The sequence below is a fragment of the Leptosomus discolor genome, chromosome 5, assembly GCF_034619465.1.
Source record: "Leptosomus discolor isolate bLepDis1 chromosome 5, bLepDis1.hap2, whole genome shotgun sequence".
NCBI classification, from domain to species: Eukaryota; Metazoa; Chordata; class Aves; order Leptosomiformes; family Leptosomidae; genus Leptosomus; species Leptosomus discolor.
Genome location: NC_141395.1, coordinates 15149094 through 15725809, shown reverse-complemented (window position 1 = coordinate 15725809; position 576716 = coordinate 15149094). Strand labels below are relative to the sequence as shown.

The following is a 576716-nucleotide window of genomic DNA, read 5'->3' as shown; positions in this document are numbered from 1 at the left end:
CACAACCTTTTAATAGGTATTTCAATGCAATCAAACCTTCTTCTTTTTTTTTTTTTTTTTTTTTTCTCATCTGAGATGAACCAGAGGCAGGGTTCCATTGCTAAATCAATTAAAAATAAAACTACAGGTGCTCTTGTAATGCTGCTTGCAGGAAGACAGATTTCCTGATAAATCAGTTCCTCTGACACACTGTTAATGAGAGATTAAGAACCACATTGTACTCTGTGCCTGGGCCTGATTTTCCTCTTTGAGTGTAAAATATATTGGGGAAAACGAAAAGGTATAGTAATTCCTAGCGCAAAGTATAATGTTTTTTCTAGCATGTACATTTACCTATCAGTCTAGACCCAGATAGATTGTTAATATGTTGACAGGACCTTGCTTTGCCAACTTGAAGGATGCACAAAAAAATGATCTCTGATTACTAGCAGCTAAAGCATCTTGTCAAAATATTCTGAAGTAAACTCGTGAAGTAAGATGTCAAAAACGAGTATGCAGCATCTTAGCAGCAAATCAGAAGACAGAAGAGCTGCAACATGAGGTCAGTCCCCAAATATAGCATACCTATTTTGGACTGTCATCTTCTCCTGTATTAGACTTTGACCATGTGTCTATGAGTTGCTTTGTGAATGAAGTTCTAGTCAACTCTGTTGGATGGACTGATGTATGAGCATGTAGATTCTGCCTGCAAAGTATGAAATGCCTTGTAAGAGCTGTGGTGTGTCCAGTGTTGGCCGTGATGGGAAGTGAAAATGTTCAAATGTTGTATCTCTCTGCTTATGAATGTAAGATACACGTTTCAGCATCAAATTTTTCTGCTGTGGTGTTATTGGACTATATCAAATAGAAAATAATCTCAGCCTCCAAAGCAGTATGTCGTGCACTTGCCTTGCCTGTTTTACTGGGAAGTTATTATCCGTACTACGACTGGAAAAGGAGAAGCAGGATCCCTCAGCTGTCAAAGTTCAAAGTCACAGTGCAAACCTGACTTCCTCAGTCCTTAAACACAAAATGCTAGTCTGACGTGTAACAGCACACATTCCCTTTTGTTGTGCCTGGTCCACAGAGAGTAACCTCCAGGCTCAAGGTGAATTTGCAGCTGGAGCTGATAAGGTATTAAATGGCAGCAGCAAAAATTTCTAGACTCTTTTCTCTATCAGTGTCTCATGAATTTTTGCTATGATTTCGTTTCTGAGTATTGTTTGTTTGCATTTTAGGTTTTTGGTTTGGTTTTGTTTGGTTGGTTTTGGGGGTTTTTCTTGTTTGTGTGTGTTGGGTTTTTTTCCTACTGCTGAAGGCAGTGAGGCAGTGAGCAGGTTATGCTGTGTCTAGTTAGCTAGAATATCTTTCAGTAGAATATGGCCTCCACACTGGGCTAACTCATGATACTTATGTCATAATTCTGTGACAGCAGCTGAAATTTGTTAACAGTTCATAGGCAGACTGGTCTCACAAGATCATTTTTCTTCTATAGATAATTATTTTTCCCCATGAGATTTCACAAAGGCAGTGCATATGCAAACACACACAAGCATATATATTATATTTTTTTAAAATCCTCTATTTTTTGTTTCATTGGGATGTAGGTAGATATTCTGCATGTCTCTAGTCATACAGTCTGGCTTTGTTTTCAAAGTTTGTTGATCTCATGTTTTACTAGATCAGTTGCTTCCTGTTAATCCTTCATTTTTTTTTGGTACATCTCTTTGAAAAGGTATTTTTTATGTTTGACACAAATTGCAACTGGAATCTTTTTCGACGCAGTAGGTATCATGGCATGGTCCCTAACACAGCAGGGTAGGTCAGTAGTTAAAGAGCTTCATGTTTTGCTAACGTAGATTAGAAGAGCTCTACTGAAGCCAGCAGAACTGAATCAGTTTGTATTAGATGGGGGTTTGGTCAATATATTTAACGATGGAGTGAATGCTTTTAAAAAGTAAGTTAGTTGGATTTTTTTTTTTTTCTGGTGACTTGTTCAGTTGGCCACACCTCATATTGTATTCATGTTGAACTCTGTTACCACTCAGATGTACATGGACTTGCCTTCATGGGAATGCTGAGCTTATGAATATTAAGCACTCTTCTGTTTCTGTTTGAGGTAAAAGTTAGGAGCTCAATTGCTAGATGAATAGGCTAATCTTTAAACAAATGGCTAAACATGGCCTGCCAATGCAAAGTAATTGACCAGTTAACACAAGCTGGACCCCTCTAGAAATTGTGTTCCTTGCTTCATGATTAATTTATATAAATTCAAGATAATCTGCCTGACCTTTACTAATTAGTTACGAGGCAAAATCACAGATAAGTGCAACTCTACGTCCACATCGATTGCTTTAAGCCGCTTTTACTCATCTGTGAAAAATGGTTTGTGCAGTGCTAAGGAAGTTCTTATTGTGTCCTTGGTGGCTTGAGAGACGGTGCAAAGTCTTCTGTCCATAAAAAGTGCTATAGAAAATGGAGAAAAAAAAAAGAAAAGAAAAGAAAAAAAATCATTCCGGGATGATATTTTCGTCTGAGTGGATGTATTATCGAAAGTGCTGTGAACAAATGACTAGATCAACCCTTTTTACCACTGGAGATTGAATTGCTAAGTAAGATCAGCCTTTTTTGCTCAGACACCTGAGGTTGTATCATACCATTCCTGTCTAGTTGATAATGCCTATTTTATCTTCTACCTTTCTCCCCATACCCCTAAATATGTATAATTTGCAATATTTAAAGTCCTGGCTATCACTTCACTGAGCTCTACAGTGAAATCTCCACTGCTGTCAAAGGTACCAGGTAAAACCCCAAATAATTCTATGTTTCGCAATAAACCACCAAAGGCCTGTTCTCAAGGGCTGCTTGAAGAAGGCATTCCCTAGCACCAGAACAGCAAGGTCGTACCAGTCCTCACATCCCCAGCCAAAAGCCCTTTGGCCCTTGATTCTTACAAAGTGGCTGCTCACTACATTCATGTGCACCCAGTGATGGTGAACATTTTGTTTTCTGCGGGAAAATCTGCTTCCTTTTCCACAATGGGGCAGGTTAGCTTGTATCTCTTGTGTCTTCTTATTTTTATCAGCTGGCATACATCCTTCTCCATCAATGAACAACTCTATAATAGCAAGGCACTGCTTACAATGAAGTATTTCACTTGCAAGCCATCAGAAATGGTGTATGGTCACCAAAAGGACAATTTTATACAAAGCAGAACAGTAGAAGAAAAAAAAGTCTTATCAAAGATAAAGAAAACCAAATCAGAATGTGTGTTAAAGATAAATCTTATGTCGTGACCTTAAAAAACTCCAGCTGGGATTCTGCTATTCAGAATAGCCCTTGGAAATAATTTTCAAAGGTTAGCTGCATGTGAAAAAGGAACAAAATAAAGTTTGATCACCCAGGGATTTGCAAATATGTTTTTGGGAGCCACCAGAAGGCCCTGTACAGATGACCTGAACAGAGGAAGAAATAGTTCAGCTTTCCAAGGAAGCAAACTGGAGTGAGTGTTCTGTAAACATTTGAATATCAAAGGAGGCCTTTTAAAACCCAAGCCTTACTTCACAGGAAGCAAATTTAATGAACATACACCAGAAAAAAAAAAACGAATTGCAGGCCTGGAATACATTACTTCGTGAGATCATGCCACTTTGAGGCCTGTCACTTTCCAAAGACATTTCTGTGCAGGTTAAAGAGCAAGCTCTGATCTGAACCTCATAGTATGATTAGTAGGGCAAGAGAAAGAAGCTTAGGTTCAGAAAGGACCTGGATTAATGTGTAACATTTGAGAATGCACCTGGAGCCAGCTGCTACTAGAAAAACAGTAGACACTTGGCATGCAGTAATCCTTTCAGCAGGTTTAATGAACCTTTGTCTCACAGACAGTCCCTTCTGGCTTATAATTTCTTATTACTCTATATCCTTGCAGAATCATTTATTGCTGTTGTATCACAATACGTAAAAGCTGCATTGAAGCCTGGGCTTGGTTTTTGATGCATCTTTTCAGGTGGACAAAGATACACAGAAGCCTTAAAAAGCTGTCTTATGGATAGGTATCTTGAGTGCAACAGTTCCAGTTTGGTGAAGGTGAAATTACATTCCTACCAGTTCAGTACCACATAGCCCTGTGCAGCAACAACTTCTATTTACCTCTAATAAATTAAAAATAAAAGCATGAGAAAAAAACAGACCTTATTAATTTAATCTTTTTTCTTTTCTCTGTTCTGGAACTTGTACTAAAGTAGTAGAACTATTTTCAATCTCTTGGAGCTTCACTTTTTAAAAACAAACTTCAGATACATACATTTTTGAGCAAGCAGTGAAACACTGGTGCTCATTCCTACCCTGTGCAAGGTTTCTGCACATCTTACTGGCAGACACAAGCAAAATTTTTGTTTTAACATTAAAAGTACAAATGGGTTCACCAAAGGCTTAGACAAATTTTTTTGTCTTAATAGTAGCCTGTTTGTTACTTCCAACTCCAGATGTGTCTGTACCGCTAATTACAATAAATCAGGAAAATGTACTGAGGAAAAAAATTGCTCCCAATATGTCTTTGTTATTATATTCCTCAATTAGTTCTAGACCCCTGCTGGAGCTGGGAGGCTGAACTTGGTGTGCTCAGCTTCGCCCCAGTTCCATGCTCATGTCCACCTTACGTGTAAAACCTTTACAAAAAATAATCTGGTTTTGATATAGAGAGCCTGACATGGGAAGGAATAATATAGCTAAGCAGGAAATATAGAAGCAGGATCACAAGTATGATGGGAGATAAAGATGAAAAATAATTATGTCAGTATAGATCCACTGATGGCAATGAAATTGTGCTGATTTACACCAGCTGTAGTCTTTACTAAGGTAACAGTATAAAGGTATCAATGGGAGTATAGCAAATGTTTCTTTCTAGGCACAGTGGATTACAGCCAGCCATGACTGTGAGTTGCATATGCTTACACCAGGGTTTAGGTTGGCACAATAGCTATAAGCATGATGTGGCTTAGCAAATGATTTATGTTGGCTTTGTAGGCAGCTGACAGCAAAGATCTCCCAACAAAACTGTATCAGTGAGGTACAGGAAGAGAAGTGAGTGGCATCTCGGGTGGCACGGCCATCCAAATCTGTACAATGATATTTGTATTGTCTCAGTCCATCTGTGTGAGCAAAGAAAACAAGAAATGCAGGACTGGAGCTGTAAAAATCCTCAGATCAGGGGTGGGCAGGTTATTTCGTCTGGTGATGATCCATTCACCTGTGGAGGGTGTTGGAAGGGATGATTCTCCAGGGGTCATCAGGTAGGGATGCTGTCCCTGCATAGGCCACTGGATTTGGCAGAAAGGTCAGTGAGTTTGCAGCCTGGCTTCTCTTTTCCTGCAACTATAGAGGGAATGGTTTTGTCTATAGGTTAGCATCTTGAGAAGAGAAGATGGGGAAAATCCATTCCACCAAGAAAAACTGGTACAAGCTATCGTTGCTATTGTTTCCCCTGGGGTGCTTGGAAATGAACAAGTGGAGCTGAGATATTTAGTCATACGGTCTAATTTGACATCATATAAGGGTGTGACAACTTGGGCAAATCTAGAGAAGCAGCTCTGGCCCAGCAGAAAGTAATGAAAATGGAGTATGCCAGAGATATTGTGAAGGGGTGAGCTAACTGTACATCCCTGAAAAATAGTGAGTATGCACAAAATAACAGTAGTTCATATTTATCACTTATCTGAAAAAGCATGTAGTAAAGATGATCTGGGTGGCTGTTGTATGTCTTGTGACCTGACTTTTCTACTCAGAATTGGCTGTTTGCACTTGGAAAACAGGATGCTTTTCGTATTTTAAATTAACCACTTTTCAAGAGAATTATTCAGAAAGAATCGTGTTCCAAAGGTGTTGACTCTTTGAAATAATACTTTAAAAATAAAAAAGTCTGGCATGTGGCCATGGACAGAGACAGGACTACAGTTTAGATGAACTGTGTGTTCCTGGGCAAAGTAACTCTCACTGTGTTGCTTTGGCTCTGAGTGTAGCAACCAGGGCAAGACTGATGACTGAACTGGCCCTCAGAAGCACAGACAAGTCATAAATGTGATCTGGAGAACCAAAGCTGGAGTATGTGCTCATATGAGCTAGGCATATAGGGAGTTTAAGACAGTTTCCTTTATGGACAAAGCAGATATATAATGGTAGATATGTAAATATAATTATTATTAATACAAGAAAGTAGAGGAGAACGTATGTTGAGAATATTTCCAGTCACTAAAGCATGCACGGGAATAGATAGTAGTGCTGTGGTTAGCACACTATAAACTTCCTGTGTTTTATCTCTGAAACATTTAAGATCACCCATCTGCTTCTATTCTGCAAGCTGGCTCCTTCTTGTGAAAGAAATTGCTCTCTATACCTCATCGGGACATAATCTGAAATATTAGCTTGCATTGTTGCCTTTCTTTCTAGCATAGACCATATAAATAGACACCACCAAAGGATTCATGCATGGTCTGATGTGCTCTGGCACAGGAATATGCCCAGAACAAGCTTCCATGCTGTGAACTTAAAGAAACATATTCAACAGCAGGAGCAAGGGTGAGATGATTTTTTTCCCCTTTTTTTTTTTTCTCTTTTACCTTGTTAGTTGAGAGAACAAAGGAGTTAGGAGGGAAAACGTATGGGAGGAGACAATGTTTAGTATAAACTCCTTAATTTTGACAAGTGCTTGTCTCATTTCTCTCTCTCTTCTATGTGTGGAGTTTGTCTAAATGTCTCAACAGTGATGTTTGATAAAGACTTGCTCATAGATGATTCTGTACTCCCCAGCTGCTCTATAGAACATGACCTTTTTCATGCCAAATGATGTCTGCCTTAGGCTGAATTGTTGAAGCATTTTGGGAGGACAAAGAGGGGGAAGTATAACTGTTATACATAAAAAGGAAAATGGAGGGGTTTTTTGGTTTTGTTTTTGTTCTTGTTTTTGTTTTTTTCCTAGCACTGACAAACCCTAAGTCTCCTCACTACATTGAGAAAGGTAGCAAGAGCAGTATCTTTTGGATAAATTCATCCTCTTGTAATTCTACAGGATGACAGCACTGTCATTCCAGTCTCTCTGGTTTTAGAGAGAAAAATTCTAAAACCTAGGCCAAGTTAGAATGCTTTTAAAAGAACTGTTTGTACATCATTGTTGGCTGCAAATTCTCAGAAGATTGCATGTGCAAGGTTCAGTGCTGATTAGGTCTGCAGGTGTTGAGCAGGACTTTTGTTATGCTGTGAACCTGGAGAGCTTGGCCCTTCTGGGTGTTTAAGAGGATGTCGACTGCTACTGAAGCAACGTGCCAAAAAGTACAGAAGAAATTCATAGGGTAAATCAAAGGTATTAGGTCCTCAGAACAAACTTGTATCACATGACAGGGCTACATACACACCTGCTAAAGAAAGTAGCTGAAAGCAACGAGCCCAGGGGCTGTTTTTCCTGAGATTTCTTCCAGTTCTGGTTACACAGAGGTAGGTCAAAACCAAAATGCAAACAGGAAGTCACAAAATCAAGGAAAGGTAGAAAGCATCTGAGGAATTAGCAGGATAAACATCTTCTGGTGGATGCAGTTTTTAATCAGTTTTCTCATGTGAAGGATTATTTTGTCATTGTGGGTGTGAGACAAATTGTGTGAAGATGGCGGGGGAGAGGATCGGAGGGGGGAGAATCATACAATAAAAGCAACCACTCCCTGAAAAGAAGCTTCCAAATATCTCTTTAATCTTAGCCTCTCCCCTGCATCCCCTGCTACTGTAATACCTCCCATCTTCTCCCTCCTTTCTCTTCTCACTGATCTCCTGTGCTGAGAAGATGAACAAATTCAGAAGAAAGTCCAGGACTCTGCAGACCCAGCCGAACACTTTGATGGTACTGATGTTATTACCCTTAATGTTCCTAGTATCACTACAGCAGAGATGTTCCTGTAATGTTTATTGAGGAAGCCTATAGTCGAGGGGGAAAAAAGATCATTCTTCCATGTTTCTGATTAAAAATGGGAACTGAAGCAAGGACTCTCCCATCCGTGCAGTTGTTCTCGGCTTGGGTGACTGAGGGTTTGTGGTTTCAAATAGCGATGTCAGTGTGTTTTTAAGGTTCTGTGCAAATGTTACTATGTGGGTGGGCATCTGTCAACAGTCTGTGTGATGTGAGTCAAAAGTAGAGAACGTCATAGAGTTCGAGACTGAAGGTGTGGGCATTTTACTGTGGGTGTCTGCTAAGGGTGTGGGAAGAGGGTATATTCGTCTGTATGAAGTTTCAGGTTTGTGTGGCTGGACTGCAACCAGTATCTAAATAATTTCACTGAACCCGAGACCAATGGCCTTGCCATAGGACCAGCCCTCCCAGGTCCCTTTGGATCCTAGTATGGGGTTCCCTCTGTGCTGCTGCAGCGTAGGTGATGAAGCAAATTTGAAGTTAAACAAAATTAGCAAGTCTGTCTAAAATGCAGGTGATTAGGAGCCAGCAAAAGGCTTGGAAAACATACATAATCCTGAGTCCTTGTTTTCTTCTTTTAAAGAAGAATAATCACACACACAGACTTTTTTTGTACATGACAAAAGAAACTGCCTAAGGCTGATTTCTATGTTTGCATTTGCTCATTCTAATTCTACTCTGTTTGCTTCAGCAACTTTAATTTCATTTTAATTTTATCTGATTTTCAAGTCAATATTCTATTGAAATCAGTGATATTTGGAAATCTGAATTATCTTTAAAGATCTGAGCCAAATTATTTTTTTTCAGAGCGACAGGAGGGCTTTGGATTAAACCAGTGAATTGAACACAGGTCTTCCCAGTCTTAAAGATACCCTAACTTCCCTATCCCACAAAAAAACTATTATAGCAACCAGGCTGGACAGAGATACTCTCTTCGTGATGCTTGGTCCAGCTTTTCAGCTTTTCTTCTTTCTTCTCTTACCTTATCTTCTAGCACCAGCAAAGACTAGATTTTTTCACTTCAGCAGTGTCCTACAAGTATCTTCCTATCTAAGGCCACCACTAGTCTTATTAGAACAGAGGTTTTAGTTTCTGTTTTCTACTAGGGATAGGCATTGTGTAATGCTTGTTTTTCTGCTGTATTTTTCATCTTATCAATCTTATTTATATTCGTTCTCTTTCCCACTTAATCAAACTTCTGTACTACTCTGCTAGTGGGGTGTTCATTAGTTGTAAAGACTTTAAAAATAAATTAAACAACAACAACAACAAAAAACACTTTAAAAAAACAGGGTGAGAAAGAGGAACAGGATTGATAATATTCCTCAATTATCTCAAACTTAATTTCACCACCAAATGTAATGCAGAGTGCAAATACCCTTCACTTTGATTTGTGATATAGCAGCTCTTGAAAGTGCTTGGTGGGAGAGGTGCTACACATACGTTTAATTAAGGCCCTAAATTGCAAACACTCTCATCAAACAAGACAGACTCAGGAGGCAAATGGGGGTCTAAAGATGTGAATAAAACTGGATAGTACCATGGACTAGGTCAGTAGTCAGGAAAGACGACAACGAAGCCTGCCAATTATGAAACCAGCTAACTGGCAGTTGATGTTCGGCCCTGTCTTGCCCAAGCCGCAAGGCGGTGGCAATCCTTGGCCTCATTTGAAAAAACCATCATAGAACAAGCTGGAATTAAATAATGAACAATTACCATAACTCTTGTTCCCCTATCTCCTGCACTAGAATAGAAAAGTATGTTTATACAAGAGCAGTTTTTACTGTTCTTAGACTTTCCCACTCTCAGCTAAAGATATTAATGTTATTCTTACAGTATTTATTTATAAAGAAAATTTATTCCATTTGGAGGGTGACATTTATGCTGATTTTACCACAGCCTTTTCACTGCCTGTGTCTTTTATTATAGCTGTATTTCTTTCATTGCCTGATGTTCATCCCCACTTAGAAGTAAAATATTTTACCAAGCTGACCATCTGATGAAACATTTTTTCTGCTAAGTTCAGAATATATTTACGAAGCAACATTGGAGGAGTGAAGGCATATAACATTTTCAGACAGTGTGCCACAGTATAAGGGTGACAGAAGTTTATGGGAGATATAAGAGAAAGGAGGGAATCACTTCCTCAGGATGATTAAGCAGATTTTTACAGCACAAACTGGACACATGAAAACTGTGTATCCATTAAACACAACACTTCTTTAGATCTCCAGGCGGCTGGAGATGAATGTTTTAGTATTAATTTTCACCTAGCATATAAATGTTAGATCAAGCTAAGGTTTAGGATATATCAAGTATTCTTAAAGTTTTTTTTGTTTTTTTTTTTAAAAAGGCCTGAAAAGCAGGGGTGTTGGAATTAACCTTAGAGAAACCCTTGCAACTACAATAAAGTGAAAATGCAAAGTGAAATCTGCAAGACAAGTAAACGAGAAGGTAACGCAAAGCTGAACATACAGGCTATTTAGTCTCTGCCATCTAGTTTTGCTTCATAGTTCTTTTACACCATTACAGGAACTGGTGAGAACTGGGAGAAGTTTCATTCTTTACCTGCGTCTTGCCTCTCCCTTCATCCTCAATCTTGCTTCCCACAGCAAAGTAGTCCGTGCTTCCCCTTCTCCTGCTCTATTCAGGAGAAGGGGAACAATTGGGCTTCACCTTCCCCATGGGGGATGTGTGCAATGCAGCCTAGGAAGGAGGCATGCATCTTAAAGGCTCTGACAGATGTCCCAGGAGATTCAGAGAGACTGAGATTACTCGTGGGTCTGGCACAGAAACTGCTAATTAAGGTGAGAGAAATGAATAAAAGCCAGCCTGGACGAGACTCAGTGATCAGTGAACAGTCATGGTGCCGGTTGTTCTCCCAGGCATATTGTGAAGCTGCTTTTTGCCCACTTCAAACTAAATACAACAAATCCAGTACGTGATTGTGACTTTAGAGTGAATTTCCTTGTGTGATGGTAGAACCAGGACTAACAAAACCTGTTCTCTGGGGTCTCAAAGCTGCCCCCAACTCACATCATTTCCTATGCAACATCCCGTTGTCATCACCCTGAGCTGCTTCTCTCCATTAAGTTCAGATCCTGTGTGTGACGCCAATTGGATCCTGACCTTTCTTGTGCATACATGAATCAGGTGCATTTCTTGGGAGCTAGACCCATACTTCTGAAAGCAACTAGGTAAGCATGAAGCAGGTTGGCTTTTATATTTTCTACTCAATACCATGTGCTTTGCACGTATTCCCCCTCATCCTCTTCCCAATCTTTTTCACAGGAACAAAAAAAATGCTAAAGTGTAGGAGATAAAAATCTCAGCAGCTTTACAGGTTTCAATTAAACACATCTATTGATGTTATCCTCATGTGCTTATTTATAAATACAATTTATTCTCTTCTGTAAATCATTCATGCAGCTGCTGCTGCTGCTATGAAAGTGCTTTCCTTGACGACATATTTTATTATCAGCATATTTCTTTAGCTACTTTCCATTCGTCCTACCTTAGAAATAAAATATTTCATTGAAATGTCCATCTGATAAAATATTCCCCTTTAGACATATATTTACTCAAAGAGCATTTGAAAAGTAAATTTGTATAATATTTAAGGCAGAAAGTGGTGCCGGCAGCAATAAATTAGTGGTAGGCTAACCTGCAGGTTTGTAGGCATTCTCTTCCTGCAATAATATACAGTGTGTCATTGTTACTAGCGATATACATACTCCTATAGATCCGAATTCAAGAAAGACTTATGCGCATGATTTGAAGTCAAGTGCTCCAGTTACCCAAACTGGAAGGGGCATTAAGTATATTTTGAGCTGCAGAGTGAAGCTTCGCTGGGAAGTTTGGGGCTCATAAACCCATGTCCTTTATAAGTTCCCAAACTGAAAGAGCAGAAGAGCTTCAGTTAAACACAGAAGGGAGTATTTATTACATGTAAGAATGTTGTTCATTGCAAATTTAAGCATGGCTTTTAATTTAGGACAGACTGCATTTTGCATTCAGGGTTCAAGCATATCCTAAAGGCCTCAGCAGAATTTCCCATCAACCTGTGGGGTTTTCACCAGGGGCTGAACACGGTTAGCTGCCAGTGCCTGCGTTTCAGTTAACAGTGCTGCTGGCGAGTTATCCTTCCCTTTGGCTGCATTAGAAATCTTGAAACCTGGTTTGTTCCCCACTCACTGCTCAAGTATGAAAGAGCCACACACACCCATAGCTGAGGCCAGAGGAGTTGCTAGCAGTTCACTTTACGCAGCTCTGCAGTGCAGATTCCTGCTTTAATTCATCCATCCACTCTCAAACCTTTTTCTGTAGCCTCAGCTACGTGTTCACCTGGTACAAACTGCTGCAGCTGCTTGGCTTATGTGGTGAAAGTTCTGCTCCCTGAAATGCTATAATAAGACTTCAGTGTGAGTGAACTCAAAATTTGTGAACACTCAAGTGTCCTGAATATGATATACATCGTGAATTCTGCAGGCCAGAAAACAATGCAAGGATTTACCTCACTATACATGAGCCCATTTCCACAATCTCCTGCTTAATGCGTTACAGTTGCTGACCAAGGAAGCCTGAAAACACAAGGGGATTGAGTGCAGAGAAGAGTCCCTGCACTCAGGGTTGCTGTTGTGGGTATTTTGGCAACTGGGGACTATATGTGTATTACAACAGACAAGGGACTATTCTGTGTCTGACTAGTGTTTGTAAAAAGCCTTGCAAAAAGTAAGCTGTGTGTATTATTTTAGCCCTTTAGTTGACTCGTTACACAGTAAATAAAAGCTCTGTAAGCTGGGGGTGGAAAATACAGATGGATGTGAACGTAAATAACTCATATGCACTGCTCTTTTCTAAAATCCTTGTTATACCGGTAGAACATGGAAGGAAGCTTTTCTCTTTATACAGAAATCCTTTTTCTACAGTGAATTTTATTATTTTTTTCTCTCTAATGTGATCTGAGTTAGGCTTTCCTAGAGTGTGCTAAGAAGGAACAGAGAAGTTTTGCCTCTCAAAGAAGCCAGGCGCCACCTGCTATCTCTCTAAGGCTCTGTTATTCTCACCAGAGGCAGCAGCTGCCAGTCCCTTTACATTTGGGAACTGCTGCCTTTCATGGGTATTTCACTTGGGGTCCCATGGATCCCATCTCCTTTGCTCCTTGCTGTGCCTGACTAGTGGAATTTCTTTCTCTCCATACAATTAAAGAATGGTGTGTTATCACTCCTTAGCAAGATTTAACGGGGCTGAGGTACAGGGAACTTAAATATCAGATTTGTGTTGTACTGCTCAGCGTGGACATGGTAGCTTTCATCTGCGTTATCTCAGAGATCCTGCTTTCCAGGGTCCAGATATCCCAAAGATCCCTGCTTTTCTCCCTAGTAACCTCAATGTATGCTTTTAAAGTTAAATGATACTGGAATGCTTAACTTAAACAGAAATAGTTTATTTTCTTTACAATGATTATCCCAACACTTCTTTCATATAATCTCAGCGAACGAGGAGCTGGTGGGTTAGATCTGCATGTCAGCAGAGCTCCCTTCCCAGGGGTGTGCCCTATTCACCATTTCGTGCCCCTGTTAAATGTGTAATCCTCTGTTTCTGACAAATTAATCTTTTTCATGAGAAAGCGTTAACTGTGACATTATAAGCAGAGGATTATGCTTGCATGCAGTGAAGAGGTAACAGGGGAACATGCACTTTAAATGCTCCTTGAAGTTCCTGTTTCTTGTGTATCTTAGCAATAAAGATCTATGGAAGGGTGAAAAATGAGAATTTCTAAGATTAATATAAGTTAGCACTTACAAGGTATTTTTTGAAGACACAGTAAAGTCTCGTTGCCCTGAGAAGCCATCAAGTAAATGAATATCGCTTCTTTGAAACTCTGGTTAGGAATGTCTCATTGAAGCAGATTTTGAACTTCAAATTAAGTTTTAGATAAAAACCACAGGTTTGAGACTAGAATGAGAAAGTGGATGTAAAATTTATTGGGTTTTTTCAGTGCCTGTTTTCCAGCGGTAAGCCAGACTGACATGGACACCCTGTCTGCTGGGGGGTAACTGCTTCACTGTCACTGGGCTCAGGTGGCATATGACCCGGTGCGGATGAGGACACTGGCCAGATTCAGAGAGCTTCCTCACATTTTCAGCCCTTTTTATCACTTTGCCTCCTAATTTTGTCTGTCAACATGAATCTTGCATTGAACTCGGCTCATGTGTGGCTCCCTGCAGGGTTAAGGCCGTGATTTGTGACACAGGTGCAGGTGAGAAGCCTCAGATGTAAACTTAGTTTGCTCTGTTGAAGGGAGCTAAAACATGTCTCCAGCCAGGCTTTCTTCTCCTACTCCTTTCCCCTGGGCTTTTTGAACACAAGATGATTAGCAGAATTCACTGCAAGATGCTTGCTGCTCCTATTACCATTTCTGTAGTTCTCATTAATTTCACAAAAGCTTTGTTTTGTCTTGCAGCCACTGGCAGCAGTTCATGGAGGGTGGAAGCAGGAGTCCCCTGAAGTGAAACTTACTGTCTTAGAAGTTTTACAGTTGTGGAGTGTTCAAGACACAAATATCTTTAGCTATTTCATTTATGTATATTGATGCACTACCTGTGCACTTGATACTGTGATATCAGAGCTCAGACTGTAATGTGAAGCAGCATGGTGCAGATATTACTAATTTTTCACCTTTGCCTTTTTCTTTCTAGCTTTCTTCTTAAATCTCAACTGAATTATCCCAGACTGAAAAAGTCATTGATATAGTACCTCTCCAATCATTTATACTGAAAAAAAAAAAAGGGGGGATCTTACTCCGTTTTGTTATAAAACACTAGTATCCTACTTCTACCCTATTACCATGCCAATCAGCATTTGTCTTTTCTGTGATAGGATGGAAGAAAGACTAAATGTTGAATAGACATAGGCAGCATCTAATTGCTAAAAATATTTGTCCTTGGATGTAGCTGGACACACTAGAGAGTAAGGCTGGGATACTTAAACTGAGGGAGAGCATTCCTGCCTGTGATCCTAATGATGCAGAACACAGTGCAGTGTCTATAATGACTGATACAGGCAGTGAGTATAGTAGAAAACCATTTCCAGTTCAACTGTCTTTTTGCAATCCTTTCTAAAATTTTCTAAAACATCCACTTCTTGGGATGGTATATTTCTACAAAACTTTGGAAAAAATCCTGTACTATGTTTTAAAGATGCATTTTAATTAGTATGTGCTTTTGAAATGAAACCCTTGGTCTTCAAGCAGTGAAAGAGAGAAAAAAGAACAACCACAGACTGTAAATATTTTTATAACATTACAGTGCCTTAATATATTTAGTGTTTTTTTTTTTCTAGCAGAGATTTTGAGTATTAAAAATACCAATTGTCTGATTAATTATAAATTATGATTTGATTTATAAGATGATGTTACATATTAAATAATGCCAGATGGTGCCATGAGGGCATTAGCTGCCCGTAATAGCTTCTGGATGACAAGGGAATTAAAAGGGGACAGAGTCCGGGAACCAAATTAAATAAGCAGTGAAAACTCTGCTAGAATAAAAATAGGTCCCAAAGCATCCCTCTCCCTCTCCCTCTCCCTCCCCCTCCCCCTCCCCCTCTCCCTCCCCCTCCCCCTCCCCCTCCCCCTCCCCCTCCCCCTCCCCCTCCCCCTCCCCCTCCCCCTCCCCCTCCCCCTCCCCCTCCCCCTCCTTTTTAAAAAAACACTCCAGAACCTACTTTTTTTTTTTTTTTTGTTATGCTTTCAGCACATACGATTACAGCCGTACTCCAAAGGCAATACAGCATGGTTCAAATTTTCAATATCTTCATGTGCCCTATAAGCTTCCTTCAGTATGTTTGCATTAGTTAGTAAAAAATCTATTGTTACATACCACCATTTGAAAAGTGTTTTGGGATTTAGAGCAGCCAGGTTTGTTTCTTGTGCTACTCCTGGGTAAGACAGATCTCTTTCCCACATTAGCACTAGTGGCTGAGGTGCATGATTGCCCTAAAGTACAGTTTCTTTTCCTATGCAGAATTAAATGAAGTGCTACGTTGACTTTACTTATGAATCTGAGTTACAAGGACAAAAACATGCTTATACACAGAATGCTCCAAGTACTAGCAAAGTGAATGAAAAAACTTCCTCTCCCAAGGGTGTGAGGGGCAAAAAGAATAGAGCATGTAAATACACAGATAAAGATTTCTTACATAGATATTATTAAGGCAAAATTATAGTGGGGTTTAAAATAATTTTCAATGTTGATTTTTGAGTGGAAGTTGCCTGCGTTAAACTCGTGGGGAAGGGGATTCAACTTCAGCACTGAGCTGAGTATATTTCTTTTCCTGGCCCTTAGGTCTGACTTAATGTCAGTTCAGTGTGTTTAAACACCTACCACTGCCTGTGTTTTCCTTTTCCATGGTTATTTCCACTATATCTTGCGTCTCACAGTGATATTCTGGAGTCACTTAAAATACGCATCTTACAATTACAAGCTTTATTTGGAGTGGAATTAATTAGGAAGTAGTTCTTTGTCCAGTGATTTGTTACTGTTGTGTGAGAAATGTGTGCTGATGTAGTAATATCTCCAGAGTACCCTATTCGCAGCTGCCCCACCAAGTATATTCTCACACGCTTCTAATTTTAAGTTTGGTGTCCTTATTTGATATCATTTGTTGAACATCTGCAGAGACTTTCCTTTTCCATCTTGCTATACATGGATTCTAAAGTACCAGGAACATAGGGAGGGTGTGTAAGAGAGCGAAAGGTTTGTAAAAATAATCCTTGTCATGATCTGCAACAAGCATCGAGGAGCCTGAGAAGGTGTTTAGGTTTAGCAAGTGTATCTCCTCTGGGAGCTGTGCTTCCTTTTATTTGCAACTTTTTTTTTTTTTTTTTTTGTGAAGAGAACAGTGAGGTAGCAAGACTATCTTTTGAATTCAACCTCATGTATCTTATTTTGAAGTGTCTGATTCAAGAGCGCCAATTTTTTTTGTTGTACTCTTGATGTTCTTGTTTTGATATATCATCTTTCTGTTGAACAATGACTGATGACTTCAGGCTCTGCCTAATATGCAATGTTTGTAAATGAATCAGAAAAGCAATGTTGCACGTATTTGCATGAGAAGATAATGTAATGAAGTTGAACAAATTTTATCTCTGAAATTCTCTATTTAAAGTACATTGGTCTTTAATGTAAGATGATGTAAAAAGTGCTGGGCCTGGACTATTTGTCTTAAACTTGGAATTTTCAATGTAGGTGATTCCAGTATTTCCAAGTTTCGTTTAGTACTGAATAAAACAAAATTATACAATTTATGAAAGAAGGGAGGAAATTTTATATTATTTTATTTTATATTTTATTTTAATTTGAAACTTCCTTAGTAAGCTGTCTGTTCCTGATAAGGTTAAAACACTTGATTTCAATGTTTCATTTTAACTTCTATATTATAATAGATTTTTAATGTAATAAACAGTCCATTTAAAGAGGAAATGATGAATTTCAATCACTAAGAAAATTCCAGTAATTCTGGTACACATATAGAAAAAACTGATCCGCATTTCAGTTGCAATATTATAATATTTCAGAAGTATTTACTGATGAAAATAACATCATTATTATTATTATTATTTATTTCTAAGAATCATGTGTTTGCAAGTTCTTAAGCCACGGTTTTCAATTAGTATCCAAAATTCATAGAACTTGTGTATTTCTACTCAGGCTCTGTGTACCAAAGACAGTAAGAAGAACTGTCTGAATCTCTTGAAGTTCACACAATCAGTTTTTAGCAGCTTTTTTAAAAAAATTATTATATTTTACAAATTACTCCTGATACTGCTAAGCTTCAAATAAAGACAATTAATCTGAACTTCACCATAGTTAGAAGGTGTTTCCTGGAACTGCACAACCTCAAATTGTGATCTTGTCACATCTGATAAGAATCTTATAAGATTTTACTTGATCTAGTGTGGAGATACAAGTTTCTCTCAGGAGACCTTAGAAGCATGCGTGTATGTACTTGTATATATATTTTAATACATATTATTCAAGTAATCAGTACTTTAAAACAATCCTCTTACCGAAAAAAAACCCTGCTGTGTTTCAACAGCAAAGAATGATGGCATCTATCGTGCAACAGGAATTTTAACGCAGTTTGCCTTCCCTCTCAGAGCTTCATTTCTGCAGTTTCTTCATGAACTACTCATTCCTTCTGCAAATTTCTGCCTCTGATTTCACGAGGTGTAGGATCTCTGTGACTTATTATCAAATATCTACATATATAAAGGACTCTGAGTCAGTTGAAAAAAAGAAAAAAAAAAAAAGGATGTAAGCAGGAAAATAAAACAATGTTGGTGACCCATCATTTGATATTCTGACCCTGACCTATATTACCGAGCAAATGCTCCTGCCCACTTGAAGGTGGACTGCTTGAGACACAGTAGGAAATAGGTTGACATCTGCAGTGCAGTTCAAAGGAACTTGGGTCTTTGATTTGTCTCCTCCTGGGTGCACGGCTATATCTCTGGAGAAGTGGCAGCCCATAGCATAGGCCGACACAGGTCAGTGAGATAAAATGGACTGGAAAAGAGTTCTGCCTGGTGTATTGCCTGTGCATTTCCAGTTGCTCTTCTAAGGTTGTTGCAGAGGTAGGGGGTAAGAATGGGGAAATAAAAAGGATAGAAAGTGTGAGAAGGATTCGATGTAAAAGGAGACTGAAAGCATTGGAGAAGTGAAGACAAAAACTGAGAGTCAATGACAGATTTCTGAAGGAAGGTTTCCCAGTTGCTAGTGTTTCCATTTTCTTGTATTACCTAATCAAGGAACAGTTAAGCTCTCCAGAACCATATTAAAACGGACTAAAGGAAATGTGTGTCTTCTGTTTTGTTTCATTGTATTAAGCACTGTATAAGAAACTTATGGAAAGCTATCCTGGAGGGAGGGAGGGAGAGAGGGAAGGAAGGAAGCTTTTATCTGAATCATTTGAACCAGTTTCATTGTACAAAAATCTCTCTTAAAATGATCAAGTTTTCAGGACTAATCTTTTGGTCAATTCAGGTTAGGAAGATTGTTTTTTTTACTCCATAGAGGTACTTTTTACAGAAGTGTCTATGGAGTAGTCGAGTCTGGCTACCAGATGAGGAAGACTACTGATCCCATCTCCAGCTGCTGTTTGTATATCACAAGTAATAATGTCCACAAGGATTTTTCCACAACCTCCAATTAGTTTAAAGACCTCTTCCTGAAAGTGTTCTTTAGGAAAGGACAATTTAAAAGAATTTCCTCTACAAAAAACAAAATAAAAAAAGGGAAAAACTGTTGAAATTAATTTTTCTCATATTTATCATAAATTAACTGTAATTTAGAATATTAAACAATTACACTGAAAACAGACCAGCATTGTTATTCTTACTCTGGTCTTTTTTGTTCATTAATATTTTTGACACTGTCAGTCATCTATATATGAAATCAGGAGCATGTTTCATGTTGCCAGTTATTTAAGCAAGAAAATCTATTGGTGTCTGCTTCCAAAGGCATGCATTTGAGAGGCCGGTCACCTGCAAGCTAGTAAGAAGTTGGAAGAACAGAGAATTTACTCTGATGTAAAGTTTAGTTGCCTGTTTCTTCCCTACATGAATATCAGCCGTAGAGTCGAAGCACCTCTGAATAGGTCTGCTCAGGTACGTAACTCTATTAAGAGCATTGTTCTTACAGAAAGATTGATCTAGACTGGGGTTTTAAAGGCAGAAATTTGACAAAACATGAAAGATTGTTGAAATAAATGTGCAATCAATTTAACTTGTGTTTCCAACACACACAATACCAAGTATAATTTTTTAACCTCCCCTGCTTTCCCTCTCTATTCATTGCACATTTAAATTCATTATGGGGAAAAAAAAATAGGAAAAAAATTCCTGATAGTTATTTTTATGATCAAATACCTTTTCCAATTAGTCTTGGCACTTCACTATAATCACGATGAATGTTATTAATTCAGCAGTCTGCATCCTATTAAGGGTTTCATCATAGCAGTGTGTTGAGGAACTTAATGGCTTTTGCATATTAATGCTGAAGCCTGTGGTCTTGTGTCCGCTAGTACCGCATAATATCATGGGTTTGCGCTCATACATGTATATACAAACATATAAACATATGTTTACATAGAAATCTCAATCAGGTGAATGCAAGGCTATGAAATATTATTTTGAATTTACTTAAGCAATTGTTTTAAGTAAGATTATTGTGCATTGAAAATGTTGTCCACATAACAAAAAATGTAATGCCACTATAAATTGGTGAGATACCAGTACAACAACATAAAAGAGAAGACAACAGCAGTGGCGGTTGCTAGGAATAGTGCATAGGCATTGGTGATCTTTGAGGTCATGGTGAAACTACACCTTACATATAGAATATTACTGTGAGGGTATTTTGAATAAAAGAGTGATTTAAAAACATGGACAAGGTGCTTTCTGAGAAATTTTGAAGGTCAAAAATTTTGGTAACTACTAATACTGATTTTGGTAACCAGTCTGATAGTTCTTTCTTTCTGTTGATAGCAAAATCATTAAGAAACTGTTTCAGCTATCCAGCCTTCAGAGAAGTTATAATTTTGGCATAAACTACATTTTTTTTTTCCTTTTTATTATAGAAGACTTAATCTGAGATTAGTTTCTGTGCTCTGAATTTCTAAGGGTGCAAGGGTAAGGGAGGATCTCTTTTATTACTTAGTCTCACCCCCACCTCCGTATAATACCGATGGTAGTCCTTATTTCACTTTCTTCCAGTAAACCTATAGCTTCTCTGCAACCTTTCTGGAAGACAATCCAAACATTTTTTTTTTTTTAAATTTAAATGATGGTCAGTCAATAAATCATTATTTAAATTGTCCCAATAATAACCCCCCGTATTTAAATTTCTGTATCTTAGAATTATCTCAATTTTTTTCCTCCCTACCAGCCTACATTTTTTTTAGATTTACTCAAATTTTCTTCTGCCTTCAGATTTTAAATATCTGGAATCTCCAGCGAACTGCTGATCCGCCAAAGCTCTTGAATGTTCCTGGCACATTGGCATTCTTCAAGAACACTCCTTTTTGCACATCTTGCTAAGAATCCAGTAGCACATACCAAAACCTTGACCGGGACTTAACATTTCTTCTAAATTTTCAGGGTGTCCAGCTTGTGTGACCCTGAAGCCTTCACAGAGGCAGATCCAGCCATATTACTCTGTCCTAGGTTACAGTGTAAAATGTGCCAAAAGGAAAAAAAAAAAATAATTCTATTACCATCTTCAGGAGCTGTTGAGACCAGGTGGGGCGGTGCTCCCTGCCTCCCGCCTCTGGACTATCTCCTGTCAATGGGCACAACAATGCCTTATCGCCTGACCCATCGATAACTCCCTCCTGGGCTATCTCCTGTTAATGGCCCATCAAGGAACTGCCTCACGACTCCCCATCCCATTGTGAGATGCTCCGCCCGGGGAGGGGGGGGGAAGAAGCCAAGCAGTCCATGCCAAATAAAAACGGAGATCTCAAACACTCTAGCAGCCTTTCTTCCACTGGATTCCCAGAGGAGCTTTTCCCCCCACTGGAGTTCCAGAGGACAAGAGCTACCTACCTACCACTGGACCTTCGGAGGAAGACCAGACTCTTTTTCCCTGATAGCTACTTCAACAGAACTACATCCATCGCTTCAGGAGGACTGCAGCCAGCATCTTATCGGACTGCTACTGCCACCCTAACAAGGTGTCAGGTTGTATTTTCTGACTCTGTCAGTGTAAACCAGTGGGTTGTTTGTTTTTCCCTGCCTTGTGTTATATATATATATATTAGTAAAGAACTGTTATTCCTATTCCTCATATCTTTGCCTGAAGGCCTGTTAATTTCAAAATTATAATAATTTGGAGGGAAGGGGGTTGCACTTTCCATTTCAAGGGAGGCTCCTGCCTTCCTCCACAGACACCTGTCTTTCAAACCAAGACACACTCCCTTGTGCACTTTTTCTTAAAAAAAAAAAAAAAAAAAAAAAAAAAAAGCAGCGCTGGGTGCCCTGATGATGTCACTGCTCTAAGTCACGTAGTCTTGGGCAGACATTTGACTTGGATGGGATAGTCCTCTTGCTTCAAACCTGAGCTCTTCCCCTGTCCTCCAAAAGGAAAATTACATAAGATCTATTTACATATTATGCCTTCATCAGGAAGCACATTTAGAGCTGAGCAGTGAAATAGTCCTTGTATCACTAATTAAAATTCAGTGGTGAGGTTGTTTAATTACTCCCTCCACTGAAAATTTTTACTTTATTTTTTACATTTATTCTGGTAATAATGTGTTGAAGAGCTCATCAGCCTCTGAAGGAAGGCAACAATTTTTCTCGTGTACATAATCATTAAACTGACAAATAGGCTCAGCACTACACAGTTATCAATATTAGCACTGCAGCCCCATCACTATTAAAACCCTTTGCAGCAGGGGATGAAAGTGCATAAAGGAGGGGAAAAAATGGTGGGAAACAGCTAAGTTTGAGATCCTTCCTTTTTGCTCTCCTAGCAGCCACCTCAAATCAATTCATCCTGAAATTTGTCCTTCCTGTACAAAAGCAAGATAATTATCTGCATTTGATTCTGTAAAAAATTAATGGCCTTATTTGCTTTTTTTGTGGGGTAGGTTAAAATGCTTTCCTTCCTTTTTCTTTCTTTTTTTTTTTTTTTTTTTTTTTTTTCATTCATGATTGTAAGATCTGAAAGGTGATGGATAAGTAAATCCAGTCACCAGCACTGCCGGTAAAATAAATGGGCTGGAGATGGGTGTTCCCAAATTACCTTGCCGACTCTTGGCTTGGGTGAAATAACTGGTTTGCAGCTTCTCAGCCATCTTCTCTGACTTCAGAGAATCGGAGTGCACAGGAGAGACCACCCAATTTCACAAGGATAAGCTTATCAGCCATACACTGCCTCTGTGAGCTGTAGAAATAGGCACATATAATCAGGTGAAGTTTTCAGGAGTATCAAGCCTTACTGTATTGGGGAAGAGCAGAACTGCAGCAGCTGGAAATAAAAAATACCTGCAGCTGTGTTGGTTATTGGTGAATGCCATGTCTCATGGCAGGTCTAGTGAGCAGGAGTAGGATAAAGTCTGGTTTGGTAGTTTTGAAGCAAACAAGTGGAAGGCAGTAATAATGTAAAAATTACTTTTCAAAGCAAGATTATAACATGAAATAAAAGGAGAAAATACTCTCTTTCTTCACTAACTGTGTTGGGGATCTGAAAGTCTTGCTAAATTGCCATTACAAAAACTAATGTGTCTTGGGGTTGAAGATCAATTATAGTGACTAACACTGAGGGAAACTTAGGTTCTGTTTCTCATTTTGGTCATGGCAAGTTTAGCTCCAGCTTTCAGTTCTCATTCTGAAAAGCATGAATTAACACCAATGGGGTTTTTTGGTGCTCTCTGTAAACACCCTTTCAGATCTGCTTCCCCAAAACACAGTCAGAGTTTTAGTTCTGACTTTGTAAGGCCAGGGTAACAACAGCACAAAACATGACCGCAGTTCAGAAGAAAAATTTCTTCCATTACTAACCAAGCACCTTCACTATATTCTTGACTGTAGTCATCAGCCCGTACTTATGTGCCTCAAAATGAGGAGAGGGCAGTCCCCAGCATGGCTGTTTTACACTAGTGTATTCAGTTTTGCATATGGGGTTGCAGTCTGGGATGATGTTTGAAGTGCAATCTGCTACAGGCAGATATATCCTATCCCATTATCTGGCAGATAAGAGCAGTATGGCTGGGTGCTCTCTTGGGAGAGATTGTGTCCCTGATGGATAGTGCACCATTATTGTCATCTTGCCTAAAAAAGAAAACATGTCAGAAGATCTCATTGCTGCTGCAGTGGCCTGCAAAAGGACTGAAAAGAAAACATGTGTCAAAATTTACTGTCACCAGGATAATTTGCTAGGAAACAGAAGACCCAAAACATCCCCTGGGTTGTCATGTCCGTTCCCCCAGGACACCAAGCAAAAATGCACCCTGTGTGGGACTGGAGAAACGTGTGGTGTGATGGTGCCTCCAGCTCTTCCTCGCATCTTCTGATGTGGCGCTCTGGGTCCAGAGCTAGGCACTACAAATAGGCATGGCAGCACTGCTAAGCTGGGTGGTTTACTAGCACTAAAAATCACTTTGAATAAAGAAGGAAACAACAGCATATTTAGCCGCTCAAGAAAATAGCAACGTGATAAATAATGTATGGATATTAGATGCTTCTTTAAAATATGAAGGAAGGAATGCTAAAGCTTTTATTGAGCAGTTAATGCCCTCTCTGCTTATTAACTTTGGAGTTTCTAAACCTTTCGACAGTCAGACATGTTCAAAAGGAAGAATTTAATCTCTTCGACCCTAAATGAAAGGGACCAGAAATTTGTTTCGACCTGAAGTTGCAGGATGTTAGTTTCATTCTGCAGAGTTTGATGTTTTCTGTTACTTTGTTTTCTTTATATCACAAACACTGAGGTGAAATTCAAGACATTTACCTGGATATGCACACCTTCCACAGACATCTTTGCCTTGGAAAGGCAAGTATTTCCTATGGCATAAAAATGATTCCTTTTCCAAGTTTGCTCATGATAAGGCAGGTGAAGCAAAATTCATCACTTCTAGGAATCACATCTGGGCTTGTATTTCGAACTTGAGACATTTGTTTACTGTGATGAACCTGGGCTGTTATTCACTCAACTTTATTTTCCAGTCTTTTGAGGCATGTAAAAGAATGATTACAAGGTAGAAAACCCACATAACTTGTATTTTTTGGGCAACATTGCTGAATCTTTTGATGCAGTCTTACAGATGAATATGCAGTTTTGTCCAGAATCTGTTCTGTATCCAAATTTCCCTACTGCACCATGAAATTTGGAGGCAAACTGTTCAAAGACTGTTCTAAACCTGTTGATTTGGATCAAACCTCTGAAAAGCTTAGAGCAAATGATATGGTCTTTATTTTGTATACATAACTAGAAAAAAACACTTGAAATGGATTGTGAGAGGATTAGATTTCAGGTAATGGAAGATATGCTTTGTTTTGGTACCTCCAATTACTCCTCATTACATTGAAGTCTGTCAGATTCACTATTGGATGAACCTTCTGAGAGGGGGTGGTGGTAGCTTCACCACTTTTAATTATTTCAAAAAATCTAATTCTTCAAGCAAAAGTTATTTGGCCTGGTGAGGTAATAAAGCAACAGATAATGGGTGCAGAAGACCAGACTTAACTGATCTCTGTCATCTCTGTCTTTTATTCTGAGTTACAGAGGTAACAATAAATGGAGTTGAGGAAAGCAGCATACTTGAAGGCATGATTCAGATGATTGTTTGGATAACTCGTGCCCTGTAGAACACAAAATTCAGATTTATGTTTTCATCTAGAGAGATGATTTTATGCAAAAATCAATATTGTACTGGATATGTCATGTAGCAATTATACAGTGCTTTATTTTCTAAATCAAGAGAAGACTGCTGTTCATAACCTTTGTGTAACTTTTTGGGGGTAAATCAAGTGAAAGCTATTTTCCCCGAATTATACCCTAGCACAGCAAGCTAAACAAGTTTAGGAATCATTCAATGAATGTCACAGTGTAGTTGGCTATGTCTGAAATGCTTCTATTCAAAAATTATATAGCAGCTCCTCTCCCCATACCTGACTGGAGTTAGAGCTTTCAGAAGTTCCATACTCTAATTTGTTGTCCTGGGTAACCGATCTCGAGAATGATTATACTCCATGGGTGTATTCTTCTTGCTAAAAGATGTTTTCTCTTTTTACATCTCTCACTAAGTACTACTTAGAATGCAATAAGATTCTGTATTTTCTTGTTCATTATTGTAAAGGAAAGAAGCACACACCCTGCACACCCCCTCCCCCCCCAAAAAAAAAGCCAAAAGAACCATGTACTGAAAGCTAGTCTGACAAACTACAGCTGATTTTTAAGGATGTGTTTATCTTTCATATTTTCCACTTACAGGTGTCAATGACTGCATGCAAAGCTTCTTCCCAGAAAGAGCCCAGCCTCTGAAAGTATATTGAGATATTTAATTTGGAAGGATGGTGCTGTAATCATTTACCTCTCAAAATGAGCTAAAGTAAAGTGACATAGTACCTGCACTCTGATATCTGTCTAATGACAAAAGTATTTATGGCTGTATTTCCAGAATGACACCATTCATAAAAGCCTCATTTGGGAAACCATTTGTTGAAAGGATACTGAAAATTCAAGGTGTAAAGAGACAAGAAAATCACAGCTCATATGTGAATAATAACGTAGCTCGTTGTGGTTTTTTTTGGTTTTTTTTTTTTTTGGTAACTGTGCAATATCGTTACCTTTTCTGTGTCATTTTTGGGCCAAGAAGTATGTCAGTACAAAATATTTAGCTATTGAGTTAGCTCTGAGAAAAACCCTGTGATTGAAGAGGGAGGAGGAATTATCAGCTCAGCTGCTGAAATCGTAAGTGTCCTGATCAGCAGTCCCCGAAGCTGCAGATGTGATGTATCCTCTCCCATGTCAACTTCTTTCCTTCAGTATAGGACATATCATCAGCACTCATAAAGAGCAGACAGCAGAAATTTCCCCAGTAGAGTATAGCTTGCATTACAAGTCCAAGAAAGAAAGGTATAGCTCAGAGAAGTCCACATGCTGATTAGGAAAATATTCTGCTTGATCAGTAAGGGGTTACTAAAAAATTAATGCCTACAGAAGATCTGAGGGTTTCAGTGTAATAAACGGCTGTAGCAGTAATATGTAAAGACCTCTTCTAAGTTAGTTAAGTGCTAAACCTCCTACGGTTGCAAACAAAATCTGTAGGACCTGAGCTGTATACTTGTCCACATACTAGCAGAAATATTCTTAAAAACAATTGCTTGAGGTCTTTGTTTTTTTCCTGAGAACATGTGAGACAAAACGCTGTGTAACTATTTTTAATGGGAACTAATGAGCTTTTCAACTGATGAAACTTGAACACTGACTTTTGTGCTTCTCCATGAAGCTGATGACCACAAACAAGCTCCATCTGAATGCAAACCTCAAAACGGCAAATTATGCCAAGCAAGGGGCAGCACTAACAAAGGCAGATTTCCATGGGTTTGATTATGTTGTCCAACTTTTCCAGTCCTTAATAAGCCTTGAGATCTAACTAAATATTTTTTAGCACATAGACTATTTACTACATCCCTTTTCATCTCTCCCGTGGATTTGCTGCTATTTAATAACATTTGAATTCACAGTGCAGTTTTCTGGGTTTTGGGGTTGGGGTTTTTTGTGTGTGTTTTTGTCATTTTCTTTTTTTTTTTTTCCCTTGTCAGATAATTACAGAATTCTTTTTGATCTAGCTGGTTACTATTTATTTTCATGTGAGAACTTAATATCATTTAGCCTAATCTCCTGCTGTCAGATCTGATTGGTAGTTGCCAAAGAGCTAGAAAAAAATGTTAGAGAAGCGCAATCGCATGAACAGATAGTATTGGTAATGTCTCTGGAAGAAACAGGTTAAATAATTGGTTCTGGTTCCTGGATCCCTTGACACCAGGTGCCTGAGAGTGGTTTAGCTGTTAGAGCAACATGTCAGAACAGAGGCTGAGGGATGGGGTTGGGGTCAGCTCACCAGCCTGTGAAATTAATTTTCTCCTTTTATTTCCTTTCAAAAAAAGTAAATAGTGAGGTTAGAATGGGGGTGTTCAAATCTGTTCACAATAGTAGCTTTGGAGTTCAAAATGGGGAAAATACGACGAATAAAATTACTGAAAATGTTCCTATTTCTTCTCCTAATACTTCCATATCACACTCCTTTGCTGTAAAAAGAAAAAAAAAATAATTATACAGTATTTTTTTTGTGTGTGTGTTTTTTAAACCTGCTTTCTCTTGTGATTGTAGTTTATTGACTTAAAGTTTATACAGATTCCCAGGTACCAAATCTTTTACTGGGTCACCAGCTGGGTCTGCATTTTTATAAGCTGTCTTGTTGCCCAGCTGTTCTCAGTAGATATAACACTGTCAGGTGTGAGGTTCTAAGGATGAAATAGAGAAAAGAAATAAATAGCAGAGATGTAAAGAAAGGGAGAAGGCAGAGGGGAATGGGGCAGGTAGTTAAGTGGAAGAGGATGCTGGTCTTCCTGGTGGGCATTTGTACAACGTCCTGCACAGTGAGATTTCCCTGAACCCCGACAAGGTACCAGTATAGGGCTATGAGTTCAGCTGGACAGCACTGCTCATGAAATCAATTAGGTTTCTATCCTTTGCTTCTGTGCCAAAGGTACAACTGACATTTCTTTTGTCACTCTCTTGTAACGTTGAAAACTTTGTTGTGGTTCCTTCCTTCTGTTTACCTGTCGGATAGCTTGCCTCTGTCTATTATTGGCCTGTGACGTTATTTCTTGAGCTGTATCTCTTTGTATTTTCTTTTACTCTTCTTCACAATCTTTTGAGAGTCCTTTGTTATTTCTGTCTTGAGTGGTGTTTGCGGCATCTCCTAAATTTAAATCATCTGTGAATTTAAATAACATGAAGTTTGTTCCTTCTTCTGAAATGTTAATTATTGAATTAAACAATCCAGAGAGACCGTTTCCATTTTCTATATTACATTATATCAAAACACGGTGGTAATTTTTTTCATTCTTAGACCAGATCTGAAAATTAACATCAGTACAGAGCACTACACGTTAGCTTCGCTCAGCCTCTGTTTAGTTAGAGAGGGCAAAATGCAAGCATTGAATCCCTGGAGGCTGCTGAATCTATGTGAAGGGATTACTTACAGAAAACAACCTGCCTGATACAGTCAGAAACTGCACTCTATCTCACTACAGATAAAAGCAGGTATCACTTTGTGTTTTCTTTAGTGGGGATTTTATCAGGTTTAGTCACAAATTAGACTCCTACAAAGCAAGGAGGATGATTGGCAAGACTTTATTCTACTTGTTTTCTCGTTTTTCCTTTAAAACACCTTTTGATTTCACCAACATATAGAACAGGCAGCCACATCAAATTAAAGGTTTGGAATGGGAGGATCAAACAAATCTTATTAGGCTGCAGGACAGAAGAGAAATTATTTGAAGAGTCAAGAGGTTCATGTCATCTTCTCTCCTGTTCTTCCCCAAAACAATAGTAAGGGGTTTGCAAAAGGCACTGGAAGAATATGGAGGTCTGCTCTAGCAAATAAGTAGGAGTTCAGGGTTTTAAGAACTTTAGCCTCAGAGCAGTCTTGTGCCACTGAGAAACTGAGGCACAAAGAGATGATTTGGCTGTAATTAAGACAGGCAGAAGAGTCCTCGCCACTTGTTTTCTGCATCCCCTTTATTAGTGAACTAATGTGGTACAAGGTTGTGGAGGTCAAATGTATCCTTTTTTTTTTTTTTTAACAAATGGAAATACACAGAGCTTTTTCTGAATCGGGTGCCTTTGTTTGTAGGTGTGTGACAAGTTTGTTTCTCCTAGCTTGAGCTGAGAAGTGTCTTCCAAGATTTTATACTTCTTGACAAAAGACTAGGGTCTACACTGCTGATCTCTTTAGAAGCATCTGGTATTACCCATTTTTAAAGAAAAAGCAGGTTGCCTATTCGCTTCCATCTACAAAGAGAATACATTTGCGCTTGGACAGTCTTTTCTGTTTGTATTTTAAAGTAAACATTACAAGAATGTAATGTGCAGACTGACAAACACTATAGTTTTTCTGTGATGTATTTTGATGTTCTATCTACAACTTCAAAGCATTCACTCGTCGAATCATTTGTGAAAAAAGAAATGTATGGTAACAGCCCGTAATCTGCATAACTCTCTCATGGTCTGTTGTAGTGCTGTGCAGGATGTGTTGTGTATGAAATATTGCTTTGTCACACTGGAAAGGAGATCTGAAATGGGCTGGATCTGTCTGAGAAGGGCATTTCATTCTGTGGCCTGTGCAAGAACACTCTCTTTAGCTTTGTCCAAAATTATTTTTAAAAATCCTGGGAGAACGTTGACAATGACTTTTAAAAATGATGCTATCTATGAAGCTTGGCTTTCTAGCTGCATTTTATAAAATAAAAGAGACAATTTGGGAAAATTACCCAGACATTTTGCTGCCTCTTTCCAGATGAAATGTGGATGGTTTTGTTTTTATTGAAAATCCCATAAGCTCTTGTCAAATTTCTCTTTCAAAATCAACAAGAGACAACAAATGACATTACTGGTCATGGAGAATGACACTGGAATGACGCAGTTCTCTCAGTGTTTAAGTCCCAGGCACATCTTGTCTCTGCTTTCTAGCTTGGTGTTTTCTCCAATGGCTTCTGGTGAGCACCCAGTTGATTGCACATCGAGTCTCATGGCAATAAGCAACAAACTGGAAGTGTTTTCCCTTTGGTGTCATACATACTCCTTTTCCTCTGTTTTATTCTTTTTCTTCCTTTTTTTTTTTTTCTTTTTTAATTTTTTCTCCTTTATTTCTTTTTTTTGTTTTCTTACAACAGCTGAGAGAAATTCAACCATCCAAAGCTGAATCTATTTATTGCCAAAAGATACCCAAGTAGAATACTTTACCTGAAATAAGATCAATTATGTGAAAAAGTCTATTGCTCCTGGGAGATCTCAGAGTCCCAAGGTACAATGAAATTTGTTGACTGAACTTCAGAAATGGTTCCCCTCAATGTACCTTTTTTTTTTCTTTTCTTTTTCTTTTACTTGCTTAATTGCTTCCTGTGTATTTCTGCTCTGTGGGAGAGTTAGAGAGCGATTCTGAAACAAGAGGATGTCATATTTATTCTGTAGGTATTAAGAGTCCTAATTACTCCCTGACGATTCTCGTTCACAAAGCACTTTATTTATGATGCTTTTTCTTAAATGATTAAACATTTATTGGTTAAATGTTTGCTAAATGTAAGGGCATCACATCCTTGATGCTGGTTCCCAGTAGGAAAATAAGCATAAGAAAATAGTAGGTAACTATTACAGGAAAGTCTTTCCCAATAGGCAGTAGCTATTTATCAGAAAAATATGGGCTGCCCTGTTTTGTTTTGGGTTTTTTGTTGTTGTTGTTTGTTGTTGTTTTTTAAATAGATATACAACTATACCACATATTTTTTTAACATGTGGTTCCATCTAAATGGTTTTCATTTTGTTGTTATTTATCATTTTTCCTGTTTCACAGCTGTTCCGTCTGCTCTTCATCACATAAATAAAACCTTTCGAGGTTTGACTTTGTAAAAATGTATCTCAGGTAGCTCATTAGAGTCCCTGCTTTGTTTCCAAATTGGCGACAGCATTTTTTTTTTTTTTAAACCTCTCACCTTCAGCCTGATGGAGATCAAATGAAGTGTGTGCAAAGAAAACCAAAACAAAGGACACAGAGTGGATGCTAACCAGGTTAAAACACTGAATGGCTGCCTTGGAGCTGTGGGTTTTATAAATGTCACCTCTGCATTTTCAATTTGTTTTGGGGCCCTTCCTCACCTGCTGCTTTTTCTCCCTTTTTCACTCATTTTGTATTGACTCTTGGGACTCCCTTCTTCCAATTTGTTCTTCTCTTAATTGACACTATTTCCCTTATCTCATCCCTTAACAGCTCTGCTTTCTCACCAGCTCCCCCTTCTTTTCACACACAGGCTGCATGTTGAGATTACCAGTCTTGTCCTGTTTCACAGCATTTTCAGCTAATTATTTCCTATTTGCAAACCACCATCAGTTGGAGGGCTGACACTGGCATCTGATGCGAAGTTTGTGAAAGATGGTGGCACCTGCACAACAGCTCCTATCTTCCGTTCAAAGCGTGGTTGCCATGCTTTGAATGTCATTCTGTATGTGTATGTGTGCCTGCACAAGAAATGCACTGGGAAGTGCTGGTGGAAAAGCATGGTAGAGTTGTCATTGTTAGGGGGAAAGCCCTTATTCCAGCTCTCAAGTTGTAGGCTGAATCTCTCCCTCCACCCTTGGAAGTTTTCTGTCATATTCTGAATTTTTGGTAACTTGTTCTGTGCTCTCAATGTGAAACACATGCACATCCTAAAATGATGTTGCTTTAATCTTGACTGAAATGAGGAAGAAATGATGGATCCTGCTGTCATCATTATATTGTCTTTCATGAAACCAGTAGCTTTTAAGCAAAAAAAAAAGAATACAGAGGCAGCAAGGTAAATTACTCTTGGTAGTGCATAAACTACGTGAGCTAAAATAACCATCATCATAATGGATATTTTATTGTTCTGATAAAACATGTCAAAATAAGCAGGACAAAACACTTAAGGTGTATCTATGTAATGAGGATGGAGTGAAGCATTGAGCCTCACATGGACTTGGGACTTCAGGTCAGGTAGGTGCTGTATTGAGGCCAAGTAAAATATCCTTTGAAAAGTGCTATCCTTCCTGACGTAGTGTAGACAGGCACTCAGAAGAGCTCCAGCGACAATGAGGTATGTCAGTGGAGGAATAAAAAGAAGTACTGTGAGAAGGCAGTACAGTTTCACTATGGCATTGAATGCTGAAGGGCTAACTACCATCCTAGGGAGACCAGGTAGGCTCAGAGAGCCATGGCTGGCTGGGGAAATAGTTTTACTCCTTGCAGCAGCAACTGGGTAAACCCCAGTATTCTGAGATGTCTCAGTCCTCCAGTCATTGACCAGTTCTTGAGAGGCGGACATCAACAAGAAATTAATTTTCAGTGCTGAATGATCGGTAATTTTGGAAAGCCTTAAATGTGCAACTCTTCGTACGTCAGGAGCAGGCTGTGTGTGGGGCTGCAGATAAAAAGACATGATGGAATGGATTTCTTCAAAGCATTTTTATTTTCTGGGCCTACTGTACTGCATACCACTTAAATTCAGAACCGCTCCACCAAATCCAGAGATGGATAGCATTTACTCTAGTGCGAGCGAGATCCAAGTGAGGCTGGAAGATGTATGCATTTTAGTGCCTGTAAAATTATGCATTATGCACACAACCTGACAATTCCTGAACTTAGTTCATGCTGTTAAGCGCCTTCCTCACAACCTGCAAAGACAGATTCTTTAATTAACCTTTAAATGATAATTATTTCACTGGCAGTGCACCAAGCCAGAATCAAAGTAACTCAGTTCATACTGTATCAGACTCGTCTCCTGAAGATATGTTAGATTACCTGGAGTAACTTAGTGAAGCTGAAGGTTGCTTCACTGACTTGTTTGTGCTTTATTCTAGCAGATCTGTGGGCAGACAGGATAGGGATGGGGGAATATATGGGGCAGGGCAGCTGATTTTCTTTCCTGAGAATCTTGCTGAGTGGAAAAGGCAGACAATGCAGTCAGGAGTCATTGGGGAAGCAATGTAAAATTGTAGTGGGAAGTGCAAAGGAAAACTGGCCAGCTGCTGTGACTTTGGAAATGACATAAATGGACCTTACTGTGACAAGCATTGCTGCACACATACGGAAAGACTTGCTATGATACTTGAGAGAGAAGACACACATCCAGATAGTATAAAATGACTGATGTCACTTGCTGTCACTGAGCTGAGCATGGAGTATTTGGTTGTATAGGTGACTAGTTGACAGGCTTAGCCTCTTGGAGCTGCAGAGAGGAACAGGGTAAGTCCTCTTAAAACAAGGGAGGTAAACTGATTTTCCAGCCTTTTAACATGTTTAATTTCTAGACCATTCCTTCAGTCCTCACTAAATTTTATGCAGTGAGTCCATGTCATATCCTGAAAGTTCAGTACCATCACCTGAACCAAAGACATGAGGAAGTGCGAAGTAAGCAAGAATATAGAGGCAGATTTTTGCCTCCTTCAGGCCTCTCATAGTGTTGTGTCTGTAGAAGCTATGGTAGAATTTACTCCCCCAGTCTGGGATAGAGATGCCAGTGAGGTGAAAGTTTGTGTCTGAATGTGCTGATTATTCACTGAAGGTCCATCATTTTAGGGAAGACAATGATGTCAGGGGGAGCAGCTTCCCTTTTCCCCACGTACTTGCTTGTTTCTTCCCAGTCTACAGAAAGCAACTAGCATGGGATAAAGGAAGGAAAATGGTGGATAAACCACCTTCTGTTTTCAGGACATTTCCCAGGTCTGATTAGAAATATCCTTGAGAGTGATGGTACTGCCTTTTGTTATTTAGGTCCAAACTGTCCCAAGAAGATGGATGCTGCCACCTTCCCCACTCTTTCGATTCTCTCAGCAGCACATCTCTGTGGAGGTATGCTTTACCCTCTGCTATAGCCACATTGTGGTTTTGCACACAATTCACCGGTTCCCATTTATTCCCACATGCTCATCAGCAAGTCTCCCATCCGAATGACTGGAATATATTGCTGTCTCCAGGCTAGTAAAGTAAGAATAAATGGATGTGACCACATTCCTTATCTCCAGACTGCAGAAACTTTTGTCAATCCATGAGACAGAGTAGGCAGAAGCTGAATGCATAACAAGATCATTTGGGGTCATGGTACAATGATTAGATTCCTACAGCTTGTGTTACTGTAGATTAGTACTCTGGCTCCCTGGAGGAAAAACAAATTTGAAATTCTATGCTACAACTAGATGCCAGGCAGGCCATCATAAACAGTGTGTGAACCTGAGAAAAACATGTGTCCTTTTAAGGCACTAAGGTCTTTTCCCAGCAAACCCTAATCTCAATCCTAAAGGGAAAGCTCAGTTCAGCTTGCAATGGTGTACTGTAAATGGGACATCTCTGGCTACTGGCAGGGATGGCAGCTGCTCTTTGGTAAGCTTTGGGAAGTGGTGATTCTTCTTGAAAGAGGAAGAGGTCAGAAATACGCAAAAGCTCTAACTCAGTGATGGAAAGTTTTTGAAAGCTTTGTGTTAAGGCCCAGACAAGACTGGCAGGGGATTGCCTTTGTGGCAAGGAATCAGTTCTCTTATCCCCTGAATACATGTGTCAGGGACCATGATGTACTACCTAGAAATAAATGATCTCAGGACATGAGATAGTCCAGGGAGATCATTATTCAGCACTGTTAAAGGGAATTTTTTACAGGTTTTGGATGTCTGGCTGAAGTTTCATAGCTTTCTGATTACACAGTAAAATGCATTCTGCAGGTCAAAGCTAATGTTCATTTCTAGTCCGTATATTTGCTCCTGGGACAGGGGTTTATCAGTGTTCTTCTAGCACATAGCTTTTGCAGCATGGTAGCTACTTTGGATATGGTTTGGCTTAGAGAGAAAACAGGCTTAATCCTCATTTTCAGGCAGCCCCTCAGAGTGCTTGAAAGCAAGTGGTTTTGTCCGAAGTCTTGGCATCATGTAACAAGAGAAGTTCAGATTTCTCTAGACACACTGCATGACTTCCATAGAGAAATACAGTTGTGGGAAGCTGAATTTCTAATACAAGCATCAAGCAGGGAAGTGTAATTAAGCCCCATATCATAAGAAGAACAAACTCATTCTCCTAACAGGGCACAAACCCAAACAACTCCCTGTTCCTTCCTTTTTATGTGGCAAAAGAAAGAGAAACATTTCATCCTGCCAAAAAAACAAAAACAAGAACAAAAAAGGTGTTAGCAAATGGGATCTTATTCCAGCAATGCCCAACCTAAGAGAACAATTTGTGCTTCTGCCAGCAGATACTGCAATTGGATACTATTTTGTAGCAGCAGAATTGTTGTAACTGCTGTGGAAGCACAGCATGCTGCTAAAAACCTGGCAACTTTTATGAAAGCCATTTATATTACTGTAGGCTTTCTATAAACAGTGGCAATAAAAAGCTAAACTGTTCTAGGAATAAGATGCAGATATTAGAGATCAGTTTTTCTGCTGTAGTAATGCCTTTTGGCAAGTGTGCTGGCATTTAAAGAAAAAATAAAAATAAAAAAAATAAGTATCTCTTAGGCATAGAGGCAATCTCACTGCAGCCTCGAGACTGAGCAGAACCCCTTCCCCAAAACAGAGCAGCAGCTGCAGAAATTACACAGAATTGGTTTTCTTACTAATCTTGCATGAGAATGGGGGCAGAGCACTCCTCCTAGGTAGTGAAGACATGTTTTTAATGGATGAATATTCAGAGGGGAAGAAGCAGGTTTCTCAGCTGCCCTCTGATGCATGGCTCCACTAGGTAGAGCACAGCTTTCCAGAGGTTTATGTTGACCCATTTGAACTCATATATCAGGAGTTTAAGACTGGTTTGTTCTTTCAATTTTTGTTCTTCTTGGAGCTGTCGCATGCTAAGGTTTTCTTTTTCTTTTTCTGGTTCCAGTAGATTTTCCAGTGGAGACCTTGGAAAACAGACCGTTCATTTATAGGCCTCACTGTAACAGGCCACATCTGATGTTAAGGATAATGTAGCTTTGAACTACATTAGTTTTGTTAGTTTTCGTTCTAGGCATAATTGCTATTGGTTTCTAGAGATAGAGAGGTTTTCTTTCAGAGTCAGGTTCAAAACAAAGTGTCTCCAGAAAATCCCTGAGGTTAAAATGGCTGGAGGCTAAGAAATGTGCTTGGTCTAATTTTATGTTCTTCACTAGGCATCTCATTTTGGTCACCACCAGAGACCGGTTACTAGGCTTTTGAACTATTGAAGCTGTTCCCTTATTCTTGTTTTCTTGTGTACTGTTGATGCTTTCCAGCCGAACACTGCTGGGCAAAAAGAAGGGGAACATAATGGAAACTATCTTGCTATTTTTTTGTACTCCAAAATCCTTTCATACAAGAACAGCTGCATACTGGAAAATCAGTCATGTAGACACTGCTATACCTGGCAAGAACAATCCCTCTGTCCCAGAAGTCCTCCATTTTAAAAGAGGTATGCACAAGTCTGCTTTGTGCTTTCCTGTGTGATTTAAAATGTTAATGCAATCCCACACATGCCAAACAGCAGAAAAATTGAGACACTGTAAATTTATGGGAGATTTATAATCATTTACAGTTAATCATGGGCTAATGGAGAAGTGTGGGAACTGCGTGTGAAGTGTACGGACATTTTCCCTACAGAAAGCTGTTGCAATCCCCAGCACAGCAGTACAGCCAGGGTTTGCAGAAGTGTGCCTAAGATTGGTTTGGAGTTCATTCTCCGCAGCACTAAAATTATGCCTACCTAAGCTGTGTTCAGTGCCTACTATTTATCCTACCTGGAGCAAGATAACAAGAGGCTATGATATCTGTGCCTACTCTCTTGATTTTAAGGGATTATTTCTCCCACTTTGTAGGAGACTGTGAATATAAATATGGTTAAATATAGTTTCCCCTTTATTTCCTTATTGTTCCACCCAAGCTTGAATTCTATCTGCCTCATTTAGTATTAGCTATCTTGCAGAGCTGGATACAATGTATAATATTTTTTTTTTCTTTCTGAAAATGAGACTCTTTTTTTCCCTTCTATTTGTGGACTGCTGGTGAAGAGATCACCATTTTCTCAAAGTTATTCAGTATGAGAATAATTAGGGACGTTGAAGCATGAAGTTTGAGGGGAAAATGGAAAAGGAAGGATGATTCGCTGGCTGTATATAGCTTGTTTAGGGATTATGTTTACTGAGGACTGAGACGCAACATTCAAGCTGTTTGCATTGGATTCTCTGACTTCAAGGCTTTGTTTCTCCTGTTTGAATGGTAAGCAATCAGGAATCAGCATAGTAGAGCTTTTTTCAATAAAATTGGTCTCTACATTAAGTCTGAAATACTCACAGTTGAATTTTTGAGTAAAAGTTTGAGCCCATACGTGAATTTGTGAGAATTTGGTGATGTGAATTCTAGAGGTTTATGAATATATCTTAAGGAACTTATTTAAATGTTTGCTGACAAATGTACAGAACATTTGTTCCAGGCTAATCCCAAATTTATTCATTAAATAAATGTTTCTGCAATTTTCAGTTGCTGAGGAAACAAATCCAAAAATTAATCAGGAGTCAATCTGCTATTAGTAGTGTCAGTAATTAGATTTGCCAAATCTATTTGTGAAGAGGTATGGAACTGAGAGAGCCAGTATGTGCTGCCTCCATAAGTCTCACCTCCTTTCCCAAGTGAGGACTTAAATTCACAGCTCCAGCATATGCCCACAGGCTTCTTCTGAAAACTGCTTTCAAAACTAATGGGGACAGGCTGGGGTAGAGTGTGAGACTGAGCCTTCAGCACATAGGGCTCTGTTGCCATTTGGACTGCCTTAAGATACCTGAACGCTTGTGTGCAGTGAGTCAAGGGGAAACAGGACCTGCAGGGCACCAGAACCTCTCTAAAGGAGCAGCTGGATGTTGCTCAGCATATCCTACATTTCTGGAATGACATTTCACATATTTTTTTTAGAATCATATCACTACTGAGATTGGAAGGCACCTCTGGAGATTGTCTAGTCCAAATGCCCTGCTCAAAGTAGGGACAGCTAGGGCAGGTTGTCTGCAGCTGTGTGTTTTTAGTCATCTCCAGGGATGGAGACTCCACAACCTCTTGTTGCAGACTGTTCCAGTCCTTGGTCACCCTCTCAGTAAATAAAAAGAGGTTTTCTCTTGTATTTTGAGGTATTTGGATGCCAGGGCAGCCTGGAATATAACTCCTGTTAAATCTAGCTTGAGTACCATAGTCACCGGCCGTGGTTCACCGATACATCCAGGTCATTCTTTGCATGTGAACGGTCATAAGAGTGGGAAGTGCAGGCAGATCTGTGCAGTGCTGGGATCAACAAGCCAATTACGAGAGGTTCCAAATCAGTGTCCCTGTAGTTGCCAAAATTGGAACATATTACATTAAATTCCTGGTGGTCAGATTCATGTGATGGATAAGATGATGTGACTTTAATTTATCTGATGGTCAGATTTCCTTGTGTCCCACAGAACATGTTATGGTTCCCAATATATGCTGCCATGTTTAGAAATAGATCCCACCTGTCCCATGGGGCAGACACTTTCGGGGGTCAGGGAATTGTACCTGTTGCTTCCCTGGTTCCACTAGGAGGGCAGGAACTGGGAAATCTCATCCAACCTCTATTCAAAGGAAAGAATATCAGCATCTCATACATCATTTCTAAATTATGCTAGTGGCATAAACGTGCATGAGCAATTCACAAGGCAGGTAGGAACCAGTTATGCTATAGGTAGACACCCTAGGCAAGAACATGTTGATGGGGCCTTTTGCAAGCAAACAGAATAAGGCAAATAGCTTTCATATTCAGTGCAGCAGCCCTGATGCAGCTGCATGAACTGGTTAATCGGAGGTAAACAGGGATGTGAATGTAGAGCAAGTAATCCTGTGGTCACTGCCTGAGTGCTTGCTGCTCCCAGCAGTAAATGCAAAGCAGCTCATTCTGTTTCTCACTGAGTGCAGAGCAGGCTCACAGCCATACTTCCTCACCCAGGCTTGCCTCTGGTACTCACAGCTTGCATGATACATAAATAAATCAGTATGTCCATCTGACAAGCTTGTTCCAGGCTAGGAAACTTCTCAATAGAAGATTCATATTTTGCCAAGGAAGTGGGAAAGGTCCTAGGCTTTTTAATAGCATCAGAAGAGACATGCTGAGTTGGACTAAAGGTCTGTCCTGCCTGGAACTGTCACCAAAAGGGTCAGGGAGACTGTGTGAGCCTGAGTGCTGTCTGCAGGCAGTTCTCCTCATGCTTCCCCTGCATCTGCATTCACTGGATTAGCAATGTGAGAAGGCACGTTCTTGCCAGTTCCCTTTGGTATCTGTTGAGGTTTGTTTTATCTGTTTTGAAGCTGCTGTGGCTTTCTGCCTCCAGTCTCCCTGGGAGCAAATTTTGTGGAGTTTTTTTCTTTATACATAACAGTGTAGTTTTGGCCTCCCCTGAAGATCAACGTTCTAGCCAATAGTCACCTGGTATAATAGCCATTTGTACCTTTTCCAGTGAAGGAAGCCGGTTACCAGCTCCCTTACAATCATTCTCTGGCTTTCTTTTTTCTTTCATCTGTCCACTACAAAAGCAGAAACAAAACCACAGTTCGTCTAATGGCAGGTTAAGAAGGGTTGCAGCATTTCCTTCTGCTCCAAGATGGAGCTGCATGCCTGCTTAAGGAAAGCGATTAAAAGCAGCGCTGATGCTGTGCTCAAGAGTTGTCATCTTTTATCTTATAACCACTGGACACTCAGGAACTTACTGATTGTCACAAGTACAGCAAAGCTATAAGAATTAAAAAAAAATATCTATACACATTAATTATTTGAGTCAAAATCTTACCATCTCTGTATTAATTGTTACATAGTTGTATATTCCTAGGATATGACTCTACGTGATATAAACTCAGCATAGGACAAATTCTGATTCCATGATTCTAAACCCTTCAGGAAAAGGGCCGTGTATCTTTCTCTTTCTCTTATGGACAAAATATGCCTTAAGTACTTAAGGACTTAAATGATGCAGCAGCCTGCTACAATCAACAGGAACTTCACCTTCTATTAACATCACACCAATTGAGTTTCATTACCATGAACAATCACAGAAAGAGAATTTCAAAGCCGTACATGTAGTGGTGGAAACAGGATTTTAAGCTAGCACCCCACCAAAGAGACTGTGGAAACAGTGCCATGTGATTGTTCAAAAGGTCAGAGGAAAATGATAGCTCAGATAGCTCGTAATAATCCATAGGCTTAATATTTGAAGCAAAGAAATCAATGTGGAATTCTGAATAACAAATATGTTTGAGGAACTGTACCATCCCTAGAGATAAGCAAAAATGAAAGGTAAAATTTATCAAACACAGTATTGGGAATTCCCTGAATTCTGTTCTGTGGGAAGTAATGTGGGCAGATATCTTCCCACTGTAGATCCACATAGCAACTTTCATAGAAATAATTTAAACCTGCCAATTCCATTGCTATCATAAGAACTTTGCCGTTCCATACCAGCTGGAGTTGGTGAAATTTTGCTGCTTCCTAGTGCGAGTACTTGATCAGTCCTTTGATTGTAATTTTTATTGCAGCCACAAGCATCTTGGGTTCTTCAGAACAGAAATAGAAGGATTCTGACTTGCAGTTGAAACTAGAGGATTATTTTTTTCTTCCCTTGAAAGGAGCAGAGGAAAATGAGAATTTGTTTTTTGTTGACATTTCTCTGTTTTTTTTCTATCATTCTTATTTACAGAAAGATTAGGAAACAAAAAGGGCTCAGTGGTTCTCTATCAAAAAAAAGTTTTATAGAAGCAAAAAGATTCAGAAGACTATTTGTCCTCAAAGAACACGATTCTCAGATGTAGTCCATCCACCTGAGAAAATTTCATTTTGATTTATTTGTCTGCGAGTGAAAGCAGGCTCTGGAACTCCTTTGTTGTCTCTTTCCACTTGGGATGTCACTAATGTGGTTCCCGTGATATTTGCTGGCCAGTTCTGCAGCTATCTGCAGTGTAGATTTGTTCTAAAAAAAGCAGATCTAGAGAATAAATTATACTGTTCTGCTGTACCTCTTACTGTTTCTTTGCTCGGAGAAACCTCCCTTTGAAAAGGCTGAAAAACAGCGGGTGTTTTGTGTTGGCTGGCACCAACCATAGTGTGATTTGTGACTTGAGGTTGTTAGGATGCTTCTCAGCAATCTCATGGCCTGGGAGCCAGCTTGGAAACAGGGTTGGCAATCACAGAATATCTCTGTCCCATTTTTGCTCTTCACATGGCTGATACACTTTCTTTCTGCCCTAGAGAAATATCACTGCCCATGTATAAAACACGTAATTATTTCTTTGACTTCATTTTTTTACGTTCTGACAAATCTAATCAGGCTATTTACTAAATTTGTTTTTTTTCCAGAAGTAGCATGGCATTAACTTGTGACAAATGACATTTCATCTTGTGAAATCTCTCACTCAAATTAGTTTCAAGTGATTCTGAGACAATTTGTGATTACATTAAGCATGGGTTTTAAAAGAATATTTTGCCATTCAGTATTTCACACAGTAATGAGCTTGAATTCTTTCCCATCTTACCTGTCTTTGGCAGTGTGCAATAAGCTCTGTGACTTCAAGGGCTAAAATTTAAGGTTTTGTAAAGAAGAGTTAGAAGAGTTGAATCTCAGAGCATTAAGAGGAAAAGATGATAGAAGCATGTCACAATAAATCCAGGTTCTTAAGGACCTGTTAAGGGAGTGGGTGGGAAGATCCTTAGTAATCTTTATATATCTGACAGGTATCAGAGAGTGGAGTGTATCCATGTATCACTGAAGTGCACTCTAATCCTACTTTGAAGTCTTAATAATCTGTAGGGTTTTATGCATTAATGCGTTTCATCTGTATGCTAGTAAATAATGTTTAAAAGCATAAAATTTCAGCAGTTCAAGAAGTAAACATTAAAAAAGAGAAAACAATTGATTAAGTAGGGGGTTTCCAAATGAAAATACTCGCTTTCAAAAGACAGAAGAGAGTAAGACATCAACATGTTTCCATTTCTCGCCAGGCAGGCAGAAAGACAGACCCAAGAGAATGGCATCACCTCTGGTTAGGTGTTGCTTATGACCCTCATGTGGCCTCAGCCTGAGCCAGGACTACTCCTTACCCTGAGGACCAGAGAGGAGATTTTTTTTGTCCTGCTCTTGGCAGTGGACATTGGTCTCTTCCCACCATGCGCAGAAACCCTGGTAGAGGGCCAGCCCCTGCGGCTTCTTTCCTTGAACGCTGTGGACAAGATCCTTGCAAAAAAACTTGCTACAAAAAGTTGAGGCTGACGCTTCACTTACAGTTTTTGCTGGGTGCCTCCCAGGTAGAAAGACTGCCTGAGTGTGTCGTGACGGCAATGGGTTGGCACCTTCCCCTGGCACTCCCGGATGGGCTTAGTGGGCAATTTGAATGTGTTATTTTATATGGGCAACTTGCATACCCTCCTGCCACTGGCAGAAAGCTCTCAAACTGCCCACTATGTGAACAGGGAGCTTTATTTAGTGTAGTCACATGAAGATGACATGTCTTCCCGTTCCCCTGGTACTGCAGCTATTCTACTGACTAAAAATACAGCTAAGCTAAATATTATTATTCAAGATACTGATATTCTATTATACTAGATCTCAGCTGTGTGCTACTATATATGTTGAGGTTTCTTTAAAAAAAAATTGTGTTAAGGAGCAGCTGTAACGTGTATCCCAAAATGTTGTAAAAGTTCTCAGATCCCAAGAGATTATGCGAAATCAGAGAAATGTGAGGTTCCTTTAATAGCAATAAAAGCCTAGTTTGATTTTTATGGATTTTTTTTTATCATTTCAAAGTATTCAATTTGCACTTAAGTCAGATTTTCTGTCTTTTCTCCAAAATCACAAGGAATAAAATATACTTTAAAATAGTAAAAAAGCAAGAAAAGGAAAATAAACGCAGAAATTTCAACTGTTTCAATGTCATTGGGCTTAAAGCATCAAATATTTTGAAGTATGCGTTATGAAAGCCAGAAATGTTATGCTGGTCCCTTGGAAAAAAAAGAAATCCCATTGAATGACAGATGTCTCTCGTTTAATTTTAACAAAAAATAGCAATCATTCAAGAAATAAATAAAGAATATCAATCAACCATTATTATTCCAGTTTCATGTGATTATTACTTTGTTTTGTTGGAGAATTTTTTTTTTTTCATATATACTAGTTTTATTAAATGATTGTGTTTAACCTGAAAGAACCTCAAAAACTAGTCAGTTTCTCAAATAACCACATATAAATAATAGGGAAAAAATTAGTCTGTGGCAAAAAAATACATGCTTCTGTTGTACTATGACTTCTAATTTCACTTACTAGAAACCCCTGTTTCAGCCTTCATCTTTTGTTCTGGTGAACCCATCTCTATCTTTCTTTTAATGATATAACAAAAAGGCACATAATTTTAGACTTCAAAACTCTTTCTAGACATTTCATTTCGGTTTGATTTGCTTCTGTCTTTGTTTCTAAGTCACTGCCCTTGACAAGCAGTCAATCTTCAATACAAGCTTTATGATTTATAGCTCATACAACTGGATCAAAAATGCTTGTGAGGTTCAGGTTGTTATATCTGTCTTCGCCAGGACTACAGGATATAAATAAACATAGAAAATTTAGACTGAATATGGTAATAAAAAGTCACATATCTTGACTTCTGTATTTAGCTACTAAAAGGTGGGAAAGAACATTTAATATGTATGGAAATTTCAACTCTAAACTGGAAACTTTATTTATTGATTCCCTGATAGGCTTCTTAAGACTATTACAAGTGTGAACAAACAGAAATAATACTAAACTCAGCTGCTATTCTGAAACTCATTTCAGAGGTGACACATCACTGACAAAAATAAGAATACTCTGGGTAGAAGGAGGACTTTACATGCTGGAAGAATCCATAACCTCTATTAGCTTTAAGGCTTGATCCACTCTCCTCTCTGTTTTCCACATAAAACAATTTTACATGAAACGTTGGTTCTGCTGCTTTCTTGGGATTCATTTGTTACATAAAGTCTGGATTCTTCCCTATTCCCCATGCTGGGTAGCTGTGTAACTGCTAGGATGGTAGTGGTGGGTGGCAAGGGATAATTTTATGACTGGAACGGTGTATGTCTGCATGCATTTGTTTCAAGCAAAATATATAAACTTATAAGAAAAAGACAATATAAAAGGATAATGTCTGAGACACATCTACTGTTATTTCTTTGGGAAATATGTTCTATGGCCATAAGTACCATATTTCTGACACATCTTCCAAATACAGTCAGACCAAAGAGTGACAACTATACAGCTGTTCTTCTTATATAGGCAAAGTTCAAATTAATTTCCATAGAGAGCGCTCTAGAAGAGCCAAGATATAAAATATTAGAACACCAAAAATATTAGAACTTTTTGGCAGTGAGATCAGAGAAAAAAATCTGAAATTTTAGTAACATTTTTAAAATACCTATTTTTCATAGAGGTTTGTTGGTTGGATGCTGCTTTCTTCAAGGTGTCCAAATTGTCAATGAGGAAAGTTGTTTCAATTAGAAGTTTTTTATTCATATGAGAGTAAAAAAAATTTAGAAATAACAGATAAAGAAACAAAGGAGTCTGAGTGAAATACTAAAGACTAAAAATACTGATAGAAAAGCTATTATTTAACATTTTTCTGACAAAATGTCTCTATGGACAGAGTAGCTTTTTTACAGAACATGTTTGTCCAACGTGTTTAATTTCAGTGTTTTCATATATTTTTATTTTTAATTAAAATTATTTTTAAGAACTGACAGAAGTAGTTAATAATATTTTTACCTGGAAGAGTGAAAGTTAATCCCCAGTCAAGCAATATCATACAGGTCTGTGAGTACAGAGAAAATTTCAGTCTTTTTTAAAGTGTGGCAAAAAAAAAAAATCATCATATTTATATCAATTCAGGATTTTAAAACAAACTATTTTTTCCCATTAGTAAAAATGCTTTCAACTTTGTGACTTTTTAAACTGAAGAGCTGTCAAGAATACCATTAACTATTCTGTTCCATTTATATCTCTGAAAGAGGTTGAATTCAGATTATTGATTTACTTAAAAAAAAAAAAAGCCCTTACAATCTCTCTAAATCTTTTACTTTTAACACTTTCTAACTACAAGGCTTTACTGTATAGCAGACTTAAATCTGACATTTAGAGTACATTTCAAGAGAGCTCAGAAGAACCTGACTTCTGCAAGCCTGTGGTACCCTTTAGAGCCTAATAGCTGAGTCACTCTAAGATCTGCATTAAAGAATGCAGACCTTGGTAATTTGATGTTATTGGACTTCAGATTTGTGGGCTGTTATAGCTGATCAGTATAATCGTTACAGTGATACGCATGAAAAAATGCTATTGCTTATTCTACACCACCATCTCTGCCACGCTAACATAATAACAAATGTGGGGCTCCAATGATGTGGTGCAATTTGAATTACTTAGTATTATATGAATATACATAAACAAATATACTAAACTTTTTCCTACTTGAAAGAGATTACATTAAAATAGCAGCATACCAACTTGTACAAACTGTAAACCCACTAAACAAGCCATCAGCATGTTTTTCATTCCTGCTTCTTCCCATGGTCCATGCAATATTTTGTGCCCCTTCCAAAATCCTCTACAGCCTTCATCGATTTACCCAGTGAGATGCCTGTGAATGACCACATGCCTTCTTATACAGTCTGCTCTCACATTTGACTGCCATCAGCATTTAACACAGGAACCAGAGACACCTCCATAGCAACAAATCTATCCCATTATTTTTTTTTGTTTAAAGCGCTCTCTTATCCATTCCCGTCTCTCATGCACTTAATGTTGGACTTATCCCAGTGCATCTGATGCTTTTTCTTTCGTATGGCAATAGTCTCATAGTTTTCCATAGTTTCAAGCCAGTACATTTGGGACTGCAGGTATACGTGCTCCTAGGTATGCAGCTGTTTTTTAATTATTTTTCGTTCAGCTGATTTGTGACTCTGCAAAATGAAAAGAATGATGTTTTGTTTGTCAACTTGTTTGTGCTTTAGAGAGGAAAAATGCTATAAGAGAGCTAGATTGGTTTGTGACTATTATCCTGACCTCTCTCCCATTATTTTGACTGCATCATGTTTTGGAGAAATCGTTTCTGTATATCTGGGTAACTATCCATCCATCTGCAAAACTAGCATTCAGGCAGAGGAAATACTGAACAAAAAGATGTTTGTTTTTTTCTATTTTGATTTTTGGTTTAGATTTTTTTTTTTATTCAACACCTCACTAGCTTTCCAGCAAAAGAATTATAGATTTCTGAGTTTGCTTGTTTGTGAACAAAGGTGATCATTTTTTCCACACTGCCATAATTCAGCTGAAAAGAATGTTCCTGTATAGTAAAGACAACAATGTGTGTGCAGTTTAGGGAGCAACAGGATAAGCACGGTTTACAAAAGCATGAAAAATTTTTAAAGATGACCAAAATCAATTATTCCTTTTACAAACTGTGTCATGGGAGTGACTAACAGTGATTTAAGGGAAAGGAAAACAAACAAACAAAAAGATGCTTCAGGTGATATGAGATTTGTTTTTAGCCTGTCGTGATCATCTGTGGCTGGAAGCCTGTGTGTCTAATGGCAGAATATAGGAACAACAGTATGGTCATTCCAGCTGCTATTTGAGGTTACTTTTTTTTTTTCATCAAGACAAGTCAAACACAGATTACCAGCTGTCTGACATTCCCTTCACAAACAAATAACTGGATCTCCCAGTAATTACGTTTACCGTGACTTCTATGAGCCCCTTGTCAGGCCCAAAATTTGGATTAGTCGCATTTATAAGAGCTAAAGGGCTTACCTGACATGTAGGACTTATGCTACATGCATTTACGGCGATTAACAGTGAAATGAAAATCCAGGTCCCACAGAAGCAAGTAGAAAAACCACCACTAATGTCTTTAGAAGCTGGATTGGACTGTTAAAAATGTTCCTAAGTAAATATGAACAGGACATTTCTACTCATGCCTACAAGGAAAAATGCCTCTGAAAATTTTCCACCTGAAAAATGGTGAAGGAAAATCTGGAGCTTTTGTTTTTCTTCTTTCCACACCTTTTATCTGACCTGTATTTATTATGCACAGCCAGATATGGACCGGATTTGGATATGTGAGCTCCATATGACCATGTTATTTAGAAAGATACATTACTTTGTATTTATATTTAGGTCAAAGATTTTTCTTACAGTTTTGAAGTTAATGTAATACAGAAAAGGATAATGTAGATGTGATAAATAGTGCAGTTTGAGGTGATTACAATGGGAAGAGGGGTTTGTATAAATGGCCAATATATTTCAAAAATCTTCATGTTTTGAAAGCGCAAGGATGACTAATGTCTTCACTGAGAATGAAAGGACTCTAGAAATAGAAAAATTTCATTAGTACTTCTTCCTTAATCATTCACAACAACCATCAGCTGCCTACTGGGTGAGTAGGTGGAGGAAGTATTCTGAAAGCTGTTCAAAATCAATTAAAAGATTTTAATAAATTCAGTGGATGTTGAATCATCTGGAGTGAGCACTGAAGGGGGAATGGCAAATTCTCTGCAGAACTTAAACTTGCTTAGGAAAGCCCTAAGACAGACATTACTCTCCAAAAGTGTTCATATATCTTTCGCATTCAAATTTGCCTTGTTCTCACCTTGAAACTCTGGAAGGAATGCATTTAATATCTCAATACAACAGTAATAGGGATAATATTTTTTTTCCTTATCCAAGCTCTCCAAGTATAACTAGAAGTGCAGTGAGGAGAGTCCAAGAGAATGTCCAAAGCTATAAAATGAGGAAAGATGAAAGAAATTTGAGATTTTTTCCGTTCAGAGAAAGAAAATGTATAGGAACTTGCTGTGGTGTTCATCAAATATGGCATGGGTCACTAAAAAGACCAAAAGAATAATTTGGGAAGCCACGGGCTTGTAGTGAATCAAGGTACATGCAGGTTAGACACCCAGAAAAGCTTTCTAGTAGTGGGAATCATGAAGCAGTAAGGGATCGCCAAGGGACACACAGGATCCAAAAAAAGTTAGACAAACATCTGTCAGGGGAGACCTGGGTAGAGACAATCCTTCTCCTATGTTACTTCTCTTATCCTCAAAATGAATCTAGTTATACCTGTCGACTTGTAACCTAATGTTCTTTTGAGCGTTAACTACCTACCACCTACCACAACCCCTTTTTAAACATCTTTCGTTTACTATCCCCATGTTCATCTCCTGTACTTAGTTCCATGATTGCTTGTGTATTGTAGGTGATCTGAATCCTCATTAACTCAAACTAATTTTTACTGTTTTCCTTTTTTTTTTTTTTAATCCATTCACAAATCCCACATCTCCTATTTTATTGAGTATTCACTCTGCAAATTTGGAAAAGTAGTAATTTTGTAAAGCAGTTTTGTGATCCTGTCTTGCTGAGCTTACTAGCTTGTCAGTTCTGGATTTGGTTGTATTGCTGTTCAGTTCAGGCAGTTGACCTTATTTTTATAACTTCATTCCCCAAACAATTTTTCTTTGAAAATTCTAATGTAATTCCCGTTTAATTTCATATACATTATTGTCTTTGACTGCTAAGCACCAGACAAACTAAAATTAATCCTCTTTAAAGAGAAAAAAAAAAAAAAAAAAAGTGCTCTTGAAGTTATTATCAGCTAACAGGCATATTTTCCTCAAAATCTTGCGTTATGGAAGCTCAAAAAAAATAGTATGGTATCTAATTTTCCTAACAAGAATGGGCTGTGTTTAATGCCTTAAATTATCACAGTAACAAGATAGCAGTATTTTACATATTGCTATATGTTTTAAATCTATCACATGTATGATCTATTCTGAATTCATGTTTTCAATGCTTCGTGCAGACAATAGTTGTCTCAGATCCTCCAAAGCACAAATTCAAAACCAATGGTAAGTCAGGCAAAGTTAGAATCTTTATTGACCTGAAATTATACCTTAATTGACAAGTCAGTTAAGCATGTGTCTAATCCCATCCTTGTTCAGCAGATCATTTCATCTCAACTTTTGGCAAAAATTCAAAGTTAAGCATAAACATATGTAATAAGTATTCAAGCGTATTATTTAGTGCTTCTCTAAGAAGGTTAATTAAGCCCTGGTAAATGAACAAGGCCATCCTGATAGGAAATACTGAATTTTAAACCAAGCATTCCAATGGTTTTCATACCTTTTTTTTTTTTTCTTCCCCTTTTTGTTGTTTCTTTTTGTGTGTGTACATTCGATGAAACAATTAAGACCAAGGGATGAAGAAAAATTCATGTCTTACACTTTTGGTTGTGATTTCCTCCCCCCCCCAGAAGGTAATTCCCAGAGGAGTCACACAATCTCAGCTGAGATCCCTGTGTGATGTCATTTTGAAAATAAGAGTTCTGGTCTCAAATAGGGTTCCCAGCACTGGCTAATTTCTGAGTGAAGTCTGAGAAAGTGTGACTGAAAATAGGATTATATTTACAGATCTGCTGCTAGGTCTTAATTCAGTACAGGGGTCAAAGAACTTAGTAAACATAACATGAATCAAACTAAGTATTTGCCATTAAAAAAATGGAAAAGGAATACCAAAGGTACACAGATGAAGAAGCAGACATATTTCCATTTCAATTTATTAACATTACAACTCGTAAAAGGGCAGTGTACATATCACCAAACACTGATTCAGAAATGTAGTACCAACTGCTAGAAAACAAACTCTCCATATGGGTGTGATCTGATATGTAACCAACATGTTTGTGGTTTTAAATTTGACAGGCTTTAGCTGACTAAAAAGGTTTTGGTGCATGCTTCATTTTCGTTGATGAGGCATGGGACTTTGGTTGGGGAGGGAGTTCCACTAATACTGGAAAGGTTAAAAAATTACCTACAAAAACATTTCTATGTACAGCAGACCTGATATGAGCAGGAGAATCATGACAGTGTAGCTCGTTTGGGGTTTTAGAAATGAAAGGGATTAGGATATGGTTTGGATGAGGTCAACAAGCACTGACAAAGCAAAAAGATTTCTGAAGGTAGATCGCTGATTTGTATCAGAAAACACTACCTGATGGAAGGAAGTTAAAGACTATTTTATACCAAGGAGAGAATGCCCATTTCAGACACAGGGTAGTTTAATTGTTGGAATAATTAATCTAGAGATATGTTGAGTTTTCCATCCCTGGAAATCAAAGCCAGGAAACCTTTTGAAAACTAGGTCAAATCAGAATCATAGCCTTGACACAGAAATGCAGACAATAGACACAGATCCTCCAAAGCATAAATTAAAAACTAATTGTGATTCTGTGATTTAGCTTGTGCTATGGAGCTTGCTGGAGGAAATCATCAACTGACACCTCAGATTAATGATTTTTAAACACTGAGTTGTTACTTTACGTCATGGTTTGGCTTTATTAACATATAAACTATCAGACTATGATCTAGAATTCTTTTATGTTAGCCTTTATTTATGGTACAGCTTCTCTCTTCTCCTGCTCCCCACAACATTATGTTCTGTTCCTGTTAATTTTTTGCTTTATAATCATAAATAAATAAGGAATGTATTTTTAATTAATTTGTTTTAAGTAAAAGCACTTGTTCACAGTTTATGGGAGTTAGGTCCCTAAAAAAGAGTGTTCTGATTCCTGATATAACATTTCAGAGGCCAAAATCTGTTTTACACCTACTAGGAACCCGGCCCAGTAGTGTATAATCGTATTGGATTTCCTAAACCTGGCAACTCAACAGCTAAGAATCACTATAGACAAATGAGCCAAAATATGGTCAAGCAGATCATTTCCCTTGAGAAGCAGTGCGCTGAAACTTCATACTTCCTTCACTCTACGTATTTTTCATAATAAGATATCACTTGTACTCTTTTGACAGATACTGCCAAAATTGCTGTTTGTGCTAAGTACAATAAATTCTATTCAACTCATAGTGCTCTGGGACCTGTCACTAAGTCACCAAAAAAATCCTTAGGAGAGTATTTTGTACGTGAGAGAAGACCAAACACAGACCAAGCAATGAAATGAAAATAAAATGTGAGACTTAAGAAAAGTAATAACACAAGGATTTCAGAATACCATGGTTACTGCCTTTATTGACTCCAGGCATGGGAAACAGAAATACTGACCTTTCAGGATGAGCCTTTCAACTCTACTAGAGCCAGACTCCAGTGTTAAATATATCCTAATTTTAGAAGTGAAATTTTAAATCTATTTTCTTAGGGACAACACTGCTATGACTGACCTTGAAATATTTGTGTCTTTGTAAACTTATTCTGGGACATCCTGCCACTTCTTTTCTTTTTCTAGTTCCTGGAGCTGAGAGGTATCATTATTAGTTTTCAGCATTATTATTTGCTGTGTAGAGTGAAATTATTGTGCAATTATATCTACCAGTACCAGTAACTACCACCACCTACAACCCAAACAAGACTTCTGTGTAAGATAGCCCTCTGCAGAAGCGTCCTTCAATTATTCTTGTGTTAAATCACACTGCGTCCCACACTAATTGCATGCTGCATCCTAAGGGATAGGGAATTCAAAATCACAATGGTTTCTAGATAAAACAGAAATGATGGCACTATCATCTTTCCTTCAGACTCTTTCCAGGCTCCTGTGATGCTTGTAAAGATGTGATACGTTGGTATGGTCTCTAGAAAGTGCTGATAACACCTTGCTTACAGTATAAAGATGCCACTGGGAAATCTCAAAGATAAGCAGCAGTTAAACTCAGGCTGCTTATTTAAGGGTCACATGTGTTAGGTGTATATCCACTGATATTTGGGCATAAGCCTTGCCTATGATTACTGCAGTAGTACATAAAAGGTAGCATTCCCAGGTTTGTCTATATTACTAACCAGTGCAGTGTAAAAAAAAAAAAAAAAAAAGAAAAAAAAAAAGAAAGATTCAGGGTTTGATTTGATGCAATGCAATCCGTTCCAACTCTTGAATCTCACATCTGCATTGTGTGTGTGCCAGCAAAGAGGTTCACGAAGGTTGCTGATCCCAGCTGCATGCCCTCTGTCTCTGTCCAGCAGGTGATGGTGCACCCACCTCACAGGTGGGGCTCTCTCAATGGCAACCAGGTACATGGCTTGGGCCAACACAAAACTGCTTGAGCACATGTGGTGCCCTTGAGCCAGTACCCTGTGCCTTCTGGTATAAATGTGAAACAAATTTACACCTGGAAAGGACCACTTGAGCACATCAAAATGTTAATGCAGATGTGCCAGCATACTCAAGCTACTAGCTGTACTCATTCTCTATCTCATTCCAGCACTGGATTTTGGTAACATAAAGCATTTAAGAAGTAAAATGCTAATGTGAGAAGAGGAGTCCTCTATGAACTTTTGCAGAGCTTCCTGAGCACTGGTGACACTGGAGGGTTCAGTACATTCAGTATCTGAGTGCCTTATACAGCATTAAAGAGAGAATGAGCAAAACAAAAGAATAACCTACAGTGCAAAACAATTACTGTCCCCAGTCACACAGCAGCACATGTACTGACAGCATACATTCCCTGTGGCAAGGACCTTGTGTACCTTTAAGTTTTCTACCACACCAGATGCACACATGGTTTTTGATAATATTTAAATAACAACACAAGCAGTAGTTCTGCTTTGATTTTATATAAGGCACGCTTGTTCCACCAGATATTTTCAGGGATGAGAAACTTATAAGAATGCTTGCTGTTCTGCGTGATAGCAGCGGGGTTTTGTTTGGTTATGTGTACATGAATAGCCTGAGGAGTTCACAAATGTGTTTGATTTGCATTGAGTGAAGAACCTTAGAAACTGCTGTGACGAGCAATGAGGAGAAACACAAGTTTATACAGGAAGCAATCAGTTGGTGTGTAGCTGTCTTTCATTAATAGAAAGATATTTTGTCTTTAAAAACTAGATGGTTTTATTTAGTTCTTACATGATGGCAAATCCATGAGCTTTGGTCAGAGACAGGCTGGAGATCAGAACCCTTTGTTGATTGCAACAAGAACTGCCAGGTCCACAGAATCCATCACTCATTACAGGAAGGATTTTAACCATGTTTTTTTTACAGCCAGGCCCACCTCCTGGTGCTCTGAAGACATCTTCTGCATACAGTCTGCATTGTTGATTTATATACAAACATCTGGAGAGCCTACACGCTTCATTCTGTCATTCCAGGACAAGGCATGGACAATCAGTTCTCCCAGTGGGAAATTAAAGATAAATCGGCCCAGCCTCCAAAATATTTTTTGACAAGTATTTATTGACTGTCCTCTTTGGCCTGAGTCTGAGGAATGATTAAATAGGGATCTCTATCACACCCTTTGAAATGCTGATTGAAAATGGTGGATCAGCGATTATAATGAAGATGAATAAAAAGTAGTCATATATCACTGGGGTTTAATCTCTTGCAGAAAGGAGAACATATTGATCAGAATCAGAATGGTTAAAGTTAGGTACACCTCAAATGACAGTATTGGCACCTAGACATGCATCAATAAGGTTATTTTAATGTATCTTATATTATTCTGTCTGAATTATTTCATTGTCTCTTCTATCATCTTGCTAAAAACCTATCGATCTCTTATTTTCAGTTATTGTTGTTTTATGCCAGGATGTTCTTTGTTGCATTTGCAATAATGTTGCAGTTTTATGATGCTGTTGGAAACTGACTGAGATTGTTACTTGTTAAGTTACAATCCTTGGGTGTAAATGTGTAGTGAATCTAATGGATGTCTTGCTTTCAGTGTCAGTGTCTGTAGGTCTCCGGTGTAGTTGTCGTAGTCTTAATTGGAAGTTACAGAATTACACTTAAGTTGCAAAAAAATTCTAAAGTATAGTCAAGAACACTTCTTTCTAGTTTTAAACCAATGAGAGAGAGGAAAAAAAGTAATTTCATACTATTTTCCACATCCTTTTTTCTTTTCTTTTTTTTTTTTTTTTGATAATTAACTTGGTTTCAAACATGGAGTCTTCACATTTTCTTTCCTATCAGGTTTTGCTTTGGTTAACATCAATAAAATGGTGAGAAAAGATTGTTATGCATAAGTTTCAAACAGACATGAATGTTAACTAAGTGTAAATGCAGAGACGCTATTTCTGTAGATCACCACCTGCAACAGAAGACAAAGCAACTATAAACTATTGAAAATTTTGTACTGTGCACGTTCCCTTTCTTCAGAGTAAAAGGGCATACAAACATTATCAAAATTTCAGTCTCTGAAACATGTCTCCAAGGCTTTACACAGGAGCTGGAAAAGCGCTGAAACTTTCTGCTCTTACTGTATTAGCAATATCTTTCTGCCACCAAATGTCATCCATAGTAGAAACAGGGGCTGACTGAATAGACAATTTATCTATTTATGGGCATATTTATAGACTTGACATATTTAATAGATCCAGCTGGCATGGAATAGAGTATTCATTTTGTAACAAAAGCTAGCCCATTTGTTTTTGTTCATGTTGATTGGATGAAGAAGAGCAGAACGATTTTCTCAATTGGTTTGTTTCCTTTGAAAGTCCTTTTGTAGGTCGGTCTTCAAAGTAATCATGTCCAGATCATTAAATGTACCCTTCAAATACCATTGTTAATACAGTAGCCTGCTGGATTCCACAAAAAAAAAAATCTTTTGCAAATAGGCTACACTCCTCATTTTGTATACAAATATGTGAAGGGACTACACATTACCGACATTACAGAAAAAGCTCAAAGAATGACTGGTCTGGATCTGAAGAAGGAAAAAACCGCAGGGTTTTTAGGTCACTAGATTTTTAGGGGAAAAGGGTGAGAAGGGTGGTTCACAGTTCACCATTTAGTACTCAAAGACTGAGATCTTGTGGATATTCTTTTTGCCACTGGGAAATTTGCAGCTAGTTGTAGCTATAAACTGCTCTTTATTAGGCTGACAGCACAATGGGCTTCTAATTAGGCATCAGTTCAGACAGTAACCTGCACCGTGGCAGAATGGCAAGGAACTGATATGACATGTATGATGTTATATCTTACAGAAAACTAGAACTCGTTGAATGTGAATTAAGTTCCAGTGTCACTTACAATCTGTTCCAGATCTGCTTTCTTTGAGAAAAAAAAAAAAAAAAAAAGAGTATTCATCCTTCCACTGCCTGTGCCATGTAGCTGAACTCATATAGAATACTTCAGGTCATTTAAAACAAGCATCTTGGCAATCAGGAACATATACTTCTTAAACAGTCCATCAAAGTCAGAATGCTAATATGACTTGCTGTTTGCTGCTGCTGCTGTTTTTCCTGAAAATCACCCTTTCATGCAGACATTGACAATTCTGATGAAATCAGAAGAAAGAACAGATTCTGTATCAAGTTCCATTTTAAGTTATGTTTCTTTAATCTGTAAAACAAGTCATAACATACTCTGAAGTACTGTCTTTTAAATTAAACATTTGCCTAGATGCTATACTAAGATACTCCTTGATGGTAAATGGATGAAATTAAATTCTCTGGGATTGCCTTTGTTATAGGATAAGTGGACTTACATGTCATCGCAAAGACCTTAATTTATTACAGTTTGTATTGGATTCAGTCATGAACCATCAATTATTTGCACTGTAGGTTATTTTTCTTTTGTTCTTTGTTGTTATCAGTGCCTCAACTCATTGACTATTTGTTGAATACAATTTATGACACTGTTGCAAATTTCTGGCCTTTTGCAAAAATCTGCATTGAATCAGCAGTTTCTGCTATGTGCTTTCAGGCTAGATCCTTCTCAGCACAGAAGTGGTGTGGTGGTATTTTGTTTCATCTGTCGTACATCCTAAAGACTTCTTCCAATACAGGTGCACCCATTCCTCTAATTCAGCTATGCTTTCAGGTATTGTTATCTTTTCTTTTTCGATTTCTTTTATAAAAGAAATTTTCTGTGGTCACTAGTGACTGCAAAGGGTCTGACATGGAGAAATTTCTATCGTCTCATTGCTTGTCTCCTAGTAGTTCTCCTAGTAGTTTTTACGGCAAGTTGTGCTTTGCCATTTATAATATCTAGAAAGCAGCTACCTTTTCCTTGCTACTGCCATTATGATCTGTTTTCTACTAACTATAATGTCTTACCTCTTGTAAAGGTTTGCAAGCAAACAAGGCCATAAGCTAGTAAGGGGCAGTCATTTTGCACACTCTTTATTATTTGCCTACACAGATTGCACAGGCTATATGGTAGGACCTGCCTCCACAGCCAGATCTGGTCTCAGTCCATCCTCACTGTGTGCTTGCTCTGGATGTGTCAGCAGTGGTGTGCTTGAACTATAGGGCTTCAACCTTCGCTTGTTAGTGCATCTCCATGCTGACATAGCCCTATGGCTGCCAGTCTGATGGCAAAATGCCTGGGAAAGCAAACAAAGAAGGACCATTATATTTAGCACTTTGGTCTCCTCTGACCAGCCTTGTGTGGTGAATGCTCTGTACTCCTCAGCTGTGGTCTGACTTGTGTCACCAGCTGTCCTCTCCTTAAAATATTGTTATCAGTGTGGGAATACTACACAAATGTAGCTATCATTGCTCCATACCACTACAACAGAGTTTGCAACCTAGATATGCTCCTGCTTAGGGAGGTTTTGAAACCTTCAGAAAAGCCTTACCAGAAGGTGTGACACACGGACACTAAACTTTTTGCTGTAGACCCCAGCCACGGACTTGGCAAAGAAATCAAGAGCAATTCAGGATAATTCCTGTGATCTGGACACAACTGAACTGGAGGGAAAGAATCCTGTTGGCATTAATCTTTAGATCAGATCTCTGCCGAAGCCCAGTTGAAGAAATAATCACCTTTTTCTGTTGGCAAAATGTATTGAGCATCACTTGTTATGTTGCTATCCTCTGTAGATTTTGTTCTATAGGAACAAAATGCAGGCTGTTGAACTTGCCTTAGGAGAGAAGTATGTGGATAGACTACAGCCATTTAGTCAGGAAGTGGATGGAAGGATGTATTATCTGGCTAGTGTGTGATAGTTTCTGTCACATTAAGATGTAGAATAAGATTTTAAGGCCCAAAGAAGTTATTTTGATCCCACTATCTAGCCCTTCTTATAATGCAGGTGATACAGTCGTCCATGAGTTTATCATGGCAACTATTTCTTAAGTTGCACAGATACGGATTTGGGATAAGAAGAGTGTAACTCATTCTCACCTCCATAACTGTATTATCAAAACATCAGATGTAGGTATCTTCTTCTGTCACATAAGGACTTCACATACTAATGAAGGTTTTCACTGCCTGTGGCTAGCCAGTCCTTTATGTTCTTGTATATCTTTTCAATTTCTACAAATGGAGAGAAATCAAAATGCAGAGTGATTGTATAAAATTTGCATACTATACATACTGTAATTTCTCCAAAGGTGACATATTGTCAGCATGTGTAAGCTATTTATTTGCAAAAGGTGTGAGATGAGTTCTACAGGAGTCTACATTGCTAGGAAATAAGTCCCTTTTCAAACACACACCAGCTGCTTCCCTTTTTCACCAGGGTGTTTGCAGCATGTCACCACCTGACTTCATTTGCCCTGAAGGCTCCAGGAAGGAATAGAAAGGTTGCTGTGTTAATTAGAGGAGAGCGATAAAACCTGATGTTTTATTTATTTTCTTGAAAAGGGATTTGTGTGTCTTATCCTATTTTATGGTAATATTTTTACGATGAAATTTTTGAAGTTTAGTTCAGAATCAGTTCCCCTGAGGAAAAGTGCTACGGCAAATTACAGAGGCCTCCACTGCTCGAGATTTCTCATTAAAATTAACCCACCTCTGACTGCAGTTAACAGTCATCGCATCCTCGAGGACCGTAACAATTATGATGATGACATTGGTAGAATTAGACATATACGCTGTTTAAGCATTTACCTTTAATGACTGAGATGGAGTCCATATTGTGATTAAAACTAGTTTAGAAACACTGCAAATACCTGGAGGTTGCAGCAAGTTATGCCAAGAAGGGAAAAGAGTTATCTAGGTCCACCTCACAGAGGTTCAAGATCTGAATTCCTTCATGGATCTTGGCCCATGGTGGTCCTTTTGCCTGGCAAGCACCAACATTTGTGCAAAATGGACTTTGGAGTAATTGGTTGTTGGCAGATCTTATAGAGTATGTTGTTCCATTGCTATAACTACAAGGACTCATCGCACTCCAGTGTGGTCAGGATAAGTCTGGGTGTAAGAGTGCCCCATGGCAATTAAACACAGCTCTTCTCTTTGAACAGAGCTGGACTTGGACCCATGGGCCTAGAAAGCCAAGGAGTAAGGCAGAGTAGAATAGTTTTCTTTGGTTTCACTACCATGGACTTCCAGAGGGCAGGCTTTGGCCTGTTGAGGACACTGGTCAAGAGAGTCCCTTGGGAGACAGTCCTGAAGGGCAAAGGAGTCCAGGAAGGCTGAACTTTCTTCAAGAAGTAAGTCTTAAAGGCACAGGAGCAGGCTGTTCCCATGTGCCATAAAAAGAACCAGTGGGGAAGACGACTGGCCTGGCTGAACATGGAACTCAGGAAAAAAAGGAGTTTACCACTTTCAGAAGAAGGGACAGGCAACTCAAGAAGAGTACAGGGATCTTGTTAGGTCATGCAGAGATAAAATTAGAAAGGTAAACGCCCAGCTAGAACTCAACCTGGCCACTATGATAAGAGATAACAAAAAATGTTTTTACAGATACATTAACAACAAAAAGCCAAGGATGAGGAAAAGGGTGAGGTACTTAATGCCTTTTTTGCCTCAGTCTTTAATAGTCAGATCAGTTATCCTCAAGGTAAATCAGCCTGCTGAGATGGAAGACAGGGATGGAGAGCACAATAAACCCCCCATAATCCAGAAGGAATCAGTTAATGATCTGCTTTGCCACCTGGACAGTCACAAGTCTATGGGGCTGGGTGGGATCTACCCAGAGTACTGTGGGAGCTAGTGGAGGAGCTGGCCAAACCACTCTCCATCATTTATTGGAAGTCCTGGTCAACAGGTGTGGTCCCAGGCAACTGGAGGCTTGCCAATGTGATGCCCATCTACAAGAAGGGCCAGAAGGAGGATCCAGGGAACTACAGGCCTGTCAGCCTGAGCCTGGTGCCGGGGAAGGTTACGGAGCAGTTCATCTTGAGGGTGCTCACATGGCATGTGCAGGACAACCAGGGGGTCAGGCCCAGCCAGCATGGGTTCATGAAGGGCAGGTCCTGCTTAACCAACCTGATCTCCTTCTATGACCAGGTGACCCGCCTAGTCGATGAGGGAAAAGCTGTGGATGTTGTCTACCTGGACTTTAGTAAAGCCTTTGACACCCTCTCCCACAGCATTCTCCTGGAGAAACTGGCTTAGACAGGTGTACCCTTCATTGGGTAAAAAACTGGCTAGACGGCTGAGCACAGAAAGTTGTGGTGAAAGGAGTCAAATACAGTTGGTGGCTGGTCACAAGCAGTGCTCCCCAGGGCTCAGTTTTGGGGCCAGTCTTGTTTAACATCTTTATTGATGATCTGGATGAGGGGATCGAGTGCTCCCTCAGTAAGTTTGCAGATGACAATAAAATGGGTGGGAGTGTTGATCTGCTCAAGGGTAGGAAGGCTCTGCAGAACGACCTGGACGGGTCCTGCACTTCAGTCACAACAACCCCACACAGCACTACAGGCTTGAGAGTGGCTGGAAAGCTGCCCAGCAGAAAAGGACCTGGGGGTGCTGGTTGACAGCTGGCTGAACATGAGCCAGCAGTGTGCCCAGGTGGCCAAGAAGGCCAACAGCATCCTGGCCTGTATCAGAAATAGTGTGGCCAGCAGGAGTAGGGAAGTGACTGTGCCCATGTACTTGGCACTGGTGAGGCCGCACCTCAAATACTATGTGCAGTTTTGGGCCCCTCACTACAAGAAGGACATTGAGGTGCTGGAGCGTGTCCAGAGAAGAGCAGCAAAGCTGTTGAAGGGTCTGGAGAACAGGTCTTATGAGGAGCATCTGAGGGAACTGGAGTGGTTTAGTCTGGAGAAGAGGAGGCTGAGGGGAGACCTTATCACTCTCTACAACTACCTGGAAGGAGGTTGTAGTGAGTTGGGTGTTGGTCTCTTCTCCCAAGTAATTACAATAGGATGAGAGGAAATGATCTCAAGTTGTGCCAGGGGAGGTTTAGATTGGACATTAGGGAAAATTTCTTCACTGAAAGAGTGGTCAAACATCGGAACAGGCTGACCAGGGAAGTGGTGGAGTCACCATCCCTGGAGGAGTTTAAAAAACATACAGATGTGGCGCTTCAGGACATGGTTTAGTAGGCATGGTGGTGTTGGGTTGATGATTGGACTTGATGATCTTAGAGATCTTTTGCAAACTTAATGTTTCTATGAGATTTGTTGTAGTTCAAATTTAGGCTTCAGAGGGACAGACTAAGCTGTCACACACAACCTAACTTTTGTTGAAAATCAAAGTTTTCATTCCTTTCCTGTGATCCAGAAGAATGAAGTGGTTAAAGACCAAAAAGCAAAGACCTGACTTCTATAGACATTTTGGTTTCAAGATCCATTTTGTGTAACAACTGAACCAATCCACATTGCAGCCGTGGTATTTATATTATAATAGTCCCTAAAAACTCCAGCCGTGCATGGGGTGTCATTTTTCTAGATACTGTGTATAATTCAATAAGAAGAGATAATTTCCATAAGCATTTATAACTCAAAAGAAAGCCTAAGTGGGGGAAAAAAAAACCAAACAAACTATCAGAGAAAGATCATTTACTACATACTACCTTTAAGGATAGATTAAAATCAATCGCCATTCAGCAAACTACTTAAGCATTTGTCCCACTGAATTTAGCTCATCATCTATTTGGGACAAACACAGTGTTTTACACTTATGTAAACAGTTTACCTCAGCAGGATTCTGGATCTTGATTGTGGCTACTTCAAGCAATTGCAATATGAATGACAACAATAATACTAATGAGTCTCATTAATTAGGATCAGAGACTGCCAAAAATACCTCTGAAAAACACCTTCCCTATTCTAGATTTTGTACAATTTATTGTGGTTTCTACTGACAAACTTCTGGATTTGTCTTTGAGTTCTTTGCCCTGGCTGTGATTTTAATAAGAGGCTGTTTTTATGCAAATAGCATATTATTCACAATTTTTCAATGTTTGTCTTATGCTGATTACATTAGCAGCTTGCCTTCTGTACTTGCAGTCTTGCTGCTAATAATGCTACAGATCATATAATGAAGTTAATAATGAAAGCAACTGTGTCACTTTCATTGTCTGTACCACCGGTGTACACAGATGGATAGAGGCTGCTGTGATAATTTTGGAAGGACTCAACAACCCACCATGTGTGGGAGTCTTAACCCATCACTGTGGGAGATTTTTGCAATGGTCTAGCACTCTTCTCCAAGACCATAGTTCGCTAAGAAAAAAAGAAGCATTTTCATACTGTTTCCTAAGGGTCCATCTTTAGATTCTATTTAACCTGTTATTTGGATAGAAGAAAACTTGTCAGTCCAAAGAAAATGTTACAAAACCACAGTTTTTGCTCCGATCGTCACAGATTTGGACAAGGTGTTCTTGCCAAAAATTTAGATGCATCACTTCAGAAAGCTGTTTATGCAGCCTGTGAATTATTTGGGATAAGTTTCATTATGGTGATTAATATGCAAGACACTGCATCACAATATGAAAACTATCAAGCCTGGCTTGTTTATTTTATTGTTGTTGTTGTTGTTCTTTTGATGGTATGCAATTTAAGAGCAAAACCACCCCCTCTCAATAAGATCTCAGTGTCTTTTCATAGGCTCAATCTCAGTTCATATTTCCAAGATCTGATCATGTTTTTGAAATGTTAATTTATATGCATAATACCTTTATTACATACACTTCATAAAGAGCAGTCGGGTTTATAATATACATGGAAACTAATTTTCTTGTAGTTGGGATTTTGAGCTTTGTACAAGATAGACATGATAGAGTTTCCTTGAAAGACCTTCAATTAACACTGGCTCAGGATACGCACCCAAAGAGCTGTGACTTGGGTTTGCATCTGAACAGCGCTTACTCCAAAGACAGGCAAGTTGAATCAGAACTGCCTGGATTTGCTTCTTTTTTTCTCAAAGCCTTGTACTGCTGTGAATTTTGCCAAAACCTTGGCCCAAATGCATCTTTGCACCTGTTTGAGAAACTAAGAGGAATCCAGAGCATGGTATAAAGCGTAAAAGCTAGAGAGTTTCTGATTGGTTTAAATCTCATTTTAAATGTTCCTATAACTTTTGATGAAAAGCATCTCAATAGCTTTACACCATGAAAAACTCTCTATCAGTCTAACTTCCATAGGCCTAACCTACTTAGACATCTGTGAAGCTTGTCATATTTTATTATAAGAGAAATGACTAATTAAGATGAAAAGGAACAGAATTAGTTAAAGGCCTGTAAGTTTCCTGAAATACAACAAAGGAAAATATCAGTCTGAAAGGAGTTTTATAGCTGAGATTCTCAAATCTCCATCTTGTTTAATACTGTCTATCGCGCTAGTCATTATGACCAGTATGACAAAAAATCCTTTTGAAATGTGCTAGTATTTCAAAAGTAGAAAGGATACCAATAAAGAAGAAGGATCCAGGTATTATACAGAATTTACTGAGTGACCTTGGGGTCCTGGAGTAATGGAAACAGAAGGTCATGCACGCCAGAACTATTACAAAATACTGAGTATTGTCAATATTTAGCACTAGGAGGGAAGGAAAACAGCCTGGGTGTTTTGGAGGAAAGCAAATATTGCTCTACGGTGTCTAGGCAAAGTATTTGCAACAGAAATAGCAAACTATTAACAACCCTATGTAAAGACTGTATAGATCTTATTTTTGTTCCCTATATGTTTTCCTGCTAACCTATGTTAAAGAATAAATTCAAAGTGAAACAGGTGCAGAGAACAATCAAGGAACTGGAAACATCATGTAGGAGAATGAAAGATTGTTTGCTTTTTTAACCTGATAAACTCAAGACTATGACTGCTCTCTCCAAATTCCTCAGGAGAGAGAATCTGTGGCATAGGTGTAAGATAAAGGGCAAGGTGGACAAAGAATAAAGTATGTATAAATGAATTTGAGTTGGAAATCAGAAAAAACCCACCTCATTTTCAGACTATGATTGGGTATTCTATACTGAATGATGAGGAACCTGCCTAGGTAAGCACAAATAATCACACAGTTCCATTAATGTAAGGAGCTGTATGAGGTGGCAACTGTTGACAGGACTTTGATAGCATTTGATGGACTTAATGACTCAGCTGAATCCTGTCTAGCCTTACACATGCCTTTCTCCTTAGCTGAGTGTCATGCTCTGAATACGACCTGCTTTTGCAAACTTTCGTATTAGCAATCTGTCCTACAATCAAAATGAAATGTGAAGAGGGATATTTCAACCACAGGCAGACGCCTTGCAAAATTTTGTGCTTCAGAAGTAAACAGAAGAGATTGCTCTTAATAGAGAAAACTATAAGTTCCAGAGAAATCATAAGCATGTTTTTATTTCTTTTGGGTTTGATTTTTTCTTAGAAAAAACAGTCAAGTGAGTAGAGTTTCCCTAAGAAAGGAAAAACACCTAATTCTGATTTAGGTCAAAAGAAATTGAGGTTATTCGATTCAATACATACATAGAAATGAAACAGCTGACATTGCCCCATCTATAAGTGATGCCGCAGGTTTCAGGACTGCACCTGAAGTTCCCAGGTGTCCAAATGGGGAAGATCACACTGCACAGCAGCAGGTATAAGAAGAAGTGATGCTTTGTATTTCTTTTCCTCAATAGCACAGTTAAACTTTGGCACACATCCACCAATGTACAGGAAAGGTGAACTGTCAGGGTGTTGTGACTCAGTAGAAATATCTAGTGTCAAATCTTGTAAGACTAAATAACAGAGAATGTATTAGTGGCTAATAAACAGCCATTAACCACGCAGCATTCAGATTTACCAATTACCACACTGTTCTAGGCTACGGACCTGCTTGCTGTGGCTGACAACATCGCATTAATGAATCTCAACTCTCAACCTCCTTGAATTCATGAATAACAATTTGACTCTATGTAACTTGATTACTATGAAATGGAAACTTTAGTTGAGTCTAAACATTGGTTATGGTGTTGAGATGAGAGAAAGACAACCCTACTCCATCACTGGTAATTTAAACTCATATAAAACCAAGCACCTGTCACAGTGATAAATGGATTTTCTTGTTATCTCACTGTCGGTATCGTTTCCTAGTCAGATTCCTATCAAACACCCAGACAACACTGTGAAAACGAAGATACAATTGTCTTCATTTTATTTCTCTTCCAGAGAAATGGGTAAAGGTCACAAGATGCTTATAAATGTGATTGATTTCATTTTCTTTGAGTCATTCCAAGAACACAGTTTAATTTACTTGTATATGCAAGCATAAGGTTTTTATAGACATCACAGAAGAGAGAGCTGCTTATTGTTTACTGACTCCAAGCTTAAGCCACAACGACCTCGAATCAGGAGATGTCCCAATGCGTTACATCTTTCAAGGTCTATTTCATTGTGTATGGTTAAGAGAAATCAAATTTTTAACCTGTTTTATTTTAAATCATGCCTCAAAATTTTGAAAGTGGCCTCAGTCTGAGGAATGACACTGAAAGGATACTGTGAACAAGCTCCTTTCTTACAAATCCAGTATGTCTTGCTTGCAGTTGTGTCGTATTTTTTTCTAGACATGAATATTTTTTTAGTTCTTTTTTAGCGTAAATCTTTCGGTTTCAGGCCCTGCTGTGTATCAGAAGCAGAAAAGATGTAGGGAGATTGAGAAAGGAGGAAAGGAGAAAACCTAAATATTTAAAAACATTAAGACTGAAGAATTGTCTGTCCTGTGTTAAACTAAATGTCTGAATAGACAATCACTGTGGTAATTTCTCAATGTTGAAGCTGTGCACAAGCTGTTACTCGGTATCAGTATGAATGAAGAGGACTGTCTCATCCTGACCTATCTGATAGGTTTAGGATTAGCTCTATAATACTGCAAAATAATTTTATTTCTTTACAACTTCAGTGCCATACATCCAACTGATCATAGTGAACTTTCATTCTGTCTTGCTGAACTGTGGTCTTAAAATATACATTTATATGTTCATGGATTTTATTAGCAGTCACACAGAACAGCTTGTGCAAATGATGTGAACACTCCAGAGATTAGAATAATACTGCTGCTTTCTTTTAAGGTGTAGCTGAAGAAGATGGTGTTAATGATGATTTTCTCTTTTTTTTTTTTTTTTTGAAAACTTAAAATAAGAGCAGACTTAGATTCTTTCAGTCTCTACCTGTTGCTTTTCCATATTTCTTCTCTCCTTAAAGTGATACTAGTAGCAGACTATAAGTTGGTCTTTCCCTTTTGAAGCTGTCTCTGTGTAGAGGAAAATATTTTTATTACTTGATCATGAAAAAGGAGGTGAGAAAGAATGTCTGCTTTTGGAAGATGTTTTAACAATTCGTTCTGTATTTTAGCTGGTGGTAAAAAAAGAAATAACAATCCTGGAGAAGTGAATAGAAGGGCTCTTTTTAAAAGGGGCAACAGGGTTGTTTGTACATTGTCAATAAATTAATGCAATAATGTGATCCTCAGTATAGTCTGCTACGGAGGGGCACAGCCCATGGCTGGTGAAGTGCAGCAAAGCCTCATTGCTCTCTGCCATTGTCTTCCAGCAACAGATACAGCAATTTTGCTGTAGTCTGTCTAAGTAGGAGGCAAATGCAGCACTGAAACTCAGAAGTGGAGATGCGGAAATGATGAGATAACAACACAATAATTGCAAAATGTTTCACTGTAGAATTTCTCTGAGACATGAAATTGAGTCATGTCAGACATAGCAGAGAACTGAAGTCACTTCTTGAGTGAACCCTCATCTGCTGTGTACCCAGGGTGGGTACGTGATACTTCCTCCTCCAGTTAAGTTTGGAAAGAAAGGAATCAGGCATGGTGAGCTCTTTGAAAAAAAAGATCCTGTAAAGCAATACTTCAGGAGTATGTTTCAGGCTCGAGTCTGACAGGAAAAGGGGATGAAAGATGGCTTTTTCTTCCCTCATATTACCTGCTGATTAAGTCTAAGATTTTCCTCCTCAACATGCTCTCTGCTTGGGATCCCACCTAAGCATCTGAAATTTTGTTCAATTCTGTGCAAGGGTTCGGATCCACATTCCTACTAGTTAGTTATTATAGCACTTCTCATTAGGTCATTAATGAAATCCTTTACTTGATTGAGACCTGTGCGATTTATGGTGTTGCATAAGTCAACACAAAGAACAAAATCCTTATGCTTCTTACCTGTTTCCTCAGGTTACTCTTTCTCTTGTATCAATGGCCAGCCAAGACTGTCCATTACAACCATGACTCTTTGGGATGTAAAAATGGAATTTAGTTGGAAATGTGTGAAGTTTTGCTTTTATTTAAGTTGAATGTCATCCTTTCTTTGAAGAAGACAAAGAAGACAAGGAAGGAAAGTACAATTTATCCACTGTATTGACATTTGGGTTTCGAAAGTACAAAAATACGTGAGCTGCACATACTATTAATATTAATAATGTTAAAAAAATCCTCTCACAAGGGCTTTGTGTTAATCTTACATGATTCAGCTTCTGGCAGCATAATGAAGATCTTACATATTTAATAAGCAAATTGAAGTAGGCCCAAATGAGTGAACAACATAGCACTGCAAAAAGAAACAGGGAGCAGGGAATTCTTGTCAGATGAAGTGGCTGAAAAAACCTGATCTACTGACATTTTTATGTCTCCTATCAAATGTCATTGTGAATTGAAAATGGAATGTCTGAAAAAAGAAGCAGCAAGTTTCTATATAACCTGATGAATGTAACTCCATTGTTTCCATGAAATCACATTAAAAAGGTCATCGCTCTACGTATGAAAATACCATGGCAGTTGTTCTATTGCTCTTTCAATTTGAAATAAGCACTTGAATGTCATCAAAGAGAAATAGCTGATATTCTATAATTAAAAGTAGATTTTGATTTACAATGGGGAAGATTATAAGCATGGATCCTTACATACCGCTGATGTAGACATGCATCTTACTCGGGAATAAAAGAAACTCTCTGAAAGATTAAGGGAAAATATGATTAAATTAAAATGTCTGGGGTATGAAAATGTGTATGTGAAAGGAACTGAAAAATTCCTCCTTGTTCTGATGTTCTACAAGTAACTCCTTTGGGTAAAGACTTTGCCATAGCAACAGATAAAACCTTTATGAGGTGCAAAGTTTTGCTAAGAAAATGAAGGTTTTCTATTCCAGTTCAGTTGGTGTCTTGAAACGAAATTAAGTCTGGCATAAGTATTTTGTGAATTATCACCATTTTAAGGATGCATTCTTTAAGACTATTACAACAAAAAGTCTGGGGTGCTTTTAGGGAATAAGATATATATATGAATTCTATATCTTCCTGCTGGAGATGAAAAGCAGAAATCAGAACCCACATGAACAGTGACTTCCTTTGCCATTTACTCTGGCCACTGTCCTGTCACCTGTTCTTTCTCTTCCATGTCTCGTCATTTTTGATATCTGCATTGCTATCTTCCCTTTTAACCTCTCCATGATGTCTTGTATGTTCTATATTTTTCACATTTTTTACTAATAGTTAGATGGAAGCATCGGGATAGGTCTGGGCCTTAGGGTGTAACTTTTCTTCCTACTTCTGCTGGCTCAGTTCTTTTGCTTTGCATTACATCCCTTCCTACCTCTCACTACATTCTTTGTTTCTTCTATGGAAAATCAGCCTTTCCTGATCCCTTGTCCTTGATTTGATTTTTAAGTTATCAAAAGCTCTCTGTGTTATCTGCTCCTTCAATAGGCTTGCTTCCACTTATGTTGAGGCTCTTAATGACTTTTCCTGGAGTCTTTCAGCTCTTGCATATTCTCAACAGTGCCTCTGTGGATAGATTGAATTTTTTTCATTCTGTGCATTCTTATGAAGGCTCCTCAAAGCAGAGCTACAAAGGTCTTCGTTATGTCATCATCCTCTTCACTGAAGGGCCTTGGCTCTTCACAAGATACAGGCAACTATTTCAGAGGATAAGGGTGAGTCATAAGAGGATCCTCTGATTGTCTGACAGTCCTGTGAGTTTCTTGGCATTTGTAGTCTTGGAATTTAAACTGTGTCAGTTATACCTGCAAATGGAACTTTACCTCAAACTAGCCAAAAACAACTTTGTGTTTCATCTCGCCTTTTTGCCTTTACCGTCAGGAACATCATTTTGTGAACGGAATCCTCTGTGCTGCAAATTGCTGAACACTTAAATAAATGACCCCTCCCCTTTCTGTGTTTTGTACCCTGGGCTGTGTAGTCATTTCTCCTCTTTTGATCCTTTTTTATTGCTCCTTGTATGAGGGATCTGTCCTGACATTGTGGAACTGGGACTGCAAGATTAGAATGACAGTAGGTGAGATGGAAACCTCTGTCTATTACTTTGCAATCAGCACTCTGCAATGCTCTCTCATGGCTGCTATCAAATCTGAGTTACAATTTTACCAGCTGGTTTGTTTTTATTTTTATTTTTTTTATCAACTCAGTCCTCAAGTGCTTTTTGAAAGCCAGCAGGTCAGCTGGCCTGCCTCTTCCTCCTCTCTCTTGAACACAAATGCTCAAGATATCAGAAGCGTGGAACTAAAAAAGGCATTGAAATGGGGCTTAGAACTCGGGTCATACTTTTTTGCGCTATGTTGGCAGCATCCTGTACTGAGGAGCCTTCCCATTCACTGTCTGTGGGACAAATGAACTCTGAGGAGAGCAGGGCAAAATGTGGCACCACTTAGGGATCATCTCAACACCCTGCTCCTCAGCATCACCTCGTGACTGAGGCCAAAACCGTAGAGCTACCTTGTCCTTAAACTAGTTTGTGGGATGTTTAGACTGACGTGCAAACACAGTCATAACACAGGAATGAAAGCCCACCTAAAAAGTGAAATAAAATTACAAAAATTAAAAAGGAAGTTCTCAAAAAAGCTTTTCAGCCATTCCAACTCAAGACATTTCTTCCTTGCAAGTGTCAAAATATTCTTTACTTTACACTCTCTTTTCTGAAAACCTTGAGGTGTGTGATTAAACTTACTTTTCAGTGTGATTTTGGTATTAAAGTACCTATTCTACTGCCTCTGGCACTTCATTCAAGGAGAGGAAGTAGAAAAGAAAGTGAAAGCAAAATCAATTAAATGGAGAAAAATCAGTCTTTTGTTTAGAAAGCCAATTCTTTTATTAGTCATTGCATGAATTATTTTCCTCTAGCTGGCATGTAACAGCGGGGAAGGTAAGGATGTTGATTCCTGGCTCTTTTATCCTTCCAGTTCGGTGCAGACATATGCAGTTAGTTACTTACCCTGTTTACACGCACACGGCCACCTTCCGCTTTTGGAAGTGCACATTTCTTTTATCTGGTGTGTTTGACTGCATTTGAATTTGTATTGTTATATGTATTAATAATTGGCCTTTGAATTAATAATTCATTCTCCCTCCAAGCAATTACTGTGGTTCCCAAGCACCCTGTATGTATTACAACATCCCTGAACTATGAAGGCTATGAAACTGCCTTTTGCATTCAGTGCAGATTTGAATGAACTGAATTTCACTCATGTCCCAGTGCAGGAAATTCTAGATTTCAGTCTTCTTCCACAATGTCCAACATACCATTTTTTGGTATGAGCAGTCTAATTTACCCTTTGGAGCAATCAGTGGAGTGACTACTGTTAACTAGACAGGCAACTGCGGCCAGCAGCTGTCTGAGAATGAAGCAAAAGGATGCTGCACCCGCTGCTGTGCCGAGTACAACACTAGATAAGATAAAAAGCCAGGTGGCTAAGTCTCCATTGCACACCTGTCTCTTCAGTCTTCTTAGGAAACCACTCCTGGGTCAGGACTATATTTAAAAAACTATTGATTTTCTCATGGCTTAAACTAGAAACTGAATGTTTAGTTCAGTAGTGACTTGCACTTTACAAAACCAGTCATAAGTTTCATCCTTGTTGCAGGTGAATAAACACCCAGGTCCTTTTCCTTGCCTTTCCATTCAGAAATGACTGTAGGAGGGAGGAAAAAAAGTTAACTGTAGATAAAATCACAGGCACTTTAGATTTCCTGAATATGTAATTTATTAGGCTGCCTGATAAAAAGTATGTGCACCGTAGTGATTTTCTCTCAACCTCTCCTTCCTGGTGTATGGAGGACAACCTATATATGTTCCTTCTGCAGCAGCAGATCGATTTATTGCCTTTATGCAAGCACATGGGGACCCAACTTCCCTCTTTCCATTTCTCTCCGAAGGTCAGAGCTCTGAAAATGGGCCTTGTCTTCCCCCTTCCTGTAGGCAATTCCTGGAAATGGAGTGAGGTAAGCAAAATACAGCATCTGCAGGTGTGCATTCTGTGAAAATGTCAAGGCTATTCAAAAGCTTGTTCTCTATAGTAATTAAGGGCCCTGCATGTCAAACAAAGACTCCACTACTTAATCTTCAGCCTTTCTTAGCATCACACCGTATGCTCAGTCCTTGATGGCTTAGGAAGCAAGGCTCCCATCACAAAAACTTGGGCCAAAATGTATTCATCAAGTGAGGCATCTCACAAAATCCAAGGCCTGCTAGGAAAACCAGCTCACTGGTAAACAACAAGTATGATGAACTGTGACTGTTCAGGCTTCAAACTGTTGCAGCTGCTATTTTCAAAGTCCTCAAGGTGATTTACAAGGCACTTAGGCAAGTGGAAACAAGTCTCAGTCCTTTTCGAAGATGGTAAACTGAGTCATGGAGAGGTGAAGTGAGCATATGCTACTGCGAAGTGGGCATGTGTGGGCTTCCAAAAGCTGACCTGGGTCTCCCCTGGGCTTGGACACTCCAATCATAAGGAAAGCCAAATGACGACAAGGCCTCTTGTCCACTCTCAGGCAAAAGTCCTGTGGAAGCACCAGGTTCTAAACCAGGTCTCTTCAATCTCAGGTCACTACTCTTATTTTTATTTCTCCTTCTACATACATCCTCCAAGGCTTTATTAAGCGTGCTGCTCGTTATCTATTATAGACTACTGTTGTAACTAATAGCTGAGGCACTCTCATTAGTTTGTCTTTAACCATGCCACTCAGGCAGTGTTTATCTAGTGGTCTTTATAGCAGCATATAGTGCTTAGAAAGCTCTGAGCAGAGCTCAGCCCTGTCTGCGATGTTCAGAAACATTCAGCAAAAGGCAGGGTTTCCCATGGCACTTGCCCTCCTGTACAGCATGTCTGACATCTCTTATGAAATATCTTCAGTTTACCCAGTTAACCAAAGGTACAATATATCTCTTTGAGTAATGCCTGTGAGTTCATCACTTTTTTTAAGCTACTGAAGTATGGCTGACTATAAGGCTCTGAATTTTGGCATTTGTGTCTCAGCAGGAGCAGAACTCTGAGTTCCTGGGTTTATGCATTTAATTTTCTCTAAGCAATGTTTTATTATGAGTGATGATTTAATACTTTCTGTTCCAGCTGAATTCTTTGTGAGCATTAGGTAATGAAGTGTTCAGCAAAAAAACAACCCAGGGTGTCTCACCTTTGTTGCAGGTATCTCAGTTTGCGTCTCACCCTAAGGATTGCTAATCCCAGTAGTCAGGCTAAAGTGGAAATCTAATTGCTCATCTGCGTGGTTAGACCTTTGGGTCTTTTGGTTTTGTTTTTGTTTGCTTTTGCCCCACATTTTCAATATTGTTCAGGGAAATGCAGAAGAAAAGACAGTGTTAATTTGGTCTCTCAGATGAAAAATCCCTCAGCACTGACAAAACCTGCTATGCTTGTGCCAGGTCTCTTAACAGCTTGAAAATCAAATTAGGCACAGAATTATTACAGACACTGTATCCTGTCAACAACCTGGAAAAAAAAAACAAACCAAAACAAACCAAAACAAAACACCAATCAACCAAAAACAACCCAAAAAAAACCAAGCAAAAAAAAAAAACCCAAACAAGAAAAAACCTTCTCCAGAAATCTCAGTAAAAGCTGTGCTACCCAATCCTTTGCAGCTTCTACCTCCTGGTCGGGTGTTCCCTTTTGCCAAGTGATTGAGTCTGAAACAAGGGCTGAGAAACAATGTTTTAAAAAGTGATTTGAAAGGGAGCAGGGAGATTACACGCCAACTTGAAAGCATGACAGCAAGAAATATCTGAACTTGCTTTGCCGGTGATGAGGAAACCTCACCAGATTCACTCTAGGCTGAGCTCACTGGGGTGGAGGAAGGATATTCAAGCTCAGTATTTGTCAGACTTTCCTAGTGCAGTGGCTTGTGCGGGTCAGTACAGTCCTGCTGGCATGTTCTCACAGGGAAGTTGAATGCCAGTGCATTGAAGCTACCTTGGTTATGGCCACCCTCCTTGAATGTAAGGCAAGACACAGTGGATCAGATTAAAAAAAAGAAAAGTATTATTCCTTCTAGCCTGGTCCCTAGCTGTGATCACGAGCAAATGTCTAGAGCAGATTAAGAACAGCACAAGTGTATCTGACATTTCCTCCAGTGCACTCCAAAATCCCATGTCAATAACAATCGCTAATGGATTCTCTGTTATGAACTTAATCACTCTACTATTGAATGCATATAAACTGTTAACATCTACAATATTCTTTAGTTACATGCTCTACATGTCTTCTACAGCCTGTGGGGAAAACAACCCCTTTTTTTCCTCTTCATTTTGAACTTGGCACCAACTATCTTCACATGGCATACCCTAATCCTTGTATTTGTGAAGACTGAACAATCTGTTCCCATCCATACTCTCCAGGGTCCTCCTGTTTCTAAGGTCTTTCCTCAACTGCAGGATTTTCTATACATTTGCAAAGCATTGCTGCTATTCTCTGAAACCGTCCCAGTTACAATATGTTCTTGAAAATACACAGCAGGAAGAGATATCTTGCTGCATGTCCCATGTTCCTAGGTCAGCAGCATCATCTATTTTCTGAGGGCCAACTGAGCTTAGCTGTCTTCCCTCTTCCAGAGCCCACTGTCTACAGCAGTGTAGCAGCTCACAGCATATGTGCCTCAGAGCTTGTCCTGCCCTTCTTGGGAGACGAAGTGGGCTAAGAACTCTTAGCTGGCCTGGTATTTTTTGCTTGGTGTCCCCTGATCTGTTTTGGAGGTAAATTCATTTGTTGCTGTCAATGAAGGGATGTTTGGCTAGAAAACTGAGCCAACCTGACACCTCCTATATGTGTGGTTTGATGTACTAGTTTTGCTGGTCTATCCATATCCAGTCTTGTCTTGAAGAAGCAGCACCACAAATGGAAACTACCTATAGGGAAAAAGCCTCACATGCATTACAGTTTGCACAAGCTTTATCATTTCAGTTATGCTTGAGCCGTGAGCAGAGGCTTTTTGCTCCATGTTACTGCTGCTGCAGTTGTGTAGTTGTCACCATTAAATCTTGAGGCTAGTAGGCAGCAGCAGGTGAGCTTGAAATTTTTATGGTAAAGATTTTTTATTTTTCCCCCCATCCCAATATGCCTAAGCGGACTTGTCACATTGAGCTGGATTTTTTTCACTTCCAAGTTGTAAATGTAATCTTGCCAGTGTATGTTTACTGCTCCCCAGCAGGCATGTAAAGCAGACATTGCAAATCAACTCGATCTTGGATTTTTGTCTTGTTTTGGGAGAAAGGGAATGAGACAACACCAAAAAAGAATGAATGTAGGAACAATCAGTCAAGCAAGAACATAGGAGAAATATTTTTAAAACCTCACTTTGCCTTCTTAAGTTACTGGGCAACATTTCTATGAGCTACTTCTAACTAATCAGAGAGGATGTAAAGAAATGGAACTTCCAAGTATGGATAAATTTTATAAAATTATCTTGTCACTCCCTCTCTACATTTTGCCTCTTTTCATTGTGTCATGTTGAAAGGAAAGTGTTTGTTTTGATCTCTGCTTTTTTCAGCACAGTGGGCAGCTTGTTTTTGCAATAGTACTTAATGCCTTGCAGGAAATCCTGTTAAATGTTTTTAAATGTCTCTTGTTCATGGGCACCAAAAAATAGTTAGAAGTGGGGGGAGAATAATTAGAAATTGGTTGAAGATGAAGAAAATGTTTCTAAGGAGAAAGTTGATAAAACTGTAGAGGAATAGTGAATTTTATGCTGTGGGTCATTTAAAATTGGACAGTACTATATATCCATCGGAATGTGAACATGTATTGGACTTGAGGGGTAGATTAAATAGTCCGGTTGGCTTTGGGGATGAGATTTTCAAAAGCAGTCAATCTGCTCTTTCTATTTAAGTGGTGATAGTGTTCAGTCAGCATTCAGCATATTTTCAATATCCCAGGATTTGTTTCTGGTTTTATAAGCTGAATCTTTGGTTCTTTATTAAAAGAAAATACCCTGCAACTCAAAGACAATTTTTTTCTGAAATTAGATGTGTTTGCAAGCCCCAGGCTGCAAATATGCAGTTTTATTTTGTAGTGTTTGAAAACCTATCACGGAATCCCATGTTTTTGCAGCATCTTGGATCACTGCTGAACCTCTTTCAGGGTCAGCTGTCTCATTCCCTCAAGGGTCCTCCTGTGTGATTGACTTTAGGGATAAGATTATCCTAATAAATCCATCAGTGCCACAGTTGTGGATCCTTGCCTCTGTTATGCCTAGCTCTGTCTGACAGTGGAAAGATAGAAAAGAGCCTACATTCAAAACACTCTAATTTGACCAGCCTTGGCAAGAGGAAACAAAACCTTACAAGCCTCACCTGAATTTCTTTGAAGAACAGATGGGAACTGTCAGTATGTGCCGTATCCAGGCATCATCATGTGCAATGCACGTCTGAAGTCAAACACACATCACAGTGTTCCCTAACTCTAGCAAGCTCTGCAGCGTGCAATTGTTCTGCTTGAGCTAAACATGCAGCCTGAGCCAGCTGTAGCAGCCATAATTTTGAAGACAACTTTGCTGGGGTAGGAGGCTGGTGTAGAGACCTCCAGAAGTCCCTTCCAGCCCAAGTTTCCCAATGATTCTGAGTAAGGTTCTTGAAGTAAGGGTCCCTTCAACCATGTTCTCAGTTCCTGTAAGGATTCGCTGGAATTATTGTAGATCTGTAGTTTAAACACCACCTAAGGATTGCTCTGAGTACTGACTTCCAAAACTGCTAAGGATAGTGTACTGTCAAGACATTTTAATGTCTGAGACACAGCTTTTCTTTCCTGGCATGTCTTCCAGGCTCCTTCCAGTCCTGAAAGGCTTTACATCCCCACAGGTGGATCCCAGTATTTCCATGTTTCTGCATGCTTTTCTCTTGAATGGAAGCACAGAAAGTTGTCTTGCACATTTTCCCCTCAGGTGCACTCCTTCTTGTCACAGCTCTGCCTAAAAAAAAAAGCATGAGAGTACAGTTTGATGGAGCCGAAATAAGATATATATGATTCCTTAGATAGTTGGCAGGTCACTGAGAAATAGCAAAAAACAATAATCAACTGAGAACAGCTGAAGCACATAACTTATCTGCAGCCCCATAGATAACACCTTTCACCTTTTAAACTATGTATTAACAAGGGTTGAATGAAAACCATAAACATTCATCCCTGTGCAGCATTATTTTCTTTACCATTCTACAACAATCCCTAAACTGATTATTTGTTTCTTTCTAGGTTGCCTCTGGAGAGGGAAGAAGTCTGAAGACTTAAAAGACTAGTGAGATAGTAATCATTGGTTCACACTGTTTCCCTTCCAGCAACTTGCTGTAAGCAAGAACAACAGAAAAAAATAAATATACAAGACAGAGAAAGAAACAGAGCCTGAGGAGAGAACATTCATATTGTCATTTAGATGAACTATGCAGCTATCTCTCTTGACACACCTATTCCACAAACATGTTTCTTCTCAACCTGGTATTCACTTTCTGTCCTTCTTCATTACATTAGTGATTCTTTTTTCCTCTCCTACTCTGCCTAGTCTGAACCACCGGCTTATTTTTTGGCTATATTAGCCAGGTTGTTTGTATTGCTGTCCTGTGGGTGACCTAGCAGCTCAAACTAATAACACATATTTCTTTGCCAACATGTTACTCTCCAAGCTTGTTGAAGACATTTCATATGTCCAAATTGCAGTGATATATTTTAGGGATAATAACACAGAAGTGGAATTAATGCCTTTTGGACCATTCCTTTCTTGCAAGATTGGACTGGCCTAGATAAATGGTTTTCTCACTTAGTTGTTTCGTTTTTCTTTTGTTTCAAAACCGCTGAATTGAATAATGTTGGGGATTTTTTTCCATGCCTCTTCATAGAATTTTTATGTTTGTTTCACTTGGTTTGTTCTTATAAAGCAGGATCTTCAAGTTCTGGTTCTAAATAAAAGTAGAATTAATTGAGACATGCCAATGTCATGAAGGTGTGATTGGTTTCATTTACATTGCAAAGTGCCTGAGGCTGAGACTTATGTATTTATAGAGAATCTGGGGTAATGAGGCTTCTTGACTAGGATGAGGAATCTGGTCTGTGTTTGAGATTCCTGACACATGACTGAGGGCAATGTTCATGGTAAAGATAAACTAGTTTCAGAAGGAGGGTAGAATTATTTTTTGATCTCACTCATTTACCTTATCATTAAACTTGTAGGAACATTGTACCTTCAAGTCTGTGACAAATTTGGTTGAAAATGACCAGTAAAGTCAAGGCAGATGGACATACAAATGTCAGATGATCACAGGAACTTTCTGCGCATTATGAAACCAGGCTAGAGAAGAACTGGTGAAGAATGATTATTTCTTAACTATTCATTAGTGTAGAGAAAGATGTGCTGTCAGAGTCCATTGCAGATAAGGCATAGCAATCCAGTTCCACATTCCTCAGTAAAACGTTAGTGATAATGACTTTTTTCAAGCAATATCCACAGGCCTTAGGAAACAGAGATCGTTTGTCCCTCGTGTGAGACTCCATCCACATACAGGAGCAGAAAGTCCTTGTCCTACAGATGTTAGGATATGAGAAGATAAGAAAGCAATGGAAAACAGTAGAAGAAAATCAGTTTACCTTATTCTTAACACATGAAAGATTTAGACACATTTTAATTTAGTCCCAGATCCTCACAGAGAGTTAGGTGGCCAAGGCCCATTGGCTCACTTGAGAATTAGGTACATAAATCCTTGTGAAGATTTGTGTGTGGGTGACTTACCCAAGGTCATGCACATACTGTCTACAGAGTTGAGGTCTGAAAGGGACCGTACTAAATTTCACTCCACTGCCTTACAAAGAACAGCTTCATCTGGGTACATGACAAGTAGGGACTTTTTGACTGTTATTGTAATGGGTTTGCGTGGCAAGGTTTTGGTAGCAGGGGGGCTACAGGGGTGGCTTCTGTGAGAACCTGCTAGAAGTTCCCATATGTCTGATACAGCTAATGCCAGCTTGCTCCAACACAGACCCACGGCTGACCAAGGACAAGCCCATCAGAGGCAGTAGTAGTGCCTCTGTGATAAAATATTTAAGAAAGGGAAATAAGTTACTGTGCAACAGCAATTACATCTGGAGAAAGCGGTAAGAATATGTGAGTGAAACAACTCTGCAAACACGAAGGTCAGTGAAGAAGGAGGAGGAGGAGGAGCTCCAGGTGCTGGAGCAGAGATTCCCCTACAGCCCATGGTGAAGACTATGCTGAGGCAGGCTTTTCCCCTGCAGCCCATGGAGGTCCACAGTAGAGTAGATGTCTGTCAGCACCCCATGGAGGACCCCGCACCAGAGCAGGTAGATGCCCAAAGGAGGCTGTGACCCTATGGGAAGCCCACGCTGGAGCAGGCTCCTGGCAGGACCTGTGGCCCCCTGGAGAGAGGAGCCCATGCTGGAGCAGGTTTGCTGGTACGACTTGTGACCCTGTGGGGGACCTACGCTGGAGCAGCCTGTTCCTGAGGGACTGCACCCTGCTGGAGCCGTTCAGAAGCTGAAGCATCCAGTTAGGGTCAACCCACCACAGTTATATCTCACCTCATTTTGATTTCTTTGTTTTTGTAATGCTACTGCTGAACACAACTAGAGGTTTTATTTGGTTTTATCATACAGGGACAACTTCTCATCACACCTGCAAGTAAAAAAAAAAAAAAAAAGAAAATATGAAGTTCAGTTTTAAACCGTTAACAAATCTAGCTCAATTTGTGGGCTACAAAACAGAAATTAACCTGTGTAGTTAGGGCCTAGTGTTGTAGAAAGGATGTTGGTTTTTTTTTTCCACACGTTTCCACCAATAGCTCAGTTTCTCTCTCAGATATACAAGGTCTGTATGAACACATTAGCTCAGATGCTGTGCCTCACACTTAATCCTGTTAGCCACACTGCACAAACTGGTTCCAGTCTAGAGCATCCCAACAGTGAGAAGACCAATCTGCTTGCTGGCTCCATCCCAACCAGCAGCGTGGGTACAGCTGGCTCCATGCATTGGCTCTGCAAACCCAAATATATCTACCAAAGGCAGTATAGATAAAAGCATTCAGATCCATGACACTAGGGACATAAGGAAGAGGAAATTGCTATTTCCTCACAGAAACCTGTCATGCTTAATTTATTTAGCTTGACAAACAGTAAGGGTGAAGACCCAGAAGGCACAAAGGCAGTGGAAAACCCAGCATGTTAATATTATTAAAAATGGGCATAAACTAGTTATGGATACGTTTATAATAGAAATTGGATGATGGTTTCTGACCTTGAGAGAGACAAAGGTCTAGAACTTCCTTCAAATAGCTGGACAGCTTTTAAAAGACCTGACATATTTCAAGAGAATATGGATCCCTTTTCAAAAGTACTGTCTGAATAGCTTAGTAATTTCCTTTTTTAACTGAGTAACACAACTTACCTTACAGGGAACATTGTGAGGAAAAATGAATGAATGGCTGTGGGATGCTAAAAGAGATGCTAAATACTAGCTAGCTGGAGGGGTTTGGCAATGAACACTGCCAATTGCTCAATGTGTAGGATGTAGGATATCTGGTCTCCAGGCCATTCTGGAGTTTATCCTACTGTATCCTTCCAAATTAGCTAGATTCCAGCAATATGTTATATAATGTATGTGAGCCAGGGCATAATGGAGACAAGAAATATTATTTTTCACACTCAAATAGTGGATTCATGTACATAAAATGAGCCACAATATTTGAAATGTCAAAATCGTTAATATAGTTTTGCATGCTTTTGGGTGCTAATTTGTATTTATAATTGAAGCAAAAAAGTGTTGCAAGGAACAGGTGACAGGCTTTCACCAAAGCGTCTACTACGATCATTTCTTAATGATAAAAGCATTTAGAACATGTCTAAGAAATGAAAGAGATTTTCTGATCAACTGAATCAAGTGTAAGCATTAACCATCTCCCCATGTTCATCGATACAGATACATGAAGCCCCAGAGCAGAGAGCTTTGAAATACTCTGAATATTTTCAGGAGGCAGATTTTAACTGTGGGTATTCTGTAAGTCAAAACTGTTTTGAAATGTATAAGGCTAATACGTTCCTAATAAACACAAAGTGCTAGTACTTAGTTTCAGGGTTCTCTGCTGGAAGCTGAAAATCTTCCTTTCTCAGCGAGTAAAGCTGTGTCTTCAGGTGTATATCAAACAGCCAAAGGTGTGGGGAAAAAAAAAGAAAGGAAGCGGTTTCTACAGCAAGAAAACAGATATTCTTAAAGGGTTTGAAGTCATGTAATTCCAACATGCACTGCAATTACAACCCAACCTGCTCATCACCTCCACAGTGGTTACCATTGCAACTGTTCCTGCAGGATTTCCTATTCTAATCTGAGGAAATAGCTCAAATGCCAGGGTAAATTTTCCTAATATGCTGATTTTTGGGGCATATTTCACTGGGGACAACAGCCATCTCTCACTGTACGCTCTAGAAAGTAGAAAGAAAACCAAGTTGTCTCACTTGAGCACTTACCCAACATGAAATTTTCATCTCATCAGGCACAGTGTTGGTGCTGTGAATTCTAAGCATTTGGCTTTCTGCTGCTGTAAACTGCTATGTGAGCTCTAAAGCAAAACAATGCACATTTTTCTCGTGTCTATGTTTCTCTTTATTCCCATACCAAGATAATTCTTGGCGAGGTCACACAATAGGCTCTTTTGCCTGCGAGCAACGGTTTCAGAGCTGACTGCAGAGAGCTCCAAAATCTGAACTGTGGCGCTGGCTCTTGTTTATCTCAACAGTAAGAAAGGGGGAGTGAACACCCATTGGCTTGTGACTCATAAATTAGGCACATAGTTATCATCCTTTTCATAAGACTGTTTTTGCAAGAGTAAATTGCTCTTTACTGCCTAAATCCTCTGGCCTCAAGAGAGAGAAACAGAATCTTTTTTGTTTCTGTATTGTTACTGTTGTTGTAGTTGTAGATTTGCTCATCTCTGAGGTATTGGGAGTACATTGTGGAGATCATCAAATTTATTGCTTTTGTGTTTAGGGAAAAGAAAGAAGTGGCCAGGCTACTTACGTCCTTGTATCAACACCTGAGCATGTCAAAGATTAAAAGATAAACTTAAGACATTTTTACAGTTCTCTTCTAAGTAAATGTCATAGTTCAGAGTTTTGTCTCACGCTGAAATATTTCCTACCAGTGACATTTGATGTTTGTCTCAGTTACTCCTCAGTTATCAAACTTTAGGTATTTTGCCAGTGATAAAATCAGGGCGTTAGTGTGGATCGACTGATCTGAGTTTAGATAAATTGCATCTACCATTCTCCCTGGTTTGTACTTTTGAAAAGAGTTTATAAGTGTGAGGCACCCAGTTGAAATTAATGAGATTTGAGATTGTGTGTCTCTGAATAAGTACTCAGAAACTATGACAGTAACCTAAAAAGAGTAACATGAAAGAGTCCCTGTAGTCTTAAAATTAGCTTTCATATTCTCCTACAAAGATTCCAACAGTGTAATTGTAAATTATATTAAATAATATTATATTAGTCTCTTATTCAGAAAGCACATCAAAGTATCTTAGTTTTACTCTATGTTTATGGAATGGTGACTACATTGCCACTAGGTCACTCCATGCCCTGATATTAGGAATATATTAAGGAAGCCAAAGAAACACATATTTATTTTCTCTCTGTAGAGGTGTTTGCCAACAGCCTGAGTTGCATGGCTTTCCTTACAGCTGAGGCTAGTTATGCAGCAAGCATGAAGTTCATTCACATCTGTAAATTTCATTTGTCTTGCTCTTCTGAGGCAAAAGAAGGGCAGGTTTGCCACCTTTGCTTCCTGCACACAGACTGAGGTCGGTGGAAAAGCCTGGCAAAGCTTTTGTTGCATTCAGTGGCAAAAGGAGACTTTACCAATAGATGTGAGGACTGTGACTCTAGAATGACTTTAGGCATAAAGGTGTCCTGTCCTCATTAAGTCTGCACCTAACAGCTTGCTTTGGTCAACGAGGGACTCACTGGAACCAAGTGTTGTGACCTTCCTTGCAAACATGCTCAGAAGCAGTATTGAGGGGCCAACAGTTGAACTATACCTATTTTTTCGATCTTTCTTCAGAGCTCAGCTGTTCCTCTATGTTGTCAGGCTCTCCAAAGCAAATTTTCGAACTGATGCTTTTGTAAATGTCTATGTGCTGGTGAAGACTCTGTAAAAACAGGCCTTGTGCTCCCTTATTCGGGGCTGCCAGGAATTCCTTTACATTGGATTAGCAACTAGAATATTGAGTGTGGGTTTTGTTGTTTTGTGGATGTTTTGTGCAATGTAGATGCAGTGGCATTTCACACACCCAGCAATTCTGCAGTCCTTCAAAGTTTACTGTGCCTGGAGGAATGGCTAAATGATGACCCAGACTCCCTGTTGTCAAACCACAGCACAGACTTCCAAAGTGAGCCTGGTGCTGCTTTCTTTCCTGCCTTCATTGATTCATGAATCCATACTCATCAGAAAGTGTGATTTTGTTCTTGTTTCTCACACTTCCCCCAAGCTAACTGTGACTATTATTGTGTTTTGGATTTGGTTTCAGGTTCCAGCTGAGACTTAATACCTTTGCTATAGGGTGTGAATTAAAAAAACAAAACAAAACAAAACAAAACAAACAAAAAAAACACAAAAGGAAAAGAAAATGAGGAGGAGGAAAAAGCTGGGTTACAATGTCCATGGGCCTTTTGATGGTTTGAGGTGGTTTTCCGGACTGGTTTACAGGACATGACTTTTCTTCTTAAATTATGTCTTTTAATCCCACAGTAACCATTGCAGCTGTGCACTTCATTTCGCAAGTACGGATTGAAGGGTGAATGTACAGGATAGTTCATCTGCTCTGTAACAAAGCCCATGGAACAGCTCTTCTCTCACTGAGCTGCATACGGCATGTGCCCTTCATTCACTGTAAGGGCAATATCTGGTTTTACTTAAGAGAAAATAAAGAGGAAGCAGACAGAGGTGGATGAAACCTGGAAGTCGGGAACAGGAATTTTGGGATTAATTCCAACAGGCTTCCTCTGCTTGATGAAGTTAAGCTAGGTAAGTGCTGGGCTTAAATCTCCCTCGGATATGGAACTGAAGGAAGTCTCTGCATTTGGGGTGGTGAGCTGTTATGGCGGAAACTAAGGGTTATACAGAATGGTGAATGATCAGACATGGAACTTTAGGAAGACTTTAAAGTTTATCTTCATTATTCATTAACAAATTATGTTTATACACTGTATTCTACATGGAACTTCTAGGATCAATTCAGATTTCTAAGTATGGTTGTGGGATACATAAAAATACAGAAATTCTAGACTGGTTTCTTGAACTGACATAATATCCTCACTATTCCAGGTCTAAAATTGAAATAATCTGTCTTCTAAGAGACAGCATGCTGATGATTTGTTTCATATCTCACTCTAAAAATGACATATTATTATGAATCCATCCCTTCTTGCAGCAAGTGTGTGATGATAAGGAATCACTGTACCTTTAAAGCAAAGGCAAAACACGAAACAACAGTTGCTCCTTTGGCATTGATGAGTTAACCTGGATTTTTTTGTATCCCAGGCTATTCAGATTGAGGAACTCATAATAAATTGCTCACGTTTCTCTGAGGCTTCTTGTTACAGAGCTCCTTTGAAAGGTTAATTGTCAAACTTCAGTTTGAGACTATATAACATACTTCACAACTCTATAACTTGACTTAATATTGGCACGAATGTGGTAGGTGATAAAAAAAGTTGGTTTTCATATTATTTTGAAAGGTGGAGCTCATATCATTATTAATGATTGAGTAAATAGGTTTTTATTCCACAGTACTAACAGCACTATAAATACTCACTTTAAAGCTGCTGGATCTCATCTGACCCCCATTAAAGTTGATGGAAAGGTGTATCTTGATACCCATGATCTTTGGCTCAGATTCTTTACCTAGGGTGACTGTAATTTACCTTTCCTTGGTCATTTGGGGTAGTATTTTCAAAACTGCCTCAAAAGAATGAAGTATAAAACCAGATGGTGTTTAGTCAAATGTTTGTGTCCCCTCTTCTCTCCTCTCCAGCGAAGTGATGGAGGAATTGTGTTAATTACTCTGATTGTTGCCCCATTTGCCACATTTATTAAAAAAAGACTTATAGGACAGATTTTTTATGAAGTCATTGGAAATCAATCGAGGGAAAAGTGCTAAGAAAGAGTCAGGTAAAAGATGTATTGCAGAAGTTCCTGTTTGTTTTCATTTTTCTCTGATATTGTGTATATACTTCTGTCTTCTGAGTCCAAGAACTCAGCTGGATAAAGCTGCCTTCTGGTTTGCACCTTGTATTGACTGCAACACACATGTTTTTACAGTAAGGACAGTAAGATAAGGAGCACTGACCCTGACTATGATCTGGAACAAATTGTTTAGAAAGGTTGTGAATTTTCCATCATTGGGCATTTTGAAAAAGAGGTCAGAGAAACATCCATCAGGAAGGAAATTGCTTTTATTGGGAACAGTCAGCGGAGCAGAGAGCAAGCTGAGGTCCCTCCTAAAGGGGGGTCATTTTTTGAATTGATTCCAGAAGTAGCTTGAGGCAAAATAACAGTAGTTCTATAACCAGAACGATTCTGATGCTCAAATTGTTGTTATTCTCACTGGTATCATTTCCAAAATTTGGGAAATATTTGATATTCCTCTAGCATAATATAGTATTGCAAGGGGTAAGTCCACAGTCTATACCTAATGGCACTGAACAGTATCATTAGTCACTATACAAGGAGTCTGCTCTACTGCCACTCACCAGGTACAAGGCAATTACAGAGAAGAACCTATGAGGGAAATTCCTTTTCTCAATTGCCGAGTTCTTTTATTAGACCTTGCACAAGACTAGTTGTACATCTCTGAATGTACAGTGATGTACAGGACGGAATGTACAGTAAGCAGGAATATGTGGGAACCTACAGATATGCCAGTTCCTCAAGCCACGCAATTAAGTCTGGATGGAACCTCAGTTCTTCCTTTTCCTCATGTTGTGTCCAGCACAGCTGAGTCATCACTGACACAAGACTTAGCTATGGCAGGGAAAGATCAGGTGCGAAAGACCAGCTGCAAAACACCTGTTCCCTGAAGAGGGAATATATCTCTCTCTCTATATATATGTATATATATCTCTCTATATATAGAAATACGGATGTGTATTTGTGTGTGTGTGTGTGTATCTATGTACACGCTACAGGTAGCTAGTGAAGCCACAGTAAAGAGATGTCTAAGCCAAGCAAATAGTAAATGAAGATGACGTTAGCTTTGGACAGTGCTTTCCTGGCAGGAAAAGTCCTATATATCATGCTGTCACTGGACTGTGGTCTGGAGTTGGCAGCATCTCTGAACAAGTCCATTGCAGAACATTGCCTCCTGCAGATAAAAGTTAATTGGCTATTTCTGTAAAGGAATTTTGTCTCTCTGAACACAGGTTCAGGACACAGCTGCATTTAAGTGAACCTTGTGATAGTATTTCTTAGATCATACCAGAGAGACTTATGACCTTCATAAAGCCAAGAAGGACAAACATTGCTGTTCTAAAAGCTTTTAGGAACTGATCATTTTTCATGCCCACTTGTCTGTAGCAGTTAAAGTAAATTTGCTGTTCTCTCTGTGGCTCCAAGATACACTTTCCCTTATTACAGAACCACAACAAAAAATACTGTACTAATATATGATTCTGGCTTCAAATGCGGCTGTACTATTTTGGTTCATTTCCATTTAACTTAGTAGTATTGACTGCACACAGGCGGTTCTTCTCCCTTTAAAAGATGACATCTAGAAGTCCATAGAAAGAGGTTTGGTTTTAATTTACTGTTTTCTGAAATCCAGAGGTCCCTAAAAGTACTATTTTTGCTATAGTAGTAAGTGCTCTTACCGTAATCTAGAATCCGTTTTGCTGTGCCGCATGTATCTACTAAGGAACAGGTCCTTGCCCAAAGGCCTTTCAATCTCAAACAGTGTATGATTTCTACTGTTTTCATAATTATTATTATTAATGTACTAAGTAGAACAGTACTTTGCAACCTTAGGATTTATTAGGCCAGAAGTGAATTAACAAACAAAAAACTTCACTGCCACAGAAACAGGAATCCAGAGGATTTATCTAGACCCTGCATGTTATGCAAACAGAAACAGTGGTCTTCTGACAACAAATACCTTATTACTTAAATGTAAGAAATTATAAAATAGGTGCAGACTCCATGGAAACTAAGGTAGACTTATGGTAAACTCTCCTGAAAGTCCAACCCTCAAGGATAACAGAATTTGGCTTGTTCTTTCTTAACAGTGCTGTGATATAAATAATTAACACTTTGCTAGAAGTGCTCTTCAGGTAGAAATACACAGTCAATTAAGCTGTCCTTAGCTTTACTGTTCTCTTCCTTTCTAACAGTTTCCAAAAACAGTATTTATGTTCCCTTTTTATGAATGGCTAAGGAGAATTTGCTGGGCAAGAAAGCATAAGCTTAACCATGCAATACTTCAGGATGTTTGTTTGAGATGATTTGACATGTTTCAGTTTGTTTGTGTAGCAGTGGATTATGCTTTTTTTTCCCAGGTGGCATTTGCAAGGAGTTCTGGCATCACGTCTGCAAGGCATTGTGTGCCCAGGTTTCCAAAAATGGCTTGATTTCTTAATAGAGCTTAATAGCTCAAATTGGAGATTGAAAACAGACAGAATATCCTCTTGTGGGAGTTTTCACAGGTCCTGGTCAAAAGCAGTGATATTTGTTTTTATTCCTGTTAACCAATAACACAAATGAAAAATATTCTCCCTCTGGACTAGGATTATGTAGAACACTTAAAAACCCTCCAAATTAAGAAAGGAACAGAGATACAGAAAGCAGATAATGTTCTATTAATTTTGATATCGACATTAGGAGACAGTACAGTATGTTAAAAGAGAGAGTGAACAGGAGAATAATGAAAGGGTTTATTTTTTCTAAAATGGTTCCGACTCACAGGAGAAACAGAAAAAAACCCACAAATCACTTAAGAGATCTGATTTAGTATAACAAGAGGGGCTGAGATGCAGCTGAGTCACGTAAGAACATAGTTTCTGTGTCTGTAGTGCTGTATGTGCCCCTGAGTCATGTTTGCCAGTGAGGTGAGTGGGTCACAGCCTTTTGAAGTAAAGTTGGGGATGTGGGCAATGAGGGAGCTGCCCACAGTGATGGAGCCACCAGTTCGGCTGATCAAAGCACGAAAAATCAGGTGCACCCACTGTAGAGGTATAACCAAGGATTCTTGGCAGCCAAACATGTAGAAGAGCTGACTCAGGCAGCGGATCTCAAGGTCTAGGGAATCTGTGAGACTTAAAAAAAAAAAAAAAAGAAGAAGAAAAAGGTGATGTGTCTTTTTTTTTTTCCTCTGGTTGTCTATGTTTGGAATACTAATGTTAAACAAAACAAACACCCTCAATGTGCAGGGATTTATTTTCTTTAAGAAGCAAAACTGAGCATTTCTGTGAACTGAGATACTACAAATACTGCAAGAATCACAATAAATTATTGAGAGCTGGTAAAAGTGCAAGTTTTCGGAGTTAAAGAAGGTGAGACCTATGCCATGTGAGTCCTTCCCGCAAGCTCAGTGTCACTGACAGTCTATACATACTTCACTTCACCAGGGAGGAGAAAATATCTTTATTTTTACAAACTGTGGATGAGACACATGTTCTGTAGTTTAGTAATGATGATTCACAATGTCGTATCAAATATTAATGTTCTTTAGGACATCTGGAAAATACTGACTGGAAAATTAAGTTGAAATTAATGTTCCTTCTGATGTTTTTATCCTCTTCATGCCTCATCATCATGTCCACTGTACCATGAGATCAACAAGATTAGCTATCTTTGAAACCGGCTCACCAGCAGAATGTGATATTCAGACCAAGGTAAGAAGCTAAGAACAACTGACCTGCAAGATGAAGGTGACAAATTAGACACCCAACAGCACATCTTTGTCCTAAATAAGTGCGGTAGAATCCATGATGCACAGATGTGTTGACTTCTCCTCAGCTGAACTGTAATTCATAAAAGATACTAGTATAACATTTTGTTGCTGATTGTTCATGGTTCAAGTGACAAAGAACAACATTGGTCAACACAAAAGTTTGGAGGAAAGAAAGAACTTTGAGTAAATAAAATTAATATAAATAATATATCTGTAAATTGTATAATATTAAATATTTTATATGTAAATAATATAGGTATTGTATGTATATGTAATGTAATAATATGTAATATACATTATGTGCAGATATGCATATGCAATATGTGTATATATACAAAATACATGGATACAATATGTATGCAAAATACAATATTTGCAGAATGCACATATATCTATTATATGTGTGAAAACCAAATAACCCATTGTCCATGTATCTAGAGAAGCAGCTCTAGAAGTAATAGACTCAAAATGCAGCTCAATAGGTTAAACATTAGGAAAAATAACTACACTTGTGGATCATACGGAATAGACTAGTTTATATAACCAAAAATGAGTATGAACAGGCTGGATGAACATCTGCTAGTCATGATATACCTATATTTTATCCTTAAGACAAGATTACTTTCAGCATTTTGCCAGACCTATTATTCTATGTCCTTTTAGACTTTTAAACTCTAAACATCAGTAATAGAACCAAACTGGTGCAGAATTGAAAGGACAAGATTCTTCTTTGGATACATGTGTTATTAAAAAAAAAAAAAAAAAAAAAAAAAATGAGGGCTATCTAATGAAGAACATGATCATAAGTTATTGCAGGCTGTATCCAGATGACGTAAGAGAACACAGAAGCTGAAGAGTGAAAGTGTCTCACCACTTCTGAGACAGGAGGCGGAGGGAAAGAAACGTCAAAGAACCAGGTGCGTTTGTGCTAGTAATTAAATGTTTCACAGAATGTAATTTTTAGTACAATAATCCAAAACAACTAAGAACTGTTCCTCTTTCTGACGATTACTGGTTGTTTGTTACTCAGAATTTTTGAGTTACACAAGCACCTAAAAAGATATCTAATGCATCTTCTTTATACCAGTCTCCAACCTCCATGCAAGAATATTGCAGGGCTTTCAGGATCAGATAAAAAGGAAGCTGTTTGAAAAGGGCACCACTAAATAAATGCATTCTAAAATAATTGTTGAGTAATTCAATCATCAGAATGTATGAACAGAGCGAGCTCTGAAGTGAAACACAGTGACCAAAGAAATTAGTGGAGCCAAGTTGCTAAGTAGAGATAAATAGGGGTCTAATTGGTTTTATACATCTCAATTGAGGTACTTATTCATGCGCAAAAAACTCACAACATTAAAAATAATTTGATTTAGAAATTGTTTTATGGAAAGTGTTTGGTATGAAGTTCCTCTATCAATGTAATATAGTGACAGCAGAAGAGAAGATATTTCCAATTAAACACTTGAAAGCTTCATATCCATAAATTAGTTGGTAGGCAATAGAGTTCATATGAACTGTGACTCTGAATGGGAAAACATGTTCTCTTCAGAAAAATCAGGCAATTGAGTGATATAAACATAATCTACAAATTCTGATAGGTCAGTAGTTATCTTTGTAGTTAAATGGAAATTATGCTTTTTAATATGTTTAGCTGCTGTCTTCTACTGGTGGATATCAAAGTATCTTCAAACATTTCAGTGCCCATGTGACTAAGGGAAGTAATAGAAGTATGTACATCCCTTGTTAACTGCCTCTTTAGTATTATTTTATATCAGTCAGAATTAGATTGGGAAGCCATTACCCAGAACTTTCCAACCTCATGTAGACAAAATAAATTAGCTAGTAGCTAGATTATCCAGTATCATGCACCAGGTTTTTTCCTCCTGTTTCCTTCTTACTCCATTCTTCCTGCTCACTCAGTGAGATAAGAGTGGTGAGAACAATCTATTTAATAGCTGACATATTCCAGCTGGTGAAAGATGGGAGTTTCAAAATGGTTTACTCAAGATGGAATTAAACCTGGATGTCTTACTGGATGGGGTCTTCAGTTGCTAGCTTGCTACTCTGTTATGTGAGGAGTCTTAGCTGATCAGTGTGTGGTAGCTGTACTCTGACTCAACCTGCCCCTTCAAAAAATTTGCAAGGACCTAGAACACTGGTTCCCAACTATTTTGGCCCCATCCCCCTCTTCTTTCCTTTGTATTAGATGACACGCTGTTGCACTGCTGTCACCCTACCTGCTGGGACTTCATTGTGTCAGTGCCTTGGCTGCTGTCACTTTCTCTTCAATACCTACTGGTTTTGGCATCACCAACATGAAAGTCAGCATATCCTGTCCAAGAATGCTTCGCAGCTGAGGCGGTACTTTCACAGGAGTGAAAAACACAGGGTTTTACCTCATAAGGGGAACGTGAGATCCTGACTGCAACTTCTGCCTGGATCCATGTGGGCCACATTTATGATGGAGGGATGTGCCCAGAAGAACTTTAGACACTTAAGAGTTCACTGCAGGTTTCCCAGCGAGTTCAGACTCCAGCTTGGGTCTATACACTTCCAACCTGGCTGCTTTTATCTCACATAAAGAACCCTGTGGGCACAAAAGCCCTGTATTTGTTGTGGCTTTGAGAACAAAGGCACTTAACAAATAAGTAAAAGATTAGCCCGAATGCTAAGAAAACAGCAATGATTAAAGCGATAGTTCAGTAATGCATTTGCTGAACCAGTCTAAAATTAAGTCAAATGCTGACCTTCTAGGTTATTTCTTAGAAGGAAGCAAGGAACAGATGGGCGATATTCCTTGCTGGAACTTAATGAAACATGCATAATTCAATGAAAAGAAAACAGTCTTCTGGTTGAAAAGCATGATTTCAAGACAGAGATATGTCATAAATACTGATGTAATTAAACGACTTTTGAGTTTTGAAATACCAAGCTTTAATTAAAAGTGTATTTCAGTAAATGGAAGGTTGCAATCATTCAGATAAAAAAATAATATAGAGATTTTTTCTAAATGGAATATAAGCCTGTTTCATAGCCTTCCAACAAAGTTTTGAAATATGTAATTTTGTTCCTCAAAACAGTTTTGTGCTTTAACCAACATAATGTTCTTTGAGTGTTCTGAACATGCATGTAACAATTTTTATCTTCTACATAATTTTCATCAACCTTAATGGCTTAAAGTCCACTTAGCAAGGAAAAAGATGTGGAGAAATGTATCTCTGGCAGATCTACGTAATGGATGCTGAATGACAACTACTCTGGAAAACAAGAGATTTCTTGTTTTTTAATGAAAGTCAAGATCACCAAATTGGTAGCTTTCCTGAAGAGGGTTGTCATTTAGTACTCAGCCCAGGCAGAAAAGATGTCACTGTGAAAGTCTTGTGGGTGAGGTGAAGACATGTACTTATTCATCACATCTCACTTCAGAGTTTTGGATTGTGAGCAGCAGAGATTTTTTTCCCCAAATGAAGATGATGGGGACTTTTATTAACTGAAAGGCTCCTTACTCATCTTTTCCCCCTACTAGTAAGTATCTTCAAAGAAGGGGCTAGACAACTGGAGGTAGAATTTAGGAACAAGTTCTTTCTGCATGCAGTGGCATGGCTTGTTATTTGGTGAGTTGCAGACTGACTGTATGATACTGTGGCTCTGTAATCTGCTGTCGGACTGAACCCAAATTTGCTGAACTGGAGAGCACCATGGGGTGTGCATGGACACAGAATCAGAGAATCATAGAATCATTTAGGTTGGAAAATACCTTAAAAATCATTGAGTCAAACTGTAAACCAAACACTGCCAATTCCACCACTAAACTGTGTCCACTATGTTTCCACATCTTTTAAATACCTCTAGGGATGGTGGCTCAGCCACTTCTCTGGACAGCCTGTTCCAGCGATTCACAACCCTTCCAGTGAAGAAGTTTTTCCTAATATCCAATTTAAAGGTCCCCTGGCGCAACTTGAGGCCATTTCCTCTTGTCCTATCACTTGTTACTTGGGAAAACAGATCTTTACCTACCTTACTGTAGCCTCCTTTCAGGTAGTTGTAAAGAGCAATAAGGTGCCCCCTCAGCCTCCCAGCCATCTTTTCTCCAGGCTACACAACCCCAGTTCCCTCAGCCGCTCCTCACAGGACTTGTTCTCCAGACCCTTCACCAGCTTCGTTGCTCATCTTTGGATATCTCCAGGAATGGAGAGGATGAAGGGCAGAGCAAACCAACTTCTTTGCTGAAAGCATTGCAAATTTGTCCTCAGGAAACCTACGGGAGGGAATGTGAGTTAACTGGGAAAGACAGCAGGGAACAAAAATACTTGGAAAAATTTCTCAGCCCCCATAGCACAACTGGTGACTGTGCTGCTTTCCATCAGGTGGCTGTTTCAGGAAGGTTTAGAGGCCTGGTTGCAGTCTGTTTTCAAAGATCATAAGGAGTGATTTTATTTTTTTTTAATTGTTTTTATTACGTGTTCCCTACCAGAGGCAGCAAAGGGCAGAGACTGTCACAAAGCCTGGAAGTCAATACATGAACATCAACTTTCTATGGGTTACCTTTCACACTTCTATTGTTTCTGGGCTTCCTAGCAGAGAAGCAAACAGCAGAAAACCTGCTAATCTGACCACAGAAAGAAGTAACTCAATAGCCCAAATTTTTCTAGTTAGTCCACCTTTAAATTCCAGCAACAAGGGGCTGTGACTCCCCTTTTGGGAGTCTATTCCCTTTGCTTGAATTAACACAGTACAGGCAATTTTTCCACTCACGGTTCACACAGGTTTATTTCCTAGCAGTTAGTAGTAGATACTCAGTTATTTTTAAAACTTGAGGAGCTCTGTAATTGAAACACGAAGTTACTCTGCGCACAAAAAGACATCAGTCTGTTGCTGCTTACTCACAACATATGCCAGACTCTGGCAGTTATGTTATTTTATTCCTTTTTCTATCAAAAATGTACAAAACATCCACTTCACATAAAATTGAAATATTCTGAACAAAAGTCAAGAAGAAAACCCCCTTTGCCTTATTATTTTTCAGCCTAATTTGGTGGTTCTAGAGGATATATTTTTTTGTGTGGTCATGTTGAACTGACTTGTTTGGTCTCCTGCTTAAAATCAACAGGTTTGATGTTGAATGTGTTCAACATGATCAGAGTTACTCTGACCTGCAAGAATGTTGTATAGGAGCTGGAGTTAATACTAAACATAATGTTTACCAGAGTATCCTGGTTTGGGCTAAATCAGAACTAATTCTGTTTTAGTGCTTTTAACTTTTCAGTTAAGTCTCCTCTAACTAACAGCATTTTCTGAAACAGCAGCCTGTTTTTCCAGACAGTGACTGCTCCTAGCAGTGATAAGGCCTGGCGTTTATAGTTCATACCAAGGAATGATATGCAGAGAGGCCCTTGCTTATACTTGTTCTTATGGCGACCAAGGTCACTGCTAAATCTTGGACTCCATGTTGGGGTACTAGGACTGAAAAGGGTCACACCTACAGGGAGGAGCGAACTGGACAGGTGACCCAAACCTGACCAACAGAGTGTTCCATCCCATATACGTCATATTCAGTATAAAGCTGAGAGATCACGAGGGTCTCGCTTCTCTTCGTCTCTTCCTCTCTTCTTCAATGGCCGACATCTGAGGAGGACTGATCCGTGCATCCCTGAATCCAGTGCCTGAGTCCAGCTCCTGTATCCCATCCCTGTCTGCTGCCGAGTCCAGCCTGGGACTGCCCCAGTGCCAGCCCTGCGGTGTGGTGGTGACGTATTGTCATCAGGGTGGGGGGAGCTGGGTTCGGTATTGGTTTTGTATATATTTGTACATATTGTATATATTTCATTTTTTTCCTTATTCTTATTATTTATCTTTTCTTTTATTGTTATTTTTCCATTAAAGCTGTTTTAGTTTTCTTTTCCAAACCGTTAAGTCTCTCTCCCTTGTTCTCTCTCCTTTTCCCTTTTGGGAGGGGAGAGGGGTCAGTAGAGAGCGTCTGTCATTCGTTAGTGGCTGGCCCAGCCTCAAACCGTGACACAGAGTTAATGTTAAACAAAATGTTACAGCTAGAGAAGTATACAGCTGAGTGTTATAGACCTGGTCTATTGAACTGGATACAAGCTTTTATAAAATTCTCTGAAAATACAAAATAGTGTTAAAAGCTTGTTTATATATACATGTATCTTTGGATATGTGGATATACATATAAATATCTCTGTGTGTGTGCCTGTGTGTGTATATGCACACAACCTTCTCTGAAACGAGCTAAGAAATAATTATATAACATTTTCAGAAAATGTGTCTTGCTTTAAAAGTTTTCAAGACATTGAAACTAATCAGCCACTTACAAACAATCCGTTCTAAAGCCACTGACTTTGGAATATCTCATACCAAATAATTTATAATCTTTCTTGAGGGTATATGTTAATTTTCTTACAAGAACTAGAGCCCAGATTCTTAAAGGTATTTTACTTTCTAATTCCCAGTGAAATCAGTGTGGATTAGGGACTTAAACTGGCATTAGACTTTTAAATAATTTTGAGAATCTGGATATAGCTTCTTAACCACAATGGCATTTATAGCAATTAAGAAAAATAATACTCAAATTTTGAGTATAAAGTAGTTTTCATTATTAACTGAAACTTATCTGCCAAGACAGCTAAAGCAGCCTCCCAAATCTGGAAGAATTCAGCTGTAGATTGAAATTGTTGCGAATGAGAGGCAATGGGACTGAGCCACAGTCAACACCCTGATAAAGATTAGCTGTCAAAAATAAAGAAATCTTTCAGTAGCAGTTTACTGGATCCTGGGGGACCCAGTGAATGTCATCAAATGCTGCCTAGCTGCAGACTTGAGCACCGTGTCTTGCCCATGAAGACAACTAGATTAGGTCACTTGTCCTGATCCCATTATAAGGCACCTGCTTGTCCCGTATCTTCACTTAGACGCTACATTCTGTTCTTTTTTGGTTGTTGCCTTCTTGCCCCTTCAAATATTTACTATGCGCTACTGAGTGATTGTTTTCTTCTGCCCTAGAAGTTGCTGCATTCATCTCTGTGGTAGCTGAAATAAGTCCTGGGCAACACTTGTGTTCATAAAATGCTTGTGGGCACCTGGGATGAAGGTGATGGATATGTCATACAGGGAAGATAGTATTCTCCTCCTGCCCAGCTGACGCAGGTGGCTGAATTATGTTAGCCAGTGTAAGTATACATATATACACACAGGTATATTTATACAGCTTGTAAAAGTGCTGCTTTCTTACCAGGCCGTTGTAAGTTTTTCCATTTTTGACTGACTTGGTATGGTACAGCAGTCCCATGCATTTACTTCCACAATTGCTTTCCTTTTTTATCCAGCAACTGTCCTTTTAATCATCCACTGTTAATTAAAAAAAAACCTGACAAATATCCAGACTGTTGTGAAAACTGCTGATAGTCTATGGATTAAATTAATAAGGACAAACAGAAGTTAAGCTCATTAAGGCTTACAGGGGTTAACGAGCAGGAACATTAGTAGAACATGGCTGAGAATTGTAAAGGGGGACTTCATTGGCATGTGATCTAACATAGAGGATGGATCTGACAAGGTGTATGGGGACATGAACAAAATATCACAAGTGAGGGCAAGCATTTACAGTCATCAGCGACTCCACAGTTGCTTTTATGGAATGGCCAACATGTTGAGAAAACATACGGTAGAATTTCCTGTGATAAAAGATGGGTGAATGACATTAACTGTGTGGTGCAATGGCTGAGAGCTGTGAAACCTGTTGGAGAAAAAGCCTTTGCACAGAGGCCAAGCACACCCCAGCCAGTAGTGTAGCTAATCATAACCATTTGAGCCTGTTGGAAAAGTCGTGGGATTGATGCCAAGCAGCCCAGTAAGCCAAGGCTTTTGGGAGAGCTCACTGCTGTATGCAGCTAGGAATTGCTGCAATACTCTGAATCTGTTGTTGCTTTAATGATGCATCATACATATATGAGACACGGCCAGACGGGCCATCTTTGCACATGCAGTATATATATATATACACGTATATATATATATATATATATATATATATATATATATATATATATATATATACAAGTAGTAATCATGCAGTGCATTAGCTAGCTGCTGAGCTTGTGCTCCACACCATACTGTGGTACAATACAGCTTATCCAAAAAGCTCTCCAAATGTCCAAAATGTCAACTGCAATAATCTCCAGTTAAGGTTATTTAAAATAAACAAACAAAACCCCTAAAAACGTAAACCAAACCAAAGTAAACAAAAGCAAACTGCTTTCCTTATTGTTTCAAACAAACCAAACTAGGTCTAACTGCCCGTAAGTTAATAATTGTTTCATAAATTGGGTTCAGCCACACAGATGTTGTGACTGAAGTATCGAAGAGAATTTATATTCCACGGTGAAGTGGCCACTATTTTTGTAAGGCAGCAGAAGATGCTTGCATTGGCTGGAGGCAGGCTATAAATGTCATTCCAATTCTCCCAAATTTGGATGATAAGGGTTAATATAATGGTGGCTGGGGACAGGACAAACAAATCTAGGTAGAAGTATAGCTGAAAATGGCAACTAGAAAATAAAACCAAACAAGGCCTAACAAAGGCAAAGATAAAAATATATTAAATAGAGAACATAATCAGAAATTACTTCAGTTCTCATGTATGTACAGAGTGTTCAATGTTGAATTAGGCCTTTGCAAAAGGTTTTTGACATTGGCATCCTCTCTGAGGTTTTAAGAACCTCTGTGAGAAGGAACTTGGCTGGTTTTAGACAAATGGGTGGGCTTACTGTGCATAAAAGTACTAAATGATCTGTATTAAAGACTCGACGTCTCAGAGCTCAGAGGAACCAGGAGATGTTTGCCTCAAGTGTTTACCATTCTTTAAGCATATTTGACCACTTCCTGGTACAAATTCTGCTAGGAATAGAATGCATTGATTATTCTAGAGGAAGCTTGCTCTAGTAATCAGTTCAGAAAGAAAACAAATCCCTGGTGACTTCCAAAGGTCCTGGCTTATCCCTGGTATTTTCAGGTAAACTGAAGTATGAGGTCTCTGAGACTCAACAGTTTCATTCTGGCTTCCCTAGAACCCAGAATCAGGTATTAACAAGTTAACACCCAATAGGACTAGCTTTTTTAAACTTAGTTGACCTTTGGTGCACAGGTGCGCTGTTGCCATTCTACATCAGTGATAATAACTTCTCTGCGCTACTTTTCCATCGGGTGAAAGCATTGATAATAATTAAAAAAAAAAAAAAAAGTATCCACTGAGTTCTCAGCAAAATGATTGCATTTGAATTTGTTCTTTCCTTCTTCTAATGTTCCGGATTTTGGGATTAGCCAGTAAACAGGAGAAGCAAATTAACCTTCATCCAGCTCTTTTATGTCCATCCCACTAACCTCTGATATGAAGGGAAATGCAGCTGAACAAAGGTTCAGATTATCAATATTAAAAGGTCATGTTCATTATAATTAATGTGTGGGGATATAGCTGGGGTACCGAAGGATGCTGTGGCAATTAGTTTTGTTTGGGGTCTAGGGAACAGAGAGCAGCCAGTTTGAGTAGCTCAACAATATTACAGGAGTTCCTTTGAAATAGTGATTTATTATATTGAATTGCAATGTAAGATTAGAACTTCTGCAAGTGGCACCATCTCTGCACAACGTAAAACAAATCTTCCGCCCTAAAAAGCTGTATCAAGAGAGAACAGCCAGCAAATGCTTTACAAACAAAAGCCCAAAAGCCAGAAAGTCTACTTTGTCTGCAGAAAGATGCCACACCTCTGATAATCTTGGGCCATGACCCATCATATCTTGTATCCTAAACTGGAAAGTTTGCTAGCCACAGGCCAACCCTCCTCTGCCTACAGGGCTCATGATAAAAGGGAGGGTTAGCATTGATTTCAAGGGGCAAGAGCTAAAGGGTCACATCCCTAGATTATCTTTTTTTTTCTTACTAATAGCTTGAATTTCTCACAAGCAACAAAGCACATGGGACCTTTGCTTTGGGCAGGATACTGTAGAGGTCTGCTGTTGAACCTTTGGCAGTGACACTTGCGCTGAGGTCTGTCTCCTCCATGGGGAGATTGGTTCCTGAGTCTGTTATTTGGGACACTTTTTCCCACTTTGTTATTTATATTTTTCCTTCACAGGAACCGACATCAATTTGTTACAGATCAGGACCATTACTGGTACAAAAATAATCTTTTGAGATCTGCACAGACTGATTTGTAGATATTTGCCTGCTTGGGTAGGGAAATGTTTCTGCATAGAAAGCTCACTAGATTTTGGGAGTTTGTAACAAAGAATCTAGTGACACTGACTACCAAGGTTTATTTCAAGTCCTAATTTCTTTAACATGGTTAAACCATCCTGTCCTTTTGATAAGGATCTGGCTTGCTGTGTGAGAATATACAAAGGAATGCTTCAAACCACATTTTGCAGACAGTGCCTGCAGATATTTTGACTACTGGGCAGGCGGTTATGCTTTTCTATTTTAAACTACTTTGAAATCGATTATTACCGAGGAGAGATTAAAGTGTGTAATATTTCTGGCCCTCTGAAGAAACCAGTCTTCTGATCAATGTGTGGGAGCTGTGGGTGTATGAAACATATCGAATGTTGCCCACCTACTAAGGGCCGTTATGAATTTGTAATAGTAGTCAACACACTACCATGTTCTGTATGGGTCAGTAATATCATGTAAGATGATCTCTGCCAGGAAGCAGTTAGGAAATTTGGAAATTAGGGATGTATTATCATAAAGACTTCTGAGACACCTGCCAATGAGGCTGTGAACACTTCAGTAGATGCTCTGAGCTACTTCAGGGTATGAAAATCTCTAGGTGAGAGAGCTGGGGTGATATCTTCAAAGAACTTTTTCAGAACTGAGAATCTCCGAAGGTACCTTGAAGATATTAAGTCTGTGCTTTTCCTAGTTAGAAGTTATCTTTTGCTTAGATATAATAAATTTTAGCAAATGTGCTTGAAATTCAACAGTTTTGGCAGAAAAGAAAAAAGGTTCTTTTCTCAAACCAAATAACTTAAAAAAGGGAGGAAGGATAATTAGAAAAGAAAAAAAGGCAAAAGAAAAAGTTTTGAGTAAAACTGAATAATACATATTCCTTTAATTAGTTTTGCTAATGAAAATGACAGAGAATAACTGCCAACCAACAAAGGTGTTCAGAGAAATACAACATTTAGAAAGCTGTTGCAGAAAACAGTCTTACCAGCTCTGGGGATTTAGTTATATGATCTAGGAGGTCTTGGTTTATTGAACATGCTTGTAGTGTTTCAAGATTTTGCCTTACATGGGTAAAGAAATCAAAGCAAAGAGTTCCACAAACAGAAGAATGAATGAAGCCCAGTTTTGTGTGGCTTTGGGTGTTCTAATTGAATTCTGTGTTCTCATCTAATGAAAACCTGTCTGAAGCATTTCCTGGAGATGGTTCTAGCAGCTGCCTTTCACTAGGCAGCAGAGAAGGATCTCCTTTTTCCTGCCTCATACATGGCTGTGTGTTTTCTTGAAAGTCACAGGAACACAAAATTGTTAAGAATGCACTCTGCCAAATGCCAAAATAAAAGATGTTTGTAGATGTATAAGTAGTTCCTAGGTAAAATACCAGTAGATGGCACTTGAGAATATGCCGTGCTATTCCTGGGTTCTCCACTGTAATAAATCCTCTTCTTCTTGGGCACCATGGTGGTATTTTGTCAGTAGATCTTTACAACACTCCCAACATGAGCCCCCTCATGGGAATCTCCTGGCTGCTGAAGGCAGCTGCACTTGCCAGTTTGGAGTCGCCTGCAGCTGGGGTGGGTGAAAACACGGTGGTCTTATCAGGGGACATTGCTTTTGCTTACAGATACTGTGTTTTCTTCTGAATACTAAAAAGTAAGCTGCTCAGAATGAAGGAGCACAGCTGTGCTTTGCAAAATGGGCAGGCACACACCTGGCAAGTGAAAAGAAAATGAAGTTTTATGGCCCTCAAATGACACACAACGGGCAGCCTGGTCCAGCTGCATACCAAGCTGTGGAGCCACTGCAGCACCATGGGCCCTGACTCCTCTGTGTTGAGCCTTACTGTGCCACACCAAGCAGAAGAACACCACTATTCACTTGAAGGAAAGATGATTTATTTCTATAACCAGTCAGTCAAGGTTAACAGTTGGGACATGACTATCTTAAAGTAACACCACAGTAATGTAGTAATCTGTAATTTCTTACAGCAGTGAGAAAGACACAAATCTTTTTTCAATACACCTTGGAAGATTTGACGCTTCATATTTCCCTTCCAATACAGAGATCCTCCTATAATTCTTGAAAGACTGGCAATGTTTTTCTTTGGGGCTCAGAAACCTTAGGTGAAAATGCACCTAAATCATTATCAGGACCTGCCCTGAAGCTCCCCTTCCTTGCAGCGTTGTTTCCTTCCCTTCTGCTCGAGTCATCCTCAGCAGCTCCTGCAGAAAAATGCTGCACAGGAAAGGCAACGTAAGCAGAAGATTGTCTTTTAAGAGTGGTGACAGCAAAAAAGCATTAAATTAGGACTATTGATGGTGGTGGGAATCAGTGCTGAAGCAGCTGTACCTCCTCCGTGTGCTTCATGCTGCCATTTGAAGAGATCACAGATATCCTGTAGCAAAACACATTGGGTGAGGCTTTGGTGGCTGCTGGGGCAGTACCTGCTACAGGGAGAGGTGATGCTCTATTTTACTGCTCTGAGTCGCTTGTTTTAAGAGATGGGTAGAAAAAAGTCTTCTGGCCTTGTTGACCCAGTCCCCACACTTTCTTCAAAGCTCTGCCACCAGTGCTGTAATTCTTTTAAGTTAGCTTACTTTTAGATTATTTTTTTTCCCCCATGCTATTTCTGCACTTACAGAAGTCTAGTAAGTTAAATGTCACATAGCCAGTTATTCCTTTATATGAAAAAGTCTAGGCAGGAGATTGTGACTGAAAAAAAAAAACCCCAAACCCAAAAGAGAAAAATATCGGGGGGGGGGGGGGGGGGGGGGGAGTGGTGTATGGAATTTATGTAATTTTTCATAGATACAACTTACCGTTTTCCTAGCAACTCTACCACAAGGGACTCAGTGCTGTAGATGGAGGCAAACAGCATGCCTTAATGTGTGAGGGAAATTCTGCTAGCACTTTGTCAGAGTAATGGACAAAATTACACCTTTGTGTCCCCTGGAAAGACTAGCATTGCAAAGGGCCTTTTCATCCCAAACAAGCACCTGAATAATATTTTAAACAGCTTATCATGACGAAATGCACAGTGTTTTTGAGAAGTAGTTTGTTTTTCTTTCACATAGTTGGAAACAATTTCACATTTACTCCATTGCCACATAATATAATACACCTAAGCACCCCTTTCTAGCATTATTAATAATATGGCATATTTCATATTGTGTAGAAGATTTTGAATAACTTAGAAAAATGTTGACAAAAATCTTCACATTTCTGCAAATTGTTTATATGCAAATAAATCACTGCTTTTCCATTAAAACTGCCTCCAGAATTATTATTATTATTACCCAGATTTACATTTGTTTTCTAGAAACCTTTTCCTGTAAGGTGCCTTCAGAAACACTAATTCATGAAACCTTCATGAAACCTTGGCAGCCAATCTTAGTGACCCAAATCTGAATTTCCATTTTATAATACCTTAGAGCATGGGTCCAAACACAATTACATCAGTGAGAATCTTTCCATGACTCAAGGTCACACAGAGACCCTTATGGGTGGAGGAGCTGGTCTTCTACTCCTTGAAAGTGGGGCAATATCTCTACTGGCTTCAGCTTATGTTGGAGTAAGTACTAAACACTTTGCACAAGTAGCTCAGTGGGTCAGTTCCAGTGGAACAGATTTCAACGGTTATGCTACGCTATCACCTCTTCCTGCATTCATATAATTTAAATCCTGAAGAGAGATCAAATCATCCATTAACCTCCCACAATAAGCCCTAAAATATTTTATAAGATTTAAAGCCTTCTCCTTGCAGAGAGGTGAAAAGGTAGATGGAGAGAGGGGTGAGGGAGAGAAAGGGAGTGAGCTGCTATTTAGGTCTAATTGACCCTTAAGCACAGATTGAATACATGAAGAAGTGAATAACTGCAGAAGTGAGCAAACAAAGAGAATTGGACATCTCCCTCTGAAGGATGAGCGTGAGAATACACGTGTGTACAACGCAAGGCAGTTCTCAGCATTCAGAGGACACCTGCCTACCATTCAGCAGAACCAGAAGACTATACAAAGCTGAAAAAGTGATAATCGTTCAAAAAACAAATATGTGGGTAAGCCAAGAAGTTGTCTGGGGAAATTCCTGCTGAGAAATTGTGGTAATGGTTTAGAAGGTAATATAGTAACTATAATCCTACAGAAGCTGTGTATTAATAACAAGGGACGCTAGTTCTGGGATAAATGTCCTAGTTGGGTTAATAAACTGCGTCACTATTTATTATTTGGTGAAGAAAAATATAAGCAGTTAATTAATGCTTTGGGGGCTTAGGGAGAAGAAGAAAACAACAAAAAAACCTCCAAACCAGATTATTCCCAAGTCCCCAGGGATAAGGAAATGCAGGGGGTAGAAAATCATTTATTATTTTATGTTATTTCATTTCAGGCAGTCTGTCAGAGGGCTACAAAGCGCAACTCAGCTTTAATCAGAGAAAATTTTGAGTTTGATTCATTTCTGAGTAGCATTAAATTTCATTTGGTTTATAATGATATAAATGTAGAGCTCTCAAGGTGATCTAGTCCTTAATAGTTACTAGTGAACTTGGCCCACACATTGCATTAGTTAACTGTACTATAAAGATGTTAATGAGGTGAAGGGTAAGTAGGTAATTCTTTGCTAGCATAATTCCAATGAACTATGAAGGAATTTATTATGGTGTAATTTGTTTGTTCTGAATAGCTTAGTCTGTAGTGCAAACTATCGGAAAGACCTTTTGGTTGGGTGGAGAAAGTTAAGAGACCTATTCAGCAGTAGAGATTATTTGTATATAAAAATTTAAAAATAACACCAAACCATAAATATATGTAAGTAATAAAAAAAATAAAAATTCAAACACAGTGTCTCCAGAGAAGCAGTTTGCAAGTACTATGAATGGAGGTAAGCTCTAAAAACGTGAAGGTACCAAAAGAGAGGTGATGGACTATTTGATAATTCTGTCAAAAGATAGGAAAGCCGCTAGAACAATAGAAATGGGAAAACAGAGCTCCCCCCTGACTCACTCAGAAGATAGCTTTGACCTGATGATGTCATCAGAAAAATTCCTGCTGATTTTCAAGGGACTTTGACTCATGTACAGATGAACTGCTTAAAGGCTCCTGAAGCACATGAGTAGTGATGGGATTGAGTGGGAAGGAAAGCAGAGGACAGTTTTGAGCTGAAATGTCAGTGTGTCCTGACAGCCCAGATGCAACTCTTGAAAAGCAGTCAGCTTCACTGTTTCACCTGAATGTCAATAGCTCCAGCCTGTATATGGTGAACATTAGCTGTGAAAAACAGCTGTTCAATATTTTTCTAACTGTGCTGATTATTTTTAGTTCAATGCCTCTTTAAACCTGCACTGCTCCCTTATCACCATACCTCTGAGAAATCTTCCTTCTGGCAGTTCCCCTTTGAAATTTGTTTTTTGTCCATAAGGTGCAGATGCTTAGCAGCAAGCCTGATTTCCTCCCTTCTCAGCCTTTTCCACTGAGAATACAAAAGGAAACTTCATCCAGATTTCATGCTGTTCAAGAAGTCAGAGGGTTATCTGACAGATTCGTGACTTCACTGGATTTTGTGCCTGTGTCTGAAAATGTACAGGTTTGATTAAAATGGGCGTTTGCACTGCAAAGCTTTGCACACTGCAAGAGGTCATATTTTGAAAGTGTGCAAAGGCGTGTTGTATTTGTTTGTAATGTGCATGCTCTGTCCGTGTGTGTGTGTGTGTGTGTGCGCGTGCATGCATACACATGCATGCACACATGGATGCAGTTTTGCAGCTTGACATTGTGTTGGGGGGGGGATGCAGCTTGCAAAGTAGGACACCTACATTCATGTATTGACAAGCGAGATAAGGTGAAATCTGGTGGACTAAATACTGGCATCTGGTGCCATTGTAGGCATTTTTGGATACCCTACTTCTTTATCTACTGTTCTGGTCTCTCATAAGAAGTCCTCTACCACGCCTGCCAACAATATGTGAGTGTTGGGTATTGCAAATAGCACTAGAACTGTATTTTAAGAAAGTTAATTGAACCCCTAAATTAGGTGCCTCAACCTGAAGCTGAATCCCATACTTGTCAAATGGTCAGGATAGATTTCAACCTCCCATTCAAATCTTTAGCTTGCCAAGTAGAGAAGGACAGCATCTAACCTTAGAAAGCCATCAATTTATATTTAATCATTAGAAAGACTCGGTATTGCCGGTCTTTTCATCTATGCTTGATAAGCATCGGTACTCTGTCTGTTACCTTTTCAACAGACACAAGTCCTTTCTAGTCCTGGCCATATTGCCCACCCTTATGAGCCTACACATGCTGTTAAGTTTGTGTTTGGACTGGAAGCGAATTATATGTTTGTGTGGTTCCAGTCCACCAGCCATGCCCAAAAGGATTAAGTTAGTGCGATAATGGAACTTTAAATTTAAACTCTTCTGAGCATTGCTGGAATTGCTCTGATCTACATCCTTGAGGCTGAACATTTGTTTTTAGCCCTGGTTCTGGATCTCTTTCCACAGCATGTGTGACATATTTTATGTTTGGAGGCAAAAGTAACTTTGTCATATCTTTGTACTCTGGCAGCCCACTAGTTAACTCTTCATAGTATTTCTAGAGACATTTTCTTGTACTAGACTCTAAGAAAGGACCAAGCAGACATTCAATAACAGAAGCTCTAGTCTGAGACAAGCATGCATTGACAGGTTTTTGGTACAAGATGGCAAATGTCAATATATGATGGAGATCATCATGGAGATTTGGGCCCCAAATGCATAAAGCCTCAAAAATATTCAGTCAATCACTAGTCTTTTAACAAAATGTTAGCATTTTATGAGAGCTCTGTCAAATCTAATGCAAATTTAAATCTAATTAATTCCCTACCAGGGTAGCAAATCCCTTTGTTATTTAGTTGACATGAATCCATTGATATACTGGGTCTGAAACATACACAGAAAATCCACTTTTAATATGGCTCCAGATCCAGAAACCACTTTCTTGGTACATATACGTAGTGCTGCTGTGAATGCTTCCCATTTTCCATCCTGGGAAACAGTTTCTGTAGACACTCCCCCAAATCCAAGCCTTCCATTACTGGGGTGGAACAACAGTGCCCATGGAGCTGGGGACATTGCCCCTCAACAGGAGAGCCCAGCTCTCCTCTGGTTAGGCTCCCTTTCAAACACAGTTCCCTTATCTACAAAGGGCTGGCTTGCTGCTGGATCCACCAGCCCCAATGGCAGCAGGAACCTGTTTTGCAGCTCTTACTCAATATGTTTGAGAGAGCTACTGCTGCTCTTCTTTGAAGACCATTTCCATGGTCTTTCTCATGGAGCTTCCTACTTAATGAAAAATCTTTGCAAAGCACATTAAAAAAAAAAAAAAAAAAAAAAAAAAAAAAGATTTGTAGAGTTTTGTAATGAAGTTGTGATTTGATTATTCTTTTCCTTCTGCTGTTCGAGCTTTTCCTTAAAGATGGTCAGTCAGTTTGGTTTGGTTTTTTTTTAAAGTAATCTCTCATAATGGAAAGAAATATTGTTATTAGTTATCATATTTTAGTATTTGTCTTGATTGTATCAACATGCAACATCACCAGTGGGAGGCAGCCATGCTAGGGCCATGACAGGCACAGGAAAGAGAGCAACTGGAGCAAATATAAAGAAGCCTTTTTTAAAAACACCATGATATTTATTTATGGGCCAATTCATGGCTTTTTTTTCTCCTGTCTATTTTAGTGGATCATAATACATTCACTAGTTGTCTTCGTTATTGCCATCTTAAGAACAGTTTTCAATTTCTTTAGGTACCCACTATACTAGTCCCAGGTATCAATTAGATTTCAAAGCAACGTCCAAAGTCAGTCTTTCCCTTTACCTCTTTTTGTACTTGGAGTCAGCAGCTCAGCACGTGAGCTGGGGTCCCCAGTGCATGAGCCTTGTGGGTATTTAGTGTCAGTTGTCAAGCAGGATACACCAGAGTACGTCAGAGGAAGGCTTATACATACAAATATATATGTTTATACATCTCCATCTCCAGCAGTTGTCACATCAGGGTGACTATGACATTTTAGGCATCAGCTGCTAGGACCACCGCCTAGCACTGATGCCCATATGGAATTTGTCCATTGTATGTTTCACTTCTTTTGTTATTGCTTATATTCCTGCCCCAAGGCCAATACTCTGCTCAAGTGCACAATCCTTCATTCAGGAAAAAATGCTTCATTTTAACCATATAAACTTGCTAGCAGACTGCTAGCTTAGGTTATTGAAGCTGAACTATTTCATGCTGAATCCCTCATTTGTTATGTGGCAGCTTGTTGCCTTTCATACATTCATCATCCACATGTTCTCTCCATCAGATCTTGTTCATTTCCTGCTCTGTCCTGTTTATTAAACATTATTTTACAGTGAAGCTTCTAACACAAAAATATCCGCTTCCCTGCCACATTAAAGATTTTTTTCTCTGTAGCTTAGCAATGGCAGAGACCCAGCAGCCACCTTGTACTTAGAAGTGGCCTCCTTATGAAGTGAAGGATAAAGCAAAGATCTTCTGCCACACCTGTCAGTTCCTAATTTCCAACTGCCCAACACCTTGCAAAGTGAGAATGAACTAAGGACTGGTCTTTTGGACAACTGGCCACTCTGTTGTACCTATTAATGAAGCAGAAGCACTGTAATCTGTCACACAGTGGATTTCTTGCCACAGTAGTACTTGCTGCGTGTGAGCCGCTTGTAGTAGACTCTAAAACCTACTATCGGTGCCCCATCAGTGTTTTGGCTTTGCAGCATGGCTTGGCCCCCTCACTGCAGAGGTCCGATGACATTTTGTTAGAGAATTTGTGCAGGAAATAAGGCTGAGAAAAATAATTTCGGGTGAGGGAAACAAAAAGTCTTCTGTAGATTAGTTACGCTACAGAGAATTCTGACACCCCAACTGGTAAAATTAAGCATTAACTTTTATCAGCTTTCTTTTTTAATTGTATATTGTTAAAAAAAAAAAGGCAAGAAAAGATGTAAGGGAGGCGGAGTTGGTTTGTCTGAAAATAAGGAAGGCTGAAGAGTGTGGGCAGCTGGAGGGACAAGATAGCTGTTAAACAGAGAAAAAGGACTGCTGTGTGACAGGAAGGGATCCAGTTGGGGTTTTTTCATTCCCTTGGGAACAGGACAAGCTGTAACGGGCTTAAATTGAGGCAAAGGCTATTTAGCTCAGGCTTTGAGAAAGAAAGAGCAATGGTCTCAAGCTAAGAAGAGTTAAATACAGACATTACTGGGATGGGATGCTGGAAGAACAATATGACCTTGTATGGCTGCTTTTTATGATTTCTTGCTAGGCTATCAGGTATAGAAAAATAAGCACTGACTGCAGCAGTCTAGTACTCATGTTGTACGGAAAAAGCAAAACAATACCACAGCTAACTATAGCAGGGTTCTCCTGCATTTCTTTCACAGCAGTGCTCACTTAATGGTATTTACCTATATACATTTGCCAATGGACCTTTGTTGAAGGAATAAAGCTTTAACATACAATACTTGCTACTCATGTAGGTGCTGCAAAAAAGGTGGTTTTATTTATTTATTTATTTGTTCTGCCTGATAGAAAAGTCTGGCAGATGCTGAGGAAGAAGAAGGTTTGATGACAACCCACCATGATATCTTGTCCCCTCTTCCAGACGTTGCTAACTAGCCATTAATGATGCTTTGCTAGGCCACCAAATAGACACATGCATTTTTCATTACACTAGTACAATTATTTAACATAAACCTCTGAATAATGTCTTTAACTCATCACATAAGAGTTCAGGAAGAAAGAAGTATAATGAATTTAAAAAAAATAAAAGCATGAGGGAGGCTAAAGCAGCCACCTAACGTGTTGAAGAAGAAGAAAAAAATAATATCTTTCTCCACTCAGAAAAACAGATAACAAGTCACAGTGACATTTCCAGACTATAAGCTGTACAAACTTAATTTCCAAGGGTTGGATTAAAAATAAAATTGTAGGAGGCAGTGCTGTCCTTACAAGCCTTTGTAAGGTTACTGTTCCCACTGTATTAGCTACAAAGAAGGATGGCTGGAAGATTTATACAGATGTCACTCTTCCTTGTTCATATTTTTCTGAGAAAAGTAAGTTGATGTGGGATTCATTGTAACTTGAAGTTTCTGCTAAGTCAAGTGATGTCTAACCCCCGCCTCCTGCACCCACCAGGAAAAAGGGGACACCAGGAGGGTGCTGTTGGGTAGGATGCCTTTTGTGTCTGCATGTTGCATGGCTGGTTGTGGACTGGGACATTTGTGGTAGGCTGGATCAGGCCCGTAAGATGGGCACATGTGCACCGCTGCCTGCAGAACCCCAAGGTGGGTACTGCAAAGCTGTCCTGCCAGATAGCACGCCTCCATGCAGGACTACAAACACTTGTTAACCCTGGATGTCCATCCAGAAATGAAGGGGGGAAAAAAAACCCTATTTATAGAGAAGTTCCTAACATAATGAGACCCACAGCTTCTCTGCTAATAGAAGTCTTTGGTTGATTGAAACACAGAATGTGTAAGCACTGAATATTTAGGATGGGGATTGCACCAAATCCAAGCATGTGAAACTCTTGAAAAAGAGTTCTCCTCTTTGTACTTACTAGGATTCTAAATCAGTGTTTACTGGTTCTTGGTTGATAAAACCAAAACCTGTGATTTTCAAAGGAGACTTAAGAGATTTATGCTCTCAGTTTCCATGAAGGGGAAAAAAAAATAACCAGTGAGACTGAAAGCATAAAGCCAAGGCAGAATCACTGAGACCGAGCCAGGTCCAGTTTATCATGCTAGGAATGTGTGTGAAGGTGACAGTGTGTGAGCGTGATCCCTGTGACAGCCAGAAGTGCAGTTGTCACGTGAGGGGACTTGTGGATGAAGCAGGACACATATCGTGGTTACATACAGCAGGCTGGAGAGAGAGGATATCGGTGTGTGTGCACACATATGCGTGCATGGGTACTGGAAAGCTGTAGAGCTATGACTAGGCATGTTTTCTAACCAGAACTAAAGCACATCTCCAGACAAGACTTTTAACCCCTTAGGCATCTGTGCCCTTATGCACCCCAGGGTAGGTGCTGCAAACCAGCATTAATCAGTTATGTCAGGGATGTGTGTGATGACCAGATATCCTCTGACAACTTTTAGCCATAGCTGAAATCAGTCAATCCAGGTTGTGGGCACTTCTATTTGTATCAATATCCAGTGAGATCTGTTGGCTTAGAGTTAACGTGTAGACACCTGAAAATCAGTTTTCTCATAATCTGCACTTTTTAATGTCCATTCAGCTAGAAAATAAAATAAAAACACAGGAGGAGGCATTTGTCTTCCACACAAAATCATACAAAAAGTCTCTTTTTATTAAATATACATTATTTACAGTTTAAGTCTTTCTTCTGTACAACAGTAACCATAGAAAACAAAAGAAGCTAAGGCTAAATTTTTTCAATCCCCGAACAGTGTATTAAGACATGTTACTTTGTCTACAAAACTGACTTGGACTGAGGCAACGTCCTGTGGAATTCTCTTTAGAAAACCAGATAGTGAAAGGGGAATAATCTAATCTCCATTTTGCTTTCTACTGTAACTGAGAGACTTTTGCACTATCCTTGGACAGACCATTAAAAGAAAAAAAATAGTCTTTTTTTTCTTTTTTTTTTTTTTTTTTTTTGCTTTGCTACAGAAATGGGCAGTGCTCTGAAAGATTTACTTAATATAATTTGAGTAGAACAAAGTAAAATGAATGATGAAGGGCTCATCTGCAGAAAGAGCCAATTTTTATTATTATGAGTATTTAATCTCAGCTAGCTTTCACAGCCCGTGAAGCTGCTCTTTTTGCTTTTTTCTTTTTTTTGTTTTTTAGGGTGCCTTTTTCAAGTAGGATACAGTTCACTACAGTCCACCCAGGGGTGGACTCCATTAAAACCCCATAAAATCCTTCCAAAGTCAGTGGGTGGCCTCCCAAGTTTGTTAGCAACATACCACCCACAGACCACCCTTCCCCCCCCCCACATTTCCAGAAACTCCTGAAGGTGACTTAAGTCATGTCATGGGCTTAAGTGAAGCTGAAATTCATTCCCTTGTCCTGAGTTCTATCCACAGGTCTGCTAGAAGACACACACAATTGCTGTGAATGCAACTCTTGTTGACAGCAGTAGGGGATGACGAATATAAGGTCCTGACTTGAATTCATATATGTCAGCCCCAGTTTGCAGAAGATCATCACTGCCCTTGCCTAGGGCAATCCGAGGCTAAATTCATCTGTGATGTATCTACATTGACCTCAACAGGATTACAACCAGGTCTGAAGCTGGCTCTGTTTCTTTCACAAAGTGGGTTTCAAAGCAGGTCAGGTACTACAATGTTCAGCATCTATCATCTAGATATAATGGTCTATGTTAAATATTTCATTTGCAAAACTCACAGAGTAGAGATTTTCATGGCTGGATGCCTGAGAATACATGTACCTGCTTGCTCTCCCAACCTCTATCTGAAATTTCATCGAGTGGGCTTGGGTGTCTGAGTACTCCTCTGTGTTGTGAATGGGATGTAAGGCTGCGACTGGCTGTATCCAAACTTTAGCTCAGAAGCAATCAGTTCTCTTTCCTAACGATACGTGTGCTCAGCATTGGCAGCAATGACAAAACATGTCAGAAAATGGTTTTCCTAAATGATGCAAGAAGGAACTGTAAAAGGCATGCAAAAGTGAGTAAATAATTTCCCATGCAGAAATCGTATCAGATGGACCCTCTTTAGGTTTCTGGGATTGAAATACATGAAGAGACTAATGATCAGTATATCAAGAAGTAAATGGTGTTACAATGAGAACAGCAGTCAGTAGTTTAGAAAAAAAGCCGCCACAAGCATTCTAAGTGAGGGAGGGATGGGGAGAGGAGAGTCTCTAAGCAAGCACCATTCTTTGGACCACCTGTTGTACCCAACATTTCATTATATGTTATGATTGTTTGAGAGAAACCATCTCCAATTCTTCTTTGAGGTATCAGGGAGAGCCCCAGTGATCTAACTAGAGAGATTCAGATTAGTATCTGCCAGAGGTTTGAAATTCCCTCCTATGTTTGAAGCACATCTCTGATACTCTACAGATCACCAGGACAATTAAGGTTATGTTTTGGCAGGCTAACTACTAATTAACTCCATGGCAAAAATGAATCGTGGAAAAACACCCGAAACCCTCACATCCACCTGATGGTTACCATGCCTGGTTTCCAACAGCATAACCTGAGAGCTTTTGCCTCCTGCACTGCCTCATCGCAACTGTAATTTGGAGTTAATGTCCCCATTCCCCCTTACAGGTCACCACCTCTAGGTGACTAAATCTCAATGGTGGAGCGCAGTCTTCCTTTTGGCTGAAAACCCAGCTGACATTTTGAGAATCATGCAATTTCTTTTAATTTCTGGTTTCTGTGACTGCCAGGAGAAAAATCATAACCTTAGTTAAAATAGTAACACAAGTTCCTCTGCCTCCTATCACCAATTTGATAGCCCCACATGTTAAAGAAAAAAAGGAGCAAAACAGAAAATAGAGGTGAACTAGATATGGAGTGATACTGTCAACACAAACTGTTGCCTTAATCCTTCCTTAGCTCGGCTTGTAGACTGAGTACATTACAAACAACAAACGACGAGCTTACAAATTACAATAGTTCACCAGAAAGTGTGCTTTTTTTTTTTCCAGTTTTTGTTTTTGTCAGAGTAACTTAGTGCAAAAGATCACAAAAATAAGTACCAATACATAGAAATACCCAAACTCCTATATGCATGACTCAGAATAAACAACCAAAGAAAAAAGCTACTTCAGACCCAAAAGAAGAGAGCATTTTGAAGTTTCATGTACAAAAGGAGCACAGAGGAGGGGGCCATCCACATCGAAAGGGGATGTGAAGAACTTTTCATTGGAAAAGGAAGTGCAGCAAAGTGCAGAACCAAAGGGAACAAGTAATGTTTTGAAGCTGTGATAGCAACTTGTGAAGAAAACGCCCAAAATCCCCAACGGCATGGTGTAACTCTAACTGTAGTCAACCAAGAGGCCTCCCACCAGCCCCAAAAGACTCTGGATAAGGCCCTTGGTTCAGCAGGAATGTAACTGTATCACTTGGCTTTTTTGATAAGTAGGCATTACAAAACTGCATGAAAGCTTTGAAATAGCACTTGTCTTAGAGAGCCTCACAAAGTCTCAGCTCTTGCTCAAGTTTTTTACAAAGTGTTGCTTTCTGAAAAATTAAAAATAAAAATAAAAACCAAAACCCCTTTGTGTCTGAAAAGCTGGCAGTGCAGAACAATACCTGAAACTGGTCGTCTTCAGTGTGAGCTTCATGTAGGTGACAGCAAACAAACAACAATGGCATGAGGTGGTGGAGCACAAAGGGGTCAAATTCTGCCTCCTGTTATACTCTTGCTAAGCCGAAGCGAAGGACACATTTCAACTTACTGGCTTACACTGATGGAAAGGAAGGTTATTTTGTTCTGAAGATGGGATTTTTTTCAGGGATTAATCTCTGAGAATTTAGGGGTTCTGGATGGGCACTTACCATAATTTGAAAAGCCAACAGGTATCAGACAGATCTGCTTGAGGCTGGCAGATACAAGATATGACAGACAGGAAAACTGCATCCCTACTGGAGCTATTGAGATACTCTAATTCATCAAATAGCACAAGATACGCAGGGCTAGAAAGGCACCTTAGGGGTCTGAGTTAGCTTTACATTACAAAATCTATGTAGACCTGCCTACATGCATTCTACCTGCGAAAGCTGCCACACGAGGCAGTGAATGGATCTTGGATCTTGTATCTAGAATAGATTGGAAGGAGATCTATCCTCTCCCAAGCCCCACAGATTACCGATCAGATGGCCACCAACTCAAATGGGTGCTTTGACATCTGGTTTTCATGTATTTGGCTATAAGTAGACATATGCATTTCCTAAGCAGAGTTGTCTAGTATAATTTTAGATGTAAGGAGGTTCCTTGTTCCCAGCTGGCATCTCAATAAAAACAAGTCTCTTTTAAGACCTATGCAGATGTGTCTATTGGAGCTGCAAGACTAGTGCAAAATTCCCATTCTGCTAGAAGTAGCTAACTTATTGCCAAGAGCCCACCCACTCTCTATGATCAATAGAGAGAAAGATGTACCTCTAGAGAGTGATTAATTTAATCTGAAAGGATGGCTGAGACATTTGGCCTGTCGTCACTGACCACAGGACAGGGCTGGATGACAAGTGTAAAACAGGTAGCCTGTAAAAACAAATGCAAAATGAAACAAAACCAAAAGACTCAGATAAAAACAATCTTCAAGAGCTTCCATAGATCTAGGACTCAATCTTATTCTCAGCAAAATCAATAGCTGACTTCATTAGGAGAAGATTCATATCCTCTCACCATACTGAAACGATATGATGTATTGACTGCTCCTCACCCAGTACGCGAAATATGTGATCAGCCAAATGTTAATATAGACAAACATCTCATTAAAATAAGGGTTTGGCTTACACTGTAAAAATTGAGCAATTGGCTATCAGTTTTAACTTAAATGTCACAGGAATCTCATGACTGAACACAACCTGATAACAGTACAGGCCTAAATGGCTTGTTTTCACAGGTACATTTACCCAGATGAGAATCCTAGTTTAGCCAATGTGAGTTAAAAGCCTGTCTTTTGTTTGGCTTTGTTTTCACTGCAGACATACCCTAAGTGCTGTGCCATGGCAAGAACAACAAAAAGAAAAAAAACCAACTGTATGCTCACACTAAGTGAATAAGGACAGATGAAACAGTTACTGCAAATTACATAGGTGACTTAATTAGAACCAACATTTTATTTCCAAAAGAGAAATGAGACTCAACTTTCAAAAGTATTTAAATGTCTTGTAGTATTTTAAAACATTTCACAGCAAGGCAGAAGCAGAAATCCAACTGAAATTAATTTGAGTCAAGCGCTCATCTTGATCACTTAAGCATTGATCCACATCCTCGGGAGACTAAAGTCCTTTGAAAGCCCACTCTTCACAATGTCTCACTGAAAGTTAGTGGGATTTAGCTTTCTGACAGACAGCCTTCATTTGTTTTCTATAGCCAGACACCAGGCTTCTGCAACAGGCCTTCTAGACATCCAACTCGGACTTCACATGACTAAATATATAAGCATGGCTGTTATTGGCCATGTCATTTCCAGAAAACAGGCATTTGCAGCGCTTAAATCCATATCTAAGTGACTTAAGAAAATTCATAGCCTAAAAATCCCTGCCTAGCAATAATAATTTTCAGAGGTTACATAGCATATCACCAGGAGAAAAAAAGAGACTTGGTATCCTTCCACCAGCCCCTTACTTCCGTTATGAAGCTTGTCTTCAGAAAAGGAAGAAAACCCAACCATCCAAACAACACCTCCAAACAACTCTTTGATATTCTCGTTTTCCATTAAAATAAATCCTGACATTTTATATATAAAAAGTATTATCACCCACGCTTAAATAGCAGAAATGTTTTGTAATAGATGGTAAAAAAAGATCTAATCTAAAGTGTGGAAAATTAAAGTAATTTTAATGCTGGTAGTTTAAAAAAATATTTTTAATTGCCTTTAACTTGTACTGAAGTAAATTAGATTATGCCTTCACTAAAGAAAGCTTTATAACAAAAAAAAAAAAAAAAAAAAGAACATAAAAGGAGTTAGTATTAGTGTACCTCACACCTTTTAATAAGAAAATTAACATCCTGGTTTAGAAGACAGGATTTTCAATGGCAAGTCCATACAAATGTGTTAATTTGTCCAGCTATGTAGCACATAAATACTCATGTCTCATTACATCCATGGGTATAGATGCACGTGTTTCTGTATAGTCATGCATGCATTTATGTATGTGCAGCTCTCTCTTTTTACCAATGAACTTTGATGTAGCTAAATTTTCAAGGAGTTTTACCAGCCTGGGCTATATGAAATGAGGATAAGGAAAAATGGACAAACAAAACACTTACACTGTGTTGCCAGGACTGGGCTTGCACACAGCATGCCAGCACACCTGCTTTCTGGCCCAGGACTGAGCCACTGAGCTATATCTGAACTGTTTGCAGCAACACTAATATCTGCATTTGGTGATGGGAACCTGATCCTCCTTGAGAAAGTTCAGCATCTTGCAGAATCAGGCCCTAAGATGTCTGAAAGTAATTTAGTCGCTTGAGAAATGAGAGGACTGCTTCTTTGCTCAGTCTCCCTTTTCCAGCTACTCCACTGCTGGAGCTGCTTTGCATTTTATTGTTGCACTTTGTAGTAATTTAATTCCTGGAAATGAACATGTAGGTAAGTAGAAAGATGATTTGTATCTGTTAAGTTTGCCTAGAGAAAAATACACACCTTTGGGCTTTCCCCTCCTTCCTATTCCATTCTTCATAAAGCCAATTAAGTACATTAGGACTTCAGAGGTGTCTCATATAGATGCCATTTCAGATAAATGACTCAAACATAGGCAGAGAAGCCCATACACTTGCTTATTCCTCCCTTCCCACCATGCCAAACAAAGCAGCTTTATCTGGGACAAGTAAGAAAAGAAGGAATAAAGGGAATTGCTTTGCCAGGATTTCACTGCAAAAGATAAAGCAATGTAAAGGGAACACAGCTAATGAGTCCATCATTACACATCTCATCATGCAGAAAGACTCTCAAGTAATCATATATCATGCAAACAGCCAGAATGAGGCAAAAGGGCTGTTGTCGACCACGGTTGAGGAAGAATGACACCAATACTAATTTCAATATAAATGGCTTTATAAAATTGCTCAGTTAGAGTTCTGGTTACGGGGCTGGCCTCACATATTCCTCTTCACATGAGAGTGATAACATTCCAAGATTGCTTTCTCTTCACCAGACACTACTTCTCATAAAGTCTTCCAAAAGAAGTGGTGAAGAATCACCACATCCAAACTGTCATTTATTTATTCTTCCTTGCCTGTGCCCTCCTCCCACCAAAAAAACAGCTATATACATTTGCGATGCCTGGAAAAATAGCACCTGTTGCATGTGTAACCTCATCTCCAGTTTGATGTTGGTTACAACCTCATACTGTGATTCTTTGATTTTAATCTATGTAAAAAGGATCACCATGCGGAAATCCCAGGATGACTGCAGAGGGGTGTAGAGGGCAAAGAAAGAGATCCAGCTGCACAATTAATTGTCTTTAATACTTATCAAGAGTACTACAATAAATAAGATTTTCTTTTTCTTAGCTGCTGGAATGATTCAACTCCTGTCAGAAACCTTCAAGTCTGACAGAAAATTGCATTTCTTCAGAAGCCCTGCAAAGGTTGTATGTCACACAGACACAAGCTGGGTGTGAAAAAACTCCCTTGGTGGGACTTCTCCATTTCTTACCCTTAATATGTCTGTGACTGAGAAGAAGTTTTTTTCAGCCTCGCACTGAAACCATGCAGCACGAGTAAAATGGTCAGGATTTCGGTATTGCTCCCAATCAGGAAAGGACAGAAGACTAGAAAAACAGAAGAGAAGATTAATTTGAAGTAGAGTATTTGGGATCTTTTTTAACTTGGTTTGCTAATGTTAATCTTCTAAACAAGGTTGATTAAATATTAAGATTTTTAGACATGTGTCCTGGTTTTGGCTGGAATAAAGTTAATTTTCTTCCTAGTAGCTAGTACAGTGTTGTGTTTTGGACTTAGTGTGAGAATAATGTTAATAACACACTGATGTTCTAGCTGTTGCTGAGCAATGTGTATATTAAGTCAAGGATTTTTCAGCTTCTCACACTGCCCTGCCAGAAGGAGTGCACAAGCAGCTGGGAGGGGACACAGCAAGGACAGGTGACCCAAACGAGCCAAAGGGGTAATTCATAACATATAATGACATGCCCAGTATATAAACTGGGGGGAGTTGGCTGGAGGACACCATGGCTCAGGGATTGACTGGGCATTGGTCAGTAGGTGGTAAGCAATTGTATTATATATCACTTGGTTTGTATATTCTGTTATTATTACTTTCCCTTCCTTTTCTGTCTTATTAAACTATCTTTAACTCAACCTACAAGTTGTTGGGTTTTTTTGCTTCAAGTTCTCTCCCTCATCCCACTGTGGGGGAGGAGCAAGAAGCTGTGTGGTGCTTAATGGCTGGCTGGGGTTAAATCATGACAACATGACATCAGACCTCTCTCTCTTTAGCTCTCTTAGAAGATATTCCAATTTCTACAAACAGGAAATAAAATCTCAGTCTTTCATGCAGTTTTGGGGGGCTTTTTTTTAGCAGTTGGATTTTTTTCTTTTTCAGAAGAACTGGCAGATGTGACTTACATTTAAGATTAAACTACTTTTGTTTTTTCTTGTCTATGTACTTTTTCTTTGCCACAGTGGCAACCGTGTTTAACCTCAGCGTGTGATAATCCTTCATATGGCATGAACAGGTATGTGCTGCATTTCTAACATTTTAGACAAATATAGAGAACCTAAGTCCTAGCAGCTTCCTAAAACCCTTGAAGACTCAAGCTACTACTTTCCATGCTTCAGCTAGAGTTATGCTAGAGTATGTTTGGTCTATATAGCCAGCCTTATGAGATGGAGGTGGAAGAAGTGCACAGGAATGACATTTATTGTTGATACATATATTGTTGGAAAAGTACTGATAAGCCTAAAAGTTACAGTAAAAGGACAGGAGGTTGGGGGAAGGAGCTTAATGAGGACAGTTTTATTTTTCCTTACCTCATACTAGCTTCTCAAGTGGTATAAACTAACGTAACACCATTGAAATCAGTAGATATATATATGTATATATCATATAATTTGAGAATTTGGCCAGTTCTTTATGATTGTTGTAAATGAGCCTGTAAAATAAATCAGGTGTTTTGTCTCATTCTTTCCCTCTATCCTGTCCCAGTATCTATAGAGCTATGTGTTCAGCTACTTTACCTCTACTTTACACAGTCCAGCTCTAGTGTAAAAGCGATGAATTAAATGGCTCCAGAGAAAAACACAAATAACCGTAGGGACTTTGAAATATCCAGGAACCCACAGCAGAAATCAGGTGTGCATGTGGATCTTATTTTGTGTAGGGTGGGGCAACAGGTCTCTTGAGCTGCAGAAGTAATCTGTGACTGTCGGGTTCTTGTGCAGAGAATGAGGCACTGTGATCGTTGTCAGTGTTTCCTGTGCAGGGTGGTCTTTTCCAAATGAAAAAGAAGTTAGCAAAAAATGAATGTTGAAAAGAAAATTACAAAAACAAAAAAGGAAGGAAGAAAGGAAGGAAGGTTAGAGGAGTAAGAGTAAGAAGAAATTGCATTGTCCATCAGATGAAATATTCCCGTTTGCACTCGCTCACTGTGTTCTGCAAGTCAATCTCAGCTTTAAAGGAGCTCTCTAGGTTTTCCGGGTATTCCTTCTCCTTTGTTTGGCTACTTCGATGTGCTTGTTTGTGCTGATAGAGGAATCTGCTCATGATGGCAATGATGCAAAAGATGATGAATATCACAACTGCTATTACACCTGAAAAGGGGTAAAAAAGGAAAGATAGAAAGTGTAAAAACCAAAACAAAACCCCAAATTACCTCAAAAATACATTACCAATGTACAACAGCTAGTGGATATGATAGATCAGTTCATCTCAGTGTGTACACAATCGTCTGCCTCTATCACATGCTCCCTGGCAAATTTTATTTCTATTTTGTCACCTTAAGTAATACTTAAAGCAGCAAGCATTGATGTCATTGACTTTAAAATTTCAGTCAAATTCTGCTTTCACTGGAAGGAAAGTTGGGTCAGTGTGTTTTTAAAAAACTAGATCTGTATGCTCATTCAAATTCCTGCTCTGTTGTATTTTCTTTTGTGTTATCTCTGGAAACCTTGCATAAGCCTTTTGTACACTTTGGTTTATAGCTTCTAGATATTATCAAAGGCAGTTCCCTACAGGGCATCCTATCAAATAAACACAGATAAATTTCCTTCCAGGTTGTTAAAGGAAAATGAAAACCATACATGAAGCTATGAGGACAACCTTCCCTAGTTTATAAATGCTTCCATATGACCCAGTGAGTTCCACTACATCACCAGCTTGGCAAAGAGAAAGCTCAAGAAATACAGGATACGTGAATACTTTGTTGAGGCTATCATCAGAGTGGTGTGTAAAACAGTTACTAGTTAGTCAGGTCTTAGATCACAGCATCACATGGAATCAGAGAACGGTTGAGGTTGGAAGGGACCTCTGGAGGTGATCTTGTCAAATCCCTTGCTCAAGCAGGCAAATAAACAGATTCTGGTTTTACTTTAGAATCAAGTTCTTGATGATCCATTATGCCTTTTTTTTTGGGTGATAGCTAACATCACATGCCACCACTATCGGCTTCATCCATAATGCAGGTGCCTATCTAGGTAATTTGATACAGATAGGTGCTAAAAAATACAGCAAATACTAGACCTGCATTAGATTACCAAAAACTTGAATGGGATTTTATGGACCCAGATTTAAAGTACCCTAGATATTTGCCTTGATAGAATTGTTTTTCAATTGTAATCTTTAAAAATGAAGTTACCTCCAATCACAGCTGAATCACTTCTGACTGCATTGGTGAGAGGCTCTCTTTCATCTGTCTTCCCAAAAGGATCTGCAGTTGGTTAAACAAAACAGGACTTATTTTCTGTATCAAATATATTCATTTTCTCTGTGCCTTAGAAAGAAGCGTTCTCCTACCCTCATGAATTCTAATCTGTTTTCAAAAGATGTGATTTGGGGCATTGGAGAATCACACCAGAAGGCTCTCTGAAAAATAAAGTAAGCTTGCAGGACAGTTTTCTTCTACATCTTCTGGAGAAAAGTCTGTTAAGGGTATACTTAAAAGGAAACAGAAAGGCTCACACTAACATCTGAAAGTGTTGTCTCAGTTTAGCAGTAGAAGAATCAGAGAGACATTTGAACTAAATAGCCCATTGGGAAATTTTCTCAGTCAGAGCTTTTTTTTTCTTTTTTGTTATTTTTTTTTTTAGATATGTAAGAAACAATATCGGAGAGAAGTAAAAGGAAAGGAAGGCTAGACGGATTTAGACCTGACCTACATTTGTAGATACAGATATACAAGCTGAATTCAGCTGCATGAAGAGAAGCAGTCTTTGCTTGGGGCAGCTTCTTGGAAGGGAAGTTTTTGTCTCCATTACAGAAATGCAGTAGTCAAATTGGATTAAAAACAGAGAGGGGTCAGAAACAAATTCCTATATTAAAGGCTTCTCTATATTGGAGCTCTATGATACCCTGTCTATAAATGACTACTGTCAAAACACTGGGACAAACAGTTTACATGCTGTCAGTTTCAAATTCAGACCCAAACCTGAGAGATCAAACTCTCCCTGAAGTAAGTGGGGTTACAGCAGTGTCCTGCATGTCTCAGAAAATGCTGCGTTTTCTGACGCTAGCTGAATCCACCTCTTCTGTACCTTCACATTCTTTTTCCTTTCAGCTTATCCTCTCCTTTGACGAGATTCCTATTTGTGTTTCTCTCCTTTACAAGCCTCCAGGCTATCATACAGCAGATGTCTGTAGGAGTTAGGGATGACTGTCTCTGCTATATAGTATACTGGTTTGCCAAACTGCTCTTTCTGATGCAAGAGGTGGAAGCCTAACTGAGAAATTTGGTGTTGCAAGGTTTACTGTTATTGAACACCCTTGCCTTAGTAGCTGACTCAGCCACATTTTGGTATCTCATTGCTGAAGAAGATGTTTTTAATTGAAACAAGCAAGAATTTAATATTTTTTTATCAGGAGGTTTTGAGTTTGTAATGATGGTGGCTTTGGGCTATTTAGGTTCTTAACGGGGGCACTTCTTTCTTATTCTCTACATCACTAATATCAGCCTCAAAGACGTGTAGAAGGCATCAGCCTCAAAGAGGCTTTCATGCTTTAAAAGATGCAACTGTACTGCTAGATTTAGGGGTGGAAGGATTTCTCATCAGGGTACCCAATATCTGCAGTTCACTGACTAAGCTACAGGCACAAAAGGGACTTCTGGAGCCAGCTGAACATCTCCAGTACACCCATTATCAATGTGAATGGTAGGTGCCAATGATAGATTTGGACACTCAGGTTGAGACCTATTTAGAAGAGGCCCCTTGCTTGGGTATTGGGTGCCTGTAGTGATGTTGCCAAGAAACAAATAGCCATGGTAATGCTTCATTTCATTTGCTACATTTGTGGGACTGGAATGGGGATAAAATTTGTTGTTTTACACATAAATATAGATAGCATCATAGAAAAGGTTAGGTTGGAAGGGAAATCTGGAGGTTATTTAGCCTGATCTCAAACATTTCAGCCTAAACTCAAATTCAAAGTTAGATCAGTTACTCATAATTTTGTACATCATGGGTAGATTCATCTCCTTTATTTTTCAGTATCTCGAAGTTAGTTATATAAATCAAAACTAGTAATTTATGTTCTTTTTATTTAGTCAAATAGGGGAAAAGTACCTACAGATACTTTGAACCCTAAGATGGCTATCAAAGATAGACAGTGTGATTCGCCTGTTCCTTTCCACAAACTAGAAGAGGGGAGTAATCATTATTATAGACTCAAGACTATTTAACATTCAGATACATTATTTAACTTTCAGATATTTTCTACCCCAGCCCTCAGATGGAAGACATCATTCTTGTCTGAAAGATTATGTAAGATCTGACACCAAATGCTATTAAAGCTCCACTAATTTTTGGCAACTGTTACCAGAATTTAAGCACTGAGAGGAAACCATAACAAGTGTTGGAGATCAGTTTCAGAATGGAGATCAACAGACATAGGCCTTAAGAATTGTTTTGCCTGGGAAATAAAATTAGGATACAAGGAGAGGAGGGTTTGTTACAGCAGAGCAAATGGCATGTGACAGCAGAACCATCTCCAGTGGAAATACAATAGTCTGTAGCCAAGGAAAAGCAATACTGTGTCTTATATGAGACCTTAATGGGACATCGTTCACCTTTTAGATAAAACTGATGACATTACAGTGTGAATCATAGAGGCTGGAAGCATTACTGAGGTCAGAAGATCAGAAGACCCCTCTGGAAATCACCTAGTCCAAACCCCTATTCAAATCAGGGTCTATTACAGCAAGTTTCTCAGGGCTGTATTCCTTTGGGTTTTGAATATATTCAAGAACAGAGACTTCACAACCTCTCTGGGCATCCTGCCACCTTTGCTAGATTTCCTGCTCGTTGGGATGGACCATTCTTGATCTTGGAGGAGGTGAAACTTGAACCAGCAATCCTGGACCCCTCACCAGGGCTGTATCCCATTGGATTCTTCCAAGTAAGTCCATGACCAGGTCAAAGGTTGTTCTCCTGAAGTCTGGGGTTGCAGTCATGCTTTCTGCTTTTTTTTCCTTCCTCTTGTCCATCTCATAGTTGCTATAGCCAAGGCTGTTCCAGCACATCCCTGGTCAGCTCCTCCTTGTTTGGAAATATCAGGTCCAGCACAACAAGCACAGTGAGACAGGGACTCATACTATTTAAGCTGCCTTTCAGAACCAGAATTTTTCTGTGTAGTTTTGCATTTAGGAAAGTCTGGCATTTTTTACTTTCAATCATGAAGACCTGCTTTTCAGCTGGAGTAGATGGACAGCTCAAGACTCCATGATTCACACAGCTGAATCTGCTCTGGCATTTACAGTATTTTAATATAAAAAAGAAATAGCATATTAAAAGTCCATTATCTCTATGCCATCACTGTAGAGTTCAGAATACCAAAACCTCTACATGTGCCTCAGCAAGTAAAAAGGTTATTTGCAGATCTTTGTTAAATATCAAAACCATAGTAAGTCACCTTTCATTTTGTGTTCCCTAATCAGAAAGAGTGTATACGGATAACTGAGCTGTGAGTGAATGGATTTTATTCCACAGCTGTCTGCTAGGAAACTTCCTTGAAGACAAGTATTCCTCTCTGAAGGAAAGAGCTTCAATTGTTTTCAAGTTATAAATATAGAAAGCTTTTTTTCAAACATTTAAAGAGAGATTTCCTAGAGGGCTTTTTTGTTGTTTCTGTACATTAGAAAATCGACAGACATGTACCGTCAACTTTGAAGTTCTATTTTTCTTCTCAGACACTCAGTAATGAGAAATTTGGAACTGATGAATATAAGCAGTAAATTTGAAAGTTAATCCTTAACTCTGTCTTCTTTTTATTTCTTAAAATGTGTCCTTTCCATGTATAAATGTAATTCTCAAGTACATCTATACAAAGTATAATTTGCTATAAATCGGAATTTTTTTTTTAAACAAGAATCTACCGCCCATTGCTCTTACTACAGCATATAAAGACATGAGGTCTTCAGAACTAACTTGTTCTAAAGATCTTATTCAGGCTTTAATCAAATCCAGTGTGAATAGTGAGTCAGTAGTGTCAGTTAATTCATCATATTGAGAGAAAATCATATTTTAAAGCACAGAGTGGCAAAGACAGGAATGAGCTTTTATAATAATTCTGCATTTCTGATTTAACAGCGCTTAACCTTGACAAAAGAGTGCAACTGATTGTAAGCTTTAAATATTTAAGTCCAAAGATCCTACACTCTGCTCTGTTTTCTGTCCTGCAGTTCTGAGCCTCAGGTTTTACTGCTTTCTAAACTCTCTAGAAAAATTAGATCATCGAGGTGACAGATCTCAGGGCAAGAAGTTCCTATTTTCAGTATCATTGTGCATTCGGTATTTAGAAGACATTTCTGTGGGTCAGAGCAGATACCTTAGACAACTCTGGGTGGTGAGAAGAAAGTTGGGGGGTGGGGAGAAGCAGACACACACAGGCAGATACTCTCCACAGAGTAATCAACAGCCTTTTTCCCTATGCAGAATGCTAATAGCATCATTTGTTTTCTGCTGAATATCTTAGGCAGAAGCTGCAGGAAATGGGGATTTGATGCAAGTACAAATGTCAAAGGAATCATATTATGATCTAAACCAGAGTTTTATTACTTATCAGAAAAGAGGAAGTGGCTTCATAGGTCAAGGGACAAAAAATAGCCCTTCATTTGTACCCCTTTCTGGTCATTAAGAATTCTGCCACATCCATTGGTGACTAAAGCAGCAACTTGATTGCCCCTGTTCCTGGTGACAACACTTCCAGCTGCTCTGAGTTTCCTTCTCTGCATACAAATTCACATATGCAAAATACTTAAGATTCCCAGAGGACACTTTCAGGATTGCAAAAGATAAACGAACTATTGGGATCATCTTACTGCTACTGCTTAAGTAGTGCTCCTTCTCTTTAGTCTGAGAGGATAAAGTACGAGCATTCAATGGAAATCACGCACATGTATCAAGGGGTTTGTACAAGGAGTTTTTGTGTGTTTCTGCTAGGGTGGGAACAAATTCGACTTGTTTGCTGTATGACTCCTACTGCTTCATCACCACTGGGATACGGAATCTGTATAACACTTATGTTCTCCTTTGAGATCTGCAGCACTGGAGCTATCTAGAATGGACAGGAATGGCAAATGAGGTGCACGTAACCACACTTCCGATGCTGTTTCCACTAAAGCTTTGGGATTTTTTTGTTCGTCCTAGGCATGTTTTAGGCAATCCAGGATCTTAGTTTGAAACCTTTGGTTTAGTACAATGACTTTCAAAGGGGCCTTGGCTAATCCTAATGCCGATCCTCAACACTCCTAATTCTGAGAGAAAAAAACAACTTCCCGGTTCCAATATTTATACTATCACAATTGCATTACAGCAAAAAGAAGGGAAACCTCACTCTACCTTATCCTTTAAATTCCGCATCCCCCTCTTGGCAGGACATACCTGATGAGGAATATATTGTGGTCACTGTGTTCACATCTGCTTCCATTATGGATGCACAGCTGGATTCAGTCAAGGAGCCTTTGACAGTCACAGGAGCAACGCTGGGATGACGTAAGGCAGCTTTCAGGGGAGCAATGTGGTTGTACTGAACAGAGGAGAGGCAGCCAGTGAAACCATAGGCATTTGCCTTTGAAACTTCAGGGTCCAGTGACAAACTATCTGCAGTACAATAGAAAAACACTCTGGGAGTTATCTATTGTAGGAAGACATTAAAAAACCTAATCCTTCTTTGTCTTTTACTTGTCTTTATCCAATCTCAATTGCTCAGGTTCTCTTTTAGCAGCCTACAAGTTCTCCCTGGCCTGACCCATGAGGTTCCTATCCCCAATCCTTCCTCTACGATGCTACTTACATTGAAAAAAGTTGGCTTGGACATAAAAGCTTGCATTGTGCCTCTTTCCTCATCCATTTTTTCTACTGTCTGGACAATATCTAACACATAAGTGCTAACCATGGCAATAAAAATAGTAATAATACACAGTAAAAATTGCAACACTGAATATTGCAGGATCTTTGGGAAGATGCTCTTTAACTTTTTCTGCATCTGCTAACAACATCAGTTTCATAGATGTGGACCATATCTTCAAGGCATTCTACCTCTCCACTCTTTTAATCAAGGAGCCTGCTCTCTGCTGTCTATTATACAATGCTTCATGTGGCCTAATATCGAATTACTTGCTAACACAGCCTTCCAGCCTCCTTCAAGCATTTATTTTTCAGCTTACTTTTCTTTTGTAATCTAATCATGTTACTACATTTTTATAATAAGAGTTCCTAGGAATCCCCCAAGTTATGAGCCAGGGTCTCAATCTGCTAGCCCCATTCCACTAAGAAAATAAAAAGCAAAACTCTACTTTTCTTTTAAAAAATCTAAATCAAAACCAGTATCTCCATGCTATTTTCCAGCCTGAAGATGAGATAGCACAATTAATTTATCTGTTGGTCTGTGTTCATTTAAATTTCACAAAGAGAAAGCCAATTAAAAGGTAAGTGGGTTTTGTTTAGTTCCAAAAGTTTTAATCTCAAAGATTGTTTGGGAAAGTCAGTGAAGGACGGTGAATCCACATTCTCTTCCCTCCAAGCTCTCATTCCTTTACTTTCCAGAAAATGAAATTCATACTGCTTAGAGATCTATAACATGATTCACCTTACATCTACGTCAATCAAACAAGAAAAAAACCCCACAAATGCACACATATTTAGTATCAAAGCTTATTCAAAGTCTTAAAAATTACCTGTCAATGAAAAAAAAACTTCGGGCATTGAAAGTTTTGGATATAATTCCAATGACATTGGAAAATAAGGATTACCAGCTTCTCAAGTTTATTTCCAAAGTTTGAAAGAGTAAAATGCTAAACTTTAAATTAACATCCAATTTTCCCACTATCATTCAAATATAACGATTTCACAAGCTCTCCGCCAAAAAGAATTAGGAAAAAAGTAGACCTGTTATAACTGACATTGCTACCTGAATTACATAAACTTCTTTTATGTATAAGAAAATACAGAGAAATCTCAAAACTAGCCCAAATCACACATCATTTTGGTGCTCAAGATCTGTGACAGTTATATCACTCAGAGCGAAGTAGCTGAGAAAGATTTCTGATGATGTTTGAATGTCTTCATGGAAGTGTAGTGTGGGAGAGTCTGGCTGCCCCTCAGCAAAGCAAGGCATGGTGTGAACTTGCTCTCCAAGGGGTCTTTGTTGAAGACTGAAGTAATCTTAACCTTGACTGTTCGAACCACGCCCTTTGGTTAGCATTAGTAGCTAACTCTTAGTGGCCGAACTCTTTCTTTTTCCAAGAAGAATGGCCAGGAGTTTTGCATGATTGATACACTATAACTTAACTAACATAATGAAATTGCATACCTAATATTAATAAAGATATTCAGTTAGCAATCTGAATTAGAGTGATGGTTATGATCAAAGGGAAAGGAACTATAATTCTTGGAAATGAAGAAAGAGACCATTCTAAGTGAAGTTAGCAGAAGACAGATGAGATCCAGGTGCAGATGGAACAAAAGATTATGAAACTGTGTAAGACGGTAAAAGCACGTGCACCAAAACTCCAGTTGTCAAAGAGGACAAATAACTGTTAAACAATTTGATTGGACAAAAGACATGTGTGTCATGTGAACAGGAGCATGAACAGCTCATGTAATAGATTGCGAGGCTTTAAAAAGCACAGGAAAATAACCGAGGAGTCCCTCTCTGGTGGCACCCATCTTGAGCTGACCCTGTTGCTGCACCATTCTATTAAATTATTTATTTTTATGAGATTCAATGCCTGAGACTGTTTTGGGAAACCTAGGGTTTGGACTGCACTTCTTTAACAGTCTTACAGGAGAGATGCTCAGTCTGCAGAGCTGTCATGAGGATTGCCTCTAGGCTGCGAGTAACTGCAAGAAAGAGAGATGGGAAGGGAAAAAGTGAGGCTTTGTCACTAGAAAAAATGTAGCCTTACAGATGTTCACTCTTCAGATTTGCTGTTCTCAAAGTGTGTAGGAATTGGCTGCATTCAGGTTTTTAATGAGATTTTGGCAGGGGTGTTATAAAACAGACAAAGAATAGTTTCAAAGTTTCTGCAAGAAGGCTTATGTAAAACTAAAAGTCTGATTTACAGTATTTGCCATCTTTGTTGAATTTATAAAACCCTTTGTAAACATGCCTACTCTCAGCCTTTCCTGTTTTCTTAGCTCTGACAAAAAAGGTGGATTTGTTGGTATCTTTTAGACATCAGGCAACTTAAATTGCTCTGTTCTGTCCCAATGTGCAAAAGGTAAAGCCTTACAAATAATGAATTCCTTTTTCATGGTACAGTAGTTTGAAAAGTCCAAGATACAGTACTTTTGAAGGCTTTTTAAAAAAAGTTGAATTAAGGGCCAGTACTAGGAGTCAAAGTAAGCTCTACATGAATGAGAACTAGGAGATTTGTTGTTGAAAGGCTTTGAAATTTGGAAAAAAAAAAGAAAAAAAAAAAAAAGGAAAACAAAGAAGAAACAAAAAACAACCCAAGAGTCCTCTGGCAAAAAGTCCCACATGCATAGATACAGTTTGCTTTATTATACGGCTTTAGGTGCATGCCTTACATCTTTCAGAAAGTGAGGCTTGCACTGTTCTTAACAAGAGACCTGCAGAACTTGGATATGAAAGACTTGTGCTGCCCCCTGAATTCCTGAGTGGATAATGTAAATCTGTGATTATGACATGGTTACCTCTCTGAAAGTCTTCTTAAAGGCCACTCTGTCACCTGAAGTCTTTAAATCAAGATAAAATGTTTTTCCAAAAGATATTTTCACTACATGACATAGTCCTCAGTAAGAGAAGCAACTCTGAATTTCCAAGGTCTGTGTTGAAGCAAAATCATGTGAAACGTAGCGGCCTTCCTCTGGCCTGGTTACCCTTTAAATCTTTCCATGCATTTCCTGGCCTTGAAAATCACGCTAAATTGCTGCTGATGGCTTGGTTTGATCTTCTGACATTTTAGTATTGCATTTCTGTTCTTAGTACTGGAGACCAAGCTACTTTGGATGATTTCTACTTGGTGGGTAAGAAGGCAAACTTTTTTTACTTTTCAGTAATTTACCTGTTCATTCCCACAACTGAAGTTTATCCATATTTTTTAGGAAGTAATTTTTAAGATTTGTCTGTCGAGTTGTGCTTAACTTGGTGTGCTTCATGCTGGGTCTTCTAGCTGCTCCCTGGAAGCTGTCTGCAGTGTCATGGCTCAGTAAGTTTTGTGTCTGTTTTTCTGTCCTGTTTTCCATGTATTTGCAATGACTTTCTGTGATAATGAGGATTAAGTCTAACATGTAGTTGTATTTTTTCAACTTTATTGATTGTATCAACGCAATTTATATGCTTATTTATTCCTATTTACCAAAACAGACACCCTATTCCACTGCTGTTTCATTGTGCACTTGTTTTAAGATCTTAAATCTCAGTAATAAGGAATTAATTTTCATCATGGAATTCTGCTGGAATTCTCTAGGACCAAGCATTAAGCTGCTCAGCAATGTATCAGCAAATTGACATAGTAAACAATAACTAATATGACAGGTAACTGGAATCAAAGAGAAATCAAAAGTGTTATTTGCATGCAAGGAGAGGGGTTCAAAAGACCTTCTTTCTAAAGATATCATTGCAGAAAATAGGACCATAAATATCACCCAGTATCTTTTTGTTCTTTCTTTATAAACATCAATTTCATGCCACTCAGAAACTTAAATCTCAGCCTAAAGCCTACATGTGTGCTCACTTACATCCAGGAAGGCCCATCATGGATTTCCTGAGTTGAAATTGATTTTCAATGTCAGTGAGAGCAGACATAGCCTGTTTTAAATGTCTATGCCCTAATTAATTAAAGTGAATCTCTGGTAGAAGTGCAAAGGGTAATCTACTCTTTATGCTGAAGCACTGGTTGTCCTTTTTTTTTGAGTCTGAGAAATAGAAAGATGATTTTTGTGGGAGTTGAAGTGTATCCACCACCTCATTTTGCCAAGGTGCTGAACAGCACTGGTAAGATTACTTCTTGAACATTGTCACTACACTTGAGCCGATGACCTTGACATAAAAGACTTCTGTAGTCTACACACTGCACCTGTCTCAGAAGAGTTGACTAGCAGGTACTGTGTAGTTACCACAAAAAATATGCTCCTATGTCCTTCAATAACCTCAGTAAACATTGCTGATACTAATAATTAATTTAGAAAGGGCAGAAAGCATGTCTTTATTATATAGACTGGAACCCACAAAAAAAATATCTTTGGAATATTCTCATTTCCTGGTGGGAGCGTGCCACAAAGGCAGCAGAGTGAACAACACAGATTTTTCCTGGTTAGAACCGTTGAGCTTAACCAGTTTGGTTCCTGCTTAAGAAAAGGATGAACCTGAACAGAAGACAGGCTCCAGGCATTCAATGCACCTCCAAGACACTTCTGAAAAAACAAGGAACAGCAAGAGAAAAGTAAAGATACTTTTTCTCACAGGCTTTCCCACAAATGAGCAGAACGCGCCAGGATTTGCTTGATGGCAATTGAACATTTCGTGCCAAGGGGAACATTTGAGAATTTTTGTTTCATTAGGCTTAGTGGAGATAATTTCAAACATGCATTTTGAATGTTTCCTTAAAGACAGCACATCATTAAAAATGAAGCACTGCTTGGAGTTGCAATGCTAAATTTGTTACGTCACAGTTTTTGACACTTGAATTCTAATCTGTCACAACACACCCAGCCCTACATGATTTTGCATGGGCTTAAAATATAATCTATAAGAAGAAGAAAATACGCAAGAGGAAGGAGAGACGATGTGCAAAAGAATACGTGCTTTGCTCAGAAGCAGACAGCTAAAATCAACTCCAGTAGCAAGAATGCAGTCTAAAAATAAAATTTCTGGATAGAAGTAGATAACCTTGGACACTTATTTAGGCAGTATTATCGTCAAGAAAATGGGGATTTAAGCATGGTGTTATGATCATATGGTAAAGGATATTGCTGGGAAAAAGTCTGAATAAATTTGGTCTATTTTTGATAGAGACGTGATGGCATTATCGGCTTAGACCTTGGATTTCTTGAAGTGCCTGTAGTAGCCAAACTTCACTTATTTTAACTGCTGCTGTCTTGGTGCCAAGTGCCTCTCCTCTTTTATCCTAAGTAGTCATTTCCATTTTCCTTAATGCTTTACTAGGCCACATGAAGGAAAAACATTGACTTTTAAAGATGCCCTATAATGGACCCAAGAGATCTTTTTCCAGGGTATGGTCCTTCTAAGAAATAGGCGTTTAGGGCAAGAAAAGTCTGCAGTACGGAGAAGAGCTTTGCAGTGACCAGGTTGGATGGAGCTTTGAGCAACTTGGTCTAGTGGGAGGTGTCCTGCCATGGCAGGGGTGTTGGAACTATATGATCTTTGAGGTCCCTTCCAACTCAAACCATTCTGTGATTCCATGATACCATGAAATGTATCTCTGAGATCAGAGAATTACAGAATAATTTAAGTTGAAAGACACCTCTGAAGGTCATGCAGTTCAATCCCTTGTTCAAAGCAGAGACATCTTCACAGTTAGGTCAGATTTCCTACAGAGCTTATGTGGTTAAACACAGCAAAATGATCTCTGCAAGGAGTACTTAAAGTAAATGAACTGGGACTCTGGTTAAGATTTCACTGAGGCTTTGCCATAAACTGTATGACCCACTTGGCGCCTGAATCCAGTTCTCACTAAAGTCCATGGAAAAACTCCCATTGATACTGATGAGCTTTGGATACGTCCTTTTGTGTCTTGTCTCTGTATTTGCAAAGTAAAAATGACAACAAGCTACAGGATAATAATGTTTTTCTATTGCCGTTAGATACTGCAAGGATGAATGCAACAAATGTCTGTTGGCTACTTGAATGCTGCTTCTTTTTACTCCTTTGTCTTCAAAGCCACACTTATATTTAGATTGATCTTCTATGGCAGTTATATGGCTCCATTACTGTGGATCTGAACAGCTCACAGGCTTTAATGCTTTTATCATCCTAGCACCCCTCTGATAGAGGGATGTTCTATTATCCATGTTTTCCTGTATGAATAAAATGCCCGCTTACCTTTATATTTGCACATAAATGGCTTGCCCAAGGTCATTCAACCAGTCTGTGGCAGAGGGAGTGTCCCTATGTTTTGAATTTCAGGCGAGCCTCCTCTGCCTTAAATGGAGGGTTTTTTTTTCCTGGAATTCAGAGCTGGGTATAGGGCAGCCATTGGAAAGCTCAGGAGATTTGACAAGCAGAAAAAAAATCTCCAGTTTAAGTAGCATTTGGCTAAAGGATGTGTAATGGGGCTGGAGAGTGGGTAGGAGTGGGGGAAGCACTATTTTTTAAAAACTGGTCATTGTATAAAAGTGCACTTTTCAAAAGTTCCAGCTGTGCTGAAATGGTTATCATAAGAAAATCTGGTGAGGAAGAGGTTTCAAGCTCTTATGATGTCCTTCTGGAAGCTCTCTTTGAGATTGCTCAGCCAGTGGGAAATGAATGGTGGAGTTGAGAAAGAAGGCGGTATAATCATGTGGTTAAGCAGCCAGCATCAGACTGTTAAAGCAGGCAAATGAGCAGCAGTGTGACAGGAAAGAAGAAGAGAGACAAATTTTCAGAAAAGTAAAGCACAGTTATGTAGGACACATAGAACAGAGATTTTTTTACATGGTTCTATTTCAGTGGACACTTAAATGTTCCTAATGAATGCCTTTAGGTACCTAAATCCCAGCAGCATCCAAAACAAACACTACAGGAAGTCTAGGTCTTTTTCAAAGCATCACATGCCTCTGGAAGTTTATGCTTTGCTAAGGGGATGAACAATTACAAAGAAGAACTTGGAGGATTATTGGTTTAGGTCACCTGTATTCACCTTCTGGTGAGCCATTATTAAAAGAAGTTACAGTCGACATTTTACCCATATAATAGTATAACAGATGAATGGACATATTTATGTAAGTTCTACATTCCTAAAATGACAAGGTCCAGCTCTTGATACAACAAGGCAATACTCTTGACTTTGTAGTGGTAGGGATTTTTGTTGTGTTTTGTTTGTTTGTTTTTTCCCTGGCATCATACAGTGTGCAACCTGAGTAAGTTTGCAAAATTGGGAAAAGCAGTTGTCCCACCATTCAGAGGGACATTGGCAAGCTGGAGAAATGGGAAAACAGGAACCTCATGTAGTTCAGCAAAGGAAATGCAAAGATCTGCATTTGGGTTAGGAATAACCCTATCCACCAACGCTGGATGGTTGGGGCTGACCAGCTGGAAAGCAGATTTGCAGAGAAAGACATCGGGGTCCTGGTGGACAACAAGCTGACCATGAGCCAGAAATGTGCCCTTGCAGTAAAGGCAGTCAAGTGATGTCCTGGCACCCAAAGTTGCCTTGGGAAAAACTTTGCCAGCAGACAGAAGGTGATCCTTCCCCCATACTCTGCATGACTGTAACACTACTGGAGTGCTGGGTCCAGTTCTGGGCTCCCCAGAGGAAGAAAGACATGGAATTACTGGAGTGAGTCCAGTGAAGGGCTGCAAAGATGATTAAGGGACTGGAGCGTCTCTCATATGAGAAGAGGCTTGATAAAGCTGGGACTGCTCATCCCAAAGAGGAGAAGACTCAGGGGGATTTGTGATTCTCTGAGAGCTACTCGGCACAGCTACAACTGTGGGATAAAACCTGGAAAATAAAATGCTGACATAGAAGAAAAAATTTGCGGAAATTCACTTATCATATGAAGAAGAAACCAGAATTAGGATTAAGCTGGAACTAAAGTGACTTGCTGGGATGCATTGTGTGATTCCTGGTACAGCAGTAAGATCTCTCACTATCTGGATGGCCAAGTTTATGGCTATAGTGTCATTACAGAATATGAACTATTGCTATTTTCATTACCATTACTAAAACAAAATCCCGATAAAGCTTGGAGGAGGAGAGAAATAACAGAAGGATATATCCATTAAAAGCTGTCTGGAGACAAGTATGTGATGTTCAGTGGAACTGATTGCCAGACCTCTGGAGGCACATCTGGGCTTTTTGGCTTTGCAACAACCTTGCACTTGTAAAGTTAATCATATTTTTGTGGCTAACTCTAGTTCCTCTCCATGATGCTGAGCTGCACCGTGTTGGCTTGCTGGCTACATGTTTGAAAGTCTTTGTGCTATGTTCCATCTTGCTGGTTAGAAAAGCCTTGGTTTATTGATTTGGTATCTATAGCTGGAGCTTTAGGTAGAGGTCACGATGAGCAATGTTCTTTTAGATTTTCAGCACTACAGCTGACTGTTGACAAAATTAGATTTTTATCTTAGCTCTGACTTGGGCTTAAAAGTGTCAGATCCCCAAACCTGTCCACAAAGGCTTGCAATATTGCTGCATTCTGAACAAACATTACATATAATTAAGGGGAAAATAATTTTCTGCCCTTAATCTACTTAGTAAAACGTGATGCAGAATGCACTAATGTCATATACAATTATATTGCACAAGTAGACACTAGAGGATGTCTATAGTTTCTGTCTTGCTACCAGACCCACAGGTCTTAGGTGCTATTAATAAAACATATGAAATTGTAATAGTGAAACAAATGTCAGGCTTGATATGGAGGTCCGATTCTAACAAAGGAATAAAATATCTATAACCAAGGAAGCATTTAGAATCTTTCTGGGAATTAATTAGACTCTTATATAAAGTAATACAACATACTTGACAACAAAATAGAAGAGTTTCACTTTCCAAATTTCAGGCAGATTTTTCCTGGTCTTGTAGTGGCTTTGTAGGGTGGAGGGGTAAAGATCAAGAAGGTCCATGCAGAAAGCATGCAGAATTGTGGCCTCAGTGCTATACATAATATAAATATCCCTTGCAGAATTCAAATGGAAAAAGACTGGGAGTGAAAAAAGGTTGAAGGCTCACAGTCCTGTTCTTCTTATTGTTAGGAAACATAGATGGCTTGAGAGCAGCAAGCTGTAGTCAGCAAAATGATATCATTAGGCTAAGATGCCACCCTGTGCAGCAACACAGGCAGTATGAATCACTTCCCTGGAGGGAGCAGTGGGAGAAGTCAATATTGCTATCAGTGCAAACAAGTAAGGCTGCCGAATTTTTTCGTTGATGCGATATACAAAAGGAGTACTGGAATGCTCAAGCCACCTCTTACAGCTAAACCAGCCAAACAACCCACCAATCCTATTACAAACCCAACACACAGCACAGGCTAGCTCCAGCACTGTAACAACTGATGAATCAGGAATACTTTTAGTAGAACCTACCTGTGACCTTGCCCAAGGTGAGTGATTTGATGGCCTTAAAATCAATCTCAGAAAAGTTGTGTTTGAGTTTGAGAACTTGATCAACCTGGAAGGGGTCAATAAAATCAGTTCATTACAACAGCATGTAGACACCCCTAGATCTCTCTGTACTGCAAACTTCTGGGAACGCTCTCAGCTGCAAATCAGTTAATTCTGCCCCCAAGCGTGATTCAGTTTCTAAAGATAGCAGAGTGAATGTGCTTTGATTTTAGCATGAGAAGCTGAAAGGCACACCAGAATAGTCATATAAAGGACTTTGAAGAAACTTCCCCTGCAGAAAAGCTTAAAATGTTTGACACTAAAATCCCCCTGCTTCCCAAACATGTCTAGTCACTTCAGAATACACTCAAAGGAAGCCTCTCTAGAAATGTATTGTGAAGAATTAGTTCTGCATAGAAGAAAACCACAGTGCAGCAGACAATAGAAGACTGGTACTCGAGGAAAACCCTGACTTTTAGCATAAGCCTCCTTCCTAGATAATCAGGCCCACCCACCCTACTGGTGTGCTAACTGTGTTATCATTTTACCACCCAGACATGGAAACTGTAGAGGAAAGAAAAACTGTGGCGCTCCCTGTGTTTCTGCCTCCTTCTTATTCTGTTCCTTAACACATGGCTTCTCTGTAGACTCTGCCACCCTTCCCTGTTAAATGACTGCTGCCCAGATCTAGCCAATTTGTTTTGTAATATGAACTGCTATAATTAGCCTCAGAAGGAAAGCAGAAGGAGCAGTAAGATGGTCCTCTTCTCCCTGCCTTGGAAAAACAGGCAATGCAGGGAAACAAGGCAGAGGAGGGTTCTCGTCTCTCATGAGGTTGTCACATTCATCATGGCTTGCTTCTAGCAAAGGGACAGGGCGTCATGTGTTCCCTCAGCTTTTCCTTTTCTGTGAGAGGATAAGGTAGCTGGGGTCACATCCTCCTCTGGGGCACATACCCTAAATGAAATTACATTCCCAAGTGCTCATTCCTCACCTCCTTTGGCGACTTTTTAATAATCCATACTGTGTGCTTCCTCTGGTACTACAGGTCACACAGACATTCCTAAACCCCAGAACGATTCCAATTGTTCAGATTAACTTCTGGCCAAAGGTGTTTCCTAGTTCACAGATTGTCAGAGGCAAGGGAAGGACCACTCAGTGGAAAACACCATGGTTGGGCACTCTGAAGCAGAATCTGCATGGAGCTTTGGTCTAACCTACAGGGCTGTTCTGCTGCTGGACCAGCTTTGGTTCCACCAGATTAATGTGAAACCTCTGCCTCCTGCTGGTGATCAGGCATTGAAACCAGTAGGTCTGTTTGTGGTATGAAGTATTATTTAACACTCAATGTAAGTGATGGCATACCTGAATGACGAGCTCTCTGCCTTCTCTGTTAATCTTCACATGGTGCAGCTCTCGGTTGGCAAAATTTCCAGAGTCAATAGTGAAAATGAGAAGCCCATCCTTACTCAGCTTGTATCGGACCTGTAAACTTCCTTAAAAGCAGAGCAAAATTCTATGTATAAAACCTGTGTCAATAATGAGGTCCTGCTCAATACATTTGCACAACACATAAGTCATTTTCTTTCTATTACAGTGGAGTAACAAGGTTAAAAAGTCAAGAAAGAGGTTGAAGAGAAATGAGAGTTCAAACTGTAATGAAAAGTGTGAAAAAAATAATACACTGGAAGAGTTTTTCTTCTTCCTAGGCTAACAAACTCTGCTGTGGAGAAACAACTTAAATGAGTAACTAAGTCTATCAAAGGAGAGTGTGTCTGTCTGCAGGTCAGACATTTAGCACTGCCACAAAAGCTGATCTACATTAGTCTGTTAAGGATCACTTCCACCAGAGGGCATGCAGGTCTTGCACTGTTCTATTAAACTAATATTGGTGGATTTTACTATCCCTTTTCATCAAGATGGAACAGACAATGCAGAAGACAGTGACAACTGTGAGAATTATAACTTAATTTCAAACATTTAAAGGCCCAGACTCATTGTAATTTACATGAAATACAAGAAAAGATATACTGTAAATGATTATACGGAAAGAATATTTTTACTTTGGTGCTCTAATGTATTTTAAGAAATAAATATAATTCATATAAAAATTAATATCAAACATTTCTTTCAGTCTTTGTAACAAAAAACAGCATTGTGACTTCTGAAAATAACAGTTCCATGACAAATCAAAATGTATAATAAAACAAAGAATCCGATATGAATTTTAATCCTTCCACAAATTACTAAAGGGAAAAAACCTATATACACACACATATATATAATTTAAAAGGAAAATAACCTATTCTGATAAAATCCTTTCAAGCTTACTTTTCTAGGAATTAAGTCGCAGGGAGAAAAAAAAATATCTGAACTTTTAGAGCTCTTTTTATGCATCAGCAACCAAAATACATGGAATAACAATAGGTACCATAGTGTTAAAAAGCTTTTCTGGGGCCACTTGCGGTCTTCAAGGAGAAAATGAACACTGACAGCACCACAACTCTGAGCAAAGGGTCTTTCATTTATTTCCTGTTCTGAAAATCATCATAAAAAACCTCCCATATCCTTCCATTTCAGGGCCTCTGTTAGCACAAGTTCAAACTATTCCAAGTATCACTAGATTCTGCAGAAGGCTACAGGCAAACATCACCTATGCTGAATGACAAGGACTGACTGACAGTCACTGAAGGATGTGTTCACACTGTTTTAGCTCCAGGACCAGTTTCGGTGTTTGCAGAGGCAACGCTTGCATGCACATCGAGATGCAGCGCCATGTCAGAGAAGCCCAGGGTACACCTGCGTGAGCTGCTACGTATGCGTGGTGTACTGCAGTGTTATTCAGAGGCACCTCTGACCCCAGAAGTAATCTGGCTGTTTAATGAGGTGAAGGAACAGCCCTGCTTGGCTCCTATAGTCAGACCTATTAATGCTGCAAGACTGCTTGCAGGTCTAGAGTTAGTGAGAGAGGACATGGAGCAGTTCTCCTTCACTACATAGTGTGGATGTACCTGCTCCCTTCAGCCTCCTAAGTCTTCCCTCAATAAGGTCAGCTCTGTTTTCGAACAAGCTACAGTAAAACCACTTTATTAAGAGCTTAAAGCAATGTATACATTTCCTGCAGAGGGGGAATTTTGCCACCTCTATACACAACTCAGTGAAATTAGTAGTCCTTCAGATTGGACCCAGAGTCCAGTTAAGTTCATCCCTCCTCCTTTTCCCTCACCAGGATGTTTGTCTGCTTAGGCCCCTAAGAGCTGCACTTTTTGTAACATTCAGTATATCCCAGATGAGCACTGCTGCTCTCTGAGCTTTGGAGGGTAGAAACAAAGCCTCCAAAGGGAGGGAAAGTGAGAATGAACTACTAGGACGAAGGCTTTTTAGCTGATTGAGAGGGCTGCTGGATCAGGTGAGCTTTTAAACTGAAAATAAAAAAAAGAAGATAAAAGGCATTTACTTTCTCACACACAGGCATGGATGTTAGAAGGGAACTTGTGAAGAGATCAAGGTCAGTAACAACTGCTAAATTATTCAGTGTGATATTATAGGTCCTGATTCAGCTGCCTCAAATCATACTGCAAAGTTTCCATCCCCTCATTGCATAGCCAGGACAAGGAGCTACTGTCTATCACCATTAATGTCACACTTAAAGGTCCAAACTTAAATCACAATCCCATCTGCTAGTACTGAATGAAAGACACATCAACAGGGAATAAGAGTGTAAACATCTTACAATCATTTTACTCTAGAAAGACACGAGAAAAGAAACCCAAGTGCAAGGAAGTTAAAGGACCTTCTTCAGACTTGCTCATTATGGCAGTGAGAGTGTCAATAAAAAAAAAGGAAAGGTTGCCTGATCCTGCACACCACAGCTGAGATGACAACACAGAATAAGCTGAAAATAACATATGATAGTATAACAGATTGGTCCAAACTAAAACTCATATCCCCACAGAAGTACTTCACAGGCTGCCTCTTACCTGAAGCCTTTGAAAGGGGTGTAATGCAAAAAATGGAGCAGGGCCTAGATTTGGTTTGTGAGCTTGTCCTAGTTGCTTTAGTTCATAAACATGAAAAAACTTCTCTGCTCTTTTTGAATGCTGTGAACACACCAGTCTATAACATAAATTGTACTACTATATCCAGGTGATCAACATAGCAACAAACACATTTGTGCTCAAAGAGAGCCAGAAAGATATGCAATCTATCTAGTCTCTCAGCTGCTGCAAACAGGGATTTACTCGTTGACTTCATCAGAGAAGCACTGATTTTAAACCAGAAAACATTTGTTGGGAGACAATGGAGAAGGTTCTTGACAGCCATTAAGAACAGATCTCCATTTCTATAGTGGTATAATTTCACCTTAAATTGTTTAAAAAGATCAGCAAATAGCATCTTATTTTATCAAATTGCTTTGAATACCAATAGCAACTTTTTTGAATGGCCGCTCTTCAAAACTGTTAAATTCAAGTTGGTATTTTGCCAGGGGTCAAATTTGTATTAAGATAAACCAGAAGCACACGGGCTCATCTCTCCAGAGGAGTTTTGGAATTTACACCAGTGTAGCTGAGAGCTGAGTTTGCCTTGCATTCAGTACCAAAACTTCTGTTTTGAGAGTACAGAACAACTTGCCTGGCAGATTACATTGCCATTTTGCTACTTGACAGGCAAAATAAATGGATTATTAATTAAGATTATTATTAAGAAATTTTTTTGTTCTCTGAATTTGATTATCTGGTCCACTGACTTTCTCCATCACATCAGCCCAGTGTCACTGACTGCAAATAAAAATATGTGCATAAACTAGCTCTATTCTCCATTCTATCTCTATTTTGCATCATTTTTGCCTCACAATAGGGATTCACACTAATCATGAGCAGTATAATTTCTGGCAGTCTTGTTGCAGTCATGCCTGTCTTCCTCTTTTCAGATCCCCATGTCTGAGCATGCACACCTGGAGTGCCATAATGCTCAAGCAATGCACTGCCTGTTGTGTCTTCTTCCTTCTCTAATGTATGTAGAATTTCTGGAGGCAAAGCCTCTTAAGTCCATAAAAGAAGGAGAAGGTAAGGAAAGAGAGGTATCATGTTTTTGGCCTTGGGCTGGAAAAATTTTACTGGGCATATTAACCCAGCAGTTTTAGGCAAGAGCAGACTCACACCTGATTATTATAGCCATCTCTTTTAGCTTCAAATTCTGCAGACTGCAGATCAGCATGGAGATACGCGGAGCTAGCTCCAGAACAGCCCAAGAGGGGAGGAGGCATAGTTTAGCCACAGTGCTATAGAGCGCAGCATGGCCTCTTTTCATCACTTCCGGAGGAAATGAGTCCACATGAGCTGCCATGCTACTGTGATGAGACCACTACCAGTATCAAAGCTGGCTTGCTACACATCACTGTGGTCTTCAGTCTGTAATCTGCACTAGTATAATCCATGTTTGTAGGGCTGAATGACATGTCTCTGCTGATATCAAACAGCTACAGAGCCATTTTAACAGGATTCCTGGGGGTCCCCTTGTGCAGAAGGAAGTTCTGGGAAATAGAAACCAAAGGGCAGTATTTATGCTATCCCATGCTGGTGAATAGGTTGGGGATGACTGTTCTGAAACAAAAAATTCCCAAGACACTCTTTCAGTGGTGATGGAGGCCAGGGTTAGTACTTGCTCACAGTACACTAATGATCAGTGTCAGCGCAACCAACCTCCAGGCAGCTACAAGAATAGCATGGTGCCTTCAAACTACTTCTATCTTTTTGCTGAGGACAAGAAAGACGTAGTAGCAGCTCTTAAGTCTAGTGGTAATAAAGACATGAAACTGGTTAGAGATTTCAAAGCGTTCAGCCTGAAGAAGAAAGAAATATTCCCAAACTGCACAGTCTGAAGAAATATCTTGTCCATGATGTTATATATTCTATGCCCAAAACTTTTTCTGATTGAACATGTGAACAGGAGAGTTGTCCTTCTTTTGCCTGTGTCTACAGCAGTGCCTGAGTGGAATGTCAGAAACATTCAATGTCTTCGTGGGCTATGCCCACTAACTTTACATTCATTCTGGGCTGTCAAAGCCTTTGTGGAAAATCAAATAGTAATTTTTAAATCATCAGCTGGAAAAGAGAGCATAAGAAAATGTTACAGAGAGCGTTCTAGTGCAGGAAAAGACTTCCTGGCTTGAAATATCTCACTGAATGCTAGATATTGGCAAAAAAGGCTAAAGCAGCTCTGCAGAAATCAAAAAAAAAATTGATACCAGGAATTTGGTCTATAAATCCCTTATTCATAAGCAAGGTTCTTGTCACACATGTCACCAGGACCACAGGTCTTGTGTCATTTAGTCTTGAAGAACCAAACAGGAAGGAAGGGAACAACATGCCGTTGCAGTCTGAAACATCTCTGCAGGACCTCCATTTACAGAAACTGGTTTTAAATGAGCCTAGATTGAATCAAACATCTCTGCCGTCTTCAACAGCATTTTTTAATGACTTAAACTAGCTGGAGCAGCTGGCAAGACATCTTGCATTGCTTGGAGAAGCTGAGGTTTGTTCAGGGAGCACATGTGGGTTGCACATGTAAAACATACAACTTTATCACCATCACATAACGCCAGGAAAAATCATTTAAATCAAGGCAGCTGACAACTCTGATTTGGGAGAAAAGTGTATGTCTAAAATAATGAAACACTGTGCTAGGACAAAGGCCTTGGACTAACAGAACTTGTTATAGCTGTTTCAAACTGGCAGTCACCCTTGTCAGACTGTAAGATGTTAACTACACCACTGCATCCACCCTCAGCACTCAACCTCAGCACTCGTCTGAGCTATAGCTAAAAGAGAAAATAATCAGGGAAGGCATCAATTAAACAAAAGGTGGAATATATTAGTGGGGCAATTGATGTTGCTGATAAAAAAAATATTAAAGTATTTAGCCCAGAAAGCCATTTGTAGCTTGTGAAGTGGAATGTTTGTTCATTCCTGATAGCAGAGCAGCGCTTGAAATTTTTCAGTCATCTTTACTGCAAAATATCTCTCTGGCAACTTGAACAGCTTCAGCATGACAGTATCCTCCTTCATAGCCTAGAAATTTAAAAATTAACACAATTTTCTTAGTTAGGAGCAGCTGGCTAAGAAACCCGCTCCTTAATTAGCAGCTTCTCCCCAGGGATATTTACTCAGTAAATTTACTCTTCATCAAAAGGGCCCATCTCTTCAGCGTCCAGTGGTGTTTAACTAAGAAAGCACTTGCACATTTTTAGGAGGTTACTCTTGCTATTTGTTTAGCATGGAGAAAACAAAGAGGTGAAATTGTTGAACATGTTTGCTGATATGATTACTCAGCTATTGCATTTGCTTAGATGACACTATTTCAAAGAGTTTAAAAAAAATTTCCCCCTCCTATGTTTTGTAATCTCTCACGGTAGTGAAAAAAGTAGGTGCTTATTTGAATGCCTCCCAGTCAACGCTTGAGACATTCTGGACTTAGGGATCATATTCAGGCTATCTTATATTAAAAAAACAACATACACCCATGTCGCATTTCTTCATCTTATAAAAAAAACATATCCCCAAGGGCCCCTAAAGAAGCCTACCTGGAACCTATGTTCACTTTGCGGTCCTGCTAGGCAACCGGAGCCAGACTGAGAATGTCACTTAAACATCCACAAACATAGCGAGTTCCCTTACGTGACTGACAAATGTGTTTAACCTTTGTAGACATCTCATTCCCACCAGCTGCCAGTTGGCTGAACACAGGCTGACTAGTAATTAAAAAGGAACCTGCAGACGCTTCTTGCTCCAAAGCTAGAAAATACAGCAAGTCTAAAAGATGACCCAGAGGACCACAGTCATAGAGCTCATGATGCACATATGGTGTGCCTTAAACACAGAGCTTATTCCAGTGATTTTAAGGGGAACACTTGTCTAAACAAAATAGCACATGTCCACACTGACATGGCTGGGCCTAAAATGGCCACAGAGCTAACCCATGGATGTGGGAGAATGCTAAACACTTCTCTCCAGTTAAACTTATGGGTAAGTGTACACAGTGGTGTATTTATGTACCCTGGAGGTGATGGACAGAGCACTGCCATAATTTAGGATCTACCAGCTTGATGACTGCTGACAAACTGTCCTCCTTCTTTGTGTTTATCAGTTGGTAAAATAGATGAATGTTAACATCCTTTGGAAAAATGACATGAAACCTCTGGGTGAGCAGCAATTTAAAAAAAATAGTCTTAGCCATTAACATTATCTCTTCATTCCCAGATACTTCTTTTTGGTGAAGGAATTGGTTGCTGTTTCGTTTACAAAGTGATGCTACATTAATTATCTTTTTTTCCTGAAGGTAAGTGAACGTAAAGATGAAGGAAAGATCTGAAGGTATCAGATGCAGTTAAATCTCCTTGAAACTACCTGCTTTCTGATGATGAGATTTATTCTGGTAAATTTTAACCTATACCTTTTCTACACATTCTTTGGAATTTTAAAAGTCAGTTTAAAACGTTTCATTAACAAAAGCTATCTGTATGATACTATTGGATCTGATGCTTAGATCTCTCCTCCTGTCTTTAAACACACACTGGATGCCATCAGTCTTCTCATGGTCAGACATTCAGTAGGCCCTATGATTTACTCACCTTTGTATGTAGAACAATCTTGACAGGCTTTCATCTCACACTGTACTTTTCATTTAAGACTCGTGTAGCAGCCAGGACGGCAGGAAGAGCTTTTATTCTTTACCCAGTGAATGAAATAAAAAGTATCATCCTATGAATTTTATTCCAAAAGTTCAACATAGCTTTGCAAATTATGCATCATCACTAACTCTGTGCGAACTGCTCTCAGGCAAAAAAGAATGAGGTCCTCTGTTGTGATACCCTGAGGAATTCATACCAATCTGCCCTCAGCAAGATCCTGGCTCACAGTTTCCATTCTTTTCCTAACATCTTTCAACCATTCCTATTTCAGTTTCAGTAGTACAGACAGCTGTTCAAGCAAAGACTTGTTTCACGCTGACCTAACAAATAACCATAATGTTCAGCAATGAGAACATGGAAAAAGATGGTCTGAACAGAAAAAAAGAATCAATCAATTTGAGCACTACACGATGTCTGTGGAGAAGGAGAGCAAGCAATAATATTTTAAATAAAACTAGAGGAAAATAATCATATGCCTCTTCGCAAACCTCCTTTTCATTCTTAACTCATAATAAAGACAGCACAGAACTTTGTGGATTAATGGCTTTCTGAGGTTAATGATCCTTGTTTGTGTTGAGCTCTACAGACACTGCCTGGCTGGTCACAAATCTCTGGGAAATGTTCTGCTCCTCTGACCAGTAAGTCCATCTAAGCATTGCCTATTTCATAGGTTAAGCCTCTGTATACTGGAGAAGTTGGATCCTTTAATCAGTGACCTTCTCCTCATCATAGCAAACTCTCAAGGGAAATATTTGAGTTTCATAACAAGCCACAACCACTGGCATACAAAGACCTGACTCATGTTCTTAAGTCATCTAATGTGGAAAATTAGAGGAAGGATGAAACATCTATTTAGTAACAATCCTAGTACAAGAACCATATAATGGTAGCATTGTGATGACTCTTCTGCAGCAAAATACATGCTTATACACATGCACTTTCACTATTTTACCTTCAAATGCCTTCTCCTGCAATCTTTCACAAAATTATAGAACAGTTGAGGTTAGAAGGGATCTTCGGAGGTCACGTTGTCCAACACCTCCCCCGCTCAAGCAGGGAAACTTAGAGCCAGTTGCCCAGGGCCATGTCGAGATGTCTTTTGAATATCTCCAAGGATAGGGACTCCACAAATCTCTGGGCAAGATGTGTCAGTGCTCAGTCACTCTCCCAGTAAAAATGTTTCCTGATGTTCAGATGAAACTTCATGTGTTTCAGTTTGCACCCATCACCCCTTGAGTAGCCTTGCAATGACATCTGCCAGCTCTCTCAGCATTCATGGGTGCATCCTACCAGGGCCCATTGATCTATGTATGCCCAGTTTGCTCAAGTGTTCCCTGATCTGATCCTCTTCCACCAAGCATACACCTTCCTTGCTCCAGACTTTTCCCCTGGTCTCCACCTGGGATTCCTGATGGCCAGTCTCACTCATAAAGACTAAGGCATGAACACCCATCAAGTAAGAAGGATGAAGTCACCTTTTAGTTATGCAGATGGCATAACTGATATGTTATGGGAAAAATTAACATGCTAATAAGGATACTACAAGCAAGACAGAGAAGATTTGCTTGTGACCTCTCTGTCCTTCCTCCCCTCCCATTTCAGGACATCTCCACAGAAATCTAACAATAAAAATTACTTTTCAACTGCAAAATACAAGGTAGGAACTTAAGTCTTCTAGGAGATAAGCACCTCCTCCAAGCAAATGGGAATATATGTTTTCTTTCTAGCTGGTTATCTGCAGCCAGTGGTCTGAGATTTTATGCCAGATACCAGTAAATTCAAAGTCAGTCTGTATATATTCAGAGCACAGATCAATTATTAACTGCATGCTCAGCCTTTCCTGCTCAATATAATCCAATTACAATTCCTTTGTTTTTCCCTTGTGAGTCTCCATAACATGTCTTGACCCTTCAGTATGGCAAAATTATCTTCATGAGCACAAACATGTCCATGAGTTCAGCAAATGAGACAGATCTTTCAGTTCTCTCCTCTTGGAAAGCAGATAAAGAAATCCGTCAGAGTTCTTGGCTGAATGTTGCGGCTGCTACTCCTTTTAAGCTAGTTTTGCACATTTAGAGTGCCCTATGCTAAAACAAACAAAATGGTTTTGGGCACCAAGTCCACCTCTTCCCTAAAACACTTTTTAGAGCTGGATTTGAACCGAAAACTCAACTCAGCATTCATCTTTTCTGTGAAGCATGCTTACATCAGGGAATCATCCAAGGATCTAGAGTTGCTTCTAACCACAGGAGTTTCTCTATTTACATAAAGAAACTATTTGAGAGATCTCCTGCCACCTCTACCCTTTCTACTCATGGTGCCACAGCCAGCCTTCCATTTACAGGCAATTGGGAAAAATTTCTTTTACATTCACTGGTCAAACTCTCACTGGCCCCTCACTCAGTAGGTAACATAAGATTTCAGGGCCAACTACAACTACTTGAAATTATATTTAGAAGATATATAGTCCTATCTGCTATATGAAATAATTTAATGGCTGTGAACCAGAGCTAGACTGTGAACAATTCTCAGTCACTCAAAGACAGTTGCTTGAAAACTAGTCTCCTCAAAAAAGCTGTCTCCCACACTTACCAACATGACTCACATTCCTGCTCCTGAACTGTTAAAAATAACTATACCTGAACCTTGGCACCATTTTCCACTTCAGTCACATAAATTGTGCAGGTTGTTCAATGGGTGTTGAAAGTCTGTAAGCCAGAAGGTGTTCTCAAAGGAAAGATAAGACAATTGCACTAGCATAGCCTAGAGGGTCTTTCTGCAGCAGTTAGCTATGTCCTGTGGTACCCACATTCCAAAACCAAAACTTGCAAGGTGGTAAAGCAAAAGAATCAGCAAAATCACCCCCAAAACCCACCACAGTGTTTCAGTAAGTCCTATTTTCCCTAATTATTTTATCTTTGCCCCACTGAACTCCAGAGTGTACAGCATGAACAGAATCAAAAGATTCTTTGCCTAAAAAACTGAACTAGATTTTTTGCCTTTCTTTACCACTGAAGCACAAAAGCTTTGGTTTTGCTTGAAAAAAGTTGTTGGAGATGCAGCTCAACAGACTTGCAAGGCAAAAACAATAAGGAGAATTTACACGCCTTCAACAGGAAGGCTGCTTCTGACTTAGAGACAGGAGGAGATTACAGCAGATTTCTAGCTTGTTAAAAAGAAAAAAATCAGTAGCTTCTCACTGATGACACTTGCTTTTTTTTTGCAGTGTTAATTCAGCTTCACCTTTATTACGTGTTTTGGTTTCTTTTCCTATTTACTTCAAATATTAGCTGATTTCAGGACCTTATAGGACAGGGCAGTGGAGTCGATCTAGGTCCTGTTACTACATTCTGAGTATCAGAGACCTAATAGAAGAATTACTCCAGCTGTTTTCATTTTACTTTTGTTCTTAACTGTGTGATTTTCCTTGTCTTTAATCTTTCCTATGCAATTTCAGAGTCTCACTTTCCAAAAGAAATTGAGAACAGAGCTTACTGCAATGGCAATAGGTACTGGATAGAAACCAAAAAAAAAAAAAAAAAAAAAAAGACTCAAATTGTTTAGTTTCTTATGAGATAAGATAATAAATACAGATAAATTTTCAATCACTCTAGGATAGTTAGAGATTCTATCTCTTTTCTTTGACGCTGGCTATCTGCTGTTTTTCTAGATTAGGAATCATATTGTTTCCACGGAGAAAGCCAACAACACTGAGAATCGAAGACTTGGGAAAACATTTTCTAGACAATATACTTCATCATATTCATAGCGTATTTGATTACTTGCAGCGGGAGAAGGAAGAATGGAGAAAGGAGAAGCACTGAACAGTTTCTTTCTTACCATTTTTCTCCCCCATCAATTACTGTCTTTAGGGATCAAGGGAAAGATAATAACACTAAGATTCTGGTAACTTGGTGAAATTATGTAAATGAAAAGATGTATAGTGAAAATTTAGCCTGGGAAAGAAAAAACCTATTTTTTTTCTTGGCAGTATCTTCCCATGATGTAAATAACTTTTGTGGACTGGCACACTGAAAAGTCTAATTAGAGACGTTTACCCATTCTCTGTAGCTTAGTAATGGGCACTATAATTTGAAATTTCTACAGCACTGGTATTAAAAATGCACTGCTAATTATTACATGCTAATCTTTTGGATGTGAGATCAATAGGTCTATGTGAGTTTTACATACATACCCATATACATACACCCATCTATATACATGCATACATACCCATCTATATACAATACATGCACATCTATATAGATGTGTAATCTAAAAGTCCATGGGTACAGTATGTGAGATTGGGGAGGAGAGGACAATGCTATGTTATTGCATACAATTTTCAAAGGCGCACATATGATTTAGAAGCGTAAGTACTAGCTAATGTCTGAAAGAATCCTAAGTCATCTTTAAAAACATCAGCTTTTGAAAACTTACCCATAAGCTGCCAGGACTTAAGCCAATTGATCAGAGGTAAGAACAACCTTGTAATACAGGTAAGTTCTTTGGGCGGGAACTGTTTCTAGAAATATTATCTGCTAGGCACTACTGAGCATCTCCTTTTACAGGAGGAGATCGTCTGTATAGGTCTAAAATTGTGGACATTGACACATGGTGGTACCCAACACCTGTCATACCTCCTTCACTTCCCCTCTCTAATGCTCCAAGCACTGGAAGGGCTTTCTGTGTGGGCAGCAATGATCTGGGTGGGTGAAGCCATGAGGAGATTTTATTTCCTTTCCCAGATCTGACACTGGCCTGTTGGGTAATTCTAAATTAATCATTTTACTACCACAATCCTAGTGTCTCAATCAATATGTACTGTAGCTTGTAATGATATGACCTTCTTTACAGACTGACAGTGCAAAGTGTGTTGGGGTTAAATGTGATTATTTATTAATTTTACTGAAACCAACTGATTTTACAGGAAATGTTTCACACCTGATTGGATTAGACCATAGCTGCCTATACAAGTTCACTTTCATATAAGCCCTTTTTAACACAGTCTAACTCTAAATAAGCTTTGCAGACACCTTCACTTATTTTATGGTAAATATTTAACATGGGAAGTCAGAATTACCAGAAACATTCTTCTCATTGTCACTTTTATTAACTAGTAATTTGCGTAGTTATTTTGTGGATAATAGAAGAGTATCAGGATACATGAGTAGTAGCTTTAAAAACACTTACAGAACATAAAGTATTAATGCATACATAGACTGTTCCAATATAGTTTCTTAACAAGTGGAAAGGGTCTTAGGACTATGGCAAAAAATATTACTGCTCACCTCTTAGTGAGAATGACCATTCCCATTTCACTGAAGCCTAACCTTTATTTAACCAATCAGTTATCCAGCAGGGACCTGCTTAGGTTCTACTATACATTCTCAGACTCAGAAAGGTTCCTTGAAAAAAAGCCAATAAGAGAAAAGGAATCGTGCTCACTTTTAATGCTACAAAGTACATTGTTATTCATAGTCTGGTAACTTTATGGCAAGCATAAACTTGTGGGAAGAAGGAGTAACATATCTGAACATTATTTTCATTGGAATAATTTCAATTCCAACAAGACTAAAAAAACAAGAGGATATGAGATTTTTAAAAATTATTACATTTGGGACAAAAGGCAGAGAATATACATGTCTGAAATGTCTTCAAAGAATGACACAGAAGCATGCACAGAGTAACCCTGAAAGAGACTTTCAGGAGTTAACCAAGGTCAGCTAGTCATCTTAATAATTCTTTACATATAGTGCTACATTTTATAGTCCAGAGTTTTGGAGCCTGACATCTCACCAACCCTCTAAACTACTATTATCTTCATTTTACAAGTGAGTAAATAGAGGCACAGATCTGAGAAAAGCACTGTTGTTTAAATTGCCTGAGTGTGCTGAGAGCGGCTCCACCTAATTTCCAGAAGTACTGAGAGACCCTGTCTCCATCCAAACCAAAGCAGCGATCTGCGGAAGGTGCAGCTGCCAAAATGCAAGGCTTGTCTCTGCTCCCGCTGAGCTGCTACAAGAGATCCTGGTGCCCTGACCCCAAACCCTTCCCCAACCACCATTAGAGTTCCCCTTCCAGAATGTCACAATTATAAATCGCTTATGGTTGTATTTCATCAATAAAAGTCAGTTGATTCACGTTTCTAAGTTCATTTTACACTACTCTGGCCGCAGGAAAAGTGGTTTAAATGGATATTACATGTTCATTCAGTTTAGGGCTATTTTCAATTGCCTGAGTGGCACCAAGAGACCCAAGTGTAACTGAGAAGTAGATTCCAAGGCTTCACCTCAGCAGGGGCTAATATCTGTCACCCTGGAGCTATGCACTGGAATATTCATACATCTGAAAATCACAAACACTTGCCTCTGAGAGCAAATCAGAGATGGAAAACTGGGCCTGGATGGGAGAGGAGAGAAGAGGGTTTCCTCTAGTCCCACGGCTTTGCTGTGACTTCGCTTAGGGAAGATGGGACCAGGCTGATAGTGTCCCAGCTGCCCCTCCCAGGCACTTAGATACTCATCCCATGCCAGCCCAAATGCTAGCCACATGACATAACCAGGAGATAAAGTACTGCAAAGCCCATACAGAGAACAAAACCTCTTTTTTTTTTTTTTTTTTTTTTTTTTTCTCCTTCTTCTAGTTTCATTTAACTGGTACTTGAAAGCTTAGCTATGTCGGAATTTGTAAGGCTTCAGAGTGGTCTGGGTCATGCAGTCAAATGTACATATTCAACCACATAGCATTAACTTTCTATCGTTCTGCCACAGGCTAGTGACTCACCAATACGCTTACTCGTCACTTTCAGTGCTCCAGTGCCTGATAACTCTTGAATAATTCAAACATCCCCATTTGTCTAGGATGATGTTTGTCTGGAGTGAGTTTTCTGAAAGACTGCAAGAACTCAGGAGCCAGAGTCTTTCTGAGAAGACATAGGGCCTACGCCCCTAAAATCTTTACATGTTTTGAAATAATTTTTTAGAAAAATGGATTTACACCTCGTGTGAGGTTAGTGAACCTAGAAAACTTTGACATTTTCTGGCTTTAATATTCAGACTTGCTGGCCATATTCCGTTGAAACAACCCAGAGAAGAACAATGATGTGCCAAGACAGAATGCAAAAGATAAAATGATAATATATTCTGCACCAAGTGTTCTTGTATGTTCATGATATTTCTCATTCCCTTATCTTGGAGGCCTAATGGATCTCAGTGTGGAATAAATATCAAAGAATTCCTATTGTATAGTCTTGTCAAATGAAAGTCAAAGCACATTTTAAGCCCAAACAACATGATTATTCAAAGACTGAATAGACAAGTGTAGCACTGAATGCTAAATAAAGGGACATAAACAAGAGTGATGGCCATTTGCATGAACTGAATACCACGAAGTTGATAAAGTTGCAGACAGAGAAATGAATTTAAATCAGTGCAGTATTCTATACTATTCTCACAAAAAACTTAACACAGTTACACTGTCTCCCTTTGGTAGCAAATCAAGAGTACTTACCATTCTTGGAGAGAATCACAGCCAAATATTCATGAAAGTAAGTGTTGATGTACAGCAGAAGGCTTGGAGTATGTGCCGTGAGAAAGCTAAATGCAATATTTTCCTTGGACATGACAGCATCCGCATAAATGGCAGAGCTTGAGGTGCTTGCATTTTTTGTGACAGGATAAGGTTCTTGGAAAACATAGGTAACGGAAGTGCCAGCTTCAAATAATGCAGAAACCTCTGAAAGCATATATAAACCAAGGGAATAATTTCAGGTGCTGCATTTTCAGATTGCCCAGACAGACATGGACATGAGCTGACTGCCTCTGAAGCAGAACACTGCAAAATGCTCCTGACTCAGCTGACATCACCATTCCTTAATTTGGACCAGCAGTGTGTCTTTCCTTATAGTCTGTTTGTCTAGCACAGAGAAGGACAGTGTACGGAAACAGGCCTCTCAAATCAATTATTTTAGTGCTGGAATCAGAGCTTCACAAGATGGAACAGGTCAAAATGTCTGTCGGCCATCAGCTTGGTTGACCATCCTCTGACATGTAAGGCAATATTATCTGTCTTCCCCTCACAGTAAAGACAATATATTTGTCCTTTCCAGTTCCCATTTTAAACAAAGTCATTAATAAAGCAACACATTGACCCAAACACAGCCAGTGAGGGAAGCTGTCTTTGGTACCTCCAAAAGAAGAGAAGCATCTACCTGCACATGCTCAGATTCCAAGAACTCATGCTTATGTTCTCAATAAACAAAACATTGTACGGCCATGAAACGCAGCAGTTTTTTCTAATGTGAGGCACAGTGAAGTCAGGATGGTGATAACTTCAGCTACAGACTGAGTGCAAGTACTCTCTCCAATAAAGCAGCTCCACCTCTAGAGCAGCATCTCCTAACAGGAAACCATGTGGTTATTTGATACGCCCCTCGCGGCATCGGTGCCAACTCCTCAGCTCTTGTAAGTGAGCATAGGTCTGTGGACTGCAGTACAACTAACCCAATTTACACCAGCAGATGATGTGGCCCATTTAGTAAATCTGCCACATTTGTGAGGTGAGGGGCAGCTGTGGAAATTAAAACACTCACATTGCACCTTGCTGCTATTGAGCAAGAGTTTTGTCAGTTCCTTCCTCTCCCAAAGAGCATTCTGTCTAAATGGGATGTTCTTTATCTGCCATGCTCCTTTTTCTGGTGTTGGCAATATCTCCTACGAGCCACCAGAAAGGTTCAGCGAGGACATATTCTCCGAAGACCAAACCATGCAAATCAGTTTTCCCCTGAATGCTTCATGCTTATTTTTAAAATCTTTTAACATTTGGATGGGTTGTCATAAGAATGGAAAAAAAACATAAAAAGACCACCTCTTTGTGTCACACCATTGCTGCAAAACTCTGTAAAGAAAAGCTCTCAAGATTTTGTAAGGTTGACAAAGGTGAATGAGGTTAAAAAACAAGTACACTAAACATTCAGACACAGGCAGACAAATGTTATGAACAATTTCAGCCCTATTTGTTAATGTCTGGGCCAAGTTATACGCAACTGAATATAGGAATCATAGTGGGACATAGTTGGTAATGTTAAAAGTACAATTAACACCATTTTAACTTCCGAGGCCATCATTGAAGTCAACAAAGGACGTGTTATAGCCTGCTTAAGATAAACACTTAGTAATGCTGAAGGGACAGCTGATAGTAGAACATCTTATAACATGAGGGACACAAGCTGACATGGGTGAAACAGTGTTGTAATTCAGAGACCACTAAGGACTTAGGATCAAAGCCTGCTGCCTACCTTTCTTGCAGAAAGGGCCTTCATAGGCTGAGTTGGTACAATCACAGAAGTAACCACTATATTTCTCCACACACTTTCCTCCATTATGACACAGGTTACCGTAACTGCTGCAATGTCCTGGACATCCAGGTTTAACACCAGGTGTCATTTTAGCTCTCTCTTCAAGGTCAAGCTTCTGTCCATTTAAATGCAGAGATCGAATGCATCCCAAAAAGCCCTTTTGTCTGGAAGCTGTTCCCCCTGAAAAAAATAGAGAAAAAAGGACATGCATTCACTGGTGAGCCTGCACAGTAATCAAAGCCCTGAAGTCCAATTCAGAGGTACAAATACGAATCCATGAATTTTAAAAAAAATTATCTACCATACAGCAATGCATACAGAAGCAAAAGATGACAGATGGACAGCCCCGGAAAATAAAGGTCTCTATTTATCTTTATGAAAGGACTAAAAAGCTGTATGTGACACTTTCTTGTTGCCATTCTTCTCTTTCCTGCCTTATCTACTGCCCTGTCTGGCATTTAAACTGCAAATTCATTTGGGAAAAAGATTAGCTTCTTTATCGTATGTCTGCATATCACCTAATACACGAGAAACCCAAGCCTAAAACGTTTTTTTTTTCTATTTGTTTCCATAGTACAGAGTATAAATAACACCCTAATCCCAACAGCAGGGGTGAGTTACACATGCTGATGAGTCCAGATAGCAAGGATGAATCATGTTCAGCACCAGGCCTGCTGGCTGAAGGAAAATGACTTGAGTCAGAATTTATGCATGACTGCCCAACCTGATGTTGCATGTGAATGGCTGTTGTAGGCGAGAAACACGAGTTCAGGTCACAGTAGTGTTATTTATTACAATTGTTAAACATAATTGCATTTCTTCCTGAAGACCAGAGCTGTATGGACCTATGCAAGAGAGCAGTTCAGTCTCTACTAGTTTCTTTTCTGCCCAATGAAAACGCTAGCAGTGTTACAATGAAGACACTTCTTCTGTAAGAGGTAGTCTTTGAGAATGATAATAATGATAATCGTAAGACTACTTTGTGAAAATATCACCATTTTTCTTATTATAGGCTTTGTGTGGCAGTTGCCAATGTTTTGCTTTTGAAGATACTGCAATTTTGATTGCTGCTAGGAAATCTAATTCTGGTTCAGGAGTTATCAGCATTTGACTATGAAATGCTAGCTTTATTGGTGATTCTCCTGCAAAAGCAGTGTGAAAGAAGTTATCTTTCCAAATTATTCTTCTGTAGAAGTTGGTTCTATATCAAACTGCATGAGATAAGAGATTACATCTTTTGATAAGTCCTTGCAGAAGAGCATCTGCTTTTCATAAATTGTTTAATTAAAGCAAGACTTCTGCAAAATAAGAGAATGAAGCAATGGTCTGAAAAGCAATCTCACCAAAACCCTATTGTTCTGCTAAACCATTCTAGCATATTTTTCTTTCTGGTACATCAATAGCAGAAATGCTGGATTTAAATTAGAATAATTGAACTACAGATAGTATGTTGGAGACACGGAGGAGCTGGCTCCTCTTTAGCCAGCTCTTCTTTTCATGTAAGCAAATGTTAGCTCACTTATTTTAAAGGCCCTCTGAGCACAAGAATTGGGCCTTCTGCATTTGCTGCACTGTGCACACAGGATCCTTTTCTTTGGAGATTTTGCTCCAAAACCAAACGCACCATACAGAATTTTCAGCCATGTCCAAGTAAGTAGATATGTGATTTCTCCCTTTAGGGTTACTGGTTACTTTATTTCTTTTGCATAGGAGGTAACCATATATATTACAAGGATAAATGACAAACTATTGCTACCTTTTCCGCAGATGTCATGTATATTGTACTACCCATATTCTTACTGCTTTTTAAAGAACTTTGGAAAGCCATGTAAAGTAAATTTCTCACTTCTTCTCTTTTAATGTCTGAAGGGTATTCAGCTTGACCATCTATATGATCCTAGATCCACACAGAATTGATTAAGCAAATCTGTTTATTATTTTGTCAGTTTTCTTCAATTAGCTAGACCTAATCTTCAAATACATTCCTGTGAAGCAGAGAAAAACTGAAAATAAATAAACAAAACCCTTCCCCAAATTAGGCTTTGCAGATTCTTCCTATTCTAGTAGGACTGTTGGACTGGACAATTTCATGGATGCGATCTAAATGTTTTGTTCAGTAAAACAGATTTTAGGATAAGCCTCAGGACCATAAACATCAAGATTAAGTAAGGGTGCTCTTTGCTGAGTGGAGGTGACAGTCAAAAGAACTATGCTGTTTTCAGCAAGGTATTTATGCAGCTGAATTTTCCTGAGAAGCCTTGGGGCAAGGAAGAGACAGTCTGAGATGAGGGGGCAAGAAGCTCACATCTGAGCACCCAGTGTAGCTTGATGACACAACTGGCTAAATAATTAACATTCTATCAATGAATTGAGGATTTGCTTTAAAAAGCAAAGGACTTTTTGTTGTTAAGAACTGGATTAGGGAGGCTGAAGCAGCGTGAATAAGTATTAGGAACATTCTTGCTTTATGTAACTGATACAAAGAAAAGTAAAGGGCATGGGTGCATAAGAATCATTATTATTATTACTCAGGAGTGGGAGAACTTGCTGTGATGTTCCTCAGAACACACCCAAGTCACACTTGTTAGTCTCAAACTGAAAGTTGTACAAAGCAGTCAGGGTACAGAAGGAGTTAAGCATTAATTCCTCCTCCTGGCCTCCAAGATATCCTAAAGTGTCTACAGATTCCTTTAAAAGCAACAGTAAACAAAGTATGCTCCTTATTTTTCTCACCTTCCTTTTCTGTGTCTCCCAAGAAAGGTTCTCAGATGTTGACCCTCTCTGGGGTATGTTGCATTTGGACTGTCTACAACAGACAGAGGAGATTCACCCAAGGATTCCTCACTCCCTTGCTCCCAAGACAAAACCAGAAACCCAAGCACTTAACTTTGCTATTCTCCTTAACATACCAAATTAATAGCACAAAAAACTTCTAATCAAGGCTTTACACATCAAATTAACTTCTTAGAATTTGTATTTTGCGTCTCTGATGTTACCAATCTGAGTGCAAATTCTGTTCTCAAAGAGGTCTGCGAGGACTGTCTTTCCCCTCCCCTCCCTATACTGGACTGTTACGGTCATGCCTTCTCCACTAGATAAGCCAGAGTTTCATCTCAGACTATACCATGAGAGGAGATGATGATACACCTCCTCCAGGACCACAAGGATATATCAGGAGACAGCTCCACCGTCCAAAAGGATGTCGCTCATTTTGAATGCTGAAAGCAACTGACCATTGAAAGGTCAGTTTTTGCCTGTCTCTTCGGAGCAAGTAATGTGCCAAACTGGCCTGTTGCTGGGCAGTTTGGTGCAGTTGATATTATCTAGCCTATACATTTGTTTGGGGTTTGCTCCTTCTACTGTAATTTTTTTAAATTAACAGAAGAAACATAGCCAGGTGAATGGATATCCATGCTATCACCGAGGATTACAAAGCAGCCTAAAGCAGTTAGATAGCCAATACCCACTAAAAGAAAGTGAGAAATTGTTTTCTACCTCCTTTAGGCTGCTCTAAAATCCAAGCTTGTTTGATCTTGCATGTACTGGCAATGAAAAGTCATTTCTCCTTTCCACTTTGCACACACAGAAAAGTATCGCAGAAGCCTGACACATACTCCATGTGTGCCAATGTTGGCCTTAAGCAGACTTTCTGTCTTTATTCTAAGTTATTTCAATAAGTGTAGCTGTAGAAAAACTCTTTCTGGTACTACATAGATAAATACACGTGCCCTGTGAGTCAATTACACATTTAACTGCTAATCATATACACATTACTTAATCTACACTTCTGTCTCTTATTGACTATGCAAAACTGTTTCTCCACAACAGAGAGAAACAATAATTGGATACAGTCAGATATTTATAGAAAGTGAAGGAATAAAACAAGAACTGCAAATTCAAATCGTGTCACATTGTGTTGCTATGGATGAAGAGATAAAAGGAGAAGGATTAGATTTGAAAACTCCATTTTGACTCCCCTCATTTTGATTTTATCTTCAGGCAGATCCAGTAAGAAGGTATCCATTTTCTATGGTTTATTTTGAAAAGCACGTGTAAGAAATCATTACTGCAGTGGAATCCTCGAAACATCAGGCAATGACAATTTCTTACACATACTATGTGGTATGCTGGTCAGAGCAAATGCTTAGGCTCTGCTCCCCCAAAGGGAACATACCCCAAAGACAGACCTGCAGGGCAGACATCATGTCAGTACATGCAAGAACAGCCAAGACCACTGAATCAAACACAAAACAGAGCAATGAATGGTGGCAGGGCAGAACTGAATGGAGAACAGGTGGTATGGAAAGAAATGACACATAAGTTCCAGCATTTCTGTGAATACGATAAATACTATGAGCATATGGGAAGAAGGATCTGATTCTCAGCTCTATCAATTCCTTTTATAAAATATCAATGTATAAAAGAGACTTTGGGTAAACAGAAATCACTACATCAGTGCATCTTTCCAGGATATGTAAAACTTGCGTGAACTTCTCTATCTGTGATGTTGTACAAGCTCCAAAATGGAAGTATTTTGGGGTGCATTAGCATACAGATAATGAATTATGGCTACTTTATGCTTATCAAAACCAGAAGTGAGTGAAGAAGCTTTCTCGCAGATAGTATTATTAATCCAAGTAATGTAATGTGCCCAGTAAGACAAGCCTAACATTCAGAGATACTCCATAGAAACGTAGTTTAAGAACATCAAACACACACATGGTTACACCTAAGTACACACATCAAGTTGAAAATTGATTTTTACCCTAGCAATGACCCAGACAAGCTTAAGTTCAAGAACATGCACAACTCAAAATTAGCATAGGGACAACGTAAGTCATGGTGACGCTCCCAGACTCTGCTATAGTCTCTGAACATTTCTCTGATGGAATAAGCAACCATCCAAACACTGAACTCGCTGTCATTATATATCAGTATCCCTCTGAGACAACTCAAGTTCACATTTTTCACAGTCTTCAGGATAGAGCTTTGTATTTGTTCATAACCAGTGTTTTCTCCGTCTAAAAGGACTAGACAGTTGTTGTGATTTGTGGTTTTTTTGGTTTGGTTTCTTATGTAAGAGAATATTTGCTCACACATGGTATATTTTAATCTCTGAATCCAGTCTTATTTAATTCCTTGCCCAAATTTAAGAGAGATAATATCTTCTCCCATAACTCAAAAAAACTGGTATCGAGGAAAATAAAAGAAACAGCATCAAGGTCTCCACTTAGGAAGACGGAAGTGTCAATTCATCCCTTAGTGGACATAAAAGAAACTACACACATAAAAGAGAAATCCTTCTCTGTGCTTAGTCATTGGAAAATCTTCAGTAAAACCTAAATCTCCTAAAATACCTAAGTCAGTCAATCTGAAGATAAACTTCCAAGGAAAGTCAGGCCTTCTTAACTCCCATCCTTACAAAGTATTTAAAGGCTGATTAACTTCCTCACCATGTGTCAGTATTGCTGGATCAGAAGTAAATGAAGCACAGCTCCACGACTGCCTACAACTGACTGTTTTGTTAACATTGTTGGACAAGGCTTCTCTTCAACTCTCTTTACTATACGTCATAGAAAATAAAAAGTCTGTTTGACAGGCCAACTTTTAAACAAACCCAACAAACTAACATAAAAAACCAAGAGCTATATTCTTCTATTACATACAGTCGCAAATGTATCTGTTTTTTGTGTTAAGAAGGAAAAAACTGGCCAAAACAAAAGTAAATAACTCATTCATAATCAGTCAGAAACAGCTGACAAGCAGTTAATTGGTCCAAATTAGCAGAACTCTCTTAAAATTATGTTATATGCCATCTGCCCCTGTAGTCAAATGTTACAAATGTCCAAATTTATTTTATATGTGTGATATATGTATATAACTCCCTAAAACAACCTCGCATCTACTACATATAGGCTGACGTCTCTGAAGCAACAGGAAAATAATCATAGTTTGAAAGCTGCAGTGGATCTCCGTTCGATCATCATCATAATGCTACATGATACCAATATAGTTCTTTCATCCCAAAGGATCAATAAATCCTTCCAGAAGATAAATAAACTAAATTAAATTTTGACATTGAGCCCTATTTATGAGATTTACAAAATATTTGAATTGATTCTGGAGAGGAATCAAGGAAAAAAAAAGGTTTTATCCTAATGACTAGCTACCTCCAGTGTCGAAACAAAGTTCCATGTTTAAATGGAATAAAACAGGGACATCCAATCAAAAAATATTTGGAACATTTTAAAAATAGCAAATCATGACAGTTATATAGATTATTAATTAAGAATGTGCATAGTAACTGTAGAAACCCCTTAATCACTGTCAGTATGCAGAATGCTGCAGAAACAAATATATTGTGGATTACAGGAAGAGTAGGGAGTAATATTACGTGCTGCTGCTGCTTTCCTTTATACAATGTTGTTTATGCATTTATTTTTCAGATGGGATAAAATTCACTCTGCATGGTTGAGATATTAAATCAGTTGCTTCCTATTAGAGACTGGAATGAGACCTTCAGTAGAGAGAAATTATGCCACATCTGTGTATTGTTGGATTTCTGCCACTTTTCCCTCAAGCACACAGAGACAAACAGCGTCAGAATCAGGAGGCTGCCCAGGTTTCCATCTCTTCTGACTGCTCTTGGGAAAACTCATGAAGTCACAGACAGTTGTGGTCTTCAATACAGTAGAACTAAGGGCTGAAAAAGTAATACTAAAAACATTAAGTTTTCTTTCCCTTTTGTTCAGGGCTCAGTAGAAGTGTGGATGGACAAGCGAATGCAACCTATTTACTGTACAGTGAGAATTTTTCACCTCTTGGCTGAAACAAATAACTGTTCTGGAGTTTGCTGTAAATATTAAGTACAATCAGAGAAAAATTTAGGTTGGAAGTCACTGCTGGAGACCAGCTGGTCCGACCTGTTCCTCAAAGCAGGGCTACATTCAGACGAGCACAGATTTACTCCACCAAAACCAATGGGACCTTTTGTGCACAGCTGCTACTCATCCACTCAATCCCCAGATGCATGATGCTATCTGTCCTAGGCACAGGGCTTTGCATTTGTCTTTGCTCACAACGGTTCCTGTTGGCACATTTCTCTGCTAAGGTCCTTAACTGCCGCGGATTTCCATGACGCAATTCATTGACTATGTCAATTTAAAACCACCGTGAAGTTAATTCAGGTAACCTGTTCATTTTGCTGAGGCAGAGAAGCAAGCTTATAGGCAGACACTGCTTTTCAGATGTGATATGGTAAGCAGATGATATATATGACATATCTGAAAGATAACATGAGAAATCCTTCATTTTTACTCCTTTAAAAAGACACAACCAAAAATTTGCAAAAGTCTATCCAGTCACTAAATTATTTAAGTTTTCTAACTGGAAACAGTACCTTGGCTAGATTTCTTTGATGTTTCTAAGGTGTCTAGCAGCCCAACCCTACTGCCCTCAGGCCTGGCCTCCTGCAGAACATGTTGTTAGGATCATCTTAGCATCTGAGAAAGAAGTGATTAGCAGCATGCTTCATACAAGAAAACAGAAACCTTGCACTGTGAAACTCTTAAGCCTCCTTTTTGTGAGTTCTTCAGTGAATGTTCCTCCGGCTGAGTGTATCAGAGATCATTTTAGGTACAAATCAACAGCTATGTGGGAAGGACTCCTGGCCATTGAGGCAGCTGTATCTATTTATTAACAGATTCATTCTTCATGTTCAGAGTCCAGTAATTACCACACACTTACAACTATAAAAACTCAAATAAATATCCCAAAATCTTCTTTAAAAAGGGTGTGGATACATGGGTAAACTTTATTAAAATGATCTGACAGACTGAGGTTTGCTATAGAATTTCAGCTAAGTAAGAGAACCCATTTTAAGGAAAGAATCAGTAGTTACCTGAGTGGCCTTGAATAAGAAGCAGGTTACAACGCATTCCATCACTGAGTGAATTACTCAGAAAGATGGTGTTTGAATACAGAAAAAGGAGAAGTCCCTTAGTAATCCCTAATTATATTGTCAAATACAAGCTGGTCCCAATCTAGGTTTCATTTGCAAGGGAGATAGGGAAATAAAACTACATGCAAACAGAGATCTTTGGGTTTTGTTGGGGTTTTTTTCTGTTGTTTTTTTTCTTCCTTTGAAAGAGTCTTCAGTTAAAATAACTGTATTTGCTTTGACCGTGTTCATAATTCTCTCACACATGCACTCTATGGTTAACTAAGGGGTTGGGAGGCATGCTTGAAGGAATAGACTTTAAGACCATACTGTCATCAGGCTTTGCCCCAGCAAATTAAATGACGAATTTGTACCTTTTACATTACACCTAAAAAGAGAGATCACATTTGCTACAGCAAATTACACAGCCAGTGCTGCACAAAAAGACATACTATGAATTCTTTGGCAATAAATATGTTTCAAGCAACCATAGACCCTAAAAATACCATCTAGTATAGTATGGTTAAACCATGGTTAGCGCTTTGAGTGTAAAGGCGGTAGTTTGGGTTTACTTTATGTTGCCTATGCAGAAGTGAAGAAGATAAAGCAGAATTATGTCACCACATGCAAGCTCAGTGGTGAAACAATAGCATTACCAAGGTACGGCCAGAGAAATATTGCACATATCTACAGAAACCCTTAAACAGTCCCTACCTACAAATAACTGGCTGTTGAGCTGCAAGCGGAAGTGGCCCTCAGTAGGTGCCTCCAGGACCTTCTTGGGGAGGGTGTCCACCTGGAGAGATGTTTGCTTGAGGTTCCTCTCTGCTCGGACATAGTGCCACTGATTGTCATTCAGGGGTGTGGGAGACTGCACGGTGGCTTCTGTGGGGCCATTCCCAACATCTATGGAGAAGGTGATCTCTTTGGGGGCTGGAATAGACAAACAGATGTGAAAAGGAAGCAAAGGTCTGAATTAAATTGTGGTTTGGACATCAAGAAATCTTACATAAATATAGGGTCCATTAACTTTTACGTCAGCAAATAATACAGCATCATTTACCTCCCATCCCCTACACAGCAGCTTATACATAAATCTAAGCCTACAGCTGCACTGTTTGATCTCTGCTGTGATTATGCTTGGCTGTGGGTACCCATCTTTTTTTTTGCTATAACAATTACAGTGCACTAGAAATAGTAGTTCTCTTTTTGAAGTAACAGTGCCAAGTGTTGTACAAAGTCACACAATGGTAGCAAAAGATTTTGGACAAATAACGCTAAGATGGGAGAAAAGATGAAGGAGCTCTTTCTGACTAAGTCTTTCAAAATGCATGTACTTAACAATTACGGAACTTGGCTGCACATGGTAGGAGAGAATCCTACAAGCATTTGTTTGCCTGAATAAGGCTGACCCAAGAAGTAAGGAAAAACAGATGAGCAAAACTAGTTCGTTGGTGATCCTAAACTAGAGGCATATATATGTGACACACGCCCAGAGATAATAAGGCTCCTAGAAACAGGATGATAATTGAAAAACAACAGCCATATAAAGGAGTCTGTCTATCTCTGAAAGGGGCCAGAACTTTTTAACATTCTTGCTACTAATTATTTTTACTCTTCCTAAAATGCTAAATACACCAGAAAGACCGAGAACGAGGTCCACAGACCACCCAAACAGAAGGCTGTGGATTGAAAATTCATAAAAACCTGTTATTTCAAGCCCTACAGATTGGATAGGTTTGGTTTTGGAAGCTGTTTCTTAGACAGTTAAGATAGGAAACACTCCATAGGGATAGAGAAAGATCTATTCTGAGCTCCTGCATCTGCTAAAAGGCCATTTCCCTTCAAAGCAGCTGGTCTGTAGAGCTTCCTTGATACAAGGCCTTTAGGCTGCAAATTCCATCTGGCAGCAAGAAACATGACATCAAGCTACTAATGAGAAGCCTAAGTTTAAAAGACAAGGCTTTCCCCAAACTTTTAAATAACTAATTTCTCTAGGACTATGGATTTAACACACATACAAAAGCTTTCACTAAACAATCTTCTTAGTAGTTTACAGTATTTGTTACATTTTATATCAAAATGCAATTTTTACTTCTATATCCCTGAGAATGAAATGCATTACACTGAAGTACAACCAAATTGGACTTTGATGTGCAATTAACAGTAAATCACACCTCATTACCTTGTGATAATGCACCATGACATTTACCATTGGTTTAATGAATCAAAGGGCCTTAGGGCCCTATTTTATTAAATTTTATGTTGAGGTTATTATAAGCATATTATAAAATGCATAGCACCCAGTTTGTTTTTCCTAAGCTTGACAGAATTTGGCATACAGAAGTCATCTTTCATGTCAAAGCTACAGTACTCTTTTGTCACTAATAAATATTTGAAGTCATCTGAGGCAAAACCTCACTAATTAAGTTCCCTGCTTTATATACTGAGTAGCAGTTATACTGTAGTCACTTAACTAGGTTTTGAAGTATTCAAGGCCCATTACAACTTTGACTGACTTATCTTGCATTAGCATCCTGTCTTTCATAGACTCTCACCTCACAGCTGTACCATACGCACTGAGTTCCTCTGAAAAACTAGGGCTGCATCAGACCAGGTATGTTGCTGATACAGAAATAAAAGTAACCATCAGAGCAGTTGTATTAAATTTTTCATTTTTCAACTAAAATTACAGTCTACAGGTACATCTAACCAGTAGCTTTATCTCTAAAGAGAAAAAAAAAATTAATATCAGTGTTGAAAAAGTAAATTCAGTCACCTGTTTGTTTAAGAAAGATAAACCTAGCCGTAACAAGATTAAGTGTAATGACCAAGGCTATACAGGGAAACTCTGACAAGAGAGGTAGATAAATCTAGATTAATGAGTCTTTATGGTTCCATCTTATCCTCTTTAGGCACCTTCAGCCATCTCAAGACAAGAAAATACGTCCTTCCCACTTCCCTGCATCTGTCAAATTGTGCAAATACACCAAGATTTCTCGGCAGTGAAACTTACAGCTTATCTCAATTCGTATGAAGTCTTTAATCCCAAGGTTTTCCAAGAATACCCCAGAGACGGCAGTAGTTTTGAAGAAGAAGGAGATGTCTGCGCTGACCTCGGCGTGGAAGGTGGGGAAGTGCAGGTAGGAGGCCCCTGTGCTGAAGGACGCGGCGTTCCAGAACTGCCCTGCAAGCACAACCCCCTTCTCTATAGTTAATTGGCACAGGAGAGCAGCTGCGAGCTGCACGTGGAAAGCCACCTTTCATCAGATAAATACCTTTTAAAAAAACCCAACAAGGCAAAACAAAAAGAAAGAGGGAGCATTCTGTACCTATGGAAATTGAGAAGAGCTAGTACTCACTGTCTCCATAGCAACGCAAAGGGCCGATTTTCCAAGCAGCCTCAGAATTTGATCTGTTTGTGTCAGTGATCACTATCTGAGTTACAGGCAAATGGTCTTTGAAAGCAAGGAGGCCGGTATCATTTGTCCTGGATTATAACAAACAAAAAGAGACACCAATTAACCACAGACAAAATCCCCAACATCCCTTATGCAAGGCAACGTTTGAAAGATGCTTACTTAAAGATGAATTACCTAGAAGAATTGTGACCGGTACACACTGATTAAGGTACCTATGTGTGCACATGTATGCTCTATGCTCATACACAATACTGACCACCAAAGACACTGTATTTGGATACCTGATACTGTCTGGTATGGACTGTTACTCTGTGCAGCGTGACTGTGAAGCCGAGGCAGAGTGCTGCTATTCTGCCTGATGGGCACTAATGCAAACTAGGTTCTACTGGATTTCCTCATCAGGATGAATTTGATGTGGATCAGGTATAAGTCCAAGTTTGCTTTTCTGTTAAGTAAGCTGGAGGCAGGTAACAGTATTTATGCTGGCATTATGCTTTATCTGAGCAGGAAGAAGACATGAGATACCTGATCCAGCACGCTGTTAGCATGGGGCAGACAGACGATACCTGATCCAGCTTCAAGATGGCTGGTACACAACTGACTTACACAACTGACTCAGCATACTGCAAAGACAGTAGAATTGGTAGGGTGAGTTTGGACTAAATCAGCCCTTCGCATTATGCGCCTCTGGAAATTTTGGTTCAGCAATTGAAGGCTGATTTACTGCATTGCAAAACTACAGTCTCTTGTTTGTATCAGCAGGGCTTATTCTTCAGCTGTGACTAACTTACACATAGCTTCCAGAAAGGAAGAGAAAAGAAAGAAAGATTCCTTGAGGATCATTTATTTGTTTTTTATTCTAAGTGCACTGGGCAAATTGTCCCCAAAATGCAGCACAGTGTTTCATGGCAGCCTCTGGACCCTAAGCCAATTCACTGGCTTTGACTCTGGCAAGGTATACAGATGTTCACTCATCCCACTGTACTTCATGAACTGAACTGAGCCCCTCAGGCTTCCAACCCTGACCTTACCAGAGCCTAACTGCCCTCTCAACGTATTTCTCTATCAATTGGTTATAAAGGAGTGAGTGCTACCATATCTTATCTCCACAGAGATGAGCTTTTTCTTCTCTTAGCTCTTTTTTTCAGGGTTGAGGTCTGCTGTACATCTGGGCACATAAGCCTGGCAGAGCATCCTTCACAGAGCCAAATCTCGGTAGTTTTGGAGAAAAGGATCCCTACTTCAGCATGGCCCAGCAATCTGCATGCAGGGTCTGGACTTGACTCACCTGTCTGCTCAGAGGTGAAAGACTACATGCTGCACATAGGGATGGCAACAATGACCAGATCCAAAATGCCAATAATCCCAAATTTACAACCACTGCTCTCTCAGGCAGGTATGACACAAAGCCTCAGGAAACAGCTATCACTTTTTGAGTGATACCACTGCCAAAGAATCTGACATCTCAGACAGGATCCCAGCTACCTATATGCTGCTCGTAATGCCACCTTCCACAAACATTATCTCTCATTATAGTTTTTGTGTCCCTTCCCACAGGACTTCAGCAAAGAAATAATAATCAGGATGAACACTGCAGCTGTGCTCTGACACACAACCTCGGATGTTTGCTTGGCTAAGTGCTCTACTCCGATTAATGTTAGAAAAAATAGAAGGGGTATTTTGACCTTTTTGATAAAGGCTGCATACATTTAATTTATTTTTCATTGTTTCTAATTGCATGCAGCACAGTTAATTGTCTCATAATTCCAAGGGGAAAAGGAGAGGTACCCTCTCTGACCCTAACATTTTTTTCTTGCTTCAGTGGGTGTCTGACATGTAGATAATTACAGACAAAGTGCAGCAAGATGAAATTCCCAGGCATGAGGCAGAGTGATGCCTTCAATACAGACTCAGAAGGAAAAATACCATGTATGAATCAAAACTACACAGTCTCCAAGTCTCTTCACAGAGGTCTCTCAGCAGCAAACTCATATAGCTTACTGCATCAATCTTTGAAAGTTAGTGTAAATGCTCTCATCAGATTATGAAACAGTTGTAACAAAAGCTGAACTATTTGAGGATTTCTTAGGAAGATAATTAAATAAGGTGTTTCAGTGGGTGGGACAAAGAAGAGTAGGCAGAATGAATGAGAGAAAGGCAGAAAGACCCACAGAAAGAGGACATAAAATATGCAATATACACATAAATAACTAAGTTGGCATTTACTTTTTAAAAAAATAAAATAAATTTTAAAATTACAAAATATTTAGGGAGGTTTCCTGCAATTTATTTTCATTCAAAAGATAGTGCAGTCTTTTGACTAGCTATGATCAGCATTAAAATAAAAACCAGTATCTTCCTACAGCTACCACTGAAATGGTGACATTTTAAAGATATCTATTCCACATCTTTGAAAACTGCATTGCTTATTAGATATTCTATTATATTGCATGAAGTTCTTTTATATTGAATTTTATGACTCTGAGTTTTTACTAGTTATACGCCAGTGTCACAGAGAACTTTAGTAGCATAGCTCAACTGTGAGAAAGAAAAATATTCTAGAACTAATAAAAATCTTCACTTTTATGTTAAAGCCTTGAAAACTCAATCAAGTTTCTCTTGAAGCTCAAACAGCACATTTTATGTGTTTTATTCTCTCACACATGGAAAAAAAAGACTTGTGTAAGGATATGTATTCTCATACAAGCAGACACCGAAATAAAACCTATCAGAAAAACATTCTGCCCTTTAGAGAATGTGTAAATGACAGGAAGAACATAGCTATTGTTGCAGTTTATTACTATTATTTCATGGTGGGATATCAAGTTTTTGGTGAAAAGTAAACATCTGAGATGTTTCAAGTAAGAAAAGCAGAAAAAAAGTTTTGAAGACACTATGCAGGACCTCAAGGGAGCTAAAGTTCGAGCGTCTGAAATTCCTAGCATTTTTTAAGGTGAACCTATTTCAGACTCTATTTCTTACAGAGCACCATGATTCCTCTTTTCTTTACGTAATACACCATGGCAGTCCCTCAAATATAGTGTAGTATGCCTCAGAACGGAGAAAGAGAGCTTCATGTACCTGTACAATAATTTCCTGGAGGCACTGCTGTGGCACTACAAAATACAAGTACTCCAGGGTTTGGACAAAACATTTGGAATTTTGCCTGAAGGGGGCTTGGGGAACCACTTTTAATATACGACAGTTTTCAAATAAAAAGTGTTATTTTCTGATAGAAGCAGCTGCACTATGATGTGAACATACATGATTTTGTCTTTTAAACAAAAATAAAACCTTGTTAGATTATTTTTGTATGTGTTCCCAGAGCTATTTTTTACTTATAGTATTTTAATTTAGCAGTTCACATACACTTAAAACCAGATTATATTTGGTTTTCTATGGCTGCTTCTCAGGTTAGCTAAAACCACTACTATGTTTCTCTTAGTGGGCTTCACATGCACTCTGTGACCACTTCCACCAGCCATGCCTTTTGTATCATGCTATGCCCCACATCTCAGTATTGAGAACTACATGTGGGTCCTGCCTGTAGGAGAGTCCTGGGTGGTGATGCTTCTTGGCCAGGAATGACTCAATTTCACAAAAAAAGATTTTATCCCTTTCCTGAAAGGTGTACACACCGAAAATGGTAGAAATAAAAAAAACTTGGGAAGCAGACATTCTGCTTACCTGACTTGGCACTCAATTTGGCACAAATTCAGATGAAATCCTGAATGTTTTTCAGACGGTGGAAAGCACCCTCAATTACCAGATGTTTCTCTGAGCTCTTTGCATAAAGGATAGTATCAATTTGTACTTCCCACAAGCAAAGCCAAAACAAAACAAATCCAATAATGCCCTTTAAAATAAATCACTAAAATATTTTTAGTTATGGGTATTAAATACAGTTGGATGTCATCTATTTATCCATGTCTGAAGATTAATGTCTGTATCTACCCAAAGGACTTCCTCAATGAGCTACGGGCGTGTTACACATCAAACAAATGTATGGGGGGAAGGGGGAAAATGAAAAAAAGAAGAAAAAATGTCGCTGCAAGTGTAGCAATGCTAAAGGTGATAGTGCAGCAACAGCATACTTTAAGATGTAGCACAGGTAGTCTTACCTGTAAATGACAAATAACTATTTTGATGGCAACATTATGAAACTATTTTTCTTCTTCCTGGCTACTAATAAAGCATGATCAAAAAAATCTCACTCTATGGCATCCTAACAGTGTAAACCATCATAAACTGGTAATCTCTAGGTAGCTATTCCCATATTCCTTCTAACAGATGGTAGAGCAGTAGTGCCATTAAATATAATTTCTTCTCATATGATCCCCTATTGGTATGTTTTCTTCTTGTACATTAATGAAAACTCTGGTGGGGTCTGAGCCTCAATAGCTCAGATATTCAGTACAGGTTTTCACGTATGCAGTACATTTGGAGAAAAGAATACTATCACCAGCAGATGTCAATGAAGTGCATAAGGAATGGGCCAGTGAAAGAGGCTTCTATGAGAAAAGTTTTGAGCCCTGTGCAGGACATATCATTAAGAATCCAAACGAATACATGTTAAATGCTATCTTACCCACCAGCTGCATCCAAAAATGCTTTACTGGGTACAATAATGTAGAGTCATGATAAATTAAAAAACAACAGCAGAAGGGAACACACCTAATAGTTGAAGGCAAGATGTAGTAGATACATTTTGCTGAATTAGAGAAGAGGTACAGAGAGAGAGTTTGGTAATGATAGTAATGAACTGATTCCTGATACCTCAGGGGTCTGCTACAGTCAGCTCTCTGCAGGCAACTTTTCTAGTTTGTTGACAAATGCAGTCATGAAGGCAGATATCCAAGACAGCTCTGTACAGGCCAGGTCACCTCCGGCAGGGTTTATTTATGAGCTCACAGGCTCTTCAGAGTTGCCTGCACTGCTTCTGGGGGAACGGATTCAGTGCAGGATAGTGGCTGAGCAAACAAAAACTGTCAAATCTGGGCTCAGCAGCAGCTAGGTTTCTCTGCCCTGCTCTCCTCAGCCCTTCCATTTTTAGCACCCTGGCTCTGGCACAGCTATGCACAAATATAGCTTGTCCAAAGAGGACTTCATTTGTTTCCACGTGGCTTTGCTTCTCCGTGAACAAAGCTGGATGTACTCAATGTATCTCTGGGAGCCAAAGTGGGTCTGACAATAGTAATATCCCCCATCCCTTTCCCATGCACCCTGCCCCTTCTGTTCATGTCCTGTGGTTTCCTTGGAGTACCCCCAAGGCATGGCAAAGAGGTGAATGTATGTTACTTTGGAAATGGGAAGACTCCAAGGCTTAGGTCCCCAGTGAAGAAGGCTGGGGTTAATAAAAGGATACTCCTACAATTTGAATAGTAAGAGTGGAGAACAGAAACAAAAGATGGCCGATGAGCTACTGCTTAGTATCAACACTGTCCATCACACTCTGCTACGATGCCTGAGCTTCCTGTACAAAATGATTTCCAGAGATGCCGCTCCCTCTGTACGAAATAAAAAACTGTAAAGTTCTCCAAATTCACAAGGTTTTCAGGTGAATGCAGTCAGTAAGAAATAGGTTTGGTTTGATGATGAGCTTCAATCCAGCATTTGCATTTGAAGTGAAAAATGGATTCCAGACAGAGAAACCAAAGTAGCAAATGGACTTCAGGACAGTCATGCACTACCATGGCATGAAAGAGGTTCCTCCCATTTAAATGAAAGTTTTGGTGAGCAGCAAGAATTTCATTGCCAAGGCAAGAGAATTTTGCTTGAGATGAAAGACAACCTGCTAGAGGTATTTAAGGATCCAAAGGATCTCTAGAATGGATTCAAGATAATACACCCCTGTCTGCATTTCAGGCATGCATTATTCCTTAGATCAGTTTAACATCTTTCCCCCAATAATGCCTGCATCAATAATACATCTTCTGTTTGAAACAGGGCATATCTTTTGAGAGATAATCACAAATCCATCTCATCTATACATAACTTGTCCCAATGGTTAACTATTCTCAGCATTGAGGAAGGGGAAGAGAGAGAAGGAAAACATTTTCTGAACTAAATTTAGCTTCAGCTTGCAGCCACTAGCTTTCTATGAACGTCCCCGTCCACTAGCAAGAGCTTTCAACAGTCAGGGATTTCTCTTTTTTGGAGGCACGCATAAACTACAGTCAAGTCACATTTAACACCTTTCCAGATCCCTTGCTTGGGTCAGGGTGAACACTTACGTCTCTGCTCCCTTAACAGAGGTCTTGTCCCATTCTCTAGCAAATACCATGAAGAAGCTCCACTATTCTGCAGTGACAGAATTAGCTGTCATCATACTGCAGAGTTTGGAAGTATGGAGAGGAGCTGGATGGGAAAAGATACTTTTCACTAGAATGCTGTAACAAAAAGAAAGGTGAAAAATATAAAAGCCTTCCCCATACAGCATGTAACCAATTATATTCCTCTTCATCTGGCCACCATAACTCCAGGGGGACTAACCTGGTAACAAGTAAGAGCCCAGAGGTAGTAGCTGGCTCAGGTGTCTGCTTAGATCTTATTTGAAAGTCAGCATGCCTAGAAGTGCATATTGTGTGCTGTCAAACACCTGGCTCAGGACTTTTCTCAGGTCTGCTTTGTTTTCCATTTCTTTTGCTGCTCTGAGAAATTAGTATCTTCTTCTGCACCCAAGACTTAGTCTAGGGAAACCAAATCAAAGCAAAATCCTAAGCCCGTCTCCTGTTAAGACGGATGCTCCAGCTATTCTGGGGAGTTCCTACCCCAGAGCTGCAGTGAGCAGCCTGATTTATCTAAAAGGAGCGAAAATGATTTTCTGGTTTTCCACTCTGCAGCACCCATTTTATTTCATGCTAAGGCAAATAAATGCATCTACTGCTGTCTTGCTTCTTCCACTATAATGTATAGCAGGTTAAAGTCACAGTTCAGATCTCAGCAGGTTTCAGATTCAAATGCTCATTATATATCAGGGGGTCAGTGTTCTAGCAGAGAAATACAAAAGCAGTTTTCAAGAGGCATGAAATTTCTTATGTTTAGAAACACTTTGTAAAGGTCAGGATTTTTTTAGCTTATAAAAAGACAACTTGCAATTTAGAATACTACCAAAGTCCAAATTTCAAATGGATTAAAAATCAAAACAAAACACCTGAACCTCCAAAACAACAAACAGTAGGCAGTTTAGCTGAGGAAACTTCTGTGCATATCCTGTTATTATAATGAAATTAGGAGAAACAAGTCGTTCTGTGAGCTGCCAAGCTAATGAAGCATGATTTCCAACATCTCTCTCCCACGAGGGTTTTCCAAAAATCTAATAAAAGTGTACGCTTCCTTAACTTCCTTCTTGTGGGTTTTAATTGGCTTTTTCCCCTCAGCCTGGCATAAATTTTCATAGAATGTGTAATTTCTAATACTTTTGAGATTTCTCCTTCTCTATTAAAGAAGTTTGAAATGTGTCTGCCTGTTCAAAATCATTGGGTGCGGGGGAAAATGGAGACAAACACCCACAGCATAACTCGCTTAGGTCTCATTTCCTTAGGAGACTCGGCTGAAATATTATAACTGCATTTAGGTTTCACCTTGCATTGTTTTGTACAATCTAGTGGTGCACTGTCCTGCAAACTCAGACTACAACCCCAATGGTCTGCCAGCGTAATGCAGCCTGCTCAGCTTGAATAGCACCTCACCAAAAAGTGAAATCTGGATTATGAAAAGAGTCAAGCACCAATAAAAACAGATGCCTTTGTTGCTCACGTGCAAACCTCACCTAAGTGCATCTGATCACCAAACATCAAGGAAAAGACAGATTAACATGCACAGCCAGGCCCTTCTATACTAATCAAATTCATAAACCAACATTTACATAAAGATCTTCCCAAAGAAATCCCCTTACAGCTATGATTTTTGAAAGTGAATAGTGACCCCAGAGATACGAGGGGTCCAAGCAAATAATCACACTGTCTAGAAATCAAGCAACCAAAAAAGCCCAACTCTTTCAGTGACAAGTCATTTCCGAATTACTTTTTTTTCTTTAAAGACCCCTTACCTTTCCTTTCATCTCATACTCTTTTAAGTGAAGGTTTCACAGGGATAATTCAGACACTATTTCAAACATAGTAGCCTATTACAGCAAGACATTTCTTGACACTTCCATTATTTGTCATTTCTGAACTACCTGAGGTTAAAATATCTTTTTTAGAGAAAGGGCAGCAGCTCCTATCAGTGAGTGGTCCAGAAGGGAGAGAGGGTTAAGCAAGGTTTTCACATGTATTTTCACAGTGTTTCAGATTGTACTTTCAACACACTCGTCTGGCATTTCTGTCACCTCCAACACAAGTATGGAATTAATTGGAAAATTCACCAATTAGCTCTCAGCTGCTGTAGAGTCTCTGAAGGTGCAGAGAATGGGAGAAGGCTGTGAGGTGGCCTTCGCAAATTCATGCGGTGTCAGGGCACAACAAAGGTCCAAACCCAAGGAAGGCTTTGAATGCTCATGCTGTAAATCTAAAACTTGCAATGAAGACTGAACCAAAACCTATACAAGCTAAAGGAAGTCTTTCCATTGACTTTAAAAAGCTCAGGACCCAATGTAAAAGAAAGTTAAGGCACACATAGATATACTGTTTCATAAGGGAAAGACAAGTCTTTTTGATAGTACAGATTTCTTGTTCTTTAGCTGTCCGTGCCTGAATTTTGCTGTCTATGCCTGAATTTTCTACTCTGATGTATATCCATGCTCCAATCTCCTATAGCCTTTATTCATGCAATGCTTCAAATAAATCAATGGAAATTTTTAAACAAATAAAATAATTGTATTTGGCATTCAACAACAAAGATTTTTTGAAGACAACCCATCCCAGCAACCTGCTTCAGACAGATACCTTCTCTTTGTTCAAATACGACATTTAAGATGAAATCAGAAGTTCAAATTCTAGTTTGACTTTCATTTATATTTGATCACACTCAAGCCATTCAAGCTTCCTGAGCTGTGAATCAGGAAAAGATTTAAGCCTTCTTGCCCTACTTCCTATTCCCAGCTCTCACACAGACACTACTATACACATGTTAAAATTATTACCATTCTTCTCTATCTGCATCACAGTTGCAAAAATATCTCATATCCAGACAACTTTCTTCCAGTCCACATGCACACTGTTGAATGCCCGGAAGAGATCCTCCCCAGTAAAGATGCTTTTCACTGGCACGGCCAACCCACCAAGCAAATGGCATTCCATCTGGATGAAAGGGAAAAAGGGGGGGGGGAAGAGAAAAGAGAAAAAGAGAAAGCGAACTTGATAAGCAAATTGGATTCTCTGGAGAATGAAAACAAGAATGGAGGCGGACACATCAAATAGTACTGAAAGAAAAGATGCAAACTACAGATGAAGGAACAAACCATAAACTTTGCCCAAATTCCATTTTATGGAATACATGTTGAGAAAACAACAGCTCTATGGTAATTCTGTTTGGTTTGAGGAGCAGATGTTTTCCCCAAATGGCTCATGTGCCAATCACCCTTGAAAACCTCGGTGCATTTCACCTGCAAAGACTTTTGACATGTGAACCCAACACCACTGTCTGCTCCAGCTGTGTCCAGCATTTTTGTGTGATGCTAGAGGGAAGATCTGCTCACTGAAGGAGTCTGAAAACAATTCTCCTGTTGCAACTCACGCTGCACAGCTGTCTTGAACCACACTGTATTGGCCAAGGACCTCTTGCAGAGTCTACCAGTTATGAAGGAGTCTCTAGTTCTTGGATCAGGATTTTTACTTTAAGACACATATAAAGAGCAAAAATCTTCAGAAATAGCTTATGAACTGACCTATTACTATGGGCTTAATATGGTTTCTCTCAAAACTGAAATCAAAATTTGTATTGGTTTCTAAGGCAGCAGGACTAGGGATTTTAATGTGCTCTCCAAGGGTCGAATCTGCAAATGGAAAGGTCCACAAGATATTAAAACATCCTAGATTAAGGATTCAGTTAGGACATAAGTGGGGAAAAAGACTGGGAATTAATTTGTCTCTGTGACATTATTTTCTATCTACAGGAGCTCTAAGATTTATTTATATAAATCAAGATAGTTTTTGTTTAAATTTCATAATCCGTTATACATCAAGCATTAAATATTAATAGTCAGATACAGTAAGCGGATTCAGATATAATGAAATTCATGGATTAACATTTTGCTAAGATTGACTTTGTCTTCTAGCTCAGATAACTTTTTCATTGACTTCTTAATCCTTAAATCAAGAAATCTAATCAGTTACACATACAGGTAGATGGCAAAATTTAGCAAAATTGACATATCAAGACTTTTTGATCAAAGGAGCTTGGAAAAATAAACTACATCGCTAACGCAGAAAAATGTATCAATTTATTCTGCTTTACTAACATTATTAGTAGACAGTATTCCTCATTATACAAAGCAAGAAAGTCTAAAATATGAAATGCAATCAAGGTTAACTGTAGAATGTAAGGGACTAATTAAAATGAGTTTTAGAATCACTTGGCAAAATTAATTCATATTTGTTTTCCTTCTAAGCTTAGACTGCTGAACTGTAAATTCATGAAAAAAGGAAAATAAAAATAGGAAGAGTAACTCCATTCTCATGATACCAACAATTAAGACATGATGAGTTTGACCAATACCCAGTGGCACTCATTAGAAAAAACACAATTCAGGAACATCTAAGGATTCTTCTTACAAAAATGTGCACACTCATTTTAGGTCTCATTATTGTCAGCACATTTATGTTTTCTTTCTTTTCTTTTCAGATTTTTTTTTTGCAGAAGTTGATTTCTGTGATCAGTGAAACAGGTCTATACTGTATTATTGGGAAATTACTTGGTAAAGCATAGAATAGTAATGTTAATTGAATAAAAGGGTGATTCATCTAGGGGTTGAAATAGTATTATGCAGAAGTGCTTAATCTAATTTTAAAAGTGCCCATCCTGAAAAAAATATTTAAATAAAGATAAATCCTTCAGGCTATCAGCAAATAATGGTATTCATTAATCAAATTCAGCCTGTGTTGGATTCTTTTGGCAGAAATCATTATATACCTAAGCACAACAGTGAAATAAGCAATCATTCACAGGAATTAAGAATGAGTAGTTTTCTGATGTCTTTTTCAGATCTATTGTTATTTGTTTTATTGAGCAATACCAAGCAAACACATACACATTCAGATTTATGATATAGACTGGGGAAGTGGTAGAAGCACCACAGTTTAAGTCATTTACAACTAAATTAAATACAGTGCTAAAAAATGGAGCATTCAACGTTATAAGGAACAATCTTAGACCGTCAAGGGAACAGACTATAAAAAAAACAGAGCCTTTTCAAACTTTCTATTTATTAGGCAGTGTTCTGCCACCCTTCACTCAAGATGAGTAAATTTTTATCCCTAACTATCCCTTAGAAATCAATTGTAAGTATTAAGGAAAATTACGCCCTGATTCTTCAAAACTCTTTCTCCACGTGCTTTATTTTTAATACATGAGAAATCACAGAGCTATTCAGCAAAGCTCTTAAATCTAAGCAATTCAGCAATATCCAAAGTGTTTAGGAATTACTGAAACATATATTGTATTTCATACACCTGTAATGCTGAAGTAATGCAATATTTCACTAGCAATGCAAACAATCTATCCCTGAGTTATTTCCAGAAAGTTTACACCCTTATAACTTGGTAGAGCTGGAGGGTGCCTTGCACTGAGGTTGACTTTGGCCATCAGGTATTCATTAAGATTCTTTCTTCTAAGTCTGTAGATTTGTTGCACTATCTTCACTTTCGTAATCACGGTATGATAATTTTTTTTCAAAGTATTATCAATTCTCCACCACCACAAAATGAATTATTTTCCTTTCTGTGGTGAAGCCACAGAGTAAGTCAATGATATTAATGAAGAAGTGAACATGGCCCCATAAACTGATACATAGGTCAGTGGATTTCCACTTTAAAATTTCTAAGCTAACAAATCCATTTAATAAGAACTGCTGCAAATCCTTCATTCTGTGCTTACATTGTACCTAGTAACACATTATTTAGTCAAAAAAGGTAGTCAAAAGCCTACTGCACAAAAGTATTATCTTCCATGCATTTTTGTCTATTTAGAACTGAAAAAAAAAATCTGCTATAATATATTTATTAAGGTTGTCTTTGAACACCATATGATAGCTGTGAAGGAGAATATGTGTGAAAAAAATCGCAAACCGAGCAAAGCAAACGATCCCCAAGTGACTGAATTCATCAGTAAAAGAACAGAGACCAACCAGTTTCTTTCAAGTGATTTCTTCCTGTACTGCTCAAGTTGCCTTTGGAAGGTTTTAATTTTGATAACAAAATCCTCAAAAAAAGGCAAAATTTTCTTATTTCCTGCAGAGGACAGTAACTCTTTCTGTGATTGTGCTGTCTGGAAGCCTCTACAAACAGCTGTGATGTTTACATCACTGTTTTAACCAGAATTTAATATGGTATTGAATAAAATAACTGAGCAGGCAGACAGTATTTTGTATCAAACCAAGTACTGTGACTTGTACACACTGCCAGGCACAGGCTGCAGAAAGTAAGGTTGGCACAGGCCTTCTGAACACAAAGAATAAGGGGTCTCATCTTCAGTCGATCATCTTGTTGTTTCCCTCTACCTGTCTCCACAGGCTGGGTCCTTTGTGGTCTATTGGTCTATTCAACATCTACTGCACGTACGTGTCTGAATAGCCAAGTAAGACTTTGGAAACCTTGGTGTATACAACACTGAAACACATAGCCAAGAACTTATTTCTTCTCCATCCAGTAAGGCACAGAGAGTAAGCTCCTTTCAGATGTCAGTTCTTCAGCGTAGCTCCAGCACCTGCTCTACCAATGAGCTTAGCTAAACTGTTCATTGTTAGTTCTCTGTATGAAATCTGTTTCAGCAGAAGCAAGGCTGGCACAGACTGTACAGTTCACAAGCACAGAGGCTGAGGACTATGAAGAGAACAGACACACAGAGGTTCTTCCAATGATCCTTAGAAGAAGATGCAGATTGAGATCAAATTCACCTGCAATGCGTATCTGACTCTTCTAGTGACAAGAATGGCTGAACATATATTCAGTGACCCTCTACCAGCTTATAAGAAAATGTCTGTCAACTTAAATCTCCCTTATACTTACAGTTCTCTCATTTTCTGTATTAGAAGGTATTGACATTACTAGCAATACAAGTTGTTTTTAAAGGTTTTAGGCTTGCTCATGTTTTAAATGTCAGAGAATTTTTTTAAAAAATATTTGTATAGGCACTCAGAAGCTGGAGAAGGGGGAGAAGGAGCATATTCCAACAGCATTTAGGACTAAATTACTGTCTATATAAATCCCAAGCAACTTCGTGGACTGTTTGCCTTTCTATAGGCAGAAAGCCTTAGCATTGGCTTTTATGTTTATACAGCATGAGTTAAAACAAAGCCATGCATTTTTAACAGTATTATATTTAAAATATTTGTCAAGATTTGTCTTCATCATTTGCCAGGTAGTTCTCATTATATCGCAACAAACAAAAATCTAATGATGGAAATATAACAGGATAAACTGGATCTCTTGTTAAACTCCTGTGCTGTATAAACTTAAAGTCTCACACAGTAATTACATACCTGTAACACAGGTAAGGCTTTTGGATTACCTAAGGGATTTACTCTAGGTGGTCCTGCTCTGACAGGGGGGTTGGACTAGATGAGCTTTCGAGGTCCCTTCCAACCTCTAACATTCTCTGTGTGTGTGTGCGAAACAGGTCAGTTAAAGGTCTTTTCCACCACCACAGCAAGTCAATTTATTTGCATCCATCTGTTGAAATACTGAAAACATATTGCATTGAAACAACATTCGCTTGGCAGTCTTCACGTTCATTTTTTTCTCCAAAATCAAACTGATTTAACAAATACAGTTCTGCTTAACTCTTACATCTATACATCTTACTGATGAAAATGTAGATTAATTTACATCTACGCTGTTTTCTCTTAAAAGGAAAGATTCATGTATCAAGAGATAGTTAAAAATAGGAAAATATTGATTGTAGAATTGCACAAAGCAATCAAAGCCAATTCTCTGCTACTGCACTCAAAAATGTAAAATATGTGTTTGCACTAACCTCTTCAGTGATATCAAAACCTGCAAATGGCTCACCTTATGCGAAAGAAGCAGTTAACAGATTTTTTTATACATACATCTGTATACGTACACTCACACACACATATGAGGCAATTTCAACCTGAATAACTGAATCCAGAGGCCAATCCAGAGTAGAAATTATGATCTCAGCTAAGTCATTTTTAAAAGGCTCTTGAAAAAACGAAGAAAGGTATAAGAGAGTGAGAACAAGGCGAAACTGTTACTCAATATTTTTTATAAGAGTTTACCCAGGTCTTGTTGTTGCATGCTTGATTTTTTTCCATCACAACATTTGTCTAGCTTTTTTATCAGAATTTTAAACATCAAATTGAAGTAAAACCAAATTCTTCCCTTCAGCCTTTTCAATGGGAAAAAAAATGCACTTCTGATAAATCAAAGAAAAAGTGTTTATAATAATCCTGGACAAAATTATGGACAAATTAGAGAAATATTCCATACTTAGTGGACAATACAAATTTAATATATTCTTAGTGGCTGTTTGTTCAGTGAAGACGCTGTGGTGATAATGACTCAGAATCTGTATTGGTTTAAATGACAGCTCACATCGGTGGGAGAATACACTAGTAACACAAAGCAGGGTGAACTCAGGCTGTTCTGCATTAACCAGTATGAGCTACCCATTCTTTGAAGTAGATGCTGAGTTTTAACAATTAAAATGACAAAACAGAGAAAATATCAGCTTTGAACACACAGGAGTTTTGCTGAAGATGGACTGGATATCCTACCCCGCTGAAACAAAAAAAAATTATCCTATTTCCTTTATCTCCTGCGTTCCACCTCAGCTTCACTTCAAACCTGTCCCTTTTGCTTTCAGCTCCTTTTCTCCTTCCTCATTCCCCTCTTCCTTTCTCATTTTCTCCTTTCAGCCTAATTTCTCCAAGTAAATTCAGATAAAGAAGCCCTGCATTGCCTTCCTAGATAGGCCTATGACATTGGTGCATGTCCTGCCACATCCTTACTCTGGAAGACCATCAGTGGCTTGGATTCAATTGGAAGTGAACAATGACCACAGTGGGCTCCAGCATGACCCTGCCTGGGTCAGAGGAGCAGGTCCTGCTCAGCAACTGTCTGAACTTTTCTTCCTGTGTGACAGGTATTATAGCCGGCAAGTATAATGGCAATAAGATGATACCATCATTTTTTGCCTTCACACTGCTTATTCAGCTCCTACATGTTCATTCTCATCCTCTTTCACCAGTACCATCTCACCCGTTTCCACTGGGTCCACCACACCCATGTCCTGTGATGCCTCAATACAGTGCCCAGGACAATGGTTATTTGTTCTTAATCAGTTCTTCTGCATAAGTGTAAAACTAGTTAGTGAGAGTAAATAGTAGCAAATGCTGAATTAATGGACTAATAAACAGAAGATAAACAAGATCATGTCATTCCAGTTCTTGTGAAAATGCCACAGGGTACTGAAGGATCATGTGTGATTAAGACTTGGGGCTCTCTGCAGCAGACTAATGCTCCTCAGTGGCTCTCTAGGGCCTGAGGAAGACAACAGGAGTGACATCCACAGCCACTCTGTATGCAGCTGGTAACAGCCCAGTCTCAACATTCTGTGGAAGTCTTACCCACATTATCTTATAAGCTCATCGGCTGAGGTGGCCTGGTTTTAGATCACCATATACCACACAGACTGGAGGAAAGCATGGAAGAGATGAGTGAATTTGTAAGTCCAGATAGATCATATGCTGTTCTTCAGAACCTTCTTTTTAAAGTGGTTTATGATCGATGTGAAAGAGCTACACGGTAAGGAAAGACTACTGAGCAAATGCACCTTATAACTACTGTAAGGTGAGAGTAGTTTATCACAGCAGGTTTTGTTCTTAAATGCTATTTAAGTTTTCATAGAGGAAAGAAATTCCAGAGCCTAGAAATAACATCGCAGAGGACAGAGGGGAATAGTTGAAGCATCAAATATTATGAGTAGTGCATCAAACCATAAACCAATCATTTCACCGCAAGAAAAATTAGCATTCAACTATTATTCATGGAAACGTTGATGTGAGACAACAACTTTTACAGCACTGTAAAAACTACGTTATGAGCAACCGTCCCAGGAATGACTGCCAGGAAGGAATACTTTGCAGCTCATTCATTCTCTATTATTCTCTAGGGATAAAATATACAAAATCCAGCAACCGGTATAAATGCATCTGATCCCAGTGAAATCAGGGTAGTCATGCTGATTTGCACTCACTGAGCATCAGCCTATTGACAGGAGGACAGAACGGTTGAGGGGACCTCTGGAGACCATCTAGTCCAGTCCCCCACTTCAAGCTGTTCTGGAACAGTCATGAGAACTCCTTAGGCAAACTCTGTGGCTGTCACTAGGACAGGTAAAAGTACTATTTGCAGGTAGGCAGTGACTGAAATAAAGACCCAAAGGATCTATTTTTAAAGGGGACAAAAAAAGGAAGATTAATTATACATTCGATCCATTTCCTCTTGAAAGATCCATTGCAACAGCTCAAGCTCTTCGGATAGGGCATGGATGAAGAGCAACAGAGGGACCCTACCTGCAGCACCTTTGCACCTTGTGCACTCAACGTGGTGCAATGGTGGAGCTGTACAGCAAAGCCCCCAGACTCATGTACTCACACTTGCCTACCAGCTTAAGCCCTTCATCAAGAAAGACCACAGAAAAACAGGCGTACAGCCCCGCCTAATGGTAGTCTGGAAGCCAGGGCACAACTCAGAGCAGATTGCTCAAGTTTATGGACACAAGTCGACTGGAGCAAAGTCGAGCGGAATTAATGCAAGGTTTAATCCAATTCTTGCAGGAACCCATGGAAAGTTTGCTGGATCATGTCCACAGTAAAATGCAATTTGACGGACTAGAAAAAGAAAACAGATAAAAATGAGGACATTTGAGACATTTAATAGGAGACTGGATAAGTTACAGAAAAGCATGCTGTGGAAAGCAATATTTGCTTAGTCCTCTGGAAGAAACTACATACACTAATAACAGTTCTCCACCCCCCGCCACCAGCCCCCTTTATTTTGAAAAGTGTCTGAGTAAAAATGGAATTACCTTACTTAACAGAACTGTTTCCTGTATATGCAGTTTTAACTACCAGCATTAATAATGAGAAAAGTATGCTTATTATTACTTTCTTCCCTCCTGCTCTTGCACCAATACAGTCAGTCGTGACTGAAATGTACTATCTTCGGATTTGACAATCCTCCACAAAAAACAGATTGATTTTGTTCCCATTGTATTTGCTATGGTAGCCTGCAGGAATAATAAAAACTAGATTTGAGTATAGAGAATCTTTATTAGCAGTATTGATTCATGAAGCAATGAGAACACACCTTGTCTTTCAGCTCCCAGGTTAATACAGCATGGCTGACAGTTAGAAAATAACATCCATTTACACAGAGTGAATCTGATCAGAAAGTCATTGGGACAGTGTCATTTCCATCGAGTGCCTTTTTGAAGTGTAACCACTAACTGGTTTCTCTAAGTGTGTGATAATAAGTACTGAATTTCAAGGCATAGATTGATCTTAAAGAAATCAGAAAATATCATCAGTAAATATGCTGAATTTCTGAATTGGAATAGAAAAACAATCTTAATAGAACATAAATTAGAAGAGGTAATAACATACTGTTAATCACTTTGAAGCTGCAATCCTTAATTAAATAAATGAGGTGATTTTCCTAAAACTGATAACACTCACAGATATTATGGAATGGTACTTCTGTTTTGGAAAGAATCTTTTGGAAAATGAGATATGACTATCTCAAGTTCCCTGTAAAATTAACTGGGCAAATGAGCATCTTCAGTAAGAGGGAAATCCAATATCATTCCCCATGCAGCTTTATATAAAAAGCCAGAGGTTTGTGAGGATTTTTTGTTTTGTTTAGGTTCGGTTTTTAAAGGCAAAAAAGCAGTATATTTAAATTTATGCTGAACAGTTGAAAGAGTCCCTGTGCAGACCACGCAATACATTTACTGTACTCTAAAAGATAAGCATTGTAAACAACCAAAAATTGAAACCAACACTCAGAAAAGTTTAAAGAATAATCCAGGCACATTTCTGAGTCTTATACTAATTATAAGCAAGCAAGGCAGCTTGGATAAGCAGAGTAAAACCCATGCTCTTAGCCTCTCCTCCTACTCTTCTGTCACATCTCTACTGAACTGAAATCTCACAGGGCCAGTTGAACTGGATTGTTTTATTTTTTGCTCCAACACGTGTTAGTTGGCAAAAGACAACACTCAGTTGTACTTACTATGACCATAACAGCACCCATCTGGACATCCAGTGCAGCAGTGGAGAAAATCTAGTTTTAAGCACTCTATTAAAAAAAAAACAAAAAACCAAAAAAAAACCCACAAAAAACCCCCACCAAAACGAACTCATCAAACTGCATCCCAGTATCTCCAAGAGGCTACAAGCATTACTGCAACTCATTAAACTTCTTTATGGTCCGATGTGTTACAACACATTACAGAGCAATGGTAAATAAATAACTGCTGATTTGACACTGCTTTCAACTGCTGAGCAATTCTGCTTTCCTCAATATTAGAATTAACGTCAGCAGTTAATGCCTTAAGTGGTGGAATTAGAAACTCGACTACAATAAACAAATGCAGTCAAGTTTCAACTTAAGGATATACCCAAACTGCAGTACGGCACTGGTTCAGCTGTCCCCGTCTCAGGCTGCAATTACAGTTCTGTTGGTCAGAGCAGCAGGGGCATCATTTGTCATCCTAAGGAAGGCTGGAGTGCTGTGAAATTGGGCACTTTGGAAAAATGCAGCTGTAGCAGAACATATGTATAGGCAAGACCATGAAATGAACTGGCTCCAAGCCAGCATGTAAGGAGAAAAACGAGAATATAAATGAAAAAATTCATAGAATACTGTACTCAGAAGATGCTCCTATTGATATATCCTGACCAGCTTTAAAGGTCAGGATGACAACAATCTGTCTTCTCTGTGGAACACCATAATCAATTTACAGCTCTTTTTTCTTCACCCCGTTAGAAATGAGTTTACATCTTTCAAATAGATCCTATTTAGTTTTTGCTGTTTAATTGGTCTCAGGCTCCTGTATATCCCTCTGTACAACTGCAGCAAACAGAAGGATATATGCATGGCTGTGTACATGCACTCATGCACAGACCATAGTGGATAGAATATGAACTGTTCAGCTATGCCCTGTAGCTCTACTGTCACTAACAGAGATTATTATTCAGCTCAAGACACAGTTTTCTGCTCCTGGAACAGAAGGAAGAAGTCAGTTGTAGCTTTACCACTACAGTGAATGGGCAGAGGCTGCAGAAGAACAACCATGCAACCACGAGAAGCCACCAGTCCTTCCTTTTTCCACACACTAAACAGAACCGTGTGGATTCACAGACTCCTTCCCCCACCACGCGTGCAGACACACACACACTGCAGAGTGGGGCTGGGCACTTCAGCGGCTCTATGAAAGGTATTGGCATACACCCAGCACCAAAGGGTCAGCCACAAAGCTTGACAGTTTTCAGAGAGAGCACCTCCTGCCCTCTGGCAAGATCAGGGCATTTTATCCCAATCCAGCAGAAGATGACCTGGCCTCATTCACTGATAAGAAATCAGCAGTACTGGAGCACAGCTCTTGACTTTTGAGAGGACTCCAGCCACAACATCATTTGTGAGGATCGCATAGGTTGCAATAAGCATATCAAATACCTTTTTTTTCATTTTCTTTCTTCTAATGGACTATACAGTCAACAAAGTTACAGTCCTTATTTTCAGAGTAATTATGTGCTCATAATCTTGTGTTCATTTCATGTAATTTTCCGCACTTAACTGAGATGGCCTCATCTATGTGCCTTCTGTATTTAATGGCAAGAGAAAGAACCACCACCGGTGCCATCCAGTCAACCTACAAGCTTCATGAAGTAAGAATCAAGATCTTCATGCACAATGTAACTTTCTACCATAGGACTTTCATCACTGTTGATGCAAGTCAAACCTTTCTTGCGGGCTGCATCAAGGCTGTGAATCAAAATCCCATAAGATCATCAAATACATCACCATCTTTCCTTCCAACAGTAAGGCTCCTTACCTGGATGTACCATTCTCAAGACAAGTATAACCTACTACAAATGCTGTCTATTACTGGTTTGGAGAGATGTAGGCATCTCCCTCATGTAGTGATGCTTGGGTGGAAACAATACAACTGAGGCAGCTAGGTCTCTCTCTGACTGGTGTAGGGTTTTGGCATTAATATAAGTTGTTAGAGTTCTCCAACACCTATGCAAAAACTAACTGGGCTCAATCACTTCCATTAACTGTCCACATCATTTGCCTACTTTCTTTTCAAGCCCCACGGGGCCAGGGATCAGAGGAAATGAAGTCACGGGCAAGATCAGACCCAAGACTCGTAATTCAGAGCCAGTCCCAGGTCGGATAAAATGGAAATCCATGAGGGGCAAACTACTTTTAAAAATTTGAGAGCCCCTCCCTCCAGGTTCTTCTCTTTACACATTAGCCTGCATGAATATGTGCACCTCCATAATGGAAGCTTTTCCACTCAGATTTACCTGAAGGAATTAATAATGTAAGTTACACATTTATGGCTGTAACACACTCCTAAGGATTATGCTTTTTTTCACATATGAAGAGCAGAACAAATGCAAAGGCAAACATTACCCTGATGTATGCTTCATTATAGAACAGACTGAAGAAACAATCAGCAATATGCAACCTCTTGTAAAGTGACAACTTTCCCCCCTCCCCTCATCTCAGTATTGCTTTTTTTCTCCCCTCACCCTCAGACAAATGGCATTAGGCAGTGTCGACGCTGTGCTGTATATTTTCTTCCACTCACATGCAACTGGTCAAGATATGGTGCAGATGCCCAGAGATTCAGGTAAGATGCAGCTGTATTATGCTGTAAAAAACCTGATGTGCATAAAAGAAGCAACCCCCAAATACAGAAAGAAACGTATTGGTCTGAATTTGGCTTTCTTTTCTCTTCCACATTGTGAGTAAAGGTTTTAACTGTACAGCTTTACTTTTAAATAAAATACATAAATGACTTCCAAACAGCTGGCCTACTTAACACTACTATGTAAACATCTGTTCACATTCATGCATGCAAATAAGTACATCAGCTAGCAAGTCTCTTAGGCTCAGATTAGTCTTTATCAAGTCCTCCCAGAAACCACTGGGGTGGAGGCCAATGACTGTGTGAAGGGAGAGGAAAGGGAATTATAAAGCTTATTTTGGAGAATTGATCCTTGGAGAAAAGATGGATGGTGGAGAATACCAAAAAATTCAACTCCCATGCTTTCTATTTTTCAGTATGTTTACTTTAATGAAAGTTTTCTTTCCTGTCTCTTTGTGGTGGTTTCCTACTTCATCACATAGTTTAGCAGCCCATTATATAAATGGACACTCTGTCAAATTTTTGTTCCCCTTTATTCAAACCAACTTTTGAAGGTACGAGGGATCCAAAGCCTGCTCCTGCTGAACTAAATGGGATTCTTGACATTGACGTGAATGGAAACAGGACTAGGCCAGCTATACGCCTCATTAGATACACGATTCTATAGCACCCTCGAAAATTCTGCTGAATGCTCCCTTTCAAGCAAATAAAGCAGGTAAACTCAAAGGCCATGAAATGTCACTATTACATTTCAATACTTAAACTGAGGTACCTGATAAATTAGCCATCTTCTTGCCAGGCATCTTAGAAAACTGCAGCCCCGGAGGGATTTCCCCTGGCCATTACCACTTATTGCAAAGTCAAAGAGAGAAAGTTAAGGTTATTGTTTTGCCTGTGGAATCAAAATATGCTGAGAGAGCATGTTATTCCCCAGACTTACAGGTTTATTGTATTTCTAATTCACACCTAAGGTCACCATATGTCAAGTGAGTATGCTTTCTGCTACCATGGCTACCGTCATAATTTTAACTCTAATGTTAAATAGTCCTAGACTGGAACAATACTGTCTTAGCAACAGTGTAATCTAGTGTTTACAGCCGAAGACCGGTCTTCTGATTAAAGACGGAAAATTAAACGTTCTGGTTCCACCTTTGGGTTTGTCAAACTCTCCAATTAGTCAATCACTCTGGACCTTCACTTTCACACCAGAAAAACAAAGAACGAAAAGCCCTGAATAAACAAAATAAACAAAGCTAGTACAGCAACAACTGTGTCTTCTCTATTAGTTAATAAATTAATCAATCTTTGATCAAATTTCATTCAGCATTTAAAACTACAGGATTAGGTTTGAAATCAGTTTCTTGTGGCCTGATACGATTATGCCATGATGACGATGATTCCCTCTGCCTAGTGCGTTCATGTGAGTTTGACCACACCATTGTCATTTCTTGTCATTTAAATAGTCTTATAGTTAAGCAGCCATAATTGTCCTTTGGGTGTTATCTTAAATACATTAAAAAAGAAATTGAATGCTTTCATCACGTTATAGCTGGGACACTTTTTCAAAGCTAATTTCTATGTCTGTGAATTATTCATAATACACTTCAAACAGGCTCTTCTGGATAAGGTAATTGACCTTGTCTGCGTGAAGCACCTACTACCTTGCCTTGGGATAATTAAATCTACGATGTGGTCCATTATTTAAAGATAATGTCTTTTCATTAGGTTAGGCAATATATTATCACTCAACTAGTCATCTAATTCTGCATTTAGTGCATGCAAGTTTTCTCTATTTTGTCATGGGTTACACTCATCATAGCAATATCTCACATTAAGTAGTATGGTATAACAGTAAGACAGCATTCTCTTGATAAAAGGAAGCAGGACTTTGAGGACTAACATTTCAAGATTTACCTCTGTATTTGCAATGTCAGTTGGTTGTGCCTGTTTTTTCTGTGGGTGAAAGCAATAAAGTGTGTCTATTCATTAAAAACTAGTGTCAGGTCGAAACTCAGGTACAACTAATGTACCAGGTGGCAGTAGCTGTACAGATTCACACACTGTTCAGTGGAAACATTTATGTGTTGTTGAAAGGTATGATAAAACACATGTATTGAATTCCATGATCTAAACTAGCTCAGGTATTTCCACAGAGTTTTATTTTGCTGTGTAGAGAAACCTGTGGTTGGCTTGCCATCCAAGGATGCAATTTGCAATGCTGGCTGTTGCCCAGACTAGCTCTGAACCATTTCAGCCTTCCCTATAACAGATTACTAAGACTGAATTCCCCACTACATATTCCCTCAAAAGAAGTTGCTCAGTGAAGACCAAAGTAACTGATTTTTTTTTTTTTTTGCATATGCATGGGGTGAAAACGTCTGAGGGAGAAAGCTAAACAGTTGAGCACCCAACTCTCTCCTGTGCTCCAACTACTTTGCACCACTTTAGCAGAATAAAGCAGCTCTTATTCTATTTTAGGCAGTCATCACTGACAAAGTCCTCCTGCATGGGTAAACTCTTGAGTGGCACAGTGATCTGAAGGAGCTCCTGCATCAACTCCTTTCCTGGCTCTGAAAAATGGCCAGAGAAAGTATTCTAATTTATATTGCACCACTCCAGTAACCAGGCTTAAAGATGCTTCTCAACCCCCCTCTACTTCAGCTGTGCAGGGTATACCTGTCTATTCTATGATAGGAACATAGTATTGGTTTTTCAATCTATCGGTGCTGAAGTGTTCAGACTCTGATTGCAAATACTGCATTAACAAGCTACGGATGAACTTGTTGGCTTCTCTACACATCTCATTTTTTACAATGTTTCTATGTTTCATAGTTTGTTTTACACTAAAGTGGAATTTAATAAGAGATGCAATAACTAAGGAGTTAATCCACCATCTTACTTGCCTAAATCAGTATAAATATACTGAATCCAATGGAACTGTTCCTGCATATCTTTGAGCTTTGTATTTTTTTGGTTGAATCATTTGATATTGTAGCTTCTCTCAAGCTGTCCCTTAATAGAATGATATGATTATGTTAGTTATGCAAAGCTTTTTAATCATGTTAAACAAACACAGTTCAGCCTATGAATTGTTTATCTTGATTAGATATTGTTTGAGTGTTCACTTAAAATTATGAAGGATCATTTTAGAGCAGAAATAAAGACAAGGGCATCAAAAAGACTTCAAGGTGTTAGAGTGAACATTTACTCCAAAGACTTTTGGCTGAATTCCTACTTGCATGAATATTCAGGAACAATCTGTTCATGCCTCAGGAACATTTCTGCAACTCAAAAATCTCAGTATTGTGGTCCAGAATAATATAAAAAAAGGTTTATGAAAATTATTAAAGCAAAATTGAAACGAAATTCCAGTAGGATAGGAAAGAAATAGCTGCCATTTATCATTTTCCATCAGCTAAAACAAACTAGCCAAGGAAATCATTGTTCTAAGCAAGATTACCTGCAACTGTCCTATCTGCTAAATCATATTTCACAACGGTTGACTGCCTTCCATTGTGTAACCACAGTTGTGTACTATACATTGATAGCTCCTGTCACTATAATACGATTATGTTTACCCATTAGTTTCTGCTTTTGTGCCACAACCCAGCAACTACAATATTACAATGGTTCTAACGGTCTGTTTCACTTTGCTCATTTACCTATTAATTCTGGCAATGGCATATTTCATGGAACATAAATTTCATCCTCTGAAAACATGACAACCTGTAGTACAATATGGTCAGACAGATTCTGGAGCTTTGTACACAAGTAAAATGAATTGTCCAGGGTGGCATTTTGGAAAGAACATTCCTCCCTCCGGAGGCATCGGTTGTATCTAAGGTGATTACTTCAGCAGTAATAGGATGTAATTATTCACTCAATAAAATTCTGCCTTTATTAAGTAGGTACTTCTAATGTTCTGCAGATTGACTGGTGGCCCTAGCATGTCTCAGAGAGGCAGTAAACAAAATGCAACACAATCTCTTTGTCTGAATCCAGAACACAAGTGGGCACTGGGAAAGAAGTGACCTAGAAAGCTGACACTGCTTTGAATGTGGAGACTTTGGGAAACAGGACCCCAAAACAGAATCTGAAAAATGCTCATTGCCAGGAGGACCTTCCCCAGTTCAGTGACAGATATTAAAATGGCAAAACAAATGGACCAAACGGACTTTCATAACCAGAGAAAAAGCCAAAAGGAGCTGAAACAGAACTTACTTCAGGACAAAACAACTCCTCCTAGAATCCTATCCTCTGTTGCTATGTTAGCTTTCAGTCACGAAGATCTCTCTCCGATGAACAGCCCCTAAACATCTACCACAAACCAGAACGGTTTCATCTGGGTAAAATCAGAGAGCTTGAAATCACAGTGACAATGGGAGGTAAACAAATACTAATGTACAGCAAGCCTTTAGCTCAATGGGGAAAAGAGTAACCAACACTAACTTGTCTTGCACTAGGCCTGACAGTGATCCATCTATCCTGAGTTGATAATCACAGTCAACGTTCACTACTCTCTTCCTCCTAACCTCTCTGCACATATCTACATTACTATGCAAACACATACCTTCCCAAAAGGAAAGCACTCTATCTGTATCAATAGATAATTTTATGGACTGTACTGACCATTTGAACCAGCAGCTAAAAGAAAAGTTAGCATTTTAAAAAAAAACATATCATGCAATTGACATTACTTTTTCTTCAGAGCCACTTCAGATGTCTGTTCATTTCTCAAAACAACCCATCATAGGCTTGGACTCCTCAGTAAAACAAACCTGTCAGACCTGAGTTAGGTTCAGTAATAGAAAATTCAGAAAAAGAACAGCCAAGAATCATTACCATCTTTTCTTTCCTACCAACAAGTGCTGCTACAAATGTTTTGATCGCATTGAATTAGAAAATCTGAACAAAAAGAAGAACAGAAAATGGCTACTGATTGTAGAGTAAGCTTCTGGGAGCACTTTTCATGCACTATTAATGTTGATATATTTGAATCACTAAATGTTGTAAATTAGACATGTCATTTTAAGCTTTTTTGGAAAACCAAAGATATAGGGAAAGAGGGACATGGAACTAAGCGTCCTGGATAAAGAAACAGGCATCACATGAAGCAGACAGCCACTGAATCTAGCACAGCAGCATGTGTCCAAAGATCTAGGAAAGACTAATGAATACTGATGAAGTTCAGTTGAGTTAAGGATGCACATTCGGTTTACGTTTTTGTTCCTATGTTGAGGAGGAGACAGACATTTGTGTATCTGGCATGGCGAGAAAAAACGTGCATCTGCATCTCATTTTAGCCCAAATTAAGACTTCCTTCCAGCACTAGGACACTTGGAGTCAGCAGAAACTATATAGTACTCTCTAAACCCTATTGAGTCTAGTGGGCTTTAGACAGTAATCTCAACCTGATGTTCTAGAAAAATGAGACATATTGGAACACGCTACGTGAATGTTTATGCACACGTGTTGGTTGTTCAAGTAACTTATGAACCCACTGGCCAACTTCAAGCACATGTGACAGAAACATGTTCCTACAGGTTTCAGGTACTGCCTAAGCAGAAAACAGAGAGATCCTCCTCATACCCAGCCTAAGAAAAGATTGCATTTTTGATCCCCAGTAGATATCAGACAATCCATACAGAAGCTCAACACTAAAGCACAAAACCGTAGGGGAAAAAAGCATCATTTATTACTCCACCATCAATTGAAGTATTGTTTTAGCAAAAGAAAAAAAAACAAAGAAACAATGTGCTAAACTGCAAAAAATCAGCAGCACAGATAAAATAACCAAAACTGTATAGTTGGGAGAGATGCTATTCACTAGGCAGAAACACGAGAACATACAAAGTTTAATCTGCTTGATCAGTTCCTGTTTGGAAAGCAAGTTGAAAGTATCACCTTCGATTGTGTATCTCTCTGCCTGGAAGAACCTGGGCATCTACCTTGGGCTGAACACATAACCTTAAGACAGATACAGTAAGACTATATAGATCCCATCCTAGAAATGCAGGCCCACTTCCAACAGCTTTAACGGGGGTCATTTCCAAAAACAAGGGCACTGTTTTTTAAGTACACAGAATCCCTTCTAGCCCTTTACAAAGGAATACAACATCCTTATTGTATGGTTACACCAGATACTAGAGTAACACGTTACTAGTAACTATTACTAGAGTAACAAGTATGACCAGGCAACAGATAGAATAGTTGTAATGGTCTCTGTGGGTAAGAACAGCTATCTATCACCAGTGGGATGAATTCTAGCATTGAGTCGGCAGTACTGGACACAGACTCTGAAGACCAGATTATGAATCCCTGCATGCTGCATCTGTCTGTGTTGAGACCCATACCTAGATTCAAGCCACCATGGCTAAGCTAACACTTTCTCAATGCATTGCACTCATTGTCAGGTGATGTTATTTTTCCTCAAAACATCTATGAGCAAGACAGACAGGGCTGTCCACATGGCATTCGAGTGTCTAATAAAGAAAGCAGTCTTGGGATTCTCTAGAAAAAACAAATGTACCTCTAATGGATGACAAGTTCATTCTTTGACTAGCAGCACAAAGGAAAGGCACAAGAGGTACCTATATAAATCTCAGACTTGGAGTGCAAGACTTCAGAGGTGTTCACCTGTGAAGAAACACTCTTCTTATGGTTCTTTTTTGTGTCTGCACAAACTTGGCCATTGGTTTTAGGGTGGTACTTTCAAATAGATCTAATGGTCCATACCCGTTTCAGGTGAAATTGTCATCAGTAGCACTCTGATGCCTCAATTTTCTTCTCTGCTAAACAAGCCTAGAAAACTACCTTTAGAGGAGGACTGCATAGTTTAATTAGTTAACCTTTCTAAATACTAATGTTAAAAAAAAAAAAAAAAAAAAAAAAAAAAAGAAGAATGTTTTCTTATGGGACTTTTGAATTCTGCTCTGGAGAGCAAAGGAAGAAGGCTCTTGTTTTGAGTCCTGAACAGCTCAGGCAAGGAACACACCCCTTGGCTAAACACAATCCCCATTAAATGTCTGAGCCTTCATCTGACCAAAGGGGCTTGAAATAAATTCAGGCTCAGAAACTTTTTAATTTTTGTTCTCAATCTTTCTGGCCCAGCAGATATGAAAAAAGCTTCTGTAAAGAAAGTTTTAAACGGGTTGTTTTCTCTTAGGTCACCACATCCTTCTAGCTACTTGTCAAGTCTCAGTCAGATCTGATCCTCCCCAAATCAATCTGGTTTGGGGGGAGGTAAATAATTCTCAATTGCTTTTAGATGCTTCTTGGGAGGGGAAGCAGTACACAACTTTTTTTCCCCAGAGAATTGGAGACATTTTCTCCAAGCACGATTGCTTACCCTCTGTATTTTGGTGATTTGTTGTTTTGTTTTGTTTTGGTTTGTTTGTTTTTTACAAAAGAGAGTAACAGGCACTTAGAAGAGATACTTTTATGCTCCCCTCAACATCAGATGGTTCACATCAGCAAAACATTGAACTAAATACTCTTTAGGGAAGGCTCTTGTTCTGTTGCTGTTTGAACACCAAGCACAAAGTAATCTGAAAATACAGCCTTCAGCTGATCATCATTGTTTCTCTTCCCCTGTCTCTGACTTCACACTTCTAAAAATAGAAAATACATTTCCCATAAGCCATGTTCACACTGTAAAGGGGTTAAAATTCTGGACTTAAAATTTACAAGCAATGAATCTGAGTCTAACCCAATCTGTACAGAGTAAAAACTTGACCCATTTTTCCATAAGCTTACATTTTCTTTCCTCCTAATTACACTATGTAATTAAATTATGTCATTGTTCATTTTGTGTATAGCCTCCTAACACCTCTGTCTTTCTGGATAGGTTAGACCAATTAAAGCGAAATCAAAGCATATGGGCTCTGTCCCATTCACTTGATCCATCCCACCTGATTTTCAGCAAATGCCTTGTTTGCACAAACTTTTTTCCCCAGATCTAAAACAGGAGTCAAATGAACCCAAAATACACATAAAATTGAGAGATTACAGCCTCAAATATTTTGCTATCCTCAAAGATAGCGTGAATAGAAATGTAAATTACTATTGCTTCACTCATATGGCATCTTGGTAGAAGAGGTCAGCTGAGAACTCTTCCACCACTATGATTTACATCTTCTATTCTCCAGAATCAGAATACATCACTCTCTGCACTGGATCAAATTTGATAGAGAAATTAGTTTAATGTCAATAAGACAGTTTGAGTCTAATGGAGCCCAAGATTCTCAAAGTAGGACAGCCAAATGAAGCAGACAAATGGAAGTGTGATGAGAACACACTCCCTGCTGTGGCTTTAATGAGGGTGAAGGCACACTTTTCTGCTCAGGCAGCAGTACTGCTTCCTTTCCTGAATGGTGGACAGGTTGCTGTCATAGATAATGACCCATTAATATAACAAGCTATGGATTAGCTGTTTGCTTCTAATTGCCATTATTTATTTATTGTTAACAATACGCTGAGTCCTGCAAATGAAAAAAGGCTATCGCTGCTCGTGATTAAGGGAATGCTGGCTGGGACAGCCTGAAAAAATTGCATAATTATTTCCTTCATCAAATTGTGTGTATGAATAGCTTACATGATTGGGTCTCTCAAGTCCGAGGTATCATTAGGACAAGTTTGGTTCTGGCACACTCGTGTGTCTCCTAAAACTATCTATTTCCAAACTCTTACTTGGACTTCAGAGTTCCCTGAACTCAAGGTTTCTTCATTACTGAGCTGTAAGCACAAACCAGAGGTTCTTTTGGAACAAAAGTCCCAACTTAATGGATTACAGAGGTTAAGCAAACATCTTGAAGCATCAGTTCATAGCACTGACTGCCTTACAGCATCACCAATAACAGTTCACACAATGACTTCCAGATTCCAGGCTCAAAATCTATTGTCTAGGATTACATTTCATTTACCTGTCCTATGTGTCTTCATTAATACCTCAGTACAAGCTTCCTGTATATTGGAAGAGGTACTTTCCACGTCAGTAAAACACAGTAGATCTATTCAGTTTGGACTGACAAATTTGTTTTCCAGGTAAACTGCAAAATGTCTCTTAAAAAAAAAAAATAATAGAAGTGTAATTCCAGAATTGCTCCTTAGACTTAAAAACTACAAACAAACAACATTAAAGGGAGGAAAAATAAAACCCACAACAAAAAAACAACAGAAGTATCCAGTGACTGCAGAAGTATAAAGGACATATTCCACAGAAGCAAACAGGAGTTACCTATACAAGCTCTTTCCTCACTACTCTACCAAGTCCCCACTTCAGGAAATGTTTTTAAATTCACTTGACATATTGTGTCCAAAAAAACCCATAGATAATGGTGCTCCAGTGTTCACTGGAGTAGTCCCAGGAGACTCATGCCCTTTTGGTGTCACTGCAGAAGTATGCCACGTAGCATTAAGCCTATCCTCTCCTGCAGCAGGGTTCAAGGAGTGAGCATGCTTTCCTCCCACTGGGTTAGAAGCCACCCAGTGCATGACTGAGCAAGGAATTCTTCCCATGTCTTTCCCATTGCTTGGCCTCTTGGCTGCACTGCAATTTCAGAGAAACACAATGGGACTACAGGAGAAGTAATGAAAGCACCTGCCATTCCTCCCTTGGCAGCTACAGCACACTTTGCCTCACGACCAGTCAGGAGGGATCATACATGGCGAGGGAAGTAAAGGGTCAGAAATTAGGATAACGACATTTCCACACTCACAGATACATGCATGCTAGATGCCAAGTTACATCCCACACACAGCAGTTTTTTTTTTTCCATTTAGACCATCTGCATTTTAATCAGCTGCATACTACTAAGAATATACCATCTTTAAAAACAGTCTCTAAATCTCTCCCTACAAATAAGAGGGCATGTTGCATTACTACGTCGAACTCTTTCAAAAGTCTCTAAATATAGCACAACTTATCTAAAATTGTGCTTGTGAGAAGCTGTCAGCACTGCCACTTTGGAGGGGAGAGACAAGGTACGGTGGTGGAAACACATACGACAGGTCAATCATTCTTAAGAAAGGGATCCTAATTACCCAAGAATAATTACAACATACAATTTATATGTACCACCTATCCACCACTCCCTTTCATATGAACCACTTTTTGAGGGCAGTCTGCCCTGTTCTATGTTATTTTGTGCAATGACGAATAGTCTCCTGGTAATGCAATAACAATTTAAAGTTATTTTGTGCAACGACAAATAGTCTCCTGGTAATGTAATAACAATTTAAAGTACCTGGAATGATAAAATGGAAATTATATTTGAAAGGCATGAAATAATAGCAAAACCCCACTGGTAAATGACTGCTTGTTATGGGTCATTTTATATCACCTCATGGTACATCTACGCAAAAAACTTCATCAGAACCCAGGTTTTACGCACCTTGCTCCAAAAAGATTTGTACTGCTCTAAAAAGTGGTGTCTTCATTATAAGAAACCTTGGTGCAAACCACGCCTTAAACACTGTGGGTCACTTCTATTGAAAAAAATACTAAAGCTAGGGAAGGTCCAAGAAGGATAGCTAAAAGGACTAAAAGCTAAAAGCACTGGATGAGTGCAGAACTGTGATTCACCGCATTCTGCAATACCAGAACTCAGTGCACTGAGTAAAACCTTAGTTTAAAAAACATTAAAAAACCAGTTCTGTGCACAGCGAGTAAGGAATTCCTGGAACTTGCTTTCCTAGGAGGCTGCAGAGGCAGACAATATAACAAAGTTCAAAAAGTGATTAGATGAACACCAGATGCATAGTGGATACTAAAGGGGACCATCAATGGCATAAACTCTAATGCACTGTAGGTGATGAGAACCTATTGAGGGATCTGCTGAAGATATCCAGACTTGTGTACTCACCCTAAGCTGCATCCCTCCAGCAGTCACTATTGAGGCAGGACCCTGCAGTACATTTCTTAGCTCTGACATCACTGGAGGTCTCATCTGGAACTAGAGGGACCCTGCACAGACAAAGAGCTCTAGCAACGTACAGGGCATAGATAAAACACCACTGAACTGTCTCCGCAGCAGAACTGAGTCTAAACTCAGAAACTAGGACATGATCCCTGCTGTGAGGTAGCACTACATCTTTCTCTCCAATAACAGACCTACAGAATGCAAATGCAGTGGTTCACAGGTGAGGGCAAACAGCTGTCTGCCATAAGGGGTCACAGACCTGGAGATGGCACGTGGTGCAGCTTGGCACCAAGATACAGGTCTAGCTGGGAGGCAGAAGGAAGAAGAGGAGTGGAAATTTGGGTCATATAATACTGTGATATAATACTGGGACTTGCAAATCTTAAGAGGGACAGGCAGAAAGTTCAAGGAAGAGGTGTGTAGTTTACAATGAATGTTTGAAATCAAAACTTGAGGTGACATAGTGTGGGAATTCTACTGGAACAAGAAAAATAAGGAAGAAGGCAGGAAAAAAACACCACCTAAAGACATTCCAATTTCTTTGATTTTGCTCTAGGACTGATCTTTTCTCAGTCTCTGCCTACGCAAATGTGCTATGAACCTGACAAACTGTCAGCCAAAGTATTGTAAAGCAACCTATCCTGCTACCGATACAGTCATCACTGTGTTAAGTCCTTTATATGGTGGATGTGAGGCAGTTTCCCAAGTGTAAAGCCTTTGAGTACACCCACTGCTTCTAGAAAACTGAGCAAATTCAGTCAGAGCTGAGGGTTTATACAGGTAATAAGTGTTTTGATACTTTCAAATATCTTTTATGTTAACAGAATAATTAAACGTTCATGTGCACACATGCACCTATCCTTGTACACATAACCTTTTCCTAGGTATTACCTGAGATGCTCCACAAAGAAAGGAAATCAGAGCCTCAGGGGCCTAAATTTCTTTTCAGATTCCAAGAATACAGACAGCATATTTAGATATAGCCCAAGCCCCTCCTTTCCTGATAGCTTGTCTTGGTCTGTGCTTCTAAGGATGAGGTGACGGTGAAGTCTGCAACCTTTTGCAAAGAGTGTGGATGACTTTCCTAATTAATGCCAACTGTCAGATTTGCTCCAGTTATGTGAGTATTTCTCCAACAACACGGAGAATTCACAAGAGACTTGAAATTACTGGTCATAAATTATAAGTTTCATTTGCCAGCATCATGAGAAAGCCAGCTATTCCTTTGATAAACAAACATCTATTCTGATGTTCACAAACCTCCTGAAAATCCATCTAATGGCAGATATGTACAAAAATGCAGTTCAGGGCAATTTAATTCCAGTTTTCAAAGACACGCTTGCAGCTAAGACATAGTATGACAGTGAGAACTGATAAGGCTGTTCCAGACAGCAGGAGGTGGAGATGAGTAAACTCCTTTGCCAACTGCCAGATTGCATGTCTGACACATTGCAGATGTAAATCCAAGTAACTCAATGGGGAGATTACGCTGAATCACACCCACTGGGGATGTGCCTATGTCTTCAGGGCAAGAGGTAGTAGGAAGAGAGGAAAGACAAAGTCTTTGGTATAAACTTGAACAATTTTATGCAAGCCAGAAGCCTCCCTTGATTTCTCTCTGAGGCAGCCCAGAGTGCCATACTTGTCCCTTTGCGCAGGCACATGATTTTTTCTTTTTTTTTTTTCCCCATGTCAAAGCTGTGAGAGCCAAAATTGCTATGTAACAATATGCATATTTGCTGGAGAGTAAAGTTATGAATGCAAAAGGAAAGAAAAATCGTTTTATTGCTTCTCTCTGAAGCATGATGGTGTTTAGATCCTGAAGACAAGGATTTAGGCTACCAGCTGAGATACCCTAATCATGCATACCATCTCCTCGGAAAAAAAGAACAAAGTCCAAAACAAGAGGAAGCTCAGAAATGGATTAGATTCCTTGCAGGAAGGGGAACTTTCATAGCTCTGTCAAGATCAGATATACCTCTGGGAGATGCCCTTCTATCAAGCATTCACTGCCGGGATCAGTCCAGAGATATTAATTAGTGGTGATATTCAGCAGGCTGGATTAGAACATGTAATATTTTCCGCTGGCCTACAAATGCAGCATTGTCATTGATACATGTGCATTGTGTACCGACATCTGAAGTGTGGTTCGTTAACTGTAATTACACATTATGATACCCTGGCAACACAGAGACAACATAGTGCTTCAGGCATCCAAAAGTCTAGGCTGAATCAAGAAACAAAACCCAGGAGTTTTGATCTTTGTTCTGTTGCCCTAGCCCCAAATCAAACTCCCTCCAGTCACTTCTTGGCATAAATAACACAGGTGGGAACCTTCTGCACTGAGTCCAGCAAAACACCCCAGTTATTCGCACTTGCAGCTCGCCTTCAAGTTTAGGAATGGAAACTCTTTAAATCTTAGAACTCTTTGAGATACTGCCAATTTACACAAGACTGTCACTACTTTTTTTTTTTTTCTTTTAAAAACGAGAAATTAGTTTGGATCCTTAAGAAGTGTCTCTAGCTTTATAGAGGGATCACATAGAAGAGGTACCTCAAAATGCACTGACAGAGTACCTTTCTGCATACACATGACCAAGTACCTCACAGAAATGTGTAAAAGTAAACACATGTAGACCTGCTCTAAAACTGTGGCCTTCCTCCTTAAAAAAATATTTTCGAAATAATCACCGTGTGAATATATCTTTTTAATATGTCAAGCGTGATGTGGGATACAGAAGCCACTGAAAGTATTTGTTCCCCCTCTTCATGAGCAGTTATGGCTGCACCTTGTTTTCCCTTTGTGTTCTACCCTGAATGTTGATATTAACATTCCATTCTTTAAAAAATGATTAGCAATACAAGCAGTTCTTGGCTGGTAAATTCTGATGATAACAAAAGATATTCATAGGTTTAAAAGTAAACTGTAAGGTATCTCATTACTGGATCCACAAACATTCAGTGTTACAGTAACTTTGCTGGAACCAGGCAGGTTTTTGATACATCTCATTAGGCAATATAATTTTAACAGCATAGGAACCCCCATTGCTTCTAACCTACTAACAAAATTAAGAGTTGCTAATAATCAAAGAGTCACCAGAACCATACAGACAAGTAGCCAGATGAGACTTTGAAGACATTCAGCAGCCTGCCCTTAATGTGATTCATTCATCTCTCGATAAGCAAATGTAAAATCCTGAGTCCAAGAGAGAGTTGAGTGGAAGGCAGCCATCTCGAGTAGCCACTGGAAATTTGGTACCACAGACACACACAGTCTGATCAGACCCTCTGCTTTCTTGTTGCTGCTACATTAAGTCAGGGCAAAATACTTATTCCTTCCATTACGAAGGGAAAATTAGTTTTGCCCCAGAAACTGTACGGCCAAGCACCTTAAACAACATATTCAGGGCTGTGGGACTCAAAAGTGGGTACATCCCTCCTCAGCAGAAATACCATAAAAGTCTGGAGAAATCTGGATGCTTTCTATAGTTAATATACAGCTAAAAATTGTAAATGAATAAACACATCCATTTGCCATAAGCTAAATACAGCTTTTGTGGTTTCTAAGTAGTACTTTCCATTGTAGAAGCTTTCAGAGCCTTTGTAGGCATGAACTTAGAGTGGAAACTCCCCCGCAGATCTCTGATCCTCTTGCATCAAAGAACAGGCACTGCACAGTGGTATTAAAGAAGGTTGTGGTGGGATGTCAGGTGCCCACCAAAGCCGCTCTATCACTCCCCATTCGCAACTGGATGGTGGAGAGTGTATGTAATGAAAGGCTTGTGGGTCAAGATAGGGACAGGCAGATCAATCACCAGCTACTGTCATGGGCAAAACAGGCTCGATTTGGGGAAAATTAATTTAATTTATTACCAGAGTAGGGTAATGAGAAAATAAAAACTAAATCTTAAATCACCTTCTACCCACCTGTCCCTTCTTCCTGGGCTTAACTTTACACCCGAGTTCTCTACATCCTTCCTCCCAGTGGTACACGGGGATGGTGAATGGGGGTTGTGGTCAATTCATCACACGTTGTTTCTGCCGCTCCTTCCTCCTCAAGGGGAGGACTCCTAATGCTCTTCCCCTGCTCCAGCATGGGTTCCCACCGCTGGGGTGGTTGGGGCGTGGAACGGACTGGTCCAGCATTAACCTCCATGGGCTGCAAGGGGACAGCCTGCCTCGCCATTGTGTTCATGACAGGCTGCAAGGGAATCTCTGCTTCAGCACCTGGAGCACCTCCTCCCCCTGCTTCTTCACTGACCTTGGTGTCCGCAGATTTGTTTCACTCACGTATTCTCACTCCTCTCTTTGGCTGTAATTGCCAGGGTTCCCCCCACCCCTTCTTAAATATGTTACCACAGAGGCGCTACCACCATTGCTGATGGGCTCAGCCTTGGCCCGCAGTGGGTCCATCTTGGAGCCACCTGGCATTGGCTCTATTGGACACAGGGAAAGCTTCTAGAAGCTTCTCACAGAAGCCAGCCTTGTAGCCCCCCTGTTACCAAAACCTTCCCACGCAAACCCAATACAAAAGTAAAAGGCTTTTGCTCTACTCTGTATTGCTACTATTCATTTTGCTTTCTTCTTCTCCTCAGTCGCAGTGCAGCCTGTATCTGCTGTATAAATCAATAAAAGTAAACAAGAAAAGATTTGGGAACGTGGCACTTACTCGGGGTATTCAGAAGACGTGACTTTTTGCAGTGGTAGGCTGCCTCCTGTTCGCAGTACTCTGCACTGTTTATCATGGCTTCAAGCTGCTCTGCACTGCTATTGTAGTTAAAGGACATGGTGTACGGCTTCTCCGGATCAGCTCCTTGGACTCTGGTTAGCCCTGTGTTGTTGTGCTGCACTGCGGTCCAGATCTTATCTTCTGTTAAATGAGAGAGGATTGAATGGGAAGTTAACAGCAAAAAACTTGCAACAAGCAGGGAACAAAAAACCAATTGAAATGTAATGCTTTACTGCATTGGAGAGAGCATCAGCATGACCCTGGGCTCCGAACGGTCACTCTATGATGAAGACCTATTACAGGTCAGTGTAGCCCACAGAAGTGTTTCTCCCTGAACCAGCTTAAGCAAACACTACAGAGCATGCTGAGCAAGAGAGAAACTGCAAGGTTCCCAGGAACCACAGGAGATCTTCAGCATCTTCTGTTGCCAGGTATCTGAAGAATATTAGATACCTTTCAGCTGTCTTTGGCCCCGAGAGACAAGACATAATAATATGGCTCATAGGGCTAACACTTATCTTTTACAAACATAGCTGTACCTGAGAGCACAGCCCATGCCGTTATAGCAACAAATGGTAGCAGAGAACTCTGGCTGATGAGCTTGCACAAACTCACTACAAACTCTTGCCAAAAAGCTAAAAGCTAAATCTTACTGCCCAGTTGGATATCAGATCACTCATTTTAATCAGTTCTCAGATTTTTCTACATAGAAGTTGAATGATGCCCTGCTTGGACGGTGGTACAGAACAACATATGACTTGGCATCTGCACTTAACTGTAAATGTTGATGCTTTACCATGCTGGGGAGCCCATTCCCATCTTCTTCATTGCATTTACTGTCAAAGCAAGGGATTTTGTAGGTGACAGAAAGCAGAAACTAGGCTTAAGCACAACCTGCACCATAACAACCCAACTGGGCTTGGCATGATAAGGAGAACACCGTAATTAGAAGCAATTAGCTTAGCAGGGAGGATGCTTCCTGGCTGGTTCTGGTGAGATAGCAACGGGCAAAATAACATGGACAGCCTGAATGGCCAATCTGCCGAGCTGACCCAGAGTAAAAGGCAAACTCTTTAATGAGGATTCACAAGTCTGAGCCCTGCACATGTGCCATGACGTTATTAAGAGTCACATTCAGTAAATTCCCTCTTTATCAAAGATCCTGCTTGCCTAGGGAGCATACAAGATACTTACAGGGCAAAAACTTAAGGAAATAAATTTTAATTGTTTGATGAGAGGAATATTTCAATCTCACTTGCAGAAACCTTCGGACAATTACAGAGGAAGAGGCAAGATCTAGACAAGAGATTTATATTTTGTTATTCATGCTTCAACAGTGAAACCCTGGATAACACTGAATGGGAGCTTTTCTAAACTGATTTTAAAAACTGGGCATGTAAGTATTCAGATGGTTTTACCAGATTACCTGGCCTGAGTTCTTGCAGAGAATGAGCTTTCCAGTTAATCCCCAATACACTGGCATGATGAGCCCAGTAGCTTTGTGGTCACTGCTTTGCATTGCAGTGGATGTATTTTTCATTGAGCTACAAATATCCCACACATTACTTCAACAGAACACTAATAGGTGTATAAAAATCCTAAATGGACTATCTGTGCAAAGACACTCAGATGATTTAATAGATTGTCATTATGGAGGCATTCAGATGACAGGCAAGTAACAACAACCATCTGGAGACTATTTAAAGAGGTCTGTTCCAAGACCTAGCTGCAAGTTACGGAGAAATTACTCTCCCAGTAATGTATAGCATTAAGTGTAAGGACAGTTCACACTCAGCAAACCATACATTCACTCACAAAACTCTCATCATTTCTGTGATGTTTGGCAGAAAGAGTTTGCTCATAGATCTGCAATTCTGTGGTTCTTAGTGAGTTCAGGATGCTGCTTGTGGATCCTTTGAATTGGAGTTCAAAGAAACACTGCTGCAATGTGCGATAAACAAAAGTTAGATTAAAATCACAAGAAATATTACAAATGTATTGCTTGTATAACTTGTCCCAGTGGTCGTAATCATAGTCAACACTGTAGCACAATATGCTGCACAGTCCTGCACATATACTGCTTCCAACACAATGTAATTCAATGACTTCATAACACACATCTTGTACATCTGAAAGTAGTGATTCTTATCAGCCAGAGTCTCTCTGTTTTTTCTTTTGTTCTCTCAAGGATTGACATGAACAGAGAGGATTCTTTAGAAGCAGTTGAGGGTGAGCTAACTTTCCTCTCACTGAAGCTAGTAGAAGTTTAACCCCTACCTTCATCGAAAAATCTACTAAAAAGACAAACATCAAGTTGCTGATACTGTGAGATGTAAAAACAAGATAAGATGGAATGAACTGGCTGCTGAAATTCCAGATGGGCAGTCATAAGCTTCTCCCCACTGATAGTTATTAATAAAATTTTGAGAAATTGAAATAAAAATCAATGCTTACAATAATGGCTACAGTGCTGCTCAGGCAGTACAACAGCCTAACACTAGAGTTTCAGAGTGGTTAACACTATTGTGCTTTCCAGGCTGTGTACTTCTACACCAGGAAAGGTGCTGTGTGGGTACCTGAAAACCCAAAAGTATCAAGATCTAGTAATTTTAAAGCAACAAAGGATTACTAGGAAAAACTTATTAAAAGTAGCATAGCATAAAACAGCCTTCCCAAGCAGTGTTGGAAATGTAATGAACTGACATGTTTGAAATGAGGTTGGACAAGACATCAGCAAACATATCATTAGCGACAAGCACTCATTAACAAGTGTGTTGGACACACAACATGACAGGTCTTTCTCTTATTTTCCCCTGTGATCATTCATTAACATTCAACGGTCTTGTTATCATTACAGCTGCACTCAGTTGCCCCTCTGAGATCTGAACTTTGACATTCAAAACTGCTTTTCTCCACAGGATCTTTTAGAAATAAGAAGCTAACTGCAGATTTTCCTCCTCTAGTTTGTGAAGGGAAAGGAAAAACAAATCAAGGTTCTTTTTGTACTCAAAGTAATCATGATTTAGCAACTCCATCAGAACAGAGAGTTAAAAAGAGTAATAGTGGAAGAGAAGAATTCTGGAGTTACATTTCAGATATTTCCTTATCTACACATACCTGATCTGTTATGCTTATTACTTTTACAGCTTCTCAATAAATATACATTTGGTTCACTGATCTAGTGAAAGGAAAGTCACAGCCACCAACAAGTATACCTCTGGGATGGCAAAAGCTATCACCATTCAAAAGTTTGTTTCTTTTCCCTATGCACAGTTAGTGTAGAAAGAGCACAGAGAAACATGTCCTCTGCTACCTTTTTTAACGAAACAAAAAAAAAGCAATGAAAGAGGCTTAAAAAACATAAAAGTCTGAAAGGAAATCTTCAGATTAGAGGGGCATCACAACACACCACAGATGCAAGACAAATGAGCTGGTGACAACAACATTAGAGGAAAAGGAAGAGAGATGTATTCAACCATCCCAGCCAGACTTCTTCCCTCTTCCCAGGGAAAGAATAAGTACTTCTATTTTAGAAAGAGGGATGTGAGGCATAGAGGGGCTAGGTAACATGCGTAAAGTCACACACAACCTGCTAGGAGAAGAAGGGATTACATTCACATCACAGTAAAAAGAACAGAGAAAGTTCCTTCTTTCAAAAGGACAGCCCTTGGTGTCCTTTTTACATACATCAAATACGCCTAAAAGCAATTTAAACTTTAGTTTGCTTTGGACAGAGTGGGCAAGCTGACACTGCTCCCTCCTGTATTTCTCCCTCCACACTCTCTCCCCAGCTGACTGAGGGAGAAATAAATAAGAGCTGGAGGGCAGTAAATTATTGAACCGTTCTTAAACAATAGCCAGATCATATGCATCTGCTTCTGTAGATCACAAAACCAAACAAAAATAATCCCAGCCATTCTTCTGAAGACCCTCACTATTCAGGCCAACTCTCGGGCTTTATTCAAGCACCATTTTCTCCACCTCAAACCCATCAGCATTTAGAAAAAGATCATACTGTTTTCTCAATTCACAGACAAAAGTTTCGCTACCACTACTCCCAGAATACAGCTGCCTGCCTTAGAATGAGGTCAAGGAATTATACCCTTATAGCTCAATCAGCATGTACTCTGAAGCCTACTAATAACAATCTGTGAGCTTGCATTTCAGGCATGCTTCAGGACCTATGCAAGAAACACAGCTGCAATCTGGACATGCACACAGATCACTACAGCTAGAAAGTGGTGCAACAGCTGTCTGCAACTTAGCTCCATGACTTGCATATGCCTTTTCAGAGCCATGACTCTGTATTGATTATGCCTATGGCTTTTGAAAATGGGACGTTCAAATAGTGTTCCTATTTCACAATACCAGGATTGGTTGTTTTTTTGGGGAGGGTTTTTGGTTGATTTTTTTTTTTTTAAAACTTTATTCTTTTTTGTTTTGTTTTCATGATACTTTTAGGCAGTGACACTGTAATTGTAGATGCAAACAAAGTTCAGTGCCACTAGCTCCTTCCAGTCATCTCCATATCTGGAAACTGTTAAACTAGGCAGACACGGCGCTCTCTTCCTTTATTTCAACAAATAAGTTATCATTATCTTTTTGCATCTACCTGTACTACATGTATTTTTCCTGTTAATTTAATGAGCTTTCCCTGCACTTGTGAATTTGCAATGGGAACGAAAAAGCTGTTCTCCATGCAAAGGTCACTGTTTATTTTTACCTTCTATTATTCTACTTTACTATATTACTACTTTCTTAGCTTGGTAAAATTTCAAACCACATACAAGCTGAAAATAATTCAAAACCCAGCAGGAGAGTGCAGCCACATCTTCCACTGTATAACCTGGAATAGTTAAATGCAGCCTTGAAAAGCAGGTTTCCTAAATGCTTGTTAAATTGTTCCATAATTCAAAGGTGACAATGCTTTAATTTCAGGATAATGCTACAGCTTTATGACTTTGCAGTTTTATTTAATGGTCCAATTTACTAGGATATTATGCTGCCTGTATTTGGTCCTAGGAGATGTTTTTATAGCATGGGACTGAAATGCATTCAGAACATTTTAGACCCTCTGTTTAGCCTCACCCATAGTTCTATCATCTTGCTGGAAGCCTCCAAGTTGCTTTTGACGGCACACAAATTAAATTGTGGGAAATTAGAGCAGCTGGAAAACTGGCTTTCAATGAGTTCTGTATTGTCTAATTCTCATTTTTATTCTTCAACTTGAAATATCTCTGTGGAGAACATTTCACCCATACAAACTGCATCACTCCTTTGTGATTTAGGAGGTTTGTCACAAAACAAGATTATTCAGACTGATTAAATTGCCAACAAGCCAAACATACGGTAAATGCTACATGAAAGAGAGAAAAATTGCTCTGAGAGCTCATATGATGCATTTGTTTCATGGTGCTCTACATTGAATGCCAAATACTGTCCTGAAAGCTGTACCTACAACTACAGGAGTAACCATGCAAAAGACAGACTCTCCTCCTTGAACACCGAGCTGTTTTAAGCTGCAGTGGCAGTTTAACCCAGCTGCTCTAACATACACACCTGAAAGAATATGAAGAGACAATTTTTTATTGCAGAACAGCTTTGATTCACTGACTCTAAGGTGGTGTTTTCTGATTCTTCTATGAAACCTACATGTTGGGGTTTTTTTCCTATCTACCATTTTTTTCTGGCTGACCCAGCAATATGTGCTTTTGTAGCTTGTTTTGTGCTCTTCAGCCTCCTCCTTGTTTCCGATTCAGCCACTTCCAGCCAGTGCAGAAGCACCAAATGCATTTCCATGGAAACAATTCGGGGGCGGGGGGGGGGGGGGGGGTGGGGTGGGGTGGTGTGTTGGTGCCCCCAGTCTTGCATGCAGCCCACTCTCTGACAGTACCGGCAGACTGCACCTACTGGTGTGCATTCCTCAGGGATGCCCACACCTGGAACCGTTCCCAGCCTGTAAATCCTTCCTGGCAGTCAGTAGCTGGCACCAGGGAGGCACCACACCTCTGGGTCCACAGACAAACTGCCCCAAACCTGGAAGAGATGGAAGAGATGGGTTCCCAACTCTCTTATACACCAGGCATGAAGTTTGCTCACTCTGAGCCCACCATTCAAGGCGTCTTTGTCAGCAGAATGCTCACACCAGGCGACTCTGATGGTTGAGAAAAAGACGCCTCTCCTGCAACACCCCCATGTTGTGCTGAAGCCCAGAGACAGCAAACTGTTATCCTGCCCACCTACTTCTTGATGATCCTCCATTTTCATATTTCCTCTAACACAGAGCATCTACAACAAGCAGTGAGAAATATTCCTTTCCAAAAATTGAAGAAGCAGTTGCTGAACTGCTTCCTAGTGCAAAATGGACACTTCTCCGCTGTGCTCACACTCGCTGCACTTGTGAGTCCTCTCTCAGTCTCCTTCATCTAAGGTGAGTTTTGAGACACTCATTCACTTTTCTGTTGTTTCACATGCCTTGTGGTGGCTGACATGCGCATGAGCCTGGAAGACAAGAAGTGGAGCCCACAGAAGACCTGCCGTTCTTCTGATGCCGCACCACGATGCTGGGCAGGACATCTGCGGGTTTCCAACATGGCCCTAGACACCGTCTGGGGCAAATGGATCCAGCCCTTGTACGTGAGACAGCTGGAGTGACTTTTGGAGAGCCACAGCTTACCTCTAACTTTTGAGCACTGCAAATGTGGCAGAAGAGTGATTAAGTTGCAGTAACTTTTGGTTAAAAGGTGAAGGCTAGAGGAAAATATCTACTTTTATGTTCCTCTGTACTAAAACTTCCTTAGGAGCCTCTTGCAAGTGTGACAGTGAAGAAAGCCTGCAGGACTTCTGCTGTGATGATCATCAGAAACACAGCAATTTCGCTGAAAACAGAAAGGCAGCTGTTGACAGCACAATGCCTTTGACATAAGCACCAAAGGTTTTTCATTTTATAAAGTTCCAAAATACTTAATGAAAATTCAAAAAAAAAAAAAAAGTAAAAATTGTCAGAACTATAGCACGCCAGAAGACCTGTAGTGTTTGAGGGCATAAACTGCAAAACTTCAAAGGCTGTCTTTAATTTAAACAATAGCAAAAATTTGTAAAGGATTCTCATTCATTGTTTTAAGTCAAACACAATTACAAACAGTGAGCTGCAAGGTACATGCAAAGGAAAAAAAAAAGAAAAAGACAAACAAAGCGCTCCAAAAACTTCCTTAAGAAGTTCAAAGCTGTAAAATCTTACCTAGCTCATTCTGAGAATCTCAGGGACTTACACCATTTAAGTTCTTGTCCCATATTATATGGTTGCAGGTAATGAAAACAGAATGAAGGGCATGACCTCCTCCTCTCTGTTACTGCCTCAGCCTAACCGGAGGCAGTCCTCCTTTCCACGTGAGAGTCTGCCAAGTCCGCAGGAAATGTAACAAAAGTTGAATCACATGGTGACTTCTGTATCAGTGCAATTGCTATACAAAGTAAAAAAAGATGATTTCTTATGGAAAACAGATTAATAAACTAGCAGATGAACTGAGATTCTTGTATGGAAACAAAGGGAAGGTGGGAGCCATGGACAGTAATACCACCAGCTCCATGATTATTTTGGGAAGATCAATGGAGATCCCTACTGCAAGGACTGAGGTCCAAACAGCTCTGCTTTGTAGCACTCCATCTCTTTGTTACTCCAGTCTTCTCCTCATTCACAGCAAAGTGACTAAAATTGAACTGCCACAGTATTTTCCTCAAATAGCTGATTGAATATCATACTGTAAGTGGGACTATTTAGACACTTCAACTACAAACACAATTTGTATCCGCCTGAATTCAATCCTCTTTACATGCCGTGGAATATGTACTATATGCAAGTATAAAATATTGATTATTGTTAGCTGAATGGAAAAAAAAATACTAGAGGCAATTTATAAAAAAATTGCAACTATAACTTTGGCAATCTCCTTCACATCATCTTAGAATCCCTTACTTTGAGATTTAAATACAGTTTCTATACAGTTTGCTGAGATAGAAAAAATAAAGATTTACATTTCTTGCATTGAAAAATAGGCAATATTTGCATTTTGTAAGGAGACTGCAAAACAGAGATGATCCCAACAAGGAGAGATATATTTTTGTTCATTAATTATTTTTTTTCATCATGGCAGTTTCAAAAACAGATCTTGGACTAGCAAAACCTGGGATAAGGACCCATCTTTCCCTAGTCTGCACCCCTGGAGGAAAAAAAAAAAAAAGGAGGAAAAAAAAAAAGGCAAACTATTTGAGAACTGGACAAGTATCTGGCTAAGATAAAATTAACCATTGACCTAGTCATGGCAATTTCTAAACATTATTGATTTGATGGCCCAGGGTTTGCCTACAGTAAAACAGCGTCAGTAAAGAAAGGTGACAGAATGACTCAGAGTATTGTAAGCTAATCTTGCAGATATCAAGGGCAAAATTTACTCTGGAAAAGATGAGAAAAGGTTGTTACAAACATTTCCTGTACAGGGCAGCAAAACAAGTACATGGATGTAGATTTCATGTCTACAGACTTTGCACTGGAGAATATGTTTATTAGCATTTAAGTTGTAGTCCAGACAGATCAACAGATTTCTGAGCAACAAGGGAAAACCAGTAAGTCTCACAGTGATAGAAAGACTGCCAGACCAGAGGTTAAGAGGGTCCATTAGCCATTTTCTGTACTGATTGTTATCAGTCACTTCAGTGAGAAGTGAAGATTAATTCAACTGGGTTAATTATCAAAAAATCAGTCTGCAGAGAAAATTTCTTTCCCAGCGCTGGTGGTTGTTCAGTATCCCAAAGCATGACAGGATACATTCTCTCTGTATTTTATGCAAAACAATGTGGGCATAGAGCACCATGGATGATGGGAGAACCCAGGTAAAGCCAGCAGAACTAGTTCACATTCCCTTGCAGATTCCCCTGGAAACACTCTAGCTATGTTCCCACGGTGCTGAACGCAATCGTCCCAAATTAATAATCCCTGCATGGACCCACACAAATCCTCATGGTCTCTCTCATCGCATCCAGCTACGTACAATCATGGTTTGGGCACATACACCTGGTTCACTTCCCTCACGCACACATATTTTGTTTCTTAAACTTAAATTTCCCTGTGAAAGTGACTTTGCTTTGTGTATAATGGGTATATAAGGTGAAGAAAACATTATGTTAATAAGATGCTGTCTTTTTTTTTTTTTAATCTAGTTTTGAGTTTGTTGTCTTTCAGTGTCATTGAACTGTCTCTTTATTCCTATTTTAAGAAAATGCATACGAACATGCTTCTGTCAATGAGGCCCATTCACTTTGGGTATTCCCAATCGAAATAGCCCTGGCTTATTTACTTTTAACCTCTCTTTGTACAGATACCTTTCTATGCCTTTAATTAAGTACGTTCCTGTGCCTGACAACCTCCTATTTCAACAACATATTCTACTTTTAGTAGAAATAAACAGCCTTCAAGATAAGATCCTTCTAAAGTGCTTCACACACTCTTCCTTCTTCTTGACCAACTTAAATAATAGCATGTCATCTACAATTTTTGTCACCTTGATTTTTCATCTACTTCTCCAGACAATGAATAAGTACATTTACCCACTCTGGTATCAGCAGATATCCTATGACACTCTACTGTTAAATTTCTTGCCATGTTGAAAATTTGCTTTATATTTTTAAATACTGTCTTCCTCTTTTCTCCCTGCAAAATTTCCCTTCCCTTATTTCCCTCTCCCTCTTTGTATGATTGTCTAATGCCCTCTCAACACACACAATCACGATTTTCTCATTTCTTCATAATTTTTCTTCCAGAAGTGGGGTGTTAAAAAGTTGGCAGGTGGCAGAGAAATCACTGGGACCACAGACACAATATGTTAAATTGTAATGTTGATACTTCCCATATCCACATCACATATTGGATGCCTATGACAAGATGACAATATGTAAGAAAGCTGATGCTAATCTGTCCTGGTTATTAACTAGCTACAAACAAGATCCCTATCTGTTCAATTAAACAGGTAAAAATTAGAAAGAATTCTAAACAAATTTAAGTGAACATTAAGGAACAACACTGTTTTCTAAATGCAATGATGCTGCTCATTTCTGATGATCTGGTTCCTTCTTTGAATTCATCCTTCACAGATTCAAGGCACTGTAATTCCCAGAAGTCATTAGCTCAGTGCAACGCTACTTTTAAAAGCACTAAATGAGTCATTTCCCCAGATTTTCCTTTCCACTTCCAAATTCTTCAGCCTGAACACGTTTTGGGCATAAAGAGGTTACTGCTTCTTGAACTGTATACAAAAAGAACTGCTAGCCTGAGTAAAAGTAAAGCTTCATTTAGCCCAAGAGACCACCTTTGCCTTCAAGGGCGAACAGATACCCAGGGAAGCGAGGGAAGGCAAAAGGTTTTCCTGAAGCTCATTCCCATTTCCCAATGATCTTTGACTAACATCTGCCTAAGCTGGGAGGTGCAACTAGACCTCCACATCTAATTTCACCTTCTGAATCTATCAGACAAGACCAGGGTTTTTTCCAGCCTGTTTTTCTCCCCTCTGTTGATACATTGGCCTCCTTGATGTCCTGTGGTAGTAAGTTTCAAGTTGAATTATTCATCGCATCAGGAAAAAGAAAAAAAAAAGAAAAAAACCCCAAAATTCTGCTATCTTATAATTTAACTGTCCTTTAGCTCCTATACGATGAAAAAAGACTCAGTCTCTATTTGCTTTCTCTATGCCACGTATGAACTCCATGCTTTTCTGTGATAGTTCCCTCCACCATCTTTTAAATTTGTGTAGTCTCCCCATATGTGGAAGCCATCCATGCTTCTGACCATCCACGTTTTTCCATTCACAGGAGGTGTGGTATGGATTTATGTCACTGAACAATAATGTTGACTTTTTTATCTCTCTTCCTTGTACGTTCCTAATATAACAACATAGAATTTAATTTACTTTCCCTGAATATTGATAATTTCAGAAAACTATGCAGAATAATAAATTAAGAATCCATCCCTGTGTACATAAAGTTAGGTTATTTTTTCCATACTTCATGCTTAACCTATTACTGAAAACAGTTTTTATCAGCATAACAATGAGGTATGTTCCCAGAGACAACAGAAGCTCTTGTGATTAAGGCACCCAAACCATATTTAGATAATACGGAAACATAACCCAATTGTACCTCAAAATCTCTGGACAACTGTAAAATAGTAATTTTCCTCTCTCAGTCCTCTTTTACATAATAGGAATAACAGAGACGCCTGCAACAAACGACCTTCCCCTGCCTCAAATAAGACATCTAGGGAAAAAGAAGAAAAATTAAAACCAGAAGTTTTCCAGGCTACAAGGTTCTGTGAGTTTTCCTCACTTCCACTTTTCTCATAACCAAACTAAAATAAGAATGTCAGCAAGTTCTTTACAGATAGAGAGAAAATCAGGTATATGCCTTCTGGATTTTTGCCAGTTAAAATTTATTTGAGAAAAGCAGGTACTTTCTACAAGGTGTTTGTAAAAAATCCTACTTCTTCAGCAGAGATAAAAAGCACTGACAGTGTTTTGATCACACATATTTTATGATAAATAATAAAAATGAGCATATTTCCCATACTGGAGATCAAGGAAGGATAGTCAGAGAGAAAGGTGAAACTCTGTTTCAATTCTTACGAGATTCAACAACACTGAAGGAGACACATCTTATTAAATATTTGTTACACTTGAATAAAAAACATACTTAATAATTAACTGGTGTGCATTTAATTAACATAATGATTGCCCAATTAAATCAAAATGAAAATTTAATTTGAGACACTTTAAGTACAAGGAGATTAAGGATAAAATATGAATATCCTGAGTCCTTAGTTTTTAGGACTGAGCGTGGAGGTGATATGTGGCAAAGTAGCTCAACCAGAATTAGCAATTTAGAATGGGTAATAAAATATTCTTTCATCTGCACCTGGCCACAGGAAGCAAAAAATGCTAAACAGGAGACAGTCTAGGAAATTTCCTCTCCATTTCAAAAGTAAAAAGCAGAAAGGACACTCTACAATCTATCCCAATCCATAATACAGGCTATGTAATCTTTTCTCACACCCTTGCATGACAGTCCTACATACAAAATAGGACCCACTTAAAGGGAGAATTTGCCAGACAAGTATATTCATTTGAAACACTTTCTATTTTAAAACTACAGAACTGTAAGGTTGAAAAGTCTCGACCAACAGGTCATCTTGCCAGGCTTTTACCTGTCTCTTTGGTGTTCCTCCTCCTAAGAGCATCAATGCCTTTTCCTCCATACAGATACCCCAGGACAATCAAGGTTTCTATTCTCTGGGACTTCAAAGGCAGCACGCTTGTATAAGGGGAGGTATTCCTACTTAAGTCAGACTGGAAGAGTTTACAGCTAGCTCAGTGCAAGGAGTTTAACAATCATTCCCAGATTTAGTGTTCTAGTAAAGCAGAGAAATCACTCTGTTACAAAAAATGGTTCAAATTCTAAGTTTCTACACCTATAGAAAAAAGCTATCTTTTCAGAATCAGAAGTTCTGATATCCTTTTCATCTAATCAGAAGTTATGATATTAAAAAAAAATACAGTAGCAGTGCCCTTTATAAGGTGCAAATACCGTTGTAAATACCACTTAACAACAGTACAAGATAAGTCCTTCAAACTTGGTTTAAAAATCACTTTTACATGGATCCTATTTAAGGAAACTTCAGAGACGAACCTCAGTTACCACTAGTTTTCTGCTTTTTCCCTACTAATGAGAGAACTATGACTGTAAGGTCTTCTTAGTAGTACAATGATAGACACGTCAATAATATTATAACCAACATAAAGCACTGCAGACAGGGTTAGGTCATTACCTGTTATATTGCAAAAAACACGAAGTGGTCCAAGAGGTCCACTTCCATCAGAATCGATGTAGAAGAAACCTGATGTCCTCCCTTGGTGTCGGTAAGCCTCACAAGATTGTTCATAGATAGCTTTAAAAGAGAGAGAGTGGTTGTATCACAAACAAGGAGAAAAGAGACATATATACGGTTTATACATGAGTACTGCTTTAATCATTGTCATAACATAAACTGTCGGTTCACCGCTGATTAGCATGTGAAAGAGTTTACTGCATTTGGATCTGAGTCCATGCTCAAAATTAGGCACGTATTTAACTACTGCCTTGTACTTAATATATGAGCAGTTAAGAGGTATCAGAAAGTCACACGTATGATCCTGGATCTTGAAAACCAGTAATCTTAAATCTCACTGCAGAAGGATTGATTTTTTTTCCACCTGCTTAAGCATGTACCTGATCATACTGACAAGGTTATTCTCCATAACAGCTTATGATTGCTCAACTAATTGTCAGCAAATACAATAAAAGAACACAGACTGACTTAGCAGATAGATTAAGACTTCCTTTTTTCTTCTTTTAAGACGGAGTTATTTGCCAGAAATAGTAATGGAAATACAAGCAAACAGAATTACCCCTAATCTTTAAGTAAGTCTTTCAGTGCTACCAGTAGCAGAAACATGTTCGGACATCATCTTTGGCTGCTGCAAGGTCAAATCTATCTTTTTCTCCCCCTTAATTTTAAGAGCATGTTCAGCTACTATTTGCACATTTGTACATGATTATACAGCTGTCCTGGTTTGGGCTAAACCAGAACTAATTCTGTTTTAGTGCTTTTACTTTTCAGTTAAATCTCTTTTAAGTAACGGCACTTTCTGAAACAGCAGCATGTTTTTCCAGACAGTGACTGCTTCTAGCAGTGATAAGACCTGATGTTTACAATCGGTACCAAGGAATGGGATCCAGAGAGGCCCTTGCTTATACTTGTTCTTAGAGCAATCAAGGTCACTGCTAAATCTTGGACTCCGTGTTGAGGTGCCGGGAGTGAAAAGGGTCACAAGCACGTAAAAGGTCCCACCTGCAGGGAGGAGCGAACCGGACAGGTGACCCAAACCTGACCAACAGAGTGTTCCATCCCATATACATCATATTCAGTATAAAGCTGAGAGATCATGGGGGTCACTCTCTCTCTTTTTCGATGGCCGACATCTGAGGAGGACTCTGTCTGTTCTTCCATGGTCAATCCCGATCCGTGCATCCCTGAATCCAGTGCCTGAGTCCAGCTCCTGCATCCCGTCCCTGTCTGCTGCTGAGTCCAGCCTGGGACTGCCCCACTGCCAGCCCTGCAGCGTGGTGGTGATGTATCGTCATCAGGGTGGGGGGGAGTTGGGTTCAATATTGGTTTTGTATCTATTTGTATATATTTGTACATATTGTGTATATTTCATTGTTTCCTTATTATTATCTTTTCTTTTATTGTTATTGTTTCATTAAAGCTGGTTTAGTTTTATTTTCCAAACAAAGTCTCTCTCCCTTGTTCTCTCCCCCTTTCCCTTTTGGGAGGGGAGAGGTGTTAACAGAGAGCGTCTGTCATTCGTTAGTGGCCAGCCCAGCCTCAACCCATGACAACAGCAAACACAGGACTTGCACAGATTGGGAGATGCTCAGTAGAACTTCTGAATAACCTATTTGTTAGCCACTGTAAATCTTTTTTTCAGGTCCCCTCAACACTTCAGGCAGCAGAGCAGTACAGTTAAACTTGATACGGCATAATATCTGCTGTGTCAAGATTGTAAATACAACTGCAAAGTTCCCAGTGCTTTTCATCTGGAATGAGATGAGATTTGCAGGAGATTTGCTGACCGAGTGCAGGGAGAGCACTTCCTCGCCAATCCCGAAATGCAGTCCCAGTCTCTCCTGCAGAAGGCAGCAATTGCTCTGCAGCAGCAGGGATGGTTCCTCATTCCCACTCCTGTGCATGCATGGACTCACATCCCTCCTTTCCTCTCATTCCTTAGAAGTAGTTTCTCTAACAACACAAACTTGAGAAAGGCTTAAATGGCCAGCCTGAAGTAGCCTTGTCTGACTGTTGTTCTGAAGAATGATATAAGATAGTTCATCACGCAGATTTTAGTGAAATATGGACATTTCTTCACTTCTGCCAACAAAACAGATTCACAGTTCTAGGGGCCCCAATGCGAAGCTGGCTATGAATTAAGAGTCTCACCAATCAATCACTTGTACCACTCACCAAAATACACTTTTCCCTTTTATATTTCTCTCATGACCAGGTAACTTTAGCAGGCAGAACATCGCTAAGTGCTAAATATGCAGAGCATTACCCTTCTCAGAGTTAAGAAGCTGCTAAAGGTACTCAGCACCTGCTGAAAGAGTGCTTTGATTAGTATCCCTCCTATAATAAATAGAATCAAGAAAGCTTCTTCCTGACAGTCATTAGCCTAATGTAGAAAGCACTGTAAGAGTCCAGAAGATCTCTAAATTCCCCCTCTGATAGCTGGCCAAGAGTACATATTAAATGCAAATAAAATAAAATTCCCAAACCAGAACCTATTCTTCCACCATTCAGAACCTGAGGGGCTAACAGAGAGTCCCTCAGTCGCCAAAGTGCTGACAAAAGCAAGTGGGATATGGAGGGTCAAGAGAGAGACTGTAACAGGCAATTAAGTAAGCAATCAAGGAATCACAGTTTGATCAATTTGCAAAGTTCTCAAACTGCAGTTCACTTAGTGAATTTGCTGTCATCATCATTACAGGACACTTTATCTTGTCTCATTAGGGAACATGCCAATTCCTTTCCCTGAATTGTTTGCTGAGTATTTTTGAAGACAAAGGATGGTGCAAGGGGTACAGACATAAAACTAATACGTTGTCAGTGAACTCGCACAGCTAGAAACTCATTCTTCATCACACACTTTTTCTTACTAAGTGTTTTGCTGCTTCTTGACTGTCATTTTGGCTGGAGCCCAGATATACTTTTTTCAAATTAATAAGGAAAGATGTGAAGATTCAGCCATTAATAATATGGGCAGATGCAAACAGAGATGATCTACTCACCTTTAAACGGCTCCTTTGTCACTGCAACTTTGGCAAAAAAAAGTCTGTAGAGAGCTAGAAACCAGGCTAGGGGTGCTCAACTGGTATAAATTTGAAAGGACGCACAAGCTTCAGTGAAACTACAGTTAGTCTGCCAGAAGAAAATCCATTCTGGTATGTTTTCCTTTTGGCTATATGAGAATTCCATCAGTAAATACTAGGGAGTAGCAGAAGAAGCAGGAAAAAGCTATAAACCTCAAGCTCTAGCACATAAAACACATTCTAACTATCATGACTTAGAGAAAAGCTATTTTGGTGCAGTTTATTTTGTAGCTGCATGCTGAAAGTTTCACATGTCTGTATCTCAGGCATTTGCTAGTACAGACTTCTAGACTGGATGGGCAATTGCTTTTAGTTCTCTTTTTTTTGCTATTTTACGCTGTATAAATACATCAAGGAGAAAATTATATTTGTTTTCCAGTCACAGACAGATGCCCCCACAGACATTTCAAGTGCACCCTACATTCCAAGCTCTGCTCAACGTCTTTGCAGACTGAGCTGATCACGTGTTTCAGAATAAAGTTATGCAACTCCATTTGCTGAAAAGGGCCCTATTACTCCAATGACAACAACTTGAAGCTGTCTTTGTGGTTCAACGAAAGACAAGATCTCTTTGAAGTTATTCTTCTCTTTATGCAATCAGAAATATCATACAAAAGTAAAAACCAGATGAACAGTCAGTTGTGACTGTTAAGACCCCAGAGCCTTAACTTCAAAAACTGCCTTCATATTTATGTTCCATTTTGTGCCAGACTTCTCTGATGTAGATGTAGTCATTTTGGGAACAGTAGGAAAACATTATTGTAGTTGTCATTAAAGAGTCCACCAATGGTTTATATACGTAATAGGGCCTCACCTTTTCAAAAAACAAGCACCAACTGTAATGGTGGAACTGTTGACGAATGAATACATTTGCAGCAATTACACTTTCTTAAGAAAGGAGAGGTGTTCATCAGTTTATTCAGAGTAGAACCCATGAACAATATTCAAGCATTATTTTTAAATAAAAAAAAACAAACCACAAACAAAAAAAAGTGACTTTATTCCTCTCTGTGATGCATTTTAGTAGTCTTTATACTTTCACTCCTTCAAGTTTGCTTTCAGATTTTAAAATGTTCACCAAAATGGGACCAAACCAAAACCAATGGTCTTTATAGGCTGCTCATGCAAAGCTTGTTTTCTCATTAAAATGCTTATTCAAGAATAAAACATAATTTCAAAAACAAAACCTCTAAGTTATCTTTTGTCTCAAAGAAGCAAGATCAGTTTTCCTTCTCTAACCCTCCCACACTTTTTTTGGACTAATTTTGACTTACACCAGCCATTGAAGATAAAACGATAGTTTCCAGCTACATTTGTTTCACTGAGCCAGAACTACTGAAAATCACAGTTTATGACTTCCAGCCCCTGCTGTGTCTCCTCAGGCCTTTTTGGGAACGAGCTGCGCTGCCACACAACAGCACTGCTGTTCCTGCTACCGCGCTCCCGCAGGCGGTCAGGATGAAGCTGCTTGCTTCATGGAGTTGCATTACGCTAGTGCTCGATGGAAAGAGATGCCAGCAGCACACATGAACCCATGCTACCCCCCTTCAAGCGTGGCTTGGACCAGTCAGGTATGGCAGGTAAAACAGGTACGGCATTAGGGTAAACCACAACACAAGGCAAAAAACAAAGTATAAAAGGTGTCACAGGGGCAGAGTTTGGCTGATGGGCTATTGCTGATTACAGTTGCTACTCCAGGAAGACAAAAAAATAGAAACAGCTTGACTCCAAGCTCCCAGATTTACTAAAGGAAATTGGACAACAGCAATATCTGTTTTACTCGGTCACAAAGAGACTGGATGTCTTTTACTGCCTCCCCCCCGCCCCGAATCACTCATAAGCTATAACATTGGACTTCATGCCGACATTTTTGCAGTGCTCTTTAAGGATTTTTTTTAAAGGCTACTACTTTGTTTAACAAAGAAATTTAAAATCCTTCCAGAGCTAGCTACTGAAACTGATGCAGCCTGAGAGTCCCATTCTTCATACCAAGAGCTGCTTCCCTAAGTACGATATGTGCTCTTGCCTACCGGTTAGCATGAGACGTGCCGATGGTGTTCAGGCATGCACAACACTGACAGAGCTCAAGATATCTATCTCCCAACTCCTTCTAATCCTCTGTGAAACACATACACCCAATTTCTCCCTGAGGTATCTCTTCTAGCCTTAAGTATCTCAAATTAAACTAGCTTTTCAGCTCAACAACTCATCCCATCAGAGCATTCATTTCAAACACTGCTTTAGTCACTGATCATAACGGCCATATTTTATTTCGGTTCTCATTTCTCATCTTTTCAGGTGCTTAAAAATGGTTTGTCAAACTTTGATCAGCATTTATAAAATAAACACTTTATCGCCTATCAGATCAACATCATCCAGTTCTACAGGTTCTCTTATGTCTCCTGGGATATAAAGATTCATAAACTCAAAAATCAAAACTATGGATCTGAAACATACACATCACATATATTTTCAAGCCACACACACTACATCCCTACAGAAGCATCCTAGCAGAACTATAAATATGCACTTTGATTTTTCAAGGTTCAAGCTACAAATCCATGATTCAGACTTCAATGCCAGAAAGGCATTAAGACATTTTAATGTAATTACAACAACCTATTTTGACCTTTTGTGTAAAATCAACAACAGCATTTCATTTCCTAATTCTTGCATCAAGACACTTATGGATGGTCAATGAGAGCATACGCAGTAGCTCTCTGCACCCTGCAGTCAGGTCTGACAGGGCTTGGGTCGCTCTTAGCTTGGCTCTGCAATTGAAGCTTTAGCCTTGAGTCAATACACTGCGAGAGCCTGACAAGTTTTAAACACGAGCAATTTCATCACTGTTCAGCTCTCTGAAGTATCTTGAGCCTGTGCATCCAACTGTTTTAATTACAGTCCTTAAACCAGAAGGGATTGTTTCACTGCCATAGTTGAAATCTTTAACAGCACATGGCTAAGCACAAATGTTTGCAAGGTCAAACTTCCATCGTCTCCAATAAAACATGTCTTATATTCAGTTTTTCACTGACTACATGTTACTATATTGACATTTGGCTTCCAGTTTTACTTTTGTCCTAACCAGTTCACCTGCAGTCTCCATGACAGCCTTCACTAAGCACACACTTACTGTTTCATTGTGGAGCTCCCTGGCAGATAAGCTTTTAGCTTGCCTCAGTTTTCCTGAGTACTTAACAACTGTTTCCTTTGCCCCCATGTTCCTAACTTATAAAACCTCTCCTCTCTCTCCGACCCCTTTGATTTTGTTTTTAACACCCAGTTCTACTTCAGCGAAAAAAAAAAAAAGAAAAAAGTTCTTTACGAAAAGGCTTGAACTTCTGCAAATAATCCCCATGGAGCAATATAGTTAAAGCCCTCTCTCTTCAATGGATGAATGAACTTGTTATTCACTCAGTAAGATGCACTTCTTACCCGTATTTAAAATAGTGCTGGCTGTTGGACTTAGTGCAAAGGTTACAGTGACACCCAGACTTCAGTTTTACTACTGGGAGACCAGGCAAGGTAAACCTCTCTCCCCTCCACCCAGCAATGTGTTACTGGCATAGATACAACCAAAAGTGTCAACTCCAAATCAAAACCAATTTGGTTAGTTGGGTGTTATCAGAGGACTCTGTCTTTTTCAAATTTAATGGACACCAAGATAACTTGTCTTAAAAAATAAAATTAATTAAAAGTAAACCTTAAAATTCCTAGTATTTCTTTCCTACTGTATTTCAAATTACTTTGGAAATTGATCACGCACATTTCATTGCAAATACTCTGAGCTACAGAGTCAGAATTTGAGCTGTACTCGTTATGATTATCAAAACGAATCCTGTAGTATTGCTGTTTCTAGATTGGCTTCTCATAATCTCAAAGTAGCTGATAATTTTCAATTTCTCAGAGGGAGATAACATTTTGTGGTGATATAATAAATAAGATACATTAAAGAGACCTAATTCTTGATTTCTTTAGGAGGTGCTGACACTGTCCACTCCCCAGCAAAAACACAGCAGCGAGATGCATGTTGCTTTTACAACTTCTAACAACTGCACAGTCACAACAAATTGTAGGCAGAATACTTACTGCCAGATCATTTGGGACTCATTTCATTGCTTTGTAATTCTTTGCACCTTAGATTCGGAGAGTAATAATAACCCCTGATAAGAATTATTATTATTGTATTCTGAGGTGAAAACTTATGTACTGGTTAGACTGGAAAGACCAGTATGAGCTGGGGACTGTTTGGATCTGCAACCAGTCCTGGACTGACCTTGGACAAATTGATACACACAAATGCCAACATAGACTGAATGAAGCATTCTCACCAAAACGCTCAAGAGCTCCTGGAGGCAGATTGGAGATGAATGTTCCACCCTCTGCTTGTACACTTCAGGCCTGTCTGTAAGATTTCTTCTTACAGACGCGGAGTAATGAGTGTTCAATCAAGGATTTTTCTAAATAAATCAAGCAATGTGCAATGGGAGGTTTCTTCTTCTCATTCTGATTGCAGAGGGACTAGTACAGGCAACGAATTTTGGGAACAATCATCGTTCTCACCCTTAAAACACAATTGTCTTGTTAAATGTCAGAAAATGAAATCTCTACTCTTGAAAACTGGATTTTGACAGCTATGCTGTTGACAGACTAGAACAGTCTCTACAGTGATGTGCCTGGGTGACAGATGGCTTATTTTTCCTTTTTAAAATATGTATTTACTCATCTGATAAAGAATGTGTTACTTCCATAGATAGCTTTAAAATTACTTTTACGACAATGTCACCCAACTGGATGTTCAGCAGGGAACCTTCCATTACACTTGGGGATAAGACAATTTCCTACAATTCAAGCTAAGGCTCCCTCTGGCCTGTGTATGAAAGGTCACATCAGCCCGTCCTCCCCTGTCACTTCCCTGCTGAGGACTGAAGGCGGCTATGTCAGTCACATACCCCAGCGGCCCCTGCCCGGTGCTGGTGCAGGTGACCTGCTGCTGCAAGAAAGCAGTCAGGGAGACCTACACCATTTTAAGAGCAGTGTTGGAGGGAAAGGAGAAATCAAAGATTTGAAGGGCACTGCACAAAGCATGGTAGTTCAGCCTTGCTCTTGAAATTATTGGCATCCCTGTGGTGATGGTCACACCTGACACAGGCAGGCTTCAAAAGGGATTGAGCTAGTCCCCCACATACTGTGTTCTGCTGTAAAGTCCCGAAGTGGAATATTCTCTGTGTTATTTATAAGGAAGTGTCAGGCAAAGAGAAAACCTTTTTTTAAATTAACACCACTGAGAAATGCAGATATACAATTTTCAGATACACAAACTGAAGGGAAAGCATTAATAAGACAGTAACCTCTTACAAAATAAACAATGAAAATTCATATGCCAGAAGCATGGTGTGAACAAAAATATGCAGGAACACCGAGTACAGTACTGAAAGCTTAATATGAATATTAAATGTGTTTTGTTTAGTCAAAGAACACCAACGAGTTTAAATACACATGGAAAAAACCTATTCCAAGAATCTCAGACCAGAAAGTTGGCTACTTAGGAAATCCAAATTAAATGACCAGACTCACTGTTAGACAGCTGACAGACTGAAACTCTCTGAACCTCATTTGTCCACCCAGCAAACTGTGTACGCATCTCCCTACCTTGGAACGTACCACTCCCATGGCTGGCACTTTAGAATGCAGCTCCAGTACTGCTAATGCTCTGGCTAAAACTACATTAAGATTTTCAGATAAAAAATGATATATGCAGTAAGCATATTAATATTAAAAATAGATTTTCAAAGCCTGAAGTTATGTTAAGTTTATGTCATATCAATGACTATATGACATTTCCATTATTGGATGGATTTTTCCTCCAGCGATTACCTAGGCCAACAAGACACATGCCTGTATGTGCAAGATAGATCACACATTAAAGCAAATACCCAGAATTAAATTACATTCTGTTAATTATCACCTTGCAAAGCTTGGGACATGTTGACATCACCAGAACAAGAAGAATAAACCCATTATTTTATATTCCTCATCATCTTTTATATCAATGTTCAGCACTCTTCAGAATAAAAAAATGCACACAAGACTAAAGGCCATCTGAAAACAATCATATACAGAAATAAGGGAAATACAGAAGGGGAAGATGAGGCTTTCTAAGGGACTAACATAACTCATAGAAAGGGGAGATTACTAATCATTACCTTGCAATAAAGTCATAACATTCTGTATCTCAGGGCCATTTTACACTGGTCTACTGCTTTCACCATCACATGGTAATTACAAGGAGAATTAATAGTATAAGAGAGATGACTATGCAGGTTTTAAACTATGACCTTTGAATTGAAAGTATTTTGTATATCTATACACCTGTAATTCCTCTCCGTTTCTCTCTCTCTCTCTCAACCTGTAATTTTGATCTAGCTTCAGTTGCCTACTGGATGTCTAAGCTAAGACAGCCTCCCTCTACACACGACAGATGCTGGCATGTTTCAAAGGTGGTCCATGAACTTACCATGGACACTGTCTCACAGTGAGATTGGTCAAGTTCAGAAAATAGCTCACGCTGATATAGATAGATAGATAGAGAGAGAGAGCTAAATATAAAGAGAGTAGACCACTATCTTCGATTAGATGTCACAGTACCAGACAAGAAAAAACAGATGAGCTGAATCCCACCCATACCTGTTTCCCAAGCTATGTAGTAACATCAGTATTTCTATCTAAAAGAGGCAAACATTACATTAATACCTATTTTGCTATGGTTCACACATGTGATTACATAAAGGATCCTCTCCTATCTATCTGGATTATATCAGACTACTTCAATATCTGATGGATCAGCAGGCTACTCACCACACTGCAGAAATGGGGAAAGTATCTATCATTAAAAAGGCTTCAGCTGAGCTAATTTTCCAACCTATTTAAATACAAGCTGTGTGGAGCACACTTAAAAGACAAATGAAAAAGCAAAACCATGCAACTTACAAACTCAAAATAAGATTGCATCCTCAAAGTGCTGTCCTAGCTACACATCAGCTCAAGCAGCAGCGAACAGTTCTTTCAAAAGAAAGAATCCGCACCATTTCAGTAGATGATAGATCACACACTTTCTAAAATATGTGCAAATTGGATCTTATTCCCAACAGAGGAGAAGAAACTAAGGCACAACAAAATTCATACACTAGCAAATGTAACTCACCCACTGTTGGCTTAATTTCCTATAGGGTTATTCCATGACTCCCAGTTTCCCCAAACTGCAGGCAGCGAACAGTCTGCACAAGTTCTACATTTCCCATCAAACTGCATGTCCACATGCATTTGTGACAGCTAGGCACTAGCACGTGTTTTGGAGTTTCACAGCTACAGATAGTACAGAGATGAAAACATAATTGCTAATCAGTGCTGTGACTAGCCAGCAAGAAGATGTGAATTGAACTGGAAAGTGGAATGATTAGGTAAATCTAAATCTTCTTTCCCTATTGGAAGGAAACCAAACCAAACCAAAACAAAAACACCCCCAACAAGGCTTGGAAGGTATTAATAATATTCCACATGTGGCAGCTTGTGAAGGATTAACCATTACTAAACAGAGAAATGGACTTATGCATCAGAAAATAAGGTTTGCAAGAAACAAACTACCTGTTTAGAAAACATTCAGACTCTGTCCATATGTTACTGAAACCCAGAAAACACCAAGGGGTTTTAGCACTATTTTAAATACATTTACAGCTAAGTTGAGAGAAGAGGAGGAGAACAGAAGCAGGACCAGACAAGACTTCAGGGTGAAAACTGTCTGCCAGAGAACAGCTATTTAACAGGACATCACCCCACACCATTCAGTGGTGGAACCTCAACTGGATCAGGTAGATTGCCATACCTCCTGTGACAGTTTCAGAGCTTTCAGCATCAGAAGGGATTTTGCGTGAGCAGAGGAACCTCAGGTTTGCAGAAAATTGACTAGATCTCAGAAGATTGTATTAAGGACATGTCTAGCCTCAGCTAGTTCTTTATATGTATCTTGAGATGTGCACTTTTACGGCATCCACATGTTTTGAATTTCAACTATACCAAATTTTCAGTCATGACAGACACAATCTTCTCCCACATATCTGATGTGGTCATGCAGACATTGTTCCAGCTGTGTCTTCTGTCAACTTACTGTTTTGCCTTGCCACTGTCTATTTCCCCTCTGTTGCATGTTGCATCAAACGCAAACTATTTATCTTTGCTCTTCATGACATATTTACAACTTAGCTACCTGTCACGACTCTAGCATTTGCCCTGTCGAAAATGTCTAACTCTCTGGCCATAGCCTTATATTTTTCAAACAACCACATTATTGCTTTCTCCCATGTCACTCCTTCATGCCTGCGAGCATTCAACTTCTTCATCTTTTTAATCTCTACCTTATGACTTTTTGCCTACAACAAAGCCTAGCAATAATTATGTACCTGGTAAGCAGAAACTGCCACCTATGATGCTGATGAAGACACTCTGGCACTCCATCACCTGTGCCCCTGTGTTTTTCCCCTTAAGAAACTTAACTGCAAACTCTTCAGAGCAGGGATAGTCTGTATCGTTAGCTGTTCCTCACAGTGGGATCCAGTGTGGTCCATGAATATTTGGAAGAAACCACTAAGATTGCTTAGGTATCAACCACAAAATGTATTTCAACATTTTACAGATGATGACAGTAAGGTAAGGGACAATGTATCTTCAGATCTCAGTTCTTAAAATGGTAAGATCTCCCACTCTGAGCTGGTAAAACATAAATCAATTAATTCTGGTTAGCAGATGCACGTCATGCAGTTCTTCCTGAAAGCACGGCAAGGAATGGGTCTTTTTATGTTGTTCAACCAGTGGCACCCACCTCTTACAAACACAAAAAGAAGCAAAACCCACACTGATGCAACTCAGACAGAAAAGAAATCCAGCTGACAGTGAAACTCTTCACACTATGTTTGAGTTGCAGCGCGTTGCCAGTTAAATCTTTCTACTGTTGCTGCACGGACTTGGGTCTGAAGGGCAGTTTAATAAAAGAAATAGCCTCTCCAAAGTGGTACAAGTTCAATTTCAGGCCTGTTAGCCTCAGTGTTCTAGTAAAAATCAAAATCTGTGGAGATAATGTTTCAAACTTTAAGAAATTATATGTTTTACTTGATAGAACTACACTGAATTACATGATTGGAAGAGCTGCCTGTACACTGAGGATATTCTGGAGTTACGCTGTGATCAGATCTGCAGCTTTCATTCACCTGCTGCAAGGTACTCCTGCACGTCAACCACTATCAGCTGAAAATGATAACATCTCTTGTTCTGCAGGTTTCTTATCAACAGTCTGCATTTGCCCACCAGCTTTGAAATGGTTTCATTGCACGTTTCAAGCACATGAATGCATTTCTCCAGATTAATGTTGCTGTTTATCAGCATTGCTTGGCTTACAGGGCAGCTGGCTCTACAATCTAGGTGGAATCCAATTAGCTGTTGATAATATGGTTGTAAATAAGCTGAGAAGCTGAATAGCTGTGCATCACGTGTGCGGAGCTTGGTCTGCTGGAAAGTCTTAACACAAGATCTTCCTGAGAAACTTTTCAGAGTATTTTTTACATCAGTGAACCTTAAATACCTGCAGCTATATATGTGCCTTTGAAAGCGCAGACATGAGTTCACAGAAGCGGGAGGCTTCACTAACTCCATGCAAATGTCTGTGGGGAAAACTAGTCATGAACCAGTTCTCTGCAGTAATGAGATGGTCTCCTTTGGACACAAGCCACACTGAGCTGGCACAGACATAGTGAGCCTCAGGCCCTGAGCCAATATGACAGTGCCAATGTAGCCCAGAGATTAGTGTCCCTAGTCAGTTGGATGGTCAACAGCAACAGGCCTCTTCGTTCCCCAGGGAGCCTCTCCCTTCTCACCAACTGATTTGGCCATCTAGTTTTGTATCAGCCATCAACTGGTATACATACTCTCCTGTGGCCTCAGTTGCTGCAGGTACTCTGGGTTGAGTTTCGAGGTTTTGAAGAGGGATGATGCCTTTTGGAATGACAAAGTCATTGGAGAAAAAGTAAACGGTCTTTTCAAAACTGTCAACTCAGCATTTTTCTTCCCATCCCTCATCTGGTTTGGCATGACTTCTGCACCAAGCCTTTAGCTTCCTTTGTGGTTACAAAGTAGAGCTCAGGTGATGAATCTATAAATAGACCACTCAACAGCCTCTCCCATCAGCTGCAGACCCCACACCACAAATGATTTCACTGTTAATTAGCAAACCATTAAAGCCTCCAGAATTACAGTACGGTTGCCAATATTCTCAGCTTCAAACCACTAAGTACCTTTTCTTCTCTTCTGCTTTTTAGCTCAACATGGAAAAAAATGCATCTCTCGCCAATTTCATCCTATCTGCGGTCCGAGTGCTGAAACACCTGGAGTGGTTATAATTGTATTCCTGGAATTGTTATTCTTACTTTTTTTTTTCCTCTTTATTTCCAGTGATAGATCAGGAAGTTTACCTTCATTTTCTAACTGTTTTCCCTTTTAGTCAGCTGTATGAACAGGCTTTATTTTGGCTTCCCCTTTCTCTATTTTTTTTTTAATTAGAATTGCCAGCATTCTGTGCCTCTACTGTTTGATACTTTTTTAAAAACATTTAAAACAACATTCCTTTCACTGTGGATTTCAGTAGCTGAATGCTTCATGTACTGCCACTATTTCAGATATCGTATCCTTGTTAATAGCAGCTGTTCAAATAATAGTTCAGCAAAACTCCAAAATTATAAACTGTTGAAGATGAGGTTCTTGCAACATGAACTTTCAGATAATCTAAAACCAAAGAAGCCTATGGTGCCAAAACTGGTGCACAGCCCCCAACACAGATTAAAATCACCCAGCTCAGCCCAGCTAAATTGAACTAAATGTCTAATGACCAATGTGTCTATCGTGTATGTAACGTAAAACAATTTAAGATTCTCCAAATCAAAGTATAATGTGAGAAAAAAAAATTGGAAAATTAGTAAAATTAATCTGGTTCTGTTTTCTCCAAAATATCTGTCAAGAAACATGCATATTTGCAAGTAGATTCCTGTGCATTCCCAACCCAGTTCTTGACCTGTTCAGGTCATGTCAGAACACGCTACATCCTACAATACGATGTGATCTCTCACAAAGCTCCTCTCTAGTTTCTGTGCACCTTGACATACCAGCTGTAGTAGAAAACACTATACATGTGGATTTACTTACAGTTATGACACGTAGCTCCCATGTAGCCTGTATCATTACAATTGCAGTAAAAGGTGGTCCAGGACTGAGAGCATTTTCCTCCATGTTCACAGTAGTTGGGTAAACATCTAATTGGAAACAGTTTTAAAAAAATGCAATTAATTATAAACATTTCTGTAAAAATAACGTGCTGGAAAAAAATAATTGTAAAACTGTCTCAACTCCTCATGCAGGCAAGAGTTTCCTAGGGTTGAATCATTGTATAGTACCTGAAATAATTACTTATTCCTCTGATCTGTGATTCACTTCAAACACAAGCACTCAAGACAACAACATTTAATGTATCGAGCAAGTAGGTAAAGGTAACCCTCAATAAAAACATACCACTTGTCCTCCACTTGTTAGCAATTAAAGCATCACAAAGTTTCCAAGCACAGAGAAGGACAAGTAACAGGTGAAAATGCTACTGAAATCTTGTTTCAAAGGAGAATCCCCTGTTCTCTGATTTAAACAGGTATCATTGCTATCAAAATTGGGCTGAGTTACATTTGTGGTAACATAAACAGCATGAAAAGCTCAGAAGTGAAAAGAACAATATGCTTCAATTATGAGTTCTATACTCTCTCTTCTTTCCCTCATTTTAGATTTTAGTTGGTATGCCTCTAAAGTATTATTAGTGAAGCAAATTATTAAAAGAAGAAAGAGGCACAACAGCATGCAGCTTGGGAAGTGAACAGAAACAAAAGCTGCGGGAGATAAATTCAGTCTTCGGGACAAGAAGTGAATGCTGATCTGAACTACACTGGTGTAAGCACAGGCAGCGTAACAGTGTTACACCAGCCTAAATGGAAACCGAGACTGTTCTATTGTTTGCCTTTTCTTTCTTTCTTTCTTCCCTCCCCCCCCCCCCCCCTTACTGAGTAGTATCTTAGATAATCTCTTTTACCCTGTACGTTTGACTTTTGAAAAATGAGTAGCTTGTTTATACCACTGATTCAACCGTGATGGGCAGGCAGATAGAAAACAAGCAATCAATAGATCACATACACACCAGCACTCCATTAAGGTTTGCTTTGCTTAAACTGAGCTTCAAAACCCTTTTTATGGCCTGGATTTTTCAGTGGTGTTAGTGGTGAAGTCCTTGATGCTATCTAGGTTTATACTAGCTGAATACATGATTTTATTGTAGTTCATTTCATCCTTAGTAAATGTTTTTGTATTTAAGTGTGCATATTGCCTTTAACTGTGGCTTTCAGTCTATTTCTTCTAGAATCCTTACAATTGAAACACATCTCATGCGCAAGCAGAAAACCTGCATCAATAATGTCCACTGTCTTCACCAGCCTCCCAAGCCCCACCAGCCAAGCATTCAACCTACTTGAGTCCAAGGCTGTTTAGAGCTGCAAAATATTGACAACCCAAAAAGACCTGTTTATGCACATAGAGGCCTATCAGACTAACCTCTTGTCTTCAATATGCTGTACACAAGAATGTGCATATACTCGTCTGTATAAGTGTGAGCCTAAGATTTGTTCTAGAACTCAGGTTTACTTGATTGCTGTTTATACCACCGTACATTAAACTATAAAGATCATATAAAATATTAATATGAAAGCTTAATTAATTTTTATTAATGCTTACTCAATTATTACAGTAATTATTTATTATTCAAATATGAGAGACATAAGGAATTAAAGAAGAAAGTATGTTATTTAAAAGTATCTAACATCTTTTAAAATAATTATAAGATGTATTGGTCTTATAAAAATCATTGTTATGGCTTCTATTAATCATTGTGCTCAAATACAAAATGAGGAAAGAGAATGGGAAACACATGCCTGGTTTTCCAGCTTTTTTCAGGGCTGCGGAGAACACCTTGTTTCTAAAACAAGAAAGAAACAAAGGGGACAGACAAAACTTTTGAGTTTGCCCCATCTTTACAAGGCAGGAAGTCTGAGAAAGGATGAGATTTTGGCTTTTAATGGTATGTTGGGAAATCATCTAACAGATCCTTACACCCTGCTGTTACAGTGACAGCCCAGCCAGTCCCTCTGCCGTTACATCTGCTCTTGGCAGTGGTGAAAAGAGATTTAGAGGCTTTGGGGCGATACTGAAGAAAGCAAGAGAAGCCTAAAGGATGGCACAAACAGGACTGGCTGGTGCGTGATCTGCAGGACTGTGTCTGCTCTCTAGAACCAGCAGCTCCCCAACAGCTTCATTCCAGAGGCTGCAGGAGAAGCACAGTTATTCAACAGCTCTATGGTGATATATATGGATATTGCCTGTAAGAGCAGATCTGCTCATATTTTGCTTTGGTTTTGCCTGCCCTTGGCCTCAGCGTAATGCCTTTACTTCTACCTGCTATTTGGTAGCATAAACATTCATTTATGTCACTTGTACAACAGCAGTAGTTATATATACATCACAGGGGTGCTGCCACAAGAAACATCTGATTTTAATAAAGCTCTTTGGAGAGGTAAAAAGAATAGTACTGTGTTATTATCACAATTTACCTCATCAGTGTAACGGACAAATATGCTTTCGGCCTATTTTAAGCTACCTTTTATTAATTAAACCAATGCAGCAGAGCTAATTACTAGTCATTTGTGGTTTGCCAAAGGCCTGCATCAGAGGCTTAGCCACATTTATTCCCTTAAAACAGTTTCCTTTTAAAAGCTTTACAAAGTTGAAGGTCACTTCTCATTTTCTACTTGTCTTACAAATGCAGACACTTTTTCTTCCCCCAACAATGCACAAAATGCAAGTCGAACTAGACATGTAAATTTTTAATTATATTCATAAATTCAGAATTAAGCCCTTTTTATTCCTTAGTCTATTTGCTTTAATTAGCACCAACTGCATTGATCTTGTTTTGGTCAGATAACTAACCCTTCTAAGAGCTTACGAAACAAATTTCTTTGCAACTCTAATAATTACCATAATCCCATTCTAGCTGAGCAGTTGTGTCTTCATTAGAAGAAAAATTCATCCTAATTGTCAGAGAACTCAAAATTAAGAAATAGCTATGATTAAAATTAATCAAGGCATGGATATATCACAGATTGTTCCATTTGCTAACTGTCCTGGATCCTCATGTTGAAGGATTTAAATACATATGATTTAAATACATATAATTTAAAATATAAATTAATATTTGCATTCTAGTAGAATCAAGCAATTTTAGCAACACATGCAGTGGTACCACAGAAGGTTTCATAGACAAAAATTTGCACCAGGCAGCCCCCGACCTATGTGCAATTGAAATGAACAAACATATGAACTCAATTTTTGCGAGTATCATAAATGGGACATTTTGAAATTTAATGATTTGCCTAAGACAGTTTGTGACAGACCAGGGACTCTGATCCTCCAGATTTCAAAGTAATTCATAGAACATATGGTGAATGAATCTTATAAAAAATAAATGAAGCAAATAAAATTTTCCCTCCTTCGGCCAAGCTGGGAAACACACACCTTAGCCATCTAAGTGAGCAATATGCAGAGCCTGCACAAAAGCATTCACTGTCCTTAGATGAAACATTGACCTCCAAAACTGTATGTGAGCTTCCTTTGAATTCAAAGGACAAGCTACATAGACATTAGAGGGCAAAATTTAGCCCTTTGATAGAAATGATGAAGAAATAACAATGACAAAATTATTTGAGTGGGAAGGCTGAAGGAGTTCTACACATTTGATGTTACACTTGACTGGAAATAAACCCAGTACTTTCAATAAGCACTTCTCAGATTTTGTTATAGTCAGCACAACACATCCTGCCTGCACCGTGCTCTATTCTTCCCAAATAAAGAGGAAAAAAGGGAACTATCAGAGAGAGAAAGAAAAAAGGAGCACAGCCCTCAATATTAAGATTGTCAATACACGTTGTCTTGTGACAACCACTAAATCCCTAAAACTCAATAATGCTGTAACAAGAAAACACATGAAATTTAGAAGTTTTTCTATCAAGAAAGCATTTGTCTAAATATTATCTCAAACTCATTTTATTTCAGCATGTTTTCCTATTTATGGGCTGCAGCTATTTCATGTATAATTAACAAAATATAACATTAACTGATGCGTTCCTGTGTGATCTACTCTAGGTGGTCCTGCTCTGGCAGGGGTGTTGGACTAGGTGATCTTTCGAGGTCCCTTCCAATCCCTAACATTCTGTGACTCTGTGTGGTAGGCATGCATGTATGTTGAAACTCACAGTGTTACTGTAACAGACTATAATTTGCTTCAGTAAAACAGTGTCTTTCCACTAAACTCAATAGATTGAGGACAATCTGCAACTGCAACAATTTTAGCCCTGCGCTGCTGAGCCATAAACCTGTGAAATTCCCTGCCAAATGTTGTTTTGGATACAAGAAATGGGTTAAAGGGGAGACTAGATAAGTGTTTCAAAGATAAATCCACCAATGTTGCTACATAGACAAGGTGTTACAACTTCAGGATTTACCAAGGGGAAAACAAACTAAGATCAGAGAGCCTTAGAAAACAAAGTACCACAGGAGCCCGTCCCACTCTTATTTTCCCCTGGATGTCTGTTTGTAGCAAAATAGTGGGCTAAGTATCCTCAAGTAAAGGGAGAAAGGAGAACTACTAAAGCCAGAGGGAAGAAGGGGGAAAAAGTGAAAAGAATATTAAGACAGTCTGCAAAAGAGTTAACACTCTCCAGATCTTTGGTTTTGTCAGCACACATTCCCTCCTCATCACCAGACCTCCCAACACCTCACTTCTCTTGCAAATTCAGAAAATCGAACAACAACTTTTAAAAAAGTGTTGTGGCATACTTAATTTTTTTCTTTTTTAAGCCATTTACATTTTCTTCCCTAAATTTATTATGTTATGAGAATTCATGGAGTACAAACAGAACAAGAGTAATGTGAACAAAGACAATTTTTCTTTTCCATGCTGGAAATCATTGACTGAATAGATGTTAAAAAAAAAAAAAAAAAAAAATCTAAAGAAAAAAAAAAAAAAAGGGCATTTTTGTCATTGTAATAATTTGCCACAAAAGTAGGTTTTTCTTCTGAGATTTGCAAAACCTGATGACTGAACTTTTAATAATTATTTCCATTGCTCACCACCTTAGTTCTCAGACTTTGCACTTGCATGCCACTGTGAGACCAACATTTAGAAGATCTGAACATTGATGCCTACTGCTCTCAGGCATATGGCTAGGACAGAAATGTGGGAAGAGGTTTTTCTGGGATTGGCACAAGTGAGGGGAAAAGAGCCTGTTATCTATGCCTTAGAGAAAAGGCATTTTTTAAGATTTGATTGCTTTGTTGTTAGAACACCTACATTTTTAAGAGAGGTAAATGTGCTGACAGTTTGGCTTGGCATCAGCAGAAAGGATTTTATATAAATAAATTTGAAAATGAAAAAAGGGAAACAAATAAACCATCCTGTACAGACAGCTGTTCCATTTAGAATTCATCATTTTACAAAGCAAAAGCAGAAAAGCCATCTGCAAAAATCAAACAAACAAACAAGGACAGGATATTATATCTGACATGCATCCCCACAGTTGGCCTTTAATTTACCAGGGGGTTGCACATCCCATGTATTTTGACTCTAAAGGAATAGCAATGGAGGTGAACTCTATTCAGGTCCCCCCAGAAACTCAACCCAAGTTGGATTCCAAAAGGCACTTAAGTAGCCCCCCATCAACATTCAAACTGCCTTCTTTCTCCACAGGGGTCTCATTCAAGGCAAATCCCCTCTCTAGCACTAGTCTGAAGTCCCTCCACTCTGTGTCAAAGACGAAAGCTAAATACTTCCAACTCCAGCGTCTTTCCACATGTATAAGTTATTGCAGTTATAAGGAGGAGTTCACCCTGCTCAAACCAGTTCTGTAGTTACCCCTTACACCATTTACTAAACACATTTTAAAGGACCAGGTCAGCACTGCTCTTAGTTACTCTGCAGTGTCATCAGGTAAATTAGGTTTGAATTCAGCACCATTTTCTTGCTTCATGTGAAAATAAATGAACAAACTTATCTGGAAAAGAACAAGACTACATTAAAATATGATCTGTCTCCAATTCAGATGTGGTGATGTGAGTGTGGAGATGAATCTGAAAAATCTGCCTTTATTTCGCTTTGAAACACAGTATTTCTACAGACCGGTGCACCCTTCATGGACCTGAATCATTGCTTTCTCCAGCTGGTCTTACATGTATGAAACAAAGTCAGTGGAAACAAAGCCTTAAAATTGCAGGGCAGGCAAAACCAACTCATGGCATTGTCCAGATAATCTGAGCATTCCTATTTGCTCACATTAAAGAAACACAAAGGACAGTAAACTTCCCCCCCGCCCCTTCAGAGGTAGCATATTCCACTATGACTGTCTATTCCTATAGAGACTTTGCTTTCTACAAACCTGTTCTTGTTTTATAACTACTGCAGACAGCACTCATCTGAAAGTGCAAAGCTCATATACCTAGTCCAAGAGGAGGGAATTCTTCTACATGGTTTTATGACACTTCATTGTCGGTCAGCCTGTAAGCTACCAGAGAGAGAAGCTCTGTCACTACCTGCATTATCCAGCTAAGTTTAAACATTAGAATTAGGTACGAGAAGACGGGAGGATGGTCTTCAGAACTGCAGGGATTTTAATTCCAACACCCAGGTTTTGGGTGTTTGTGGGTTCGGATTTTTAAAATCTTGCTGAGTTTTTCTGCATCCTGCCCTTCTAACCTAAAACTTGCATGGTATTGAGGGGGTTTTCAAGATTCACACTCCAAAATAAGCTACCTGCAATGGTTTAATCACATTAGTTAGTATGTCTAATTTGTGATGTAGGTGCATACTTTTGGGAAGGACCCAAGGGTTTCTTCAACTCTCACAGAATCTCATGTATTCCTCTATTTCTAATACTATTTTTTTCACTGTATATTGATGTTTACAAGGGATCAAGTCATTAAGATACATTTTTCACCTTCTCCTTCCCCACCATGTAGCATAGTTTTGATTTAAGATATATTCCTCCTTCCATTTCCACATGATTATTTTCAATGTTTTGCTTTGGTTTTAGTATAGAGAAAGAGGAAAAAGATAAATTCTGTACAGATAATTTGATGAAAAATAAAGAGGTATTTCAAACAACATAGTAATTTTTGCTGTACAAATGCAAAGCAAATTATCAGTGTTTTACAAAGTACCAACACAAGCATGAGAAAGGGCAACTTTTTGAAAACCTGTCCTCATGTTCTTAATTAAAATAGAAACTGAGAAGCTTCAGCATGCCCTGTGATATTTGTAAACATGTCCACTGGAGTCTACATTTGAAACAGGCAAGAAACAAAAGATGAGAGGGAAAATACTCACTCACAGGACTGAAGTGATCTTTTTAAGATGACACAAAAGATCAGAAGACCTATAACCTGGCCCAACAGATGCTCATAACTAGGCAGGACAGCCTGCTCTGTATGTAGTATTTAATAGAACAATTATAGAAAAAGATCCAGGTATTTCAGCGTCTGAGGGTTTGCAGTCTAAATGCTTTGTTTTGTCTGATAATGGAGATACAGGTGGTCAATATTCAAATCTACTTTGGGATTTACCCAAAATCAGAAAAGTTTTTAAAAAGGACAGAAGACATTCTCTCTTATGTCTTCAACTCGTCCCAGCTTTGATAATCACCCAAATTCAAGGAGGTGATCTAAAACCACCTGACTTGTTACTATAAAAGAAGAAGGGAAAAAGTAAGGGGATTTCCTGCAAAAAGAAAACAATCTGGACTATAAAATAATTGTCATTTTTGCAGGGAAGGCGCTAAATACTAAAAATAGGAATACTAGAAAGAATGAAAAGAATGGATGCCAAATTGTGGATTATTTTTCTTCTTTTTTTTTTTTTTTTCTTCTTTCTGCAGTTCCCCGCAGGTATTTATGTGGGGCTGAATGCAATATTAAGTGTTTGCTTTTCCAATGCCAGCCTGGGACCCTAATAAATAAAATTAAAACTCACTGGGCATAATTAGCCAGGATATTTTCTCATTTGCATGGCCAACTTCGGGGGGGGTGGTGGTGTATGTGTAGAAATCACATAAAGTTTAGCTTCTGCTGCAGGGCATACATTAAATCTTAGAGGAGATTTGGGAAATGCAAAAAGAGGCTGTGCTTTCATCGGATTTATCCTAACACCCTTCACCTGCAATAGTAATTAATTTCCCAAAGGCCCATTTTGACAGTACAACACATGAAGCAATGTTAAGTTCAGTACTAAAAGAAAAGGAGGAAAAAGTAAAAAATTATTTTTATTTCTTACAAGTAAAAATTGATAGTAAAATCTAATGGAATCTACAAAGGAAATAGGCATAAAGCAGGATTTAAAAGGTCAGCTCTATTTAGAAGAAAAAAGAACACTTTAAGCTAATTTACTTAGAAAACGTTATGGAGAATTTTCATAGATAAAACATGGGTAGGGATGAAAGGATATGGACTAAGGATGCTATTTGTGCTCCATAACTCGAGTAGTACAGGGAAGCAAACTCAGGAATGAACTCAGTATGCTTCTCCCTAATGACGTAAGCTGTTAACGCCAATCCCATCGCAGCGATTATTATGTATACCGCATGCTGCTCTCTCCATTTGTATTTGCTAGGAGAACTGGAATATGCATATGAATCTTGGTTTAATATGAACAGAAATATCAGTGTGTACTTGTGTCTACCCACTGATGCTATAGAGATGAAACACTGCCAGGATTGATAAGAAAGTATCTGATGTCAGGTTTGTGTTCCTCACTGCAGATCTCCGGAATTCCCAGGATGTCCTGCAAGATGTGCCATCCATCCATCTGCCAAGGTGGATTCAACGTGAATCTTTTTTTTTCCTTCCTCCTTCCCCCAGGTCACTTAAGGGAACTGAAGTTCCCAGTGTTGCCCTTGACAAGTACTGTCAGCATTTGCTATAGTGAGGGCAGGGTGCCAGCCAAGTAAAAATAGGACAACCCAGAGCTTCATCAGCGCAAAATCAACACGAACTGCAGCAATCAGATTAAAGTACCCTAGCAGCTGTAGACAGGGAGAGAAATGCATGCATTTATCTATGCATTCATGTGAATCTGAGCCTAAAGGAAAGCAGGCTCCAACTACCCTTATAGTTCATTTATGAATAATGACAGGTTCAACAAATAAATGACCTTCTTAATCCCAAGACTACTGAGCCTCATATACTCAAGCACAAATAGTGTATACAATTTATGACAATATAACAATGGGTGTACAACACTGTACTTCTGCATCTGCCTTAGCCCTACCTCTGTCCAGGTAAACTTTGCTACCAAAAAAAGTCAACAGTTTCAAGCTATATTCAGCCCTGACAGGAATAGCAGAATCATATGAAATTTCAGGCTCCTTAACAGAGTTTTCTGTTAACTTGAATACCACATCCTTTGTGATGGGGGTTGAGGAGTTCAAAAGCATTAATGTAACCGTCAACACTAAGGATGTGCCTCAAGAGGGTATGGCACATCTAAGGATGTGCCTCAAAAGCCTGGTGGAAGCAACCATTTGTCTAGCACCATCTTGAGGAGCAAAGGAGAGGTGTCAGGTCAAAGGAAAATGAGGGCAGTTTTTACTTTATGAGAGCTGTTTGGCACAAGCAGTGCCAAATGCCTCCTAAGCACTTCCCTTTTACAGAGTTTGGAGGAGCTGGCAGAGGAAACCACACCAGATCTTACCTTTTTGTGCACACATGGAGTGCAAGAAACCCTGGAAATGGAATTTCCTTCTCTGTGACTAACTCTGCAAAGTAGTTTGTCTCACTGCATGCAAGAAGTGGATGAGATTAATCAACTCATGCCTACAGGCTGCAGGCAACACTGCAACCCTTGCTGCCACATTCCAAGGGGTCCATCTGCTGTAAGAGCAGACAGTCTTGCTCAGCCCAAAGGGAGCATCTGTGCTGTATGACGAAGGGCTGGAAATCCACAGTGTTTCTGGACTGAGGTTTAATGATTTTCTGGCACATTTTCCTAATATCCATGGCAACTCTTGAGCTTCAATATCTCTTGAGCCCACATTCCTGCATCTATTTTCTGAACAGGATGCCAATAACAGCAAACAACCAACTCAGCTTCAGGACTGAAACTAGTATTTCTAGTCCCAAAATCTGGCATTCCAGCCAATTGATGAATGGGAAATCCCAGAGCTTCTCAACACTGCAGCCAAATTCGCAGCGTCTGCATATTTGTTTTCCTACCCATTTCATTTACTTTTAAATGAGAGGTTGCCTGAATTCCCCCCAGGCTATGTCTTCCATTGTTTGCCCTCACACAGACAGACCCACACCCCCACTATTCCACTGCCATGTAGGAAGACAAAATACAGTGCAGAAAGTATTAGTACTTAACAAAATTCACAGTCAGATTCCAATATATTTTGAGATTAGCACAGCTGTGACAAAATATGCTTTGGTTTTAAACAACAGAGGTACAAAGAGCTGCCCACATTGAAAAGGATGTTTTTAAAACAGTGAGGAACTTGCACTTCCTAGTCACAAGATTATCACCTCCCTCCAGACTTTGCTTCAGATCAACAGTGCCTCTTGTTCAATTTCCTTACTCTGACAGCGCCACAGCAAAGATGCTGATGAAGTAAGTTTACAAGTATGTCACTGAACACTTTGCCAGCTTCCAGCAATCTGTGGCTTATGGAATTCATGCACATCTTACTGCCTTTTTCCTTTATATTTGACCTCTACAGCATCTAACAACATCCAATTTGATGCCATGCAAGACTTGAATTTGTGAGAAACGGCAAATTCTTTTTATTATTCACCTCCTTCGTGCTGCTTCTCATCGCACAACCCTGCCTAGTGCTCTCTTCTCCAGGCTGAAGAGTCCTAGCCTATTTAATCTCTCCTTGCAGAGAACAGTTTGTGGCATACAAAAGAACAGTGTGTCAGTTTTAGAAACAGCCGTGAGGCCTGAATGACAGACTCTTGTAGTCAGAGCTGCACACAGCACCATCTCTGAGTGGCCCAGAGAGGACATACTTCTTGGAAAGGGCTGGTCAGGCCAAGGTTGAGGTCAGTGAATATATCCAACTGGATCTGCGTTACATCTTTTAGCAACTGAAGTGGAGGTTGTGAAGAGATCGACACACACAGTTAGCTTGATTTACTAAGGGGAAGATATTCCCATAGTTATCCAGTGCCTCAGTCCCCGCCTCCTCCTAACAGTTTACAAACTTCTCATCCTCATTTTGACCACATCTGAAAGAGGGACAGACACGTCAAATCCAAGTCACAGGATCTCGTGAAAACAGAGAGCCAAGTAGAAGGGAATCAAGTTACTCTTCATCAAAGAAAAATACACAGCCTGAGCTGAACCATCACTCTAGGCATCATGGAATCTGCAAAGAAAAAATCTCAAGAAAAAACAAGGCAATAAATTCTGCAATCACAGAGCTTCATCCTGCAGTTGTAAAACTGAGTCATGCATTTTTAGAAGCAAAAAGCAAATCAGGGAAGTGACAAATGAGCAGAAAGTGTTGCTCCTCCTCCCCCATCCCCTTACACTCGAAACTTAACATATACATCTCAGGTTAAAAAAAAAAAAAGGCACGAAACCGTATCTATGGTTGCTACTCTCTGCCACAGCACTGCCTTAGAGTGTCTGAGAGACACTTCTACCAAGTGAGCTTTCTCACAGGTGTGAGAATTCCTAAGTTGAATTACTGAAAAATACTTCCCACATAATTTTGGTTTTGTTTTGTTTTTCTTAAGCAGTGTTACTGTTGATGACATTTCAGAATCCCTAAAGCAAGAACAAGACACAGTTGTTCCAGCTGGAGGAGATGCCTGAGCAAATGCAACAGAATTGCACAGAGCTGGAGGGAACTCAGAAGATCACTTAGACCATGCTCACAGCCCGAGGCAGGATCACCCGTACCCCTGTTTGTTATTTCTCACAGACTCATCTAACCTACTCATAAAGCCTTCCAGTGACAGAGACTTGACAGTCTCCTCAGGCAGTCTATGCCATGGCCTCTCTGCTATACATCCTGGTCAGAAAAGAGGATTATTCCCTTCTGCACTGCAGCAGCCTTTTAGCACCTAAAGACCATTATGCTGCCTCCCTTCAGCAATCTCTCCTGGTCAAAGAACCAGAACTTGATCTTTCCTTGCAGGGGATGTTTTCTAGATCTATTTTGTGTCTTTTCATATAGACACAGACATTTAAGAAACAGTTTGGGCTCTGAATATGTTTATAGAGAATAGAAATTTTGAAGCATGACTGCTATTGAACCTAGGACAGCTAAACACCAAGCGGCAACCTTGGCTAGCGTTTACTTCACAGTTTGCACATCCCCCTGCAGCTCCTCACTCGGACACATTCACCACCTGTTTTGCTCACTAGCTCTGTTTCGTATTTCAAGATTTGTAGAGTTGCCAGTTACTCCAAATTTCAAAACGAAGGCTGTAGATGCTAAGAGCTTGGTATTTTGGTATCAGTGCTATGGCTCAGGGGTCCTGCTTAGATCAGGGGAATGGCAGCAAGCATGTTTTCCTTCTAAGCCAACAAGAGAACACATTGCATGAAGAATGTTTAACTGATCTGAGTTTATGACCCATCACAGCATGGAATAAACCTCGGGTTAGAGAATCACTATTAGCACTAGAGAAACCAATACTTTTGTTACTGCTCTCCTAAAGAAACAGGTTAGGGTTTGTCAGCTTGAGAAGGCGCAAGAAGACTCAACCCTCTGTTCTGCCACATGCACATGCTAACCAGGGAAAGGAAGCACTAGCATCCCTGGGGACAGCAGCTCCATGCTTTGCATCAGTGGTAAAGAGACTGAAAGATGAGCTCTGCACCAGCCACACTGCCTAGATGCATCTGTGATTTCTTACCCTAAGTGAGAAGTTTCTGTAACCACATCCCCAACCTCTTTCCAGGAGGCTGTTTAACAGACTCAAGGAGTCTTTGCAAATACTGTAAAATACTGAGGAGGAAAATGCATAAGTGAAGACACCGTTAGGAAAGAGGCATCCTTTTGTGTTGCTGTTTTGCCTTTTTTTTTTTCTCTAAACCAGAAGTACTTTGGAAAGTCATTCCAGCTTGTATCTGTAAAGCCCCTAACACGCTACTTGCAGGTGAAGGATGAGGAGCCTGGCCATACACTTAAAGCTAGACATTTAGTGAAGCTCAAGAAAAGGGAACGAATCCCTTCTGACTTTCAGCATCTATGAGAAGCAAATGAAATTTTTATGCAGCTTGCCACCTTTTCTTCCCTTAACACTGACATCCTCCCTACAGACTAAGGGCCAAAGACAGGAAGCATTACTCTGTTCTCATTAGACTTTCTTACTGCTAAGGTTTTCCCCTGGAAGCTTTTAGGTTTAATTTCTCACCTCCAGAAGATGCCTCCCTTCCAAAAAAAAAAAACACTTACAGTGCAAAACACCAAAAGTGAGGGCCGTACGGTCCCTGTAGCCATGAACTTAATCTATATCACTCTGAACTGAAAATAAATTCAGAGTCTGCATTTATTTTTTTGGGCCTATGCCAGATGGATTTTGGTCAGGGATGATCAATGTAGTACATGTACTGCTGCAAAAGACTGCATAGATGTTCAAAGATATCTCTTCCCTCTCCAACAAAAAGTCTCTGAATTCAAGGACTTCATGGCACTTTCACTTCCAGACATCTCTGCCTTGTTACTTTCTGCTCTGTACCATGCCATAGAGCAGAAATGCCAGCATGCTGTAAGAAACTGTATTTTCTGACTTATTAAATCAGCTTAAAGAAAACAACCCCTGATGCGTACATGCGCTCCTAAACAAGCAGAAATCCTGAAAAGGCAACAACAAAGAGGGATAAAATTAAATCCACTTCCTTTTAAATATGGAGCAAACCTCTACAGCTTAGCAGGATATTGTCTCATTTTTTCTTTACCTCTCACTGGAGTGGGGACAAACGCATTGCAGGCAGTTATGACCTCTAACACTTCATAACAGGAGCAGTGTAAGCACCATACTTTGCAACATCCTCAGAAAAGACCGAGCAAGCTGTGTATTTGGACGACTACAACAAATATGCATACTATGAGCAAAAGAAAAAAAATCGTTAGCTAGATTAGCAGGAGGCAGGCAGCAAGGATAACGCCAAGAGTCCTACAAACACATTGCTACAGGAAAAATTGCTTCCTCCTACAGATTCTACTTGCCTGTTCCACAAAGCATTGGGAACATTTTTTCCTTGAAGGAGGTGAAGCAGGGAATGCAGCACTACTTTGCAGGGCCTGTGGAGCAGACACAGCTCTGATATTAATAGATTGGGGATGCCTCTCCTTGCACAGGATGTGTCACACCTAAGGACAATATGTAGGTACATCCCCAAACAAGGGGATGGCAAATCAGAGACAATTTGATACGCAGCAGTGGGAACACCAGTTGTGCTGGCACTGCAGCTGAGGGCTAGAAACAAGCAGTCTTTTAACAGGAGATGGTGCTAACTAGCCTTCCTCCATCATCGGGACAGTCCATATTGCTGTGTTCAGCTGCAGACTGTACAGCTTCTTAATGTCCTACTGAAAACACAGAAGACATGAGTTTTCTGTGTGTTACCTGCTAAACCCAGCTCTTGCCAATACATCCTGAACTGCCCACTCAGCCAGGGCCACAGCAGCTACTGGTGGCCTTGTTCACAGGATCGCTAGGGCTGTAAGGAGCCTCTGGAGGTCTCCAGCAAAAGCCCCCTGCTCAAAGCAGGGTCAGCAACAGGATCAAGTCCACTTATGTCTCCAAAAGTGTCTTCACTTGGCACTGTCTCCCCAGCCACCAAATGGAAAGGTGGCAAAACTCCTGTGTATTTCTACGGACATCCCCACTTTTTATGTGTGCACTCTGATAGCTCAGCTAGTGACATGGCACTTATTTCCTGAGAAATAGTTACCAAAGGATGGAAATAACAAATACAGGGAGATGGAAAGCATTCATGCCAAGTTCACTTGAGCACACATATAGTTCAAATACAGAGATAAGAGACGATGAGATATTAAGGCTTAATCCCTCTGATGATTCCATTTAAATTAATGGAGGCTCATCACTTTATACAGGGAATCCCGGGGGGTGTGTGTGTGTGTATAATATGCTTACACAACTAGCTTCTCTCTCAAAAACATTGTGCCGACACCAGTAGTGGTCCCAGCTTATTATCTTTCAAAACAAAGACATTAATTCTCTTTTTAAAAGCAGGCACAAGTTGCAGTGAGCTGCCTAACCACTGCTTTCAGAGCCCTAGTCTGAATGAGCTTGGCCTGCAATCCTGTAACAAATAAACTGCTTCCTAAATAAAGGCATATTCCTGAAAAAAGATTTTTGCTTAGATAACTAAGACAAATGTCCCATTTACACGTTAATTAAGCTACACAATTCCCACATGCGTAAAAATTACAAAAACACGTGCTTTACGATGCACACAGCAATAAATCTCATAATTAAGAAAGGGGAGATCAAATTTCTTGGAGAATATGCTTTTACAGAGTTTTAACACACCTTATATGGAGAGAATGAGCAGCTGGATATTGCATGCCTGGAGCCAGACCCCAACTTTCCTGTACTCTAGAGCTGCTGCGATACAGAGCACTAGTTGAACTACGGTGACTAGTTGAATTACAGTGACTGGAAGTGTCAGACATTTTGTGCAATGAACCAATTTGAACAAGAATTGAAAACATACTCGAGGGTACACCATGCAGACTAGACAGCAATACAGTCTTTAGATTTGAATTCAAATCTCCTGTTCTCCCAAAGCTTTCCATCTATAGTTTGTTGTAACCAATTATGCCATATAATAGGGTTGCAGAACATAAAATTTTCAAAAATAGTTAGGAGGGACACACTCCACAAATACTTTCTTGTTCAGTCTTTCACCTGCTCATCCACTGGCTTCGGATCAATTGTGTTGGCAAAATAACACAAAGGATTTGCCTCTTGTCTATATTTTTCCTTATTTATTTTCTTTTAATTTCATCCCTCTTTCCAGCTGTCCCTTGCTGCTATGATCACTCTTGAGTTCAGTACTGAACCAGCAGTACTTTGCCCTGTGAATCTTTACACAGCTTTTGTAACTTCCTGAAATCAATTCTGTAAATTTAACCTCTCTCAAGATTGTGTCCCAGATGCATAAAATGTGCGATATGATTTGGACCAAAAAAAAAAAAAAAAAATCCTTCATTCTTCCCTGCAAAACAGCTTCAGCACAGTTATTGGAGTTGCCAGACAGGGAGAGAGCACTGGATGTTTCACTGAATGAGAAAGCTGCAATCTTGACATGGTGCCAGTGAGGCTAACCACCCTTCCATGACAAGGAGAATTTCTGACCTTGAGCCCAACACTTTCCCACACGGCAGGCTTTTCTCTTCCCCTTCAGGGCACATCTACTGATAATACCAAATTCAGCCATAAGAGAATCACTTCTCCTAATTGTAAATCAAATCCTTTTTTTTTTTTACCTTTTTTTAATCTACCTTGGTTTTGTGATCATATCTACTATATAATCTAGGTAGATCATAACTACTATATGGTCATAACTACTATAGATCTTACCTACTACAGATCTATCTAGATATATAGCACAGAGACATAAGTTTAATGCTGTCCAGAGAACTGCATTGGAAGACGGTGCTTTGATCTTCACTAGATCACGTATAACTTTTGTTTATGTGTGTGATATGTTCAAGGCAATGATTATGTAAAGCAACAGCATTCTTATTATGTTTAGATCCTTGCCCTAAATAATTATATCATATGATCACAGACTGATGCTTGTTATCCTTAGGATACTGAAGATACTTGCAGCAATACCACAGATTTGCATTGTAGCCTGGACTTGGTGACAACGAAGGCACTGGAGACGTCTCACAGCACCTCTGCATCATAACAGAAGAGTCCACTTCTGTTTCAATACACAAATATACAAATTACCTTTGAATGGTCCACTCGATCTTAAAGAAATTGTTTCTCCAAGAAAACACCAAAATTCTTTCTCTTAGTTCTCAGGACGTTTACATTTTACTTTCTTTTGTTAAATCAGATGCATCTTATCAATTCTGTCTACCATTTCAGGCACACCAAACGTGGAAGTCATATGCTCCTGAATTCAGTCAACATTAAACATGGAAACAGGTTTGATCAGCAGGGTCAGTATTTTCTCCATACAAGTTAACAAACATGAACATACAAAGATGAGCACAAAGGTCTCGCATAACAGAAGTTTTGCCCACTTTTGAAAAGATTGCAGCTCCAGCAGGCTGATCCCTCCTACAGTAAGCAATAATTAAGATCATCCTTCAGCTCCACCTTTCCAAGTAACATGTCTGAAAAATTACGTTAAATGCTTAAGGTCCTACCTCAATTCCAAAATATCCTTACTATTCTCTTAACTACCTGAAGCACATGAAATTTCCAGCAGTTCCATTTCCATTTTCCAGAATTTAGCTAGATTTAAAAACAAAAAACCAAAATCAAAGCCTGTTATTCCATGTATTGACTTCACAGTACCCATTTTCAGAAATAATCCAGAAATACTGAGACAATAAAAATCCATAGAAAGCAAAGCAGAAATTATGAAATACTTCCAAAAAAATTGGTTGCTCGTTTCCTCTCTATTCTTTATGAGAAAATCTGGGTTTCCTGTCAGGTTTCAGCTTAGGAGAGATTCATATCAGTATTTAAACGGAAATGTGTCTCTGCTAGATACAGACATTTCATCATTATATTGTCCTACTGAATGGGCAGTATGTAGCATGAGGTGTACCGTACCTTTATGATAAACGTGCTGTGCTGTAATGGCTAACAAGAAAAATTGTAAATGATCTACTTAAGCAAAAACAGCTAATATATTAAGGGGATGACATGTTCTGATGAATCAAATAATTTTTCCTTCTCTTTCATTTCCCTCAAACTTCAAAGCAATCAAATGTTGTTTATGCATAAAATTTAATCCTTTCACCAATCTGTAGTTTGATTGAATTTGCATACTCTATTTCCTACAAGCCAGTGTGAAGGGAGCCTCATGTAATTGAAACCATTCCCCCTCTAGTCCTGCTATCTTTGCTGTAATATTTTCTATTAGCAGCTCTATTATGCTTAATATCCATAATGTTGGCAGATTAGAATTTTCACCCAATGCAACCTGTACATATAAACCACTAGGATGAAAAAAAGAACAAATACAAGAAAGAGGACACAATAATTACCTGTCTTTGATGCCACACAGATCAATGTGTAAATCACTAAAATTCCCCAGGGAGCCTTGCTGAACTAAAATGAGGTCCTTGGGCTGGTTATCAATAAAGATGAGCCTCATACAGCCTTGAAAAGCAGTAATGGGATTTAAACATTGGGAATCGGTGAAATTGTCAGGGCACCCTGTGGGAAAAAGAGAAGAGGCAGAGAAGAATATTGGAATGTTCATCTGTTTCTGCTGGGATTTCCTGATGCAAGAACTCGGAGGCTCATTATTCCAAGTGTTTTCATTCCTTGTACTATGCAGCCTTCTGTGTTATAAATCCTTAAGCAAAGAGGGGAAAAAAACCCCAAAACCTACAAAAACAGAAAAAAGAGAGAACAGCCCCTGGAAACATCAGAGTATGAGGTTATCACATGTGCTAAGCAAAATCAAATTTTTTTTTCCTATCTTCTTTAAACTCCAGAGTTGATAGCAACCGACTCCCATAAAAATGCTGTATAAACTCTAAAACCACTATGGGTTAACTTCTACTTCTGAGGTAATGCACAGAGTAAAAGGATGAAATCCTGTGGAGAGCAAGCAAGAAAACCTTTTGTATCTGAGCTTTCTCAGTATCTGGCCACCTCTGAGATCCAAAGCCTCCTGCACATCCTCACTTAATGCTGTGTCCAGAGGGTTCATTGAGATCAGAGCCTCACTACGGTAAGCACTACACAGAAATATATTAGATAAAAAAGACAGTCGATGACACTCCCCTTATCCAAATTTATGCTTGCAGTCCAAAAAGCAGAAGGTAGTATTTTTCAAGACTGTTCTTTCCATTTTCAAAATTGAGCTAAACCTACATTCATTTCCATGAAAGCACAGTACCTAAATACCTTTGTAGATCTGAGCCATATGTCAATTAAACTCTGAAGTCTAAAGTCACTGAGCCTGATCAGGACAGTGATGATATCTACAGGACTATTAATAATACCAACAGTCCTCAGGCCTTTTAACTAGAAAAAACACTTGTGGCTAATACAGCTGTGTAGTTTTTACATGTTTTGCCAGCTAGATGTAGCTACCCATCCACTACCACTACCAGTAGTCCACTTTTACAGCTGTGTTAGCAGTTCTGCTTTTTTTCTCTCTGTCAGGGTAGATCAAGACCATTCTATCTGTATGCACTGCAGGTCAGTAGGGTGTCTAAAATCAATTATTGCAACATTTGGCGTTAGTTGTAAAGGGAGTGCATCTGAGGAGACATAAATGGTGACCATCTGAGGATCTGCATCATGAAAACCTGTCCTGCATCTGTCTGAAAACCCACCTCCAAAATAGTAGCTGTTCCCAGAGTAGATCCTTGATACAGTAGTCGCATGGCCAGCAGTGGCAGCATTGTTATCCAATGTCAGGGTAATGCGATGTCTTCTGGCATTGATATTAACAGAATGCCAAAGCCCATCATGGAGATAGGTGCCTGGCAAAAAACAAGTACAAAGAGTGAAAAAAAGAGGTGCAGGAGACAATCATGCCCTTCAAACCTCCTTTTGCTTCCAATTTGTGATCACAACTGTACAGCTGACCCCAAAAAAGGGAGAACTCGCAGCTAAAAACAACTCAATACCTCTGGAAACAAACTGGCACAGAAGAAAAGGCCCAAGAAAGGGAAAGCTTTTGAGAGTATTAAAGTAGGTCATCTCACATTTTAATCTAATCTACTTCTAGTACTGCAGGAACTCATCAAGCTAGCCAGGCCCTTCACCTTTCTTGTAGCACTTTATTACCATCTTGTGGGTGTTCTTGTCTATCTTCGGTCTGTTGGGAAATGCTTATAGCTCACAGGGGCATGCAGAGAAGATCTCTGTTGAACTTCTGGTACTAAACACATGCCTGAGATTGCAGAGGATTAGATTCAGTCAGATGGTCATACGCTGTCTCAGTGTCCAACATGAAACCTGACAAACTCCAGTAGGTACCAGTAGAATTTGTGTTTCTTAAAATCCTTCAGCACTAAGTTAGTTGCATAGTCTTATTGATGGATGTACAAAGCTTCTCTTTATTGGATTTCAACATGGGTCTTGTGCAAGCTAGGATTGTTGCTCTGACCAGGAACCTATGAAGGTACATGAGATGTTATGGTACTAGGTAGCCCCTTTCTCCTCTAGACAGTTGTGCAAAGCAGGAAAGAACCTCTCTGATTTCTTATTCCGAAAACCAGCAAAGCATCTTGTGGCTCTTGAAGTAGCACCACACAGTTACAAAGGAACTCCACATCCTCTATTCTGACAGCTGTGAAAATCAGTGGGCAAGCTTCTGAGCTCACACACAGTGGTGCAGATCAAAAGTAACCTAATTAAGGTTCAAAATACACTACCATCAGGCTGGAGTCACTGAAATCAGGCACCGACAACTAGTATTTACTCCCCTCCCTAAAGAAATATTTTTTGGCAATGTAGCTTTCAGAAGAAACAAACGAGCACTTAGTGACACAAAGAGGTGTGAGAACAGTTCAAAACAAAATAAAAAAATTGTGGGTGTTATGTGTATGAAAAGTCATTTCATTATGAATTTGAAAATGAGACCATTTCCACAGTAATGGCTGTTAACACAGGCACAATTTCCATAGAATAAGAGGCTGGTTTCCCAGAAGAAATGAATGATTTTTCAACTAGAACAAGTCCATTTTGAAGTGAAATACGTTGTTGAAGTTTGAAAAGATGTCAAAACAAAACAGGTCCCATTTGGGGCAAAAATAGGTCCATTCTTGAGCAAGCATGAGTTTATTGTGAGTACCTGGCATCTGCAGAACATGGCACTTGCAATTTCTGCATATTTTCCATGTGTAAGTAGGCAGTTTAGCAATGTTTTGGATAGCAAAGGCTGGGCTCAGGTTCATGATTTCAGAACTACATAAAAACAAATACACCAAACCAAATATTGACATTGTCTCAGCTTTGTCAGCAATTTAATTAGGACTGCAATAAAAGCTGGAAACTCAGTTTTCAGTGTTCAATTGCAGAACGCTGAGACTGTAGCAATCTACATGAACAAGGATAGATGCAGGGCTGCCTCATTTTCCATCATAAAGGGGTACGAAACATGCATACAGAACAACTCTGCTTTGACCATTCTGTCAGATTTTATCTCTGCTTTTAATAGATACATCTGCCCTCTTTTAGTCTGTACTGGGTAAATTTTAATGTTACATATTTTTAAACACCTGTTATTTTAGAAAATACTATTATTATTATTATTTAGCTCCATCTGAGTTCCATCAGTCTCTTGCTCATCCACCTTTGGAAACTAGGTATTCAACCCATGCAGAAAATGAATTTCCCAATCTCCTACCCAACACGGCTTCATAACAGCAAAGGATGTGCAGAGGTCCTGGGCAAAGAACATTTCTGCTTGGGATCCAGCATGGCTTATATAGGTCACACTGGGATGGCAGCTGGGCCACGCTGGTCCTGTCTGTTGTACAGTCTGAAATTGTTTCCCTTTTGTCTCTGGAAGCCAAGGCATAGCTGTTCCGGTAAGTGCTTACAAGAAACTTCCCCTGCATTTTACGTGTGAGAGGCAACCCCATTTCACCCTGTTGCATCCCACCAGCTGCACTGCACCAAGCAACTTGCAAACTGACTAAGGAAGCCAATGAGGGAGTGTGAGGAGAGGTCTGTCTCTCTTCTGAGTGTAGCACAAAAGGAGAGCGCAAAGCTACAGTCAGAGGAAGAAAATCAGGTCTCAGACTCCTTTAACTTCTGCTGGGGAACAGTGGCTGAGCTGGCTCCCAGCTGGCTTCAGCACAATCTGAGGATGGGAAACGGGAAGGTCTTCACGTGACCTGACAGAAGAAAATTTAGCTTGACTGTTTAAGAACACAGAGGCTGAGCTAATTGTCAGGTAGATTGAGTCTGGAGATCTCAGGATGCCAACTTTCCATGCTTAGATATACCGCAAACTGCACAGAGTAGTTCTACCACTGAAAAGTAAGAGAAAACTTGAAAAGAGAAAGGAAGACTAGATGTTTCCTTATTGCACCACCCTTTCATCCTGTGGGGCTGGACCTTTGTATTTTAAAAGGAGACAGGTGAGACTTAATTAACAAAAATTAAGTACCTTCACTGATTTCCACTGGGTTCTCTGTCTTTTTCTGAATAAGTAATGTCAATCTCCCACCATGGAGGTAAACCAAGAGAGATCCTGAATTTTCAGACAATTCGGTGAACAGAAGTAAGCCATCTTTATTCCATGTCCGAAACTGGAAGCTGACTGATAAACCATCGATTTGAGGAGTGCCAGGTAGCAGCAAGTAGCTTCGACTGGTGCTGACAAAGGTGATAGGAACAATTTGTGGTTCTGAGCAAGAAAATGTCACGTTCCCCTGCAAATAATAAAAATTAAACTTAATCAACTTGACAATTTTTTGTTCATCCCAAAACATCCGCAGTTGAATAAGCTCATGGGATTTCTAAGGGCTCTCAAGGCTGAAATAGGCATTGTTATTCAGACACAAATCTTTGGAACTCATTAGGAAATGTGTCTGTCCATTCTGGGAAAATACATCTGACTTCAAAATTTAACTTTCACCCCAAATGGAGGGGATCAGAAATCAAAACCTCAGTTCCTAGAAGGATGTAAATGTACCCAAATGCCCCATATCAAGACCATGCCTGGGTGCAGAAGGGCTTATTTGCTAGCCCAGACAGACCATCCCACATGGCCACATCTGCTTTGTGTTTCCCAGCACCTCCTGTTTCAAGCTCAAGTTTAGCTTTATGTCAAGACAATCAAACTCATGTGGATCTATGCTGACTTCAGGAGCTAACACCGAAGGAACAGCAAGTCTGTCCGCTTGCTCTTTCATGTGCTGCATGATGTGACACAAACATGCTGCATTGGCCCTGCACTGATGGGACCACTGGGATGTGAACGAGGCAAACTGCAACTGAAAAAACAAAGCAAACTCCAGTGCACAGGAATTCTACAAAACAGATTAGATTTATTCTAAATATAAGCCAAACTGCAGTCACTAATGACAGTACTTTTGCCCATTTACATCAAAGTTACATAGCCTTAAAAGTAAAAACTTCCTCATCTGCTTGAATTTACTATATGGGGCAAAACATGGGGCAAATTTCCTGGGTTTATTTCAAATATTCAATATATAACTTGCAGCAGCAGTACTGGTTATGTATTCTTTAACCCAGAGTGACATAGCCGTGTGCTACTCCAAATAATAAAAGTCCATTCAATAATAATACCACAAATAATTAAAAATAATTATTCTGAAATTATTTCAAAATTCGTGAGGAAACTCAAAAAAAAATGTCACTTGAATACAACAGTACTTATAGTGGTATGAAACAATAGTCAGGTTTCCTGACCAGTGCTAGAAGGTCCCACAGTTTTCATGGGGCATTTTGAGGAATAATTAAAATATTACATACACAGCAAGTGTGGTGAAATCCAACACCATTTCAATGCCAAACTTAGTTGATTACCTTAGTCATCCAGCCCCAAAATCAATGGTGCTATTTGCCCAGAAGAGCAGCATATTTACTCAAAGCAGTCATCAGAATCTGTCCCAGCATGTATCACTGTAGTTTGTAGAAGAAATGACTCCACCATTTTGTTCAACCATCATAGATTACCCATCCAGGTCACTCAAGCCATGTAATTAAGATCTCAACAATATATAAAGCTGGGATGCATTTAAGGAACAATGTCTTTCAAAGCCACTCCAGGAGATTGTTGCAGCCACATTGCTTTGAACTAGGTTGCTTTGTAAAGTAACAACTGGAATCTGATAAAACATCGGAGTAAAAGGCTTCCTCCATGGTACTGCTTCTCACCAGAGCTGGTACCTCGCTCTAACAGGATAATTATAAAGAACAGTACTTGATGGATGTGTAGGAAGTTGCACAGTGCTTAGGGAATTCCTCTCTAAAACCTCAGACAGCTGATGGTGTTCCCTATCACTTTCAAATGTCTTTCTAGTCTTTATTTTAAAATGGAAAATAAATAAAGTGCCAGAAAGAGACTGAGTTATTACTGGACGAAACAACTCTTGACAGATATGTATCTATATTAAGCTGTTTATGTATTCCCTGCCCTGTTAGATGCAGAATGCTACAATCCAGATTTTAGCAATGGCAAAAGGTATCCATGGGTATATCATGTTAGAATGAGTTTTGAGATATAATCCAAAGCTTACCCAAACTCACCCGAACATTAGTCAGGTGGGAAGCAGGATGGAAATTTGCTCTCAACCTCTAAAAAGTTTCTACTGCCTGCTGGGTTTTGGCAGCATAAGAGATGTCACAGGCTCTTTTTTTTTTTTTTTTATTGTTATATTTCCACCTCCATTTTCAATTCATGACAAATTACAGGAAACGCAGACAGTCAACTGCAGTGATATAAACAAATATGGTTAACTTTCTATAGAGATTTTTAAAGGTTTAGACATTTAAAATGCCAATGACATTTTCTTTGGAATTTTAGACATTTACAATGATTCAAGTCACTCCACACAAAGTAGTAAGAAATTTACAGATCTTATACATACGTAACACTGGAGCTTGGAGGAAATTTCAAACATTATCTGAGCCTGCACTCAAGTATCTAATTTGCCTCACTGGCAGCAGTGAAGGCTGTAACAAAGAGCAAGATTGCAGAGGGGAAGCTTTGCAACATTTGGATAGGATTTTTGTATCAAAGTTTTTTGCAGATTTTACGTATCAGCAGAACAAGCTATGCCTAGACTGACTTAATGGTGCTGGAGAAGGTGAATGCTAAGATGAAAAAACATCTTTGTAGTGCACAACAATCTTTCAGACAATCTTAAAACAAGCCAGTAAAGACCTTGTGTAGTCAATATGCTTTCAGATGTTTGCAGCAGCACCATAGCGAAGTATCCCTGATGCATATGCATGAGTCCAAATAGAAGGTCAAATTTCTGTCTACTTTTGATACAAGGTTCTCAGCATGTGCACCTAGTCCTAAACTCATGGATTGCTGTGACCCCCTGAAAAACTCAGTGATACTCTAGTCATTCACACTAGCTAGTAATGCATGCCATCTGGGATCCACACAGAAGTCTTCTACTGGAACAGGAGCAGCAAAGCGTGCTGACTGAACCCGTGGCCAATGCTGGGACAGGACCCATGCATCTACTCGCATGCTTAACCTGTTGAGACTTCAAGCTCTTCAAACCTCTCCATCCACTATACCGAAGCAAAGCAGGTGTGATCCCACCCACCACAAGAAGCAGCAGGTGGGAACACAAAGGCAGTGCTGCAATATTCTGTGTACATCGGATTAAAGGGACATTTTGGGGACAGAACAGAGATGGATTTGCCTTTTGGGAGAGGGGGTGTCTTTACAAGGCAATTTTGTTGCTCTTATTCAAGAATTGAGACCTCCATGATGTAAGGGCCATAACTAATTTTAGTCAGAGCTAAAAACTATCCAGGACATTTTGGGAAAAAAGTTAAATAAACTAATTGATGCTGCGGTAACTTAAATTAGTTTAACTGACTCATTTGGGAGGGAAACATCTTCTTAAAACAGCATTCTAGAGCAAAACAAGATGATGTAGTTAATACATGCCAACAAAAGCTGCTGATACCCTAACACTGACCAACGCTGTCTACCTTCCTAGAGACAACATAAAAATTTGAAAAAGAAAAAAAAACCAGTTACTTTGAAAAACATTTATCCACAGAAGTGGGATAGGTTCCCACTAAAAAAACTGTTAAATTTGCCCTGAATGTTATTCTCAAATTATTCCAATAGGGCTAAGTCAGAAAAGTAAACAGCTCCCCCTAAACCTGCATCTGATCAGGAGCATTTTGCTTTAATTGGCAGCAGTTCTGGAACTCTCCAGGGTATATGCAAGACTTCTGGCAGACACTTGATTTTATAACTGAACCCAGTTTAACTGAAAAATAAAAGCTCATTGGCTAGGAAATGGGATAATAAGAGTCTAATCCCTAGAGAAAATAAAGGAGACGCTCAGCTCTACCAAGCTGCTGGAAACTCCAGCTATCACGTGGCACTTGAAAATTCCACTGAGTCCATCATCTCCAGACTGATTAATGACTCCTTTAATAAGCAGTGAAATCTTGCCAAAAGAGTTGTTAATGTTCTTACAAAAGAAATCTTCTGAACCTAGAAATGCAATGGCAATATTTGCAATTTGTTCGCTGGCTGCCATGACATTTGTTTCAAGACAAGAGTGCAAGCACCCCAGACTTCTGCAGGCAGGGTGTGGTTGCAGACGTGATTCTTGTTCGAGTAATACATTGAATGAGCAGCCGACAGCATGTTACAGTATTTTAAGGAAGAATCAGAGACTTTCCTATTAAAAAGAGAATGGAATAACACAGTTGCTAAGTGATGAGGATAAAAATGGATTACATAGAAGATCCTCCGAGCCATAAGCCTCATCCAAAACTGACTGGAGTCTTTCCAGTGACTTCTGCAGGACTTCAGTAAAACCTGTATAACTTTAATGAACCACTTCAGTCTTTTCTGCCCTTTCATCATGTAGCATTATGTACTGTTGAATGAAGAGGGGAGACTGATACACCACCACAGTCAGGGCAATTGGGGACGAGTTTCTTATACATCTTCCTCGCTGTCACAGAATACTAATTAAAAGTAATATGTACTTGGGAAATTATGCAAATTGACAGCTGAACTGAACTCCTCAACATTTAGCCAACCAAAGAATACAGGCCAAGATCACAGCTTGAACAGGAAGAACAATAAATGAGTATTTCTGAGAGCACTCTACCTGCAGGTTAGAGCATGAAATGGGCACTTACCTTTCTCATTAATAACTCCATGGATACTATCCAATAAAAAGAATATCATGTTTTCTACAGAGGATTAGAAAGGAAGATTTCATATGACAGGTAAGGGGACTAAATCCCAGGCCTGGCTGAGATACAAATGTCGGTAAACTGGCAAGAATATCTGCAGCTTGGAAATTGAAGGACTCTTTCTAGCTGTGAAGAGACTGAGGTTGCAGATTAATTTGCAAAGAGAGTAACAGAGGAAAAAGGTGACCTCTGATGGAGTTTTAAAAGGATAAGATGAAAGGTTGCCATTCAATTCTGAGCAACTGGATTTTAAGAATGGGGGAAGTCCTTTTGAATCCTGTTTTTAAATTAACTATCTCAAGCAGAACAGATGTCAGGAGAACCACATAGATTTCGAGTACTCCTCAAATCAAACATTGCTAAGCACTGAATGAAAGGCAAATCAAAGTGAGATACCAGTTCCAGTCTTCTGAAATACTGGTGCAAACTGTCTTCAAACACGATGTGGGAGCACCAAGACGCATGGTGTTACTTAAGTTAGGACTAGTCCACTGAGTGAGCAACTAGTCCATCCCAAGAGCAGGGTGCACACTTTAATAGAAGTTCCTATACTGAGGTGGGTTTCTCCTTCTCTGAGCAAAATTTCATCATGGAAATCTGAATGCTTTCCTGATACAGGTTTAATTGAAATTGAAATATCCTTGTGATAATCAACCCTGTGAGAGAGAACTGCCATGTCTTCATGCACTCTAGGTATCAGGTACATCAACAAAATGTACATGTAGCAGTTGCTCTGGAAGACAAACGTCGCAGTAATGAATGCCCCCACCTCCTCCTCCTTTCTCTGAGCTTTTATTGCTGAGTAGATGTCATATGGTATGGAATATTCCTTTGGTCAGTTTGGGTCAGCTCTCCTGGCTATGTCCCCTCCCAAGAACTTGTCCACCTCCAGCCCACTGGTGAGGGGGGGAATGTTGGAGAGACAGTCTTGATGCAGTGTGAGCCCTGCTCTGCAGCAGCCAAAACACTGGTGTGTTATCAACACCTTTCTAGCTACCAATACAAAGCACAGCACTATGAGGGCTGCTATGGGAAAAATGACTCCATCTCCGTCAGACCAAATAGACCCTCCTTTGAGCAACAAGAAGGAATGAAGCCAGCCTTTCAAATTCACCTTGCCAGAAGTAAGACAGATGTCTTAGATCAAACTGGCAAATTAGCACAATCCAAGCCCAATTTTTGTTCCAGTTCAAGGTAAACTGATCTACAGTTTATTAGGTTTTATTACCTGGAACAAAACACAGCAGCAAGGAGATTTTGTTATTATCATTATTATGAAAACAGAGCCACATCTACCTTAAAATAGAAAAGTGCATAGAAAGCAATTCTTATCAGCTTTTTTATATATATATTAGTTTTCTTTATTAGGTTTTCCTCTTTTAAATTCCAGTCCTCTGTGTATGATAGCACAGCACCAGCTTAAATGGTTGGTCGGAACAGCACACACTCCAGGCTCTTGCCTGTGAGTGTCAGCTTTCCCCTTTGTGTTATGCCAAGCATTCAAGTACCAAGCAGTTCCCAAGGCCTTAGCAATTGGAATAAGACCTCAAAAAAAGACATTTAAGCCTTGACATTACAGCAAATTACATTCTCCCCCATTTTCTTTATCCCCTGCTAACTCCTATGACAACAATTAACCATTTCTCTTGCTCTTCTACAGGGACTAACAGCCTTATCACCTCCCCACTTGAAATATCCTCCTCTGCTCAGCAGGTACTAACTGCCCTATTCACTCAATTTGACTACTCAGATAATGTAATAAATTAAACTCTGAACAATTGTTTCTAACCTGTAATTTGTTGAAGGCTGATGACTCTCAAAAAGACCTTGTTGCTCCAAACCTATCATATTTCTGCATGTGTGTCAACTAGTCTTACAAAAAAATATGGTCTCTCTCCCTGAAAAACTTGCTTCACTTGTGGTCATCACAACTATCAAAATCCTAACACAAAGAAACATTTATATCAAGAAAAGGAGAGTCTATTATTGCAGCTACATTCTGGATTAAATATTTGCAGACTGAAAGTCTTTAGAATTGTAGACAAAGCCAACTAAAATCAATTGGGAAACTACCATTTAAACAGACTTTACTTCAAGACCTTGATTGAGGTGACATACTTAATTTCCTTCAAAACAATCCTGTTACACCATTCAGCAACAATAAAATGGCACTTTAAAATGAACGCTATTTTTATAGACTTTCTTACTATTCCACACTGCAGGTAGGATGTGAAGGAGACTCATCTGAAGACCCAGAGAGTAGACAGGAAGACAGAAGCAGCCATAAAAAGCTATTTTTACAGGAACCAATATTTCTGGAACCCGAGTTCACCTGCCTTATCTTGTAGAACAGCAAATTCAGTTCTCTTTTTAATGTGCATGTGTCACTCATGCTTTCATTAAATAACTGCATAAAACATTTTTTTTTTATAATAACTTCAACTTAGTCCTAAAGGAAGTTGTGAAAAACGTCACTAAATAGCTCTGATATTTTTTATTTATGATTCCTATAGTCTGATTGTGGTGCAAAGACTAATGAAAAATAAAAAAAATAATAAAAGATATACCTAACTCCTGGTTCTCCAAATCCTAGTAGGGGTCCTCACAAATCATAGAATGGTTTGGGTTGGAAGGGACCTTAAAGATCTTCTAGTTCAACCCTCCTGCCATGGGGAGGAACACCTTCCACCAGACCAGGTGTCTCAAAGCCCCATCCAACACCTCCAGGGAGAGGCATCCACAACTTCTCTGGGCAACCTGTTCCACTGTCTCACCACCCTCACAGTAAAGAATTTCTTCTTCACATCTAATCTACATCTCCCCTCTTTCACGTTGAAACCGTTACCCCTCATCCTATCACTACCCTCCCTGATCAAGAGTCCCTTCCCACCTTTCCTGTAGGCCCCCTTTAAGTACTGGAAGGCTGCTAAAAGGTCTCCCCAGAGCCTTCTCTTCTCCCGGCTGAACAACCCCAACTCTCTCAGCCTGGCCTCACAGGGAACATGCTCCAGACCCCTCATCATCTTCATGGCCTCCTCTGGACCTGCTCGAGCAGGTCCATATCTTTCTTACCCTGGAGGCCCCAGAGCTGGACACAGCACTCCAGGTGGGGTCTCACGGGAGTGGAGCAGAGGGCAAGAATGACCTCCCTTGACCTGCTGGCCACTCTTCTCTTCATGCAGCCCAGTACGTGACTGGCCTTCTGGGCTACGAGCGCCACCAACACCCCCAAGTCCTTCTCCACAGGGCTGTTCTCAATCCACTTGTCACCCACCCTGTATTTGTGCTTGGGATTGCCCCAACTCAGGTGCAAGACCTTGCACTTGGCCTTGTTGAACTTTATGGTCCCACTCCTCAAGCCTGTCAAGGTCCCTCTGGATGCCACCCCTTCCCTCCAGCGTGTCGACTGCACCACACAGCTTGGTGTCATCAGCAAACCTGCTGAAGGTGCAGTTAGTATCACCAGCCTGATATTCACAGATACATCAACACTTGCAATAGCGCTTTGGTAGAACAAGACATGTGTAGACAAGTAAATTCTTCTCAAGATGAAGGTATCTCAAATCAGCTTAATAAAATAGTATGTTTGGATTTTCTATAAAGGGAATGAGTTATTAGTTTACATTCTCCTGTCACTAGGTGTCTTTCCTTGCTCTTTGATGCTGGCAATTGGTTATTTCCCTGAGGCACTACACTGACGCATTTACATGTCACCACATCCCTTGCTGTGCTGAATTGTCACTCCCAGATCCAACATGGCAGGCCGACATAGAAATTCAAACATATCTGAGCGCTGTCAACTACTGCCCTACAAATATCCTGCACTCCTTTCAAGTCAGTGCAGGTTTTGCTGTGCTAAATAAAAATACAACTTCAGTTCCTATTCACCAAAGGTATCGGAAGGGAAAAGTGGATAGGGTTTTCCTCAATTTCAGTGAGCCCATAGGGTGGAGCATTGAGAAAATCAAACACAGCATCTTTTCATGACCTCTCCATTTCTTTTTTTCAGCTAGACAGCTGCTTATTTTGGCATCACAAATCAGTGACACACAAAAAGACTTAAGACCCTTGCCACAGATCACATTAGAGTAGTTTCCAAAGGTGTAATCTGAATCTAGCAGTAGGTAACCACTGGTGGCCAGGATACTATAGCTATTTTTAGGATGCTATAGCTATTTTTCTCTTAACTACTCCCTCAGACAGATGTATTTAGTGATTCTCCATGGATTTCTTTTCCTAGAACTTGTCTTATCTCTTCCTGCACCTACATACAATCCTAAGCAGCACAAAATCCTTCAACAGACTTCATCATCCCACATATCAATAGGTCTAATATCCTAATGTAATATCCTCCTGCTTCTTGTAAATGTGGCTTCTACTAGCATATTTTCCTGCCCCTAATTGCTTGCCCAAGAAGTGCAAGTAACTGCTGTACAATTTCTCAAAATGGGCAGTCTGCACTTCTTTTGTGCTGAGAAGACAGCTAGTAAATAGGACAGATCTTTAGGTTATTATTTTAAGGCATTTTCTAAGGTTTTCCAAGGGTCCAGCCCTATGACCATGACAGTAATAATTACAGAAATTTGACTTATCATAACCTCTTGCAATTAAACCAGTATCACTTCTTTGGAGAGCAAATAAAGATCCCCTATAATTTCTCCACATTCAGCCACCTATGGGAAGGAAAAAACCAAACAACCCAACACAAAAACCACATAACAAAAAAACCCCACAACATGCCATCAGGAACAGAACAAACCCCAGAGAGAAGATAGACAGCCTGTCCAAATAGATAGGGCTACCACATACAGAGGTTAAATATCAGGCAATATAAAAATGCAATACTGAAGGCAAGTTCCAGTTCAAAAAGACAGGCTGCCTTGTTATCTTGAGATGTCTTCTCAAGGGGATTTATTGCAAGACTGACAACTGCAAATGAGTTACAGAAAAGAAGAGGCAGAATGATAATCACAGCCAGGAGTATGATACATAGCACACCACTCTGTTATTGACAACCTGTAGTTTCTTCTCTGACTTCAAATGCAGCTGATTTGGGACTGTTATTTACATGGATGAGGAACTACTTCATAAGAGGAAATCTGCACCTCCAAAGCTGATGTATCATTCTTCTGCCTGTGTGAAAGATGTCAACAGTAAAAAAAGAAAGTTGATGGGTATGAAAACCCACAAGTTTGGCTCACTGACTTTGTCAACATTCACAAGGGCGCAGAGACTGAGCATTGAAGTCTGCCTCCCTTTTGGAGGCAAAAACTAATGTCTCTGAGCATTAATGGCTTTCTAATCCCAAACCAATCAGTTTGTCCTCAAATATCTTCTGTCAGGAGACAAAAGTATTTTGGGGATTAACAACACAGAACCATCTCTGGTGACCTCCAGCTTGTGGGAAGGGAACGCTTATACACAAGACATTGTTGGAAAAAGTGATTCCAAGTTCCTGCTATATTTAATTATCCTTCTGGGCTGTTCCTTTCATCGCATTTCCACTCCAGACAACCTTAGCAACTACAAAGACGTGAAGCAGAGAAGCTTGCAGCTCCCTGGGGATATGGACTGTTGCTTGAAAACCTCAATGAACTTTGAGTGAAAGCATTTAGCACAGAGGAAGTCTGGCAGGCAAAAGACTACATTTAGCAAGAACAAGTTACTTTAATTTGAGTAAGTCAATTGCTAACAAGTGGTGAAGAGCAGGAAGACAGAAGAGGAAGATCAGGCTCTGAAAGCTGGAAGTACCTGATAGTTGCTGGAGGAGATAAATACCTGTGATGGAAAGGATGTTGGAAAACAACAGATTTACAGGGGCTCTTTCCTGTAGAAGGATGTTAATCTAAGATTATGAGGTGCTGTGAGTGTGGCAACCTTTCCACACACTTTGCATACACAAGTGTCACAGCACACAGCAGCTCATAAAGCTTGCAAAATACAGTACAGCAGCTAGCTTTTGAAAACTATTGCATTAAAATAATGACTTCTGTGAGGAAGACTGAAAGATGGGGGCACAACCCCGCTACTTTAAATTGATGAAAGGAACAGGATTCCCAGGCCTTTGATCTAGCATTGGCTGAATAAAGTATTGTGATAACAGAGTTTCATTGCTTGGGGTCATGTAATATCCAAACAACACTTTTCCCCTTTAGGAAGGCCTTCCCACTACCCAGCTGGCAAAATAACCAGCTGTTTAATGACCTAAGAAGCAGACCAGGGCTCTTTGCTCCCCTTAGAAAGTAAGCTGAGGGGAAGAGCAATTTAACACAGTTCATAAGATTTGTGCCTTAGAGTCCTGAGTCAGAGCAATCAAACTGGAGGTTATCAAAGCCAAGTCTCTCAGTCCCAGGCTAGGGGAGCATCCTGGAGGCAGTCTTGACTGCCAGCAAAACAACACAGGACTTCTCACCCATCGCCTTTACATTTTCCATTTCCCTGTGTATTCAGCCTCAGCCTAGGCAAGGAAAGTGAGGGAAGGAAGAATTGTTGTAGTCTTCTGGCTTGCTTTGTTATAGACTCAGTTTGTTTATATACATTACTACAAACTAGAAGATGCTGTGAGAGCCAGAAGCAGATTCACTTTCTCCAAAGACACAGTATTAGCCAAAAGGCTTATATCAAAGGACGGTGCAGGAGTGAGACACAAGATAAACAAAGAGCTGAACCATTTACAATTTGTCAAGGCTGCATGGGAGTGTACTGTTTCCTCTTCTTATGAAATAAAATGTTCTTTATTTTGCTCATGATATATTTAACTATATCTTTGGACATTATTAGGTGTGAAGTTGTATTTATGTTTTATGTTGGCAGGCTGGATAAGTGTAGTTCCTTTTGCTTCACCTCTTCTGTCCCACCTTTAAAGACACTAGTATCAGGTCAACATTTCTCAGAACTGACAATACATTGAATATAAGGGGCAGCAAAAAGGAAAATATTTCCAATATTAAAAGAGACATTCTTCTCTATAATACCAACTTAAATAGCAGAATAAAATTTTGCTACTACTGTACTCCACAACACCAATGGAGAATGGTTCAGAAAATAAGATTTTATTTGAATTAACCAGGAAAAAAAATAACCAGGAAAAAAAAAAGTCTCTATGACTTCTATCACACCATTAAAAAGACCCATTCTAATCTTGGAAAAGGAATTTAAAAGTTTCTCCAAACAAATTCTAATGCACCTGGAAAATCAGAGAAATGTATAAATTTTCACATATGTCTATCAGTAACTATCACCACAGCAGTCAGCATTGGCTGGTGTTAGCCTCAGCTGGTGTTAGCCTCAGCAACATCATTTTGACAAGCTAATTATGCCCACAGATACTTAAATCTGAAGTCTACTTATTTAGTGCAGGTGGCAGCACCAACAGTACGTAAGCGAAGATGGAAAGCATACATTGTTGTCTCTTACCACAGTATAGATCTGAGGTTTGCGCCTTTTTGCCAGGTCAATTATATTGACTCCGTTGTAATAAAGGTTCTCAATGCACCCGTGGAAATTTTTCCTCTGAAAGGTTCCTGGTTTCCCCGGGACAGGAATCCCTCCGAAACTGAGCTTTTGGAAAGAATAAGACCAGTATTTAGTTATCACCCCAAAAGCAAGAGGGCAGAACCCTGCTCCCTGCAGCCAGACGGAATATTATCTAAGAATCAAGTCACATTAACAGCATGATCTTGGAGCACGAAGCAGGGCCCAGCTGCCCAACAGAGGAATTACAGGCCCCATAGCATTACAGCTGCTGGAGAGACCCTGCTGCCACATACAGCTCACTAATTTGGAAGCAGCTTTTAAGTGCCTTGACACGCCACTTCACCAAACTAGTACCCCCAGGCCCCCACCCAGCAACACCCAACGCACAAGGTAATGTTCAAAATGGTCTCCAGCCACGGCCCCCACTGGCCTGGAGGCTGCCACCCAGCAGCAGACCACAGCAACCAGGAACCACTGAGCAAAGGGGAAATAAACTCTTCCTGCCCACAGAGTACTGGCTTTGCCTGCGAGCTGGAGTCACCCCTTTTCACCCAGCATGTATCTGAACAGTTTTGGTTCCAGCCAGTGGAGAGTAGTATCATGTACATAAACCACCCCATTCGCACATTGTGATCGTTTTCCCTAAATTTCACAATGTGCTTTGGTCTTTACAATACTCGCATGTGGTATTTGGGACCGAGCAGTGTAATGGAGAAGTTGCAGGTTACACATTTAACCAAAACTTCTGCTGTGCTGTTGTCTAAGTGCTGGAAGATGTTAGTATTGTGCATATTACAACCCATGGAGCTGGAGTCACTTAAATGGAGGGCTGAAAGCCCTGGGAAGACAAAGAGCCTAAGACAATAAAGCTTCCAAAATCCTTGGAGCATAATCACTTTAGATTCCGAAAAGAGAGAAAGAGCGAAAGAGCGAACAAAAAAAAAAAACAACCAAAAAACTCTCAATAATCCTATTTTCATTTTCCAGATGACACAGCTCATTTCTAATTAGCTCCACTGGCATTTTTGGCAAAGTCTTACTGCCGGTACCACTGGGTTTTCATTCACTTTTCCCATTGCAGCCAGTAGTATCATGAGTGATATAACACAGGTGGGGATCCCACAGTCATGACACTTCACAGTGGTTCCAACACATCAGAAGCTATGCTTCTGCAGCAATCATGCTGCATCCGCTGCAGCAAGGGTGTGCACTGCTGTGCAGCACTGCTGACACACTGATGGCTGCTGGAACCTGGTGAGGCTTGTTCCTCTGTCAAAATTCCTAACGGCTCCCCTCAGCTCATCATGACAAAAGTAAAGGGAAATTTGGGGGTATTTTTCCTCCCACTCCACCTAAAAAGCTGGGATACATAAACAAATGAAACCTCCCTGGATAACCTTGAAAGCACTTCTTTGAAAACAAGTCCTTAATGAACTTGTGCCTCAGTTGTATTAAACGATCACTTCAGAGAAATAAAGAGTGAACAGACTGCTACCTTACATCACTTGCAGGTTTGTTATTGGCATGAGGGCTTATGTGGTAGTAACTTTATTTTCCAGCAAGAACCATTAGTTCTTCCTTAAAACACCAGACTTTCCTTCTTTCATATTCTATTCTTTAAGTCTCCTGCTTAGGGACTCTGTACTGTGTTTCAAAACCAGAAGAAAAATCAATATCAATTATACCACTGCATTATTAAGAAAAGTTTCCTTTGTGATTGGTAATAATTTTAATTACCAAACTAATGGTTTTATTACCCTCAGTAAGGCTTTAATCCCTGAAGTGCACTGAGATAAACTTTCAGTAGACTATTGCTGTAAGGTTCTACTGAAAGATTGTCTCAGTGCAATTGGAAAGAAAACACATTGTGTGAAAAACTAAGCACCAGGAGCCAGGACTGAGTGCCACAGAGGTCAGTGGTGAACCCGATTTACACCAGCTGAAGATCTTCTCTACCATGCTCCTGCTTTAGAACATCTGGAAAAATGTTCTGCAAATTACATTGGAGGCTGAGTTTTCCCTAATTGCCATCGACCTTGTAGCAGGAAGCAAGGAATTTCATTAGGAAAGCCGATGATTCAATTGTTTGGCTTTTCTCAGCTCCAGTTTAAAAGTAGTTACAGCTTTGGCCCTTGCTAGTTCAGTCTGAAGCTGTTCCAGAATCTCACTGCTCAAATGTGCTGTCCCTACTAAACATGCTCGTGATTTGAAACAGCAATGTCAGGGGACAGGTACTGCTCTCTCTACCCTGCTTTGCGAAATGCAAAGGAAGGAATTTCAGCTGGAAGATGAGAGAAACAAAGAGCAGGCACCTGCCATTGCCGAGCTGTCTGCTTTTGTCCCTTAGGTGCACTGGGAATTGATCCATTCCAGAGAAATTAATCCAAAGTGCAGAGAGGAAACTCGTGGTCTCTTAAGCGACGAGCCATGCCAGCTCAACACATCCAGACAGGGCGATGGCTCTGACTGTGCAAGCTTGACCATGTGTCTTGTGGGCTAGCAAGACTTGGTAGACAAGCATGTGGGAATAAAAATGAACACGGGTAATTTGCACACAGGTGTGCATTGGTGGGGGAACAGATGAGGAACTGCCTTGCATGTAGATATGATGATATAAAAGGCTTTTATGGTATTTTTTTACTGACTATCAGCCATAAGCTCTGAACTGCTGGAGTGATGCAGACTTCACTCTGCCTCACCTTGGCCTCATCGCAGAGGAGCTCACCAGCCTAGGGTTTTATGGGCAGGCAGGATGTTTGCTCTGCTCAGTTCTTCCTTGGCTGAGCTGCTCTGGCTTTCTAGACCAGGATGCTCTGCATCACAACCCCAGATGTGAAGGTACCTGGGTCAGAGCTAGTTGTGTCGACAGTTGGGCTCAGGGTCTTCCATTCCTAGTGGGAAGACAATGGTCTTTACCTGCTCATCTCCATATGGAGAGCTGTAACCTGAGCAAGCGGTGGCTGGATAGAGCGCTACTCAGAGCTGGTATCCCCATGGTCATGTCAACCAGATGCAGGGTTGATGCACAATGATCCCATTAAAATCATATTGGAGATGATGACTCAGCACCTCTCCATACAGATAAGTGTGGTTGCTACCTAAAGGTTTGACTAGAACCCAGGCTATATCTTTTAGTTTAGCTCAAAGTCTGCTCTATTTTGAAGTTTAAGCATAATCCAATGCATATTTACCCAGAGACTGGCCACTTTCTGATACTGTCGTATACAGAGTTGCATAGAGTCTCTCTGGGAAGGAAATATTAAACGAAGAAAAGATTTTTGCTGGAAAGAAACAGCTTATAGAGTGGTTGTTTTCCATCACATTCATTTTATACCATTTCAGCCTCATCTCCCAGGTTACCACAGAATCTGAAGGGCTTCACACACCTCATAATCAATATCCAAGTGATCTGAATCTCCCTTCGTTCGGAAATGCTGGGTGTGCTTGTCCACCGTGAAGTTCACTTGCTTGTTGAAGCGCTCTATGAGAACTGAGTGCCAGTGCTGGTCATCCAGGAGGCTGCCCAGGGTGACAGACGTGTGGCTGTTACTGAAGTGCAGGTTGGAGTCCCCTGGAGGGGCAGAGACAGGCAGAAAACACCAGAGTTACTCCCAGGCCCTTAACAGAAGCATAGGGACTCAAGCACAGAGCAGTGCTTCTAGATGCAAACTGGAGCTCTGCCCATCAGAAACAGACCCTTGTCAAAGCTTGCCTTAGATTCTTTGGGCCTCTTGTTCATATATGTGTGTATACACACATGCACATATACACACTTTTTTTTTCCCAAAAAAAATCCTTGCGGGAGGTTTTCCCGATGCAGCACCCACACATTGGAGCACACAAGGGATCATCACTGCCTGTGCCCTCGATTCTGCCAGGTGTTTGAGGCCCTGGTGTTTTAAGAGACCCTTTCGGGTTGCACCAAAATCTCATGCCTATTCACATTAACAGACCATTCCTGACATTTCAGTTTCAACTACGGGCTTTTTAGGTTTTAACAAGAAAATCACACCTGTCTATTTTCAGAGAAAAAAAAGCCACAAGTCAGTGAAGCAACATGAACGCAAGTGTTTTGTTCAGCTAAAAAAGATTCTTAAACCTGGCCTAGATCTTGAGTCATAAAAATAGTTAGGCCCTAACTCTGGTGATTTCAAGCACTCTTCTATTTTTCAGCTGGCTGCATGTCTGAACAGTTCATAGTCTCTCATTTAAAGGCAGTGTGTCCTTTTCTAATATTCCAGCAGAATGGAGACAACATGTGCTCCAAAATTGTCAGGCAAGATGCAAACAGATTCAAGAGCAGACATCAAAACCCTTGCTCATGACACATGAACGTATGTGGAGGAATTGAAATGGCTAAAATCCATACATTTTGGGCTACTGCTGAAAGAAAAGAATCTTATCTCAGACTATGTATTCACAACAGCATTTCCTCTGGAACAGGAAACCTAAAATTTAACTATACTATTTTCTTATACTAGTATGAAACATTTGTAAGAGAAGGATAAGTCAATGGAGTTAAAGAACCCAACATTCAGCAGAGCCTCAGAATGTAGCTACTTGGTCCAAGTAACATCCTAATAGCAATTCAGAAAAACGCTGCATTATCATTTCTACCCTTTGATGAACTAAATAAATAAAGAAAAAAAATACTAGTTGGAGACTAAACAATTAATGAGCTTACATAAAACTCAAATCCAAGAGCTGTGGAAAATTGTTACTGACATTTAAAACAAACACAAGTAACATGAGAGGAGAAATGCAGAAAGAATTATCTACGAATTCTGTTTTAGTACCTCCAGTTTCTTCCCACTAGTTTATGATTTCTTTTAATTCCCTAAGTCATAAACAGGGAATTGAGATACTGCACCATTGCCTGCTTTATCTGCTCTAGACAAACTTCTTAAAGTGTCCTGGAATTGGTAGTCTGAGATATGCCCCTGCTAATACTATACATTACTAGATGCTACATGTTCCATTTTTATTAAATCCAGCCTTGGCAGTCTAAGCACTATGTACATGAACTGCAAATGGCTCGGATTACTTTATTCAAAGTTATCAAGAGGCAGTGAAAAAAAAATTGAGCTTAATTCCCTCCCCTCCTTGCCCATACCCTCCCTCATGGTTAACAGAAGGAGGGATTTGTTTCAGCTTTCCATCTGAATGGGCCACTGAGGCTTTCAGGCCAAGTTCAGTACCCAAACAGAGTAAGCGCAGCTCCTGTGCTAACCAAAGCACAGCACTGCAGGCATGGAAACTTCCTCCCAACTCAAACCCCTCAGTATGAAAAGCATGAATCCGCAGGGATTGCTGAGGCCAGCACTATGGGTGACCCACAGATGAATCTAATGAAGATTTTGCAATAAGTTGGGGATAGAGGGTATGATACTCCTACTACAGTAGCTCCTGCCATTCTGACCAGAATGTTTTCATCATTTAAATTCTGTATTCTCAGCTCAGTTCTGATCACAGAATGGTAAAAAGATTGACACAAACGAAAAAAACCCCAAACCTTTTGCACTCTGAACCAATCTTCCTGGGAATGTTACTTTTTAAAATAACAACAATAAAAATTAAAAAGGAGGAAGGGGAAGAAACATGACTTTTTTTTTTTTTTTTCTTAAATCACTGCTTGAAAGAATCGTCAAGCAAAGGTCAAAACGTCAAAAGTAGTTAGAAGAGCCAGGGTCTCTTCTTGGCTGAGTCGCATCCTGCTTGACATCAATCAAGTCTATTCTCTTTTGCTTCCCCCTCTCACCTTCTCTGACAAGTATTTAAGCTGTGAGCTGTCTGAGGCATACAGCATGTTTTGTTGATCTCAGCTGGAGTTTTTAGATACTGCCTAATACAAACAATAGATTTATAAAAGCAAACCAAGACAATCCTTGTTACGGTAATATGTGAACCAATAATCCTAATTACCCTTACCCAGGCTGATGTGCAAGGAGAGCTTCCCTTTCTGCAGTTCCAAGGTAATGTAGTCTCCACGCTGTCCTTCTCCATGGAATAAGACTCCATCCCCCTGCATGCTCTTGAACTTCAAGGAAACCACATCTTTGAATGTGCTCATAAGCTTCTGATTGAACCTGTAGAGGAGCGAACTTCTGCCATCGAAGTCTGCAATATCTGACTCTGGGAGAAAAAAGATGGCAAAATGAAAAGAAGGGCCAGCATCAGGAGAGGAAACATATTTTTTCAGCATCTTTTCACTTGGAGCCAGGTGTTCTCAGAAGCATACATCCACAGGATGTATGTGGCATCTGTGCAACCACATTGCACCCACTTCCAATCCTCTCCCTCTGTCTGGGGAAAGGGAACATGAGGATAAAACCAGAAATCCTCTGCACTTGTCCTGCTCTCTCTCATGCAAGACTGCTTTCTCACTCAACTTTTTAGAACAGAACAGGTGCCTTCCATCATATTCAGATCTCCAGAGCATCCTTCACCACATTTGCTGTTTGTCTCAAATACAGCACAGGCTGTTATTCATTACTCTGAACACTTCAGTTCTCATTCCACTTATTCTAGCTTCATAAGTGGCTGTTGAGCTGCTTCTGTGTGTCGGCCATGCCTGCATACACCTTTGCATTCAAATAAGCATCATCTTAGCCTCTGAGCGTTGGCTGCTTGTTTGTGATGGGCATTTATCAACCATGTTTCTGCATGCAAATTGACTACGCTGGCAGGAGTAGCAAACATCAATTCAAAAAGCTTTTGAAGGGATTTCATGGGAACCTGGCATCTAAACTGATTATGTACCTTTGAAAATCCTATTAGAAACATATTTTCCCCTTCAGCCAGCCTCTAAAACCCAATCACTGTGATGGGAAACACGCTTTCAATTCTTCAATTGCAATTAATATTTCCTTTGGCAGCAGCAGCCTGCAGTACTCTCTTTGTTTTATAAAGTGGTATTTAAGCAAAATGTATATTAATAAACTTTTTTTTAAGAGATTATATATATAACCAGAACATTTCAGATAGTTTTAAATACTTTTAACTAATACATTGTATTCAAACATATGTAAATTCAATTCCAGTTTCTATCCAAATGCAATTTTGCACAAATTATGGATAAAATATCTACTCATAAATAATAAATCTGTCAATTGGTATTTCCTGTTGTTAAGAAAAATATTAAAAATTAAGAACACCAGACAATGAAGAATCTGAACACGAGTTTACTAAGCTACCTACCTATTGGAATACAAGCATAAAGACAAAGAATACCTTCATAGTAACCAAGAAAGAGCATAGACTACCTTTGTTTGCAAACCAAATGTTTTAATGATAATCCAAAGCTATCAGTTTTTCATTTTCTTTTGAAAATTAACTGAAAGATCCATATACAAAACAATCAAGACTTCCAGGTCAGCAACTGCATTGTGATTAAAGTTGGTGATTTAAGTCATCTAAGCTCTCTTGAGAGTCCTTCTATCCTTTTGAGCATTAATGGTAGTTTCATTCGCTCTTCTTTAAAAACAGAAATAATAGGCGTCAGGTTTTGTTTTTTTTTTTTCCCTTTTTTTTTCTTTTTTTAAACTGGACTAAGATTTAAAGAGGTTTGCAATTAAAAACTATTATGAGCTCAGAAAATAAAAGACCCGTTAATGATTTGTTACCATGAAAACTACCATCCATAACTTCTGCATGTCAGTGTGACGGTTTGTACAGAAGTTTGATGGCACACTTACAAAGTTGCAGGGAGCTTAGAATTTAAATTTGATATAAAATTCTGGCACTACAAAACTGTTTTCATTCCAAATCATAAGACAACTGATTATTTCTTATGAAAATAAAACTACAAAGAAATTCAACCCTGGGAAAAATTCACTCCAGACCAACTTCTTATCTGTGATATCAGAATTATAACATGCTGTTTAACATCATATGTGAAAAAGTTGCTAGTGTAAGAAGTATCACGAATACAACAGTATTCACACCATCTGCTTTCACTATTTTTTACTTCTGAATTAGGTGTTCAGAAACAGCTCCTCAGAACTGCTGATTTCTCTCTTGACACCTTGACTGCCAGTTTCTATAAAGGGAATTAAATTCATAGTTTAGTTCTTATGAATTTCCCCTAGCTACATTAAATACTTCTATTTGTTTAAAGTAAATTGCAAGTGTATCATAAAAACGGTTTCATTTTAACACAGGCAGGAATTAGGAAATAGCTTGTAAAGAAGTTAGTCTTTGATTTCCAGTGCATTTTGCAGTTGAAGTTGATTTTCCTCCTAGCTCTCAGAAACAAAGGTACTGTAAGAGAGCACTGATTCATTCTTGCCATAAGAGCAGCCCTTTTTTCTTCTTCTTCTTAAGACCCAAGCCTTCAGCCAGTCTGAATTCACAATTGAGTCCTTGTTCTTAACTCTCCACTAAGGCACAGCACAACACACAATTTCTTGAAGAGCTCTACCACTGACATTTACAGAGTACAACACAAAGGAAAACCTGTTTCTGAAAAGTTCTGCTTCACTAATTATCGGTTGTGAGTACACTGGCCAATAAACAACCCTGAATGAAATGGGAATATGTCAAATAAATGCTAACACTGGCAGCCAAAAGTCATCACTGGCAGTTTGCATGACAACAAATCGTTGACTTCCTGTTAAAAATTGAATGATACAGCACAATTCTAATACAGTCACTCCAGAAAACCTGCTTGTTTACTTAGTGTTTATTTAGTCCCTGTATGTCCATAATCCACTTGCAGCAAGACAGCAAGGATCAGAAATGTTCTATGTCTCAGAAAACCTGTAGGAATAACAATCTAAAACACAACACGTGCTTTCATTCTGCACTGCCTACTGGTTTACTTATGCTCCCTGAAGCCAGACTTTACTCAGTCCGGGTACTTTTCTACACTGTCCTCATCAACAAAGCTACCAAACTCATCAAAAGTGAGATCAGGCAAAAGACTCTCCTTTCATGTTATTCTCCTCTGACCAACAATTCAAACAGATGCCTCTGCTGTAAACACATACATCCTTCTGCTCACAGGTGAAGAAGTCCCCATAAAATAGAAATCATCCATCATGTTTTTCTGATATTCAGTAGAATTTCTGGCCCCAGGGTTCCTGGTTACATTATTCCATTTGAATTTCCTTTCCCAACACAGATCCAAACATTAAAGTCACTTGGGAATGGGTGGAAACACAGGCAGTTGAAGCTAGACTACCAAGTTAATTCAGCATTTTAAAAAAAAAAAGGGAATGTGACCAATGTGACCACAGGGCTCAAGACCCAACTTGTGGGACCAGCTACGCTGAGAGGAGCCAGGCTGAGAGCAATGTGAGAGCACAGTTTACTTGTGCAGCAGTCTTCTCTGTGCAGCACAGAGGATACACAATCATTCTGACAAAGATGGTTCTCCCAGTGATTTTTGAAAAAGTAAACACCTACTTGGCAAAGTTATTCCAAAATACAAAAATGTCCTCTAGGAACAGTAGCAATTTTAGTCAGGAACTTTTGGTCTTGCACTTGCATCAATGAGCAGAAGCTTTAACTCCTGGCAGGAGGGAGGAATGCTCCTAGTCTGAACAGATGTCTCTCCTGGCCAGTCATACCTTACTGGTTTGAGTGAGTCTGAAGCAATCTGACTTCCCTCCCCATGTCCCTCTCAGACATGCAATCCAAGAGATGAATGTGGACAAGTACCTCAGAGTTCTCTGTTCTGCTATGCAGCTTTATCCCTACCACAAATCTACGGCTGCCTCTTGGTAAGCACTCATTTGGGTACTTATCTTACACAGTTGGTTACAAACACTACTGGTCAATGGCCAACAGACACTAAGTGGCTCTCTGCAATACGTTCTTTTCTATCTCACAGGAAGACAAAGGAGAAAATGGAGGAACGTGGGGGAAAAAAGAGAAAAAAGATCCAGTAAAAATATCTTTTAATCAAAGCACAATATCAGATCATATTCCCTGAAGCAATGAGAGCAAAAGATGAGAAATCAGAGTCCTGAACTGCAAATGAAGAAGTCGTCTCTCAAAAGCAGAAGATATCCTGTCTCACAACCTATCACTGTTTCTCCTGTGGTTTCCCAGCTTGTTAACTGCACATACACCTGATACTGCTGATGTATTTTGGGCTGTTAACCAGTTATAGAATATGATCAGCATCTTCAATGCAGCTATAAATCTTATCCTAGAAAAGCAATTGTGTCAGCAGATTTTTTTCCTACACTAAGCTAACAAGACTTTTCTCAAGTATAAAGATATACCCATCTCACCACCCCCAGCATCAAAAGCAATTGGTTTGCCATTTGTCTGAACACGTCCTCTGTTGCAGCTCTGGTTATCTGTTACAATCACACTGCTTCTGGAGCCACAGCTGCAAAGGGACAGTGAGAGCTTACACATACCTCTGCATGGAAATTTCCATTTAACTCCTAAATCCTTCTCTGAACAAGAAACATCAACATATATTTTCAGATCAAGATCTTCTCCTTCCTATTTCAGTACCTATTTTGAGGATATCAGACAGAATCTTTACAGGAATTTCAAATAAATGTAATTAATTTTCATTTAAATACATACTTTCTGTATAAGAAAGTAAACAACAATCAGCATGTGTCATCTGTGAATTCCAGCTGATTTGATGGCCTTGGAGTGTTTTGTTGCACAGGAACTTAGATCTTAATGGGGTAGGGTCAAGCACACTCACGTGTCTGAAACAGCTTTGCTGTTACAAGTGTGTTTTTACGTTCCAGAGAAACAATGTCAACTGGAGGCCAATTAGAGGGTGAAAAGAAAAAGCAGAAAAAAGGGAGGAAAAAAAAAAAAGAAAAAAGAAAGAAGAAAGCTCTCTTGTTTGACAGAGAAGGTTTTGGGATAAATTCATAGTAGTAAATTACTTCTAGCAGGAGCAATAAACAACAGTGAGTGCCATGCAGCAGCACAGTGCAATCGCACGTTAAGTTAGCCACTTTGGCATCCACTGCACATAGCAGTTAATCTCTAATATGATTCTTCTGCATTTTTTGTTATTCTGTCCCAGTGCAGTGTTAGGTGACCTATAAGACCTGATGCCTTTCACATGACCCTACTAAACAGTCGTCATTGAAAGATGCATTTGCCAAAAGTTAGCACAAGGTTGTGTTCCTGGGACCTCTTCAGGAGAGCATGCTGCACAGGACGGTCATACTACAAAAATGAGAGATCAGAGCCTTGCACTGGCACAAGAGTGTCACATTCACCTAACTTTGTCATCACAAAAATGCTTAAGCAGCAGCAAAGCCACAAACCTCTCCTACAGCTGTCATCTTCTGCTCAAATATGTAAGGTTAGAAAGGAGCTGATGTGAGCAGAGACCATCCAAGGAACCGCAGGCTATTTTGCACACCCTGGTGTATCACAGCGAGGTCCTCAGCTGCATGTTTGGCAGTAGTCCCAGGGTGCAGCAGCACGTGAAATTCAGATGGCTTAAGCTGTCAGTACCCCCAGACTTTTGTTTCAGCCAACCAATGAATGAAGTCATTCACACAAAAAGGATCTCCAGCTTGCCTGTAAACGAAAACTTTACTTCTGCAGTTTTCTGCCACGGATATCAATATAAAGCAACTTTGTTTTCAGATCAGGTGATGCGCTCTGGGGCAACATTTGCCTGAAAGGTGGAATGGACAGCCAGCAGTCCAGCATCATCTGAATTTCAACCTGTTTTTACAAGTAGCCTAAGAGGTAGAAATGACCCCACAGTCACATGTGTACATTTGTCCAGGATTTGGTTCATATGTGTCCCACATGCACGTGTTCTCTATTTTCTGCTTCAGGACTAAAGCCAAAATGCTGGTGGAAATGAACTTTCTTCAACCTCAGTGTACTTAAGATCAAATAGTCTGGGTTTGTTTACCTATAGAAGCCTTTAAAGTACTCCAACAGCTTAAAGAGGATTGCACATAACTGGGAATTAGGCTCTTACAGATGAATTTATACCAGCTGAAGCCTTTGGTACAGGTAGGTGACTATAATGCTGTTCCTACTTCCAGCCTCACATCCGTTCTTGCATATACAGGCAGACACTTGCATGAAGGGTCATCTCTTAGAGAAGGTGCACATTTGGGACATTTGTTGTTCTTCTAGCTCAATTTCCTTCTGGGCTTGTCCAACAGCCTGTCTCTACTGATTTTTTTAAACTCTTTTCAAATTATTAATATATTTCATATGCCAAAATTGAACAAGGTGGATGAGTCTGTATGCTGTCAAACATTACAAAATGCAGTTATGTAGCTGTACACCAGCAGGATCTGCTGCAGATATTCTGTCAGTATAACAGTAAAGATGACATTTTATAAATGATCAAACATCTTTTGTACAGTGCTGGATTGCCTGGGTTAGGAGTAGCCAAGACTGTGAAACTATATAAGCAAAACTTGTAGACAGGTATTGCTTGGCATATGCAATTTGCCAGAGAGAAATTTGAATGGCACATTTATATAAACGGAATGAATATTTCAATGCTCTGTAAAACTTTTATGAATCCCTTTATTTCTTTTCTGGCTTGCTTCAAGCTCATACCTTAATTCTGCACAACCATTTTTATTTCCTGTAACTGCAGGGTACAGGACAAAGATGAAGACTTAGATGATAGCAGCACAAGGAAACAGTCTGCTCTGAAGTCTTCTTCATATCACAGAAGGTACAACCACAATTTGACGTGAAAGTAGCGCCCATATATTATTTCACATGGAATAGCACCAAAACACATTTCACTACAAACGTTTCAACCTTCAGTTTGAGTTCTGTTTATTACATGTCTGTTTGGACTATAGTTTTCACGGCAGAGGTTGGGTCATTGTTAACAGAAGAAAGCTCTTTGAAAACAGATGAGATAGCTGCTTTGGAATGATGTCATCAAGGGCAGTTAGTTTTGATTTATGCGTTTCAGTTTCCATGTTCACTGGCAGGGCTGGAAAAGTGACTATCCATCCAGCCCAGGCTATTGTAGTCTGTACTTAAATAAATGATAGTTCACAGTGCCTGGGCATCAAAGTAGGTGGCAGAAGCAGCATTTCAAAAAAGCTCATTGGATCTTTTAGATCTACACAGACCATAACAAGGATCTTCCTGTGAAATCAGGTGAATCAGTCCTAAGACCTGAATGTAGTGATGAGGCCACTAAGAGTCCTGGAGCTGGGTCTCTGTTCAATGGGATTGTGTAAATCAAAAAGTTTAAGACACTTTGCTGTTTGATTCTGCCCAGATCAATTTAAGAAGCCTCCCAAATAGAAATTTTTGCACTCATTATCTTACAACCCTGTTTCTGCACCCAGCAGGAGCAGATGAGAACCTAAGCTAAATGGGGAGATGTACAAGTACAGTAGTGTCACATGATGGTGATTTGTGCCACATCATGTTGAATTTACTGGTAAAATGCTGTTAATCCCTTGAATTCTCCACAGAAAAATCTCACCTGTCTCCAGCAGTGTCTCAAGTCACATTTGACCATTTCAGAAATAAACCCCCAGCTACCTGAGAAACAAATACCAGACTTGTGTTTCCTCATTTGTGGACTTGTTTTTGTTTTGTGTGAGGGAGCAACATTGGTCCCTTTTCTTTATGTTCGCGCTCTTCTGTGGTGATCGGTCATATATCTAGGGCAGTACATTGGGACAACTATGTGGCTGAAATGCCCCAAGGCAACAATGTTTATAGGCTGCTCCAAAGGCCATCTGACAAAGCGCTGCAGACCATGTCTTAGAGGATCATCACCACGCATTACGAGGAAGAGTTCCAAAGAAAACATTCATGCAAAAGCAGTTAAAGCGGTAGATGAGTTCTCCAGTTCTCCGCTCTCTGGAGCTATAAAGTCATCAGCCTCAAATAGAAGTATTAGCTACAAGAAGTAGCAAATTGCTCTGTGGTAGGCTCAGATCTTAGAAAGCTTCACCAGCTGAGCTAGATGGGCCAGCATATCCCTCAGTAGAACGACAAGAACAACTACTAAAAAAAATAAATGGTGGCTATGTATCACATTACATTTTAACTTGTAAAACTTGCGCTGGTCCCCTCCCACAGCACCGAGAGCATCAACAAAAAGCTCTTTGAGAAAATGGGGGTTAAGACGTAGCCACTTACTATAGGAGCAGCCGAAGACCTCAACTCTCAGTCCTATCCGCCCACCGACATTCCACTTCAGAGGGACGAAGCGCAAGAAGCGGGCTTTCACGGAGTGCAGAAATTTGTGGTGAATCACACTGTCAGCGTTGCTGTTCCCTGTGAAAACCTGGAAGCACAGAGAGCCTTGGTGAGACATTTAGCACCAAGAGGTGAAGGCAGCACTCTGAATTAAGGCTGTGAACTGCCACCACTCTTCCCAATTCTCAGTCTCATAAATCACTCAAAATTATTTAAATTGATTGCCAAGTTTTCCTGTAAGTGCTGCCTCTCTTATGGAGAGAAAGGAGTGAGACAGCAGTGCACAGAACACCTCAGTGAAGTAGGGGGAAGTATACAGGGAGTTACAAAAGCAGGTTGTAGATGGGGATGTTACAGAAGATGCTGCGTAATTTCTCCAAAGCCAGGATATTCCTGTGCAACACAATACTCCATTGGTCCCTAACATACCCACAGTCCCTTCAGTGCAGTGAAGGATGGGGCCCAGTTTAGCCTTTGGTGCATTCAGGGTAGCAGAAAAAGATAGTCACGATGCACTGAGTTGGCCAGAGCCTGGGAAGATGAACAGGAAAGTGTACAACTACATATGCCACAGAAAACTCAAGCAAGACATAGGAAGAGATGAAAGCCTGAGTCAGTACACAAGAGAGTCAGCATTTTGATTGTGTTTGCACCCAAGAGAGTTAAAGCATGCAAACAATAATAATTTAACTTTTTTTCTTACCTATTTGATTAATTGCCTGCAACTGCAAGACAAAATTAATGGCCCTACTCAGAATTATCACTTAACAAGAGGAAATTCTCTCATGGATAAAGAATGACTGCAAGATTTCAAAGGTGAACCTTAAGACAAGTATCCAAGTTCTGATCCTGCCTGAAGCTTTTACAATTCATCTTTACACCCTTACTCTGTAATACAGGGCTATAAAAATCATAGACTTCCTGCAATCTTCAGAACATTTGAGCAACTCAGCTAGGATTTAAATTTGAAGCTAACAGTTTTGTAAAACATGAAAACCAAAGACAAAACTGACCAAAAAAAAAATCTCACAGGAAGGTCATACTTGTAAAACAGGTCTTTCATTTTATAAGTACAAATTTGCATCACAAGTTGTACTAGTTTTAAATGCTTCTCTACTTCAAATGCTGGCACCATTCACCTATGCAATGCAAATGCAGGCATAAATTGGAATAACTCCAGTAAAGTAGACCTACAATTCATTCCTAATAGCCAAAGGATGAGTTAGATTGGAGGTTTTATCTCCGCTCTAAAAAAAAAAAAGGACTAATTAGCAGCTGTTTAAATTTTTAGTTAAATGCAAGCATTCTAACTTTTCCCCAAATGTGTTAAAAATGGTGTAAAAGTTCAAATTCAGTTTGTTGTTGTTTTACTAAACCCAGCATGCTATTGTTTTGTTAGAACTATATTCAGTAAAAAATATCCGTGAACATTTCTAAGGCATAGTACTTTGAATACCATGTTTATTTCATTTCACCTTAAAAACACTAATCTGGGAAAATTCTCTTATATGCAATAAGCCTTATTTTCCACCCAGTCATGAATGCAAAAGACAGCATATATCTCAGTTCCTAAAACACGCTTTGCAAGTGCATTTCATTGCTGGTATTGCTTGCCTCTGAAGATGAACAATTTTCTGAAGCAAACTCTCACAACTCCAGTTACCTCAGTGAAGAACCACCCTTCAAAATACGTGATCTGTAAAATTACTTTTATTAGGAGCTTATCAGGCTGGAAAGGGTATATAATTCAGCTACCCCAACTGTACCTAACGCTTTGCTTATCCTGTATCTCTTCTTCGGAACTTTTTATGCACAGGATCTTGTTTTCTACAAGTATTATGTGATGGTTAACTAACCTCTCACAAATTCAGCTATATTATATAATTAAAATTTTTTGGATGGGGATTCTCATTGGTCTTAATTCAAAGTTAACCACGTACAGCAGTTCAGCAGCCTTGCCCATCAGGTATGTTTTGAGGAGTGCCACAAGCAGCACTTCAAGATGTCCTGGGCATACTGCTTTCCAGATAGGAGCCAAATTCAAATTCCAGCAGAGAGCATTTCAGAGTCTTTTTCACTATATTTCAAGTGAAAAATCTTGTTCCCAGTAATGAAACTGTCAGCAGAGAGTAACTCTCACAGTCAGAGCTGTGGCAGCGCTCACGTTTTTATTAAGACACTTGTGGATATATAAGATTGAGAAAGGTGAGTGTCATTTTCTGTTTGTTTGCTTAGAAAGCTCATCCTCTTAGAATCCTGTGATTATGTAAAAATCTCACCTTTCATAGGATAAAAAAGAAAGAAGGAAGAAAGAAAGAATAAAAAGAACAGAGGGGGAGCAAAGTGTTTCCAGTACTCCCAGTTGTGTAGAAAAGTTTAAAATGCAGTAACTGGAACACAAGCAAAAGGTGTCAATTAAAAGAAAGAGTACACCTTAATACAGCAATACTGAGAAGCAAGGGTCTGTGTTGTTTTTTTCTCAGAATCCTCTCATACACAAGGCTGTCAATACTGCACGTTGCATCACAGGCCCACAAGGTAATAATTTCTTGGTTTATATGAAAGAGAAAATGTTCTAGGAGAAAGCCCACATTGAAAAGCACAGCACCTCTAGGAATACCTCCTTGCAATTACAAGGTAATGGGAACTAGGTGATTTGTGAATACAACTGTGTACCAAACAGCCCCCGGGTTCCTGCCTGGAATGCAGGTAGGAAGGCAGCACAGGCCAGCACAGAGCGGCATGCTGAGATCAGTGGGCCCTCGTGGCCACTGGAAAACTGCAGAGGCAGTTCCCAACTACCTGTAACTGTTGGTAAGGTCAGTCTTGACACCTCTTTTGCAGGGCAAACCTGTAGAGACATTTTTTGCAAAGCTTGTGCAAACCACACACCCAAGAACAACGCACGGGAAGGTCACCGCTGTTCTCACGCACAGAGGCAGCCCTCTGCCTCCAGGGAGATGGTGTCTACAGCACACTTCAGGGACTGCCTGTGCAGTCAAAGGAGCTTTGTGGTTTTGCCAAGCAAAACAGAGAGCGCTGTACCCCACTGCCCACCCACAGGTGTCTTTGCTAGATACTTTCCTTCACAATGCCTCAAGGAAGAGCCAGAATTACCCACATCCAGCCTCCAAATCAGTTGACTCAAACCTGATTCGCAACTATGTAACAACGTCCTTCCACATTGAAATAGACATGTTAGTAAAAATAAACCCTTCAAAAATCCAATACATCCCTTACAGAAGTGTTTATCAAGCTTCTCTAATAACCAAAGAGCCAACAAAACTTTTGAGGGAAAAAAAATCCACAGGCAATGCTGTACCCATCGATCTGTGCCTACGAGATGGTTTTGCATGCAGCTGGCACATCACTGCTTGCTGCTAACTGTGGGGCGTCACTGTGTATGCCTTTAGGATTGCTTTGATTTTCACTTCCAACTCCCACTGCTATACAGATCACCTTCTGATGTTTTATGGACCACCTGTGGGCTGTAGACCATTGATTAAACAACACCAATTGCCACAGATGGTCACTTGAAAACTTACATCCACAGCTAATACAGAAATAATCCATCCATTAAAGAAGATGAAACAAGCATGCAGTACCAGATTTCATAGCCCTGGAGGTTCAAATATTGATTAACAGTAAACTTATTGGTGAGAATGTCAGAAATACTTCCTCTTGAGAAACAACCTCTATTACAACTTGTTGATAGGGATTAATTCACAGGAACAAAACGACAGACTAGTGAAGAAAAAAAAGCACCCACATGCCATTTCTTATGCAACACAGTTGCTCTGGGAGGGAGAAACCACTGAAACCTGTGGTTTCTTACAAGCCCTGTAAAAACAACAGACCAATGATTTACCTGGGAAATTCTGCTTCTGGCATTCCAAGGGTCTTATAAATCAAAAAGCTCCATTAGCACCAAATATTGCCACCAGCTTCTTGAAGGCTAAAGCTTTTCTCTAGCGCTAGCGGCTGTAAGGTTAACAGCTTGCCACGGGCAGGGCTGCCTCTTGGACCAAGCTCATTTCACGATGCCTGGCTGCATGGTGCCCCGCTGTGACACAGACCACGGCACCACAGTAATATTTTATGAGGCTTTTTTTATGAGCCAGCAAAGGCAGGCCCCACTGGCACAAAGAGGTGAGATAACAACAGCTGCCATGGTTCGGAGCACAGTCTGACCAGCCCGGTACTGCCTGTTCGGCAGCGGCTGTTGGCATGTAGGGAAGAGTAAGAATGAAACAAGCATATACAACGCTTTTCCCAATGCTCAGCCCACCTGGTTCATGGGTTATACTGAAGTGGAAAAAAATAACAGTTCCAGGTTAGATGAAAAAGAAAACTTTCAAAAGAAGTTTAAACCACAAAACTACCATCATTACCTGAAATTTGGATGTACGACTCCCTCAGGAAAAACAACGATTCAAATGAATGGGCTCTTTATACAACTCCTTCAGTCAGAGGGATCCCAAAAGCTGTTTGAGGGCAGTTCAGAAAAATGTCACGCAACTGTGGTGAGATATGACAGTTGTTTAATAACCCTGCAGACACACATTTGTTTCTATACCTTGTGTTAATTCAGATCTGTGCCAGATCACACCAGCGAGATCTGATGGCTAAACTTTAGATCGCCATTTGGCCAGACTCTGTCTAAAGGTGGACTGGTCTCCACCTTTACACAGACAAGAGGAAATTGGGTGCAAGAAAAGTGTCTGCTCATGAAAGCCTAATCAATTCAAAAGATAGCATCAGATATGGACTTTATCTCAGTGTCCCCTGCACACACACTCTGCACAGCAAATGGCAACTTATTTATAGAGCTGCAGAAGGTGGTTCCCATAATGACTCTGCTGAACATATTTTGCTCTCCCACTTTGTTAGGCAGGTAATGGCATGGGTTCAAAATGAGTATGCAAGCAGCAACATAGGCACAATCAGCCCAAAACAGCAAGCAGGCAAGACCTGAGGTTAACTACCTTCTAAGGGAGATATTTTAAGACATATTGAATACTCTCATTTCTGCCAAAGTCACTCTGATGAACTGAGTTGAGGGAAAAAAAAATAAATAAAAAATCAGATTATGAATGTGCAGAGGGCATATAACACAGATGTAAGCAATTTACAACATTTCAACTTTCACTGAAAGAAATACAAGCACAGAAAAGAGCACTCCACCTTCAAATCTCACCCATGACATCGCAGTATGCTGCCTCCAGTACATAAAGAAATAAGGACAGGACCGCACTTAATTCAAGCTATCCCACAGCTTAGTGAAGGAACCAAAGTGAGATAAAAAGCAGCTAAGCCTGTCATCAATCCCAAAACTGCAATACTTAGAGTAAAACAATGTCATTCTCCCTTTTAAACTTCCTTACTAGGAGGAGAAAGATCAGGAGCTAGGAGTTAGCACTGTGATACAGAACGTGCTTCCTGCTGTATGCCTCACAAGATCTCCTCAAATATCTGAGTGTACTTCAAAGAAAACATCAGTGTACTTTAAAGAAAACATGAATTTCCAACTAAGAAACATCACAAAAATCTGAATCAGGAAGGAGGAAGTATTGCCTAGCTTCCCACATTTTCTAAGTTGAAATAAACTCTGACTCAAGGATAGCTTCTATCTTCTTCAGAGGCAATAGAATTTTAGTTCTGCTTGAATTTGCATTACCTGGGATGTAACTTGGTGGGACTATTGAGTGTGGGTATTAAATCCAGGTTAAAATAAGCCAGTGACTGAAATCAAGTCACAGTATGGGTCCTTCGTCCCTGCTTATACGTGCGGCAAGAGACTGAACGCTACCATGACAAGGACACAATACAGCCACAAAAGCACCATATGGAAACCCAGCAGCCTCTGATTTTAATGGGATGCTACAGGGTTTTTTCACATAATTATACTGCATCAGTGCCTTCTAGCAACACCTTAGGCCTAGTCAAGTTTGCAGTGACTTTTGATAACAATGAAAATTTGAAAATCCATTTAGTTTCTGCTGCAAAATGAAAGCAACTGTCAGTTCAGGCAATTCTAGAAACTCCTCCCTTCACCTCAGTCCAGCTCTAAAACTTAGAGAGATTATCCAGAGATGTAATAAAACAAACAAGCAAAACCAAAAACAAAAACCCACAAAAACAAAACACACACAAAAAAAACCCAAACAAAAAACCCAAACAAATAAACCCCAACAAACTTCAAAGTCTAAATGTTCTTTTTACTTTTCACCTTTCCTACATACTGTTCATGGCAACAGTGAAAAACGTTGCTTTGCTTATGTAATGGAAAAAGACCTGCCCAACATACCAAGCCACAACTGTTAATATCTTGTCATGAAGAAACACAGTGAAATGGCTTTGTGGTCATCTCAATCACCTCGTGTCCAGACTGGGAGCTGCTAAAAGCTAAAAGCTCCACCTCATTTAGAGGGTGTGTTAAAAGCAGCTCTCCAGTCCAGGGTTTCAAGGCAGTACCTGACCCCTGGGAGTTGCCTTTTTTCAGCATGTGGTCTTAAAAATCCTTTTGCTATTACAGAGTGTCAGACCATGGTGAGAAGGAAAGGATGACAAGGAGAATTGCTTGGCTCCTTAAAGAGCTGCAGTTCAGATCTTTGTTTTCAGCTACCATGCAGCCACATTTGGCACATGGAAAGCAAACCTATGCATTGTGTTTTCTCACTTCTCTTTCTCAAGAGGAAATTTAAATCTTCTTTCAACCAGTCTCTAAAAATGAACTACATTTTAACCTCGAGTATAAGAAACTTGCCTGCTTTGGAGGGTCAATGGGAGCCTTTTCCACTGATTTAAGCAGGTCAGTTTGAGCCCAAGAGGAAACAGCTGCCAGCTTGGTCCAGGGACCGGAGGGTGGGATGTGTCCTCTTAGCATATCATTCACCTCCAAGCATCTCCTCCTACTTCACATCTGTCTTTTGTGTTAACACACCATGGCCTTCACAACAAAAGGTAACCAGTCATTTCTGGTTAACCACCTCCTGAGCAGAGTTGCCGGTTTCCAGGCTCATGTATTCTCTTTCAGGTTGAACACTATGACTCTAGCTAGGCCTATCATTCCTTCAGAAAGAGAAGCCTCCATTCTGCTTACATTTCTTTTCTTCTTTCCTAACAGCAGCTCCATTTTCCTCTTTGAAACATCCATACTTGACAAGAACCTCAAAAGCAATATCCCTGGCCAAGTATCAAAGCTGCTATTAAGGAGGAGAAGGCGGTGGGGGGGGGGGGGGGGTGGAGTGTGGAATGCAAGAGGCAGCTGTCAAAATTATCCTCCCATAACATTATCTGAGAAAGTGGCAGCTCCCCTTCCCATTCCTCCACCTGTAATGGAAGGGAAAAAAAAAAAAAAAGTTGGTCTACAAAGAGGCAGTTTGATTTCCCTCTACAGTAAGAATTAAAATAAATGGCTGCAGCATGGCTTATCAAGTAGGGGTCCTACTGGGAAATATGCATTACATTTGTTACTTACTGAGGGGCTGACTGCTGTGCTTCAGCAATGCAACCTCTGCCTGTCTCCTAAGCATTAGTTAGTCGCCTCTGAGCTACTGGCAGTTTCTGTACACAGCAGAGTAGTCCAGGGGAGAGACGACGCAATAATGTGGCAGGGTCCATACTACTTCATCACTTCCTTGAATAATCTGCTCAAGTGAAAAGGTTATTTGCCTCTAATCTACCCCATTACACTGAATGCATGCTCTTCTCTCCGGTTAGTTACTTTCCAAATACTGTTAACAACATCATTAGCCTCAGATGCATGACTGCCAACATAAACGACATTTATATTAAAGATGTTGTTTATTATCCTTCTGCTAACAGTTAGCAGAACTATTCACAGATTTTCCAATAAGAAACATAATTCTTACACTATCAAAATATCTTGCAAGAGAAAATGGTTTGATTTTTTAAAAAAATTAAGACAATCTATGTAATATTTTGTTTTAAACAGGTCTGTATCAATTCAGAAAACATTAGTTTAACAGTGACATTAAATACATAGAGCTTCTTGGGTCCCTTCAGGACAATGAAATCTTCTGTTTAGACTAAGGAAAATGAAACAAAATATTGCAGAACTTTTGAATTCTTTGTGCCTTTTTTTTTTTTTATTTTGTGCTGTTCCGTTTTACTAAAAAATTCTAATTTCTTTTCTTGCTTTGCTCAGCACCACCTCTCAAAATGCTGTCTTTCTATAGTGGAATGGACAGTTTGATCTTCAAACAGTTTACATTAGTGTCAATCTGTTTCCAGAGTCTGCCAGACTGTACCTTGGCAAATTCTGAGGTATTGTATCCACCAGAGACCATTCCCAATAGGCAGCTTGGGTACAGTGATCTCTTTTGAAGGAAAGAGAAATTACCAAACAGATAATACATGAGCTATGTCACTTGACCTCAGGACTAGAAAATGGTCCCTGCCATCTTCTGTTTACTCATATAGATGTAGCCGAAGTGTCTGATCCAACCTGTAGTTGTGCAGGCTGCCCTTCTTCCCAGTAATGGACCAAGTGCAATTTCCTTACCCTACTGAGACACTCTTTGCAGATGTATGTAACGTTGCATCTCACATAATTGCATTTCAGTAATGGAGGACTGATCCCCATCTTCAGTTTTTAGAAGCAGTTCTGTCTTTGGAGCACCTGGAGGAGAAGCTGTTATCTCTGTTGTTATCATCACTGCTACATAAATTAATAATAGAAGCAAGAAGCAGCAAAATTAAACCTGTAAATTACAAGTCTAAGCTAAGAGTCAGCAGCTAATTCCTGTTTCTGCTCAGCCTCCTGCACTTTTATCTTAAAGGCAATCCTATGTATAGATAATATTTTAAGCTGTATCACAGCAAGGATAAATATTTCCCCAGTACCTTGACTAGATTAACCTTAGCCAACAGACTGAAACTGCTCTTTCCACTGCCAACACTAATCATAGATTTCAGCTGTTCTTCCACATAAATCACATGGAGACCTTCATGCTTTACATTAAATTAGTGGGATTAACAATGCACTGAATGTATTTGTGTTTGACAAAGTTGGGGAACTCTGGGAACCTTCCCTGTGTTTAGCTTCATCAAAGTGCGTTTAAATAGCTAGTGCTGTGCACTTGGTATCTCTCCGGTTATAATTTGCCAGTCAGATCCAGCAAGATGACACCAGAGAGGTGTTAGTTACTCCATGCAACAGCGACCTCGGATGAATATTATGCTTCATTATCTTACATTATTTCCCCGTTATGAAGTTTGATGGCATTTTCATTTGGATCAGTAAAGTAATATCCTGTGGAAGATGATAAATAGGTAGGCTTGATTTTCTTCACCGTTTATAATGCACTGAAATGCACATGCATACACACATATATTTTGTTATACATTGTCTTCTGCACCGTACTTCTATGTCCTCTGCACTCACAAGAATGGATGTGGCAACGCAGACAGAGCTCCCACAAAAACATGCAGCCGTCCAGGTCTCAGGCTGCAGAGCATGCCAGAACCTGTCACTGGTGACGGGTGGAAGTAGTGAGAACAGCTGTGTGCGATCGGCTCAGCCTGGTGGCAGAGCTATGAGAGGAAGTAGAAAGGTTAAGGAGCATCAGGGAGTCTGGGAAAGAGATAGACTAGTGAAACCATGCTCTGCCCTCCCTGAGACAGAAATAGCCATTGGGAAAAAAAAAAAAACAAACAACCCCAAGATCAAGGGGATACTGTATCCTCCCCCCATGAGGATGGAAGCAGTAACTTAAAGGAAAGGAGTGAATGGAGGCAAGTCCCTGCTCAGGGAGGCAGGTGAACCCCCTCTTTGCCCACCCTGCCTTCCCAGGTGCCTCTGTACAACAGATAAAATGTTTTAGATGTGGAAGGTCAGTCAATGGATGATGTGGATGATGGTCCATCTACACCAGAGTTGATGCCAAGGTCAGAAAGGCCTACCCCCCGTATCATGATCACCTCCATGAGAAGAAAAGACAGGTTAGAGTTGTAGGCAACTTCCTTCTGAGAGGAATAGAGGGTCCAATATGCCAGACAGACCCTCCTCTTAGGGAAGTCTGCTGCCTTCCTGAGGCCTGGGATAAGGACATGACTAGGAAACTTGCTAGCCTGGTACAGTCCTTGGACAATTAGCCATTACTGTGCTTCCATGTGGACAATTAAAAGAGACTTCAGGGCCTTGGGTCAGTTGGTAAGGGAATCTGGAGCATTGGTTATTTTTTCTTCTCTCCTTCCAGTTGCAGGCAGCAACACTGGAAGAAACAGACAGGCGCAGTCTATAAATACATGGCTCTGCAGCTGGTGTCACTACCACAATTTTGGGGTTTTCAATAATGGGATGGCTGGTGTCAGATGGGATTAATCTTTCTCAAAGGGGGGTAGAGGGTCAACAGCTCAATGTCCAGATGGAGACCAGTGATAAGTGGTGTCACTCAGGGGTCCGTACTGGGACCAGTGTTGTTTTAATATCTTCATCAATAACAAAGACAGCAGGATCAAGTGCACCCTTAGCAAGTTTGCAGATGATACCAAGCTCAGTGGTGTGGCTGACATGCCTGAGGGACAGGATGCCATCCGGAAGAAACTGGACAAGCTCAAGAAATGGGCCCATGTGAACGTCATGATGGTCAACAAGGCGAAGTGCAAGGTCCTGCACCTGGGCTGGGGCAAGCCCCAGAATCAGTACAGGCTGTGGGCTGAAGGGATTGAGAGCAGCCCTGCAAAGAAGGACTTGGGAGCGTGGGTGGGTGAAAAACTGGACCTGAGCCAGCAATGCGCACTCACAGCCCAGAAAGCAAATCATATCCTGGGCTGCATGAAAAGAAGCGTGGCCGGTCGAGGGAGGTGACTCTGACTCTTCTAGTCTGCACTGGTGAGACCCCACCTGCAGTACTGCATTCAACTCTGGAGCTCTCAGCACAGGAAAGTCACGGACTTGTTGGAGTGGGTCCAGATGAGGGCCACAGAAATTAACAGAGGGATGGAACAGTTCTCCTATAAAGAAAGGCTGAGAGTTGGGGTTATTCAGCTGGATAAGAGAAGGCTCTGAGAAGACCTTATTGCAGCCTTTCAGTACTTAAAGAGGGCCTGTAAGAAAGATGGGGGCAATCTTTTTAGCAGGGCCTGTTGCAATAGGACAAGAGGTAATTGTTTTAAACTACAGGATGGTAGATTCAGACTAGATATAAGGAAGAAATTTTTTACAATTAGGGTAACGAAACACTGGAACGGGTTGCCCAGAGAGGTGGTAGAAGCCCCATTCCTGGAAACATTCAAGGTCAGTTTCGACAGTGCTCTGTTCAACTTGATCTAGCTGAAGATGTCTCTGCTCACTGCAGGGGGGGGTGGACTAGATGACCTTTAAAGGTGCCTTCCAACCCAAACTACTCTATGATTCTGTATTTCTTTTTCCTCCTTTGAATAGGAGAAAATTCACATCCTAGACAAGATTACAACGGTTAACATTGCAAAAGGGCACTGTAGACTGATCACACTATGCTGTTTACCTTGCTCAAAATCTTATCTCAGGAATGCCATCACCATGAAGTACAGAAATATCACGTTACAAGTAATACTAACAATAGTGATTCTAAGGTTTGTTACTCTCTGCTTACAAAAACAGCATGTAATTGCAAATTAGAAAAAACACATCTTTTTGCCCATGTATTTCTCTAGACTTTTTCAACCATGCCTTGTTAAACTGCAAATTCTACTGTGTCAATACACCATGAGTTACACCTTGTAGTGGTATAAATCATTACTGCACCCTTCAGAGCAGTGAAACCATGCTTGTGTACATTGGCCATAATCTTGGCCTAGTGAGTTACACAGGCTTCTCTCTTACCACGGCAGGGTTAAATCTAACGACATAGCTTCCTCCTACAAAACTATTACTGTAACATTTGCAGCATCCTACATTTGAATCTTGTCATTCCACTTTCACATTGGGGTCTGTCATTAAACCACATTAAATTAATCTCTAGGACACTAAAGCAACTTAAAGAAACCACTTCTCTTCCTCCTGAAATAGAGTAAGATGAGCTTCTGCAACATCTCTGTGGGCATATGTGTAACATCTTCCAAATGCATGTCTGCCCATTAAGTTTCTACCACACATTTTATTATGTCAACCCCACCAAAAAATCCTCAGCAGTAGGGTCTAAAGATGATGATATTCTCTAAATTACAGCATGAAAAAAAGTAACTTTCTGTTAATGATCCAAGGAGGAGGTGGCCTGGAATTCTGACTCTGAAGTGTAAATTTTGCTTGCATACACAAAAGGCCTGTAACACAAAAGGATGTTATGGTAGGACATTAAATGAAGTCATGATACATGCGGCAGGTCCAAGATTACAGTAGGCCATAAATAAAAAGTGCTCCCTAACTTTTATTTTGGAAATGGAAAAAGAACAGGAACTGCTCAGTGAGTTGGAAATTTCAGGACATGTAAAAAACGTATTTAAAAATGAGCATGATCAGTGTTTTCTGAACATGAGGGAAGGGACATGGAAGTATTTTCTTGCAACAAGAGGAGTTTCTATGCAACAGAGGTTTCTGTAAATACGTACATTGGGTTGCATTATTCTGGACAGATCCCAGGAACTTGGATAAGAGCCGCATTCTTGTCCTTTCCCCAAGGAGGACCGTTTTAGAGAAGCTATGCCATCGCATCCTCTAACAAGATTATGCAATCACCAGGTTTTAAGCAGTTGTAATGGATCGCAAATAGGAAGGCAAACAAAGATTGCTAGCTGTCATCCTCTGCTGCATGCCTCCAGAAAGGAACAATAAAGAATGAGGTGTGGAAATATTCCTGAGACTTGCCCTCCATGGCACTAGGTCCGGAAGCCTCACACACCATTTTAGGGATATAAGGATATTAAGAAAATTAGTTTATTTCTGCATGGACCTGCAGCCCAAGATTTACCTTAATGGATACTTTCAAAGAAATCAAATCAGAGTTATGGCTTAAGTGAAGGGAAAAGGTTTAAGTGAAGGGGAAAGTAGAATTATATTTTAAAATGCCATGTCAATAATTTCAGTATAACAACTTTTAATACTAATTGGATTGTTTGCTTTCCCAGAGCATTCTTTTACACACTTCTTGTAAGCTGCCCTTTCTCCTTTCAATTCCATACAGTTTTTCCCTAAATCATAGTCAGGCAAACACTGAAAAACTAGAAACCTTAGGACTCTTTCCAATGGTACCAATATTTTGCATTTAAATATGGGGGGGGAAGACACAATAATAATAATTTAAAAAACCTCAAACAATAGCTGCTTAACAAGCCCTTCTCTTGAGGTGTGAAATCTAGCACACAGCGCTCTCGTTCTTTTTTTATCTCCTGATTGTAGGTGAAAGAAAGGACCCAGGAGTTGGATTCATGAAAGAGCTTGCCTTTAGAACAAGAAATAGAAACACCTAACATTTTTTGGAAATACTAAAATGAAGACATTGCGTTTAAGGTTTTTTTTTTCTCCTGAAAGACATACAAGTAGTTACACCTTGAAAAGTAACAAAAGAGGGAAGAAAGAAATGAATGTTTTAGACAATGCATCTCACAAAGAGGAAAATTAACCTATTACAGGATTTCCTTTCAAAACTTTTGCATACTGCAAGGACTGCATAATAAGCTGCACTGGGATATATGTTCACTGCTCAGTCTTCAGCAAAGATGAACTCACTTTCTGCAAACAGAAGAGGAATGTGAAAATATACAAATTTACCTTCTAATAAGGAAGGACACTGATATGTCCTCAACTGCATCTGCATCAATACTATAGTCTCACACACATTTGAATTCCTCAGGCTTCTGCAGTATAGCGTTAATGAACACCTGAACCGGTACCCATGCTGACAAAACACAGCATTAAGACAACAGTTATTTAAAACACCACTAAATCAACACATTATGACTAAAAGAACATGCAGTGATTTTGAAGGCTCCCAGATCTTTTATTATACATCATCCTTGGAGAGGCTCAGCTTAGCATTCTGAGAGAGTCCAATTTTCCTCTGTCAGTGTTCACATGAGTCATTACGGAATGAACAGAGAATTTCTTATCCTTGATTACAGCACAGGACAGAAATGGACAAAATGCACACTTTTTAACTAGTAAAGCATGGACTCAGGAAGTCAAGTCCCATTTAAACAAAGCATATCAATACAGTTCCCTAGGGTTACAGCAAATGCACCCATGCTAATTCTGGAAGTCTAACTAAACTGCATGTCAATACAGTTCTCTAGGGTTATGTCAAATGTACACGCGCTAATTCTGGAAGTCTAACTAACTGGGGTAAAAGCCTTGTTCATTTGAAAATACATCCTAGCAGACATATGAGGAGGTTAGTGGAAAGCAGACGCTTGGAGGAGTCCGGATATTTGCAGGGTACAAATGACATAAGGATGGAGGGGGAAGCACTGGTAAAAGAAAGGTTAGAACCCAATAGGGACAATGAGTTACTATTGATCATCCTAGCATTTATATGGAACAAACTTCTACGTTAGAGTGTCAGATGTCGGTTATCAAGAACATGACCAGGTGATGTTACCATCCACATAACAGTAGGTAAGGCAGTAAAAAAGATTCACAAGTAGAGAAAACATCTTTTAAAAAAATAGAGAGGGAATCTATCATAGTGATTTAAACTGCAAATTTTAGAAAACAGAAATGCACAATTCCTGGAGTTGGTAAGCAAGGTACCTAACACGCAGACACAATGCTTGCTTTAGACTTAAGCAGCACTCAGGACGAAAACACTGCTATTGAGGAGCTGCTCTGCAACACTGGCCACATGGCATTGAAATTCAGCATACCCAAGTGCAGAGCTATATACACAAAAAAAGAGAAAAAATATTCCTTCAAAGTAGAATTTAATTTCAAAAAGAGGAAATACATAAAAATTAGGACTTGTTAGATAGAAGTTAGAAGTAACAAAAGAATAAAATATTTTAAGCACCATAAAAGCATTTTGAAGTCATCATATTAGAGATTCAAAATAAATATACACCACTTCTTCTGAAAACAAATTTCCTTAAAAGAAATACAAAGTCTGGCAAAATCAGAGACTAAAAGAAGATATTTTAAGTAGGAAGTCCTCATTCTAAAGAAGGAGGCATAATTAAATGATGGAAATGGAAAAAAAAAAAAAAAAAAAAAAAAGCCTGAGAAAAAGTCTGCCAAGACAGGCTTGAAGAAGACAAGGCCATAGCTGAGATGTTAAATGAATTCCTTGCATCAGAGCAGAGTAGAATGCAGCTTACAGCAAATCCAACTCTAAGCTCTTTCTTTTGGGGGAAGGGGTGAGAAAAAGCATTTTAAATTGAAGTACTGAATTAACATATAAAATGAACAGAAGCAATCTACTAAGCTCTGTTAATATTCTTCCACAAGGAAATTCAATATAAAATTGCTTCGCTCTTAGCTGCGGTGTCTATCCTATCAAGGAAATTGATTTCATTACGAGAGAAACAGAAGGTGGCAAATGCAACACCACTTTTTTAAAGCGCTTTAAGACAGGCCTGGGTACCCACATACAAAAAAATCCATACATCAGTAGAAATTATTTTAAAAATCAAAATAAGCAAAAAGGCAGCTCATTATATAATGACTAAAACATGTCTTGTTTTTTTTCAGAGAGAAGACAAACTTTATAAATTTTTTAGAAGTCTTCAGTTTATGTATGGATAATGATGGTGTAATTGATACCATGTGCTTGCACTTTCATCATGTTTTTGTTGAAAAACACTAAAAGACAAAAAGCAACAAACCAAGCCAATATGTGACAGAAGGGAATGTGCCTTTACGGGTTAGTAATTTATTAGCAAATAGGAAAGAAAGGTTGGAAAGAAAATTATCAGTGGACACTAGGAGAAATCTAGTCTGATCTATGCTATTTCTTGACTTCGTAAATGCCATATCGAAGAAAACATGGACTACAGAGAACTGACACAACTTTATAACAACACGAAATTTGGTGGCTCGTAAAAATAAAGACTGACTGTGCAAAGCTGCACAAGAATTTCATAATACCAAATGATCAGGCAGTAAAATTGAAAATGAATAGCATCAGCAAATGTAAAATACCACAGCACACAGACAAAATCATCCTCACCACACACACCCCTCTGAAATAGGTTGTAAATCCACTACCATCAATCAGGAATCTTGAAGGCTTGTAAACTGTTGGATGCAAACATCAGTTCTGGACTCAAACATGGCCAAAACCCCAAAGAGCTTATTAGGAATTACTAGAAAAAGTAGAGAACAAGACAACCAGAAAGCAAAAAAACCCTCTACTCCTTTTCCCCCAGAGAAAAAGATCAAGAAAATTTCTTATTTGGAGCTGGTGACATTTCATAAGAAATTGTGCATTACAAAAAAATAATTATTTCCAGACTATTTATTCATTGGCTTATTTTCCAACAACTATACTGAACAGAAGAAATCTGAAAAAGAATGAAAAATTAATTTGATTTCAAAGCTTCTATTTGAAAAATGTCACCAAAAATGTTCCTTTCCCTTGAGCAAAAAAAAAAAAAATAATATGGTACTGACATAGGTCGTTTTTCAAAAGGAGAATTTCTCCATAAATTGACTAGTCAGAACCTGGGATCATAACTGCAAAGTTATTTGGAAATAACATACAGACTTTGTACCACAAGCACACTAGTTTCCTTCCATTCCTTTGTAGATGACCAACCTCACAAAACATACCAGGCTTATGAAGCATCAGTAGCTACATCCACACTACCAAATAAAACAGCTTAGTTTAATGACATCCTAATTTCTCTGAATAGATTCATCACTTTAAATGGACATTTCTGCCTCAAATTCATCCAGAATTAAATAACCAACCAGGAAAATATTACTGGAATAATTTTTCATGGTTCTTACAAAGAAATCTTGTGTTTTCACTAGTTCTAAAGGTTTTAGGATGCTCCCACAAGGAGCAGTACATGGCAGACAGAAGACCAATCATCTCTCCGTCTTGGCTTCCCAGGTAGGAGCCCGTGGGCTGCTGCTGCCGACAGGTATGGGGACAGGTGGGGTCTGGGGCACCCTCTGTAGAACCGAGACACAGCTCAGTTGTTACAATCGCAGCTTCACATCAACCCGGACCCCGTGCAGACCAGGTGCGTCCCCACAACCTGAGCTCACAGTCCACATACAGAATCCACTCAGTCCCCAGAGGAAGCAGCTGGCAGTGGAGGCTCCTCAACCCCTGGGGTACCGCAGGCCTCCTTCTAGGGCACCGCTGCTCAAGCCCCCCATCTCCCGCGGAACCTGCTGCTGCACGCTTTTATCGGCAGCACACCACGTGCTCTTATGCCACGTCAGCCAACCTGATGGGCCTGGGTGCCCAGGACCCATTTAAAGCAGAAGCAGGTACGTGATCAACCCACCCCCAGCCAATGGCTGCCTGCCTTAGGATGCACCGGGGGCGAGGAGTAGGGGGTACCACTCACAGCACCCTATATATTGCCCAGTCTACAAATGGATAAGAGTTGTTTGTCTGTGCTTGCCCTTGACTAGATTGGTGTTACAAAAGCAGCCCCTTTCTTTAATACATCTATGTCATTGTTCCGCCATGGCTTAGACAGGGCAAAACAAGCTCAGCTGCATCCCAGCAAGGACGGTCGCTTATTAATCTCCCCCTCTGTCTCCAAGCCAAAGGGCTTTATCACATCCACTGGAATGTACCACGCTCAGCAGCTCTTGGGGATTTGCTGTTCAATGCTGACTTTCTCCAAGGTTCACAGCCCAATGGTATTTCCAGTTCCAAATTCAAACAGATGGAGAGGGGCACAATGTGGAATACCCCGGCCTCCAGGCCTGACAGCTACTGGCCTTCCCTTACCCTGTGGAGAGCAGCTGGCAGAAATCAGGAGAGCCAGTGAGAGCTACCATTATATACTAAAGAAAAACAGAACTGAACATTTTAAGCAGATGAACTCTTCTTTCCTTTTTTTGTACCATAAAGGTACACAGAAAAAATATAGTTTATTTCTAAGGTCACCCTCGGCATTAGTTTTCACCACAGCTGGGCAAAGTATGCGCTTCCTTACCATAACCACCAGAGGCACAATCAGATCACACTGAATAAAAACTTCTTCAAGCATCTTCAGATGTTGCACATGGCAAGTTCCAAGCCTGGTGCTTAGGACAACGCATGAGCTCACACATGCCCCAGTCGAGACAAAGTAAATGAGAACACAGAGCCAGGGAGACCTACCCGTGAGTTTTGCTGTATCAAAAATAAAATTAAATTGAGCTGGAAAGACTGAGTCGCATTGACTATCAAATGTTACAGACACCTTTGGTTGTTGGAGACTAACCTGATCCATGCCCTAGAGATCCCACTTATTATGTGGGATATGTATTATATATGTATATAAATATGTATTAACTTCTCTTGTATGAGTTCTGTGAGCTTTGTTAAACCATTCCTCTCCCAAACTACCATAAAAATGAAGAGATTTCTAGTCTCCTAGACAAACAGAAAAACTGTAAGTTTTGCCAGCTGAGTTGCAGGTCTCTAACGGAAAGACAGTATCACCTGTTAGCTTTGATTTAGCACTCCATTTTGTGATTTGTTACAAACCTCTAATCTCAAATCAAAGATCCACAAGGAACTTTGCAAACCATCCAAATTTACCACTCCTACAATCTACAATTCTAAAGTAGATTGTAGGGGGTATAAGCAATAAATCCTATTAACTATCTTCAATCAATTAAAACAGATTTCTGTTATTTCAAGCAGGGACATTTGGGGATTTTTTTATGTATTTTTTTTTCAAACTCAGAAGCAAAATGTTTTAGTCATGTGAAATACCCTAAAAAACTCAATCTTCTATTGGACAAACCTTGTATTTTTAAATGCAAAAATAAAATTTATGCCCATATAATCCAAAGGGATCGAGAGGTGAAAGTGTCAAATAAAAAAGGTAAGGCAATAAGAATGCTTAAAACCAGGACTTAAGTCTTTTAATTCATATAATTCCATATGTCTTCCTAGGGTTTTTTTTTAATGGCATTATCTTCATTTCCACAACTTTGACTAAGGCACACATTCATCCATCACTTGTGTAAGCAAAGAGTTCTCCAAGTTGGCCCGAGAAACTGGAAGGGGCCATAGCATGACCTAGTGTTTACTTGTTAAATTGATGCTATATTGGTTTTCAAATAGCCACTTGGACTCCTGCAAAAGGCTAACTGCAATGTAAACAAACCCAGATGGCATTGTTTTGACATACATAAACTCTTGATTCTTCCTTCAGAGTGATGTGAGAAGTCTCTAGCTTTCCACTATTCAATTAAATAAAAACAGTCTATTTTTAATACTCAGGCAGATGCATGCACCGCTCTCACCAGGGAGATGTCCAGGGCATTTTAAACTCCCTCTAAAGATCTAGAAATACTAAAGTTTAGGATATTTCAAACAACTGGCATGATTCTCTAGGACAGAATACTATGGAAGAGAAGGCTTCAGAATAAAAGGATATGCACTAAAAAAGCCTGCTTTCTTACCATCACTGATTCCTCAAAGTGAGATAGACTGCTCCTGCTCTCGAGCAAGAGATCACTAACCACTCTTAACAGCCTATTGCAGCGCTGGCAGTACCCACCTCTTTCTCCCGCCTGAGCCCAACGAGTTGAGACTGCTTTGAACCACCTCATCCTTTCACCACTATTTCTTTTTTCCTTCTCTGATGATTTTACAAGGCGTTTAATGAAACCTACAGATACATGAATCAGGAAAGTAAAACAACTTTCAAATAATTCCTGCAGAGATTTCTCTGCCCTAGCAATGTCATCTTAGTAAAATCCCTATTTGACACTGAAATGTGCTTGAATGTTTGCACCTCTCATTCACATGAGTGACTCTTGGGACTTCACACTACCAAAACCACTGCTCTGCTTCTTAGGGCATCCCATGTCTCCTTGGTACAACGATCTGACATTTTCAGTCCTCAAATTCCAGGCTGTTTGGGGCAGACTCCCACCCAGGAACATGGCCTGTAGCAGTATGTGTAAATATAAACATCTTTGCATCCCCTTTCTGGGAGCTTACATAAGCCCTAGTGTTGAAGGGCCCATAACAATTAGGATAACTGATGTTACACCCTACTGCTCCTTCCTTCTAATCTGGCAGAAAAATCATGCGGTCCCAGAAGCAGTTAATAATACAATACTACAAAGTGATTTGTGTCTGTAATAATATATTCCCTCTATACATCATAGGAAGAATGTGGTTAATTGAATTACATAAACAGGAATGTTTTTATATTTATTTGATTTTTTTAGCCTTTCAAGTTTTTTCTGTGTTTGCTTGTGCTTGTTAATTTTAAATATTGGATGAAGGCAACAAATTAAACAAGAAAAAAATGAAATAAGGAAACATCGATGTTGGAAAAAGCATACCAAGTTTCTAGCTATTCAACCGTTTATACCAGATACTGTGACAGCACACTAAGTATTTCACTAGAATACAGAAACCCCAAACCAGAAGTCAGATTGCATTCTGCCAGGAAATTCAAAAGGCGATCCTTCCACACTAACAAGACAAGAGCTTGACTGCAAACAATTCTCTTTGTTATAATGGGTCACTGAACCACAGAGAAACTTGCCCAAGTTGAGGACAGGAGCCTGTAGCAGGATGCAAAAGTCAACACTTTTTCCTCAAATCACAACCTCTTAATTTAAATAAAAAAATAAATAAAAAATCAAAACCAGAGCATATTTTTAAACATCTCCTTGAGAAGAACAAAATTCAAAACTAAACATTTTGGAAGCTGAGAAAGTCTAGATAATAACTCTGATCAGATTCCTCACCTCCAAAAGCAGGAAGGATTGGGCAGCGGAGTAAGGACCTGCAGTTTGCCTCAAATCCCAACCCCAGTGAAATCTAACAGACACCATCTCTTTATGCCAGGATGCCAGTGGGGATGCCAGTAAATTTTAATTCACCTAGAATCTGAACACAGGATTACAGCAAGAGGAAAGTTTAGGGAAAAAAGTTATTTGTCTCCACTACAGGAGTCCTGTATTTATGATTTACACTTGCCTACCTCTTAGCACAGCAGCAGCAGCAATTGCTTCTAGAACAACAGCACACAATCTATTTCTGCTGAAGGTACTGATGAGGGTACTTGCAAATAATCGTAGTTTTGCAGCTCCACTGCAGCCAGAAGGTCAATACTGAAATACATCTTAAGATATGTTCTCTGTCTCTATGTAGCAGTACCTACGCACAGTCTCACCAGCACCTTGGGATTTGAAGTACCTCAACATCATGAATTGAAATTTATATTCTTTGATTTTAAGAAGAAACTATATCTTGCATGAACCTTAATACAAAGCCTCAGTCAGTGGCCATCACAACTACTTCCAGCCAAAAATATCACAGTGACAATCTTTTGTTTCTTAAATGTGCTACTGTCAGGAACTGCCCCACTATGAACTGAACTCATCAGAACATAATTAATGTCAACTTGGAACTATGAGCTTATTGTCCTCTTTAGGCTATTGTAACTACCTATTAATTCCTTTCTATGCTTTGCTGTGTTGCCTAGATATGCAAGGAGAATAGAAGTCTCTTATCTATTTCAAGAGCTCCTAGAGGGACAACCATGTCTTGTATGACAAATCGCACTGTATTCTCCTCAACAGGAATGACAATGTAATATTGTAAAGGATCTGCAGCTTGCACCTATCTCAGTCTCATAAATAACCTTCCGAATGCTTGCTTGGAGGGATAGGGATCTAACAGGGCCTGAAACACAGCCCAGACTAAACAAATCAAGGTGCTGGTACTGATCCTCAAAAGAAGAGTACAAGGAAGTTCCAAAAGCTTCAGCTTTTTTTTTTTTTTTTTTTTTTGGGGGGGGGAGGGTGTGTCTGTGGCATGTAGTTGGCATCAAAGCTCCAAAAGTCGTACCTGTGAGAAACATATCTAACCCCATATTGAGGAGTAAAAGTTTGCCCTACTGACTATCTGTGATGTTATTTTAGGTTACCGAAAATTCTGCCCATCGGACTGTATACTGGTGTCTGACTACCGTTATCAAATGCTGGAAGTATGAAAGCCATTTCATAGGTGCTTGCAACAACCACTGGCAAGGCTGTTTATGCATCCACTATACCATTGACTTGTCTCAATCATGCTGACTCAACGTTCTCCACCAGCCCCTCTTGAAGACTCTGCTGGTCCTTGGCCTTCAGCCTGTTCACTGCAGGAGGCTATTGCCACCAACTTGGATTTGCAAGGCAAGACGGGATGAGAAGGATCAAGGGACTTCAGTCAGCAACAGCAGTGGCTAAAACACTGCTATCAATGCATGAAGCTGGCTCACATCTCAAGGTTTATGCTGCTCTGGACAGCAACACTCACAGAGCCATGCTACTACTGCTGAATACGTATATAATGTCACCTTCTGGAAATGTGATTAAAGAATACCATTAAAATTATTCTCAGCAATACATTGTTTCATCACTGAAATTCTGCTCTTTTCACTGGGCCATATTTTAATTCACACTTGAAGTTTGGTTTGGCACTGCCACAAACAGAAGACCCTGCATGGTGTAATCATGATTCTCGATGGGGTGTGTGTGCGGGGCAGGGGGTGGAAAATGAAAAATGGTTTCACTCACACCTAAACTCTCATGCCTTCCACTTCATGATTCAGAACTGTATTTCTCCAGTTACAATCATTAAGTTTTGGGTGGATATAGTTGTTAAAGTAATATGCAATTTAAGAAATGATACTGTAGCAAAGTATCTTCCTATTAAAACAAACAATTCGCACTGAAGACAATAAAGATGCTCCTGGAGTCTGTTTTTAGAGAAGTAACAATACTGCTGAAATTGGCTTTAGTGCTGAATAGGTGTATTAAAATGCACTCAGGTAGGCAGAGGAGATGGACAGCAAACATTCAAAAAAGTAGGACAGCTTAAACTCCATAACGCACAAAAAGGCAGACAGATAGTATCAGTTTTCCCACAATTGCTTTATCCTCCATTGTCCCTTGAAATAGTGTACAAGAAAATGCATCTAATTTATTGCAGTAATACGACACTTTACACTGAACAGCAACTAAAGTAGAAAGATTCTCTCAAGCTACAACCTGGCACCGAAATTTCCAAGACAGCAGTGTGCTCATCTCACCTATCCCACAAACTTCCTGCTTGTCACCCTGGTAGCTACATTTTTAAATCCTGAGCCTCAATTTCTTGTGTTTCAGTGCTCAGTGTATCTTAAAGTAACTCTGTCTTGTCCTTAATGACTTGCTAAGTCTGCATAATGCTCAGCAACGAATACAGAAACATGAATTAGATTTAATATTATTACAGATAGTCAGAAAATCCTATTTCCTCTCACAAGTGATCTCCACTAACAGCCCAGCCTGAGCTGTACAAGTCCTGAGGTACCCACAGAAATTATATCCCTTATATGCCATTGAACTACTTCTCATTCTGACACTATGATCGCTCAACTCCAGCTCATCTTGGGTCGCACAGGAAGAGGGCTAATTCAGCATTGCTATGTAGCAACCTTCCAAATGAATGCCTCAAAGTGATACGTTTGGCTATTGCATCTCTAGCCAAGTCCAAGCCATCGTGATCCCACTGAAGAGAGGAACAGAGGACATGAACCTCCAGCATTCACTGAATTGAAGAGATTTGGCTGCGCATTGTGTTACTCCTATGAAATAGCACTGTGTTTTCTCTTTTTTTTTTCCTAAAAGTAATAGATATAAAAAAAAAATAATCCATGTTTTCTACTGACACTAAAAAAGGGCATTTTAAAAGAGATTCTATATATGATTGACTTTGGCATTTGCCAGTTAAGATGCAATATACAACCAGACTGAAATATTTCAGAACTAACCATTACAGGTATTTAGCAGGTTAAATGCTAGGAGGAAAGTTCCCCAGTCTGTAGTTTAACATATCCGGACAGCTCACAGTCTCTCTGGTGACATCTGAAGTGCACTTACCAAGCTCCTTGGTCCACGTGGATACCATGGCCTCGTCTCCAAATGCTATACTGACTGCTTACCCATCTTTCCCCTGCTTCTGCATCCCACTTTCCATGATAAAGCAACTTAACTGCATAAACCATAAGAAATTTCTAGCATGCTCCAGATCCAAGTCCCTGGATTGAACCACACAGCATACCAGGACCCAAAGAGCCACATATTATTTATTTGCCACTTAATCCAGGCAGTCTCTGGGGTCCTGGCTCTACATCTGTAAAACAGGGGTAATATTACCTTGTCAGTCTTTTTCACCTACTTACAACTTCTCTTAAGCAGAACTCATCTCGACTGAGAGATGGTTACGGTGCATGGCAGCTCACAGCTCTATCCTAGCTGAGAACTGATTATATATTTCCGTAAAAATGTTATAAAGTCATAGTAATATAAAAACATTATACTTCTCTTTCTTGTTAGAAGATCATTATCCACAGTCCACCAAGCAATAACCGCTAATTGTAGGTGTCAAGAAACTTGAGATCACTGAAAAGTGCTAAAAACTGAAGAAATATTCCATAATTAAATGCACAAATTGTTTCCAAGGCATACAGAAACTGTAATAGCTAAACAATGGAGTAAATAATGGATAAAGGACTTGTGAGGATACCAAGCTTTAAGAACATAAACAGATTATAAAAGGAAATTAATGGACTGAACAGAATTTGATATCCTACCTAGAAGAAATTAATAAAGAAAAATCTCTACTTTTAGAACATGCTTGGATGTTGCATAATCTTTTTATGGAGGATATTTTAGGGGAAGTCTCTCACCTATAAATGAAGTGAATCAGCATTGATGATCCCATGATGCTGCAGCAATGCTACGTTATTTCCTGTCACGTGAAGTGTTATAAGAATTAAACAAACGGGCTCAGACTCCAGCATAACACCTAAAAGGTACAGAGTATTTACTTATTTTAAAAGAGCGACTTCAACTATTTTTTGGTAGGGGTAAATAAAATAAATATGCTGCGCCCAAATGACATATGCTTGTTTAAACCCAGAGTAGCTTTTATTTTTTTGCAAGATAATTCTACTGTTTACCTGGCTGGAAGTTGAAATTACTGACACAAGTTAGAGTGCCACATTTCAGTGGATTTAAGTGTAATCCAGAGACTGTTATTACTCTTCCCTGTAGCTGCTCTGTGTGCTTTTGATTGAAGGCAGAATTGCTAGCAATTAGCATGCTAAATTCTCCATCACAGACTAATCCTTTCCTTCCCCAACAGACAGAATTTACTTCTGTAAGGAGGCATCCTAGGGAGGATAAGTGAGAGCACCTCTGAGGATTACATTCCCCTTTGGATCTGTTCTCCTACACCTTGCCCACAGATAAAGTGCAGATTATTCAAATGGTTTATCCAATCCAAAAGATTGCAGAGTTCATAGAACTCACCAGAAGAAGCAACGTCATTTTATTGTGGCCGTTCTCATTTCAAAATTATCATCTTGTTTCTGCTGTCTTTCTGAAAAGCCCGATCCAGTTTTTCAGGACCTTTTCCCAATGGTCAGACAAGGGAAAACAAGGTACTCCTGCTTGTTGCAGACATTTAAAAGCAGCAGATATGGGTCCCTCACCCTAGTTTTGAGCCATGCAAGACTCAATGACACTACACAATAGCGCTTGTTTATGCCACCTAATTTTTTTTTTTTTTTTTTAAAAAAAAGCATGGACAGAGATCTACATGCTTGCACACCAACACATGCACACCCATCCATCCACCATCCTTTGTCAAAAATATTAAGGCTGCCAAGAAGGTATCTAAAAAACCTAGGGAATGTTGGCATTCAGTGCCACAGATGCTACTGTGGACTTGTCTCTATTACATGGTCATTTATTATTTCTGCAGGACCCTGGTTTCAGTCAGCAGTGGAAAAAGTTCCTAGAAAGCTCTACTGATAGATGAGGTTCCTCAGTGCCGTGGTTTGAGCCCACCCAGCCGGCAACAAAACACCCTGCAGCTCCTCGATCACCCCTACCCCCTCCCCTGAGGGACGGGGAGGAGAAAATAGAACCAGAAGGCTGGAGGATGGAGACGAAGGACAGGGAGGGCTCACTCACCAGTTATGGTCATGGGCAAAAGACAGACTCAATTTGGGGAAAACAACAGCAATTTAATGAACAACCAGCACCATCAAGGATAATGACAGGTACAACCGGGTCTTAAAAACAGCACATCCTCCCCCCACCCCTCCGGTCTTCCCGGGCTCAGCTCTGCCACCCCTTCCCCCCCAGCAGCGCAGGGGGCAGGGAATGGGGGTCACAGTCCGTCCGGCACAAGGTGTCTCCGCTGCTCCTTCCCCCTCAGGGAGAGGGGCCCTCGCAGCCCTCCCCTGCCCCACCGCGGGGTCCCTCTCACGGCAGACATTCCTCCTCCCGCTGCCCCAATGCGAGTCCTTCCCGCGGGGCCGCAGCTCCCCAGAACCCCCCAGCGCGGGTCCCTCCCGGGGCTGCCGCCCTCCCACCCACGGGCGGAGCCACGGCTGCCCCGGGCCCGGTCCCTGCTCCTCCGCGGGCTGCGGGCGAACAGCCGGGTCACCGCGGAGCTCCGTGGGCTGCGGGGGCTCAGCCGCCATCTTACCACGGGCCGCGGGGGCGTCTCTGCCCCGGCCCAGCTGCCCCTCTCCTTCCTCACGGACCGGGGTGTCCGCAGGGCTGTGTCTCTTCCATTCCCCTTCGCTCACCAACACGGACAGACAAAAGAAAGATACAGCGATCAACCGCTTTTTTCACTCTTCAATAGGGTTATTCGCAGAGGTGCCTTGGCCAGAGGCGGGTCCGAAATTGGAGCCGGGGGAGCTTCTCGAACCCTCTTACAGGAGCCACCTCTGCAGCCCCTTCTCCGCTACCAAAACCCCGCCAGGCACCAACCCAACACACTCAGTAAAGCAGGTGTTGCCTCTAACACCTTCATCCGTGCAGAATTTGGGGGTCAGCAGTAAATGAGCAAGAGGAAGCCAAAAAAAAAGTAAGTTTCATTCATAAGGCCTGGGAGAATACCCTTCCATCCCTCCTGCACCTAAAAGACAGAAGGAACTTCCAATTATGGGATACCAGTTTTACGGAGACAAACTATAGGTAGAAGATAGTGACGAATTTTATTCTAAAATATTATTTACATTTAATTAAAAAATGCTGATTCATGGGAAGAGTTCCTACAGTCTACTATGAGAGCAAGTCAAAATAATTGACATTTTAGGGCTTTCAACCACAATTTGGGAATTTTAGGCACAAATCCTTATTGATGCTTATTCATACCTGGAATGTGGGCATTTAAATGGAAATGGAAGGACCATCTGGAACCCTGTTTTGAATTGTGCCTTAAGGGATCACTTAATTTAGTGCTGGTGCCTCCAGCTCCTTGCTTTAAACACTAATCCTGTTATTAAGAGATTCATCTGGAAGTGAGAGACACTGGCTTAGTGTTCTCAATGACAGGTCAATTCTCCTGCCTCTCAGGAAACTTCTCATACTACTTTGCCATAAATTACTTGGGTGATGTCACCTTGTGGAAAGAGTACAGGAAAACAATGCAAATGAAAATGCCAAAAAGTAGGAGCAACCATGGCTCTCATCATCAGCAAAAGGTTCACACCCCAACTGCCAGGAGTATGCTTGTACACCACCCAGTAACTTTTAGATGCAGAACAAGTATCCAGTCCTGGGAACAGAGGCGGTACATTTATTTTGATAGCTACCTCTCACTATTGCCAGGGTTGGTCTTTCTGATTCACAGCAACAATTTTAAGTGCAGATCTCTACCACCTCAAAGATAGCGGTTTAGTGCCTTAATGACATGGCTAGGGAGGCAACATCTCTCTCTAGCACAAGGCATGTTCTTGCTCTCACTTTTTTTTTTTTTTTCCCTTTAAACAGGTCAAAGTCTTGTTTTCAGTCTATGCTAGGTGGGGGGAAATAAAAGTCTATTTAATATATTGTGACCTGATTTGCTTCATCAGGTAGTATATGCAACTGAAGTAAACTGAATTTTCTTCAAATGCATATAAACTGCTGAAAGAGTTTTATTTGCCTTAAACTAAGCTTTCAAATTAATGTATGCTTTTTCTTTGTGACACACTTCATTGTCTGAAAAATCATAACAACCCATCATCCCTTTTGGATGGTGTGAAAATAAGCAAATATTTGTGAAATAAATTTTCTTCTGAAGTGTACTTCAGAGTTTCCCATCAAGAAATAAATAATTATGTGTTTGGAGCTAGGTTGGAAGAGTATACAGTGAATAAAATGTAAAGCTGCATATTGAGAAGAAAAAGTATTGAATAGTTGCTCATTAATTAAAGACTATCCGGTTTCTATTCTGAAAGGAGTGGAGGATGCTGTGCAAAAAATAGTTTGTGATCAGGTAATTAAATCCCTTCCTACTGCAAACACATTAGGGGGTCTAATTAAGTTTGCAATGACATTTTCTATCCTTCAGGTTTCTAACTTCACAGCTTAATAATGTTCTTTTAACATTTCTTCTTCATTTGTAACAGCTCTCTACAATGCCCCAACGAAACATTTATACATTAAGATGTTTTATATAAATGCATCTGCTTTTGATCTTTTTTAAAAGAATTTCTCAGTCTCTATATCACAGACAAAATGAAATATGTAGCACTTTATTGCCTACCAGGAAATTCAATACTTGATTTTTTTCCCCAGACACTTTGGGCCCTTAGAAAATGCTGTGGGATCTCCACATTCAGCTTCACTCAAGCTTTCAAGTTAACACCTAAAGAGCTCTCAGTTACACAAGAAACAAAGTTGACTACATCTGTACCACAGATCTACAGATAGGTGGGATTACCATAGAAAACAGCCATTTCCCGGACTTTTATAAAGCTCACTCTTCTCTACAGAGCACTCTAGTTTTCCTATGAGCCTGGGCAAGCCGGGTAAGAACAGGAAAATCCTCAACCCCACTTTGCTTCTTTCCTCCCTCTTTATAGAACCAGAGAGTTTAAAGTGAAGAGCATAAATTTAAATGTAAAGTGTGCAAATGTGGGAATGCTCTAGCATGTGAAACGCTCCTGCCCCAGCTCTGCCTCTTTATCCTAATAGTGAAGTTTTTCTTACAGAGACTTGAAAAGCATTCAGCCATACCCAGTTATACCCTAAGAAACATGAGAATACAGACCTCAGCACAGAGGTATCGCTTAGCCTTGTGCTGACGAACACTATCGTTCACTACCATACTTAAAATCTTCCCTCTTTCCATGACCTCTGCTTTCCTCCATACACTCTGACAGGGAACAAGTACAAGCAGACAGTGAGCCAGGACACCCTGCCTTTTCCTCTGCTGCATTCAGAGGTGCTGAGGATGCCCAGGGCCAAACTGCCCAGCTGCGCACTCAATACTACTGGAAAAATACAGCATATTATAACTAAAATCCACACCTCTTCTCCATAACCTCCATCCCTCCCTTAGGATTAACAGAACCAACTGCCACAGCATAAAGTACAGGTTACGTATACTATAAAGAAGGCAATGCTTATAAATTACCTTTTCTCTGCAGTGGACAGTTTAAGCCACCACATCTTATCACCAAGATTTTTCTCCATCTAATTCTATTTGCTGTTCCTCAGTGAATATCAACAATAACTCATTTAGTTTTAATGACATTAAAAGTAGAGCCTGTCCTTGAGATAGCATCTAATTTTTCTTTATGAAAGCCAACATAAATTCTATCTATGAGGTCTCTGACAGCCTGGTAATAGAGGTGTTGTTAAAGTGAGCTAAAAATACAAACCAAGAAAAAAAAAAAGTATCTTTCAGAGGAATCATTAGAGAAATTGATGAGGTCTGTTTGCTTTCCTTGCAATCTCTGAGGACACATTATGTATATAAAGCATGGAGTTAACACCAAGTCTGTCACACAAAGATACTAGTTGAACAGATCTTGACCTTTCCTTCCATCTCTGTAATAAAAATAAAGGTTATTACAGGAGTTCTGCAAGAGCCCCTTATAGTTATATCACACTTCATATGAGAGTTAGTAAACCTGTAACTATTTTTACCCCTCTAGGCATCCCCAGTGCGGGGAAGGGGTGGGGGTGGGGAATTAAAAATCTGTCCCTAAACTCCTAGACCAAAATGTGTATAATTAAAGGAACCAGACTAATGTTGCCGAGGCAACTAGTTCTGCTATTTCCTAACCTTCTGCGTGACTTTGTAGCCTTGCTATTTATATTTGTACATAGTTGTGTATCTGAACATAATTATTAATAGACTTTGAGTCTGTGATATGCACAGCTGAGTGTTCCCTACTGTGATGAGTGAATTTATCTCTCACTAATAACAAAATTAACAGTACAATCCAGACTCTATGTATAGTTCAGAATAGAAATAATAGTGAAATCTATAGGGAGCTTTTCACGTGTGTAATACAGGATGAGGCACTCTGTTTCACTGATCTAATAATATCAAACTACTTTCACACTTGCAGGTTTTCTTACTGGGATTTGAGACCACTCTGGAAGATGGTGGAGAATGGGGTGAAGGAACAGAACTGCCATGATAAACTGAGCTATGGAGAACAGAAGCTGAAAACAGGGAAAGGCCCATCATAATCCAACTGCAGAACTTCTTAATGCAGGGTGGTGCTAACGCCAGAGATTTGCCCACTGTCATTTCAATAGGGGAAATACCAGTCTACACTTTCTCCGAAGAAGATGCCCTAGTCCTAAAAAAGGACATACCTCAGGTTGATTAAATACGAACATAAATTTCCATCCATATGTCAAGGAATCCAAACTTCTAAATGCTTCATAAGGAAAAAAATTCTGCTGAGTGGAGAGTTTTGTGGGAGAGAGAAAACACCAAAGTTGCATGTTTCTTAGGAGTAGCTACCAGAAGAGAAAGTATAAGAGATGCACACCCAGGCTGTGCTTAGGCAGGCCACCTGATGTAATACTTTGTTTCTTGTGATACTACTAACACACCGATTTTGCTCAGCACTTACGTGTTTGGATTACACATGTGTCACAGGAGTACAAGATTACCATTACAGTTTGTCTTGTGTAGCTATAACTTAGGGTCACAACAGGAAGAAAACTCAGCATTCATGGGACAATTTTCTTGCATCTTCTTGTTCTGTCACCTCTAACTACTCTCCTCAGAGAAAAAATTACATTTGTGGAATATTTTAATATATTTTATCAAGAACATTAACTGCATTATTATTTTTACTATCTGTAGGAGAAAACAAATCATCCCATTTATATAAAATGCTGATGAGTCACAGTTCACCATCATAAATGTTATGCATGACTTTATAATTTGCCACACACACATCAGCCCTCAATAAGGAAAGGGCATTTTTGAAGTTACCAGTCACATCTGCTGATAGACTCTTTTTACAGAAATCCCTACTGGAATCTGAAAATGCAAACACAGATGCTCTGTCTGAGCTGCGGAACAAATAAGCCTCACAGGCAGCCCCAGTGTCCCGGCCCACTGATTGTTCCCACTGGGGAGACTTTTTGTAAGTTACTGTGTGCTGCTGCAGACCAATGCACCCAGATTTCCAGTGGCAATAAGCACTCCAGGAAAGATGGTGAGGAGGAGGATGACATGGCTCAATCTGATATTTGGGCTAGACAAAGTCAGGGTGCCTGGGTAGATGTGCTTTACAGTTTCTCCAAAGTGCTGCACTTGGGGTAGCTGGAGAACCTTGGGAAACTCTTGCTTCATGTCCCTCTCAAAAGAAGAATCAAATCATAAAGGTCTTTCATCATAAAGGTCTTTCATCATAAAGGTCTAATCTATTTTTAAGAACATTGATGTGAGCTCCCCTTCGCTTCCTGAACAAAAAGCCAAGAGAAAACAGAATTAAGCTTTGTGCATACATCCAGCTAAACTGTGATTAGACATGGAGTGGTACCTTAGAAGTAAAACGTGTCATTAAGAAACATTGACTTGTGTGGTATTTGACTTCAGCTTTCTGTAAGACTTCAGGAAAGTTTTTTTCTGTTTGTGCCCCAGTTTCTCCAAGCTTGATTCTTGTCTATCCATTACTGGGTAGCAACAGTAACAAAGTACTGAGCTTTACAGTAACAACTCTTACATAGCTGTTTAAAACAAAAGTATGTGTTACTGCAAACAATTGCTCATAGTGTAGATGGAAAGCCAGCGTGCGTGGAAACAGAACACGATACTTACGGAAAACATAACGGTACACTGTAAAAAATGAAAATAAAGTGCCTATCAAAGATAGACTACTTAATTATCTCAAATAAAGATGCGCTGCCCCACCAAGTTATCATTGCAAAATGTGACTTTTATGAACGTAAGCCAGCGAAAGTGGATAGAAAAGACCTTAGAAAGAAATTTCTAATGGTCGGCGAAAGAAGAGTTCTGCCAAGAGCCAGTAATTTTCTCTGAGTCTGCAAGCACTAGCATTTTAATAGCCCAGATGAGTAGTAACCTTTGGTAGGCTTGGGGAGGTGGGGTGGAATTAACATTAACTCCTTTCTGAAGGGATTTGTTGACCCTCTGTTTTGGCATTGGTACTAGAAGGTCAGATCCAGCCCTGAATTCCAAGCATCATTACATGTTTCTTAATGCTTCCAGGCCAGTCAGATCATGAAAACTTAACAAAAACATTACAGCTACTGTGCATGTTACTTCTGAGCGTATCTGATAGCCTCAGGAAGAGGAAACATCCCTCTCAGACACCTGGCAAGAATGCATTCTAAATCAAGCCCTACACAAATCTGGGATAAAATTCGAGCAAACTTTGTGAAGTCATGCTGCAGTAATGACTTACACAGAAGAATATTAATTTGAAAGTTGGTGATTAGCCAGCGGTGATGCAGGAAAATTGAAGGTCACAATTTTGCCCAGAAAGAAAAAAAAAAAATATTAAAAATAATTTAAAAGCCTCTCCCTCTTTAGGGAACTCCAAGACATGTCAAAATTTAAACAAAAAATACAAAGATAAGAAGAGACAGAGAGGTTCTTATAGTACTGATAAAGCTTGCCATATTATATGAGTAATAAGGAATTATTTGGAATTCTGGATTCATAATTTGTTAATAGCACTGCAGGGCTACATGTTGAAAATTGATTATAAGGCATATTCATCAATATAGTAATGGATTTAAGAGGCAGCACATAACTTCAGATCCTCCCAGTTAGGTAGCCCTAACATTTAGCCAGCTTAATAACCGTTTTTCTTCTCCCTTTAATTTTAAACCAAAAATAGTAAAAAGGAGAAAAAACAACCTCATCTGCAATGTTTGCAGCCCATACTCATAAACCTTACTAAACAACCATTTTATCTATTTTTAAAAAATTAAATAAAACTTTTCTCTCTGATCAAAAGATGAACTAGAGCAAAACTTAATATCAGTAGACAAGAGACATTTAAACATCCATGCACACAATAACATCCTTTGGGGCCCTGTATTCTCATCAGCCAACACTGCATTGTCCAGAGTACAACTTCCTCCTTCCTCCAGGCCCTACCTATTTGGCCAGGACCTTCCTAAAGGAAATTCAAGGTACGTCTCAGTCCTGTACAAACATTTTTGGTGATAAGAGCAGCTTTAAAATCGAACAACATTGGTGCTAGTTCATAATAGTGATAAAGTCAACAGGGGTCAGAACTGACACTGGAGCAACCAAACCCCAAGCTATTACCAAAGCTGGAAGAAAGCAAATTCAGACTAAACTATGGCATATTAGCGCATGAATAGCATTTTTCTGTATGTATTTCCAAAGAATTCTCTAAAGGTTTGCTCACTGTGTAGCAGGTCCATAAGAGCCTCAAACGTTATTAGAAAACTGCAGCGCACAAGGACTAATGAACCCTGGAAACGACCTTTGGGATCACCGAATGAATCCCAAGGACCAGTATAACAGACACAAATAAAAGTTCTACTCACAGCTTTCTTTTTGAGAGCAGTAGTGGATCAGATTTTTCAGTTGTATCCTAAAGTCAAAGGAAAATGAAAAAAAAACCTCCTCTCTAGATACATGACTATGTCCTCTAGCAAAATTAAAATACAGTGACTTTCAGAGAACTAAGCTTGATGAAATTGAAATGTTGGGGGTTTTTTTGTTATTTTGTTTTGTTTGGTTGGCTTTTTTCTCCCATGGTTTTTATTCCCGAAAACTTGGGTTCGTGCTGCTTCTTACAGGACTGTAACCAAAGTACTCCCTTTGCTACTTATCAGTGTAAGTAGCAAAGAGTATTTTTTTTTTTGTCTGCATTACATTAATGTTTAGTAGCTAACTAGCAACAAAACTTGTGCTATAAAAGTTAATGAAAACACTACAACAAATAGTATGTATGGAAATTACATCCGCACAACTTTGCAAGAAAGACTAAATAACAGAAGCAGCAAAGCTACACTGAAAGGCGTTTAAAAAAAAAAAAAAAAAAAGAAAGGTGAAAGAAAGAGGAAGGGGTTCTACAGAGGGAGCTCTGCCAAACAGTCTCTCTCTATAAGCAGGGAAGATGACTCATTGCTCTAAATAAACACTGAAATGTACTGATCTCTATGTGAAGCAAACACCTTCATTGGCTTAACATCCACTGTGTCCCCCGCTTGCACCTATTTTAACACTTGCAATTTTTCTAGCTTTTATTTTCATATATAGTTTAATTTTTTACTGAATGAGCAGCCCCAGGAGTATGGTGCCTTGCCTCACAATATTCTGCTCATCTCTCAAAAAAAAAATCAATATATTAGAAACACAGTTTTAACAGATTTGTTGTCTTCCTCTTCCACCAGCTACCTCACCTATATATGCGTGTTGAGATCTTATACTAGCTCCGTGTCACTGACCATCTGACACAGAGACCCAAGAAATCAGTGTCTGCAGCAGATTTTTAAAGAAAAGGTCATGTGTACAACACTGAATTAGCCCCAAAATGATTAAGCAGCCTTTGCTCCTCTCCTGCTCCTGAATGTCAGCCCTGCTGATTAGTACACTCAAGAAACTAAGCTCCCACCTCTAACACACCCTTTTCTACCTTTTCCTGGGAAGTGCAAGGGAATGAGTAGTCACATGAGTGGCAGCTCATATTTGAGACAAAAAACAAACAAGCAAAAGAAATGTTTTTATTCCCTTATACGTACTTTTAAAATGCTCTGATCTACCACCCACAAAGGAAGGAGGTGTGTCTGGAGCCCAGCAGCAGCAAAGGCCAAATGACAGTTCAGGATGGTCTGAGTGCAAAAGCAACTTGTATAAAGTAACTCTGAATTTTACAGTGATCTCTGGAAACCAAGACACTGAAGGACACAGCTGCAGCTCCCACAGTGAGGAGACTGACAGAGGAAACCATTTATGCCGCTTAGTAAAACGTAGATGCATTTGCTCAGACAACAAGTGACTGAGTGGGTTTAACAAGCAGGATAATAGCTCAGGATGTCTTTTTGATCTGAATACATAATTAAAGGGGATCAAGAAAAGGCTCAGGTTTAGAAGTGGCCTTGAATATCTGCAGCCTAATTAAGATTGATTTTGCCAATCACTGCTCAGAATATGAGTCTTCCCTTTGCATTTGGTTTCCAGTAAAACATGTCAGCTGCCTAGACATTAGCATAGCTTCTACAGGCACTACCCCCATAGAAAAGATAGTGGGTTCAAACCTGGCCAATGATTGTTATATACAAATCCTATGGGTTGCTATCTTTTAGCTTTAGATTACTCATGACAAGTGCAATCAATAAGGCTTGTTAGCCTGAGGCTCAGAAGGGTTGTAGCTATTTTTTTCATCTTAGCCTGTATGCATAATATGACAGGGTGGTGAGGAGGTACAGATGAAGCAGTTTGTTATTTATGACAATATCAGTCAATGCACTCTATTACTAAATAAATTAAGTAGCACTGCAGTAACTGGCTTTTCTGCTGCAACTTTGGTTTTTAAAAATTGCACAGAAGAGTGATATTGATCTGCCTAACTCTACTACCATTTTATTACAATTCTTTCGCAATGGAACAGAGTCCCTTCTAGCACTGCCCCAAAATTTATGTAACCATAAAACTAGATTCATCTAAAGACTCACAAAAGGACTTGGGCAGATTTAAGCCGTTGAAGTTCAATACTGTGATTCTAAACCTCTCAGCAAGCATCTGGTAGACCCAGGAGATTCCTAAACAATTTGGCCATCTGACATGAAGCTTCCCTAATTTCCTACAGCTCTGTTTCTCTGGATGCCCAGACCTGCAAGTGTATGCAGTCAGATATTTTGCTGCTGCCTTACATTGGACCTACTGAAGGTGGACCTACTAAACACTCAGTGTTCTCCAGTGCTAGCAGTGCCCTTGATGTCATTACAATTGGAAGTGACCAGAAGAAAAGAACGTGACATAACAAGAAATAGGTACCTTGGGAATGATACACCAGTGCTCATTTGGAAGTGATGGACCAGGCTTCAGTTCTGCATCTCATTGAAGAAAGCCTCACTATGGAGCCACTACTAAAAGAGCCATTTCATTCCAGCTCACCTGGCCAGAAGATCAGAAAACAACATGGAACCTGACTGCAGCTGTAGGCCAAAGCCACTCACCTTACCACAGAAGAACCTCGGGAGATTAAGTATTTGGTGTTGGTCAGGTATGCTTTCATCCCTGGAAGAGGTCCAAGGCATCCCAAGACCTAGAGGAATGATCCAAGGTAGCGGGATGTATATGGCTGTATAGAGGTGGAAGATCTGTGTGATGTGAGCGATAAGAAAGCTGGGATTTCAGCCTTTAGCCAGCTATAAAGAATGTGGGAAAACTTCAGCCTATTTCCCAAACCTGAATTACAGTGAACTCATTTATATAGCAGGTGTAATCAAGCCAGGAAGGTGGTGATTAACATATGGTAAAGAATGTCTAATCAGGGGATTTAAGACCAATTGATAAAAGACAGGCCACAGCTCACTATCTAGGGCTGCTAGATACCTAGGACTGACTGCACTGCTACTTTACCTGTGGTGGTGTGTTTTGTTTGTCACTGTGCCTGCTGCTGCCCAGACAAAGAAACCCTCTGAGACCATTTGATGCTGCATTAAGTTTTGTGCCTGAATGCATAAGAGTCCCTAGAAGGCAGCAAGAGGGTTCTAGTTACTTTGTAATGTTACAGAAAACAGCAGCAAAATCTATCTACAACCTAATGTGCAATTGTGTGGTAATATCCAAGAACTTGGCTATATACCTGGAGACACACCCGTTAGCATGCCTCTTTCTTTTCCTGGCTTAAAGCCAATGGTGGTTTCAGTTCTGGTAGGGTAGAGGGGTTGGGACAAAATACTTTCTGACAGCTGCAAAGCTATCAAAAACACAGTCTAGGATAAAATAGCTTCATAAGTAACAAGGGCTTTGGAGGCCATGAAATCAGCAAGAGTTTTCCTTGAATGACAATTTTGTGTCAGGGACCACTATGGAAAAGCTTTAGTAGGCAGAGAATCAAACATGAAACCTGGAGCCTCCAAATCTGACCACTGAACATCCAGCATTTATGCCAATAAAATGCAGAAAAGGGGTGCTCTGAAGTATGAATACATTTATTTTTAGATACCCACCAAAAGAATCTCCAAAGAGGAATGTAGGTGTCTTCTGTGCAAGGGTTTTGTTGTTGTTACTTTTTTTAAACCTGGAAGAATAAACAACTATTGCAACTGATAAGGATACTGTTAGTGTAGAACCAACTTTGATTCGGTGTATGCAACTAGAGGAAATTTGCTTCCTTCCACTTCCCTTTTACAACCAACTGTATGAAATAAGAGCCTGGACTAAGTCCAAGGGACTAAACCAATTATGATAAATAGCTAAATTTGTGAATATGTAGAATCAACTGATCATCGCATAATTACTTATACTCCTGAGGCTATGGTAAAAATGTGGCAGTAGAATCGTTGTTATTTTCATCACAGTAATTATAAATCATCATCGTTGCATTCTTGCAGATATGGCTGGATGAATGCCACCTGAAACTCTGCCTTCCCTCTGTGTCTCAGATTTGCTTCTTGACTGTCTTATGAATTTAAATTATTTTTACACACACACACTCACAACTGCTCTGCATGTTTGCCAGTAATTCTTCAAACCTGCCTTAAATATCTGTGCATCTTTAATTTCACAAGATTATTCCTTGCAGATCACCATTTCTGTTAACCTTTATAATGATGTATGCGTTACCACATGCACACATTTCTCATGCTGAAATAGTGCACACATTTTACAAGGCTATAACCAAATAATGTCCATGGATTATAAACATAGGTACCATTATAAGCCTTCAAATACTAAGGCTAAGCACTAAAAGCTGACCTCCAGCTTAGCAGAGGGAAAAGAAGAAACAAAGTCAGGTGAAGGGTAGTGAGAAGTCAAGGCCTTATTTCATAGCAATGTGCCACTGCAGCTTGTTTTTTTAAAAAAAAAAAAAAAAAAAAAATCAAACTGCAAATATTCATTTTCTTCTAATAACTCTGGACAGCCGCAAAGTGTAGGCAAGAAGAAAGCCCCTCAAGATGAACAAATAGATAGAGAAACAGGGGGGGGGGGGGGGGGGGGGGGGGGGCAGAAGGAAGGAAAACAAACTTCACAGCAAATGAGAAAACTCAGTAACCAACTTTCAAGTTCAGCAAGTATATAATTGTATAGCCCCTATTCTACAATATGTTATATTCAGTACCTAATTACAGGTGTGGGATGAAATTCTGGCACCACTGGAAATGTTATTACAAAGTTATTTGGAATCAACATTTCAGATTTCCTCATTTCTAAATTGTTACGCTTCATGGCTCATTCTGCAAATGTAAATGCATGAATTAAGCGCCTATATGTTTGCCAGATCCCAGGCTAAATTCCTCATTCAGATGAGTAGTTACTTGTACCTGAATAACCTCATAGATTTTAGAAAGATTGTTCAAAGTTAGTTGCTACTTGCATTAAGTGGAGGTAACAAAAAATCGTCCCACTAAAAAGGAAATGCTGAGAACTTCTAATACCTCAATAAATGTTTTTAGATCCTTTCTTTAGATCCTTTTCCACTTGATAATTTCCAGAGAAATTAAACATCCCTCTGAACTCTGTAGGAAAGTAAAGGCTATCTGTTTTATCTTTGCTACCCTCTTCATTATAATATATACTCAAGTTGGAGAAGCAACCAGAACAAAAGCAGTTGAATGTCTAATGTGTCTAATGTGTCCCCGTCTAATGGAACAGATGAGTTAAGGGGAAAAGTAAAATGAGAAAATGAAAAAAAAAAAGGGGGGGGGGGGGGGGGGGGGAGATGAGACAACAGCATGAAGGGAGAAGTTGTGAAGATGCTTTTTTCATTCCTGCAGTACACAAAATCCCCTCCTCCTACGAGGAAATTCAGCAGCACACCCAGAAGCTGCTAGACGTGACCTCCACAGACATCAGATTTCAAAGAATCAGTTTCTCAAAGCGTGACTATCCTTTCTTTGTGCATATTTTTATGAGTCCTACAAGTTCTGCAGATAGCAGGTTGGGAGAGCATATCTGAATGCTTTCTCCTTAGTATAGGACCTAATCTTGAGATTTACTGCCAACAAGTTGACACCTGTAAACGTGTCAGTCATGAACTACGTGACTGCTATACAAATCACAACTACTTGAAATTTTCAAAATCATTCTATAGGGATAGCTTGTGCTTTGGCTGACTGAACTTTGTTACGGCTTGTTGGGTGTAATTTGTTAACACAATGTGCTCTCTACAGAAGTCAGCTGCACACTTCAGCTGTTTGCGCTGACGTAAGGACTAAGAAACTTGGGAAAGTGGCTAACTCTGATTAGACATTACAAAACTGTTCTCAACACCAAAAATAAGAGTTTTGATTTTCCTTCCAGGGAAAACAAAAACAAGAGAGGGCTACATATATCAGTGCACTAGCTCCAAATCCTCCTCAGCATAAATCGATTATGGTTTTGTTTGTGTAACAAGAAACAAGCTGAAATTAGAAAGTTTAAAGAGACTGGAGAGTTCTTATAAAGGACCACATATTGGATGCACATAAAAGCCTGAATATATGCATCTGGGACACAAATTAAAAGCCAGGAAAACTACCTGCTGTAAAGACATGCAATGAACACTGACAGATGCTTGAACAATGATTCCATTGTAAAACAACTTAGAAGCCATGAGGTGGATTTTTTTCCTAAATTTCTAAATAGAGTTTTTTTCAGAGACTGCTTTATGGGGAAAATACTGAACTGTTCCCTTTATCTTCGAGAGAAAATCGTTTCCCTGAAGCACCAGCTGAGGCGAGAAGACAATATCTGAAAGATACCCTTCAAAGAGAATGAATCTTCGTATTTGCTCTCATGACAAAATTCTACCTGGGTTTATTTACCAAATAATAGACCACAGAAGGCCTTTCAGGAGACTTTTCAATATTTTTTTTCTTTCCTTCTCCTATTTAATTTTTTAACTGAAGTCCAAATGAGAAAGCACTAAGAAACATCTGCTGAGCATATGCAACTTGCAAGTGTGAACGGAAAGATTTTGTTCGCCAGGCACACATATATTATAACTGGCATACAAATGCTCTCAGTCTGAAGGAGAGCTGAGTAACTGTGGACCAGCTCTGTAGTGCAGCATGAGCATCTGTGCCCAGAGACTACCAGGAAAACAGAGGTTTGGGTCTGACACAGAGGATGTAGGACACACTTTAGATATTTAGGAAGTCTCCCAATGACAACGAAGTCTAAAATATACTTAAAAAACCTGGATCCAGAACTCAGACTGCAGTTTTCTTACGATAATACTATAAAACTCCTGCCTCTCAATCTTAAGAATCTGAATTCTCCCCCAACAGCACCCAAAGAAAAGACTTGAAAGCATCAGCCAAAAATCAGCTATCATCCCAGTGTCAAAAGGACCTGCAGCTCTTTGGTTTGTGGGGACTTAAGAAAATTATATAGAATTGCTAGGCATTTCCAGAACTGCTTCAGTCTTCAAAACAGTTCCCAAGTGGAATGTGTAAAGTTCTTTTGGATCAGCTTTATTAAATTAACTGGCACAAGTTTGGATGCTTTTTTGACTTTCCACACAGACACCCTCCTGAGGCAACCATGACATGTATTTCAAACTGATAGGTCTAATTTCCAAATGGAAGCTATTGTAGATGAAATCATTAACTTTGAGAGCTGATCCTAAACATTAAATACTCAAAGGCAGTCAGTCTTTCCATATAAATCCTCCAAAGTCTACCAAACCTCATCGGAGGAAAGGAAGAATCTTCCCCAGAGAAGATTTGTCCATTCTTATCACTGATGTAGGAGTCTCCATATTTAAAATAAAAATAAGCAACTCACATTAAATGTTCTCCTAGTACAACAGCTTGACTAGTTTTTATCTGAGCCGAATCTCATCTCTCCTCCAAGCTGTAAAGGTATATATATGGAATCTTTTATCACATTTCCAGGACTGCGTTTCTAGCCCCAGCTCATGAAAACTTATACCCTGAAGGATGAAAGTTCTTCAAGTAATACTATTTCAGGATTTACTCTCTGTCTTGGTTTGTTCACACTTTATTTTGTTTGATTAGTAACTCCACAAACATAAGGTGAATTCTGCAGAAGAGGTGTATGCAGGTCCTCAAAACTGTCAGACTTTTTAGTAAGTTTCACAGTTAAGTTAAATTTCAAAGGAACATGGACAGGCTTATTTATTATGCAGATAACAATTTTTGTTCTTACTTTTTTGGTATCTCAAGGGATCTTCTAAGGATTTCTATCCTTCCCCATTCCCTTGAGAAACAGCTTTGAGAATCAGAAGTACAATTGGTATAATGACCTTCAATATTAATGATTATATAAGTGTTTTTAAAATTCTCATGCACTAAAACTTGGAAGATGCTGAAAGAACATAAAATAGGCACCACACATTTGGAAAGACAATGTATTAAAAGATGTCCTCCATACTAAGATTTATAATTGTATTAATTTTTTAAAATATCAGTAATCTCACTAACTATTATTTCTTTTTTAATTAGGCAACATATGTAATAAAATATATTAAATATTTGTATTTTGTCTATACTAGGCATTAGAGAAACACTATTTCTAGACATCATACTCCAGTATAGGCATTGGCAGTTAAAAAATAAAATCTGACAAAACTTCCTTCTTAATGAGGATGAAAACAAATAATTTTAAAGTTGTTTCCACAAGGTAAAAAAGGCCATCTTCTTTTTAGTCTCTGAAAAATAAATCCATATTATGCTGAAATTACTGGGGAGGTTGGGAGGGAGGGAAGTCTAAAAAGAGCATATTTCCAATACTGTAAAGATGATGTTGCCACAGAATTCCTAAGTTAGCACAAAGGCAAGGAAATATCACTTATCAGACAATTCTAATTGGGTGGCTGTTTGTATTTTTTTTTTTTTTTTTTTAAATATGTAACAAGGTTACGTCAGTTAAGTAGAAACATCAGGTTCTACTTCATACATCAGTCAAGTAGAAAAAGTGAAAAACTAATTGGTCCCTGTGTTCATCCAAGGAAGAATTCTGGGGTGGACTTTAGTATATTAACCCAAAGTGGGATAAAATCTGCTAACCAAGGACACAAGAAGAGAATGAGCAGAAATAATAGATCCTTGGTTTCTGCTGATGCTTACTGAAGAGGTAATGAAAAAGGTCTTTATTTCCATCTCAGGTATTGAAGCTCTGGTCATTAACTACAGCCTTCTACCTGTCTGCCTGCCTGTCTCCTCCTCAGTCTCCTCATCTCCATTTCAGGTATGATGGTAATTCTCTCCTTTCTCCTCTTCTCCTTCCAAGGTGTCCCTAGCAGGCAGCAGTGGAGAGAGAAGATTGTACAGAAGATCTGGGATGTAGGAATAAGAAATCGAGGAACATTTCACAGACTTCCTGTACTAAACGATTACAGAAAAGGTACATTTTAGGCAACTTGCAAAGGAATAAGGCTGGGAGGTCAGTGACAATGGTACAGACTGTAAATAACCACATTTCTTTCAGTTTCCTGGGTCAGGGTGAACTGCTGCCAAATACCAAGCATGGAGAATTACTGAAGATATTACTGATGGATATCATGTTAATATCAGCATTAAATTCTCTAGACTCCACCTTGATATCACTTTACAGTTAACCAACTATAAGAGCACATTGTAAGGTCACAGACTTCATACAAAATTCAGTTAGCTTAAGGCTAACTCAAATATCTCAACACTAAAGGGTAATTTGCAATCTAAGTATATCCGTTTTATTCAGGCATAAATCCATACGGAGTGCACTTAACAAAAACAGATATACTGACACTTTGAATTATCCTCCCAACGGGAGGACTGCCCTGGCGGTATCAAGACAGACAGATTTCCTGAGAACATGCTCAAGAGGCCAGGTTTGCAGCCATCTCAGTATGCTAAACCAGAATTAGAAGCAAATTAGTAACATCCAAATGGCATCTCAGAATCAGGCAGTCTTAAATCAGAACAGTTCTAAATACAATAAATGGGTAATGGTTGCTTCTTCAAAACCTGTAATAACATAGCTCTTAGAGGAAAAGTGACAAAAACCTCTCAAAAGCCTTGCCTCCCTACAGAAGACTGAATTGGTTCCTTCATTCGTACTTGAAAGTAGCAATTGTCTTTTTTTCCTCCTTTGCTTCTTAGAGCAAAGGTGATGGAAAAGAAAATAATCCATAGATACTTACTGTTTAAACACCTCTTTGCCTGGGAATAATTACTGTGCAGAGAGGTGATTAAATATATCTGAACACTAGTACAGCAGGAAGACAAGCAGAATAACAAGACAAGCAGAAACTCATTCTCTAATCCAAGCAAACAATCCAGGAATTGGCATTGCTACAGGTAGAATTTTTCTCTGGCCTTGCTTGGAGGGCGTTAGGACTAGGAACTAAAAGATGCTTTAGAATAAATTAGCACAACTATAAATCTGACAAGAAGATTAATACTCTAACTATGTTCACGATAATTAACTCACCAAAACAGTTCCACAATCATTATCCAGCTAGGGTGTAAGTGGGAAAGTTTACAGCACTCCTGTAGATTTATAAGCCAATTAAGAGTGACCCTCCTCTAGATTTCATTAGAAAAGCCTTTGGTTCAGCAAAAGCTCACACATGCAAGTAAGAATCTTCCTGAGGGAAAAGGATGAGAAGGATCTTTATCACCTCTAAACACTTTTTCTGCTCCCCTGAGAATTACTTATTCCTAATGCATCTTCAGCCTTCTGTCAGCTCTGCAGCCCTCGCACATCACCCTCGCACCCACGAGAAGCAGGACTGACACTGTGGCACTTCTCTGTGGGGGAAGCTCTGCTCTGTACCTTGCATGATCCCGGTGTCACGGTCCAGCAGCAGAGGTGCACTCCCTTTCTTGTGATCCAGCTTTGGGGCCAAGGCTCACAGTTCCCCTTCCACCCAAAGCTACTTTCTCTCTTCCGTGTGCAGTTGACAGCAGATGTGTAAGAAGCTTCACCAACGGAGCTAACTCCAAATTTCTGCTTAATATGTGCAAATATGTGCATGTGTTTGCAGAGAGTAAGAAGTACCTCCTTGCTATCTGTGCCATTTTTCCCCTTCATTGTCTTCACAGATTCATTGTTCTACTATAAAAGCTTTCTCTGCCACTGCCAGGGCAGTATCACTTTATCTCCAGTTCCACAACTTCTCCTTCTCCTTTCAAAACTTTGTCTAAAGAACATCTCTTTTCTTCTTTTGTTGCATACATCTATGCCTGCTCCATCTCCTTTCATTTATGTCTTCCTGCATAATTGCGTTTTTCAGCTTTGTAAAGCATTTTTCAATAGATAGCATAAAAATGTCTATCTAAAATTAAATGGCATTGTATCACAGCCCACACTTTTGTCCCAGTAATATACACAATTTGGACTGACTCAAGCTGTGGTGCGTATGCAGGTAAAGTAAATTCTGAATTATTCAACACTTAAAAACACTGAAAAATCATTTACTTGTTACAAGCAAAAAGATTTATTTTTTATGTTTCCCAATCAATAGCTAGTGTGTCCACACACAGCTGATTTATCCATATTGAAAATATAATTATAAGTCTAGTTTGCTCTGAACCACAGAGTCCTTTTGTAACAAGATTATTTAAATACAAATGGGGTTGGAAAATTGGTTTTAAATGGCTAATCTGTCTTGTCTTCAATTCCAGCTGCAGAATTTACTAACATCATAAACAGGCTGAGTGAGAATGTAAGAGGTTTTCTGATTCTCCTCGCGATCTGTCTGTGCAGCGCTTGTTAATGGTGAAGTTGATGGGAGCTGTATGCATGCCGTGAGAGGAGGATAATAAGCCTTGTAATCTCTATAAAGAGAAAGGGATTTTTACTAGTGATATGTCATATATACTGGTGTGCAAGCGTCTGTTTTATCCGCAGCCCAATAAAGAATTTATGTGCCCAGGTCTCAGATGCACTGAAGGACACATATGCCATATGGGTGGACAAAACCTATACCCAGATGGCTGGAAACAACTCCTCGGGAGCACCACTTGCAATATGAGCATCAGACATTTGTGAAGGCACGATTAGGAGAAGTTTCATCCCGGCAGATTTACTTACGGGTTATAAAAGGAGCTACTGCCTTCCTGCTGTCTCCACCAAATGTGGCTGATGGCCCATGACATGCAGCGGGGAATGGCTATGCCAGCACGTCCTCTTCCAAGAGAGCACTACAGTACAGCCAGCTGGGAATACAACGTAACTTTGTCTCTAGGTCATGCAGATGAGCTGGGAGAAATTGAAGCTCAAATCTAGCTTGGGTTGAGTAATGATTAAGGATTTCTGCCAGTTTTAGTTTAACAGACTTAGTGGAGAAAAAGTTTCAAGACTCTGTTTTCCTTTGCTAATTCAAACAAATTAAAACAAAGTGAAACCTCAAATTTCTACTTGAAATCAAATGCTTGCCTTGAAAACCAGGTACTTCTTACAGCCTTTGTTTCAGCAATTTGCTATATCATTATTCTGTCAAATGATTCTCCACATAGTTATATTGCCATCAGAAAACAAACTCACCAGACTATCTAGGTCCCTTATACTGATAATCTCCCCTTTCAACAGCTGCAAATGAATGATAAGTTGTCAATAATGAACAATTGGTGTGAGACATTCAGTAATAGCCGTATAGGAAAGCACAAACTTCCAGCTAGTTTTACTAAAGAAATTTTAAAGCTAGTTTTACTTAAAGAAGCTGTATCAGCAAATCTGACAGGTCCAGTGCATATCAATATTTTATATAAATGCAGCAGATGTCATCTAATGAACTCCAGGCAATAACGATTTAGATTTCACAGCCCCATCTGAGCTATGACTCAGTGTTGACCACCTCTTAAGTTAGGAACAGCACAGCTTTCTGAAAAAAAGAGCAATAAAGTAGGCAAACTTCTAGCCCTTTTAGCTATACACAAGAATTGAAGACGGACATCTTTAAAAGCTCAAAGTCCTGAGGGACACAGAGAATACTAAAATCCTGTCCTAAGGACAGAGGAAAAAAAGCTTCAAAGTTAAAGCATGTGAGGCAGTGTTGGGGGGTGGGGGTGTGTTTCCCTCCCAACTATCTGAGATTTCTAAAGTGGCACATTTTCCACAATAACCTAGATTTTTAACCCCTTCACTCCCTCTGGATGAGAAGTCACTGGCAACTTGGCACCTTGCTCGGACGTAGGAGACTTTTACCTTGAATCCTGCTGTGACAGACCACCCTGCCCATCCCAAAAAAAGAATGGGATACAGATTCCTAAGGTTGGAACTACTGATCTTGTGACAGGTTGGTACAGGGTGCACTGTCACAGGTTGCGACAGTGGAGGCTACCCTGGGGTGCTGCTTTCGTATCCCTGTGAAATGGTCCACTTCACTGCCTTCCCTTAAGTCAAGGGCGATGGTTCCTTCCTAAAGGTGTGCTATGCAGAACTTCCCTTACAGCTATTCAAAAGCCAGATGTTTAGGAGAAGCACCATGTTGTGCTTGTCCTCATTTTATCCAAGGGTTTGACTTTTACAGAAAAACCTTCAACATACAGCTGGACAGCACACTTCTATTTTTCTTCTTCGAAAAAAGCCTAAGGAAAGGACTACTGCCAATAAAACAGAAACACTGCAAAATTTGAAATTATAATTCTATACATGCTTCTGAAAGCCTCTTTGGCTTTCCTCTTTGTGCCCTGAATGGCTCTAAAGATGTAATTTAATTCAGTGAAACAAATCCAAAAGTGCCAGGAAAAAAGAATCAACTTTCTTTTTAGGTAGATTAAAAATTGTACAGAAGGAATTCTTGATCTTCATTAATTCTATGGGCAGGCATACAAGCTCCTAGGCGTTAATGAGACTTGCCAGTTTAGGTGGACTGTAGAGTCTAACAAAACATCAAATGAGCCCACTTTGGATTTTCATTATCAGATACTTCCAACAGCAAAGTTCGGTGATGCATTCTAACAAACCCTTCAAGCCCTCTGCCTGGGGATGTGGAGCAAATCATTCTTCTGGACTGGAATTATGTTACTAGCTGGTATAGTCAGTGTCACTTGTAGAAACTAATGTGAGGGGAAAAAAAATCCAAACCCTTCCCCAGTGTTACCTTTTCCACATAAATTCTACTTCATTTTCTCAATTATATACAAAACTATCTTCTGTAGCCTATGGTGGTTACCATTAGAAAAGCATACAAAAATTACCCCTCCAGAAAGCAAGCTTCAAGATCTACTGAAGCTTTAGAACTTGTGTCAGGGTCTGCTCTGAATCAACTTCATGCCTGATCACTTAGTAAAACAAGACAGTTCAGGGTTCAAAAATCCTAATTCACTGTTAAATCCATGTTAGGCTGCTTCTTATTCTTGTGCACAATACTAGGTGCAATATCAGAAATTCACAAGATTGTATCCTTAAGGCATGAAGATTTGCTGTGGTAAATTCTACATGGTGCCTTTCCAAGTTTCCCTTTAGGCAGAAAAATCTAAAGAAGAAAATAAAAGGTCGAGGGTTTCCAAAAAAGGAAAGGACTGAAAAGTTAGACATGTAATAAAAAATAATTTGTCTTAATATAAAATTTTAACAAGGCACATAATATTTTCAGGGAAGGAAGCACTTAATGACACCAAGTCTGTAAAAACATCTCAGTCCTGGATTTCTGAATCCCAAGGGTGGATGTTGAGAGCCAGATTAAATGATTGCTATATTCAGTCCAGAATGAAATTCCACTGTTTTTAAACATTAAAAAAAAAAGTATCTGGAGCAAAGACAGTCTAATATAACTTTATAAGTGACAAGTGAAGCAGAGCCACACTTGACAACTTTATGACCATCTTTGGGCCAAAGTTGTCTTTCTAAAGGAAGAAGGATTTAATTGGCTTTCCCTAAATCAAACCACCATAAACCACAGACAGTGACAACAAAATGGATTTTAAAACCACATAAGTTAACCTCCCTGTACGTGCGTGCATGCCCACTGCCTACAACATGCTCAGGACAAAATTAAGTAGCCCTTCTCCCCTCTTCCTGCTGCACCACAACTCTCCTCATTCACAGTCATTATGTTCTGGAAGCAAAATCTGCTTTTGCGACACAGCCTTTAATCAAAGTGTTAACCAAAGAAAAATCTAAGGCAAAACCAGAAGTCTACTTGGTCACCCTTAAAATGTTCCCTTTTATTTCCATGAAGAATAAGCTTCATTTACGACCACATACAGTCATATTACCAGGACTATTGATCCTCAGAACTACAACACATAGGCACAGAGAGGATGCTACCATTTGTTAACAATTCACATTTTCCATACGAAAGGAAGACTTTTAAACTTCTCCATCCACACCTGAGGTGGCACTGCTACCCCATGCAGTCCTACTGACAGCACCTGGCATGGCTACACATTGAACTTGTGACACAGCAAGCGTCAAGTCTGCATTAAAATTTTAGGAAAAGCCTTGAGCACTTTTAGTATATCTGTTAAATCACCCCACAATTCATGCTGCAGCTCCAGCCCTCTCTAGCCGAGGAGCAATTTACCACCCACCTCCCCCAGCATGAGCGCTATTGTTCTGGCCAGCGAGCGTGCACAAGACAGAGTTAATTTCCATATTTCCTGGGGAAAGTATGTAGGTGATTAGCCTCATTTACCCCGGTGTGCCTGAATCAGAGCCAACCAGGCACATAAGCATGCAGGTCATTTTGAGTGCTCTGAGCATCCTCGTAGTTTGAAAAACAACGTAGTCCTGAGGGCTTAAACTTGTATTACACAGACAGTCTGTGACATAACCCATTTAGATCAAAACACCCTGCAGAGTCACTCGGGTCTGCTCTCTCACCACTGCCGCACTCCTCTGATCTGAAACTGAAGCCGTTTCTCCACATGTCAAAATGAGCCCAAACCAGTAAGATCTGGGACCAAAGGCATCCGCAATTCAGACCTACCCAGATGGTGTCGTCTTGTCTGTACTGTTTCCAGTTGCGGCCAGTGTCGCTAAACATCAGCGTATAGCTGGTTACCCAGTCTGAGCTCCCATACCTGCCCTGGGTAGCGACTGCGACAATCTCCACTCTGTCTCCCAGATCAACCTGGAGCCACTGTTGCTCGTTTGAGTCCAGCGGGGACCAGCCACCAGCTCCTGAAAGAGATGGGATAAAGATAATTGAGATGACAATGACAGCACAAGAAACTATACTTAAGAACCATGTTGTTATTTCATGTCATTATAAAGGAGTCTACTTCCTGAACATACAGCTGTTTGTTCATATTTTTGTGTTAAGATACATGTTACATGAGGTGTACTTCCTTAAGGTTTTCTTAATGAGCCTGAAGTTCATCAGGAATTTTGAATTTCTGAGAAATTTTAATGAAATTTATTCTTTATGAGCAGGGCAAACGTCAGGTTGGCACATCCTCAGCCACAAAAAAAAAGTCGTATCTGTCCACTCTTCACATGGTTGTGCAAATCTGGGAACGCTGATTTCTAACTTCTAATTTACTTTGACATTTTCTTTTTTGATATGTTTTGAAAGACATGCAAAAATATAAATCATCTTGATTTGAGATCTATTAAGTATTTGAAAGAACAGTTTAATGACAGGTTGTAAATACACTTCAGATTATATGTTGTAAAGCCAGATACCATTTGATTGAACAACTAAAGGGACTGCCTTCACACTGGAAAGTAGCCTCTTCCTTGCACAGGATGCCTGTTAAGGTAACATGTATTTTATCTTAAAAGAACAAACAAGATGTTCATGAGGACAAACACGAGTTGCAAATTATCTACTTCCATGATCCTCTTCTCCATTTAGGAACAGAGACTTCAAAAGTCATGATCACATGGAAGCTGACAGCTCCTAACTCACGTTTGTCCTTTAGGTGTAAAGATATGTATTATGCCTTAAATTCTTTTAGAGGCTAAACAGGCCCATGGTAATGCAAAGCAAATGAAACATGGAACTGTAACTACTGCTTGTATTTCACCACTTCACTCACTACAATAAACACAAGCTTATAGTTAAAAGGCAAATCCTTCGAGACTGGAATATATTGTTTTCTGTTCTCTTGCTTTCTTTTACACCTTAAATTATAGGCTATGTTTATTTTCTTTTAACTTGTTTCTATGTGCACGCATTTATTCTCCATATAAACTCAGCATTCACTTCAGCCTTACAAATAAGCGAAAAATGCAACTATGAAGAACACAGAAGCCATTAACAAAGTATCCGAAGCAGCAAATTTTCAGGCTGTCACTGCTTCTGTGACCCATCATCTTGTTTGTTTTGCCAGTATTAGCGAAGTTTACAAAAGCACTGCTGTGCAATTACCATGAACACACTCACATTAGGAAGGAAAGGGGAAATACAGAGTTGAAAGTAAAGCATTAACAATTTCTCATGTAAACTACAAGAATGATTCCAAATATGTGTTTCCAAACAAAAAGCATTACTATACTTTGGTCATGAATTGCTGGATTTACCTTAATATTTTAATCTTATTAACTGATCTGTCTCAAAGCTGCTCCATGACAAGATCATTGAAGCGAGCTAAGTTGAAAGATCAATAAATGTGATTTATATAAAAAAACTCAATTTCAGTAACTTTACCCTTTAAAAAATTTCTTGATTTTCCTGGGCTGCATTGTATTTTCCAACTCACAACTGAAATTCCTTTGTCTAAGAAAAGGTGTTAGAATTTTCATTATTTGCAGTTCAATAAGATAGTATTTAGTCCTAATTCCTGAAACAAAAATGTGTTTATTCTGTAGCTAGGATTGAGTATCGTCCCTGCTCCCCTGCATACTGCTTGCTAGTGCCATGCTTTATTTTACCTTTTTCAATCACAATAGAAGTCTTCATCATCATCGTGATTATTTTACCTGCCTTAAATGGAATACTCCCCACTATGAGCATGCCATGAAAGACCTAATGAGAATATCAGGAACTTCATCACTCAATTCTTCTCTGACTACTTCACAGCTCTCTTTTAACTCCACATCTGAATATAGGTTATCTAAGGCTAGAGTATCTCATGTTGAAAATCCTAACAACGTTTCTTCCCCCCTGCCCTTTTTAAAATTTAAATGCCATATAAAGAATATTTCTATCTGGCTTCTAAGATACAAACTGTATAACTGTCTTCAAAGACAACAAGCTGCATATTTCTCCTACATGGAATTGTGCCTAATGTACACAGGAGCCAAACGAAAACTTCCTTTGGATTGTAATATCTAATATCTGAAATAGACTCTGAACATGATAGTTGCTGTTTTGTTTACAGTTTTATTCCAGGAACTGGCAGGACATAGAAAATCAGTTCAGAAATTCTACTGGGTCTGTGGCACAAAGTTGTTCCCTTCAACACTCTGAAGAGCTTATTTTAGAGGTTTTCAGTAAACATTAAAAGAAAGGTGGGCATTTTCATCTTTATTGTCTTTCTAAAACATAAACAGCAACAACTACATGCAAAAAAATAGTTTATAACAAGTAATTTGTTTGACAAGTTCCCCATATAAAAAAAAAAAAGAATAAAGAAAAAAATCTTTGCTTTCTCTGTGCTAGTTTATAGACAAGAACTTAAGCCAAGCTTATTACCACAGGTACTTTCCAGTAGTTTATTAAACATTGTAACTAGCTTCTACTCTATGTAGTTTATTCTCTCTCCCTTCTGCTGCTGGACGTGGCAGAAAGGTGATAAGATTTCTGCAAAAGTATTTGGCTTTACTATACACTGCTATTTTCCAATTTGAGCACAGCACAACAGGCTTATGTTTAAGTCAAACAAATGACACATGCTGAATGGAAATTTGGGAAATCTGCGGTGAGCTTGAGCTCTCAAATCACAGATTACATGGAGTCTCTGAACTCCGTATAGAATCATAGAATGGTTTGGACTGGAAGGGAACTTGAAGACCATCTTGTTCCAACCCCCTGCCGCTGGCAGGGACACCTCCCACCAGACCAGGTTGCTCAAAGCCCCATCCAGCCTGGCCTTGAACGCTGCCAGGGAGGGGCAGCCACAGCTTCTCTGGGCAACCTGCTCCAGTGTCTCATCACACTCACAGGGAAGAATTTCTTCCTAATATTTAATCTAAATATACTCACTTTCAGTTTGCAACCATTACCCCTCATCCTATCACTACCCTCCCTGATCAAGAGTCCCTCCCCACCTTTCCTGTAGGTCCCCTTTAAGTACTGGAAGGCCTCTAGAAGGTCTCACCAAAGCTTTCTCTTTTCCAGGCTGAACAACCCCAACTCTCAGCCTGGCCTCACAGGGGAGGTGCTCCAGCCCCCTCATCATCTTCGTGGCCCTCCTCTGGACTCCCTCAAGCAGGTCTATGTCTTTCTTGTGCTAGGGGCCCCAGAGCCGGATGCAGCACTGCAGGTGGGGTCTCACCAGAGCAGAGTAGAGGGGGAGAATCACCTCCCTCGACCTGCTGGCCATGCTGCTTTTGATGCAGCCCAGGATGTGATTTGCTTTCTGGGCTGTGGGCACACACTGCTGGCTCATATAATTTTTTCATCTACCAACATCCTCAAGTTCTTTCCTGCAGGGCTGCTCTTGATCCACTCATTGCCCAGCCTGTACTTGTGCTTGGGATTGGCTTGACCCAGGTGCAGGACCTTGCACTTGGCCTTGTCAAACTTCATGAGGTTTGCATGGGCCCACCTCTCCAGTCTGTCAGGGTCCCTCGGATGGCCTCCCCCCCAACATGTCAACCGCATCACACAACTTGGTGTCATCAGCAAACTTTCTGAGTGTGCACTCAATCTCACTGTCCATGTCACCAAAGATGTTAAACAGCACTGGTCCCAATACTGACCCTTGAAGAACACCACTGATCACTAGTCTCCACTCTCTCTTCACATGAGCACATTAGTCTGTTGGGAATGTCACTCTCTAGATGTAAGCACCACATGACACAGCAGTGACACCTGCTCATAGCATCACCTCTCCAGAAGAAAGTCTTGCAAGATGTTACCAGTTACAGACAATGTCTTTACAGAACAGCAGCTGCTCATACACCTTTTCCCACAGGGAAAAAAATCCACTGTATTTCCCTCTCCCAAACCTTCCACCACTACTATTTCCACAACGGAGAGTAATTCTACTGACTTGTAAGCATGGCAGTTCAAATTCCTGCAACAGCAAAGCTTCGTTGGCCATGTGACTGAGGGCAGAACTAAAGATATTCCCATTGGGTCCCTCTCACTTCTGGTAGTAAAGCAAACATGTAACTTCTGCTTACTTTTGTGGGTATCACAAATCCCAACCAAATACTAGTATGAGTGCCAAAAATCAATAAATGTTCTTTTTCATTGGAATAATCTCCTAAGGGAAGTGGTGGATTCCCCTACATTGGACAGTTTTAAGACTCAGCTTGGCAGAATGCTGGGCCATATCATTTAAACTATATTTTGACCTTGAAAGGTTGGACTAGATGGTCCTTGAGGTCCCTTCCAATCTAGTATTCTATGATTTTTCCTCTATATTCACTCTGTTATACAAAGCAGGTGGCACAAGGGATACTGTCATCTTTTTCAGGTAGAATCTGTGTCTGTACGTTTCTTTTATGCACATCATTCCTTATAGTGTGTCAACACCCCACCCCATACTTTTTTTTAGTAATTAGCAAAAAAAACACATCCGAAGTATTGCAACCCTTTCACAGCCATTTGCTCCTCAACCCATCAGTGACTCACCCTGGGAAACATTTGTCAGGGCAGGTCCAAGACAAGAGACAATAACATAGGATGTGAAGGCTCCAATAGACAACAACAAGGGCTACTGAAGACACAATATTTACAGGACATCAATTCCTTTGAACAGTACAAGCATAACTCTGACACTGTTTTCCTGCAGTTGGGCACAAGGAAATTGAAGAGGACCATACACCTTTTATTAATAGTGTGGCATAAAGATAAAAAACCAGAGTGGCTCTGATTACACCCACCAGATCTGTACACTTGTTTTCAGGTAGTCTGGAGAGTACCAATGTATGAAGATGCCACATTACCTCTTTCACAAGAAAACAAGACAGAGGATGCTCAATTATGTCACCACCTTTAGCATTTTACAACATCATGTCTGAGGGGCACATAACTTCCCCATTCTGACTGCCACATTCCCACTGGCATTGATAGGATTCTGCCCATTGCACTACACCACTGTTCTTCACCATTCACACACTTCACATTTTCTGTGATCGTTTCAAGGGAGAGGTTCAACATGGTACGGAGAAAATGCCCTAGTGGAGAAGCAGTACCACAGGAATCCATTACATCGCTCATATTCTCCATGGCAATAAATCATAATGCTAGAAGTGTGACGAGAATAAAGTCCACATGGTTTCTCAGCTGGAGACCCATATGACTCCAAAAAATATCAAATACTTTTTTTCATTTTCAGACTATTTGTACATTTTGCGGTAATTGTTCAGAAAACTGCATTTAAGCCCAGTGTTATGCAGTCAGCGCTCCTTGATGTTCCACAGGGCTGCTCAGGATGTCCATACTTATTTGTAGTTTATTCATACAAAGCAAAGGGAATGCTTGTTTCCACCCTACAGTGCCTTACAAACAGCTCCACTGGCTTTATATTGTGCTACAAACTCTTGGACTTCCTGCTGCAACTAAGTGCTTCCCTGCTGCAGAATTTTACTTTAATACCCAGATCAAACATTTCTTGGCCACAAAAAAAAAATCCTTTTGACATTATATATGTTTTATATTCCCATACATAATTGCCTATACTGACTACTCAGGCTGAGAGCTAACAGAGAACTGAAAAAAGCTTAGTTGGTATAGTCATATTACAGCAATTTTCTTATTCTTTTTCATTATTTATTTACTGTAAACAGAAAAGCTGATTAATCCCTCTTATGTGTAAGTAATATATTTCATACCTCAGAATCTTATTTATCAGAATTATACTAACTGCTTTACTATTACCGGTACAAATTTATCAGCATTTTAATTGAGCATTTTCAGCAGTTCACACAAGCTTTACCAATGGGTGTTTTTTGTGGGTTTGTATTTTTTTAAATGGAACACTTCACTGCTGCAGGCCTTTTTTAAACAAAAGCCTTTTAGTTATCATTTATCTATTACTTAATCAAATTGATGAATTAGAACTTTCTATTGAGGTAGGTCAGCACTATATTTTATAAATTCATCTTTACCTGTTGCATTCATATTAACAAATATATTTATCTGGCTTCTACCTGGAGGCACTGTTACTTGCAGCACTGTCCTATCAATTACGAACAAAGCTAAGCAAACTCATCAAAACACTCCAACATCATTAGAAAGCCATGGCACAGTCCTTGTTAGCGAATATTATTTCTTGTGGAGATACCTACTGTTTGCATTCAAGTGCCAGCCAAAGAAAGTTCCTTCAGCTGCTGTCTACCACTGCTTACTCCTCCAACCCAACTTGAAGTACTCATATGAATTCTGCTGGCACTAGATCTTCACATTTCTACAAAAGTCTGTGCAACAGAAGAATTAAGCAAGGTAGAATTTACGTTCTAGGTCCCTGTGTTAGGCTTAGCTCATCAATTATCACGTAAGCCTTTAAAACATGAAATAAAAGTTGCTGAAACAACTAAGCCCTTCCTTGCTTAGGGCTCAGTTTCAATACTCTGTATTCCTGTTCCCATGATTTGTGCCAAAGGACAGCGTGGACCTTACTAATGTGATCCTGTATTTCTAAAAACAACTGGAATACCTTACCCCCCACTACATGGAATACTACTCTAGCACAGCTAAGACCTATTTAATTTTCTGCCCTTAAATTACAATCATTGTCAATTTAGATATTAATATCACTGTAAAATACAGTACAGCCAGAGCTTGACCTGCAATAATACTGACTTTGAAACTCTTCCTCTTTTCTGCAGATAAAATTAGTCATTAGAGCCATTTGCAAAATCATGTAAGCCTGTCTCTTCACTGTCCCAGCTAGCAGTTGAAGATAAAGTCAGGGCAAACTCCAATATCATGCTCAATGCCTACAACTTTCTTTTTATTGAGCAACTACCATATGACCTTTTACTTGCTGAGGAACTCTAGTTCAGGTGTTTAAATATTATATAGTAACTCCCATCTAACACTTCTCTAATGACCTATCAACTCCTTATCATTAACGCCAAGCTAAGACAGAGCCCTTTACTATCTTTCTGTAGGGTTATCAAAAGGTGTTTGATTAAAACAGACATTTCAGAGACTAAGTAGGAAAATTATAATTTATTTTAAATTAAAATCTCTTTTCTAATAGTATACATTCTCGTGTTTCTCATAATGAAAATCATATGTAATGTGATAATACAGATAATTCCTCTTTAGAGTCTCTAACTTGGGAATAAGATCAGAGCCAGCAACCCAAACTTGCAACACCATGTCAAATGATACCCTAGGTACTTCCAACTTCTCTTTTCTGGTACCAGATTTGATCCTAATAGTTGCACCTTGTGTGTGAAATCATTATTTGGGCCTCAAACATTCCTCCTTGCAAATGTCTGCAAAGTTTTTTCATTTATTTTTCACTATTTCTGCAGAGTTGTGTAATGATTGAATTCCACTGGAATTTTAATCTTTAGTTGCTACTAGCTTTAACAAACACCTAACATTTTAGAACAGGGCCTCAAGCTTAACGACCTTCAAGCTGTAAAGGTCATGGGAACTCTTGAAAAGAAAAAGACTATCTGAACTTCCTTCAGGATGTTTCTACAAGAGAAGTGGAGAGCTTCAAATTTAACAGAAATTGTTCCTAAATAGAGCTCCCACAGAAGCATAAATTAACAGCTGTATTCTACTTAGCTCTGAACACAGTGCATACAAACAGCATAAAAGTTATTCTTTGTAAATGTGATTAAAAAGAATAGTTTAGACATTTCATACTGCAACCTTACCATCTCGCCCGTTGAGCTTTGCAAAGCTGGGACTGTGAGTACTGAAGAGCTCAGAGGAACTGGTAAGGGCTGTTGAAGGTAAGGGAGATACCAAGGCATCGTCACAATTATCTAAAAAAAAAAACAAGAAACAAAACAGAGGTCATCACATTAGCCACAAATATGCCAACTTGTGCTGTCTCAAGGTGGTGTTTGTTTCTACTTAGTAGACAGAGACTGGAGAAAGAGCACACTTGTGCTTGCATTTATGTGCGAGACTGAAATTTACCCTCCAGAATGAGGTGGGATGGCAACTGGATGGGAGCTCTTGTTAAGACATCGAATACTTGAAAAACTAGAAAACATTTCCCTTTCAGTGAATGAAATTTAATGATCTCCTCTCTAGTTAGAGAGTAATGACTCTTGTTGCAAAAGCCACTGGAAGAATGTAGTAATGCCCTGTAGACTTTAGAGAACACTCCAAGTGTTGTGTTCAGTAAAGTCGCTCCACAGAGCAGATGCGTAATGTAGGACTTTTAACTTCTTACTTCTGTGTGGAAATGACACACAGGGATCTGCCACCTGGCCTTTTGCAACATGTAAAAGCACGTCACATGCCTCACAAGAGTCCTGTACTGCACCGTGATTACAAAACCTGAACACTTCCTTCATTTCTTCCCCAAGCTTGCGCACATATACATGGTCAAACTAGTTTTATTTGCTTAAACAAGTAGTCTGCTATGTCTGTCTTACTTTCACATCCTCATCTGAGGACAGATGGGCTAGGCTAACACTCAAATTTCATTTTTGAGCACATAATGTTTGAATAAGGATGGAATTGGGTAAAGTAATTTTGTTCATTACAATGCTGTCACATACAGCATCCAACCTGTCAAGGCCAGGCTAGATGGGACTTTGAGCAACCTGGTCTAGTGGAAGATGTCCCTGCCCGTGGCAGGGGGGCTTGAACTAGGTGATCTTTGAAGTCCCTTCCAACCCTAATCATGCTGTGATTCCATGATACACACTCAAGAACATAGTGCAGGGTTTTAGTAGAGGATAATAATAATGAAAAAACAGTCCCTCTCATTTTTAGTTGAATCTCCCATGGAGCAAACATGGATCTAATTACTGGAAAAGTCCTGCAGATTAGCAGGATCTTAGGCAGCACAGTGTTCTCGCAGTCACAGAGTAAATACATAATTGGCAAGGATGGGGGCGGGGAAGAATAATGCATTAATGATATTTCAGGGCTACAAAAGACAAGGAATAAAAGCCAAAATCACTTTATAGTTATGACAACAAATATAAACTTTTCCAAATCTGGGTGATACCTTCCCCATAATGAGGCAGATTACATTTTATCTCTTTCTACAATGGCTCTCTAGAACAGCCCAGATACTTTTCGAATTAAAATCCAATTCTATAAGAAAAATCAGTGTAATCAATATAATTCATAGTAGTGCATTGACTGATGGACCTCAACAAGCAAACTTAAATACAAAATCCTTTCCCTCTCCTCGGTTACCATCAGCAAAAAGGCCTAACAAGACCTGCAAGCTAGACAAATTAAGAATAAGTATTCCACTGGTGTTTTGACCATGAGGATAATTAGCCAACAAAACAAGTTACCAAGGTCCTGACCAGATTCTCTATCGCTTACAGACTTTGAGTCTCAAAAAGAGCTTCTGCCTGCAATGCAGAAAGGTCTGTGCAGTGCCATGCCCCCTGCTACAGCATGAGGTGAGGCCATGATGGTTCTGTCTGGACTTAAAAAAAAGAAATCTGTAAATCAAAATGAGGCTCTTACTTCACTGTCACTTTTGACCTAAACAGTGATTTAAACAAAGATCTCAAATGGTAAGTACATTGGGGCATCAAACTCACCTAAACTTCTGCATTCTATAAAACCCAGAGGAGAGGTTGGGAACTTCTCAAAAGGAGGTTCAAGGTCTTAGCAGTAGACCTACATGACTATTCAGCATCACTCAAAACCTGAAGTTGGAAATAACTGAATGCAAAGATTTCAATTTAAATAGTGTCTAGTCTGCTGGCTCTCTTCAGTTCCCTGCAGTTGCTCCTGGACCACTAGAGAACTCAACACATCAGCCTGTGATCCACAAGTCGTCTGTGACAAGAGCCTGGTGACAATCTCTGGGTTCTCACTGTTCCCCGATGGTATGATTGGATACCTACAAGACACCAAGTGTCTCAGCACAGCAGCAAGCATAAACCATTTCAGAGAAATGCATTTAAGATTTTCCACAGGATCTCTGGAGGCTCCAGCCTGGGAAGTGACAATCAGCTCTTTTAACTACCAGGTGCTTTGTTTACATTTCCAGATGCTTTGTTTACATTTCCACATCCTTTGCTTCTGTCCACAGACACACTCACCTGGACCCCTGCTGCTACAGCATTACATTGTTTTCACAACAAATTCTGGGATCTTTATTTGGTTTTCCTCTACAAAAATACCCAAAAACAAACAAAAACACTACTGCCAGGAATCCTTCCTTGAATTCATATCTAACTATAAAAACATATAACTATAAGGCTTCAGGATTTAGGACAGCAGTAACAATTTAAAGATAGTTCTGAGAACACCAGGACCAATGCAGTCCAACTTCCAATATATGGGAGAGTAAATATTAATTGACTTTAGGGCACAAGCAGAAACTTCTTCCAAGTGAAGTCGATTTTTGAAAGAATATTTTGACAACATGCAAGGTCACTCTTCTTCCCTTCCCTCAGTCAAAACTAACCTTGCAACATTAGAAGTTTGTCTACATTTAGCCTGTACTGGGGGCTAGACTATAATGGTCGCTCTATCACCCAACAACTCCTCACCCACCAGGGAGGAGAATCAGGAAAAAGGAGCGCAGACCCATGGGCGTAAGTGAAACAGATTTCAATGAGATAACACCAATACCAACAGAGATATACAGAGTTATACTCAGCCAAATGAATATCCAGTCCTCAGGAACAGGGAGAAGCCAGAGGCAGAGTAGGAGGAACTCCAGCAGGAACCCCACAGGAGCCCCGACTCCTCAGTAAACCTCCTCCTTTACAATGACCATGACATTATGGTGTGAGCTACACATGTAGCTAACCCAGGTCAGCTGCCCTGACTGACTTGAGCCTGCCTGGCCTGGCTGGCCTATGATTCTATCCCAGCCAAACCAGGACAAGGTTGCACCTGCCTGGCAGCTTTACATGTACAGACCTACAATGCAGGGCATGGCACAGCTTTTGCATATCAAATGAAAATTCAAAGCACAGTAAAGTTCTTGGGATACATCAGTCGACTTGTATACGCACAACAATCCAGATCATATGCAGAATAGCTCTGATGCATCCCTTTCCAGAGTCACTATACATATGAACTGTACAGATTGCAGATGATATCTCTGTAAAACTTAGCTGAAACAGGCCACAGGGTTCAAAAAGGTAGGATGTGCACATACAGTGAGCATCATCCCATAGGCCCTGCTTCCATGAGAAGGCAGAATTGAAAAAAAAAAACAAACCACACAATACACACACCTCAAGACTGCAAAACTCTCTCAGAAAGGATATAATGATATTTCGTGTTGTGATGGGTACAGACAAGAAAGAGATGAAACATTTTGTGCTTATGCAAGGTCAGAGAAGACCCATGGCAAAACCAAAACCAATGTTTCCTGATTCCCACCATATAATCCCAGCACGCACATTTCAAAATATTTCATCAACTTCGCTTCTTTAAGTCAACTGTATTGTATGTCTGTTTTAACAAAGAAAAATGCTACATGACAGAATCATTTAAAACATCTGGACCCTCACAAAGAAAAGCATTTACTAGCCAGTTTTCTCCTTTATTTCCTTGCCAATCAGATAATTAGCAAAAAAAAAAGTGTGTCTGATTGTACATATAAGCCATCTTCTTCAAACAAATCACATAATACTGACATTGACTTGTGTTTGAGAAACGGATGCTGGCCTTGACTATACTGACTTCCGAGAAACGGGCGATTATGGATAGCATTTACAGTGTCATGAGTGTTGTTAGAACTGTCATCAGTGATCTTTCTTCTGAAACGAAGAAAAATATTTACCCATATGAACCTGATTTTTTCCGATTTTTATTCATTGTTATTTTTTAGAAAATAATGATAAATTAACAAAAAACTAATGAGAAACTCACCAATCGATTATGAAGTTGGTTTTGATTCCTTTCTTGTAGCTTTAATTGCCCTCCAAGTAAAAACAATGAAATCTTCTTCCCCCTGTCCCCATGTACTTTAATTTTGTCCAAAACCATTTCTTTTAAAACACAAGCATAAATGTTATCAGTTTAAACGTATCCAAGTGAGATTTAGACACTAAAACTCTTGGGCTCCTTTGAAACATGCCAGATAATGCCAACTTTAGCTAATAGTCCATAAAATAGTGAACTTGAGAGAAGGCCTTTTGCCTAAATATCTGATTAAGCTCTATATTTTTGTGAAGGTCTTGAACATCTATGACAAGTATGAAAAAAAGAAATTACAAAAATGTATCCAAGTCCTAGAGAGACAAGATTTCAAATGCTTCTGAAACACAGCTAACATATTACCAAAATTGAGTTCGCATAGGAACCAGAGATTCATCCCAACTTTACTACTTCTAGTACACGTTTTACATCGCTGTTGGTAGGCATGGCATCATCCAGTTTATAACTTTCTTCAAGCTTCAGATAACATTCAGCAGCAGCAATCGATATATCTTTAGAAGATTTCTGATTAGCGGACACTGAAGATATTTAGAAAGCCATAAACCCTAGAAACCTGTCATGATCACACTAATGTTTCTTTCATCCTGTCCTTTGAAGGGGATCAGTCGCGGGAACGTGGGCAGGGTCATTACCAGCCATGACTTAGATGTGCTAACAAACCTGTCCTACTGCTATTTTACTTGTCCACTTGAAGAGTCAGTGGGACAAAACACATTGATTTCCACTTGTGAAGGCCATCCAGAAAGGTCACTAACATTTCCTTAATGAAAACTTTGATGAAGAGGGCACGATCAGCAATAGATCACCATTCCCTAGGCTCTGTAGATTTCACATACATCAGATTTGAACTGCTTTTAGTAGCACTGTACCCTCACAGAGACAGATGTGCAGGAAATCTTTGATTGTGAAGCTCATGTTACTGCTACTTGGTAGTATATTGTTAGTCAACATCTCTTATCTGTATGATAAGGAGTACCATACTTACGCAATGATCTCATATCACTGTAAATGGAAAGTATTTGAAAAGCCACAGTAAGACTGTGGTCTATGCTGCAGCTATTCTATTAGCATCCGTAAGCATCATGAAATAGTCATAAATAGTGCAAGACAGCAGTACCCAGAGTATGAACTAGTATCACTCAACAATGCAACCGAAGGAAGGGGAGGGAACAGGACCCAGCATGCAAACTATTAAGAGCAAAAAATTGCCTCCTCTCTGCAAAATACACAAATTGGAGAAGATGAAAAAGAAAATTATAACCCAGAATCCAGTGTGGGTAGTTCTCACAATGGAGTCCAAAAGGCAAATCAGAAGAGGATAAGTGACATGCCTCCTGCATCATCCCATGGCAATAAAAGGCTTTTTAAAGGAAAATAACTGCCTTCTGTAGGTCCTGTTCTTCAAGTGCTTAGAGCACAGCCCATCAGCAAAGAGCTCCTGGGTTAGACCTCACTCACATGTCTCTGCTGAACCAGATACAAGTCGTGCAATGAGGGCAGGAGTGCTTGTGACCAGCTGGGCAAAGCCCTGCCTGAACCAGAATGTCTGAGCTTCAGAGGTAGTTTAACAAGGGCATCATGGAATCACACGCACCTTTTGTCCACAGCTTGCTGTTTCAATGTAGATATATCTTTTATAGTACACACGAAGGAGACTACATGGTAAAGCAGAGGCCTTGTACCTTCCTCTTGGACACCTTGCTTGGAACTCAAAAGGTGTTTTATTTAAGTAGGACTTTCATTGCCAAGATATAATTTTATTCATTATTAAAATACCAGCAGAGTTACAGATGGTGCTGAAGTTAAATTGTGTGCATCATTTTGATTGCAATTGTAAATTGTCTCCGTACTGGGATTTGAAGTTGGAAAGATTCACTGGTATTTATAGGCTAGATAAAATTCCTCTTAGCATTACCCACTTAATGGCGTACTTTGTTTTAAAGATGTAAACCATGCATTTTGTACCATGCCTATAACAGTGCTCAGGAGTGACAACTGATGCCTTCCCCTTCATCTGTTTTTCTCCTACCTTCTGTAGCTGCAGTTCTCCTTTGTAAAGACAAGAAATAAATATTGGACTTACTGTGGAAATTAACCTTCCACCTTTACGGTCCAATGAGGTGTATATGTATGGGAGAAGGAGGAGCTTCTGTGAGAGGAAAAAATACACAAAAGACACAGGAAATGCAGTAACACAGAGTATGGCTACAGATTCAGAAGATATTGAGAGATTATTTCCATATCAAGAGTCCCTTCAGAAAGCATCTCACAGTAACTACCACATGCTACCAGGTTCTACTACCATGAATATCTTAGTAAGTGATTCTTGGAAAGATGAAGAGAAAAAAAGGAACAATTTTTCTGCAAAGAGAAATTCCTTCTTTTTTCCTTTTTTTTTCTCCTAGAGATGGCTACACTCACATGCACAGCTGTGAACACCATCTGTTAGCTGAAAGGCATGGCAGATTTTTCAAGATATAAGACACTACAGAATGTACTTAACAGCACAACAATGTTTCTTTTTCTTTCCTTGCTATACTGCAAGTAAACATCAATAGTTAAGCTAATCATGAACTCTTCCTAAACAACTGTAAGTTACATATGTTCTTTCATATGCCTGTAAACCTTGACATAAAAGTATTAATCAGTCCATTTATAGAGCATCCTTTTATGATACAGTCTGCATATGTAATCTTGTCTCACAAAAAGTGATCAAGTCTGATTTTGAGTAATGCAAGGGGCTCTCAAAAAACTCTGATTAGAACAGATAGTGGTTCTTACTTTTTCACTGAAACAAGAGTGTCTGCCATGTAACTCCTACTCAGAATAATGAAGTAGGAGTCAAATTTGAGGCACAGAGCAATCATGTGAGACAGGCTTACGAAGCCAAAATGTGAATTTCAAATCAAATAACCATCAATGCAGCTCCAGTAAACTAACATACACAAGTAATACTCGTTTCAAGAGGGTGGAAGAACATCATATAAAGTCAACTACCAACTAAAATTAGTTAAAGAAAAAGGTCTTTTGTTTAAGGAACAAATGTGCTCAGATTCTGGCTCTGTCATAGTCCATGTCATTTAGGTAAGTCATAATGTCTGCATCTACAAAACAAAGGTACCTGTCACTATCTTACACTATACACTTTTTGTTAGATCACAGACTTTTTTTTTTTTAAGGACAGGAATGAGCTGTTGCCAATGAACAGGCAATCCGTCACAGAAATCCACTGAATACGAGGAAAGTCTGAGACTTCAACAATTATTGAAATCATTATTATTTCTATATGGAAAAGAAAAGAAGACCACATCAAAAGCATGTCATGACTCAGGCTGTCAACATTTATATTCCAATGACCAAACCTGCAAAAGCATATCATTGTCTAAAGCTGTGATTTACTCTCAGCAGGTGTAACAGCAGTTGTCAGGGGTTCTTACTACTTTCTACTCAGAATATAATGCTTCTTGTGCCTCTTTGCCTTCTCCTTCCACATTTGTGAGATCCTGCTAATTTAAGAAGGCTCTGATCTTTGGCCTGAGATCAGAAAGCTGCAAAGTTGACGCAGTGGATGGAATGGGTTTTATATCTGAAGTTTGCCCTTTAGACATGTAACACACCTTAGTGAACAGACAGTATAAATCGCTGCAATCCGTGTCAGGGCAATATATCCAGAGATTGCCTTTCTGTACACGAACACACAGGCAAGTGATTTTGTCAGCACAGGGCAGTTTTTGTGCTACGTTATGAAAAATACAATCCAAGAACACAGAGGCCCTTCACTATGGCCACAGAGCATCACAAGCATTCTTTTCATCTTGGCCTACATAAGACTTGTTGCTTGTGCATTTAATACAAAATAGTTGATATATTCCAAAGACCAAGCCTGTCTTTTAAATTTTCAGAAGTTTTAGCAGCACTCACAAAAAACAAACTTTGATGTCCTTCAAAAGCATCAGACTTTGCTACAAGCATGGCCTGTTCACCAGAGATCATCACTGATAGGAGTTCAGAACTCCATCAATTAAACCATGGATTCCAGAAAACAGAACAGCATTTTCCTTAAAATATCATAAAACATACAATTAAAACAACACTGAATTTGCAGGAAAAAAAATGTTCTTGTATCTGCACCCATCAGTAAGGTTGCCAGGCTCATTATTAGAGGAAAATCACAAGAATGATCAGATGCAGCTGGACTGAGTTCAGTACAGGCATTCACCAACATAAAATTAGAATGCAGAGGGCGTAAGGTAGATTTTCTGCTGATGTTACTCAGTGTTAAGATTGTTCAGGAATTCATCAATGAAGCAGTTTCTTCAAGTTTTCTAAATACAGTTTTTTAAATGAGAATGTAAATACCTGTTTCAGTAAGAATAAGGTTTATTGAAAAAAAAACACATAAAAAAAAATCCCAACCAAAACAGGAGAGAAATAAACAAAAGCTTTCTGCACAACAGCAGCAGCAAATAGGTTACCATGCTGACTGGAACATGAAAACCAATCTGGGAAACACAAATGCTTTATTTGCAGGGGTGGGAGGAGTTGACCATCCCAGGTAACTAACACTGTTGCGGACAAAGAAATCCATTTTCTAGTCTAATTTGGAAATAGAATAGGTTCAGCAATCTAAGTAGAGCCATGCCACCTTCTACCGCCTGATATTCAGCCCAATGAGACAGAAATATAGTCCTATTTCTCCAAACTGGATGAGAATCTTATACCTATAGACATCTGTGCTATTCCCCACACCTTGAGCGACCTCAAATTCAGCATGCTTGCAGCAGCACTGATGCAACCTTCAGTGGAGCATCTCAACACCAACTGCTTATCAGTACACCTGTGACTGCAGACACAAGCTTAGACCCTTAAGTGAGGACTCCTATTACCTTGCTCTGCCTTTGTGGAGGTTCACAGTGTTCATAGGGGCACCTTAGAGAACAAAACACAAATCCACTTCCTGTGGTGGGTTTCCTTTCGAGGATTCACACTTGACCACGATTATCATGAGTTCAGGGATGAATGTAAAAAGGGAAGTCAAGGGAGAATTAGCCCTTTGTAAGTTCTTGTCTCTTCTTGCTTCTCCAGCACAGCACTATGGTTCACCTCCTCTCAGTTTCTTCACAGTGCTACAGTTTCCCCCCACCTTGGAGCAAGACCCATGAGTATCTATCTGCATCAGTGTGATGACCCATTCCCATTCTCTCTCTTTTAACCCAGCCACCCTTCATAAGGGCAATGAAGTTGGGCAACCTCCATCACGTGGGAAACTCGATCAGGCCTCAGCTTTCTCATTCTCAAAGAAGATTTTTCTGCCCTGGTTTTCCTACAGACCTCTATGGAGTAGAGGTCTTTTACACAGGCAGTCAATGCAAAGACTTAACAATGCCGTATCTTTGTCTGGTAAGGTTATTTTGTGCACATCTAAATTTACCATTGCTATCTCTAAGCAAACAGGAGAAGAAGCTAGAAAGGTGTGGAATACTGATGAATTTCACAGGCATACCCAGGTAATAATGCACTGCAATTTAAAAGCCATCAATAACCAAGAGGTTGTCCCTTGAATTTTCAAATCAATCATGGTAAAGTGAATTCAATTTTTATTTTTCCTTTGAATCTTTGGTAAACTCATGAATAAAACTGATTAAAGCAAAAAAATACACAACATGAGGTTCACTAAATATTTTCTGTTTGGAAGAGAACTTCAAATTGTGTAACATGCAGGATGGCATAATGAAAAGCAATTATAACTGAGAATTTCATTGCATCCCATAAGGCTGAGAGAATGTTCAATTTGCAGGCTGTGAGCAAGGATTAACAGAGATGAAGGTAGTAGTAAGTGCCCACGTACCATTGCATTTAAATGTAATGTCATTTCAAGGGATGATAAGTAATCGTTTCATGTTTCAGTAACCTCCAACAAAAACGTCCTATTTAGCCCCAAAACAACAATTTTAAAGACTCTTCTATGCAAGTTAATGGTTTAGATAAGGGACTGGATTGAAAAAAGTTAAAAATTCCCATCCTTAAGCAAGGTGAATGCAGCTCTGATGTAAGTTTAAAGAGGAAAATTTTCTGCCAGGCATTTCTTAGGGCAGCGTGTTCTCTCTTCATCACAGTGGCATTTGTAGTGCCACAGGAGAAAAGAAACCTATAGATCTCTCAGATCGAACATGTTGTCAAATAAGAGAGTTTATACACAAATTTTGATTTTTCTCTCTTAACCATGATTATTTTGGGAATCAGTATTGAGATCCTTGTGCTATAGTCTTTCCTATGATCTTATGCTACATTACGCTTCAATCCCATGCTCTGAACAAGATCCAAGGCACTGGATAATAGTGGTCCTCAGCCTTCACATGACTACAGTTCTGGCTTATGACTTTAGACTCACTTCAGCATCTCTGTCATTGAATTTTCCCGTAAGTGGAAGGTATTTCCTGACCCTCTGAGAAACCTTCACCACCCACTGACATTACGCAAGTATACTAGAAGATTTGGAAGCCTCATGCCTGGAGAATTCAAGGTCAGGCTTGATGGGGCTTTGAGCAACCTGACCTGGTTAGAGATGTCCCTGCTTATTCTAGGGGGCTTGGACTAGATGACCTTCAGAGGTCCCTTCCAACCAATACATTCTATGATTCTATGTTAGCAAACATGAGGACAGAGGACTCACCAGCAAGCAGTCAGAAGACTGGGTCACACCATGAGGGTGACAGCAGCAGCATCCTTCCCAGTGGTGACCTATCCATCACCCTCAAATACAATCCTAGAGCTGTTAGGAAAGATGAGCTTGTGGCCTGGATTCTGAACTGATAAAGATATTTTTGATTACCAATTCAGTCACAGACCCATTCAGGATTTGAGCCTTGCTGAGCTCAGCTTTTCAAATGCATTATTTCCTGCCCTCATTGGTCAGGACAGCAACAGTTTGAGGAAAAGATGTTTCTCACTCTTGTAGAAAGCAAGGGTGGGAGCTGGGCAGCTGCTTCAGGGTACAGAGGACAAGTTGAGGCCTGTGGATGAAAATACAGAATTTCTCTAGGACTCCCATGGACTACCAAAACCTGAACTTTTACTGCGTGTAGAAACGGTGTACACAGAATACAGGACTAGAGCGCAGGGTAGAATACTCTCATAACCTATGCAAGAACAAGTATATTATACAAGTATAATAGAAAAAGAAAGGGAAAGGACATAATCAGAACACAGCAGGGCTATTCACACAAGGGTTTTGCAAAACGTGTTCTGTGACAAGCTCACAAACAATAACAGAATTAACTGGTAAAAAACAGCAAGGATTGCAGAGCAGCATTTCTTGAACATGGCAGTAAATAAAACCAGGCAGTCTTCATTTTAAAAAACACAGTGAAAATTCATGCAACTAGAAAAAACAGAAAGGGGAAATGTAACAATATGGCAATTTTAAAGTATTGATTAATGTACCAGTTTAAAAGCCAGATCTCTAGCAGTCAGCTACCTTTTATTTTGTCTAAAGAGGACGTTTTTCACCCAACAAGGAAAAAGGTTCACCACTTATCAGTAGCCCTCCTTGTGATGAGCTTTACATATGGGAAATGAAAAAGTCCTGATTAAAAAAAACCAAAAAAAACAAAAAAACAAACAACAACAACAAAAAACTCCAATCAAAATTATGTTCCACTGCCCCCTGCCAAGAACAGCATACAAAACAGAGCTATCTTTGCAAAGTTACTGTAAGGAGCTTTTGTAGATAAAACTGTCAGAAAAGGAACAATTGGAGTAATAATTTGATAACTTTATTTTCAGATATGACAAACAGACAATTCCCCCAGGCTCCCTAATTGCTTGTCACTTTGTTTAGACAGATCCTACTCCTTCAATACCGAATGACTAGCTCAAATGCTTTCACATGTAATTATGGCTTAATCCAGACATGCTTCCTTAAAAACAAAGCAGCTGTATATGTTAGGGTAATATCTTTTAAACACGGAGGAAAGCTCAGCTGTGTTTTTTCTCACTCTCTTTAAACCAAATTCAAATACTGCTTAGATTTCTGCTGGTTCACATCCCATTTTAATACACAAACTCCCACAAGTTTTATCTCTTCCACAAAGCAATTAATAAAGAATGGCTCAAGCCATTAAAGGTTTGCTTTATGCCCCTCTAAATCCCTTGAGATAAATAGGAATTGATGTTTATTTTGAGCTTTTTGAAAGCTGAATCATTTCTGCAAAGTCCTGCAGCCCTGAAACTAAAATCTAATTACCTGCAAGTGTTTGCAGATAGAAGTATACATTCAAACTCGCTCCCCTGTGTGGCAAGCTTTTTAAACATCAAAAGTTACCTCTAGCCTTGAGGCTGCTTGTTTGAAAATGCACGTTAACATTTAATGGTGTCAAAAACCAAAGCTCTGCACATTGCTTTGAAAACATACCCCTCAATGATGGAAGTAGCTTTCCTCACCACTAGCAATAATCAAAGGGACCGGGAATATATCTTCAGAAGATCCATGGCCAAGGCCTCCATCCCAAGGAACGCAAAGCCCAGTTGTCTCACAAGCACTTATTTGCAGCATTCTAACTCAGTACATCAGCCCAATGAAAAGGCATGAGAGATCTGTTCCCTTCAATTTTGCCCTGGAGGAGTCAACAACCAGCTCTTAATCCTTTTCTTGGATTAAGAATCACTCATGAAACTCAGAATCAAAGAATGGTTGAGGTAGGAAGGGATCTCCAGAGGTCATCTTGGCCACTCCCCGCTGCTCAGGCAGGTTCCCCCATGGCAGATTTGCCCAGGACCATGTCCAGACTCATGGTGGTAAGGCTGCCTAACGCTTAGGGGCAGATAAGCAAGGTCCACTTTGTAGGTTCATTAAATCTATTCTATCTTACAACAGAACATGGCATTCAGGAATAAAGAAGCTCTTTCAGTGTCCCAATGAGTTGTAGCCTGGAGAAACTCTATGAAAAATTCACCTTCTGTGTCCTACTAAGCTGAATGGAAGTGGGAGAGCTTCGGACAAATTCATTTGCCATGACAGAAATGTTTTTTAGTATAATTATACCTTAAAATTTTGGTTTATAAGACAAAGCAGAGCATTAGATTAAAGGGATGATGATATGGAATTTGTCACCTGTCTTTCAGGAACGGTTAAGGAGGGAAGAAAAATTTTTTTCTCTTCATCTGTATTCTTCCTATTTGTTTTCCCAATTTCTTGAAAAAAAAAAAATCAGTTCCAAATCAGCACAATATACAATTGTTTATATTTAGGTGTTTATTCGGGTAGGTTTGTTCATCAGAGATACATCTAAAATATGGAAAGATTCAGGAAAATGCCTGAATAATGGTGGGGGGAGGTGGGGGGAGAGGGGGACGACATGAACACCACCACCACCACCACAGACAGTAATGATATGACAGATTTCATTTGGTTTTTAACCTCAGGGACTCAAAATAGAAAAAAAAAAAAAAAAAAGAAACAAAACATGTCAAAGTTAATTTTAAAGGCATAATTCTCTGTTACACACATTTTGAACTGCATGAATCCGGTGTTACCCAAAAGATGTAGAGTTTGGACCACATATTATTAGAGACCATACAAAATATCACACTGCCTTTTGCTACTTTTCAAGTTGCTCCTTTCAGCTAGATTGCTAATAAAAAAAATAATGAGGGAAAGTGGTCAAGCCCCTCCCAGCAAACCCATGAAGCTCCAGAATTATCTGAGCAGACCCGGTCACACACTCATCCCTAGAAGGTTAAGTGGATTTTGATGAAGCCATCAGCTTCAGCCACAAAGAGGTTGAGCCAATGCCAAATGAGGTCAAAGGGATTTTTCTTCCCCTCTATTAGCTTCAGCGGGCTCTGAATAAAACCCAGTGGGCTCAAGTATGCCTACTAATTGTAAAGAGAATTAGAATACCAGTAAATCATTCCAACTGTGGACACCTGAAACCAAAATGACAAAGGGAAATTACACCATCCCTTGCATACCACTGTGTGAACCACTGAATTCATGCCAAAACCACGATAATGTTGTCCCAACACTTAGGAATGCCACCTCAGGCAACGTGAACCAGCACCTACTGTTCCAAATTAATTCCTGTCCCCTTGAATTCCAGAGCAATAATTCTTCATAAATCCAAATTATTTTTTATGTATTCACATCAACACCCTAAATAGCCTCTCTCACTCTCAGAGGCAATCTACTTTTCACAAAAAAGATTGCTAAAGTTCACATCTATTGGTATAAAGCAGAGACTGGTTCAAAAGCCATGACACTATACCTTTTATGAATAAAAAGTATCAAGTGAGAAAGGTTTATAGAGCCATATATACTCTTATTTTTTAAGGAAAGCTAGGCCAGTCTGTCACAGCACAGTGACAGACAAGCTGTTGCCATATGGAATTTCACACTAAACCATTCTTTAAATGTTGGTCTCCAAGATGATGATGATATTTATCAGTTATTTAGTTATTTAACTGGAGGATGCCCATAGCATTTTGTCATTGCTCTGGCTAATGTTTAAATATGATCAGAGTCACATTATTTCATTTTTATCTCTTGCCTGCACAAGTGTTTTCAGAACAAGTCCACGTCCCTGTGACATTCACAGATACTCTCTGCAGACAGTTGTCCTAGCAGGACTATGCGCAGTAATATCTGTAGGCAGCACATATGAAATCATGCCAAGCCTGGTTAAATGAACTGAAGCAAATCCAAGCTTGTTTGTTATTCAAGTAACATACAGCAGTCCTAACTGAAGTAGGGACCATGCAGGGTAGGAAATGCATACAGCAAGAGACCACTTTGTAATGGTGCTTTATAGAACATAAAGAATGCCTTCCCTTTCTTTGGCAGGGCATGTTACTTTATCTTCACTTTGGAACCATGGAAATGAGACAGGAGACAAGGTCACACAGAAATCCTTTGGGATACATGGGAACTGAACTGCTCTCCAGAGCTCACTCAACACTGAGGAGCTCTGCTCCCATTACTCCTTTTTCTTGTTCTCATAAAACCACAAGAACAAGTCCTTTGAAACTTAACAGGTGCATGAAAAGTGCTAGAATTGGGTCTGTGAAGAGTACGGGGAAACTAAAGGAGAAAATTAAGAATACAAGCATTAAGAGAGTTGAATAGGACAAATACAATAAGAGGAAGAAAGCCAGAACAGTTATTACCTTCCACTTTTAAAAGAGCTCAGATCTGTTAGAGTATTTGAATGAAGCAAAATGGAGTGCTATGAGGACAGTAGAGTAGAAGCTAATTTAGGTACATGTCTGGAGCTTAGGTTGATTAGGTCATTCATAGCCTGAAGCTTTCTGGCCGTAACAAAGCCTATTCCAAACCATCCCTGCTGTGTCTCACTTCTGTTTATTTGACTAGTTCTGTTCAAGGTCCAGATTTGGCAGAGCCTCTGTTCCCCCCAATGTGCATTTCATTTCCAACCATCTGCTGAAGACTCGGAGCCTCCTCTCTGAAATTTGAAAGATTTAATAACAATTAGCTTGAAAATACCCTTTAATTTTATTAACAGATTGTAGAATCAAGGAATTCACAGAAAAAAAAAAAAAAAAAATAGCACTGCCTTTCCCCATCACTAGACCTGCCTACCAAGCAGTACGTTCACATATGGGTAGCTGCAAAGCACTCTGAATTCAAAGCTACGCCAGTAATCCTGTGAGAATAATCACAATACCCAACTCGTGCTATCATATAGCTTTACCGACTTGAATAAGACCTTGTGGAGATGCACTAAGCCACATGCAAGTCATTCAACAGAATCCTGCTATTTGGTGTAAAGTCCCCTCCCACTGGCCCAATCTGCCAGCTCCCTGGCCCCTCCACGAATATCAAATTCAACAAATATTAGAGGAAATCATGTTCTCATGTAGCTGGTCTGAGAAGTTCAAGTTGAATAAGACTTGATCTGGAAAGTTTCATCGCTACACAATAGACAGGACAACTTCCATACTTTGAAATTTTACTTTTTAAAACAAAAACAAAAACAAAAACAAAAACAAACAACAAAGACACTCATTAGGTTTCCTTATTTCAAGATACCCTTAAGTTCACGACATTTCCATATGAATCAAAGGCACTTTGCTTTCATTTCTTGGAAACTGCTCTTTTTTTCTTTTTTAATACACATTGTCACTGCACAGACTCTCTCTCAACTTCATAGTAATTCACGTCCCTGGCAACATTTAGAAACTTGACTCATACTTTTAATGTAGTAAAACAAAGCAGACATGTAATTATGCCCTGAAAATAAAATCTTTTGTAAGCTTCAACATCATCTCAGACATGAATTGGATTAGTTCCACCTGTCAAAACTACAGGTGGTCAGGTACATCTCAAGAATGTTTATCTACCTCAGAGTTCATGTCCAACAAGTTATATTTCTTCCAAAGGAGAAACTAACTCTTTTGGTACATTTCGAAGCCAAGATATTTTATTTTTCCAATTGGAAGAGGCATCAGGTCCTTCCCTCTGCAAGCTCATACCCAACTCTACCTTAAGGCCCCAACAGAGAGGTACAGCTCCAGCCTATGGCCAGATTTATGTATGACAGATTCCACTATGTACTCCACATGCCCAAGCCACTGATTCTGCACAGGATCATCCAGACCAGTGCAACCCAAGTCTGCTCTCAAAAATAGTTTCTCCATGGAAATCATACAGACCAAGGACTCCCGAGCTAGAACTGGAGGAGAGGCAGCACTTCAGAAAACTTGGTGTACCAAAACAATCTAGAGTACTTGGGGAGGCCGGTTTACTTTGCAGCCCTCTGAATTATGTCATCTGGAAACTTATTTTCAATGGGCCAAGGACAGACGTCAAAAGGTGGGTTACCTCTGTTCAAACAAGGTATCTTTTTCAGAAACAAGGCACAAAGTCTTGCACACACTCCCACTTCCCACAAGAAAGCATTTGTGCAGTATCTCTTAGCTGAAGTACAACTTTATTATTTTTGGAAGTGTAGAAGAGGGAGAAGGTTGGATTTTGGAGCTACTGGAAAAATAATAGCTAATAAGCCGAGCAACTGCAGCGTGAAAATATGACAGGTGCAAAATTAGCTTCTGTATTTCCACACCAACCAGAGTGTGCTTACTCATTCACAATTAAGCTTTTCACACCTTACATAGTCCAAACGGACTTCTGGCAACATTTACTATCATAACAGTTCTCTTAATAGCAGAGACCTCAGTAAGGAAAAGTGCCTTTTGATCAGACAAATACGGTCTAGGTCTCCGAGTCCTGCTTTCATATTTTATATTTTTTAACCACTAGTAAACAGTTTTTGTTTTAACTAAATAGCACGCCATAGCTCAATACATAAAAATATAGGTAATTTGACCAAGTCGAAAAGTTTTATAATTTTAGAACTGTTTTTATATTGAAAAATAGTTCATTTACAATCTTGCAAATCAGTCATTCTTTCCCAATACATTCCATATTTTTTTGTATTACAAACTCAGTAACTTTTAGTTTAGAAAACTCAAATATTGTTACACCTTCCTATCAACTTGGCATGTGAAATAAGTTGTACTTATCTCTCTATAATTCAACAGACTGAGTATTAAGAAAACTCCATTCAACAACTAAGATGGAAAAGTACTGCACAAAACTAGAAGCATCCAACACTTGTTCTAACATACTTCAATATACCTATCTGTATTCCCCTCCCGGGGGAAGAGACCTGAATATGTCTGTGTTTAAACCCCATCGATACTCTAGAAGGAATTTCCACTTGAGGAACACATTTTAAACAAATACTTCCACAGAAAAATGTTTTCTTAATTTCTCATTTTAACAACTTACACTGGAAACCTGAATTATTCTTACACAGCTCAGTAAATGGACCTGCCATTTACATGTTTGATGGAAGTAAAGGTTACATTTCCCATTTAGTCACCTGACTCGAACAAACTATGGACTGGAACCCATTTTAAGATCAGACCTGGAACAACTAAGGCACTCCACAACACCATGTTTGATTTTTAAGCATGACATGTTTTTCTTTTTGTGAAACTTACCAAGCAGTATTATTTGTATTGTTCTTACAAGTACTCCAGGACTGGGCCATATTTAACTCTTACTAATTTCTTACTACTTCTTCTCTCTTATACTTGAAGCTGCTTGTTTCTGTTCTTAATAGCTGTTAAATTTATAGTGAACAGCCTCCATCCCCTCTTTGCATTAAAAGACAGTGCCCACCAACAACTGGGACCCAAAGACCATTTCTATCGCATTGCCCTGAAGCGCTTCATGGCCCAGTCACACTTCAGCATGCTCTCTGGTGAGAGATGACAGCCTGCAGAGCAGGTCCTACCTGAGCACTCCTTCCTCCCTTCTTTCCAAAGCATCTGGGAACAGCTGGCTCCACAGCAAGAGCTTCTCAGACAAGCCAAAGCCTCCTCAGGCCTGAAGAAAGCCTGCCACAACTGCTGCTGGCTCCCTTTTGGAAAGCAGCAGTGGAAGCATCTTGCATGGTGCTGTACAGCAAGGCACCTTAGCTGCTCACCTTTGCTGCCACTGGGAATCAGCTAGCAGTGATGCAGAGGTCCATGACATAACCACTTTTGGGACCTCCAGACAAGCCTCTACAGTGCAGTGATAATCTCCAAGACAGCACTGAGACCTCTCCCTCTGTGATAACATGCTCCATGCCTGTGCTCATTTGCTGTTTTACTCCTTGGGTTTTGCTAAACTTGCTAGAAAATGGACCATAACATAACATCCCAAGTAAGTTTGGTTTTAGGCTACTCCATCATGATTTTATCAACATGCAAAGGAAGGGAATCGCAGGTCTCTGATTTGCTGAACTAGATGCACCAAGTGCTATCACTAACTCTCCACCAAGGGATTTGACTGCAGGCTTCATTTCATTACCAATTCAAAAGACACAAATATAAATCCCAGAGGATTCATTTATACTTGGGATTAGTCGCAGCAGGCTATTAGTTGTGGGTGGTATGGAAAGAAACTCCTAGCAACGTATCTCACACTGTCTCACTCCATTTCTAGATCTGTACATTTCTGAGGTTTGAAGGGACTGTTAACATCACTCTGTTTAACCTCCAGCACAACTTGGGCTCTACAACTCTGCACAGCCATTCTTATACCAAACACAGTAGAGCGTTCTCAAAGTGCTGGAAAACTTACTTGAGGTTTGTCATTTTTGGGGCGTTGTTGAGGTGGGTTTTTTGGGGTTTTTTTGGGGGGTGGGGGTGTGGGGGTGTGATTTTTTTTTAAATAAGTATAGGTGCTTTAACAAAGAGAAGAGCCAATTACAAAAAAAGATATAAGAAAGAACTTACAGTATTTTTTTCAAATTCATGAGGAACTTTGTTGTTGTATGTGCAATCTCGTGCTTCCTTCCTCCACTGTGAATTGCTGTAATCCAACCATTTTCATCTCTGAACATTTGCAGGGTCAGCACTGACTATATCCATCTTCTCAAAGGCAATTCTGAAAATACTCCTTCCTGCACTTTTCTTGCATAAGAATCCTAACAAAGGTGTTATTTAAAGATCCCTCCAAACTGCTGGATGACATTGCCATGTAAATGAGCAAAAGTAAAGCTGCGATAAGATTATAAAGAAAAAAAAACAAACCCCAACACAGGCTTCTGTGTATGATTCAGCACTTTACAGTTTCCATGGGAAAAGCAAATGCACATCCCTATGAATCTCATTACACCTCTTTGATACAATCCGTATTGGTCAAGATCTCCAAACACTGACACTCCTATGCCGCATTGCAGGCTCTAGAATACTGCTGACAAACAACTACAAAAAGGGCACATGAAGAAATTTATTAAGTAAAATGTTTTTAATATTAAGCTGGTATTACTTTTGGTTGCTATTTTAGGGAGGCAAAAAACCAAAACCAAACAAAAAAAACTTGGTGCTGATGCCACACAAACTGAAATCATCACTAAGCCACATCAGTTCTCCCCTACCAAAACCGGTAAGGTTTTCTCCTGAATATCATGCAATTCTGGAAGAAGGAGGTCTGGAACCAAGTGTGGAGAGTGATGCTATCTGCCAGCACCAATAGAAGGCAAGTAGAGAGGAAAACAGAATGAAAGACGGGCTGCAACTGAAGGTTGGTTTTTTTGTTTGGGATTTTTCTTTTTTTTTAAAGATTAATGACCTCTGACTTGAGTCCTACCTGTGGAGGTCTGAGACTCTCTACTTTGCAATATACTAGGGTAGTACTTTTTCAGAGTATTGTCACATTATTAACCCATAGAGCATTGGTTCCCTCCAAGTCTCACAGAGGAGAGAACAAGCAACAAAACCATTATTTACATAGCAAAACAGCTGTCTACAAAGCAACCTACTTCCTTCAAAAATACTTCCATGGGACATACAACAGATCAGAAACTGCAGATGTGGAGCCCAGCGAGGAAGGAAGGTAAGCAATGGTCTGTCAGCACTCCATGCATAAGACTGCAATATGCATAATTTTATGACCAACAGAACAGTCAGATAACTGCATTAGAAGTGCAACAACATCTACATTATTTTCCTACTTCCAAAAAAATGGAGAAAAAAAGGAAAAGGTCAACAACTGTCACTTTAAAAAAAGAAAAAACATTCTCTCCCAGTGTGAAGTGCACAAATTATCTGCCTTCTTGAGTATTATTTTTTTCCTCCAACTCCTCACCTTAGTTTGTTATTAAGAATATGACTGAGAAAGGAAATTAAGAAAACAAATTAGGAAATGACTAAAACCTGACTCCTTCAAGACCTAAAGATTTTAAGCAACCAAAAAGAAAAAAAAATACACCAAGAGAAACAAGAAAGAAACTCCAATTTTAGAATATTTCAAACAACTGAAAAGTCTGTTTTGCCCTTTGATTCAGTGCCATCAAGTTGCAAACACCTATTCGACTAACAAAATCAGAAACTACAGACATGACCAACAGATACTCTAGGTCATTAATCTTTCCTATTTCTTTCTTCTTGACTATTTCAAATAGAGCTGCGATGCTTATTCACACTGAAATAGCAAGATGTACGAGAAGGCAGCAAATTTTAATTTGAGTACCTTTCACAGAGAACTCAAATTACTTTAAAAAAAAAGACAAAAATGCACAGCCCAGGAACTAATTATTAATTAGAAACATCCTCCACTTTATATTTTCCAAAATGCAAGTCTTCATCATAACGTTTTCTTTCCATGTATCTAACTTCTGGATTTCTGAACTCATAAATGCAACCATCCACTTTCTCTTAGCACAAAATCGATCATCCATCACTCGCAGCAAATTGCACATAGCCCCAAGTGTTGTGCAAGCCCTGTAAAACTGCCTGTAGAAGCCACACAAGTTTCTACCTACGATTTCAAACGAAAACAGTTTAAAGAGGTTTTACAACGTCACGGCACCTATTTCCTCCACCACCTTCCCCCACCAAGAATCCTCCTGTTATTCTTAATTGCTCTACTATTTCAGATATTGGGTCTTAAAGACAAGTACCACACAGGGACTTAAACAAGAAATATTGCAAAAATTGCTGCTGGAGAAAACAAATGAACAAAAACCAATGCAGTGGTCAAGATCCTGTGCAGGGTAAATTAAGATAGACTGTAGGAGTCCTAGAAGACTGTTGCCTGTACAACTACAGTCACAATTCCATATGTTACTGTACCACCAGCAATAAACTCTTAAGGGCAATTTTATAGCAATGTCTTCCCTGTCAGTCAGTGTTTAACACAGCTTAGCACAGGGAAGAAAGTAACTGGTGTCGCTTTATCAGTTTGTATTTTAATGATGCACATTGAATTTAAGGATTTTTATGCTACCAATAGAAAGGTATAGCACTCCAAATAGAATTTTGAGAAGTGATAACTTACTGCATGCTCAGCCCAAGTGTGTATGGGTTCTTTTTATTTGGTTGGGTTTCTTCTAAGTTTTGAGATATTAATAAGCATTCTGGGTGCTTGTTATTTCCAAAAGCTATTCTGTAGTAGGAGATTACCTATATTTAACTTAACCATAGGGTACATCTGTGCCAAGTGTTCTACTCAACCACCATACAGCTTTGTAACTGAAATATTATCTAGAAGTTGGTGTGAATGAAGTATGAATGGAAATGTGTGTGAAGCACCAGAAAGCAGCACAAAGGGAAAGAGAAAAATACTTCATTGATAATGAAGGACCCCATTCCCAGGACACTGATTGTAGCAGGAACGCAGATGAACGTATTGCTTATGGCACAACCACAAAGTCTGCACTCTGAGACCACAGCATGATGGCTTGTCAGCAGAAGACCCTGTACCCTCCAAGCAGGAGGATGGCAAAAAGGTTATAGCATATAATGTACTCCCATCCTTTTCTTGTTAAACAAAAGGAGGCCAGACCTCCTTCATATTCAAAATGAGGGGAAAAAACCAGACAATAGGCAGCAAATCCTGATGAAGATTTATGGAAGCTGTAGTCGGCAAGTTCCTGAGGCAAAGTACCACCCTCCAAGAGCTTATGACTCCTAAAGACCATAAAGAACCTCTCCAGAAACTATCAAGTCACCACTAGCAAGGGGTATCTCTCAGACATGAGTTGTCATCTGCAGTTTTCTCTGCAGCCAGTCCACTTGAATGTGCTCATCTTTGTGCTTGCAAGTACATAGATGTGAAAGAATTAAATCTATGAGCGCATGAGCATGAACACTCAAAACCAACTTACTTAAACATTTTGTAAGTAAATATCACCTTCCCCTTTCATAAGAGCTTGCTTTGATTTTTATTACACTACCTTACCTACATGTTTTGAGCTGAAAAAGATCTATTGGAAATCCTCTAAGTGCTAGGGAGAACAATTAGCTCTCAGGGGAAGAGGTAGGAGAGTCTCAATGTCCTGTATCTTCCTGGAGCACAGGCATACGGTTAGCCCATACATTAAAAACAGATACCAGTTGAGTGAAGAAGAATTTTTTCCCATGCAGAAATCAGTCCTGTTCCTAAAATAAGCCTCCACTGAAGGCAAATAAGACACATTTTCACGTGCTTTGTGGTAGTGTCAAAACCAGACATCCCTAATTGCTGCTTCGTTGTGATTATCAATTCATGCAAAGATGATGCACAGTACACAGTAAGACACAGCACAGCCCTGCCTACAGAGAGCACATTGTACTTACAGTATGATGGGAAATATTGGTAATAATTGTGGAGGAGATGTCAGGCCCAGTTTTATTGATATTTGCATTTGGGTAGGCCCAGGGAAGGCAATGCCTCAGTGAATGTGAACAAAATGCAGATTGTTCCTGTTCATCCCCAAAGTCTTTCAAGCAATGCTAGAAATAGAAACTATATAGCTGATACTATTAGGAAACCGTGAAGGTGTTGAAGTCCCAATGAATACAGCTCTTGAAAGAAAAATACACCTCTCTCTCCCACCATCCACGCTTCTTTCAGTTCCTTGAGGCTGAGCAAGCATGTCTTGGTGAAGGATGCGATTCACGTGCAAAGACAAGGTCACGAGACAAAAGCTTTAAGGAAAATCTACACATCAGTAACTGGCATGTGCAAACATATTTGGTTACCAAGCAGAATGTGTCTTGTTATCTTTAGTCTTACTATTGAGCTTACCATGACTAGGGGGCTCTGACTAAAAGCTTTACTGGTTATAATCAGATTCCGATATCCTGGGGTGCCCTTCTGACTTGCTTTTATAAGAGATGGTTCAAAAAGTAGGCATTTGCCCTTCATTGCCCTACAACTAAGCCTATCAAAATCAACATCTTTAGTAAGTTTGCTTTCATTAGAAGGTCATCTTATTGCCTTGGGGATATTTAATTTTAAGCTGAAATCTGACGGAAATAATTCCAGTCGAGCCCAAAATGTGAGAGGGTGAGGGAGGAGGAAAAACACCCTCGTAAGAACATATGACACAATGTTTTTCTTTAGCTTTGCCACTTCCTTCCATTACTATATCTACCCACTTTCAGAAATAGAGATGTTTTAAAGGGCAGCTACCCTGGTTAACATATTTCTGAAAGTCTTTAATCTTCAGATCACGTGACTGGGTGAAAACCTCAGCAGAGGCAGCACTTTTACTGTGGTCATGCACTGAAGAGACTATGTTTATGTCAGAAAATACTTCTATCGGGCTGTGCACGATGTCATTTTTTTGGACTATTTGTCCTTTCAGTAAAGAGTAAGAGCTATTGGTCCATATATATCTCTGAGATGAACTCCAGCATGGCTTTTGTTTGTGAACTGCTTTAATTTATTCAGGTATTTCTAAGTAGGACAATAGAAAACCCAATTTCCTCACTGAAAGCAACTTATTCACCATGAAGTAATAGAGATAACCCTTCATCTTTATCAAATTCACCTGCATACCTTAGCAATCATCTTTTCATAATGAAGATTGCCTTTGCTGATTTACCTCTGCCCACCAGATATTACCTATACCTATAAAAAAAAGAAATTGTCTCTTGGTAGTACTGAAAGTTGTCATGCGTGCAGGAAATTATGTCTTCTCTGTAACTCCAGCTAGCTTAAAATGTACTTGCCTCCATATATATTTCTGCTAAAAAGCAACAGGGATCTCAATTTTAAAGCTTGTTTTAGCTCAAGACAAAACTGAACAAAGAGTTAAGAAGAAGAAAAAAAAAAGAAAAAAGAATGAATCAACACAGCAGTTGATTTAGATTTACACACTGGGGTAGTTACCTTATTTCATATCTTTTAAAGAGAGTTTCATTGCACAAAACAAAAACCCTCTTAGGTCCGAGCTGGAATTAAATGTACTTAATCACTGTCAACACAGCAGTGAATATTTCCATAGTGAACACTGAGTGGCGAAGTGGAGCTTCACAGAGATAATGATAGCAATCAAAGCACACATGGACTACAAGCAGTGAGCTATTTCACTGGAGAGATATTTCAAGCGATTCATTGCTATAGCAAAGTAAGTAAATTCAGGAACATATTTAGAGCTATTTAAAGGTGCTATAATCAACAGCTAGTGCATTTTTTTAAATAAACAAAAGGTCACGAAGTCCAAGAAGTGCCAGAATGAATGATGTTTGTGAAGTAAGTGAATGGACTCTCTTGAATCTGAAGTCTTTCAGGACACAGCCCTAGGATCATGGGCTACAGTGCAGCTCCTAGGTCACTCGGTGCACAAGACAAAAATCCAAGCCAGTGTAATAAAGTCTGTAAGGTGAATGATATAAAAGGTCATGATCCTCAGGAGTTTTTCTACAGAACCACTCCTCTCTGCTCGTGTTGGAAAATATATAGTGGGTGGAAAACAGAAAAGAAAGGCAGTTTCAACCTTGCCCAGGTATTCCTACATGGAAGGGTTAAAGCTTACACAAACTTGCTCCCTGTCTGCAGAGTGGCTTAGGACCAAGCTGAGCAAGCACAGGCTTTTAAGAGGGCTGATCTTTGTGTATCTGCTGGTCAGCAAGGAGTTTCCCCAATTTCAAGCATGTAAAGACAGTTTCTGCTCTCACCCCCCCACACTCCGCTGACCAGCCTCCAATGCTGTCGTGAGTTCAATGACCAAACCTGAAGTAACATCATACTGTATTAACTTTTGCTTGCCAGTATCAGTGCTAGTTACAGGGAGATCCAGGCTTCAAGGGCTCAGTCCTGAAAACACTTTCAGTGTGTTCACCACCCTGGAGATCTTCTCATCCAGCTGTTGGGCAAAGTAACCACAGAGCTGGTTTAATTAACTACTTAGCAACTTCCCAGGGTGAAGCTGTGATACAGAACAGTGTCAGCTCTGATTTATCCCTGTTTTCAGTCTCCTGTGTATAAGGCATTAAGTTATAAATTGGTTTAAAGGCATAGATGGGATAAGAGAAAGAATAAGCATATTCTTAATTACTGTTATCGATTGCTTTAGTTCTAAAGACAGCTTTGGATACAAGAAATTTATATTTTTTTTATATGACCTTCCTTTCCAGCTTAACTGCTGCAAAAAACCTTTTCATCAAAACAGCTCAAAGCATGTGTTCTCTAAAAATCACAGTAGGAAGAACAACAAAAAAAGATTGCATATTCATTTCTCTACCAAGATCTACCTGACCTGGATGAAGCTCCCAAAATGAATATTCTATAATATGCATGTCTGCAGGGAGGAAAGATAAGCATAGTCAGTCTGAGGTAAACTACCAGCTGCTGAGACCTAAAAATCAAATTTTTCAAAGATACAGTAGAGTTCTGTTAATTCTTCAAAAGCCATGAAGGTTTTAGGAGGATTTTAGTGAAAGGAAATTAGAGCACTCTTGCCTTCAGACAAGTTAGGACAGAAAATCTTCTCCTCCACTTAGTTGGTCTTAGAATATCAGATTCAAAATGGTATGTTAACTTCCATTGTCACTTATTCCCAAGGTCTGCAGAAAGTGGTGTTTCAAAACACTCTAACATTTAAGGAAGTATTATAAGCACAAGCACACCTGAAAGTCAACTGATTTTTTAGTTTCATATTAGTAAAATTCTGTGCTAACTTTACAAGCCTGATACTGATTTAAAGCAATCTTTTAAATGAAGACTAATAAATATGTATGGCATTCATCATCAGAAACATGGTTGCACTTTCTTCTAGATTGAAATTCACCTCTGCAGTGAGGAATATGACTTGAGGCTTTTAATTTCTTCTGTTAAACAATAACTTATGCATAAGTAAACAAATTAGACGTCTGCAGTTTCTGGTCTCAGCTCACGCTATGAGAGGAAGACATTCTGTCATGCTATTGTACAAGAATTGTATTGTATCGTATTTCCAGTTTCAACTAGGGCCTCAATTCATCCAAGCTGAATGAAGCTAGAAATGCGCAAGAGTATGAAGTATATAGTTATTTCTTCTGAATATGTCTTTAACTCATTTTAAATAGTGATGCTGTTGTTCCCTCTAACAGTGTGGATCACATACAAAGTATCAATATATTTCCACATCTCCATCAAAGACAAGGTGCATTGCTGGGAACTCAGCTTGATGTATTTCTATCCTCATGCTAATTACTTCAGGCAAAAGACGAACATGACATATTTAGGAAGGCTTTATTTTTATTTAATGATCAGCAAGCAAACAAGGACAAATCCTGAACTACAAACAAGATAGTAGATGACGCTGCAAACATGTCATTTAATTCAGCACAACACTTCAAGTCAGCAATACCAAAGTTACCAAATTTTTTCTTCTTCGTATCTAATTCTCTTCAGGTATAATACTAGTAAATGGAAGATCACTTTTCTACATTTCTAGAGCTGTCTGGAAGTTTTCTGTCATCATTTCCTTCTTATCAAAACCAGTTTCTACAGAATCTTAGTCTTCTATGGAGTATATTTTCTCTGATTGAAAACCAAAGTGAAATCTGACTGTATCATTTAAACTCACCCAATTCTTTTGTCCACATTTTCTCATTCAGTAGACTAAATTCAGAACTTATAGAACCAAACTGGCCTTTACTTTCTCCCAGTTTGCACTTAGCTATTTCAGTATAAATTTAATAAGTAAGAACTAAAGGACGTGACCTCTACTTTGCAATTATAGAGTTTGAGATTCTATCAAGAGCCCTTTTCTTTCTAGATGAGCTTGTTAATTTTTCCCCATAAATACACTTCTTAAAGAGAGCAGAAGTACCTGGTCAGGGTCTTCAGCTGGCGTTTTTCAAAATTGCCCCTGGGCTTTTGTGTAACTGAGCACGAGTATGCCCTTCTATATCGAGATGGTGACATTGTCCGTTAGAGCGTTATGGCCCCATGAGAGTTATAGATTATCCTAAAGAACATAAAATTCTCAATACAATTGAAGCAGAAAACATTCAGGGAAATAATTAGGTCTGCCTTGGTCAAGGAAGTGCCCAGTCGTGAAAAAGAGAGAAGACACAAAGGTAACTGAGTTTTCTTTAACCTACAATAGCCAACGCCAAGCAAATATGAAGGATTTGACCCCACCTCAAATAGTTCTCGTTTATAAATTCTTTATATAGGCATAGCTGCACAAAGTATATGGGCGTAGATAGCTATGCTTTTTCTTGTATTTATCACCTAATGCTACTTGTTACACAAGAGATTTATGAATACAACTTCAATTCACTTACAGTATTGAACACCTATCTCACAGGTCTGTAATTTGAATGCTAGCAGGACTGCCTACTTATCTGCAGCAAGAATATATACTTACAAGCAGCTACCGTTCACTTGCATTTCAACCATAATGCAAGCCCACACACACTTTGTTCCAGTCTCTGTAACTAGAATTAAATTCAGCTTTTATTATGCTATTCTGTAGAACAAAGGCATTTCCATAACAGCAGAAAAAAACAAAAGCACCTGAACCCATAAGCATGTACCTGCATTCTATTTTATGCAGTTATTGTTCACGTATAACACACCAATGTACAAATTCCATAGACAATTCACATATGGGGTTTTGTGGCAGGTTCGCATTGAAATGCACAACAGCACCAGGCTGAGGATGAACGCTGAAAACAGCAGCAAGACCAGAACTGAACCTGCCTCATGTTTTACATCAGCAACATTTGATGACAGCAGCACTGAGGAAAATTGCTCTTAATCAAATCCCAGGTGATCGTCAGGAGGGGAGATGACAACAACTGTGTTATCAAACCACTTCCTCAGCAAAAAGAAACCCAAGGTTCCTCTAAGATAATAATATGACCCACTAAATTTAAATTTCTAGAGCTATGGTAAATGTAAAGCTGGTAGAAGGAGAGAGATTGGCTGCAGTGAAAATTAATTTCCCCGTATACTTAGAGAAGGACATGAAAGTACTCAGAGCAGACTAATTTCCCCCTCACAGAGCTTGTCCTGCTGACGTTATTACCACTTTCACCCAGACATTCAGCCTCAAAGCTGAAAGACTCTGAATAAGGTGGCAAAGGTGTGAAAAAGAATAAAAGACTTAGCTAATCCACAACTACTAAAAAGAAACAAACAAAAAAGCCACACAAGCCTTGTCCCTATGAAATTTCACCTTAACTTCTTATAGACTGAAACAAAACGCTAAGTTGTCCTACAGGCATAATCTTATTTCTAACTAAAATATATGCAAGTGTTACAGTGCACTGCATTATTAAATGTAACTCAGTAATACAATTTGCCTTAATGAGAGCTGTACAATAACCACAATGAAATATCACATATAAGGTGTTAATGAGGATTATGGCATGTTAATTTTAAACTGAACAATAAGGCATGTAATGTAATACATGCCTTGTGTACAGTTCAACAGCTGCTAACATGTTGGACTGGTTCATACTCATGCCTGACATACATAAATAATTAACCGATTACAGAGCTGCTCGGTACACCTGTTTATGGTGTCAACTAGTTTCCTGAACACTGAAATGAAGTCATGAGGGCTCCATCCAACTCTCGATCTTTTGTGCTTCTACAATGCGGACAACGTTTACAATCCTAGTGTTCTTCCCTCTATCTTTTTTAACTTAGAATAATTGAATCATTAGGTTGGAAAAGACCTCTAAGATCATCAAGTCCAACCATCAACCCAACACCACCATGCCCACTAAACCATGTCCTGAAGTGCTACATCAACACATTTTTGAACACCTCCAGAGATGGTGACTCCACCACTTCCCTGGGCAGCCTGTTCCAATGCTTGACCACTCTTACACTAAAGAATTTTTTCCTAATGTCCAATCTAAACCTCCCCTGACGCAACTTCAGGCCATTTCCTCTCATCCTATCACCTCTTACTTGGGAGAAGAGACCAACCCCCACCTCACCACAACCTCCTTTCAGGTAGTTGTAGAGAGCCATAAGGTCTCCCCTCAGCCTCTTCTTCCCCAGACTAAACCACCCCAGTTCCCTCAGCCGCTCCTCACAAGACCTGTTCTCCAGACCCTTCACCAGCTTCGTTGCCCGTCTCTGGACACGCTCCAGCACCTCAATGTCCTTCTTGTAGTGAGGGGCCCAAAACTGCACACAGCACTTGAGGTGCGGCCTCACCAGTGCTGAGTACAGGGGCACAATCACATCACTTCCCCACTCCTGCTGGCCACGCTATTTCTGATACAGGCCACGATGCTGTTGGCCTTCTTGGCCACCTGGGCACACTGCTGGCTCATGTTCAGCCAGCTGTCGACCAGCACCCCCAGGTCCTTTTCTGCCAGAGAGCTCTCCAGCCACTCATCCCCAAGCCTGCAGCACTGCATGGGGTTGTTGTAACTCAAGCTCAGGACCCAGCACTTGGCCTTATTAAACCTCATACAGTTGGCCTCAGCACATCAATCCAGCCTGTCCAGATCCCTCTGCAGAGCCTTCCTACCCTTCAGTACATCAACACTCCCACCCCATTTAGTATCATCTGCAAACTTACTGAGGGAGCACTCAATCCCCTCATCCAGATCATTGATAAAGATATTAAACAAGACTGACCCAAATACTGAGCCCTGTGGAACACCTCTTGTGACCGGAACTTGGGAGCACATAAATCAACCACACAATATGGATTATATTGAATGGTCCTCATGAAAAGCTTCAGCTATTTCTAAATAAAAGTTTACTTTTCATCCCACATCTAAAGTTCCAGGAAAGCTGTTATTCTTCCACACTACTGTGCAAGTCTAAAACCAGTTCCTCACAGTCATTTAATAGGAGACGGTTCAAAATTATAAAGGCCAGCCATCATTTCACATGCTCCAGGTTAGTTTAGTTCCCACTACTATCATCCCCCAGCAAACAGTTCCTGCAAAATACAGGGCTCTACATTTTAAAGTCTAAGCATGAAACACAATGAAATGCTTCTCTTAAGGGAACGGTTGTTGAAGGCTGAACATGGTATCACTGAACAGACCAAGCTGGCACAATCAATTCAGTGATTTCTGTAGATTAGGGGACTTCAAAATACTAAAAAACAAGACAAGCTCTCCTGAGGTACAGGCCAAAGCTGCCATGCTCTCCAGAAAAACCTGGGTGCTGGAGATGCATATAAAGTAGGAACTGTATTCAAAAACATCTTTTGGCTTCAACAAAAAAGCCCCAAAAAACAAACCTTGCCAAGAGCTCCCAGAAAAGCCATGCAGAACACAGTCCTTCTCTCACAGCAGGGTCACACCAAATTGGCTTCAGCTAGAACTAAACCTTGCTCTGCAAGGCCCTGGCCATTGTGAAAAGACAAACAGGGTTGCAGACCTTGACAGTGTGGATGCTTCCCCTTTTCCGTAACACATACGTTCAAGCTTGAACCTGGTGCCCCCTTCAGCAAGACCCTTACTTGAAAATGGCATTTAACAAGACATATTTTATTTAAAAAAAAAACCAAAGTTGCACACCCCTCATTGGCATTTAGAAGTAAATTAAGGTCTGTTTCATCACAGGAAGTGTAAGCAGCTGAGTTGTCAAAATTCTTCCCTCCCCTCTGCATTTTCAGATAATTACATGACAAGCAGCAGGCTAATGTAAAACAAAACCTCTTTTCATGCTAGGAGCTTATTCTAGTAGGGCTTATGACATATCCTGTTTCATCTGAAAAAAAAATAATCAAAAAAGCCCAACAAAAATACCGTTAAGGACAAAAAAAAAGCCTACACCCACAAATACATAGGAGGAATGACTGATATTTCCCTCACGGCTTAACTATCAGATGAAATACGGAAATTTTAAGGGTTTTTTTAAAGAAAATATTAAAAGATTTTTTTTTAAAATTAGGTATTTTTTACACAGATAAATGCTTCCTTATATCCTTTTAATTCTAGAGCTCTAATCTGTCTAAAACTAAAAGTAATAAGAGGAAAAAAAAATTCCTTACAGTCCAACATAGGTGGAATTCAAGAGAGGTTTTTCAATGGTTCTACCCTTCCCTCCCCAGGAATATAGAGCTTTCCAAGGTATCCACAGATACGCCACCCAAACCCAGTAGGCTCGTTATGATTTTTCCCCATGCCAGTCTAAAGGTTTCTCTTTGGAAAGGAAATCTGAAACTGTAGGGAACTTTTCTTCAGCTTAAAGTTTCAGGCAAAGAAACTTGAATTTGCAAGAGAGGGAATTTAAAATGAGAAATTTATTTACATGAGGATTTTGAAAAAGCCATAATGAGGCTGGTGAAAAAAATTCCATTGTGTTTCAGAGACTTGATTTTGTTGTATTGCTTTTTGGTGGATTTTATGAGAAATCCTTTACTGATAGCTTCCATATCTAAGCAGCTGCTTCCAAACTGTTACCAGTAAAACATATGCTACCTACTCTCCTTCTTTCAGCCCCCTCCTCAAAATTTCTTCCCTTCTCTGTAATTCTAAGCAGTCACAAATTAACATGGGACATGCAACTTCTTACCTTTTTTTCACCCCACACTGCAGGCTGAAAACAATGATCCAGACTGAATACAGGTTTCTACAGGGAACTGCAATGGAGATAGAAAGCCACCAGCCTACCAACCTCAGAACCACAAAGCTGCTGAGCTACTAGCCTCAACCCAGCTAGGCAACCTCCCACTAAAAACTCCTAATAACTCTCCAAATGCATCTCGGTTGTGGACAGTGGACATGGTACAAGATGTCTTTCTTCCATTCATGCAGTCCTACTTCCACTCAAGGTTCTTTCTGGTGTTCAGAGACATCAGGAGAGTTATCCTTGAGTTGACTCATCCCATAGACCCTGCTCAGCTTCCCCAGACACACTGTATTGCACTCAAACACAACTCTGAATGAACCTAATGGCTGTTTTGAATGACTTAGGATTAAATGAACAGGCGATAATGTAGTTAAACATGCGAGGAATGAACAATGCAGAATGTGGGTGCCTATAGCTGTCAGGAATAAAAAAGGGAGGCTACATGAATGTTTATTCTTTGCATCAGCAGCTGGTTACTATAGAAGGGAAAAGCTAAGCTCCTTGGAAACATGCTTGACTTCTTGTGCAAATATTGAGTAACTGTATTACAGAAGCGCCACCACTACTGATACAGTCACTGTAAGAACAGGAGTGTTCAACATAGCAGATTTTCTACTGCATAATTCAGAGAGCATGCGTTTTCTGTTAAAAATATATGAACAGAAAATAGGATTCAAAGGAACCAGTCCTTGTGGTTTCCCCTCAAACACATTTTTCACCCTCAATACTTGCATGCACTGAACTCCACCACAAGTAACTGGCAACACTAATAATCTAAGTTTTCCTTCACCACTTGACTTCCAGCTTCTGGAGCACCTGAACCTCCTTTGACAAGGACAGGGCAATAAGGAGCAAGTAAAACAGGAACCATCTTAGCTTTATCCTTCCAGCCCTAAAGCTCCAGACTGACTGAACATCATATCCTCTCTACAACCACCCAGCCTTTGGGAAAGAAACTGCAAAGAGACATCATCCAGGACTGGAAATTAGAGAACAAACAGGCAGCTCCCTAATAAAATGCTGGTTTTAAGAGAAGCTTAGTTCCAGTTGGAGGACATGCACAACAATATAGACTTAACCACAAACAGAATATGGGAATCTTTTAAGTTTGGCAGAAGTTGTTTTCTCAATGATGCTATATGACCAAGAAAGAAGTGTTTTCCAAAAGGTTTAATTTCATTCTGTAAGATATGCAACGCACTCGTGTAACACGGGCAGAAGTAGTTATTGACATATTAGGAAATCAAACCTTTCCCCCGACTGACAATTCCCTAATAATTATTATGTAGTTCATTTATAAAAATAAACAGAAAAAGAAACCTCTCCTTTCTCTAGATTTTGGGGAAAAAAAAAAAAAAAAACACACCAAAAAAATCCCCACACAAACCAAAAAAAAACCCAAACTATAACCCAAAACCTTGAGTCTTAACTGTTGAGACTGCCACCAATTTGACCAAAAATTCAAACTGGTTTAAAAAACACTTTAAATGAGAAGTTTAACACACACTCAATAAGATTAACACTTGTAACAGATTCTGAGACAGCCCAGACACACAAAAAAGGAGTGATTTCTCCTCCATAGTTGAGGGAGATAGCAGCTATTTTTTAAGTATATTAAAATTTTGCATTTGCTCTTGAGGCATTGTCCTGCTAAAAAGACAACAGCATAATACAAAGGTACAGCGATAACATAACCATGCTTCATCAAGGAAGAGAAGCATCGCAGAAGTGAACCATGTTCAAATGCTTTGGAATAAAGACCCAGTAAGTATAATTTAAGGAACATAAAAATCTATTGAGAGTCAGCTACTATGATTTAAAATGCCTAAAAATTAACAACAATAAAATTCACTTAATATTTTTTGCCAAGTCCTGTGTTGCATCCTCATTAATTCCAGAGTATCTTACACTACAATATCAAGACACTAACTACAACAGTTTAGAATTAGAGAGTATTGTGCTTTGAGTGATTTCACAAATGATTTTCCTCTTTGCATCTCCTTTCATTTTGGAAGTTGATAATTCTGCATCAGTGAGATGGGTTTTGATCCCATCTTACTCTTTTCTCAGACAAAGAAGCGCCTGATTATATTCTCCATAGATCTTTTGATGATCAACCTTAAGCTTTCTTGGAATAGGATATCATCAGTAAGTCAAATCTTCTCCCATCAACAGGCTTTGAGATTGAAGGAAATTAAATATATCAAACACCAATAGGATCTACTCAACAATTCACTGTGCTAAGGACCTGGCTTGCTGTAATAACCCAATCTGGAAGTAATAAATGCAAGTTATACTGCAACCAGATCCAAAGGGAAAAAAAAAGCACACATTCTCCACTGTAGCACAAAGAGGGTGCTGCATCACATGCCATGTGTCTTACTTTGGAAGATTAGCTGGTGATTTTCTTGACCCATGTAGCCTCAAAGAATCTGGGTGAAGAAACAGACTTTTTGACTAGAACAAGCACTCTGCTTTATCAGGGACAACAGATAAACACAATAACCAGTGGTGTCTCTCAACAAGTAAGCATTAAAAGGGCTGCAAATTGCTTAAAGAGAAAGGTTCAAGAACCAATAAATACTTAAGCAAGCAGTTATGTTGGACACAGGAAGCACCAGACATTTCTCTCCCTCTCAAAATATTTCTTGCTATTTCCCTGCCCACCTGCCACAGAGGAATAAAATTAGTTCTTTAAACTTCCCTACTAAAGGTGGAAGCTCTTGTCCTGACTTTATTGTCTGGATTCCTTTCATCCACTGCTTTAAACCATGTTCAATGCCATCACATACAACTTTCCATCAATTAGCTTGCCTGCATGCTTTGGGACCGAATTGCAGCTGCAAGAGTCAAAGACATGCATAAACCACTACGAGATCTGATGATAGTGCACCCATGACCCAGGCATAGATCTATATTACTGGAAGCTCTCCACATACCTCCTCCTCCAAACAGCATACATGGTCCTTCAGAAACATCTCACCTTGGGGCATCAATTAAAAAAACCTAAGCAATGAGCAACCCTATTAAAGCTAAAGGAGTTACAGCTAGCACAAGAATGATTTAGGCAAAAAAATAAAGGAAGGGAAAGATTATTAGGTTACCTAATTAAACAGCTTTAGAAGACAAGGAGGTATTTTCCTACATTTCCACCACAACATGACTATCTTCAACTGGCAAATTAGCTAGCAAGGACCGTTCTAACAAGCACTCAGTTTTGGCTCCAAGTCCAGAAACAAGTACACAAATCAGTCATTACCCTGACTTCGTAGAAGAAAACTAACCTAATTACACTCCAACATTTCAGTTGAAAGAATAAGAGGAAAAAGAAAAAAGAAAAAACAAGCACCCAAACAACTTTATTTCACGGACATCACTTTTTTTTTCATTGTTCAATGAGTTTCTACTGCAAACAAATAAATACAGATACTCCTTCCTCCAAACTAGTCATTTATCTTTTAATCTTTGTGACTTCCTTGTCCTAATAAATACTGCAAAAATTGTGTGCTACTTCTCTCTCTACTGATGCAGCTCACTTATTGCCTTACTTTTATTACAGCTGAGTCTTCCATAATTCACTTCATTTCCACTCCCACTTCCTTTTGCTAATAATAGACATAATTTCTCCTTTTTCTTGGGGCAGCAAACAGAATATCTTCTTAGTTTGCCTCATTATTTTTGACACCCGTCTTATTCACTGGCATAAACTCTGCAAGTCCCATGTTCCTGCTGTTTTTCTTTATGGCACCATACATTTGAAGCCTCTTTGGGCTATGGTACTTGCACTGCAATCTCTGAAAAATTCATTAAAAAAAAAAAAGAAGAGAAATTAGACACATGGGCAAAGAAATACCTGCTGTTTGTCCAACTCGTTGCAAACGTTCAAAAAGCCCCTGGCCCTCAAGAAATTATGGAAGACAGCTTGAACAATACGAATATTAAAAATGTATTTTATTATTTAAACATTTCATGAGAGCAACACAGAATCTCTGCAGCAGACAAAATTGAGGTACAGTCAAAATGCCAAGTGGATAGTATCAAAAATAAATAGGATTTTCCTGTATTTAGTACAATATAAGTTTACAAACCCTGCAGCACAAAGAGGGCAATTGCCTCATGTTAACCTTAAGTGCAGGGTTCTGGAACAAAGCTTTGGTCACAGCTTGTGGACTCCCTGCTTCGTAACCATCACAAATTCACAGGCACCATTCAGTTCAAACCCAGACATCAGCTAGTAATTTTGCATTATTCTACAAAATACACAAATGCCTCCTCCCCACCTCAAAATCCTCAGCTAAGCATTGGCATGTGTTCCCTTGAGTGACTATGTTACTAGTGCAGCAGCTCTGGAGGAAAGGCAGGGAGTTTGGTTTGCTTTGGAGATTTTTTGAGTGTTTTTTGTTGGGGTATTTTTTTGGCTTTTTTTGTTTGTTTCTGGGTTTGGGGTTTTTTTTGGAAGTAAGAGACAAGAAGGAAAAACGGAGGGCAGGACAGACCCAGGTGAGTATCTAGCCTCCTTGATTCCCCCTGAGTTTCATTTTCACACAAACTCCAACTGACAATTTATGATTAAAGAATATCATTAAAAGGAAAAAAGGAAAGACAAGTGACCAAGCAGCCTGGCCTGTATCAGAAGCGGTGTGGCCAGCTGGAGTAGAGAGGTGATTGTGCCCCTGTACTCGGCACTGGTGAGACCACACCTCAAATACTGTGTGCAGTTTTGGGCCCCTCACTGCAATAAGGACATTGAAGTTCTGGAGCATGTCCAGAGAAGGGCAACAAAGCTGGTGTAGGGTCTTAGAGCACTTATGAGGAACAACTGAGGGAACTGGGGTTGTTTAGTCTGGAGAAAAGGAAGCTGAGGGGAGACCTTATTGCCCTCTAACTACATGAGAGTAGGTTGTAGTGAGGTGGGTGTTGGACAAAGATAATCAGGGGGCTGGGGCACGTCCCCTACAAAAACAGGCTGAGAGAGAGTTGGAGTTGTTCAGCTTGGAGAAGTGAAGGCTCTGGGAAGACCTTCTAGCAGCCTTACAGTACTTAAAGGGGGCCTCAAGGACTCTTGATCAGGGAGTGTAGTGATAGGATGAGGGGTCATGGTTTCAAACTAAGAGAGGGTAGATTTAGATTAGATATTAGGAAGAAATTCTTCTCTGTGAGGCTGGTGAGACACTGGCACAACTTGCCCAGAGAAGTCATGGCTGCCCCCTCCCTGGCAGTGTTCAAGGCCAGGTTGGATGGAGCTTTGAGCAACTTGGTCTGGTGGAAGGTGTCCCTGCCCATGGCACGGGGGTGGAACTAGATGATCTTTAAGATCCCTTCCAACTCAAACCATTCCTTATGATTCTGTGATCATCTTTTAGTTAGTGGACAAAGCTACAGCACCAGGACAGATTCATTTGTGTCTTCAAACATGTGTGTTACTGAGGTTGTGCCTTACTTCTTGAGAGCTGATACCGTGGCACTCTTCTCAAAATCCTACCGCTTTTATTTAGAACAGCAAGGGAGAAAGTAGGCAAAGATGATTCGCTCATGCTTTGACTTACATTTACAATGAAAAATGAGCAAACGCAGAACACTAACACATTTTGGTTGTCTCAGCTGCTCCTATACTGCTCCCTACACACTGTATTCAGGCTCCCACCTACAGCCTGCAGAGCACATTTTGGTCAGTCACCATAGCGACTTTAGCCCTGCTTTGTCTTCCCACACCTAAGAGGAACTGTCTGTTAGCAGGCCTCTTCACAGATTCAGCTCAGTCTCATACCTTTTCTATTGTTTAATAAGGGCCACAGTTTCCAAATTACTTAATTTCAACTATACTTTCCCTGACACCCCATAGAAGTATCAGCTTTCCTTTCATTCTTCTGAAAAAGGCTTTTAAAAACTATAGAGTTCTTTTGACCTTTTATTCTTTTGCAAATTAAGGCTGGTAACCTTTTTGAGGCTGAAGACAAGAACATGGAAGTTAACAGCTTTCCCCATTGCTTTCTGAGCACCAGAATGTCTTTATCTCTAGCTATTATATGCCTATCTTGATTGGTTTTCACAGAGATCCCATTAAAAGTTACAGGACTAAGCATTCATGCAGGATGTGCTTAATAAGATACCCATAGTTAGATGAGCTTTATTTCCCTGCAAGATCACTTTCAGACCCACACTGTTACTGTATGTTATTATTCAGAGACCAACACTTCGCAGCAGCTGCACAAACTCCACACACTAAACATACCTCCACGTTCAAGTCAGATTTAAGCATTTCAAAGCTAATTTTCTAGGAACATCAGAGACTTTGACTAAATAACCAGCTATTGAAGGACACCCCAAACACCACCCCACAACAGTTTTGACCGAAATATCTGTGATTTGTGTCATCTTAGAGTTATGAGACTTCAGGTCTACATCATTCCAGGATAATAGAGCATTGGGAAGATGCCACAGGGTATCACAGAACTCCACTAAAAGACATGAAACACTTCCCAGCCAGCGGCTGCTGTCAACTGAGGGTTTTTACATCTGAAAATGACAATCTTTCCCACCAGATAGCCTCACTCGGAAGGAAAGAAGCACAACACTCACCTGGCCCAGGTTCAAGCCTCCTCCTGAAACTCTACATTGGCAGATTATTCCACTTTCTCACTGGTTTCTCAGTCTATGCCTCACTGCTGCACCTCTACAGCTTACTCTCCAAGGCTGCTCTTTCCAAAACTCCCCCTGAAACCTATCTCATCCCCAGCAGGTGAAACCCCTTTGCACGCCTGGGTCTCTGCTGTCCATGCCCAAGAGTAAATGGCCACCTGGTCACAGTTAAACAGGGGTAACTGGGTCACTCTTGTAATCCTATTATGGGCCAGGCCACAAAGGCCGAGAGCATTTCCGTTGTTCTAAAGCAAATTTTCTAAGTTTTGCCCTAGTGTTTCGCAAGCACTTCCACTTCTCTGTTCCTTCAAAAAAAACTGCTACAGGCTTTAAGCATGCTTTGGGAAACAAATAATTTGACTCCATTCCAATTTATTGTTCAGTGGTACTTGGCTGCATTTTCTCATGCAAAGTTTTACCTAGCCTTCAAGTTGTGAGGCAAACATTACGTTACAAAGTACACCACTATCACAGGAATGGGTGGAATGGAAATATAGACTCTTGGTCACACACTGGGGAGTCCTTGAAAGTTGGACACCTGAGGACTTGGATGAAGCAGGGGCAGGACTGTGAAGATTGAGCAATAACAGTATTAAGAAGGGTCATTTCTCTTACGTCCCAGATGATTCCAGCACACATTATCTGAAAATAAACTCCTGTGCTTTGCACTGCAATGCAGCACTAGAGAGCAGCAGTCTGTACCTTCTTTGCAATGTCCTATGTGCAAGCCAACATCTCAACAGCAAACTTAAACCTTGAACATAAAATACCAAAAACCTCAAGAAGCTACTGTGCCACAGGAAGAGAACATAGAAATCTGGGTCATACAATAACATGAAACCTTCCAGGTGAACATTTCTGCTTGGTCTCTGTGTCTCTGCATACTCAGTGAGATTTTACAACAGTTGTCTTGCCTTCATTTTTCCCCCTTCAGCCATAATACATTCTACTAGACTTTCCTGCTTTCTGCATTACCACTTACAAGATTTGAGAAAGGACATTTACCCCTGGATTCAATCCAAAACCATACTTAAGCATACTTGAAACATGAAGGACACAAATGGTCCAATTGTAGTGAGGGAAATAGAGCATACATCTAGTTTTTCAGAATGCCAGCTGTCCAGCAAAGTTCTGTCTTTTACTTTTCTTATGAAATTTTAAAGCAAAATGAAAACTTCATTCCCTCTTGAAATTATAAGATTTTGTTATTCCATTATTCCAAATAAATATGACACAAGAAGATCAAGATTTTTGACAGAATAGGAAATACCAAACTTTGAGAAATGCAGAAATGCTGGCTTATTTTCTCTTCAAGACCAAACTATGCCACTTTGAGTCCTTGTGAGATTCTTTCCTTGTCCCTGTTCAGAGTTCATCTTTCATGATGCTCTGTAGTGGGATCAGAAAGGAGGGAGACAGTAGTACATCATGAGGGACATAACTGAGCTAGAAACCTTGGCCCAGGTAAAAGAATAAGCACACTAAGAACCTCAACAATTCAATTTTGTGATGCACCAAAGCATGTCCTATCTGAGTATTCAACAGATGTAAAGCATTTTGAACAAACTGCTTCACTGTGTTCCTGCAGAAAGAAAATTATAAAGATGAGCTTCTGGAAAACTGCTTTCCATTGAAGAAAATGCTCAGACAAGGATATTTTAGTCTGAAAATATTTTGAATGTGCAGAATATAAAAGCCAGCACAAAATATAAAAGAGTACATTCAGTCAATCTTAAAACATTGAGAATGAGGTAAAAAAAAAAAATAAATCCACTTAAAAGAATCACAAAGGATGAGATGGTAAATGATAGTGTCAACAGGCTACAGCAAGTATAACCTGAATACATTTATTTTCAGTACATTTGGATGTTCTCAGCTTGCTTTATGTATGTACTATAAGATTTTTTCCCCAGGTTATTTTTACCTAATTTATATAGAAATTATGGTAATTAACCCGATGTACTTGTACATGCTCATATATGTACTTCTTAGTTTGCTTGGCTCCCAAATACTACATCTGATATTTATGAGATAACCAGCATGGAGGCAAAGGGAAAAGACATTTGCAGCTTCAGATGGCCAAACTCATAATTTTTCAGACGGAAAATTTCCAACTGTAATTATTTGGTCCAGGTCTTATTTTGTGGGTTCTTGTCCCACCTGTTTTCTAAGGCACTAAATACTTGCTTTCTTCCCTACAACTAAGAGCTGGTTGAGCAGACTGGTGTTGACTGGAGATATGTGGAATAATTTAATTAGAACTTCATTCTTCTTTCATTTGCACTTATTCCTGATAAAGCTCAGGATTTTCCTTTCTTTCCATCACTTTCCTTGCCTTCCTTTCCTAATATAAGCAACCATGTAGACTGAGGTTTGCATGTGAATTAAGTCATCCTCAATTAGCAGATGCTTCTGTAGAAATATATTGCTCAGATGTGCTTTGTTAGCTTAAGCTACTGATTCTTGTAGTTCCATAGCCTGTTCTAACTATCTGATCTGAATAATGCCCCTGAAACATACATATTAATATACATGGTGTAAGAATTTTTCACACTCCTGCAGTGATCCATTTTGGCTGTGAAACATGGTATTTGATTGTTTATAGAGCAAAATTATCATATTCCAAACACGTTTGTTTCTTCAGCTCCACTGAACTCAGAGCACGACTAGCTACATATTTCACTGTAAGAATATGTTGTTTTGTTCCTGGTGACACTGATAGATGCTTTCGTGATATGTTAGAAAGTGTACCTAATCATCTACAGATAACAGAAATTATCATACGGCCTTTAACTCTTGTAAAATACTTTTTTGATAGCACAGGAAATGTCCCTGGTCATTTCTCCCTCACTATGTAATTTTGAATTATTCCAGATCTGTTTCCTTTCCTCTGTAATTATTACAGTGTCTCAAACTGATTTTACATATGATAGCTATGTAGGTCAAAGATAGCTCTACTCAGATTTTTCCGTAAGTCCTAACAGCTACAAAGTTGTGTCTACTTTCTGATGATCAGCCTCTTTTGGAAGCTCTATCTTTGATCTGACATAATATTCTACAAACTCATATTTAATAAGAGGATAAGTAGAATATAAACATCACTGAAATTTATAAACGACCACATCTTTTTGGATCTTAACTGACAAGTCTGATTGCAATTGCAATGAAACTTTTACACTCGCTTCAGTAATCACTGTAAAGAGACATAACACAGTGTAAGGAAGAAAGATCAGTTCTTTTTTTTTTTTTTAAAAAAGTTAGTTACTTCACTCCAAAAGATAATTTTTCTTAATGCATAGAGGGTCTTTTCCATCAAAGACACATTAGAAACACATACATGCTGGATTAATTCTTAGTTGTGATACCCACTAAGAGAAAAATAACTAACTTTGGAGAAAAAAGTGAATACCCTATTGACACACTGCAAGAGCACAGCTGAAAGCACAAATGTGGCTCTGCTGGATCACCTGTGGTTCTGTATTTCTAATAAATCATGATAGTTGGAACTTCAAAAGGGAATTCCTGTGGTTAGAAGCCACGAAGTTCACTAGTAGTTATGCAGTGGCAAAACTTCTATAAGAAGATGTGGCAATTTCAGATGGTTGTGCTTGGTTCAGAAACTACACCTTCTTCTTGATTTTTGTCACTATTTCTTACTGATAAGGCTCAGGTGACTGTTTCACACTAATAATTTTCATAGTGTGTACAGTCATTTGACTCTGTGCAATTATTTTCCTGGTGTATATTTTGTACTTTTCCTCCCTCCGATGTTTTAAAGAAGGGACAATATTTTTTAATAACTCCCTAAACTTCAAAACTTTCTAGTTTTTCAAGTGAGCTCTACATATTACTAATTACGCTGATTTTAGTAATAAAACTGAATTACAACATGTATTTTCATTTGATTGCTAGTCCTTATCTATATAGAGACTCTTCCCTGCTAAAAGTGCAATGGAAATTGAAGCTAAGAAATACACTGGGTTTTTTCCAAGACAGCAGGAAATATATATACAACAACTTGACAGGCAGTAATTGCTCTAAAGAAACATGAAAATAAGAGTCAGTTGAAATGAGTGGTATTTACATGGACAAGATGTTTATTTTTACATTGAATTATTTGCCATATGCAGTTATCTGAAATGGATCCAATTTAAATTCCCTGAATAAAGTCAGCCCACACATAACATACTGTTCAAGATCATGGTGGATTTTCCACTGAAAAAAACCATGAATATAGCAATACCATCTTAATTACGTTGCTGTAGGACATGAAAATATCAAAAGGATAAATTTAATCCTTACCATGCAGCTTGAATAACTGTATTCAGGAAAGAGGAAATGAGATTATGGAAGAAAGGAAACTCCCACACTAGAGGCACTTGTTGCCAGTCCTTTGTCTATCACAAAGTTACACATACAATTGCCTGAAATGCGCATGACCCAAAAAAACCCCTGAAATGATGCCTAGGATCTATTAATTATAAGATTCCAGTATAGGAGGAAACACAGGTCAAAACTGAGAATGACTCTGAAATAGAATCGCCCCTGGATTGCTAAAGCCATCACTGTCTCTGGACATCCCAACAGCACAGCCTCTCTCATGATCTGAACCAGCCCTAAAACTAGGCAGCAGGAAGCAGGAGGTTTGGGGTCTTAAACATCTAATAGATAATTATCTAAGTGAAGGGGAGATATGCATTTCTCAATATACTTCCTCCCATTTTCTGACTGGTTTATTTCCTTATCGATAGTATCGGCAGGATCAACTCATTGCCTTTTGCTATATTTAAGTCAGAAAATTATGTGAGCAGCTAAGAAAATAAAAAGGGAAGAAAGGTAGCAGAAAGCAAATAGTTCTGTGCTCTGTTGAAGTGGGTTTGTGGTTCCACATCTACAGATGAAATCCAAAAGCAAATACAGAAGCACTAGAATGCACTTGTCTATTTACAGTTAGAGCAGTAGGAGAGAAAGGATTTGGGACATCTTGCATGGGTGTTCTTCAATGAAGAATTCGTTGTCAATTCCAGATATACCTGTAGCTGCTTCAGACACCTACTCCATAACACCAAAATGACTGAAGAGTAGTAATTACAGATATAAGAGACCTGAATAACAGAGAAGAGATGTTTGGCATTGCTTGATCTCTCTCCTTGCCTCTGATGGTACTACAAAAGCAAACCCCATGAGATCGTCAGTAGCAAATGGTAAGACCCCTCAAAGGCCCTCCAATACCAGTCATACATAACCAATCTAAGGAGGGACTTCTCTAGAGGCTAGTAGAATAGATCTTATCCCACTGTTGTGTGAGCACATAGTTAATTTACTGTGTATTTACACAGTGGTTTTCTCAATCAAATTGCTATATATGCAGTCTATTCTGAAAGCCACTTAGAAGTATAATGGTGTAAGGAGTGGCTACCTTTTACCATCTTCACACTGAATGTCTCATTTGTAAAATTTATGAACTAAACTTAGTAAACATCATCACAACTTTCCAACTAAGTGAGTTTGCTCTGAACCTAAAAATGGACATAACCAGAGCAGAAGTTAATCTCTATATCTTACCAAAACTCACCTCTACTAAACTGTTATGAGTGTCTTAAAAATATACCATCTGTTCTTCCTAGGAACAGTAACTTGCATTAATACAGTTCAACCAAACAAGCTCCTACTGAAGCAAATGGGGGAGATGGTGTCACTACAAACCTAGGAAGAGAAATTAAAACAGATGCTCAGTGCATTGCTACTTTTCACACTTAAGACTGAGTGTTGGAACAACAGTATCTGTTAATAAGTTTGTTAATTACAGGTGATGTGAAGTTTTTAAGAACTCATTAGAAAAGAATTACACTTATCACCCAACAGTTTGAAGGTGCAGGTATCTCAAAAATAAGATGAAGTCAAACATTCACCAAATCAGGGACATATTTATTGCTTGGCTACAGCAAAACCCATATAAAGGACCTACCTATTGGATGGAAATTCCTTGTGCAGGGGTACCAGAGCTGTGCTTCAGAGCAGGTCCCTAGGATAATCTGAGGATACTCATTACTTCTCAGAGATAAACAATCCTATGACATTGGCGAGTGACTGTAATTATGGTCATTTTTTTCTTGTATATGATCTTCGGGTATTTTTAATGCATATGACTAGGAGACAATCATTCATATATCAAAGACCTCTAATAGTTTAATTGAAAAAAACAACCAAACAAAACAAGTTCTTACTGGGCTCGTTTCTTACTCTGTAGACAAATAACCTCTTCTAAGCCTCATTGGCTGAAGATGTCATTTGTTCCCACAGCCTGTCACCACTTGTCATCTGGATGTTAACTCTCCCATACTGGGCAAAAAGGATCTTGCACCTCCCCTGTTGTCTGCTCCAGACCAAGTCTGGTCCTGCTCCAAGAAGCTCAGTGAGCCTGGAAGTGTTGTCCCAAGTGTGGTAAAAGAAGAGCTCTCACAATTCCCTCAGGCAGCACAACTGTGAGAAAGGCAGTGTCCAGCACAGAGGCTCATAAAAAAAAGGTGTTGATGTGTCGAGCTGGCACAGCTGTTTACCTTATGATCGTCTGTTCATTGCATTAGATTTTAATGATGAACTGAAAAAACTGATAGGAGGTTATGTGTGAGTAATAACTGAGATTCTGTCCCTGGCTCTGCCCCTTCTTTTTCACAAGGGTCAAGGCAATTCATCCGTTTCCTCCTGTATAAAAATGGTATTAACAACATTTATTAATTTACCTTAGAGTTACGGAAATGATTAGTTAATATCTGTGCGGTAATGTGAATATGTCAAATGGGCAATAAAGACTAAGTATGCTTCCCACCTCCATCAAGACGCAGCTCACACCCACCTGTAATGTATGAAATATGTACTTAACATTTTAAAGCTTCCTTCATAAATCACTCCCATTTGTCCAGAAGAGCCCAGGTGGATTCTTGAGAAGCCCTTACTGGCAGACGTACAAAGCCCACGAATACAAGCACTGAAGCAAAACTTGATATATTAAAGCAGGAATTTTAGTTTTTCATTAAATTTGCTGCTGTCATAATACAGTTTGAGAGAAAGGAAGGAAATAACCTATCGTTTTTTTGGGCTATAACCACAAACTTCATCATACCGAAGATAGATTTTTCCCCTCCTGTATGCCTCATTATTTCACTTGGGAAGGTTTGGGTTTTTTCCACACACACTAAAAGAGTGGGAAATTCAACTCAAATTCTGTACTGTGTAAAATATTGGTGAACTCGCCTAAAGTCAACCTGTGTTTATGTGCTATCATTATAAGATTTATTTTATGGCTTATCTGCTAACAAATAAATAAAATGCAGTAGCCTTCAACCTAATGGAAGCTTTATATATGTTGTTCCAAAACTACTTTTGCATTAACGAAACCATTATTACTAGCCACAGCTTAGGTGCAGTTAATGTAAATGCCACGAAAATTCTACTCATTTTTTCCACAACTTAATTAGGATGGTGAGAGTTTTAATAGCTCTGCACCTCTTTCCCCTAAATGAAGAAAATCTCATTGTCCTTGTAATTCCTACTTTCATTACAACAGAATCATGAGAGATGGATTAGGTCCCTAATGAGAATTCGAACGAACAGCCCCATGAACTTGCTGAGCCATTGTAGTGAGAAATGTACATTAGTTCAGCTCTGGCCTTTACAAATTAGCAAAAATTCAACATGAAAATTTTTCCCCTTCATTTTCCCATTATGTTTTGAAATTCAGGATGTTGACAAGGTGGGAGAAAACAATCCCAAGAGAAACTGTTCTTTTTTTCCTTCGTGTTTTAAGACTACTGGATAAAAGATTTTAAATCTCATTAAGATAAAACTGTGCATTGTCTTCTTGCCATTGCATTTTATTTATTCTCAAAGCTAAGTTTCCTCATATAGCCGCAAAAGCAAAGGCTAAGAGCAGGGCTAGAAACACGCTGGGTTTTATATCAGTGAGAACTTTTACCCGTGTTAGTAGTTCACATTGGGGCAGAATCTTTTATTTGCATTGAAAATCTGCAGAATTTTGAGAGGTTTCATGTCTGTCTAACTACAATGCAACAGGGGACATCAAGTGTAGAATGAAGAAATTCTGCTTTCTTGACCTTAAAAGCAAGCCACTGGAAAGATCAGCCATTGAAGTGACCTTGAAGTAAGAGTTTGTCTTCCAATGTGACCTGCGAAATCTTTACAACGCAGCGTTTTCCCCCCCAATACACTTAGTTGGGTGAATTTCACTGTATCACAGTATATTCAATGCCTCTATCTCATACCTAAAACCCAAACTCCGGCCTAAGACTTCTTTTAAATTCCAATATTGCTTCGACTTTTCTCTAACACTGAGGAAAACTACATACAGTACCTCTGACTACACCTGCTCATATTATTATGAATACTCACATTGTATTGTTTACATTCATAGTAAAGGAGATGTGTGAACAAAAAATAGCTATGAACAGAGGTAAAGACAAGGGAAAAGTATCTGAAAATAAAAGCCAGCATATATTCTGACAGGAGAAACCCCTTTGTACTTCTCTGACCATTCCTCGGAGTAGTATTTTATGCCCCCATTAGTGGCAAAGCTGCTTAAAAGACAGTTTTTATCTTGAAATAATTTTGGCAGCTAGAAAGAACAAGCTTCACCTTGGCAGAGAAGACAAGCTGACAAGGGTTTCCCTAGGGCACAACTGATGCTGATTTTCATGATGCACAAACTTTTCCACAAGGAAATTACCAGGGAGCAGTGTGACAGCTGCCAGCTGGGCCAGACCCCTGTGCCCCAGGCCCTTCATCTACAGACCAGGGCAGGGCTCACCTTCAGAAGTTCAATCACAACTGCTGAAAAGATGTAGCAGCAGCATGAAACACACAGGAATTCCAAGGAGGATTATGACAAACATGTTGGCCCACAAGGCTTTTAAATCCACACACAGTCAAAGCCTTCGCACACAGCCTTGTTAAAGCTACTCAACAGGATCCCACCATGGCAAGACCAGAGGCGGACCTCGCAGTGTGCCTGCCTCTTCTCCCTGAAGTACCTCCACAATAATCCTAAATGGGCTTCCAACCTAAAAAACTTTTGGTTTGCAGGTGAATTGGTTTGCAGGTGAATTGGAAGAAAGAACTTTTTAAAGTAAAGAAAACTTAGAGATACTGGCTAACAAGTCTCCCCATGTTTCCAGTGTCCTAAATGGACAGGTTATTTCCTTAGGCCTGTTGTCAGTCCAGCGCATAACTAAAACTTTAGCAACCTCTGTGTTACAAATACTTTTTCACTGTCTTCTCTAGGTCCCTCAAAAAAGGCAGTATTCCCATCAGGGCATGGCTGTGTGTCTGATAACTGCTCTTCTAGTGGCCTGTGATATTTGCAGGTACATGATTGTGCTTCCCCAGCAGGTTCTCCACCTGCTTGTCCCTCCCCTTTGCTCCAGTCAGCTCAGCTATGCTGCAGTGAAGAGCCATCCCCTCTCTTTCCTCCTCCAAAGTGCAGAGTCAGGATAACAAGTAGCCTTCAATACTGCTGTCAAGTCACACTTAACACACCATGAGAAAATCATCCATATTGCTCCTTCAAGATGTAGACGTTCATTGTTTTTAGGCAACACGGTAGCATTTGAAAAAGTCCTAGCAATGAACATGATTTCAAGTGGCCTTGAAAATGAAAGATGAAGTTGCACAATAGCTGGCAGCTGTTTCAAAATTATTTCCAAGCAGCAAGCCTGTATCAGGAGAACCAGGTTTTAATGAGCGAAAAATAATTTTCTATTGGGGAAAGGTTTCAGAAACGTAATTAACATACTATCCATTTACCCTGATAAAGGCTTCCCAAATAGTAAGATACAACCTGTCAAGACAACCTCATGTTTCCCTGAGCTTGAGATTGTGTCCTACTGTGGACTTATTGGCATGAGTGAGAGAAAGGTCACAAAAACGATCAGAGGCCTGGAGCACCTCTCCTATGAAGGCAGGCTGGGGTTGTTCAGCCTGGAAAAAGAGAAGGCTCCAGGGGGACCTTACAGCAGCCCTCTAGTACCTAAAGGGGGTCTACAAGAAAGTCAGAGAGGGACTTTTTACAAGAGCATGTAATGGTAGGACAAGAGTAGTGGATTTAAACTGGAAGAGGCTAGATTTAGATTGGATATTAGGAAGAAACTCTTCACTGTGAGGGTGGCAAGACACTGGCACAGGTTGCCCAGAGAAGCTGTGGATATCCCCTCCCTGGAAGTGTTCAAGGCCAGGTTGGAGCAACCTAGTCTAGTGGAAGGTGTCCCTGCACATGGCAGGCAGATTGGAACTAGATGATCTTTAAGGTCCCTTCCAACCCAAACCATTCTGTGATTTTATGTAGAATTTAATGTCTAAAGAAGGTGCTTTATTGGGCTTTCTCAATAGGAGATTGGTGTCCTGTTGCCCCCTGAAAAGGAGACAGTGTATTTTAGAACAATGGCACTTACTCTTTATCAGGGGATGAAGAGTAGTACGAGGGGGGAAAACACTGTGCTGAAGGCAGGCAGTATTTACAAAGCACTTCACATCTCAATAAAATGAAAGGTTTTATCTCACATACATTGTAATCAAGGAACTTTGCAGGAACTTTGCCTTTAATTTAAAAATAGTTACAATAATTAAAAGTAAGAAAAGCTGCACTCATATGATCTCAGCCATCTAAGAAGGTTCCTTAAACAAGGCATCTAAGTTTTGGTAACTAGATAAATGCCAGTTCTCAACCACATTTCTTCAGTATTATAACTTGTCAGAGTGAATACTGCTAGCCAGTCATCCAATAACACAGACACAAAGACAAGGTCTTTTCTTGAAGACCCTCTACAAACAAAGCAGAAAAGGAAGCAATTCATATTCTTCACATCTACTGGGGCATTGATTCTAAAATTCAGACCCAAATATTTGTTTTCATAATAGCATGTATTTGTGTATGCACACAGAGAGCACCACGAGGCTGCTCTGTTCCTATGTGCAGAAACATGAGGTTCAGTCCCCTCGAGAGAAGGGCAAGGCAGGACAGGGCACCTGACAGCAGCCACACCAGACTGCTAGACCCCTTCTCAGTATACCTGCTGCTCCCTGTATGGCAAACAAGTGCCAAATAACTCAACATGGAAGAAGGAAAAAACAAACGCCAAATCCCTTCCAAGTCTCCCTTCCATGAAAATACTCATGGACAGGCCCCATCCCTCTTCTCCGTAAAAGCAAAGACAACAGAAATCATACAGGAATCTCAGCTCCAGTCACTACTGAATGTTTTGACTGGGATACTTAAGGATGTAAAGTGAAACTGATTTGCAGTATTTCTAATGCATAACAGTTTAATTAGTAATATCATCTCTCTGGGCAAGCTTTTATCAATCGCATTTCAATTAAATCAGTTTATAGCTGTCTAAATATGGGTGCTTCATGAGTTCATGTATTAGTCATGAATGAAGTGTACATTTGTATGGGGGGAAGAAACATCACTAGGGAATACTAGACTATGCTAGAAGGCTGGATCAGTACTTGATATGTATTCAGAGGCGTAGTTGTAAAGGCTGCTCCTTTTTCTGCATTTATTTTTCCTCATGCGTGATAACTTGCAATTTAGGACAAGATTTTTCTCACTGGCTGCTCACATACTGATTTTGAATCTGGAAAGGGCTAGACCTCTCTTGTTTCATATAGTTCATTGCCAGCAATTTTCTCGTGTATATATATTCTGAAATGCATGGAAGCTGAGAAAAATCCAGTGTGCCTTTCTGTATCCACATAGTCTCCACAGTGCTGACAACAGTAAAACCAAATAGTTTCCTTTGGCAGCAAACCTAAACAGATATAACCTGGAAGATATCCAGGAAAGTGATATTAGTAGCACCGAAGTACAGCTCTGATAGAATCTTTCTTCTGATCCTAGAAATGCTTTTGAACCTGCTGTTCATTGCGTTTCTCATCCACTCTGCCAACATGGGAGCAATTAAAAAAAAAAATTCTACTTTTTTTTGTCAAAGGCAAGTGCGTTCCTTCTAGGTATCAAGGTAAATTAAAATCTGCTTTCTAAATCTTCTGTCTGGGTTTAGGGTTGGTTTGAGGTTTTTTTGAAAGTGAAAGTTATATGAAAGAGAGTTGAATACACAGAAAAAATACCTGCAGCCTAAAGGAAAAAATAATTCCCTCCACCTGAAATACTGCTAAGTGGTATTCATGGCCAGCTCCTGGAAGCAGCGGCCTGTGGACCAATGTGGTCCCCTAGTCCAGTCACACAGTTCACTGTAATAGTGTTTGCCTTCATATTATTACCAGTGAATGCTAACATGTGTCTTAATGTGCTGCCCTGAGAAAGGTGTTTGAGAAACCAGAAAGGAACAGGTTTCTTGTCACCCCAGAAGGCACGTAACACAGAACTCAATACACAACTAAAGCCAGACAGTGTCAGAAATGATCTTTCCTTCCATCAAAAATATGAATCAGTCAAATGTCTACATGGGTACAAATATAATGGAGAAGCATCATGTGAAAAGTCTTGCAATGTTTTGGATGCAATATTGAACATACATAAAACACAAGTGCAAGGTAAAAAAAAAAATACTTTTTGCAGCCATATAAGAGAATTTCTGCTGAAGGTACCTTGGACACCTGTGCTAGCCTCATAATTTGAAGCTTTCCTTTGGCACTCTTCCAACCCTGCTGCACATCATACTGCAATGCCTTCTGTAGTCAATGTGCACTGCTTCTAAATACATTTCCTAAAACTGCTCTTATTTTAGTTCTGTTTGTTCTAAGGGACCTTTGTGAGTCACAGGGAAGATTTAACCAAACTCCTAAAGGATAATGTCATCTTTAGATCATGCTCATTATAATTCATAAGTACTTCTCCACTTGACAGCTCTTTGGATGCAGTTTCAATCTTATGCTACTTTTTTTCTTGAGAGCCCTTTTCAATTTTCCACATTGCTAATAGAGCCTGAGGCGAAGCTAAAAATCATTTGGGCTTCTTGAAAGGATCAATAATTTTTGTGTGCCATGCATTTTAGAATACACAGCATCACTGACACAAACGCTGTCCCTGCACTCATAAATATAACACAAATAATGTCACAAGTTTCCACACAACATTTAAAAAAAATATTCAATAACTATCTGCAATCCCATGTGCAGACAGCAGTGTTAAGTATAACAGAGAAAAAAAAAAGGCTTAAAATAAAGTCACTGGAATATTGATTGAATAAATTCTTCACTAAACACTGTCATTTTCTGTGTCCTGGCTCACATGAGCGACTAGGTAGAGCTAAAAGGTCTAACGGTCTCACTACTTTTAGTTTTATACCACCTCAAAAGCTGATAGAAAAAAGTTCATTTAGCTTTCCCTGTCACCCATCCAAGCAGTCAAGGATATCTGATTGAGTGCTTAGACATGCTGTACTCAAACAGTTAGCTCAATAAATTATTCATTCAGCACCATGCAGAGCAAATTATATTTTAGGTGGACAGCATTTTTGCTCGCAGTTCATTCACTTACAAGACAAGCAAGAGACTGCAGTGAAAGAAAGGGAAGGAAAGAATCACTAATACAGAGCTGTGTTTTTCTCAATTTAAAGCTTCTAAAGAAATTGCTTACAGAGCATGCTGGGGCTGGCAAACTGAGTGCTACTCTGCTTATGTCTGTTTAACCCTTGCCAAGAGCATGTTACTTCACTTAAGATACGTTGAAGCCTCTAATAGACTGAATGGAGATGCACATGTTTCTCAGAGAAAGGGAGTGTTGAAGTAGCATTAATCAGACAATATAGCAAATGCAGTTTTACAAAAAGAATTCTCTTCTAGAGACCTATCACAGGAATGGAGTATAATGAAGAAGAGAAACATAGCAAAGAGATTCTTATGTTGCCTTTTTTCTTCCAACTATGTTCCATTCTTTGCTTCTGCCCTCCCTACTAGCATTTCCAATATAATTTAGACTGCCTCATCAACTTGCAGTGCCTATTATTTCCAACCTTCATTTTTCTTCTCCACTGCTGTATTCTTGAGATTGAATAGGAAACTGAGAATCAGCACACTCAGTACAATTCTGTAAGCAGCTCCTCCGTGCAGGCACCAGCAAATAAATGGATGTCAAGTGTTGATGTGTTAGTGTTTTGCCTCTGCCGAGTTGATCTTGCCTATACAGCGCTCAGCAGAGCAGAGCGCATTTGGTTGTATTTGCATGTCTGACTTTTAGCACAATTAAAAATACTTTAACTGCAAATGCTTCACTGAAGAAAGCTGTAATGAAAGTATCTAAAACTCATCAAAAGCCTTTCACAGAAATATTAATTTTGACCAAATACTGTTTAGAAAGTTCCTAAGGAAATAAACTCAGATTTGAACCCCAAATAATTTTTAAAGCTCTCTGCTACATCTAAGCACAAATTGAAATATCACAATATCCCACTGATTCAAAAGCTTCCTTCTTCCCCATGTGGAGATAAAGGAAAAGAAAGGAGGAAATAGGAAATGGGGAGAGAACTGTAACCTGTATTCAGAGAACAAAGTATCATAGGGCCATTTGGATGAGGCTGAACCAGATGCATGAATTAAGCCATCTCAGTGTGAGTATCTGCCCAAAACACATTTTTGTTCCTTGTCACCAGGTGGGGAAGCTCATTACCTTTTTCTCCCAGATTTTCTAGCCTGCTGTACAACCAGTGAGAGACCAATCCCTGCCCTGTTGGATGTTTTCTGCATGCTAGAAGGGACAGCTGTGCTTCAGCTTTTGGATCCAGAAGCATTCCATAGAATCATAAGTTTGGAAAAGACCTCTAAGATCATCAAGTCCAACCATCAACCCAACACCACCATGCCCACTAAACCATGTCCTGAAGTGCTACATCAACACATTTTTGAACACCTCCAGAGATGGTGACTCCACCACTTCCCTGGGCAGCCTGTTCCAATGCTTGACCACTCTTACACTAAAGAATTTTTTCCTAATGTCCAATCTAAACCTCCCCTGGCGCAACTTCAGGCCATTTCCTCTCATCCTATCACCACTTACTTGGGAGAAGAGACCAACACTCACCTCACTACAACCTCCTTTCAGGTAGCTGTAAGAGAGCAATGAAGTATCCCCCTCAGCCTCTTCTTCCCCAGGCTAAACCACCCCAGATCCCTCAGCCGCTCCTCACAAGACCTGTTCTCCAGACCCTTCACCAACTTCATTGCCCATCTCTGGAAACGCTCCAGCACCTCAATGTGCTTATTGCAGTGAGGGGCTCAAAACCACACACGATATTCGAGGTGCGGCCTCACCAGTGCCAAGTACATGGGCACAATCACCTCCCTACTCCTGCTGGCCACGCTATTTCTGATACAGGCCAGGATGCTGTTGGCCTTCTTGGCCACCTAGGCACACTGCTAGCTCATGTTCAGCCGGCTGTCGACCAGCACTCCCAGGTCCTCTTCTGCCCAGCAGCTCTCCAGCCACTCATCCCCAAGCCTGCAGCACTGCATGGGGTTGTTGTGACTCAAGCACAGGACCCAGCACTTGGCCTTATTAAGCCTCATACAATTGACCTCAGCCCATCAATCCAGCCTGTCCAGATCCCTCTGCAAAGCCTTCCTACCCTCGAGCAGATCAACACTCCCACCCAATTCAGTGTCATCTGCGATGAGGGCTGCATGCCTCTGTTTCAGTGCCAGGAAGAGACTAAGAGGCTCTGAGTAGCAGAAATGGAAGCTCCCCAGTGGGAGAGTGCTAGGCATCAAAGAGAGGAAACATGCAGGTACTGCCCACCCTGCTTAGTTGGAAAAGGGCATAACTGGAGTTATACCTAAATCAGCCTGGGAGCAAGGGTAGAAGGACTGAGAAGTGACCCACTCTCTCCCACACCAAATAATGCACATAGGTGGTACCAACTGGAGGGTTATGAGCTACCTTGAGACCCAATTAGCCCACAATTAGTGATGATTCTACTCCCCTTCCCAAGGAAGTGTTATAACTCTTCAATAATATGACTGACAACTCCCTTTCACTCTACTGATTTAGGTAAAATTTGCAAGGCAAAGTATGAGATTAACCTATGCCTTACACTTGAGTAACTTTTCCAGTCTGTGAGGAAATTGTCTCAGTTCATCACTGCAAAAGTCCAAATAAACACATCTTCTATCCTGTAGCTTGCTTTCCTCTGGCTGCATATTCCATTTGCACAAGCTGTTCCTTTGCAGCAAACCTAAATTGTTGCTCCAAAGTTTTAGGAGATATGCCTTTAATAACTCCCACATTTATTCCTCACTTACTGTGCTGCAACATTTTCATCAGATCAGCTTTCTTTCATCATTGTTTCTGAGCTCATTATTCAACATTTAGCTGAACTGAACTGCATTTACAATTCATTAGGTACTTCTGAGCCAGGGGTGATCATATGATCCAATACTTCTTGGATTTCATTGTAGCTTGTTATGTGCTGTTCTCCCATGGTTTAGTGGTATGTTTAAATTTGGCTTTGAATACCATCATTGGGAGCAATTTGTATGAATAGTACAAATTGCAAGACATGAACGATAATGTAAAGCAGCAATAGGAATCTCCACAGCATCACCTGATCAAGCCAGCATGCTAAAATGATGCTGACAAATCTCCAGTCACTTTGGTGATACAAGTCTGAACCCACTATCTGATAAATGGTTTGAGCCCACTGCTGTTAACAGGCTAAATGGCAGAGACTTCTAGCATGATGATATGTATTATGGAATCATTAAAATAAATGTTAAAGAAGAGAGAAGGAAAAAAACTTGCCTCATTTCCCCAAGTTTTTGAATAGTACATTTCCATTTCAATTCAAATTTTCATTTGTTAAAAAAATGGAAACAGGTTTTAAAGTGAAAAAAATGAACAAATCTTTCCTTCCCGCTTCTCCATTTCTCCCCCTCCAAATGGAGAGACTCATTGTCTTTTTAAACCACTACAGCTCTGAGAAAATTATAAAGATAAGAAATGAAAAAGGAAAGGGAGGGAAAGCAAGAAAATAAAGGGGGTAGAAGCAGCAGCTTAACTGCTTGGCTCTCTGAACTAATAAAACTAAACGAGATTCCTCCTTTTTATTAAGAAATTAAACTCACTTCTCAGTAACAAAACTTTTCATTTGAACTATCAAACCTTTGCATACAAAAATACTTTGAGGCATGCTTAGTCTATTTCTCCAGTGGGATTCTTGTGTACAGCAGAAGTAATTATTCCTCTGCAGCTTTTTCTCTGCATGCATTCCCCCTCTCAGTGGCTTTTGGAGTCCATGCCCTTATGAAAGGGTAAAAGGGGGTTTAAAACTGCCTCCTCCTCTTTCATATCTGCAATTACCTCTGAGATAGTTCTCAGCAAGAAGTCACACAAATCCACATTTTGTTTTCAAACAAACAACATTTAACATCCACATGTAAATTTCCTCCATCTCCTCAGCTTTCTACTTGGATAAATATTGCTCAGAGACCCATCGTGCTGCAGGTATCTTCAGCTCCAGTCGTGGACTCTGAAACCAGGACCCATCTCTAGAGTAACATCTCCCAGACCTACAGCTCCACATACTTTATAATAACATTAATCAAGTATCTCACAGAGGCTGAAAGATGGAGGTTGAGTTTCATATTGAAACTAGAAGTTAAATGGTATATGAGGAAAAAACATTTCAGGTTTCATACTGATTTCTTCCTATAATTTGTATGGCAAGCAGTTGAGCTGCTCTGCAATACCCGTTTGGTCAGCTGACTTAGATAAAAAGTTCTAGAAGTCCTGCCACCATGTTGTTTTCTCCTTTCCAGAAATGGAAAAAAAAAAAAAAAGAAGCCACCACTGACCAAATACCACACTTCTGTGTCATCCCTGGCATGGTCAGTCTGCCAAGATACACTCTATGGGACTATGGGACTAGAGAGGAGAAGAGGCAAGGTCATATTAGAAATGCTACAAAAAGCCACATCTGAAAGAACACCCTGTAATAGAAAAGATTTACACCACTAACTTCAGATACCAATTAAGAATATTTCACAGCTCATCTTGTACCAGTATTTTTCTTGATGACACATATGCACACAAAACACTAGAGAAGACATTACAATCAAAATCACGCAAGTGGATTTGTCTTATTGGCAGATCAGATTCTTGTGCGGCTCCCTGAAGAGAATGCAAGGTAATGAGATTCAGGATGAAGAATAAGATACTGTATACACCCAGAAAAGCAAGCATGAGACACCTGAGGGTAGTTGTGGATCTTTTCACTTAAGCCCTGTGTTTGCCAACAAGAATGAGCAAAGTAAGCCATGGGATATTTTACAACCTATACGTGTGGATATAGCACACAGAAGGGCTCTGGCATAGTGCCTCCAAAGTGCTGGTTCAGGGCTCTTGCTTGTCCTTTGACATACAGTGCGTCAATGTGTATTGTAGGTACGTGTGTATGCTCATGAATATTGATGTGAATCTACTTGGTTCATATTGTTTTTTCATTATTCTGCTGTAGTAACCACTTTCCCATCAAGCAGGAGGAAAATCATGTAGATTTTAGAACATGCTTGTTCAAACATTTGTATCTGTTAATTTTCCTTAATAGTTAACCTTAATTGTATTCTAGGCAATTGCGTATTTGTAACCATGTTTTATTATCAGAAATCTGATGTGATACAATACGCTAAATATTTTATCTTACAACAATTTCTCCTTTAAAAAACCCAAGAACTTAGCATATTTTACAAGCAGCTAGTTACATCCAAGGAGAACCAAAAAACATGTCCTCCTATCTTGTAAAAATTTTAATCTCGAATGCTTTTGTCATTCCATTCTCCTCCCACTCCACTCTAAAACAGAACATAAATTGAAATAATAAAAACAGTTTGCAAAATAAGACAGGTTTTGATTCAGATCATTGGAAGATAAAAGGAACAATAAAAATACTAATTCAATAAACTGAGTGCCTTTAATGTTATGTCAAAGCATCCTTTGACAAGTCTTCTGTGGTTTGACTAAGTCAGCATTTTTGAGGGGGGGAATGCAGTTAAAGGACTACGAAAACACTCTCCCTACTTCTAAAAAGGTATGCACAAAGATCCAGCAGAATCTGGGGCATAGTGCAAGTTGGTAATTTGTTCAAGCCCACACAAGAAAAAAACCTCTCTTTTCTTCTTAATGATGTCATCATCCAGCTAGCCTACTAGCTACAGTAGTTTAAAATCTTTATTTCCGCATAAGACATCCATACAGTTTTCACATGGAGGATAAGTCTGTAGACAGCATCTTTATGCCTTAGATTTAACTGCAAAATTATTTTAAAACATTCTGATCCCATGAACTCAAAATTTAGTATCTGATTATTATTTTTTTCAGATGAGATGCTAAATGCAACAAGCCCCACAGAAAGGTTCAGGGTCTGCTTTATAAAGAGGCAGTAGAAGAGATGTAAAGAAACCCTCCAGTCTTCAGAGAAGCACATTATATTCTACTAGCTCTGTAGAGGTTTTTAATACTTTCTTGAGCATGAACACCTGAAAACGACCACATAATCCATATGTATAAAATTATATTTGTATATAAACATACACATACATAAAGCATAGATAATTATCTGTGTATGTTTATATACGTATACACACTCACACCTGTGTGCAAATATAAAAGCATTCAAAGGAAATGGGAATTAACTTTGAATACCAGGTTCTAGATTTTGGACCTCATGGCTTGGAAGAAAGGACTTTCCAGAGCCAAATAAGCAATAGATACAGAAAAGTGGCTCAATTAAAGCAGATAAAGGAGGCTGTCTCTTTGAGCTGCTCATTCAGCCTGAACATGAGTGCCTACATTTAGCCTGTACCCAGGACTAAACTGTAACAGTCACTCTGTCACCCAACAACCCCTCACCAGCCAGGGAGGGGAATCAGGAAAAAGGAGAGCAGACCTGTGGGTGGAAGTAAAACGGATTTAATGAAACACCACCAATACCCACGGAGACATACAGAGTTATACTCAGCCAAATGAATATCCAGTCCTCAGGAGCAGAGAGAAGTCAGAGGAGGGGGAGTAGAAAGAACTTCAGCAGAAACCCCCATAGAACTCTCTCAGCAAACCTTCTCCCTTTACAATGACCATGACATTATGGTATGAGCTACACCTGCAACTAACTCAGGTCAGCTGCCCTGGCTGACTTGAGCCTGCCTGGCATGGCTGGCCTATGATTCTATCCCAGCCAAACAAGGACAATAAGTAAATCTGATCTGCAGTTTCATATAAAAGTATGTATTTTCCTTCTTCTAAAAGGGGCTGTGTCCCTTTGCTTGGAAGGTGATTTTCCTGAAATCAGGAGTGTTACAAGTGTTTTTTATCATTATTATAACAAAAAACCCTTGGAGTTTCCCTTCTCTTTATGCTTTTTGCAGACTTTCACTAAACAAACAATCCATCTTATCAACCACCTCTGACAGAAGAGGCAGGATTGTATCTATCAGCATGACATGGAGTGGCTGAACACTGTATTTAATCTTGAGGAAGAAGTAACAAGGGTTGCACATAGCTGGGCTGCAGAAAGCCAGGGGAGTCTGTGATGGTAAGCCTGAAGGACACAGAGGAGAGTGATACAGCACTTAAAAGTGGTGAGAATCAGAGAGGTCCTGGGAGGAAAAGCAGCTCACTGTTTGGTTTCTTCCACTTTGAGACACAGATTAGTCATTCAATCAGAGGGCTGTACAGACTAAGTAGAGTAAAAGAGGAAAAGAAAAAAAATATAAAAATGTCAGTACTTGTAGTGTGACTGAAGACAAGTTGAAAGCTAGTGAGAGAACCAACTAAATGCCAGAGACAGAAACCAGAGCCCATGGCCTGGTTACATTCCTTCTGAATGTAATCTTTCTTCTTGTCAGAAACAGCAGCAAGTGCTTGAGCAGAGGGCTCAGAAGGTGTAAGGGTAACTAATGACGCCCACTTCCAGGCAACTTCTCTGGTGTTCTTAAAATGGGACATAATCAGTACAAAGAGTCTACCACTCACACTACAGGAAAATGTCTATGTATGAATTGTGTCGTGAAATAGGGAGAGTTTAATCATAGCAGATTCCTTTAGCTCATCACAGTGTCTTTTTCTTGGTATGGCAGAGCATCAGGGGCTCACTAGCCGTCATTAAATGAGAAGTGATAGCAAGTCACAAATTAGAGAAATTCTTGGAAAGGACTGCATTCAAGATACAAATTCCTAATGACTTATCTTCAAAAAAAAATTATAAATGTCTGATTAAACAGAATATTGAAGCTATTCAATCTTAGAAAATTATTCCCTCCCCAAAAGGAGTATAACGAAGGCAATAATAAGATATAAAAATGGAAATGAATTGATTTCATCAGGGAACTGTTTGATTCCTCCGCCTCATTTTTTGTTTATTTTAGTAATTGTAAAGAAATGGGATTCTACAAATGCAACAACATCTAAAATATTATCCTGGTCTGCACAAAGGCCTGAAGGTATGCACACATACATGTCAGTAGAAAGATCTGGACATATCTATTCAAAATCATCTCAGTTTCAAGTGTTGCATTTACAATAGGAAATTGTGAACTGAATAGTCACCAGCATTCAGGAGAAGCATATTTTGAGTATTTGATGTCTCATTGTCAGGGCTGAGAGTTCTTTATTTGATTTCAGGGTGGAGGAACTAACATTTAGATGACTGGGAAAAAAAAAAAAAAAAAAGTTAAATTCCCTTAAAAGAAGGGGAAGAGGGAGAATTTCTTTTCATCAGCTCTACATATTTTTCAATATTAAAAGTCTATTAGGAGGTATAAATACTTTTCTTCCAGTTGAACCATTCTGGCTTCTGATACTGTTTGCCGGAACGTTTGACTTCAGTGAGCATACAGAGTACTCACTTCAGTTTACCGTTGCTTAAGTGCGCCATCACTTTTCTATACAATATACTGAGAATTAAATCCGCTGGACTCAACTGAAACATGTTTATACTGTAAAACCTCACCTCAATAGCACTAATGAGATTTTGGAGCCATTTGTTTTTCAAAACACAAAGGCAGGCTTTTAAATGTTACATAAACAGAGCATCAGGCACAGAAACATAATGTGACCTGAAAAATAAAAATAATTTCCCCAAAGATTCTTAGAAACAGCACTAGAAGTGCTTTCTCACTTGTTGCTTCATCAAAACTGACCAACAACCTTAGAAAACTATTCAGCCATTTCTAGAAGACAGCCATCTGAGACAAAGCTGTTACTGACCTGTAAAATACCAGTGCTCTTCTGTATTCAGAAAGCTCTTTTCTACTACCTTACTTATTTGACAGACACTTGATTCTACCAGCATTTCAATATTTAAGGGACACAGCTTTTAATCTAGCTGAAATGATACCACAACATCTAAGTAGCTTGATGTTGCAGCCTGCCAGATCTCAGGTCTTTAACAAGTTGGTGTGGTTGAAATTGTTCTACCCAGGAAACAGAAATAAAGGACAAAGGGAAGAGCAGCCATTGCTGACTGTTGCTATCAGGAGGGGGAAGACTGAAACCAGTAGTGCAGATGCGAAGGTCCAAACTCATGAAGGAACAGTCCTGTTTCTTTCCTGTTTGCACTGCAACCTGTTCCATTAGCAGCCACCAATTTTCCAAGGCTCTGGCAGAGATAAAATAGACATGACCTATTATTCTGAATTCCCCTTAAATCTCTTTTGAATTAAACCTTCCCCCCCTGCCCCCTCAGGGAAGCTTAATCAAAAAAAACAACTCATCAAACTAATGACTTAACATAGGCAGATTCACTCTAAGCCTTGTTCATTTGTATAGCTGACTTTTTCACTTTGTTTTCATCTTCTTGGTCACTCCAGAGAATGAAGTGAAGCTATGTGTTATGTGCTGCTTATTCCTAATACTTACACTAAGTATGAGAATAAGATTTATTTGCTAGTACATGTAAGAATACTACAGGAAGCAGTTCTTAATCACTCTGACAAAGCTATCATGGAGAGAGATAATCATAGGGTTGTGTTTGACTTTAAACATGCTAGTACTAGCCTCAGACTTTCTCTTTGGTACTCTGCTTCGTACAAGAATAGCCTCAATAAGTAAATGGACTTACTGATTAAGGTAGTGCTTTGGAGTACCATAAATGACTGCCACCTTCTTTCATATATTTCTGCTTAAAAATTACAGACATGGGAAGGAGGAAGGTTCTTCCATCACTATTATTTCCTAGTTGAAGAACATCTACAGATATACATAGACTGAGGAGGGCTACCAAGATGGTCAGAGGGTTGGAACACCTTTCCTACTAGGACAAGCTGAAAGAGTTGAGTTTGTTCAGCCTGGAAGAGAGAAGACCTTATAGCGGCCTTCCAGTACTTGAACGGGGCCTACAAGAAGGCTGGAGAGGGACTTTTTACAAGTGCCTGCAGTGACAGGATGAGGGGTAATGGTTGGAAGCTGGGAGAGGGAAGGTTTAGACTAGATTTAAGGAAGAAGTTCTTCACCCTGAGGGTAGTGAGACACTGGAACAGGTTTCCCAGAGAAGCTGTGGATGCTTCATCCCTGGCAGTGTTCAAGGCCAGGCTGGATGGAGCCTTGACCAGCCTGCTCTAGTGGGAGGTGTCCCTGCCCATAGCAGGGGAATTGAAACTAGATGATCTTTGAGGTCCATTCCAACCCAAACCATTCTATGATTCTATTCTATGATATATAAGTACTAAACTTTACTACCTTCAGTATCAGCTTAGTGAGTTTCCTATTTCTCACTTAAGGACTATTCCTAAAAACTTTGCATTCCTTGAGGGTCAAAGGATTGGTTTACCAGTCCCAGACTAGAACAGTCTGGTTGTTCTCATCAAACTAGCTATTTCCTCAAAGACACCAAAGACTGCCACCAGTCAGTGACGCACTTATAAATGTGCTGAAGAACCAGAAGATGCATTTGCACTTGTACATAGTCTTCAGAGCAGAGATTTTGCTGTTATCATCACTGGCATGAACAGATCCTCCCACTAGGATGAAGACCTTGTGCTTCACACTTACTAACACAGAAAACCCATTTGTAAACTGAAGGAGTCTAAATCAATTACCCTTCTCTGTGCATCTCATGGAAGAGAAGAACATGCATTTCCAGCTGTGAACTGTTTTTCTCCCTGCCTGAACACAGAATTCAGTGCCTGTCTTGGAATTTACAAAGCTTAGCTTGAACATGACTTTATAGATTTGCCCTAAATTTCCTCTAAGCTAAGATTATAGTTTCCCTTAATGTAAGAAATAAAAGGGAATAACCCTTCTCCTGTGCAGTTCTTTTGGCTATCTCAAGGCAGTACTTTACAGTCATATTTAACTGGTTATTATTCTTTAATTTAACATGAATGCACCATTTCCATCACACGATTTTAGTTTAGCACCAGTACAGACAGCTCTTGTAGGGAGATGCAAGTTAGCTCTGCTCACATGCCATATAGAAATGACTGGAAAGGCACAGTGCTTTAAAAAAAAAAAAACTTTTGCTTTCCTGGCTCACAGCCAACCACCCCATAGCTCACATTGATGACCGCAAAATTGTAGATTTACACAAAGATCGTAAAAGTTGCTGCAGGTAGTAGACCCCTATGGAAGTCACCAGGAAGACCCAGCACAATCACAATGGGTTAGAGACTCCATTATTCATTGATGCAGTCAGAACTTTTAAAAGAAGTGTGCTAACAGCATTGTTGTTTATATTAAGTTACTGCGCAGCATAAGGGCCTCTTTCTCTAACCCCTGTTGTTAGATGTAAGTCTGTATACACTAGAAGAGATGAACATTTAGCCCTAATGAGATAAACCAAATAAACTCAAGCTCAAAGCAATTAAACATATCACCTAATGATGCCCATGAAAACTTTCAAAAAGTCAAGCATCAAACCCAGGCCTTTCAAATTTTAAGATGGTGCCTCTCCCCTGACACCCACACTTTCATCCTAACACTTCAGGGTTTTATGTTAATTTTCATATGCTACATTTTTCAGTGCAGCATAAAAACAGATAATTGCACTTGTAATCGTGGTGTTCCCTTGTAAAGTCTGTCAGGTGTTAGAATACTGACCCCAGCGCCTGTGCTAATTAGATGAAGTTGCAATAAAACAGGCACTATAAATCAGATGCTACTAAGGTTGGGGGCGGGGGAGGTTGGAGAGGGTAGGAGGAAAATCTGTTCTGTTATAGCTCTGACTCACTGTCTGCTTGTAATCAGAGAAAGGCTGTCAAATCAGGACTTCCTTATTTAATTCACACAAGTCATTGATGTCCAGACCCAATGACAGAATTGGTGGGGTTTGGATCAAGCCTGTCAGAGCAAGTGAAATAACATGTATTTGCTATGAAATGGGATGAGTCATGGCGGTTGATACCGCCTTCCATAAGCTAAAGTGGAAAATGACTTATGATTTAGTGAGAAGACCTTTTTTCTATCTATTCTGCTGAGGTCTCAAGAAAATAGGCCACTTCTTTTATATTGGTTGACTTTCTGTCACGATCTAAGAAGAGTGAGGAACATGGTAGTTAGATTTCAGAAAGGGGAGGTAAAGCAACTGAGGGCAAGGTTGCACTGCTATCCCTCACCTATCTTACTTTTGCTAGATTTATTTGTTTCCAAAACTACCAGATTTGCCACTACTCAATTTTCACTATCCTTAAGTGCTGAATTAAAGACTTTAGTCACAGGTGTTGTTCATCTGAATATAGCCTTTACTTTGTCTATTATGATAACAAGACTTACAACCACTATGATTCTACAAGATATTATAGTTAGGACAAAGATTATAATCATGCTGCTATCACAAGAATATAATGGTGGCCTAATGACAACCACTACAACACCTCTTACTATTGACTACAAAATTAAAGCATACAATTAAGTGTATGGTCAAGCGTCCTTGGCCAGGAAGGATCCACTGTGCCAGCAATGCCCTTCACCAGCCCCCAGCCAGGGTACAGCCTTATAAAGACAGTGTTACCTAGGCACAGCTAATCAGTGAATTCAAAATCAACATCCTGTTCTGGTTGCTCTGTCACAGCCTGCACCCCGACAGTCCTATGACAATCTGTGTGCAGATCAGCTAATGGTAACCCCGTCATATGGGGTTCAGACACACCACCTTGCCCAAAGCCAACCACAGCTCCTGAGCAAAAGTGCAGATGAAAAGCACATCTCCGTTGCTTGTCTGAAAAACAGTTTGGATTTTTGCAAACACTCACTGATGAATGTGGGTGTGTAAAGGGGTTCGTAATCCAAACTCATAATGATGCAGTAGATAGACTACCGCAACTCATGCACACCCCCTCTGAGGGAGGCCGCAGGGAACATCACCAGCTACCAGATGTAGATTTCAAAAAGAGACGGGTTTATAATTTTTTACAGAGACTGTTTGTTTGGACTATCAGCTTTTCAGATCATTTAAAACATTTTCTGTAATGCTTGTAAAAAATTATCACAATGTAATCCTATGTGTTATAGTGGCTAGTATTCACCTCATCTCAATAGAAGGACCCAGGAAACAGAACAACTGTTGGTAAAAGATTAAAAGAGAGCAAAAGGTGTGCAACTTTAACTTAGTATATTGTCAATAAGTTGGAGACAAAGTTGCCATAGAGTATGACAAAAGAACAGGCCAATGCACTCGCATATGATGTACTCAAAAGGAACAGCAACCGTCAGAAAAATAAATAGTTCTTCGTACTGACAGGTACAAACACATCTTGTATTGCATAAATTGCCAGACAAGTTTTAAGGAAAATAAACTTCACAGGAGAACAATAACAAGGATTTACACACTGGATGAACTGACTTCTGAGGAAAAGATGATCTGAAATTCAAGTACAAGTCATTCCCTTCATTTTCAGGAAGTTTAGACCAGGTCCTAGATGAACTGAGTCTGTACAAGAATTTGGTGAATAACTGCCCAAGAATAATGAGAATTAATATTACATATAAGATGAGCTCTGCACTTAAGAAGCAGAGCTGGGAAAAGGGAATTTGATAATCTATAAATATTTGAATGCTGCAAGCTACAACTGATGGAAATTCATCAAATTTTCATTTTCTTTTACAAATAAACAGTCTCTGTGAAAAATGCCGTAGCTGTTTAATCTTGCTAGGGGTTGCTGAAGGAGGTTCTTCCTCTAAAATTAAAATGCAAACTATTTTGATACAAATCTAAAAAATGGTAGAACAATACAAACTAACCCCTCAGAATTTTGGGGGACAGGTAGGCAGAAATCCCACAGCACTGTTCTCTTTGTAAGGTTTCTCTTCTACCTTCTCTCTGCTATTCTGTTTAGTGTCCACGTAAGCAGTTGCACCAAGGTTAGGGCAGCCTATGGGCAAAGTGCCCACCAGAATCCAATACTTCCAAGTTCATATTCTATTTTTGCAGAGACTTCATAGGCAGCTTTGGACAAAACACTTCAGCTCCCCTGAAGCACCAGTCTCTGTAGAGGCATCGAAGTTCCCCCTCCTGCTGACATGACTGTCCAGGAGCAGATGGACAGATGCCCACCGAGTATCTGAGTACGCAGCATCTTGCACAGTCCAGAGCGTGTGCTCTGGCTAGTAGAGGTTCACTGTGGGCATCTTCACAGACATGTAGAGACCACGGGAAGACCATGAACCCTTACAGCTACTATAAAGCCACCATCATTAGTCATAGAGGTAGTTTCCCAAGGAGTGTTTAGAACAGCAGGTGCACTACAAGTGCTCCCAAGGCCAGCTTTAGAGGACCATATCCTGTGAACAGAAGCTCCCTCTCCATTTTGCTTGTTATTTCTGTTGGGTTTAGCTAACCCTTTGCACTGTGGAGAATGTGTGCTCCTCAGCTCATTATCCTGTGGGGCAGGCATTTCTCATAATCTATTAAATATTTAGACCTTCATATAGCAAGTAATGCTGCTAACTTGTTTGACTTAAATTACACCCCACTGTCAAATCAAATTAGCAAAGATTTGGGTAAATCTACCTTTTAAAACAAAAGCTGATTTTCTCCATGTTCAGCCATTTGTGGGATTAACTTTTTTAATGGGTTCTTATGTGCACAGTGTTTTTGTTTTCATGGATACTAGAAGAGGATGAATTATTCATCAGGGGAAAAAAAAATCTACTACATGCATTTTCATAGCATATTTAGTCCCTTTTGTCCTATTCATAAATCAATCCTGATTACTACAAATGAATACGTTACTACTAATGGTTCACTGATGACTCACTTGGACCATTAATTCAGACCTCCTCACTGAGTGCATTAGGAAGCTGCCACTAGTACTGGGAAATTGGGAGAAGATGCTTTGTGACCTCTCCTCTTCGCCTGCAAAGAACGGACTCCATCTCCTGCTCCTTTCCTTATGTCTAATTTTATAGACACACTAGATATTCTTCAATAAAAAAAAATGCCATTTCCCTTCCTGCTCCAGTGATAAATTTGCATTGAAGGAAGGAAGAAAGTGGCCTTATTAATGCTCAGTAGGTTGTTTTGATGACCTAGAAGGAGGACAGAGAGCAATGGCTCATAGTATCTACATCAGAAGTGGCGGCAATTTAGGCCCAAACATATAGAGACTTCACTGAACTAATACGAGAATGAGTACAGCTGTGTCACTGGTGACATAGATCACAAGGCATTTGTCTCTGTTCTTGGACTGCTGACGAGCTGTCATCAGTGAAGAACCATTGTCATCGAGGAACAATGCCTCACCATTTAGGGCAGAAGTAAATGGGACTTGCCAGTTCTTATGCAGGCAGCACAGCATTTATCAACTCCTTATTGCCCAGCTGGGAATGAGGAGAGGATTCTACCCATTTGAAAATTATTATTATTATTTACTACTGTATTGGCAACACAGCGCACTGAATAGTTTTAGAAGAAAAATTTATGCTCCAGAATTCCTAAGGGCCAACACTCAATCCTTCTCAATACACACAATAAAACAGAGAATGAAAAAGCATTTATTTCCTTTCCAGTCCAATTGCTACTGTGCCACAATGGTTAGTATTGAGTACCATTCTGTTTCATGCGTTGGAGTTCTATGCTAAACTCTAATTACCGATGTCAAAAGGGAAGTGTTCCCCAGAATGGTACAACTGCTGCGGTTGTTGCCACCTATCTTTTGAGTATTTCTGGATATAAGGCTGAGAAGAGTGCATTGTGTCCCACTGCAACTCTAAGCTCTTTTATCCCGTAAAAGATCACACAGATCCCAGGCAATTAACAGTTTGGAAAAGAGTACATTAACATCAGCCACTAAAAACCTTTTATAGTCTAGAATGGCATTGAATGAGCAATTAAAAGTTAGCTTTTCCTTGTTGTTGCTCTTGGGAATCAGTGATGCTTATTAAGAATATCCCTTAACCTCATATTTGGAGTTATGTTGTCCAGCATGGGAACAGTCTTGGCATGTTATAAGCTAATCGCTGGCGTCTGATGTTGACTATGACAGGAGGGAGTCACTGCTCTGTGACTCCCTCCTGACACAGTCCAGTGCCTACATCCAACTCATCAGTAAGCCAGACTCTGTGGTCAGGAATCTGGACTTTCCTGGCCCACTACAAGAACACCAACACAATCCTGGAGCTGAAACAACCTCCAGATCTTGAATCACAGTGATGTTGATGAATGTTACTTTAAATTTAGTTACTTAAGTAATCACCGTTCACAAAAAAACAGAAATCATTGAGCTGCTGTTATCCAAAACCTGTTTCAATTAGGCTCAAACTGAGGGAAAAATCTACTAGTTCACTTAAAAACCCATTTGCACCCTAGTTCACTAGAAACTTCCATCCACAACACACCACCACACAGGGGTCTGATTCCAAGCCTGACTCCTCTCTCTGATTTGGCATGTGCACAGGATGAGGACAAAAGTTACACTGATATTCTGCCACTGATACAGAAGGAGACTAAGGGACTAGTGCCACTTTTGCCACGTGAATCATTCCTTAACACTTCTTTCTAACGCTAAAGCCTTCTCAACTAGGAAACAGTCTCCAAATACATATACAGCGTCTAAAAAAGGAGTAGAACAAGCACCTCTTCCAAAATTATTTCCACAGACAACTTCTGCCATGGGAGAAAGAAACCTTTTTGTCACAGCTGTCCATGAACTCATCACATCCTGTTGCACTGTCTGTAGCACACTTCTGGTATTTGGAGTTAGTCAATGCATGTGCAGGTTGAGACCTCTGGGGCTGCACTAGAGGCTGAGAGTTTGAACACTGATAAGGTCTTCATTATGGTAGAGAAACACTGGATAAAATAACAGCTACCATTACCTGGAAAAGCACTTTGTCTCTCTGAGCTCTGTATCTTATTTTCAGTTAAAGTACTACAATTGCACATTCAAAAAATCAGCTCTGCAGGTTTTTAATTAACAAGTTACAAAATACAATAATAGTTGAACCAACCAGTACTCTAATACAATAATAGTATTGTAAATAGGTAGGTTCATACAGACTTTCACTGCTTTATTCAGAACCTATGTTCATAATCTCCGAGAGCAAACTTCTGTAGGAAATGCACCAAGTTATCTGAGTTCCAGCATATGTTTGTAAGAATGTAGAGAAAGAGCTAGTGTCATGCAGAGGCAAAACACAGCCAGAAAAATGGAGGTTCCTCTCCTGGAATACAGATCAGGCAAGATCTTTCATGACATTTACAAATGGCTTCACGCTCTCTCTTTTACTGTTACTTTCCTTTATTTTTGAAGCAAATACCAGCTAAAATCTGAAATATTTTCAGTGTATCTATTTAGAAGGGCAGTTAGATCACCATGCTATGAACTACCATTATTTTTTTAACTGCTTAACAGAACAGATAATTAAAAATAAATAAATCAATGTTTTGGCACCTCTTTTTTCCCTCTAGATTCTATATTGCATTGTTTTCATCATTTAAAACATCATCAGTTGCACTGATCCAGTGAACAGATGGCATTATCAGCCCACAAGAATCTGCATAGGGCAATTGGAAAACTCAGAGACAAGATTAACACAAGGAAATTAATTATGAATTATATCAGTCCAGCACTGTGTACAAAAAAATTCTTATTTTCCTCTGACTCTACAGAGACATGCTAATAGGTCTACTGATGCTTCCTGCAAGTGACGCAGTCAAAGCCTCCAAGAATTGCCTGTAATTTTAAACCTTTATTACATCAGGATTATGCTATTCCTCTCTCCTCTTTCTTGGTTTGAGTTGAGCGAGTTTAGTTAAGAATGAAAAAAAACAAAATTCCATGTCTCTTAAACACACTTTACTGACAGCAGAAAGAAAATGTTCATGCAGATCTACCAATTCTTTCGTCTTTCGCACCCTTCCTGTCTGCGTAGACCCAGAAGACAGCTGCCCAGCGAGAACCACATCCTACAGACATCACACAAATGTGGCCCTTTTACCAGTAAGACAGCAGCAGCCTGAAAACGTGAATGCTACAGAACCGGAACATCTTTCCCCAATTCTGGGGTTGGAAAAACCCAGCAGAGTCATTTATTTTTTAAAAAAAGCACAGTGGGTTACCTGGTGCCCTGTACAGACAGCCCACTTGCCTGAACACTTGGTAGGACTCCAGAGGCTGGGAGGCTAAGGGAAAGCAGATGCATACAGAGAGCCTCTGTCATGTGTGATGCTGGCAGATACACCTGCAGTTCTGTGTTTCTCCCATTCTCATCTCTTTCCGAGCAGCGGGCGGGGGGGGTGAGACAGTAACTCAAGTTTGCCAAGCGAGCTGAAACCTGTCACATCTACAGAAAATGCATTTTGGGGTCTAAAAATAAATAAATGCCATCCCACACTCCCACTGCCTTCGGATTCTTATTCATATTAGTGTTCAGCTAGCTGAACTCCCCTTGCTTCAAATAGCAGCAGAGAAAGGGGAGAGATGGCAAGAGGAAATGGGGAGTAATCCACGGATTTAGAAACGATGACATACAGCAGGGCAAATATGAAAATGATCTAACAGCAGAGCATGAGATGTGATCCCACCATATGGGATCAACTCAACTGACCCCAAAGGACTTCTTTTAGATACTTAAATGTACTATCAATGCGAGAATCTATCTCCAGGCTTGCTTATGATACACTGCCTCAGTTTCCCATTGCTAAAACAATGATTACAGTGATTAAAAAACATTCACCAGTCCTACACTCGCTGGGGTGCTGGCAGAAGCCCCTACACGCCATGTGCTGGGAGAGCTTCACAAGTGTGTTGTTCTACCCAGAATCACCATATTTTCCACTTGAAGTCTATACTTGTACAACTGAACCACACACATCTGAAAACAATTTGTTCTTGCTGTTAATTTATATGAAAAATCCTGCTGCATTTGCGTGATATTAAGAGGAAAAAAAAAAAGAAAAAAGATGTCCAAGCAGACAATGTATTTGATATTGAGATGATAAAAACCCTGGATAGATTCCTGTGGGCTGGCGATGCCATCTGCCTAGGGGATGCAGAATCCAAAGACCACTGTAGTCCGTGGAAAGACCATCTTTAAGACTGGTTCAAAGCCAAGGAGTTGAGTCAAACCGATTGAAAGCTAGATAATGGTAGACATGCAAGAGAGGCACTGATCGGCAGTGGGTCATTCACAGCCTTTCTCACAGGAAATCTCATTATTCTGGTGCTTGGCTGCTGGCTGGTTTTAAACCACGACAGTACCATTTCTTCATTGTTGCCTCTGAAGGCAAGAAAGAGCTAACATTTATATGTTTTTTCTCTCTGTATGGAACTAAAAGGAAGAAAGTATGTCTGAATACTAGTCTCTTGTAAATAACATTTAAGTACTGAAGCCAGAGGAAAAGCCAGGGATGTATGTCTGAGCCCATTTACTCAGCCTGCAGGCAAATGAGCTGCAAACTGCGATCAGATGATCAACATTCTACCTATTTCAGCAGATCTCTTCAAAACTTAGCATTTCTGACCACACGGATAGAAAGGTCACTGTTTAAGAGACCTCCTGCCTTTACCACTCTTGACCTGACAGGTCTCGTTCATGCTGTTACAAGTCCCAAATACAAGTACTGATCTCGATGGCCTCAAGTATCCAGAGTCAAATATTCTCCTGTAAGTTTTCACTTACACTTGTCTGACTCCTGTATAGTTACTGTCAATTTAGATCACTGCAAAGGAAGACTAAAATCACAGTGAACACTTTTGTTGCTTAAAAAAAGTCTCCTTGTTCAAGAAAACATGTTTTCTTCAAATTTTTTTCTATTTCAAAACAAACAGAAATACAGACACACACTACCTACTTTTTAACTGAATAGAGTTATTAAGGACAGTGTCCTATAAGGCCACATTGACATTTACTGCAGAGTAGTGGATCGTACATTGACATATTTCAATAGGAAGTTCAATAGATCTGATTCTACCACGCATTGAATTTCTACAGCTTCAACTGACAGTTATGACCAGGTTTAAGCGAAAGGCTTGAAATTTTCGTGATCAGGTAGCAAGTGCTAGTGAACTGGGATAAATAATGCTAGTGGTTCTGTGGGAGGAAGGGGAGTCCGTGTTCAGGAACAGAAATATGTAATCATTTCTGAGAATAACTCTTGCAACAGGAGTTAGAAGCTGCCACTTCTCCAGGAGGTGTTTTAATCTGCTACATCTTTCTGGCCATGTAAGAAAGATCCAAATAAAGGGGAGGGGGCCAGAATATGTAAAATAACAATGTAAAAAAGCAAATAGGAAAAATAAGACACACAACATCGAAGCAGGTAAAGGATCACTAACCAGGAATGCTCCTGCGATTCTTTTCTGCAGCTGCAGACTAGCCCTGAACTGCTACATCAAAGTGGTTGGGGAAAACATAAGCTCATTTCTCTTTTCATATTTTCACTATTTCCCCCTCCCTCCAACTTTAAAAAGGAAAAAAGAAAAGGAGAAAAAACCCTGCACTTCACAATTGGAAATCTAGATTTACCCAAGCTACTAATGGTTCCAGATCACAGAATATGCTGCTAAAGGGCAACTAATTTGTCATATAGTGGGGCAGGCTTTGTGTCTCCTTTGCATCACCTGATAAATGTAGAACTTTCAGTTCCCCCAGACACATACGCAACACATTTCCAATGTTATGTACACGGCTATTTATTAATTTTCTAGTAACTATTATCCTGGGGAGAAATCCTATTGCCATTCTATTTACCTAATGTAATAAATTATTGCAAAAAGCAAAATGGGAGGAATTTCTTATGTTTTATTAGTATTTGGTAATTTTCATCTTTCCATTGATGTCTACTGACCCCTAGCCTGTAGCTGTGTTTCAAAGCAGTTTCTTTAGCAATTCTTTGTTTAATTAAAAACTATTACCAAAGAGGAACCTGGAATCAAATATCTCAGTGGTGGGGAAGATTTTGACTTACTCAGGACTTTTACTTCACAGAAACTAAATTGGGAGAGGAGAAACATTTTTAAGAGTTTCTTAATTTAGAGGCAAGGAAAAAAAACCCAAATTAGATCAATGCCATGTCAAATACTAGGAAGAAGACTAAACAAGTTTCATTCTTCCTCCCGGAAGCATACTCCTTTTCCCATGTAAATAGTGTCTCCAGTTCTGTTCTTGTTGCAAAACCTGTCAGAAACAAGCCTGTTGAAGCCATGGTAAATATACCAGTATAGGCATCTGAACACTATTCCTTTGGCCAAACTGTTCACATTGAGGAAGGCAGAGAAGCAATGCTTTTCCATCTGCACTTTGGCTTTTGAATAGACGAACCTCAGCTCCTGACAGTGGCCTGCCCTGAAGCTTCCCATTTGTGGAATCTGGTAACTTCTTTTGGAAAGTTTACTGGGTACCTGGGAGCTCAGTAATCCTTAAAAGCAATGGCATTTTTATGTAGCTGTTTAAATATACTTCAGGATACTACTTATAGGCACATAACATTCAATATTTTTGCCCATATATAAGCTTTCTTAGCCCAAAACTAAGGAAGGGCGCACAGCTTCCCTGAGCTGCAACATGCAGAGATGATTTATTTAAGAAGGTGATGAATTTTCATACTGGAAGCAATTATCGAGGTCCGTCCGCACACACAGATATCTTCACATGCGAATCTAACAAGGTTTCTAGGGAATTTGTAGCTATTACAGATTCACAGGCTCCTTCACTCAGCTCCTGGGAAAGCACTTACAGCTGATTCCATGCTAATTCATTGCTCAATGAATAAGTAAAATCTGTACAGTATAATAAAACCATTGATCATTATGCTTTAAAAAGATTGACTCCTAAATATTTAGGAAGCAGCGTGTATTCAGTGGAAATGTTTATTGGCACTGGGAAATTAAACTGTCACCCGTGAAATAGTAAAACTCATTAATGCAGAGTTTCTTTTTAAGTGTTAGGAATTAACTTTATGAGTGCATCAGTAATGGCAAGCCTCAGCCTTAAATCGCCTGCCGTTTAGTATTCGTGAACGTTATTAAAACATATTAACCGTAATTTAATTGACTGGAAATTAAAAAAAGGAGGAAAAAGAAAAAGGAGGGCAGGAAAAAGAAAAGAGCTGCCCGCCTTCAGCCCGGTCTCTCGCTCAAAGCCGCGGGGAGCGGACAGCGGGGGGCGGCGCTGGAGCGCCCCGCAGCCCCGGGCCCGCACCGCACCGCGCCGCGCCGCGCCGCGCCGGCCGCCCCGCGCCGCCGGCGGGACAACAGCGCCCTCTAGCGCCCGCACCGCCCGGCGGGGCCCCCGCCCGCCCGGCTCCGCCCGATGGGCCGCGTCCGGGGGGGGGGCGCCGGCGGGGGAGGCAGCGCAGCGCGGGGCCCCGCTCCCAGCGGCCCTGGCCGCCCCCTCACCGCCCCGCCCGGCGCTTTCCCGGGGTGGGGAGCGGGTCACGGAGCATCTCCTCCTCTGGGCTCCGGGGCCCGCCAGCGCCGAAGGTCCCCGGCCGCACCGCGCTCGCCGAAGCGCCCGTAGAGCCGCCGCCGGCGCCCGCCCGCCGCGGCACCGCAAAGCCCAGCGGCGAGGGAGGCTCCTGCCTGCGGAGACGGACCCCGCCGGCACCGCCCGCAGGGCCAGCGGCAATACGTGGGAAACTTGGGATCTCCCGAGGAAGCGGGACCGACCAGCCATTTCCCACCCGGGATGCTGCGGGAGGAGCGGGGGCGGCGAGCGCTCCCCGGCACCCAGCCGCGCCCGTGGGAACCGACGGCACCCGCCGGGCCCGGGGACGATGCCCGGTGCCACCAGCGCTGCTCTGCCAGGCTGGAGCGAGGCTGCGCCCGCAAAATCCCGGCACCCCCTGGCTCATGCGGGAAGGACCGAGCCCGGCCAGCCCGGCCGGCAGAGGCGCACGGCCCCGGCCCGCCCGGCGGCCCGCAGCTGGGGCAGGGCCAGCAGCAGCGACACTGGCCGCGAAAAACATGCGGGCAGCGGCAGGGCAGAAAACCGTGCGGGAAAACCAGCGAGCGGCTCGCCGCAGGCTCCGGCGGCTCCCGTTCACTTCCACGTCCACCCCGGCAGGACGGCGGCGAGGCATCCCCCCTCCGGCCGCAACTTTGCCTTTCTAAGCTCCATTAGCAAACCAGAGCGGGGCTAACTTTCTTAGAGGTCACGTTGCAATAACCCCCTTTTTCAGGGAGTTTTTTCTCACCTTTTCCCCAACCCACCCACCCCACCCCTAGGCAACTCCTTGCTCTCCCGCTACTCACAATTCGTTGCAGTTAATCCCAGGTGCCAAAAACTGAAGAGCAGCAGAGCGAAGCCCCCGAGGGCTCGGGAATCCATGTTCAGCCCCGGAGGGGGAAGCCAGCCGCCCGCCTGTCTCCCCCGGTCCCGGTCTGCGAGCACCTCTCAGCCTCGGTGCGCTCCCTCTTCCTCCGCTCATTTACTCCATCGAGCATCCAGGCGCTCCGGGTGAAGGGGGAGCCGGAGCTGGGGTCGGCCGAGGGACCCTCCTCCGCGGCCCTTGGAGGAGCCGCTCCGAGCGCCGGCGGCAGCGCCCGAGCCGAGCCCGCTGCCCCGGCGGCTGCCGCGGAAATTCACCTTGCGAGCCGCGGCTGGGAAGCGGCAGCCGGGCGCTGGGCACCTCCTTATAGGCGAGAGCCGCGCTGCACTCCACCTCCTCCCAGCCCCCTGGAAGTCACTCCTCCTCGCCTTCCAGGGAGGATCCTTATTGAAATCTTCACGCGTTGTTGATAAGCATCAGAGTCACGGAGTAAACCAGATGCCTGGAGAAAAGAAAAGAAAAAAAATCTTCTTTTTTCTTTTCTTTCTTTTTTTCTTTTTCCTTTCCCCCTGCTTTGGCTACCGCTGTTGCTGGAACATTTTTAAGCGTCTCCAGCTCACTTGTTTGTTTGCTTATAAATACATATATTACATACACATACATAAAATATACATGTATATCCCGGCATGTACAGCCCGACGAACCCCAGCCCCGCTCCCGGGGCTCAGCCTCACTCCCAAGGAACGGGGATGGAGCCTCGGACGGGGCTGATGCTTGATCCACTCTCCGTCGCGGCTCGTCCAGAGCCTCCCTGCCCAGCCCTCCTGGACGGCGAGCAGAGGTGGCCCCGGGGGTCCCAGCAGAGCCGCGGGGAGCTCTCGTTGCACACACACACACACACACACACACCCCGAAGAGGAAGGCGGCCCCCGGGGCTGCGAACCGGACCGGACCCGCACCCAAGGGCTGCAACCCCCTCCTGGCTGGCGAGGGTGACGCTTGACAAAACCGGGTTTCATGACTGATCGACTGATTACCCGACTGCTCAGCAGCTGAACGGGCCGGGATTACCTCCCAGAAGGGGGGTACGGGAAAGCAGAGTTTTGCAAGCACCCTGCCTTCCCCTCGCCGTCTGGGCGCAGGCAGCGGGAGCAGCTCTGAGCTGGCACCCTGCGCCGTGCCCAGCCGCCTCCCTGCGCGCCGGCACACACGGGAGGCAAACGTCCTTTCAGGAGCTCCAGCTTAATCACGGCTGAGATCTAACCTTGCTGCTTTGCTGCGGCGTCACCCCACATCAATAGAGTGCTGCATCAAAGTCAGGTCAAAATTGCATTAGCGATTCCGCTGTAATCTGCAAGGAGAGTGTGTTTGGACCGTTAAAGTCTTTGTCGGGGGAAAGTTGCTGGTCCTCGGCCGTAATCCCTCGCAATGGTGAGGAATAATCAGAAGAAATAGACTGTTCACCGAAGCCATCCCGATTTGCCAATGGAAAGCCGAGGTTTAAATTGCTGTCATGCTGTATTGTAAGCCTGATGTTAAAAAGTAAGGAGAGTGGAGGAAAGACATCATGCTTAGCTATTAGGTACAATATCAAAGAGAGGTGTCAGGGGGGACATCTTAGCTTTAAAGGAGCAGTCAGCTTGGAAAGCAAAAGTCCACGTTTAAAAAATGACCTAATTATTTCACCTTCTGTTGTTACAAGTGACACAAGTGACACAAGGTTAAACAGGAAGGATAGCTGCCTAGCACTGAGGCTTTCAATCAGAGTCAATAAAGGATTTAGTCAGACAAAACCAAGACTTAGGAGGAACTTAAAAGCCTAACGAGCTCTCCAAGTCTTTCATTTTGGGCTTTAAATACATCTGCACACACCTTGGTTTCATCTTTGCTCATGCAAAGACCTGACTCAGTTGCTCTGTGCTTCAATTACTTCTGAGCCCGGTAAGATTTCAGAAACTAATGATGGGAGTCAGTCCAAGGCTAACGCATCTACATGAGGTGTCTGCTTTCCCTTCCAAAGGCCCTAACGGAAGTGTTTGACTGATCATCCAGGAGACCTTTGTGTAAGGGCATAGCCACCATCTTCTCTGAGCAGGTCCATTTTTGAAGGTGGTGAGCTGTGCTCATTTCCCTCACTGCATGGGAGGAGAGAGAGGGTCTCACCGTATGTTTTTTCTGATGCTGGTCAGAAACATCTCCTCCATATAGATCATATACAAGACTCTGGCCCAGAAACTAAGAACCGTATTGCTTTGCTGTATTAGGCCAGAAGGCTGGAGTATTGAGAAAATTATGTTATTAAATTGGCTTTTTCAGGTGAGTAATCAAGCTTTAGAAGTGCTAGCAGTGCTTCCAGAGCTACCACTTGAGTAAAGCTGAGCAGCAGAATATATCAGAAAGCTTAAAGCCAGAGTGGATTTGCTCTGGAGACACACAAGCCTTTGACACACTCACAACTTTGCAACTACATGTTCTGAAATTAGCAGAGGAATTCAGAAGGAGGAGATTAAATATGTTTTGTTTTGGTTTTTTTTTCCCCCCAAGCTTTCCTTTTAAAACATATTTACAATTAAATGGACTGTGTTTCAAATATTTTCAGTGTCTCTCTAAACTATCTGGCACAATGGTACATTTTTTAACTGACTCACTGAACTAATTAGTGGCTTGTTTATAGGAAAGCAGATGTGTAAATGAGCTATACAGACTAATTAAAAGCTATCAGTAAATATGAGCACAATCCTGCAATGCATCCCAGTGGTCACCAATACAGATCCGGCTGCAGGATCTGGACCCTGGTTACACCACTGCTTTTCAAATCACACTTGTAAGACACACCTCTTCCATAAACTCCTTTGTGTCACAAATGTCAGGCAGGTGCCTTAAGACTTATGAATGTTTGGGTGCAGGAGTACTACAACTGAGAAGTTATGACCAGAGTGGAGGGCTATGCAGCTGTTTGTTGCAGGAAATTTTGTAAATTATGTCATGTTTAAGGGCTTTTTGCCAGAAAGATTTTTATTAGAGTAAATTTATTAATCACTATTAAAGTTGTTCAAACAAAGTGTGGCTTTTCCTCAGCCACAGATCTGGGTACCTTGGGTTTCAAGAAAAATCTGTTGTTGATTTAGTTTTAGTGTATCTGGACTTTACTCCAAATGACTGTGATGGTTGCCACTGAAGGCATTGCAAGCCTCCGCAATGAGTGAAGGCATTTAGCGATTACTCCTTTCTAACTCAGTGCTATCTCCTTTCAAACTCTCCACTTCACTTGGGCACATGTTTTCTCCTCCTCAATGAAAACAAAGCTGACCTTAGCAGTGAAGACCCTGAGATATTTCCTTTCAATTCCTGCCTCTTCTTTGACACATTTCATTCACAGCCTTTTGCCAGTCACTTGATGTTCACCCCCTGTTTGTTAAATACAGGGAACACACATTTCCTCACTTCGTACAGATGGCAGGAGAAATAAATAGCCTCATGCCTGGCACATGTTCAGAGTCTGCAGTGATGGTGATCATATGAGAACCTTTATAATTCCAGCGGCAACGTAGACCATGATTAGGTCATCTGCGACTGTATAGAAAAGGCTGCATTAGTTCTGGGTGAGAAAGCCTACCATGGACATGCAGTTCTCCTCCCCGATGGCAGCTGAGTGCCCATATTAATGCTGCTCAGGACACAAGCAGTAGATGACCTGGGAGAGGAAGGCAAGCAGCATTAGACCAGTAGCTGTTCCTTTCACTGTCTTACTGGCTTTACAGTGCAAGGAACAAATTGCTGAAATTCAGCATTGAAGTTTTCAGGCCCAGTGTCCTACCCAAGTTTCTTCTACCAATCTGGAGCTTTGTTGTTTGAGCAGAAGGAACCATTTGTGGGAATTAGATGAGAGAATATGAATAGGAAAGCAACAGAAGGACATGAACACATAAAGAAGAGCAGGAAAAGCTGGCTGCCACCAGGGAAATAAGTGTATGCATTTTTGAAGGAGAAAGTTTTTTTTATTTAAATGTTTATCTGAGGAGGTAAGTTTATCTGTGATCAGATAAACTTGTTTTCTTTCCTAGAGTCAGTAAACAGCATTATTACTGTGATAACCCCTGTTGAATTTGCCACTAGAAGCAGTAACACTTCAGCTCATGAATACAATCAATCCAGCTGTTTGGGTAATTGCAGCTGGAAGCTTTATGTCTGATGCCAACCATATAGCATTCAGGGAAGGAGAATAGCAATATGTATATGAATTTTGAAGAGCACATACTACCACAAACTTTGTTGTATGTGGCTTTTGGATCACATGTTGCTGTTTCCTGTTGGTAACTAGGAATTCATCTGAAGAATATCATGTTTCTCATCAAAAAACCTAAAGGTCATGTGAAAAAAAAAAACTAAAGGTATTATTTTATTCTTTTTTTCCCTTAGATTTCTCCCCTATAAAAAGAAAGGACTTATTCATTAAAGAGAATATGTGGGGAGCTTTCATAAAACACATCGACCCCAACCAGGTGAGTGCAACAGCAGGCTGCTCATTATCCTTGGATAGTTCCACAGCATACATAAGTCCGGAGGATAAGAAAATTTAATGATCTGCTGGGATAATCTGATGGCCAGTAGCATTTTTGAGATGCATGCTGAGATTAGGGTAAAAGAAATCAGATGTCAAGCTGTGCAGTGATTATTGGAAGACAAAGAACTAAAATCACCTCTTCCTCCCCCTCGCCTTTCCCTACATTATTTTACCACTGTCTGCTGGTATTATGGCTTTCATTACATTATCTTGTCTGTCTATGAAGACGCTGTTGCAGAGGCTCACAAAATTAACTTAGGAAGGTTGTAAGTTCAAAAAAAATTTATTCTAATCAAAAATCATTTAGTAATCCAACAACATTAGTAAACTACAGGTTCCAGATGCTAATCAAAAATCATTTAGTACTCCAACAACATTAGTAAACCACAGGTTCCAGATACAAAGCAGAATTAAGAACTACACAGATGACTTAAGCTTAAATTCTATAAAGGAACTAACCCAAAACACATTTCACTTACCAATCTGGGTGAGGGCTCTCAGCCTCAAGGAGGCACCTTAGGCGGTGTCCTGACTGCAGACCCGCTGCTCCGAGGACGACCAGCTCAATTCGTCTTCTGGCAGGACCCCATTTATACACTAGTGGAATCCAATCTGTGGTCAAAAATATAGTTATATTGGTCTTCATTCGCTGAGGATCTTAGCTTTTGACCCAGACGTGGGTCTAACAATAGTCAGTTGTGTAACCCTGGTGTGACCAAAATCAGCACACGTTGTGTTTAACCGACTTAACAGGTGTTCGCCAGAACAAGCAGAGTTAGCTGATGTTTTTACATTTTCACCAGTTAGCAAATCTTGTGGCTAGGTGGTCTTTCTTCATCAAGGATTTTGACCTCGACAGTCTTTCTTCATCAGGGTGGATGCAACTGCTACAGACCCTTGAGCCAATCACGGTCAGATACAGCTACTGGACTTAAAAGATCAACAACCTGGCTAAATAATAGTACTATGGCTACAATAATTGTAGCTATGGCTACAAATTACCTAGGGACTTCAATAGGCCTTACATGTCACACACTCCTCCGTAGTGTAATTCCAGTGACACTGTATGGTGCAGTTCAGGACAGAGTCACAGAGGTCACAGAGGACACTTTCATGGTCTGCTCTCTGTGCTGGTTCCAACACAGTGGTCAGGTCTAGCTGGGCCAGCCACAGTTATCCCTGAGTGATACTGTATTTTTACTAAAACGCAGTGTCATCCTGGTGCATTTATTGTCCCAGAACCAGCTGACCGCCAGTGTCCAATGCAAGGATGGACTCCATGAGGTGTTGGCACAAATGCAAAACCCATTCCTGTGATCTGATCAACCACAATCAATCCTGAAGAGAGAATCCACACACAAACTAAATAATGCAGTTTTTTTCCCTTGTTTTGAAGCCACACAAATTAGACTGAAGAAACCCCTATAAGGTCCCTGGACAGTTAGGTGTCACAGGATGGATGTAATCCTTGGAGAACAGCTGGCTAACTAATGGGAACATACTGTAATAAGAACTATGAGTCCCAGCTGAGGTCAAAGCCCAGAGCCTGCCCTACAGTACTTAGAAACTTCAAGGCAAACAAACTAGAGGAAAAAAAAAAAAAAAGACAGAACATGGGGAGGCATTTCAGGAAAAAATCTCTATTCGATAGACATTCCGGTTCAGACCACAAAGTCAGAAGGGAGACAATGTTATCTGTATGAATGCCTATTTCCACACATAAAGAAAGCAGCTTTATTTGTCATTCGTTAGTGGGTATCAAGTCTCCATTTTGCAGAGATTCTGTCATTCAGTCATGGAATTATAATATCTGCCATGTCACTGCTGTGAGTAATGACATATAATGAATAGACATTGGGATAGATTTTCAGAAGCAATTAGTGATTTTTCATGAACAACCAAGGTAACCCTTAAGGGGCAATTTTTCGGAATGATTTGGGCCTTTACCTGCTGAATATCATTGCTATGATCTGTCTGTCCAAACAGGCCAGTTAAAAGGAAAGGCATCCAATATCATTAGTCTCTATTGAACACCTGCACCTCAGTGTACCACCAATCTCATGCTCGAGGAGAGAAACAATCACCTGGGCCTCTATACATAATGAACAACTTTGAATGTCTCCATCATTTTGCAGAGAAAGTTTTCAAGGAGTGAAAAAGAGAGCTAATTTCATCAAATAAATAATTTGTGGCAAATGGTTCATCCAGTGCTAGCACTCAGAAAATTATTATTAGCAACAGCTGGGCTGAGTATGACAACCTACATTCAGGCATTCTTTTTACTTTTCTGCCTGTCCTTCACTAATGTCTGTTATGGATAGAGGTCAGAGAAGAGTGAAAAGAGGAAAGTTGTGTGGAAACTAATGCAATCATTAGGTCATTTTTAACCTTGCTGCAATTAGCATACAGAAGGAGCCAACTGAGAATAATGGAAGGCGCGACTGTAATTTAGACTCCCCTGAAAAAGTGGAAGAAATTAATATACCTTCTTTCAGAAGCTATCAGGATGTCTAGGTTTAATCCTGCAGGAATGGGTGGCTCCTGAACACTCCTATGTTGCCACTTCTCAACATAGGCACAGGAGATGATAAAGGTTGGACTAGATGATCCTTAAGGTCCCTTCCAACCTGGTATTCTATGATTCTACGAGATTCTGAGTTGTGGGCTCACGTTTTTACAAAAGCCTGCCTTTCTGAGGCTAATGCTGACACTGAAGGACATGGAACAGAAAATGGGATTAATAGAGGTTCTTTAATCACAGTATCACTGAGCTGCTTCTGGACAAAGTCCTTGCTGAGGGCTGGGCTGGAAGTTAGCCTGGACTAAACTGAAAATCCCCATATATATGCTATGTTGTATACATAGATATATATACATGTATATATACACACATATATATGTGCAGGCAGATATACACACACAGAAATACGTGTAAAACAGGAAATCAAACAAGGTAAACTCACTCCTCGCTAGGGGATCCATTTATTTCATACTTACTGACTAAAAATGTTTATTTCCTCTAGGAAGTAAATGCATTTGCATCAGAATGAAACAATTCCATGTAGACCTACCACTGTCTTTTCAAAGCAAAGTGATTTTAACTCCGTGAGGGACAGCTGATTATACCATAATGTGTAGGCCTGACTCAGACACACTCATCTTACTTATGACTTGAGCCAGCTTGAGGTATAGGAAGCCTCTGCTTTCTGCCAGTCTGGATTGCAGATTACACTGGAGTTAATGAATCCCTCCTACTCAGTAAAGATCTGCTGACAACATGAGAATATTAACATAATGTAGCTATGCAGAGGGGTGGATATTCAGGGGTTCTTTTGCAATCAATGTATTTTGCATAAGTTAAAAAAAAAAATTATTAGTAGTTTTGAGCAACCACTATCAAAACTAAACCAAAATAAAAAAATCCTACTTGATGCACTTTTTTTTCCTGATTCTCAGGGGCTGTTTTTCGCTTGTTCTAAGGATAATTATCTGTACTTGGATGATGCGAATTCCCAGGTAAGGAAAAAAATCAAACTCATCGTTGAGAGTTTTTATGCCCAGGATTTAAACTAGAACAAACAAGTCCCTCCAGGTTCCCATCAACGGGGGAAAATCCCAGTCAGTCAAACTTTCTGTTCACTTCTTAGATGCGTGTTGGATTGGTTGAGCTTCAGGCAGAAAATGTGAAACAGTACCACAGAGATTTCACTGAGCTCACATGAAGGGAGGCCTTCTTGGTTGTGTGCAGGGCTGAAGACTGAGGGGTGAAGTGCAACGAACCATGCCCTGGAGCTCACCAAGACCCCAAACTTCAGCCTGTCATCCACACAGTATGAACATGAGGTGAGTTTAAGCTTGAGACTGGATTCAGGCTCACTTTCAAAGGTTGCAGAGATACATCTAAGCTCAAAAGACAGGATTAAGCCACAGATAAAAGAGTGTGGCAGAGCCAGGAGGTTAGCCCAAGTTGTCTTTGCTTTCTTAATTGGAATCTATGTCCTCTATTATCTCTCTTTCAGTTTGCAAATCAATTTCATAAATGTAACAACTCAAGGGGATGATAGTCCTCTGGGACAAGAGCATATGACTCAAATCTTATCCAAATAGGCAGCAAAGTATGGCATAAACAAGTTACTTGACTTTGCTTCTTCATCTTAGGGGTTAAGATGCTCTTTGCAGGCAGGTCCAGGCAGCAGAGAATCTCAGCAGTGACAGGAAGGCCACAGGCACTCAGATGTGCCCCATAGAAACCTTTAGCATTGTCTAATATGAAGAAGCGAATGTGGAAATTAGCAGTATGTATTGACACGTACCCTCTACATGTGTTAGTACCACTTATGTCATTGCATTTATTATAAGCAACTCAATTCCCACAGTGCAATTATAACAGACGGATAAACAAGATGCAATATACTGTTCACTTTATGACAATGATCACAGAATTCCAGCTTCACTGCTTTTAACTGTTTGCATGAAACACTGATTAATAAAGTTTTGAAAGGCTGTCAGACAAGGATATATGAATATGTAAGCGATACAAGTGAAATTATTCCCCAGTATAAATATTCCTAACATTGCAAAACTGTAGTGAAGCTGTATCAGGGATGAACATGATCTATCCTGTCCATCGGGTTCTCCTTGACAAAGGCTGAGCTGTGGCTACAACCAGCTATAATCATTACCCTCTACTTTCCTTCTTTTTGTATCTACTTTTGTGTCCATTTAGACCATAAGCCTTTGAGAAACAGCCACCACCTTCTCCATCTATATGTTTATGTGCTGTAGTCCTGATCCCACTATGAAGGTTACAGATACTTCCACAGTATTACCATAAGTCAGCCATTACAGAGACAATTATAGAAGTCTGCAAGCGCATCAGTGTGTAAAAGTCACAATAAGAAAAGGAAGTAAGAGTCACAAAGAGCTTAGGAGGACGGACCGTTAATTCCTTTGTTACAAAAACCCATTACTAGGCTGCATTCAGTGGATTAACGTTACTGATACATCCATTTCATTAAGTGGATACAGTTGTCTACTGACACATATTCACTTGAGATTATTGCATCATTGAGGTGTCTCACAAAAACTGATACCAATTGACATCACTAATTTTAGCAAAACCACAACCTAGCGGTTTCAGCTTTGAAGATTTTGAATTTTTCTAAATTGAAGAATGGACCATTTAACAATCATTTTGGTACTGATTTAGAAAATATGTTTCTTAAGAATTAAATTATTGTCAGCGTCAGTAGAAAAAGGGGTGCTTAACAAAAGATCAGATACCTGGCTATACCCAGGTGGCTCCCTTCTCTTTTCTATCACCTCAGCAGTGATTGAAATGAAAGGTCAAGATGAAATCTCTGACGTTGTGCTTGTTAAGTGATACTGCCATGGCTCTAGGTTATGCCTCTGGTACCTAAGATTTCCAGAGAAGCTCATCTCTGAGAATTATTCAATTCCCAAACCAGCTGAATATACCATATTGCCCTTGGGAACTGCTATTTTGAAAACTACTTTTTAAACTTTCTGGGTTAGAACATCCCCCAGTGGAACTCTGCGTATCTCCACCTAATTTTAATGCTGACTTACATCAGCTGGATGTCATATGGTGCTAAAATAAAATGTAGAAGCCAAATTCTAAAGGTTTTATATCATTTGAAGGTACCTGGAGAAATCAGGAGTGTTTAGCTCTGGGGATCTTGTGTCAGCTCATCTCACACTGATACAAAAGAAGATAACATCAAATGAAGAGGACATAGAGCAAATGGATTTTTTAAATTCTGTGCTAATCTTCACAGTTGTTTTTCCTTTTTCTTTTTTTTTTTTTTCTTTCATAAACTCTTCTTAAAGTGTAGATGATAGCTATTTACTGGGAATAATCCTGTTAGGAGGATAGTGCTGTATACACACCTCTCTCTATATATCTCATTCTATAGAGACACCAGTATTAGAAATAAAAAAGTCCTATTTTACTTAGAGATCTCACCTTTTTTATACTCCATAATCTGTACCTGTAATGTCAATTCATAAAGCATAAACCATAAAGCAGAGGTGAGAAAGACACTTAAAAAAGAAAAGTTTTGTCTTTTTGATATCAAGAGACTTAGGGTGAGAGGGCATCACGCAAAGTCCTCAGTAAGTATTGAACAAGGAATCCCCTGCATGTCAGAGGGGTCTGAAAGAGCCTGAACTAAACCCCACTGAAGACATTAAAAAATCATTGCTTTGCTTTCAATGGCTTTTGTTGATGGTTTGTTTAGTGAGCTTCTTTCTCCCCTAAGTATGGAGCCCAATTTTCTCACAGCAGTAAGATGGGCAACAAACATCCCCCAGTTCCAGAATACTCTGAATGTGGGTACATTCTGGCCACAAGCTCTTTACTCTCTGACTTTTTGTCAGCTGAATGACTCAATTATATGCTTCCTTTCTCTATTAAATACTTTTCTGAAGATAAACAGTTACTTTAATGGAACAGGAGATTGCATAATCATTGTGAAGTCCTTGAGCTTTCTGCTGGCTGCGGATTTCTCTGTTCAAGTCCAGATGAGCTATACAATGCAAAAATATATCGGGTAAGTTTTTCATTGACATTACTAGGAAGGTGTAATGACTGTCGGTCTGATGTCAGCAGGAGGTGCTGTCAAGAAGGGGAAGGGAAAAAAAGCCTCAAAACCCCCTGCAGACATTCAAGAAGAAATCTTGTACTGTTGAGTAATTACAATTCTCAAAGAAAAAAATAGACTTGGATAAACCTGGAGGCACCTTTATGTTTTTCCTTTTGAAACCTTCCATCTCCCTGACATGACGCTTTGCTATTCTGTCGTTTCTGTCACCATGACATGCTGGGCTAGTTCTTTTTTCAGGGGGGAGGGAGTATTTTTAGTTCTTAGAGACCCCACTGTGCAAATACTTAAAATAAACAAAGTCTTTGTTGAGATTTTTTAAAAGTCTTTTAATCAGCAAAGAGATACATTCTTTGTCTGTGGGAAGAGAAGCTGCAATTACTAGGAGAATTTAATTTCAAATGGCACGTACCTTCTTTGTGTGGGTGTTGAGGTAGGCCGGCATCTCTGTGGTAGGTTACAGTCATGTTTATTATATACTTTGAATGTTACTTTGCTGATGTCAGTATGGTGCTTTTTTCCGAGGTGCACAGGAAGCCCGGAGCAGTAAAGAGCCTCCCTTCCATGCCATTTTCCCACTTGTAAAGAAGTCACAACTGAGATATTAATTGTGAAGGTATGCAGTCACAGAAATTGCATCCTGGGGAGGTGTTGTGTCTTGCTGCAAGTCATTGCTTTCTCTTTGTCCAGACAGAAAATGTCTGAACTTCTCTCTTGTGTTACACCATTTCTTCCCATTCTTTCCTGCATGAATCCTTTTCATCACTTTCTTTCTCATTCACTTTCTTCTCACCACTCTATCAACACTCTTTTTTTCTTCTAAAGTGGTTCACGGACAAGTCAAGTCATGTGCCATCAAATTACGGCCTTCCTCACAATCTCTTTGGCTTACATGTGGTTCCTAAAATCATCAATTATGTGGGTTTTGTTTTGGTTTTGGTTTTGTTCTTTTTCTGGTTGAAACTGATGTTCCCTTTAACTGTTTCTTTCTTACCTGAAAGTCTATTTTACTTTCGGCATTGTTTCTGTCTCTGCTTTCTGACTCTTCCATTAGTGCTCCTCCAGGCTTAGAGAGCACCAGTGAGAGCTCTGCTGTCTTTAGTTTTCCTCCCTGTCCTCCAGTTTGTGAGAAACACTTCTATCCCACTATGGGTAATTTTCCTACTCACTCTTTTTCATTGCTTTACATGTTGTTTTGTTATTACTATCTTTACAAACCTATCTTCACCTGTCACTGTCTGCCCTTGATTTAAAAAATGGAGGGCAGGCTATGTATCTTGCTGCATGGAGGAAATATTGCTGATAGAAAGCTGCAGGGCTAAAGCCAATGGCTAAAAATGCTCAAACTTTTCTGTGCAAGATTTCCTTGCAACCTCGTCCGCTTGATCTATGGCTGTTTTATGACAGTGAAGCAACCACAGATTAGATTCATCTGGCCTAGTGCTTTCATATTTCATCTGTATATATGTTGAAAAGTATTTGCTATTTGCTGTGTGTATTTGCTATTGCTCTTTTGTACTTGATGAAGTGTTTTTTCCGTCTCTTTGGGTGGGACTCAGCTGCCTAGGTATAGGCATATAGTGTTATTTTAAACATTGTAGGGTTTCCTGTTTGGCCAGTTATTACCTCTCCAGAAGGGTACAAGGCTTGCACAGGTTGTGTGCTCCACGCAGATGTCTCGTACTGCTGCGGTATGTATTACCCTGGTACATGTACCCTACTGCATCTGTGTATTAAATGGCTGTGACCAAACAACACACAGCATCTCTCTTCTTATCGTGCCATCTTAAGCTTCCTCTGGCAGCTTTTCAGGCAGTCATAAGAGTCACACTTGTGCAGAAACCAAATGGAGGAACAAATGCTAGCAAATGAGAAACAAACCCATACTACAGAGCAATACTTTCCTAATGCAAATACCAATGAGTGAATACGTAAAGTCATGCATAATAATAACAGAGAAAAATAGAAAAAAGTAAAATAGAAATAAGCCAGAATAAACCAGTAAGAGTAGCCTTATCAGAAAGCCCTGTTAAATTCAACCATCATAGAGGTCGGAGTGGACTGTCACATCCTCCTCTATGACTTTTGTTAGCTTAACGCTCACCTTGAGAAACACCTGCTCACCACTGTGGATCTTCTGTATAATCTGCTACTGGAATCCCCCTTTTTTTTTCCTTCCCTTTTATCTTAAACGATTTTCATGAATCAGGTTGTAGTCTGTTTTACAGTAACGTCTCTGTACTCATTAACTTGACAGTGGCATACGTTTGTTTATTACTACAGGGGCAAAAGGATTTCTGCAGTGCCTCTTTCAAATATCTGAGACCCATTGTAATTCCACTGAATTAAGCTGATTAATAAGAGAACCTCACCCATATTTCTGTCTCACAAAAAAAAAGATATTTCTGCTGGATAAATTAGAATGTGAAATATACTTCCTTCTCCTGTAATATATTTTCCTCTTCCTTTAGGGACTTCATATTGCACATACAAAAGACAAGACAGAATTTTCCACATACTATTTCTTAAAAACAAGCCACCAACAAAATTCTCCGTAATTACAGAGAGTCTCAAAATGTTAGAGGTAATATTGAAATGTTGACAGGCATCGAACTTCTTCTGGGGAGGAATGAGCAATTTAGTTAGGAATAGCTAATAATATATTTCCACTGGTAAGTAACAGCTCTCCATTCAGGATAAAAATGATTATTTTAATAAGGCTTGAAATTGCAGGCATGATATGTGCTGTAATAGTATGTAGGATGAACCAGTAATGCAAAACCAAAAACACTAAATGGAGCTTGAGCAGGGATCCTCTGAGGGATTATTAAAGATTGTAACAATAGTCTGTTAGCCATTGAAATTAGATTTATATGACTTTGCATAAAACCATTATTTGCAATGTGGGAAAAAAAAAAAACAAAAAAAAAACCAAAAACCCTCACCCAAAAGCCTTTTTTCGCTCGTCTTTTTCTGTCTTTTGTAAATATTTTGCTTTTTAATATTTTAAATGCCTTTTCTCACTTTATTGTTTTTTGCCATTTTCAAGGATGATACACAACTTAATTCTACTACTGTTTAAAGACTGCAGGCTATATCTCAGGGTATTATGTCAATATTGGAGGAAAAGTCTAGCTTTTTCAGGGTGCAAGATGGGGTTGCTGTTGATGTCCTTGCTATATTTTATCAGCAACAATAAGTTAGAGAGTAACCAGTCCTGGAAGAGGCTCATGGTCTGCTATAAAGCAGTTCTGCTAGCAGCCCACGGCCCTCCTGGCAGCCAGCTATGTTACTTAGGGCATATCAACCTCTTCGCTTTCAGTCTCTGATTGTCTCCTCACCCCTCTTTTCTTTGTAAGCTAAAAGCTCTTTTGGGAGAAGCTGACAAAATCTACTACACAAGGCTGTGCTTGGCACAACAGGACACGGATCTTGGCTGGAGCTTTTTGGCAATGCAGTGATACAGATACTACACTGATAATAAAGGTTTCACACAGAAAGATCAATAGGTACAAGACATTAGTTCTTTAAAGCCTTCTCTCTTTTATTATTAGTAGGGAACAATTCATATACAATCCATCACCCTCACAAGAGTTTTGTGAGAATTAATTATACGCTGCTTGCACAGTGCTTTGAAGATCCAAAGGCAGATCCCCGGCTGTGTTAGAGCTCAGCTAGCACAAGGCAACCTAACACAACCAAAGCAAAAAATCATCTACAGGATTTCTTGGCTAGTGGAAAGCCGCTGTAGAGGTTATTTCACCACCTCTCCTAGCCTGGCTGTTAGGGTGAGAAGTCTCCTGCCTCTCTCTAGACTCCCCATGCCTCAGGGATGGACTTGAGATAAGCTCTTTGCAGAGAGGAGCCTGAGGATAGTCAGTGCCTCTGAAAGCTCTCCTTCATGTCATCTGGATAGAGCAGGGCATTACAGCAAATCACAAAACTCAGTCCAGCAGCATATGCCCAGCTCTGCATTAGCACAGTGCATAAAGCAGTGCACTTTACAGCAGGGCTGCAACTGTCGGTGTGCACTGAAGATACAGAATCCCAGAGCCAAACAGGTCTTGAGCTTTCCTCACTCTTTCAGTATAGACATAACTTTAGTGGCCCAAAAGCTAGTGTAGACTTCAGGGCAACCGAGTCTATGCTGTCACCCCTCCTCCCCCACCTTATTTTCTTTTTCATCATTTTTGACACAAGATCTAACTAATGAGTTTCAGACTCCATGTCCTGGGTATATATAAACTATATTTCATTCCCAGAAATTAATTCTAGGTTCAGCATGCATCCATGAGTTACATCTATGCCATTTGAAATTGATGGGCCTGGGACGGAGTTCAGTTAGGATGGAGAAGGCTAGAGGGAAGGAGTTAGCATTTTACGTACCACATCTCATCCTGCTCAAGCCTTTTGTATATGGAGCTTTAATTATTTCAAATCTCTGTCTCCATGTCATGCTGCTGTTTGTCACACTGTTGAAAATAATTGTGAATGAAAATGAAAATAAATACATAAAGCCAAGTCTGACCAAAAGAATAGATGTTTAATGAGGAAGAAGATATCCTTTTTTAATAATGTGTTCTTATGAACGAAAAAAGACAAGGAAACCTTGCTTTTACTTTTTTGAAACACAACAGAACTAAACAACTCATTCACTTCTGTCCATTTAAGCTTTTGAACGTGTCTAGATTGACATCTTTCAAGACCTGCACAGAGCCATAAAGCAAGGCCAACTCATGCCTTCCTGAGAGCTCTTGTTTTTAAACTGTAAACCAAAATAATTTCTACTTTAGAATAAGCCACTGGAACAACCTACATAGAGAACTGTACTTGGGGTCTTGTGAATGTATTTGGTGCCTTTCTAACCGAAGGTGTTCGATGCCACCAGAAGTTATTAGTTTGGCGTAAGAGTCACTTCATGAAAATCTATGGCTTGTAGTATGCAAAGGGTCTTAGAAGATTATATTTTCTGGCTTGCATGTATATATCCATTAATTTCTCTACAGTAAATCACAGCTCAGCAGCAGAATTCACCTATTTGTGGGGCAGAGCTGGAAACAGAGATCCTAATGTCTTTTGCTCCTCTGAAAGCCTGTGCTGTTATTTTGGTGGAGTGGGCAACGGAAGAACCAGTTCATTCACCATCAAATGTTGGGATTCAGTACAGAAAAGTGATGGCAGTCAGGGTAGGAAGCTGTGGTATTTTTTCCAGAAGCAGAAAAGATACTAGGAGAACAGGAGTGGAAACCAAGCCTTCAAAACAACATGTGTGAGTGCTTTTGATGCTCTGATTTTGACCAAGCATAAGGAAGTGAAGAGCTGCTTCACAAGCACTTGTCCTCCATTGACTTCCACTAAGAACCACCATTCTTGCTAGCCTGAATAATAGCTCTGTGTTTGTTCTTGTGTGCAGGCTTTCTCCTCAGGGAGGATGGCAAGAGCTGATGCAGCCCTGCTTGCACCAGGTCTTGCCTAGACTCTCTCCTTTCTTCAGAGCACCCTCCTGTTTCCTCCTGTTTAAAACCTAAACACTCCTAGAGAAGCTGCTTCTTCCCAGAAAGTTAAGAGGCTTTATTCTCACAGAAATCCTTCATAAAATACTACCAAAAAAAAAAAAAAAAAAAAGCAAGCAAACAAACAAAACACTTCTACGAGTAATTGTACAGAAGGCATGAGTACAAAAGAGCAGGAGAGCAAGGCAAGACACCAGCCCACCTTTACTGTGAACACAGAGTTGTCCTGGGGTTGCTAAATAGGCTTTAATGTTAGGTCTACTTCTTCTGCAGTCAGGATTTAAAACAGTCTATGCTGTTCTAGATTTCTGTTTAAACGGCACATAGGAGTTGTTCTAAAAAAGAATCAAACCAGAATGTTCCTCCTGCAGAAAATACCACGATTTTTTATTGCTTTCCATTTGCAAGAAAAAGGAAAATTAAAAATGTCTTTTTATATATCAATGCACAGAAACTGGAAAGTTTTTAATTGATGATGTTAATATGGACTCTTTTGAGGATGTTTTCACACAGAAAAGTTAGCTGTTTCAAAACAACTTTCTTTCCCTTGAACTGATTTTATGAAATTTTAGAATGCTCTTTTCAAGTGAGTGTGAAGGAAGCACCACAGCATTTTTTGATAGGAAAGGCTCTGACAAGTCAATAAAAGCCTATTAAGATCTACTGCAGATACTGAAGAGGTAGTGTGAGTGCAGCGAGTATCTGGAAAAGAGGATGGCACACACTAATCCTGTTGAGACTTATGGGTCCTATGATGCTTTTCTCCAAGGGAGGAGTCAGCAGCAGGGGAAAACCCAAAGGTTAGAGCAGCACACTGTAGCTTCTGCACTTAACTCCTGGCAGGCATGATTTTCAAAAAAACCGAGCACTTCTCATGCCGCTTCCAGTCGATATAACTGCAGATATTCAGCAACTGGAGAAATTGCTCTGTCTTGTTCAGGGCCAGTCTTAACATTTTTCTCATTAGAAGTTTAACCATTTGTACAGCAGAACTAATGATTACTTGCCTGCTGCACAGAGACAGGTAGTAGATGGGAGATGCAAATAATTTTGAAGGATTTTGTGCTCCTTTGCTGAAAGTTATTCTAGGAGTGTGAATATACTGTTACTGTTCTACTACCATTTTTAAATAGATTTTTCAGATATCATCTTAAATAGATGGAAATACTAGTTTAAAAGTCAGGAGACTAGTTTCATACTACAAAGCCAGTGGAAAAAGAAGTTATCTTCTCCTTTTTATGCTGATTATTTGAGTTTTAGTTGCATTTTGTGTTCATAGCTATTGTAAAAACAAAATGTAAATTGCACAATTAAACATTTGGAACAGTCTCCTTTATCAGTGCATAATTCACAGTGTGTCAGGGACATCTAATAACGTTGTATTACAGATCACTTATCAGATAGTAGTTAACTGCTATTATCTTCTTTTCATCCTCCATAATTTGATGTGAAGAGTTTCTGATATGTGCAAGGCAGTAATAATCTTCCTATATTGTTATGCAGACCTTCTTCTCTCATTTTTAGGACTCATCTCCAGTTCCTGTTCTTGTTTGGTTTGTGTTATCACCTACAGGAGGCACTAGATAGATTACACTACTTCTCCATGCTTGCTCTTACCTTATACCCTTCCCATTGGTCACTGCTGTAGACACCAGATTGGGCCAGACTGACTTTGTTCTGGTTTGTTGGGGCTGCTATCATGTTTGCAATTGCTGCTGGTGATCTGGTGGATCTCTAATGCAGATGCAGATTTACCCAGGTTGGCTCAGAGCACTAAAGCTCCTGCATTAGCACTGCCTGCAGTGGACACTGTAGTTGTTTTTGACACTCCTACTGTCCTATTCTTCAGGCAGCTGCCTGTGTCTGTCTTTAGCGCCTGTTGCTAACTAATGCTACACAGATGTGGGCAGGCACCAGTTTTGAGGATTCATTTCCCACTCCCCTTCTACTCCCCTTTCACTCACAACAATCACAGCCTTTTGACTTGTCAAATGCTGGCACCACTGCTGCAGCCCTCTGGGACTCCCGCCAGCCCACAGGGGTAGGAGTGCTGGGGAATGGTAAGAGCATCCACTTCACCCTTGAGACCAGGCAGCCTGAACATATGGACTCCACCATGAGCAGCTTCTGCTTCTCTGCCCTCCCCAGCAACCTCCATGGAGCAGTCAGCTCCCAGATTTGCTTGGAGAAGCTGCCTGCAGACAACATTCAGCCACATGCGGGGAAGTGAGGTGGGAAGAGGCAGGAGCCACAGGCTCCTTGGTCATCGTCCAGTCTCCAGTTGGATTTCCGCCTTCTGGCAGCATTCTTCATAAGAATTCAGGTAATCAGACAGATAGTTCTGGTCAGGAAACCCAGACTGTGAGCTCCTTCTCACTGTTAGGAAAGAAGTTTTGTGTCTGCGCAGCATCTGGTAGCAGTCAATGCAGGAAGCTTTCAGCAAGTCGTTCGAGGTCTTGAGAATTATAGTGCAAACTCCTTATTTCTTATCGTTCCCTACCAGTTCTGATTTTTAAGCACTCTGGTTCTCTGGTCATCAGTATCAGGCTTCTCAGTACATTATAGTGCATATTGTGTCAGTTATGTTTGAATATGCACCTGTTGGTTAAAGACACCTTTAATTTTTCCAGGCTTGCTTTACCTAGGAACTTAATTTTTAGTCAAAGCTGACTAAGCAGTGATTTTATAACACTTTCTCACCAATTGACCTGAAGTTGGAATGCTTAATGCATCATTAGTACTCCTCACTACAGTAGACCTATGTTACAGTATTAATATTCCCAACTAAAAATACCCATGACTCGTGGGTTAGCTGTTGCCTCTCTCCCTGTGAAATATTAATGAAAAATCCTTGAGAATATTTTGGGATCATTCATAACAAAATAACAGAATGTCTTGTAGTGCATATCTTTTTTTTTTTTTTTTTTTTTTTTTCCGTCCAGATACTAATTCAGCACTCGGCTCAAGTCACTATAAAGTCCATGAACGCACTTCCTAATAAAAAGCGAAGTTTCCCTGCAGGAGCAGTGAGCTGTCAGCTATCTTTCTGCCTCCCTTTATTTATTTTTCTGCCTTTCCCTTTTGCTAGCTCTTGTCAAATTTCTCTGGAACATTTTTTGTCTCTCTGCTATTCTGCAAGAGCAGAAGAAAAGAAAATGGGGGGGGGGGGGAAGCTAGGGGCTTTAAAGTTCGAAAAATAAACACAGTTTGGGAACTATAGAAGCAGCTGTTAGATGCACAGGCCATAATTTACTAGAATACACATGGCTGTAGTCAGCAAAATTAGTGTTTTCTTGGGTTTGCATTTCAGGCAACTCACCACTTTTGAAACTAGCATGTAACAAAGACATCAAGGAAGGCAAAGGAAAAGGAGTTTTTGTGTGATTTTCATTCTAGCACACTTATTCTCTTATAAATTCCCCTTCTGAAAAAATGTGTAATTCCTCTCATTTTATGATCAGCATCATCATTCTGTGAATATCAGCAGTCAGTCTAGTTACCAACAGCACAGCCTCATGGAAGCTTGAGTTCAGGATAAGGAATGACTGTGGATATGGAAGGTTTACGAATTAGGTGAAAAACTACAGTCGCTTGGCTTGACTACATTTCATTACCCTTCCAGCAATGTGTCTACCTAACATCAAAGGATCTTAGTGAGGAAAACCTCACTTGCAGGGTCCCACTCCAAGGACTGTCTGCTCCTCTGCTTATTACTGGGGAAGAAGAATCACATTTCAAATGCTTGGAAATTCAGAGGTAAATGAGCTGATTCCTTCAGCTCAATTCAAATCCACCAGCTAACAAAAAAAAATATACCTTGGGGGTTTCTTAACCTGTCGCTTCATCAAAGCGCACCCAAAAGTGATTCTGCACTCCTCCATTCCCCCAGAGCATCCTTTGTGTCCTGGAACTGCCGCTCCTTTTGAGGGTATCTGCGAATCCCAAAAACTGTCACCAGGGTAGGATAATTAGACCTGTAAAATCACAGCTCAGCTGGGATATTGTAAAGCTGAAATGCCAATGATGTGTTAGTACTCACACGGCTAGTGCAAAGCATGCACAACTGAACGTGGTCATGTTTGTTTATAGATCTGGAGCAGAAGGGATAAGTGGAGGGAATGAAAGATGTTCATGATAGAACAGAAACTGCTAATAAGTTCAGTTCAAAAAAAAAAATCTATCTTAAAAGAGTTTTTGACCAGGAATGGATATTTGATATGTTTCTGCTAATGAAAATCCTAATTCTTTAGAGGGTCCAAAGACTTAGCATAAGTCCCATGAGACACGGATGGGTTCAGATGATCTGGTTTAAGTCTCCGCTCCACCACAAATTCTTATTTAATCTTGGCAAAACTCTGAGGATAAAATTAAGGCGCTTAATTAAAGCCTGAAGGAACTTAGGTTTCCTAATTACTGCAATACTTTTGGAAATGTTTACTCTTTGACCTCCTCTATTTTCAAACCATGCTTCAACGTTCTTCCTGATAATGTTGCAAGCACAAAGACATTAAAAACTGTCATGCTTACAAGCGAGAAGGCAAATAGCTGTAGTATCACAGTAGTAAGAGGCAAAAAAAAAAACCCAAATAAAACAACCCACAACTATTTTATGGTTGCTACTGTGTTCCTAAACAAAATGAGTCACAATAAGAGGCTATGAAATATGTGGCCCTCAAACAACTGTCAGTACTGCAAATACTGCCTTTCTTCTTGCTTTCACCTTAAAAACCATTGTACTAAGTGAAAATTAACCCAGTTTGCCCTTCAAGCCACTATTCATTATGAGACTACCTATCAGTACCATACTACTGCAGCAATGTTTGATCAGATAGATATTCCATCAACACAACTGAGCCAAGATAATAAAAACCGTGGGAAGAAACAACAACTAAAGATAAATTTTCTGATTAAATATTAATGTAGAAATTATTATTTATGTTTCCTGGCTTTCCTACATTTAGTACTTGTTAGCAGTGTCCCTCACTCATGAAACATTAATGCTCTATTTTTATAGCTCACTTCTGTTCTTAATCTGAGTTATTTTATGAAATTACTCCTTTTTATGGTGCTGAGGATTCAGATTCTTTCTTCCTATTGAACTACACCATTATTGTCACCCCAAGTGTAGCGATTTTTTTAAATATTATTTTTAGAAGGAAGGAGATTCTTTGTTACCCTCTACAGATTAGCCTTTGTGAGAGATTTGATTCTTACCATGTTCACAGGCTGTAGAACATCCTCTGGATACATTGCTTTAGGTGCTATGCCCGTCAGAGAGATAAATCCTGTAAGCCTTGAAATATGTAAAGTACTGAATGAATGCAGTCGCAAATGTGGGTGATATCAGCTACACGATATCATAAACACCATGAACTTCAGGACAGTCACAGCCAGGCAGACTGTTGTCCATTTAGCTCAGCAGCCACTGTCCAAGCAGGGCTAGCAACAGATCCTTGAGAAAGAATGTAACAAAGGACAAAGGGTACATTCAAGAAAAAATAATGTTTTCTCATTATATCTTCCCAGATTTCACCTAATCTGCAATTTATAAACTTTCTGAGTCAGAGGTAATGTCTTGGTGTTTGACAGCCTTTGTGTAGTTTTTTATTCATGTTTGTCAAAATCAGTCTGTGGGACACTCAGCCTCCTGCAGCATGAGTTATGCAAACACATCCTGCAAAATGCCACGTGCTCTTCTTTGTTTGGAATGCACCACTTCAACACTTAACTGGATTCCTCCAAGTTTTGTGTTTTGAAAAGCAGTGATCATTCCCCACTGACCTTCCCTGACCTACTTGTGATCTTGCATCCAGTGCCTCTTTTTGAGGCTTGAGTCCTAGTCATTTTTGTCACTCCTCAAAAGTAAACCATTCCCTATGTTTGACCACCTTTAGAGCACTTTGGGCATTTCAAATTTTCCTGGAAAAAGAGAAAAGCAGCAGAGCAGGGACTACTGGCTATGATTTTTGCATGTTTCTCTTCCTTTTCTCTATCAGTTCTGTTAATACTCCTCGACATAAATGTCTATGGGGAACTTTCACTTTAAGATAACTTTTGACTAACTAATCATCAGTAAAGGAATTTGGATTTCTAAAGTCTTGAAAAACTTCTATGATCTCCCTTAAGTTTCATCTCGCTTATGTGCAGGAAAAATGCAGCAGTCCAGAGCAGATCTCGTCCTGGTGCAAGCCTAATGGCTCCCACAGCTGGTGTATATTGATGTAGCTCTATTGATTTAAAGAGTGCTACACTGATTTATATCAGGCAAGGATCTGTGCCTCTATGTCCCAGCAGAACCCAGTGATAAACTTTGTTTTAAAACAAGTTAGAGGGAGTAATTCAGTTGAACCACATCCTTGTGCCAGGTACATACTCCTAACGAGAAATTTTTAAATGTTACTGGTCTTAGAAAGGCAGCATCTGTGAAAAGAGCAGCATACCTCTGTTGTGGCCACAAGATGGCCATATTTCTGAATACAGTTTGTCGGGAGTGTTACAGCACAGGAAGTGCATTTATTCCTTTCAGATGGAAAAGGCAGCCACCGGCGACACTGGCATTGCGCTTATGGCACTTGCTGTGTCTTAGCCTGTCCAATACCACTGAATACAAAAACCTGCAGGAATCGGCAGACGCTGACATGCTTTAATAGAGGAAAGCAGCCTGGAGGTTGCAAGAAGTCTGTGGATATGATTCCTGATACTTCACAGATGACAGACCAGTCTCAATTTGGCTGTGCCAGATTATTCGTTGGTCTAAAGATACTCACCATCAAATCTCTTGTCTGTCAGGCATAGCAAAACTGTCCCATATAATTTGTGGCACCAACAATAGGATGCTGGAGGAACACACATGGTATGTCCCTGGCTGTCAAAAAGGATGGAGTCAAGACATAACTCGTATGTAGTTTGGTCTCGAATTTGAAAGCATGATGTGGCCAAGAAAATGCTGATCTGCCCCAGGTTATTAGATTGGTAAATCAATCAACCAATGTGGCAAGCTGCTGATTGGGAAATCAGAGTGAGTCCTGACGGACAAAGCAGAGCTTTCTGGTGTGTACCACATAGCTAAGGTTCATCATCACAGTGGAAGAATGCCAATAACTCTTTAGCCTTTGGGGATTTTTTTAGTAAAATCATTCCTCCATTTTATAATTAGAAACTGCAAATCACTCACTAATCTCTCAGTGATTAATGTCTGAAGTTTTTCTTTATTTAATATATTTTATCAATTTACATTTTACTAAGAACTTTCAAAATTTATGTATCTGTTTATTTATTTATGTGCCTACTGACTCACGCAACAGAGGAATAGAGGCAGGAACAAGAATTGGGAAATTTAAGAGGTCAAAAGAGTCCCAAAAAGCTGTCTTTGTCAGCTCCTGCACCCATCCTTCAGCTAAACAGAACATCACTGTCTCTGTGTTCACCTGCAGGGAACTGAGGCATATGGGTAAAATGGGCCTGATGCAGCTCACGGTGGATTCATCTACAGAAATCCCACAGTAGGAATAAGATCAGGATGGAACAAGCAAGATCAGGGTTACAGTAACAGCCTCTGTTCACAGGAGAAATTGGATGATGAACTTTTGACTCCTAGTCTAATTCCTCAGCTGTGTGCTGCCTTAAAAACTTCTTTTTGACCCCAGTTTGAGTATATTCTTAGCCACATGATAACTTCAGGAATGTGACTCAACGGGGCCACTTATAAGCTTATATTTATGCATGTTCTCAGGTATTCTGCCAAAACTCCATTCACTCTTTGAATAGGCCTTTCAAGATGTCTTTTTCTTTATTTCCCAAAATATATTGAAAAGATATAAATAAATAAAACAGGAATTCAAACAACAGAAGCTGATGTTAATTTGCTAAGCAGCTTCCTAGTTCATTACTGTTCTTTAGTAATTATGACAGAGATCAAGAAATCAAGAAAATATGTTGTCTTCATTGCTCGTGCCAGTCTCAGTAAGATCATACAGTCTGCTTTTGGAGAGGTTCTTTGATATAAATGGTTTTATTGATTGGAAAACAGTGATCCCAAATTACATGTGAGACTTACAGTGATCCCAGACAAGCACTGAACAAGAAATCACGTAGCAAGAACAAGCTTCTGGGCTGCTACAAAGCTTCATCTTCAGCAGTCCCTGTCCAGCAGTCTAACTGGCATCCTTTTCACAGTGCTGTACTGTGTAATAAAGGCCCGAGACCAGGAAAATCCCCATTTCTTATGCTTTAGGAAAATCTTCAATTGTATCAAGCAGTTCTGCAAATAAAATGTTTGCAGGAAGTAATTTTTGCATGTTAGCAGGCTGGGATTTTAACAGTATGGAGATTCCTTGTTTAACTGTAGATAATTGGAGCACACTTTAAAATGCACATACATAAAATACATTCTAGTATTTTAAGAGAAGTAACACAGCAAATATTAAGGTTGCAAACACTTATTGTTTTCTCTCTGACATTTAGAATTAGGAAGGAAGAAAGCAATTGGCAAATGTGAGTTTGAATTAAATCAAGAGACCAGCGAATATTTTAGCATTGTCTGCCAGAAATGTCCAGCTATCACCAAAAAACTACTGGAACATCAGATACAAGCAGTATGTGAAACACATGCACTGTTCTGATATCCCCATGGCAAGATCCCAGATGCATGGAGAATAAATGGTATGGAGTATTTCATGCACTCCTGATCATTATGTAGTATTATCACAGTCTTCATAAATTTTAGACTCGAGGCAGGACTTTGTGAACACAATATAAAAATATGGAACCAAAAGAAGGCACTCATCCAATTCCATGAAACATTAAAGAGAAAGAGAAAACAGGTGAAAGACAAAACAATCCAACAGAATATTTGACAGTAGGGTAAGTTATGGTCTGACAGTTTACCTGTCATCAATATTTTTTGTGGGTATCTGAAAAACATTTTAACGGAGGAACTAACAGAGGACAATGAAGTAGCTTTGTGGGTTCCTTGGGAAACTTCTCCCAGACAGCAGGACAGAATGGCAGGAAAACTATTTAGTGCTTGCTTGAAAATTTAACAAGTAAAATGGGGACCAGGACAGAGTGGGAGCAATGAGTTGGCCTCTCCTCAGTTGGTAAGAGACACGATATGAGGGGCAGATTGGGAAGGACTTTACAAGAGGGGCAAATTAAATCACACTTAAAAGTTTGAACTAAACTATGGAAACTGTTAATATGGAAATGACTGCAATCCTGAATCCTCTTCACTGAAAGAAGACACTGATCAGCACAGCAGTTAAATAGATGCTCATTCTGCAAATTACTGTTAAATGTTTCTTGCTGTCCCTTTGCTAGACACTAAGGTTGCATGACCTCTCCTTAATCTGTTTCAAACAGACTCATTAAATCATTAAGGAAAGTGGATTGAGTTTACCCCACTCATTTCATCTGAAGCGGATTAGGGAATGCTAATCCGTTCCCTACAGATTTTGGGTTACTAAGCCTTCCAACATCACTATAAAATCTAGAAGATCATGTTTATTTATGACCACATTAAAATAAAAGAAAGTTTGGGCCTGACATATCCTTTGATCAAACAAGTGATTTAGGGTTTTACCCAGCCCTATAGCTTGTGACATGTTTTACAACAGGATGTGTTAATGCACTGGAGTACCTGGCATAGCCTGAACGGCACGTGCTCCATACAGAAAGGTTTCTAATGGTCCCTGGGGCCTTCATCCCTTTCCATAATGAGGGAGAAGACCACACATGAGGACAGAAAGCTCAACCCTGACTACTTGGACTGCAGATCCTGGGAGTCCTTCTACCAATGCTGGGAGCAATGTGGGCAGCAAGTCCTGCAACAGGCAGAATTTCACTAAGCATTGAGCAAACTCCTTAGGCCAGAACAGTTTTACAGTTCCCCCCACTCAGAGGTGCTGTTTCAGGCTCTCACTAGCTTCTGCAAAGACATCAGACATGTTTTCAAGCTTCTCCTTAAGAATCTCCATCATTACAATTACATTCGGAAACATGTTAATACAGGCAAGCAAAGAACTCTCTTAGAATCATAGAATGGTTTGACTTGGAATGGATCTTTAAAGGTCATCTAGTCCAACCCCCAACCCTCTTCCCACTCAACAAAGCAAAGCAAAACAACCAACAATCTGCAGCAACTTTCCCCTCCCCAAACAATTTCAGCATGTCAGTAAACAGCATCTCCTAATGCTCACATGTGTCTTGGGACAAACTAAAGTTCACCCTTCAAGCCTGTGGCCCATTCTTTGCTAGCTTCAGAAACTTGAAAATGAAGCTGTGTTCCCAAGCTGAGGTAACTGAGAACTCTGCACCACTCTGCTGCTCAAGAGAAAAAAAGGCCATGAGAAGGACGTGTCCTCTGGGGCTGGGCAGAGCGCAGCTGGGAGGATGAAGGGGGAATGAAGAATGGCCTTCGATGCCCATCAACAGTCAGCTGTGAGCTCTGGCATCTAGAAACATTCTATGTTTCTACGAAAAGCTAAGCTTGGGCTGTCTTTGAATCATTCCAGGATTCAAACCTCTCGGAGGTTTCAGCGGGTTGAAAGAGCCTACCCCTCAAAGCTGCAACAGTGAGACTGGAATAGAGCTGAGCTGAGGCAGAGTGGAAAGCTAAGGAGAGGTCACCTCTGGCTGCCCCTCCTGCTAGTCCTGTCCTTGTGCCTTACAGACATCACCCTCTATCTTAAGAGCGTTTGTTTGTTGGGGTTTCTTTCCCCCCATTGTGGGCAGAGAAAGAGTTGCCTATATTTTCTGGCATTGTCACACAGTGGTTGTGTGCTTGTGCCAACGAGGGTGACGACCCCTTCTGCAACTGGGTTACAGCATATGTGCATAAGGGAAGAGCAACTGATGTCATCTACCTGGACTTGTGCAAAGCATTCAACACTGTTCTGCACAACATCCTTGTCGCTAAACTGCAGACATGGATTTGATGGAAGGACCGCTCGGTGGACAAGGAATTGGCTATGTGGTCGCACTCAAAAAGTCATGGTCAACAGCTCGGTGTCAGAGTGGAAACCTGTGACGAGTGGTGTTCCTCAAGGGTCAGTATTGGGACTGGTGCTGTTCAATATCTTTGTCAGCAACATGGACAGTGGCATCAAGTGCACCCTCAGCAAGTCTGCCAATGACACCAAGCTGTGTGGTGAGGTCGACACGCTGGAGAGAAGAAGGGAGGCTATCCAGAGGGACCTCGACAGGCTGGAGAGGTGGGCCCATGCAAACCTCATGAAGTTCAACTAGGCCAAGTGCAAGCCCTGCACCTGGGTCGAGGCAATCCCAAGCACAGATACAGGCTGGGTGACAAGTGGATTGAGAGCAGTCCCGAGGAGAAGGACTTGGAGGTATGGGTGGATGAAAATCTGAATACGAGCCAGCAGTGTGCACTCACAGCCCAGAAAGCCAATCACATCCTGGGCTACATCAAGAGGTGTGGCCAGCAGGTCGACAGAGGTGATTGTCCCTCTCTGCTCTCTCCCATGAGCCCCCACCCGCAGTGCTGCATCCATCTCTGGGGCCCCCAGCGTAAGAAAGACATGGACCTGCTCCAGCAGGTCCAGAGGAGGCCACAAAGATGATCATGGGGCTGAAGCACCTCCTCTGTGAGGCCAGGCTGAGATAGTTGGGGTTGTTCAGCCTGGAGAAGAGAAGGTTCTGGTGAGACCTTAGAGTGGCCTTCCAGTGCTTAAAGGGGGCCTACAGGGAAGGTGAGGAGGGACTCTTGATCAGGGAATGTAATGACAGGATGAGGGGTAATGGTTTCAAACTGAAAGAGGGGAGATGTAGATTAGATGTTAGGAAGAAGTTCTTTACTATGAGGGTGGTGAGGCACCGGAACAGGTTGCCCAGAGAAGCTGTGGCTGCCCCCTCCCTGGCAGTGTTCAAGGCCAGGCTGGATGGGGCTTTGAGCAACCTGGTCTAGTGGAAGGTGTCCCTGCCCATGGCAGGAGGGTTGGAACTAGATGATCGTTAAGGGCCCCTCCAACCCAAACCATGCTGTGATTCTATGACCTGGACGTGTCTTGGCTGGTTTGGGTCCACCACATATTGAGCTTTACTTCTGTTTCCATTGCAGAGAACAAGAGAAAATTCCATGTACAATTTTGCACATTATCTAAGAAGTTTCATTTGGTAATTTGTAAAAAAAAATCTTTGTACGAAAAATCCCTGAATTCGGCTGTAATATGGTTGGTATTGTCAGACCCACATTTAATCTCACAGGTGCCACGCTGTTTAAGAGCATGTGATGCAGAAACAAAATTAGTAAATGACTTGTTGAGTTTCATAGAGAAACTCAAGGATCATCCTTCACAGAGGTCAGATAATCTACTTAGGGGAGAAAGATCATTAGATAACCATCTCCCTCTTTAAAATGAGCACCTGATTATTCAAGTTGGGTTTGAATTGTCTCCTTTGTACAAGTGAGGTGTTATTTTAAGATTTGTTTTAGAGATTGTACTCTGCATTTAAAATCTCCTTTGTGTGTAATCTTCTGCTATCTCCTTTGTTCTTGTCAAACAGATGAAGGAAGGAACTCCTGCCAGCTTTTTTGTTTCTCATTTGGCATATTGCTATAAATTGTACACACAGACCTTCCTAAAAGCTTTTATTCACCATCTTTTATTAAGAATCTTTGTGCAAGTGCATGTGTCTGTACTTATAATCATCTATATTTACATAAAATGGAAGAGGCCAGTACCCAGAATAAAAACAAAAAAGAATGTAAACCTTAGCAGTCTGAGAATTCAGCTCTGAAGTTGTTAGTCTGATTAAAGAATTTGGATTAATTCATGAGAGGTTTCATCTTTGAAACTTCCTGGCTATATGCATTTGCCCATACAAGTCCAGCAAATCAGTTAATAAACCAGAATTCTCCAACAATCTTTCCACTTTTTCACATAGTTTTTCAAACTGTCTGATATATTGAGATGTTCTGCATTAGAATGGAATGCTGTTCTTTATAACTATTATGATGAGCACTTTTATATATGTGTAGTGCACTTCAGAAATACAAGGTAGCACTATCTAAGTGCAATGTATTTGTTCAGTGCTGTAAATATTCATGGTGCTTCTTATGTCAACAGAAAATAACAAATTATATTGTGCTCTTGGTTACGGTGATACTGATCTTTGATTATTCCACTGACTATATAGTGGTGCTCTAGACTTTAATAAGTGTAACTAATACAGGTATACGGCTATGTAAGAAAAGATGGAAAGAAAAAAATAAAAAGCATTGAAGTACAAGGCTTTTCAGGCTCTGTATTCGTTCTGCTCTGAGATCTGACCTAGAGTTAGATGACAGGCATTTTGTAGTTAGACTTGAAACTGAAGCTTGATGTGTCTGCCTTGGGAGAAACTGCAGGCATGTAGAAAACCTTTGTGGATGTTGCTAGTAATTTCTAAGTACCTGGCGAAAGCTGTTAAAAAGTAATTGCTGTTTGCTAATCTGAGCTCTAAACTTTCAGATAATTACTGTGCTAATGGATACTGACCAAATTAAAACGGTTAATGTCAATATGACAAAAGATGGAAGAGGAGAAAGGAGGGAAATGAGCAAACTTTCGTCCAAGCTCTCCAGACAGTCCAAACTTATGTTAGTTAAGGGATATGTTGTCTTTGTCATTTGCATAGCTGCAGTGAGCACACTATTGGTTTTTTTCAGTACCCATTGCATTTAATCTGCAACTCTGTAGAGACTTCATATTTCAGGTACTGGAGCAGTCATATGGTGTGTTAGGAATGGCAGATGAATAATGGTAACTCTGAGTCTCAGTCCAAATGTATAGAGCTGGAAAGCAAAGGTTTGCAGTAAAAGCACTCTGTAATAACTGTGACTTAGAGGTTTTGAAATCACATAGCCTGACTATGGCTTTAACAGTAAATGGTGCAGATCTCAAGCTTGCCCTTGATACCTGGGGGTTTAGGTAGAAGCTGGAAGAGCTGAGTCTGGGCACATTGACACATCTATTCTGAGGCATCTTTGCAGCAGGGTAACATGAAGTTACCTCTTCTTGCTCTCTTTTTCTTTGGAGAACAATTTAAAAAATGAGATTAACAAAGAAAAATATTGTATATTTTTGTTCCTTTTTCATTTTGAACACTGAGATGATACCCCACCTATATCTTCAAGAAAATCACTGAATGACATTTCAGTGCCTAGTTCTTAGATAGACATCTTATCCTTCACCAACATAGATTATTGGTGCTGGCTCTCACTTCTTTGTTATCAAAACTTGTAAAACATTGTAGTTTCTTGATTTTGAAAAAAAATAAAAGCTGAAACTTTAAGAAATAGTCTACAAATCATGAGATTTGTAATAACCTTGTAAATGAGCAACACCATCAAGTTCTAATGTAAATTGATGTTACCTGTGCAATCAGTTCACATTAAATTGTGTTCTCATTCCTTCATAGGCTGATTTTTTTTTTCTTTAAAATGTAGAGGTTTGGCTTTTTTCTTCTGTAAAATAGGATTGGTATACTGAAAAGGCAGACCAAGGTCAGAAATTTCACAGGTGTTTTACAAGTAGTTTATGGACTAATCCAAAATCAAAGGTAACACTTCAGCTGCCTGTAGCTGTTTATACGCTGACCTGCTACAATAAAGGCAAAGTCACAGATCTCTCTGCTGAGTACAGCTTATGAAGGAATCTAAGGCTACATACCTATCTCAGACACCTGTTGCTTTCATCTTCAGATCTTACCTTAAATATTAACAATACCATGTTCCAGTTCCTTCAAATCAGATCTTAAGAAGAGGCACATGAATTATGGATTTCCTTCTCAAAGTCTTTTTCTTCTTCAATTGCTTTAATGGTCACGAGACACTGGACTGATCAGTTTTCAGAGCGGTGTCCTGTATTTGTTAGGAAGACACATAAAGGCTTCTGTGCTTTGTCACTGCCTGCTGCCTCTCAACTGGTGAAGCACCATCAGGATGCAAATTCATGCGCTGGTCTATGTGTCCTCTTCGGCGTCTTGACCAATGGGGCACCTATGCATGCTGAACTGGATGGTGGTTTCAACGATACAGATCCAGAGATCTCAGCCTTTCCAACTCCTTACGTCACCATTTCTTAAAACACAGTCAGAGGCTTAGAAAAATCAAAGATGGGTCTGGTCGATGGGACCAGTCCCCCAAGTATTTGACTGCACCTCTTTGGGAAATTAATGATCCCAAGGACAATAAATTGCAGTTTAATTTCACTTTGGTTTAGGCAATTTGAGCGGCCTAAGGGTAATATTGTCTGGTCATAGTTAGAGTCCAGCATGGGGCGGGTAAGCAGAACTGCCAGGGCCAGAGGCGCTAGTAATAAATAAAGGCAGATCCCCCGCATTCAGTGGCTGTTCTGCTCACCACCGTATTTCTCCTCCTTCATGGCGTTATGTTTATAACGGCTAATTCTGTAAGCAGCATTTTTATCTCGCCCTCAGTATCTTGTGGCAGTGAGCCCCAGAGCGTGCTCTGTGAAGCAGTAATTCATCCTCTGCGTTTTACATCTGGACAGAATAATTTCTTTGTTCTGGGAGAGTAAATAAGAATGTCAGATTTACCTTCCTCAGGTCATGTCTCTCTATATTGTGATTTTTCTAACTCTGCTCTTCTCTAAACTAAACGATATTAAGCTATTTCAGTTTCTTCTATCATTATCCATAATGGACTTTCAGAGCTGAGAGAGGTGAGAATAAATATGAGAAGAGATCATTGTTTTTTCATAGAAAGCTGATCACATAACTTTTGTTTTACACAGCTCTCAACTGTTTACTTATTTACTGATTTAGCAGAGGAGTAGGAGCAGATAGTGCTGACTGAGACAGCTACAGTGAGAGGGCAGCATAGCTAAATGAGTTTGCAGAGGAGATTGGAAAGGAAGAAGTGAAATCACTGAGCAAACAGCCCACTGAAGACTGCAGAGCCTGATTAGCATGGGGAAAAAAGCACCACAAAGGTAAAGGAAGGGTATAATGGGCTGAACTCATCCACCTATAGGTGGTAGCACTAGCTGAAACGTTTACTTGACATATTGCTGGAGAATGTTTTGCTTCTTGTGTTCCAAAGGTAAAAGGAAAATAAAGACCATGTCAAAAACATATATCAAATCATATTAATTATTAATATTAAAAATACTTATTTTTTTCCATTGGAATACATGTATTATTTCACTGAAAAAGTTACTTTGTCCACTGAAAATGAAAACACAAAAATTATTTAAAATAATTCTGAATCAATTATACCATATGTTTTTAATAGCTGAAAAAATCAGTTAAAATAGTGAAGACGCAAATTGTCAGACATGAATATCAGGCACAAAGAGGCGCAGAAAGAACTGAAACCTAAACATGCAGATTCCCTATGTTTTCCTCTAATGACATCACTTTCTTTTTTATTAAATCTGTTAGGGGGTTGTGGGGTTTTTTTTTCAGTCTGGATTATTTATTTTCAAAGTCTAGCATGAAGAGCGCTGGGGAATTCTGGAGTTCCCTGTGCTTTGGTAAACTGTGTATTTTATAATCACTAGAGAAGAAGCTGATGTTCTTAATATCAGCTTCATAATCTCTATATTACAGTATTTCTGCATCAAAGCTGTCAGGACAATTTCCTCATAGGACTTGCTGCAGCAACTCCATAACAAATATGACCGTAGAAAATATCCTACATAGTTCTTTGTTTTAATGAACTAGTTTAAACGGAAGAGCTTTGGGAACTGGCTGACAATTTTGCTGAGCATGAACAAAGCAGATGAAGACTCAGTTTCTGCTCCTTTATGCCGAACTGTGTTGGTTAAACGGAATTGAAAACTGAAGCAAAAGGCAAAAAGCACTTGCCAGCTCCCCACCAGCCAGCAGAACAAGAAACATTTTGTCTGGTCATATCACAGCAGCAGTAAATGATTTTGGGTTTCGAGCTTAACAAAGTTAATAAGGATTCAGAAGAAGATGAAACCACAATGAGACTCCTACCTTACTTTGAAGTCACAGTTTTTGAGGGCTTTTTAGTATCACTAGTGCAACTCTACTGGAAGAACTGTGCACAAAGGGCTGCTTCTTACTGCCATTTAATCTGTATCCTACTAAAATCAAGGGAACATTCAGACATTACCTGTCTATTTTCAATTTTTACATCTGTTACTTGATCATAAGAAACTGAGCTGGAAGTAACACACACCAAGGCAGCGTCAGTCACACTGGAAGTAAAATGGAGATAATTTCATGGATTCGAAGGATGATTTGAAAATCTGGGAGGCAACTTCTCTCAAAAATCAGACCTTTTTGTCTAGGCTTAAATGAGTATTTTAGGAGAAACTGCAGCATCGTCTGAGGCAGACTATGACACAGAATTTCTGTACCCTCTACCTTGTTCTCTCATTCCTCTGCTATACACACTCAGTGACTTTATCTGTTTGTGTTTTCTTCTCCTGCCAGCTATCTGTGCAGCTAAATTCTTTAAGGGATTTATTTGCAGAGTGTTGAGCACACCGAGCCTGACTGCAGTAACTGTTGCTGCTGTATTATTTGTTAACAACAGTGCTCACAAAGATGCAGTGATGTTTTGTGATGCAATTGTCTCATGACCCTTGGGAAAAAAAGTTAACAAAAATGTTTTCAAGTGTCCCCTTCTTCCCCACTATAATGCCAGGAAAAACTGGAGCACAAACTGGATACATTGCCATGAACTAAAAATTTAAATACATAGGACAGAGTTTTGGGTATTCTTTCTCTAGAAAACATGTCAGATTATTTCCCTAAATGTAAGAGTGGAGCAATCCCACTTAAAATGTCACAGCTACTCTAGGTTTGCATCTGTATGGACAGTGTAGTCCCCCATTCAGATAAGCCAAGATGAGTAGTAAAACCCTGAAATATAAAAAGATAACAAGGAGGAGCTAAAGAAACTTTCAGTTCAAGCTCTGCATAACATCACTGACATATGTCTGTTTCCATGGAGCCTATCTTAACACTTTGAAGAGCTGAAAACGCAGTGGATACCACAAGTTTCCGTCTCTCTACCTGTAACGGGTCTGCGTGGCAAGGTTTTGGTAGCGGGGGGGTTACAGGGGTGGCTTCTGTACGAAGCTGCTAGAAGTTTCCCCTAGGTCAGATATAGCCAATGCCAGCCGGCTTTAAGACGGACCCACCACTGGCCAAGGCCGAGCAAATCGCCTCTGTGATAACGTATTTAAGAGAGTGAAAAAGTTGTTGCGCAGCAGTAATTGCAGCGAGTGAGAGGAGTGAGAATATGTGAGAGAAACATCCTGCAGACACCAAGGTCAGTGAAGAAGGAGGGGGAGGAGATGCTCCAGGCGCTCGAGCAGCGATTCCCCTGCGGCCTGTGGTGAAGACCATGGTGAGGCAGGCTGTCCCCCTGCAGCCCATGGGCGGTGGAGCAGATGACTGCCTACACCCCGTGGAGGGCCCCCACACTGGAGTAGGTGGATGCCTGAAGGAAGCTGTGACCCCGTGGGAAGCCTGCACCGGAGCAGGCTCCTGGCAGGACCTGTGGCCTGTGGAGAGAGAGAAGCCCACGCTGGAGCAGGTTTGCTGCCAGAGACCCTGTGAGGGGGGCTCACACTGGAGCAGTCAGTTCCTGAAGGACTGCACACCATGGAGGAGACCCACGCTGGAGCAGTTCATGAAGAACTGAACCCATGGGAAGACTCACACTGGAGAAGTCACGGAGGACTTTCTCCCGTGAGGGGGACCCCACATTGGAGCAGGGGAAACGTGTGAGGAGTCCTCCCCCTGAGGAGGAAGGAGCGGCAGGAACAAGAGAGTGATGAACTGACCTCAACCCCCATTCCCTGTTTTCCCCCCTGTGCCGCTGGCGGGGAGGAGGGAGGAAAATCGGGATTGAAGTTAAGCCCGGGAAAGCAGGGAGGGGTGGGGGGAAGGTGTTTTAAGATTTGGTTTTATTTCTCATTACTCCTCTCTGAGTTAATTGGCAATAAATTACATTTTTCCTTTAATGGAGTCTGTTTTGCCCGTGACGGTAAATGCTGAGTGATCTCCCTGTCCTTATCTCAACCCCACAAGCCTGTTGTTATTTTTTTTTTTTTTTTCCCTCTCCTCTCTCCTGTCCAGTTAAGGAGAGGGAGTGATAGAGCGGCTTTGGTGGGCACCTGGCATTTTGGCCAGGGTCAACCCACCACAATACCCATCCCAATCAAAATGATGTCTTATGTATAGGAATAAAGCAAAAAACTGTGTCAATATCAGATGATAGGACTGCATCCAGCATATTCTGAACTCACTCTGGCAGCCAGCTTTCTGCAATCTATATGCCCTGATCTGGAATTATTCACTCTCACTTCAGAGTTTCTCAGGTGGTGAACACACAAACTACCAGCAGCCCCATCAAAGCACCTTTGTGCTCTGAAGACAGAGAGGATCAATTGATCCTGCTTCCAAAAAATCTCTGCTGAAGCCATTGCTTAATTAAAGGCAGAAGAGCCTCTGAAAGAAGCTGCCATATAGCAGATCAGATCACGTGTGGTACACCTGCATGATGATATGCTAAGGACTAGCCTGGATATCAATGATTTTCTTGTGCTCATCTTGCTGTTTTGGGTCAAAGCCTAAATTAAAAACAGAGATTAGACAGACACATGCAGACTGAACTCATGAGCTGTTATTAAACACAGCGGCCCGAGTACAACCTGTTCCTAAGATGTCTTTGAAGCGTTGCTTGGTAAAGGCTGGAAGGATAGAGGCAAAGGAAGAGTAACTTCAGATCTTCTGTTTTACTTTTTGTCAAGTATTCACACTTGGAGACAGAACCAGGATACTGAGCTACCACACTACTTAGCTTAACCCTTTGTACAACAGGCCATTTGTATGTATCAAGTTATTTCTTCCATTTATGTAAGCCAGAAAAATCTCTTTGAAGGTGATTGTCCCGAATAACCTTGCACTTTAGGTTTGAAATTGAGTTGCCTCAGCATGAAACTTGTGTAAAAGAAGGCATGGTTAATTCCACTGAGCTAAGACAGTGTGGGGAGGACAAATCTCCACGGACTCAGAAGCTCTTTCTGAATAAACTTTCACATATCCATTAGTTTCAGTGGACATATGTGGACTAGGTCTTGGAACCTACTACTTCTGCATAATCTGGGAAAATACATTACATGGAAAGGGCTCATTATTTCTGCAAGCAAGCAGAGAGAAAAGCACCAACCAAACATTGTGTGTCTGTTCTTAAGCAAACAGAAAAGGTCTGCGGTATTTTCCTCTTCACATACCTAGGGAAATTCTGCAGCAGCTTAATCTGTTTGTTTAGGGACTCACGGGAGAGGTCATGAATCCATGCAGAACTCTACTGCAGATAATAATGTTAATAACTTTCTCAAGAGCAGACAGGCTCTTGAGACAAGGAAGAACATGGTAATGAACTGACAAAAGATCTGGTGGTAGATTCACACTGCACCACAGTTTTATTAACATTTTGCTAACAGAGCATTTAATGATGGAGGGGAATGCCCAGATCTTTGGATCTGGTCAAGTTCTGATTCCATTGCCTTCTCCTCAGGCTGCTGTTCCGGCTTTGTCACCACAGTAGATCAATGTTGTCCATCAGCGGAAGGGTGGCAAGCAGGTAATTTTTCACTCGTGTCTTCTGTCGGGGAATATGACCAGGGATGTTTTTACATAAGGACAACAGGATGCACTGTCTATTTAAAAAGGAACAATTAAAGGAGTCTGAGGCAAGGAGAAAAGTAGAGCTGAAGTCCTGTTGGTAACTCCGGGTGCTGCTGAGCCCAGAACATGACTTTGAGCAAGTACCCAAAAAGTTCAAGAACATTTATTCCACGACTTTTGGGTTCTCATTCTAGTTAGCATGTGAGACCCCGATGAGCTTTTCTGTGTTCCCACATATTCTGTGAGCAAGACTGTCCTCCAGATATTTGCTCTGCTCCCAGTAGATATCACTTAAAGAAATCCTCCCTTCCAGAGCAGTGAATGACTGGTTTTCCTGGCTAGGCACACTCTTAGAGGAAATATAATGAAGTTTGCTGATTTGGAGCATTAGCTAGATCCTCCTGGAATAGCCCCTCCACACTGACAATGTTGTAAACACACTGCCAGACTCTTGCGCGATCTCTCACCCCAGTTACAGGCTTCTGAAAATCTCATGGCTAGCCATTCAGTCTGTGTGACAGGGATCATTTTACCACAGAAAAACTTAATATCCCAAGAGCTGTGTTCATCTTACGTGATATTTGCCATCTAAACCAGAGGTGTCCAGGCCAATCTAGCTTTCTAGTCTTCCCCCTACATCCAATGGAGAGAAGGAGGGGCAATTCGGAAGGTTTTGCTGTACCTACTTTTTAATTAGCATATGCACCAGTGTCTGGATAGGACCAACCGCTCCCTGAGTGATAAACCTGTGCTCTTCATTGGCTACAGGGGGAGCTGCGACAAGATGCTGAGGCATTGCAGGGCTGAGGTTAGCATACATCTCCTATCCCTCTGAAGGTCTGTCAGGAACAGGAACACAGCCAGCTCCTCTGCCCTGTTTCTTTGTTCACTCTTCCCTTTTTTCTTCAGGAATACGAAAGACTAATTACATGGATCAAAATTCAAAGTGCTTGTTACAACATTTAGATTTTGAATGGGATGTAACAAGGTTTCCTTCCTCCAAGACAATAATAAAACATGAAGATATTACATGAGGACAATCTCAGAGTCTGACCTGTGCAATCTAAGATTCATTCTTCCTGTGAATACAGGCAGACTTGCCTGCTGTCTTCACCACAATAACAATATTTTGATTTATTCTGCTAGGCTTTTCCACAATTGCATAGAAGAATAAAACACTTTCCTAGAGCTGTAGCAACAAACTGCTCAACTATTTCTCCCCTGTTCTTTAAAAGGTATCAGACAGCTTAGTGTTGCAGCTGTTTCCAAAGCTCATTGATTCAAAGGCAGGTTCACAGCTTCAACAGACAGAACTGATGTACTGTGGCAGAAGCCCATGTATGTCAGGAATTAGGGAATGTAGGAGGGGACAGAGGTGCTTCAGCTGGTCTTTGGTATAAAAGAAATCTGATTTACTGCAATGAGCTTTGGCCAGGCTCTTAGTTTATCTACTTTTCTACCGCCCATTCACCACAGAACATCATTACTTAATGGGGCTCAATATTGCCCTAATTGAACTTAGAGAATAATAGATATTGGAAAATTAACGGTGAGGAGGACTGAAGGGATGTTAAGGCCTATACTATCAATGAATCACTGGATTTTTGCCCGCTGCCAGCAGAATGGACAAAACATCGACAGAGTTGTTCGTAGAAGTCGACGATGATAATCAAGGGATATTTTAGGACTTCCTCCAGTTTAAACGATGCTCTGGAACCCTGGAAGCAATGTAAAAGTTCCTCTCTTCCTGCTGGTCAAACTTTCAGTTAAAAAATTTCCATTTAAATCTGAACAAAGCTATTTTCTTTTCATCTCAGAAGTGAATGATATCAAATCCATTGACATTCTTTCTTTTATTTTAATAAAAGTATTGTCTGTTTGTTTTCCCTCCTCAGATCCTCAAATTCTGTTGGGAAGCATCCAGATTTTGGTAAGATTTTGTGCACAGGTTTTGGTGAAGGAAAAGAAAGTCAACAAAAAGGCATTTTTACAGGTGGGGAAAATACAATTTTGTTATGGTTGTAAACACTCCATAAGCCATAAGAAGCAGCTTTTGAGTGAAAATAATTTTCCAATTAGAATAATACTAACAAAATGCTACAATTCATTCTTTCATTCTTTTTTTCTTTTCTTTTAAGGTTATTATAGGACTCCCTGAAAGGAATAATGCAGTCTTTCATAATGATCAAATCCCATCTCGAATTGTATCAGTCCTTGCTGGCTGGATTATACTGAATTTGGCAATTTTACTTTGATGTAACACCGTATGATGTGTGACTTGCTATTCAATATGGTTGTTAGAAGGACTTATCTGCAAAGCAACGGCTTCCTATCGTATCTGTAGCACAAGAAGGCATTTTTTTAAACTTTCTGTTTTCAAAGGAGACCTATTCTTGTTTTCTTCATTTCAAAAGGCAATGCAAGGTTTTCTGAGTGTATGTAAAACTCTCCTGGCACCTAATGTATGCATAAAAGACCAGCTTCAATTTAGCTGGTTGCATCTCTCATTTCAAGCTACTGCAGACTATTAACTCCAAAGTAAAGCTTTCTTATAGAAAGCTAGTGACCTTGCTTTCTCTCCCAGCAGTCTAACCATAATTTATTTAGTAGTTGGTGTTACATGGTACTTTGATCTTGTAGGAAACAACATTGTTACTGGATACAGTTTCAACTGGCCTTTATATGGCCCAGAAAATGCTGCATCAAATACAGATGTTTGAACACAGAACCTGACTTTTCAAACTACTGTTTTCATGCTAAACCCATTACTGCTCCGAATCTGACTGGATACCAAGTCACCCATTCAGTGCACATCAGCTTCATGTGGAAACCAGCTGCAATTGCAGGGATAGCAAAGCAACTGTAAAAGCTTATTCAACAAAATTCTGCCCTTGACTTTGGCTCAGCACAGGTCAGTTTGTCTCCTTTGTAGTTTGGCCAGGGACAAGGACAGTGAGCAGTGCTCCTTCCAAGGACAGGTTATACTAGCCTTGCCAAACTGCTGTGCTGATCTCCTTTCCATCTGCTACATGGAGAACTAGCTAAGGCATTTCTATGCCGTGCTTCTTTGTCTCAGCCACCCTTATGTTCAAGAGGTGTTTCTCTTGAGCAAGAGAAAAATATTTTTCACATACTGCTGTTTTACACATACTCCAGGACACATTTGGGTGGAGAAACTCCCACTCCCATTGTACAGCATCAGATGAGCAATCCCCACCACACCAGGCAAGGGGTGAGTAACAGGTTTTGGCTTCCCAGCATAAGGACCACAACCTATTTGAATGGATAAACTGAGTCTCTGAAATGAATGTTTAGAAACTTAAAAAATCAGTTTTAAGAAGCTGGGGTACTTGTTCATGTGTCACCGTGTATTTTGGCCAAAAACATTCTTAGCAAGAAGAAAGGCAGTGCTGAGGAGAAGTAATTTTCCCTCTGTGAGTGGCAGCATTATTAATCTGTGTGATTAATTCTGTGACTATTAAAAAAACTGCAAGGCACTCCCATTTAGCTAATATCACCAAGAAATACACATCTGTCACTCAAAATGCTGTGTACTCAGCAATGTTGTTCTTACGATATTAAATATTTACTATTTATTATGATTGTTACTTTTGCTATTTATTGGCTTGCAGCAGCCAAAAACATGCCAGGCAGCCTGGGGAGGAACTGGAAAAACATTTCAAACCAGGCTGCCTGAAAGTGAGGCACTTAAATACAACAGTAGATATTTTGGCCTTGATTCACAGAAGTCCTTTTCAACACAGTCCGAATCCTACAGGGTGGGTGTTAAGCTCACACTGCAGTTATTTGCTGGGGAGGGAAAGAATTGAGTTTTTGCGAGATGCTGGAAGCACTCTCCTGCTTTTTGCTGAACAATGGCCTTTCCCTTAGGTAGCACTGAAAATGGGAGCAAGATTTGATGGAGATTTACAGATTGTTCTTCTATGGTGACCTTTCCAGCAGATGGATATTGTGTTTACACATATTTACTTCTATTCTCAGCCTGAGTAGTTAGAAATGCCTGTGTGTTCGGTTGGTGTCCGGCGGGGTTTTGGTAGCAGGGAGGGGGCTACAGAGGTGGCTCCCGTAAGAGGCTCCGAGAGGCCCCCCCCGGCTCAATTTCGGACCCGCCTCTGGCCAAGGCCAGACCGACGGCGCCTCTAAGAAGAACCCTATTTAAGAGTGAAAGAACCTGTAGAGTGAGTTCTTTGTTAGCGCTTCTTTGCTGGTGAGCGGAGGAGAGGAGGGGGATGTGAGAGAACCAGCCCTGCGGACACGCCGGTCCGTGAGGAAGGAGAGGGGCAGCTGGGCCGGGGCAGAGACGCCCCCGCGGCCCGTGGTAAGATGGCGGCTGAGCCCCCGCAGCCCACGGAGCTCCGCGGTGACCCGGCTGTTCGCCCGCAGCCCGCGGAGGAGCAGGGACCGGGCCCGGGGCAGCCGTGGCTCCGCCCGCGCTGGAGCCGCCCGTGGGTGGGAGGGCGGCAGCCCCGGGAGGGACCCGCGCTGGGGGGTTCTGGGGAGCTGCGGCCCCGCGGGAAGGACTCGCGTTGGGGCAGCGGGAGGAGGAATGTCTGCCGTGAGAGGGACCCCGCGGTGGGGCAGGGGAGGGCTGCGAGGGCCCCTCTCCCTGAGGGGGAAGGAGCGGCCGAGACCCCTTGTGCCGGACGGACTGTGACCCCCATTCCCTGCCCCCTGCGCTGCTGGGGGGGAAGGGGTGGCAGAGCTGAGCCCGGGAAGAAGGGTTCTTGGCGATGGTGGTTGTTTAAATTAAATTGATGTTGTTATCCCCAAGTTGAGTCTGTCTTTTGCCCGTGACCGTAACTGGTGAGTGAGCCCTCCCAGTCCTTCGTCCCGACCCTTGGGCCTTTTGGTGTTATTTTCTCCTCCCCATCCCACTGAGGAGGAGGTGGGGGTGAGCGAGTGGCTGCGTGGGCTTGAACCATGACAGCCTGGTACTTTCTCTTCTGAGCAGCACCAGTACTCTGCAATCCATTCACAGAAGACCCCACCAATCCATTAATGCATTTTTAAGACTTCACAGTGCTTATATCTCTTTGGACCTATGATTCTGATAGTTCAAATTTAGTGGATAAGAAGGAAGCAGCAATCCAATTTATCATAACAGTAACTTAGAAGAATGCCTCTGATGTAACACATTAATTTCTGTCCAAAATACATGCATTGATTTTGAGGTAGCTTTTGTGAAACTGCTATTAAATTGTGGATCAGTACAACTGTAGCAAATATTGCTTCTCACCATGCCATCATCTTCCTTTTCTTGCGATTCCTAAGTTGCAGAATGAAGCTATGATAATAATGGCAGTGATGTTCAGTTTCCATGCCTCAAAGAACATCTGAGTTTTGACAGGAGGGATGTTTCCCTCCTCTGAACTGGATGATCTTCAAGGTCTCTTCCAACTCAAACCATTCTATGATTCCCTTAATGACGTAAAATTGTTTAGTTTTTCAGGTTCTTTGCCTTGCCTGTAACTTCTTACTCAGGTGGCATTAGGTATAGATTTTAGAGAAACAAAACAGACTAGATAGACCTAAATGAACATTCATTCAAGTACTTAATGTAAGTAAAGAATCTGCAAACTGTTAATGAAGTTGGGAAAGAAATTTCAAGTGCAGGAAAAACACATCTTCTGTGTATTGTATTCTGTTGTTTTCTGCCTGGTGTGACTTTATTTTTCTGTTGTGTTTGTATTGCATGTTTTTTATACCTTGTAAAATGAAGTCAAATTGTCTTCTTAAAGCATTTCATTCTCAGATTTTGATAAATGACTATATTTCCATAGACTTCACTGGATTGCTTTTAATTGAGACTATTTGTTATGAGATGGTATCAGAGCTCAAGACCAATGGCTGGGTTTTCTCCCCACAGTGTTGCTCCCAACAAGCAATCAGATAGGAGACTCTTCAGAAACACAGAGCCTTTTTTAACTAACAGTATAGCTCACTAGTAAATACAGAAGGTTATAACATCTTAAAATAATTTATGAAACTGTCAGGTCTGAAGAAGAAGAATAGACTTCTCTTGGGAAGCAGTTTCAGCAGGAACTTCAAAACTTGTGTGTTTGATAAATAGCATCACAACTAACAATGGTCAAAGTGCAAGGATCAAGGGAACTTTAAATTAGGAATTTAGACTCTCAGGTCCACATAAAACTAGTGTGGAAGAAGATGCTATGACCAAGAAAAAGACGAACATTTAATGTGTCAATGAAATCAACAAGAGAAACATATCTACTGATCTTTTGGGATAGGAGTTTTGACCTGTCTGTATACTAGGATGTCATTGATAAAAAGTGAGAATTTTTATCCTAAAAGAATAATATTTTCCACCCACCTGAAATTTTTGAGAATCTTAAACATTTTTCTATCATATTCAGGCCCAGCAGTCAACATGTCAAAAAAAGAGTGAAACAATCATCATTATATCTGAGAAAAATGAAATATTACTGTTATTTGATTTTGCAATGCTTATAATTTTTGTCTTTCTGAGCTGCATTTTAGCTGATATTTTAAAACAATAAGTTGCTTAATCTGGAAATGGTGTCAGAATGAAGTGCTTTAGTATGATAATATTGATTTTTTTTTTTCTTTTAAAGCAAACTGCACCAAGAGGTCCACTGAAGCAGAAACTCGTGGAAAGTACTGTGTCCTACTAACTGGCATTTCCCAATGAAAAACTTTATTGGAAGATTCCTAGAAAGTTCTGTTCCTTTGTTGTAGGCTGTGGCTTTTGGAATAAATGCGTTATTGAGGACCAGGAGTCACTTGCCTTAAGAGAATGGTCCACTTTTACCCATAGGTTATCTAAGGATGGATGGATAGATGTGCTTTAAAATTAGTTCCTGATAATACCAAGGTACATAAACTGTTAAGTTTTGTTAAAGCTCCCTTCAGCTCTTGTGGACCAGCAGCCTCTCAGCTACCTGAATTTAGAGGACATCTGCATTCTGCTACTGTTATCTTGGTTCCTTTGCTAGGACCATATGCTTTGACAGAGATAAGAAAGAGAGGATTTGCTGTTTGTGAATACTCATTATAACTGTAATGAATGAGATAACACTGATTAACAAAGAAATTAGGAGTTCTGTCTTTGGAGAACAAGGTACCCCACTCCATCAATTCATTTAAGTACTCAGTATTAAACAGGTGAGTTGTTCTACTGATCCAAATTTCTTACAGTTTAAACACCTGTTTTAGTGTTTTATTAATACATAGACCTTGCAATGATTCCATTTTTCATCAAAAACTTCTGTTAAAAATAAAGTTAATAAGAAACGGGAAAAATACATTTTGGCAGATTGAACACAATCTCTGTATTTGTGCATTACCTTCTTTTTCAACGTAATGCTGTCCTTTGAAATATTTTTTAGAGTGTGTTTAGAGCAAACTTCCTAATTTCCCACGGAAATTATTGTTTGAGTCATGGTACTGATTTCAGGATATTTCTAGTAAGGAATCATGGTCTTTTCACAGAAAAGAAGGAATACAGACCCAGCATCTCTGAGCTACATTTACCTGGGTGTCAGAGAAAATAGTAGCAGTATCTTTCATGTCTAAAGAGGTTTCAGGCCTCATGAACATTTCAGGGAGGAGCCCAAACCTGGGCCTCAACAATAGCTTCATACTGGAATGGCCTAAATATCACACAAAACTATGAAGTATAAAATTTTACTCCAAAAAAATGCCACTTCCCTGCTAATCCAAAGCTTTGCAATTCAACTAGTCCCCTGTGTAAACACCCAGCAAATCACACAAACATACTGCCCTCCCTATACCTGTGCCTCTCACTTCTTTTCTGTAGTGAGTCCTGCGGAGGTGGAAATAGTTGTCTTGCACCTGATTTGCGTAATAACCAGCCTCATCAGGACTGCTGAACTGATTGAAACGCAAAAACCGTGGAATTTGTCTTTCAGCCTCGCTCTTGAAAATGGGCCCAGCGACGCATCTGTCTGCCTGTCTCCTGGTATTTGTACGAAACTGATCACAGAGAACGGGTTTCCCAGACGTGCAAAGGCAGATTACAGCGATGGGAAGTCTGGGTGTTGAGAAGGGAGACCACAGAGTGGGAATAACAGCAGTCCTTAGGAGAGAGGTTGCTTAATATGCCCTGCAAGGGTGTTCCTTACTTGCAACAAATATGTTGCTCATGACCTGACTTTTCAAAGTAATTTCTTTAATCATCACAACTTCTAAGGTGGGGGGGAACAAAAAAGACAAAACCAAGACATCTCTTTAGAAATTAATTTAACCAAGAAAAGCTTTCCAGAGGGGCTGGGGCAACCACTTGTCCCGCTTGGGGTGCTTTTTTCATTAAGCTGTTACCTTCCCAGTGTCTCTCGAGCTGTCTTGCTCTCTCAACAGTTGAAAACCATCACGCAGGTGTACAACACGTGCCGAGTCGCACGCTGTCGCACGTATACAGAGCAGCCCTGCAATGCTCAAAAGGCAGGCTGGCCTCTCTGCTGGGGCTGCCTGCCAATGATGGCAGCATGGATCTTACTTCTACCCCAAATTGTATTCTCTTTAAGTTCCTTTCTCATACTGGCAGTTTTAGAAGTTAACTGCACTGGGTGAGCTGTGATCCAAAATGCGATGTCAGGCAGCTGTTCCACCGGCACTACAGGAGCAACCTGATTTTAATACACGTTGTGTGCTCCCACTGGGATCCAGGCAGGCTTCAGCTGAGAGTTGCATTCAGGAGTTTTGCTGATGTGATCCTCTGCCACCCAGATAATCATCTCTTAAAACCACTCAGGCAGGCAGGCAGGCATCTTTGTCAAACGAGTGCATTTCATGATCGTAAAGTGCCATCTTCAGAATACTTCCAGACCCCACACCGCGATTGCAGGCTGCCTGCCTTTCCCCGCCCCCCACCCCCCCACCCCCCCCCATTTAATTAAGAAGCCCTCTTGTGTTCATGCTGGGACTGTTGCACACTTTGAACCTTGACTTTTCCAGATACATTTCTCTTCTTTAAAGCATTATTGCTCCTACACAATCTGCAGAGACTGTTGCATTTCAAACGGATCTTTAATGCATTCATTTGTACATAACTTTGCCCCAGAAAAGCTCACAACAGGAATACCAAGCTGCTGTCAGCTTGGTGTACACACAAGTATCAGACTTTGACTCCGGGTAAGTAGCCATCACCTTCGGAAAGATTCAACAAAGAGATGGATAAAAAGAGAAAATTTTCAGCATATGTATTGTACCCACTTCCCATCTGCGATGTTAACTGTAGGTCGATCAGGCCAGGTATGGGGGAGGCTGTGGCACATTGCCCTTAGTGCTGTAATGCTTCTGCAATATTGTAGTCGTTGTACCAGGGTTGAGGATGAGACACACACAATGAGATGGAAGAGGAGAAATAGAGACAATCTCAACTGCAAGTTCAGCCCTATGAGACTTTTCTCCCACTTCCTTCTCCCTCCCATTGCAGGAAGGTCATCCCACCTTCTCTTTTGGAGTGGTTAAATTCACCTCTACTGATAAGAAGACTGAGTGCCTGGAAGATTTGAATCCAAAGACAGTCAAAGTCAATCTCAAATAATCTTAATGTAAATTTTCTACTCTTGTGGTAAGATTACCTCATTATTCAGGGATTTCAAGACATGTCTGCAGGTCTTTCAAACTGGAATAGGTTGACTTGTCCCAGGCTAGCCTATTCAGCTACCCATGGCCTTCGAAATCAAGACTATGAATCACATTTTTTTAATAAAGATATGAATGTACATATTTGTGGTCAGATTTTGTCACATTAGGCATTTTTTTTTCATTTTGTTATTCTCCAGCACTTGAATATGTAACAGGAGATGATTTATATTTTTTTTTTTTTTTTTTTTTCTCCTGATGCCATTTAATAGAGGGCTAAATCTGAGCTAAAAAGAAGGGGGTGGGGTGTGGTGTTTTTTTTTTTTTTTAAAAAAAAAAAAAAGAGTCAAATATCATTTTGTAGTTGCTGCTACAAAACAAGATGCAACCTTAATAATTTATTCTGCTTTTGAGAAAAGAAGGGATTAGTGTGGGGTATCCTGAACTTAAAAATTACTATTGTTCAAAAAGAATAATAATAATGGAAAAAAGATTAAGCAACCATAACCGCGCTAGAATTGCTAATGTGAATGAGGCTGTAGACTGAGAAATTGACCCTCTTAGAACAGCTGTATCTTTCTGTGAATGATGGGACACCGCTACAAGTTAACTTCTATCTACAGCCTGTGATGCTTCATACTAGCTAGAGAAATGATGTGCTGTGATGTGGACCTTGCCGCATACATAATCTAGAGTGTGAAATGAACAGTGCTCTTGTAAGTAGCTGAAATGTCGCTGACGAACAGTAGTCCCAATGAAATAATTTTGAAATCCCAGGACTCTGAATCTGTGCTTTCATTTGTTGTAGGAAATCAGAGAAGAAGCCCCACTGCCACATTCAGCCTATCACCCTTTCATGGCAGTATGCTTTCCAAGATGTATCTTCTGCTTTGCTTTGACTTTTAATAATAGAATAATCATTGTTCCCAGATTTTCTCTAGGAAGCCTGAGTTGCTGGGAAATCAGGGAAATCGGTATGATGCCTGCCTCCAGGAAGCTTTTTTTATAATCCCAGGCCCAGTCTGCTAGAGTCAAGGCCTGTAATTGCGGCACAGAAACACACACACGAGGAAATGACATTTCTGTAGAAATGCCGTAAGGCACAGTCCTTGCTTGCTTTGGACAAGCCTGCAGAGCAGGAGCGAGGAAACACTTGCTTTTCGATCTGTTATGCAAGGGCATTCAGTGAAGTATTCCCTGGTGGCAGGGTGACGACTTGGGATGTGGAAGATTCAGGTTCAGCTCCCTGGTTCATTGCAAAGGCAGCAGAAAGGAATAATACGTGCCCACATTTCATCTGCTCTAGTTCGCACCCGCGTACGAGCACAAAGGCACCTTCCTTGCTTAGCCCAGCAGACAAAAGCGGTTAGTTTTAACACGGATCAGTTACCACACCATTGCTTATCGCCTGGCTTGCAAAGTTAGGTGCCCCTTCAGAGGCTTGTGAGTGTCATGACCTAAACTGAAAAGCAAAGGATGAGCAAAATATATTCCCACTGAGCTTGCTTAGATGGTGATGTCTGCATTATTAAGCACTGAATAAGTCTCTTCACTCTTTGATTTCTTACTATATCTTCAGACCTGTCTGTAAAGCACCGAACACAATTTTAACACTAGATAAAGCATGGGAAAGAATGATAGTTTCTGATCGTTTACACTACATGATTTTTTTTTCCTAGCCTTCCCTTTCTGACAGCTCTCCATAGATTGCAGCCATGGGCTTGCATGCTGTTTTCAAATTTATGTACTTTTGACTGCAGTTTAGCTGTCTCCCACACAGCTAAACAATTATTCAAATATTGGTTCTTTGATGTTAATACCCACCTTTTATTGCTTCATCAATACTAAGCACAGGGTGAAATAGAGCCAGCTGCAACTTTTTGAGGCTTAGAGATCATGGTCAGGAAGATGACAGAACCAAATTGACCTTGTCTATCCTTTATGGGGTTTGTGCTATTCCTCACATCAGTGACATTTTTTTGGCCACAAAAGTGAAATACTAAATTCACTACATGCACCTAAGGAGAGATGCTGCAAGTCCTCCTGATGACTAAACATCAAGTGTCCTCAAAAGACCTACAACACAGTGAAATTACATGTGCAGATTTTCTATTTTGTGAAAAAAAAAAAAAAAAAAAAAAAAGCCTTTCCAGCAACACTTTCAGTTTCATTTTCTCTTTAGCAGATTTACTCTCTTGTTTATATATCAGATTTTGCAATATTTTTGGCCAGATTCTCAGCTGGGAAATTTTCAGCTCCAAGTAAATGAGATGTTGAAATGATACAAGAAAACCAATTTGGTCCAGTGTCAGTAACTATGCACGTGTTTCCTTATCTGGAGATTTAGTTGTCATCTTTTGAAAACAAACAAACTGAAGAATAACTTCATTCCTTTAGGACTATCTGTCTTGGAGGCTCACACAATCAAATTAGACAGATGTTAAATTTAACGAGATTGTTGTTTTATGAAAATGGTTTAGAACTCTGACAACATTAGCAAAGCACAAGTTCAGGATGTAAGAGGGGTTAATTACTACACAGGAAATTTTGGGATCCCTTAACGTTCAGAATAATGACTCACAATGCACAATCACTCACCTAGAAGATGAGGGCTCTCAACCTCCTCAGGAGGTGTCCCAACCTAAGCGGAGATCCCCAGCTGCAGACCCGCTGCTTTGAGGAGGACCAGCTCGAGTCTGCCCTCTGGCAGGACCCCATTTGTACCCAAGTCGACTCTGATCTGTGGTCATGTATGGTCAAATTAGTCCTCGCTATCTGAGGGCAAAACGTCCTTGTTCTTTGGCCCTAGTGTGGCCATTACGTGACCCCACCATGCAGGTGGGGCGACCCCCAAATTGCTGCTTCTAGGTTTTTTTATTTTCCACATCTGAGAAGTTTCGACCTCTATCAGGGCGAGTGTACCTGCCGCACTGTCTGGGGTTGTAGGTAACTAAAACCTGTTTGTATGCCTATGTTCTCTGTGCTGCTTAAATGTGGTGTTAATTAATGAGAGCATAAGAGATCATCATTACATGGTAATGCATGAAGCCAAAGATCAAGTACAGCAAAATCCTCTGGTATAAATCATGGCCTAAGCTGTTTTAAATGAGTACAGTTACCTGGCAGCTCTTGGGGTACAGCTGTGTAAGATCAGCTGAGAACCCAGAAACAGGAGGCCTAAGAATTGTGAATAAAAGAGTTTGCAAATTTGCCTAGGTCAAGCACTGCTCATTTGTCATCCTGTTACTGCAAAACCGTTTACATAGAATAGTTGGGGAAATTGTCAGAACAGGCCTAGACTTTCCCCTCAGAAAAGGTGGCAAAATCATAGGATTGTTTAGGTTGGAAATGACCTCTTGAAATCCTTAGGTTTGACTGTCTTTGCTGGTTAGACAGGGAGTAGTCACACTCCCACTGTATTTAATAAAGACTGTCACTCAAATGAGAGAACGTGGTACAGAAAGCATAAAACAAGCAGGGTAGCGTAGATGAGAAAACACTGATAACTAATTATGATTCCTGGTAAATGTTTTCTGTTGAAAATTTTTGGTGGATAATGTGTTTTGATTAAAACCAATATTTTTGCAGCTAGTGTTTGCTTTCTGCATTTCTTGGCTTTTTTAAGAGAGCCAACCACTCTGAAAGGCTTTCTTTTTACTCTGAGGAATTATATTTGTAAAACAAATATATAATTAAAATGTGATAAAACATATACATACATGTTATATATATATTATATATTTATATATATAAAATAGACAATAATTTCCAAATAACTCTATAATTAAGGATTGACCTAGACCTAGTCACAATTTTCTTCACACAGATTCCTGTTGCTCATGTGTCCCAAATACAGTCATGTCCTGGAAATACAGAAGTCCTCAGTCAACATGAGTTTCAGCAAAATGCCAGGGTGCATTTAACCCAGCAGCATGACAGCTCTCCCTTTTTTGGGGCACTGTGTCAGCAGCATGGCTTCCCACAGCGAGGACACATGGCAAGGGCAAAGGCAGCCACCTGTGCATGCGTCCCAATCACTTAGCAATATTGCTAAATATGAGAAAACAAGAACTCTTGAAAATAACAATTTATAATGCTATTATAGCTTAGGGAAGCCTGAAGAAGATTAAATGGTCTTTCCCACACGATACAGAGACAGCCAGTTCAAAGATACTGTTAAAGGCAGACATGAATGCCGTGCCCCCATCCTTATCTGTAAAGGGATTCCTCTCAACAGGTTTTGATGAGCAAAAAAGGAGTGGTTTATTTTCCAGAACTTCCTCTCAGCCATTTCTCAATAATGTGAGACGTTTCAGTGGCCTGTCTCCTCATGAGTGACTACAGACACGAACATAACACAGAGCTGTCTCAGCTGGCCATATTTCCTACCCACATGCAGTATCTGTCTGCCTTGAAGGACAGCACTGCAGCAAGAGACAGGAGCACTCACTACATGGTTAGGGAAGCAACAGCTGAACCATGGAGAATTAGTTTCAAGGTAGAAACTTAGCCACATAATCATCTGTCTTTTTACAATGTTTACAATGCCAGGGGTTTGTTGATTTGTTCCTGTGCTCATTTCTGTGATACTAAATTTGATTAGAATGAACCTTCCCTCTGGGTGCATCAGCAAACCATAAAGTAGAGACACACTGAAGCCTATTATAAAGTCAAAATCTATAAATAAATTTAGAGTTACACAAAACAATGCTAGGCATACTGAGCATTTTATTATTCAATATGTCTTTTTGCTAGTGGCATACCTATTTAATTCTGAGAGATCTGTGTTTTACTAAGCCCAGCAAGCATTTAATAACTAGCACTTTACAGCAACTTTTGTATAAACAAATATTCAAAGGTGCTTTTCAAAGATCCTAGCTCTTTTCTTCAGCAAACAAATGGGAATGTAAAGCTCTTTGGAAGTTTATGGACATTTTCTAGCTCATGAGCAAAAAAGAAACTTGGATCGAAACAGCTCAAACTGAAACCTATGACTACTTCTGGTGGAGCAGAATGTTTTTATACAGACAGATCTATAAACTTGCATGCAGTTTTGATACCTAAATGAGATGTTTGTGTTTCCCACCTGAACAACAGAGCTTTCAGTTTACTAAAACTATGGGTTTTCTCTGTTTCTTGTACAAATTAGCTCAATCATAATCAGAACCTTAATTTGGGTGCCTAACACTGGAGGATGTGAATATCATACACAGCTGAATTGGTCTAACATGGCATGTGGTTCCCAGGATTCTCAAAATTAGCATCATTCAGACCTTGGCATGCAACCTTTGTGTGAAGAGAAGCTGTCCACTGAGACCTGTTCTCTAGCTAAATCCACAGATTTGAAGGAACACCTGTCTGTGTTTCAAACCCACAGCTAGCTGAATGCTGGCAATTTAAATTCTCAACATTTCCCCAATTTAAACAATATTTTCTTGAGTCACAGCAAAACCAAACTACCATCATGAAGTGCATCCATTTATACTCTCTGCATATTCAAAGTTAAATAACCAATACTGGTAGGGGTCCAATGTAATAGAAGACTTCCTCTATCACCATAATTTTTGAGCTACTCTACAAAATTGAAAGGAAGACACTTTATGTAATCAAAGATGTTAAAATCAGTTGCAGAAATAAAAAAAGGCATCAAAGGTTTAATGTCAAAGACCATTATTTTCACAATTGAGCATCCTTAGTTAGGGCCTGCTTTTCAGCTGGACTAACCACAAACAAGTCATCCTGAAACAATAGGGTGGGATAAATGCTCAGTACTTTTGAGCATCTTGGCATTTTCTTTAGATCAGATACAGCATCCCAAGGGAAGCAACTAGTAAGTTCTCTCCTCATTGCTGTTATGGGGCTGACGCTGCCATTTGACTGGAGATCGCCAGGAATCAAATGTAATTGTCTATGTGTCTTTGAAACATAACCGAGTTGAGCAGGAAATCTCTGCCCATCTTGTGGATGGATGACCCAGGTCCCAGTAATGCCACGAGAAAAGGAGAGTCCTGTCTCTAGCTGTAGGAAGCCCAAGGACTGGTGTCAGGCTGTGTCAGCTGAAGTTCTGTCCTGTGGATTTCCCCCTACATTTTTATATGTGCTAAGCAGGGGCAGAAATTACCTCGGTCCTTACTCTAGAATTTCTTCTGAAGTCAGACAAGAATTCATGCACATCAATTTGGTAGGAATTTTTTTGAACATTGCAGTTATGATTAACAGAAGCAGTGATTGCCTGTATGTTAACATACTAATTTCAGAGTCCTAGTAAATGCCAGGGGAAAATCAAGTAGAAGTCTCTGTTAGGTTTGAAGTAACATGAGCAAATGGTTTTCCAGGTAGAAGAGCATCTGAATGATGCTCGTCTTAATAGTATTCCCGGTTGACACTGTCTTGAGCTCAGTAAGTTTCACTTTGTGAGCACTTTCAGACCGAAATGGCTGAGCCCTAAAGCTAAATATATAGTTGATCCATGCTAAGCACAAGACTTGCTAAGCACTAGTCTTGCGATTCTTAATTAACTCATTTTGATAATACAGAACAAGTAGCGTTATCAGCAAACCATCAGCCTCCAGAGAGAGTTGTAAATGCCACTGCTCTCCATATTCAACGCTTACTACATTAAAATGTATTTAAAATTCAAACAATATATATTATTTTTATAATTAAATTGATTGTATTTTATTTCTCTTTATACTTATTAAAACCATCTCTTATCTCATTTTGTTGTATCCTTTACAAAATTTCCAACTCCTAAATAAATTACCGCAGCTGTGTTTGCTCCTTACACTTCTTAATAGAGATCAACACAACTCTCTCTTCTCAGAATGCTATACTGTATTTTACATGGATATGGTGCATTCATTGTGTTTACCCTTCTGTATTTAGTGATGCATACTAATCTTTAGATCAAACACACCAAGCCAAATGCCATTAACATATATTCTGGACTCCAGTTCCATTCCAAAGACCTCAGATACCCTATGGTTTTGAAAGCGTCAGTCCAGAGGTTAAACATGGTCTGCTGCATGAAGAGTGGAAGAGGATATTAAAACAAACACAGCTGCAACTTGATATCTTCTTTTGTCCCGAACTGTTGTAAATTAAAATCCTTTGTGAAAGAAGACAGAAAGAAAAGAGAATTTCTTTATAGCAAAGATACAATCCATAAAATAAGATAATATCTACCATCCATTGTAATTTTCTGCAACTCCTTGGTTTTCTGGCACCCCAAAAGTCAAAACTGCAGCAGCTTTGGTTGCTGCAGTAATTTATCCTGATTTGCCAAGCTGCAGTTTTCATTGTCATTGCCATAATTGTGTCTGGATTTGTTGAATGAAATTAAAAAGTCTCAAGAGACAATTAGATTGCATCAGAGATGTAAGTTGGTAGACTGGAGTTAAGTATTCTGCTTCAGTAAGGGTCATTTCGGTTTTATGTGTTTAAGAATATCTACAGGCTAGTTTTAAAGCACAAACTAGATAGAAGTAGCTATGGTCCTTGCTCCCTACCTAAGTAATCTGAAAAGACTTTTCCAATCTACAGAAAGCACTGCTGAATGAGGAGTCTCTCCTTTCCCTGAGAAAACAGCAAAATCTGAATGGACTGTTTCCAGTCTGAGAGTGTCTTTGTGGTAATACTTGAAATCAAACGTACTTGGCTGTGCTTGTGCCAGGGTTGAAGTTGCCTCGGAAGTTTTTTTTTCCCCCTGAGCCTTGTGATCATTAGATTGAATTAACAAAAGGAACTGCCCAGCTGTGCTGACAAGGAAGGATAGCTACAAGTTCATAAGAGAAAGAAAAAGAAACTCATCCTAAGAGGACTGACTACCTCCTTGCCACTGAATAAATTTTGCGTTACAGTGGGATTAGCATTGAGGAAAGTTTGTACTTTACTTTGAATATTTGTTTTTGCTATAATTTTTTTTTTAAAAAATATAGGAAGAAACTCAGCAATTGCGTCAATTTTGTCATCATCAATGAGACAAAGTTCTAGCCACGTGAAGAGGTTGAGCAGCTTATGCAGCCTGTCCTCTCTTCAAAGTGATGTGCTACTGGTGATTGACATTCATGTTTATTTAAAGACATCTGAATTCTGTTTTCTATTCCTCAGGCATCAGTGAATTAGTAAATTTGCTCTGTTGCAAATCAAGAGCAAAAAGCCTCGTACATGTTGTGCCTGAAGGCAGCAAACTTGATGAGCAAAGAGTACGACGAGTTTGTTTAACACTAAGGCTATCTAGTGATTCTCCACCTTGGTCAAGAGTTCTAGATGGCTTGTTTTCTGCCACAAGAGTTATGAAGGACTGGAGCCTCTCCTAACATCTGACAGGCTCCCTTGCAAAGGATCACATGGGTCAATTATTACCAGAGAGAGGAAATGGTCTCCAGCCTGTTCGCAATCCCAGTGAGCATTACCTGTGTTGCTGCATCGTTAGGCTCTCTTTCTCCATCATCTAATGATTCGGCAGTCAGTAGTGACAACATGTTCTCTCAGCATCCAGTGGGAATCTTGCCATGGACTTGCAATGAAGCCAAGATTTTAAATGAAGTTGTCAGATGGTGAGGAAAGGAAGTATCGCTTTGGGTCCCTGTGAAAATGAGGCAGAGCAAATGTGATCCTGCCTCACGCTGTAACCCTGATATGGCCCTACATGACATGAAGTGGCTTCAGAGATGCTCATGTACATGTGGGAGAACTTTTGGGGGTCATGGTAAGGAACTGTTTTGTCTGAAGACCAGGTTGTAAGCACTCAGAGGCTGAGTGTACAGGAGGGCATGGCAGTAAGTGAGAACATTTTGAGGCAGGGGCCTCTCAGGCATTGACCTAACTCCCTCCCCTGTCCAGACACAGGATAATGTGACTTACACAGACCCTCAGGACTATCTGAGCTGTACGCAAGGGCTCTCCCACCCAGAGAGCCTGGGCTACCCCCCAGCCTTCCCTCTCCTTACTCTACCTGCTCTGCACCTCTACAGGTGCTATGCAAAGTTATACACCAAACCAGCAAACGATCTGTATATACCTGACGGCCTGTGTGGTTGACACGTTTGCTGTCACATACTCAGTGACGTAGAGTGATGGGTCTCAGATGGTGCAGAAGGTCACTGGTATCTGAGTGTCTATGCTGTTTTTCTTGAAGTAGCCAAAATTCATCCTATTACAGTATTTACTTGATCAGAACACAGTGTTCTTTGGCTTATTTAAATGTAAATGACATGATATTTTTATCTCTAGACTTCTGCATTCTTTACCTAGATTTCCTTTTTGGGGGTTAGGTTTTGGTGGTTTCTTTTTTTTTGGTTGTTCTGTTTTGTTTTTTTTTACTTTTGACTGATGTCTGGTACATTTGATAGTTTGATTTGATTTAATTTCTAATAGAAGTGTGGCTGATAATCTAATGCTTGACAAATAACTTCAAATTGTTATGTATTATTAAAAAAATAAGGATTTAAAGGAGTACCAACATGAAATACTAATATCAAGAGAAAAATATTCCTGTTTCGTGCCTTTGAAGAAACAGGCCTTGTCATCTCAGTATCCATTTTATCATTCTTACACATTTTTACTTTGTTCATCTCATTTTATTATTTTTTAAGCGTGTAAAAAATGAGGCCTAAAGGAAGTGCATAGTGTCCTATTAAGTCAAATCTTTATATCACATTCTACAGATTAGGTTTTGTCTTGGAAAAAAAAACATTTAATGAGTTTTTGTGTAATGTTAGATATTATTCATGCAGGTACAATAGGAGAAATGGTTTCTTACATAGCTTATAAGGAAAGAAGTTCACTTGTAGGCATGCAATTTCTGAGGAAAACACATTTATTATTCACTTAGTGGAAACCTGAAGGAAAATAGAAAGGAAAAAAAAAGCTAGACTAGAGCTTTTGGGAAATGCTGCTCTCATCCTCTTCTCAGAGGAAATTTAAATTAAATTAGAACTAGCATATTTTCATACAGCATTTATGAGCATGCTGATGTTGGGGAAAAATGATGATCTGTTTTGAGTAATTATCAAAAACCACTTTAATTTTTACAACTATTCACAAAATTCAAGGCACCCACACTCAAAAGTACCTCTGGGTAACAACCCGCCTCCTGCCCCCAGATGACTCCCCACCATTTATCTGCATGTTACTGCTTACTGTGTCAACTAAACACTTTGGTTGGACCATGTTAATCTTTGACCAGATCAGCTTCTGGAAAATGCTCCAGTGTTAACGCAAGCAGGAAGGGCAGAAAATAGCAGCTCAGGTTTAAATTGACTAAGTTGGTCCCTTCCCTAGAGCAAAGTGGTAAAGTCTGGTGAGCTGGCCACATGCCTCGTGGGGGCTAGAGGAGGTGGGCAGCCCCTGGAAGCAGGGAAGTACAGTCCACTATTAGTGTGAAGACAGGGAAGAAGAGCAGACCGGCACAGTGTAATGGAAGAGCCAAAAATGAAAAAATTATAGCAATTTGCAGACTGTAGTGTGTGATGTTTTCCATTTTGGAGAAGAGAATTAAAATATCAAAGGACTGAGAAATACTGAAATTGAGGCCCTACCCAAACAGTGACCACAACTGGTGGAAGTATGCCCTGATTGCTGCAAGCCTTGGTTCCATTATGGAGCCTTAGATTCCATTACAGAATATAAATTTCTTTGTTCTCAATAATCTTTTATTCTTTTTTCCTAAGCTTTAAATCGTACGCCTGAGCTAGTTGGAAGTTTTTCCCACCTTGGTATCTCAGTCTTCCAAGAGTTACACCACTTTAAAGAGGCCAATGGGCCCTCACTTTCACAGAAGTATTGAAAAGAAGAAGAATCCCATGCAGCAACTGGAAAAGGGAAAGACATATGCACCATTGCATTGCACTTCTTTCATTACTTCATTTTATATAAAGATATACAAACAAGTTCTTAATAACTACGTTTCCCCAATCACAATACATGAAGTTAGCTCATTTCTCAAGAAAAGGAAATCATGAAGTTTCTATGGAAACTTCATAATGAATAGCTCACAGTGTTAAGCCTTTTTCATTTACAGATTTTTCCATGGAACTACAGGCTCTTTTACAACAAATGCAAGCCTACTGGCCACAGCTGGCCTTTCCTAGCTACAGACCACTTGGAAATATGACATAGACAAAGCACTAACCCACTTCCCTCGTGTCCTCGTGTTCCAACTTTTTTAAGCTTTAGTTCAGTTAACGGCTTAGGTCCCACTGAAAAAAATATGCTATATCCCATTAAACAAACATACTCAATTACTTTAGTTTTAAATATAACCCCTTATGTTAAATGTCAGCACGTACTGATATCTGGTTATGAATTAGGGCCTCAGCTATTAAACCCCTTAAGGCATAACTGCTGTATTTGTACAACTTTCATACCACAGTCTGCTGACACAACAGAGAAAAGAACAAAAATGGTATTGGACATCCCTAACTTTTCCATTTATAACTGGAATATACTTGGATGCACGAACATCTCAAATTTCTGCTTCAATAAATTAAGGAGAGAATATTTATACCAAACATCACTGGAAAATTAATTACCTTTAGAGGTCCAATTAAGGTCTAAATTATTCGTGCTTGTCTGTGATATCAATGATCTTCATTTAGGTAGTAAATTTAATTTGTAATATTTAAAACCATTGTGCCAGCATTTTTTTAAATGAGATGGCTAAATGCAGAAAAAAATTACAGATGCCCTGAAAAATGTGCTCATTTATAAAACTGAGCTCATTAACCTTGATTAGATCCATTACTTACATGGTACGTCCATTGTCTCATACTGAGTTCTTACAAGATTTGTGAGAAAGATGAGCAGATGAGTATGCAGGAGAGAACTTATGAATAGCTCCTGTGAGGAAGATGACACTCTGTGAGTCTAAACCACATTGGACCCCAAGGACCTCCCACTTACAGAGGACCATCCTCATCAGAAACATTGGTGGGAATGCTCTTTTATTAGCCCCTTATTCCAGGACTACTAATTTCTACTTTCAGAAACATGGACATAACTGCATAAATGTTTTATTTATTTTTATTCTTTTTCTCATGAAGCACCTGATGATAGACATAGGAGAATTCAATCTAATTTTGCAGGATTTAGTGGAAAGTTTTACGTTTCTTTGTTTTTCCCTGCATCCAATTAAAGAGTAGATGATAAGACGCTGAATAATTGAGGAAGAGAGAAGCATTATGATGAAAAAGTGTTGGGCAATTCCGACAGCAGAGTACAGAAAATAGCAGATTTTTCTGTTCTTAAATTCTTACCATGGCGCTTTGAGTAAGGACTACAGTTTCTGTCTAAGAAAATAAACTAAAAGTGTTTCAAATCCTTTGACTGAAATTCTAGAAGATGGCCTATAATACAAATGTGAAGATATTTATTCAAGAGATCCCCATTTTATAGCCGTATCACTTCCACAGTGAGCTGAACATGATTTCTTTTTACCTTAGTAGTTGCTTTTATATACAGATTTCAATTATTTTTAACTTTAATGATTCATTACCATAATGGGAGAGCATTTAATCAGAAGAATGTTCTCCAAGTCAAATGCAGATTGCAAACCCACACTCTCCAAAACTGGAGGGTTTTCAAGGACCTCACATTCTGTCAGGCTCACCCACTTAGTTTAATCATGCAAGTAACTAATGGGGTTAGTATAAGAGGAAAATTCAGGCTGAGTATCCAGAAGGGAAAAACAATAATCTGGACAGTGGAGATGCACTGAGCCATGAAATTAGCCTCCCTGAGGGATGTGGAAGAAAAAAGAAAATTCTAAAGTACCAGAAAGTTGCTGTGAGGCAGGGAGCTAGATAAAGGGATCTGAGATCTCAGGCAGGCACCCTCTGCCTGACTCCTGGGGTGATTTAACAGGTTATTGAGCTTGCTCTCCTGCCAGATAGGATCACCTCCAGAACAGAATCAGAAGGCAAATGGAAAGTTTATCAACTTCAGTACCCAGCCTCACTTCCTAGATTGAACTGCTGATAAAGTGGGGTTAAGCTCGTGGGTCAGGCTGTCAGTCAGTGAATGTGACGTGCGCACTCCTTCTGGATTATGTCAAGCCTTCTACATAGTGTGGGGGAGGAGACACGGGGCAAGCTTAGGAAAAAATAACATTTTAAACCTCCCTGGAAAGATTTGTCAGAGGACACCTGTCAGAGCTCTGACAATTTTTGGGTTTTTTCTTCCATTTTTAACTCCCACAATAGCTTAAAACTACAAAAAGAATAGTGAGGAAAAAAATAGGCTGAGACACACGTCTCCAGAGATAGAGAAATAAAAATAGATTTAAAGCCAGGGTAAATAAAATTGTTAAAGGCAAATTCACACAAATTATGTTCCACCCACTTCTGTGTTGGTCCCCCATATTTAAAGACTTTCCTCCATCCCAAGTGCTCTGGTGATGGCTAGAACAACTATTCTTGGCTCTATTTCCTTCCTTCACACACTTTATTGGGTAAGAAAAGCTGCCAAAAAGTGGGAGTTTTATGAAAGCAATCATAAAAATGTTATGGGTAATGCTAAACAAACTATGTGTTACTCTACAAAAATGGCCCTTTCTTTGGGTAAAAAAACAACAGCTGCCTGAGAGAGATCAGGTTACCTCTCTCAAAGCAATGATAAACCTGCTATCGAGGGCTACAGCTGGCAACTGTGGAGGCTGAGGAAGTCAATATTATTGAAGTTGCTTTCCTGACAGTCATTTCTGAAAAGCTAATAGTGATTTGATATCTTGATGTCTCAATCTGCAACATGCGTTTCCACACATAAATGAAGTCCAGTGTCCTACCATGGGATTCAGGAGTCCTCAGTTCATTGCTTGTTCTTGTCCCGTAGCTGCTGGGACCTGTACTAAGATATTTTCCTCTTGGTCTATCAAGTTTATTACTGCTTTACTAAGCTGGAACTACCCCTACTGTCTCCTCTGTATACTGTCTGTCATGATGAGACCAATTAATCAGGACCACTACACAATTACTATAAATGATGCTGTTAACAATATTTGGGCTGTTGGGCATTATGTTTTTTTTTCCCCCTGGTTTTGGTTGCTTTTTTTTTTAATTGTTGTTGTTTTGTTTAGTGTATGTTGTTCAGGTATATTGCGAGCAGTTTATAAAGCTATGGAAAGTAGTTCAATAAAGTCCAGCTCTGACAGTCAGCATAAGCCCTTCCTATATCCAGCCTACCATTCTTCTAAACCATAACTATGATCCTACTATGGACAATTCTGGTGTATTATTCCTCTGAACACAATGGAATTTTAGAAATTGAAGCGAGGCTTTTATAGTATTTAAAGTACTCGGGTGCACAACCTTAAAAGCTTCCATTTAGCCGGCACCAAGATTTGGAGGTGAAGTATTTTGGTTGCCTCAAGTTCTGTTTCTCCATATGCTCAGCTAAAAAATGCTTCTGGTCTGACTCACACAAGGAGTATCTAGTTCCTCAGCCCTTTGTAGTCCACACATTAGGCATTTCTCCAAGTATCACATAGAGACACCCCAGTCAGCAAATGTTGTTGGGGCACATCTGCCACACAGCAGTACACACAATATGCACCCATCTAAAGTACTCTTCAGTTACATCATGCAGCTGAAAACGCGGGGAACTGGATTTAACTCTTCTTTTTGAGATGCAAATCCACTCCTCTTGAGAGTGCAATAGCTGCTAATCAACTAGGTAATGTGGGTTGGCATTTTCAATTTCTCCTATAAAAACCTATTCCACATTGCATAAAAGACTGGAGGGAGTGGAAGAGAGCGCAGCAGAGCCTGACTCCATGTTCTCGTGATAGGCACTCACCTGGAAACAGAGTAATGTGGGTCTCTGTCTTCTCTAAAGGTACTGTTTATGCATTTCATTCCATGACTATTTAATGCAAAAGATATAAAATTAGGAGTCCATGAAGCGCTAATTAAATTATAACCATTGTTCACTGACTTTCCTCCTCTGAGAGTAGAACATTTTGCACTGGAATATGAATGACAAGTGCTGCTTCCCTACCCTCTCTGTTTCCTGTGCTTCCAGTTTCACTAGATCACAAGGTCTTTTGCCTACACTTAGACCTTCAGAATCCTTCAGTGGTAGTTTGTTTCAGGTTACCCTGTAAAAGCCAAGTGTGGAGAGCAAATAATGCAATAGTGTGGCAGATAAATAAGGGGAGTTTCCAAGGGCAATGCTTCTGGAAAGTGACTTTTTAGAAGCACCATAAAAAATTCACAGTTCATCTTGGCAAATTTAGTATCTACCTGTGAAGCTATTACACTGAAACAAAGAACATCTCTGTGGCATTCCTTCCCTTCAAGGCAATCCCTGCCATTGTTGCAAATTCTAAATGACTGGAATGATATACATTCAAAAATTCTGAAAAGCATAATTCACCATGAAATTTCAGAGCAAATTTATGCTTTATTGGCATGATGTAAAGTGCAGAAATACACATCATAGTCAGGATAAACAAACAGCTCAATTTTCCAAGCCTGTTCGCCTTGCACTTATGCAACCACATCTATTCAGTGTAATAGTGTGTCCTTTTCTGGTAATTCTTTCTGGCCTCTTACAAGAATGAAGAGAATTTTATTATCTTTTCTCACTAGTTTGTGTTCCTTCATCATTAAGAGGGGGTTTGGACTGTTACTCTCATGAAATTCCTATTTTAAGACACAGACTAAGACTTTAAGCCACTGAGTGACTGTTGAGAGCGAGTTATACTTCTGCCCTAGAAAAGTTACCTTTGTAGATGAAGGTGTTGGTGCAAGGGCTAGGTAAGGGACATGAATCCTTTAGTTTGCAAATATGAATATGATTTTGCTTTTACTGGTATAATCAGAACTTTAGCTTTTGCTGTCCGTACAAAGAGTGGAAGAAACAGTAAATGAATTAATTTATTTGAAGTGGAGGAGCAAGGAAAAGTCACGAATTGTGGTACTTGCTTATAACATTCAAAAAGCCTCTATTTTATGGAATCACTCCTGTGGTGATTTTTTTTTGTTTGTTTTCTAACTAGTCAGCATAAAGGAGAGGATGCCGTAGGTTCTATCTGTATTTTAACTCTGGAAAAGTTATTTTGAAATGTTCCTTTTTCTTATGTTATAGGGAAGAGATATTTAAATTTTATTATTGCCTGCTTAATTTCTGTTATTTGTTCTAATATGCTAGTAATTCAACAGGAGCCTATTTTGTGATGTTAAACTTGTTGTGGAAAAGGAAGACCTCAGTCGCATGAAAAATTTGTGTGGTGAGAAGAAAACTTTTGGCAACTGGAGGGAAAAGTCCTTTCATCCTTTCCTTACTTGACATACTGCAGTGCTTGAGCCCCAGTCTTAATCAAGAAGGAAAACCTCTCTTGTCTTCATAAAAACATTGCTATTTATTTTTTACTGCAAAGATTCATTTTTCACCCTTTTTTTGTGGATAACATAATTAGAAACACATGTAAGTTCAGTAATAATTTGCACACACTGGAAGAGCAGTTATATTAATCAGTGAGCAGTTAGTTACCGGTAGGTGTTTGGCTGCACTCGTTATTATGTGCAATGCAAAGAATCTGCAGTACCTTATATCGGTACAGACAAGATATATTGCTATTGTTTCTTTCATGGACTGACTAAACTTTACCAAACTTGTGAAGCCATCTGGATAAGCAGCTAATTCTTTAACATCAATGACAGACAGAGGAAGAGAAAGTTAGGATAGAAAAATAGCTTTAAATTAGCAAGCATGTGAGGTATACAAAGGAACACTGAGGCAGACATCATCTGAACAACACTTTGCTGAAGACAACTGATCTACACTGATTTTGTCAGCTACAGGGTTGTGCTGCTTGACCCTAATGCAAACATACCAAATTTTTCAAATGTTTCAAGACCCAATTTACTATTTTAAAGTACTACATTTCTTCAAAATAAGAGCTGGAACAAGACATTAAAGTTTTCTTGCAATAAGATATAAAACTCAGGTCTGCAAGTCCATTTTTTCTAACCACGTAAATTGAGCTTATGGTGCGAAGATCAGAGAGAAGCTTGTATAGACATATTAGTCTTGGACAAACTGGACTTAAAAATAGAAGCAATAAATACAGTCCATAGAGACCAGCATTGTCTAGAAGCCTACATATTTACCCAGGATCCTGGTTTCTTTTTACAGCCCAGGCTGAATGCCACACTCTTTCAGCTATACTATTATTAATATTGTGCTAACGTGGAAAACTAATCTCAAATACAACTCAAGAAGCAGTCCTACATTCCTCAGAGCAACATTAGTGAGCAGGGATTTGTGATAGTTTTCTTTTCAGAAGAAGTTCTGAAATCTGATTAATACAGCCAGCCAGCCAGTTCTTCCTCCCACATACACATTTTGGGTAGACTGAAGTGTTTTGCTTGATCTGAAGCAAAACTTTACTATTCTGAACATCCATTTATTTAAAAACTGCAGTTGCAGGAATTTCTAAATATGATGTCATTTCAGAGAAACAAAACCATTTGACTTGGAAAACATTACACAAATCTGAAAGAAAAATACAAAGTTTTAAAAATTATAAAGAGAAACATTTGTCCTTTTCCAACTTTTTCAGGTTTGGTGGTGGTGGTTTTTTTTGTTTGTTTGTTTGTTTTTATGGGCAGAAATAAGTTAGCCCAATGCCTCAAGGTTATCAACATTTACATTCAGGAATTCACACATATAACTCTTAATGACAAAGGACTGTAGCTGAAACTTGTCTCTATTAAGAGGAATTTGAAACACTAAAAACTATATCCACTAAATAATTCTGATTAATATTTTAGGTATACTAAAGAGACTGTGAACCTGTTACTCATTTAAACTGAGCAGGATGAACCCCTCTAGCCAGCTCTGCCAGTGAAATCGGAAGTTAGAAGCCTAAATTCCTTTGAGGGTCCTGGGCAAAGTTTCCTAATGTTGGAGAAAATCAAATTCAGTTTCTTAAAATGTCATGATTTTAATAATTCAATAAATGTCATAATTTATTTTTTGTGGGGCATAACAAAAACTAAGAAAGAGATATACTGCTCTTCTAGGACTGTTTCATACAATAATGAGTAAAAGAACTCAGACTGACACTACTCTAACCCATATATCATAAATTCCCAAACAGGAATAAAAAAATTACCCCGAAAGCCTAAAAAATACATCATACACAAACAAAGCCATAATATTGCTAGCAACATGAGACAAGAGGTGCATATAAAGATTTCCTACAGTGAGACCGAAATGATCTGTTAAATATTTTACTCTAATGTCTTTTTTAACATTTCTTTTTTCAGGGCAGAATTTGTTGCATTTTAAGAGAGCCTTCAAACAACAGCAACTGTGCTTATTTTCTTTGTTCAGTCTTGGCTCTGTTAAAAGGAAATCTACTTCCCACTTTCCCCACTATTAATTTCTCAACAAATACAAACAAACTTTCAATACTTTTATGATGTATGGTTTACTTGTAGAATTAGTCAAACTTTCTGGGTGGGAATGGGAGTATTAATGAATGGCTGTTCCTGCAGACAGTCATAATTTGGAACAAATGCATTATTTTGTTACTGAATAATTAAGGAAATGGCTCATAATGCAGCACATATATTTCTGTAGGTGTATGGGTGTCTGTGTTTGTGTAAGCATATAAAACTTGTGGTATTAGAAGCTAATAACTGATAATAGAACCAAACTCTAATCCAGACAGCAAGGTTCTATCTACCTCATTACCCTGCATTTTGACTTTGAAATGCTATTCTCCACTTGCTGTCCATATATGATCATGTAATGTGGATACGTTCTTTTAAGTGGGTGGTATTTCAGTTGAAGTTTAAAGGTCATGGATATTTATTTCCCAAAACTAGTGTAGATAATCAAGGAGTAAAACCTTTACTATCTTTCCACCATCACTCACGAGACTGGTGTGATTTAACTCTCTGAGGTCTGCAAACACTTTTCCGTTTCTTAGGAAAATTTTCCATTCAGTTCAGTGGAGGTGAGGAAGTTTTAAGGTAAAAGTCTTGTTTGACTGTTGAAAAGAAAGTCTGCAAATGGAGAAAATGCTAGTGTAGCCATTAAAAAACGCCGCAATACAGTGTGTGCTAAGAAAGACCACATAAGCACTTTCTAGAATACTCAGCTGTGGGTCCTAACATCAGAGATTCACTGCAGTCATTTTGTGGACAAAGTTGCAAGAACAAATCTTAAGACAATTCAGGGCTCTAACACCCTTGTGTCTTTCACCTCCCCACTTTTTCCATTGTGTTGGAATCAGACGCTTCAGGTGAGATCTCAGCTGAGAATATCATCAAGAGAGACATTCCCAGATTTGATTAACCTGTGGTCCAAATAGGATAATTACAGAAGGAGTTGGGTCACTTGTCTCAGCCTATATAGCAAATCAGAGTAAAAGCTGGAAATAAAAGTCCATTTAAGTCCAAACCAGTTTATCTTGATAACGATTGGACAGTGCAGCTTCCCACATGACCTTTTTGACAGAAATGCAAGAGAGGAAACTATGGCACTCAGTCTTCAAGCTGATACTATGCCAGAGAGTTTAGTATTTATTCAACGTGTTTCTTCTTCTGTTGCCTCTTCTGCTCGTTACTTGTCACAGAAACCAAGGCATATGGCCATATGTGTGCCTTTTGAGAGAATTCCTTCAGATGACACCAGCTGCACATTAAGACAAAAGCCAACAGCTTGTGGAAATAACTTGCACCACTGTGTTGCTTGCAGTGATGAGCAAAGACCCTTGATCCCAAATGTACCTGAGCACTGGACTCAGGTGATGCCAGCTCTGAGGATACTGACCATAAGTAATGAGGCTGAGGACAGTTTGTAATTCTACTTATCAAGTTTGCATTGATCAGAAGGTAAAGGTGTCGAGCTCCTACCTTTACTTACAGTGGTGTTTAAGGAATAATCCCTGAGCTAACTATACTGATGTTTCTCAACTGCTGAATCAGAAAAGATGATCAGAGTCATAAGGCTTTGGAAATATTGTGAATCTATGACAGGAAGAACATCTCATTCACGATGTATTCATATCCTTCATGGCCAAGTGCTCTCTGTAACCTCTCCTAAATAGAGTTAGCATTGTTACCAGGGACACTTTCTATTCCCCCCTTAATAAGAAATAAGTAAATCTGGAAACAAGTAGAAACAGAACTACATGATGCTGTTTTCCCTTGTTCTTTCTGTTGTGTTTTTTTTTTAAAAATTCACTGCCAGAATTTCTATACGAAACATGAAATACTTTTCCTTCCCCCTTTTCCCATGAAATATAAACAAATACTAGTTAAAAAGGGGAAGTATGTTAACTCAGTCTCAGTAGTTTAGTGAAAGAAAAATCTCTTACCCATGTTGAGCAGCACTTCTAAAATCTCCATATGTAACAGGTTAGAAGACCAAAGACCAAAGCAAGAGGAAAGAATCCTGAGGTTGCAGATTCTTCTTCTGTGATGGCAAAAGCCAGGCTAGCCAGTCAAAAAATCATGTTTGCTACATAAAAACAACTTATTCCGTTATAATGAAGAAGAGGAAACAACCATAGGAACAAACAACAACAAAATCAATAAACATGCAAATTCCTAACTCTGCCTTCAAAATATATTCAATTGTAAAACTTGTTTATCCTTCAGACCAGCTGAAGAAAGAGGAGAAAGAAAGAAAAAAAAAAAAGTGTAATCTCTAGCTTTAAGAAATTGCTTATGGAAAAAGCTTAAGCTGATGAGACTATTGAGTGAACAAGATTATTTCATAATACAATTTGTGCCTGTTTGGTAATGACACTAAAGATGTAGAATAAAAACCAAAACCAATCATTCAGCAATTCAAGGAAAGTCAGGGCTTATTTATTTATCTTTTTAATGCTTTTTTGCTGGTGCCAGGCTTTATCTAGAAAATAGGAGGATTGAATGAAGCTGGACAGTGCAGTTTTAGTCTAAGAAACACTTACCACTTAACATCCTCTTCCAGTAGGTGCTCAATTTTTATTGAAGTTTGGAGGAAAAAGTTAGAAAATGAGCTGAATCATGGTGGGAGAGTCTTTTCATTGATGGTAGACAGTTTAAGATGTGACAGTTCATTTTCTGTAATGCTCCTCTCTTTCCACTGGCTGGACATCTTTCAGGTAGACAAGATGAATCCTCCCACTCTTTGGCTCAGGCTGGATGTGATTCATCATGTCCAGCTGTAGCCAGACCTCACTTTGCCTTTACTTGTGCCTACTAAGGCTTGCACTGGCTAGGGAGAGCTTTCTGGGAGAAGATGAAGCCCAGATGAAAAGAGCTGAGGGAAGGAGAAGTACAGGTTTTATCACATTGCAATGGCTTGGTGTTCATGCACTGGCTGTGTAAGTGGAAGCTTCCTTGTGCTACTTTCATCCCTCCTAGCCTTCAGTGGCTTCACGGTGATTTTCAGAAGGGAAATTCATACCCTCTTGGACTTGGTCAATGGCTCCAAAGATTGATGCAGAAGAGCAGTTGCTGTTGCTACAGTCTCAAGGAAGCCTGAGGAGCATGGCTATATGGTACTTTATAAGTCTCACGCTGGGGTGGAATCACAAAACTTATCTAGACTTTCTTGTGTCTAGTAGCAGGTGACTTCTGGGCAAAACAAGATGATGCTGGAGGTGAATAAAATAACATACTGGTTATCACTAGAGGCACTCAAGTGATGCCACTTAGAATCCTAAGCAAGAAAAACTGCAGCTAAGAAAAGTTGTGAGACCAATCCTTAATTATAAGCACCGATACATATAATATGGGGGCAGATGACTTCTGATCTTTTCTGGGTATTTCCTGAGGCCAGCATTCCAAATTAAACTGTTTGCACTCCACAAAATGTGTAGAGCTGAATTATTTGAAAGGATAGGTAGAGTGACTCGCTACTTCAATATTTTATAATAGCTTTTCTATTAAAAGATAAGTAGAGAGCTCTGTGAGAAAGAATACAAAAGTAGAAATCATGCAGTCCTGGTTTTTAGACCTCAGTCTTCCATTGACTTTGTTTTTTCTTTGGTTTTGAGCAAATGACTTCAATTGCATCTCTTAGTATCCCTAATAATAAACACTAGAACTCACAAAAATAAGTGTTTCCTTACTTTCTTTGTTTCAGTTACTGACTGTACAGTGCATTGAACTTAAAATGTTAACTATTATCTTGTCATAAATACCAGGTCTTAACATTGATTCACTGAAATGGTTACTTTACAGCTGTTATAAAAGTTAGTTTTATTAGCTGACCTTATCTCTCTGCTTTTTGCTTTTGTGTATTCTCTTTTCAGCACCTTAGGTTCATTCTGTTACATTTAAATTACTTCATTTCTGTGTCTGAAAGCAGTTATTCAAAAGGTAGATTATCTTTGAGTTTACTGAATAAATATACTTAATATATTGCTGACAAGGCTTGACTCTTATATTATGTTTTTTAAGTTTTACATCTTACTGCAGAATCATAGTCCTTGCAACAATCCAACAAATACAGGTTTCTGGGTTTGTTTTGCCAGGTAATGTACTTTAAAAGGGACTTACACTTAAATCTGCTATTCAGACTATGAGCAGCTTAATGGATTGTTGACAGAGAATGTAGATAGAGCTCAAGCAGGATGTGATAATACCAGGTGTTTTCTCACTTTTATAAAGTTTACATAACTTTTATTTCCATTTCATTCCTGGCTGTCACTTAGCACAGTGCAGCAAAAATGACCTTCATAGTAAAGACTAGAATTAGCAGAGGAAAAAAAGAGAAAGAAATTGTAGAATCAGAACACACATCAGAGATAACAGTACACTTCTTGTGGCCAAAGGAGGTTAGATGTCTGTGATCAACTGCAATATGAAGGATGTTCAGAGGATGGCTTATACTCCTTTCAGTCGCCAGGCCTGCAAAGAGGCTTTTTCATGTCTATAGTTAAGAGTCAACATTGATTTAATAACTGAAGTTATTAAGTTTGAAGTTTACCTTATGAAATTTCAGAAGATGCTCTTTACAGAGGGAACAATTGTGTGTCTGGGCTAGATAGGGGCACTTACAGAGGGGCAGACTAGTTTCTTGTAAGTCTGCCAGGGTTATCTTCTCACTTTCTGTTTTTTCCTCTTAGGTTTTGTGTCACTATAACTTCGGTAGATCACTTCTGAGAAAAATGTCTAAGTTAGCAGAGTCATCATTAATTAGGAAAGGTTTATTTTGTGGATACCTCTACATATTGCATGCTGCCACCTTCCAACACATTTGGTTCTTGTTCCCCTCCAAAGAGCCCCTGTAAAGATATGGTGGCTGAAAAGCAAAGCTATCCATCCGCTCCTAGATTCATGCATACTCCCCTCTCAGATGATGACCAAGGAAAAGGCCTGCAAATTACCTGAAGAAACTCCACACAGTAACATTCTTTTTCTCTGAATAACATAGGAATACAGATAATCTGCCTGTCCACCTTCCTATGACATTTGCTCTCAGCAATGATTTTTAAACTTTGTGGTCATTTCTCCATGCATTTTCCAAGTTTGTTCATACTGTATCATAATTACCTGAAATTGCCACAAGAGACACTCTAATACCACTAGAAAAATTATCATCTTACCCAGCGAGAGAAAAGTGGAGTACTGCAGCAGTAGTACAGAAACAGTTTTTCTTTCCTTTCTTATTTGATTTTGGGTAAAGATGGGGGAGCATTTTTAGGAACTGATTATTGACAGGCTTTAAAGTCAGGTGAATGTGTATATTTTTTTTATATATATGTGTTTAGTAGCCATTTTGTTTCTTTACCTCAGGTAACAAACACCTGAGCAGATAACTTGTACTCATTTATTGCATTTTCTGTTTCTTTGGAAAGCCAAACTAACAGCTTACTGCCTGTGCAATCAAACCAATGCCTGTTAAAAAGGGAACTGCGCTATTTCTACACTAACTCTGGCGTGCAACAAAATGCATCCAATCCCACAAAGAATCAAAGACATTTTTGTCAAAATATTTACCGTGACACAAGGAATTAATATAATAACAGAATTTACCAGTCACAGAAAACTGCAAACCCATAGCTGGATTAAGAGATGGAAGTTGGCTAGTTACTAAGAATTAAGTCCTAGTTCTTCTTGCTTTATCTTTTTTTCAAGTGTATTTGGATCCCAGAAAGTGGGTTCTACCAAAAACTTAGTCAAGAAGACACCACAAGAGGCAGGTTTGCATTCATCCCCATTGGAGAAAGGCCTTATTTATCTATCAGTTATGAAAATGGACAAAAATCCAGAGTCTTTATACTAAAATTAGTCTGCTGTATCCAAAGTTGTCTTGAAATGACATCCAGGCCCAAACTCACACCTGCTCACAGCCCTGAGCAGAGTCCCTAAATTCATAATAACTTAGGGTCACTTTGGTGAATGGGGGTCCTCTAGTGACAGCAAATCAATACAAGGCACAGTACTGGCTGCACTGTACAGCTTGTGTTTAGGACTCCTCATTAGCATGGTCGTTCTGATTTCTGGGTTGGTCTGTTGGGTTCAGTCGCACCTGGTATGGTGTCAACCATTTTAACACTAGCTGGTGCTGAGAGGATGTTGAGAACTCAAGCCCACACATGTGTTTAGAAGTATCTTTGCAGTCACAGACTGTCCTGTGTAGACATCAAGTTTTTTCTATTATCACTTTCCTCACTAAGGTTCAACTAAAGCCAACTTCTATTAATAGCCGTGTGAGCAAGCAGCACTATCTAGATATATCACTGGTAAATATGGGTGAAGATTTCACACAGTGAGGAGGTAAATTACAGGCAGCTATTTTGTTTTTTTAAATCCTGCTAGGAGATCTGTGAGAGATTACATTTTCATTCTTGGATCTTTAAGTTATTGCAAAGAGTCCTGAGAAAAGAGTGGAAAGAGGCATCTATAAATCACCTGGTTTTAGGACAGAGTCCTTGCAGCCTGGAAGCAAGATGAAGACAAGGAAAGAAGGAATTCCAGCCTTGTGGATGATTTGGAACACAGATCAACTTGCTGACTTCATGTCAGCAGAAAACGATGCAAGAGAAATTACAAATCTCTTCTTTGTTGGTAAATTCCTCATTTATTATCACTGACTTAGCTACTGGGAATGTCTGACTGGGAAAGCACTTCAGTGATGATTACTTGTATCTATCTATATATATAGATACAGAAAGGTACCATTCCTCTGCCCCATAGAGATGTTCTGAAGCAATCTGTAGTGAAAGATAATGTTCCCAGAATTTCCAGCTAATATTTATCCTCACTTCTACACATAAAATGGAGTTAGATAATTCAGATGTAAATGATATTATTCAAACATAGGTGGAATACAATGAAAGTCATGAAATCTCATACTTTGGAGATTTCAGATATGTAACCTGTGTTTTCAGGAAACAACTGTCTTCCTAATGTAAAATCAGACAAAGTGCTTATAACTATATTTTCCTGGATTTCTTGATATGTTAACAAGTGCTGCCAAGTTTCCTTTTATTTGCCTTCATCCGGGTGCAAGAATCTCAGAGGCCTCAGGGAGCAGATGTGGTATTTGCAATTTTGTTCTGAACAATCTGGCTGTTTTGAAAATATTCACAGGAAAACAGCAGCCACAACACCAGATGTGAATGTAGCAAAGCAGCATCTTGTGTTTACATTTTAATTTCTCCAGATAGGAAGGCTAGAGTGCTTATGCACTGGGAACACATAATACAGGCTGCATGCTCTAATAATCTATTACATTTATATGATGCCATTCACCTCGCAGTGCTCTGCAAGCCTTCTGTGTAGAGGACCCACCCACTCCAAAACTATGTCCCCCACAGGTCTGAGATACAGCAGCTGTATATTAATTCTAAGTAGCAATAACCTTAGTGTGGGAGTAAAGGGTAAATGAGATCTGCATCTAACAGCAGTTGCTGAGAGGGCTTTAAGTTGGCAGGTCTCTAGGTGCTTGTGTGTGTGTGTGTGCATGTGTGTGATTTTTACAGCTTTTGCACATCTGCGAGACTTGCTGACTTTATGGTGCTGCTGCAAACACCTTTAAATAATCAGGTCCCAGAAATCTAAATTCGAGGCACACAGAGTGGAAATCCCAGCTCATCTTCTGCTGTGGAAGTGGTATTTTTCTGTTCTGTATGTTTGAGGGAGCCAAGTAATACCAAAGCAAGAAACAAACCCATCTGGCATAGTGGCAGCCCATTTAACTCACTGCAGGCAGTAGCCAGGTAAAGGATCTGACTCTGAAATTCATGCCAGGTTTGAAGTGTGGCAGAAATGCTGCTCTCTGTGATAGAAGGAAGGGATGACATTGCACAGAGCTCAGATCTCTGTGTTTCCTAACAGTGGTTTCGGGATAGTGCTTAGTGTCTTCACACAAATCTAAGAAGTAAACCCAGAAAATTCAAGTTGCTGTTAATGGGATGTGGTGAAGGCAGAAGTATGTGGTAATGGACAAAGGAGCCAGGAAACAAGACTATATGCCCTGCCAGGGGGTCTCAGCAAGTCTCAAAGTTTGTCCTTTTATGTTTGTGCAGTTAGATGGGAGAGGATTCAGCTTTGGGGACTTACAATCAGCATGTGGCTAGCGAAGCCGACGACAGCACAGTCAAAGATACAGAAGAGCTATTTATTCCTAAAAACTTCTGGTAGCTATAATAGAGACCTGGCCATGACAGCTGCTGCTCTGAAACCCAAATGTACCACCAGGCTGGGAGACGAGTGCAGCCCTCAGCAGAGGAAAGACCTGTGGGAAAGAATAGAGATGTAACTGCAAAGGCAGTATCCCTACTAAGCCAACCTCAAAAATGCTGAGCAGGCCACCAGAGTCCTCGTGTCATCCCACTCTGCTCTACCTCAGTCTTGAGACCAAATTTTTCCCTTTTACTGAAGACCTCTAATGACAAGGAGGAGTAAATTGAAAACCCTTCCTCCTGATTAAATCAATGAATTCTCGCTGTGGCTGTTAGAATAAATGTTCAAGGAGTCATAGAGCACTACGTCATTGAAAATAGGCCAAGTTTACATGGAATTGATTTGAGCCTGGTATTTTATGACTCCCATGTGAACTTGATGTGCCCAAATTGGCTCTCTCTTAGGACACTTTATCAGGGAGTTATATCTTTTGTCTAATTAACGGGACTCAGCACTAAAAGACATGACTGTATAGAGGATTTAATGTGCAGGCTGCAGTGGCAAAGGAACACTTTACAATGTACTGCTCCTCGGGTGAGAGGCAGTGCTAGTTTTAAGAAAACCTCTCAGGGAAAAAAAAAGAAAAAAAAAGACGCTACCCTGTTTTTCCCGATATCATATCTATGTTTGGAAACTTCCTCCCTAAATCTTTAATGAAGGCAGAATGGGGTTTGAAAAACAGCTGGAGGACATTGATCTACACATTCCAATTTGTTTATGTATAAAACATGCATAAAGGATTAAACGCTGCTTAACAGTTTGTCTGCTTTCAGCTGCTTTCATGCCTCTGCTTTGCTATAGCACCAATCCATGTCAGAAGATACCCTGGGGGGCTTTTAAATAATAAATAGGTTCCTTTGGAGGATGTCTTTTTTTTTTTTTTTTTTTAATCTAATATTAATTGGCACACAAAATGGTAATTATACCTACTCCAGAAATACGCTGTGCCACTCATTCTTCCCTGGCCGATGGCATTTGCCCTGCCTCATGGTAGCTGTAGGAGCATGGGAAACCAGAACTTAGACTGGAGAGTGACATCAGACTAAATTAAGTGCTCATGCATTTATGTATCAGCATAAAGTGATGCAAATGCATTTATAAAGTATGAATGATTTATCAGGAGTCGTTTTGATGCCTTTCTGTTGCATATGGCTAATACGGTGAACAAGTCAGTTCATTGATTCCAGTTCAGGATCCTAGTTTGTCTGTCATTATGAAGGGGCTGTTTCAAAAGCCTGAATTTTAAGTACTTTTTCTTTTTTTTTTTTTTTTTTTTTTTTTTAGCCTGCAGTTTGGTTCACCTCTATCAGTCTGAATGATTTGTTAAGCAAGAAATACGACTGGCTCGGCTTACAAGCTAAATGCTGAAAATGGTCTCTCCAAAATAATACATTGCGTTTCCTGCTCATCTAATCCTATTTTACACAGAGGCACACAAAATATATTGGAAAGGCTGGTAATTTTAAAAGATAGGCAGCTGTCCAGCCTACAGGAGGTCACAAGCACCAGCTGTGTAGAAAGAACCAAATAAGTCACCTGTCACTCAGCTCAGCAGTGGCAAAATTCTAATTCATGATGGCCTAAAATCCAAAACTTCAGCTTTTCTGCAGATGTGCCACTGATAACTGACAGCTCTGTAGCATAGCATGGAGATAAGTTTGTAGATAAAATCAAAACATTTCTATCAGAGATGTGAGCTTCAGTCTTGTGTTGGGTATGCAAGATTTCTTATCTCCCAATGATGTATCTGTCTCCAGCATTCTTGGTTCGTAAAGAGAGCTATGCCAAGTTTCACAGTTGCAGCCTGTAACAGAAAAGTACCATATGGTCACATTCTTTATTCTTATCCCAACTGTCATCATGACTCCAGGGTCTTTTAGGATCCAGTATCAGGCAGTAAGATCAGCGGAGTTAAAACTGAGCACTCTAATATCTCTAATGGGGTATGTCCTGGAAACACAGGTAGTCCAGGCTCTTATCATAATGATCCATCATTACTCTCACCGGCACACTCCTAGAGAAATTTCCAAGGAATCAAGAGCATAAAGAGTTAAAAATCCATTCATTTAGCGTTCTGCATTACCTTTCAATTGAGGACAGACAAATGCTCTTTTAGTTTATATTGCTGCTAGAAAAAGTTACAGAATACTTCAGGAGAAAGAAACCAGGTCTGGGAGATATTCCCTGAGGTATATATGTAAGAGTGGAATACCAGTGAAAACCTTGGACTGCAAGAAAGATTTGCTAATGAAATCCCCAGAAAATCCCAGCATAGGCCAGACTTCGCTTAACTCAAGACTAAACTAACTCAACTGATCAGATGTGCTGTCAAGCATTCAAGTTACCCACACGATGGAAACAAATGTTTACCACTTGCAGCTTACAGTACAGATCTTGCCTCTTCAAACCTTTTTCATATTTCCAGTTTAATGTTCTTCCTGGGCAGTTTAAGCCGTAATTGTCTTTGTTTTCATTAATTAGCGGAAGAAATGCACATACATCCTGTCAAATTCTGTGACCAAAAAGTAGATTTAAGGGACATAAGAAGAAAAAGGAAATCTAAAACTCCAAAGGGACAATAATATTAGGTCATTCACTGGGTAAAGATAAATTGGTGTATTGACTTCACTAGAATTACAGGGGCTTACGCAAGAAAGATGGTTCAATCCATGAATCTTTTAAAAGCCATATTGGGCCTTTCTCCTCCGTCTACCAAATGCCACCTAACAAACTAGGCAGAGAGAAGTGAAGTTATGTATTCAATGTCAACAGAAAGTTTGTAGGGGAACTTGAAGCTCAGGTCTTCCCACGCCCACAGTCCGTCACCCAGTTACATAAAGGCATCGCCTATCCAGAACATTGCTCACAGTATTATGTCTGGGTGAGAAGAGCGGCTCAGTATTTAGGTTTTCATTTTCTACAAAATGATTAATTGAAAATATGTGCTAGTTCCTTTGTCATGGAAAAGAGATGACAGGTATCATTGCTTTCTTGTTTATATGTTGAGATAATAGCTGCCTTAATCTCAGTCAAGATGCATTCATAACTAAGCTACAAAGAGATATTTTGGTGACAAGGGTGCATGCTTCCTCACCCTTCCAACCCTCTATATGCAACTCTTTCAAGATACAAGCTCCATGGCCATCTCTGCCTGAGGGTTTTTCAACCCTGTAGTCTTCTAGCTTCCATCCATGCACATTTCTTACATCTCATCTGCATAGTGTCTGAAGTCAGTGCTGTTGCACAAAACCTAATATCGTTATGCCTTGACTCCAGCCCACAGTACTCCGTGGCACAGTTCCGATAGGCCTTTTGTTGTACCTGCCAAGCGTCAGCAGGTGGTTAGGTCACCTAGGCATATATGTATAGGAATCTGAATCCATCCTATGAAAAAAATTCTTAAAGGAACTTAGGATCATTTCATCAATATTATCTTTTGAGGAATATCAGGTGCTTACACAAAAATCATTGCAAATCTTGCTCTGAGGTCTGTCCCAGCCCAGGTTTTCTACTCTGGTAGGCTTTGGATCTTGTCCTAGGTTCATTTGAAAAAGAAAACAAAATCATTATCTTCTTTTTTCTTCTTTTCAGTGTACTAAATATAGATGTATAAACAAAATCCTCAGCTAGATAAAGATAGCAGCACACAGATGGCATAAAAAACAAAGCATTTAGCAAGTTCTGAGACAGGCTGTACCCATATATACTTCGTATTACAGCTTGTTGCCAGCTAATATATTTCCACAACAGTTAAAATCTCACTCAACCTTGTAAACTGTCTCACTTTATCAGTGAATAAATATTACAAATAGGTCTCCGTGACTCTTCTATGAAATATGAGGGGTTTTGGTCCTAAAATATTTACATTTTATTTTGTGAGTTCCTGCTTTCAAAACACTTTGCTGGATGCCTTCTCTTTCTGACGCATGTGTTCATCCAGTATGCACACTTGTTAGACCCAGGAATGTGGGGACTAAGGCTGCTGAGATAGCAGATGTTTTTCAGTCTGACTCTCTTCTGCCATACAAATATTGTTATCCAGAGTACATTTGGGATTAGATGAGGGAGACAGCATTTCTTCTAGGCTTTCCAGAACTGCTGAGCTGAATTCTCGTATTCAACAACAAAACTAGCTATGCTTTTCTTTGTGCAAGACAGAGAAAAATGGTGTTCAGAGAAAGGTCTAGTTCTCTAAGTCTGTATTAAAAAAAAAAAGAAAAAACACTTGATTTTTTAATGCCATTTTTAAAATTAAAAATCATATTCACATTGTGAATGTTTAATATTTTAACTTTCCAGACTTTAATTAATGGAAGTTAAAAGCAGAACCCTCAAGATCTTTATAATGAAAAATAAATCTTGCTATTTCCTTCTTATTCTCTTCCCAGCCCATTCTCTACAGTAAATTGGGAAACATTTCAGCAAAAGAGGAAGGGAAAAAAAAACAGGAAAGGGGTGAGGAGAAGTAGAAGCCAAAAAAGGGAAAAATTGGAAAACTGGAAATACTCTGTATTTGATATACAAAAATATTAACATTTCTTTTTAAAAAGTTACAGAAAAAACTGAGAACATATGAAACATCCATACTTTTTTAAATATGTCTTTTTTTCCTCAGAAAGCTCCAGGAGCTTAGAAAATCTGGTAGGATGCCATTATTTAAAAAATGTAAATGGGATTACTTGCATAATTACAGGTCTGTCAGGTTCACATTGATCCTGGGCAAAGTACTAGAACAGCAGTACAAGACTCAATAAAGAATTAACAAAAGTTGAAATAATTAATGCCAATGAACAGTTTTATGAAAAATAGATGTGATACCATTCTATGATATTATGAATTCCATTAATAAATGTAGCAGATTTGGGTAAGGCATTTCACTTGGTACTATGCAACCACCTAGTTCAGAACAATGTACAAACAACACAGTATGTGTTCAGTGGATATACAATGTGCTAATTTATATTTCTGAATGATTGTAAGCATTCATCATTAAACAGTGTAAAATAACTTAACAAAAGAGTGGGAACACTGGGTCAGTCCAGCAGCCGTATAGACCAGCATCTTCTTCCCAACAGTGGTCAGGAGCAAACAGCCCAGCTCCTTCTGGGCCTGCATGACTCTGCAGGACTCATTTTTGGATCAGTACTAATGACATTTTTTAAACAGTGACTTGTGAGAAAACATCGATCTATCACTGACACAGTGCAGATAGTGCAAAGATTGAGGGACTGGTAAATTATTCAGTGGACACAATTTTAATACATGAAGTGTAGAAAAGGAGTACAACAAATTCTGTGTTTGAGTATGGCCAGATCTGAAATCACATATCTAGGAACAAAGGTGTTCCTGTGCATAGGATTGCAAGCTTTGTCTCAGAAAAATTGGTTCTGGGACAGGCTTTGGATTTTCGGTGGCAATGAAATGAACATGAGGTATCAATAAAATGCCATGGCCAAAAGGTATACCAAGACCTGAAACTAAAGACAAACTGTGAGTTGAGGAGGAGTAGGATACCCACACTATGCAGTAACTGGAATCCTCTGACAAATTTGGAGTTGAAATTCAAGGAAGATATTGAAAAACTGAAGAATGAGTTCACTGGAAGATGAGTCTTACAGTGAAAGATGCGAAAAACTCAGTAGTATATTTAAGAGCAGATTGAGGGGATTTGTAATGGATTCACCACCACTGGTAATTCTAAAGTCCAGAGTGGATTTTTTTTTCACCTGAAAGTCATATTCTCCTACAGATAGGAGTTAAATCTGGATGCCTCATCAATGCTAAGGCAAGATAAACTTAGTATGTCAATGAGTATGTTTTATGAAGTGGATATGGGCATTTAGAAACCAAGTCTACACTTTTTAAATTCTGTTACATTTCTTCACTCTGTTCTAAGAATTACCTGATACCCTGCAGCAAAAGGGAAAGGATTGAAAAAGAAAAGTGATGGAGGTGATGTTGTAAGATGGGAAGTGGGCCAGAAGGGAAGGGAAAGGGAAGAAACCCTAAATCTTACCTAAACTGGAAATTGTACATTTTTTTTTTTTTTTTTTTTACACTTACATAGTAAAAGCCATTTACCTTCACTCCCTTCTTACACAGACCTAACATTCCCAAACATGCATTTACTACCTTCTTCAGGACCTAAGTACTCCTCATTAATCTCTAGCTTTTTGAAGGTTATCACTTTATCTTTTTCTTGCTTATCTTCATTCTGGAACTCTGTTATAATGACCACATTGGCATGCCATGAATCACGCAGGCAGACCACAAATCAGTGTAACTGGTACACTTAGTTATGGTGGATGTTACAGAGAATAGAGCTAGTGAAAATCCATGAACAGTTTCCAAAAAGTGGGTGGGGAGAAGAGAGACAGAGTCATTATTTTCCTTTTAGACCCCCTTTTCCCAGTATGGGAAACTGCAGTAGTAACCTTGTCTCAGGCTTGAGATTAAACTACAGTCCTTTAGTGCATTGCCTAGGGATGGCTTTTGATGCAAAATAGTTAATAATAATAATAATATTAATAAATTTTTGGATGGGACTGATTCCAGATGAGATAGGAGAATTCAAGTCCCAAATCAAAAATGTCCTTGAAGTGCCTTTGGAAAGCATTGGTGCTACGCAGATAATTTAAGTTACAAAAGCATTTCAGGATAGATTACTACTTGATGAGAGATGAACTCAAACAACTGCTTAACATTAAGATCAGAATTTGTCCCTCCAGTGAAATGGTTCTGAATGGCCTCAGAGAAGTTGATAATATAATCCTCCAGCATAAGACCATGCTTTATTACTTTGCTGAGTGAGTTGATGACAGTACTAGTGGAACAGAAGTATGGTTTTCAAAAGGAAAGCTGAGTTGATAAAATAGGTAAATTATTTTCCATCTTGTTCTCTCACCTGCTGGAACAGTGGGAGAATTTTTGAGCCAAAATTGTTATAATCTTAAGTTTTACTTGTAAAAACTGAATTTTAAATATTTTTTTCTTGGGTGGTGAAAAGAAATCCCTCTGTGCACTCAGAAACCCAGCTGAACTTTTCCAAGAACCAGTCAAACACTTATTACATTCCTCAAGTCTCCTTTAAAATAATTGATTAGACAATAAACATAAAAAGTACATTAATTATAATGTGAGAAAAATTTTACCTCAACCTCCAACTTGACACATTTTTCTTTCACAAAAGCTGCTAAATTGCTATGAAACAATTTGATACTGCTTGTAATAAATTTCTAAACCTAAGCTGTGTAGATATAAAATGACAAATTTAACTGCATTTATATTAAAGCAATTTTCTGCCCATCAGAGAGATGAGAAAATTAATATGTAAACCATTAACTTATAGTCAGAAACATTGTGCGTTGCAACTGAAATAAGGATTTTTTGGATGTTATCACTTACATTTTATTGCCTTCTCAAAAGGAAAATGCTTACCAAAAATTACAATCACTGCATTTAAAGAAGGCTCATTAGAAGAATATGTACTTTGAGGGAAATAATCCATCAGTTATGGGGCAGTCATGTTTACAAACCCTTAATCTTTTTTTTTTTATTTGTTTCAATAGCCTCCAAGCAGCTCAGTGTGTTTCCAGTGCAGCAGTCAGCAAACACTGGTACACAATGTAGTGTTAAGACTCTGTTGTGACCCTTGCTATTGACCAAAATAAAGCTGACCTGGAGAAATTAAACATATTCTTTAGAAGCCTGATGTGCCCATCTTTCCTCGTAAAAAGCAGGATTGTTCCTTCTCTGTGCCAACCCTCCCCCAGCTTTCATAACTTCTCCATGCCATGGCATTCTCGTTGGCCTTAGCTTTCTCTTGGGTCTCATGGATGCAGCACCACCGTCCTTAGGAGCTTGACATGACTCCTAATGAATCAGAAGCTCCTTCCCCTGAGCACCCACTAGCCTAGCTTAGGTCCCAGGCCTGCAACTGTAGGTCACTATGGGTTTCTCACCCGTAAGGAAAGATCCAGCCTTTCCTGGCCTTGCTCAATCACACCTGCACTCCTTCCAGTTTTCGTTGCCACTTCAGCATGGTGGTGAAGAAGAAGGCACCCATCTGAGAGGTAGGCAGGGACCAATTTTAAACTGGTCCCATGTGTATTAAAGCTGCCCCTAGGTCTACTGTAACTTAATCTACTCGGAAGTCTAGAGACAGAATGATGTCCCTGAACTCTGATTATCTTCTCTGTGAAGATAACTTCTCATCCTCATGTCCTCTCACCCTGCTGCCCGCTTTGTCAGTGGTGACTCATTTCTCTCCTGTGTGGAAAATCCATCTCGCCCTGCTCAACTGCTGTCTTATCTGTCCAAACCAGAAAGGAAAATATTTTTTTAATATCTTTGGGATCACAGTCACTGCTCTGCAACAAAGTATGCTTGCAGCTAGTCAGCATTAATCTGCCTTCATTGCCAAGTGTCTTCCCTTCTCCACCTCTGCTTTGTTTATTCCAGATACTACTCGCTGTCTTTTAAACACAAACCCTTTAAGATTGAAGCAGTCTACAGAATAGATGGCATCCTACAATACCAAGGGACAGTATGTCACTGAATAACTTCAAGGGTACAAGGACAAGTTGATATCTTTCCTTTTCACCTCCCCCCAGGAGGATGTTGCTTCTTTGCGAAGAAGGTTATTTTCCCTCAATTAGAGCACTCAGATGTTCTACACAGCAGGTGAATCACAGAATCATAGAATGATTTGGGTTGGAAGGGACCTTTAAAGATCAGCTAGTCCAACCCCTCATCAATGGACAGGGACATCTTTCACTAGATCAGGTTGCTCAAAGCCCCATCCAACCTGGCTTTGAACAATTCCAATGATGGAGCATCCACAACTTCTCTGGGCAACCTATTCCAGTGTCTCACCACCCTCATCATGAAAAATGTCTTCCTTATGTCCAATCTTAATCTATCTTTCGGTTTAAAAGCTTTTCCCCCTGTCCTGTCACTGTAGACCCTGGTACAAAGTCTTTCTCTGTCTTTCTTATAAGCCCGCTTTGTATGTTGAAAGGCTGCAACAAGGTTTCCAAGGAGTAGGAGGGTCCTCACGGCCAATCTTTCTGCAACGAATTGCCACAGAGAATAGACAGCAAGAAGATAGAACCTTCTCCTCACATCCCTATGGTTGAGATTTGAGATCAGTCTGTACAGGGCAGCTTTTTTACATGAAACAAGACTTGAAAAAGGTGGATAGGTGGAAATCTAGACACTGGCATGGAATAACTTGCTTTTAAGTAATTTCTTGCCTTGCATCTGGGTATTTTTGCCTTTCTTGCAATAATACATAACTTCTATGTCAGTCTGGGAAATCAGACTAAGGAATCTGTAAAGTAAGGAAAAGTTGTATACTATTCCTTAGTTTGGTACCATTTACATAGTGCTTTCTTAGCTAGCAAAATATGCAAAATATACTACTTATTTTAGCAAAAATCTTTAGTTCTAAAACACAGCCATAGGCTAAGTCTCTCCTTCTTACTGTTTGCAGCCTGATTAATGAACTCCAGGTTTTCCATTTTCAGATTATAAAGCCACTGCAGCATCCAAGTATGTGCATTCTTTATTGAAGCATTTAATGGAAAAAAAGCATCAAGATATATTTGGATCTGTCACAAAGGCCACTTTGACCCACTCACTTTCTCACGAAAATACCCCTTGGCACAAAGGTAAATTAACAAGCAGAGAAATACTTGTGGGAAATGTTTCTTACACCGATCGGTTGGGGCATTGATCTACCTTGGGGTGAGGGGAATGGGAATTCCAGCAGGATTAAGTGAAGTTGTTTTTTTTTTTTTCTCCTGGAAAGACTGGGCAGAATAAGATGAATAGAGAAGGAATTATAAATGTGTATTGTCCTGTTCCTCAAGATTTTGAAATACTGCAGCTGTGTCCAAATCTAAGTTCTCTTCTGTTGTAATACACGGACGCTGAAAAATACAAACCGGAAAGGTCTTTATTTTTTTTATGGTGCTTGAGGGTACATAGACTTGGACTAGCCCTCAGAAAGATGAAATCTAGGATTCACATGTTTTTCCTGTCCTTGGGACATTTTCTTGGATCCATTGTTTGCAGGTACACAACATTACCCATGTCTTTTATGTTCTCTTGAGTCTATTTCAACATGTGTAAAGTAAAATCAATGGGCTTTTCTCTTATTTCACTGCTGTCACTGCACCTGATCTGAGTAAAGGGTTGTATTCTCATTGATGAAACTGAATACACAATCACAGAAGTGCGAAATGAGAAAACACTATCTGAAGCGATTTCATATCAGTCAAATGATATTGCTTGAGTCGGATTACAACCTGCTGATCTGATGACCCTGGCTCTCTTCCCTCAATTGCCAACATCAGCCATCCTGGAAGGTGTTTCTCTGACTTTCCCATCAGATTCCACTGTTAACACTGCACTTCTCAGCAAGTTTTTGGCAATTTCTGTATTTTTTTTTAGTTCAATGTTGTTTTCAACAGAAAAAAAATCACATCATTTGTTGCAAATGCATTAACCAAAATCTTATATCACAAATTACTTCAGTTCTTCATAGCGAAGGCCTGTATTGTGTTCCAAACATGTTCTATCAATGCTGGGGCCCTGTCCACAAATGCACAAATATCCTTTTTTATCTGCTGGGGAGTCAACTCCTAGAACCACTGCTGTCACAGCCTTATCAATGTTACCTCAATATAAAACTTCATAGTATTGACAAAGTGAGAAATTACAGTAGCTGGTGGAATAAATCCTTACTGCAGGGTAAACACAAAAAAGCCCCCCTAATATAATCTTTTCTTACACCAGCTGGATGTGGGATGCCTGAATGGGAGAGAGAAGAAAAGATCAGTCCCTTAGCAGACCCCTGTCAATAGCATGTCCATTACTCCCTACAAACTTAATCAGATCCCGTGGCAATACTTTACCTACCTGCAAACATGATCCCTACAAGAGGCTATTCAGTGTGTGTGGTAGCTGCAAACTATCCCACTATTTCCACTGAATTGCAGAACTGCAAAGCAGAGCAGAGGAGCTTGACGCAGGAGATAGATGAATTATACGAATATGATTTCTCCCCCCTACAAAGGAAGGGAGTGAATTCAGCTGCAATATGCAGCATCAGGATATTTATTGCTTGCAGGTGTTCATGAAAATATATGAGAATCCCATGAGGTTCACAGATTTTCGAAGGAATTATTGTGCACCTGGAAATTTGTCCTGCAAAGTGTGGTATTTGTTTCCTGTTGTTATTTGCTGTCCGTTCTTTTCTAGTCACCATGCATTATTCATGGTTGTACTTGTAGGAGAGCCAAATTCTACAGATACTCTTCATCAACAAGAGGGAACAATTCAGATAGAAAATCCTCCTTGGGAAAGGATGACTTGTTTGTTTAAGAGATCCAGTACAGAATGAATTTACCTTCTTGAGTTTTTCTTTTAAAGCTAAATTTCTGTAACCTGTGTCCAGAAAAAAAAAAAAAAAAAAAAAAGGAAAACAAAGCCAGTAGCTTTAATATCTTTGCCATGTGGAACATAAAGCTGCCTTTGTACTAAGTCTGTTGTGCTAAGCCAACCCTTTTATAAAGTCTTCAGGAAGCTGTGTACAATTCCTTTTCCATGGAAGTTTCTGAGAAAAATGCAGACTCTTTTATGCAGAGTGCATGCTTCCCTCGTTTTGCTGAGGAAGTAGAAACAGGGGAAAAAGCCCAGGTGAGCCCTTCCTAACACATCAAGGATTCAGACAATTCACAAACACCACGCAGGCCAGTTCTGTTAGCATAGCACACTGTGGGGTAGGTCACGAGGCTTATTATAAGACAAAAATGCCAAAAGCTATGGTAAAAAATGTGGCAGAACGTACCGACGATCCCCCTGACGTGACTTTTAGTCAGATGAAAGGATTCACAACAAATCCTCAGGAGTGCGCAAGAGGTGCAACTGTTAGTGTAGTCAGAGGGATGCCTATCGCATGCCTGCACTTTGGCTGAGGGATAAACATATTATTGGGACAATTAATTTGGTGTGCATAACTCCCTTCAGCCTTTAAGAAACGAGGTGATGACACTCCTGTAGTTTCTTGCCAGCCAGAATGGAAGCAACTTTGCAAATATTCAAAAATCACAAATCCTTTCCTAAAAGCAGGACAAATGAAAAATGTATCTGCAAATAGGAGGAAAACAAAATCAGATACTATCCTATACATTGCTGAGCTGGTTGGCATCATCATAATACTGAGACTGACACGGTTTCTGTCAAGTGGCATTTTCAGAGAAAAAATATTAAACATCAAAATATTAATAAAATAATTCAGGTACTGAAATGTCAGCTTTTGAAATGTAATCAAAAATTGAAAATTTTGTGTGAAATATGTGCATTTTCTTAGTGTTTCTGTAAAATGTGTTGCTGCTCTCTTCAACCATATCTAATAGTTCATTGTTGTATTGGGTTTTCATGGCAAAGTTTTGGTAGAAGGGGAGCTACAGGGGTGGCTTCTGTGAGAACCTGCTAGAAGTTCCCCCTATGTCTGATACAGCCCATGCCAGTCAACTCCAAGATGGACCTGCCACTGGCCAAAGACAAGCCCATCAGCGATGGTGGTAGCACCTCTGGGTAGCGCCTCTGGGATACAGCAATTGCAGCTGGAGAGAGCAGTGAGAGTATGTGAGTGAAACAACTCTGCAGACACCAAGGTCAGTGAAGAAGGAGGGGGAGGAGGTCCTCCAGGTGCTGGAGCAGAGATTCCTCTGCAACCTGTGATGAAGACTATGGTGAGGCAGGTGTCCCACTGCAGCCCATGGAGGTCCACGGCGGAGCAGCTATCTATCTGCAGCCCATGGAGGACCCCGCACCAGAGCAGGTGGATGCACTCAAAGGAGTCTGTGACCCTGTGGGAAGCCCATGTTGGAGCAGGCTACTGGCAGGACCTGTGGCCCCCTGGAGAGAGGAGCCCACGCTGGAGCAGGTTTGTGACCCTGGGGGACACCCACGCTGGAGCAGCCTGTTCCTGAAGGACTGCACCCCATGGAAGGGACCACACTGGAGCAGTTCATGAAGAACTGTAGCCCATGGGAATGACCCACATTGGAAAAGCTCATGGAAGACTGTCTCCCGTGGGAGGGACCCCACGCTGAAGGCTGAAGCAGGAGAAGAGTGTGAGGAGTCGTCGCCCTGAGGAAGAAGGAGTGGCAGAGACAATGTGTGACGAACTGACTGCAACCCCCCATTTGCCATCCTCCTGGACCACTGGTGGGGAGGAGGTAGAGAAAATTGGGAGCGAAGTGTGCCTGGGAATAAGGGGGGGGGGGGGGGGGGGGGGGGGGAAGGTGCTCTAATGTTTGGTTTTATTTTCTCATTACACTATTCTGATTTGATTGGTAATAAATTAAACTAATTTCCCCAAGTCAAGTCTGTTTTGCCCATGACGGTAATTGGTGAGTGATCTCCCTTCCTTATCTCAACCCACAAGCCTTTCATTATATTTTCTCTCCCCTGCCCGGCTGGGGAGGGCAGTGATAGGGCGGCTCTGGTCGGCACCTGGCATCCAGCCAGGGTCAACCCACCACAAATGTTAATAAATCAGTCAACTGTCTAGAGTCATGGCTAAAATTGGACTATATGGAAAATTCTGTACTTTTAACAAAACATTTCTTTTTAGCATAATAGTAAAATGATTATAATTACAAAATAGAGCTCTTTCACCTTCTTACAGCACAAGAGGAACAAGACAGCTTGACATAATGGAGGCAAATTATTAATGAAGCAATATAAAGAACTTTTTGCATGCTGGCCTGTCCCAGCGAACAGCAGGGAGTCAAACACAAAACCAAGCAGTATTGCATCAGAGGAGCCAAAGTCCTCTGTTTAGCTTCTGTGTTTTCATTCAGTTTTATACACCATAACATTTTCTTTGAAATGCTATGTTGTTGACTGTTCAGGCTTGATCTGAATAAATCTCAGTTCCATAAAGGAGATGGTCAGAAACCCTGTCAACTTGTCTACAACAATTCTGCATGACTCAGCCTGCCCTTCTATTTCCCTTCCCATCGTTTTCACCACAGGTGTAAAACGTCCTTCTGTTTCCGAGGGGCTGAGTCTGCAGTAGTCTCACCCATCTTGTCCTGGATTAGGGGGAACATTTGCATTCACTGGAATTCAACTCCCATTTTCACACACCAGTTTCTCAACTCCTATCTCTTCTCCAGTTTCATAACTCATGAGAAAAATAATTGCTCCATGACATTTCTGTCACTAGCACAGCAAAATGGGTTGGATGTCTGTTCACAATTTGTTTTTCAGCCTGTTTGGGAGGGAAAGTTAAGACTGCCCCTCTCTGAGAACACGTGGCAAAGTGACAGCTTTGAATTTAAATGCTTTACACTTCTAGCAGCAGTGCCTTAGCAGTTCTCAGAAAGTAATTCTCTAGTGGTCATTTCTTTTTAAGTTAGAAATCATCCTTTAATACCAGCCCCTAAATTTTCCTCTTGGAATTCCTGCTCCCTGCTAAATGACCATCAGGCACTATTAAAAATCTCTACTTCTCTCTGCTGTTATTCTTACGATTTGGACAGGGTGATAACAGCCTCTCTAGATAGCTTTGCTCTCCTGTCTGGAAAAACAAGTCCAGGCCTCCATACTCTGAAACAAATAATGTTTGGACCAAGGCAGCCTTGAAACACACTAGAGGAATTAGATTAATTAGGAAATCAACAGCCTTTGAAAGCATGCAGAAACCATTACCTCCACCCCCATCCCAAGACAAAACCCACAATACACCTAGAAGCTTTGCTGCATTTGAATGTATATTTATTAGTCGCAATAGAGTATTGCCTTAGCATGCAAATTGAAATTAGGACTGTACTGTGGTAGATGTAAATATATAGGCAACAGAAACAGATTGTGCTGAAGATTTTCTAATTTAAATAGACAAGACAAAAGGTGAAAAATAAACCAGAACTCAGAAGCACAGAGACTCTTTTAGAACACAGGTTAGGAACAGGGCGAGAAACAGTGTCAGACATTTTGGCTCCCAGTTCAGTTATTCTGCTGAACTCTTCTTTCTCTTTAAACTTTTAGACAGAAAATAATGATGATGATGATGATGATAGTTTTCTTACTCATTGGGGAAAAAAAACCCACAACCCCCCATAATATTTCGTTCCATTTGCTTACATGACTGGCCTGATATTTGCATAGCTGAAAACCTCTGCCTAATAAACAGTTTATTTCACATGTCTAACTAAGAATTATTTTGTGATAAAATTGTCTGAACTTCCTCATCATTAACTTCTTTAAATTATACTGTCTGAAGATGTTTATGGATTAGCTAAGTAATCTACTGTGGAGCACAAACTGCAAACCAAAGTGAAATTGAGTTCCCAACTGACTGAGAGGTAATTAATGATTTAACTGCACAACTGTTAGCAGATCTATAATGCAACTTAAAAGCTAATTGAGAACTGTACAGCCAAAGGAAAGAGGAAAGCATAGAGCAGCCACAATATTCCTTTGAGTAGCATTTGGTCAGCCTGCTGTCAGAGAAAGTGGAAAAATAGCTATCCCTACCTCATATAAAAATAAAGACACTATACAAAAATATGTGCTAGCTTTGGGGAATTGACATTTTATGATCACCTCATTAAGAGGGCAAGTTTCTAGCAGAGCACTGAATTCCACAACTTCCCCTTCTCCCTGGCTGATAGCATTAATGTTCCATTTCTCTCTTCTCTCATAATGCATCAAAACCCACTCCAGCAAACCAGCTACCCAGAAGGGCCAGGAAATGCTTTCCACTGCCATTTTATAGCCCGGTTACCTTAATTAGTCCCAGCTGACTGAGGAAGCCCAGAAACAAGGCAATAGATTGTGTTGTGCTTTTACCTGGAGGAACTTTTCCAGATTCGTGGCAGCTGCTACAGAATCTTTAAGGATCAACAGCTTTTTTGCCACCTTGGGTCTGAGCAAGTGTTAATCTAATACCTGTGAGTATTTAGCATCCTACCACAGCCAAGGAAGTGAATAATGATCTAAGCTGTACAAGGATTTGCTCCACCCCAGCAATGTGCAATCTGGAAGGAAGGCCATGGATTAGATTTACCAGAGAAAGTGCATGCCTAAATCTCGCTGTCATAGCCCTCAAACCCCATAACATACATAGCATCCACAGATCCCAATTTTTTAGAGTAATAATTGTTAGTAAAGGTGCCAAGGCTAAACTGTGTAAAACTTGACAGCACCAAAGTCCTATATATTTTTCAGTGTGAGGCACTTCTCTCAGCAGCGAGTCAGGCTAGCACACATCTTCCACACCTATTTAGTAGTTTGGACAGCATTACACAAGGTATTTCAGAAGGACATGTCAATGTTCCCTTTTGTCATGGAGTTATGTAGTTGAAGGGTCACCCAGAGGTGATAGAGACCTGCGGTAACTCCAGTTATCTCTCTCAAAGGACATGAACTGCATCATCAGCTACTGCTAAGGCAGCTGCCATAACCTTTACCTCACAATTTGTTGTAAGAGTTAATCTGTGAAAGGGAGAATACATATGAACTAACATTTCCTCCAGTAGAAAAAGGATTTCAGCTTGAGTCAATACACTCTGGCTAGGTGTACTACTCAGCCTTCCAGTGTCAATCATTGCAGCTCTATCTAGCCATATTTTATAAGCCAGAGTAGTTGCAAGTGTGTCAGCACAAGAAATGGACCACAGATCTGGTTCCTTTTTGAATGTTTTTGTCTCCCCACAGGTCAGAATAAGGCATATGAGAGTCATGTCTGAGGACATTCCCTCCTCAGCATCTCCCCTTGGCTGCTTTTGGTGCCTCCCCGCTCCCTGTGGTGGCACTGACAGAAATGTCCCTTAGCAGAGACTGCTCCCACAGATTTAGAAGTAAGATTGATTAGGGCTCTGGGTTCTATTAGGCAACGAAGCCTCTAAGGGTGTGGCCCCTCAGGAATTCTGGACTTACCTGTGTTGGTTTTTTTACTCTTAACAGTAAGTTGTTCTCTTTACTGTAGACTTAGCTTGGCTTTATTATAAACTCCTATGAAAGCATTACATGTGTCAACAGAGGGACAGGAGCAACAGACAGGTAAGATCCGAGACCAGCTCTTCAGTAAAGATCCTGCTACCAATTCATTAGTGTGAAATACAAGAGAGACCATCATGTCTTTTATGTATGACAAATATGTAGCTTTCCTCAAATCTCTCTTAAGTAAAATTCTTGGCTTAAGTTCTTCCAAATGAAAGCCCAGTAGAATGGAATGAGTGTGAAAGAGATTAGATTCTATAGGGATTTACTAGTCTTCTATAACCACAAGGTCAGTGAGAAATGGAACTCACTCTGCACCTTAGGTATTTGTACCACCCCTTAATCTCCTTTAACGTCCCCCAACATCCTTTAAATATTTCACTAAACAAATGGCAGGGGTTCTGTATCTGATGTGATCTGCATTTGATCCTAGATCATACCCATTCAAGAGCTGTCTGTATATAGTTATGCACAGTGTCCAGTATGTACTTGCTTACTGGCTTCTTCCTATTGAAATGGGTAAGGGATTAAACTGGCTTTCTGCAGTTAGAAGCAGTATTTAAATATTTGTCCTCTAGCCAGGTGACAACTTATGTGAAGTTGTAGGAGAGAGAACTGCCCACCTGACATGTTTGGTTGAAATTCATCAATAAGTTCAAAAGGTATTGGGGGTAATGATCCATTTAAAAAAAAAAAAAACAACCAGCAACAAAACCATATGAATAGAGGCCACAGCCTTTGAATACCTAAGCTAGAACACTGACTGAAACCCATGCTGGATTGAAATCGTGGCCTTGTTGAAGTCAAAGGTGACTATATTTCAGTCCTGACAGTGTTTCACCTTACATGTTCTACCAGCCAACCTATGGAATTGTATATCAAAAAGACAGCTGTTTGTTTTGGTAATAAAATAAAAAGAAGATACTAGTAAATCCATCAGTGTTCTTCCCTTCCCTGATGAATATATTCTCCACGGTCCCTGCCTCTGAAAGGTTAGCTGTCTCCTAAAGGCAGGAACAATGAAATCACAGCATTCAACATCCTGCCTTTCTGTTTCACCTCAAACTGTTTTATTTAGAGGAAAAGGATCCTACATTTCCTAAAATCAGCACTTAGTTGTGTACTTGAGCCCCACAGTTATAAGGTAACCACAACAGGTCTTTGATTAGATTCAAGCACTGTCTTTTTTTTTATATGTTAGTACATTGCCTAACATAATGAAGCCAAAGGCTTTCCATATTCTAAAGCTGTGCATAAATAAAGAAAAAAAGAATATTAGTAAAACGTCCCATGCAGAACAAATTGAAGAATCAGAACAACAGTGGTTTTCTTTTTTCCTTTTTTCAATCCATTTTTCAAGCCAGAATTCCGTAGTTGAACAGAATGCAGAGAGAGCCTGTGAACTGACAGATTGGCTAAAGGTACAGGTTGTTAATCCTCTAGAAATGGCTTGTTAAATACCTCCCTTCAGATGAAAAGAGAGAGAGAATAAGAAAGCAACTCCTATGCTTACGTTTGTGTTAATTTATTGTTAATTGTCATCTTGCAATACAAGTAATGCTTTCTACCCAGGACATTTGCAGGAGATAAAAAAGGCTCTTCACCTCCCCCTGGTCCCTTATGATCTATGTCCTGAACAGAGCTGCTGAAATGTAACTGGTTTTTATATAAATCAGTTTTAATTTTAATGCAGCTTATTCAAAGCTTAGAAAAGCTATTGCTGCTGCACAGGTGGAAGGAGAGCTCAGGAAGACACAATCTAGTCAGAAATATTACCTTTTGTACTTTCCCTGTTGGCAGGGATTTGATTTTTAGATAAAAGAAGAAATCTGGCTTGCTGTGTTTATAGCAAGGCCACTGAAGAGGAGAAATGGCAGATCCCTGTCAAGAGAATAAGAAATAGTTTCATCATCTGCAGACTTCTGAGTACCTCTAAACAGTAGAGGTGAGGGTTTACAGTAGCAATATACTATCAAGGCATGTTATAGGTATCTTAGAGCCATTAGCACATATAGATGAATGTAACAGTACCTGTAGAAAATACCAGAGGTGCTGATATAGGATAATAGTTATAAGAAAGCTACTGATGTGTCAGACTGTTCATTAATGTGTACTAAAATGTCTGTTCTGAATTTAAGATTTCACTAAGTACTTACAACCTTCTCCTTAATGTGAAGTATGGAGTGATGGTATGCATAAATGGCATCTGTACAGAGACTATGTATAATCAACAGAATTGAGATGATGCACAGTGAGTTAGGACGTCAATGTATGAGATACTCAACCTTATTGGATATCTTACACATACTTTAAATCACAGTTCAGCAACTGAAATCATCTTCCACATCCTGAAAAGTCCTGGCTCTTATTTATGATCTTCCACGTACACAAATATCAACACAGTGTTGTAGTTACTCTAGGAAAGCTGTGAGCAGCACTTGGTCATGCTGGGTCAGAGAATGTTATTAAATTATCAGAAGCAAAACACTGGCAAAAGAAAATCAACTTTCTCATGTGCTGCTAATGCTTCAGCATAGAGGAAGACCAGTTAAAGTGTCCATTTCAATTAAATCAGATATGTACATAACTACTTTGCTAAAGCGGAATAAATACAGGCATGCGCCTTGGCACTTTGCTGAAACCAGGCCTAATATAGCATTTCTCCTTTTAAGCAGGCATTGGGAACAATATGTTCTTATGATATTAATATAACCCATCTGCCAGTTGCATAAAGGCTGGCAAATTACCTCATCGTTTTTCTTCCTACGTTACAAGAAAAAAAAGTGAAAAAGAAACCCACCCCCAGTATTACTGGGATGCTGCAAAGCTGTGGAGGAAAAAACTTGATGGTTTCAAAGCAACCCTTGCCATGCTGAGAACAGACCTGCACTTTTAATTAAATGTACAAATAATCCTACGTGTCAAAAAGTCAAGAGAAACAAATCTGTGCAGGTATCAATGGTGACAGCCACAACCATACTCTTGCTGTGCTTGGCTGTACTTTTGGAAACTAGAGCAGAGATTCCTCTTGGCCCTGGCAGTGACCTGCAGTTTACATTGTCCAGGGAGTGAGGTATTCCCACAACTGCGATAGCCACAGCAAATCATACCTTCTTCCTAGGCAGATTTTTCTAGATCCCAGGATGAAGGCTACTCAGCCCTCCATAAGGGCACTATTGATAGAGCTGTGATGATAAATAGGGATAGGTAAAAAGCAAGATCTATTTTTGTAATCCGGGGACTAAAAGTGTAAGCAGAGTCCATTCAAACCCACGTGCTGAACAACTATATCACTCAGGGCTAATCAGGCCAGGTGCAGCAGTGCACTACTATGCTGGGTTTAGATTCAAACAGGTAATTTCACATGAGCTGACCTAGATGCTCTGCTACGATCAGTCTCTCTAAATCGTGCTCCACTTTGACTTTGGTCAAGAAAGACATTTTTTTTCCTTTTGATGTCAGGTTTTCTTGGGGAGAACAATCCTATTTATCTTCTCCATTGCTGTGCCCCAGGGACAGAGAATGACTCTGGTGCACTTACAGTTGTAAACAAATCTGAAATGGTACCCAAATTTTATTCTGCTTCAACAGACACACAATGGCTGAAGCAATGTTTTGAAACTTGATTCTCCAAAACTGAGTGAAGCTAGCAAGGAAAGGACTGTTTCATATTATTCCCCACATGGACTTACATATTATAATGCCATTGATCTAAATAATCTTGGAAAAGCAATGTTGAAATATAAGAGAAAATAGAATTTTAATTATATGCATATATTCCATTTATGAAGAAGATTTTACTTAAGAACATTAGCTGGTATCAAACCTAAACTCATCAGTTTTAAAGCTGAAAAGAAATCATAAATGATAATCTTGACTGACCTAATGCAGGGCAAGCCAAAGGCCCTTACACATTTGCAACTAGATCCATAGTTTTTTGCTGAGCTTGATGTTAAGAAAATATATTCAAATAAGATACCTAGTCCTGATGAAAAGATACACAAATAAATATCTTCCAAATGCCATACTGGGTCATTCCAATGCTTAATTTTCTTGACATAAAAAAAAGAATGACTTAAAATGATTAATTTCAGTAGAGCTATAACAAATAATACTAGCTGTGCTTTTGGCTCATGACTCAGGTTTGCTTTGTATTTGATGCGACTAGTTCTGTTTATTTCTACCAGTTTCATCATTGATTTCATTACAAGGGCACAAATCCAGTGCAACAATTATAGAGACGGGAACCTCAATGTAGAAGACTACTTAGAAAAACAGATAATAAACTTCTTTCATAAGACTTACACAAACCTGCAATAAAACAAGCAGTAACAATGTTTATGGATATTTTTATTAGTTCTTGTTTTATTTTCTTCCAGGAATTGTTTTAAATTTGAATCACAATCATTCATACCATGGCTCAAAGAGGAACGATATCATGTTGACTGAGAACTGGCTAAAGGGTCATAAACAGGAGGTAAGAATAAATAATCATGCATTAAGATGAGATGCTGTATTCAGCAGGAAGAAAGAGACTGGTGTTAGGCCTGCTTTTACTTAACAGCATTATTAATGGTCTTGAAGAAGAAACAAACAGGACATTAATTAAAGTCTGTGGATCCAACTGAATTGAGATGTTTTGCAAACACCACTAAGAAAGGGAAAATTATACAAAGGGAAAGAAACAAGTTAGAAAAATGAGCATGGATCACCATAGGCTTCACCTGACCAAATGCAGGTAATGAGATGAGGGAAAGCAAATTTATACATACATATTCAGTGGATGGAAATTCACAGAAAGAAAATATCAACATACATATGATAGATAAAGTGAAATAGAAACAAAAATATATTGCAACAGGACAATAAGAAATAAATCAACAAGACAATCTGAAAAAGGATGTGGCAGTAAGGCCCCGACTCAGGAAAACATCCAGTCTTAGACACAGCTATCAGCAAAGGGAAAAATTCTGGCTTGGATCCACAGTTGTTTGGTTTGTATGACCAAGGGGTTCTCATGACAGACCACAGTAACACCTAAGACTGACTCTGGAGTAAGACTACTTTCAGATACTAGAGATATATTGAGTAAACAACTAGAAGGGTATTTGTGTGAGAATACAAAATAAGTCCCTAGCTGTCGTTTTTAAAAAAGGTTAAATCATAGAACTGTCAGTGCTTATTTTTAATCTCACATCAGTGTGCAACAAGTACAGCACATTCCTTTAGATAATGTATCATCTTGATTGGCTTATCATTACGACTAATACTTCCTCCTTGTATCTGATAGACATATAGCCTCCATGCCAATCACACAGAAACTAGACTAATTCTTCACCTCTTACCACAAAGAGGAAATACCTGCAAACCATGGGAAGGTTTAGAAACAAAAATTCCAGGATCTTGCGACAATTAAAAGAAGTTAATGACAAAGTGCAGAAGACATTAGAGCCCCAAAGCAAGTAGGTAACCATTGTAATTTCGATATTGCTAGTGAGTCCCTCTGAGGTTTTAACCCTTACTGAACAAGTGACTCACCTTAGAGATTCAGCTCAGAGCTATGGCTCCATGAGGTTAGGCATTAAATATTCAAGTAAGAACGAATGTTTGCATATGAGCAAAATCTGTGGAACACTGTGGAACACTGAAAGGCAGTTTTAAATTAACCCTTTAACTGATCTACCACTAAACCCAAACTAGGCCTTTTCTGTAGGCCTGCACTCCCTTTTCCATGTTCACTGCAGGCTCAACTTCTTTCTCGAGGATAGATAGGCTGATGTAAATATTCATAGGTCCATTTCTATTTCTTTAAGTTATGCCATTTTACACCAAGTGAAAAAGTTTGTGGACAGTGGGACAAAGCTGGTCTATGGCATGCTCTACCGTCTCTGTCACGTTGATCAGCAATGTGACACGTGCATACAAACCACATAATAGGGACACAGATGCTCGATCCTTCACTGTCAAAACAGCATGAATGAACTTGAATAAGCTGCCGATGTGTTGTACACCTACAGCTGAATTAGTGACCAGAACCTGCATTTTTGTGCACCTTCAGTAAGTCAGAATATATCTGTGAGGTTCAAGAGTAATTAATGGTTGGTTACTTGGCACTAATGAAAACCAGACCACATGCTAGTTTATAAAGTTGAAATTACATTCACTGTGGTGTCTAGGTAATCCACATAAAAGTTAGAAATGGAATTAGTGGATTCAGAATCAGAAAAGGAGCATTTAAGGTGAGTAACGAGAAAAGTCATAGGTGGCAGATCCATTAGATTGGAGAGCAGTCTCTGTTCAGCAGGGAGTGGAAGGAACCTTCATCACATGGATCATTTAAAATTACTCCTAAAAAAATGAAGAATATGTAGTTGGAGACATGGTAGTGCAACAAATGATCTAACTGGTTTCTTTGTTCTATAGTTTTTAGGATTGACTTATCTCTCTAGATGTTAGTTTCTGATTTTTAAAATTCTGTCAGGTGGGTACATTTGTTACTCGCTATACAACACTAAATCAATACATACAGAAGGCAAGAAAAAAGGAAGAGTGAGAATTGCTTAAAAAAGTTAAAAGCACTGAATAAAAACTGAAGGATTTTCTTTTCTACCATTACATGTGAACACCTTTACTTTCATAAATCACAATTGGGAACAAGTTTAACAGCAAAAACCTATAGTGACTGACCATAAATATGGTGGTAAAAGTAACACATGAATATACAGAAAGTAAATGTGTATTAGATACCTCTGTTTAGCAGCTAGTAACTCTGAGTAACATGAAAATCATCATGGCAGATTGTATCGCATTCTTTCTACACCCTCCTGATGCAAATCTGGGATAACTCCATGCAATTCACTGCAAAACCTCTGTATTTAGTGTAGTACAAGTGTTGAATTTGTAAATCTCTGCTGTGAATGGCTGGTTTTCCAGTTTCTCAGCTGAGCACAGAAAAAACCCTGTATTCACTTAAATGCAACTCATGATAGATTTACAGCTAGAGGAAATGAGAATTAGCTTTGAGAGTAATGCGAAACAGAAAAAAAAATCGGAAGGTAAACTTAAAACAAGATTACAGCCTTGTTGTGTTTTACCCTCCTTGCCAGGAAACAATGACTTGCCTGAGATCTTGTGATTGATAAAGTGTTCTTGTGTTGGCTTGATGCTTCTGCCCTGAGAAAAAAGGACAATTAATATAACTCTAGTACTGGATGCAAAAGAAAGGATGTCACTGGTAGCATTTTGCATGGAAAGTGATGCACTTAGAGGTATAAATCCTACCTTTACATATAAAAAGATGTCTCTGAGCTGACCATTACTACTCAGAATTAAGATCTTGGTGCTGGAGTTGATGATGAAAACATCACCTCGATGCCCAGCAGTGTTCAAAAAGCAAATATCAGCAAAAGAATAAAGAACAGAACACAGTATCATGATGACATTTTAAAAATCTCAATTACAACAGGAAGGTTTGGTCTGCTGTCTCTGAAAGAATATAGCAGCACTATGAAGACATCGAAAGATGATGCAAGAACGGTCAAAACTGTGTAACAGCCACCAAATAAGGAACAGCTACATCCACTTGTCAGCCTAGGAAAGAGCTATTAAGGAGAGAAGTGATAGATACAAAATTGCAACAGAAGAGGGCAAATAGAAATACATTTTCATTGTTTCTGCCAGTAAAGAACTAAAGGTTGTCAAACAAAGGCGGGGTACTGTGTTCAAAACAAACAAACAAAACCCAGATTGTTCTTTATTCAATGCATAGATAAGCTGTGATCCTCCTTATACAGAATATTTTGGATGCTAAACATTTTTTACAGGAGTTTAAGAAGTGATTGAACACATGGATCTGAAGTCTGTTTGGGGCTATCAAACACAGCTAAGCTGAACATTCTTGGGGAGCAGGAAAATATTCTGAGAAATTTTTGCTCTGGTATTTTATGTCTTCATGGGTTTCATTTTCACCAGTCACAGATGGATCTTTTATTTGAGCAAATTCTTCTGTTCTTATGTTCTAAGGTCATATAAAATTGGTTTTACCCATAAAGGAAAGCTGAATGATGGAAATTACTGGCTTTTTTCTGGTGTTGTGGCATGTGGTAATTTTATTTCTTTAATGTGTGACAGAGCGTTCCATATCACTGACCAGCAAAGCATTTAGGCACACACTAATTTAAGCCACAGGAACAGGATCTTCTGAGTTTTAATGCAGAAAAATATGGATGTAAAAGACACTACTTACAGATGAAAATTTTGGACAAGAATGCTTGAAGAACGTATTTTTGTAGGAGGGTTCAACTACAGCTCCCAGAAAAAAAAGGGAATTGAGGATGGCATGGGTTCTTTTTCTTATGTGAAGGCAACTAAAACTTGTAAGCACTTGATCAATCCCCCTCCCCATAAGATATTAGAAAGCACCTTCATTATATTTAACAGCCACAGGATCAGACAGATTTGGCCAACACATTTGTTGATGACTTTTTCTCTAAATAATACCATGTTATAGGTCTCCCAGGAGCTCAAGTAGTTCGCTGGGCTATTATGGTAGAAGCAAGTCAATTTCTTTTGTGGGTTGACCCTATGCAAGAGGTCAGATCACCTTGTTAGACTCAATATTAACCACTTCCCTGAGACAGGGGATCAGATTCTCGTTTAAAATATTGCTAGCTGGAAGAGGCTCTCCACATAAGTTCAAGTGGGCTGAAGCTCAAATCTCTAGGTGTGTAGCAAGATACCTTAATCATTCTGTTACCAACTTTTTGTCTGCCTGGGGCTTTAGAAGAAAAGAATAAATATACCATTTTAAGGAGATCATAAAATGCACCAAGGTGTGTAGCTGCTACAAGATAATTACATACTCTAGGGGTATAATGAGGGCCACGTACCTTGAAGAGATAAGAAATGTGGGTACTTCAGCTGAGTACATTCCCTGGAGTACATAATTCTATGCTGAATATCGTATAATGGACTCTTAAGTGGACAAAAACAGAAAGGCTAAGTGGTTCTGAGCTAAGTATTGTCCCATCATCACACAGATTGGGCTCTTAATTAGTCAGTTAAATTACTTTCCCTCTTCTTTTCATTGGCTTCTGTTAGATGTTGTTTCATCTGCAAGCACAATTTTCATTTTGCTAAGGTTGATCATAACAACAGAAGACTACAAGAACTCACAGTAGTCTAATGTAACCTCCTAATTACCTGAGAACATTAACAAAAGGAATAAAATGTTACTTTGTATCAACAGCACTAAAGTCATAAAAGCAACATCCCACCAAAAAAAAAAAAAAAAAAAAAAGAGACTGCCAAGATGAAATAGACATTATCTGTAACGTCAGAGTCGTGTATCCATGGTAATGGAACAAAAATATTTATAGTGATCTCAAATATCAGATACCATAATTATTCTGCCCAGCTGGGGCACCCCATTTGACAGTTCTTTTAATCTTCTTCATGAGTCTAGAAATTCTACAGTCAAATTCAGATGTAGATTCACATGTGCCAGTACAATACAGAATATGGCACCAATAGTCTTACACCAGCAGAAACCAGAAGTAAAACAGAGTACCGCTCCTATTACTGCTCCTGCCACCAACTGTCTCCTATCATCCATTCCCTTGTTCTGTAAAGGCCTTTGTAAAAGGCCTATGAGATCTTCATAGTAGTCTGGGGATTAAGATAGTAAATTTGCTTGGTTTATTCATCCCTTCAAGCACTCTGGCATCTAGGTTTTTAGTCTCATATTGTTTCTACAGTCTGATTAACTTTGACCAAATATGTGATAAAAAGAATCCTATTGATGGGAGTAAATGCTTTTTATTCTACATTTTGCTAACACAAATATATGCACAACCCAAATTTACCATGTTTACATCAGATTCCAAGATGCAGAGCAATGTATTATACAAATTACGTTTGCAAAACTCATCCTAAATACTGTTACAAATACTACTAATATTTATGATGGCGTAAATGACATGTTCAGGTTAAAACTCAAAACTTCGCAATATCAGATCTTGCATAAAAACAGATGCTTTCTGCTCCTGAGAGTTAACAATATATAAATAAGAGAGATCTTGGAGCCTTTGGTGGGACCTGTCTCACCTGATTTCACATTCCTTCTTGAGCTTAACACTACTTGGTGTGCTCAGCAATGGATTCAACACATCAACACATAGCTGTTTTTGGAATGTATGTTTGATTTGTGCCTCTCTGTTGGCTGATTGAAGAAGGATCCTAGACAACAAGTTCAAACTAAATGTCTAGCTGTTATGTAACCAGAAGTTAGTGACTTATCTTGTGATCAAATCCATATGTTTTGAGAAACACCGTCGGCTCCTTGGGCCTTTCCAACCGTTATGCTTCAATGAAAAGGCTCAACTGTGCAACTGCATGGATTGTCACATACTTCAAGACCAAAATGAGCTCACAGTGCCAGCGTGCACTCCAAACTGAATGGACAGAGAAAGCAATATTCCCAAATTTTACTAGGTTGAAACTTTTTTTTATATAAGTATACACAAATCACCACATTTTTTCACAGGACTCCTGGAACAGTCTTCTAAGCTTAGTCATGTTAATTACATGACTTGAGATGGATGAAGAGCTTAAATGTAATGACATAAAGAAACCCTTTTTCTTTGTTCAAAGATGTAAAAAGATTTGCTTTTGTGTATTTGTAGCTAATTCTATATTTATTTCTGTATCACATTACATGTAAGATGCACTTTATCAGGAGGGAAAATAAGGCCCCTTGATATCTGGACATGATTTCCTATCAGTCTGGAGAAACAGAGGATAATATTTGATGTGTTTCATTGCCCAGGGGGGAAATATTAATTTGACTCATAAGGAAGTAATAATACATGCTATACATTTTTAATGCATAATCGGCACATTTGGACATACGAAATGGTGAAATCATGATCCTGTTTCCTACTGGAACTATCTGTTAAGGAGCACATCTGCACCTGCAGACCCAAAAGGGTTTCCTTAGATCTCAAATTTTAATTTTGTCTCTCTTTTCCAGGAATTCTCTCCAGCTCACTGAGTCATCAATAAATATTCTTGAAGTATACAGATCTGAAGCGTTCAGGGAACACTCAAAAGCTTGGCTTGGCTCTCTTTTCATCTCTACTGCTTCTCTTCCTAAAAAGGGAGGATTTTTTCCATTCTCGACAGAATAAATTTATAAATAGAAGTGGATAACATTGTTTTATTAAATAGGTGTAGAAAAATCCCTTATACCCATACAATTATTTTCCTTTTCTCAGAAGAAAAGTTCCATACAACTCTCCCAACACAGGAATAGATGTTGAGGTAGCTCCAATGAAATTGTTCTGATACCTGCCAGGAAAGCGGCCTCCAAACAATTTCTGATTGGTGTTAAGAACACAAATCCTGTGTTTCAGGAAAAAAATAATGCATTTCAATCCAGGATGATTAAAAAATGAGAGATTTCCTATCTAGTGGCTGAATAAACATGACATATTTATACAGTAGTAAATTTAATTGTTTCTCTCTCTTTCCTCCTGATCCAAGGAAGTAGAAATCATAATATCTCATAATATGATTAATATTGTTCTTACTGTTCTAATCACAGAAGGCTCATCTACTACAATATTGCATTTGTGTCTACAGATAATTGCCTTCCTTCAGAGAGTGGTCTGAATAATAAGCTGGAGTAATTAAAATAAACTGGCATAATTTCAGAGTGTATTGCTACTGTACAAAAGTAACCAGCAGGCACATTTTGGGGAAGCAAACTTCAGTATGACTTATTCACTCACAGATGGCAAAAGCATTTTATGGCATCATAGTTTAATTCCTGGCAGTTGAGAATTCTGCAAAAATTTGCCTGGTTATGTATAGTTTGAAGAATGCGAATGAGGAATGTGTGTGGTTGAGTATATGGCTGCACAGATGCATGCAGAAAGTTCTCTCCACTCCCATGCAGAATCAGCTGCACATTAATCTGTCAAACATCTGTGCAGGCATGTGAAAGGCATCTTTTTCTTTAGCTAACATGCCCATGCTGTCAGCCAGGATTACAACTTCATGCAGAACTAACACAGATCCATGATTCCTCAACCAGTTTTGGCATAAATTCAGCATAAATGATAGGTTTTAGGCTTATGCTTTCTCATACTCAAGAGAATTACAGGTGAAATTCTTTCTATTTAATTTTAGCCTTCTAAAACAAGCATCGAGTTACCCAGGCTCTCTGTGACCCATGGAGTATACAAAGAGCATGAAGCAAGCCTAACCTAAAATGTTGCATCAGATAGATGGATGAGTCATCTTCAAAAGATGATAATATCTTCCCATTGTCTATGGGAAAGAACCTAAAGAAATAGCATAAGCCTGGACTTCAGATTTTTACAGTTAATGTTAAGAAAAGCAAGTTTCTGCATCCAGTCACAATACCCAAGGTACATTTTTCTTTACACCTTCCAGTCAGCATCCTGCCTCTTTATTCACTCATTCCCATTGATGCTGGGCATCCTTTGTGGAAAGGCTGTACTCTGAACCAGATGCTAACTTGAGGTCCACAAAGCTCTTTCAATGTAAGGTATTTTCCCTTTTCTCTATAAAATTTTGTTATTTCCTGCATCTGCTCCGGTTTTGTAACAGCCTACTAAAAATATGACCAGAAGTAGACAGTTTTAATTTATCAGTCTTTTGGTATGATATATAAACCTAAAAATCACCTACTTATAACCACTGCTTCCCAGTTTATGAATCCAAAGATCATATTGTACTTTTATTTTTGGCTCAGCGTCATGTCAGAAACGGAAGGAGCGCTTCTTGCTTACAGATTCTTTTCTAGGTATCTTTCCACACACTTGTCCTAGGTTACAGTGTAAAATGTGCCAAAAAAAAAAAAAAAAAAAAAAGTATTCTGTTACCATCTTCAGGAGCTGTTGAGACCAGGTGGGGCGGTGCTCCCTGCCTCCCCCCTCTGGACTATCTCCTGTCAATGGGCACAACAATGCCTTATCGCCTGACCCATCGATAACTCCCTCCTGGACTATCTCCTGTTAATGGCCCATCAAGGAACTGCCTCACGACTCCCCATCCCATTGTGAGATGCTCCGCCCGGGGGGAAGGAGCCAAGCAGTCCATGCTAAATAAAAACTGAGATATCAAACACCCTAGCAGCCTTCTTCCACTGGATTCCCAGAGGAGATTTTTTCCCCCCACTGGAGTTCCAGAGGACAAGAGCTACCTACCTACCACTGGACCTTCGGAGGAAGACCAGACTCTTTTACCTGATCGCTGCTTCAACAGAACTACATCCATATCACTTCAGGAGGACTGCAGCCAGCATCTTATCGGACTGCTACTGCCACCCTAACAGGGTGTCAGGTTGTATTTCTGACTCTGTCAGTGTAAACCAGTGGGTTGGTTTTTTTTTTCCCTGCCTTGTGTTATATATATATATATTAGTAAAGAACTGTTATTCCTGTTCCCCATATCTTTGCCTGAAGGCCCGTTAATTTCAAAATTATAATAATTTGGAGGGAAGGGGGTTGCATTTTCCATTTCAAGGGAGGCTTCTGCCTTCCTCTGCAGACACCTGTCTTTCAAACCAAGACAACACTCTACAGAATGGCTTCCAGTTATGACACTCTGAATTTGTGTTTATTAAAATATGTTTTGTCTACTCCATCTTTGCCATCACTTGTAATTCTACCACCCTTCATCTCCAGTCCCAGCAGTAATATTACACACAACTTACTGACTACACAAAGTTACTGAATAACATCAGGCCTACCGCTACTTCCAGCAGTGAGACAATTCAATCAGCCAATTCTTAATCAGTTCAACAGATGCCCTTTTAACATTATATAGTGCTTTTTTTTTTTTTTTAGGATATTTTGCAGTACTTAATCAAATCTCTCAGAAAACTTTAAAAGTAGTTAATCTTTTCTATTACACCTCAAACTTCTAAAGTCATCAGAGAAAAGAAATTATTTGAGAAGATTTATTTTCTATAAAATAACTTTGGTATTGATTACATTCCTAGGCCTTAATTGTTTTTTAATTGAATACTGTATCAGTTTTCCATTATTTTACGTAGGATTGCTGGTAGACTAACAGTCCACAGCTACTCACATCAGTTACATTCCCTTCCAGGCTTTTGGTTTTTCTCCAAGGATCAAAGTTAATGGCTAGCCGAAGATTTTCTCAACAAAACCTCCTTGGATTCCTGAGTGAATTCATCTGAGCTTACTCTTTTAAAATACATTTTCCGTGTAGAGAAAGTTTGTTTTATTTTAGTTCTTAATTACTAGGGGACTGGTAGTTGTTTTATTATTTTTCACCAGCTAAAAGTACATCCTCCTTCTTCTGAGATACTGAACACAAACATTTATTGAACACTTTTCCTTTTAGTGTATTAATAACTACTTTATTAGCTGCAGGTGTAATATATTTCCCCAATATGCTAAAAAAATATTCTCTTTGTGAATCTAGTTTGACCAGCACAAAACTATTTCCCTGGTTCTTTATCTTCCTTTATTGATGCCTTTAATTGCTCTGCCAGCTCAAGTGGATCATTTTCTCTTCCTTATCCTCTCTGGGCCAAATTAAAGGCTTCTGTTACATAGTTAGCCGAGGTTCCTTTCTGAGGTTATCTGCCACTGAAAAACCCTCATTGTTCATCTTTCAAATATTAGATTTGGCATACAAAGTTCACATGAAGTTAAAAGTATCTCCCAGATAATATTTCCATTTAAAATTATCACATTTTTACAGTATTTACAGGAGGAAAATCAGCCATGATCCTAACAGGCAGTGAAGGGGGCATTAGAGCCATGTGGATGCTGCTGTAGGCCTCAGTACAAAGAGCAACAGACACCAGTTGGAACTGATAAGGACAGCAAATGGGCAAACTCCCTTAGCTTTGCCAGCTCCTTACTAAAAAAATATGCCTGATTTGACGCAGGATGAAAACCTGAACACAGTAACTAAATTCAGTGGATGGTTTTTTAATTAATATTGGGGGTTCCTCCTGACTATTACATATCTTGTCAAATCTCTATGTCATATTCCCTCGCATTTTGTTGTTATATTTCCAGGCTGTAAACCCCACAGACGGTCTGTAAATTTACATGAGTTTCTTGCTCAAATGTTTTTTCTCATCTTTCTGTCTTCTGTTGTATCACATTGGGCAAGACCTGTACCTTATAATTCCAAGAAAACTTCGGTTGTCTGCAGAAGTCAAACTATTTGTTGCTTTAGTTGTTTTTGCCAGCTAGTTTTGAACAGTTTCTGTGTATAATCCCACAAATCTCTGTGTAATTTAAAAGGGTTTATTTCTCTTTGCCTGGAATGGACATTGCTTTAATCTCTTCTTATTGACTACATATATTCTTCTCATTTGTTTTGAGATGCATCCAAAAAAGCTTTCACATGATCTTTTAATTCCTTTTAGTAGTGGTCTCTAACTTGGCATTCATAGATGACAAATTGCCAGTGAGCAGTCTTTGCTATTGCTCACTCATAAGAATTTCAAAACCTACAACTGAAGCCAACAGCAAGAGCACAATCCATACTGTCACTCTACATGACTTGTGCAGCATTGTTGAACGTTGGGATCACTCTTACAGAAAGCTCCCAAATACTCTTTTGATTAGTGATGACCAATTCTACTTTCTGCCAGCTACTTAATCTGTATTATTCATCTTTTTGTGATTTTCCCTGGGAATTTTGTCTTCAGCCATAACAGATACAGAAGGTTTTGATTTTTGCATAGCTCACAAAGTATGTTGTTTTCATTGCATTTTAAGATAATGTATTCTGATCTATTTGCTCTCTGATGTTGGAATCCTAATCTGTTTACTTAAATCTAGAACAAACCATGATTGCAGGTTGTGAATTACCATTTATGTGTTGTGGACATCTGTAAAATGCTCATGATGATTCAAATTTGCCTGAATCCGTATGCAGACAAAAATGAAAACAACCCAAGGAGTAACAGTATATTGTGAGGTCACATCAAGTCCTTTTGGTAAAAGATGTTTATGCTACAATACACGGATACTCTCAAAAGAGAAAGACAAAACAAACCTGTTTCTTTCTAACCTTTATGTTAAGTACAGGTGCAATAAATTATTTTGTGAGCTTAGCTAACTCTGTGCCTTCAGGTAGCAAACTTGAAAGGAAAAGAAAAGTGACAGAAACATTAGATGTTCCTAAAATAAATTGCATCTTTGGAAAATCTAAATGACTAAACTGCTCATTGTTATTGTAAATGATCCGACATGCCTTTTCTGTTTCACAATTGACTGTGTCCACTAAAGTCAGTCTTTGTTTAAATCTGGGGGCACTAAGAAGCACAGAATTATTTGATAAATATTAATGCTTATTGCATCTGCTAATGAATTAGAAAGAAAGGGAAAGATTGAGCCTTCATTTTGTTCCTCCAACTTTGCAATGCAGTTGAATTATGTAAGCGGTAGTGTAACACACAATTAATCTCAACAAAGCAAGCCAAAAAGGAAAGCACTCAGTTTCTGAGGGTTTTGTTTTCTTACTATAATTATTATTTAACTTACTTTTTAATAAAGATAAAGAAATTTGAAAATTTTTCAGGAAGCAGGTATATATGTACTGCAAGATCTGCAGCTGCTCAGTGATCCTGTTCTTTTCAGAATCAGTCCATCGGTTTGTAGTTCTGGTTTGACCCAGGTTTCCAGGGCTTCTGAAATCCTGACTTCACATGCAAGAGCCCAGAGGCCTATGTCTGTCTGCTTGCTCCAAGATGCACTGCACTCTTAGGTTTCAAGCAGGTCTGCAGAAAACCTGCCTCATGTTTGGCAAGACACCTGAAAGGCAAAGATGACTCAACAAATTCTCACTTTTTACTTTTGATAGAAAACATCTCATTAACTGCTCTGGTGAGTGATATTAGTAACTTGCATTTAAGCTTCAATTTAGATTCACCTCAGTCTGACGGAAAAAATACTTAATTTAAAAATACAGTTGCTGATAAATGTATATGTAATGTACAAAACACGCAGATGAGAATTACTCAAAAATAGCATGAATTTCTGTGGGAAATGTCAGCAGGAACAATTTTTTAAACCACTTTTTAATCTTTCTGCAGAAGTTTTCCAGTTTCTGCACACCCACACAAAATAAGCAACTAAAAAAATATAAAATGTATGTATAGATAATTCATTGAATTAAATCAGGAAATACAAAGTTTTCTATGGAGAATTAACTATATAAAAATGCATTTTTTAATTTAAAAAACTATGTTCAGTCCAGAACTCCTACTAGCTCTAACTCTTCATTATCTTTTTACTTTTGAAATTATTACCCACTATGGGATAGGTTCTTAGCAGTGTCAAATTCAGAGAAAAGAAAGATGCCTGCGAGTCACTTCTCCATGCCCATGATCTGGTCTTTAGAAAGTGAAATGTTGCCAGCATTTGTGGTAGAGGTTCTCAGAGGAACCACTTGGTTGTAAAGGGGACCAGCTGAATTACAGTGTGCAGACTGCACTTCATTTTCAGCAATGAGGAAAATGAAGCCCCAGTGCAGGTACAGTAACTCTGGCTTCTTCCTTCATTACCATTTTTGAAACAGCTTTAAATACTGATGAGTGATTGGGCAGGACTACAGCAGCACTTCTCCCACTTTGGCTCACAAATCCACGCATCCTTGTGTTGCCAAGAGATCTATCACTGCAGTGAGTCTCTCAGGACAGCAACAAGCAAAACTAAACTAACTCATGGACTTCCCTCTGGAAGTCAGGTCTTCTGACACAAGCTGGTCAAGGTAGCAAAGAACTCCGTATTTCAGACATTGCCAGCTCTGCAGCTTTCACTGTGGCATTTGAAAGTTTCATGTGTACTTTTAGGTCTAACTGGAGCAAGGGTAGTATTCAAGTTTAGATCATCGTCTAGCGGACCTGCCAGTCTCCCCTTCTGGCTCCAGAGCACATAAATACGACCAAAGCTCAGTGGTGATGTATTAAATGCTTCCTTCCTGACAGATGAGCACAGGACTTGGAACAAGGTGGCCTAAGATCAGAGGCTTGAAGGTTAACTTGTGGATGTGAATCCAGTCTTGAAAGTAAGTCTATGTCCAGGCTTACACACCGTGAAAGGCAGAGTCAGCGGTAGAGTCCCAGAGGTGGTCTGCACCTCAACACAGCCAGCTGCAAAGAACCAGGTGTGATCTAAATGGGGCAGAGTGGGAAAATCCTGGCGTGTTTCAACACTCTGTCTCAGAATTACTGTGAGAGAACAACAGAAAATGGAAACTGTTTATACATGGTCCCTTGCTCAGGGCTGCGCCTGGAGTTGCAATCTAGCTCTTAGAGCAGCAGCTACAAAATGTAGTGATGACTCCTGCCAGGATAATTACATAGCTCCAGTGTCACATCTTTCAACCAGCAAAGTAATACAGAGGAACTGAGAACCTGAATGAGCAATATCATGTCATCGCTTCTTTAGGAAGGGCGGGGGCTGGGGGGGCGGCACGGGGAATGAGGGGGAGATTGTATTTCAGACATACGGTCTGTGCACAAAGGCTACCAGGTCCTGCAGGGAATCTTAAAAACAATTTTCTTCTGTCTGAAAAGCTCAGGGGTCTGGTTAGACCTCAATGACATTTTCATTTTCCTGGTGGGAAAATAAAATGTCCCCAGCAGCGTAAACGCACACTCTTAATAAGTAACAGGCTTTTTAAAGCACAATGTTATATGATGACATTTTATGCAGAGATCTAACTCATAAACTCAGAGAGCAAAAAAGGATAAAGAAAATGACAAGCTAGATACAGCACACATGAATATATGGCGGCAGTAAAAATCACAAAGGATGGATTGGCCCCTTACACACAAGGGTAAACATGGAAAAACTCTGTTGCAACCAATAGGGGTATGCCAGTTTAGTGCTGGTGGGAAATGAGATCTGAATCAAGCCTCAATAGCTCGAAACTTACTTGCCCGTAAACACTATCATTTAATACAAAAGCAAAGAAATATCAATGTATGAACAGCTGTAAACATATGTTATTTGGCTGCTATGATCAATGCAGTCATTAGAACTTAAGCAGTTCTTGCTCTCAATGTAAAATCATTTCTCCTTTCTATGTATCTATCAGCTGGAGATCTAAAAGAGAGATGGGTGAAGGCAGGTGGCAAGCATTCAAAAAAATCTAAAGGAAAAGTCCGTGTAAATATTTTAAACAAGAAAGCACTAGATTGCAATCCTCAGCTTAGCTCTATTTCTCTTCAGGCTAATGCAGCTATGTGTTATACTCCAAATCAGTATGAGTGTCTGTAATGAAGACCTTAGTTGTGTAGTGAATAAGCACATTTATGTATCATTCCCTTGTACTGCTTTGAATTGCAAGATTCTAGATCAATTTGGGGACTGGTTGTTTTCATATAGCTAAAACCCTAATACATATATAGACATGTGTGTGTTTATGTGTATAATAGGTATCACACACACACGTACATTTTGGACAAAATATACCTCTAAGTAAACTCATTTGACTTTTAATCTAACAGTGGAGGTCATCTCAACACACTCCACCCTGCTTAAAGCAGGGCTAGCTTCGCAGCTACCTACGTAAATTATTTAGTGGATCCATCATCTATCTCTATATAAATATATATTTTCATATATGTATATTTGTACGCATGTAATACAAATACTATGCACTGCCTTTAAAGGACAGGTCTGGCCTGGACCTTGGAAATGAAGCACTGAAACAGGAAAATGCATATAACAGGTCTCTGGAAATACTCTGGAGGAAGAACCACATGTCAGCACAGCAATAATGGGACACTGCTTCTATTCCCTGGTGAAAAGGAGAAGGAAACTGTTCTATTGCAATATCCCAATATCTCTTCCTTGATGTTTTCACAATTACAACTAAACACATAACTTGGAGAAAATGCTGATTATTCTTAAACAACAGGCCAAATCCAGAAATTAGTTCATAAGCTTAGAATACTAGAAACAGAAGGCAAAGCAAGACCTCAATTGAAAAGTTTCTTTTGCACCAGAATACCTTCTCTGATCCACAGCTCCTCACCTTGTTCAAGTTATTCAAATAGGAGTAGCAGAACGGATCACACAACATTTCTGTGTTGGTGAGCATTATGTTTAAATAAACAATATCCATTTAGCTCTCACTGAGAAGTAACTAGCATTTTTAAAGGCACCAACAGCCCTCACCTTCTGAAATTAACCCTGGAAGCAGTACACTCAGATCTGAAGCTTTGATATTGAAGCAAAATAAAAGTTTGAATTTCCAGTATTCATTCCCACAGTGCCCATATCCTGTGAGCTGGGTAGACACACTCTATCTCCTAACATAGTGTAAATCAGATCACGTTAAGTTTCTTTACCTATTAAGTAACTTAGTCCAGGTTTGTACTCTCTGTTGAAAATTAGCATTTGATTTGATTCCATTTTAGTTTCATGTAGTAACAAAAAATAACTACGTCTTTGAATCTTTTGCTGAATCCCAGCTTCAACTGCTGTTGCAATAACGCGTTTGCTTGCAGCCTACCACGCAGTTACTGGATATGTACTAGCAAAACAGGAAATCCAAAACCTGTTACAGTCTTTAATAAAAGAGGCACAAAGCTGGAGCTTGAGCTGTGTGGAAGTTCAAGCGTTTTGCTATACACTTTCCAAGGATTTATTCTCATTGCATTTCCCCCCTTCTTTGCATTTTTAATGACACCTTTTTAAGGGCATCTATAGAGGGCTGTATTTTAGCATTTCACACCCATCCTGTCCTGCCTCCTCTCCAACTTTACGCACATTTATTCTCATCCCTGCAGCACCCATTCTTTATGCTGTTATACTCTTATTATAAAGGTGTTTTTGGAGGCTGGCAGAGAAGCAATGTAAGAGACTTATCTGTGTTAAAAGTACTCTTCCCACTTTTTTTTTTTTTTAAGGCTTAATTTTATCTTGGGTCAATTCCATGACTCACTTCTCTGCCTGGTCCCATACAAAGTTGCTGTGGCACAGCTAAAGAGGAGGTGTGGGAACAGGAGCACAGGGTAGCTGAGGACAGAAACTACTGCTGCTAGCACTACTTTCCAGGGTCATGTCCATAAACCCATTCCTGGGAGACAGCCCCTTCTGTTCCCTGTTTCTGAAGGTTGGTTCTGATCCAGAACTGAATGATTAGACTTGTAGGCTTGTAACTGACTGAGATGAGAGGTTCAAGGTCAGGCCCAAATCTGACTTGTTAAGTTTATGACACATCAGGAACTGAGGATGTGAATGTGGTTGCAACAGAAGTAAATCAACTGACTGTGGTAGAGAGAACCCACTCATCATCCATGGAAGGCAGGTGATCCACAGAGCAGGCAGAGCAGGAATGCTTACCCTGAAGGATTTATGGTGCCTGCTAGACTTTGGCTTGGAGAGGGTAGAACTAGCTCAGGTATCAGAGAAAGGTTTTTTGTACCATTATTTGTTCTTGTCACCCAAGGACATCAAGGGAAAGATTGGCAGACAATCAGGACAGGTTTTTGACAGGCAAAAAGACAAATGATGGTTGGAGAGGCCTGATATGGATATTCTTTGCAATAAACTTAAAATAAACCAAAAAAGAAGGATATTCTAGATAAAATCAGACATCATAGAATGGCCACACATTCTCACTGTATACATGCATCAACTTTTGATTTGCTTCACATATAATTAACAAACATTTTAAATACTGTGTAGCTTTTTTAGAAAGGTAAAATGAAAGATGTTCCCAATTTCCTTATTAAGCCACTGCAAATTCCACTGCACTAAATGATAATGCATGCAGTGTTTACAGCACCAGGAGGCTCAAAGTGCATGCACAGAGAGAGGTGGGAAAATATACAGAGTGTTTTGCAAAATGACTCATAAATAAATGATTCCGATTGAATCGTTGTGACTTGAATGTTTAATCCTTCAATCTATTTTCATTTTGGAAAAATTCTTGAGCAAGCCGTGGGTGAAAATATCAGGGTTTGAGTCTAGGGATGCTAGGATTTTCTCGCCTCACTCAGGCTGTTAAAAAGGTAATTATTTGTTGCAGGTTTGGCTGGATTCATTGCATATATCTGTTCAGAATTGTCTTTTACAGCTACAGGAGTCATACATTTCTTATGCTGGTGTGACAGTGGTGCAAATGCAATGGTTGTAAAGGAGTGATTTCTAGGCTGTGCCACTGTAAGACCTCACTTCATCTCAGAGCTTGCTCAATAATTCTTCAAGCTTTTTGCAATTATTTTCTACAAAAAAAGGGGACACACCACAGAACTGCAACATAACAATCAAACCTTTTTTATTTATATCAATTCATCATAAGCATGCCTTTCTTTTTTCTACTGATGTCACTGGTGCAATTGTGTGTGGTGAACATACACTCCTTCGGTGGCCTGTAAGTTAGACATGTAAGGTAGTGAAGCTATCGCATTTAGTTTCAATGTTGGATTAGGTATATAAACCAAATGGCCAGGTTTATAGCCCTACTTAAACTTCATCTACACATGGCCTGGCATGCAGAGGTTTGGCTGACCCATGTAGAAGATAAAACACCAATAAGCAGTATGCACACGTATGTTTTCATGCACGTTATCTACAAAGAGAGGATAACAGGAATCTTTGTTTGCAGCAGACTAAACAAATTCATCTAACAGTAATTCCAAACTTTTACAACATATTCTATTTCTAAATTGCAGGCAAAATGTTATACTTGGCCCTACAGCCCTCATCCCACTGGACTTCAGTTAGAAGAACCATTACATTACTCAGCTGAAAAAGCTTCAGAATAAAGTCCTTATCTGGTAGCACTTCCTCTGTCGAGAACCTCCTTACCCAGTAAACAGGTTATGGGAAAAATGACTTCTCAGTTCTACACATTTGTCTTCTATTCATTCTCTTTCTAAAATAGTGGTGATTTCACCTGACACCAGCATGTGCTGCTTAGGAGAACTGCATTCTCTCCTGCCGCACGACTTCAGAGTCCTTAAATAACACAGAACAAATAGCGATCTTTGCTATGAACCACAGACAAGAGTCCTGGGAATACACCACAAGGTGGACATATTAAAGCATTTGTACGGTTTATAAATCCAGTATTAGGTGGAGAGGGAAATTAAGAAGTACAAACAAAGGAGAAAGGATATTTTTAAAATGGGATTTGAAAAATATTGAGATTAAATAAAGTGGAGAAATGCTGCTTGAAGTACCACATTTTGTTTAATCTACTGAACATGTTCTACTTCTGGAGCTGCTGTGAAAATGTATACACATGGATGCTCACACACACACACACTTAAGTGTGTGTGCACAAATGCACAACAGTACGTACAAACACTTCACACATATAAATGCATGTGCACATGGAAAGTGAAAGCAAACTGAAACCCCATCATCAAGCCATAAAATGTCAGAGATATTACATAAAATTAATGGTCTATGTTCTGTAGCCCTTGCCCTGCAAAAGGAGTTTTAACTAAATAAGAATATCATGGTTTCATGCTGACTGCATAATACTGATACTTGAAAAGTAATTTGAAAATCTTGATAGAAGGGCATAGGGAAGGTCAGAGTGTCTTTTGAAAGTGCTTCTGTTACATTTATGGATAGGAAAACCAGAATACCTCAAAATCTTCAGCATGTTCATCTTCTCAATATCTGCTGACCAAAAGGGGTGCAGGTTCACCACATTCAAATAAAAGCTGTAGCAGAGGCCACAGATGGGTCTAAATTATTGATTAACTGAGTCAAGTTTCAGGTCATCTACAAGTTACCAAAACCTGTAAGCAGTATCTCCTAATCAAGTCAAATCAGCTGAGCTGATGGGGATGGAGTTTGCTTTCCCACCACACTCCTTCATTTTTCAAACTTAATGGTTCAAACTTTCAAGCGAAGGAATTCTGCCTGCAGCACTTTTGGGTGAACAATCCCATAACACCTTTCTGACTTCCAGTCCTCCTCCTCTAGTTGTCCCAAAGCACAGACATCCCCAGAAGGACAAATACAACTGCAAATAAGTTCCTAGAAAGACTTTCCATTTTACACATTCCAACAGAGCCTGGATACATCCTAATGTGCTTAAAAGAGAAACTGAAGATGGGCAGCCTTGGCAGGGACTGATTAATATGATGGCACAGTGAAAGTAAAGCAGAAATAAGCACTGCTGCTTGATTAATTTTTTATTGTGGCCCAGTTGGCTGAAAGCAGTGCACCACTTCTAGCTATTCCAGATGCTGTATACTATCTTTGTAACCGAGGACAGTGAAGGCACACAATATTCCACCCAGATATCTATTTTGGCCTGAGTAGCCTAAAGCCAGATTATCTTTCTATGCTTCTTATTTATATTTCATATTGAGCAGATACTCCTCGCCCCCCATCCCCATATGACTCCACTTTCTCACTGCCAGCACAAACAGAACAAGCAAGAAAAGAAAAGTTTCATTATGACACTAACTCACAACTGGATGTACTGATTCCTGGGACTCTGGTGGCAATTGGTGCTGCCTCTTCATCAGGGCATCTTGCAGTGTTACTGTCTAGCCTAATAAGAGGATCATATTAAAAAGTAATTGTTTTAGTGAGCTAGGTAAAACACAGCAATCATTTTTACCATATAGCTGTTTGGTGCTCCACAAAATCTGGCTGTAAAAACCTACACTGCTTAGATAACTGGCTATCAGTTTTGACCTTCAGAGGTGAGGTTATAGAAAACTGTATAAATATTAAAATTAGAGGTGAGGCTGAACTGCAAAGTTCATACTCAGATCTCATATCAAACTTGCCCAACACTTCAGTGCATTGGGAATGACTGATTTGGTTTGGGACCATCTCTAATTAAAAAAATATATGTATCTAATAATCTCACATCATTCCCACTGCTATTTTTGCTATGTACCTTGCCCTAGGTCTCTCTCACTTATTTCAAAAGCCTGAGTCATACATTTGGGCTTTGGAGAATTGAGAATTACAGTACGGGTAACTCTAGATCATAATGAATATATAGTATTCTTAGGAGAGTCCATGCACAAGCAAAGAGTGAGAGAGAGGGAAAATACAGCTGCAGTGAGAATCTACAGAAAAGCTGGCAGACAAAAAATACAACTAAAATGAGCAACTCTCTCTGTAGCTAGAAGGCAGAAAAAATGCAACCAAGATGTGCTCGTGGATAAACAGTGGAATGAAAAACAATAAGCTGGAAAGGGGCGTCAAAGAAACACGAATGAGGTGACTAATTTAGTCAAGAAGACAGGAGAGGGTATTACCTATTGCTACCCATGTGAATTTGCTGTGGGCCCACCATTTTGGATCCATGTGCTTCTGCCCACCCTTTGAATCAAGAACTACCTCCCTCACACAGGCCTGCGGTAGAGCTCCGACATCTCATGGGCCTGCAATGTTATGATAACACTGGATAAAACAAAAAAAAATAATATTCTGGCGTGTATAACGTGCGTCCAGAGTTATGATCCAAAGTGATAGCACAAAGTAACACCATTTTAGTCAGTGGAAGGACAGTTAGGGAGCTAAACCACCACATAATGTAAAACCCCATGAGCATGAAATCAATTGAATTCATTAGAAGCATAGCGTCCCACCAGTCTTTGCTGATGATAAATTATCTTCTGCCTGTCAATAGCCAGAGAGCAAGCTGGGTAACAGAATCCACGGCAGAGTAATTTTTCTTATCACCTGACAGTTCATCTAGATTTGAGGAAACAATTCCAATAATGTGTGGAGCTTCACAAACATATTGAAAGCTTCAGTTAAGAGTCTCAGCTTTAGCCATCACAGCTAATTCTTTTCTTTTCTACCCTACAGCCAACAGTTACATTTTTATCACATGAGACAAAATATCAAAATCAGTTTAGTCTAAAATGATAAGATTAGCAGTTCGAATTACCACAAGCCAGACCCTTCCCTGATCAAAAAACTCCATTTATTTAACAGACCAGATTTACACCATGTCAGGATTTCCCTGGAAATTATTTTTATGTTACCTGAAAAGCTGAAGATATCACAAAAAACATTCTCAATAAGGATGTTTTGGTGTCTTCAGGAAAAGGCAATTTGTGTTTGAGGAGAGTGAATTGGTCAGAAAATTGATCTATTTTTCCTACAATGTTGAGATTATTTTTTCATGTCTCCCGTAGCACACTGATTTTGTTGTATAAACTGTCCCAAAAGGATTTCAGTTTTCTAATGGAAAACAAAAACTTCCTAAATGAAGTATGTGCACTCTAGAAACACATCATCATTTTTTTAAAAATCGCTTCCCCTTAGAAAATTGATAAGAATAGACAAGAAATTTTCATACCAATCCTACTACTATGTAAAGTGAGACAGTAGTTGGTAGGCAGCTTCTTGGAGTTTTTTCTATACACAGTGCAGCATGTAAATGATCAAAAAGAATTGTAAGAGGAAGGCAATTCATGATTAGCTTACTGTAACACAAATTGATGATAGATGAAAGGAGGACAATATATGTTATAAGTATTAGGGGCCATAAAACCAGTAAAAAATAATAATAAATTAAGACACTGATTTTCAGCAGAGATAATTTGTGTAGACATGCAAGAAGTGTTCACTGATATCAATGGAATGAGGCAACAGAGGTAAAGGACACAGAGGAGAAACGGAAAGTGTTCCTAGGTAAATTAATGTATACCCAAGGGGCTGTGAGCTACCTAGCAATAAATATGTTTGGGGGGAAAGAAGCAAATGGATGACCTATGTAGCAAAATGTAGAGTAATCAAATGTAAAGAAGAGGCACATTCAAGGAGTAAAATAATAGATCCAGAGGAAGGAGAAGATCATTATAAACGTTCAGGACTTCCACTCAGATTGTTAAAAGATGGTGGGAACACGCTGACTGTTACATATGCATAGTCAGGTAGGAAAGGGAAAACAGGGAAGAGGAGGAAGAGAAAAGCATTGATCTGAGTCAGAAGAATGGTGTCAAGTGATTGAAATATGCCCAGTGTTTTCTGGACATCTTATTATTGCTGCAGTATTTTGCTTTTTAATGCTGTTGATGGTGTAAACCCCAGAATTCAATCCCTACTGAAACTGATCTTTCTTAGAACAGATTTAAAAAGTGGTAAACTGTTATTTTGTCCTGTAAAGTACTGAAGACCCTCAAGAACACATCACAGACATAGATGTGCTGTTAGCAACAATTCAAACAGGAGGATGCTTCTAACACATCCCCTTTCTGCTCTCCCATTCCTGCACAGTTTCAGCAATGGCTGTGAGGCAATGGTGCAAGGGAAATCAATGGGAAAAGTCATTTTCAGTGAGGTCAGGGGTTGTAAACATCAACAGTTAATATTTTCCAGTCATGCCAGAATATGTGAAGGTTTTTGCACTAAAACCTTAGTGATGCTTCTGCATAGAAAACCTCTGCCATACCAAATGTATGGGCAGTGGGAGCCATGTAGCTCTCATGCGAGGACTGGAGTCTTAGCTTAGTTTGGTGGTACCTTAGAGAGATATATTTGCTCTGTCTATCAGCAAGCTACCTGAGCTTGCAGGTTCAGAAGCCGAGCAGAAACTGTTCTGAAAATGGTGCCCAGCAACAGGACAAGGGGCATCGGGCACAAACTGGAGCACAGGAAGTTCTGCCTAAACATGACGAAAAACTTCTTTACTCTGAGGGTGACAGAGCACTGAAACAGGCTGCCCAGGGATGTTGTGGAGTCTTCTTTTCTGGAGACATTCAAAACCCACCTGGACATGATCCTGTGCAAACCTGCTTTAGCAGGGGGCTTGGACTAGATGATCTCCAGAGGTCCCTTCCAGCCCCTGCCATTCTATGATATGTCTGAAACAGTTACACAAAACGTCTGTGGTAGAAGAGCAGATGTTCTGCTTCTCTGCATCTTGTAAGACACAAGTAAAACAAGATGCTTACACAGATTTTGGGTCAACCTCTCCCCAGTACGAAGCAAACATCCCAGAGCGTTTTAAGGCAGCGCATAACTGCTTTCTTATGCACAACTCTCCTGCCTTGACTTCACCTATTTGGTGAGACTTTTCTTTTTCTCTCATCTGCTTACTTTCATTGTTCTTGGTCACTCAGTGCTATGGAGGAGATAGCTACCTGCTCCACAGATTGTGCCCTCAAAACCAGCTTTTTAATCTCACTTTCAGATCTCCCATCTCATCTTTTCCTCAGTGGTATCTGAAACCACTTCTCTCTCTGACTGGATCCCAGGCTGTTCATCCATCTGTGTTTATTTCATTCTTTTAAAAGTTGCAGACTCTTTAGTGATGATTTTTAGAAGTTGTTTGCAGGTTCACAGACTTTCCTCCTGCCTCGTATTTAAATGTTTTGGATTCCCTCCCAAGGGGAATTCGACTGCATTGTTTATTTGTTTATTTCCTCATTTATCTTTTAGGAAAACAATAAATAGATTTGGCTGTTAGGGATAGAATAATCCCTTGATTTATGACCTGGATTAAAGGATATCTTGTAAGCAATATGTATTGCATAGAGTCAGAAGGGAAAAAAAAAAAAGGAGAGTGAATACTTGCAAATATACATTAACAATGCTTTTCAAAGCCAGTTCTAAATATTCTGATTTTTACAGGCTCCGATGTGCAACACCTTGAGGAATGGATTGAAGAGGGTATTCAAATGAGGGGAAGAAATTAGATCCAACTGTCACTTTGGTAATAATTTTCAATCTTCATTAGGAAACAAAAGGAAACTAAACTAAAAAAAGCATAAGGTCAAAAATCTCCTAAGTGTCAAGTGAGGGTAACCACAATCCAGGTTAGTTTGCAGATAGACTGATACCATACCTTGGAGGGAAAAAAATTCCCATTCAGTTAAATGGAGGATTCCAGAAATCAGTGATAATATCTACTAATCCTTCCTTCATGAAAGCAGGGATGGAAGGAGAGATTGCAGCACATCATTTAAATCATCTTCCTGTGTTTCTCAAAGTTGAGAGTAAGAAGATGCAAAATACAACATGTTAGAGTAGAAGTTTAAAGCAGGATGTGAAAGCTCATAAGAAACCACACCACAGTTAAATGAAAACAAGTTAGGTTTCGTACTCATAAGCAGGATATTTAATTTCCATAGTGTTGTGCATCCAGCTTCTGTGCCACACAAAAGAGCATCTAGTCATAGCTTTTTGCCCTACTGCAGAAGGACTTGCTATGTAGCTCTCATCATGCCATAAACTCTCTCTATGGAAAATTAGTTTTGCCCTTTTGCCCCCTCTGTTGATGCTAAGGAGTATAATGCTTACATGATTTATTTCATGTTTTTGGAGGAATTTAATGTTTTTTAAAGAGATCCCTAGAACTTCATAATTGTATGAAGCAATCAATCACTCATTCTTTGCAAGCTCTGGGTAGGCTTCGGGGAAAAAAAAAGAAAATAAAAGACAAAATCAAAGTCCAGTGATTCAATGGCTGGAAAAAATATTGATCAGTTAGGTCATTCTCTAAGCTCATTTCGTTCTCTGTGTGAAAGAAAACAGCAGTCTTCTAGGAATAAAAGATACTCTAAAGGCAGCATCTTAATGCATTTCCACAAAGGGCATGCTTTAAATCCCCAAGGAGCACTTCATTTTTTAAGCCATCATTTTAATGCAACTTTTGCATGAGCACATAATTATTGCTTTATATACTGCAGTACCAGCTAGAAACATGAAACCAGGTTCAGCTGGGCTAGGTGCTCTGCTGACATTAAGCCACAGCCTGGCTTCACACTGAGGGGCTGTCAGTCTAAATAGGCAAAACAAGAGGACGTGTTTGGAAAGGCATTTCACAGACATGGAGCAGGCCCACTGACAGGCTGAATGATCTGCCCAGGGTAACACTGGGAACTTGATTCCAGATGAGAATACAATACAGATTTACCAAGCCAGTGACTAGTACAGAAAACATCCTTCCTTTCTGTTGCAGTTATGCTCACATTTCCAGTAACATCTCAAAAAATGCAGAGTTTTAGTGGCAGACACTTCCGTTTCTTATGATTCGATAGCAAGTTAGAATTATAAATTCTGGCTTATAAAAGTCCCATCTCTCCTATGTTTCTCAAAAAAACCCAGAGAGATCTTCAATCCAAGTGTGATGTGTCATTTTGTCAGATGGTGTCACTTGGCACTCTGGAGCAGGCAGAGACTGCGTGACTCAGCACTGAAGCACAGAAGAGCACCTGGCAGTGCATGAAAAGAGGGAGGAATCTGGAGAGAGGGAGACACTTCATTTTAAAAGGACCTTAATATAAGCTTTTGCCTCTGGAAGAACATATCACAAAAGCCATCTGACTCCCTACATCCCCACAAAAGCACCCTTTGCACAGCTGGAGTGCTAATTAAAGTAGTGCTTTCAGGTCCTCACACACACATGTGTTGTGGCTCTGCCCCAGGAATGAGACATAATCAAGAGCTAACTAGTGCTTCTGAAATGTTACAGTCTAAATTAACAAGGCTGAGCCATGAAGCATAAGCAAGAAGAGTCAGGAATTAGCTTTTGGGTCATGCAGCTGCTTTCAGAGGAAAGGTCTCCTGGCCTTCAGGAAAATCCTGACCTGCTTGATCATTTTGGCCTGGGAATGTGAAGGGAGAAATGTGACAGTGAGATCTCTCTATTTCCAGTGGTGCCTCACATAGTTTTTAGTGGCACCATGGTATAATATAAGTGCTGAACTGGAACACAAGCTTTAGTGTGCACCCTTTTAAAGTGGAAAGACAGGAAGCAACATTTATTAATAATGTGTGGGATGACACCCTTCCTGACAGTAATGGGCTCTCAGCTCTTCCTGTTAAAAGCAGAGCAGTGTCCGAAATAAGCTTCAAAGCACCAAGTTCAGGGAAGGATATCCACTTCACAGAAGAGGAGAAGAAACAGAACAAATGTGAGATTCCCCTTCTCTCTCAAGCTCTTCTCTTGCTGGTGCTCCCTGCAGCCATTAGTAGGGACAGGAACTCTAAACCAATCTCTCTTTCACATTCTTCTTAGGCAAGATCACTGCTCCTTGCTTCACTTTGAGAAACTATCTTTTAAAATCACAGCTAGAGAGAAAAGTCATGATGTGATCTGTCCACCATAGTAAGCCATTCAGGAAGAAATTGCAGCTTTTGAACCACTGGTTACATATTCTGATTCCTTGTGACTGGGTCAAAAGACTATGAGCCAATACATTTTGCACGGGTTTCTTGGCTATTCAGTCCATACACAACCCCCTAAATCTCTAGTTCTTATTGAAGTGGAGGAACGCTATCACTCATAGGCTCTGCCATGGAGAGAGAAAAGAAAAGTAGGTGTCTACCTACGCTGCAGTTCAGCATTGCAATTACAGGAGACATAAGTTTCCATCACTTAGTTTGTAGCGGTAGCTATGACAATACAGCAGCACAGGCTGTGGTGTGGTAGCAAGCCATGAAAGTACCCAGAATCCCAGTGCTGACTTTCAGACTCTGTGCAGTTCTTTCACTGTTGTTGCTACCTGCACTTGCTAAATTAGATCTAAAGCAAATATAACTACATGAGCTGCAAACGTACCTTGGGAATGTGGAACGAGCATACCCTCAGGCAGGGGAATGTTGGGAATGAGAACAACCTTTGGTAGCAATGTTCGTTTCTAAAAATAAATGCATCACAGCTGACAATAAGCATTTTTGCGAAGTATTGCTTTCAGATCCTAGATTGGAACAGCTGGATGCTCACTCTTTTCACTTGTAGAGACACTCCTTGGATTTCCAGAAACATCTAACCCAAAACTCATCAGCTACTGGAAAATCGACTGTTAAAGTTTTTAATGTTTCGAAGAAATGTTTGCAAATTCATTCATTTCAAAAGAATTTCATCTCTCTAAACAGATAGGTGAACTTTATTCTGAATGCTTTTGTGAACCTCTACGCAGATTAAACCTGTGAAATTTTGCAAATCTGGCAGTTCTTTACTTGCTTGTTTCCTTCTGAGGTTTTCAGTGTTTGCTGGTTTTTTTGGTTGTGTTTTTTTGTTGTTGTTGTTTTTTGGTTTTTTTTTTTTTTTTTTACTGAAGCACTTGGAAGTATAGAGAAAGAGGAAAAATATCAGAAGATTTTCAGCCATGGATAATAATGCATTTCAGTCCCGAGGTGAAAATTTAGGTCAATTCTAATTTCAGCTGAACCAGTTCATCCACCTCTATCAGCAACCCAGGTCAGGATAAGCTGCAATAGCCAGTATACATAGGGAAGGGAAATGACTGTTGTTACAAATAAGGATTGTACCATAGAAGCCATGGATTTATAGCTAAGAGAGTGGCAGTGTTTCTCTGTATATGTGCTTGCACAGTTCCACTTTTGATTGGTAAGAGAATTACAACTATAGTCCTGCCTTGCTTGGTGCTGGATTCTGTGTTTCTTACTATTTCTTCAGCTTTGCTTGCACTCACAGACCACATTTCAGATTGCAGTGATGATCAGCAATATCCACTTACATGAGAGAAAGTGCTGCAGACAAACCCAAAATCTGTTACAAAGAAAAGTATAATTCTTGTTACTACTGCGTATTGGTTTATCTCCTTCAGTTCCTTTATCTTTTTATGACGGTGAGAAAAAGAATGTTTAAAAAGTTGAAGACGAGCAAAAAAAAAAAAAAGTAGAAAATATAAAAATCAAATCTCAATTTCTGTGCTTAGATATAAACATAACCAAAGGCACATATATATTTCTTAAATATGCAAATATCCTTGGCATGCCTACATACAGTATTTTGGTGATACTATCTTTACACATTCAGAAATAGAAGGAAATTAATTTTTGTGGCTAGTTTTTTTAATCCGTGGTGTTAACTAAGATACCTTACTCACCTTTTTCTACAATCTTTTGTTTCTTTGTTCTCGCGTCAAATACACACATAGAAATAGTAAGCTAAGATTTTCAACACTGGTCTCAGAGCAAAGCCCCAGTACAGGTAATGCACTAAGCCCTTGTTTCTGTGTAGAGGCTGACACTGGGGCAAGCTGTGCAGGCTGAACAATCACTTCCAAAGTCAAAGTCATCCTTCTACTCCTAAAATGGCTGATCTAGTAGGGTAGGAAGGATTTAATTGACAGTCTGGGGGAAGCATGCCCTCTGTTGTGAAACAGGCTTTAATTTGCAAGGCTGATACCTAAGAGTTTGTGTAAACAATCTTCTATAATTTAAAATCCTCATTTTTGTACAGTGATGAAAATGTGATAATCTGTGATAGCCCTTCATGCTAGCACTTTGACAGACATCAGACACATGTTCTCGTACATGTGTAACGTCTACAGAACAAAAAGGTTTCAACCTGGAATGCTGCAGTTTGATATCAAGCAGTGTGCATGTATATACATGTATAATTAGCCTTGTTTGTTATTGTTCTTATTAAGGGGTAACTTTTCTTTGAGCAAAACAAACTAAGACTCAACATTCTTGCACTAAATTGTACTATTGCTTTCCAATCCAAGAGGTTTTCCTTGGAATATTTGTCCCTCTCAAACAAAATTTTCTTTGATTTTAAGAAAGCAGATTATGCCACATGTGACTTCACTGTAAATGAGTGAGAAGAATCTGGTCCTTGATTTGTTCAAGTGTGGCTGCAGGTAGGATGCTACACTACTTCGGATGAGTGGTGTAGACAGAAAAACAATTTTCACATTGTGTATGATCCATGCGAGTGCTGGAAGAGCACTCTCAGCCCATTTGCTGTAGAATAGGACAGGCAGTGTCTGGATCTGCGACTCCAGCCTTTACTGTGGCTACCACTTCTACTGCATGGTCATATCAGAAGGATTTCCACAATCCTTAAAAAAACATGTGCAAGCCACTGATTTCCCCTAAGCTCCCAGCAGTTACTGCAGTCTCCATGTTCTTCATAAGAAAGCACAGTTCTTGCAACAAAACCACTTTTCTTAGAGGTCTAGTGTGCTCTTCAACTCTCAGCAAATCAATGTCAGGGAAATAATACAGGAAATTTATTTTTTATACTTTGATTATTCATGTTTTCTGTAGGATCAGAATGATAAAGCAAGACAATGCACATTTATTCTGGTAATGCTCTCTTGATGGGTGTCCAAATATTTGTAAAGCATCTGAATTTTCTTAGACAGAGGTCCCTGACAAAACCTACTTCCATGAGTCAGACTAAAGCTGTGATTATGTCTGATGTCACTTTTTTATTTTTTTGAATGACTGCTTTGAATCTGAGTCACTGAGAAGTACTGCACAACTATTAGCTATGTCCATCAAAAATGGTATGTCTACTACTCTTATGCCACCTTGGTTCTCCAGTCAGAGCTGAATGTTCAAATGGTGCAATGGGTGAAACTTATCCATTGAGTCCATTCCCACTTTATACACATATTTTCTCTGAAATAAAAACATCTGGAAAATCATACGTTGTTACTTTGTGGTGTTTTCTTTACATTGTCACAATGCAGGTTAATACCTTGCTTCAGGGACAGGAAATTGCAATAACATATGCCATCACACGTTTCTAGCATCAAATAAATTGGCATCCCATTATATTAATGTAAAACATGTACGTATCACTCATAGGTACACACATATAGGGCTCACTTATGATACTAAGCTTTTGTTGTTCATTTGTTTCAAACTACCAATTTTTAAGCATAGTATTTTTCTTCTGCAACTTAAAAGAAATCCCAGGCTAATGCAGTAGTGAAGGTTGAGGCATGGAAGTACAGATTGAAATCCCAATAAAAACAGTAAGAATTTTTTTATTGCCATTCATGGGCTTTGGATCAGCTACAATTTGGATTTCACAGGATGTTCTTTTGTTCAGAAACATTCTAGTGTAATCCACAGCTGAAGGCAAAAGTGTCCATTATGAACCAATGTAAAGTCACCAAATTGATTTCCTGCTGTATTTTTAATGACATCTTTGGCAATTGCAGCCAGTAGCCTGAGCCATAGGGGCTGTTGGTGTGCTAGGTATTAAGCAGAACCATGGAAACTGCATATGCTAAAATACTCAGGCTCCAAATAAACAAGGCAGACAAAGCCAGGAAGCTTAAGAAGTATCTTCTGCGTTCTCTAACCTCAGGCAACTAATACATAATAGTGATTCAATGATTTCAGACCTTGAAAATACTGTGAAAGTGGATCCTTAACTTCTATTAATGCCTTAATACTCTTTCAAAGTTTTACCTTAGCAGGTTTGTATAAATTCACACCAGAATTAGCTCCAGAGAAGAGCTGCAAACAGAGACCTAGAGATAATATGCTCAATAGTTTCAAATACCCATACTGGCCCACTGGTAAAACAAAATACAAGTGTTGTCTCTCAGAACACAGCCAACAAATTAATTCAGGAAAGGTGCCATTATTTTAGAAACTGTGTATGTGAGGTCTTTCAGACTTGTACCTAACACTAGCACAGACACCTGTATAACTTCCTCCTCTCATAATTAAAACTTGAAAGACTTCTGTTTAAAACAATTTTTAAGAGATCATTATTGACTTAATAATGTTGTCTATTTACACATGTTTTTTTAAACATTGCATTGCATTTAAGATTTAAAAACAGTTTTAGAGTGCATCACACAAATAGACATATATCTTTACCTCTACCTTGAAATAACAGGCCATTTTGTTTTAGTGTAAAGCACCATGAGAGTGCTAGAATACAGTATGAATAAAATTGCTATTTGCATTGCTTTGGCTACCATGATAATTTCTTTTAGCAAGTTTTCCGGTGAGATATTGATTAGATTTATCCCTGCTAGGTCAGTAAAATGAAAGACAGTGATATGTAGCCACTACAAAGAAGGATTTCACAACCAAACCGTGAATTGCTTCCTGGTAGAGTTCTGCCTTCAACAGCTCTGTTTCTATCATGGTGACTGACTCAACAGTCCATATTCCCTTTAGGAAAAGGGATGGTGTGCCATTACTATGACTGATGAAATGTAGTGATCAAAGAAGTTACCTGGAAAAACGCAGGAATTTTTTAGATCACTATTTTCTTCTCAAAAGGAAAAACTCAACAACAGATATATATACACACACAAATATGTGTATGTTAACTGAAAATCTGAGACTAAAATGGAACCCTTCAAATGAGGTTTTGAAATGTTAAACACAGTTATTTCAAAATCAAAAATTTGTTCTTTATTTCAGCATTTGTGAAGAAATATTACCATAACAATTGCTGATATTTAAACCATTCTCATCCCAGTTTGGTAAGAAAACATATGTCAAAATATCAACATTTCCCATGGGATAGAGATTTTGAACAGCTCTAATCAGTGTTATTTTCAGTAGTTTTTGCTCTGATGTTTGTATCCATCTTAAAACAACTGCTATTGGTTTTCTGTCATTCAATAAAAAAACCCCATGGAATCAGGAGATAAGGTAGGGACCTCATGGGTTAATCCAATCTGTTCTCCTCAGTATCACGTAAACCTGATATATGTGTTTTGTTATCAAAAATTACTCTTTGCAACAATATACATTTTCCCAGACTGGGAAGAGTCATGGTGTATCATCCTAAATTTAAGCTTGCTCTCATCATCAAGGAAGGATTCACCTCACCAGAACTGTTGTTACCTGAAAGTTAAGCACCTAGTCCAAACTAATCAGCCATTCTCTGTCAATAATCACAGCAGAGAAAGAGTTGTCTGTCTTCTCTCAGTATCAATAAGCACTGACAGAGAACGGTTTAACCACTGCAGAACATACAGAAGGACTCACCTTCCCAAAGCAACTTCACTCCTCTGATTATCACAGGTGCCTACATTTAGCCTGTACCCAGGGCTGAACTGTAACAGTCACTCTGTCACCCAACAACCCCTCACCAGCCAGGGAGGGAAATTGGGGAAAAAGGAGAGAAGACCTGTGGGTGGAAGTAAAACAGATTAATGAAACACCACCAGCACCAACAGAGATATATGAGTTATACTCAGCCAAGTGAACATCCAATCCTCATAATCAACCAGAGAGCAGACCTCAGGAAAACCCAGAGGAGGAACAGAAGGAACCCCAACAGGAACCCTACAGAAGCTCTTTCTCTTCAGCAAACCTTCCCCCTTTATAATGACCATGCCATGATGGTGTGGGCTGCCCCTGTAGCTCACTCAGGTCAGCTGCCCTGGCTGCCTCAAACTGCTAACGGCCTGCCTGGCATGGCTGGGCTGGGATTGTGTCCCAGCTAAACCAGGACAAGGGGAAAAGTAGATGAGATTAGGTGCTCATCTTGAGATTAATTCTCACTTAGGTCTTCACCTAGAAGACATGCTTATTTTATGTACTAAAGAATGATGTGACTTTTACTGTGGGGTTCAGTATTAGCATCTTTTACCTTTCTGTGTCTCCTTTCAGCTGAGAACATCTTAGTGCTTCATAACTCCTAACTGGGAGTAAGAGATGACTTTTTTTATAGTTGGTCAGACCAAATATTAAATAGAAATGTCATCACAAAATTTAACATTCAGCCCTTTGCTACTGATGATATCAGAGTACAGGACAATTAAGGGAGAAGGAGACAGTGGATTTAAAATACCATACATCACCTTTTGCATAAGAAGATATTAGTAAGATGTCCATCCACAAGCAAGTCCCCTCAAATAATAGAATTAATTCTTTGAAAGAGAATGTTCATGAAAGCTGAATGGCAACAAGTGAGCAGGATCAGTCAATGTTAAGCAGTGAAGCAATTTCAAATTCTCATTCAACTGAAGAATGACATAGGATGTGAAAGGGAGAAGTAAGCCTGAATCCATAAAAGAAAGTTAGATCGATTCTTTGTGAACATCAACATGAAGTGAACTGACAACTCATTCTGCTTTTAAACATTCTTTTCTCTACCATCCTGAGTTATAGAGGAAAAGATCTATTGCAATGTTGCAAACTACAGCAGCTTTGTACCCTTTGGCTTGTCCAATGTTAAACATATAAGTAGCTCCAGTGAGATCAAACAACCTTTACAAATCAGGACTTTAGGACACGTATTGTTTAGCGTACTACAGCAGAATCTGGACTGCAGGAAAACCATGTATTAATCAACTTTTTTTTTCAGATGAGGTAGAAGAAAGAAAGGAAAAAAAAAGTGAAGATATTCCAGAGCATTGAACTATATGAGTGGATAGTTTAGTGAAATTCCATGTTGATGGACCCGCATAAGAAGGATTAATCCTTGTCTGCTACGCAAATTCTAAATTCAAGATACACTAGCTACAACATATGAGAATGCATGAAGAATAGAGAACTATCATTTGATAAAAAAAGTGGTGCAGACTGACCTCTGAATCTGGGAATCAGCTCAGTCGCTGTACGTCACAAATAAAATATGAATGTCTAGGTACTAGCAGTGAAGGTTCCTAGATGTTTGATTTTTATCAGAGGAAAGATGGACTCCTGGAAACCTAAAGATAAGAGGAAAAGACAGAACAGACATCTATATACTAATAGGTGGTATGCCTAGTTTTCACTGAGCTGGCTTTTTTATTTCTTTCTTTTTAGTAACATAAGCATGAGTGGAAAACCAGTAAATATGAGAAATTGCATATTTTAAAACTGTTAAAATTGGGTTAATCTTCCATGCTAAAATTAATCTTCCGTGCTAAAATTAATCTTCATGCATTTCTGCAATATGAAAACTTCTGTATACATGAGTTTTTCAAGATTCAGGCAACATTTGGTCATTTATTTGGTCAACGAAACAGCAACACTTAGAGATGCTGATACAGAAACAAAGATCCATGCTTCATAGCCGAAGTAAATCACTAAGCCTGAAAAGAAAAAAAAAAAAAAAGAATGATCTTTTAAAACTGTTTCTAGATGCTTAGATTCCTAAATATGTTACACATGTACCACCCTATAATGTATGAATAAGTGGTGGATGTATAGGTTTATACATCCTACACAACCTATACATCTAGGTTTACTCTCTGTTGTTCTCTCTCTTGGCCTGAAAGTTAAAAGAAAGCATTTTAGAGGAACTCTAGTTAAGAGCACACTCCTTTGATGAATTTCGCTCAAGTGCTGTCGATGGAAAGACTTGCACTTTGTTCTTTGTGGGAAGTCAAGATGCTTTTTGTTTGTTTGTATCTTTTTTAAACCACCAAATTTAATTGTTTGCTTCCCTGGCTGTAATGAAATAAGAAGATAATGAGTTTTTCATTGTTCACTAATTGTATAGTAAAGATGAGACACAGTCAGCCAACTGTAAATTGCTGCTTTACTGTAATGTTTAGATTATTTCAGTGCAAATAGTCACAAATACATCTGTTCCTGCATAAAGTAAAATGTCTGTGTTATGAAAACAAGCTGATGTAGAGAGCAATAAAAAAATAACTATGATGACTTCTGTTGATTAGGATTTGGTGCATTATTTGAGTTGCTTTTGACATCTCCGAAACACGTTTGCATGTTTCAGCACCATAAAGACAGGCAGTATTTCAGCAGCTTTTCTTGCTCTATAGTACTCAGAATTGCAAACCTGAAACTGATACTCACAGATAACATAAATCCTAAGATATAAGTAACTTTGCAATGCAAAATGACAAAACCTGTTAAGGCTCAACAGGCACCATCTTTCCTTATCTTGGTTGTTACTAAAAATAAAAGTTCTCAAGGTGAGTTAAGCACCAAAGTTATGTTAACATTGAATTTCCTGGCATGTGTTTATTCTCAATTTTTTTCTGTCTGTTTTGGGAAAGGCTAGATTTAACATTCTAATCTGATCCAGAGTTCCCTGAAGGATTCAGATAGAAATTTTAACCCTATTGAGTTTAATGGAAGCTTTAGTATTGTTATAAAAGTGACTAGGATTTCCTGGTAAAACTTTCAATCAGATCATCCATAATGTATAAGTTTCAATTCGGAGGAAGAAAATGACTGTTTAATCAGCAAGCTCATTCCTCTGTGGAACAGAGAGGTGTCAGTAGACAATGTTTCATAATGGACTTGATCCAAAATTCACAGAAGAAAAAAACGACTCATGTAAGAAAAACCAAGTCTCTTGTAGATTTTTGTTGGCTTTGACAATATTCAGTATGACCACTGTTCAGCATTACACTTCTGCTTCCTAACAGCTCAGCTCCCTTTAATAAAATACAAAACCTACTTTATTCTACAAAGAAAAATATTTAGTAGTTATTTATTGATCACACGATATTGTAGCGTGATTTCATAGTAGTAAAAAAAAGGTATCTAATTTTAATTATGATCTTTTCAAGCGTTATTTGCTCTGTCCAGCTTTTCCATTGGGAACTAATAAAAAGCACTGAATTTGAAAATAATAAATTCTGCAAATATTGTACCATGGGAAGGTGTTAGTCTTGGCTCCAGAGGGGCATACATCTATATACACCAGTTGCATTTGTCCTGCCATTAACCATTCTCCAACACAGCACAGCATGCTGGTGCCACAGCCTGGCGGCTGGCAGGGCTGGAAGCAGCACTGACACCCAGCTGCCTAACGCATGAGAGAAGCCTTTCCCCACGCCCTCTGCCTTCATCTGTGAGCTTGCGTCTGCTCCCAGCTCATCTGAGACCAGCAGAATGATTACTGGGCAATGTTTTGTGGGGATCGTTGGTTAAAAAAGCATATTTATAAAACAAATTGGTTTAGGGAAACTGGTAGTAGATTTCACTCAAGTTAGGCTGTGAACATTTTGGCTTAACTGATTTTTAAAATTACTGTTACTTAAGTACATTTTGAGCTCTGGCTATCTAAACTTACACATACCATCTTTTTTTTTTTTTTTATGGGTCACACCACTTACACAAAACCGGGTGATTTGGCAATGCCTTGCATGCCCTTGATTATTTATTTTCTGAGCCCTTCTATCTTTTTTCTATTTTATTAAGGAAAAAAATGAAAGCATCAATAGTTCACAGTTTGGAAACACTGTGTGATAAGCCCATGCTGGCAGAACCATTTTTATATTTACTATTATTTTATTCTTTTACATATCCATATACATCTTATCTATAAATGTATTTATATTTATAGGCCATATTTGTAGTCACTGGCATCTAGTGCATTGCTCTAGGTCTGACTTACAAGGAAGGCTAACTAGTTGACTGAGAATTAGAAATCTACCTAAAAAGCAGGTGCTTAAATATTTTTAAGAATCAGAGCAAACTAGGGAGCCAGGCGATCACTGCTTTATTTATTACTAGCCCCAACAGCAAAGAAGGTCTTGGGGCCATCTCTGAATGTGTTGTTGGGAAAATTGATACTACTTTTCCCAGGATTTATTAGTTTATCAAGGCCTTTCCTTTGAGTCCTTTTGACTAATGAACATTCAGCTTATAGCAATAATTTTTGGCTTAAGTCCACAGTTACAGCACTTCTCCTCAGAGCACTGAAGAAGCAAAGTTTCTCCATGAGAAGCACCTCCAGCAGAAGAGATCCTGGGTTCAGAACCAAACACCCCTGTTCTGGCAGAGGCTGCTGCTGCCTGTGACTGAAGAAAAAATGAGCAAAATATTGAACTCGTGCTCATCATCACATCCTTGAAGCAGGCAGAGAAAGAAATTAATAAGCTTAACACCATGAAGAAGAAAAACAAACATAAAGTCTCAAAAGGAAAGGAAATCACTTTAAATCCAAATCCACATACATCTAAACTCTTTTTCTTCTGCTTGTGGTGGGGGCCTGAGAGGAAGAACACACACACATCCATGTTTCTCCCTAAATGAAATCTTCGCAAAGACCACATCAAATAATCCAGGAATCTCCAGGAGATAGAATATATGTTACAGAGGGTAAAGATCAAGCAGCTTTGAGAAGGAGACTATTCAGAATTAAACTGCGTAACCGTTTTAGGTCCTTCCTCATCATTAGTGGCTTTAATAACTGTGGTGCCTATGCGTCGTACTTCTAAATGTGTGTGCATTTGGTACTTGCAGTGGCCATGCCAGATGCTCATAGTAAAACAGATCAACTTGTTTTTCCCACTAATTTTCATCTAGCTTACGTGCCTTTCTCGCGAATATTCTGCAGTGACTAGAACCAGTATTTTCTGAATTATCGCTACAGGGAACCTATAGCACAACCAGTGAGCTCAACTCTTCCAATGACTTTGTCACTTGTCTACTTGAAAAATGTAATGAGAGGAGTACTAGGATAAACATATATCTGTGTAGGTGGGTATTACTATTTGCTTAGTGGTGAATAGTCTATTTGAGTTTATGCTCAGCACTTATACCAGGCAAACACTGTTAGTCATGATAGTGTTTGCTGTCTGGCTCAGAGAGGAAACCCACCAAGGCAAATCCTTGATATAATTGGCAAAATTCAGCCGTCTTCAGCCTTATGCTGAAATGGGATTTTTGCCATTGATTTTTGCCACAGAAAGGACCGCTCCACTACCAAGACTTAGTTGCCTCTAGAGGATCTGGTTGTGTTTGCTGTAAGTCTGAGTCTTTTCTGTCTCATTGTGGCTGGGCTGTTTCCAGCTCTGCAGAGAGGCTAGTTTTAAGGCTCACCAAAGGAGCACCACAACAGCCCTACTAGTGGAGGCTGCTGGAGGCATGTTTTGAGCTCTGTGTCTCTTATTAATAGACCACAAGCCCTACCCAACTACTGCTAGCGAAGATCTCAGCAAAATGCCAGGCCACTTCCTATTATTGCTTTTTGCTTTATGTCCCACATCCTGAGTTAAATTTCACTTAGACTAATTAATTCTTGAAGGTGATTTCTTTGTAAGATAACAAAAGAAAGTAAATATTAAACAAAACAGAAAAAATGTAATTAAATTTCTTCACATAGGGTAGAAGAAAAAATGTAATTCTCTTTGAAAAAAACATATAATGTGGGGTTTTTTCTAACCCTTTTCCTTCCCTCTAGGTGCTTTATTTATTGTGTATTTCAGCAGCTAGTATCGGGTGATGAGTCTATCAAATGATAATGTAACTGCTGACTTCATTTATTAAACTTCACAAGGGCCGGGCATGAAGTGTAAATAGAAAAATCACTATCTCTGGATACCAACAATGATAATTGCAGCTACAGTTACTGTGAAGGCAGTGGAGTGCTTTGCAGAGTAAATGAGAGGCAGGTTTTTCTTCAGTAGATAAACATCCTGTTATAGTTCTGAGCGAGTGGAGAGATAACACAAACAACACAACTGTTTAGCAAATGCATTGCTTATCATTTGTCTAGTTCAAGGGAAAAGGTAGGAATTATAAAGTCAAGTAAAAATATAGGAAGGAATATTGAACCCTGATCAAGAGACAGATATATGGCCTGACTTATCTCCAGGTCAACACTATCACGAGACTGAATTTTCAAATTACATCTCTGCATTATTCAAATAATAACTACGTGTTTCTAGCACAGCATTCCCCTTCTGCCTCCCCAGGGGTATCTTCAGTGTGTTCCCATGGATATCTTCCAGCAGTTTTGACTCTCATATATCACTCTGCTTTGAAGGGCTAAGCTCAGTGCGGCACAATATTTAGCAGTGTGTCAGCGGGGAATGAAAGAGGCAAGATGGACAATTCAATACAAAGAAAGCAGCTTTGGGCACAAGCTGTAGAGGTCTCATTTTCATGCACAAAGACAAGGCTCAGGTGTAAGCTTTGAGGGATTTATTATGAAAACACAGAATGACTAAAACTGCAAAACTTGGGGCATTGCCAAAGCAGTAGAAAGGAAGTTGCACCCCCCTGTTTACAGACACTCATTCCTGGGTGTTTCTTTCATTCAGTGGGAGTGAGCAGTTCTACCATTATGCCACGAGTTGGGAAGTCAGGAGGCAGTGGCTCAGTTCATCAGTCCTCTCAAAGCCAATGCTAGGGACAGATAAGCAAAACAGCCAGTGATGGGGTCTCCAGACCTTTCTCAGCATCTCCTCTCTTGCTTTTGCAGGAGAGATAAAGCAGGTAGTGAGTTCTACTAACAGTAGAGCGAGTGTCAGAGAGGGCAGGGTTCAAAGGCTGGCTATGCTCTCTCTCTGCAGCCTCAAAGGTTAAGAAGAAAGTTTAATTCTCTCTCCAACATCAATGATAAGCTTGGAAGCAGTCTTCATTTTGCCACAGTCCTTTTGACTAACATCAGCTGAATCAGATTATTCATCTGTGCCTCAATTTCTGAAGCAACAAAATGGCAACAGTACTATCTCCCCATTGCATATCTCAAATAGAAAGCATTTTAGTAGCACAAAGATGCTGTTTTGTTATTATGCACCTTATGGTAGGAAGAAAGGCTGGAAAAGTTATTATTTCTGGATATATATGAAGGCAGAAATTATCATTATTTTTTTCCCAGAAGTGAAAAAACAAGAGCAGATTTCAGGGCAGGCGGTCAAGAATCAGATGCCATTGACAAATTAATAAATCCTCAAATAATAGCAAGAGTAACTTCTCAAGTGAACTCAGACTGAAGTTTTTTTGGTAGTGGGTCAAGCTAACATATGGTCGGCTTAGACACTGAGATGATAGACAGAATCTGAACAGAAGCAATCAAAACAAAATCTGTTAAGGAACAGACAGCAAGAATATGATCAGTGGAGGCAGGAAAATTAGAGTGACAGCTGAGAAGCAGATAAACGATAAATAAGTGATTTGGCTTTTTTTTGCAACAGGAGTTCAAGAAATTGCCCTCCCCCCCCCCGCCATTATATTATTTCACAAACTTTGGATACCTGAATGAGTTGATAATAGGAAAGTCATTTAAAACAAACTACCCTGATTCCATAGGCAGTGTAACACAAAACATCACTGATCCTGTTTCCAAAAACTATATACTTTTGTAGTTGCCTGAACTTAAACTCTCATTCGCATCAATATAAAGTAGATCTAGCTATATTTCTATCCACATTTTTGCCAGAGTTTCTGCGATGTTAGACATAGCTGAACACATGGAGGAACTGAAAGACCCAGAAATATCACCAACAGGCAACTGCAGCAGGAGGGTTTCAGACTTGGCTTTCTTGGTTCGCAAATTTCTCCTGAAACACCCTTTGTGAGAAGGTCAGGCAAGATATCTGCAGCCACACAGGTGTTACCCTTCACCTCCTGCCCCCCTGCTGCTCTCCATTGCCACCTCTCAAACCAAAACACACCATGCAGAGCTGAAATAGCAGAACAGATCTTATGGTCACTTTTTGTCTGCTTCAGTACAAACTCAGCCAGCTTAGTTCAAACACCCTTTTGAAGTAAATCATCTGCCCAAGTCCATTATCTAGATCTGGCAGTATTCAACACACGTAGCAAAACATGGGTAAAAGTCCGATGGAATCAATGGAAAACCCTCTTCTTATGTCACTGGAATTAAAACACGTAGCAAACACAAAAACTGAAAAACCTGCTGTTGCCATGGGTAAATTACAACTAATGCATAGTTTTACTTCAAGCTCCTTTTGAATTCTTGAATTCTTATCTAGAACAGTCAGTGTGTGGAAGAAGATTTAGTTGAAGAACCACATTTAAAGTCTCAGTTTTGAGATATCTGTGGTTGCACAGGTGGATATATATATGTATTTGTCATGATGCTGTGAACTCAAACAATTTCAACAGAGTTCCTATCAATTAGCCAAAGCAGCTATAAAATCTCTTCATCCCATTTTGCTTTCCACCTTCTAATTCATAAGAGAGTGATAAACTCTTGAGTTATTTTGCTAACTCTACTGTAACAACTCCACAGTTGCCATCTACAACATATTTTTATTATTTTTAATTACAGAATAGCAGAGTTTCTATAAGCTCAAGTGCATGATTTCAGATAATAAAAAATAAAAAATAAAAAAGTTAGTCTTTGCTCATTAAACTCTAAGCAGTTGCATATTCATGTCTTACAGGAATGGTAATTTTCTTCACAGACAAATATTTATTTATAATTATATATTATATGTAAAAATTATAATTTACATCCTAGTGCCTATCGACAAAGCCCAAAACAGATTGGCAATGTGAGAAAGTCAGAGGAGATTTAGGTGCTATGTAAGTGAATATACATATTCCAGAGAGGAAACTAAAACCTGACCATGTCCAGGGGAGGTGAAAACTCAATGTTCAGGAAAAGGAGCTGCACCAAGACTATGACTTTACAGACGACACTTCAGCACTGCTGGTTTCCTGACTGGCAGTAGGTAAGAAGAGGCCAGCCCTGGGTCCTGGCTCTTAAATGAGAAAAGTATGTTTTGTGCTTGGTGTGGTGAGACAGAACTAGAACCAAATCCCACTCCCTGCAGTGAACATCCACCTCCTTTGGCTCAGTAAGACTCGATCTCCTTCTTTGCACAGTGTCACAGTCTGAACATGAGGGACAGAAAATGCATCTCATTTAGACTGGATTGTACTCAGGTGTTTAGGGTCCTCCCTGTGGATGCAGTTTTTGAAAGGAAGAGTTTGGCCATGCAAGTCCAGGGATGTCTTTTGAGCCTTACATTCCCACCTGATTTAGGTGCCTAATTCCCACAAAGGAAACAGGATTTAGGACTCTCCATCCTTTCCAGCATTTGTTCGGCTAGTAGAGGTTACTTCCCGTCATGCTGTGGCCGGACCATGACACGATCCCCACCTCTCCCACCAGGACAGAGTTTCCACCTCATTCACCAGCAGCAGGGGAGTCACAGCTGGGTTCCTGCAGATCTGGAAACACTGGAAATGGAAGTGCCAACAACGGGCAGAGTAACAGGGAAACCCCTTGGTGATCAGAACACTCTATTGGTAAAAAGGAATATTGCTTCTCTTTTCTTACAGGGATGTATTCATTTGTTATGACTAAGTGCTCAAGTTAACTAGACCAGTGATAGTTATTTAAAAATTAGTACAAAAAATAGCCCAATACACAATGGGAAGGAGGTGCAGCTAATGAGGGTTTTCTTCCTTGGTGAACAAACTTTTTTGCCGGATAAAGTCTTATTAAAGATTAAATTAATAAAACCTTTCTCTGTTTTTTATTCCGCAGGCAATTCCAAGTTGCATATTTGCATTTCAACTTTATTTCTGTTTGTGATTTTCTACACTTTTATGGATAAGGAGTTGTATACCAGAATGAGAATGCTGGACTATTGTTCCAGGCACAAAACATCAGGATGTATAGATTTACATTTCCTGAAGAACATACTATGTAGTGGCAAAAATATAATAGAGAAAATATAATACATGTGAAAGACGATAGTACGAAATGCACAGAATTTTTAAGCCCTCTGAAGCACCAATAGAAAAGATTTTCTGCCTAGAGATATAGAAAACAATTTGTAAAATAGTAGAACAATGGGATGTGCTTAAGTCTGTATTGAATCATCTTCAAGTGTCATCAAATGGATAAAAAAAATCCATAAAATCCAGGCAGATTGCACGAGTTAACTATGTGCAGATTATGATTTGCACTGGAAAGAGGATTATCCCTGCATGGCTATTGTGGATGCTACAATCAAGGCAGGAGGTGCTTTTCAAACAGCTGAAATGAAAACAGCTTGGACTGGACAGACTGGTTCATGTAAGGTAGAGGTGAAATTAGAAAAAAGCTGATCTGTAAGATGGAAACTCTAAGGTCTATGAAATAGTGTTTTTCAGACTGATGACTCTAATGTTATGTTTTCAGTGTGTTACATTATAATATGATCCACAATCCAGTAGATTCATTCCTTCTGTGGAACTACAAGGTTGGGAGACATTTCTGTTTTGAAACTTGAAGCACACACCTCACATATGTCACTGATAAGTTTCAAGAGCTTTACTGAATCAAAGCCTTTCCTAGTAAAACACATAGTTTGTGATAAACACTTAAAGCAGAATGAAAAGGTTACCATTCCTCAGCTGAGCTGCAATAAGCGTGCATCTATAGGTGAGTTAACTGTCTGCTACAATATAAATAGCTTAACTGAAACTTTCTGTTGTTTACTTTTTCTTATATCTGTCCTGGTTTGGCTGGGATAGAATCCAAGCCCAGCCATGCTAGGCAGGCCATTAGCAGTTTTGAGTCAGCCAGGGCAGCTGACCTGAGTGAGCTACAGGGGTAGCTCATACCAAAATGTCATGGTCATTATAAAGGAGGAAGGTTTGCTGAGGAGATGGAGCTCCTGAGGGCTGCTTTCCTGTTGATTGTGACTGCTGCATGTTCATTTGGCTGAATATAACTTTGTATACTTTTGTTGGTATTAGTGCTGTTTCATTAAATCTGTTTTCACTTCAACACACCCATCTCTTCTTTTCCCAGTTCCCGTTCCTGGCTGGTGAGGGGTCATTGGGTGATAGGGCAACTGTTAGAGTTTAGCCCTGGATATGGGCTAAATGTAGACAATATCACTTCAATTAGATCATTTACAGCTATTAAAATATACATTTAGTCTTGCCTCTGAGTTGACAACAGAAACCCCACATTTGCTTGACTTCCCTAGAGTTACAGTAAGTACCAGAAGTCTCAATTCCAGTGATGGAGACACAGATACAAGATTTGTATTAGTTCTCAGAGCACAGTGGTTAAAAAGTCCATTTCTTTCAGTGGCTGCCTTCTTGGGACTCAAGCTGTCTTTCTGCAGAAGTGAGACACTATACAATTCAATTTTTGCCATTTGAGAACTGCAAAGTACTAGTAAATATTTTACTATCCATTTTATGATTTTTTTGTAAATGAAGTGCATAAAGGAGCTAAAGAGATTATAGCATTTTCTGTATTTCTATTCCTTCTTTACGACCCCCCAAACATTAGGTGAAAATCTGTAAGTTTATCCATAATGTGCAATGATACAGCACATAGATTCTAATAGATGGTATTACAGTGCATAGATCTCCCAAAGCAGAGGCTGATGAAAATGGATTTCACTGCATGTGGAGTTGAAAATGTACTTGTCAGCTAAGCATTTCAACAACATTAAACTCATAATAAAAAACAAATAGTCATTATTATTCTTGGTGTAGTTCCATGTGATCGCTAAGGTATCTGGCTGCCACTTGGATAGAAATGGCATATTTTAAAATGACAATTTGTCCAGACCACAGATCGCGTAGGAAGAACTGCAGCGCTACTCTACTGACAATTAACTTCCACCCTGTGTTCATTAACATGAGCACTTGATAGAGGAGTTTTTAAAACCATTAATAAATGTCCATTCAGTGTTGAGTGTATATAAAAAGATACTTCATGGAATTATTTTTTAACTTCTTTTTTATTTATCACTTCTTGTATCTCTTTGCCCTCCCTAATTAGTTAGTCAATACCTGTGGTGTTGAATTGTTTTTGCCAGAGAAAGCAATCAATGATATGACTAGAATGTTACTTGATCTGATCTTGCTTGCTTGGATTGAGATTTCAGGTTGGCTAAGCCACTCTCTAGAGGTAAGGTGGCTGCTATTTTCAGTTCACTCTAGAGACAGCCACATGCAAATTCAATGATGAAACATGGTGAAGGATTTTTTCAAATAACTTGAGCAGCAGTAAGGATATCATAGCTAAGAAGTGACCACAGAGAATCTTTCTGAGCTATTTTATATTAAAGAAGGAATTTTCAGCAGAATTCAACTATAAAACATGCACCACAGAAAAAGCAAGAAAGCAAAATACTTGCCTTGCAGATAAACATACAATATATTCATAAGCAGTCTTAGCTCTTGAGTTGGAATTAGGGAAGCATGATTAGGCCACCATCAGATGACCTGGACACCACAGTTCTTCAGAACATCCTAGGATTGTAAGACATTGAGCTAATGAAATTTCAGATTGTTGGTGGGTTTAAGGAAATAATAGGGAAATTGTTTCTTAGAAACCAAGACACGAGACTGCCTGGACTAAATTTCAGTTTGCCATTTCATTAAGGCTGAGTTTGGGGTGAGCATGCTGGCTATATCAATCAGATACTGGTAGTTCTCTAACAACTTCTTATAGATCTGCCTTCAGGCTTGGAGAACCAAGACAGATGGCAAAAATGTAGCAAGGAAAAAAAGTCATAGCAGCTCAAGTAACTGCATTGTTCCTCTCCTCTCTCCAAAGCCCTTGCAAGACTTAAGGGCCCACCAGCAAAGCCCAAGCATCCCAGAGCAGGCTTCGGAGTGCACCTAATCGATAACAAAAGTATATATTGTGTCTCATCTTTCTCTAAGTTCCTCTGCCCTGGACTGAGAGAATTGCAGTGGTAAACCTACAGTGGCTGGTACAGACACATAGGATCCTACAACCATAGGATAGGATCATGGGATGATCATGTGGGATGAAAGAGACAGCAGAAGGTCTCTAGTACAACCTCCTGCTCATAGCAGGATCAGCTGTGAGATCAGAGCAGGTTGCTCAAGGCTTTTATTGAGCTGGTTACAACTACCTTGATTACACCTGCGGCAGCGACTGCAGCTGTGCAGGGAGACACTGAGTTTGCTCTTCAGTGATTTGCTCTCAGCCAGGGCAAGAGATAAGGAAGACTGGGAATTCTTACAGAATCTCAGGTAAGCTGTGAGATGAAAAGCAGTTTTTTGATTCACATTAGGCATTAACAGGACCAAATTACAGGCAGCTGTCTGTCTGCAACATAAAGTTAAGACTCCTCCTAAAGCACTAAAGTCCAGCTGTGTCTGGACTCTGACTATGCAAAAATGACTGAGAGTTCAGAAAAAAATATTTTGGCAAGGCCTGAAATGTAAGGGTGTAGGTGGATGGCAAATCTGGTGTTAGCAGTAGGACGGGATGCATGTTTAAATAACAGTATATGTTATGCTAGTGGATACTTTTTACCCAAGGAAGTATGTCTGCAATGCAAACACAAATGCAGAGCCTCTGAAAAAAAGAAAGATAACAAAAGAAGAGGAGATCCCTTGACAGCAGAAAAGGAAAGAGAAATACAGTCTTTAGATTGAGAGATGTAAATGGGGTGTTTTGAAGTAAGCAGGAGCAAGTTACCCCAGTGAAAGACAAAGTTGATAGGTAAGAATCTGTTACACATAGCTTGCAAACATAGGCCCGTGATTTATTAGAAAGGCTCAATTTATTGCTGTAAGCCTTGAGCACAATAGCTTTCAAAGTTTTCAGTTTCATTCAGTAGATGTTGCTTATTTTTCTCTGGCCACATCTGTGACCCTGATCCACGGCTCAGTGCCTGAAATGGAAGCAGCATTAGAAAAAATACTCAGCACTATAAAATCAGAGAGAGGTGGTAAGAGTTTTTGTATCCACGAAGCAGATATGATGAGTACTTTTGAATAAGCTACCCTGCTGGTGTGATTGTATTGATTGGGAAAAGACCGATAATCATGCACTGATTTGACTTTTAATCAGATATGGTCCTGAATTGTCTAAGCAGAAAATCTAGCAGATAAATTTATTAAACTGTATAAATTTATGCACTGAAGGAAGTTGTAGCTAGCATTTTTACCTTTCCTGTTTCAAATTCTTTTGCAGTGTGACAGCTCTTGTGGTGTTCCTTCCTAGAGGTGGCTGCATTTCAGGAGTGAGACACCGTTTATGTGATCAATTGATCTTGCCTGCGTAGTGTGATACAAATGCATCAGGCTTTATTGATATCTTTATTTATTCTTGCATTATGTAGTATAGTAGCAGCAGCAATGTTTATCGTATTCTTCACACACATGGTAGTGCCCAGAGCACCCAGGATTTATCCAGTATAAGAACACGTTAAAACTTCCAGAAGTACAAACTGGTGAATAACAACCACGAGAACCTGTTCTAAACCACTTGTGCTTTTGCACAGGACCATCAAAATAATTAATTTTATATGCTCTTGTCAGTGGTTTCCATCTCCTCATCTCAAGAGGCATCATTTTGGGATTTGATTCTCTTTTCCAGCATGACCCACTGAACATCTCAAAATAGTTACAAGAGCTCCAGTAAGCAGAGATATGAGTGCTAAACATGACAGTGCCCCTGTCAGATCATCTTGCAAGTTTGCTGGTCAGACAAGATGTAACAGGCAGCTGTTGCTTTGACCTCCATCAGCGGCTCAGAGAAAGAACAACCCAGGATTTTTTCCAGAGTAAGCCTCTAAACCTAAAGAACTATATACTCAGTTTCAAGCATAGCATCTGAAGATACCTGTGTTTAAAGTATATCCACCCCCTCAGAGGCTTAAAAAGCTCTCATTCCTTCCAACATTTCCAACTTGTTACTGTTAAACAGAGACCAAAACAGTACTTTGATTTTGGAATTATTTGTTCAGATTCATGAAAGACATTTATCAAAGGTATAATGATTTGCTCATTTTCTCTGTGAGGTCCCCAAAGCAAAGTCATGCCTGTGAAGCAGAGTTAGATCTATTAAAAGCACTGAAGAATACAAGTATATCCCATACTTATCCTTCATATGGAGAAGAACCATGTTTAAAAGAGTTGCAGAGGCTGGATTTGTAACAAAATGTGTCAGGGCTGGATGGATGTATAGTAGATACTGTGGGCATAATCTTGCATACAGAAGACTGCAGTAAAGAAGTGACAGTTGCTTTGGCAGACTCCATGGTCACAGCAAACTATAAAGCAAGACAGGAATATCTGCTCTGCTCCAAGGTGCTTCTTGTCAACAAGCCTCATGTGATATCTACCAGGGTAAATTTAGATTTTCTTTGTATTAATCTGTTGAAATAAAACTGATATATCAAAAAGTGCAAAACAAACCTCTCTTTTGCTGTCCAAAGAATGAGATATGCAACAGGAACATGGCATGGCTGATACCTACATGAAAACAGAAGATTACTTGCCAAACAGAGTCACAGACATATATTTTAGTCCTCTGTTTAAGCTGGCTAGGCTTACTGCTTGATTAAAAGAATCCTTTTTCAAAGTGTAAAGCTGTATGGCAGCGCTCATAACAAATACAGTTTTTATATGTCAACAGAATAACAACAGGGGGTTTTCTAGCATTTAAATAATTTTGATGATTTCACCAGAAGCATTTTTCCCCTAATTCTCTAGTAAACAGTACTGTGCCTTAACTTCACATGCTTGAAAAGCCTTTTGCTGGTGTTAGTACTAGACCTCTTCCTCGCAAGCCTCATCATCTGTTTCCCACTCTCTGTCCTTCACTATTTCAAGATGCTCTTTCCTACTCTTCCTTCCTTGATACAGCCTGTTTTCTCCCAGTAATTACAGGGGACTGCTGTAGAAAGAAGTTGGCTAGACTGCCAGTCTTTGCTTCATTGACTGGCTGTCTCATCAAGGAGCTATTTACACGCTCTCTCTGCTGTCATATTACCTGTGTTTTTTTGAAAGAAGCAGAATCTCAAAGAAGTGCCTCAACCTATATGGCAGAAAAGTGCAGTCCAAAACCCCACCCAGTCAATCTAAGCATTATACACAGAAATTTCCTGCTTTCCTAAAACTTATCCCAGTACTTAACTCTTTTTTTCTAGCACTCCTGGAGCCAAGCTGATGCATTGCAGATGCCTCAATTCTCTGCATCCTGACACACAGATGTAAAAAATAGCCAGGGCACAGATCTAGGCATGGACTTCTGAGCTTGAGTTCTTTAGATGAAGGTCAGGCACTGCAGTTTCATTTTTCACAGGCAATCAAGATGCATTTCCATCCCAGCTGAATGGAATGCATGCTCTGCAACAGTAACACAGGTTGATTTATTTTAAAAAGCTGGACAGTCTCAAACTCTGTGTATAAATTATTTTTTTTTTCCTGCTTTTAGCCTGCAAGAGAGATGTGCCAGCAAGGATGATGATGTGGTTACTCTCTTTCCACCACTATGCTGTGGTGAGACTCTGCCAGCCAAAGAGCAGTTTCTGGGCCATCAGCATAGCCATCAACTCCATGGCAATCCAGCTCTATTCACTTTGCTCACAAACTGCAGTATCACCCGTGAGAGTTATTTGGGACATATTCACTTTTACCATAAGACTCAACATAGCAATAAAAAATGTGAAATTTGTTTTGTTGATATTTTTTTCTTCTTGGTTTTCTGCAATTGAAAACCACAACATTCTCCAGTCTGTTCCGTACTCAGTATTGTAAAAGTGTATGAAGCAGCCACAGCAACAGTCATTTGCAATGAAAATAGCTGCTAATGAAACTGTTGCTTGCCTCCTTCCCTGTCGCAGCTTGCTTGGGAGACAGGGCTGGTCCCCTTTCCTTCTGCTTTTTAGTCCAGCACTCACTGACAGGCCTCTTCAATTTCAAGGAATGTGATGAGACAGCCAGCCTCAATTTTCCTTTTTCCTTTTGGTCCAGCTGTAGCCTTCTTCCTAGAAGTCCTATGGATAACTTCCATTCCTCTGGAAGCAGCAAAAATCTATAACCCAGAGAGTCTGAACTCTTCTCCCCCACAGCCAAGTGGAAGCTTTTATCCCTGATCCATCAGCCCATTCAGGTGTTGTGGATATGTAGCAGAAAGCTAGGATACTCCTTAATTTCTTCTTCCTTCATGCGATTTGAGAGGCTACCTTGTCACAGTTTGAAAAATCTTTGCATGAGGTAAAAGAAACAAGCTGCCCTTGATGCCGTCTTTACTGTTGGTTAGTCTGTTTTCTCCATGATAGACTCATCTCAGGATTGTGTTGATTTGGAAATGAAAGCAGTAATATTGTAAATCAATATGACTCGAAGCCACACAATTAAAAGGTTTGACGTTGTGTTTAAAGCCTATGCTTAATACTTATTTCTTTAGTGACTGTACATGTCTTTTAAGCCAAAAGCAGATCTCACAACAGTTTGGGAAGTGTGTCTAGCCAAAAATGGTATAAAAGATTAAGATGCAGAAAAGCTACATATACTTCAGACATAAAAGTTAAGGAATAAAAGACCTTGTAGATGTTGCTGAATAAAATTGAATGAGATTGAACAGGCAGCAAACCAGTTTGATTTATGTTTTGCATCATGGAAAATATGAAAATGTTTAAACTTTGTGCAGTTGCACAAAGTACCCACATACATTATTCTGAAAGACACCTTTGCTGAACAGCCAGCTGGACACTTCCGTGGCTCACTGAATTTCGTAATTCACACTGTAGCCATGAAAGAAAAGGGATACCTGTTAGGAACACAATACATTTGCCAGCTTCCCCCTGTGAAATGACATAGCACCTGGGAAACACCAAGTGCTGGTGAGAAGCCCTTTACATGGCATTCTCAAAAGTGACATGACTGACTCTGCAGCCATAACAGCAGAGGTAGACAGAGCAGTTTCCAACTAGTCATGTTTCACATCAGCAGAAGTACTTTGAAGAAAATAGCACTTTTGTTTATCAAAAAAAAACCCCAAACCAAACCCAAAAAACCAGCTGGAGAGACCCAGAATGTTCTGGCAGTGACCAAAGAAGGACACATACCCTTGTGGCTGAGGCGACAGTCTCAGCAATGATGACCTTTTCCTTCAGACTGAATTAGAGAGAAAGTGGTGTTTTGAATCATTTGAGCTAGGATTTAATTTTTGTTCTCCCGGAACCACACATTCAGTATCACAGTCTCTCTCAAGCATCAATTCTTCCTCAAGTTAAAAATTCAGGTTTTAATCTGAGAAAAAGCAGACATTTGGAAACAATTCCAGATTTTTTTTTTTCATTTGCTTTGAGCTGTCAAATGAATTTTGAAGCTGCAAATGTTGCACGGAATGATCAGCATCCAGCATTCCATTAATAGCTCTAGTGATGCAAAGTGCAGCCTAAGCAATACTAATGTCAATAGCTGGCCAACTTTGTAAATCCTCAGTAGCTGCCTAATGGGGAACAATACAATTGACTGGATTTTAAAAAAATTAACTCCCCACATATTTATTCGTAGCCCCACTTGGGTTATGCCATCCCAGCCTACTGCATTATCTCTCTATGTTGTACCTTTCAAAAAAGTTGTCAAATTCTAGGTTTTTGTCCCTCTTTGGGGAGATACAGTTGTGTATTGCACATTTATAGGGTTCCAAACATGTGATCTGTCCGTGGCAGATGTTCAAAAGAGTGAACAAAGCACATGTTCTGAGAATCACACTAGCAATGTGGGAGGCAGGCAGCTGCAAAATAAAGATCCGAATGGTATCTACTTTGCATTTTCTACAGCTCAGCACCAGCTTTAGGCTCATTAAATTACAGATCCTTTCAAACATAGCCTCTACCAAAGAAGGAGCCATGTCAGACCATGATAACAAAAAGTCAGATTAAGGTTACTGCCTTTAACACTACCAATCACATTACCTGTTCCAGACATTTTGGCTTAAATATCTGCTCTGAATATGAATATCTTTTCAAACTGCCTGAGAGGATGTGGGAAAACCTTGCGGTTTGTTTACAAGCTAACTTTGCTGACCCACTAACATTAAGTTTCAATTCAGGAAACCCTTTTGCTTTTTCATGCTTCAAAAATACATATTACTGGGCCTGGCATGACTGTCCACATTCCTTCGAAGAATTTCCCCCCAGAAGGTTCCTGTATTCTCTGACCTGTAGCATTAAGTAGTACTTTTGCAAATATATTATAAATAATTATCTTGGATGTTGCTGTGTGTCGTGGTATAACCACAGCCGGCAACTAAGCACCACTCAGTCGCTCACTCACTCACTCCTCCCCCCTCCCAGTGGGACGGGGAGGAGAATCGATAAAATTCATGGGTTGAGATATGAACAGTTTAATAATTGAAATAAAATATTACAATAATAATAAATTCTAATTATAATATCAAAAAGGAATACAACAAAGAGAGAGAAATAAAGCCCAAGAAAAGACAAGCAATACACAATGCTCACCACCCGCTGACCGATGCCCAGGCAGAGACCCACCTCCCCCAGCCAACTCCCTCCAGTTTATACTGAGCATGACGTTCTATGGTATGGAATATCCCCTTGGCTCGGGCCAGCTGTCCTGGCCATGCTCCCTCCCAGTTTCTTGTACACCTGCTCACTGGCAGAGCATGGGAAACTGAAAAATCCTTAATTTAGGATAAGGGCTACTTAGCAACAACTAACACATCAGTGTGTTATCAACTTTACTCTCACACCAAATCCGAAACACAGCACTGTACCAACTACTAGGAAGAAAATTAACTCTGTCCTAGCTGAAACCAGGACACTGTGTTAGAAGACAAATACACTAATACCACAGAAGGTTTTTTTGAGATAAGCTTTCCTTTTCTCTTCCATGCCTGCCACTTCCACTCCAGAAGCAAAATGCAGTTGAAGCACAAAACTATCAAATTAAGAGTTGAAAAACTGAAGTTGGTTTAGATGTTTTAAACTCTTTCATATATGAAAATATATATTTGTACTTTGTACTATATATACCCGTGTCTCCATTTGTACTACATGGAGAAGAAGAGAAAAACTCCAGTCAGGAAATAATTTATGAACATTTTAGAGGAATAAACATCAGTTTTGTGTTTGTGTTTTGGTGTCTTTTTTTAATTTATTTTTAAATTTTTTTTTAACTAACTGACATTTGTCTTATGGCCCTTCAGAATTAAGCATATCACCTGTCTGGGCAACAGCAGAAAAACCCAGGGAACATGTTTTTCTGATTTTGGAAGTTAAATTTCAGTTTTATTTTTCCTGCAGCATCAATATATTTAACTGATGTCTAAAATATGTTCTAGTTCCTCTAATGAAAGTTTCTTTCGTGTTGCAAGTCTATGGATTAGGACACGTTTCTCAACAGCTGTTTCACAGCTGATGTGTTTGATTACAAAAAGGGATCTAGGACCAGCCAGTAGGTCTGGTGTTAGTGGGTACAGAATAGGTTCTTTTTTCCAGCATTCAGGGGAGACCTGCTGTCATCTACTGCCATCTCTCAGATGCCACCGCAATACACAGAGTTGCTGACAACTGCTTAATTCAAGCCAGTGTTCAAATTGCTCCAGTTCATCCTGGAGACGGAACAGCCTAAGGAGCCCTGTGTTTGCCCCTTGTGGCCAGCACTCAGGAGCTGAGTAGCACTGTGACTGACATGCATAGCTATGGGAAAACGTTCATCTTTATCACACATTTTTAGGTATGTGCCATAAAATTTTCATGCACAAGCCTGAAAAACACATTCAACATCACTCTAAATTTCCAGAAATAATTACTATTTGCATCATTTGAAACGTAGCAAGATTCCCCAAAGCTCAAAGCCGTCACTCTTCTACAAAGCAGAACTTTGGCTAAACATTTTTCTTAGCCAGCATTGGACTAATTTTTTCCACTGGAAGGTGAAAAATATGAGTCTAGGCCCTCCTCCCAGAAGCATTATAGAAAAGAGAAATCTGTCATTCAGTAAGAAAATTAGCAAAACCAGAACAAAACTTCTTTTTTTGCTTCCCTTTTAAATACAGTGAGTATTTACCAGTTGTGTTATGCATAGCACTGATCAGCCAGCAGTACGAAGGTAAATGCTTCAGTATTCTAACAAAACTACTTCTAAAGGATACAGGGAAGGGGCACTAACAAGGCAGATGCCAACAAAAGAAACATAAGCAGCTTTTTTTAGCTATTTAAACTGTAGCATCACTATTGTCAGACCTAAAATAGGATTTTAGGGGAGTGTGAAAAAGTTTTATTTCTTGAGTCATAATCAGCTGAGCGTAAGGGGTTTCATTATGCCTTCTCTGAGAGGCACAAGGGAACCATTTAAAGGCATGGTGTTTCCTTGCCTACAGTAATCTACATTACATCCTTTTGTTTCAAGGCCATGGCCTACAGCAGGGTAGAACAATGACAGGATAAGCCACTGCTTACATCCTGACAGACATTCTTCCACATTATTTAGGAGGAGGATTCACAAAGATCATTGTCTGACCAGGGATGAGATCACCCAGAGCAAGAAATTTACACCCAAGCCTTTTGAAGTCTGGGAAGGAGTCATACTCTAGGGATGAGTATATATAAAGGGTGTTTCATAGAAGGCACCAATGCACAGTCACTGGAGAAGGGCAGGAGTTAGCTCTCATGTTTGGCTGTCAGGATACTTACTGTCTTTACTTGCTCCAGTTCTCTATCCTACTAGCTAAATTCAAGTTCAAATTATTAAAAATAAATAGGGTTTATGAGTGTGCATCCAGAGCACTCTCCTTGCAGCTGGAAAAGGAATCTGGCCATTGGCATAATTAGTCATTGGAAAAAGTAGGCTTTTTAATATCTGACAATTTGACTGGCCCTTCACCTCCATGGCTTTTGTCTGCTGCAGTTCCACAATCCCTGATCCACCTACTGGTTGGTTCTTGCCTTTCAGCTCTGGTTCTTCCTTTCAAGCTGTCCCTATGTTCTGGTTCTGCCTTTAAAGCTGTCCCTATGTTCTTGTTCCCATAGGTCATACAATGTTGTTCATGAGCCCTATCCTTACACCCTTAAAGCGTGATCTTGCTTAAAAAAGGAAATAGCTTTTTGTGGGAGAGAAGAAGGTGCAAAAAACTTAAAAGTGGCAAAGCCCATGAGAAAAAGTTTCAAACCATCCATATTCCCTCAGCTGGAGGAGATTACGTATGCAAACAACATATTCATATAGAACAGTAGTATTTATAAATATGAAGCATTATTTTGGTAATTATAACTCAGCCTTCAATAATTTCTAATGTGTAGATCTCTGCAGTATGAGATGCCCTGTAAACAGAAAGATATGTTGTAACTCAGGGAAAAAAACCCTTCTCCTCTCTCAGGTAAGCTGTTTTCTTTACAAGCTCCAAACCTGACAGCTGGCTCTCACGAGAGCCATGCTCTCAGTGGGGTTTATGCTGTTTAAAACTGGCAAATGGCCCTGTAAATGGGTGCTGTGCTTTAGCAGGCTTACACTCTCAAATAATTCTGGCTATGGCAATATCAGAGAAATAATTCCGCCATGAAGGGACTCAAGGTTTTGTAGTTGGGTACAGCCTGTCTTGGATGCTGATATAATCCAAGTATGTCCTCTATATGAGGTTAGTACATTTTGCTGGCATTGCTGTAGCTACACTAATGAGACACTAGCAGAGAATTCCCATGTGTCAGGGTAATTTGCAGCTGGATCTCTCATAAAAGGACCATTATATGCTGTAAGGCAGATGTGTGCCAAGACAAGGCAGATTGGGGAATCCTGCAGCAAAAATGAGCTCTTGGAGATTAGCCAGTGTGTAGGGAAATATCTACTGAAGTGTTCTCTGAAAGCCTAGGGGATGAGGGTGAATGTTTACATGGGACTTGTTTCAGTGAGGCTGAAAAAATTCCACAGACTGGATGAAATCCCCTCTTCCTGCCCATTGCCGATGATATGGCTGTTTAAATGCAGTAGATGTGAGGGGTGGAAAACCGTGAACAGACCTGAAGTAAAACAGGAGTGACAGGAACTAAACCAAAATAACCTAATTTTCTTGGGCATGAGATGAGAGGCTCTAAAGGCAAGTTAGTCTGGAAAACTTAATATTTTTAGAATCACTCAACAGAGCAGACGTAAATTAACATTTACTAAAAAAAAAAATTCTCTCAGCAAAACAAAAATGTCACTTTTAAGTGGCCACTTTCAAAAGCATTATTTAGACCTCCAGTTTCTAACCTTCCCCTCCCCCAAGAGTCTTACATGTTAAAAAACACAGTTCTGGTTCAGTAATGGATTCCTATCCAGCATACATTACTGCAATTCATCTAGTAGTACTGTCTCAAATAGATTAATTGGAGAAAACTAGCTAGAGGTACATAGGTCATCAAAACTGATGACACTCCCTTTAGATCAACAGTTGGAATAATCCTTCTTCCAGCCATGGGGTTACTCACATCAGTAAAATACCTCTTGTAGTAAAGTGGTTGTACAAGCTGATTCTCTAGCCAGTTACTCTAAGGTAATGTAATTTAACCAAGCAGAAAAAGGTGAAAGTCTACCTGCAGCACTGGAAACTGAGTTTAATCATTTTGAAATTATTCTGTTTGAATGAATCTGAACTCTCACCAAGGAGGGAAGGGGAAGAATAAATTGGTCAATAGATTGAGTTACAAGGAGTATCTCTGAGTCTGCGAGCTGGCAGAAGCTTCTATATGCTTTTAAAATGTTCATGCCAGTCACTCATGAAACAATCAAAAGCAAAATCAGAAATGAAAATTACTTTGCACTTCGTTACCTGAGCTAACATGTTGACAACTTTTGGTAAAAGCGAGACTTTGTTAAAGAAAGGCTGAAAAAATGAGAAGCATTTTATGAATTTTTCAAAGTTCTAACATTTTGTGCTGTAAGAGACAAGTAAGATGAGAATGTTTACTCAATTCCTTCAAATGTATTGACTTTTTATGATTGCTTCAAGTAGACTGCAGATTCCACTTCCCTAGATGGACACCAATTTATTGTTGATATTAACCAGGAAGTATATTGGATGTATTTAAGGAATATGATGCTGATTTGACTGATCTTTTCTTTCTCTAAATGGCAGGTGCTGGGCCACAATATGAACAAGAATATATTTTTTTACTATTATAAAATCCTTAAATTTTTGAGGTATATTCTACATAGAAAGAATCTATGTATGTATCTGTTACCATAATCGTTGTATTTACTGTGTAAAACAACAACTTTCCTGCAACTTTAAATAAGCAAAGTAAGATCGTGGCCATGTTGCACTAAAAATTGCACAATCAGCTCCCAGTTTTCCATATCATGTCCTCTCCAAAGGATAGCTTTGTTTAGAAATATTTGATTGTCAAATATTTTAATCATTATTTACTTGCTGTTGTTTCCATATGCAAGTACTATTAAAGCAAGACCTATTGTTTATTGAGTTGCCCCTAAATCTGCAAGTGCACTTCTTCCTTTCTCATACACAGGTGTCAAGCCAAGCATTCTTTCATAGCTATAACAGTTTCAACTTTAATGACCTTTTCATAATTAAACAGAACAGGAACATTCACGTCTTTTTATGAAAAGATCAAAATTCTTTTGCAGCTTTTTTTTTTTTTTTTCCTCAGAGGAAGCTGATTTTCTGGAAGGAGAAATCTCTTCCTATGGCCTTTGGATTGATAAATGTGGAATTGTTTTCTTTGTTTGGTAAAGGGTATATATCCCATGGAACTGTCAGAACACCATGGCTATTTTAAAGACTAGAAATTATAGCATGCCTGATCCTGACTGTCTGAGACCGTACATTATCTGCAGCCTAAAAGCTCTCTCGTCTCAGAAAAGGACAGCTAACAACTTAGTTTTAGTCTACATAAGACATCAACAATACAGCTGATTCCTTCCTGCAAAGTGTTTTGTTACCAACTTTTTCATTGATTTTAAAAAAATTCAAGAAGTTATCATTAACTCAAGATCTCTAATCTTTGCCAGAAATTGCATGTGATTTTTAATTAACCAGCTCTCTGAGACGGACCTTAAACTGTGCACTAAAACTCCATGAAAGGAAATTTGTCACTCATCAAGGATTAGTCTTCCCTCAAGACATACGAAGAGGGAACAGGGGCAATTAGGGAATGAGAATTACTGTGTTGCTTACCAAACAGCATTATTCTGGGGATTCTTGAATTGGACACCAGGGAGCAGCTAAACTTTACATGCTCTTCCGGACCTCAAGAGAGCCTGTTAAAATTTCACTGTAGTTCAAAAATGGCCAAGAGGGGAAAAAATAAACTTGAGCTGCATGGAACGGAAACCCTAGTGACTTTTAGTGGTTGTTTAATGATAAACTTGAACTTGGTAATATTATCAAGGTTTTTTTTTTTTAAATAATATAACCTCTGTGATCATTACAGGACACACTTAATGTTATATTACTCATACCAAATGGAAATCTGAAGTTGCATAAAGCCCATTATGCTTCATGTCAGGTGTTACTCAATTGTCAGTTTGATTCATGAGACCCTGCAATATAGAAATCTCACACGACAAAACGATCACAGGGCTCAGCCTAGTATACCTTTGAGAAGATACTCTCCTTTTCCGAAGCAGGGTCCATGAGGAAGACCTGACTGACAAGGTGAATCCAGAGCTGTCTGCCAAGCTGTGAAGACTTGTACTGACATATTTCTTCTTTTCAACTTAAAGCAACATTTAAAATACAAAGATCCCATAATGACACTGTCAAACCCAATGCATGTACAACATCTAAACCTAAGGAGACTGTAATTCAGCAATGCCCAGGGAACACAATAAGTAAGGAATCTGAATGAACTTCAAGTTGATATGTATTGGGGTATCACTGACAGACATGTTAATTTATCACTCAGTTAGGACTCATTCATCCTCATGTAATTAGCACTCTGTTTGTAAGGTCTTATTATGCACCAAAGGCCTCTGATAACAGTCAAATTGAATATTCCCAGCAAGTTTGGCAGCTTATAGGAAAATCACTCTACTGAAACCAGTACTAATGCACTTAAATGATTTGAGAAGGTATGGATACCTCCCAAGTGATATTGCTTTGATAAATTTTCACAGTAAAAGGCCAATGGCTGGATCTGTGAATGTACTTCAGCACATTGGAACAGATGCTTCCACCTCCAGAATCACAGCCCTCGATCCCTGATTTCAGCTACCACTTCTCCCTGCAATCACCTATGGACTACAGAGGTCAATTTTAGATCTCTTGGGCATTTAGACTTCTACTGCTGAGCTTGAGCAGGACTGTCTTCATCCTAACAGAGTTATGAACTAGATGTCCAGATCTCCTCAGGAACATTAAACACATGGTTCCCCTGCCAAAAGCTGTCCATCTGGTAAATACACCCAAATATATGTTGAGCTCTGTACAAAACTTTGCCAGATAAGCTGGCATCGGTACCTTCCCCATTTCATTGTCTTCTCCTAAATTCATCCACTATTCAGAATAAGAACTGTAAGAAAGAAGAGCAAGATCTATTGAATTCCTCCCCTAAGAAGGATTCAAATTCACATGTATTCCCTGCCAGAAGAGCAAGCTAATTGCCAAGCAACAGGCAATGTTGGAGCATGATGGTGACATTTCTCTGGCAAGAAAGGCCTCATAGAAGCCAGAATTATTCAGACATTAATAAACCAGAGGTTTGTGGCGTCAAATATGTTTCAGAGAGATGCAGTGCACAGCTCTCAAATGCTGGGAAATCTACATTCTAATCTCTGCTAGTGTTTAGTAACAAACAGTAACCAGCTAAGATTTATTTTCTTTCCCTCTACTGCAGACTGAAGCTTCTATATTACACCAAGAAAACATGCACACAAAGTCCAAGGTCAAATGAGAAGTTTATAGGTCAGGAGTTGCAGTAGTGTGTGACATCAAAAGCATTTCAAGTAACCCTATTTCTTCTCCAGATTGTTTGAAAATGTTTCTCTTCACTACTCTCCTTACTTACCTACATTAACAACACAGTGCCCTCTGTGTAACTCCCCCTCCCGAGAGAGGCAAAGTTGTATCATGTTTTTCATCCCTCATTACTATCTGTTCTCATTACCTCCATCTTTATTGGACAGATTACTTTCAAAACATAAACATCAAGAAGCTGATTATCTCAATTTGGAAGCAGAGAAAGCTGGGGTCACAGCAGACCTGACTATAGCAGAATGGTTTCATCTTCCTCATTCTCTACCATGTGCACCCATATACAAAATTGGAGAAGCCCTGAAGAAAGCACCAGGATGTAAGAAGCAATAGCAGTAGGCAGTGCTAAACTTCAAAGGGAGCTCATACACCCATTCAGAAAACTGCAGCTTATTTCAGACAAGTGGAGAAACTGAGACACAAGTCAACCAAGTGGCCATCCCAGAAAAGAAATCGAATAGCTGAGAAAAGATCCAAGACAATTTGCTTGGTGTCATAAACTTCCACTTCACTCCTGAGACCACCCTTTCTTTCTCCAAAGCAATATGAATTTGATTAACTGATCATCAGCTTGAACTACCTCTACAGTTCCATGAATCTGAGTCCATTCAAACTTTAAAGAGCAATAAGAACATCATACAAGTACATCATCTCCACTTTAATCATGACACAGGGAGAGCCAGGAAGTGCTTCTCTCCCTGGTATTTAATTGATGCGTAGAATTCAAGTCTTTTTGATAGAATAGTGCCAAATTATTTTTGGCTCATCAAGTTTCATACCTTTTGGCTGGATAACTGCCTTGACAACTGACCTTCTGTCTGTTCTCCAGTTTAAAGACTGATCTTATCTTATGTCTCCATGAAGCAGATGGAGATGGAAAAAACCCTTTTTTCAAAAGGTAAAGATGGTAAAAAAAAAAAAAGAATTTGGGAAGTACAGGAAGATAAATTCGTTTGTGCGGCATCTCGTTTCACTACTAACAATTATTATTATTACTACTACTATTATTATTTTATTGTTACTGCAAGTCCCCTATACTGCTCAGGCTGCCTGGAAAGCGTTTACTCTCTGACACTTCCTCAAAGGCATCTACGACAAGGAGTCTAACACAGCACAAACCAGCTAGGTTCTGCAAGGCCATTTCCGGGTGGAGAATGATTTTTAACTAATGCTGTGTACTGGAAAACACACACACACAGATCCAGCCTATACATGCCACCTGTGCAATATGTCTCAAAACAGAAATCTAGCACCTAGAGGGCAGGCTAACACTCTGGCAAAATGACGTCTCACACAAAGTGCAACTTCAGATGTGCAAGTTCTTGCAGGGATATCGTGTGTCCAGCACTTTGCAGACACACCCAGTCACTCTTTATTACTTAAGGTCTCATTTGCACATAAACTACCTGAAGGAGTAAATGAACATACCTGGAAGGCACAGGGCAGCATGTTAAGTGCACACACTTTTCTCTCAGTTACTTTAGCTGCTCGAGTCCAGCATTAAGCAGAAAGGTCTCAGCTGTATACTGTACCGTTCTTCATCTGAATGTGTAGAAGCACTTCACCTTCACCAGTCACAACATTCCTACATGACTTTCATGCATATTCAAGTTTATATTTATCTCTCGATTTTTGGAAGAAGGAATTACTTGAAAAATACCCACAGTTTGAATTTTGGGTTAATTTCCTGGGCAAACCTGCCATGGGATTTTCAGTGCTTGTTGCACAGACTTGCATAAATGGCACAAGGAAAATGAAGGATTTATCTGAGCACCAGCTGCTGCTTCCCTTCGCTGCTTCTCTCCTTGTTCTCACACAGAATCCCACTGGGGTCAAATTAGATGAGGGCTAGATGAGCAGATAATCTTAGGTTTAGCAGATTCACCTAAGATTTAGGAAACCTGTATTTTTAATCCAATATGTGTTATTAGTTGCAACTTGATCTATCACTCATTTCAGTTTCTCTATTTATCCTCTGCTTGTCTCATTTGATGAGTTTTTGCTGTTCAGTTTGCCTGTGGTAGTGTCACAACAGACAGCCCAGTCCTGTTCCCTCATCAAAGGTCTGCTTGTGCTGCTGTGACCTTATTTATTTTACACTCAGTCATTTGTGCACAGTATTCCTTCTCTGTAAGGCTGAGAGAACTCACCTGTCCTGTACTGGGAATGCTAGAGAGGGCTTTGAGGGAGAAGCAACCACACTGTGACAAACCTGCCTCCATCCTTACTGCAGAGTTACATAGCTAACGTTCAGTTTGCTGCAGTCATCCATAGATGACTCAAAGCTAAGGCAGGATTAGTAAACAGAGCTGCACTTCCCAACTAGCAATCTGAGGATTTTGTAGGCTTTTGTAGAAATGACCTCGCGGTGACTTTTGAGGAATAATATATTATAAAAACACTATGAGAAAAATAATTATATAGGCTTGATTGTAGTGGAAGAAACTCCTCTGTATCGTATCGTAACTTCCCAGGCCTCCTTTGTTTCATTCATTTTCCTCAGAATTAAATGATACTCATTTAAAATTACTAGGTTCATGAAGCATAATGTAAAATTAAGGGGTATGTCAACCTAAAATACACAGTTCTCCATCAGAGCAATTAATTGGTGAAATTAGTCATTGTTTCATAAACTCAAAGCAAGTAAAATATATGTTTTCAATTGACAAAAATGTCACCAATATCCTTTAATTATTTTTCCAACTAAGTCATTAGTATTTTCTTTACTCTTATAAAGAAAGGCTTTTCACAGTATAGTATTAGCTTGCAGATATCACCACCTCTGCTTCCCAGGTTGACTCCTTCCCTTTTTGTGCTGAACAAATAGCACTAAAATGCAGCAATTAAGAATAAAGGCCACCCTCAGGCTGTACATGAGTGGCTCCAGATTTACCACAGCATGAATAAAAGCAGGATTGGGCCTATCTTTCTAACCAGGTTCCCATTATTTCCTTTTCTTATTTTGCCTGTGATTATTGTAGGGCCATGTCATGGGCTGGGGTTGGGCTGATCACTAACAAATGCTGGACATTCTCTGTTAACACCTCTCCCCTCCCAGCAGAGGAAGGGAGAGAGAATAAGGGGAGAGGATTATGGGTTGGAAAAGAAAACTAAACCAGCTTTAATGAAACAATAACAATAAAAGATGATAATAATAATAAAAAATAATAAAATATATATAAATTTATACAAAACTAATACTGAACCCAACCCCCCTGATGACCACTACTGATGCTGCAGGGCAGGCACTGGGGAAGTCCCAGGCTGTACTTGGCAGCAGACATGAACTCAGGAGCTGGATATAGGAACACACAGATCAGGATCACAGACAGAAGAACAGATAGAGTCCTCATATGTTGGCCATCGAAGAAGAGGATCAAACCCTTGTCATCCCTCAGTTTTATACTGAATATGATGTATCTGGGATGGAATACTTAGTTGATCAGGTTTAGGTCACCTGTCCAGTTCACTCCTCCATGCAGGTGTGACCCTTTCACATACTTGCAATGCTTTCAGTTACAGCTCTTCAACATAGGGTGCAAGATTTAGCAGTATTGGTTGCCATAGGAGCAAGTATTAGCAAGAGCCTTTCTGCATAACATTTCATGGAATTAAGTATAGACATCAAGCACTGTCACTGCTAGAAGCAGACACTCTGGAAAAACATGCTGTTGATTTCAGAAAGTGCAGTTACTTAGAAGAGACTTAACTGAAAAGTAAAATCACTAAATAGAATTAATTCTGGTTTAGCTCAAACCAGGACAGGCCATAATGAACCCAATCCATGCTTTTCAAGTCAAAGGTAAGAAGGAATTATTATTTTATATTTTCTTGATATTTCTTCAAGATTTAGGATTGTTTCAGTAGTTCATTAGTTGCTGACTGCTCCAGATATACATGATTTGAAAAAACGTGCTTTAAAGAGAACGCTCTGCCACTGAAAACATCCAGGGGCTGAGAACATGCTTTGATTTAATGCCCACAAATTATCACTCTGAAGTCAGTTACCACTGAGCACAGGTCATGTGCATTCAAGAAGCTGTAACTCATTTGTTGTGCTACTTGTGATCTCGTAATATTGACTGACTGAGAAAGAGCTTTTTGACCCTTCTACAGCCATTGTTAATGAAAATGAGATTTGACCCTGTGAAATTGGAGCTTCAGCTTGTGCTTTCAAAATTAAAACATCTGTATTTAATCCTACTGCCAAAAATCCAGCCAGAGATATGGTTACAAGCTGTAGCCCACAGAGGAATTGCACCTCACAAGAAAGACATGGTCAGAAACTTTCAAACAATGCAAATTTTCATTTAAAAACTACTTTAAGCCTGAAATAATTCACCTGAAACAGCTATGGTATTACAAAATTCTAGAGCAGTGTCTAAGACAGCCTTGCTGGCATCTGTAGGAAGTGAGGCTAGTGGCACAACAACTATCCATGCTGTTTTACAAAGCAGAGATACCTTTTAAAAGTACCCGCTGCTGGGCACTGCAAAATCTGTGCATCAGTCCTCCATGGCTGCCTGCGGAGACCTTATCTTTGTGCCAGGGTCTGTCAGTAGCTGCAAGTGCCATGAACGCTCCTCCAGACTGACCCACTTCGCCAGAATCTAGAGAGGACAGAAAGAGGAAATGGCTTCCATCAAACTTGGGAGAAAATTAACAATTCAACTTAGTAATCTTTCAGTTAGCTCATTTAACCGGGGAACTGCAACAGCCTAAAGATATCTGCACGGATGCCACACTGGAGTAGTAGCTCATCACCAAGTCACAGCATGACCACATACATGTTCAACCGCCCGAGTCCTTGCAGACATGCCTCTAGGAGCTCAAACCTCACTGAGAATCAGTATGTTTCAGGAGTCTGAGGTATTTTGTTCCCTATAAGCCATACTCTTTTTCGGTCTTACTATGAATTGCTTTAAATGAATACACATCAGCTAAGGGAATTCCATTCCTAGACTGCTTGAAGGGTCAGGACTCTTACTTCAAAATTAATTAGTTAACATTAATTACTCAACAACAGTTATAAAACATTTAAAAGGAAAAGAAATATTCGAAAAACCATTAGTAAATACATTCCTCAGGAAATTATTTAATTAGTGTTTAATTACTATAAAATAAATTTATTAGCGACTAAGTGTTAATTATGTAAAGCACCATTTTTAAACTGCTGGTGTTATTCATAATTTAAATAACTACTTTTATCTATGTGTTTATTTTCCAATGTTAAGTGTGTCATCTCTCCTTAAGGGTAGAACACAGAAATGCTTTATACACAGGACTGATTGCTGTTCTTGCTTGACCTCAGCTGCAAGCCTGGCATCTTAGGTACCAAGACATGATTCTTAGACCTTTGAAGTTAAAAAGCAGCTCTCTTATACGCTACCAGAAAGTAGTTTCTGTCATCTATGCAAACTCCTTGATTGAAGAAACAGGTACTGATTAGCCAAGATATTCTGCATATTCAATAGCTGCTTCAACGAGTTGCATCAAAGATCAGATTTGAATCCAGGTCTCTTGTCACTGGTTTCTGACCACTTCAGAACTGGGATGACTTCACCAATAGCACCAGGAATCCTTTGTTCCCTATAAAACCAGCCCCTGGCCACGATAACACTCCTTTGACAGAGTGTTACAGTGAATAATAAAATATAGGACTATTTCTGTGAGAAGTTTGGAGAGGGAGAAGGTGATTCCTATTTTATTTTGGTATGTTTGCACTTCGTGAGGTGTACTGGTGATTCATGCAACACCATTTGTGTTCTGCTTAGGAACAGAAAACTATTAATTTCCCCCAAGTTTTTATATTGGACAAATTATATGGACGAATTGCAAAATAGTTGTGTTTAGTGCCAGATTATCCAAACCATTGGGAATAACAGTGGAATACAGTGGTCTTTGAGGAATGAATATAACTCCTTAGTTTTCCAAAGGTAATCTGGTGTCACCTTAGGTCTCATTCCAGTCTTCCATCTGTTTAAAGGTGTTATAGAGCAGCCTGACTCCTACTAGGTTTAATTACATTTCTTGTCTCACAGATATCTAGTTATGATCTTTTCCAGAATTCATTGCAATTTCAAGATGAAGCAGGAGAGAAAAAAGCCAGTATTTGCTCATGACCCAGATTGCTCAGTATAAAAAAAAAAAAAGTTTTCCTGCTGTTTTTTAATTGGAACCATCTGTTACTCCATTTCTTTTCTGTGAAGAACAAAATATTTAAACTCTGGTCTAGGTGTCATCTGTACGTAGCATGAAAAGTTAGTGCTTAAGTTTTGGGTTCAAAGGTGTTAGGAGACATTGCAGCTGATATACTAGGTATTGGAATTGTTATTAGAGACAAGGAAAATCCTACAAAAACCTTGTTAAAATTCTAGAATAAAATTTGTCTTTTTTTTTCTTTCCTAATATCCTTTGCTGAAAATATTTGTGTGGTTTTGATTTCTTTTTTCATCCCTCCTCTAGTCAGGCAAAACTCCCTTTCTTTTGGTGTTTGGAAACATTCCAGCTAATTTTTTTTTTTAATATTTCTAAGGATTGAGAGTCTACAGCTTCTCTGGGCATCCTGATGCAGGGCTGAGCCACTGTCATCGTGATGTTCTTCCCCTCATATCCAACCAGAATTTGCCTTGCTGCACCTCATGTCCAGCTCCTCTCAAATCCTCGTAATTTGAGAATAGTCTGAGTTAACTTCCTAATGGGTGGTTATAGAGAAGATGAGGACAGAAGATACTCTGCTTAGCCTTCTCCTCTCCGGACCGAACAAACACCTCTCCTAGCACATCCAGGCCCTCAACCATCTTGGTGATCCTCCTCTGAAGTTCTTCGAGTTAGTCAACACCTTTTCTATACTGGGAAGACCCAAACTGGACATAGCACTCCAGATGTGGTCTCTCAAGCACTAAATAGAAGGAATCAATCCTTCCCTCCACCTGCTGGCTGAGCTCTTGCTAACACAACTCAATGCCCAGCTAAATTTTCATAGCCAAAAGTAAAATGTGGCATAATCCCACTAAAAATAGATAAGAAAATTACCTAGGATCAGAGATTGAAAATATCACATTAACATATTGACTGTATATGAAATCGGAGCACAAAGAGGTCTAAAACAAGAGAAAATATTTTATATAATGTATTCATTTTCAGATCAGAAAATATCAGTGCAAGTAAATTCCACCCAGAGTGCAAAGATGTAATCATCTGTGGTAGTTTACAGCTAGTATCTCATTGCTATTTCTGAAATAATGTTATTGTTCATTTCCTTTTTTCATCTCTCTTTCCCCCAGAGATGATCATCCATTAACACTGGGGCCACTGAAGAGGAATGGGGGGAGCGATCATCCTGTAGATCAAATGAATGAAATTATTAATAAGGAAAAAATGGTTCCTGCATTCATCGAGAAACATCTAAAAAATAACTTCAAGGTTAATTTTGCTTGTATTGGAGAATCATATTGCTACAGATTTGCTAGTAGATGATATTTATGATCACCTAGCATTTCTTATCTTAATATCTTTTCCTTTCTGGTCTCATCAGCAGGGTATTACTGAATTAAAAAAATATATACACTGTATATATGAAATTACCATGCAAGTATATTCTGTTTCAAAAGCCCTTTACAGAAACTTCTACTCTAGGTCAGCACAGAGGCAGACAAGGTATGTTTCCTGGGGTCTTTTATCACAATAAATCTATAAAGTGTTTCATCTGTAAAAAAAAAAAAAAAAAAAAAATAAAAAAAAATAAAAAAAATGCACTACATTGATTTTGCTTCCTAAGTATTCTGTCAAACTTCATATTTTGGGGTATAGCAAATGTGAAGTATTTTAAAATATTAACTTTCCTGCAGCCAGCCAAGGCATGCTCTGAAGTAAGACAGTGTTCATACTGACATATCACTGACAGCAGACAGCTGTTGGGATTTTTTTGCCAAAAAATGTTTGATGTCTTTATAATGATACCTGTTTTTTCCACTGACAATGACAATAAAAGTCAGTTACAGTATTTCTTCTTCTTTGCTGTCTCTCTTTGAAATGCTGAGTAGAACAAATATTTCTTTGTCAGAAGGCAGAATCACTGAAAATAGTAAGGCAGAAGAAGACACAAAAATGGAATATTCATAAGGTGTTTGCATTTAACGTGATGTAAATTCCTCCTAGTATTACTGCTTTTAAATACCAAAGTATTTTGGATCAGCCTGTCATTCATTTCCTAATTCCACATTAAAATAATTACATGGATTATATAGTAATGTTCAGTCCTTTTTTTTTTTTCCCCTGAATGGAACATACAATTTCCATCTTATCCCCCCCCTTTTTAGAAAGTTCAGTACAGAACTTTAGTATACGTAGCCTAATGAAAATCTCCTGTGAATACTCCGTTCAGGCAGAATCAGCTTCATCTACCTTTAAACACTGAAGTGAGGCAACTAAGTGTGAAACAGATGCCTGAAATAAGCTGTACAGTCGATGATGAGAGGTGGGTACTCCTAGATTGATTCAACTCATTTAAAATACCACCTTATTTAAAATATCACGTTATTTAAAATATGTGTCTAAAGTCAGATGAATCTGAATCAAAAAGCTCTGTTATATAAGAAAGATCAGGAAAGGATTCAGTGTTAGAAGCAAAAGGGGACAATTGTTGACCATGCTGCCTACCTTACAGCACTGGCAAAATCTCAGGATAAAATATTCCTGCTGACTGTCTCCCATAGCGGGCTCAGATTTAGTTTTAGATTAACATTTTTTCATTAATGTGGCTGAAAACTTTTGCTCACCCCTAATAGATAGCACAGGGTGTTGGTGAAATAATTTTAGAACTCTGTAGACAGAAATGCATTAGTAGCAGCACCAAAAAATATTACAGCAAAACAACGAGATGTACTCCAGTCTTGGAGTTTCCAAACACAGATTTATAGTTTCATCTATGGTCTAACTTCGTTCTGAACACCAGTTATATTATAGCTGCAGACCAGCTCTGGGAAAACAGAAATATCATATTTGGAAAAACCATAGCACAGGGAGATTAAGGTCAAGGCCTTCAAAATAGGTAATTTTGGTCCCTTGTTTCTAGATTCAGTTTATTGGATTTAGCTTCCACAACGGAGGCACCTCAAAAATTTAGAATCTTAAAAATGTGTCCTAAGTGGCTTTCCATGGTGATATAGGAAATCTCCAATAACCCCTAACATGGAACCCAAGTCTCCTTACTGCTTACCCACCAAGTAACAGTAAAAACACTACAAAAAGTAGAGTGACCGACACTGCTGTATTTACATATTTAGCTCAAAATAGCTATTGGTATTGTCTATTTGGAAGGCTATTTCTGAAGAGCTCCTAAAACATTTTGGCTTTTAAGCAGTCGTACCTTTCCTTTACTCACCTGTCAATGGGCAATTGTCTACTAACGGTATCATATTCTCAATTTGTTAAGATCAGCTGCACCACATGCTCCTCTCCCATCTACTCAGCCTTTGAGGGCCACCCTGGCATTTGATTTGGTGTTAAGGGTGTGATCTGTGTTAAGGCTTGTTGATAACTTTACCCAGACATCCAAATCAGAGTCACAAAGACCTAGCATAACAGTCCTGCATTATTTCCATGACTCTGTCTGTTGATCAGCAACAAAGTGAGTCGAAAGGGAAATACTGACTTAAAAGCTAGTAACTGGAACGAGTTAATTTTGTTTTCATTTCCCCTTACTTTGTAATAATTTGTAGTGTACAAGTAGGTTATGTGCTTTGTCTTTTCATTTCCCTGGAAGCTACTCTCAGGAAAAAAACACATCGGAAGACAGACTCTGTGCTCAGCCACACCATTAAGATCTATATCCCAAGACCACTGTGCATTTTCCTTGATGTGAGACTGAAGACAAAAGCATCATCTCAGAACAAACATCTACTTTTTTCTGCTGGGGCCCACAGAAATCCCACTTCCTCTAGTTCTCCAGACACTGCTCCTGAAGCCCTGTGGAGCTTCTGGGCCAGTTCTGTGGCAGTTGTTAACAACAAAAGCAAGAACAACTTGTCAAGAAGGACTTCCTTGATTCCTTGGGGCTTTTAGATGGGAGAGGAATGGGGAAAAAGGGAAATAAGCTCTTACAACTCCCCTAGCAAGACTGAGAATGACATTTTAAAGTGTTTAGGTACCTAGAAATGGACACGAGCACCTAGTGGGACTCTCATAAACAGTCATGGACCATGATCCCTGTAAAATCAACTAGGCAATTGGGGAAAAAAAAAAAAAAAGTCCTTTCAGGGACCTATTGAACCTATGAGACACCTAAATGACTAGGAATTTGGCCTATATGTATCATACCTTTAGTGGGATAAACTGCCTTTAGCTACACTGCTGGTAATCTGTGGTCACTCTGCTGTGGTCACATGCAATGATGGCTTTTCTGAAAGGAAATCTTTTCCCTACAGATAGTGCCATCAAAACCTGGCTGAAGGCATCAGTGTGTATTTCAGTTCTGCTCTCCTTTTGATTAGCTTGGATTTGTGTGATCAGGAGATAGTATTTAAACTGGAGGGTCTGTTTCATCAACGTAGGGAAAAGAAGGAAGCACCATGGCCAAGTCCTTTAAAGTCTCATTGCCTCAGAGCATGATTTATTATTTGAAATGGAGAGACATGAATAACAAAATAAAACTTCACTGACAAACTGCTGGCTGCAATTCCCAGAAACACATCTTCCCCCTGGATCCCCCCTTTTTCTTTTCACTTTATAACTCCCAAGACACAAGATATGAAGAAACTCTTTAAATCTTTCGTGGTACTTTACTCAGGATATGCCTATACTGCAGTCTGCAGTGTTGTGTGAATACACTTGAGGTTGCTTTATATGAGCTAGGTTAGATCCTGAGACTCAGTCGCCTTGCAGTAGCACAATGCTCAGTATGTGCAAATTCCCGCTGCTTCTTGAGGTTACAGAGGGATTTATGCTAAGTAACCAAACACAGACACCCTCCTCTGGTGGGGGAATGACAAGGGGGAAGAGAAATGGTGCATTTCATCCACATTGTTAAAAAAAAATTACAAGGGGGGCCAGCCATAGACATTTTTTGAAAAGAACATGTTTCCGTCAGAAAATGATGATTAGACCTACACCACAAGAGTCCTTAGGAAAGCAATGAATTGACTGGCATTTTCAATGACAGCTAAGAAAGCCTAACAAGTAAAGGTTTTGTTTATTCTATATCATGTCTACTGTTCTTCTGTTTTGTATTTCTGTTTGAATAAATTGAATCAGTGCTTACAAAACAATTGCTTCTTAAACTGCATTGCTTTGTTTTTAAAGAACTACTTCACAGGAAATTTAGAGCCCTTCTAGTTACAGTGCAAGCAGGGATCTGCGCAATGTACCGCAGGGGGACTGAATGCTGCTCTTCGTCTTTTTCTTCAGTCTCACCTTAGATACCAGCTTGATTATTCCACTTGTGCTCTCCTTTACAGAATTTGACCCACAGACACTTAAATGAAAATTTACTGCAGCTATACAGCTCTGGTTTACTAGCACTGTAACTGAGTAGTATCTCAGTAGAAGCTGCCATAGCCCTGATACTTCCCAGTAGGAGCTTCATTTGGATATTATACAGCAGGATGGAGGTTTGGATGGATGCTTGAATGTACGCTAAAGCCTTCTAAATTAAACAATGAAAAAATAAAATAAAATTAATATCCAACCTCAGCTTTTCCACTTCCATAGCTATTCAAAGGCAAGATACCTTCTTTTTAACCCAATACACGTTGCTCTGTCAGACTACCAGCTTTTTAAAATATAAAGAAGTACTTGAAATACTTTAGGGGTCATTTTCACTTCTCTGCATTACAATATGACAATGACAATACATCTCAGATCACACTGTCAGCTCTCTGTTAAAATAGCCTTTCCTTGTATATGATGAAACTTTTCCTTCATGTAGCCATATGATTATTGATATGAATGACTTTTCCATTGCAAACCTTAGCTGGTGTCAAGAATTTATAAACACAGAACAGTGACGGAGCCCCTGCCTCAGCTCATTTGGTAAGAACTGAATTTTCACTGATATGAAGAGATGCAACTCACCACAAAAATTAATGAGATACTGCTCCCAGGGTCGCTTCTAAGTGCCACAATGCTATTTTGATTAGTACTGAAACTTGTGACCTCATTGTGGGCACAATCCATAGTCATTATACAAGAGACTATGTTCTCCAAGATAAAGGACACAATCTTGACACAATCAACACTGTCCCATATGCAACTTCATTCCCACATACTCATGAGATGAATCACATAAGAATTCTTACTGGGGAAATTATTAGACTTCTGCTTTGCAAGACTAGAGGTATCA

At 39.6% G+C, this 576716-nt stretch overlaps 2 protein-coding genes across 2 annotated transcripts; one reads left to right on the top strand and one right to left on the bottom strand.

The window, feature by feature from the left end:
* Window positions 1-118090: 118090 nt before the first annotated feature.
* Window positions 118091-409778, bottom strand: CNTNAP5 (contactin associated protein family member 5). The gene is made up of 24 exons (XM_086464950.1): window positions 409703-409778; window positions 333855-333965; window positions 325885-326078; window positions 276415-276562; window positions 268261-268464; window positions 265719-265903; window positions 262273-262416; window positions 250088-250352; window positions 247299-247448; window positions 245994-246165; window positions 227794-227900; window positions 213410-213529; window positions 200482-200682; window positions 172910-173066; window positions 163768-163895; window positions 163422-163592; window positions 161120-161338; window positions 152407-152646; window positions 150621-150845; window positions 135785-135915; window positions 134402-134486; window positions 124567-124785; window positions 119331-119402; window positions 118091-118287 (listed from the first exon to the last, which is right to left on the bottom strand). Exons 1-24 carry the CDS (start codon window positions 409776-409778, stop codon window positions 118091-118093), a joined length of 3921 nt encoding a protein of 1306 aa, XP_086321076.1.
* LOC147415451 (uncharacterized) lies at window positions 406044-409616 on the top strand. The gene is given in 6 exon segments (XM_086466203.1): window positions 406044-406114; window positions 408924-409087; window positions 409090-409286; window positions 409289-409445; window positions 409448-409522; window positions 409525-409616. Coding segments are annotated over 6 exon segments (756 nt in total).
* Window positions 409779-576716: the final 166938 nt, after the last annotated feature.

What these genes read in the sequence shown, in the direction of transcription:
- CNTNAP5 (XM_086464950.1), bottom strand. Translation starts at nt 409,778, where the DNA reads ATGGATTCCCGAGCCCTCGGGGGCTTCGCTCTGCTGCTCTTCAGTTTT. An exon ending in CCCAGTGGAAATCAGTGAAG is followed by an intron (nt 247,449 to 250,087) that starts GTACTTAATTTT and finishes GTTTTTTGCCAG; the next exon opens with GCACCTATCTCCATGATGGG. An exon ending in CACCTTGGGCAAGGTCACAG is followed by an intron (nt 124,786 to 134,401) that starts GTAGGTTCTACT and finishes ATTGTACTGCAG; the next exon opens with ATAGTTTGTCACTGGACCCT.